At 36.4% G+C, this 483,005-nt stretch overlaps 31 protein-coding genes and 3 long non-coding RNA genes across 81 annotated transcripts; 20 read left to right on the forward strand and 14 right to left on the reverse strand.

Annotated features, from left to right (window-relative positions):
- Positions 1 to 9,800: 9,800 nt before the first annotated feature.
- LOC124303203 (uncharacterized) lies at positions 9,801 to 37,180 on the reverse strand. Of its 3 annotated transcripts, none has more exons than XM_046760144.1 (13): positions 36,981 to 37,180; positions 36,510 to 36,652; positions 35,908 to 36,070; positions 35,464 to 35,704; positions 35,231 to 35,334; positions 21,748 to 22,028; positions 18,617 to 18,962; positions 17,125 to 17,477; positions 15,920 to 16,298; positions 15,493 to 15,760; positions 15,135 to 15,320; positions 14,610 to 14,747; positions 9,801 to 13,608 (listed from the first exon to the last, which is right to left on the reverse strand). In XM_046760144.1, exons 1-13 carry the CDS (start codon positions 37,178 to 37,180, stop codon positions 13,363 to 13,365), a joined length of 3,048 nt encoding a protein of 1,015 aa, XP_046616100.1. In that variant the 3' UTR covers positions 9,801 to 13,362. The 3 variants fall into 3 exon arrangements, with proteins under 3 accessions (XP_046616100.1, XP_046616099.1, XP_046616101.1); XM_046760143.1 differs by having other exon boundaries at positions 35,908 to 36,082; XM_046760145.1 differs by lacking the exons at positions 21,748 to 22,028; positions 35,464 to 35,704 and having other exon boundaries at positions 35,908 to 36,082.
- LOC124303204 (prolyl 3-hydroxylase OGFOD1) lies at positions 31,021 to 33,251 on the forward strand. Its single transcript, XM_046760146.1, has one exon. The coding sequence runs from the start codon at positions 31,333 to 31,335 to the stop codon at positions 33,232 to 33,234; it is 1,902 nt and encodes a 633-aa protein (XP_046616102.1). The 5' UTR covers positions 31,021 to 31,332; the 3' UTR covers positions 33,235 to 33,251.
- A 40-nt stretch (positions 37,181 to 37,220) lies between the features above and the next one.
- LOC124303208 (replication factor C subunit 3) lies at positions 37,221 to 40,581 on the forward strand. 3 transcript variants are annotated; one of them, XM_046760157.1, is made up of 5 exons: positions 37,221 to 37,322; positions 39,163 to 39,300; positions 39,521 to 39,686; positions 39,789 to 40,107; positions 40,198 to 40,581. In XM_046760157.1, exons 2-5 carry the CDS (start codon positions 39,232 to 39,234, stop codon positions 40,553 to 40,555), a joined length of 912 nt encoding a protein of 303 aa, XP_046616113.1. In that variant the 5' UTR covers positions 37,221 to 37,322; positions 39,163 to 39,231; the 3' UTR covers positions 40,556 to 40,581. The 3 variants fall into 3 exon arrangements, with proteins under 3 accessions (XP_046616113.1, XP_046616111.1, XP_046616114.1); XM_046760155.1 differs by lacking the exon at positions 37,221 to 37,322 and adding an exon at positions 38,311 to 38,833; XM_046760158.1 differs by lacking the exon at positions 37,221 to 37,322 and adding an exon at positions 38,312 to 38,474.
- A 661-nt stretch (positions 40,582 to 41,242) lies between these two features.
- LOC124303210 (succinate dehydrogenase cytochrome b560 subunit, mitochondrial-like) lies at positions 41,243 to 44,018 on the reverse strand. Its single transcript, XM_046760164.1, has 5 exons — positions 43,669 to 44,018; positions 43,521 to 43,577; positions 42,285 to 42,484; positions 42,055 to 42,197; positions 41,243 to 41,522 (listed from the first exon to the last, which is right to left on the reverse strand). Exons 1-5 carry the CDS (start codon positions 43,686 to 43,688, stop codon positions 41,418 to 41,420), a joined length of 525 nt encoding a protein of 174 aa, XP_046616120.1. The 5' UTR covers positions 43,689 to 44,018; the 3' UTR covers positions 41,243 to 41,417.
- A 166-nt stretch (positions 44,019 to 44,184) lies between these two features.
- LOC124303207 (G patch domain-containing protein 4) lies at positions 44,185 to 48,558 on the forward strand. Its single transcript, XM_046760154.1, has 2 exons — positions 44,185 to 44,387; positions 45,560 to 48,558. Exons 1-2 carry the CDS (start codon positions 44,339 to 44,341, stop codon positions 46,858 to 46,860), a joined length of 1,350 nt encoding a protein of 449 aa, XP_046616110.1. The 5' UTR covers positions 44,185 to 44,338; the 3' UTR covers positions 46,861 to 48,558.
- LOC124303206 (F-box-like/WD repeat-containing protein TBL1X) lies at positions 47,406 to 54,266 on the reverse strand. Its single transcript, XM_046760153.1, has 6 exons — positions 54,130 to 54,266; positions 52,914 to 53,201; positions 51,324 to 51,676; positions 49,383 to 49,727; positions 48,590 to 48,958; positions 47,406 to 47,884 (listed from the first exon to the last, which is right to left on the reverse strand). The coding sequence occupies exons 1-6, from the start codon at positions 54,185 to 54,187 to the stop codon at positions 47,753 to 47,755; spliced, it is 1,545 nt and encodes a 514-aa protein (XP_046616109.1). The 5' UTR covers positions 54,188 to 54,266; the 3' UTR covers positions 47,406 to 47,752.
- A 261-nt stretch (positions 54,267 to 54,527) lies between these two features.
- Positions 54,528 to 60,905, forward strand: LOC124303209 (methionine-R-sulfoxide reductase B1). Of its 4 annotated transcripts, none has more exons than XM_046760159.1 (4): positions 54,528 to 54,668; positions 55,858 to 55,957; positions 57,309 to 57,481; positions 59,549 to 60,905. In XM_046760159.1, exons 1-4 carry the CDS (start codon positions 54,581 to 54,583, stop codon positions 59,737 to 59,739), a joined length of 552 nt encoding a protein of 183 aa, XP_046616115.1. In that variant the 5' UTR covers positions 54,528 to 54,580; the 3' UTR covers positions 59,740 to 60,905. The 4 variants fall into 4 exon arrangements, with proteins under 4 accessions (XP_046616115.1, XP_046616116.1, XP_046616119.1 ...); XM_046760160.1 differs by having other exon boundaries at positions 59,585 to 60,905; XM_046760163.1 differs by lacking the exon at positions 54,528 to 54,668 and adding an exon at positions 55,533 to 55,687.
- A 2,605-nt stretch (positions 60,906 to 63,510) lies between these two features.
- On the reverse strand, positions 63,511 to 75,307 carry LOC124303205 (serine/threonine-protein kinase Pak). Of its 5 annotated transcripts, none has more exons than XM_046760150.1 (12): positions 75,159 to 75,307; positions 74,764 to 74,914; positions 72,349 to 72,467; positions 71,299 to 71,494; positions 70,909 to 70,920; positions 70,091 to 70,259; positions 69,672 to 69,798; positions 69,243 to 69,360; positions 68,817 to 69,097; positions 67,716 to 68,211; positions 66,832 to 67,050; positions 63,511 to 64,578 (listed from the first exon to the last, which is right to left on the reverse strand). In XM_046760150.1, exons 3-12 carry the CDS (start codon positions 72,402 to 72,404, stop codon positions 64,495 to 64,497), a joined length of 1,758 nt encoding a protein of 585 aa, XP_046616106.1. In that variant the 5' UTR covers positions 72,405 to 72,467; positions 74,764 to 74,914; positions 75,159 to 75,307; the 3' UTR covers positions 63,511 to 64,494. The 5 variants fall into 5 exon arrangements, with proteins under 5 accessions (XP_046616106.1, XP_046616105.1, XP_046616107.1 ...); XM_046760149.1 differs by having other exon boundaries at positions 74,991 to 75,307; XM_046760151.1 differs by lacking the exon at positions 74,764 to 74,914.
- Positions 75,308 to 136,814: 61,507 nt separating this feature from the next.
- Positions 136,815 to 155,756, forward strand: LOC124302513 (mothers against decapentaplegic homolog 3). Of its 3 annotated transcripts, none has more exons than XM_046758761.1 (6): positions 136,815 to 137,580; positions 140,360 to 140,568; positions 140,833 to 141,035; positions 142,390 to 142,613; positions 142,816 to 143,129; positions 154,654 to 155,756. In XM_046758761.1, the coding sequence occupies exons 1-6, from the start codon at positions 137,378 to 137,380 to the stop codon at positions 154,677 to 154,679; spliced, it is 1,179 nt and encodes a 392-aa protein (XP_046614717.1). In that variant the 5' UTR covers positions 136,815 to 137,377; the 3' UTR covers positions 154,680 to 155,756. The 3 variants fall into 3 exon arrangements, with proteins under 3 accessions (XP_046614717.1, XP_046614718.1, XP_046614716.1); XM_046758762.1 differs by lacking the exon at positions 154,654 to 155,756 and adding an exon at positions 144,995 to 145,121 and having other exon boundaries at positions 136,957 to 137,580; XM_046758760.1 differs by lacking the exon at positions 154,654 to 155,756 and adding an exon at positions 146,269 to 148,265 and having other exon boundaries at positions 136,970 to 137,580.
- A 7,966-nt stretch (positions 155,757 to 163,722) lies between these two features.
- LOC124302521 (S-formylglutathione hydrolase) lies at positions 163,723 to 168,052 on the forward strand. The gene is made up of 5 exons (XM_046758775.1): positions 163,723 to 163,978; positions 164,515 to 164,585; positions 165,830 to 166,207; positions 167,316 to 167,541; positions 167,809 to 168,052. Exons 2-5 carry the CDS (start codon positions 164,515 to 164,517, stop codon positions 167,989 to 167,991), a joined length of 858 nt encoding a protein of 285 aa, XP_046614731.1. The 5' UTR covers positions 163,723 to 163,978; the 3' UTR covers positions 167,992 to 168,052.
- A 429-nt stretch (positions 168,053 to 168,481) lies between these two features.
- On the reverse strand, positions 168,482 to 173,493 carry LOC124302517 (presenilins-associated rhomboid-like protein, mitochondrial). 3 transcript variants are annotated; one of them, XM_046758768.1, is made up of 8 exons: positions 173,020 to 173,493; positions 172,764 to 172,950; positions 171,191 to 171,292; positions 170,811 to 170,976; positions 169,467 to 169,687; positions 169,277 to 169,378; positions 169,035 to 169,132; positions 168,482 to 168,970 (listed from the first exon to the last, which is right to left on the reverse strand). In XM_046758768.1, the coding sequence occupies exons 1-8, from the start codon at positions 173,049 to 173,051 to the stop codon at positions 168,871 to 168,873; spliced, it is 1,008 nt and encodes a 335-aa protein (XP_046614724.1). In that variant the 5' UTR covers positions 173,052 to 173,493; the 3' UTR covers positions 168,482 to 168,870. The 3 variants fall into 3 exon arrangements, with proteins under 3 accessions (XP_046614724.1, XP_046614725.1, XP_046614723.1); XM_046758769.1 differs by having other exon boundaries at positions 173,205 to 173,491; XM_046758767.1 differs by having other exon boundaries at positions 173,049 to 173,491.
- A 131-nt stretch (positions 173,494 to 173,624) lies between these two features.
- Positions 173,625 to 191,270, forward strand: LOC124302511 (mediator of RNA polymerase II transcription subunit 12). 6 transcript variants are annotated; one of them, XR_006907720.1, is made up of 14 exons: positions 173,628 to 174,662; positions 175,348 to 176,006; positions 176,704 to 177,484; positions 177,593 to 177,915; positions 177,986 to 178,517; positions 178,623 to 179,219; positions 179,349 to 181,024; positions 181,336 to 181,716; positions 183,379 to 183,838; positions 184,904 to 185,172; positions 185,723 to 185,887; positions 189,515 to 189,686; positions 189,785 to 189,875; positions 190,862 to 191,270. XR_006907720.1 is itself a non-coding variant. In XM_046758758.1 (13 exons), exons 1-12 carry the CDS (start codon positions 174,119 to 174,121, stop codon positions 189,683 to 189,685), a joined length of 6,558 nt encoding a protein of 2,185 aa, XP_046614714.1. In that variant the 5' UTR covers positions 173,628 to 174,118; the 3' UTR covers position 189,686; positions 190,862 to 191,270. The 6 variants fall into 6 exon arrangements, 2 of the variants coding, with proteins under 2 accessions (XP_046614714.1, XP_046614713.1); XR_006907722.1 differs by having other exon boundaries at positions 173,625 to 174,662; positions 189,518 to 189,875; XR_006907723.1 differs by lacking the exons at positions 189,785 to 189,875; positions 190,862 to 191,270 and adding an exon at positions 187,628 to 187,907 and having other exon boundaries at positions 173,625 to 174,662; positions 189,515 to 189,653.
- Positions 191,271 to 193,012: 1,742 nt separating this feature from the next.
- LOC124302515 (replication factor C subunit 4) lies at positions 193,013 to 197,343 on the reverse strand. Its single transcript, XM_046758765.1, has 6 exons — positions 197,049 to 197,343; positions 195,920 to 196,195; positions 194,696 to 195,089; positions 194,066 to 194,179; positions 193,302 to 193,385; positions 193,013 to 193,195 (listed from the first exon to the last, which is right to left on the reverse strand). Exons 1-6 carry the CDS (start codon positions 197,159 to 197,161, stop codon positions 193,103 to 193,105), a joined length of 1,074 nt encoding a protein of 357 aa, XP_046614721.1. The 5' UTR covers positions 197,162 to 197,343; the 3' UTR covers positions 193,013 to 193,102.
- Positions 197,344 to 198,065: 722 nt separating this feature from the next.
- On the forward strand, positions 198,066 to 203,256 carry LOC124302519 (ribonuclease H2 subunit B). Of its 4 annotated transcripts, none has more exons than XM_046758771.1 (6): positions 198,066 to 198,329; positions 198,819 to 199,057; positions 199,183 to 199,468; positions 199,608 to 199,828; positions 199,993 to 200,075; positions 201,425 to 203,256. In XM_046758771.1, the coding sequence occupies exons 1-6, from the start codon at positions 198,242 to 198,244 to the stop codon at positions 201,438 to 201,440; spliced, it is 933 nt and encodes a 310-aa protein (XP_046614727.1). In that variant the 5' UTR covers positions 198,066 to 198,241; the 3' UTR covers positions 201,441 to 203,256. The 4 variants fall into 4 exon arrangements, with proteins under 4 accessions (XP_046614727.1, XP_046614729.1, XP_046614730.1 ...); XM_046758773.1 differs by having other exon boundaries at positions 200,026 to 200,075; XM_046758774.1 differs by lacking the exon at positions 201,425 to 203,256 and having other exon boundaries at positions 198,067 to 198,329; positions 199,903 to 200,024.
- On the reverse strand, positions 202,436 to 206,873 carry LOC124302514 (bystin). Its single transcript, XM_046758763.1, has 3 exons — positions 206,608 to 206,873; positions 204,231 to 205,156; positions 202,436 to 203,850 (listed from the first exon to the last, which is right to left on the reverse strand). Exons 1-3 carry the CDS (start codon positions 206,749 to 206,751, stop codon positions 203,619 to 203,621), a joined length of 1,302 nt encoding a protein of 433 aa, XP_046614719.1. The 5' UTR covers positions 206,752 to 206,873; the 3' UTR covers positions 202,436 to 203,618.
- Positions 206,874 to 208,056: 1,183 nt separating this feature from the next.
- LOC124302516 (DDB1- and CUL4-associated factor 7) lies at positions 208,057 to 252,559 on the forward strand. Of its 2 annotated transcripts, XR_006907724.1 has the most exons (6): positions 208,057 to 208,914; positions 209,659 to 210,211; positions 211,053 to 211,287; positions 233,797 to 233,954; positions 236,486 to 236,718; positions 252,423 to 252,559. XR_006907724.1 is itself a non-coding variant. In XM_046758766.1 (4 exons), exons 1-3 carry the CDS (start codon positions 208,662 to 208,664, stop codon positions 211,285 to 211,287), a joined length of 1,041 nt encoding a protein of 346 aa, XP_046614722.1. In that variant the 5' UTR covers positions 208,057 to 208,661; the 3' UTR covers positions 252,423 to 252,541. The 2 variants fall into 2 exon arrangements, 1 of the variants encoding a protein (XP_046614722.1); XM_046758766.1 differs by lacking the exons at positions 233,797 to 233,954; positions 236,486 to 236,718 and having other exon boundaries at positions 252,423 to 252,541.
- Positions 216,386 to 232,842, reverse strand: LOC124302518 (transmembrane protein 205). Its single transcript, XM_046758770.1, has 4 exons — positions 232,255 to 232,842; positions 220,022 to 220,215; positions 219,667 to 219,830; positions 216,386 to 219,559 (listed from the first exon to the last, which is right to left on the reverse strand). The coding sequence occupies exons 1-4, from the start codon at positions 232,566 to 232,568 to the stop codon at positions 219,272 to 219,274; spliced, it is 960 nt and encodes a 319-aa protein (XP_046614726.1). The 5' UTR covers positions 232,569 to 232,842; the 3' UTR covers positions 216,386 to 219,271.
- LOC124302512 (cullin-associated NEDD8-dissociated protein 1) lies at positions 249,543 to 260,001 on the reverse strand. Its single transcript, XM_046758759.1, has 17 exons — positions 259,662 to 260,001; positions 258,318 to 258,487; positions 257,817 to 258,030; positions 257,417 to 257,709; positions 257,145 to 257,307; positions 256,241 to 256,514; positions 254,926 to 255,432; positions 254,484 to 254,767; positions 254,240 to 254,371; positions 253,953 to 254,121; positions 253,591 to 253,888; positions 253,009 to 253,207; positions 252,653 to 252,910; positions 252,406 to 252,594; positions 251,089 to 251,332; positions 250,383 to 250,529; positions 249,543 to 249,873 (listed from the first exon to the last, which is right to left on the reverse strand). The coding sequence occupies exons 1-17, from the start codon at positions 259,701 to 259,703 to the stop codon at positions 249,740 to 249,742; spliced, it is 3,717 nt and encodes a 1,238-aa protein (XP_046614715.1). The 5' UTR covers positions 259,704 to 260,001; the 3' UTR covers positions 249,543 to 249,739.
- Positions 260,002 to 260,477: 476 nt separating this feature from the next.
- Positions 260,478 to 272,443, forward strand: LOC124302284 (UDP-glucose:glycoprotein glucosyltransferase). 3 transcript variants are annotated; one of them, XM_046758265.1, is made up of 25 exons: positions 260,478 to 260,765; positions 261,387 to 261,606; positions 262,027 to 262,262; positions 262,567 to 262,749; positions 262,819 to 262,991; positions 263,638 to 263,833; positions 263,931 to 264,144; positions 264,267 to 264,487; positions 264,565 to 264,786; positions 264,865 to 265,223; positions 265,625 to 265,868; positions 265,960 to 266,154; positions 266,291 to 266,552; positions 266,669 to 266,777; positions 266,897 to 267,082; positions 267,182 to 267,388; positions 268,203 to 268,595; positions 268,871 to 269,048; positions 269,211 to 269,393; positions 269,478 to 269,581; positions 269,674 to 269,845; positions 270,014 to 270,130; positions 270,340 to 270,481; positions 271,162 to 271,234; positions 272,354 to 272,443. In XM_046758265.1, the coding sequence occupies exons 2-24, from the start codon at positions 261,387 to 261,389 to the stop codon at positions 271,197 to 271,199; spliced, it is 4,554 nt and encodes a 1,517-aa protein (XP_046614221.1). In that variant the 5' UTR covers positions 260,478 to 260,765; the 3' UTR covers positions 271,200 to 271,234; positions 272,354 to 272,443. The 3 variants fall into 3 exon arrangements, with proteins under 3 accessions (XP_046614221.1, XP_046614220.1, XP_046614222.1); XM_046758264.1 differs by lacking the exon at positions 272,354 to 272,443 and having other exon boundaries at positions 271,162 to 271,544; XM_046758266.1 differs by lacking the exons at positions 271,162 to 271,234; positions 272,354 to 272,443 and having other exon boundaries at positions 270,014 to 270,191; positions 270,340 to 270,478.
- Positions 272,444 to 273,919: 1,476 nt separating this feature from the next.
- On the forward strand, positions 273,920 to 284,309 carry LOC124302285 (zinc transporter 2-like). Of its 2 annotated transcripts, none has more exons than XM_046758267.1 (8): positions 273,920 to 274,177; positions 281,456 to 281,649; positions 281,779 to 281,889; positions 281,981 to 282,129; positions 282,399 to 282,550; positions 283,325 to 283,526; positions 283,680 to 283,920; positions 284,060 to 284,309. In XM_046758267.1, the coding sequence occupies exons 1-8, from the start codon at positions 274,146 to 274,148 to the stop codon at positions 284,203 to 284,205; spliced, it is 1,227 nt and encodes a 408-aa protein (XP_046614223.1). In that variant the 5' UTR covers positions 273,920 to 274,145; the 3' UTR covers positions 284,206 to 284,309. The 2 variants fall into 2 exon arrangements, with proteins under 2 accessions (XP_046614223.1, XP_046614224.1); XM_046758268.1 differs by lacking the exon at positions 273,920 to 274,177 and adding an exon at positions 278,531 to 279,115.
- A 2,045-nt stretch (positions 284,310 to 286,354) lies between these two features.
- Positions 286,355 to 287,060, forward strand: LOC124301798 (uncharacterized). The gene is made up of 2 exons (XR_006907560.1): positions 286,355 to 286,411; positions 286,873 to 287,060. It is a non-coding gene; the product is annotated as an uncharacterized LOC124301798 (long non-coding RNA).
- An 8,893-nt stretch (positions 287,061 to 295,953) lies between these two features.
- On the reverse strand, positions 295,954 to 296,659 carry LOC124302563 (uncharacterized). Its single transcript, XR_006907731.1, has 2 exons — positions 296,603 to 296,659; positions 295,954 to 296,141 (listed from the first exon to the last, which is right to left on the reverse strand). It is a non-coding gene; the product is annotated as an uncharacterized LOC124302563 (long non-coding RNA).
- Positions 296,660 to 296,945: 286 nt separating this feature from the next.
- On the reverse strand, positions 296,946 to 297,990 carry LOC124302564 (uncharacterized). Of its 2 annotated transcripts, XR_006907733.1 has the most exons (5): positions 297,942 to 297,979; positions 297,822 to 297,881; positions 297,676 to 297,761; positions 297,291 to 297,392; positions 296,946 to 297,051 (listed from the first exon to the last, which is right to left on the reverse strand). It is a non-coding gene; the product is annotated as an uncharacterized LOC124302564 (long non-coding RNA). The 2 variants fall into 2 exon arrangements; XR_006907732.1 differs by having other exon boundaries at positions 296,955 to 297,051; positions 297,822 to 297,990.
- Positions 297,991 to 301,117: 3,127 nt separating this feature from the next.
- On the reverse strand, positions 301,118 to 345,835 carry LOC124302558 (heparan-sulfate 6-O-sulfotransferase 2). 10 transcript variants are annotated; one of them, XR_006907727.1, is made up of 9 exons: positions 344,989 to 345,834; positions 342,041 to 342,444; positions 341,435 to 341,614; positions 332,789 to 332,887; positions 322,351 to 322,478; positions 310,439 to 310,836; positions 302,767 to 302,854; positions 302,244 to 302,381; positions 301,568 to 302,157 (listed from the first exon to the last, which is right to left on the reverse strand). XR_006907727.1 is itself a non-coding variant. In XM_046758842.1 (6 exons), exons 1-5 carry the CDS (start codon positions 345,386 to 345,388, stop codon positions 322,353 to 322,355), a joined length of 1,209 nt encoding a protein of 402 aa, XP_046614798.1. In that variant the 5' UTR covers positions 345,389 to 345,835; the 3' UTR covers positions 301,118 to 301,380; positions 322,351 to 322,352. The 10 variants fall into 10 exon arrangements, 7 of the variants coding, with proteins under 7 accessions (XP_046614798.1, XP_046614799.1, XP_046614797.1 ...); XR_006907729.1 differs by lacking the exon at positions 322,351 to 322,478 and having other exon boundaries at positions 301,569 to 302,157; positions 344,989 to 345,832; XR_006907728.1 differs by lacking the exons at positions 301,568 to 302,157; positions 302,244 to 302,381; positions 302,767 to 302,854 and adding an exon at positions 311,830 to 312,064 and having other exon boundaries at positions 309,555 to 310,836; positions 344,989 to 345,835.
- On the forward strand, positions 304,513 to 321,911 carry LOC124302556 (uncharacterized). Of its 3 annotated transcripts, XM_046758837.1 has the most exons (9): positions 304,514 to 304,690; positions 317,249 to 317,642; positions 317,724 to 317,760; positions 317,848 to 318,064; positions 318,163 to 318,752; positions 318,852 to 319,185; positions 319,270 to 319,635; positions 319,730 to 320,099; positions 320,296 to 321,911. In XM_046758837.1, the coding sequence occupies exons 2-9, from the start codon at positions 317,262 to 317,264 to the stop codon at positions 320,686 to 320,688; spliced, it is 2,688 nt and encodes an 895-aa protein (XP_046614793.1). In that variant the 5' UTR covers positions 304,514 to 304,690; positions 317,249 to 317,261; the 3' UTR covers positions 320,689 to 321,911. The 3 variants fall into 3 exon arrangements, with proteins under 3 accessions (XP_046614792.1, XP_046614793.1, XP_046614791.1); XM_046758836.1 differs by having other exon boundaries at positions 304,513 to 304,690; positions 317,724 to 318,055; XM_046758835.1 differs by having other exon boundaries at positions 317,724 to 318,064.
- Positions 324,104 to 329,256, forward strand: LOC124302557 (probable hydroxyacid-oxoacid transhydrogenase, mitochondrial). The gene is made up of 5 exons (XM_046758839.1): positions 324,104 to 324,376; positions 326,126 to 326,237; positions 326,801 to 327,694; positions 328,483 to 328,764; positions 329,064 to 329,256. The coding sequence occupies exons 1-5, from the start codon at positions 324,324 to 324,326 to the stop codon at positions 329,145 to 329,147; spliced, it is 1,425 nt and encodes a 474-aa protein (XP_046614795.1). The 5' UTR covers positions 324,104 to 324,323; the 3' UTR covers positions 329,148 to 329,256.
- On the forward strand, positions 330,005 to 332,049 carry LOC124302562 (60S ribosomal protein L35a). 2 transcript variants are annotated; one of them, XM_046758852.1, is made up of 4 exons: positions 330,005 to 330,028; positions 330,614 to 330,867; positions 331,473 to 331,631; positions 331,974 to 332,049. In XM_046758852.1, exons 2-4 carry the CDS (start codon positions 330,616 to 330,618, stop codon positions 331,995 to 331,997), a joined length of 435 nt encoding a protein of 144 aa, XP_046614808.1. In that variant the 5' UTR covers positions 330,005 to 330,028; positions 330,614 to 330,615; the 3' UTR covers positions 331,998 to 332,049. The 2 variants fall into 2 exon arrangements, with proteins under 2 accessions (XP_046614808.1, XP_046614807.1); XM_046758851.1 differs by having other exon boundaries at positions 330,022 to 330,101.
- On the forward strand, positions 332,851 to 336,458 carry LOC124302560 (SPRY domain-containing protein 7). Of its 2 annotated transcripts, XR_006907730.1 has the most exons (5): positions 332,851 to 333,165; positions 333,807 to 334,084; positions 334,188 to 334,290; positions 334,424 to 334,639; positions 335,744 to 336,458. XR_006907730.1 is itself a non-coding variant. In XM_046758847.1 (4 exons), the coding sequence occupies exons 1-4, from the start codon at positions 333,063 to 333,065 to the stop codon at positions 334,519 to 334,521; spliced, it is 582 nt and encodes a 193-aa protein (XP_046614803.1). In that variant the 5' UTR covers positions 332,851 to 333,062; the 3' UTR covers positions 334,522 to 336,458. The 2 variants fall into 2 exon arrangements, 1 of the variants encoding a protein (XP_046614803.1); XM_046758847.1 differs by having other exon boundaries at positions 334,424 to 336,458.
- LOC124302561 (dynactin subunit 3-like) lies at positions 345,564 to 349,126 on the forward strand. 2 transcript variants are annotated; one of them, XM_046758849.1, is made up of 2 exons: positions 345,564 to 345,597; positions 347,007 to 349,126. In XM_046758849.1, the coding sequence occupies exon 2, from the start codon at positions 347,008 to 347,010 to the stop codon at positions 347,572 to 347,574; it is 567 nt and encodes a 188-aa protein (XP_046614805.1). In that variant the 5' UTR covers positions 345,564 to 345,597; position 347,007; the 3' UTR covers positions 347,575 to 349,126. The 2 variants fall into 2 exon arrangements, with proteins under 2 accessions (XP_046614805.1, XP_046614804.1); XM_046758848.1 differs by lacking the exon at positions 345,564 to 345,597 and adding an exon at positions 346,322 to 346,520.
- Positions 347,956 to 393,649, reverse strand: LOC124302554 (titin homolog). 4 transcript variants are annotated; one of them, XM_046758833.1, is made up of 11 exons: positions 393,411 to 393,649; positions 361,759 to 362,253; positions 360,386 to 360,548; positions 359,185 to 359,322; positions 358,716 to 358,840; positions 351,632 to 358,531; positions 351,036 to 351,450; positions 350,525 to 350,944; positions 350,160 to 350,361; positions 349,870 to 350,064; positions 347,956 to 349,614 (listed from the first exon to the last, which is right to left on the reverse strand). In XM_046758833.1, the coding sequence occupies exons 2-11, from the start codon at positions 362,159 to 362,161 to the stop codon at positions 349,441 to 349,443; spliced, it is 9,135 nt and encodes a 3,044-aa protein (XP_046614789.1). In that variant the 5' UTR covers positions 362,162 to 362,253; positions 393,411 to 393,649; the 3' UTR covers positions 347,956 to 349,440. The 4 variants fall into 4 exon arrangements, with proteins under 4 accessions (XP_046614789.1, XP_046614787.1, XP_046614788.1 ...); XM_046758831.1 differs by having other exon boundaries at positions 359,185 to 359,325; XM_046758832.1 differs by lacking the exon at positions 393,411 to 393,649 and adding an exon at positions 371,986 to 372,388 and having other exon boundaries at positions 359,185 to 359,325.
- A 5,861-nt stretch (positions 393,650 to 399,510) lies between these two features.
- Positions 399,511 to 410,606, reverse strand: LOC124302131 (MFS-type transporter SLC18B1-like). 3 transcript variants are annotated; one of them, XM_046757939.1, is made up of 8 exons: positions 410,378 to 410,604; positions 409,077 to 409,172; positions 407,354 to 407,644; positions 404,826 to 404,946; positions 402,904 to 403,131; positions 402,658 to 402,829; positions 402,162 to 402,330; positions 399,511 to 400,738 (listed from the first exon to the last, which is right to left on the reverse strand). In XM_046757939.1, the coding sequence occupies exons 1-8, from the start codon at positions 410,486 to 410,488 to the stop codon at positions 400,433 to 400,435; spliced, it is 1,494 nt and encodes a 497-aa protein (XP_046613895.1). In that variant the 5' UTR covers positions 410,489 to 410,604; the 3' UTR covers positions 399,511 to 400,432. The 3 variants fall into 3 exon arrangements, with proteins under 3 accessions (XP_046613895.1, XP_046613894.1, XP_046613896.1); XM_046757938.1 differs by having other exon boundaries at positions 402,658 to 402,833; positions 402,908 to 403,131; positions 410,378 to 410,603; XM_046757940.1 differs by lacking the exon at positions 402,658 to 402,829 and having other exon boundaries at positions 402,879 to 403,131; positions 410,378 to 410,606.
- A 1,916-nt stretch (positions 410,607 to 412,522) lies between these two features.
- On the forward strand, positions 412,523 to 416,340 carry LOC124302132 (ras-related GTP-binding protein A). The gene is made up of 6 exons (XM_046757941.1): positions 412,523 to 412,972; positions 413,120 to 413,219; positions 414,237 to 414,621; positions 414,686 to 414,901; positions 414,990 to 415,105; positions 415,557 to 416,340. Exons 1-6 carry the CDS (start codon positions 412,961 to 412,963, stop codon positions 415,646 to 415,648), a joined length of 921 nt encoding a protein of 306 aa, XP_046613897.1. The 5' UTR covers positions 412,523 to 412,960; the 3' UTR covers positions 415,649 to 416,340.
- Positions 416,341 to 416,954: 614 nt separating this feature from the next.
- Positions 416,955 to 420,038, forward strand: LOC124302133 (beta carbonic anhydrase 1). Its single transcript, XM_046757942.1, has 5 exons — positions 416,955 to 417,248; positions 418,044 to 418,128; positions 418,349 to 418,536; positions 418,623 to 418,814; positions 419,072 to 420,038. Exons 1-5 carry the CDS (start codon positions 417,156 to 417,158, stop codon positions 419,279 to 419,281), a joined length of 768 nt encoding a protein of 255 aa, XP_046613898.1. The 5' UTR covers positions 416,955 to 417,155; the 3' UTR covers positions 419,282 to 420,038.
- Positions 420,039 to 453,715: 33,677 nt separating this feature from the next.
- Positions 453,716 to 456,573, forward strand: LOC124302863 (ichor). The gene is made up of 2 exons (XM_046759433.1): positions 453,716 to 453,726; positions 453,816 to 456,573. The coding sequence occupies exons 1-2, from the start codon at positions 453,716 to 453,718 to the stop codon at positions 455,842 to 455,844; spliced, it is 2,040 nt and encodes a 679-aa protein (XP_046615389.1). The 3' UTR covers positions 455,845 to 456,573.
- Positions 456,574 to 483,005: the final 26,432 nt, after the last annotated feature.

Here is a 483,005-nt window from a genome sequence, read left to right on the forward strand (position 1 = left end):
TCGTTTTTCGCGCAACCCCAAATTCGGTGGCTGTCAGTCCGCTAATAAAATTTCTCGACTTCCAGGATAAGCGCTCCGTGGTTCCTGGTTCACCTTTACAATAAATTATTTCAATTCGTTTTTCGCGCAACCCCAAATTCGGTGGCTGTCAGTCCGCTAATAAAATTTCTCGACTTCCAGGATAAGCGCTCCGTGGTTCCTGGTTCACCTTTACAATAAATTATTTCAATTCGTTTTTCGCGCAACCCCAAATTCGGTGGCTGTCAGTCCGCTAATAAAATTTCTCGACTTCCAGGATAAGCGCTCCGTGGTTCCTGGTTCACCTTTACAATAAATTATTTCAATTCGTTTTTCGCGCAACCCCAAGTTCGGTGGCTGTCAGTCCGCTAATAAAATTTCTCGACTTCCAGGATAAGCGCTCCGTGGTTCCTGGTTCACCTTTACAATAAATTATTTCAATTCGTTTTTCGCGCAACCCCAAATTCGGTGGCTGTCAGTCCGCCAATAAAATTTCTCGACTTCCAGGATAAGCGCTCCGTGGTTCCTGGTTCACCTTTACAATAAATTATTTCAATTCGTTTTTCGCGCAACCCCAAATTCGGTGGCTGTCAGTCCGCCAATAAAATTTCTCGACTTCCAGGATAAGCGCTCCGTGGTTCCTGGTTCACCTTTACAATAAATTATTTCAATTCGTTTTTCGCGCAACCCCAAATTCGGTGGCTGTCAGTCCGCTAATAAAATTTCTCGACTTCCAGGATAAGCGCTCCGTGGTTCCTGGTTCACCTTTACAATAAATTATTTCAATTCGTTTTTCGCGCAACCCCAAATTCGGTAGCTGTCAGTCCGCTAATAAAATTTCTCGACTTCCAGGATAAGCGCTCCGTGGTTCCTGGTTCACGTTTACAATAAATTATTTCAATTCGTTTTTCGCGCAACCCCAAATTCGGTAGCTGTCAGTCCGCTAATAAAATTTCTCGACTTCCGGGATAAGGTTGCTGGGTGAGTAAAACACTTTCATAATATTTGATGGCAATTGTAATTATATTTCATCTGAAATATTACAAACTTGTCACGTTTACAATAAATTATTTCAATTCATGTTTCGTGCAAGCACATATTCAGTAGCTATGAATAATCTTGTACAATTCATTATATTATTAATTGATTGAATAAATACATTAATCCTTACACAATATTTTTGATGTGTTCCTATACTTAAAATATTCATTACTATTCCAGGTATTACCCGAGGTGGTCGGAGGTGGACGAGGAGGAGGACGAGCTGGACGAGGAGGAAGACCAGGTGGACGAGGAGGAGGCGGGGTGGGTCGTGGGAGACGACCTCTCCTCTCCTCAGAGGAGGGGAGGGGGAGGGGCAGGGAAGGGGGAGAGGCGGGTGGGGAGGGGGAAGGGAAGGGACGGGAAGGGATGGGCGGCGGGGAGGGGGGAGAGAGGGAGGGGGGGAGGGAGGGTGAGAGGGAGGGAGGGCGGGAGGGAGGGCGGGAGGGAGGGAGGGAGGGAGGAAGGGAGCGGGAAGGGGTGGGCGGGGGGGTGTTTTGCTCTATTAACTTTAATGGGCTCGCATCGACATCCGTCCTCCACTCTCTCCCTCCCACCCTCCCTCCCTCCCGCCCTCCCTCCCACCCTCCCGCGCTCCCTCCCCCTCCCCGCCACCCTCCCCCCCCCCTTCCCTTCCCCCTCCCCGCCCACCTCTCCCTCTTCCCTGCCCCTCCCCCTCCCCTCCTCTGAGGAGAGGAGAGGTCCTCTCCCACGACCCACCCCGCCTCCTCATCGTCCACCTCGTCCTCCTCCTCGTCCACCTGGTCCTCCTCCTCGTCCAGCTCGTCCTCCTCCTCGTCCACCTCCGACCACCTCGTGTAATACCTGGAATAGTAATGAATATTTTTAGTATAGGAACACATCAAAAATATTGTGTAAGGATTAATGTATTTATTCAATCAATTAATAATATAATGAATTGTACAAGATTATTCATAGCTACTGAATATGTGCTTGCACGACAAATGAATTGAAATAATTTGTTGTAAACGTGACAAGTTTGTAATATTTCAGGTGAAATATAATTACAATTGCCATCAAATATTATAAGAATATCAAATAATTAATTAATAATATAATGAATTGTATAAGATTATTCATAGCTACTGAATATGTGCTTGCACGAAAAATGAATTGAAATAATTTGTTGTAAACGTGACAAGTTTGTAATATTTCAGGTGAAATATAATTACAATTGCCATCAAATATTATGAGAATATTAATTAATTTATTAATAATGTAATAAATTGTATAAGATTATTCATAGCTACTGAATATGTGCTTGCACGAAAAATGAATTGAAATAATTTATTGTAAGCATGACTAGTTTGAAATATTTCAAATAAAATATAATTACAATTGCCATGAAATATTATAAGAGTGTTTTACTCACCGAGCACAAATCCTCGTCCTCCTTGTCCTCCTCCTCGTCCACCGCCGACCATCTTCAACCACCCCCAACGACCGAGTGACAGCTACCGAATTTGGGTTGCGCGAAAAACGAATTGAAATAATTTATTGTAAACATGAACCAGGAACCACGGAGCGCTTATCCCGGAAGTCGAGAAATTTTATTAGCGGAGTGACAGCTACCGAATTTGGGGTTGCGCGAAAAACGAATTGAAATAATTTATTGTAAACGTGAACCAGGAACCACGGAGCGCTTATCCCGGAAGTCGAGAAATTTTATTAGCGGAGTGACAGCTACCGAATTTGGGGTTGCGCGAAAAACGAATTGAAATAATTTATTGTAAACGTGAACCAGGAACCACGGAGCGCTTATCCCGGAAGTCGAGAAATTTTATTAGCGGAGTGACAGCTACCGAATTTGGGGTTGCGCGAAAAACGAATTGAAATAATTTATTGTAAACGTGAACCAGGAACCACGGAGCGCTTATCCTGGAAGTCGAGAAATTTTATTAGCGGAGTGACAGCTACCGAATTTGGGGTTGCGCGAAAAACGAATTGAAATAATTTATTGTAAACGTGAACCAGGAACCACGGAGCGCTTATCCTGGAAGTCGAGAAATTTTATTAGCGGAGTGACAGCTACCGAATTTGGGGTTGCGCGAAAAACGAATTGAAATAATTTATTGTAAACGTGAACCAGGAACCACGGAGCGCTTATCCTGGAAGTCGAGAAATTTTATTAGCGGAGTGACAGCTACCGAATTTGGGGTTGCGCGAAAAACGAATTGAAATAATTTATTGTAAACGTGAACCAGGAACCACGGAGCGCTTATCCTGGAAGTCGAGAAATTTTATTAGCGGAGTGACAGCTACCGAATTTGGGGTTGCGCGAAAAACGAATTGAAATAATTTATTGTAAACGTGAACCAGGAACCACGGAGCGCTTATCCTGGAAGTTGAGTTTCACCGCGTAGCGGACCCGAAGCGCGGGATCCGGGAGGTTGAGAACCCCGTACTCGAAATTTGCGGAGCGCGACTCTCATGCGTCCGCTCTACTGCGCGGTTGTTTCCAGACTGAGAATTTCGGCTAGCTGATTTTGAATTGGTGACGTCACTTTCTGAACGTCCGAACTTTGATACTATGTATGATGATGTATGATGTACGATGTATGATGTACGATGTATGATGTATGATGTATAAGGTATGATGATATGATATGATGTATAATGATTTTAGCTTTCACATTTCATACAAGAAATACACACTTTATACCTCCTGCCGATTCCAGACTCAAGCGGCCAGGCCCTTCGATGGTCAGCCGTTGACTCAAGATATATTCTTCAGTGAACGGGTCGGCTAATAACGCTGCCGTTCTGCGACAGTTGGATGATGAAAAATTTCGCTCGTATCTTTCAAATGTGTGTTAAAATAAACTCGAAATGTCAAGAAGCGTCGTTCTTTCTCTCCCTATCACCTTTCTAGGTCTTTAAACCACTACGCAGCGTTAAATACCGTCTCATATACGAAGCATCCGTTTCATCTCGTTCAAAATTAGCGCATCCGTGATGTATTACAGTTACTCTGAATTTTTTTCCATCCGAATACTTTTCGAAAAACAATTCTGCTCCTCTACCCAACGCAGATACTTCACTTGCGACCAGCTAAAACAACGTTTCGATTCTATGCCTATGAAAATTCAAGATCGAGAGAGCAAATGAAAAGTTGTTGGAATAATTATGAATACTAATGTTATGGAATACATCGAGCGCGCGTCGAATAGAATTCCATTTCGAAATGAATAATTCTTCTCTTTTCATATCATAGCTAATCTGGTAATATAGCTAAATAGGATGGTCGGAGGTGTTCGGAAATATTAGGAGGTGGTCGGCGCTGGCAGAAGGTGATACGGGGAGGTCGAAAGTGGCCATTGATGGTCGGAGGTGGCAGGGGGAAGTAGGAGGTGTTCGAAAATGGTAGGACATTTCAAAAGTTAAAGTCGACGATGATCCGGTGCATCAATTTTATCGTTACAGATTTTCGTTTCCCATGAGGCGTAGAGTATTCAACAACGATAATGCAGTCCTTAAAATTCATCATTCATCTCTGACTGGAAAGCTAATTCGCAAGGCGTGGTATTCTATTCTATTTGCATTATGAGAAAAATACCCGTACTCTACATACACTGTTTCTAATCTTTTGCTACGTTTGGTTTAATCCCCATGCTTCCACAGCACGATTAGTCGGAAATGTTTTTGATTATCCATAATAAAATAAAAGAAGTAACAAAGCTTAAATTTATTGTTAAAACTCTAATAAATACATCAAACTGCGGTCGAATTCATTTATTATTTGCACATGACCTCTGTATATTTCATAAATTATTCCTAAATACATTGAAACATATGTATTTGTAATGAAATATCATGCAATGGGCTGTGTAAACTATAAACTATAATTTCTATCGAATAGCTGCTTTTATGTCAACAGGGCTTTGAGACTCAGTTCAGTTCGTCCTCCTCCTCGTCCACCTCCGACCACCTCCAACAATCGCCAACCACCTCGAACAACCACCGATAACCACCTCGGGTTGTACCTGGAATAGCAATAAATATTTTCAGTATCAGAACGTATCAAAAACATTACGTGAGGATTCATATAATCACAGGTTTCGCTTTTTGGCTCTAACTTTTCATGCGTTGATCGCAGCGTATTGGGACTGCGCCCAATCGATTTCTCTCGCAAAATTACGTCGGAATGGTGCGTGAAAGAATTTATTTCGGCACTTTTCAAAATCGCGAAAATTTTCGCCAAAAATGCAAAGGGGTTAGCCTTACTTTTTCTTCATTTTCGGAGCCCAAAATTTTTCGATCCGTATGACCCTCTCTCGACTCATTGGAAACCCAGAAACTCTGAAAATGCATCGAAAAGAGCGTGGGACGAACAGCAGAAAAGTTACGGAGGAAATCTCCTGTTTTTAGGCTGTAACTTAAGGGAGCTTTCCAGTGTGACAGCCCGAAAAATCGCTGTTTTTCGCGATTTTTTTTTTTTAAGAAAAAATAATCTAATCGGTCTGGTTTTTTTTTTGTATATTAATTGGGTATTGAAGAATACAAAACAATTTTTTAAAGATCGATTTATTTATTAATTAATATCTATAAAAATGATGAAACAATTGTTGCAGAAAATGCACTTGGATGTGGTGTCCACGTTGGGGGTCACAATTTTGATCTGAAACAAAAAACACAAAAAGATTATTGATCGGTATATAATTGGCTTTCGTGCTATGGAGGCTTTTTTCTTTTTTTTTTTTTTTGCAAAAATGGCGCCGGTTTGAACAAAAAGTATCGATTTTAGCATTTTTTTTGGCAGTTTTTTTTACAAAAAAATAGGAAGATGTCAAAAAAAAAAAAAAAGCTTCCATAGCACGATAAACAATGACGTTAAGAATATTGTGTAAAAAATTCAACTCGATAGCTTTAAAACTCTGCCCTCCAAGTTGGACACCGTTTTGAAAAATGTTGTTTCGAGAAAAACGCGTTCAAAGTTTCAAGTGAGGAAATTTTAGGTAAATCGTTTACTTACGGTCAATCAGCGATGCCAGGTCCGTACAATATCCCTTCTGCTTCTTCGAAAAGATCGTGCTCAATGGATTGTTCAGTCCGACGAGCTGTCCTCGCCTCTTTGCTATCCAGGGACGCCCGGCGGTTTGCTTGGATGATGCGCGCATTCTTGTACTTAGCGGCGAAATCTGCGGCGCTCGGCCCTATCGTGCATCCCATCGTCTTCAAAATTTTTTAAATTGGGTCGTAACCTTCATTGAAGGTGCACACAGCACACTGCGTAGCGATTTCTACTATCTGCTTACCGCAGAATACGTGCTTTGGGGCTAGTTGCCACACGCAGTGATTGATTGATTTTCAAGAATTTAGCACGCCATCCGCTTTTTTTTGAAAATTGAGTGCGACAAAAAAATGAGTCGCGCGACTAATTTACGGCTAATTAACGGCAAATTATGCAATATTCCGAATTCACATTTTCGACAATTGGCGAGCCAAGTTCATGTACGTGCAGGTAGGAACGAGACAATAGAAATAACAGTCGCACGGGCAGACGGCCGACGCGGCAGCTGTAGCGCTCCGTTGCCTTCTTCCAAAAAATGCTGTACAGTAACCGAAATAATCTGAATTTCGGCATGAAAATTTCAGGGAATATTTGGAAGAGTGTATACTATTCGATAAAGCCAAAAAAAAAAAATCGATTTTTTGAAAATTTCACACTGGAAAGCTCCCTTAACTAGTCACTTTCAGCCCAGTAGGTTAATTGTTAAAATAATACACACAGACACCCAACAGTTGTACTAGAATTCAGGCATATTGAATAAACAGCTGGAGCGTCGTAGCTATACATTTGTGATTTTTCTTTTCCACCTTTTCAAAAACTTCGTATAAATTGCATGTATTTTGGTCGTAGCTATTGATTCAGTGATGAAAAGGGTTAATCTTTCTTCTTTCTGCGACTTTCGAACTCATGAATTTTCCATCTGGAATCGAGTTGATTGACTGTTCTCAGACTAAGAGGACTATAAGTAATGCTAAGAAAACATCTAGAACAACGTTGGACTGACAGTTGAAAATATACTATAAAATTTCCTCGGTTTTTGGTTGCCACTCATTACTCGTTGCTAGCCGCATATTCAAATTGCGTCCAATCAATTCCTATTGCAACATTACGTCGGTATAATGCATCGAAGAATTGATTCCAGCAATACTAAGAATATCCTGAAACGTGTATAGATGTTACGTTTTATGTGTATCATTACAGCGAAATCTCAAATATGTTCCAGTTGTATGAAATACTGTCAGAATAAAATGATTATATGATAAGTTAATCATCGATGATGGATCACAGAGTAATGCAGTGATTTTATTTTGTTATATATTGTTAAGTATGAACGTCAATTTCTAGCCTGGTTATTTTTAAACGATAAAGTGTAACAGAGCTACCTAAAGCGCTGTTTGCTCGTCAGCATTACAAATGAGGACCAAGACGAGATTCAGAAACTCTTCGATGTCACACTTTTTATCCTAGCAATCTTATATGCACAATGAACAGGCAAACGACGAAATTCTCGAACTATCGAAAATTGAAAAATTATCTCTTCAAATCTCTGGCCCTTCAAGGGTCCGCACTATTTAGCCATGGTGTGGCACAATTTTTGTAATAAGCAATAAATTATGTACGTACATCGTATTCGTTATACGTCAGAATGTTCAACCATCAATGGTGTATAATAGTAGGGTTTGGCTCGGATGAATCGTCCAAAGAATCAGACTGAGTCTTTGGAAAGAAAAGATATATGTGAAAGATAATTATAATAAGTGAGGTAGGATAAGAAAATTAATTGAAATTAAAAGAATAATCGTGGTGTTATAACATGACTAGCTCCGTATCGGAAAAATCTGAAAAGTACAGTGTTAATTCGTTGTTGATTGAGGAGGTTTGTCCAGAAATGTAGGCACAATTTGGTTATTTTCAAAGGTGAGTAGACAACGTGTCCAAACTTAAAGGAAGTAGTACACATAATGCGTTTCATGATTGTAAACGAACGATTCGCTTGGAGAAAATAGCGCGAGCTAGGCGCTGCAGACAAGATTGCACGAACTAGGCGCAATCAAGTACAGTGCATGAATTAAATGCTCTCAAGAAAGTTGCACAAACTCGGTGCGATAAAGTAAAAGAGGCTACTAATTGTCAACCTGTTATTTAACCAAGATATGGGGTCTTTCGATAATCAAAGCTGATGTCGACTCGGCGCTGGTCAGACGAGCAGTGAGTGTCGCTCCGCGGTGGCGGTTTTATAAGAAGTGGTTGGTCGCATCATCGAGGGTTCAGCAGTCGCTCGGTGACGTCACAATTCTAGGATAGCGACTGACAGATTCTCTCCTACCTTGCCGAATTATACTCGGGTGATCATTCATTCGTTGTAGGCGGGAGTGAATTCGATAGCGTAAATTTTTACATACATAATTCATTGATTTAATCACAATAAAAAAAAAAAAAAAATATTCAACAATTTTTTCGTCGAAAAAAAGCTAAGCCCCTTTGGATTTGTGGTGCAAATTTTGACCATATTCAATAACGCTGGACATTGACTCGTTTTATTGGCTCTTAACTCCAACGTGCCTAATTAGCACGATAAAAATAATCAGGCCTCTATTTTAATATTTTCAGTAATCATTACCCGGACCAAACATGTTAATTTTTGGAGTGTTTTTACAAAGGATTAATCACTGTTATAATCTGGTATAGATGCAAACGCCCCGTAATTTTATGTGAGCTTTGTTATCTCTTTTAATCTCATATAATTCTTGTAATCTTGTAGTCTATTAAAATAATTATCGAAGAAGTTATTGAATTTAGTTTTTCTTATAAAGAAAGTAAGAAAAATGACTAGCTCCCTACGCTCATATAAACAAATGAATAGAATCATTTAGAAAACAATTTATTGTTCGTATATTTGGAAAAATAAGTAATACTTTCTACATGTTAGTTCTAGTTCTTAATGGTAAATTTCCTCTCACAGTCAGAAAATTTTTTGTTTGAGCAATAATCGTTTTAGATTCCATTTGTTGTTTAAGCAGTCAGCACTGATGATGGAAACCGAATGCTGTAGACTTTGAGGCTGCAAATGACACTCTTTCGCCCTCGTATATGGGGAAAATCAATATCACTGAAAATATTTTTACTCTTGGCCCCAATTAAAATACTGATTGTAGGGGAAATTAATTAATATACGCAATACTGGCGTGAAGAATATATGAATCTGCATAAGAGAGCAGTGATTTCATTTATTAAAATATAGTACAGTTCGTCATATTCTCAAATTATCTTTCATTACATCGTATGTTAAAATGGCCTGTAGTTGTTTTCGATAATACCTTCACAATTAGGTTAACGTTTTTCAGAAAGCTTGCATTTAATTCTTATCATGAAGACCATTTTTACAAAAATGAAATGAGTTTTTTTCGTTCCCATTTTGATGACCCTGGTTGATATTTAAACTATCCCAAATATATCCGAACAAAATTAATTATAAACTCTTTCTAAGTCTGAATTAACTGTAGACTGAATTACGGTTTATGATTTGGTATAAAAGAGAGCTGATTAGAATATAACCGAATGCATAGAAGGCCGATTTTAAACCAAATAAATATGCAGACCGAGAAAACTAGATTTAATGTTCCAATATTTTTCACTTACTTTAATAATATTTTCTCATTGCCTAAACCTGATAACATTATTTCGGAAGTATTTTACTGGGCAGTTTTTCTTGTGTGAAAATTATTTCCCATTTATCACTCCGATATCGAAGTAGTCGCGTTGAAATTTGTTTGATATGGCAATGCGAAATTATAGTTGAGCATGGCAAGACACGCGGATATAGTTGGACCTCAATCTATTTGGCTTAAAGAATTAACGAAAAATGAAAACTCATCCATGCAGCAAGAGCAATATGATAATTTATTATGCTGCTTTCATTATTTATGATTTTTCCCCTCGTGTCAATACTTTATTCAACCAAAGTCATCCCGACAATACAAATAATACGCTTTTCAATAAAATGTGGCATAAATAATAATAAACGATGTGAGTATATCAGACGAATGAAGAATGTGTGCAATGTCTGTCACCAAATTTTTATCCAGAAGAAATTATCACGAAGCTCAATTATTTACTTTTTTATACTATTTTCGTCTGCTGAATGTGTTCCTTTTTTCACACATATTCAGTACAAAAGATGGATACTGAATAAAATGATAAACACTTGAATAAAATCAGGTATATCTGAATATAAATTACTATTAAAGTATCAAAAAGCCCCAATTGCAGGACGCAATATTTTTGAATTATTAAAATTTCAAGTAATTCACAAATTCAAATTAACGTTGCACTCATTCTTGAGAAAATAACATTGTTCATGTATGTGTAATTTTGATGGCGCGTTGCATAAAATGTCATGATGTCATGCATTTACAATTACAAAAAACTTAAGGCTAAAAAAAAATAATCGCAGAGTAGAATCAGAAAATCGTATGGCAAAATGTATTGATTTCAATGGATTTTCGATAGATTAATCAACTACTTCAAACGCAATAATAATATCTGATAAAAATGTAAACCATTAAAAGTTGCAAGAACCCAAAATGTAATTAAGGTGAAAATATAAATAACCCTTTGAAAACAAATACAAAATCACAACAAATTTTGCGGTGCTTGAAACTCAATTATTTTGAAAATTCTGTTGTTAGGGGACAGCTAACGAAGTTTCAGTGTGTTGTGATTTCACCACCTGGATGCGTGAAGGGAAGAGAACTAATGATTCAGTACCGGCTTCACTATGTGTTCAAGCATATCAAAGTATCGATATTTTAATGAACGTAATTGATAATTAACGATGTAAATATACAAAATTTTATTAAATATAAATAACTTAGTATTCTTGGGTAAAAAGTGTATTTCGAGTCAACGTTTCTGACCTGCCGTGACCTCATTACCACAGTATTTTTAAACGAGATTCTAGTCGAATTTCACCCATTTATTAACTTATGCAATTATCTTTCTGTTTATTAAGGCATTGAGGCATGATGCGGCGGACTTTTAATTACATATGTGATGGTAACGCATTATTTCATTAGGAAAACTAACAATCCCTGAAATAAGATGTTTAATTTTAATTTTAGAGCTTTGAAACTTTTAACGCATCATTAATCTTTGGAGATTTAAGGACCTAGTGCAGTTTTCTTTAATACAAACACAAACATACGGTCGTGATGTCAGTCGACAAATTCGTCACGTGATTCAGCACGAATACTTGCTTTTTTTGTTTTTCTTTCATTACTTATAAAAATGCGTAGTCTCACCACAAAGTTATGTTTTAGTAAGTACAAATCGCTCGTCAATTTTTGTTTTTGTCAAGTACCTCGATCATCCATCTTCAATTAATTTCCTATAAGCTTCGTGGCTTTGATCTTCAAATTTTGGCATGTTACAAATAGTCGTTAAAACGGAAGGACCTGTGAATGATGCGATGGTAAATTCAAATACAAATTTTTCTATCTCAGACATCACAAATCTATATTTGTGTTTCTATACGCACCTATTTATATGACTAGACTAGGGCCTTAATTTTAAATTCATTCATCATACGTAATTTTTTCATTTAATCTAAGGACTTTTGCATGGAAATACTTTTTAGCACATGTATGAATAGCTATAGGAACTGATTCTTCGAATCTAGATATTGTTTGCTACAACGCATGCATATAGAATATTTCGAATGACCCAACAGAGTTTAAAAATCACAGTGTGTATCTACCTTGGGAATTTCGAAAAATAATCATTTCGAGTCCGAATTTGGATCTAGCGATTGGTTTTTCGCTCCGTTGACACTAAAAAAAAAGTCTGAGCTATAAACTTACTGAATCACCGATGTCTGAAGTTTTACTATTCGCGCTGTTCGCAGAGATTTACGTTAATTGTAGGAAAAACTTTGACTCCTCGATATCCCGAATCGAAACGAACATTTATCATACGTAGATATATGTCTGCACTGAGGGATGCATTAATGGAAATATTCGGTTGCCCATGAATTCAATCCTTAACTATTAGAGGTCAGTTTTTGCAAAATTTGTTAGACTACATATTAATTCGACGGATTTTTAACATAATGTAAAGAGAAAAGAGTATAAAATAATATTATAAGAAAGTACTCTGCTTCAAGAAGTTTAGCATATAATAAACACGACAAATATGAAATATTGCAAATATTCCACATTAACGTGAAGAGCCGACACAATTATTTATAACAGTTGGAATCTTCTGCCGTTTTCAACACCAAAACGATTTTTAAATTTACCATTTACAAGCAAAGCCATGTGTATTTAAATTATTTATAACATAAGTATATACATAACATGTAACTTTGCACCAAAGTATGATTTAATTACAAGAATATTATACAAGTTACGCAAAATCAATTAAATTTTATTCCTAGTGTTTTTTTGTTGTATTTTCGTTTTTACAATTTACTATTTATAAGTTACTAAGTAATCATTAGGCTCGCAATAGAAAAAATTTAAATAGCTAGAGTACCTAATATCAATAATTAATTTAAGTTTTCTTACAAAAAGTCTGCCTACGCGAAAAAATAGAACTTACCATGCTGCTAATGATAATAATGAAAAATATGTTATAACACTAGTGCCACACATTGATTCACGTTAGATTTTTATAAATCGCAACAAATTATCACATCTGAGAACTGTACATCCGAAAGTTACCTTATGTTTCGATTTTAATTTATTTCAGTCGTGAAAGAAAACGCGCAGTAAGGAAGTATTCTTTCATTCGACCTCGGCTCGCAGTCATATATTGTTTCATTCTCACTCACCCATCTTGGAAAAAGACGCATGACACAATCTGCACGAAAGGATTGACTAAACGGACACAACCTGATACTAAAACTATGCATTTACTATAACTGATGTTTGAGTTTCTGCAATCTTTTTTTTTCAACCCATAATACAATAACAAATATTCAAAAAATACATTCTCGCTTGGAACAATAAAAATATTAAAATACGCTTTTTGTCAGTAAATCCTCTCTGATCGTAAAACTTAAAATTTTTTCGAATCTTCAACATTTGATGAAATTTAATACTGTTATAAAATGTTACAGTTTTAGATGCGAATGCAGTTTATACTAGAATTGTAATGTTCGTCGTAGCATTAGCAAGCTGTGTAAGTAGTCGTTTGAATACATTTAATCTAAAACAGTGTAAAAAGTGCCGTTATTTATTTCATTTGCGTTTCATTCTCACGCCAGTTCACCGTTACGTTTCTGGAACGAAAATTTTGACAGAATCCGCATCGCTCTGATCCTTATTTTGGGCCTGCGAACGCATTGCTCGTCTTCGTTCTTCTATCATTTGCCGTCTAGCTTGTTCGCGAGCTTCCCGAGCTTTGCGATTTGCTTCACTATTTACAGTTGATTTTGCTTTATTCGTGACATTGACACGACGCTTCGTGCTGCTCCCATTTTGTGGTAAGGATGTAATTGCCTTTGAATCTGGAATAACCTGAGAGAAAAATGTTCATTATTGTAAAATATTAGTGTTAAAAAAATTTATAAAAAATAAACTAGTTCTACATACATTTTGAACCAGTAATTTGATTTCAATTATTAGACAAAGCTTCCTACCAGTATCATTTTGTAACTTTTGATGAAGATCCGTGCAACTACTTTCCTTCCAGAAAAAAATTACTCAAAGTAAAAGAATGAACAAGGTTTCAGACAATATTTAACAAGTTATTTACGTCTATTCTTGGGAGTTTTCAAATTCGGTTCATATTCTGCTGGACAATTTCTGTTGAATTCATCATTATTTTTTCTAGTTCTCAACAATTTGAAACGAACATTACTTTCAGTTGATATTTCAATGTCGTCCCGAGAAAAAGTAATATGGTTTGTTGGCTCCCAATGATATCACACTAATTGTTTCAAAGATTGGCTGCATAAAGTTTTTTGCACTATAATACCAAATTACCGCAAAATATCTCAATTTGAATCAATTTCAGTTTAAAATGGTACAGTATCAACTAATTCTGAAACGGTTTTGCTTTGTTCGGTTTGTGATTTTATGGTGACAAAGTTCATTCAGGTTTGAAAAGGGGCACTTTTCACAGAACAAGAAGAGTAAACTCTTTTAGCCAAAATGGACACACGTGTTTCAATATTGCTTCTATATTTTATCAGAAATTATAATCAATGTATCCTATTGTTGATGAACCCGAAAATTGGATTCAAGATTCGAAATTCAGATAACGTTTAATTAGTAATTGATTTAAACTAAGGCTTTCTAAATTTTGAACATGTTCTAATAACTTGGAATCACGGCTTGATAAATGAAGTAATTCATCTTTCGGGCATCGTTGTAACGGCATTTCTGAAAATCTTTCTTCGGATATACTTTCTCTATTTAATATATAGTCTTTGTGCCTGTTTGATTATCATTAAAATTGTCATCCCCACTAATTAACCATTTCATTGACACTAGATGGAATGAAAAATTATACATACTTCTTTCCACTGTGAGTTTTTCAGTCTTCGAATCTGATCGAAAAGTTCATTGACTTGAATAACTTGTAGCATCACCATATCCCAGAAGCCTGCTAAATCTTCGTTGGTAGTCGGAAATTCTTCCCCAGGTATTTGGTTCTATACAAATGAAAATGTAGCATGAAATGTGCGAGGAATTCTGAATACAAAAAGCACATTTAAAAAATTAATAAATTTCTTTCCACATATGAAAAAAATACAAACTATATACATTCTACAAATACCAGCAGAATCGATACAGATTTACTTGTATTTAAATTCATCGCAAATTAGCTCATTTGTATTGCCATTTTCAAACAAACGATTTCCAATAATCATCACTTAATTTTGAACGATTTTGTCTGATTTACCTCGACACTCTAAATTAAGGTTTTCTATCAATTAAGTAGAACAATATTTTTATTAGCTAGAAGAAAATAAAATATTGACGTAAACCGAAAGATAATGAATGTTTTTTTAAGAAACTATGCCAACATAAATACTTACAATATTCTTTTGGCAGAGTCCTTCAAATTGTTGCATTTTTTGAGTCGCTAATAGCCGAGCTTTGCCAGCAGCTGATCTCAACTTGCCAGCTGCCTCCTCCGGAAGTACACTTGGATCACCACCTGCCAGTTCAGCTTCTGCAGATGCTGCTAAAGACAATAACCTTTCTGTTTCTGCCTTCAATATCTAGAACATATTAGGCATAGATCAATGCAACTTTGAAATTGTCCAGAGATCTTCATTTTTAATAGGAAGATGGGAAATTTTGAGTTAAGAATGAAAAAATAAATTACAAGAGTATAAAATATGTTATCGCTGAAACAACCAATTGACAATCGAAAGTTGGGTTTCTTCTTACCTCTATAAAATAATGACCATCTTTCTCTTCAGCTACCTTTTCTGTCTCTTGAACATGCTTTGCTATATTATGTGAACTTGCGCTTGGCTCCAAAACAGGTAAGACTACTTCCAATGCAGCTGGCTGATGGTCAGGAATATTTGTTACGCTGGTCATACTTTGCTTTGAGTTGGCGATAGATTCATTTCTAGCTGTACATTTATTCAGATCTATCGTACTTGAGACAGCTTTACTTTTCTGCTCATTTCTTTGAACGGACGAAGTTACTCTATTAAACAAATACAAAATATCAGTGCAATGAAATATGTTGCCTGATTGCCATAATAAATTCAGCAGTGCCAAATCTTTCAATAGTACATGGATTTACAATTACTTGTGTTAACGTAAAATTTCTGAGAAACGTTGCTTACTGAATATTTATAATCACCTTTGTAACGATTTGATTACTTGTTCGCTACCATCAGTCGGTTTCCTAGGGCTAACAACTGGTAATTGAGCCCGGAATTCGGGTCTAAGATGTCTTAAAACTGGAAGAGATTTTAATGATTCTTCCTCCTTGACGTCATCGGTTGAAACATCGTTGTTGTTATTCAATGACTTATTCAAGAAGCAATCACTGTTATTCAATTTACTGGGACTTCGTTTGAAGAAAAATCCTTGTGCCAATGCACCAGGACCATATAATCGTTCCACTCGTTGTTGGATGAAAGACTTTTCACTACTAAACGATGAATTGAATGTATGATTTTCTGTTTCCACAGACGAACCATTAGTCATGCTCATCTCTGTCATTGAAGTATTTGTAACTGGAAATTGAACACAAAATTATTAGTTTATGCTTTTACATCACATTTTATGAAACATAGTTATCTACCGGAGATTAGAATAGAGTAGTTTGATTGTTGAGGGAAAACCGAGGACTGATTCCAAGTGCTATTAGATTTGTAAAACCTGTAAGCTCACACCTTTATTTATGTTTCTATTGTTCATTTTGAAGTGGTGTCAAAAAAATTGTTCAAAACTTCATGCGGGACTTTAGGAACATAGGTTCGACAGTTGCGACGGTTTTATGTTTAATTGAATCCTTTTCAACTATTGATTTTGAATTGAAACCAAAATTTTTATCCATGCCTATACTGAGAATTTCTAATTGTGGTTAGTATACAGATCAAAAACTATTTTCATTTTTTAGTAAAAGTGAAAAATATAGTTCTAGGTAGAAAATTATAACGAATTTTGCAGCTACAACTAGAAGATCTAGTATTCGCTTTCATTTTTACTGATTATGGTCACTTGTGCCATATGTTTTTGTAACTATTGCAATAATTTGATGTCAGTACAATATGTAATGTCAGTAAAGGAACAGATTTAATGCTGTAAGAATTACAATAAATAGTGACTTGCAGTAGTGACCGAAATTCAAACCGTCATTACAAAAAGATTCATTTTACAAAAATTTTTTAGTATATGTAATAAATGAAATTTTTCTCGATGTATATCATAAGATCTAAGTTTGAGCTTGGTTTGGTAATATATCAACATCACTTGTAAATTGGGCCGATTTTCAACTACCTTGCTCTAGGTAACCAACATCCTTAAAACGCAATAAAGAAACTACCGGATCATACTCACCATTGAAACTCGTGGACTTCGGTGAAGAATCCGTAACGTTTGACATGAAACTTTTATTTTGTTGACTAAATGCGACGACTCTGACCATTCCTGGGCTTTTTTTTATAGGTGATATGTCCGGATTACCGTGCACTGGGCTTATATCAGCGAATGTTGTGTGCAAAGGTACGCCTTTGTCAACTTCGCTAAAGCTTTCACAGGTGCTTACGGTATTTCTAGTCTCAACGAACGTATGGATCTTATATTCTTCTCTGACACCATTGGAGAAACCATTTTGACGCTCCATTGCGAGTGGAGAAATCGACAAACTTTTCGAGGGTTGATGACTTGGTAGGCTCAGGTTTTCACTGGATCTATCCAATCAATTAACAATTTCACAAAATGATTATGTACTTTCTATTATATACTTGTTTATAATATTCTATATGTATGCAGCATTCCGTAAATGAGCTCCATTATAATCCTATACTTTTTACATCATATTCAAACTTGACTCGATTGCAGCCGCCTTGAGTATTTTCATTCTATGAAGTAAGAACAGCTTTAAATGGACCAAAGTTCCTTTTCAAATCCCTGTAAAGTCGTGCATAGTATACGGAACATATTTTCATTCAGGTTGCCTGGGAACAGCTCTTTCTTTAAAATTTTGGACTAGCAACAAATACTTGTGTTCAAATCCTAAAATTCGATTTTGAAATATTTCATGAGTATAAAAATTATTTTGCCATTTTTGATTCGTTTGCAATAGACGATATAATTTTAAAAACCCGCCAGCGTTTCGACTTCAAAACCCTGTTGAATAAGAGTGTAATTGCTTAAATCAATGTAATGGCATCACCAAACGCCCGAATGAATCTACAATTACTATAATTACACTTTGCAGTGCATTGAAAAAAAAAAATTATCTACGTCGTTCGAACATCGTTCATATTTGTAACATATGTTATTAATAATCGAAAATACGAAAAATGATATTAAGATTGTTAATGACGAATGATTTGGTGTTTTTATGCAGGTTTACTTGCATTAGCTAGTTTTCTTAGAAACAGTTAGGCTGCCAACTGTTAAGAGATTTTTAGAAACCAAGATTTATGTATTCTAAGCCTTTATAGAATTTAATTGAAATTAGTAAGAATAGTTTTGTAGTAACTACACTATCAATAAAAAATACTGTCCGTACAGTTTTATAAAATTTGTCATTAAAATTCATAGAAGATGGTACACAGTTTGAAGCTGATAATTCTAAGTTTGATGGATAGAAAAATATATGCAAAGGGAAGAATGAAGTGTAATGTACAAAATTGACTCTAACGGATCTTCAATTCAAGGACATATGGACACGATCCACATAAATATTTTTTAAAGATTTTTAATAGCCTAGAAATTGAAATTCCAAAATTCAAAGTGAAAATTTTTCCCACACTTATTAGTATAAGAAATTTCACATTGTTTGTCCGTCATTTCAAAAAATGTATTGTTTGTGTAGATATACCTGAAGCCTGCAGGACTTGTATCCCTTGTTATGAGTCTGCTGCCAGGACTCGTATCTCGAGATCTGAATCCTTCTCGTAATTTGCTATCGTATCTTGTGATACCAGAATAACCACTTATGCTACAGGCAAGACCCAAGTATGATGGTTTTTTGGCTGTCAGCTGTTCTGGTTCTGAGCTGTCATGGTGAATATTACTTATGTTTTCTTTGTTTGCGTCAAAATTTATTTGTTGTATTGATTCTTCTTTACCGTTTGGTAAGATGTCGGGAGACGGAGTGAGTTCACCGTTACAAGAAAAGCTCAGACTGTGTAAGGTTTTATCAGAGATAGAACCTACTGCAGTATCTGTAAAAAGAAATTTTAAATCAAATTATTCAGTCGTTCAAGTTCATATAAATTACTAGAAAATAATTAGTCATTTTCAAGAAAATTATAGAAGGGCTCCTCGTTTGAGAGTCGAATTCAGTTTAAGTTTGCTTCATACTTTAGATTTTCTACTAAATGAGTATTATAAATCCGAACCAAGGAATTGTTAGAAACACTGTTCTGGACTTCTCTACAAAGATATTAATTTTGGTACATCGTTCCACAATTCTTTAGATCCCAATCTGAAAATTTATCACAATGATCTATAAAGTCTTTCCAAAAAATCGCTCATTAAGAATTCTTTATATGATTTTTTTACAACAAACTGAATTAAAACGTGAAGCCATCCTCCCCATTTTTTACGCTTCAAAGTATCACTAATAGTGAAACACCATATTCAATAGAATCACCGTGTCTGGTATGAAATAAATTAATTTCATTGATTCTATCGCTGAGGATCGAGGAAAAATTGTCAACAATGTACGAACACAATTAGTCATAAATTCATGCAAAACAATTGGAGAATATTGTCCAACAATGTGACCCACCTAAAAAGCCACTCAAAGGAAGATGGCAGAAAAATACAATACAGGGAATGTTCGAAAAGTTTAAACACCTCTTGTATTAAAATTGTAAAATGGTTAACAGTCTACGTGTTATGTGAAATATTTAAATACTATTGTTTGATTAAATCCACCGCACAGGCCGCACAGAGACAATAATCTGGATTAGCTAGATGTGAATGCGTACTTAACAACGTTGCCGCAGACACAGGAATAGCCTGGGATCACATCAGCAAGCTATACACTTGCAATACAATGAAAGCAAGTAAAGTTGACTTGGCTTGGCACAAGTCAGGCAAAAGTACTATTCTAGGAATATACTAAGCTAGTTACAATCAGCTTACTAGATTGGTTCAAATAGTAAACAGATGGAACTTTCTTCATCCTTCAAAATGTGTATCATAATTGTTATAATTGTATTATCTGTCAAATAACAATATTCAGCACCCCAATCATAATGATATGAAAAAACACCTGCCATTAATTTCTTAGATTAGAACACGGTGACTGCAATTACAGCAATACAGGAAGTATGAAAAATAATTTACAAAATGTCTGATGTCACTAGAATGACTTTTTCAATTGACAGAAATTAATTACTTATAGAATTTGATTTTGATGGAATTTTTGAAGAGTTGGCAAGCTTTGACAGCCATTACCATTTATCGGTACATTTGTAGGGTAAACTCCCTCTCTTTCCCCCTCCGCCGCCCCTTAATATATTAAATGGTATTATGGTATTCATATTCAAAATCGAGACACACAGTGTGGATGATTATACAGCGTTTCCTTTTTGTTATGAAGTATTTTTAATGGACGCAATCTAATAAAAGCAAAATTCAGACGCAAGATATGACTGATTATGGCTGACTTTTTAAAGTAGGATTCCTTCTGACTAGTTTTGATATTTTACGTAAGAATATTGTGACTGTGATTAGATAAATAAAGTTTCGAATATATGTTTGGGTTGAATAAAGATTGAAAATTTATATAATTCTCCAAATTTGTAACTATGCTCTATAATCCAACAAGTAATCTTATCAAAATAGGTGTAACCATTTATCTGACGGTTATGCTGTGGTATTAAAAAATAATGAATACAGTAGTGACGAAACAATAAAAAATCATACAATCAATGATTATTAGACTATGCAGTTCAGTGGAAACGTTACGCAAACAAAAAAGAATCAGTGTTTACAAAGTTGAACTCAAGTTAATTGAGGTTTTATTCGTCATCAGAAATTCTTGTTTCGAAACAGAAAAAAAATTTAGTACAACAAATTCACATAAAGAAACCTTAGTTATTCTGCTATTTAACAAGATTACATTCATAATCCGTTTTTTGTACGAAAGTTACTATTATTTAATTGTCCAATTTCGATTTTCTCAATGATATTCAAATCAATTAATTTAAGTTCAACTTTCTAAGCCTTGCTCTGATAACTTTGTTGTTCGAATAAATTTTATACTGAATTGTATGACCTTCAAAGTGTTTTACAATATCCGTTACAAATCATCAAAAGAATACTGATCTATTACTTCTAATAAAGCTATTTTGAATATATTACACCATTTATTGGCAATACTTATTTTTCTTGGGAGCCACAAAAAAGATAAAAGATAGAAGTCAACAAAACAGTGGTAGCATAATTAAAATTACTCGTTTTCAATACACCTACATGAGTTGAAACATGCATAGTCATTTATTTCCATCGATGAAGATTTAAATTGCAATTAAATATTTCATATATGTTTCGCATAACAGAAATCAACTTGACAGAAAATTTGACGAGTTGCGTGACTTTCAAACTATATTCGATCAAAAACAATCCTTCCTCAATTTCTCTTGAAACTTGCTATTGTAAAATACACATGAAGGTAAGAATCAATATTCCAAAACTAAACACAGTACGCACAACATGCAAAAAAATATATCACAGGTTTCCAATGCAAAAGTAATTAAAGAATTACTATGGGCTTCACAATATATACTTCCACATGAAAACATAAATTCTCAACAATTACGCATAATGATACGGTAAATACGTTAGTTAAATTCACTAGAAAAACGTAAACGCCTTGAGCAATATATTAAAACATAATTTTCAACCATAATAAGACGGGCAATAGCAGCAGGTACTTTAGATAGTTATGATTTTCGAACTCCAGGACATTCCGAGATACTCAATCGAGAGCCGAACCTGATCGGTCAGATGCAGATGTATCCACGTCGAGACTACAACTGCCAATACTCTCTTGACTAGTCATATTGAGATGTTTATTGGTGACCTCAGAGCTGAGTTGATGATAATGCAAGGGCTGAACTGCGAGGGACAGTGGCCTGAGGCGAAGGGTGGTCCTGGTGTTTCCTCCGCCTGGCACCACTTCACCGGCACAGTCTTCCCTCGATGTTTTACTTTCCAGACCTGCCACTTCACTGTGAACCACTGTGTTACGATGGTTTCCACGAGCGTTGTCAACACTATGATTGTTTCCACAATAGTTAAAAATAAAACAAGAAAACTATCATAAAACTGAAAATCAGATTGAGTACAATTCATGCTTCAAATGTATGCACTTATAGTTGAATCAATACTAATTTCGAATTTGTCCATTCCATGTCCAAGTATTCTCAAAATCCTGTACCTTTCGATCGCCGTGAAATGTAAATGATCAAACACCATTTTGACAAAGCTGATATTGAAAATGAAAATATCTGTTTTGCTCGTGTAAAATCACTAAATTATTATCACTCCGATGTTTTTACATGGATGATAAAAAAGTATAAAAATGGACGTTGTTTTAAAAGCATAAATATATTAATAGGATATCACTTGTTTACGTATTTCAAATATGTGGTTGCAATACATTCATAGCATGAATTTCAAGTATTGGCTGTGTAGCTAAGTAGTTTCAACATTCATCAAAGTTAATACAGAATGATGCACAGCCATAGATAAGTGCAAAATAAAGCAATTACTGATGCAAACATGACAAGTGCTTCCGTACGAATAGCCATATCCATATTAATAGTAATATTTTTTTCATTCTCACCAGCATTGACTAAGTCTATACAAATTGCTTCATTGTATTAAAAATTGTTTTGCGTCAAAGGAAAATAAATGTTCATATTGCCCAACTTCGTGCATCGAAGTAAAAAAGTAACATATTTATCAGCTGTACAATTTTGGTTTACAATTTACAATAAAATACAAATGATTGTGGGTATACTAACTGGGATCTAATAAATTCTTCAAAATTTGAGAAGTAGTTAAACTATCAATAGTTTCATTTCCAAAGTATTCATCTTGTCACAATGCTTCTCTTTTCCCAGGTTCGGAGTTTGAAATATATTAATTCTGTTCAATAAAAGCAGGATAAACCGCGTATACCGTAAATAAAATTAATACAAACTTTAATTGTGCTTGGTACCTTCGTCGCCAATGTTTCCATGGCAAAAACTTAGACAGATTTTTTTTTCCCACTTCATTTACTGTATAACTACCACTTTCAATTTTTAAAGGCATGATTCATTCGAATTATTCCTTGTTAATGTAATTAGATCTCCAAATTATTATATGTATATCAATATCAGAAATACTCTAATTTTTCAATTGCAAGCTAATTTTTTTGTTTTTCCTAGATTAAACGAATTAAAGAACGGATAGTTGCGAAAGCTCTGGTCATTCACAGGGTGGCCACTTTTACGTTGAACGTAATTTTTAGCAACATTAAAAAACAATGCGTAACGATACACGTTATTAACCCGACTGGTGAGGGAAGACTGACATGGTATGCAGACAATCCCAATTCCCAACATATCAACTCTCTCTCTCTCTTTAAACTGGGAACAGGGTTCCCCTGGATATTTTAAGAACACTAAAAAATCTGTGGTGCGTTTCCATGTATATACAACTGTTCTTAGAATGAAAGAAAGATGCGTGTGACTCAGATTTGAAGACTATATCCATGTATGTAATTCTAATGACTTGTTACTGTTATTTAAATAATAGATCTCGAAATAAAACCTGGTTTCACTTAAAAAAAACACTCTACATAAATTATTGAAAGATTAACTTACTACCTATATTATTACGAATAATCAACTCTATCTGAAAATGCAACTCTGAATTAAAGTACAAGATACTTTTACACGAACACTCATATCAAGCATTCAATACCAATACGCTCTTCATTAATGTTGACAAAATGCGAAAACACGTTTCAAAAATTAATTATTAGTAGTCCTAATAAATGAGACAAGAGATAATGCAAAATAATTGACACCATTTCAGGAAACTCTCCTTCATAATGCACGATTCTATAATAAATTTCATAACGTTTTCCAAGACTAATCCGAATTTTTAACCACCATCCAATGTTTGTAGAACGAAAGAAAAGTTACAGAAAAATATTGCCAATACGAAATTTTCATTATTTGAATGTAATTGATATTATTTCTCTTTCGTGTCAGACATTGTAAATGCTTGGTCTTTCAACGCAGTAGAAAGTACCGCAGAGATAGTCAGCAAGGAAGGAATTCAGAAGTTGGGGTAGTTTATTTGCATTTATATATAGACACCTAGGATTAGCTCCAGTGTCACTTACCAGGAGCCCCTTCTAGACCGGTCTAAAGATATCCTATTCTGGATAACTACTTTGGTAAAAAGACTCTTCAGCAGATAAATATGCAATGAGATTTAATTTTTTTAAATACTGCCTTATTATTGATAATGTCAGTGAAGTTATTGTTGACACATGCCCATCAATTTCAACAAATATAAAATTGATAGAGCACCTTTTGTGCATTGATTCTAATCTTCTGAGTTTAAAAAAACTGAATGATGACTTACATTGAATTTGTCAATGGTACATGTGCTTGCGTTTGTTTAGACTGCAACCAATACAATTAACCTTATGAAATTTATCAGTGATTTCAAAGTAAATAACGCCAAACTTGGTACATAACTTTGAATTGTTCGCAATTCGACAATTCAACTACTTATGAAAGTACCTACTTGCTGTATCTGTATTCCGTAATAGATAATAATTGATTAGACAATTCAATTAAAATAGAGCAGATATGATATTAATTGTGCGCAGCATTTGGATATCAAAGTTGCAACATTCAGGTGTCGTTAATGGCATCCAGAAATAGCAAATAAAGATTAGAACTAGAAGTACATTTTGTAAAATAGTACATTTCAATAACGTGAAATAGTTTGCATGCTTAAATGATGATTAATCTTTTATTAAGTAGGTACTACTCTTAACTACGATATACTCTATACTATAAATGAGGCTTCAAGGCTGAAATATTCATTTCAAAGGCAGTGCTTCCATGCTAATAGTTTATCGATAATAACTACACTATAATTACTTACATTACAAGCCGTCACTAAAGACTATAAAAATTGTTTAGAGTTGTCAAACAATTTTGAGTTAATAATCTTAATTAGAGAAGAATCAGTGCTGGATATTTCTAATTTACTGTGCATTATACAAAATTATAATTATTATACAGCATTCCAATTCAAAACTAAATACGATACAGCTAAAAGTACTATAGGCGTAACTTATGTTAATCGTACAGGTGAAAGTGAGGGATGAATCATAAGAGAGATTTGGTGTACAACAGGCAAGTTTTATTACAAGATTTTTGGAGAGGATAAGCAATATTGCAGGAAGATTTTGGCTAATTTGCAGACATTCTTGAAGACTTATAGTTTTTTGTTTCGAATATTGCACGAATTTGTAAAATTTTGGAATGAGTTTCATGATGTTGCATGGCGAAATGTCTTGAGATGTTTAGGAAATTGAAATGTGCTGTACACCATTTCTCCTCAGGTAAATGTCTGGATAAAAGTGTGGGAAAAATTGCTAAGTTGATCCACAAATGGTGCATAAAAAAATAATCACATATTTATGTTTACAACAACACATAAAACGTTAATTTTAAAACAAAAACTTCACATCACAGTATAGAATTGTATGTCTTTGCGAAATTCATTTGAAATAAATAGGCAGTTGATCTATTGAGTATAACCAAAAGTATAACATATCACCCATTTTGACATAAATACAAATCTGTACACACATGTGAATAAAAGTTTCGATGGGAATGTAACACATCCAGAGTGTTAAGCTTCCGTTATTATAAGCAGAGCCTAAGTTGAGAAAACGAGTCTTTTCAATAATCAACAGGCAAACTCAAGTGCTGGAACAAAATCTATATCGCCACCATTGTCAAAGCCTGCAATTTCTTCTCAGTTGTACAATTATATCCAGTACTTATCGGTTGCACTAACAATAGACTCTATTTCATGCCAAATTAAGGAGGTTCGTTGGCCTAAAATCAGTACTTTTCATAAATTTAATGAAGAGTAACCCATTGAGTATCTAGAAATTCTTATATTGGTGAGCAAAAAAAAATCTGTAAAAATACAAAAATAGAAAATACTGCCAAAGCAAACAAAAGCTTAGATATCGATGTTTCATTTTCAATCTCTTCGAAATGGTAAAAAAATCTAGTAGATTCTGGTAGATTATTTTTTACAGTCATTGAAAAAGATTTTTTTTTCTGAGTATTCAATTCAATATTGGCATTTTTTGATTATAAACAACATGTTGGAATAATGTTGTAAAATTATATATTTAACTACACTGACATAATAAAAAAAAAAGTTTGATTGTATTTGTAAAAAATAGTTTGAAGAAATTTGAAATGAAGCATCAATATCTAACAATAAACTTTTGTTTATAATTTCACTGTTTTCTGTTTCTGTATTTCTTAAAGTTTTCTGAGCTTACGAATATATTAATTTGATAGGTACCCGATGAACGACTACGTCGTAATTAAATTAACAGAAGGTATCGATTTTTGGTCAATCAATCTTCTTTAATAACAGCGATAAAATTTTTCATACACCGTCCTAAAAATCATCAAAGACTTCAAAGCAAATCTGTACAGTTTATGCTTTGGTAGCAATTTAAGTAATATTAAAAGAATTCAAAGTGTACCACCTTCACTTTATGTATTGTACTCTTAATGAATAATTATATTGAATGGATTATAAATTACCATAATAGCTACAATTTATTTTGAATTAGCAAAAAAAACTTTTTCGGCATCAACATAGTGTCCAGTAAAAGATCTGTAACAAATTCAACGCCATTCAAGAGAAATAAGGATACACGAATGCAGAGGGCACTGTACAATAGCGGCATGATGTACGTCATATACATTATTTCTACTACAACCTGTTAGTAGGAAACAACAAAAAAACGCGATTTGAAGCAAAAATTCACTCTTTGCGAACAGTTACTCAGAAATTACAAATAAATAGATCATTCGCAGGAAAGCTTCAAAATGGGATATTTCCTGCACAAGAAAAATTTAATGACATTTTCAGAACCTCAAAGACTTTCAGGACCACTGGACACCATCAATTAAATAAATGATCAACTCTTTGTTAGTGCAAAGAGTAATAATCAACATACACTGGGCATCAATTGAAGCAAGATTTGGAATGCATATCAAGAAGCAAGAGTGTGATTTAAACAGTATTACAATTCAAAATAAAAAGGTGCATAAAAATAAATTCTGTGATATTGTATTAGATGATGTCGAATCATATCAACGCTGAAATTAATTGCAGATTTCAGCTGTCAAACACACATGAAAAAATTTAATTAAATTGTCTTTCTTGCAATTTGGATCTTACATTCTTTAACACTTTGCAATCCTACTCGGAAAATGATGATTAGTAGCTCTCAAAGATATTCATGCACACATCGGCCAAAACCTACAGTTAACTTCAACATCGTGCATTCACTGACTCAAAGATCATATCTGTAGATACATCGGTTATCAGCATAACACACTTTTGAGGTTTGGTAATTAAATTAAACAAGTTCTATTAAAGACCGTAAAAATTGAAGCTAAGCCAGTACACCTAGCTGTGTTCAAGGACATATTTACTACCTATATTTCACAATAAGAGAAGCCAATATTAAATTTAAGAAAGGAGAACTTCATTCGATAGTGCAATCACATCCAATCCATTAAAAATTCTCTGCACGTTTCATATCCAGTTGAGTGTAATATAATTCTTTACATTTTATGTAGGTGTATAAAAATATTTAGCCTGTCTCCCACCTTAAAAAAACCTTTTATTATATGAATATATCCAAATTAGTTTTGTCGAAATGAATGAAAATAATGATGATGTCTGTGTAAGTAGGATACTAATTCGTTGCGTAGATGAAGAAAAAGTAATTGAAATATGTGGTATTGTTTAGAGATTAAATATAATTAGCTAAAACAATTTGATAATAATAAACGTATCATTATTATATTTGAGAAATACGATGAATATACAGAAGAAAATGACTGTAAGGATAGCCTATACAATATACAATATACAAGCTATACAATAGTGTAAGGGATATTGCGTCCTAAGTTAGCCAAGCGAGACACTGCAGGAAAACTACACGCCCATCATCATCTATGCAGTTCGCCCAGAGCGACTTAACAAAATAGATAAATTGCATTGCAAATAACAAATGCGATTTGATTTTTCATAGTGAGATGTAATGAAACGATAATAATTAATGAAACTAACAATATAAAAGTGATAGAAACTCCAATACTCAGAAAATTCATAAAAATGAAGTAAAATTGGTCAGGAAATTGTTTTTAGGTACCCAGCGATGAAGAGAAAAAAAAAATCAAAACATATGTTCTACGTAGTTGCAAGCTGAATGATTGAGAATTCCAGGCAAAGTAGATGAGTCGAATTGTAGAATACATGTTTAATAACCTTGATGTTGTAATAAAAATTCATGTCAATTCAGAGAACATGCATTCCAACGATTATTTCAAATGCCAAATAATCTGGCACAAGTTTTCTATACTGCAGACGCCTACACAGTTATAACAACTCCTGAGAGGCGGCAGAGGAACCTGTTTATGTATTGCATACTACTTCTCACACCAAAGATTCGAATTGAGAACGTAAATCAATATCCGACTTAGATAGTGTTAAACATTTCACAAGATTAAGTGTATCAAACCAATTACTATTACTAAATGCTTGAATACATGTTCGAAAAGTAAAGCGGATAGCTACATTAGATTGAACTTTAAACATCTTTGAAATATTTTGCAATAACATATCCAAGACTGTGAATAAAAATTACATTACACAATTACTTGTGATTTCTTATTTTAATATGTCGCTTTCATCAATTTCTTACTTTTTCAATTGTAAATTTCGCACTTTCATTTCGAACTTGTAAATATATTAGTTTGTACTGCTTTTGGAGAAAATTATTAAAAAAAATTTTGCAAACCAATTAGAGTGGTATATAAGCCTGTTTATACATTCGTTCAAAGACTGTTTGGAAATTGAAACGTATAAAAACTGCAAACTGATGTTTCAGGTGTAAGATTAATCCTTCTAAAATCCTGCGGTTTGCAGGATTGTAACATTGCCTTAAAGATTAACGTTGAGAAACAGTTTACTGAACCGGAAATCACGAAATTAGACGTAGGTGGGTACGAGAAATACTTGAATTAGACAAATTATTTACGCAATTTCAGATTCGAATTATGCTTACTTCCCCAGACGTTACTAACATCAATGATATCATGGTAATTGAGCGAAAGAAAATACATGGATGAACAGTTAGGCATATTTACAGTAAACTAAACAAGCATTGCTGCATTGTGAAATAAAGATACGACAGTGTATATAAAGCGTTAAGGAACTGTCAGCGCCCAAGTAAGTGTGGCACGCCTCGATCTTTCCGACAAGACCGAATTTTTCGAGGAAACGTCGTGCAAAGGATGAAAATAATGAATAGAGTCGCATGCGTCGATGCCAACGTCGTAATTGTCGGCTAACCCGATAAACACCTCACCCTTATAATTAGAGGATAATTCAATACACATGGTTAATCCAACCTAAAGACGTATTCACATACATGCTATATGTCACATTTTACAACGGAAAGAATGTTTCACTTTCGGCGTAGTCGTTTATTCGTTACTCACATTCAAGTTGTCCCCTGATTTTTCCAGACCCTACTTCGTCGTTTTCTAGTCAACCTTTCTTAACCGATTTCAATATTTCGCGAATAATACTCCGGCAATTTAGAGGTCAGGGTGTGCCCCAAATTTTCGTAGCGCTCAACACTGCCCGACACATCCGTCAAACACGAAAACCGGTTGCCATTTTGTTGCTGGTTTGACACTTGCGCGCGATCTAACAAACCGAATGCCAACCTCATTCGAGAGCGCTATTTTTCAAACGGTATCCACTCGTCATGCTATTCAACCTACATAACGATCGTGTACACTTGAATAAACAATTTTATGAGCCTGAAGCATGACGGGCCTGTAGATAGGAATGAATAGAGTAAAAACAACAACAAAAAACTTGAATCAGATGGTAGATGAATATCGACAAATTAAATATCGATACCTCACAGCAGATATTAAAACTAAATAATTTATAATCATACCGTATTGCGGTACATCTTGACACAAAAGCACTGTCCTTAAATTCTTACACACAGATTCCTTATCAAATCGAAGATGCGGGTCGGAACCAATAATTCATGTCATTCGGTCGTTAAGTGTATCCATGTATCATTCTTTGGGTGATTATTTTCAAACAAATTTGCCAAGTCTCCGAGCGTGCTTTCAGAAAATAATTAATCTGCCTAGATCAATATGAAATTGCTAGAGTGATTTAATACTGTGTGGAAAAACGAAACGAAATCGAAGCTCGATTTTAGACAGTTACGTATTTCTTATTTTCCACATCAATATTATTTCGAATAACATTTAAAAAATCCTATCTGCACGTTAAAGGATTTATAAATGTTTTAAAATCGTTTACAAAATGAATAACTATTATGTTATAGATATCATGTAAAACTCTCACGCGATGTTGGGACTTTTCAAAAATGGTTCAGAATGAAGTTAGCAAGAAGAACAACAGTTATGTAATTATGAAAAATCAAGTTTAAGTTTCGCTGCGTTTTTTCGTATAATATGTATATACATCAATAACAGTAGCAATTTTACACCTATCCAGGTGAATCGGCGGGTTGTTTAACGACTGCCAAACTCCGCATATTTGAACAACAAGCTATAAAAATCGATAAAAGTAATTATTAAAAAGTAAATAAAAGTAAATATTCCCTTAAATCACTCAAAGAAAGGTATATTTCATCGCGAAGTTGTTTGCATTTTTGATCCCGACCTGGATGGGTAATTTAAGGTGGAATCAACCGAGAGTGACGGGATAACGGGAACGAAACAATACTAGCAAGCAATAGAGCTACGGTAAAACGGAGTAAGAATATTCGGAAGATTAAAATTTGTATGGTACTCTCATCAGCACAACGAAAGATAAAAAAAGTATTATCTATAGTACCGGCTGCGCATGATCGTAAAGCACGTGCAATTCGATCTATTACTGTTCACAGCCGTTGGACAGTCAGTTCTGTAATTTTTGTCCTCGAATGTGAATTATTCCAATATTGACGATAAATAACAATTGATACTTGACGAGTTATCGTTTGTCAAGTTTCATTTATTCTTCATTTCTTATTGGTTTTTATTGAAGTACAGAGGATTCCGATTATACTTCAATTTCAAAACACTTAAATACATGGGCAACTGAGTTAACCTCTTTTTTGCCCAGACCGAATGACACGAGACAAGCGAGCCTGATCGCGACGATACGGTGGTGAAGGAATCAGTATCGTACATAATGTCCAACGAGATGCATGAACACGTTGAAGAAACAGATGCAATTGAACCTGTTGCAAAAAGATTTAAAAGTTCAATAATCTCGCAACACGTGGGGTCAACGGAATTCCAAAAAATCTTTTCTAATCATTGGCACGGCTCAAAGCCTGTGAAAACAGATAAAATAGAGATAATAACGGAGCCGTACCGAATATGCAAAATTTCAGATGTTCTAGCCGAAAATGCGTTCATTTCGAAAATAAAAGACGAATTGAAAGACGTAGAAAGTTGCCGCAAAAATATGGACTTGTATCAGTTTGAACAAACGAAAGACCTGGCAAACGTAAAATCTGAAAGCATAGTACAATTGTACAGAACCTTTGAATCAGACTTGACTGATTGGATGAGAAATAATACGAAAATTGATTTGAGTGGAAAAATATCAATATCTAGCGCACGTTACTCTGATACAGATTATCTTTTATGTCACGACGATAATATGGGTGATAGAAGAATCGCCTTCATTTTATATTTGTCTGAAAATTGGACTGCGCAGGATGGTGGATCACTAGATATATTCGATACGGATGAAAACGGACAGCCGAACTGCATTGTGCGCTCATTAATTCCTGAGTGTAACTCATTGATTTTCTTCGAAGTTTCAGATAAATCGTACCATCAAGTTTCTGAAGTAGTATCTACAGACAAAGTGAGAATATCGATTAATGGATGGTTTCATGGACCATTGTTGGAAAGTGAAATACAGCATAGACCAGAAATAACATACAAATATTTTAAACCTGATGAGACCGAGGTGGACTTGCTGTCTTACATTTCTAAGATTTATTTGTACACAACAATCGTTAAGAAAATTCAAAGGACTATTGAAAAAGATTCGTTCATATACCTTCCCAACTTTTTACTGGAAAATATGTATGAAAAATTGTGTGATGATATAAAAAATGAGAATATCAAGTGGGAAAGAACTACTCCAGCTGATGTGCAGAATTATGAAATCGCCAATGAAGATACTTTACCCACTGTGCTGAAAAATTTCTATAATATTTTTAAGTCCATCCATATTTTTCACCTTCTTAAACAATACACTGAGTTGGATTTGGTACCGGAAGCCGACCATATGAAACCAAGAATGAAAATTGAACTGCAGAGGTGGTCGCGGGGCTGTTATATGTTAATCAATGACAAAGAAGTCATTCAGCCTTACAGTAAAAAGGATGCAGAAACAGAAAATAATGAGAATCATAAAACTGATGAAATTGACAGAAGCCTAAAAGCAGAGCTGAAAGACGGATCAAGTATAGCAGGTAAAATAGAAGACACATCTAACGAATCAAAGAGTGCAAAAAATGATGATCAACCTAATTTCAGCACGAAGCACGACATTAATACAACAATTGATAAAGAAACTGCTACACAAGACAGAATAGTAGTCAAAAATCCACATGGCAAAAATCAAAATAGTATTGGAAGTAAATCTAGTAAAGGAAAAGAGAAGTTGCCAATATCTAGAACGGCATCGTCAGCAAACTGTACCAAATCTATAGGGAAAGCATCGATGTCCGTCGCATTTCACCAATCTGACTCTACGGATACAGAAGATTACTCGTCAAACCCACCGAGCGACCCAGAGTCTGATACTTCACAATCTGATAATGAAGAGAAGGATAATAGGCCAGGCACTCTGGATGTTTTATTACAATTTCATACCGAGAATGCAACAGATGATACTACGATAGATTATATTGACCCTAACCAGAAGGATGGTGCATTGATTCATATACCACCCCAAGACAATCATTTGTGTTTAGTTTATAGAACTGCTGACACTTGTCGGTGTAACGAATATGTTAACCATTATTGTAAAGGCTACTTTTACACATTAGTATGTTCTTACTATGAATAAAACCTTTTAAAAAAAACTTCCTATCTTGCATTATCTATTTTTGATTTATATAAAACGACACAGTTTGCTTGATGTTGAGAAATAAATGCAGACTCCTTGTTCACGCTAAATATTATGTCGTGACGAATCACTTCATTCTTTGAAAGTGAGTGATAGTCAGAGAGAAACAATATTGGTTTGGATGAATATAATCGAAAGTTACACTTGGTTACTTCAACTGTTAAAAGTATCAGCAATTACAAAAAACATTAATTACTACTTTCATGAAAGAATTTATGATCATTTGTTTCACAATCCAGTACCTAGCTTAAAAGTAAAAAAATCAACTTTGTTATAATTGTTTTAAAATGGATTGATCAAAATATTTTTTTTAACTTTACAAACATTATAAATTTAAATTACAGCATGATCAATTTTCAAGATTCGAATTAGATAGACCATGCATATTCACTCTTTCTCTGGTTGTGGATCTTGCAAGTTCTGCCATAAAACAAGACTACTAATCAATTTGAAAGTAAATAGCATCCAAATGAAGTCGAAGTCAGCATCAACTTTGTAAAAATATAATTACAAAAATACATATCCTATTGATTTACACTGTATGAAAAGGATTCCGAACAGGAACATTGAGCATAAAGTGTTAAATGTAGGCCTTGTTTTAAAGCACTACCTTCAGCAGATCCATAGTCTCTACTCTAAAAAGAAATACAATACAATCCTAAACTAGAACTCCACCTCCCACTTCATAAACCTTTCATTTGTTTTCAATTTGAAACTAGCAGAGTAACTGTGATTCACAGAGAATGTTTCTTTACTTATGACCAGTAGCACCACTTCATACTAGGTATTTCATGCGAAGTTCACATATGGAGCTCTAAACGGAGAGCTGCATCGCCACCTGTCAGAATCACTCACCAAACTGAACGCACGACTCTTGGTATACCGATCTCTTATGCTAGAATCCCTGACTTTGTACATTGTAGCACCCTATGGGGCCTTTGTGTAATATGACCTGGTATATGCGCATGCATTGACATCAGTCCATTTTTGTCCCAAGGACAACGTAAGTTTTTAGCATTACAAACAGTGATGTATCTTGTTGTTAGAAAAAGCTAGTTCGATTATAGCTTCTGAACAGGTAGGCAAGTATCACTATTAGTTTTTTTTTTCACACAATTTTGAATGCTCACAAGCCTATGCCAGAGGACGCTGAAGCTGCTTGAAAGTAGCTGTGATCGAATGTACCAGAATCTTAGATTATATGCAGAACACATACCACGAAATAACATGACTGCAGGCATATCACATGCATTGTGTTTCTGCTAGTTGCTACTATAATCTGCATAACTATATCAAGGCTATAAACATTTTTGATCTTCTGAAGATATAAGCTACTTAGAACTCACGAATTAATTAAATTTGATTAAGATTCAATTAGTTTTTTTTTTTTAATCACAGTTTAATAACTGAAATTATTCAGGCAGTGGTGGTAATATTATGCTGTATAGAACGTCTATCATATATTATTTGCAGACCAAGGGTAGCAGGTAGCGCCACAGTGGAGATCAAGGGATAAAATTGAGGTATAATACAAAAGATATTCTCAAACATTTATTATATATGGTATATTTTATGTACAAAAAAAGATTGCTATTGTTCAGGCTCACGATTTGTGCATGCAAGATAATATGTTCCACAAATTGCGAAAAAAAAAAACCAACTTATACATTAAAAATGTTAAATTAACACATCTGAATGTAGAAAAGTCTAGTGAACATGGAATGATTCTGAAAAGAACAACAAACTAATTCCGTACTGCGAATTTTGATAACATGTTCATGATTCGTATGTCCAGTATTAGAATTATAAAAAATAATACAAAAATGAATGAAAAGAATATTTTCAAGGTGTTATTTAGCAAAGTTCTGCAACATATTACACGAACCCAAATTTTCAAGGTTTTATGACTTGAAAAAATATAAATTAGAATACTCACGCTCTTGAGTTATGAGACATACATTGGGTTTCTGGTCCTTCAATACGAATGCTAGGATAAGACGCCGGTTGATCTTCGACACAAGCAGCGCTTGCCCCAGATGTCTGTAATTCAATGTCAAGAGTGAATTATCTTATTCAAACACTGTGAAGAAGGTTCGTCAGACAGTTGTCTGTTTTTATTATTGAAAAGCTTGTCCATATAAAACAAGTCTACATGAAGAAAAACCTTACCGGTGAGATACAAATCTGTACACAGTGTTCAGCAATTTTTTTTCTAAGTTCGTTCATTTCTAATTCCTGCTGAAAGCTTGCATCGCTTTCTTGCGAGTCATCTCTTTTATCATCATCGGCTGATTTTGTAGAGTACTCAACTTGAACCCATGGGCAGATAATGGGGGATGATTGTACTGAATTTTTACTAGGTCTTGAGAGGCGTGGTGAAAGACGTCTCAATAAAGAAACAAGCTTTGATCTATAAAATTAAAATGAAATCTATACAAAATTTGTCAATTTTAATTTATGTTTAATAACCAAACAGCAAATTCACCGGAATTCAAGTAAAGTGGCCTAACGCGAGTCCCACTTTCTGATGTCTGACTATATATATACATTCCTAACTAAATTGTCCTGCTTTGAAAAAATTTGCTATCATGTACTTATACAAAGTGTACATACTTAGCACTTGAAGTTGCTTGCAAATATCCAGGTGTTGAAGGGATATTTCTTGACAGTTGCTCAGCGCTGCGAGTCCCACTTTGAGATTCCAGTTGATTAGAACATGAAGTAACAGTTCTTCCGATTCTCCAGTCTAAGCTGTTACTTTGAGAAGCTCTGAACCCTGTCAAAAAATCTCAAATATAAAATATTTAGGCATATAATTATATTCAGTATTTTAGATATATTGTTAAGGGGAACTTATTCAACAGTAGCTAGTATTAGCTTTCTTGCATACAATTCTAATTACTGATAGGTTCTCTATTTTTTTTTATGCGTAGATCTTTCTTCTTCGTCTCATGACCAATAACCTGTTCTACTTGTAATAAACTCTTTTATATTCTGTTTGGTTTTTTTTATCACTAATAAGTTATAGCGGCTAAGATCTGGCGCAAATGCTACCAAATATTAGGGCATGTCAGATATTTAAAGGAATATTCTGCAAACTGCAATGTAAATAGGACTTAAAGGTATCTTGTAGGTATTCTACCCACAGAAATTGATAATAATCTAAAAGTAAATACAATCAATTTAGGAATTCAATTATTCTTCAAAAAGCGAACCTTGATGATTAACAGATTTTCCAAGATGCCAATCCAGAGAATTAGAACTTTTATTGACAGCGTAAATATTATCACACGACTTCGTTGAAAGGTAGGTAGAAGTTTGACGCCGTTTTAATAGGCGTAAAATTGGACCAGTGTTTCTGATGAAAGAAAAAACATTTATTACATCTACACATCCAAAACATAGTTGAACTGTTTAAAAAAAAAAAAAAAATACCATGACATTCTTTTAGAAACAGACAGTTTTATTAAAAGAACTTCAACAGTTTAACAGCATTTCAAGTATGTTTCAGACACAAATTCGTTTTTTAAATCAGTTAGATCCAATTAAGTTATATTCAAAGAGCAGTGTAACTCATTGGCTTGTTCCAATGTAATAGATTTGCTGTGATTTGTGATTTAAATACAATATCTATCGACTACCGAGGCTACCGAATATATGTCCAACTTTTAATGAATAGTACATACTTTTTGCACTTCTGTGATGTATCAATAATTGGTGGGCGGTTCTTGCACATTTGAAAAGATTCGGTACTGTAAGTTCCAACTCTAACGTGACTATACGCTGCCCTTAATTGGACACTTTCCAAGGGTTGAGAATTATTTTGTGTAATGGATGATGGCGGGGAAAGTTTGGGGACTAGCTCGATTTTGGAAGTGCAGTTCATGATTTTTAATTCTATTTTGCTACTATTTAGTACGGATATAATTCATAAGGCCAATTCTTGCAATTCGTGCGTCTAGTTTTGATTAAAAATATTTCGACAATGGAAATTTAGTCAACATTTTACAATTGATTTCATAATCTTGGTAAGTAGTGAAAAGCAATAACGAATGACTGTCATAAACGTGTCCATATAGTAAAATAATCAGGGTCACGAAAAGTGCACTCGAACTGTGTGCTGTGAGACAATCACACTCATTAATGTATGATAAACCTGACGTATTTCACCTTTGGAATATGAATTCCTATGTAAATCAGTGAGTACCTACAGATATTTATGATTTTACACTAATCCCGTGCTATTAAAGAGAAGTAGATGGGTGTATATACAATTCTACAGAATCACCCAAACTCATTGAAAACTTCACCGTTGACACTTTCTAATAGAAACTGTGCACTAGCGGCGGGACCACGGCGGGACACACATCGAACTTAAACTTCTCGTTGCCTGAGGAACGAGAACATGACGGCACGTTGAGCATTTCACTTCCGCATTTTGTATTGACTAGATAATTCTGTCTCCAACTATTAATAAACTTATACCACGGTGTAAGAACTAGACAGTACTGGTACAAATCCAGGTTTTCTTTCTAAATAATGTTTCTCTCCCACTTTCCACGAAACTCCATTCGAAGGCTGACATACTAATGTGTCGTATGTATTGTATGTGTATGAAATATGTTCAATGAGAGGCCGCAGTCACTTAAATTCCCTAGATGAATTTGTTTCAATTTCTAAAAATAATCTATTGACTATCAAACATCGGAATTACGCTATCAATCACCTATACGCGATTTACAAACGATTTCCGTAAAAATAAATCTAATCGGGCTAAACAACGACACAGAACGACACAGTCGGACACAGCTGCGGAGCATGGTTGGACATTGTGTCGGATTCATTGCTGCCAATTTTTTAGTTAGAGATTTTATTTTCGACGCATGGTATTGTTTATATTTATTTATTAAATGCAATGATAATCTACACGCGTTTCACAAATGTTTTTTTTCCTGAAGCGCTCAATGATCCTAGATTTTTCGTTTAAAGCATGAGCGGACGTTAGTAACCGAATTAAGAACCTCAAGGCGTTCCAACAAGCACCAAGGCACAGTGTTCGACCGTGTAACACAGTGTCACACTGTGTCTCCTTGCTGGAAAGCTCCCACTACATTTCAGTGTTTCCAGTCTTGTATTTCAGTAACCTCTATGGGTGGCGCCAATTGTAATTTTTGAGTGAGGTTATGCGAAAGAACATTTACTTATTGGAGATTCGTGTTATTTTAAATAGCATTTAGAGCAAACTGTCCATCCACCCCCTTTAAAATATTGAGCATTATTTTACCGGGCACTAAATCCGTACATAATATATAAATTTTGATCTGTATAGACCGTAAAGTTTTAATCGGACTCGGTTTTCGTCAATTGTCGTCGGATTAAAGGACTTTTTATTCAGTTGAATCTTGAGGCTTAATTATATTCAACCCATAAAGAGTGACTACATACTTTGAAAATGAGTTTGTGGGTTGACAAATATCGTCCCACTAATTTGGGAAAGCTTGATTATCATATTGAACAAGCCACACGTCTAGTGAACATGGTAATCCTCCTTTGTTATACATATGATATTCAACGTATTTCCTAAATATGAACATTTTCGGTTGTCTTACGGTTAATGAATCTAAGGAAATCCTAGACTTGCTACAAAATTTCTCTTAAAAATTCTTTGACGTTACAAATTTTAGCCCCATGCATTTTTTGCAATTATACTCATACTGCTTTTGAGCATAACATTACGAACTTTGCATCAATACAAGTACATATTCAATGATCGTTAAATTGAAATAATATTCCTTTGCAAATCTTTTTCCCAGTTTATAAAAAGTATTCTATGCCCAAACTTCCAACTTCAATATATTCTAAATATAGGTACAAGAAGGAGATTTTCCACATTTATTAGTATATGGACCCCCAGGAGCTGGAAAAAGAACACGGATAATGGGAATAATCAAAGAATTATATGGCAGCGGTGCTGAGAAATTACGAATGGAAAGCATGAATTTCGAGGTATCTGGTATTCTAAAATTATTTCAGTAATTGTAAGCCTTGAGAGTTCCATAATCGACTATCGTACTCTTATTTAATATAATTCGTCTTAATTTAATAATTTAACATTCAAGATTTTCTATTTTATTATTGAATTACACTTTAATTGTGCAAAATTTTATATCTCTACTTCATCCCGTTGTTCATCTTATATCGATTCACTTACCACCTGGTTTTTCAGACTCCGTCTCGAAAAAAACTTGAAATAATGACTATCAGCAGTAATTATCATATCGAAGTTAATCCCAGCGATGTGGGCATGTACGATAGGGTTGTTGTGATGGACCTCATAAAGACCGTAGCCCAAACACATCAGCTTGATGCAACGGGTCAAAGAGAGTTCAAAAGTAATGTTTTAGAAATCTACAAAAAAATAAATGAATCATGATCTCAAAGCATGCAACAACCATCTGTTAAAAATTTTATCAAAAATACATACTTATTTTTAGTTGTTCTGCTGACGAATGTTGATCAATTAACAAAAGATGCACAACACGCATTACGACGCACAATGGAAAAATATATGGCTACTTGCAGAATAATACTGTGCGCAAATTCAACTTCACGTGTCCTACCAGCTATTCGATCTCGTTGTTTGGGCATAAGAATACCAGCACCAAAGATCAATGAAATTACAACGATTCTGGAATCAATCTGTAAGCGCGAGGGAGTCACTGTACCACATGAATTAGCAATCAGAATTGCTGAAGCTAGTGAAAGAAATTTGAGAAGAGCTATTTTAATGCTTGAGGCCTGCAAAGTTCAACAGTGAGTGACTACAGTAGTGAATTTATTTATTATGTTGTATCAATCCCATAGTCTTTTTTAATGCATATTCATTCATTCAACATGTTTCAGATATCCCTTCACTGTGAATCAAAACATTGCCGAACTTGACTGGAAAGTCTATATTCAGAACACTGCTAAGTTAATAATAGCGGAACAGTCACCTAAGAAACTGTTGGAAGTTCGCAGTAGACTGTATGATTTACTGACACATTGCATACCTTGTGACTTGATTTTCAAAGGGCTGCTGCAAGAATTAGTGAAAAATTGTGATCTTGAGCTTAAAACTCAAATAGCCACTACCGCTGCAGAGTACGAGCACAGAATGCATCATGGATCAAAAGCTATATTCCACTTAGAAGCATTTGTAGCAAGATTTATGGCAATTTATAAAAAATTCATGGAAACCTCCCTTGAAGCTTTCATGTAACAATCACTGATCGGCATTAAATGTGAGAGAACTTTTTTGAAATAATTGTGTCATAATTTTATGGATGATTTTTCATCAGCGTTCACCAACGTAACTTCTTTGTCCTATACCATTCTAAAATATGCGGGCCACATTTCCGTAACTGAAAGCTATGCACTGTATATTACAGTGATACAGTCCTGGAGTAGAGATCTCAAGGCTGTACCATGGCTTTTTACGGCAATATTCATAGCTTTCATACAACTTTGACCGCATTTCATGTACAGTCACTGACAAACTGACTCTCGTTTCTGCAAAAACATATGCAAGTTCAGTCCATATAGTCGTAGTTGTCAAATTCACTGCTCGTTATCCAGATTACCCAACTTTGTCAAATGCAATAAGACATTGGTGACACCTGAATGGCAGAGTATTGAACTCTTGTGGCAACTATGTTGTATTTCCTTTTGGTTTCGTATCTGTATGAATTGCCGAAATTGAATTCGTAATTCTAGTAACAGCATTAACTAAAGCATTTTCAAGAACATTTAACTCTGTCATTGAGGCTATCATTTTCTTCAAATATTCAGGATATTGTTTACAGCTTGAATATTACACCACAGATATCAGGAACTGTAATTTATGGTAGAGTCTTTAAGTAACAATTTTTGGAGTTCCGATAGCACACTGAAAACTCATTAAAATCAATTGATATTCAACATAATTTTTATTATTTTGTATTATACATACTTGACATTCAAGAAAGGAAATAATTCGAATTTTGGCTCCATTCAAAGAACAATCCAAATTAGACAAATAATACTAATGATTTCACTTCAGTTGCTCAACCTTCAATGAAATACCTCCGAAATTCATAAAACTTTCAAAGTATTGCTAATACCACAGACAGAGCAGCAGCTGCGAGGACCATTGCATAGCCAGTGGTATAAACATCCTTTATACTGAGAAACACTCCCAAGTCCCAAGCCTGTACAAATTCACTGATTAAGATTTTTGCGCATATAGTAGTACATGCAATGCCTCAAAAGCAACTCTTGAATCTTAAATTTTCAATAGATAAATCATTTTTTATTTTTCTTAATGGAAACGATGTACTTTTCAAGAACCGACGTGAGACAACTATTGGTGAGTAGAGAGTGATTAGTGTAAGGCCGAAAATACTGTTTAATTTCAGTAACAAGAATTCAAATTCAATGAAGCTTTAGAGTGCCAGATATTTTAATCGCATAGTCAAGATTCTGTGACATGTAAACTGATGAACCTTAGACTGTTAGAAGGAACTGTTTTTGAATCAAAGGTCGCAAATAGTAAAAAAATTACAAACTAAAATTGACTTTTAACTGCTGCTTTTTGAAATGTGCAGCGATTTATACAACTAATCGTGCCCGGCAAATTTCGGCACTCTGTGTACAATGAAATCACCACCAATAGTGTTACACAAACTTTGGAAGGCTGTGGCGAGGTAAAATAATTTACAATTACGATTAGAAATAACTTACCAAGTGACGAATTCCGTTGCAAAAATGGAATGCTACTGGAAAAGCAAGAGCGATTTTACCAACTGCGATCGCAACTGCTGGCAAACATAACGCGTGCACAGCTTCAATCATGCATGGCATTCCACCAGGCATGAAAAGAGTACCTAAAATATGAAAGTAAAAGACAGATCATGGTCACATACAGCTTTTAATAATTACGGACATAATCTTGACATTATCTTATTACTCACTCAATCCAATTGTTGCTGCGTAACCTGACAATATTATCCCTGTAGCTCTGTGTGAGATTGAAAGCAGAGTCGTTATTTGCACTTGATAAATGGTCAAGTGAGGAGACATCGGTCTCTTGAGACGCATATTTTTCTCATCGTGATTCTCATGCACTGCTACTTTTTCTAATGCAGCATTTGATGTGGAAACAGCTAGGTTTCTGTGAAATCAAAAAAAGCACAAACCATAAATGCAGCAAAATGAAATATTCAAGTAATGAACTTTCATAGACTTATGCAATTTTTCTACGCCTCTTGATTTTTTAAAATCTTCATTGTGTACCTAGAACATCTTAAACAAACTGTTTTCTTCCTTGATAAAACTGCAAACAATCGATTCATACAATTTTCGTTCAAAAAAAAGGGGGGGGGGAGGGGGGGTGAATATCATCAGCACATTATTTCTGACAATATATAGAGAATTCAATTTGATTTCGATTGACATAACCTTCGCAAATATATCTTTGCATCATTATTTCTAACAATTTCCATGGGAAAAGAACACTATAGATACATTAAAACTTCGGTTGAGAACTGTCGACTCCAAATTCATTGCTATTGATATTAGAAATTAATAAAAATTTTATTCGCACTTTTTAAGAAGCAATATTGAATGAAACTGTAGTGCGTTATCTTTGTTGATACTATTACAAATTATGAAATATTCAACCAATGGGAAGTGAAACCATAGTTTAGTTTACTCTTACAAATCAAAGCAAGCTATGGCAATTTCAAGCCAGACAAACGTTTATTTTTCATAAAAAATAATACAAGAATGTGATGTACTCAAAAGAAATGGTTGAATAGTCAAACTTTCGAATGAAGGTAACTTCAGTTTTATGTTTGTACATAATTATGTATACGTCAAAATAGTATTGTGTAGTTTTTATCACATCCCATTCTAATAGTGGTCACTTTCTGTATTTAGCTATACATTCAGTTTGTTTCATTATAATGCTTTTTCGACTGCATCAGATGAAAGTCAACAACTATGAAATCACACAAGGTGTAGTGTTATGAGAGTGAAGCTCATATCAACGTTATTTAAACTCTACATCATCTAGGAAAATAAAATTGACATCAGCAACGGGTAATTACTTAAAACAGATATACATTTGATAAATGGTACTGAATACATAAAGTTTGTAGGTTATGCGATTTATAAATAAAGCATACATATGCCATTACGTAACTTACTTGCTGGTGTAAAACCCTCGGAACCCGTTGACACCCAAGTTACGTCTACAAAGCAACCTGAAATTCCACCGTTATATAAACCTACTTTTTCAGTGCAACTTATCAAACTTTCGACAATTCTTTAACAATAACACATAATTAATCATACCTTGTGTAACTGAGAGCCATGTTACCGAAATTAATTAAACCACTGGTAATGAACAATAAGTGTCAGGCCTGATATTTATATTGAATAAACGTAGAATTACGCTGTCAGTCGAGGCAAGTATTAAATGCTGTATCAATTGAAAAATCGTTAATATGTGATGAAAAGATGAAACCGAGCGAACACCGCAGCAGACAACTCTTCTCTGCAGTGTTACACATGTCACACACCTGATTGAAATAACTTTTAAGGGTATGTGATACGTCTATTTTACCGACACATCGACTAATTCTTGTTTATACTACTTTTTGAAATGAAATATCATTAACAACCGTCCGAGCAGCACCGTTACAATAAGAACTTAGAGCATATACTACAGGAATATAGCGAATCTTGATGGTTTTTTTTTTCAATATTTAGATGCAATAATTATGGTATTCACCTCATGTTTCGCGCTGCGTTCAGTTGTTATTAGCGTCAGCAGTTAGTTTCAGAGCGAATCAAAATCTGTTTACAAAAGAAGGTGGCCAATCGCATGCGTCCAGTAGCAGCGACCGGATACAGCCACTCGTGATTAAAAATCACCCTGCAGCCGGGAGACATTTCAATGCGGCAGACGCAGTACGCAAGCAGCTTGCAGCCATTGCAACACGAGGTTAGCTGAGGCGTCAACATGGCAAATTTTGCCAAAGCCCAGCTCTTGAAGTACGGATGGACAGAAGGTAAGATTGGTGTTCTGGATTATAATATCGAGTAGGAAACTGAGCTTTATAAACGTAGCACATTCAGAGAAGAAACATTACTTATCGCCACATTTCCTGCGGCGCAATAGACCGCGTTAAAGTTAAACATAACCTACATTTGTCGCCACTCATTCTGCATGGTAGCAAACAACACATAAATACTGAATTAGTTTTTTTCACAACTGCATTCGATCATACTTCAATACATTTGACATACAAACATTTTTCTCTGTATTCAGAGAAAACGGGATGTTATTACATTTATTCTGAAAATAAAAATCGAGTTTTTACGGGATCTTGACTTTCGGAGATCTAGAGAATCACTTACAATCATTGTCATGTGGTACATATGTGAATGATGCATTTTCTTGTCCATTGAGATTTCGCAAACAATTCTCATCATTCTGCCTCGACTGATGTGGTTTTGCTTGACTAGAACTGGTTAGGTTATAGGCAAAATTAGCAAGTGGTTCCCAGGCTATTTGCCAAATTGTAACTTTAGTTGACTTGCAATAACTACAAAATAAAAGGACCAATTTACGTAAAATTTGATCCAAAAGATTTTCATTTAATTTAAAACTGATCAGTTTGTAGAAAAAATCAGCCAAGCTATCCCTCATGTTCTTTGCAAAATTTAAAATCTACTCTGACCACAGGAATATACTTTGTGCCAGTGCATCAAGTGAAATTCATAAGACAATTTTTAGATCAATTTCTGAAGCTTCAACTAGTACGTTACCGTAATATTCATGATACAGCTTTTTCCTTCAAAAACTGAAAATGATTGTAAGTTAGACTGCCCTATAATTCTGGTGCTAGTTCATATTTTATGAATGTGCCGAAAGAAGTCATTTCATGTTTACACATAATTCCTCGATACATATGCTCGAAAAATTCATTTTAAGAATATTAATCGAGCATTTTTGAAATAAATGTAGTTACTTTTTGATTATTTTATGTCTGTTTAGTTGTGGCTTCTGGGGAAAAACATATTTAATTTATGGACTTCATATTGTAATTTTTATTTTTTGTTATCCATTAGAAAGTTTTTGTTTTAATATAGTGATCTCCAATGCCAGTACAGTTATTCAATTAATATTGTTTACACAAAGATTGAAAACCAGTATTATATTTATTTTTTGTTTTTACAGGCAAAGGTCTTGGGAAAAATGAAAGCGGTATTCCAGAGCCTATAAAACCCAAGTTAAAATTCGATCATGCAGGAATAGGTCATGATTCAGCTGAACAATTCACATATCACTGGTGGGAAAATGTGTTCAACGAAGCAGCTAAAAACATATCAATTGATTCAAATGATCAGGGGATTTCAATGAAGGTTATTGATGACGATACACCTAATATAACTACAAAAAAATCAAACCTCAAAGTTTTGCAAAAAAAGCAGAAGCTCCAATATGGGAATTTCTTGAAGACCTCTACACTCTTGAATGATGGGAAGGTAATCAACGAGAACACACCACATATAAATATAGACACCACTGACAACAAGATGAATCATGTGGAATTAACGGATGAAGAATTGTTTAAAGCTTGTGGAGGAAGAACAGCACACAAAGGTGCAAGACATGGGTTAACATTAAATGGGAAATTGGCACGAATTGCGAAGCAAGAACAGCAGCTGCTAGCAAAAATGAATCAAATCAAAGCAGAGAAAGATGCCTTGAGTTGTAGTCTTGCACAAGTGATAGAGGCCACTTATAACTTTGATAATGTGAGGCTTAAAAGGCATGCCAAAACTAAAAAGAAAATAGCAAAAACTGATCGTGAATCAGTAAAAAATGCTAACGAGCCAGTAAGTGGTACAGGGCCACAGCCAAGCTGTTCCTATGCTGAATGTCCCAATGCCGAGGACAATTCAGATACACCGAATTCTAATTGGAAAAAAAAGAGGATCGAAACAAGGAAACGAAAGTCATCGAATATTCTTAAAGGATCAGTGAAAATTGATGTAGATGTCATCGAAAATCAGTGTAAATGGCTAGATACTATTGAGTCTAATCAATCAGTGCTGAATGATAATGCAAACGCCGTTGACGAAGACAGTGAGCTTGTGATTCCACCACTAACTAAAGTGCCAAGACTGCATGTAAAATCGAAGAAAAGTCGAAAAAAAGAAAAGAGAAAAATTAACGACCTAACAGAACAACTGGACAACTCCTGTATGATCGATGAATCTATAAATGTATCCAGAAAACGGAAAGGGGAGAGTCGCGAAATCGTTAATGATATACTGACAACCATTTTTGAACAATATAGTTCGACAGCCAAAAAATGCAAACTACATAAGCAGGATAGTGTTAGCGATGAAGCACATAAATTGAATAGCAGAATTTTCAAGAAAAAAAGAAATGCGCACCGATGTAAAGACAAGCAAAAATTAGAGCGTATCACGAAAAAGTTAATGTCAGTTGATTTAGGGAATAAATTTTGAAAAATGGAAAAAATGTGAAGCAGTCTAATACTAAAGTACATTGCATCATGCAAAACTTGGACACTTGAAATCTCGTAATTCAAAAATGTACCTAAACTCTGCTGATCGTTTGGTACTCATATCGATGCCGAAAGATTCGAGGCATTGCACAGCTAAAACCAGAAAAATTTTCTCAAATCTGGAAAAGTCCAATTTCAATTTTTCGAAGGGCAAGAAACGTACAGTTTTGAAGAACTTTCAATATTTTCCCATATTTAATTAGTTATTTAACATAATTTGTGTATGTTTGTTTAGTCAGATTTAACTCGGATAATACTGGATTTAGTTTCTTCATCAATACAAATACCCACATTTGTAAAAGTATTTATAATAAAAAACTTGCAAAACATACTTAGTATGTAGAACGAATACATATTGTCAAAAACGAAACAGAAGTAAATCTAAAGTAAATATTTTCGTTCCGAATTAAAAAACTAATGCAAGATTTGTTCCACTGTAACTAGGTAACTATTTATGCATCATAATCCAATAAACCAAGGTATAAGTCTGTTCATAGAAGTTTATTTTCATCGGTTTGTCATTTTATAAAATTAGTACTAGTGGTGGTAGTTATAATAATAATGTGTCTAAACGGTTTTTGCATCTTAAAACTGTCGGTTGTAAAATTACTAAATGGTTGATAATATGCAGATGCTATATCTCAGCTTGGAAATTCAGAGTGAAAAGTAGTTGTCCTTTGCATGAATGCCAGACTTCTGATGTATGAATAACTAATGACTTACTGGATGTATTCGACGGATTTATTTTTGCACAACAAATGTACAAAATAATAATAATAATAAAAAAGTAGTTAAATATTATGTTAAATAGATACAGTCTGGTAAAGATGTGATTACAATTTGCGTAGATCGAGGACGAAAACACTTCCATCGGAGGCAGAGGCCCCAACTTTGTCTCCACGACTGTTCCAACATACTTCAAAGATTCCACCGGTGCCTTTGTAACTATGTACCAGCTGCCCACTCTAAATGATTGAAATCCAGATTAATTCGTCATAAACAAGTTGAACATTTCACGAAAGATGCATTTTTTAGTAATAACAAAACAATTATCAGTTGTCGCATTTTATGACAAATTATTCTTCATATAAATCTATGATCAATGGATTGAAATTCGATATCAGAAGTGTATATACGAGAAGGCGACTATAAAATTTTGGGAGTTTATATCTCAACCAGGTATTCAAATGGCGTGTGAACTTGTTGCCAAGCGCACCACTCAATGGCGCAGAGAACAGTTTAGCAGCAACATTTTCTAAGGTAGCTGGTTGTTTTGGCTCGTTTGGTTGATTCTATATACCATAATTAGATAAACTAATTTCAATTAGATAAAAACTTAGTTGTTGCAAATTTACAAAATTCGGGTGTATTGGTTTTTTCATCTATTCCTTCTTATTTCATCGTCTCAATAAACATCATTGATTCCACTTTCATGAACATGAAAAACAGTAGGTCTGGTCTTTCGTCATGTCGTTCACAATCACAGGCGTGTAATGTATATGCTACCTTAAACTGAGGTAGCTGATGACAAATCAGAATTTACTGAATTTCGATATTTGCGTATCAACAATACAAAGTACATGCTGTTCTTAAGCAAATGCAGTTAAGGCTGAACAATAAAATCACAGTTATAGAATGACATTTGTGATAACGTTGTAATAAAAACTAACCTGAGTAGACCAAATGTGGACGCACTTATCGAAGCTACCACTGGCAAGGAATTTACCATCCGGACTGAAGGCTACACTGTAGACAGGCTCTGTATGTTTTGTAAGCGTGTGTATACAGGCACCCCTTTCAACATCCCACAATCTCACAGTAGAATCAAATGATGCACTGGCCAGGATTAAATTCATACTTGGATTGTGCGTTCCTGGGCCCGTAGGTGACCATTTGATAGTATAAATCTCTTTACTGTGAGCTTGTAAGTCGTGTACGCAGGTGTCTTGTTTCATTGACCAAATCTTCAAAGTCATATCATCTGAACAACTAGCAAGCAAATTTCCTTGGGGATCCCACTTGATCGCATTTACCTCATTCTGTGTATGTAACGAAGCAATGTAATAAGAATAATTTTAAGCTTATTATTATTTATTCAATTACAAAAGATCAATGTTAACATGCTTGTTATAATCACATAAGGTGCAAACAATTTTAAGAAAGAATAATGAAGGTCAGTGCAAAAATTCAGTATTTTTGAACAGATTTCTGACGTCTTGTGAATTATGAATAAAAGATTAACAAAAATTACGGTGAACATTGAACTGAAATTGCTTCTGGCTGCACCATTAAATATACACTAAATTTTATATCTTTATTTGTGTATCTAATGCTTACAAACCAACTGTGGATACTTTAATTATTACTGGAAATCACATTTAGATCCGACGATCAAGTATTATTGATTCAATATAAATATAAGGTCATTATTCATATTTGTTTCTGAACTCAAGATATACTAACCGTGTGTCCCTGAAAACTCTTGACTGGCTTATCAACACTCAACTTGCAAACGTGAATGCACTGATCAGTGGAGCAACTGGCAAAGGAAGTGTTAGTCTGCCAGTCAACATCTAAAGCAGGAGCAGAATGAAAACTGAACTGCTGAGTACATTGACCACTCGCAGCATCCCAAATAATAGTAGTTTTATCAACGCCTGCACTGAGAATATAATTCCCTCGTTTGTTCCATTTCAGGGCGAAGATAGGACCCTTGTGTTGCCCGAGTGTAGACGCTAATTGTCCATCGGTTGTCCAAATCCTGGCATATCCATCATAGCTCCCAGTAGCGAGCAGCTTGCCGTCACACTAATTAATAACAATCAAAGTGGAAATGAAGCTTGCTGTATCAATTTTATGCTCAAAAACTCAAGCTTTATAACTGGTACAAATAAAGATCTGCAAATGCTGTTATTGGAGGATAGTTAAGGCAAGGGATATATTTAGCAGCTTCAATAATTCGAACATTTTTTTATTCCATAAAATGTTAGTATAACATTTCAAGAATCTAAATTCCACAACCCATAAATAAATTCAAGTCCTTCGAGTCTTGAACTACCAGATAGGTATGTATGTTAGTGGGATGACTTTGCGTGATACAGAAATTGCAATGGGAACGAATAAACAATATCGAAGTTACACAAACGATATTTTGAAATGTTCGAGCTTGCTGGCAAGCACACTTCACATTATTCAGTTGTAGGTAGGAGCTGTCAGCAGAGCTCGGCGTATTATTTTATTAATTGAATCCAAGAAAATGAACTTTGCAAAGAATCTGAAGGCGTTTTGTATGGTGCAGGAATCGCTGATTAGCCGGTAAGTGATTGAAGTCACTAAAATATGAACCTCAATATTTGTTTAATTATTTTATTTCAGAATAAGGCCATTATTACTAGTAAAAAAGCGCATAATTTCCCTCAGTATTGGGTCGTAAAATGGAGATACTTGGCTTTGACTTTATCTTAGTGCAAAAACATAGTAGAGCATTCGGACCTAAAGCATTGTCAAGCTAGTTGAAAATGAGGAACAAAATAAGCTTGACGATGTTTCTTTCCGAATGCTTGACCATTTTTACTCACTGAGATACATCCCGATAATAGATTCTGTCTGTTTACTGTTGAGTATATCAAGGCTCTATGACACCACCTATTTTGCACGACATAAGCAGATCATGTTTGTGTCAAGGAATATTCAGCTTTGGAAAAATTATATAATCCACAAGTTGGTTTTTTAGATACTCATGACTTTTATTATTTGCGTCGGTTTAAAGACAAATGTTAAGAAGCTGTAGAAAGATTGTTAGCGAAATGATACAAACATATGGTACATCTAATGCGAATCAAAAATATAACTTTAAGAAAAATGTGATGTCAAAAGATCTTTCAGATTTGTGGTGAGTACTAAAAATATTGAACATTTGTTTTCGAATGTAAGTAAGATATAATTGATCTGACGATAGGTGAATATCCTGGATTTTGTACTTAACAGCATTTACAGATTTAGATTTGCAGTACATAAGCTGATAAAACTAATAAATTAAGATATCATATATACCAGAAATTATTTTTTTATACCTGCATGGAAAATTTGACTTCTCGCAGAGAATAGAGATTAGCGAATGCTTTTGATATGCGTAATGGGTGCAACTAGCACTACCGGGCGTAATGAGAGCCAAACTCGGCTGAGATACTACTCGCCCACGGGAACTCAGTAATACTTTCATTAAATTTTATTTTTATTTTCTATAGCCGAACTCCACATGGCAGGTTGTGCAAAAAATGTGATTGTAATTAGTGCGGGTTTGCAATTCCTGACTTGGACAAATGCTGCACGAACCAAAGGCTTCATACTCGTCGGCAATCATCAACATAACTCTCTGACTGCACAATATATTATTTTACTTACATTCCAATCCAAAGAAGTGACATCTTTGTTACTGGGAACTTCAGTTCCACCTTTTTGAATGCAGTGTCGAAGTACGAGTTGACTTGGTGCTTGTGAGTTATCAGTCATGTCCCAGATTCGTGCTGTACTGTCTCCAGAACCAGATGCTAGTAAGTCTGTCGTCGGATTCCACGCGCAAATAAAAACTTCGGATTCATGGCCTCGTAAGACGGTCGCCTTACTTGCCGGGATTTCAACAGCACTAGTACCGGCACTAGCGCTAGTACCTTGTTGCTGCTGTTCGTCAACTTCCATCTCTCCCCGATCACCGACTCTTTCGTTCATCCCCACACCAACACCAACATTTGGCGTTACTACAGACAGAATAACAATTTCTACTTCATTCATGAACTTTGACTTGTGTATTTATAGTAACGCTTTCACACAAAAAGATGTTATTATGTGTGTTCGCCATACTTAACGGACAATTCACCATTTATTGTAACAGAACTTTGCTTCACTACACATATCTTAGTTATAGCAAATTGGCGAATACTTCTTTTTTACCAAAATAGAAAAAAAAAAAGCATTCAGCATGTTATAATAAAACTAATATGGTGGAAAGCCCTGAAATGTAAATTGTCCGAAAATGTTGGCAGTCCTTTTCTATACCGGGATTGCTGAGGAGGTTCAAAAAAATTACATTTTTTAAGAACCAGGGTGTATCCGGAAATTTTCAATAAATTAAGGTTACGATAAAAACAAAAAAAGCAACATGTGTTGTTCAAAATTGATCCATTAGGTTCGAGGTATGTTTCTTATGCCAGAAGATTTGACATCTGCCAAAATTTATTTAAGATATTTTTTAATATTGGAAATTTTGTGAATTAGCATTCTATGAGTTTCTGGAAAAAAGTTAGTCAATTTATACACCTAAAGAGGTTTATCAGCTCAAAGTCAATACGTTTTAGGTAATTCATTATGAGATGGATGTACAGCTTTTAAAACAGTCAAATATCTGACATGTTCATTTGATACCACTCTGCGATGAGTAATGACTAAATAAAATGTTATTTAAAAGACAATTTTCTACAATCCCACAACAACAATTTTTCTTTCATAACATTGGATTCATAACGTATTGAATTTTCCAAGATTGCATCAATATTGCGTCTGATATCGAGAACAATCTATTGTGGTTAATTTGTAAGAAACAATTTTCGTAACAAAGTAATCAATCATGGAGTGAGATTAAAGGAGTCTCAAATCGATATTGAAGTTTTTGCTATAATTTTCGTATTTCTATGTTTTGCATTTCTAGAAGAATCACCATAGCGTACAAATCTAACAATTTGATGAACATACAAAGTGAGATCATCTCATGATAAAACTGCCACAGTATTGAATTTCAACATAATAACCTCCACTACAAGTACCTCACCTTAAATGCACACAATAACAAATGATCAATTCTTAATGAGATAACAGTACAATGGATTTCACAGTGGAGCTACACTGGTCACTTGACGAGAAATGAAATTCAACCCTTTCAAAAGAAAAAATTACACAACATAAAATACAGGGACTCTTGCAGTAGATGCAATTCTTTACCTTCTTCCCCATTGGTATCTTGCACTTCAGTTTTAACCTGCTGCTTTTGCTGATTTTGTTGATTTTGCCGTGATGCAACAACGTCTGGCATAACAGCATCGATGAGTGACAAGGATTCGACCATTCTTTGTTCAGTGCCATCTTCACCAATTGATATTTCAGCCTCTGTATACTGTAAACCTTTTTGAAGAATGGATAGTAGGGCTGCCGGTGGTACCAGCGCACCATTTATGTTACTCTGTGATATATGAGACTCTATACCAAAGGTATATGCAGAATGTTGGAAACCTATCAAATTAAATCAGATTGTTGTTAATTTATTGTATTTGAATTTTAATTTTGGCAAAATGAAAATAAATAAATAACAAAGTCCAAGTTTGTAGAATAAGTCATCAATTATTAAAGCTTTAATTTACTGTTTCTTTCATTTTTTCTAATCTTCTAAAATGGAATAATGCAGTTAAGTTCAATGCTTAGGATTCTAAAACAGTATTAGGTTTTGAGGAAATTTTCTAAACTTTTCAATTCTTCTCTTTTCAACCAATATGTTGTTCCAGACATTTAGATCGATAAAGCTTGACTGAAGCCTGTCATATTAAATACATGAGGATTAACTAAAACTTTGTAAGCTATCCAAAAGTACGAAATGGTAAACTTGAGACTAAATGTTCAACCAATATGTGTTTGTCCATGATCAAAACTCCAAACAGGCAAAACTTGATCTTTTGTTTGAAAACTTATTTAATCGAAAGTTCAGACACATCCAATATGAGTATGTGATTTTTAGCTCCGTTTTCACCCTTAAATCTATTAAATGGCCATATTTTTTGTTGATTTTTGATTTCATTACTTTCTTTTATAAATTGAGATAAACTTTCATTAGCTGTTCTAAATTTGATTTCTGCACTGATTGTTAAAACAAAAAAAATTTCCTTTATATCAATGTGATAACGATTTCATGAAATCTTATTCCGAAGTTGGTTATAATCGGGCGTTACGGAAATTTATAGTATTATAAATTTCAAGAAACCAAGTTATCGTGACAGTAGAACTCGAATCCCATGAAATTAGTACCCCAAGTGCTACCCTGATAGGACTACCAAACAATACGTTAACAAAAGATAAAATATATTCTTAATATCCTGGATAAGTAATTAAATACTTAAGACATTTTGTTCAAAGGTTAAGTTAAATTAGGTTAGGTTGAACAGCGTACCAGATTCCTGTAAATATCTATACACTAAAAAGTTGACTTCATCACTTGAGAAACTCATTTTTTTCCGTTCACTGGTTAACTTAGCACAACATTCTTAATATTATCACAAAGAGCAAAATTAAATGATATCACATCAGTATATGTTATGTATACCGACGCTGGTTTTCCGCGTCGCCGTAGTAGGATAAAGAAAACAAATGAACAACTCCCTGTACCGACTGCATTGAACTTAGCATTTGTGAGTAAACGGTACTTTCGTCTCTCAGCCGTACACTCACGGCGGTGGTGTCACGATCTCGCTCTCACCACTTTTACAAACGGAAGTAAATATCGCATTAAACAGGCAGAGTTTCAAGAGGGAGAAATTTTCACATAGCACCCATAAACAGTAACGTTCTAGTAAATCTGCACCGTATTATTATTTACTCTCCGTCAGTTTTAAACCGGAATCATGAACAATCTTATCCTGAAAAATTTACCGAATATCTATCGACACAGTTTGCGCACAACTTCACGTCTCACAATTCGAGCCTACCGAGGTACGTATAATGTATATGGTTGTATATGAATGCGTCCATGCATGTAAGGATGCACACGACACGGTCATCCAGGGTGGGATATATAGACGAAGCCAAGGACAAAGCGCAAGCTAGGATTATAAACGAGGGGTATATGAATCTTACAATTAGGTAGGGTGAGAAGAATACAAGTCGTAGTGTCTATTGTGGTGTGGTGGTAGTCAACTCGTCATTATATCAGGCGTTTGCCATATTGGCAAACCCTATTCACGCGCTACTTTCAAATCATTGTTAAAATAACAACTTCAACGATAACTCCACAACTCTTATCGGGAACGCGTTGACTGAAGATACCATAGACACATTAAGTATAAACCGTGCGAGTCATGAGCGAGCGTGTAAACGGCTACGATAGTTGCGTAGAAAAAAAAAGCTGCATTGGAAACGATTGGAGTCGTAGGCATCGTTGTCTAGTCCCGGATGCCAGACCAGGATTCCTATGAAGTAAACGCCTGACTCCAATACAGAAGATACACGCACCAAAGAGAATCCTTTTTGAGTGCCATTTAGCTGACTGTCTGTAGCAATCTTCAGTCAACGCCATATCCCATGAGCCGAAAATATCAAGAGTAGAACGATCGGTAGCCAATCGAATTAATTCTTCTTAAATTTTCCGGTCAAAAACGACACTATGATTAGATAATCACTAATGTAAAACTAACTACAATTTTTGTTCGTCGCCCTTTTGTATTCAAACACGTAAAAAGCGCAATCGGCTGATTCCATGATAGATGGTATAGGTATATTTTCCGTCAATGGCAATGCACACGGAATGAAACTAGCGGAACGTCTCTGATTGGTTCTTGAAAGATCCCTAGATACCGGATCCGTAAATACGGATTGGATTCCGAATCATGGGACGCCTTATTCGTATGGAGCGGTGACCCTCCAAAGTTATTTGTTCAACGATTCACGATTGCAATAAAAAAAGCAGCGGCGTAGTCAACGGCGCTTTACATCAGCGGTGTGCCCACTGATAGGTGTGGGATGAATGTATTCATGGCCTACGAATTCAGTTCTGTTCAGTTCCTTCAGTTCGAAGTGACGTCTCCGATAGTCCGCACTTACGTACATTCCTGAGGCCCTTTTAGTGGATTATTCATGCTATATATTTGAGACGGACATCGTTAATTTTTACGCAACATTTTAGGCGTTGCTACCAAAATGACGACGGAAATTGACAAGGATGAGCTCAAGAAGCGTTTAACACCAATCCAGTGGCATGTGACCCAAGAAAAAGGCACCGAAAGGTATGATCAATTGTGTACGAAACGCCTTATAAAATGATACATCAATTCTTACAGCATTAGTACCGATTAATTGGGCAATTGATGAATTATATTTATCTTTATATTCATGTCGTAGCTTCGACCTTGCAGTCTAAATCCGGATAAGCCCTTGAGCCATATTTCGGGTGTATATTATTACTTGTAACAATTCCAGTGTGACTGATTTATTTGTCAATTTAATTGTGATATTAAATATTTCATACATATCAGTTCATGAGATTGTTATCAATCATATTTCAAAGTAAAGCTGTATTCGTCACCAGCAATCTGACGGCATAATTTTGATTGACTCTGTACATATTTGCAAAAGCATTGTATTACTATTTGTGATTCTGTCCATATAAACAATTTTCAGCGTCACTTGTAATAAAAATCTGACTAAATGTGAACATCAAGTGTATTCATATCATCCACATGTGTTAGTATGCACTAGGCCAACAAAGATCTGCATGCATATAAAATTTTTATGCAAACATATTCATACCAATAATTACGCAAGTTCATCATATTTCATATTGCACAACTATGAAAATTCACATTCCATTACCGTTTTTCTTATTGCTGTGAGATTCAAATAAAACTTGACTTTTGTTAATTTTCAGTCCGATCGTAATTTAATGCAAACATTATCCTACACATAATTTTCATATCACAAGTGTGATTAATTCCCTTCACGCAGGTTTTTTAATGCTGAATACTACTAGACCAAGAGAAACTGTCCACTATGTTTTTCAGAAAATCGTTACTAAATTAACCAAAATATACCTATTCATTGACGAGAAATATTTGTTAATGGATGTTGAAAATGAGAACAAAATTGATGTACCAAAACACTATAAAAAAGAAATCAACAAATATTTGATTTATAATAGATAAAATGCTGAACTTCATTGCCCTTGAAAAGATTCATTTTTTTGGATCTTATATTCTGTTAGATCTCGGCTGATTCTATTGCTTTCAGTCTGAAAAATAACCAAAGAAGTATTGCTTGCTTTGGTTGGAGTCAATTTTCTAAAATCGAATGTTATATAATGATAAGTATAAAGTTTCTGTTCATGGTATGGGTCACCATCTCTCAATCACAAAAGAGAGATCAAGTAAAGTTTATATGTTTTTGGAAACAAACTTGTGTAATTGTTTAAACTTATATATTCTTCTCTTGGTCTTCCCTGCCCCGCAAAATTTGAGATTGCCCAGAGGTAATCCTTAACAAATTCATATTTAGTATTGAGAAATCTGTGCAAGACAGTGACCATTCAGTTTCTTTGACTGGAAAATAATTATGTTTAAACTCAATTTATTTTCATTTTAGGCCTTTCACTGGCACTTATAATAAATTCTATGAAAGAGGAACATATACTTGTGTCGTATGCGATCAGGAACTGTTTTCCTCTGAGACGAAATATGATAGTGGTTGCGGCTGGCCAGCATTCAATGAGGTTTTAGACCAAGGTCGAGTTAAACTAACTAAAGACACAACTCATGGTAAGAATGATTTATACGTTATTTCTAAAGCACTTAAGCTTACTGTCAATTAAACCATATTCAATGTGTGTGTGCGTATATATATACACACACATACATAATATTGATCCAGTTACTTACTTTAATTCTATTATTCTATACTTATGTAATTTTTAAATATTGGTGCTGTATATATTTTATGTTGATATAAAAAAAAAAAACGACATGTTCTGTTTCCTAACGTGATATAACACAAACTTGAAACTATAAAATATGTGTTAAAATGTACAGCATTTTTGGGAAGTTGTTTAATCGAAGTTTCCCATATTATAAGTATTAAGTATAAATTGTAAGACATAAACTCAACTAAATTTTTAGTCAAAAGTCACAGTGTTTAATCAAACTTAACTGGTAGTTAGGCAAGTACTTTAATAGATCATATCAGATTCCATGTGTACTAATTACAAGATTTTTCCTATCAGTACTTCATCTTCTGACTTCTAATAATCACATATTTTGTAGTTTCAAAAAAATACACTATTCTCTATCACATAGACATGACCTTGATCATCCTGAATATCCTGCATGTCAAGTGCTTAGAGTGTGATTGTGCTAGACTGACATCACTTATTATTGAATTTTTCAACTAAAACTATCATTGCGCAACACATGATATAGAAATCAGTCATTTCTTCAGATCATTTCAAAGAAATAACGTACTTTTTGAGTACTCAATCAATTCATTATCGATAGGTCTCATAATAATTTCATACATGATGTTGGATGGATTTTTAATCATTTTTATTAGTATTAGATGTTTGAGCAAAGCAACATTATGTTTAACAGAAATAAATTTTAACCATTGCTTTTCTTAATATGGCAATATCATGAAGCAGTGTTTATAGTATTGTAAGTATCTGTTACTGTAACTTTTGTTTTATGCTCAATATTTTACTGTAACCATGCTATCTGCTTTTTAGATTATTTTGAGCATTTTGATGTGCATGATAGATTTGATCTCTGTAATATTACAGCAGTACAAAGTTAAATGATCAAGCCATCAATATTGTACTGAATTCTTATTCTTACATAAAGTAAAATTTAAAAACTGAAGAAAGTGAGTTTTATTCTTTTGTCTTAAACATAAATATTGCCATGATTCCGGAACTTGTAGATATCAAATAAATAAAGTTTCTATCATATATCTTGTTTACTGTGTATAAATAATTTTTAGCTAGTCCGTTCTGAAGTTTAAAATATATGCAAAGTATTGCAGTAGGTTTTCATTGAATCTCATAAATTCAATTTGATTTTTAGGCTTCTTTAACTCGACTTACAAATTACTTCTTTCTTCTGAAATGTGAATTTTTATTAAGAGGAGACAGTTTTCACCGACTGGGTAAAATGGCACTCTTTTTTACTATTATCGAAGCTTACACGACATTCATGTGAAAATGCCGCAATCACGCAATTCTACATACATTGCCGAACAAAAGTGGCCAAAAATTTTTTCTTCATATGAGAATATGGCCAAGAAATGTATTCCTATAATTGAATTACCACTGATCATAGGAATACATATTCTGGCTTTATTCTTGCATTAAACAAAAAAGTTTCTGCATATTATTGTGCAGCATTACATGTAGAATTGCCATGACTGTTGCAATCGTAGGTATGTGCAGATGAATGAAAATTGAAACTGAATTTCTCATTATTGAGATTTTTACGTATCCAAACTCAAATCATTTTGAATTTTATAACTTATTACGATGTGGCCATCTTTCAATTCCATAATTAGGGTAAAAAAATCAAAAAATAAATGTACCAGTACTGACACGTATAATTTAGTATTCTCTCTTTTGACTATCATCATGTTTGGCTGTATTACAAGAATTTGTGGAGACATTCAGTGCATATTCTGTAAAAAAAAAAAATCATATTCGAGCATTAAACTCTATTTCTACTCTGGTGCAGGTCTGCATTTAATCACACTCTATTGTTCTGTCTTTTCCTTACATCCCTACCGCAACCACAACCGCTTGACATTGAACATGAAAACCCACAACAAAACCAACACACGACGCATAGTCGGTGGCAATCTACTACTGCTGATCGCAAACCCAGATATGGTGCGGACTGAAGTGACCTGCTCAACTTGTGGATCACATTTGGGCCACGTATTTAATGACGGTCCGAAACCAACAAGAAAACGATTTTGCATCAACTCTGCTTCTATCAGCTTCCATGCAGCCGGTGATAAGAAAAAATCTGATTCCTAACTGGTGAAGAAACCAATGCTCGTTGCTGCAGGTGGATAGGAAAACTTTCATCATCCATCGACGTTCGCATGACATTAAAAAAACGTGACTAAGTATTAATAAATCAATATTGCGAGATATAATATAAGAACTTTTCCGTTGATATCATATACAAAACGAGATAAATAAAATGTTGATTCATTTTTTGACTTTTAGCAAGGATGTCCTTAACTAACTTATTCTTTTTTTTTTTTTTGGCCTGATATTAAAGTAAATAGGAAGCTGCTGCGCCAATTTTTACCAGGTGAATGACTAACAAGAATATTCATTGTCTTTAATATTGAATGACAATCAACTGGCAATGTTTCAATCTATAATTTCCTATAGGATTTGCATTATGAAATTGGGTATATATCTTGTTCCACTCTACTTAAGATTAATATTTTCTTTTGATTGACCATATTTGAGTCTAAAAATGTTGAGTAGCGTTGTGACGGCACTGATGACTAGCAGCCGAGCAACTCAAATGTATCCGCCTGATCCTTTGGTAAAATGGTTCGACTGCTAGTTTCACCTGCTAGTTCCGACATCATAAAATTACATACAAATTATATTTATAAACAAATGCCCAGGTTTTCAAACCCACCTCTGCAACTGTTATATTTTTGTACATTCTACGATTAGTAAGCAAGTGCTTAACTCTCCTTCTCGAAATGTATATTTCAATTGCTGAAATCTTGCACAATTTATATGTCAGATATGTCAAACGCAGATTGGGAATGTCAATGTATTCAGTTGACCTTGATAACTTATTGAATAGAATGCATAGAATGCAAAAAATTTCAAATTTCTTTAATAAGAAATCATTATTATTTTGGTATGGCAATGGAAATATAAAATTAAAAATTATTTTTATAAATAAATATACTAACCATTCTGTGAAATGTTATTGATTAACAATTTAATATATATATGCAATTGGAAATCTGAACAGAAAAATTATTTGAAGAATTATAAGTCACAAATATTGTAAATATTTTATAAAGATATGAAATTCAGATTAATATACTCAATTAGGCAAACAAATATTAGTTATGCATATAACCATAATCTGTAGTCACACCGTCATATGTAACAAATATGTTATTAACACAAGAAAAATTAATAAATTGGTTGTATAAAATGCATCTATTGTCTAAGTTGTAATTTATGACCTACTTAAAAGAAATACATGTGAATATGAAACGAGCTTAAAGGTGTAACACTCATATTTATAAAGTACATATAAATAAAAGTCAATATGTAAAAGATTGCTCCTAGTATAACTCACTGCTCCTCCACCATTCGTATAACACGTCTGACAATTTTTCAGTCTAAAGTCTCGAAAAATGTATTTATTTTACTAAGCCTTTTTAAATCTGTACCTTAAACCTACCAAGATATTTAAAAAAATGTTTTGAGGATTACAAGTAATGTGACTATTTCACTGGAAAGTGATGATCCTGCAAAACCTGTCAGTTCTATATTTGCCTGACAAATCTGTAAAATACTGAAGTTGTAATAAGCTCATGATTAGCTCGAAGGATAGGATCGCAATACCAAGGAACGACAGGGATAAGAAATTATCAATACAGAGAATAAATTAAATTACAGGTGAGAAAATTGGAAAACGAAATAATAAATAAGTACGATCAGTCACCATACGGCACAAGCACAGATAAGCTGTTCATATAATGTAGAGTATAGCTTATAATCAATTCATAGCAATGATAAGTCACGAATTCTGGTTTATGGAACGATAAAATATATGTGTGTATGTGTGTGTGTATGTATGAGATGGTTCAACAAAATTTGACGATTCCGATGTTCCATATAAAATGTACTCTTATATTATATCCCTTTAAAATAAAGCGAAAGGAGTTACAGTGTAACATGGGCGCAAAAATGTAGGTATTCTTATCTTTAGAATAATTCTTTATCCTTGCTTTTTCTTTACTTTATTATTTATGATTTCGAAAAAGCTTAGCTCCTCTAAGAAACTAAGTTTTTTCACAATCGTATTATTTTATTAACAATGTTATTTCCTGATTGAAAAATTGGTGGGTTAAAGTTCAAAATAGTTAACTTTTCGTCAAGGGAAAAACTGAATACTTAGTTAAAATATTATCATCTTGTTGTTAAGCATCAACCCCATTCGGTATTGAGATCTAACATTTTCACAAATATCTAAATCATATTGAAAATTTTGGAGTTTTGTTGAATACTGCATGTAACTAGTACTAATGTACCTGTAAATTAAGAAGCGATTTCTTAATTTGTCCCATTCATATGACTTGGTAGCACTAGAGTTTAAAGAAATATTAGTTATATCCAGATACTTGTGAAAATGTGAGACTTCATTTCAGCTTATAGTGCAAGATATTTTTTTATGTCATAGTAGACTGTTTCCTTTTTTATACTTATAGCGGCACTAATACTAGATGTGCATTATTTCTTTACTTTATTTCTAGCAATGCTTCAAGGTTTGGCATAATTTAGAGTTGTGAATGTGCAGTAGTGGCTTTGTACGTTCTTTACAATGCTTTTCGATTATGTTCTGTTGTAATTTCGTAATGAATTGCAATACAAAGTTGATCAAGCCAAATCTAAATTAAACCGAATTTTAAGCCTGATGCAAACTGAGCTTTCTCATTGTTTTAAACATAGTTACACATTAACGTTAATCATAAAAAACTAATCAGGCTTTTTAAAAAGGGTTCTATGAAATGATAAATTCATTACATACATGTTACATGCTTCTTTAAAATGTAATAATATATGTGTTTTATTCTCCTTGTATGCAATATATGTTAATTAATTATTATATTCGATAACTATCGTACTCTCACATTTTTTTCACTTTTACGTTATACAATACAAAGTTCTATGTGTAACAGAAGTTTGTTTTAAAAAAATTACACAATTCTAAAAATCTAGACATTCTAAACTAAATGTCAAGGTTTCATTTATGATCATCGTTTTTGACAATATAGACAAGCATACTGCACTTATACTAAATTATTGTTAATATACTCACGCAGAAACCTTATCTTAGATCAGTATTACCGTGTCTATGCATTTTTGACAATTTTAAATCACTCGACCTGTACAATAATTTCAAAATGGCGAACAAACTTGCACAGGGTTCGTATGTGTCTCTAAACATGACATGACAGGCACTTTTTAGTGTCAAAAAATGTTTCTACTCTTCGAACGTGTAACCGATTTTCAATCTTTCACTGGTCAATTTTTGCAAGGCACGTTGAACATAATTCGACTCTACCGGTGTTGAACCAAAAAAACTGTTCATGGTCATTTTTACCTACAAATCTGTTCTGTATACATTTATAGCTTGAATTACGATTTATTGGGTAAAACTGCGACATTAAAAATGGATAACAAAAAATATTTACAGAGACTTATTAGAAAGCTGCAACTGATGTCCTAACGTGCCTTGATAGTGCTGCTACGAGTATCACCTCCGCAAATTAGCAACTTTTCCCGTTATTATCGATTTATGTTTCATATTAGCATGAAAATTATGTAACTACGGTATGTACATGTGCCAATGATTCATAAAAAATTATGAAATAATTGTAATTTTTTTCAAGGAAGTTGATTTATAATGTATGTAACTATTTTCACAGTTGCATTAGTATAACAAAAATAATAAATGCTAGAAAAATACGAGGAAAACAAAAATAAAAACTACTAGACTGCCTTTTATGCAAAGTTAAAAGAAAATCATGAATCATCTCATTCATTTCACTTCGTACACCTTGCTTGAAAAATATAAGTCCAATGCGAAGACCACTTTTTTCATTACAATTTTTTTTTTTTTGTTACCAAACAGCAATTCAGGCTACCATGCCTATGCATTTACTATTCATTATGTACAACGCTAAGCATTCATGCTTTTAGAGTAAAATGAGCTAGTTACGCATTTTCTCTTTTTACTCTTGCGGCAAACAGCATACCTACACAAGTTTACAAGTGGCCAATTTCACTGTAAAATCACTAATGCTTCACTTTGTACAGATACACTATATTAATTTAGGATTACTCATAGTATCAACAAGGTTTACTACAAGTAACGGATTTTCCTAGCTGAATTAGCTCGAACTTTGAAGTGAAAAATAATACTAGTTTGAAACTTTATATCATTGAAAAATAACTGCCACTTAATTTTGCTTTATTAATATAGATTATTTGGCCTTGCTCTGCGTGCAAACCATGTTGAACCTGTACTAAACCAGCTTATTTTTATTTCTACTGGAGCGTACCGATTTTTTCTCTTTTCTCTTCTTGTGACACGAATAATTTATTTCAAACACTGACGGAAATGTTCAATTGGATTAGTAATTTTCTGATCTCCGTTTTGAAGATGACATCAAAACATCAAGCTTCACTTGCTGGAATATTTATTGCATACAGCAAGCTTTGCATCATTTGTCACGTTTTTGGTTCTCATTAACTTTATTGATCTTTAGTGTTAAAAGTGGAATTTTTTTTGAAAAATCCGAATCAATACTCGATACTGTACAGAGTATCAAATACGTTCTACCTAGCTATATGTATACGTTATTTATTAATATTATATTATTCAATTATTGTGCCGTTACCGTTTTGGGAGGGTGTTTAATTTAAAAAAATTTTTTCTTTAAATCTTCTCTGAGGCCGTTTCGTCCTTATTTCAATTGTTTCGAATGTCCAGTTGTAACACTTTCACTTATTCACTCAGTGACCTTTAGCTGCCTCTTTTGCTGCCATAATTAACGGTGTCAATGACGCCAAGGGCCTTGCCAACTTCAGGAAAGGATGCTGAAAATAAAATGAAAAATTCATAACTATTTCCTTCAACTAATACCTATTCCTGATAATGTAAGTCTATAGCTGGCTTTTGATGCTTATACTACAACTATCCTTTCAAAGTCACACGATACATTGTCATTTCAATGTAGCTTCCGCACTCTTCCAACTCCTTCACAATTCTCATATTCTTATTTCTTATTCCATACCTCATCAAGTCGATTGCACCTTCATCTAATTCTTAACAATATAAATCTTCTCAAACCAAATTCACTTGAATTCAACTTCTTCAACAATATACATAATTCGACCTCTAGGTGAATTAATTCTCTTTTCATAATAATTCTGACGATACATTCAATCCATTGTTCATTACGACTACTTCAATCATTCCACATCGAATTAAGTGGCAGTGGTTATCTATCAGTATGTGAACCAATGAGGAAGTAACACAAATATTGGGAAAATAATAGTCATACGGTAGTAGTTCACTGAAGATGACCTAGCATCTTGTGCAAGAAGTATCATGAGCATGTCAACATTTTCTCATTAGTGCGTACTGTTTAGCGTATAGTATTTTAGGCAAGCTTGCAGCTCTCAGTAAAAAAAAAAGATATTTCCACTGTTAAAATGATAATAATCCTTATCTCAATGTGTTAAATTTTCTGGAAAGCTGAATGTGTATGAGCTAGAAACCCGATTATTTTACATTTGACAAAATGTAGGTATAAAGCTGTCGAAAAATTCCAAAGAAGCAACAAGATCATTACAGGCTGGCAGCTGCCATCAATTGCTTCCATTCAAGTTAATTGGTCAATTTTAGCACAGTGGTATTCTATGAACTCAACACAATACCTCCACCGCTGCATAACTACTAAATAACAGTTGTTCTAAATAGTAATCTTTAAACACGGATGATAATTATTGTAAATAATATGCTCGTCAATGAACATAAATTTCCGTATCACTTGGATTTGCGAAAAAAAAGGGTGAAGCATCCTTATGCCTGCTTAAGAAATGTATCTATGGCAGTTGTACGCATATAAGATGTGGTTACAAAATTAACGGGAAAAAAAGAATAAACTCTTACATGACTTACATTTATTAATAATATAACTAGATGAGTTATTATATAATATTTCGAAGATATGTTTTTAATGTGAAACGAGTTGAGTAAGGGCTCCCATTATTAGACTTAGGCCAAAATTTTACGCAAGTTTAATTTGATGACACAATTGCCGATTGCTACATGAAATTCCTGTACATTTACGACATTTTCAAGGACACTTTCAAGTTCCTGTATAATTTCGAGTTTTCCGGAAATTCCCTGTCGCTGGACACCATACTCAATCATTCAGGCATTGACGGACGACTTTTCACTCGTTAATTAATAATTGCAGCTGATAAACTGCTGGGTAGCCAGTAGAATGTTTCATACTAGGATATGCAATATTATTATTTTGTTAGAAAAAGGTCTAAAGAACAGTTTTTCTTGTCCAAAAATCTTTTCGAAGCATTTTTAACTGAAGTTATACCTCACAACATGTGAATTTTACCATTCAAGTAATATTTAAAAAAACATACATATTAAAGTTTCATTGCGGGATTTCCCAAAATAATCGTGAGTATGATTATGATCGTGCAGATAATTAGAATATCTTCATAAAAGATAACAGTCTTGTTTTGCTCAAAATAGTGGCCAAAGCCGATCTTCCAAGATCGACAAGAACAAACGTATTGTAATTTGTATTAAAATGTGGTGAGTGTCAAACCATACTAATTCTGCGAAGAAATTGGAATTTGTATCCTTCCTTTTGCACATTATTTAAATGGGAAAAAGTCACGTTTTAGAAATGAGCTGAAAATCATATACTTTGAGGACTTCATCCATTATATTGCTGTACTCAGTAACATACATACTTTGTTCAAGCAAAATAAAAAATAAATATTTTCCTAATCTGAAACACTACTATCCAAACTAGAGATATCGCCGCATTTCACCGCCATGAACATTATAGGTAAACTGCTCTAGTGTTCGTCTATGAAACCAAATGTTATAAACCCTGTTGTTCCGAGTATAAGCCCACCCAGCATATAAAACGACCCCCAATTCTGGGACAGTATTCCAAGTTGTTTTTTTTAGTTACCCGCGCACATGATGGATTCGCATATAAGATGAGAACGATTTTGTCGGGTACTGTCGATGACAGAAAACATCGACTTATGTTTGCAGCAATACGATACGTAAATAAGCAATAATCAAACCTTTAGAAGCTCCGAGGCCGAGGAACGTTTTTCGACTTCAACTTCAAGACATTGGTCTAAGAAGTCTTGGAATATCCCAGACAGTTTTTCTTTTTCCTTAATTTCTGGTTTACCATTAGTTGCTATCAAATATAGGGCTCTCAGAGGGTTTTCATTCAAATACGGTGGTTCTCCTTCAATCATTTCGATAGCCATTATACCCAGTGACCATATATCCACCTGAAATTTAATTGTAATTTGCATATATTTTACATACAATACAAGTTATGTGGGAAACAATAATAATACATTTATCTTTAAAAGAAAAACACGAGAGGTTCAATATCAACAAATCGTTAATAAGTTAGAAATAATCATACAAATGAATATATGCGTAGTATGAATTTATATATAGTCGTACTAGAATTTAATAAGATCCGTTGGAACCTTGTCTAAATGTAATTTCAGTTTAGATTATTGTTTTGAAATCGTTGGTAAATTGTAATGAAAATTTATTTAAAACTCAGGCTTGAGTCCTGTATAGTGTAATGATGGTGGTGTGGGATAAACGATACAAATCTCTCTACAAATCCAAAATACATCGACCCGAAATAGGGAATGCCATTGTTATATCTTGAAGGGTCATTGAACAGAAGTGATTCTATTTAAACAAAAAAAAGGACAGATTTTTCATCACTTCTCGTACACGATAACAATATCATATACAACTTGATGATAATAAATTCTCTTGGTGAAAATAAATATTTTGTACAGATTGGCTGAGTATACACTTTTCAAAACTGCCCAACGTGACAAAGTTAATAAAACAAAATGATGATCAATTAAAATAAAAGTTCACATATAGAATTGAATTCAAAGTTAATGACTTTCGTATTAATAAATACCTTTGGGCCATATTGTTTCCGCGTTACTACTTCAGGTGCCATCCAATATGGAGTGCCGACCATTGTGGTTCTCTTACTCTGTTCGGGTGAAATCTGAGCACAGAAGCCAAAGTCTGTAAGCTTGACACCTCCATCTAATCCCAGCAAAATATTGTCCGACTTGATATCCCTGTGTATCACTTGGTTGCAATGCAGAAATTCGAGAGCTTGAAGCACTTCTCTACACACCGCAGCTATTTGTCCTTCATCCATACACGTTTCAGTTACAACATCGGTTAAACTACCACCAGGTAAATATTCCATAACCACCCATAGTTCTTCACCAACTAAGTAACTGTCCAAATAATTAACAACGTTGGCGTGCTTGTTCTCCCGCATGACAAGAATTTCATTTATTATCAGCTCTTTCTTCGGCTGTTGTGAGAGGTTCATCTGTTTTATCGCTACTTCCATTCCCGTGGAGGTCTCAATCGCCGTATACACTGTTCCTGAAGCACTATACAAAAAATTGATTTGTTAATGTTAGTTTTATACATCCTCTAAATTTAATAAGATTTATTAATTTAACAACCGATTGCCATGCCATATGTATCTGAGTGAAAGTACTGTCCAGTATATTCGTATTAGAACACACTAGTCCTTGTGAAAAAATTTCTAGGTCTACGCCTCTCTAACTTCGTCTCTATTTGACAAATTCACCAGAGGTTTGTTCCCAAATAAAAGACATGTTTCTTATACATATGGATAAGGTGTTCAGACCAAAGCTTTTGAAGATCTGAGCCTTCTAGTTTGAAATACATATACTTTTTTTCTTTAAAAATGATTATTTGAAACTGATAAAATACATAACAAGTAATGTAAAAGAAATTCTACTAGCTATCCTCACGACTTCCAAATGCCAAAAAGGGACCTTACTGTCAAAATTTGTGTGTATCTAGTTATGAGTATCTCTAAATTGTAGGTCTTTACAACCCCTGATTGGGAAAATTTCGAATTGTTAATTTTGCTCTTGCTTCCAACTATTACAGGCAAATTTCTTTCTTCGTATTTGCAAGTTGTGCTTGTAATTGGGGGAATTCCCTATAAACAGTTAATACTTACCCTTGCCCGATTTTTTCCATCTTTGTATATTTTCTATTTGGATCTCCAACGCTGACAATGGTTCTAAGTTTCTCCAATATTTCGTCATCAGACATTTTCTTTTTTCTGGCTTTATCACTTTGCGTGGGTCTTGATTGGTCAGTAGTCGTCGGTGTGGGTGTAGCCTGGTTTTTATTTCTATCGAGTCCTGATGGTTGCTGTTGCTGCGTTCCATTTCGCTGTGGGGACCCCAATGATGTTGGTAATGGCAAAGGTGGTTCTTCTTCAATTGGTTTGGTATACTAGAATACAAAACCACGAACAATGATAATACATTGTTATTCGATGCTTGCTTAAATATAAATTTGAAACATACATTCCAAAAAAAATTCTTCGTTTGATAATTACTAAATAAAATACTTTAGTATGCCAAACATTTTTACTTACAATAGATTTGGTACGCTCAGGTCTGGCGGTAATCGGTGGAGGAGGTGGTTCATCTTCTTGTTCTGAACTGGTTGCACAAGCATCTGTTGGAGTACTGCTTGGACTGCTACTGCTCACCCTAAATATTGGTTTAGATGAATAAAGAGTTTACTTCAAATTCCATAAGGTTTAATTCGTAATTTTACACATCGTGCAGCCAAATTGTGGCTACAAGTATTAATTCAATTTATTCTCGCTATAAAGTTATAGATTTAGCAATATCAGTGTTATGTTCGCTAAAAATTGTAGTTATTAAGAAAAAAGTTGTTTGATAGTTATGCATGGATAAATATTAAGACTATCACATATTGATAACAAAATAGAGTGAATTGTTTTTAAATTTGTATTTGAAAATTTAGTATATAGTAAAAATGAAGAAAATATCCCTACCTGCTTAGTGAATGTTGTGAATGGGAACTCCCGGAAGCTTGGGACATGGCCTGACCACGAACGGTTCCAATGTTGATACCAGTTCCCATGCCCAGACTTCGCGGACTGCTGGCCCGTTCAATCGGCGCTATGCCAAATGTTACAGTACAATTAAGCTGTGGTTTTTGTGACAGAGGACAGATGTAATGAAGAAAGAAGTGTGTAATATACGTAACATTCTACTTGAATTGGAAAATATTACCACTTATCAATTACAACGAAGTAATAATGCTGAGGAATGACATTTCAATGAGAAAACCAAGGGTTTATCACTACACAGTAATAGAAAATTTGAAAAATACTATTTAAAATCGAATAATGATTCAAAATAGTTTCAATTACGTTAGCATAGTTCGATTCAAATAAAATACTCAACTCACCAACAACCCCAACCATTTTAGTAGTAGTCATATACTTTGAGCCCTTTGCTTCTTTGCTACTATTATCATACCAATTCAAGACATCTAGTACTGCTTGAGGATTTTTCTTTTGCTCCTGCTTACTGATGTTGCTAGACATCAGTAGCCTAGCCCATGCTTCCGGCATCCCCTGTGAAAAAAACAGTCCATTGTACTCAGAGTTGACATCGATTAAAGTCTGACTACAACTAGACAAATAGTTTGCTACAACGCTAAACTGTATTGTCACCCTCACTTACCTGAACATCTATTATGATATATTTCTTTCACTACGAAAATTCTATTAGATACTTGAAATTTGAGGGTAATATGTGTTCAACTGTTTAGAGTAGAAAATTGCGAGCAAAAATTTAATAAATTTCGGCGGAATCGTTCCTTGGATGCACAGTTACTATAGTTTCTTATGTCTGAATTTATGGAGCAATATTTATTTTGATGATAAATTTTTATGTACAGTATGCTCGACATTATTGTAAAAACTTAAAACTTGATTTTATGAAAAGTCACCAACATGCTACGTTTCAATAATATGACAATAATTACTTTACTTCAGAAGGTGAAATAAGTTAAGAACCTGTAAGCCACAATGACTAAAGCTTCCACACAAGTAAGAATCTACAAAAGCTGCTAGGCTAGATTTGAATTCAGGAGAAATAAAAAAAAATAAAAATTTGGGTTTTATAGACTGCAACAAAAACAAATTGTACAGTAACCAAAACACATAAGGCAGTGATTCAGGTATAGATGAGCTAAATCTGTGGTCAATTCAATTTACTTACTTTCAACGGCAGCTTGAAAAAAATACGTGTTGCGTTAGTCTTTTACGTGAAAGAAAAAAAAATAGACATAAGAAGCACCATACCAATTACCGACCACAACGCCACACTGTTCATAACATATGTGAACACTGTGTTTTATAACTTTAACTTGGTCGGTTTGTATGGAAAGATCTAGATAAATATATGATTTTTTTAAAAACTAATGGTAAACCGTTTCTATGTCGATCATAATAAGGAGAATTAAAAAGTGAATAGTAAAAGATTTTGAACCCATATTAATTACTGCATGTGATTTATTTAGATGTTCCATACCAACAAACCAATAGCAAAGCGAAAAGCGAGTGCATTGTTAATTGTAATAATAAATTGCAAAATTTTTATTGCGCTTACCGTAAATTCGCCGGTAACAGCATCGAATCCAACATGTACCGTATGTTCAAAATTAGTTGGATAACTTATGTTCGGCTTGTCTTTGCCATCCTTCACCTTCATCTTGCCTTTCAAAGTTTTTTTCTTACGCTCATCCGAGTCCGGTTCTTTAGGCAAAGGACGCATGTCAACAGGCAAATTAGGCGTTGACTCACCTCTATAATGAAAGAGATTTTATTGATAAATATATCATTTTTTATAATCAAATAGGGATGTAAATTAATGGTTATTATGATTGTTACATTATTTAAATCATATTCATATTAATTCTGTGGAATACTGATTTTGACTGTAAATTCTGATTTAAGGGGGGATGAAGCTTCTATTATTTATTATGTAACAAAATCTGGTACATATTCGTCATTCAAACGTATCATAAAATTATATACTATGATATAATACAGTTGTCCGGTTTCATATTGTGAACATAATAATCCAATTACACCTGCTGAGCTGATTCCTATACCCTATAAGCATGTACATATATGTGAAACTTGTAAGATGACGTGTGTGTGAAAACTTGAAAGAGAATATTTTTAATGACTTTGGTCTCTGAACATATATTATAGAGTGGTTCCTGAATGGGAGGGCTTTTATATTTAGCAGTTACAAGTTTAGTGGTTGTTTCTCTATTTTTAGGGGGCAAGGGACTCCGCATATTGCAAAGAAAAGACCATGAACCAAATTTGCAGCTAATATAACAGCTATGATCGTTGAATGAAAGATTTGATTATTTACTGACTTCAATAAAATCTTTTATGCCAGATCCGAACACTGCACGTAACAGCATTAAAGTTATCAAAGTATGAGTATGTTTGGCTTTATTAGGGTTTGTGATAGTTCAGCTAACCCTGCAGTTACGAAACAACGATTCTTCTTGAAAATCCATCATTATGTTTACATTACGAACTTTAATTTCATTGCATGTAAAACCTTGAATATATAAAGTGATAACAAGGATCACATGGTAATTCAATATTTGAAACATTAAATTTAGTGTTGTAACAGTACCTGTTTGAGGTGAGGCGAACCGGTGGTGCCGGAGGTTTGTCTTCTTCATCTGACATTATGCTCTTCGTGGTGTTTAGTTTTCTTTACCTTTCCTTTATAGCTGAGCTTCCACTTATTCACTAGTGAACATAATGTAATAGTTATTAAACGTAGGTCATCGTTTTTTACACTTAAATCATTAATTAGTTCAAAATGTTTCAAAAACTTCTAAAAACATTGAAGTAATTTGAAACCATCTAATTATTAATGTGCTCATATCATATTGTACTGTAACTTTTCAGCCGAATGTATCTGCGATGTTGAAATTTAATATGGCTCGAAAAACCTATAAAAACAAATCATTATGTAACAATTTTTGAACAAGATTGTCAGGGTTCTAATGGCAAAGTGAGTAAACTCTGCTCTGACAAAGCCTTAATTTACCGTTTAATGCATTTCTTACAATTCGGATTTGGCAAAATATCAATTGAAAAAAAAAAAAATATTTCAGTGTTACGAACTTGAACTTTGTATGCATCTATGTACTACTATCTAATATAAAGATTAAAACTCATGATATTCGATGGAAATACGAGATCAAGTAGTAACTTAAGGTATGGATGAAGTTAGTAACCATACTGTAACAATACATGTTGAGGAAAAATCGTTACTTCACACCTTTAGGAATGTCTGAAATTTAGTAAACGACGATAAATAAAATATACTCATATTTTGCAGAGGCAACTTCTTGACAGTCGTTTTAAAATTGTGCAATAATGATTTTTTTCTTAATATTTCATTACGTTGACATTATTAACTTCAGCTTCATAACTTGAGTGGGTCTGATTTTTGATGTAATCTTAAAGTAAAACGTCAGTTATCTAAATATCAATTGTACATATTAGGGATTATCCGAATCACAATTTCTGATTCCACGTTTAGTTCACTCATTTGAAAAGTCATGCAAAAATGAATCATGTAGAAGTTAATAACGTTATCGTAACGATTTATGCTGAGAAAAAATCTTTTTTTTCACGAATTTGGCATTGTTTCAAATTCAGTGAACTGTTATGATCTAAGACATACTCATATTTTGAAATCTTACTTTCTTGACCATCATTCTAAAATAAGAAAATAATGAATTTTTACCTCATTTTTCACTATGATAACGTTGTGTACTTCAATCTCGTAACAATGAGACATGTCATTGATTTTTACATGTTATTATAAATGAGCTTACGTTGTAAAACAAAGGAGAATCGTCAATTTTGTCTCGAGGTGAAATAAAAATCTATTGTAAACATGTTGAACGATTTTAAATAAATATATTTTATGAGTTTGAACAAATCATTGCTCTACTGTAGTTCCATTATTCAACATTGCAGTTACATTCATTTGCATCTTTCGCGGAAATTTCTGGCACAGATTAAATAGATGAGTATAATAACAATGCGAATCAACTTGTTTCAGACTTATTTCAGTATAAGCTAATCAAAAAAGTAGTTACATTCTCATCTGCACGTATTAAGTTCTGTACTTTTCCAATTTTTCTTTTTATTGCAAATAGTCGTGTATCCAAATGACTAAAACTTTTTAATGTTGGGCAGTCAGGTTTCAGTTTCATCAATAAACAAGTCGAAATTATCGATAGCGATAAAACTACTTGTTTGTTACTGGATTTTATTTTCAAGTTCTCTGCACTAAGTGATGATATTTATCTTCATTGTTTCAAGGTTAATGAGACAAGAGCTGGCAAACTATCTACAAAGTTTATTAAAGATTTCAAACTATGAATAAAAAACTGTATTGCATTTTCATACAGAAATCTTGTACCTAACAGACTTTTTGTTATATTAATTTACGACCACCCAAAGGCGAGAAACACCCGCAGTATTTTTCTTACATGCGTGTTTTGGCTTAGGATAGCAATGGAATATAACAATTTATCAAAACAAAAGTGACAGTATAACAAAGACCAAACCTAATTCAAGCTCAGTGATAAATTTAGGACGTACACACATTTGGAGTGCTCAGAGTGATCCATGTAGATTTGTTCCGTAGTAAAAATAGCCATTAATATGGAAGATTGAATGCAAAATCACATGTATTATTGAGAAGCAATAAAATATTACTGCAAGACAACTACTAAATTAATAAAATTTTGAACGGTATTAAAAGGCAGGAAAATGTTTACAGCTATGTTCAGTTTCAAATAATTGGTAAGAGACAAGTTGAGAGCAAGTACGAGGAACAACAATGAGTACATGTAACGAATATGAATAAAACGTTGACTTACAAATGTAGATTATTCACAGTTATAATAGACAAATTTTGTTCCAACACTACAAGTTTATCGGGTATTAACTAAAGTTCTCTTTGGTTTAGATTAGACAAAAAAATACATATGTATGTACGAATTCAGCGTTACAGGTTTACCATTTATTATTTGAACCTTCAGCAGCCTTAAGTGTATCACAGTCGAGGATAGTCAAAGATCTAGTTGATGAAAAGCATGCCCGACACTGCACTAATTGTGACAGAACAGAGCATTTGAAACATAATTCCACCGGCCGTTTGGAAAATACAGCTGAAAGATCAAAAAAAAAGAAGGTATGTTTTAGCCGTGGGATGAGGAGGAAATGTCAAGTTCGTTGCAGACGGACCGATATTTGAAGTGCAGGAAAGAAGAGAATGGATATTGGCCATCCGGGAGCCCCTAAAGCGTGAATCACACACGACGAGCGATCTGATCACCACGCATCTGTACCAGCTCACAATAAAAAGGAACCACGATTTTTTCATGTACTTGACGTATTGCGGACGATTTATACCGTGCAAACCTCTTGACCGGCGTTAGTCGCGTGCCTGTATGACTTACAGTGATCAACGACAATTCATTCTACTTAATATTTCGATTTTTTCAAAATCCTTTCACTTCAGACAAGGGCCTGAATCACCGCCCGCCATCGCCACAGACCATACGCATTCAAACACGAAAGTGAGAAAGGCAACTACAGGCTACTACCGTGCCACCACGGTCGTATTCGTTACGTTAGGTGTCCACAACTGGTAGCCTCGAGCCAAAACTTTGAAAAGGATGAAAGACTGATTCAAATTGCACTGAAACGAGAAATAAATGATAGTACGTTCTAAAATTAGCTGACGGCGCTAAAAACTCTTTAGGACAGAGGCAGAGCTACTCACGAACCCGGCAGGGCAAAAAACCTAAAAGATTGCTGACAGCACTGGGAGCGCCACCTGCTCGATCGACCGAGTATATCTATATATACTCTGCGAGCCCGCCTAATTTCATGCCTGGCACACGATTGTGGGCCGCCTTCGGTGCATGGCCGCCTAGGTGTCGCGTCGATGCTCCAACCTAGCTGGCATCACAAAAGCCGAGCGTCAGAGATCTCCCCACTCATCTCTGGTGACGCGTCAGAAGTCTACTAGCGGCACGTAGAGGAACTGAAAAACGGCTACAAAACAAGAAGCTACGTCGGAAAGTGTCATTCAATTCTGATCTGGCGGTAAATATTTTGCGCCAAGAATCGACCATAAAAGCACGATGAACGGTTTGGCAGCGGAAAAAAGTTCGCAATCTCAACAGTCCAACAGCAAATATTCATTCTCATCGTTCGATAATCTCAACCTCGTACAGACGGTTTTATTTATCATCAGTTATCATTCCACATTATTGTCAGGCTTCTAGGTTCCGAACTGGGTCCGCGATTTTTGCGACGCAAGATTCGCGGCCCGCCGTTCCGGCATCGCTGAGTTTGCAGAACATTTCTCAGGACGCGAACAGGTCTGGATAAGAATCAGGATGGTACGTCATGACACGGACAGCTACGTCATTTCGCCTTCAGGTGACCTCCAAAATTTCGTTTGTTTTGCCGTATCTATCACCGTGCTCGAGATATTCGCGATTCAACTCAATCAACCCCCACTCCATGGGAAGAGTAACAAAGAGGGAGGGAGAATTATTATCTTCCGTCACTCAGAGAATTGATACAAGACTCTTCTGAGCGCCATGCGGCATCAGTCGTTTCCGAGCAATCGGGACGAAATCACGGGTTACCGGTATCGGCTCAACATTAAAACCGTGTTGATCAAGTTGTGTCGCGTTGTTCGATCAGTGTGTTTCGTGTCTCGAGTTTTCATTGTTTTGTATAACTTCAGATTTCAGTGAAGTCTACTTTTTTTTCGATGAGTCGTGTGTCAATTTTATGATTTCTTTAGCCGATTTTCGGCAAATGCGCAGTTGCATTGTTAGCAAGTTTATTCAGTCGGTCGAAACAGACAGCAACAGTACAAAAAGTGAGTGTAGAATCAAGTGTTATTGCAGTGCGGATTTTTGGATTACAAGTGATGAGTGAAGATCTAAATGACGTGACAAGTGCGTCGCGTCACCAATAAACCTGAGATGCTACAACAACTACTACATGTAGTGTCGAGCAGCCCAGAGTCGAGGTAACAATCCTTATTTTAATTATTGATTGATAATTCAAGGTGGTGAATTTAGTGCCGAACTTTTGTTCTTGTATAACATGCAATGCATAAATATGAAACTAGACAACAGTAATAATTAATTTGAAGTCTGAAAAGCCAATTTACTAAATTAATTCAAGTGTTATATTTTGTTTTTCACAGATTTAGCCTGAGACTTCCGAGTAACTTTTCCCTTTCTCGGCAACGTTGGTGAGTTTGCATGTGTTAGGTTATGGGTATTTCCCTGGGATTCCTGTGTCACGTGGCGTGGCGGTAACAATTGTTACACAAATCTTCGATTTCTTAGCTGCATGGATAGGCTCATTCACGATCACAACGTGCTTCACTTGCAGTCCAATAATTTTTTTTCGCAATTTAATGTACCGTAGCTTACTCGAAGTTAGAAATTTTGCACGCTGCTAAAAGTGGAATGAGCATCGCGACAGGTAACCATCGCTTACTCGGCACTCGCGAGATCGAATTGTGTTTCGCAAATGATGTAATAATCTACGTTTGAATTTACCGATGATGTCGTTTAAGTGATGGGTTCACCTGAGGTTTGAACGTATTCAATTATTCACAATATTGATAAATCGATAAAATTCCAAAGTCTGGCATAACGTAACGTAGTGAAATTGCATCTTATATTATTATATATCATTTTCAACCCTTTAAAAGTCATTAAATATTGATCAACTGCAGGCTTAGCTCGCTTAGAAAAATGCTAATTGGCATACAGGATGTTTTTAATCTATTTTACAAAATGTTAATGTACCGATAGTCTGCCAACATTTACTAAAATAATACATACAACACTAGAGTTGACGGGACATAACCGCGATACTGTATTCTGAGTAGGCAGACTATGATATGAAAACATTTTGTTCCCAACAGGTAACCAACGAAAATGTAAGTCAGCGACCACGGCGCGAATGATGAAGAATGATGTGTGTTGGAAAAAATGGCGAATCGTTTAGATCGAATATAGGTAACCGGGTAGGTAGGTGGACGTTTTGGGATCCGTCGCGGGGTTTATGCATGTGTGTGTGAGTCTCTCTTTTCCGTTGGGTGGTTCCGTTGGGGAACGGGTAAGGTTAGGAAGGTCGCGATATACCGTGATGTTACTGACTTTTGTAATCCACAGCGTCAAACGATCACAGAAATCTTGCTCTCAAAAGACTCCGTATTCGAGTCTCTTGACCATTTCCAAGCATTTGAATAAGAACGAGATTGAATTTCTTATTTCCTGTAACTCTGCAACCATTTTTCAATTCCAACAACTGAAAAAGAATAGAAACGGAACTATTAGCAGAATTATGGATCCCGTTTCTTTAGTTTACCGAATTAAGCATGTTTTATTCCAATGAGAAACTGTGCGTTTTAATTTGTATCTTCGTTTATATTCGATTTTATCTGTTCTTTCCTATCCCGTCCGATCCGCGACAATGCCACCTCTTATAGCCTATTCATTTCAATTATTCATTTAGAATATGGGATTGCAATTTCCCGATTCTGTTCTTTCCATCCGAATCCATTCGTTTCAAAAAATACAATTCATCCGAATCCGATTCGTATGCTTTCATATTCTTTGAAACGAATTGATTCGCATGGAAAGAACAGAATCGGATTAGAATTTGCAATCCCCCTATTCTAAATGAATAATTGAAACGAATAGGTTGTGAGAGGTGGCATTGTCGCGGATAGGACGGGATAGGAAAGAACAGATAAAATCGCATATAAACGAATAAACAGATTAAAACGAACAGTTTCTCATTGGAATAAAACATGCTTAATTCGGTAACCTATAAAAACGGGATCCATAATTCTGCTAATAATTCCGTTTCTATTCTTTTTCAGTTGTTGGGCTCGTTATTCAATTCAATTATTAAGTCATTACCGATGATTATTCCATACAATTGATCTCTGTGATCGTCTGAATGGGCAAAACGCATCTCTGGACCATCTATCGCGTTCCGTGGTACGCTAGATGGGGAGAGATGCTGAGCTCGAAGACTTCGCGTCGAAGAGGACCGCCGGCCGTCACGCCACACAATAATGCATGCCCTCCAACCTCCTTCCTCATTTCAAATTGATCTGTAATCTGAGAACAACAATCCGCATAGCAATGTATCTCATTCAAAAAGATACAGATGCGGATTGGGCTTCTACAGAATTTTTGGGACAAGTTCCACATAATACAAATTTTTTGACAGTTTAATCTGTCGCGCCTTTTTGCGCCTAGATTAATCACGAGAATTGGACGCAGCCTTTTGCGCGTAAATTAACCACGGGAATCGGACACGTTTTTACGCGCCGATTTTGCAAACGGTATATAGAAGAGTTACACACTTTCGATGTGTTAATCTTTCAACTCTTCGGTCAATTATTTACGAATAATAAAGTTTTCAAGTTCCACGGCGCCTTTTGCGCGTGGACTTGATACCTTTCAGTCGTGAGAGAAAGCGCGTTATTTTACAACTGGAGCTCAACGCGCAGGTATAGAAATCTCGGTAGTGTTCAGTGATGGTGGAGAATCTTGACGTAAGTATTTATAAAATATATATGAAACGTACAGAAACACTCGTTTAACTGATCGTATTATTTTCTGTTTCAGAGCAACAAAACGAATTCTTTAACAAATGCACTGAGAACTATAGAATTTTCAGTCGAAAAAGATATTCACTTCAATAGCTCTATGCAGAAAAAGATATCGATTCAACACAAATTTTAAATGATTTTTATTCATCAATACAATTATTAATCGAAGCAACGAATATTAACGTGAATATCATGTTAGACTCGATCCATTTTTGGTCAATGTATGGACTTGTGTGATTGTGCTAACCATACCTTCGTTTGTTTCAGGTAATAAAACTTTTGCTTGTTTAAGATAATCACCCCTTTGTCCGATCGTGTTAATCGAACCTTTATCTATTTCAGCTGATAAAACCTGTGTCTGTTTCAGCTAACCAAACTTTTTATCTGTTTCTGCTAATTAAACCTTTTGTCTGTTTTAGGAAATCAAATTTTTTGTCTGTTTCAGCTAACCGAAACCTCTGTCTATTTCAGATAATGAAACTTTTTGACCGTTTCGCTAATCAAACCTTTTGTCTGTTTCAGCCAATCAAACTTTTTGCCTGTTTTAGCTAATCAAATCTTCTATCTGTTTCGAGTGAATAATTTGTCTCTTTTTTCGTTAATTTTATTTTTTATTTATCTAACTGTAAGTTAAGAATATTTTTGACTGTATCGACATATGTCACTAATTATATATTTCATCTGTTTCAGGTAACTGCATTTTATTGACTGTACAGAATACTTATCGTTCCTTTTCCTAGGCTTAGGTCTGGTTTAGGTCTAGTTCAGGGTCAGTGATCTTGTTTTCACCGATAGATAGATTTAGCGATGTAGGTCAGAATAATCATGATCGCAAAGTGTGGTAAAAGTTATTCAGATGTTGTTTTTCTGAATGGTTTTACAGTATTTTGTTGCGATTGTTTTAGTGATTTGGTTGTTTGAGTGATTGAGTAGTGATTCCAGCAGGAATTTGAATGTTTTTCAGTGCTTTCCACAGGAATATAAAATTCATTCCGTGATTCCTGTAGGAATTTAAATATTTTTCAGCGCCTTCCACAGGAATATAAAATTCATTCTGTGATTCCAGCAGGAATTTAAATGTTTCCTGGTGCTTGCCACAGGAATATAAAATTCGTTCAGTGATTCCAGCAGGAATTTAAATGTTTTTCAGTGCTCTCCACAGAAATATAAAATTCGTTCAGTGATTCCAGCAGGAATTTAAATATTTTTTAGTGCTTTCCACAGGAATATAAAATTCGTTCAGTGATTCCAGCAGGAATTTAAATATTTTTCAGTGCTTTCCACAGGAATATAAAATTCGTTCAGTGATTCCGGTAGGAATTCAAATATTTTTCATGTACCTGGCATACAAATAAATATCCAGTTTACATTCACAGTGATAACTTTTTTAATCAATTCGTCAAAACGTATATTTTTCTATTCGTGGCTGGAGTAAGTTATTCAAAAAGTAGAGTCTGAGGTGATTGTGACAATGCAGCGTCAGGAAATCCAAACATGTCGAAGATGTGGAACAGCTGAACCGATCATTTTTTTTCACACAAGGTACACAAACAAAATGATTTTATAATTGTCATATATTCTTCAAATCATCCATCATTTCGTTATTCTATTTTACTTATTGCATAAACAATGCGACCAAGTAATTTGTTTTGTTTATTTTTCAGTGTGGTCTTTGGTGGATTCATCCAGACAGGCAGTGCGTCGACCGCTTTCATGCCGTGGAGCTACGAAGCTACAAGGTAAAATTTCCCATACATGATAATCTACATTTTTCTAACATTTTTTATGCATCTGTAAATTGAAAAACGACGGTACTCAGTTTTCTGTGCAATGAATTTAAAAAACATCACGCTATTCCATGTATGATACTACAGTTTTCTAAGCTTAACCGTTACTTCTGTATTCATTTTAGCATTCAGCGGAGACATCCGAGTAACTTCTCCATTACTTGGCAACGTTGGTGAGTTTGCATGTGTTGGGTTACGGTTTTTTATCCCCTGGGATTCCTCTGTCACGTGGCGTGGCGGTAACAATTGTTACACAAATCTTCGATTTCTTAGCTGCATGGATAGGCTCATTCACGATCACAACGTGCTTCACTTGCAGTCCAATAATTTTTTTTCGCAATTTAATGTACCGTAGCTTACTCGAAGTTAGAAATTTTGCACGCTGCTAAAAGTGGAATGAGCATCGCGACAGGTAACCATCGCTTACTCGGCACTCGCGAGATCGAATTGTGTTTCGCAAATGATGTAATAATCTACGTTTGAATTTACCGATGATGTCGTTTAAGTGATGGGTTCACCTGAGGTTTGAACGTATTCAATTATTCACAATATTGATAAATCGATAAAATTCCAAAGTCTGGCATAACGTAACGTAGTGAAATTGCATCTTATATTATTATATATCATTTTCAACCCTTTAAAAGTCATTAAATATTGATCAACTGCAGGCTTAGCTCGCTTAGAAAAATGCTAATTGGCATACAGGATGTTTTTAATCTATTTTACAAAATGTTAATGTACCGATAGTCTGCCAACATTTACTAAAATAATACATACAACACTAGAGTTGACGGGACATAACCGCGATACTGTATTCTGAGTAGGCAGACTATGATATGAAAACATTTTGTTCCCAACAGGTAACCAACGAAAATGTAAGTCAGCGACCACGGCGCGAATGATGAAGAATGATGTGTGTTGGAAAAAATGGCGAATCGTTTAGATCGAATATAGGTAACCGGGTAGGTAGGTGGACGTTTTGGGATCCGTCGCGGGGTTTATGCATGTGTGTGTGAGTCTCTCTTTTCCGTTGGGTGGTTCCGTTGGGGAACGGGTAAGGTTAGGAAGGTCGCGATATACCGTGATGTTACTGACTTTTGTAATCCACAGCGTCAAACGATCACAGAAATCTTGCTCTCAAAAGACTCCGTATTCGAGTCTCTTGACCATTTCCAAGCATTTGAATAAGAACGAGATTGAATTTCTTATTTCCTGTAACTCTGCAACCATTTTTCAATTCCAACAACTGAAAAAGAATAGAAACGGAACTATTAGCAGAATTATGGATCCCGTTTCTTTAGTTTACCGAATTAAGCATGTTTTATTCCAATGAGAAACTGTGCGTTTTAATTTGTATCTTCGTTTATATTCGATTTTATCTGTTCTTTCCTATCCCGTCCGATCCGCGACAATGCCACCTCTTATAGCCTATTCATTTCAATTATTCATTTAGAATATGGGATTGCAATTTCCCGATTCTGTTCTTTCCATCCGAATCCATTCGTTTCAAAAAATACAATTCATCCGAATCCGATTCGTATGCTTTCATATTCTTTGAAACGAATTGATTCGCATGGAAAGAACAGAATCGGATTAGAATTTGCAATCCCCCTATTCTAAATGAATAATTGAAACGAATAGGTTGTGAGAGGTGGCATTGTCGCGGATAGGACGGGATAGGAAAGAACAGATAAAATCGCATATAAACGAATAAACAGATTAAAACGAACAGTTTCTCATTGGAATAAAACATGCTTAATTCGGTAACCTATAAAAACGGGATCCATAATTCTGCTAATAATTCCGTTTCTATTCTTTTTCAGTTGTTGGGCTCGTTATTCAATTCAATTATTAAGTCATTACCGATGATTATTCCATACAATTGATCTCTGTGATCGTCTGAATGGGCAAAACGCATCTCTGGACCATCTATCGCGTTCCGTGGTACGCTAGATGGGGAGAGATGCTGAGCTCGAAGACTTCGCGTCGAAGAGGACCGCCGGCCGTCACGCCACACAATAATGCATGCCCTCCAACCTCCTTCCTCATTTCAAATTGATCTGTAATCTGAGAACAACAATCCGCATAGCAATGTATCTCATTCAAAAAGATACAGATGCGGATTGGGCTTCTACAGAATTTTTGGGACAAGTTCCACATAATACAAATTTTTTGACAGTTTAATCTGTCGCGCCTTTTTGCGCCTAGATTAATCACGAGAATTGGACGCAGCCTTTTGCGCGTAAATTAACCACGGGAATCGGACACGTTTTTACGCGCCGATTTTGCAAACGGTATATAGAAGAGTTACACACTTTCGATGTGTTAATCTTTCAACTCTTCGGTCAATTATTTACGAATAATAAAGTTTTCAAGTTCCACGGCGCCTTTTGCGCGTGGACTTGATACCTTTCAGTCGTGAGAGAAAGCGCGTTATTTTACAACTGGAGCTCAACGCGCAGGTATAGAAATCTCGGTAGTGTTCAGTGATGGTGGAGAATCTTGACGTAAGTATTTATAAAATATATATGAAACGTACAGAAACACTCGTTTAACTGATCGTATTATTTTCTGTTTCAGAGCAACAAAACGAATTCTTTAACAAATGCACTGAGAACTATAGAATTTTCAGTCGAAAAAGATATTCACTTCAATAGCTCTATGCAGAAAAAGATATCGATTCAACACAAATTTTAAATGATTTTTATTCATCAATACAATTATTAATCGAAGCAACGAATATTAACGTGAATATCATGTTAGACTCGATCCATTTTTGGTCAATGTATGGACTTGTGTGATTGTGCTAACCATACCTTCGTTTGTTTCAGGTAATAAAACTTTTGCTTGTTTAAGATAATCACCCCTTTGTCCGATCGTGTTAATCGAACCTTTATCTATTTCAGCTGATAAAACCTGTGTCTGTTTCAGCTAACCAAACTTTTTATCTGTTTCTGCTAATTAAACCTTTTGTCTGTTTTAGGAAATCAAATTTTTTGTCTGTTTCAGCTAACCGAAACCTCTGTCTATTTCAGATAATGAAACTTTTTGACCGTTTCGCTAATCAAACCTTTTGTCTGTTTCAGCCAATCAAACTTTTTGCCTGTTTTAGCTAATCAAATCTTCTATCTGTTTCGAGTGAATAATTTGTCTCTTTTTTCGTTAATTTTATTTTTTATTTATCTAACTGTAAGTTAAGAATATTTTTGACTGTATCGACATATGTCACTAATTATATATTTCATCTGTTTCAGGTAACTGCATTTTATTGACTGTACAGATTACTTATCGTTCCTTTTCCTAGGCTTAGGTCTGGTTTAGGTCTAGTTCAGGGTCAGTGATCTTGTTTTCACCGATAGATAGATTTAGCGATGTAGGTCAGAATAATCATGATCGCAAAGTGTGGTAAAAGTTATTCAGATGTTGTTTTTCTGAATGGTTTTACAGTATTTTGTTGCGATTGTTTTAGTGATTTGGTTGTTTGAGTGATTGAGTAGTGATTCCAGCAGAAATTTGAATGTTTTTCAGTGCTTTCCACAGGAATATAAAATTCATTCCGTGATTCCAGTAGGAATTTAAATATTTTTCAGTGCCTTTCACAGGAATATAAAATTCATTCCGTGATTCCAGTAGGAATTTAAATATTTTTCAGAGCCTTCCACAGGAATATAAAATCCGTACAGTGATTCCGGTAAGAATTTAAATATTTTTCAGTGCCTTCCACAGGAATATAAAATTCGTTCAGTGATTCCAGCAGGAATTTAAATATTTTTCAGTGCCTTCCACAGGAATATAAAATTCGTTCAGTGATTCCAGCAGGAATTTAAATATTTTTCAGTGCCTTCCACAGGAATATAAAATTCATTCCGTGATTCCAGTAGGAATTTAAATATTTTTCAGTGCCTTCCACAGGAATATAAAATTCGCTCAGTGATTCCGGTAGGAATTTAAATATTTCCCAGTGCTTTCCACAGGAATATAAAATTCGCGCAGTGATTTCAGTAGGAATTTGAATATTTTTCAGTGCCTTCCACAGGAATATGAAATTCATTCAGTGATTCCAGTAGGAATTTAAATGTTTTCTGGTGCTTTCCACAGGAATATGAAATTCGTTCAGTGATTCCAGAAGGAATTCAAATATTTTTCAGTGCTTTTCACAGGAATATAAAATTCGTTCAGTGATTCCAGCAGGAATTTCAATATTTCCCAGTGCTTTTCACAGGAATATAAAATTCGCGCAGTGATTTCAGTAGGAATTTGAATATTTTTCAGTGCCTTCCACAGGAATATGAAATTCATTCAGTGATTCCAGTAGGAATTTAAATGTTTTCTGGTGCTTTCCACAGGAATATGAAATTCGTTCAGTGATTCCAGAAGGAATTCAAATATTTTTCAGTGCTCGCCACAGGAATATGAAATTCGTTCAGTGATTCCGGTAGGAATTTAAATATTTTTTAGTGCCTTCCGCAGAAATATAAAATTCGTTCAGTGATTCCGGTAGGAATTTAAATATTTTTCAGTGCCTTCCACAGGAATATAAAATTCGTTCAGTGATTCCGGTAGGAATTCAAATATTTTTCAGTGCCTTCCACAGGAATATAAAATTCGTTCAGTGATTCCAGCAGGAATTAAAATATTTTTCAGTGCCTTCCACAGGAATATAAAATTCGTTCAGTGATTCCAGCAGAAATTTAAATATTTTTCAGTGCTTTTCACGGGAATTCAAATATTTTTCAGTGCTTTCCACAGGAATATAAAATTCGTTCAGTGATTCCAGCAGGGATTCAAATATTCTTTAGTGCTTTCCACAGGAATATAAAATTCGTTCAGTGATTCCAGCGGGGATTTAAATATTTTTTTGTGCTTTCCACAGGAATATAAAATTCGTTCAGTGATTCCAGCAGGGAATTAAAAATTTTTCAGTGCTTTCCACAGGAATATAAAATTCGTATAGTGATTCCTGCAGGAATTTAAAAATTTTTCAGTGCTTTCCACAGGAATATAAAATTCGTATAGTGATTCCTGCAGGAATTTGAATATTTTTCAGTGCTTTCCACAGGAATATGAAATTCGTTCGGTGATGCCAGTAGGAATTTAAATATTTTTCAGTGCCTTCCACAGGAATATAAAATTCGTTCAGTGATTCCAGCAGGGATTTAAATATTTTTTAGTGCTTTCCACAGGAATATAAAATTCGTTCAGTAATTCCAGCAGGGATTTAAAAATTTTTCAGTGCTTTCCACAGAAATATAAAATTCGTATAGTGATTCCAGCAGGAATTTAAATATTTTTCAGTGCTTTCCACAGGAATATAAAATTCGTCCAGTGATTTCGGTAGGAATTTAAATATTTTCCAGTGCCTTCCACAGGAATATAAAATTCATTCTGTGATTTCAGCAGGAATTTTAATATTTTTCAGTGCCTTTCACAGGAATATAAAATTCGTTCTGTGATTCCGGTAGAAATTTAACCATTTTTCAGTGCTTTCCACAGGAATATAAAATTCGTTCAGTGATTCCAGCAGGAATTTGAATATTTCTCAGTGCTTTCCACAGGAATGTAAAATTCGTTCAGTGATTCCGGTAGGAATTTAAATATTTTTCAGTGCCTTCCACAGGAATATAAAATTCGTTCAGTGATTTCAGCAGGAATTCTAATATTTTTCAGTGCTTTCCACAGGAATATAAAATTCGTTCGGTGATTCCAGCGGGGATTTAAATGTTTTTCAGTGCTTTCCACAGGAATATAAAATTCATTCCGTGATTCCAGCAGGAATTTGAATATTTTTCAGTGCTTTCCACAGGAATATAAAATTCGTTCAGTGGTTCCGGTAGGAATTTAAATATATTTCAGAGCCTTCCACAGGAATGTAAAATTCGTTCAGTGATTCCGGTAGGAATTTAAATATTTTTCAGTGCCTTCCACAGGAATATAAAATTCGTTCAGTGATTCCGGTAAGAATTTAAATATTTTTCAGTGCCTTCCACAGGAATATAAAATTCGTTCAGTGATTCCAGCAGGAATTTAAATATTTTTCAGTGCCTTCCACAGGAATATAAAATTCATTCCGTGATTCCAGTAGGAATTTAAATATTTTTCAGTGCCTTCCACAGGAATATAAAATTCGCTCAGTGATTCCGGTAGGAATTTAAATATTTCCCAGTGCTTTCCACAGGAATATGAAATTCGCGCAGTGATTTCAGTAGGAATTTGAATATTTTTCAGTGCCTTCCACAGGAATATGAAATTCATTCAGTGATTCCAGTAGGAATTTAAATGTTTTCTGGTGCTTTCCACAGGAATATAAAATTAGTTCAGTGATTCCAGAAGGAATTTAAATATTTTTCAGTGCTTTCCACAGGAATATAAAATTCGTTCAGTGATTCCGGTAGGAATTTAAATATTTTTCACCGCCTTCCGCAGGAATATAAAATTCGTTCAGTGATTCCGGTAGGAATTTAAATATTTTTCACCGCCTTCCACAGGAATATAAAATTCGTTCAGTGATTCCGGTAGGAATTTAAATATTTTTTAGTGCCTTCCACAGGAATATAAAATTCGTTCAGTGATTCCAGCAGAAATTTAAATATTTTTCAGTGCTTTTCACGGGAATTCAAATATTTTTCAGTGCTTTCCACAGGAATATAAAATTCGTTCAGTGATTCCAGCAGGGATTTAAATATTCTTTAGTGCTTTCCACAGGAATATAAAATTCGTTCAGTGATTCCAGCAGGGATTTAAATATTTTTTTGTGCTTTCCACAGGAATATAAAATTCGTACAGTGATTCCAGCAGGGAATTAAAAATTTTTCAGTGCTTTCCACAGGAATATAAAATTCGTATAGTGATTCCTGCAGGAATTTAAATATTTTTCAGTGCTTTCCACAGGAATATAAAATTCGTCCAGTGATACCGGTAGGAATTTGAATATTTTTCAGTGCCTTCCACAGGAATATAAAATTCGTTCAGTGATACCAGCAGGGATTTAAATATTTTTTTGTGCTTTCCACAGAAATATAAAATTCGTTCTGTGATTCCGGTAGAAATTTAACCATTTTTCAGTGCTTTCCACAGGAATATAAAATTCGTTCAGTGATTCCAGTAGGAATTTAACCATTTTTCAGTGCTTTCCACAGGAATATAGAATTCGTTCAGTGATTCCAGTAGGAATTTAAATATTTTTCAGAGCCTTCCACAGGAATGTAAAATTCGTTCAGTGATTCCGGTAGGAATTTAAATATTTTTCAGTGCCTTCCACAGGAATATAAAATTCGTTCAGTGATTCCGGTAAGAATTTAAATATTTTTCAGTGCCTTCCACAGGAATATAAAATTCGTTCAGTGATTCCAGCAGGAATTTAAATATTTTTCAGTGCCTTCCACAGGAATATAAAATTCGTTCAGTGATTCCGGTAAGAATTTAAATATTTTTCAGTGCCTTCCACAGGAATATAAAATTCGTTCAGTGATACCAGCAGGGATTTAAATATTTTTTTGTGCTTTCCACAGAAATATAAAATTCGTTCTGTGATTCCGGTAGAAATTTAACCATTTTTCAGTGCTTTCCACAGGAATATAAAATTCGTTCAGTGATTCCAGTAGGAATTTAACCATTTTTCAGTGCTTTCCACAGGAATATAGAATTCGTTCAGTGATTGCAGCAGGAATTTGAATATTTTTCAGTGCTTTCCACAGGAATATAAAATTCGTTCAGTGATTCCAGTAGGAATTTAAATATTTTTCAGAGCCTTCCACAGGGATATAAAATTCATTCTGTGATTCCAGCAGGAATTTAAATGTTTTTCAGTGCTTTCCACAGGAATATAAAATTCATTCTGTGATTTTAGCAGGAATTTTAATATTTTTCAGTGCCTTCCACAGGAATATAAAATTCGTTCATTATTCCGGTAGAAATTTGAATATTTTTCAGTGCTTTCCACAGGAATATAAAATTCGTTTAGTGATTCCAGCGGGAATTTAAATGTTTTTCAGTGCTTTCCACAGGAATATAAAATTCGTTCAGTGATTTCAGCAGGGATTTAAAAATTTTTCAGTGCTTTCCACAGGAATATAAAATTCGTATAGTGATTCCAGCAGGAATTTAAATATTTTTCAGTGCTTTCCACAGGAATATAAAATTCGTCCAGTGATTTCGGTAGGAATTTGAATATTTTTCAGTGCCTTCCACAGGAATATAAAATTCATTCTGTGATTTCAGCAGGAATTTCAATATTTTTCAGTGCCTTTCACAGGAATATAAAATCCGTTCTGTGATTCCGGTAGAAATTCAACCATTTTTCAGTGCTTTCCACAGGAATATAAAATTCGTTCAGTGGTTCCAGCGGGAATTGAAATGTTTTTCAGTGCTTTCCACAGGAATATAAAATTCGTTCAGTGATTTCAGTAGCAATTTAAATATTATTCAGTGCCTCCCACAGGAATATAAAATTCGTTCAGTGATTCCGGTAGGAATTTAAATATTTTTCAGTGCCTTCCACAGGAATATAAAATTTGTTCAGTGATTCCAGCAGGAATTTAAATATTTTTCAGTGCTTTCCACGGGAATATAAAATTCGTCCAGTGATTCCAGTAGGAATTCAAATATTTTTCAGTGCCTTCCACAGGAATATAAAATTCGTCCAGTGATTCCAGTAGGAATTTAAATGTTTTCTGGTGCTTTCCACAGGAATATAAAATTCGGTCAGTGATTCCGGTAGGAATTTAAATATTTTTCGGTGCTTTCCACAGGAATATAAAATTGGTTCAGTGATTCCGGTAGGAATTTATATATTTTTCAGTGCTTTCCACAGGAATATAAAATTCATCCTGTGATTTCAGCAGGAATTTAAATATTTTTCAGTGCTTTTCACGGGAATTCAAATATTTTTCAGTGCTTTCCACAGGAATATAAAATTCGTTCAGTGATTCCAGCAGGGATTTAAATATTCTTTAGTGCTTTCCACAGGAATATAAAATTCGTTCAGTGATTCCAGCAGGGATTTAAATATTTTTTTGTGCTTTCCACAGGAATATAAAATTCGTACAGTGATTCCAGCAGGGAATTAAAAATTTTTCAGTGCTTTCCACAGGAATATAAAATTCGTATAGTGATTCCTGCAGGAATTTAAATATTTTTCAGTGCTTTCCACAGGAATATAAAATTCGTCCAGTGATACCGGTAGGAATTTGAATATTTTTCAGTGCCTTCCACAGGAATATAAAATTCGTTCAGTGATACCAGCAGGGATTTAAATATTTTTTTGTGCTTTCCACAGAAATATAAAATTCGTTCTGTGATTCCGGTAGAAATTTAACCATTTTTCAGTGCTTTCCACAGGAATATAAAATTCGTTCAGTGATTCCAGTAGGAATTTAACCATTTTTCAGTGCTTTCCACAGGAATATAGAATTCGTTCAGTGATTGCAGCAGGAATTTGAATATTTTTCAGTGCTTTCCACAGGAATATAAAATTCGTTCAGTGATTCCAGTAGGAATTTAAATATTTTTCAGAGCCTTCCACAGGGATATAAAATTCATTCTGTGATTCCAGCAGGAATTTAAATGTTTTTCAGTGCTTTCCACAGGAATATAAAATTCATTCTGTGATTTTAGCAGGAATTTTAATATTTTTCAGTGCCTTCCACAGGAATATAAAATTCGTTCATTATTCCGGTAGAAATTTGAATATTTTTCAGTGCTTTCCACAGGAATATAAAATTCGTTTAGTGATTCCAGCGGGAATTTAAATGTTTTTCAGTGCTTTCCACAGGAATATAAAATTCGTTCAGTGATTTCAGCAGGGATTTAAAAATTTTTCAGTGCTTTCCACAGGAATATAAAATTCGTATAGTGATTCCAGCAGGAATTTAAATATTTTTCAGTGCTTTCCACAGGAATATAAAATTCGTCCAGTGATTTCGGTAGGAATTTGAATATTTTTCAGTGCCTTCCACAGGAATATAAAATTCATTCTGTGATTTCAGCAGGAATTTCAATATTTTTCAGTGCCTTTCACAGGAATATAAAATCCGTTCTGTGATTCCGGTAGAAATTTAACCATTTTTCAGTGCTTTCCACAGGAATATAAAATTCGTTCAGTGGTTCCAGCGGGAATTTAAATGTTTTTCAGTGCTTTCCACAGGAATATAAAATTCGTTCAGTGATTTCAGTAGCAATTTAAATATTATTCAGTGCCTCCCACAGGAATATAAAATTCGTTCAGTGATTCCGGTAGGAATTTAAATATTTTTCAGTGCCTTCCACAGGAATATAAAATTTGTTCAGTGATTCCAGCGGGAATTTAAATATTTTTCAGTGCTTTCCACGGGAATATAAAATTCGTCCAGTGATTCCAGTAGGAATTCAAATATTTTTCAGTGCCTTCCACAGGAATATAAAATTCGTCCAGTGATTCCAGTAGGAATTTAAATGTTTTCTGGTGCTTTCCACAGGAATATAAAATTCGGTCAGTGATTCCGGTAGGAATTTAAATATTTTTCGGTGCTTTCCACAGGAATATAAAATTGGTTCAGTGATTCCGGTAGGAATTTATATATTTTTCAGTGCTTTCCACAGGAATATAAAATTCATCCTGTGATTTCAGCAGGAATTTTAATATTTTTCAGTGCCTTCCACAGGAATATAAAATTCGTTCTGTGATTCCGGTAGAAATTTAAATATTTTTCAGTGCTTTCCACAGGAATATAAAATTCGTTCAGTGATTCCAGCAGGAATTTGAATATTTTTCAGTGCTCTCCACAGGAATATAAAATTCGTTCAGCGATTCCAGCGGGGATTTAAATGTTTTTCAGTGCTTTCCACAGGAATATAAAATTCATTCTGTGATTTCAGCAGGAATTTGAATATTTTTCAGTGCCTTCCACAGGAATATAAAATTCGTTCAGTGATTCCAGCAGGGATTCAAGAAGTTTTCAGTGCTTTCCACAGGAATATAAAATTCGTTCAGTGATTCCGGTAGGAATTTAAATATTTTTCGGTGCTTTCCACAGGAATATAAAATTCGTTTAGTGATTCCAGCAGGAATTTGAATATTTTTCAGTGCCTTCCACAGGAATGTAAAATTCGTTCAGTGATTCCAGCAGGGATTCAAAAAGTTTTCAGTGCTTTCCACAGGAATATAAAATTCGTTCAGTGATTCTAGCAGGAATTTGAATGTTTGTCAGTGCTTTCCACAGGAATATAAAATTCGTCCAGTGATACCGGTAGGAATTTGAATATTTTTCAGTGCCTTCCACAGGAATATAAAATTCGTTTAGTGATTCCAGCAGGGATTCGAATATTTTTTTGTGCTTTCCACAGGAGTATAAAATTCGTTCTGTGATTCCGGTAGAAATTTAACCATTTTTCAGTGCTTTCCACAGGAATATAAAATTCGTTCAGTGATTCCAGCAGGAATTTGAATATTTTCCAGTGCTTTCAACAGGAATATAAAATTCGTTCAGTGATTCCAGTAGGAATTTAAATATTTTTCAGAGCCTTCCACAGGGATATAAAATTCGTTCAGTGATTCCAGCAGGGATATAAATGTTTTTCAGTGCTTTCCACAGGAATATAAAATTCATTATGTGATTCCAGCAGGAATTTAAATGTTTTTCAGTGCTTTCCACAGGAATATAAAATTCATTCTGTGATTTCAGCAGGAATTTTAATATTTTTCAGTGCCTTCCACAGGAATATAAAATTCGTTCAATCATTCCGGTAGAAATTTGAATATTTTTCAGTGCTTTCCACAGGAATATAAAATTCGTTCAGTGATTCCAGCGGGAATTTAAATGTTTTTCAGTGCTTTCCACAGGAATATAAAATTCGTTCAGTGATTTCAGTAGCAATTTAAATATTATTCAGTGCCTCCCACAGGAATATAAAATTCGTTCAGTGATTCCGGTAGGAATTTAAATATTTTTCAGTGCTTTCCACGGGAATATAAAATTCGTTCAGTGATTCCAGTAGGAATTTAAATATTTTTCAGTGCCTTCCACAGGAATATAAAATTCGTTCAGTGATTCCGGTAGGAATTTAAATATTTTTCGGTGCTTTCCACAGGAATATAAAATTGGTTCAGTGATTCCGGTAGGAATTTATATATTTTTCAGTGCTTTCCACAGGAATATAAAATTCATCCTGTGATTTCAGCAGGAATTTTAATATTTTGCAGTGCCTTTCACAGGAATATAATATTCGTATAGTGATTCCTGCAGGAATTTAAATATTTTTCAGTGCTCTCCACAGGAATATAAAATTCGTCCAGTGATACCGGTAGGAATTTGAATATTTCTCAGTGCCTTCCACAGGAATATAAAATTCGTTCAGTGATTCCAGCAGGGATTTAAATATTTTTTTGTGCTTTCCACAGGAATATAAAATTCGTTCAGTGATTCCAGCAGGGATTTAAAAATTTTTCAGTGCTTTCCACAGGAATATAAAATTCGTATAGTGATTCCTGCAGGAATTTGAATATTTTTCAGTGCTTTCCACAGGAATATAAAATTCGTTCGGTGATGCCAGTAGGAATTTAAATATTTTTCAGTGCCTTCCACAGGAATATAAAATTCGTTCAGTGATTCCAGCAGGGATTTAAATATTTTTTAGTGCTTTCCACAGGAATATAAAATTCGTTCAGTGATTCCAGCAGGGATTTCAAAATTTTTCAGTGCTTTCCACAGGAATATAAAATTCGTATAGTGATTCCAGCAGGAATTTAAATATTTTTCAGTGCTTTCCACAGGAATATAAAATTCGTCCAGTGATTTCGGTAGGAATTTAAATATTTTTCAGTGCCTTCCACAGGAATATAAAATTCGCTCATTATTCCGGTAGAAATTTGAATATTTTTCAGTGCTTTCCACAGGAATATAAAATTCGTTTAGTGATTCCAGCGGGAATTTAAATGTTTTTCAGTGCTTTCCACAGGAATGTAAAATTCGTTCAGTGATTTCAGCAGGGATTTAAAAATTTTTCAGTGCTTTCCACAGGAATATAAAATTCGTATAGTGATTCCAGCAGGAATTTAAATATTTTTCAGTGCTTTCCACAGGAATATAAAATTCGTCCAGAGATTTCGGTAGGAATTTGAATATTTTTCAGTGCCTTCCACAGGAATATAAAATTCATTCTGTGATTTCAGCAGGAATTTCAATATTTTTCAGTGCCTTTCACAGGAATATAAAATCCGTTCTGTGATTCCGGTAGAAATTTAACCATTTTTCAGTGCTTTCCACAGGAATATAAAATTCGTTCAGTGGTTCCAGCGGGAATTTAAATGTTTTTCAGTGCTTTCCACAGGAATATAAAATTCGTTCAGTGATTTCAGTAGCAATTTAAATATTATTCAGTGCCTCCCACAGGAATATAAAATTCGTTCAGTGATTCCGGTAGGAATTTAAATATTTTTCAGTGCCTTTCACAGGAATATAAAATTTGTTCAGTGATTCCAGCAGGAATTTAAATATTTTTCAGTGCTTTCCACGGGAATATAAAATTCGTCCAGTGATTCCAGTAGGAATTCAAATATTTTTCAGTGCCTTCCACAGGAATATAAAATTCGTCCAGTGATTCCAGTAGGAATTTAAATGTTTTCTGGTGCTTTCCACAGGAATATAAAATTCGGTCAGTGATTCCGGTAGGAATTTAAATATTTTTCGGTGCTTTCCACAGGAATATAAAATTGGTTCAGTGATTCCGGTAGGAATTTATATATTTTTCAGTGCTTTCCACAGGAATATAAAATTCATCCTGTGATTTCAGCAGGAATTTTAATATTTTGCAGTGCCTTTCACAGGAATATAATATTCGTATAGTGATTCCTGCAGGAATTTAAATATTTTTCAGTGCTTTCCACAGAAATATAAAATTCGTCCAGTGATACCGGTAGGAATTTGAATATTTCTCAGTGCCTTCCACAGGAATATAAAATTCGTTCAGTGATTCCAGCAGGGATTTAAATATTTTTTTGTGCTTTCCACAGGAATATAAAATTCGTTCAGTGATTCCAGCAGGGATTTAAAAATTTTTCAGTGCTTTCCACAGGAATATAAAATTCGTATAGTGATTCCTGCAGGAATTTGAATATTTTTCAGTGCTTTCCACAGGAATATAAAATTCGTTCGGTGATGCCAGTAGGAATTTAAATATTTTTCAGTGCCTTCCACAGGAATATAAAATTCGTTCAGTGATTCCAGCAGGGATTTAAATATTTTTTAGTGCTTTCCACAGGAATATAAAATTCGTTCAGTGATTCCAGCAGGGATTTCAAAATTTTTCAGTGCTTTCCACAGGAATATAAAATTCGTATAGTGATTCCAGCAGGAATTTAAATATTTTTCAGTGCTTTCCACAGGAATATAAAATTCGTCCAGTGATTTCGGTAGGAATTTAAATATTTTTCAGTGCCTTCCACAGGAATATAAAATTCATTCTGTGATTTCAGCAGGAATTTCAATATTTTTCAGTGCCTTTCACAGGAATATAAAATTCGTTCTGTGATTCCGGTAGAAATTTAACCATTTTTCAGTGCTTTCCACAGGAATATAAAATTCGTTCAGTGATTCCAGCAGGAATTTGAATATTTTTCAGTGCTTTCCACAGGAATATAAAATTCGTTCAGTGATTCCAGCAGGGATATAAATGTTTTTCAGTGCTTTCCACAGGAATATAAAATTCATTCTGTGATTCCAGCAGGAATTTTAATATTTTTCAGTGCCTTCCACAGGAATATAAAATTCGTTCAATCATTCCGGTAGAAATTTGAATATTTTTCAGTGCTTTCCACAGGAATATAAAATTCGTTCAGTGATTCCAGTGGGAATTTAAATGTTTTTCAGTGCTTTCCACAGGAATATAAAATTCGTTCAGTGATTTCAGTAGCAATTTAAATATTATTCAGTGCCTCCCACAGGAATATAAAATTCGTTCAGTGATTCCAGCAGGGATTTAAATATTTTTTAGTGCTTTCCACAGGAATATAAAATTCGTTCAGTGATTCCAGCAGGGATTTCAAAATTTTTCAGTGCTTTCCACAGGAATATAAAATTCGTATAGTGATTCCAGCAGGAATTTAAATATTTTTCAGTGCTTTCCACAGGAATATAAAATTCGTCCAGTGATTTCGGTAGGAATTTAAATATTTTTCAGTGCCTTCCACAGGAATATAAAATTCATTCTGTGATTTCAGCAGGAATTTCAATATTTTTCAGTGCCTTTCACAGGAATATAAAATTCGTTCTGTGATTCCGGTAGAAATTTAACCATTTTTCAGTGCTTTCCACAGGAATATAAAATTCGTTCAGTGATTCCAGCAGGAATTTGAATATTTTTCAGTGCTTTCCACAGGAATATAAAATTCGTTCAGTGATTCCAGCAGGGATATAAATGTTTTTCAGTGCTTTCCACAGGAATGTAAAATTCATTCTGTGATTCCAGCAGGAATTTAAATGTTTTTCAGTGCTTTCCACAGGAATATAAAATTCATTCTGTGATTTCAGCGGAAATTTTAATATTTTTCAGTGCCTTCCACAGGAATATAAAATTCGTTTAATCATTCCGGTAGAAATTTGAATATTTTTCAGTGCTTTCCACAGGAATATAAAATTCGTTCAGTGATTCCAGCGGGAATTTAAATGTTTTTCAGTGCTTTCCACAGGAATATAAAATTCGTTCAGTGATTTCAGTAGCAATTTAAATATTATTCAGTGCCTCCCACAGGAATATAAAATTCGTTCAGTGATTCCGGTAGGAATTTAAATATTTTTCAGTGCCTTCCACAGGAATATAAAATATGTTCAGTGATTCCAGCAGGAATTTAAATATTTTTCAGTGCTTTCCACAGGAATATAAAATTCATCCTGTGATTTCAGCAGGAATTTTAATATTTTTCAGTGCCTTCCACAGGAATATAAAATTCGTTCTGTGATTCCGGTAGAAATTTAACCATTTTTCAGTGCTTACCACAGGAATATAAAATTCGTTCAGTGATTCCAGCAGGAATTTGAATATTTTTCAGTGCTTTCCACAGGAATATAAAATTCGTTCAGTGATTCCAGTAGGAATTTAAATATTTTTCAGAGCCTTCCACAGGGATATAAAATTCGTTCAGTGATTCCAGCAGGGATATAAATATTTTTCAGTGCTTTCCACAGGAATATAAAATTCGTTCGGTGATTCCAGCGGGGATTTAAATGTTTTTCAGTGCTTTCCACAGGAATATAAAATTCATTCTGTGATTCCAGCAGGAATTTAAATATTTCTCAGTGCTCTCCACAGGAATATAAAATTCGTTCAGTGATTCCGGTAGGAATTTAAATATTTTTCAGTGGTTTCCACAGGAATATAAAATTAGTTCAGTGATTCCAGTAGGAATTTAAATATTTTTCAGTGCCTCCCACAGGAATATAAAATTCGTTCAGTGATTCCAGCAGGGATTTAAATGTTTGTCAGTGCTTTCCACAGGAATATAAAATTCGTTCAGTGATTCCAGCAGGGATTTAAACATTTTTTAGTGCTTTCCACAGGAATATAAAATTCGTTCGGTGATTCCAGCGGGGATTTAAATGTTTTTCAGTGCTTTCCACAGGAATATAAAATTCATTCTGTGATTTCAGCAGGAATTTGAATATTTTTCAGTGCCTTCCACAGGAATATAAAATTCGTTCAGTGATTCCAGCAGGGATTCAAAAAGTTTTCAGTGCTTTCCATAGGAATATAAAATTCGTTCAGTGATTCCAGCAGGAATTTAAATGTTTGTCAGTGCTTTCCACAGAAATATAAAATTCGTACTGTGATTCCGGTAGAAATTTAACCATTTTTTCAGAGCTTTCCACAGGAATATAAAATTCGTTCAGTGATTCCAGCAGGAATTTAAATATTTTTCAGTGCCTCCCACAGGAATATAAAATTCATTCTGTGATTCCAGCAGGAATTTAAATGTTTTCTGGTGCTTTCCACAGGAATATAAAATTCGTTCAGTGATTCCAGCAGGTATTTAAATATTTTTCAGTGCCTTTCACAGGAATATAAAATTCGTTCGGTGATTTCGGTAGGAATTTAAATATTTTTCAGTGCCTTTCACAGGAATATAAAATTCGTTTAGTGATTCCAGCAGGAATTTAAATATTTTTCAGTGCCTTTCACAGGAATATAAAATTCGCTCAGTGATTCCGGTAGAAATTTAAATATTTTTCAGTGCTTCCCACAGGAATGTAAAATTCATTCTGTGATTCCAGCAGGAATTTAAATGTTTTCTGGTGCTTTCCACAGGAATTTAAATGTTTTCTGGTGCTTTCCACAGGAATATAAAATTCGTTCGGTGATCCCAGCAGGAATTGGAATATTTTTCAGTGCTTTCCACAGGAATATAAAATTCGTTCAGTGATTCCAGTAGGAATTTAAATATATTTCAGTGCCTTCCACAGGAATATAAAATTCGTTCAGTGATTCCAGTAGGAATTTAGATATTTTTCAGTGCTTTCCACAGGAATATAAAATTCGTTTAGTGATTCCAGCGGGAATTTAAATGTTTTTCAGTGCTTTCCACAGGAATGTAAAATTCGTTCAGTGATTTCAGCAGGGATTTAAAAATTTTTCAGTGCTTTCCACAGGAATATAAAATTCGTATAGTGATTCCAGCAGGAATTTAAATATTTTTCAGTGCTTTCCACAGGAATATAAAATTCGTCCAGAGATTTCGGTAGGAATTTGAATATTTTTCAGTGCCTTCCACAGGAATATAAAATTCATTCTGTGATTTCAGCAGGAATTTCAATATTTTTCAGTGCCTTTCACAGGAATATAAAATCCGTTCTGTGATTCCGGTAGAAATTTAACCATTTTTCAGTGCTTTCCACAGGAATATAAAATTCGTTCAGTGGTTCCAGCGGGAATTTAAATGTTTTTCAGTGCTTTCCACAGGAATATAAAATTCGTTCAGTGATTTCAGTAGCAATTTAAATATTATTCAGTGCCTCCCACAGGAATATAAAATTCGTTCAGTGATTCCGGTAGGAATTTAAATATTTTTCAGTGCTTTCCACGGGAATATAAAATTCGTCCAGTGATTCCAGTAGGAATTCAAATATTTTTCAGTGCCTTCCACAGGAATATAAAATTCGTCCAGTGATTCCAGTAGGAATTTAAATGTTTTCTGGTGCTTTCCACAGGAATATAAAATTCGGTCAGTGATTCCGGTAGGAATTTAAATATTTTTCGGTGCTTTCCACAGGAATATAAAATTGGTTCAGTGATTCCGGTAGGAATTTATATATTTTTCAGTGCTTTCCACAGGAATATAAAATTCATCCTGTGATTTCAGCAGGAATTTTAATATTTCGCAGTGCCTTTCACAGGAATATAATATTCGTATAGTGATTCCTGCAGGAATTTAAATATTTTTCAGTGCTTTCCACAGGAATATAAAATTCGTCCAGTGATACCGGTAGGAATTTGAATATTTCTCAGTGCCTTCCACAGGAATATAAAATTCGTTCAGTGATTCCAGCAGGGATTTAAATATTTTTTTGTGCTTTCCACAGGAATATAAAATTCGTTCAGTGATTCCAGCAGGGATTTAAAAATTTTTCAGTGCTTTCCACAGGAATATAAAATTCGTATAGTGATTCCTGCAGGAATTTGAATATTTTTCAGTGCTTTCCACAGGAATATAAAATTCGTTCGGTGATGCCAGTAGGAATTTAAATATTTTTCAGTGCCTTCCACAGGAATATAAAATTCGTTCAGTGATTCCAGCAGGGATTTAAATATTTTTTAGTGCTTTCCACAGGAATATAAAATTCGTTCAGTGATTCCAGCAGGGATTTCAAAATTTTTCAGTGCTTTCCACAGGAATATAAAATTCGTATAGTGATTCCAGCAGGAATTTAAATATTTTTCAGTGCTTTCCACAGGAATATAAAATTCGTCCAGTGATTTCGGTAGGAATTTAAATATTTTTCAGTGCCTTCCACAGGAATATAAAATTCATTCTGTGATTTCAGCAGGAATTTCAATATTTTTCAGTGCCTTTCACAGGAATATAAAATTCGTTCTGTGATTCCGGTAGAAATTTAACCATTTTTCAGTGCTTTCCACAGGAATATAAAATTCGTTCAGTGATTCCAGCAGGAATTTGGATATTTTTCAGTGCTTTCCACAGGAATATAAAATTCGTTCAGTGATTCCAGCAGGGATATAAATGTTTTTCAGTGCTTTCCACAGGAATATAAAATTCATTCTGTGATTCCAGCAGGAATTTTAATATTTTTCAGTGCCTTCCACAGGAATATAAAATTCGTTCAATCATTCCGGTAGAAATTTGAATATTTTTCAGTGCTTTCCACAGGAATATAAAATTCGTTCAGTGATTCCAGTGGGAATTTAAATGTTTTTCAGTGCTTTCCACAGGAATATAAAATTCGTTCAGTGATTTCAGTAGCAATTTAAATATTATTCAGTGCCTCCCACAGGAATATAAAATTCGTTCAGTGATTCCAGCAGGGATTTAAATATTTTTTAGTGCTTTCCACAGGAATATAAAATTCGTTCAGTGATTCCAGCAGGGATTTCAAAATTTTTCAGTGCTTTCCACAGGAATATAAAATTCGTATAGTGATTCCAGCAGGAATTTAAATATTTTTCAGTGCTTTCCACAGGAATATAAAATTCGTCCAGTGATTTCGGTAGGAATTTAAATATTTTTCAGTGCCTTCCACAGGAATATAAAATTCATTCTGTGATTTCAGCAGGAATTTCAATATTTTTCAGTGCCTTTCACAGGAATATAAAATTCGTTCTGTGATTCCGGTAGAAATTTAACCATTTTTCAGTGCTTTCCACAGGAATATAAAATTCGTTCAGTGATTCCAGCAGGAATTTGAATATTTTTCAGTGCTTTCCACAGGAATATAAAATTCGTTCAGTGATTCCAGCAGGGATATAAATGTTTTTCAGTGCTTTCCACAGGAATGTAAAATTCATTCTGTGATTCCAGCAGGAATTTAAATGTTTTTCAGTGCTTTCCACAGGAATATAAAATTCATTCTGTGATTTCAGCGGAAATTTTAATATTTTTCAGTGCCTTCCACAGGAATATAAAATTCGTTTAATCATTCCGGTAGAAATTTGAATATTTTTCAGTGCTTTCCACAGGAATATAAAATTCGTTCAGTGATTCCAGCGGGAATTTAAATGTTTTTCAGTGCTTTCCACAGGAATATAAAATTCGTTCAGTGATTTCAGTAGCAATTTAAATATTATTCAGTGCCTCCCACAGGAATATAAAATTCGTTCAGTGATTCCGGTAGGAATTTAAATATTTTTCAGTGCCTTCCACAGGAATATAAAATATGTTCAGTGATTCCAGCAGGAATTTAAATATTTTTCAGTGCTTTCCACAGGAATATAAAATTCATCCTGTGATTTCAGCAGGAATTTTAATATTTTTCAGTGCCTTCCACAGGAATATAAAATTCGTTCTGTGATTCCGGTAGAAATTTAACCATTTTTCAGTGCTTACCACAGGAATATAAAATTCGTTCAGTGATTCCAGCAGGAATTTGAATATTTTTCAGTGCTTTCCACAGGAATATAAAATTCGTTCAGTGATTCCAGTAGGAATTTAAATATTTTTCAGAGCCTTCCACAGGGATATAAAATTCGTTCAGTGATTCCAGCAGGGATATAAATATTTTTCAGTGCTTTCCACAGGAATATAAAATTCGTTCGGTGATTCCAGCGGGGATTTAAATGTTTTTCAGTGCTTTCCACAGGAATATAAAATTCATTCTGTGATTCCAGCAGGAATTTAAATATTTCTCAGTGCTCTCCACAGGAATATAAAATTCGTTCAGTGATTCCGGTAGGAATTTAAATATTTTTCAGTGGTTTCCACAGGAATATAAAATTAGTTCAGTGATTCCAGTAGGAATTTAAATATTTTTCAGTGCCTCCCACAGGAATATAAAATTCGTTCAGTGATTCCAGCAGGGATTTAAATGTTTGTCAGTGCTTTCCACAGGAATATAAAATTCGTTCAGTGATTCCAGCAGGGATTTAAACATTTTTTAGTGCTTTCCACAGGAATATAAAATTCGTTCGGTGATTCCAGCGGGGATTTAAATGTTTTTCAGTGCTTTCCACAGGAATATAAAATTCATTCTGTGATTTCAGCAGGAATTTGAATATTTTTCAGTGCCTTCCACAGGAATATAAAATTCGTTCAGTGATTCCAGCAGGGATTCAAAAAGTTTTCAGTGCTTTCCATAGGAATATAAAATTCGTTCAGTGATTCCAGCAGGAATTTAAATGTTTGTCAGTGCTTTCCACAGGAATATAAAATTCGTACTGTGATTCCGGTAGAAATTTAACCATTTTTTCAGAGCTTTCCACAGGAATATAAAATTCGTTCAGTGATTCCAGCAGGAATTTAAATATTTTTCAGTGCCTCCCACAGGAATATAAAATTCATTCTGTGATTCCAGCAGGAATTTAAATGTTTTCTGGTGCTTTCCACAGGAATATAAAATTCGTTCAGTGATTCCAGCAGGTATTTAAATATTTTTCAGTGCCTTTCACAGGAATATAAAATTCGTTCGGTGATTTCGGTAGGAATTTAAATATTTTTCAGTGCCTTTCACAGGAATATAAAATTCGTTTAGTGATTCCAGCAGGAATTTAAATATTTTTCAGTGCCTTTCACAGGAATATAAAATTCGCTCAGTGATTCCGGTAGAAATTTAAATATTTTTCAGTGCTTCCCACAGGAATGTAAAATTCATTCTGTGATTCCAGCAGGAATTTAAATGTTTTCTGGTGCTTTCCACAGGAATTTAAATGTTTTCTGGTGCTTTCCACAGGAATATAAAATTCGTTCGGTGATCCCAGCAGGAATTTAAATATTTTTCAGTGCTTTCCACAGGAATATTAAATTCGTTCAGTGATTCCAGCAGGAATTTAAATATTTTTCAGTGCCTTCCACAGGAATATAAAATTCATTCTGTGATTCCAGCAGGAATTTAAATGTTTTCTGGTGCTTTCCACAGGAATATAAAATTCGTTCAGTGATTCCAGTAGGAAATTAAATATATTTCAGTGCCTTCCACAGGAATATAAAATTCGCTCAGTGATTCCGGTAGGAATTTAAATATTTTTCAGAGCTTTCCACAGGAATATAAAATTCATTTCGTGATTCCAGCAGGAATTTAAATGTTTTCTGGTGCTTTCCACAGGAATATAAAATTCGTTCAGTGATTCCAGTAGGAAATTAAATATATTTCAGTGCCTTCCACAGGAATATAAAATTCGCTCAGTGATTCCGGTAGGAATTTAAATATTCTTCAGTGCCTTCCACAGGAATATAAGATTCATTCTGTGATTCCAGCAGGAATTTAAATGTTTTCTGGTGCTTTCCACAGGAATATAAAATTCGTTCAGTGATTCCAGCAGGAATTTGAATATTTTTTAGTGCTTTCCACAGGAATATAAAATTCATTCCGTGATTCCAGTAGGAATTTAAATATTTTTCAGTGCCTTTCACAGGAATATAAAATTCATTCTGTGATTCCAGCAGGAATTGGAATATTTTTCAGTGCTTTCCACAGGAATATAAAATTCGTTCAGTGATTCCAGTAGGAATTTAAATATATTTCAGTGCCTTCCACAGGAATATAAAATTCGTTCAGTGATTCCAGTAGGAATTTAGATATTTTTCAGTGCTTTCCACAGGAATATAAAATTCGTTCAGTGATTCCAGCAGGAATTCAAATATTTTTTTCAGTGCTCTCCACAGGAATATAAAATTCGTTCAGTGATTCCGGTAGGAATTTGAATATTTTTCAGTGCTTTCCACAGGAATATAAAATTCGTTTGACGATTCCGGTAGGAATTTAAATATTTTTCAGTGCCTTCCACAGGAATATAAAATTCGCTTAGTGATTCCGGTAGGAATATAAATATTTTTCGGTGCTTTCCACATGAATATAAAATTCATTCCGTGATTCCAGTAGGAATTTAAATATTTTTCAGTGCCTTCCACAGGAATATAAAATTCGTCTAGTGATTCCGGTAGGAATTTCAATATTTTACAGTGCCTTCCACAGGAATATAAAATTCGTTCAGTGATTCCAGTAGGAATTTAGATATTTTTCAGTGCTTTCCACAGGAATATAAAATTCGTTCAGTGATTCCAGTAGGAATTTAAATATTTTTCAGAGCCTTCCACAGGGATATAAAATTCGTTCAGTGATTCCAGCAGGGATATAAATGTTTTTCAGTGCTTTCCACAGGAATATAAAATTCATTATGTGATTCCAGCAGGAATTTAAATGTTTTTCAGTGCTTTCCACAGGAATATAAAATTCATTCTGTGATTTCAGCAGGAATTTTAATATTTTTCAGTGCCATCCACAGGAATATAAAATTCGTTCAGTGATTCCAGTAGGAATTTAGATATTTTTCAGTGCTTTCCACAGGAATATAAAATTCGTTCAGTGATTCCAGTAGGAATTTAAATATTTTTCAGAGCCTTCCACAGGGATATAAAATTCGTTCAGTGATTCCAGCAGGGATATAAATGTTTTTCAGTGCTTTCCACAGGAATATAAAATTCATTATGTGATTCCAGCAGGAATTTAAATGTTTTTCAGTGCTTTCCACAGGAATATAAAATTCATTCTGTGATTTCAGCAGGAATTTTAATATTTTTCAGTGCCATCCACAGGAATATAAAATTCGTTCAATCATTCCGGTAGAAATTTGAATATTTTTCAGTGCTTTCCACAGGAATATAAAATTCGTTCAGTGATTCCAGCGGGAATTTAAATGTTTTTCAGTGCTTTCCACAGGAATATAAAATTCGTTCAGTGATTTCAGTAGCAATTTAAATATTATTCAGTGCCTCCCACAGGAATATAAAATTCGTTCAGTGATTCCGGTAGGAATTTAAATATTTTTCAGTGCTTTCCACGGGAATATAAAATTCGTTCAGTGATTCCAGTAGGAATTTGAATATTTTTCAGTGCCTTCCACAGGAATATAAAATTCGTTCAGTGATTCCGGTAGGAATTTAAATATTTTTCGGTGCTTTCCACAGGAATATAAAATTGGTTCAGTGATTCCGGTAGGAATTTATATATTTTTCAGTGCTTTCCACAGGAATATAAAATTCATCCTGTGATTTCAGCAGGAATTTTAATATTTTGCAGTGCCTTTCACAGGAATATAATATTCGTATAGTGATTCCTGCAGGAATTTAAATATTTTTCAGTGCTTTCCACAGGAATATAAAATTCGTCCAGTGATACCGGTAGGAATTTGAATATTTCTCAGTGCCTTCCACAGGAATATAAAATTCGTTCAGTGATTCCAGCAGGGATTTAAATATTTTTTTGTGCTTTCCACAGGAATATAAAATTCGTTCAGTGATTCCAGCAGGGATTTAAAAATTTTTCAGTGCTTTCCACAGGAATATAAAATTCGTATAGTGATTCCTGCAGGAATTTGAATATTTTTCAGTGCTTTCCACAGGAATATAAAATTCGTTCGGTGATGCCAGTAGGAATTTAAATATTTTTCAGTGCCTTCCACAGGAATATAAAATTCGTTCAGTGATTCCAGCAGGGATTTAAATATTTTTTAGTGCTTTCCACAGGAATATAAAATTCGTTCAGTGATTCCAGCAGGGATTTCAAAATTTTTCAGTGCTTTCCACAGGAATATAAAATTCGTATAGTGATTCCAGCAGGAATTTAAATATTTTTCAGTGCTTTCCACAGGAATATAAAATTCGTCCAGTGATTTCGGTAGGAATTTAAATATTTTTCAGTGCCTTCCACAGGAATATAAAATTCATTCTGTGATTTCAGCAGGAATTTCAATATTTTTCAGTGCCTTTCACAGGAATATAAAATTCGTTCTGTGATTCCGGTAGAAATTTAACCATTTTTCAGTGCTTTCCACAGGAATATAAAATTCGTTCAGTGATTCCAGCAGGAATTTGAATATTTTTCAGTGCTTTCCACAGGAATATAAAATTCGTTCAGTGATTCCAGCAGGGATATAAATGTTTTTCAGTGCTTTCCACAGGAATATAAAATTCATTCTGTGATTCCAGCAGGAATTTTAATATTTTTCAGTGCCTTCCACAGGAATATAAAATTCGTTCAATCATTCCGGTAGAAATTTGAATATTTTTCAGTGCTTTCCACAGGAATATAAAATTCGTTCAGTGATTCCAGTGGGAATTTAAATGTTTTTCAGTGCTTTCCACAGGAATATAAAATTCGTTCAGTGATTTCAGTAGCAATTTAAATATTATTCAGTGCCTCCCACAGGAATATAAAATTCGTTCAGTGATTCCAGCAGGGATTTAAATATTTTTTAGTGCTTTCCACAGGAATATAAAATTCGTTCAGTGATTCCAGCAGGGATTTCAAAATTTTTCAGTGCTTTCCACAGGAATATAAAATTCGTATAGTGATTCCAGCAGGAATTTAAATATTTTTCAGTGCTTTCCACAGGAATATAAAATTCGTCCAGTGATTTCGGTAGGAATTTAAATATTTTTCAGTGCCTTCCACAGGAATATAAAATTCATTCTGTGATTTCAGCAGGAATTTCAATATTTTTCAGTGCCTTTCACAGGAATATAAAATTCGTTCTGTGATTCCGGTAGAAATTTAACCATTTTTCAGTGCTTTCCACAGGAATATAAAATTCGTTCAGTGATTCCAGCAGGAATTTGAATATTTTTCAGTGCTTTCCACAGGAATATAAAATTCGTTCAGTGATTCCAGCAGGGATATAAATGTTTTTCAGTGCTTTCCACAGGAATGTAAAATTCATTCTGTGATTCCAGCAGGAATTTAAATATTTTTCAGTGCTTTCCACAGGAATATAAAATTCATTCTGTGATTTCAGCGGAAATTTTAATATTTTTCAGTGCCTTCCACAGGAATATAAAATTCGTTTAATCATTCCGGTAGAAATTTGAATATTTTTCAGTGCTTTCCACAGGAATATAAAATTCGTTCAGTGATTCCAGCGGGAATTTAAATGTTTTTCAGTGCTTTCCACAGGAATATAAAATTCGTTCAGTGATTTCAGTAGCAATTTAAATATTATTCAGTGCCTCCCACAGGAATATAAAATTCGTTCAGTGATTCCGGTAGGAATTTAAATATTTTTCAGTGCCTTCCACAGGAATATAAAATATGTTCAGTGATTCCAGCAGGAATTTAAATATTTTTCAGTGCTTTCCACAGGAATATAAAATTCATCCTGTGATTTCAGCAGGAATTTTAATATTTTTCAGTGCCTTCCACAGGAATATAAAATTCGTTCTGTGATTCCGGTAGAAATTTAACCATTTTTCAGTGCTTACCACAGGAATATAAAATTCGTTCAGTGATTCCAGCAGGAATTTGAATATTTTTCAGTGCTTTCCACAGGAATATAAAATTCGTTCAGTGATTCCAGTAGGAATTTAAATATTTTTCAGAGCCTTCCACAGGGATATAAAATTCGTTCAGTGATTCCAGCAGGGATATAAATATTTTTCAGTGCTTTCCACAGGAATATAAAATTCGTTCAGTGATTCCAGCGGGAATTTAAATGTTTTTCAGTGCTTTCCACAGGAATATAAAATTCGTTCAGTGATTTCAGTAGCAATTTAAATATTATTCAGTGCCTCCCACAGGAATATAAAATTCGTTCAGTGATTCCGGTAGGAATTTAAATATTTTTCAGTGCTTTCCACGGGAATATAAAATTCGTTCAGTGATTCCAGTAGGAATTTGAATATTTTTCAGTGCCTTCCACAGGAATATAAAATTCGTTCAGTGATTCCGGTAGGAATTTAAATATTTTTCGGTGCTTTCCACAGGAATATAAAATTGGTTCAGTGATTCCGGTAGGAATTTATATATTTTTCAGTGCTTTCCACAGGAATATAAAATTCATCCTGTGATTTCAGCAGGAATTTTAATATTTTGCAGTGCCTTTCACAGGAATATAATATTCGTATAGTGATTCCTGCAGGAATTTAAATATTTTTCAGTGCTTTCCACAGGAATATAAAATTCGTCCAGTGATACCGGTAGGAATTTGAATATTTCTCAGTGCCTTCCACAGGAATATAAAATTCGTTCAGTGATTCCAGCAGGGATTTAAATATTTTTTTGTGCTTTCCACAGGAATATAAAATTCGTTCAGTGATTCCAGCAGGGATTTAAAAATTTTTCAGTGCTTTCCACAGGAATATAAAATTCGTATAGTGATTCCTGCAGGAATTTGAATATTTTTCAGTGCTTTCCACAGGAATATAAAATTCGTTCGGTGATGCCAGTAGGAATTTAAATATTTTCCAGTGCCTTCCACAGGAATATAAAATTCGTTCAGTGATTCCAGCAGGGATTTAAATATTTTTTAGTGCTTTCCACAGGAATATAAAATTCGTTCAGTGATTCCAGCAGGGATTTCAAAATTTTTCAGTGCTTTCCACAGGAATATAAAATTCGTATAGTGATTCCAGCAGGAATTTAAATATTTTTCAGTGCTTTCCACAGGAATATAAAATTCGTCCAGTGATTTCGGTAGGAATTTAAATATTTTTCAGTGCCTTCCACAGGAATATAAAATTCATTCTGTGATTTCAGCAGGAATTTCAATATTTTTCAGTGCCTTTCACAGGAATATAAAATTCGTTCTGTGATTCCGGTAGAAATTTAACCATTTTTCAGTGCTTTCCACAGGAATATAAAATTCGTTCAGTGATTCCAGCAGGAATTTGAATATTTTTCAGTGCTTTCCACAGGAATATAAAATTCGTTCAGTGATTCCAGCAGGGATATAAATGTTTTTCAGTGCTTTCCACAGGAATATAAAATTCATTCTGTGATTCCAGCAGGAATTTTAATATTTTTCAGTGCCTTCCACAGGAATATAAAATTCGTTCAATCATTCCGGTAGAAATTTGAATATTTTTCAGTGCTTTCCACAGGAATATAAAATTCGTTCAGTGATTCCAGTGGGAATTTAAATGTTTTTCAGTGCTTTCCACAGGAATATAAAATTCGTTCAGTGATTTCAGTAGCAATTTAAATTTTATTCAGTGCCTCCCACAGGAATATAAAATTCGTTCAGTGATTCCAGCAGGGATTTAAATATTTTTTAGTGCTTTCCACAGGAATATAAAATTCGTTCAGTGATTCCAGCAGGGATTTCAAAATTTTTCAGTGCTTTCCACAGGAATATAAAATTCGTATAGTGATTCCAGCAGGAATTTAAATATTTTTCAGTGCTTTCCACAGGAATATAAAATTCGTCCAGTGATTTCGGTAGGAATTTAAATATTTTTCAGTGCCTTCCACAGGAATATAAAATTCATTCTGTGATTTCAGCAGGAATTTCAATATTTTTCAGTGCCTTTCACAGGAATATAAAATTCGTTCTGTGATTCCGGTAGAAATTTAACCATTTTTCAGTGCTTTCCACAGGAATATAAAATTCGTTCAGTGATTCCAGCAGGAATTTGAATATTTTTCAGTGCTTTCCACAGGAATATAAAATTCGTTCAGTGATTCCAGCAGGGATATAAATGTTTTTCAGTGCTTTCCACAGGAATGTAAAATTCATTCTGTGATTCCAGCAGGAATTTAAATGTTTTTCAGTGCTTTCCACAGGAATATAAAATTCATTCTGTGATTTCAGCGGAAATTTTAATATTTTTCAGTGCCTTCCACAGGAATATAAAATTCGTTTAATCATTCCGGTAGAAATTTGAATATTTTTCAGTGCTTTCCACAGGAATATAAAATTCGTTCAGTGATTCCAGCGGGAATTTAAATGTTTTTCAGTGCTTTCCACAGGAATATAAAATTCGTTCAGTGATTTCAGTAGCAATTTAAATATTATTCAGTGCCTCCCACAGGAATATAAAATTCGTTCAGTGATTCCGGTAGGAATTTAAATATTTTTCAGTGCCTTCCACAGGAATATAAAATATGTTCAGTGATTCCAGCAGGAATTTAAATATTTTTCAGTGCTTTCCACAGGAATATAAAATTCATCCTGTGATTTCAGCAGGAATTTTAATATTTTTCAGTGCCTTCCACAGGAATATAAAATTCGTTCTGTGATTCCGGTAGAAATTTAACCATTTTTCAGTGCTTACCACAGGAATATAAAATTCGTTCAGTGATTCCAGCAGGAATTTGAATATTTTTCAGTGCTTTCCACAGGAATATAAAATTCGTTCAGTGATTCCAGTAGGAATTTAAATATTTTTCAGAGCCTTCCACAGGGATATAAAATTCGTTCAGTGATTCCAGCAGGGATATAAATATTTTTCAGTGCTTTCCACAGGAATATAAAATTCGTTCGGTGATTCCAGCGGGGATTTAAATGTTTTTCAGTGCTTTCCACAGGAATATAAAATTCATTCTGTGATTCCAGCAGGAATTTAAATATTTCTCAGTGCTCTCCACAGGAATATAAAATTCGTTCAGTGATTCCGGTAGGAATTTAAATATTTTTCAGCGGTTTCCACAGGAATATAAAATTAGTTCAGTGATTCCAGTAGGAATTTAAATATTTTTCAGTGCCTCCCACAGGAATATAAAATTCGTTCAGTGATTCCAGCAGGGATTTAAATGTTTGTCAGTGCTTTCCACAGGAATATAAAATTCGTTCAGTGATTCCAGCAGGGATTTAAACATTTTTTAGTGCTTTCCACAGGAATATAAAATTCGTTCGGTGATTCCAGCGGGGATTTAAATGTTTTTCAGTGCTTTCCACAGGAATATAAAATTCATTCTGTGATTTCAGCAGGAATTTGAATATTTTTCAGTGCCTTCCACAGGAATATAAAATTCGTTCAGTGATTCCAGCAGGGATTCAAAAAGTTTTCAGTGCTTTCCATAGGAATATAAAATTCGTTCAGTGATTCCAGCAGGAATTTAAATGTTTGTCAGTGCTTTCCACAGGAATATAAAATTCGTACTGTGATTCCGGTAGAAATTTAACCATTTTTTCAGAGCTTTCCACAGGAATATAAAATTCGTTCAGTGATTCCAGCAGGAATTTAAATATTTTTCAGTGCCTCCCACAGGAATATAAAATTCATTCTGTGATTCCAGCAGGAATTTAAATGTTTTCTGGTGCTTTCCACAGGAATATAAAATTCGTTCAGTGATTCCAGCAGGTATTTAAATATTTTTCAGTGCCTTTCACAGGAATATAAAATTCGTTCGGTGATTTCGGTAGGAATTTAAATATTTTTCAGTGCCTTTCACAGGAATATAAAATTCGTTTAGTGATTCCAGCAGGAATTTAAATATTTTTCAGTGCCTTTCACAGGAATATAAAATTCGCTCAGTGATTCCGGTAGAAATTTAAATATTTTTCAGTGCTTCCCACAGGAATGTAAAATTCATTCTGTGATTCCAGCAGGAATTTAAATGTTTTCTGGTGCTTTCCACAGGAATTTAAATGTTTTCTGGTGCTTTCCACAGGAATATAAAATTCGTTCGGTGATCCCAGCAGGAATTTTAATATTTTTCAGTGCTTTCCACAGGAATATTAAATTCGTTCAGTGATTCCAGCAGGAATTTAAATATTTTTCAGTGCCTTCCACAGGAATATAAAATTCATTCTGTGATTCCAGCAGGAATTTAAATGTTTTCTGGTGCTTTCCACAGGAATATAAAATTCGTTCAGTGATTCCAGTAGGAATTTAAATATATTTCAGTGCCTTCCACAGGAATATAAAATTCGCTCAGTGATTCCGGTAGGAATTTAAATATTTTTCAGAGCTTTCCACAGGAATATAAAATTCATTTCGTGATTCCAGTAGGAATTCAAATATTCTTCAGTGCCTTCCACAGGAATATAAGATTCATTCTGTGATTCCAGCAGGAATTTAAATGTTTTCTGGTGCTTTCCACAGGAATATAAAATTCGTTCAGTGATTCCAGCAGGAATTTGAATATTTTTTAGTGCTTTCCACAGGAATATAAAATTCATTCCGTGATTCCAGTAGGAATTTAAATATTTTTCAGTGCCTTTCACAGGAATATAAAATTCATTCTGTGATTCCAGCAGGAATTGGAATATTTTTCAGTGCTTTCCACAGGAATATAAAATTCGTTCAGTGATTCCAGTAGGAATTTAAATATATTTCAGTGCCTTCCACAGGAATATAAAATTCGTTCAGTGATTCCAGTAGGAATTTAGATATTTTTCAGTGCTTTCCACAGGAATATAAAATTCGTTCAGTGATTCCAGCAGGAATTCAAATATTTTTTTCAGTGCTCTCCACAGGAATATAAAATTCGTTCAGTGATTCCGGTAGGAATTTGAATATTTTTCAGTGCTTCCCACAGGAATATAAAATTCGTTTGACGATTCCGGTAGGAATTTAAATATTTTTCAGTGCCTTCCACAGGAATATAAAATTCGCTTAGTGATTCCGGTAGGAATATAAATATTTTTCGGTGCTTTCCACATGAATATAAAATTCATTCCGTGATTCCAGTAGGAATTTAAATATTTTTCAGTGCCTTCCACAGGAATATAAAATTCGTCTAGTGATTCCGGTAGGAATTTCAATATTTTACAGTGCCTTCCACAGGAATATAAAATTCGTTCAGTGATTCCAGTAGGAATTTAGATATTTTTCAGTGCTTTCCACAGGAATATAAAATTCGTTCAGTGATTCCAGTAGGAATTTAAATATTTTTCAGAGCCTTCCACAGGGATATAAAATTCGTTCAGTGATTCCAGCAGGGATATAAATGTTTTTCAGTGCTTTCCACAGGAATATAAAATTCATTATGTGATTCCAGCAGGAATTTAAATGTTTTTCAGTGCTTTCCACAGGAATATAAAATTCATTCTGTGATTTCAGCAGGAATTTTAATATTTTTCAGTGCCATCCACAGGAATATAAAATTCGTTCAGTGATTCCAGTAGGAATTTAGATATTTTTCAGTGCTTTCCACAGGAATATAAAATTCGTTCAGTGATTCCAGTAGGAATTTAAATATTTTTCAGAGCCTTCCACAGGGATATAAAATTCGTTCAGTGATTCCAGCAGGGATATAAATGTTTTTCAGTGCTTTCCACAGGAATATAAAATTCATTATGTGATTCCAGCAGGAATTTAAATGTTTTTCAGTGCTTTCCACAGGAATATAAAATTCATTCTGTGATTTCAGCAGGAATTTTAATATTTTTCAGTGCCATCCACAGGAATATAAAATTCGTTCAATCATTCCGGTAGAAATTTGAATATTTTTCAGTGCTTTCCACAGGAATATAAAATTCGTTCAGTGATTCCAGCGGGAATTTAAATGTTTTTCAGTGCTTTCCACAGGAATATAAAATTCGTTCAGTGATTTCAGTAGCAATTTAAATATTATTCAGTGCCTCCCACAGGAATATAAAATTCGTTCAGTGATTCCGGTAGGAATTTAAATATTTTTCAGTGCTTTCCACGGGAATATAAAATTCGTTCAGTGATTCCAGTAGGAATTTGAATATTTTTCAGTGCCTTCCACAGGAATATAAAATTCGTTCAGTGATTCCGGTAGGAATTTAAATATTTTTCAGTGCCTTTCACAGGAATATAAAATTCGTCTAGTGATTCCGGTAGGAATTTCAATATTTTACAGTGCCTTCCACAGGAATATAAAATTCGTTCAGTGATTCCGGTACGAATTTGAATATTTTTGAGTGCTTTCCACAGGAATATAAAATTCGTTCAGTGATTCCAGTAGGAATTTAAATATTTTTCAGTGCCTTCCACAGGAATATAAAATTCGTTCAGTGATTCCAGCAGGAATTTAAATGTTTTTCAGTGCTCTCCACAGAAATATAAAATTCGTTCAGTGATTCCAGCAGGAATTTAAATATGTTTCAGTGCTTTCCACAGGAATATAAAATTCGTTCAGTGATTCCAGCAGGAATTTAAATATTTTTCAGTGCCTTCCACAGGAATATAAAATTCGCTCAGTGATTCCGGTAGGAATTTAAATATTTTTCAGTGCTTTCCACAGGAATATAAAATTCGTTCAGTGATTTCGGTAGGAATTTAAATATTTTTCAGTGCCTTTCACAGGAATATAAAATTCGCTCAGTGATTCCGGTAGGAATTTAAATATTTTTCAGTGCTTTCCACAGGAATATAAAATTCATTCCGTGATTCCAGTAGGAATTTAAATATTTTTCAGTGCCTTCCACAGGAATATAAAATTCGTTCAGTGATTCCGGTAGGAATTTCAATATTTTTCAGTGCCTTCCACAGGAATGTAAAATTCGTTCAGTGATTCCAGCAGGAATTTAAATATTTTTCAGTGCTTTCCACAGGAATATAAAATTCATTCCGTGATTCCAGTAGGAATTTAGATATTTTTCAGTGCCTTCCACAGGAATATAAAATTCGTTCAGTGATCCCAGCAGGAATTAAAATATTTTTCAGTGCTTTCCACAGGAATATAAAATTCGTTCAGTGATTCCAGCAGGAATTCAAATATTTTTTTCAGTGCTCTCCACAGGAATATAAAATTCGTTCAGTGATTCCGGTAGGAATTTAAATATTTTTCAGTGCTTTCCACAGGAATATAAAATTCGTTTGACGATTCCGGTAGGAATTTAAATATTTTTCAGTGCCTTCCACAGGAATATAAAATTCGCTTAGTAATTCCGGTAGGAATATAAATATTTTTCAGTGCTTTCCACAGGAATATCAAATTCATTCCGTGATTCCAGTAGGAATTTAAATATTTTTCAGTGCCTTCCACAGGAATATAAAATTCGTCTAGTGATTCCGGTAGGAATTTCAATATTTTTCAGTGCCTTCCACAGGAATATAAAATTCGTTCAGTGATTCCGGTACGAATTTAAATATTTTTGAGTGCTTTCCACAGGAATATAAAATTCGTTCAGTGATTTCAGTAGGAATTTGAATATTTTTCAGTGCCTTCCACAGGAATATAAAATTCGTTCAGTGATTCCAGCAGGAATTTAAATGTTTTTCAGTGCTCTCCACAGAAATATAAAATTCGTTCAGTGATTCCGGCAGGAATTTAAATATTTTTCAGTGCTTTCCACAGGAATATAAAATTCATTCCGTGATTCCAGTAGGAATTTAAATATTTTTCAGTGCCTTCCACTGGAATATAAAATTCGTTTAGTGATTCCAGCAGGAATTTAAATATTTTTCAGTGCCTTTCACAGGAATATAAAATTTGTTCAGTGATTTCGGTAGGAATTTAAATATTTTTCAGTGCCTTTCACAGGAATATAAAATTCGCTCAGTGATTCCGGTAGGAATTTAAATATTTTTCAGTGCTTTCCACAGGAATATAAAATTCATTCCGTGATTCCAGTAGGAATTTAAATATTTTTCAGTGCCTTCCACAGGAATATAAAATTCGTTCAGTGATTCCGGTAGGAATTTCAATATTTTTCAGTGCCTTCCACAGGAATGTAAAATTCGTTCAGTGATCCCAGCAGGAATTTAAATATTTTTCAGTGCTTCCCACAGGAATATAAAATTCGTTCAGTGATTCCGGTAGGAATTTAAACATTTTTCAGTGCTTTCCACAGGAATATAAAATTCGTTTGACGATTCCGGTAGGAATTTAAATATTTTTCAGTGCCTTCCACAGGAATATAAAATTCGTTCAGTGATTCCGGCAGGAATTTAAAAATTTTTCAGTGCCTTCCACAGGAATATAAAATTCATTCAGTGATTCCAGCAGGAATTTAACTATTTTTCAGTGCTTTCCACAGGAACATAAAATTTGTTTAGTGATTCCGGTAGGAATTTAAATATTTTTCAGTGCCTTCCACAGGAATATAAAATTCGTTCAGTGATTCCGGCAGGAATTTAAAAATTTTTCAGTGCCTTCCACAGGAATATAAAATTCATTCAGTGATTCCAGCAGGAATTTAAACATTCTTCAGTGCTTTCCACAGGAATATAAAATTCGTTTGACGATTCCGGTAGGAATTTAAATATTTTTCAGTGCCTTCCACAGGAATATAAAATTCGTTCAGTGATTCCGGTAGGAATTTCAATATTTTTCAGCGCCTTCCACAGGAATATAAAATTCGTTCAGTGATTCCAGCAGGAATTTAAATATTTCTCAGTGCTTTTCACAGGAATATAAAATTCGTTCAGTGATTCCGGTAGGAATTTAAATATTTTTCAGCGCCTTCCACAGGAATATAAGATTCATTCTGTGATTCCAGCAGGAATTTAAATGTTTCCTGGTGCTTGCCACAGGAACATAAAATTCGTTCAGTGATTCCAGCAGGAATTTAAATATTTTTCAGTGCCTTCCACAGGAATATAAAATTCGTTCAGTGATTCCAGCAGGAATTTAAATGTTTTTCAGTGCTCTCCACAGAAATATAAAATTCGTTCAGTGATTCCAGCAGGAATTTAAATATTTTTTAGTGCTCTCCACAGAAATATAAAATTCGTTCAGTGATTCCAGCAGGAATTTAAATATTTTTTAGTGCTTTCCACAGGAATATAAAATTCGTTCAGTGATTCCAGCAGGAATTTAAATATTTCTCAGTGCTTTCCACAGGAATATAAAATTCGTTCAGTGATTCCGGTAGGAATTTAAATATTTTTCAGCGCCTTCCACAGGAATATAAAATTCATTCTGTGATTCCAGCAGGAATTCAAATGTTTCCTGGTGCTTGCCACAGGAATATAAAATTCGTTCAGTGATTCCAGCAGGAATTTAAATATTTTTCAGTGCCTTCCACAGGAATATAAAATTCGTTCAGTGATTCCAGCAGGAATTTAAATATTTTTTAGTGCTCTCCACAGAAATATAAAATTCGTTCAGTGATTCCAGCAGGAATTTAAATATTTTTTAGTGCTTTCCACAGGAATATAAAATTCGTTCAGTGATTCCAGCAGGAATTCAAATATTTTTCAGTGCTTTCCACAGGAATATAAAATTCGTTCAGTGATTCCGGTAGGAATTCAAATATTTTTCATGTACCTGGCATACAAATAAATATCCAGTTTACATTCACAGTGATAACTTTTTTAATCAATTCGTCAAAACGTATATTTTTCTATTCGTGGCTGGAGTAAGTTATTCAAAAAGTAGAGTCTGAGGTGATTGTGACAATGCAGCGTCAGGAAATCCAAACATGTCGAAGATGTGGAACAGCTGAACCGATCATTTTTTTTCACACAAGGTACACAAACAAAATGATTTTATAATTGTCATATATTCTTCAAATCATCCATCATTTCGTTATTCTATTTTACTTATTGCATAAACAATGCGACCAAGTAATTTGTTTTGTTTATTTTTCAGTGTGGTCTTTGGTGGATTCATCCAGACAGGCAGTGCGTCGACCGCTTTCATGCCGTGGAGCTACGAAGCTACAAGGTAAAATTTCCCATACATGATAATCTACATTTTTCTAACATTTTTTATGCATCTGTAAATTGAAAAACGACGGTACTCAGTTTTCTGTGCAATGAATTTAAAAAACATCACGCTATTCCATGTATGATACTACAGTTTTCTAAGCTTAACCGTTACTTCTGTATTCATTTTAGCATTCAGCGGAGACATCCGAGTAACTTCTCCATTACTTGGCAACGTTGGTGAGTTTGCATGTGTTGGGTTACGGTTTTTTATCCCCTGGGATTCCTCTGTCACGTGGCGTGGCGGTAACAATTGTTACACAAATCTTCGATTTCTTAGCTGCATGGATAGGCTCATTCACGATCACAACGTGCTTCACTTGCAGTCCAATAATTTTTTTTCGCAATTTAATGTACCGTAGCTTACTCGAAGTTAGAAATTTTGCACGCTGCTAAAAGTGGAATGAGCATCGCGACAGGTAACCATCGCTTACTCGGCACTCGCGAGATCGAATTGTGTTTCGCAAATGATGTAATAATCTACGTTTGAATTTACCGATGATGTCGTTTAAGTGATGGGTTCACCTGAGGTTTGAACGTATTCAATTATTCACAATATTGATAAATCGATAAAATTCCAAAGTCTGGCATAACGTAACGTAGTGAAATTGCATCTTATATTATTATATATCATTTTCAACCCTTTAAAAGTCATTAAATATTGATCAACTGCAGGCTTAGCTCGCTTAGAAAAATGCTAATTGGCATACAGGATGTTTTTAATCTATTTTACAAAATGTTAATGTACCGATAGTCTGCCAACATTTACTAAAATAATACATACAACACTAGAGTTGACGGGACATAACCGCGATACTGTATTCTGAGTAGGCAGACTATGATATGAAAACATTTTGTTCCCAACAGGTAACCAACGAAAATGTAAGTCAGCGACCACGGCGCGAATGATGAAGAATGATGTGTGTTGGAAAAAATGGCGAATCGTTTAGATCGAATATAGGTAACCGGGTAGGTAGGTGGACGTTTTGGGATCCGTCGCGGGGTTTATGCATGTGTGTGTGAGTCTCTCTTTTCCGTTGGGTGGTTCCGTTGGGGAACGGGTAAGGTTAGGAAGGTCGCGATATACCGTGATGTTACTGACTTTTGTAATCCACAGCGTCAAACGATCACAGAAATCTTGCTCTCAAAAGACTCCGTATTCGAGTCTCTTGACCATTTCCAAGCATTTGAATAAGAACGAGATTGAATTTCTTATTTCCTGTAACTCTGCAACCATTTTTCAATTCCAACAACTGAAAAAGAATAGAAACGGAACTATTAGCAGAATTATGGATCCCGTTTCTTTAGTTTACCGAATTAAGCATGTTTTATTCCAATGAGAAACTGTGCGTTTTAATTTGTATCTTCGTTTATATTCGATTTTATCTGTTCTTTCCTATCCCGTCCGATCCGCGACAATGCCACCTCTTATAGCCTATTCATTTCAATTATTCATTTAGAATATGGGATTGCAATTTCCCGATTCTGTTCTTTCCATCCGAATCCATTCGTTTCAAAAAATACAATTCATCCGAATCCGATTCGTATGCTTTCATATTCTTTGAAACGAATTGATTCGCATGGAAAGAACAGAATCGGATTAGAATTTGCAATCCCCCTATTCTAAATGAATAATTGAAACGAATAGGTTGTGAGAGGTGGCATTGTCGCGGATAGGACGGGATAGGAAAGAACAGATAAAATCGCATATAAACGAATAAACAGATTAAAACGAACAGTTTCTCATTGGAATAAAACATGCTTAATTCGGTAACCTATAAAAACGGGATCCATAATTCTGCTAATAATTCCGTTTCTATTCTTTTTCAGTTGTTGGGCTCGTTATTCAATTCAATTATTAAGTCATTACCGATGATTATTCCATACAATTGATCTCTGTGATCGTCTGAATGGGCAAAACGCATCTCTGGACCATCTATCGCGTTCCGTGGTACGCTAGATGGGGAGAGATGCTGAGCTCGAAGACTTCGCGTCGAAGAGGACCGCCGGCCGTCACGCCACACAATAATGCATGCCCTCCAACCTCCTTCCTCATTTCAAATTGATCTGTAATCTGAGAACAACAATCCGCATAGCAATGTATCTCATTCAAAAAGATACAGATGCGGATTGGGCTTCTACAGAATTTTTGGGACAAGTTCCACATAATACAAATTTTTTGACAGTTTAATCTGTCGCGCCTTTTTGCGCCTAGATTAATCACGAGAATTGGACGCAGCCTTTTGCGCGTAAATTAACCACGGGAATCGGACACGTTTTTACGCGCCGATTTTGCAAACGGTATATAGAAGAGTTACACACTTTCGATGTGTTAATCTTTCAACTCTTCGGTCAATTATTTACGAATAATAAAGTTTTCAAGTTCCACGGCGCCTTTTGCGCGTGGACTTGATACCTTTCAGTCGTGAGAGAAAGCGCGTTATTTTACAACTGGAGCTCAACGCGCAGGTATAGAAATCTCGGTAGTGTTCAGTGATGGTGGAGAATCTTGACGTAAGTATTTATAAAATATATATGAAACGTACAGAAACACTCGTTTAACTGATCGTATTATTTTCTGTTTCAGAGCAACAAAACGAATTCTTTAACAAATGCACTGAGAACTATAGAATTTTCAGTCGAAAAAGATATTCACTTCAATAGCTCTATGCAGAAAAAGATATCGATTCAACACAAATTTTAAATGATTTTTATTCATCAATACAATTATTAATCGAAGCAACGAATATTAACGTGAATATCATGTTAGACTCGATCCATTTTTGGTCAATGTATGGACTTGTGTGATTGTGCTAACCATACCTTCGTTTGTTTCAGGTAATAAAACTTTTGCTTGTTTAAGATAATCACCCCTTTGTCCGATCGTGTTAATCGAACCTTTATCTATTTCAGCTGATAAAACCTGTGTCTGTTTCAGCTAACCAAACTTTTTATCTGTTTCTGCTAATTAAACCTTTTGTCTGTTTTAGGAAATCAAATTTTTTGTCTGTTTCAGCTAACCGAAACCTCTGTCTATTTCAGATAATGAAACTTTTTGACCGTTTCGCTAATCAAACCTTTTGTCTGTTTCAGCCAATCAAACTTTTTGCCTGTTTTAGCTAATCAAATCTTCTATCTGTTTCGAGTGAATAATTTGTCTCTTTTTTCGTTAATTTTATTTTTTATTTATCTAACTGTAAGTTAAGAATATTTTTGACTGTATCGACATATGTCACTAATTATATATTTCATCTGTTTCAGGTAACTGCATTTTATTGACTGTACAGAATACTTATCGTTCCTTTTCCTAGGCTTAGGTCTGGTTTAGGTCTAGTTCAGGGTCAGTGATCTTGTTTTCACCGATAGATAGATTTAGCGATGTAGGTCAGAATAATCATGATCGCAAAGTGTGGTAAAAGTTATTCAGATGTTGTTTTTCTGAATGGTTTTACAGTATTTTGTTGCGATTGTTTTAGTGATTTGGTTGTTTGAGTGATTGAGTAGTGATTCCAGCAGGAATTTGAATGTTTTTCAGTGCTTTCCACAGGAATATAAAATTCGTTCGGTGATGCCAGTAGGAATTTAAATATTTTTCAGTGCCTTCCACAGGAATATAAAATTCGTTCAGTGATTCCAGCAGGGATTTAAATATTTTTTAGTGCTTTCCACAGGAATATAAAATTCGTTCAGTGATTCCAGCAGGGATTTAAAAATTTTTCAGTGCTTTCCACAGGAATACAAAATTCGTATAGTGATTCCAGCAGGAATTTAAATATTTTTCAGTGCTTTCCACAGGAATAGAAAATTCGTTCAGTGATTCCAGCAGGAATTTAAATATTTTTCAGTGCCTTTCACAGGAATATAAAATTCGTTCAGTGATTTCGGTAGGAATTTAAATATTTTTCAGTGCCTTTCACAGGAATATAAAATTCGTTTAGTGATTCCAGCAGGAATTTAAATATTTTTCAGTGCCTTTCACAGGAATATAAAATTCGTTCAGTGATTCCAGCAGGAATTTAAATATTCTCCAGTGCCTTCCACAGGAATATAAAATTCATTCCGTGATTCCAGTAGGAATTTAAATATTTTTCAGTGCCTTCCACAGGAACATAAAATTCGCTCAGTGATTCCAGAAGGAATTTAAATATTTTTCAGTGCTTTTCACAGGAATATAAAATTCGTTCAGTGATTCCAGCAGGAATTTCAATATTTTTCAGTGCTTACCACAGGAATATAAAATTCTTTCAGTGATTCCAGCAGGAATTTAAATGTTTTTCAGTGCTCGCCACAGGAATATGAAATTCGTTCAGTGATTCCGGTAGGAATTTAAATATTTTTCAGTGCCTTCCGCAGGAATATAAAATTCGTTCAGTGATTCCGGTAGGAATTTAAATATTTTCCATTGCCTTCCACAGGAATATAAAATTCGTTCAGTGATTCCGGTACGAATTTAAATATTTTTGAGTGCTTTCCACAGGAATATAAAATTCGTTCAGTGATTCCAGTAGGAATTTAAATATTTTTCAGTGCCTTCCGCAGGAATATAAAATTCGTATAGTGATTCCTGCAGGAATTTAAATATTTTTCAGTGCTTTCCACAGGAATATAAAATTCGTCCAGTGATACCGGTAGGAATTTGAATATTTTTCAGTGCCTTCCACAGGAATATAAAATTCGTTCAGTGATTCCAGCAGGGATTTAAATATTTTTCTGTGCTTTCTACAGGAATATGAAATTCGTTCAGTGATTCCAGCAGGGATTTAAAAATTTTTCAGTGCTTTCCACAGGAATATAAAATTCGTATAGTGATTCCTGCAGGAATTTAAATATTTTTCAGTGCTTTCCACAGGAATATAAAATTCGTTCGGTGATGCCAGTAGGAATTTAAATATTTTTCAGTGCCTTCCACAGGAATATAAAATTCGTTCAGTGATTCCAGCAGGGATTTAAATATTTTTTAGTGCTTTCCACAGGAATATAAAATTCGTTCAGTGATTCCAGCAGGGATTTAAAAATTTTTCAGTGCTTTCCACAGGAATACAAAATTCGTATAGTGATTCCAGCAGGAATTTAAATATTTTTCAGTGCTTTCCACAGGAATAGAAAATTCGTTCAGTGATTCCAGCAGGAATTTAAATATTTTTCAGTGCCTTTCACAGGAATATAAAATTCGTTCAGTGATTTCGGTAGGAATTTAAATATTTTTCAGTGCCTTTCACAGGAATATAAAATTCGTTTAGTGATTCCAGCAGGAATTTAAATATTTTTCAGTGCCTTTCACAGGAATATAAAATTCGTTCAGTGATTCCAGCAGGAATTTAAATATTTTTCAGTGCCTTTCACAGGAATATAAAATTCGTTCGGTGATTTCGGCAGGAATTTAAATATTTTTCAGTGCCTTTCACAGGAATATAAAATTCGTTCAGTGATTTCGGCAGGAATTTAAATATTTTTCAGTGCCTTCCACAGGAATATAAAATTCGCTCAGTGATTCCGGTAGGAATTTAAATATTTTTCAGTGCTTTCCACAGGAATATAAAATTCACTCCGTGATTCCAGTAGGAATTTAGATATTTTTCAGTGCCTTCCACAGGAATATAAAATTCGTTCAGTGATTCCGGTAGGAATTTAAATATTTTTCAGTGCTTTCCACAGGAATATAAAATTCATTCCGTGATTCCAGTAGGAATTTAAATATTTTTCAGTGCCTTCCACTGGAATATAAAATTCGTTTAGTGATTCCAGCAGGAATTTAAATATTTTTCAGTGCCTTTCACAGGAATATAAAATTCGTTCAGTGATTTCGGCAGGAATTTAAATATTTTTCAGTGCCTTCCACAGGAATATAAAATTCGCTCAGTGATTCCGGTAGGAATTTAAATATTTTTCAGTGCTTTCCACAGGAATATAAAATTCATTCCGTGATTCCAGTAGGAATTTAAATATTTTTCAGTGCCTTCCACTGGAATATAAAATTCGTTTAGTGATTCCAGCAGGAATTTAAATATTTTTCAGTGCCTTTCACAGGAATATAAAATTCGTTCAGTGATTTCGGCAGGAATTTAAATATTTTTCAGTGCCTTCCACAGGAATATAAAATTCGCTCAGTGATTCCGGTAGGAATTTAAATATTTTTCAGTGCTTTCCACAGGAATATAAAATTCATTCCGTGATTCCAGTAGGAATTTAAATATTTTTCAGTGCCTTCCACTGGAATATAAAATTCGTTTAGTGATTCCAGCAGGAATTTAAATATTTTTCAGTGCCTTTCACAGGAATATAAAATTCGTTCAGTGATTTCGGTAGGAATTTAAATATTTTTCAGTGCCTTTCACAGGAATATAAAATTCGCTCAGTGATTCCGGTAGAAATTTAAATATTTTTCAGTGCTTTCCACAGGAATATAAAATTCATTCTGTGATTCCAGCAGGAATTTAAATATTTTTCAGTGCTTTTCACAGGAATATAAAATTCGTTCAGTGATTCCAGCAGGAATTTAAATATTTTTCAGTGCCTTTCACAGGAATATAAAATTCGCTTAGTGATTCCGGTGGGAATTTAAATATTTTTCAGCGCTTTCCACAGGAATATAAAATTCATTCCGTGATTCCAGTAGGAATTTAGATATTTTTCAGTGCCTTCCACAGGAATATAAAATTCGTTCAGTGATCCCAGCAGGAATTAAAATATTTTTCAGTGCTTTCCACAGGAATATAAAATTCGTTCAGTGATTCCAGCAGGAATTCAAATATTTTTCAGTGCTCTCCACAGGAATATAAAATTCGTTCAGTGATTCCGGTAGGAATTTAAATATTTTTCAGTGCTTTCCACAGGAATATAAAATTCGTTTGACGATTCCGGTAGGAATTTAAATATTTTTCAGTGCCTTCCACAGGAATATAAAATTCGTTCAGTGATTCCAGCAGGAATTTAAATGTTTTTCAGTGCTCTCCACAGAAATATAAAATTCGTTCAGTGATTCCAGCAGGAATTTAAATATTTTTCAGTGCTTTCCACAGGAATATAAAATTCGTTCAGTGATTCTAGCAGGAATTTAAATATTTTTCAGTGCCTTCCACAGGAATATAAAATTCGCTCAGTGATTCCGGTAGGAATTTAAATATTTTTCAATGCTTTCCACAGGAATATAAAATTCATTCCGTGATTCCAGTAGGAATTTAAATATTTTTCAGTGCCTTCCACTGGAATATAAAATTCGTTTAGTGATTCCAGCAGGAATTTAAATATTTTTCAGTGCCTTTCACAGGAATATAAAATTCGTTCTGTGATTTCGGTAGGAATTTAAATATTTTTCAGTGCCTTTCACAGGAATATAAAATTCGCTCAGTGATTCCGGTAGAAATTCAAATATTTTTCAGTGCTTTCCACAGGAATATAAAATTCATTCTGTGATTCCAGCAGGAATTTAAATATTTTTCAGTGCTTTTCACAGGAATATAAAATTCGTTTAGTGATTCCAGCAGGAATTTAAATATTTTTCAGTGCCTTCCACAGGAATATAAAATTCGCTCAGTGATTCCGGTAGGAATTTAAATATTTTTCAGTGCTTTCCACAGGAATATAAAATTCATCCCGTGATTCCAGTAGGAATTTAAATATTTTTCAGTGCCTTCCACAGGAATATAAAATTCGTTCAGTGATTCCGGTAGGAATTTCAATATTTTTCAGTGCCTTCCACAGGAATATAAAATTCGTTCAGTGATCCCAGCAGGAATTTAAATATTTTTCAGTGCTTTCCACGGGAATATAAAATTCGCTCAGTGATTCCGGTAGGAATTTAAATATTTTTCAGTGCTTTCCACAGGAATATAAAATTCACTCCGTGATTCCAGTAGGAATTTAGATATTTTTCAGTGCCTTCCACAGGAATATAAAATTCGTTCAGTGATTCCGGTAGGAATTTAAATATTTTTCAGTGCTTTCCACAGGAATATAAAATTCATTCCGTGATTCCAGTAGGAATTTAAATATTTTTCAGTGCCTTCCACTGGAATATAAAATTCGTTTAGTGATTCCAGCAGGAATTTAAATATTTTTCAGTGCCTTTCACAGGAATATAAAATTCGTTCAGTGATTTCGGCAGGAATTTAAATATTTTTCAGTGCCTTCCACAGGAATATAAAATTCGTTCAGTGATTCCGGTAGGAATTTAAATATTTTTCAGTGCTTTCCACAGGAATATAAAATTCATTCCGTGATTCCAGTAGGAATTTAAATATTTTTCAGTGCCTTCCACTGGAATATAAAATTCGTTTAGTGATTCCAGCAGGAATTTAAATATTTTTCAGTGCCTTTCACAGGAATATAAAATTCGTTCAGTGATTTCGGCAGGAATTTAAATATTTTTCAGTGCCTTCCACAGGAATATAAAATTCGCTCAGTGATTCCGGTAGGAATTTAAATATTTTTCAGTGCTTTCCACAGGAATATAAAATTCATTCCGTGATTCCAGTAGGAATTTAAATATTTTTCAGTGCCTTCCACTGGAATATAAAATTCGTTTAGTGATTCCAGCAGGAATTTAAATATTTTTCAGTGCCTTTCACAGGAATATAAAATTCGCTTAGTGATTCCGGTGGGAATTTAAATATTTTTCAGCGCTTTCCACAGGAATATAAAATTCATTCCGTGATTCCAGTAGGAATTTAGATATTTTTCAGTGCCTTCCACAGGAATATAAAATTCGTTCAGTGATCCCAGCAGGAATTAAAATATTTTTCAGTGCTTTCCACAGGAATATAAAATTCGTTCAGTGATTCCAGCAGGAATTCAAATATTTTTCAGTGCTCTCCACAGGAATATAAAATTCGTTCAGTGATTCCGGTAGGAATTTAAATATTTTTCAGTGCTTTCCACAGGAATATAAAATTCGTTTGACGATTCCGGTAGGAATTTAAATATTTTTCAGTGCCTTCCACAGGAATATAAAATTCGTTCAGTGATTCCAGCAGGAATTTAAATGTTTTTCAGTGCTCTCCACAGAAATATAAAATTCGTTCAGTGATTCTAGCAGGAATTTAAATATTTTTCAGTGCCTTCCACAGGAATATAAAATTCGCTCAGTGATTCCGGTAGGAATTTAAATATTTTTCAATGCTTTCCACAGGAATATAAAATTCATTCCGTGATTCCAGTAGGAATTTAAATATTTTTCAGTGCCTTCCACTGGAATATAAAATTCGTTTAGTGATTCCAGCAGGAATTTAAATATTTTTCAGTGCCTTTCACAGGAATATAAAATTCGTTCTGTGATTTCGGTAGGAATTTAAATATTTTTCAGTGCCTTTCACAGGAATATAAAATTCGCTCAGTGATTCCGGTAGAAATTCAAATATTTTTCAGTGCTTTCCACAGGAATATAAAATTCATTCTGTGATTCCAGCAGGAATTTAAATATTTTTCAGTGCTTTTCACAGGAATATAAAATTCGTTCAGTGATTCCAGCAGGAATTTAAATATTTTTCAGTGCCTTCCACAGGAATATAAAATTCGCTCAGTGATTCCGGTAGGAATTTAAATATTTTTCAGTGCTTTCCACAGGAATATAAAATTCATCCCGTGATTCCAGTAGGAATTTAAATATTTTTCAGTGCCTTCCACAGGAATATAAAATTCGTTCAGTGATTCCGGTAGGAATTTCAATATTTTTCAGTGCCTTCCACAGGAATATAAAATTCGTTCAGTGATCCCAGCAGGAATTTAAATATTTTTCAGTGCTTTCCACGGGAATATAAAATTCATTCCGTGATTCCAGTTGGAATTTAAATATTTTTCAGTGCCTTTCACAGGAATATAAAATTCATTCCGTGATTCCAGTAGGAATTTAAATATTTTTCAGTGCTTTCCACAGGAATATGAAATTCATCCAGTGATTCCAGCAGGAATTTAAATATTTTTCAGTGATTTCCACAGGAATATAAAATTCATTCCGTGATTCCAGTTGGAATTTAAATATTTTTCAGTGCTTTCCACAGGAATATGAAATTCATCCAGTGATTCCAGCAGGAATTTAAATATTTTTCAGTGCTTTCCACAGGAATATAAAATTCGTACAGTGATTCCGGTAGGAATTTAAATATTTTTCAGTGCCTTCCACAGGAATATAAAATTCGTTCAGTGATTCCGGTAAGAATTTGAATATTTTTCAGTGCCTTCCACAGAAATATAAAATTCGTTCAGTGATTCCAGCAGGAATTTAAATATTTTCCAGTGCCTTCCACAGGAATATAAAATTCATTCCGTGATTCCAGTAGGAATTTAAATATTTTTCAGAGCCTTCCACAGGAATATAAAATTCGCTCAGTGATTCCGGTAGGAATTTAAATATTTCCTAGTGCTTTCCACAGGAATATAAAATTCGCGCAGTGATTTCAGTAGGAATTTGAATATTTTTCAGTGCCTTCCACAGGAATATGAAATTCATTCAGTGATACCAGTAGAAATTTAAATGTTTTCTGGTGCTTTCCACAGGAATATAAAATTCGTTCAGTGATTCCAGAAGGAATTTAAATATTTTTCAGTGCTTTTCACAGGAATATAAAATTCGTTCAGTGATTCCAGCAGGAATTTCAATATTTTTCAGTGCTTACCACAGGAATATAAAATTCTTTCAGTGATTCCAGCAGGAATTTAAATGTTTTTCAGTGCTCGCCACAGGAATATGAAATTCGTTCAGTGATTCCGGTAGGAATTTAAATATTTTTCAGTGCCTTCCGCAGGAATATAAAATTCGTTCAGTGATTCCGGTAGGAATTCAAATATTTTTCAGTGCTTTCCACAGGAATATAAAATTCGTTCAGTGATTCCAGCAGGGATTTAAATATTCTTCAGTGCCCTCCACAGGAATATAAAATTCGTTCAGTGATTCCAGCAGGGATTTAAATATTTTTCAGTGCCTTCCACAGGAATATAAAATTCGTTCAGTGATTCCGGTAGGAATTTCAATATTTTCCAGTGCCTTCCACAGGAATATAAAATTCGTTCAGTGATCCCAGCAGGAATTTAAATATTTTTCAGTGCTTTCCACGGGAATATAAAATTCATTCCGTGATTCCAGTAGGAATTTAAATATTTTTTAGTGCCTTTCACAGGAATATCAAATTCATTCCGTGATTCCAGTAGGAATTTAAATATTTTTCAGTGCTTTCCACAGGAATATGAAATTCATCCAGTGATTCCAGCAGGAATTTAAATATTTTTCAGTGATTTCCACAGGAATATAAAATTCATTCCGTGATTTCAGTAGGAATTTAAATATTTTTTAGTGCTTTCCACAGGAATATGAAATTCATCCAGTGATTCCAGCAGGAATTTAAATATTTTTCAGTGCTTTCCACAGGAATATAAAATTCGTTCAGTGATTCCGGTAGGAATTTAAATATTTTTCAGAGCCTTCCACAGGAATATAAAATTCGTACAGTGATTCCGGTAGAAATTTAAATATTTTTCAGTGCTTTCCACAGGAATATAAAATTCATTCTGTGATTCCAGCAGGAATTTAAATATTTTTCAGTGCTTTTCACAGGAATATAAAATTCGTTCAGTGATTCCAGCAGGAATTTAAATATTTTTCAGTGCCTTCCACAGGAATATAAAATTCGCTCAGTGATTCCGGTAGGAATTTAAATATTTTTCAGTGCTTTCCACAGGAATATAAAATTCATTCCGTGATTCCAGTAGGAATTTAAATATATTTCAGTGCCTTCCACAGGAATATAAAATTCGTTCAGTGATTCCGGTAGGAATTTCAATATTTTTCAGTGCCTTCCACAGGAATATAAAATTCGTTCAGTGATCCCAGCAGGAATTTAAATATTTTTCAGTGCTTTCCACGGGAATATAAAATTCATTCCGTGATTCCAGTAGGAATTTAAATATTTTTCAGTGCCTTTCACAGGAATATAAAATTCATTCCGTGATTCCAGTAGGAATTTAAATATTTTCCAGTGCTTTCCACAGGAATATGAAATTCATCCAGTGATTCCAGCAGGAATTTAAATATTTTTCAGTGATTTCCACAGGAATATAAAATTCATTCCGTGATTCCAGTAGGAATTTAAATATTTTTCAGTGCCTTTCACAGGAATATAAAATTCATTCCGTGATTCCAGTAGGAATTTAAATATTTTCCAGTGCTTTCCACAGGAATATGAAATTCATCCAGTGATTCCAGCAGGAATTTAAATATTTTTCAGTGATTTCCACAGGAATATAAAATTCATTCCGTGATTCCAGTAGGAATTTAAATATTTTTCAGTGCTTTCCACAGGAATATGAAATTCATCCAGTGATTCCAGCAGGAATTTAAATATTTTTCAGTGCTTTCCACAGGAATATAAAATTCGTTCAGTGATTCCGGTAGGAATTTAAATATTTTTCAGAGCCTTCCACAGGAATATAAAATTCGTACAGTGATTCCGGTAGGAATTTAAATATTTTTTAGTGCCTTCCACATGAATATAAAATTCGTTCAGTGATTCCAGCAGGAATTTAAATATTTTCCAGTGCCTTCCACAGGAATATAAAATTCATTCCGTGATTCCAGTAGGAATTTAAATATTTTTCAGAGCCTTCCACCGGAATATAAAATTCGCTCAGTGATTCCGGTAGGAATTTAAATATTTCCCAGTGCTTTCCACAGGAATATAAAATTCGCGCAGTGATTTCAGTAGGAATTTGAATATTTTTCAGTGCCTTCCACAGGAATATGAAATTCATTCAGTGATTCCAGTAGGAATTCAAATGTTTTCTGGTGCTTTCCACAGGAATATAAAATTCGTTTAGTGATTCCAGAAGGAATTTAAATATTTTTCAGTGCTTTTCACAGGAATATAAAATTCGTTCAGTGATTCCAGCAGGAATTTCAATATTTTTCAGTGCTTACTACAGGAATATAAAATTCTTTCAGTGATTCCAGCAGGAATTTAAATGTTTTTCAGTGCTCGCCACAGGAATATGAAATTCGTTCAGTGATTCCGGTAGGAATTTAAATATTTTTCAGTGCCTTCCGCAGGAATATAAAATTCGTTCAGTGATTCCAGCAGGAATTTAAACATTTTTCAGTGCTTTCCACAGGAATATAAAATTCGTTTGACGATTCCGGTAGGAATTTAAATATTTTTCAGTGCCTTCCACAGGAATATAAAATTCGTTCAGTGATTCCGGTAGGAATTTCAATATTTTTCAGCGCCTTCCACAGGAATATAAAATTCGTTCAGTGATTCCAGCAGGAATTTAAATATTTCTCAGTGCTTTCCACAGGAATATAAAATTCGTTCAGTGATACCGGTAGGAATTTAAATATTTTTCAGCGCCTTCCACAGGAATATAAAATTCATTATGTGATTCCAGCAGGAATTTAAATGTTTCCTGGTGCTTGCCACAGGAATATAAAATTCGTTCAGTGATTCCAGCAGGAATTTAAATATTTTTCAGTGCCTTCCACAGGAATATAAAATTCGTTCAGTGATTCCAGCAGGAATTCAAATGTTTTTCAGTGCTCTCCACAGAAATATAAAATTCGTTCAGTGATTCCAGCAGGAATTTAAATATTTTTTAGTGCTCTCCACAGAAATATAAAATTCGTTCAGTGATTCCAGCAGGAATTTAAATATTTTTTAGTGCTTTCCACAGGAATATAAAATTCGTTTAGTGATTCCAGCAGGAATTTAAATATTTCTCAGTGCTTTCCACAGGAATATAAAATTCGTTCAGTGATTCCGGTAGGAATTTAAATATTTTTCAGCGCCTTCCACAGGAATATAAAATTCATTCTGTGATTCCAGCAGGAATTTAAATGTTTCCTGGTGCTTGCCACAGGAATATAAAATTCGTTCAGTGATTCCAGCAGGAATTTAAATATTTTTCAGTGACTTCCACAGGAATATAAAATTCGTTCAGTGATTCCAGCAGGAATTTAAATGTTTTTCAGTGCTCTCCACAGAAATATAAAATTCGTTCAGTGATTCCAGCAGGAATTTAAATATTTTTTAGTGCTTTCCACAGGAATATAAAATTCGTTCAGTGATTCCAGCAGGAATTTAAATATTTTTCAGTGCTTTCCACAGGAATATAAAATTCGTTCAGTGATTCCGGTAGGAATTCAAATATTTTTCATGTACCTGGCATACAAATAAATATCCAGTTTACATTCACAGTGATAACTTTTTTAATCAATTCGTCAAAACGTATATTTTTCTATTCGTGGCTGGAGTAAGTTATTCAAAAAGTAGAGTCTGAGGTGATTGTGACAATGCAGCGTCAGGAAATCCAAACATGTCGAAGATGTGGAACAGCTGAACCGATCATTTTTTTTCACACAAGGTACACAAACAAAATGATTTTATAATTGTCATATATTCTTCAAATCATCCATCATTTCGTTATTCTATTTTACTTATTGCATAAACAATGCGACCAAGTAATTTGTTTTGTTTATTTTTCAGTGTGGTCTTTGGTGGATTCATCCAGACAGGCAGTGCGTCGACCGCTTTCATGCCGTGGAGCTACGAAGCTACAAGGTAAAATTTCCCATACATGATAATCTACATTTTTCTAACATTTTTTATGCATCTGTAAATTGAAAAACGACGGTACTCAGTTTTCTGTGCAATGAATTTAAAAAACATCACGCTATTCCATGTATGATACTACAGTTTTCTAAGCTTAACCGTTACTTCTGTATTCATTTTAGCATTCAGCGGAGACATCCGAGTAACTTCTCCATTACTTGGCAACGTTGGTGAGTTTGCATGTGTTGGGTTACGGTTTTTTATCCCCTGGGATTCCTCTGTCACGTGGCGTGGCGGTAACAATTGTTACACAAATCTTCGATTTCTTAGCTGCATGGATAGGCTCATTCACGATCACAACGTGCTTCACTTGCAGTCCAATAATTTTTTTTCGCAATTTAATGTACCGTAGCTTACTCGAAGTTAGAAATTTTGCACGCTGCTAAAAGTGGAATGAGCATCGCGACAGGTAACCATCGCTTACTCGGCACTCGCGAGATCGAATTGTGTTTCGCAAATGATGTAATAATCTACGTTTGAATTTACCGATGATGTCGTTTAAGTGATGGGTTCACCTGAGGTTTGAACGTATTCAATTATTCACAATATTGATAAATCGATAAAATTCCAAAGTCTGGCATAACGTAACGTAGTGAAATTGCATCTTATATTATTATATATCATTTTCAACCCTTTAAAAGTCATTAAATATTGATCAACTGCAGGCTTAGCTCGCTTAGAAAAATGCTAATTGGCATACAGGATGTTTTTAATCTATTTTACAAAATGTTAATGTACCGATAGTCTGCCAACATTTACTAAAATAATACATACAACACTAGAGTTGACGGGACATAACCGCGATACTGTATTCTGAGTAGGCAGACTATGATATGAAAACATTTTGTTCCCAACAGGTAACCAACGAAAATGTAAGTCAGCGACCACGGCGCGAATGATGAAGAATGATGTGTGTTGGAAAAAATGGCGAATCGTTTAGATCGAATATAGGTAACCGGGTAGGTAGGTGGACGTTTTGGGATCCGTCGCGGGGTTTATGCATGTGTGTGTGAGTCTCTCTTTTCCGTTGGGTGGTTCCGTTGGGGAACGGGTAAGGTTAGGAAGGTCGCGATATACCGTGATGTTACTGACTTTTGTAATCCACAGCGTCAAACGATCACAGAAATCTTGCTCTCAAAAGACTCCGTATTCGAGTCTCTTGACCATTTCCAAGCATTTGAATAAGAACGAGATTGAATTTCTTATTTCCTGTAACTCTGCAACCATTTTTCAATTCCAACAACTGAAAAAGAATAGAAACGGAACTATTAGCAGAATTATGGATCCCGTTTCTTTAGTTTACCGAATTAAGCATGTTTTATTCCAATGAGAAACTGTGCGTTTTAATTTGTATCTTCGTTTATATTCGATTTTATCTGTTCTTTCCTATCCCGTCCGATCCGCGACAATGCCACCTCTTATAGCCTATTCATTTCAATTATTCATTTAGAATATGGGATTGCAATTTCCCGATTCTGTTCTTTCCATCCGAATCCATTCGTTTCAAAAAATACAATTCATCCGAATCCGATTCGTATGCTTTCATATTCTTTGAAACGAATTGATTCGCATGGAAAGAACAGAGTCGGATTAGAATTTGCAATCCCCCTATTCTAAATGAATAATTGAAACGAATAGGTTGTGAGAGGTGGCATTGTCGCGGATAGGACGGGATAGGAAAGAACAGATAAAATCGCATATAAACGAATAAACAGATTAAAACGAACAGTTTCTCATTGGAATAAAACATGCTTAATTCGGTAACCCATAAAAACGGGATCCATAATTCTGCTAATAATTCCGTTTCTATTCTTTTTCAGTTGTTGGGCTCGTTATTCAATTCAATTATTAAGTCATTACCGATGATTATTCCATACAATTGATCTCTGTGATCGTCTGAATGGGCAAAACGCATTTCTGGACCATCTATCGCGTTCCGTGGTACGCTAGATGGGGAGAGATGCTGAGCTCGAAGACTTCGCGTCGAAGAGGACCGCCGACCGTCACGCCACACAATAATGCATGCCCTTCAACCTCCTTCCTCATTTCAAATTGATTTGTAATCTGAGAACAACAATCCGCATAGCAATGTATCTCATTCAAAAAGATACAGATGCGGATTGGGCTTCTACAGAATTTTTGGGACAAGTTCCACATAATACAAATTTTTTGACAGTTTAATCTGTCGCGCCTTTTTGCGCCTAGATTAATCACGAGAATTGGACGCAGCCTTTTGCGCGTAAATTAACCACGGGAATCGGACACGTTTTTACGCGCCGATTTTGCAAGCGGTATATAGAAGAGTCACACACTTTCGATGTGTTAATCTTTCAACTCTTCGGTCAATTATTTACGAAAAATAAAGTTTTCAAGTTCCACGGCGCCTTTTGCGCGTGGACTTGATACCTTTCAACTATGAGAGAAAGCGACGCATTTGAAACCTGTCGCTCAACGCGCAGGTACAAAAATCTCGGTTGTGTATAGCGATAGTGGAGAATCTTTGCGTAAGTATTTATGAAATGTATCTGAAATGTACAGAAACACTCGTTTAAGTGATCGTATTATTTTCTGTTTCAGGGCAACAAAACCAATTTTTTAACAAAGGCACTGAGAAATATACAATGTTCAGTCGAAAAAGATATTCATTTTAAAAACTGAATGCAGAAAGGGATGTCGGGTCAAAAAATTTAGAATGTATTTTATTCATCAATACAATCAATAATTATCGAAGCAACGAATATTAAAACGAATACCATGTTGGACTCGAGGCATTTTTCGATAGCGTATGGACTTATGTGATTGTGCTAACCAGACCTTCGTCTGTTTCAGCTAACCAAGCTTTTTATCTGTTTCAGATAATGAAAGCTTTGTCTGTCTCAGCTAATCAAACTTTTTGTCTGTTTCAGTTAAACAAATCTCTTGTCTGTTTCAGCTAATTCATTTGTCTCTTTTTCGTTAATTGTATTCTTTTCGTATCTAAGCTAAGTATATTTTTGTCTGTATCGACATATTTCACTAATTATATTTTCATCTGTTACAGGTAACTGAGTTTTATTGACTACTGAAAATTTAACGGTTCATTTTTTAGGCTCAGGTCTGGTTCAGGTCCGATTCAGGGTTAGTCATCTTGTTTTCACCTATACATAGATTTAGCGATGTAGTTCAGAATCATCATGATCACAAAATATGGTAAAATTTATTCAGCTGTAGTTTTTTTTAATGCTTTTACAATCTTTTTTTGCTATCGTTTTAGTGTCAAGAATTTTTTTTTCTTGAGACGCTCATAGGTCATGTTCGGTTTGTATTCCACTGTAGAATTACATCTTTGTCGTATTTTGGTGGTTGTGCGTATTCTACTCTGAATTGTTTCCATTTCTTCAAAGATTTCTACATCGTCTTACAATTAGGGCAGGTAAATGCCAATGTCTTACAGCGATTCATGTGTTCCATCTTGGTTTAGTCGTTTATTGTTTTGCGAATTCACCAGATTCTCCTCTTTAGTGGTTATCTCATACCTTATAAAAAAGAAACCCGTGCACGAACAGCCAAAGACAATCACCGTTCGGTTATAAGATAAAATCCATCACCCTTCATCCATAATTGAAATAACCATCTTTCATCCATAATTAAAACAGTCATCTTTAATCGATAATAAATAGTCAGTACGAAATATTTCTAACATACTTGCGCATATACGTTTGTACAGTACAAATTTATTGGAAAAAACAATTTACCATAATTTATATGTGAAAAAAAGTCATTTGCAATTTTTTGAAGAACGTAAGATCGATCTTGCTACTATTCTCCGTGGAGTAGGCCTACTTGGGGATACGACGTAAAAAAAAAAACGTACCGGGTACTCTACCGCTTGCGGTGGTGTGGAAACGAGCTTAGTGAACTTATTTTCACTTGTCAAATGCTAATATATTGTAGTTTTTCAAATGACAATTTTGTTATTGCGTAAATTCAATTTATCGTCAATAAAACTCATGCTTCGATAATGTGTAACGTATGTGGAATCGTAATACCTTCGGATTTCTCTAGTTTAGTCAGACCAAGTAATATGAGTAGAAGTTGAAAAAAAACCTTGATTATCTTGAAATTTTTTAAAATTACTGTTGGAATAATGATTGCCTGAGGTTCATCCATATAGTAATCATAGACGAATTTTGCCATGTGGGGCATGTCGTACAGCCTCTACCAAGCTACCGATTACTGGAATGAGTTACGGAATTGCGCGTGTAGAGGAGGACGCAGAATACGTGACGATGAATTTATGTCTGCCATTTTCAATTACGAAAAGCCCTTTAGCTAGCAGTCTTTATGTATTTTGAGTCAACGCGTCTAGTGACAGTTAACAAACATGACCACTTCGCTCACTCGCTCCATGTTTAGATAGATTCTGACACGTTCGATATCCCTAGCAATTTTACGAGGCACGGTGTTGGTTGAGCACCGTTCGCACTGCCGGCCACCTGCCACAGACTTTTTTGATTTCTGTTCGGCCCTAGACGAATCGCACAAGTTATTGAAGTTATTATGCGTGCGTTCCGAAATTGCACTTCAGTCTTCAGGCTTTTGTCCACTCGCTGCTCAGTCCGAAGACGGCCGGCAATTCGGATCTCATTCGGAACCGTGGGTCGTAAAATTACCAGGGATATTGCAAGGGTTAGAAATTCAGAATCAATCCTAAGTGTCTGTACAAGTTATGCACATTAATTAACGTGTGCAGGGCGCATGCGTAAACGTATTAACATTTCGGCCATCTATCTCTACATCGCCCTCAAGTGGCCTTCACCACTTTAGTGCACGTTCCAGTGTAACTCTGCCTCTGAATACATTTCAGTGCTTTTGATAATCCACTATGGTAATCATGACAATCATAGTCCACGGTTAAGTTCACGAAGGACAAAATGGCGGTTGCCGTAAAGTTGTCGTTGAACGTGTAATTTATCTTCTTATAATTTGACGCACTTGTCGTCTGTACTTTGGGGTAACATTATTCCGAAGTGTATAGCGAGTGAACTATATCAGTTTAATTCCATCTTAGTGTGTGTTTTGATTAGTGAACTGTATCGTCGGCCTGATGCGGGTCGCAAACGAATCGCCTATTGCAAATGATGACTTCAATGCTGCCTAGTTTCAATCCACCGATCGTAAAGAGGCTATTGGGTTGGAAAAAAGGCGAGGGTGAAGACAAATGGAGTGAAAAAGCTGTGAAGAGTTTGGTGAAAAAACTAAAAAAGTCCGCGGGGCTCGACGAACTTGAAAAAGCGATCACCACGCAGAGTTGTAATACCAAGTGCATCACTATACCAAGGTGCGCAAGTTGTGTTTTTGTTATTATAATTGTTGTTATTTTTGTTTTCATTAGTATGTTTAGAATATTTATCATCATTAATTGTTACGTGAAAACTAAGATGACACTGCATTGAGACTTTTACATAATTACTGCAACAAGATCTATACCCGTTTAGATTGATTGACAGAGTTAGTTTTATTTTCAGCTCAGTATTATTCAAATTACACGATTTTAAACTCCCAGCACCGCAAATGCCGACAAAACACTCTAAATCTCTAAAAATAGAATGGTATCATATCCATGAATAATATGCATTTCAATAGTGGTTTTATTGGCATTTTATATTATTTTAATGTTTTGGAACTGGTGATAGCTTTAATCTTAATTTCAAGATATCATCCAAAGAGGATATAACACATATCAGACATATGATGTATAAGCAAATCCAAATGTTTAATATCAAGAATTAAGATTGTAACACAGTTTGCTGCAATTTATTAAGCAACGAAGTTGTTGAGCCTGATTCTGCATCGCTGTCAAAATCTTATTCTATTCCTAGAGTGAAAACACAAACAAAAGAAAGTTGCTATCAAGTGAACTGCTCATACTTATCCGTAATCAATATCTAATGCATAGAAGTCATTTATGACAAAATGTGCTTTTATTCAAAATAATACCGCTAAAATTTTATATGTAATAGATCTAAAGTACATAGATTATCTGATTACATTCCGATTTTGAGGCTTATGAGAATATACGCGCTTATACCTGAAAAAACACATATAAACATGAATCAATCACATTCGTTTTAATCGAAAGTTGCTAATAATCACACTGTTGCATATATTCATACTTAACTCTAAGATATTACTGATATTCATAGCTACTATTTGGAATGTACCTAATTATATGATGCAAATCTTTTACGAAGATATTGTCTGTCCTGTTGCAATTGTGAAAATACGGTAAACAATGTTACATTCGTAGATATAGTTATTATTATGAGACTTTGAATACAGGCTGATAATCCTTTGTCTATCTGAAGAATAAGTTTGTATCTGATATAAATCAGATAACATTTTACAAATATAATGACTGACTCCTCAGGTACTGCCTCATGTTGCCACGTAATACATGAAGTCCAATACAAAAATTGATTCTTTAACAATTCAGTTAAAATTTCACTTCTAAATTAAATCACTTGAAATATTTACCAAATTGTAGTCAACACACAAAATGAGCTTTTTATGGTATATTCGAACAATAATTGAATGACACGAAGTGACTTGTGTTTGATGACAAGCACAATCAAACCTTGAACACATCTGATGTTTTATAATAAGTGCTTGTTAGATCTTGACTTGAATAATCTGATACAGATATATGAGAAGGTAACCGTTAGTTCCAGTACATTGCTGTACATTGCGAAGAAATGTCTGACCGTTGAGATCTTATTCATGAAGTGGTGAATATACTCATGAAGATTTGATTAAACCTCCACCTTTTACCTTACAATTAATTGATGATCTTTGAATAAATGAGATACTTACTATCATCATCATCAATATATTGAGTATCTTATCGATGGAAGCAAAAAACCAATCCAAAATGAAACTGCTATTCTAAAAAATAAATTACGTTTGAAGCCAGATAAAGGGATCTTTTCACTTTGCAGTTTCTTTTACCTCATTATTTATATCGTGAATACGATACCTTAGTAACATCAGATTTATTTCAAATTTCCATCATTATGAATTATGTACACTTACGTGATCAGATTCTCTGTAACATAATATTGTACTATATCGATTCTGATGTTAACCTTGACTACAAGCATTACACTTTTACGAAATATGTTCAGTTCATGTGTGACATTCCAAAAGCACAAAAAAAAGTTTGTGGGAAACCCAATGTAGGTACCGAATTCTTATCGGGCGAATGAAACTTGGTAAGCAATCTAAATGGTAAACTTGATGCATATCAATCTTGAGCAAACTCATGCTTAGTGTTCAGCTCAGAGTTCTTGTAGAAACTCAGTTACCATGAAAATATAAGTTTTTGATAATACCTGATCGTTTAAAACTTCAGTTACATATATCTGAAACGAAAAAACTCCCATGGTCCTATGGGGATGTTGACCTATTTCATTTTCAATTTTTGATTACTTCTCATTAGTCATTGTTCGACAAATAGTAACTAATTTATCTTATAATGAATGAATGTCTATTGGTTTATTAGTATATCATGGATTGAGGGGGTATCTCATTTAGACACTGAATTTTGAGGTGTTATTTGGGAATTAATTTTGAAAAAAAATATCGAACTTACATGGTAGAGGTTTCCTACACATATTTAGTGGTATTAGAACTAACTAACTACACAAAATTTTGCAAGCCATTTTATTGAAAATCTTTATAAGCTTCACATTGGTGCTCATGTCATGTTGCCAAATATCGCTTTAACCGGGCACATGGATTGCAGCCATCCTAGTTGTATTCAACAAAAAAGCTAATGAAATTCTCCGTCGATATGAGTGTAGTCATTGATCTTTGATATATGATATGCGATACGTACTACGAATACAGCATTTGCCGTACAGAAAAATAAATTGTCATGCACATTGAAAACCCGTATGAAATGCAATAGAACTAAAATTACGAATGAAAGTATAATTCTTCCTCATTATACTTGGCCCATAAAATTGAATGCTGTACAATGAGAAATGCCTTGAAAATGTTCTCACATACATAAAATGCTCAAAAGTTTTATAACCAGTCTGCATATATTTTAATTTCAGACCCAATCAAGGAGGAATCGGTGATAACGGAGTCCAGGGCATTCGGGGAAAGGGTCTACCACACGTAATTTACTGTCGATTGTGGCGTTGGCCAGATTTACAGTCGCACCACGAGTTGCGAGCTATTGAACATTGCGAATACGCATTTACTCAAAAAAGAGACGAAGTTTGTGTGAATCCATATCATTATCAAAGAATACAAACTCCAGGTAAAATGAAAAGCGTTTGAAAACTAGCAAAAATTCTGTAATTATAATTATATTCTCATTCATTAGAGTAGAATATTTTTTGATGATCAATCAATCATTATGATCGTGGAATTATTTATGAAGTTTAGATTTCGATACGACCAGAACAACCGAGTGAAATGGTAGTGTGTCGAAAATATTCTGCAGGCTACTTTAATTCGCTCTGAAGACATTACTAATTGCTTATAAAATTGCAGGATACTAAACCTTTATCAATTGTTACAGTTTTGCCAGCAATCTTGGTGCCAAGGCATAGTCTTTCTGGTGACGAATCAGTTTTGTATAATACCTCACTAGAAGAGTTGAGCGTTAGTGTACCAGAAAACACAAGCTTTCACGCAACATTAAACCATCAACAGCACAACCAACAGGGCATTCCGCAATCTCCGCAACAGCAGCAACCGAATAATCCTTATCAAGGAATGCAGGTGATGAGAAATTTTTGCATCTATAGATGAAAATAGAATATTTTCAATACTCAACTTTCTTTTTAATCTCTTGAGCAGTTTTTGTAGAAAATTTGCTGCATCAAAGAAACAGCTGTTACTTTGAATATATCGATTAGTTTTAAATAAAAAAAATTTTGAAAAAATCAAACAAGATTTTTGGGCATTTTGAAGAAGGTAACAAGATCGTTTATATCAGGCAATCAGTGTTGTTATTTCAGATTGCTGATTCTATAAATAGAAATAATCTTTAAATGAATCAGTTAATATATTATGTGATTCATCTGCTATGATGTAGACCCTAAATTCATGCTAATGATGTGTGACGTGTGTAACAATATCTGATTTTACCTTTCCGCGTTTTTGTTATGTATTGAAAAGACGATACAAATAGGCTCTGAAAACACAATTTCCGTCAGGTATCATCTTGGTCCTAAGATTTACATTTACAGAAACATAATTTCTATGTTCTACTTGTATAGTTTCTTGATTTCCCATTCGATGTTATTTTCTGTTCTCCATTTACGAGCATCTGTATGCTTCTGTATATGGGGTTGTTGCCTATTCTAATGCTTTTTTAAAAATTTTTTAAATGTTTATTCCACATGCAGTTTGTTCCTTATTTCGTCGTTCTTTTATTTTATTTATTTTTATTCTTATTTATCATTATATTTGCGATAATCCTGTTCGTTTTTATTGTATTTTTTTATTAATATTACATGGAGTCTTCAAACTTCATTATATGATGATTTTTTCTACTACCCTACCCTCTATCCTAGTTGGAAGATGAATATCACTCTCTGTCACATTATAATATTGAAATATTATCAACAAAAAATACACGTTTTCTAAATCTTTGCATGTTATTCAGCGAATGACTGACACTTACTTTATACTGGGAGGTAAAAAACTTAACGTATTGACTTTTCGATCCAAACGAAGTAATTAGACAAAAGTTTTATATTCTTACTGACCATTTTCTTTTTCTGCAATACAATTGAATAATAAATATTGCGTATAAGAAATCATGAGCAACTAACTGAAAAGAAAAAACTCTGCCCAGAAATAGTCTGAATTTCTTTTCTTGAGTGTAATGCTATTTTTGTCCCTCTTTTTTGGAGAATTGCATAATTTTTTAGTACCCCAGACTTAAAATAGGTCACAAGTTTAGGAGGTCGACTAAATATAAGCAATACATTTCCGTTTTGTCCCAGTATTTCTTTTTTAATAGTTCATCGTATCGAATTCCTTTTGCGTTTTATTGCGCTATGAGAGTTTGAGGAATTATAATGATATGTATTCACTATTCTCACATGTTATTTCTTACATATTTTAGAGCATGCAAGCAACAAGTCCTGCGAGTGTTGGTAGTTTAGGAAGCGTCCAAGGGTCTCCACGGCCGGCTCCAGGATCTATGGATCCTCCAGCTGATACGCCTCCACCTGGTTATATTAGCGAAGATGGTGACAATATGGATCATAACGACAATATGTCCCTATCACGTTTGTCTCCTAGTCCGGTAGATGCGCAACCAGTGATGTACTGTGAGCCTGCATTTTGGTAAGTAAAAAAGTGCAACATTTTTTATGTACTGTTTTACCGATGCGCGAAAAAAATAAATAAATAAGCATGTTCAATTTGAGGTGATCGCAAGTTTTAAAAAGAAACCAAATGGAACAAAATATATTATCTACAAATACACAGTTGTTCAAAAATAGTTGTCAGATATGATATTATAATGAAATATTATGTTTCTTTCAAGGTGTTCAATAAGTTACTATGAACTTAATACAAGAGTAGGTGAAACATTTCATGCCTCTCAACCGAGTATTACAGTGGATGGTTTCACGGATCCAAGTAATTCAGAACGCTTTTGCCTTGGCCTTTTATCCAATGTAAACAGAAACACAGTTGTTGAACAAACCCGACGGCATATTGGGAAAGGAGTAAGGCTGTATTACATTGGTGGCGAAGTGTTTGCTGAATGTCTATCAGATTCTAGTATTTTTGTGCAAAGCCCTAACTGTAACCAACGTTATGGATGGCATCCTGCAACTGTTTGCAAAATACCACCTGGTGAGTTGATTTCATTATTTATTCAATATTTATACGTAATTACTATTCTCAGCCGAATATTTAAAAACTGTACTGTTATAACCATTTATATTTATATTTTCAAATGACTTTACTGAAAAACTAAATACATAACAATACCAACTTGATGAAAAAAATTATCATGGTGGGTTTGTAAAGAATTGTCTTATGAATAAACTGACTCGATGCACGGTGAAATCCAATGAATATACCAAATTTTCTACTGTTTCGAAGCAATTTGAGATAAAATGTCGCTATCTGATCATTTGTTGACAATTTTGCTTTATTTTCCATTCTTAAGAAAATTACCGCAGCTTACAAATGTATTCATTTGATAAACACTTAACATCCGACCTTCTCGTAATCAAATTACCAAGAACGGCAATAATTTTCAACTCATAAACCTCCCTAACAAATCATTACTTTCTAGAGGATTCAGCTAAACCTTGCTTAAAGTAAATGAATGTGCAGAAGTCATTAAAATTTTTACTGACGCATTAGCTATCATTGACTTTATTCAGCCATTGATTTTCCAAAGTGAATACTCAACCTAAATTCAACACAGTTTGCTCATTCTGAAAGAATATGAGCTTCACATGTGGAGTTGTACACCAAACAGACGAGCGTCTGATCTCAACTGTTTTTGATTTTATCAACTTTTACTTTTACCATTGACCTGTGTGCCTGAAACAGTAAAAAATTTTCTATATGCATTTCTTTATTCGTTTGCGATTTACCGATTTTTAAAAATCATCTTTCTCTAATTTGTCAATCAATTTTCAAATGGCTGAATATGATAATGTACATAAGTATACCAACATGCTCATCTTTGATCATATACTCAAATGGATATATTAGCAACATGTTTTCATTCTTTGTAGAACTATTTGCTCAACGTCAAAGTACAACAGTTAAAATTTTGCAGTTTATCTCTTTCAATTATTCTGCAAAATTATCCCGAATTTTTACTTTATAACGCAAAATCTTTGAGCCATATTCTAAAACGGAAAAGTTTTGCTCTCGATGTTTTAGGTTTTTTAAAGTTTGTCACAATCTTTCTAAGTCAATTTTATAAGTGACATAACTTGGTAAATCACACTATTTCACAATATAATAATTGTATTGTTTCAATTCTGTGCTTCAATGACCTCATTGCCCGATATTAGATTGGAATTTTAAGGTGTTGTAAGTCATAAAAAAAAATATGGGATCAGAGAAATCATGACCTGCTCACTGGCGCTATAAGTGCAAACTCCTAAAGGCGGTGTATCAGATGATTGTGTCTGTTGAATTATACAAATATCAAGGCAGAAAAAACTTTGTGCAGCTATTGAGTTCTTACTGTTGCTTGCAAACATTTTTTCTATTTATTGGTATCTGTCTAAATGAATAGAAACGATCAGGTGTTACCCCGTTTTTTGACACCATATTACTACAATACCCCCCAGTTTCGATCCCAATGCCAAGAATTGTGTTCATCTTAAAAAAAACTCTGATGCATATCTTTCGTTATTTTATGTGTCAAATTTATTAATCCAAGTCCAACATTCGTAATCAGAAAATTCAATGATTATTCTTAGCTATAATTCTGTAAGCGATTGCTCGTTTGTGATAAAAAATCAAGCAGTTCTAAATGAATTATCAGATGGCCTCAAATTCGTGTTCTTTCTCAAATAAATTTTAGACTTTCCTAGGCTCATATTCAAGAGATTGTATTTACAATTATATACTGCAATTTAGTAGACTTTCGATCATTACACTATTTATGTTTTTAATCTTTTTTTTACATATTCTTCTCCAACATGCATGGTTTACTATATATCTGTTTCTGTTTCCGATGAAGAAAGGTTTGTAACGTTAACACAAGGAAATATTTTGTAAGATTTCTATTGCGCAGTTTTAATGGTTGCAAATTTTGTAAACCGTAAAAAAAAACTTGAATAAAGAAGAGTATACTGATTCGGCTGCTGTAAGCGTTACAAACTAATTTTAAAGTTGTGAAATGTCTTTTTATACTTGAGTATAGCTCTACGAGTAGGTGGCTACAGAAGTTGCCGAATTTTGACAATTTTATTGCAACAACTAATAATCCAATTTGATTGTCGTTTGTTTTACTCAAAAGTACACAGATCAAACTTCATTTCTTTATTTTTTTTTGAAATTGGAATCAGTTAATGGGAAGCAATGTTATTGACAGTAACGTCAACCATTTCGCTCAGTAACATGTTTTGCAGTGCCCATGATATCTTAAGAACAGGTACACTGATTTATTTCAAATTTGCAGATACTATTCTTGGGTAGTTTATCCTATTTGCCACATTCAAATTTTTTTCCAATAAAATGATGCCTATTTGAAGTTGAATTTCGATTTTTTATCAAAAAGTTAGGATTTCTTTTATTTAATTGACAAAAAAGGATGATAATTTAAAATAAAGTGAGATTGTGACAAAAAGTATAATTTATTCAAGAATACTGTTTACAAATTTGAAGTTGAAAATGTAAGCCAAATTTGAAATATCATGGGCTCTGCAAAGCATGGCACCAAGTGAAATGGCTAACGTCATCGTCAATAAAAACTTATTAATTTATTTTGTTAAAAAAAAATATGTGAATGAATCTAGACCTATATACTTTTGAATTAAAACAAAAAAAAAATCAAATTGAACAGTTAGTTGTTGAGATAAATATCCCTGGAATTCACCCACTCTTTTAGCCATATACTCATACATACCCCCTTCATGTTCCTTAATGTTAACGTTACCTACGTCAACTTCATAGTTCATGGGAGATATGCAGACATATCTCGTCTCTCCTGTTTCTGCTTCAATGGCTATATGGGGAAACTCTTAATATTCCAAATACCCTTACTTCACCTACCATAAGAGCTCATTATTCTACGAATTATGTAAAATGAAATCTTAAAAACTTCACTGAGACATTTTTACAATAAATATTAGTCATTCTCAGGAACAAACTATCGAGTATAAATATTGTACATTATATTTTACCACAAACTATTATATTTGATCAAAAACTATCAATGAAATTAGCGTAAAGTTCTTTTTCATTTAACCTAATTAAGCCAAAGTAAATTACTTTTATTGATTTCCTCGTGTTCTAGGTTGTAATCTTAAGATTTTCAACAATCAAGAGTTTGCTGCGCTCTTGTCGCAGTCGGTATCTCAAGGTTTCGAAGCTGTATATCAGCTGACACGAATGTGTACGATCCGAATGAGTTTTGTAAAGGGTTGGGGAGCCGAATATCGCCGCCAGACTGTTACTTCAACGCCGTGTTGGATAGAATTGCATTTAAATGGACCACTCCAATGGCTCGACAGAGTTCTGACGCAGATGGGTTCACCTAGATTGCCATGTTCATCGATGTCTTAAAAGAAAAATCCTTCAGGATGACCTTGCTTGGTCGAATGTCTCGCTACTCTGCTTAAGCCTTTGGAAGATTATTGGGCTAGGACGAACGGAAAACTTCCAATTGATCGTTTCATGTATAATTTAAAATTGTAATTATTTCATTTCAAAATCTCCGTTAGTTGCGATGATGAAGTATCGAATAATCATGGGAAACATGATAAAAAATATGCATGCAAGTGGACCAGGCAAAGATGTGATTGCGATGGTACTCCATGTCAGGAATACACATTTTGGTCACAAAGATTGAATACCAAACCTAGCTCTCAGAATGCCTATGGTTTAGAAATCATTGATTTGTAAATGACGACTGTATTAAGGAAAATTTGAAAACAAATATCAAGAACTTTGAATTTTTTATACATTACCAGCTGCTGTATTTGTAAATACATATAACGGGTTCCATCTTATTTAATCTAATCAGTGAAAGTCAATGACGTCAATTTTTTTTACCAATTATCTTTCGGATCTGATGTTTGGCCATTTTTCGCCACCTCTATTGGTTTTATCAAATATCCCTTTTTTCATCATATTTTCGAAAACAGACATTCATTAATTAGTTCCAATACCAAGAACATTAATATTTCTTAAAAATGGTCGTAGAAAAAAATGTGTCATAAGATTTGAGCTTACCGCAATAACATTATCATAAATTTTTTCTATCACAAAGAAAGATGAAAATCTTTTAACATTTATTTTAGGATGCCTGAATCTTATGCTGCATTTTTCGTCTCATATCAACGGAGTACTAACATTTCTGATGTTGAAACCAATTACAAAACGCGTGTTACGAAAATCAGGAAAATTAATGTAATTAATAAAACAATAGAGGGGGCCAAAGCGGAAAATGGTCAGCCACGTTTTTTACTTTTTTTTGTCAGAGTATAATCGAAAGCAATCTGACGAAAAAGTCAGCATCCGCTATCTTCCTTGATTAATAATAAGTTTAATAAGATGGAAACCCACACATACATATGTTTATGTACAACGCACATGAACTGGCTGCCAATCCCACTTACATCATTAATTGAGAAATTTCGTTTTTCAATTTCAGAATTGATTAACAAGTTTCAAGTATCGAGAAAATTGATAATTTACTACAGTCCACTGGAAGATTGCTTACACAATTGTTTCTTCTTACTAGTCTAACGTATAGCAAAAATATTTATTGTACGTTGCTTTAAAGTTATTCTCCAATTCAACCTTAATACCAGATTGAACCTTTCCACTTTAATTATTTTCAAAGCTGTTTACTAGAGTATTATTTATTACATAAACTGTACATTATTTCGACATCATTCGTCATGGTTTGAAATTTAGAAATATATTAGGCAAAAATTTAGTGAGGCATTTTTTTCACTGTTGTCTTTTGCTTTAATGTCGAGGATGATTATTTTAGAATAACCAGATTCACTCAATTGAATTTTGTCAAATGGAAATGAGTCATGAGAAACATACATTATCCCATATTTGCAAGCTAATTTGCAAGCATTCTTCTCTTTTGCATTACTGTATAAAAATGAGCCTGATTCTATGCATACATCATTATGAACAGTTGCGTTCAGCAGATATGAATCTTGCATAATATTTCCTTAACACCATTACTATGGTGATTTTGTATTGATATTAGCTGACGAACCACATCACTTCCATAACTGTAATCTTTGCTGAATGTGAAAGAAGTTACACTTATCCTTAATATTATATCATTTTAAAGTAATTATCTTTTCTTGTGTACTGTGGTCTGGTTCGTACATTACTCATCAATTTGGTGTTTAACAATATATAAACTGAATGAGTTAAGGGAGGTTTCTAGTTTGTTGGGCCGAAAAATGTTCCATTTCTTATCAATATTTTATGCAAAAAATATTATATCTAGAATGTTGATATTTGGTATGTTTACTAAGCAGTCTTTATTGTACATAATAATATTTTTTAAAGTTTGACAAAACTTGGTATTGGGAGTGGGAAGAGCCCCCCACGTATGTCTCTGCGCCAGTGATAATATTCTTTGCTAGCGGAAGTACTTCTCCACACGCTATATGAGCAATTGTTATAAAATTTGGCAAGCACATGTAAAACAAACGTCTCGTCGAGGAGCACTTCCGCAAATGAAGAATATCATCGCAGGCGCAGCAACATACGTGGCTCCTCCCACTCCCAGTACCATGTTTTGTCAAACTTTAAAAAATATTATCATGTTCAATAAAGACCGCTTAGTAAACATACCAAATATCAACATTTAATATTTCATATTTTTTGCATTACAAATTGATAAAAATCGGATTTTTTTCGGCCCAAGAAGGTAGTAACCTCCCTTAATAATTGGGGATAAATACACGTATATTCTATCAGTGCTCATATGTTGTTGAGAATTTATGAATTGGTTTATATTTTTCTACTATGGTTTAAGGTTTATTATTCAAATTCAAAATATCTAGTTTGTTACTTTTATATTTGCAATGTTTAGAAATCTTTTACAATTCCATGCAATTGAAGTTACCTATTTTCTAATCAATTCATTTTTCCTAAACAAGATTACACAGTGTTAATGTTCACTTTTCTATACTTCAGGGTTTTAATTACTAAAACAACACTGGTTGGCTGCATACCATAGCTGTGTTTACAAGCTTTATGCAACTTACTATGGTATCTTTTTTAGTCGTTGCATCTTCACAATGTTCAGTAATTTCTTCTTATGCTTATTAGTAGAAATATACATAGTTCTCATTAATAGTGCCAAAGGTTGCCTCACACTTGACAATTAAGTCTACTCCGATTTTGTAGCTGATTGTGAGTCATAGTTGAGGGCTCTTGATTGTATATCATACTATAATTCCTTTTATCTGAATTTATACGACCCCAGGCTGCTTGTACAGTATTTTTCGATTTTGATTTTGAAACAAAAATGGACGACTTGGAAACCTAATCGCGGGTATGTTCTTATATTTGACAAAAATCATGAATCCACACATTCTCATGATATCCCAAGAATAAGTCACTTTTTCTGTCACAGGAAGTTTGTGTTAGTTTAATTTCAACTTCCTGTAACTAAGAAATTTTATGGCGAAATATAAATATTGTTCAGCTTGTACATCATTGTTTGCACTTCCAAAGTGCTAAAAGCGTGATTTGGACAATGATTTGCAGGTAAAAGAATAAATATATTTAGTAATGAAGTTCGGAAATTTACAGCACACTGTCTATTGCAGATTACACTCAGAAATATAATCGAAAAATCTAAAGTCAAAAAACCATTCATCGTCTGATCGTGAGTTAAAGCAAGTTAGAATTGATGTGATTTTCTTTTGTTTTCTAATCAATTTCTTTTTTATAATTTTATTTTGTTTTCCCGGTAGTCAGGCTTTTTCCATCAAGTATTACAATTATCTCTTTATAGGCAAAAATTTTAGCTTGACGAGTTTCATGCCTGTAGCGCTTTACGTGTTTTTATTCCTCGCATTTATTTTAAAAAGTGACCAGTGTTGGGAAATATCTCACGAATGCATATTTTCGTTATTTAGAAACTTAGGATTGCAATTGCCTAAATCATCATAAAGCAAAATATACTCATATTTTGAAAATCCACTTTCTTCAAATTCATTCTGAAATTGCAATACAATTATTTTTGAACCAATGTTTTATCACGTTAACGTTATTAACATTAGTCATCTTAATTCTTGATTGATGATGCAATTCCATTATTCACGAATTAATCAGAACAATTGTTATAAAATGAATTGGCCTCTTTCTTGTTCATTATTAAATCGAAACTTTGAAGCTGTATTACAAGATGGTCACCTAGGGTTTGGTTCATCCCTACTTATTTTGTAAGTCACAATTAATTAACGCAACACATAGATAGCTTAACTTCATGCGAACAGAAACTTGAGAAGTTAGCTACAGCAAACCATCTTTCTTCTATTATACATAAAGTGAATTTTTTAAAAGGTAATTGAAGTGAAACATTTAAAAAATTTATTATCTTTGAGCTTCCGTAAATAATCTCCAGTCATTATTTCTAATTATGCGTGTTATTTATAATACCAAATTTTGGAAATATGGGATTTAGCGATCAGTTCATTATTTTCGTCTAGTATTGGCACAAATAGTTTGGAGATACAACAATTCAGTCAATCTGTTGCGTTATTATCGTGATTCCATCGTAATGTACGTTTATTATACACGATACAATTACTGTTATTTTTTAAAAATATTCCTCAAACTAGGCATTACGTAAGAATCATGCCTACACAAAAAGTAGTTCAGTATTAATATTTGAAGTTCACAATGATTGGAAGTTACAATTTGAACAATCGGCATTTTCCATTCGCATTAAAAACAGAATGAAAATCCTATAGTATGAACTTACTGTTGTAGCAATAAAAATATGCAGCTGTTATACTGTTATTCTCACTTTGAATGAAAGATAAGATTCAAAACCGACAGTAAACGAACCTACTACTGTAGGAAATATGGATGTTTAACTCATGTTAAACGTAGTACGTTAACTGAATGTCTTGCATAAAAATTTCTAATACTATATCGTATACTATACACCTGGTATACAATGAATGTAAAATCAACCAAGCTACCTTTCCAAAGGTAGAAAAAATATCGTTACGTATTATGGTGTCTTATCGTATCTAATGTCATATTAATTATTAATAAGTATGATAAGAGTATACATTCTATAAACGAAATGTCTTATATTATACATACTTATAATACAATATAATATTGAAGAAAAGATCAAATACCATGTACTGAGCTTGCTGAACCGTTGGAAGTAGCGTGAAACGAATATTGAGGTTTCCAAAGTTATGTTTTTTGCGTTATGTAGGGAAAAAAATCTTGATTCGATGTATTAGCTGAAATATCATGTAACATATAGGAAGGCCTGCTAAAAATGATTAATTAGTTTTATCGAATAAAGCAACAACTGATTGCAGAATGAAAGTGGGGTAAGTTATAGTGAACCACCCTTATAACAAAACAATGAAAATCATGCTACCTACAGGGTGACCCCGTTGCGACTAGACATTATGTTACAATCAATTTACTTTCATAGAGGGACAACACAGCGCTTTATCAATTATATTGAATTTGATTCCAAATTAACGATATTGTATACGTATGTGTAATGCAGTGTTTCTTAACTTGTGGGTTATCAAATATTAGAGTATTGACGGGTCCGTCAAATGTCTGGCAATGGGCTGTGATGAAGTAAATTGTAAAACAATTGTAGTATTTACCTGGTTCGTGGTACTTTTTGAGATACCAGTGACTGAGCATGTGCTTAGGTGTACGTAATACTTAACAATTACCTATTTTATGATGCGAGAATTTTTGTTGGACTTACTCAAGAGCGGATGAGAATCTTCAAATGTGTTAAAGTATTATGTGCTATTTTGGCGTGGTATCTCTTATACTAAAAAACATTTGTAAAATATTTTGCAAGAATATATTTTGAACAATTTTCCATATCCCAGAATTGAATGACAAAATTATGTATTTAAAAATAATTTTTAAAAACTGTTGGTACTCTTGAAAATAAGCATAAAATTCACTATTTATTGATTACAGTTCTCTGTATTCATATATTTCAAAAATTCGAAGTACCAAATTACGGTCTGGGCATAGACTATTTTAATCATTGATTGAAATAAATAATCTAGAGGTAAAATAGATGTATAAAATTAGTTGATAATTATAAATTTGTAATATATCCTATAATATTAATTGTTATCTTATAGTACTAATAATAAAAATTCTTTATCCATGCAAAGCATGAAATTTTGTCAGACAAAAAGAAATGGTGAGTAGTAATTTAATTAAATCTTGTACAAATTGGAATGAATGGCAATACGAAAGTGATTTGAATTCGTGAAAACAAACGTTTAATGAAATAAGAAACCGGTAACTGCTGTATTCTACCACATTCGCTAGTAGGAACTAATTGTAGTTTTAGACCAAGAACATTAATTTGTGCAATCCTCAAAAAAATTAGACACTGATATTAACAGTTGAACTTCCTGTAATTATCATTGCTTGCATTATCAACTATCTGACTATTATTCAACTTATTCCGAAAGTATATGCAGAGTTGATTCAAAAATCTTACTCTGATAAAAATCACGTCATCGTCAGATAGATTGAAATGATGAAGAGTGCAAAAAAGTTAATCTCACTTCATCTTAAGGGAAGATTTCTGATTATACCATTTTAATAATTATAAAGAGTATTGTGCATTTTATTAATTCTGGGACTGAAATGAAGTTAAGAAACACTGTTTGACTACATACCTATATTTAAAATTAGGGTACAGATCGTTTATATTTTTAATTAAATCAGAATATTTAAAATGCTACAAGGGACTATCTGTGTCAGGGTCCATACTCTTATATTTTGTGTTTAGCATAATTGTACGAATTTATAATAAGTGAAAAATTTGAATTTATTAGCATCAAAAAAAGAAGAAAGAAAAAAAGAAGGAAAAAATCGTTTTTTGACGTAGCAGCAGTTCATATCCAGAATAGATTGATGGTATACCACAGGGGTTATATTCTATTGAAATATAAATATAATTTAAAATTGTATAGATGATTATTTACCAAGTATACGACCGAACTTTATTTAATATGAACGAAATCGGCCAATATTTTGATGTAATATTTTTGGAGTAAGTAACGTTTGTCACATTAGAAGAATGAAATTTGAGAATTTATTTACATCATTTAAAAGATCATGTTAGAGTTTTTCTTGTACAAATTTTATTGAATTTATAATCATTAAATTTGAACTATAGTTTTGAAAAGAATTGTCTGTCAATAGAATTAAAATAATTATTCTATGACTTCTGATTAATCCTATGTATAAATAAATCATACATACTTATATATGTTTCGTTGTGTCGTATTTTATTATTCTTATTATTCCTTTGTCGTATTAAAATATGTATAGTTCATTGCAATGACCAAAAATTAAAAAATTTCGCAAGTCGTAAGTCGTAAGTGAAAATATGATTTGCACCTTTTGCAGTCATTCTTTCAATAGACCAGCTTTTCAAATATTCATTTTCTCTAATACATAAGATATTCTACATATTTATGAAAATATCCATAATTAATAATTATAAGTAATTTCCCAACTTCTATCACTTACACTGGTGAACAAATAGTCTTGAATCTCAGGAAATCGCTAACTAGCATGCGCACCACAGTTGAATCTTTTCTTGCAGTACATCAAAATTTGACTTATTGTAAGTGAGCAGTATTGCTCATATTGCTCTAAGCTATTGTAAATCCAATTCCATCCCCATAAATTCGTAACGAGTACTTTGGTAGTTGACTACATCTTCCAATACTCGTTTACAATTTAAAATTAGACAGAATAGTATTAATAAAAAGAAATGTAAAATAATCATTTTTATTCCCGACTTAACCATAATGTTCACTTTTTTTAATTGAAAAACGCGACGAAATTGGCATATTATTCCTCATCTGGGGGAAAAAATAGTAGCCCTTTTCTCCCGCTTTACGGGAAATATTTCCCACAAATAAACTTTCCCGTTTTTCCGATTATTTCTTTTTCTTTACCACTTTGAACTACATCTCTCGGTATTAATATAAACTTTCAATAATATTACAGTTTTCAGACTGATAGATCACAGTTACGCATAAAAGGAAAACACTTCTAATTCAATAAGGTGGCCAGAGTTAAGTCGGGAATAAAGTCCTATATCTAACACAGAAATAAAAGTCGATTATTTCCGCGGGTAGGTTTACTGTTCGAGTAAAGCGTTCTTCTTTTGGTGGTAGATAGAACATTCGATATAACCTTTGGCTACCATAGAAGATTGTTACCCACCAAGTCTGTTAAGATCCGTCATTCTGACCCGTATACAAAAAATCCGAACAAGTTAGAAAATTTTTTCGTTACAGTGAAAAAACTAAAGAACAATTGGTTACCATTTGAATTATTGATTTTGCTAACGCAGAATAAATGCCAGATAATTTTTCTTATTGTACTTTCATGGATTTTTTATACTCGATTTTATTTCAAAAAGTTAATTTTTCAGGTGGAGGTTCTGTTCCGACGCCCTAACTTCTGCTCACCTACATCCATGCACTTCGTGTATGCGTTTTGTAAATTTTCTCTTCACGCTTTGAGCGTTTGTGGGTTCGTTGGCTTCATGGAACTACGCTGTCATCGCGAGACTCTTTTAAAATGAGGTACCATAATACGAATATTTGTAATAATACAATCACTTCGTAAATTAGAGTCCGGTAAAATCAGCCGTATTCGGACACAATTCCGAGTACGAGATTACAATTGTACACGCAAAAGGGTGCTACCAATCAACAACTAGTGTTCAACGCGCTGAATCATAAATTGATCGAACCTGATTGTAAATCCGTTGATACACATTCAAAAGAATTGTAGAACGATTAAATTGAACTGATTTTCGGGTAATTAGATTCAATTGAAATTTATTTATTCGCATAAGGACATACACACAGAATAGATTACAAGTTTGCAAATATTTATGCTACAATAATACTCTACAAATTATACAGGTAGCACTTTTTGTGAAAGGTTTCTGCTTTAAAAGGTTTTGAAATCGAAGTAAAACAGGCGAATTATTCATGGTGTTTATTGCTGTATCAGATTTATAAACTTGAACAGTGAGGTTTTTTTTCATCTCGTTTATATAAGACGCTCTGCTGATTCTCAAACAAGTATAATATACATCTAGTTTGAATTTATATTTTATGCACTTTCTTACTTAAATAATTTTACATTGTTTCCTATAGATCGTAGGTATCTTTGTGGTATAAATGTTAGTTAAGATTCACCTGATTGTTGTTGCAAGTTCAAATTTGACTTGTAACCGTACAAGTACTCTAGTATTATGACTATATTAAGTGCAGTCTAAACCAAGTACTAAATTCAATATAACTAAAACGATTTCTTTCTCGCAGCTCATGCATGTTGTTCGTTTTTCTCTCGCCAATTAAATGACTACATCCGAGTACCAATGAATTCATTTCATAATCAATTTGGTGGTAGGTTGTAGCAATAATATCTGACACTTCTCAATTCGACAACAAACTTTTTTTGGTCCAACAATGCAAGTGAAAAAATTTGCTGGACCTCATATCACTCAGAAATGTTGAAAAGGTACAAAAAAAAAAAACAAAAAAAAAACAGGTACTCCACTTTGCTACAGTCTCATGTACGTTCTTCTATTTTATTCACCCGTTGTACACTTCATAGAATAGAAACTAAAGTTCCGACAGCAGCGGATCTCAAATCAATGATTTCAACAATTCTTACATACTTTTCTTCTAGCTTATTCCTTGGGCGATATCTTTCGTTTTAATCTTTATTCATATTTTAAAAATTTTTCTTGGCTGATGAGGTTTCTTTTTTTCATTTGTATTTAATTGATCCTACGGAAGCGGCGATGATGAGCTGGTGATGACAACATTTGCTTAAGGGAAAATGTGCTAAGGGACAAGCCTGCAGTAGCCAACAGAAGTGCAGATCTCACGGTTTTACGATCAACGCCACCACTGCTGTACGTTGATGTGCTAGCACTCTGAAAAATATGAAAAAAGGAAATAATCACGATTAATCTATCTGTCTTAGGTGTAGACTTGCAGTGGTGAGAAATTGAGTAGGGCAGTATATGTCTGGAATTTTTCGGCGGTAAAGATCACAAAAGTTTACAGGGTAAAATGGTCTTTTCAGGCTTGTGTGCGTAGAGTTAGGATGCTAAGTGTCGATTTCTTGGCACACGATTTGTGTGAAGTGAAAAGCTATCACTTTACACACATGCGCGTAAAAGTTCACTTTCAATCAGAAATCGGCACTATACACACAAATTTGACTCAGAAGGGTCGAAAAATATTCTATGCTCATTCGGTTGTGAACTTTTTGCACTCTTGGAATCGGAGCGATAGTCGTGCGAAAAAGTTCGCTTTATGCCCTTGTTGCATAGGTACTATAATCCACGAAATTGAAGTCCGTATCACGTCAATGTATTGATGTATTCTTAGGAAAACTTATTATTTTTCAACTTGATATAGATTATCCAAATTGCGGTATATTGCAATACAGCAAAACGTACATATATTTTACAATGGTGTCACGTAACCGATAAAGTATTTACGAAACTGGAATAAGTTTTCTAAAAACTATAAATAAATTTGCAATTTTTTCGTAAAATGATCAATGTACTGTCAGTGCGCTCTAATCAGCTAGGAGTAAATAAAAGTCGTACAAATTTTTCAAGTGCGACGTGGATTTTGAGATTATGTTTAGGATGTTTTTCAATTATTGATTCATACGACGATTTTTTGGTCAGAGCTGACCAGAGCGCACTTCCTTATACCAGAACGACCATATTATTATATATATATGTAAAAAAAAAAATTCAAACCGAACCCATGCTTTACGAAATAACGGGTTGGATTCTCGTAAATACACGTAAACTTAAGGGGATGGTATAGCCAGTTTTTATCGACCGAGTAAAATTTCACTTCATTTTGACCGTTACTCACGCTTACCCATAACTGACACAAAAAAGCTGCAGATAGCGCCATTCTACATGCAATAGCTAATACAAATGTTCAGAAAAAGTTTTCTTCTCCGCAATAATGATACTAAGAAATGTATTTCTGTAATTGAGCTGCCACTTATTATGGGAATGCAGTTTTTGATCTTATACTAACAGGTACAACACGTATATAATAAATTTCTTGGAATGATTGTTGCGTAAAACAAAACTTTTTACGGATACTTGTATACGGCCTGTAGAATTAGACTGACTACAAAATTTTCACATCAGTGAAATCGTTGATTACCAATGTTTTATGAACGTTCCATCGGCCAAAGTTACCACATTAGGTCCCAAATGTTATGTAATGTCTTGGTCGTAAACCGTGTCGAAAAACCATCGGAGTGCATTGTTAAGAAAGAAAAATTGTTCTTTAAAAAATTTTATAGATTAAGTTTTTGGTTCTTTTACGTTGAATAAAGTCCATTTTAAATGAATTCAGTGTGATCCAATTGATATGAAGGAAGTCGAACGAATGTATCGAAGTCCGTTTCATTCGTGTCACGCTTTGTAATGATTAACGTAAAGTAATTTATATTTACGAAATCCGTATTATATATTTAATTTACCTGGTTGAGTGATAGCCGAAAAGCATATAATGTAGATCTTGTTAAATGCATCTCGTGATTTCGGATGACACGCTGCTACCCGGCACCCTGAAACAGTAAAAATACAGAACACTCAGTTTTACCTGAACAAAAATATCACCCTTTTATAAGATATAAATATTCAGTTTATCGATAGATTGATAATACTTTTGTATTATAATTATTCAGAGTTCAACTGTGTATACTTGTTTTTAAAATTTTTGTGTTCCGACTTTAACTAGTGATCGTACAGACTCACTCTATTTTTTACGTATCGTTTCATGTTTATTTTCCGTAGTAATAAATGTGCTACTGCACACGAGCAATTTCGCCAACTATATTTCGCCAATAAACTTCTAGAAGGTGTTTCTTTGCCCCAAAATATCGAGTTTCTGATGTATAGTTTCATTCGTTGTGCTGATCTTTACTCCGGTTAAAACTGATTATTTTAGCAGTTCAATGAGTGGAATGCCCTAATAAACGAAAAATGTTGTGTATTTTTGCCAGAAATATTAATTTACACAGATTTAAGTGTAAACATATGTATTATTATTTCAGAACCATAGTGAAGTATAATCTGCGAATTTTCGATAACCTGCACGTGCTTTTTCGTATTATCAATTATGTACTAAAGCCCCTATCAATTACGTACTAAATCAATCAATTAAATGAAAGATAATTAACGATGTTCGAGTGACATACATTCTAATCTTATATAGGTACTGCAACTTTTACGAATTAAAAGTGCTGTTGTACTCATAATGGAAATAGTCGAGGAGCAATTTAGTTTTTTTAAACTTCCACAGCTAGTAGATTACTAAACAATTTAATCATATTGTTCAACTAAAATTACATCGTACCAATGGTAATTTTTTTTTTTTTTTTGTAAACCCATTTTGTTTCGAAATTATGCTCTGTAGAACAAATTTGAACGGGAATAATCTCAAATTCTCCGCCTGTGATAAGAATTCTTTCTGGGATAGTCATGTTAAAGCGGTGAACTTTTATGAGAATACGAAATTTCCTAAGTGTATAAATTTACCCGAAAATTTATTCATTTAACTATCAAAATTCAACAACAATTCATTCATAAACAGGTGATGAAAGGTTATAAAATGACGTAACAATATTGAACAGAGTCTTCAGATTATAAGTAAGAATGGCTGTGCATTCCATTTAAAAAAAAAGGAATCATGTCTCCGGAAAAATGCTCCAACCCAATATGACCTTTTCTGATAAGCTTCGTTATATATGCCACTCCTACAAATATTACCAGCAAAACATACTATTAACCAAATTTTATCCAGAGGATGGTATAATTATTTGGCATTTTCAATTCGGAAACATCATTACAGAATAAAATATATCACTGAAAAAATAAAAGAACTAATTTCAAATTGCCGATAGAGTCAAGGAGTTTGTATTTTTTTAAATGTTGGAATTACGAGGTAAAAGTTAGAGACAATAAAGTCCAATACCGTGCCTCCAAAGCTTTGTAACAGAAGAATACGATAAATCTTGCACTCTACGATTATTTCTGTTAAATTCTCACGTGATTTATTGCAAGACTTTTTTAACCTATTGTTATGTGTTCTTCCAATATTCTGTTGTATTGAGTATATAAATAGTATAAAATAATACAAAGAAACCGTAAAAACAATATTCTTCACATTACTTTTTACAACTCTACAAATCAATTCCAGTTAGTGAAATTACTATCAGTATCTATGATCAAAATATTTTGTCGTTAATTATACTCTTTTTTCATAAGATAGTTTCTTCATTTCTGATATAATTGTTTCCTATTGCATTATTTTATTAATTTTATAGTAATTTCTACAAAACTTTTTACAAACATCGTATGAACAGTATCGAAGTGCGTCGAATTTTTTCAATATAAGGAAAATAAAAAAAAATACAAAAAAAGGAAACATGTTAATTTTTATCCCCATCACTTACGGGTAAAGTTGTGCAAATTTCAGATTTTTTCATTAAACCGTTTCCGAAATTGACGCGGGAGTTCTGAAAAGATCGAATAACTCGGGGAAATTTTTCTAACAACCTTTTTTTCGGAAACTAGTCGTCTGAAAACGTAATGATTCACTGAAATTGGAAGAAGTTATTTTCGACTGAAGAAAATACTTTTTCTATATCACGTAAGCGAAAAAAATCATTCAAGAATATTATTTGCTGTAGAAAAAAAAAAGATCCATAACAGTACGCCAAAGATGCGTCGATGAACAAAGCAAGATATTTAAAGAAGTCAAAGTATAATCACATTCTAATCTTTTGGCGCCTACAGAACTATCTATATTCGCAATGGACATATTAGCTGCAAACAATAAGTTATGGTTGTAGATACTCGGGGCTGCAACTTTTTTCCGATAGCTCGATACGCGATGTAATAAATAGTCCAGCGCCATTGCAATAAACGGATCACAATTTGCGTTTTATACACATGGCAAAGTCCATTTACGTTCCCTTACACTCTGTTCGAGATGGATTGTAACGAAATCAAAATTATGTACAAAGATCATGTCTCAATTTAAACGTCTGAAAATTTTCAACGAACACCTGGTAATAATACATTTATAACAATATGTAAAACTGCACCACTTATCGATGCGTAATCGAACTTCGAATTATTAGGTACGTGCAAGAAGGTCATTGGACACGTTGTTTAAATAGCGTTTCTGTGGTCTGACGTAGCACAATGCCATGAGATTGAACAAGTCTATAATTACTCAAGTGCAATATTCAGTTCATACTTATGTACAGATCGCAGAGACGCCTTGAGATTCAAATTAGGAAATGGCAAGCCGTGATGTTTTTCGTTAATGCATTGTTAAAAGATCTTCTTACTTCGAAGAGTTGGACAGAGTCGACCAGCGAGCACTCATGAATTTACATACACTGTGTAGTCGCAGCTTTAGTCGGTTGTAGATGATTGCGACAAAGTGCACGTGCGTTATATACTCAAGTTGCACTATTTTTAGTTGCAATGCTAATTCAAGCCAAATCTTATAGCGTTATTCGAAACAAACAAAATCCGTTTACGAATCTACATTCAATCCGCAGTTCTCTCTACCTTGGCTTTGTTAACACTAAAGATTGTGTGCTTTATAGTTAGCAGCCTGCGGTTCTGTTCTCTACCCCACTGCGCCCGATTCACATCTAGAAGTTAAATTTAGGGAGACAGGATTGGAGCCGGCCTTTAGAAAGTAGCTCGGAAATGTCTTTGAATTTGAACTTGAGGACGTCTGCATTCGTGTGGGCGGGCTTGCTTGTATTATAATACTTATACAGTATAGAAAACTACACATAACCAGAAATTATAATTTGTCCAGTTTAAAATTGACAGCTCCAAATAGGAGATCTGGCGTGCCAGCTATTCAAGAATTGCATAATACTGTAACATAAATTTGTAATAATGATACCAAGAATAACAACAACGATAGTAATGATAGATTAAGATAGTATGTAAGCTGTAGAAACTTAAATGCAATATAATAATTTTTACCAAGATATAATACAGCCTTTTTTTTACGATTTTACGTCAGATTATATGCAAATAGAAAATTTGAAACTATTCTAAAAATATTTGAATTTCGTATAGGAAAATTTTATGTTTCGTTTCCTTTGAGTCTCAGAATCGTACGTAATTTACGTATAATCAAAATAGATTTTCGTGGTAAAAAACTAACAAATTAAAGCTTACTAATGATCAACAGCAATCTGAAGCATCAAAAAATATGCAATGTAGAAACAAGGATGATTTCACTCATAATGTATTATTTGTGAAAACTGGAGGCAAGTTTGATACAGTGTGCTGGCAATGACGTTACGCAATTGATACTTGAGAAAGGAAAAAATTACCATAAACAATAAGTATTTTATTGGCAAACTAGATCGTGATGAAGAGGACAGTGATTGTTAAGAATAAATTGCGATCTATTTCAGGTTCAAAGAGCAGTGTGACATGTTGTTTATTTGAGAAATCAATCTTATCAATCTCTGCATTCAAAATTAACTTATCATTACATGAAAATGACGTTTCGACCGATATACTCTTCAAATAAACATTGCAGTTACATCAGTAATATTCACGATGATGCTGAAACGAGCTATAGATTCACAAAATGTTTTTGATGGAAAAATCAGTCGAGTGGCGTGTTAACATTCTGATACTTACACGCTGATACAAATAGTGTGATCATAAAAAACAATATGTACAAAAACTCTCTGAGAAATCAGCAGCTCTAGTGGCTAGCTTTAGCCTCATCAGATATTCTTTCTCTGATTTCAACTCAGGTTTTGCATATCTGATTTCACCCGGAATATTCAGTATCTTCTAGAATTACATAGAATAAATGTTGTGTACTATGATACAATACTTTTTGCTTGTCCCAGCCTTGAATGACAATAAAAGTTGGTACAATTCATTTCCTGATCCTCTAGTTGTGAATGATTGTCAAAAATTGGCTTACAAGTTTATTTTGTACACATCTTAAGATATTGCAATACATCTAGTAACAGTTAATTCGTGCCACTTTCAAACCCAAATATTTCAATTTGGCAATATTTAAAGAAAAGTTAAAAAAAAACTCTATTTCTCATAGATCTCCTTTGTGAATCCAATTATTTGATAGCTGACATATGATTTAGCTTGAGTATTGCCCTAAGAAGCTTCCTACAAGATTTCATAGAGTTGATCATTTCAATAGTACCTACTTTATAACGTTTTTCTGGTTTCATTAAAAAAAAAAAATTATTTTCAGTCTTATCTCACTTGTCTCCACCAGATTCATTCACTCAACTATTTCTAAGCATGATTCGGTGAGATTTATAATTCTTTTGACGATATTTTTGATATTTTAGTGGAAATTTTTATGTAAAATTGAATCTTCATCACGATGTACTAATCCATCATTCGGCCAAAATATCGGGAAAAAAGTACCACGATATTGGACCAATTTGAGACATACTTTTGACATGTGGCCCTGACTTGAGTCTGAAAAAGAAGCTTGGTATTTTCGTATGACAACCCATGAGTTTTTGATGGTGATACAGCGTAACACTTTCCCAAAATGAACACCTATTTAAATGGCATATTTTCACAAGAAAGTACAATCCAGGAACAGTTTTGAGTTGATATAAAATTATTGTGCACGCATTTGGCTAGTCCCCAATCGAGAATAGGGAAAAACAGTTTTTGAATGCTTCAACGTAACAGAATAGAATTTTGTTTAAGAGTAATGGGTCACAGCGCATAAGATATATCTCGCATGCAATAGCTAGTTGGCGGTCGTTAGTTGCGTGTACAGGTTACAGTGATACAGTAGCAAGTTAGATAATCTCGCCTAATTTTAACAATTTTTCTTTTACGCTATACCCTGTGGGAGGCGCCAGAAATCCGCGTATTACGTAAAATTTCCAATAGGATGAAAGACCACTAACCTTCTCACGCGGGACGTGTCGACGGAAGAGAATTAGTTATGTCCTCGAGGCGGTATTCACTATCTGCATGCACGTCAAGCAGACGCCGGTTTCACACACAACTACTAATGTATGTGCACCTTGAATCGCTCGATAAAGCAGCAGTAGCGCAGGTCGTTCTGCCATCTGTTAGGTACTTGGCGCACCATTTTTTTTTGCGAATTACGATGTGACGTATGTCAAGATTACGGTCTTATAGCAGGTCTGGCACTCCATTTTTTGATGGGGGGGATGTAACTTACAATTGGTGTGAGCAGCCAGAAGAAATCTAATATGTGGTTCGCTACGGATTGGGCATTCACACGTGATACGTTTTCCTCCACGAATGCTCACATAGATATGCATACTTAAATATATATTCATATACTACATACACATATTGTACCGATAAATATACTTATTCATATTAGTGTAGTCACGCATGAGCCGAAAGCATGGTAGCAGTATGGTTAGATAGCAGTTACGTAATTCTGACGCTATCTGCCGAAACGTTCTAGGCAATGATAAAAAACACGCCCGCCATTGGTGGACTAGCCGCGGCTGAGTTGTTGCCGGGTTGAATACTAACATCCACAATTCTCCGTCGATCAGTCCGTTTAGTAACCGAACTTGGTTCGCGTTCTGTACCTTACTGCATTCATTTGCCAAAAATTCAATCAACTGAAAGATACCTGACCGAAGATAACACCGGCTTCAAGGTAATTTTTAAAAATAATACAGCTACTGCGAATAAACTTTGTAGCTCTGAATTTGCGTTTATTTTATTTTTGGCCTTTATTTTATATATACCACTTTGCTTCCTGACGAAGAGGTTATATCGGTTAATTGCCTGCAATATTATAAAATCCGCGTCAATGTCCACAGACCATATAAGTTGGTTCTATTGTTTATTTCGGATACTGAATATGTATAAGTTTCTTTTTATCCCCGTACGAAAATTCACGAAATTTAGAAGACCCCTTTATTCTTGTATTATTGGAGTTGATCCCTTCTTCGGTGAATTGGCTGGATTAGGAAATGATGTCGCAATTCTATAGTTTATCAGTTTAGCATAGGTCAATTAACTGATGTGACTTTAGATAGCATTTAATTATATAATTTTTAGCTGCCTTCTACATGTATTTTGTCAGAATTCGATTGACCACTGAAAATAACCATATTTGTGTTTCATTCAAACATTGTTAGTGTCTAAAAGTTTTTTTATTAAGCAAATTATCTTTTTCCACATTTACAGATGCCTGAGATCACATTAGTATCCCAAAATAAGAGTTTTGGTGGATGGCAAAAGGTCTTCACCCATGACAGGTACATACTTTGATCATCCGAGATCTAAATGATATTTTTTTTTTTATAGAAAAGGAGATTTCCGTATATAAACTTTTATATTACTCATCATTGAGTAACTTGTTTCCAAAAATATATTTAGGTTTCGATCTGTTAATATTAATGTAATCATTGTTGTCACAAACTTTGTCCATGTAAAATTAAGCCATTAGATGCTTAACAGAATATAGAACATCCATAAATACACATATTTTGTTGTTTTTTACATTCTGGCAAAAAATGTTCACCACTTGTCTTTACTTTGTAATATTCAAAGGTATGCCATATATCTCTGACATGTTATAATTTCTTGTGAGCAGTTAGAGAAAGAAAAAGTACATATAATATCATGTATTTCCCCTAACCAACTATAACTTCACTAGAAATTAGTCTTCCAGTGACGTTTTCTCCCCTTAAAATATTCATTTAGTAATGCAAAAGCTGTTCAAAATAAAATTACAGGATATTGCAAAAGAAATGAACTGTTATATTACAGTAATTATGATGTCAATCAATTAATTGTTTTTAAAGTATTAAAACATTTGTCTACAAGTCCATTTTTATTTACTAAAGTATGGTAATGTGAACAAAAATTCTTTCTTCTTTTTATTAGATTTGAAGGTTTGGTTCCTCTTTAAAAATCATAGATAATTGCGCATAATGTAGTCTGATAAATACTGATCCACAATAAAGTTGAACACAAATCTGCAATCATGACATCTAATAGTGTGTTGGGATTTAGAAAATGATACCGACAGAAATTTATAATTGTGGTTGCCAAGCAGTCTTTAACCATTTTTATTTTGAACCACTACCGAACAATTTGGTTCCAGGTACAAATTAAAAATGAAAGCTTTATAGTTGCAAAGTGAAAATCTGGTATGGGTTACTATTCTTTTCGATTATAGTCAATCATATTATATTTTGTTGTAGCTATCACCATAAGTTGATGTTGGTGCAACAATGAATTGATGTCAAGGCCTTATGAAAAATGTAGTTTACTAAAAACACACATTACATTTTGCAACACCCAGATATCGATAGTTGACAACCATAATCGCATCAAACAATTACTTGCATCATATTTTATTGTAATTCCATCAATATTCAACCGTTATTTGTGACAATACGCATTTAATTTTCTAGGAACCATGACAAATAAAACTCTATACAACGGACCAAGATGTGTATCTTTTTTTTTAACAAAAAATGAATTTTTCTTTCAGTGTGGAGTTAAAATGTAAAATGAGGTTTGGTGTCTATCTACCACCACAAACAGAACAAGGCCCAGTTCCAGTTATTTATTGGCTGTCTGGTTTAGAGTGTACTGAAGCAAATTTTATTCAAAAAGGAGCAGCACAAAAGTACGCAGCTCAGTATGGTGTCATAATTGTTGCACCTGACACTAGTCCCCGTGGACTTAACATCCCAGGAGAAGATGATGACTGGGATTTTGGAACAGGTGCCGGATTCTACGTTGATGCAACAAACGAACCATGGAAAAATAACTACAGAATGTATTCCTACGTTACAAAGGAATTACCGGCATTAATAAATGAAAAGTTTCCAGCCATCCCTGATCGAAAGTCTATAGCAGGTCATAGGTAACGTTGCAATCACAGCTTAGTAAAAAAAAAAAAAAAAAAACTCGACGTGATATTTGATAAAATATAAGCCCATGTTGAATGGAATACTAAAGGTTGAATATCCATCGATATTTTCAACTTGTCCAGTTTTTTTAACGATTCTTCTGCTTGCAATAAAATTGACATATATTTAATAAAAGAAATTCCGAATCCATATTTTCAAGTTCACAATATCACCTCAAATTTTAAATTTAACACACATGTTCTTTTAGCGGTTCTGTCTTTAGAAGTAATGAAAATAACCCAAAAAACGAAAAAGCTGTGATATAGGTATGAAATACCTTTTAAATTTAGATAAAATAATTATTTTTCTCATCTATTTGGTCGTGAATCTAAATGACTGAATTGTATAACATTATGTTTTGTCATTACCTGTCATCTTTAGAATTTGAGAAAATAACTAGTTGTATCCATTCAATAACTGTAAAAAATGAACCTATGATAGATCCTATTTAAAGAATTCAATCTCCCTGTCTATTAATGCAACATCGTGAGGTTGTTTAATTTTTTATAAAGGACTATTAAATCTATTACAGGTTGAAAACTGGTGATGTAATGTAGAATTGGAATGAAAAAAATCATAGTTTTCTAGAATCCTTAAGTTGGCAGTCAATATTAAGAGAAAACGTCAAAGAATTTCACTGGTTAGATTTACAATCAAATGGATATAAAAAAATAGTTATATTGCACTAATTACAAGAGTATTTCATGTTGCTTCCAATGTCGCTGTGTTTGTTAGACTATCTGCATTAAGTTCAGAAATATAACCACTAAAAAGCCTATATAAAAACTAAAGATCATATTCTGAATTTGGAAATATGTAGTTGAATTTTTTTTATTAAAATACATGCCTCATGTTTTTGTTAGAAGAATGTGTGAAAAGTTGAAATTAGTGATATTTCAAGGGGGTTTAGTTTCACATGGAATGACTTTCACGTTGTGAAACCATTTTCATAACTTCAAAGTGCTTTTGTAATATTAATCAAAGTGTGATTAAAATAACAAAGTAATGAAGATGGTTTTAAATACATGCATATAATAATACACACATATTATTGTTTTCCAGTATGGGTGGACATGGAGCATTTATCGCTGTTCTGAAAAACCCAGGCCTATACAGATCAGTCTCTGCAATGTCACCGATTTGTAATCCTATAAATTGCCCATGGGGAAAAAAGGCTTTTAATGGATATTTAGGTGGCGTGGAAGGAGATAGTAAATGGAAAGATTGGGATTCTACTGAACTAATTAAAAAATATAATGGACCTCAACTGGATATCCTAATTGACCAGGTGAAATCTACAACATTGTCATATTGTTAAATATTAATTTTGAAAAAACAGTGTGTATGGAACGTAGTATTGTGAAAAAATTGAAAATTTCACAGTGAGTTCAAGCACCTTTCACAAATGAAACAAAACTAAAAATCTCCCAGTAAAATATAGGACATTTCTGAAGCAGTTAAGTATGTGACTAAAAGAAATCTGGTCATATGAAAACACATTGAAATATTGAAAAAGTCGTGTAAACAATAAGATAAAATTGAAATGTTGTTTCAGGGTACAAACGATAATTTCTTGACAAAATCGCAATTATTACCTGAAAACTTGGTGGCTGCAGCTAAGGAATCTGGAGTGGCTGTTAATCTGAGGCTACAAGAAGGTTACGACCACAGTTACTACTTCATATCAACATTTATTGAAGATCACATCAAACATCACGCCAAGTACTTGAAAGCTTGATTGAGTTAACTTAGGTGAAACTCGAAATAAGAAAAATTTTATACAAATAAAAATCTGATACAAAACGTGCTTCATTTTAGTGTCAATGAAACCCTCGTTCCCGTATGGCGTAAATACTGACAGAAATTGTATGAAAAATATATTTTACATCAGCGTGTTTAACGTTTTCATACTCTAATTATATGAGACGTACTTATGTATGTTTTGTACTTCATAAAACGTTCTTGGTTGAAATGTAAGTAGGTTTTCTAATTTCTTTCCATATCATTTTCCAATATATCAGACAAGCATGTAATATGTAACCTGTAATGTAATATCTATTTTCCCATGTCTATAGATGCATTTGTAAAAATAATATTAAATGTCACATAAAACTCCATAGCTCAGCAGAATTCATAGGATTTTCAAGATTCGGCAAATCCCAAGAGATAATCTCAACCAAACAAATAAAAAAATTTCTCTACATGTCATTTTAAACCCAAATGACAAATTACGCTGTTTCTATTCATCTCTTTGAGATGCGTCTCTTCATTCATATTTCTTATTGTTAGATACATCTTTTTTTTTTCTTGGTAGCACCCGTAGATTTCTATACCTATCTTATTGATGTAGTTGAGATTCACTATTGGAGTCATGACTCATTATTACTAACTAAAAATTATTCTAAATGTTGCAGATAATGATGTTTCAACAAAGAATCAGATTTGAATTTTTTTCCTATAGCAGGGGACAGAAAAGTAATAACAAAGTAATAACTTTCATTATAAATATTTGCTTATAAATTGTCTAGTTTTTTTTCACATTGTTCGTCTTACATCCTTCATATAAATACTTTACAAAATCGTAATATAGAATTAATTTCATTATGTGGAGAGCGTATCATGAGCGAGACCGAGGTGGTCCTCTGAATTCGTGCCAAAAAGTTAAAATCGGTTCACGCTTCTGCCATATATATGCGTTGCCCCATTTCTGCCAGAATCTGTTTAAATAATGCAAATTTACAAATATGATTGACTGAACCGTTCAAGAACAGATATACTCACATTCCCCATGCTGCACCTCCTAAATGTGCTGCATGATCAAAAAACTGCCACTTCATTATGCACCCTATCGTATCAAGGCAGACCATTGCCTTAATAGCCTGTGAAGAACATAGACAGCTATTGTGAAATAAGTTTTGCATTTCAGTGATGAGACTCCATACTTTGCAAAAATAGGGTAGTTTCTTAATTAACAACGATTGCGGTAACTTAATTTACAAAATGAGTATAATTTCAGTACACACCGAATCAGCCGTGAATGTATACATTGGAAGAAAAATAATGCTGAGTCGTGAGTCAGGATACTGTGTGCAGGCAAAGCTCAGAATTCCCATTATGGCTCCTGACTTAAACGAATCAGATATGTTAGATCATCTGCTGCTCAATTGACATATTTATAGAAATAAAGTAATGGAAATATCAAGAACAACTCACAGCTCCAAGAGAAAGGCCTGGTCTGGAAAACACAGTCTTGTAAAAGTAACTAACAAGGTTTGACATCACACCACTGGTTAGATATAGAGCTAGAAACTGTTCCTTGCCAAGTGCTGCTACAACTGGAGAGCTAAAGCTGTTCAAAACAAACATGTTCGCAGCTAAGTGCAGGATCGTATAGTGTGAGAATGTAGATAACACCATTGGCCAACACATCGCACCTTGGGTTAAGAAGAAATAACATTATTAATGGGAATTGGATTTGAGTCAGTTCATCGCAAATATTAATATTCTGAAGATTCAGTATGTATTTTTAATTCATCAATTGAGACATCTGCATACCATTGAACAATTTTAGAGTTTGATTTCATGCATCACATTAATTGACAAAGCATTTCTTTTTTACAATCTCTTTAGGTAAACAAGTTTGTTTAATCCAGAAGTACATAGATTGGAATTCATTTATATATTTTTTTTCTCATTAGAATCAAATAATAGGAAGTCTTGTTTCTGACGATAACATCAACTATTTGGTTCAGTGATATGTTTGGCGCTGCCACGCTATCTTAAGAACTACTGAACTGATTCACTTCAAATTTGAAGGCATTATTTTTGAATAGTTATTTTTTTTGCTGCACTTTATGTGTCTAATTGTAAGCTATATTTGTGGTAGTTGATTATTATTGATCTATACTAAAAGTATCTCCCTGAAAATATATTTCCGAAACATACTTGCAGGACTTTGTACTAATATAACGCGAACCTGTGGAGCACAGAAAGTCAGAACGATGAGAGGTAATTTGTTCCAATCAAAAAGTGAAGTGGCTACTCCAAGTCTTGAGATTCAAATACGAGTTTCATATTTTTTTTTTTTTTTACATAAGAGGAATGAACATTCGTTCAGTGTGTTTTTCCTACCAGGAAAAAGCAAGTGAAATGTTATTAACTTATCCCGCTTCTCGAACAGATTTTTTTTTCCAGATCCGGTATCTTGACTAGTGTGAAATTCTTATCATTACAACTCCCATCAGAAAATCCATATGAAGAAATACATTTTTTTTATATGAAAAATGGCAGGATTCTTATAGATCTTGAAATTTAAGCCTAGACATTTTGTTCAAACTTTAAATAGTCACATTTGACAAATTAAGCCTAGCATTTTCAAATGAAAATTTTGCATAAATTCAAAAGTAATAAGGTTTGCTATTTAATATAAAAAAATTATTTTTCAACCTAATGACCATGTTCTTCAGAGACAATCGCGTGGCAAAGAAATCAGCATGATTATACACCTCTTGTATAAAAACTTTTCCCAGTTTTGACATTTTCCTGAAAAAAACTTACTGGAATTTGGATTGGAGCAAAAATATCGTAGCATGGTGCCCTGAAGAGCTGGTACACGCCATGCGCAAAATACCAAGACATTTATGAAGCAAATAGGAACAAATAGCTTTTTTCCTTCGTCTAAGCTATTCCACCAATTGTGAACCGTCGCCCTCCATCCAGTGCGCTGTATAAAGAGAGCAACAATAGGTCTATATTTTTCTGTTCACTTCATCTTCTTCACTCTGTTTTTCCAAGGAGCACACTTCCGTTATTTTTGGACATGTAAGTTGTATGTGATCTCTCGCCATGCATTTAAACATGACAAATATGTGTTCTTTGAAAAACAGAGCTCTTAATAATTTCATTATTGTATTTGGAAAATGAACAACTTTACATACTCTTACTCGAGTAAACTCGAATCGATGGATCAATCTCTGGGTGCGCGCCCTAATATTTTCATATTCCCAAATTGCTGATCCAACTATTGATGCGCTACTGAACTGTAAAAGAATAATGAAAAGAAATTGACTGTAAATTTCAAAACTCAGCAAAGCTATTTCAACTGTAAAATTATGCATATTATAGCAAATCTAGTTGCAAATGTTTTGTTGAAATATATAATTTTTTTCACGTGCGGCCAGTTAAAAATGTTTAACTTTTCCAAATTCTTGGACAATATTCAGTAGGTTGTAGTCATATCAAGTCCATAGCTCCTTTTTCAATGAATTTGTGCATGAAATACCAGCTTTGGTATGAATATCTGGCTGTCAGACATCTTGGTAATAAATACTACGCGATAGTTAAACGCAAGATCACGTATTGAGAATGACATTTTGAAATTAATTCTCTAGTTTTTAGTTTAACGATAGTAACAAAAATGACTTGATCGTATTGAATGCTATAGTTTCCGTGACGAAATTTTCAGAGAAATGTGTTAGTGGTTTAGGAGGAGTTTCAGGGTATCCAGCGTGAATGGCGTATTAATTTCCCACACATTTTCTAGTTTTCCCATAAAAAACATTAATTTTTTTTAAGACACATCTGAACTACTCTTATTGAACGAACTTGCTTTTCTTATTCAAATTCATTGCTTTATACCTATATTTTAATTATAAATGAAAATAGTCAATCTTTTTCATATTCAATTTAATTTGGCTCAGTCTCAATTATTTGATATTTCAATAATTGTTCAGCATTTCAACTCGAAAGAAATACGTCATGGTACATGGATTTGCATGAAAGAAAATCGTACCTAACAATTATTTGAATTCAGAAATATGCATTCAGTAATGTGAATTAATTTTAGTGTTCAATTATAATTATCAGCAAAATTTAACATTTCTCATTAAATTAACAAAAACTCAAGTTTCATTTATGTACTTTTTTGTACTACACATTTGTTTTCTACAGATGTAGTGTGCATTGAGTAGAATATTCGCCTTGGAGCAGTATTAAATGAAGAAATTAGTAAAATTCTAGGAACCGTGGTCGAATTTCCTGACATTCCGCTAATAGTTTCAAACTGTGTGAAATTTCCTAATCTTCCTTGGTTTTCCAGAAATTCTTTAGCGATAGATACTCTGTATCTGTTTACACTCTGAAGTATATGCTTGCTAATAAAGAAGAACTAATAATGAAAGAGGCTCAGCCTATGGATTTACATGATATAAAAACTAACATCACTTTACTGCTAGCAGAACTTGCGTCAATGAAGATTCGATCACCATCAGCTGTACAACTGTCCAACAGTGCTCAAAATTTGTAACACTAGCGAAATTTTGCAGTTCCACTAACAAATTTGTGGCTAATATTGTTGGCACGGAACAGTTTTGCAGGGTTACTCGTGAAGATTGATCAGAGTTACGGATCATGTCATATATGTTCTTTTTATTAATCATTCTCTTCGACTTTGAGCGAGAAGTTAAACTATCCAAAAATTGCGATAACTATTGTGAATAAAGAGAGAATTACCATAATAGAAAAACCAAGTGGCTTCCATAGTCTTGTGAGGTGAATAGGACCTGGTTTGGTAAGTTCACTAGTAAACGGCGATTTGGTTTGTTTGGAAGCATCGGTTACTCTTCGAAAATACCTCACATGATGCAGGGTGGTTTGCGACATGGCTTTTGGTTTGTGATACTGCACACCAGATAGTAGCCTGATTAAAGAGAGGAATCAAAATATTGTATCGGCTTCAGATGCATGACGTCACATAACCAAAATTTACCAACGATGCGGTTTTGTATTAGTGTTTACCATTTGCCCGACATGTTTCCAAAATTGAGCAACGCCTGCGTGGCCATAATTGTATAGGAAATAGTTATTCTTTCGTTCACTTTGTGTACTCTTATATCAATTTTTACTATCTTTAACTACATTGTCAATTTCATACGGAAGCCCGGTTATGCATACTTTAGTGTGAATTTCCACAATTCTTTGCCAATAGGAATGACGATAAAATAGAAGATTCGCACTCAGCGCACAACAGGCAGTGCTTTCCTGCTTTATTGGCGGTTCTATTGGTCAAGAACTCTGCAGCAAAATGCTGTGGCAGCACTTCGCCGCCCGTGAAAATTCAGGCTTAATGCAAACTTCACCGTACCACGCGTGCTTTCCAACGTTACAACGGTTTCACCATTGCACATAACCGTATATTTGACACTCTGAATTTGACAACGACTGCGTCCGTAATTCTTAGTGCATACATGCACATGTTTATATGCTGTAAGGTTCCGTTATTAACAATTATTTTCTGGCAGCACTGACAGAAGTTTTGCGTCACTCCTGCTCTACCAGATTATCAATGATACTCCGTCTCACACCTAGGGAATTCTTTAGTGTGTAGGCGGCTTATTTCAGGTCGTAGTCATTTAAAGCTGTGTAACCGTAGAAAATGCCAAGATGGCGTTGTGGACAACTTGCCCCAAGGATGACAAGTTCGGTGAAATTTTAATCGCCTACAGAGTTTAAAATACGGTTTTAACCATGTATATATTAAAAAACAGTATTCTGCTACTATACACGATCTATTTTTCTGTAAGCAATGAAAATTAATTTTTTTTTTTGTTTTTTCTACGTTGTCAACTTTTAAAGGTTATATATTGCATTGATCTCTCGTTCAAAATGCTGTATATATTCATTCATCCTGTGTCGTTTTATTAAAGTTTTGTGAACTTTATGTGTGTTTAACTAATTGTCTGATCGCCAGCTTCGACATAATTTTTTTTTTTATATTATTTTGAAGGTTATAGTCTCGTTTAATTCCACTTTAAATTTGTGAACTGTACATGGGTTCCTGTTGTCTTTGATCCCGGTTTTTACTTACCATGATGAGCATATTGTATGAAAAACGGCCTTTAAAAAGGCCAAGATTAGGCCCTCCCGACGTATATCCACAAGAGCCTAAGCAAAAGGAGGATGAGCTTACACTAGTAAACGTTAAACATGGTTTTGCCACAATGCCTCAATTATCCGATGAATTTGGATCAGCCAGGCAATGTAATGTCACTGCTGCAAAAGTTGGTGCATATTTCAACGGTATACTTGCTAAGAAAGAAGAATTTGCCACGATGCCTGATACGGGAAGAAAGAGACAGCAGATTAATCCTAAGGATAATTTTTGGCCTGTAACTGCCAGAACTAAAAATGGGATTGAAGCTTGGTTCAAAGATCTGTCTGGCTGTAAGCCTTTGCTGGCCTTGGCCAAGAAAGCCCCTAATTTTAACAAGAAAGAAGAAATTTTTATGATGTTATGTGAATATCAAGTACCGATGCTGAGAGCCGCTTGGTTTATTAAATTAAGTTCTGCTTATACCGTTGCTGTTTCTGAAGCAAAAATTAAGAAAAGACAATTACCTGATCCAACAACTGGTAAGATTCAAAACAGAAAAGTACAATAAATAATAAAACGATATGTGTTGTTACAATCTATCAGATTTGTAATTTTCATTATATGAGTCAGACAGATATCTCGAACACTTGATCCAAAATTATTATACTCACAAAATGGGTACAGACTGGAAAATAGAAATCACACATTGTTTTTTAGTTTATCATTATTGATCTTCAATATTCACAGGTTGTTTTACAAATTTGACGAAATGCTATATCATACGTCATAAAAGACTGTTAGAATTCCATTTGAAATATTAAAGGGTACTAAAAAGTAATTTTAATGTAGTAATGCATTTTTAGAAAAATTCGTTTTTCCACAACTAGAGGTTTGTCTGAAATTATAATCAGTAAAGCATAATGAACCAAATTAGACTCATATTTTATTAACTCAACTCTTTCAAAGTCATTCTACAGTTGTAGAATAGTGATTTCTTATTTAATGTTTCGTTACTTTAACTTGACTGACTTCACATTCGTCAGAACTTAGCTTCCTTGTTATGATACAAAATACATACTAATTATTTTGTTGAATTCTCATCAATGAACTTATGAATCGGGTTGGTAAGAATTTTCTTATTTCAAATAATCTATAAATTTAAGTAGAGTGAAAATAAATATTTATGGGGCAATAAATACAATTGATCCTTTATTTTTCTTTTAGAATGGACTGGTACCTTAATAAAATTTCTAAAAGATCAGCTGACCAAATTACAAGAATATTATCACATGAATCACAATATCTCTAATGGCATGAGCAACAGTACCAATGGTAGTAATCTGAATAATAACAGCACCAATAATACTGTGAATAATCAACCAACTACACCAAACCCAAATCCTGGGACAACTGCGGGTCCAGCTATGAACGAAGATCATAAATTAGCACTTAAACAGTGGCATTACTGTATTCAATTAGCCAAATACATGTTTGAGGAAGGATTGCTCGATAGGCAAGAACTGTTACAATGGATCTTAGAACTTCTCGATAAAATGAGATCTGCTCCGTTGGATGATGGGATTTTGAAGCTCTTATTACCATTGGCTTTGCAATATCTAGAAGAGTTTGTTCAGTCGGAGTTGTTAGCTAGAAAATTGGCATACTTATGCTGTCGTAAAATCGCACAGATGTGCAGCAATGTAGAAAACAGCAATAATCCTCAAAGTCCTATGGTCACTGCCTCTGTAAAATCAGAAGTGAGTAATATAAAAGAGAATCCCATTGCTCCAATGCCGGTTAATCCATTTACCGTGACTTTCAACGACTATATTAACTGTCCACATCACAGAGACATAATCTTGGGATTATCTGCTATAATTCAGGTACCTTTTTAATTATGTAGGGTAAGTTTTATTTGGTCGTCACCAAATTAGACACAAGTCATTTTAATTGACGAATAATATAAACACATACAACTACTCTACACAAAGGTTTTTGAAGAACACTGTCTTTGGTGCAGAAACTAACTTGAGAACGACAAATTTATTTTAGAAACACGCATTTAAACGCATCTAACGATCGTTCTTCATAAAAGATAATCAGTCGTTCTTCCCTCATTAGAAATTAAGTTTTATAAACTATGTTTATGCTTCGTTATTACTTATCACATTTGCTAAAGGTAGAACTTGCAAAATCATTATTTTAGTATTTTATTATTTTCATCAAGAACTAACCCACGTCGAAATAGGAGTGCATTTTTTCATATCAACTCTTACATGTAATTTTATAAATTGGCCAACTAGAATATTATTTCAAGAGACATTTTTGAAATGCTTATCCAGAAGAAACCTTTGAACATATACCCAAGTGGTTTGTATTTAAGGAAAGTGAGTAGAATGGAAGCTTTTCCAATCTAGTTAAATTGATCTTCAACAAATTTATGACTCAATGAGGTTTTTTATTTCGTTTCCTGTTCAATATTGCTTGTGCCTCATCAGCTTTGACTAAGATAATCTATTCTTAGTCTGTACAATCAGTAGACCAATCTTCTAATTTCTCTAATTACCTATAAATCCTTAGGTAATTACAATCGAGTGTCCGACCGCCTTAGTTTGGAATAGTGTCGGAGAAGGTAAAGCACCATCAGTTTTAAATGGGTCTCCATTAGATCATCTGCCTAGTCCTCCATCAGCTTTACCATGCCCCCCTGCCAGTTCGATAAATCCGACGATGAAACAGATCAAGGTTGCTCAAGAAAGTATTCGCAGACGATCATTAGCTGCTGAAGGCCGATGGTCGTGTGACAAATGGCAGCAGAGTAGTGCCGGTATGACAACGACTAAGGTTTTAGCTGCTCTGGATGCTTTAGATCGTCATAGTTTTGACAGAATGGATGCCTTAAACTCTCTGGATACACTGTATGCTAAAATATTCACTGCTACACCTAAGGAAAATACAAATGAGAGAGACACGAAAGTTGAATATTCTCCGCAGCAAGATGCCGCTATTATAGAAATTTTATGTGAATGGGCGGTAAGTTCGGAACGATGGGGCGAGCATAGAGCAATGGCTGTGGCTAAGTTATTGGAAAAACGTCAGAGTGAAGCTACTGGAGAAACTAATGATAATGATGACAAAGACAGTGTTTGTAGTAATGCTTCACCACCAGGGTTGCCAATTTTTCAACCGCTGCTCATGAAATTTCTAGATACCGATGCTCCGATTTTAGACCATAGTTCTTCCCAGTCCAAAGCACAGTTCACCAATTTGGTTCACTTATTTTCCGAGCTTATTCGTCACGACGTCTTTTCGCATGACGCATATATGTGTACTTTGATATCTCGAGGGGATCTGATCCAAGGTAATTGTTCGTTACATTAAAACATTAGAGTATCAAAGTTGAAGGTATTCTACGATTGGCAAACATTATTACTAAGTTCTACTGAAGTAAGGTCTATTAATATTACAGGACCAGCTGCTAGTAAACCAAGTACACCGAACAATCGTGAACCAATAGACGAAGACAGCTTATTTCCTGGAATTGATTTGAAACCAGCTAAATTGGAAGTGCCGGATCACGGAAGAACAATGGATTATGATGATAGTAAAATTGATGATGATTTAGATAAGTTGCTACAACATATTAAAGAAGATCAACAGAATAGCATGGATGCTCCAGACAGTCCAAAGGAAGATGCCTTGGGTGGCCATAACGCACATGATGGGCTAGATTCTAAAAGTCCAAATCCATGTAGACATTTACTTTATACTACACATTTTCCATTGCCACAGGTATGATTTCGTACTTATAGATTTGAACAGAAGGATATTGGAAAATTTCTGAAACTTTTTATTGTTTCAGGATGAAACCTGCAGTCAACATGACTGCAATCAACGCCACGTTCTGTTATATGGTGTAGGACGAGTACGAGACGAAGCAAGACATGTCGTTAGAAAAATGACAAAAGAAATTTGCAAATTATTTGGAAAAAAATTTAGCATCGATGTTGCAGAAGGTGGCAAAGTAAAAAAACACTCACGGAGTGAATTCAATTTTGAAGCTGTTACTCAAAAGTTTCAAAACTTGAGTTATTTTGACCAACACGTCGTCACGTGGCAATGTGCTACACAAGTCATTGAAATGCTAAACACATTTGCATTAGCCGGATCATCTTACTTACCTGTTCAGGAACATGTCGCATTCTTATTTGACCTAATGGAACTTGCGCTGAACATATACGGACTTATTGATGTTTGTATTCAGATATTGAAAGAACTGCCAGAGATTGAAGCACAATTGACAGTCAGAAATAGTCAGCTCATCAGAAGTTACACCACGAGCTTGAGTTTATATGTTGTCGGAGTGCTAAGGCGATATCATTGTTGTTTATTACGTAAGTTATTTTTCAAACTTTGACCATGATAATATATATATTCTGTTGTATACCCCTTCTCCATAATTACGTATTTTTAATCATCCAAATTTATTCAACTTGCAGTTGCTCCAGAACAAACAACAGCAGTGTTTGATCTCCTCTGCAAAGTTGTCAAGCATGTTTCGAATCCAAGTGACTGTAGCTCTGCTGAACGTTGCGTTTTGGCACATCTGTACGATTTGTACTCAAGTTGTTCATTATTGAAGACAAAACCCCACGGTGTGGAAGCTTTCAGTAATGCATACCCTAAAATTCGAACAGCTTTGTACAGCGCATTACAACCAACTCCATCGAACCACGTTTACAATTCTCAATTCATGATTGATGTCTTTAGTAGTCCGAGACGTAGTGGAAAAATTGAGCCTCAATGGGCCAGACAGCTGAACGAAACTCCGGCGAATCGTTATAGCTTTGTATGCAATGCAATTATTGTTGCTGTGAGCAGTGAGACAGATAATGATAAATTAAATGACGTTGCGATAATTTGCGCAGAGCTCACAGCCTGCTGTAATGCTCTGAGTGCCGAGTGGTTGGGTGTCTTAATGGCATTATGTTGTTCATCCAACAGTTCATCATTTTATATCGATGTTTTAAATCAAGTTGATGTTCAAAATTTGAATGTCCGTAATTCTTTGGCCGTGTTTACATCGATTTTGATTGGTAAATATTCTGATACTATTTTTAAACAATTGAAAGATTTCGAGTAATAATTGGGCTGATTCAAAGATTACGGTCGTGTTGTAAATCTCTATCACTATATCCACTATAATTTGTGTGATTGTGTTGCAGCCAGACACTGCTTCTCCTTGGAAGATTTTGTAGTGCACATAGCATTGCCGTCTCTTGTAAAGGCTTGTAATGAAGGCCGCGGTGATGCGGATATGGAAGCTGAAGCAGGTGCTCTGTTAACTTGCCACTTACTTCTACAACTATTCAAAACAGTCGAGTGCCCACAACCGGCTTTATATTCAGTTAGCACCAGTCCGCATCCGCTGCCCAGTGGGAATTTGAGACGTTACAGTATAAAACTTAGCTGTGACAGACACCTGCTAGCAGCTGCCCACAATAATATCAGAGTCGGACCTGTATTAGCAGTTTTAAAAGCGATTCTGGTTGTTGGTGATGCTACAGCAGGTAAACTGCCGCCTAAAAAACCAGACATTCCAATGGCTCACTCTAATAAAGCTGGTCCAGGCAGCGTGGGTGCTAGTGAGAGAGAGTCTATTAGTCACATATTGGGCACCAGTGACATTTTAGGCGGAGGCGATGACTTGGGTCTCGACCTTGGATTATCATCAAGCAATGTTAACATGGAGACAGAAAATGTTAAAGGTTTGTCAGCTTTTGCTCAGCATGTATTGCGCCAGATATGCAGTCAAGAATGGGTGCTGGAAAGGTGTCTACAAAATCCCGAAGAACTGTGTCATCCCGACATGCTTTTGGACAACATGTTAACTCCTCGTCAAGCTCAAAGATTATTGCACATGATATGTTATCCTGACACGCTTATAGACACATTTTTAGACCAGAAAACGCACATCACCAATATACTGGAAAACCTCGAACAATGGAGTCTACGAATGTCTTGGCTTGACTTGCAGCTTATGTACAAACAATATCCAGCAGGTTCGAGTGATTTAACGCAATGGTTAGATACTGTGGCTAAAGCAGCAATTGACGTGTTCCAACTGAACACTACCTCCGGTAAACCGGACAAGAAGTCAGGTTCTATATGGTTGGTAGCACCTTTGGTATCGAAGCTGCCTAGTGCTGTACAAGGTCGTGTTTTAAAAGTAGCTGGACAAGTGTTGGAATCTGGTAATTGGTCTAAAGCAAGCAGAGAAAAAGGCAGATCGAAATCACCGTCTCTGTTCAATCATCAGCCATTTTTATCTCTAGTATTAACCTGTTTAAAAGGACAAGATGATCAAAGGGAAGGGTTGTTAACATCTTTGCACTCACAGTTGACACAATTTTTGAATATGAGCAAGGAAGAAAAAAATATTGGTTTGGAAGATCCAAAAACCAGGGAAGTGTTGCAGGATGCTCTTCAACTGAGGTTCAGTTTGGTGGGTGGAGTTTTTGACACAATTCAAAGAAATACCACCGTAACAACTGACTGGGCGATCTTGTTTGTACAATTGATTAGTTATGGTGTCATAGACTTGAACAATAATTCAGAACTATTTACAACGGTAATAGATATGTTAGCAACTCTAATACATTCCACGCTTGTTTCGGATTCGCAGTCTGAGAAAGATGAAAACAAAAAGCATTATCAGAATCTGATGAAAAAACTTAAGAAGGAATTGGGTGATAGAAATTCACAGAGCATACAATTTGTAAGACAGTTGTTACCTTTGCCCAAAGTGACAATGGAAGTTATCACATGCGAACCTGTCGGCTGCTTGACGGATACAAAGGGCAACAAGATAGCTGGATTTGACAGCATTGATAAAAAACAGGTAACTCATTGAAGAATATGTGTTACGCCACATAATTGATTCATAGAATTTTACACACATTGTGTCTGGTTTGTTAATACAAGTTTAATTGTAAAATATGTACCAAAATGGGGAAAAAATTTCCCTCGATCATGGTGAAGAACAGAAAAATCAATCTGAATTATAACAAAATTTTTTGGAACAGCTAGAGAATGTCTTTACATATATATTACACATTCTTACTCTTGATACGATATCAGTCTGACATTTAATCAGTAATGTAATTTTTCTGTTTATTTCTCATACTGGTCATAAATTTCTTTTATTAATAGGGTTTACAAGTATGTGACTCACAAAAAGTATCTGCTTGGGAGTTATTAGAAGGGCATAAAAATCCAGCACCACTATCTTGGGCCTGGTTTCGAGCTGTGAAAATGGAAAGAAAACCACTGACTTATCAAGGAGCTCAAAAGTTGCTACGTTATCATACTCATAGTGCAATAAAACCTGCAAGTCATTATTTAGACCCACCGCCACTACCTCCCGAAGATTTAGAACCAGATAAAAAGGAATCAGAACCTGGAAAAGCTGATACACCAATGAGTGTTGAATCCCCTGGCAGAACAGGCAAAGGAAAGGCTATGAAACCTAGAAAACCTAGAAAAAATAAAGGCGCAGCTACTCCAACGGCACCAATACCTCAGCAAATGCAGGTAAATTGTGACTTTCATAATGTATTTCCGAAAAACCCGTGTTATTCACGGGTAAATTGCTTAACAGAACGGACACAGATATGCTGACTTTGTACCAGGAAGTAAACTGTTGCTTCAACTTTTTTCTGGTAACCGTTGTGTTTTTTCAAGTTATCAACGAATTGCATGCATACTTTTGACACTATCATTTCGAATAGGATCGAATTTTTCACAATCTTACACATTTCACATGAGACATGATCTTACTATTCACAACAAAATGATGAACAGTACAAATCAAGGTTGACAATGAAGTTTTATGTGGCTATAATTAGAATGAAGGTATGTAATGCAAAACCAGATAGTTGGCCATACAGTGGGTCCCGCAGTAAAATAGATAATTATTTTCCTTAGTACAAATAGATTAATTTGCTCATTTTTATATCAGCCAATGAATTTACTTCTGCAGTCAATTCTTATATTTGATAAGATATTTTTGTTCCGTATTTTGAAGTTTATTATTCATATTCCTAGTTTGGAGTAACTCTTACAGTCCATTCATTTTCTCCTTTAATGAGGTAGATGAGTTGAAGTTCTTGACCGTGTAGATATTATGAATATTTGATTTTGTTGGATGTCGGTCAGGGTTGGAATGATGCACATTAAGCAATCAATTTTATTTTCTGTACAACGTTTCGGCAGGCTTCACCTACCAACATCACGTTTCTTTAATATAAATAATAACACACTGTTATATGACTTACACTTGTTCACCAACTGTCACATTAAGAATATAGCACAGCTAGGTAATTATTCATCTCTATTGCATCTAAATGATTTATAGTGTTTTTAAATTTCTTAATGTACATAAATGCCAACGTTTAATATTTTATCTAATTGTTTAAACTGCTATGGAAGATTAAATTATCTAACACTTGCATAAATCGACATTCCTTAACGCTTGCTACTTGCATGGTGCTCGAGAAGGAAGTGAATACCAACCTTAGTATACTAATCGAATTGTTCTTTTAGTGGTTAATTTTAACGACAGTATGTGATAGTCAAGTACCTGTTTACATATTTGTTTGTGTACTGACCTCATTGTTTAGACAACAATTTAGATGATGTCCGAATAGAGTTGACTCAATTTTTGTCTGTCAGTTCTTTTGTTGACTGTATTGTCTTTAGATATATATATTATTTCCTTGATAAGCCTCTTATGCCCGTTGGTTTTTTTGTCAATTATTTTTACATTTCTCAAATTCGAAACTGTGCCCTTCAACCAACCCTGACTGTCATACAACGAAATCAAATTTTCATTTAATGAGATAGGAAAGGAATGTTGAACACTTGATACTACATAGATTTTGATCCACAATTCATACCAATAATGTATCGTTTAAATACCAAAATGGGGGGTACAAGAAATAAGCAGGCGTCAAGTTGTAAAAGGGTACTTTCTGAACCATCTCTTAGCTGTTGGAAAAAGTGTGTTAATTCAAAAGATTCTAATGCTCCATCAAAACGCTGAATGTTTGTTATTAATCCTTGCTTTAAATACACAAAGAAAGGATCTTGTATGATTAATAGTTTCTCAATTTATCAAAGAAAAGGATTTGCTAGTAACTTTTATGCATTGTGTATATAAACAAATTATTTATGCACAATATTTTTTTATTTCAGCAACAAGGTCCACCGCAAATGCAACAGATACCGTATGGTCAACAACCGCAGGTGGTACAACAACAAGCAATGTTCCCCGGGCAACCGCAACAACCGCAACAGCAATGGTACCCAAATCAACAAGGACCAACACCACAGCAGCAGTATGGTTACGGACAGCAAATTCCACCTGCTCAAGTCAGTGGTCATCGATACGAACGTCCTGGCATGAATAACCAGTCGAAACAGGCACTATCCAATATGCTACGCCTTCGCGTACCATCCAATCAGTTTATGGGAGGACAACAACAGCCTGGTGCACCCCCAGGACCTGGACCAGCTGCATACCAGGGTATGCAGAGACCACAGTTCATTAGACAACAATTGCGAACACAGCATGCTGGCCCAGGATTAAATCCCCAGCAAACTATGTTCCCACCACAACAGCAGCAGCAAGGAATATATGCTGGGATGCAACAAGGTAATTTATATTGAACTTTTTCACATTGTACGGTATTATACGTTATCTAGATAATTTCATTTATAATAATCATTTTGAGTAAATTTGTTCGTCTTATAGAGTCAATGCGTGTGAAGTTCATCTTTCATCTTCATCTACACTGATCACAAAAATGAAGGGGGCACCCATTATTTGTTTGCAAAAACCAAGAATTTTAAAGGTGCAAAACACTCATTCAAAAATCCGTTAAAAAGTATTTTGAAGCTTGAAATAGCTTGCCTAATAATAATGACCTGCGTAGTCCATACTAACATTTTAAAGATTAGAGATTCTTCTGTTCAAAACCCTTCAAATTGGTTCTAACGTGTTCCAACACATTCAATTTTAAACAGAAACGCAGGATTGTAATGTTACCTATGGTATTAGAGTTACTCGAGGTGTACCAGGTGAAGTTGCATGGCCGAATTTAGACCTAGTTTAATCAGTTTTTCACATGAATTTTTCGCAGAGTTATCCAACTTTCAAATTGCTAGTCTTCTAAAGTAAAAAAGGGTGACCCCTTAATTTTTGGGACCAATGGTGATAAATCAACTGCTCACCTTCATATTTTTTTTAAGGTATAAAGATGAAATAAACTGCTTCCTGAAACATAGGTGACACCATTCGAAGTCAAGACTCTGATGTGATTTTGAAAAAACATATCTTTCATTATTTCATCAAATTTAGGCTGTCTGGTTCATCCCGCTAAATCTTTTGTTACCTCAACAAAAAAATTAATCACAGCAACAATATACTTTTCAGTACCTACATAGGAATATTTTGACAAATGAACAATACTTCTTTCTCGGTGTATTAAGAATCTTCCCTTCTTATTCTTATCATTTTAATTATCTGGATAAAATCGATCATAATCTGACCTAGATGAATTTGTGTATGAATAATCTTATCTTCATCATGATAATCATACTGATTATCTTGTAGAACACTGTTTAGTGCGAATCGTTGGCCTTGTGTAAAGCTAAAGCATCAAGAGTTATTTAGAATCATTAATCGATTGATATTTATAAGATCGATGGTCACTTTCAGGAATGAATCAAAACTATGCAGGTTACGGAGGGCAACAAATGTTGCCACAGCAGCAACAGCAGCAAATGTTACAGCAGCCGCAGCAGCAGCAGCAGCAACAGCAGCAACAACAGCAACAACAACAACAGCAGCAACAACAAGGCATGATGAATCAGCAGCAGAATATGATGTTCCAGAATCCACAGCAAATGATTGGTGCTCAAAGAGGACAAGAATATATGCCGCAGCAAAGAATGCAGCCAGGTACTGCCCGGCCGCCTTATCATCAGGTATGAAGAATCAAAATGAAAGTGTACTATATTACAGTGTATTTCACGTAAATATTTCATGTAAATATATCCAGTAGATTTTATAAGAAACAACATGAATGGGCAAGGAGAGATGATACTACATTTACTATATTTTCGTCAATTTATTCTTGTTATTCATGATACGGCACCTACTGTGTCCGGTCCATGACGACCAATTTCGAAGCCCAAGTCCTTGTAACATCCATACATATACGTATGAACTTTTATATAAACAAACAGAAACACGTAACTTATAGCTGAGAATTATCGGATGTCTAACACTCAGGAGAAATATACAAGTTTGAGAAAGTTATAGGAAAATGATGGGAAAAGGAGTTAAGCCTGCTTAAGTTACAGTTGCATTCAGGTCTTCAATTGGACTTTGAAAAAACTAGAATTAGCAAGAAACTTATATACAGTTCAGTGGCTAGACACCCCGAATTAGAAGTTTCACCCAAATATTCAATATCGTACATATCATACATATTTAGAGCTACTAGTATTTTGTTGCATTCAACGTATTTTAAAGGCACCAAACGTCACAATGAACACTATGGGGCCAATGGGTGGGGGAGTTCAAAATCAACCAGCTCCTCCATATAGACAAGCTAGTGGCAAGCCTGGTTCAGTTGGAGTTGCTGGTGTTGGAGCAGGTGGTGTTGGGTTACAGCAACAAAATCAACAATTCCAACAGGTAAAGTTCATGCACTCCAAGAACTTTTTGATTCTACTTCTAATTGTTGCATTGTTCCAAATACAAGTCAACCCTTAATGTAAGTGGACTACAAGAAGTTCGCCTTATATTCAGAACAATACAATGTATGCTGAAACTTAGCGTAATGCATTAATAATTTTAATCTAATGTTGGTCTTAAACTACTCGTGCATTTGATAAACATTTGTTGTGTGATATATAACAGGATATAGCACGTGAGCTGGATCAGTTGTCTCTCGGATATTTTGTTAATTCTGCATGTCGATCGTCTTTGGAAAATTGAATTATCGTCCCAATGAATTGTCTAAGTAATAATGCATTTATTAAATCATTTACAATCGAAAGTTTCTAGCAATTTAAAAATTAATGACTCTATCGTCAACATGGCTAGGGTATAAGTTTTTCTTTCAATAGACGTTGATAGCAACAAAACAAGGGAAATATAACCGCAAAAAAGTTGATTTTTTAATTATTGATTTAAAAATATATTTTCAAAAGATGAAAGCTTTTCAAAAATTAGACACATCTATACAGGGTGAGTCAATTGAAACACCGAGAATGGAAGGAGCCTAGTTGCGTTCATATCAAAATAAGGTTGGAGGTCTACATACAGGTATTCAGTGGTAATAAGAAATAAAGTTACGATATGACAATAAGAGTTCTATTTGTAATAATGGCTGGTACATTGTATTAAAGTAAACAGTGTTAAAACTGCTCCCCTTCTTTATAGTCCAGTCGGCTTTGCATAGACTGTCACACGGCTTCGGCTACATGTAAACTTCGCACCTTACTTTGATCAACACAACTGAGCTCCTCCTATTCTTGGAGTTTCAATTGACTCACTACAGATTGGCTGAGGGATACGGCTAATTCATCAACCAAGCTCCTCCCATTCTCGGCGTTTCAATTGACTCACCCTGTATGTTAAAGTATTGCAAACGTTCGATATTAATTTGAAAGACGTGTTCTGTGTCGGTTTTGAGAATAAAAATCGTCAACTATAAACCATTGAATTAGTTACAGAAAATCTATTACAAATAAAGCTGTCCTGTTCAGGATAATAAATTGCCTGAGGATGGTGGCCAAAGTGCACTCGACATTTGCACAAAAGATTTGTTGTAAGAACATTAAGCTTGGTAATAGATCTCTAATTTTCAACTTTTCTTATGTCACCAGCCTTATAAAAAAGCATCCGGAAACTGAATTTTTATAAATTTGGAAAGGTTCTATCCTTTAATTGAATTACCAAAAATTAGTTGCAATGGTTGTGTAATCAGTGAGCCACATGTGTTTGCAAATAGGAGATGCAACCCATCTTGCCCTGGAGGAGAATATGTTATGATTATCTTAAGATTACCATTTACATCAGCTCAACTCAATGAGAAATTTGCGAAATATAAATCAGATTTAAGGTAAGAATTGCTAGATGTTGAGACTGCATCATCATCAACGATATAAAAACAAGCCATGAACAAGTTTGCCATATCTTGGCCCAATCGCGCGTTTATCTAAGTACATAGAACTAGGGACATCGTGATCATACCTCTGACTGCCAGCAAAGTCCCACGATGCCAATGCGAAGACACTCAATATTAGACTACGCAATCTTTTTTTACCATTGTTTTGAGTCCTACCCGAAGTATTTTCATTTCTGAATAATAACCGTTGAAACCATGTTCTCTATTATATAGTTTATGTATCTACTTCTTCTTTTTTATAGCACTTTTCGAATTTGCACTAAGCCATTGGGGATAATAAGACAATTGAAACCTGGTTATTGGCGTATTACCAGAAACTCAAAAATGATTTTATAACATGAGCCATTGATTGATCCACTGCATTCAAGAATATGTGTCTAATTTGCACCAGCTAAGTCGGACCTAATATAGTCATAGCTCACCCTATTGAAATAAAAAAATCTGAATAAGCAATACTTCAAATGGGATCACACAAGGGCAGATTCAAGGCCAACACGCTGTGGAAGGGATCGGCAGTTAGAAGTGGGTACTCGGATTCACTATGACTTTAGAAATATTTATTGGTAAAATTAAATCTCAAATATTTCTAGCAGCATTGACAGTACCATTTAGCTATCTGACAATGAGCCCCATCTCTTTAGCCTGCTCGATATCGACTATGAATATTTGATTGAATTTTTTTTGCGCTTGTACGCATTCTGAAACATGGTAATATGAAAAAGTCCGATTTGTCAATGCTTCACCCATTTGTTGAGCTATTGTAACGATGTGGTATTTTCATTAATTTTATCTATCTTTGGGAAATTGTTTAAATAGTAGATATTTTTCCAAACACTATTACCAGAGTAATATCCTATTTAGACGTTTTTCAGAGGCAGATAGTAAGGTGTCCCATATTTAGAGTGTTGACAAATTTTTTCAAGCACACCCTCTAAAATCAATTTCAAATATTTAAAAACATTTGCCTAATTTTCCCAGATTTTATCTCTATTCTAATCCATGCCGACAACAGGATGGATTTCCTCGTTTAAAATACACGTATTTCAGGTATGTTCTCAGTATATAGTTTATTATAAAAGTTATAATGTTCAAAAAATAATATATTTGTAATTGCGTATAATAAAATTGTGTATTTTAAATGGGGATATCCACCCTGTTGTCGGCACGGGTAAGAATTGAGATAAAAATCTGAAAAAATTAGGCAGTTATTTTTGAATTATTTGAAATTGATTTGGGGGTATGCTTCGAATAATTCGACAACATCATAATTATGAGACACCCTAGCAGATACGAAGTGATTACAACGTATAAGTGAGAAAATTCGGAATTTTTCGAAAACATTTTAATACGCTTAAAAATCGTGTTTGATTGTGAGTCGAATATTTTGACTTCCGATGCAACTTTAATACGATTTCACCGCAGTTATTGTTTCATGATTACTTTTTTATGTTAGTTGTGTACATTTACAAGCATGGAATCTGAGCTTTTTTTCACACAATCCTGAGATCCAAATTACACTAAGAAGTGGTTTGTAAACCAGTGCTGGTAGGCGTATGGGTGTACAGACCCTAATATTGTACTTGTAAATAGCAAGGGAAATCTGTTCTCATAAAAGTCTTACCTCCCCAACGACTAGAAACATGCAGAATTAAGAGAATATCTGCAATATTACGCAAAAAGTAACTGAAAAAGCCGCGTAGTTTTCAGTTTTAATTTAATATTCACACATTATTTCAAGACTACATGCACCTAGCTCCTGCTATCGTCATTGATCGGAATCGCTTGTCGCAGAAGCTATTCACCAGAGCACTGCGACATAGCACTGAGAACTATTTGTATATTACGAATTTATACAAGAATGAATTTCAGATGTAGATCCATCAGTTATATTATTCTCTCTTCATACCCTCAATTTATTCAATTATTTTTCAAATAAGATTTTGATTGAAATTTAGTTACCTGCACTGAGTAGTCTTTGAAATTTTACTTTGTTTTACTATTAATAAGTTGGAAAAATAAGAATATATTTATTCCAATCAATTACATGAAAATTAGGGACATCTTTGTTTTTGGAGAAAGAGTCTTCGTATAATATTTCTTTAAAACTGACGTTGAAAACTGACCAACAGCAGGCCATAAATCAGCAACGCATGCGGCATATGCTAGCCATGCAACAACAACAACAACAGCAAGGTGGAGGTGGTGGACAACAGCCGACACCTCAATTGGTAGCTCACCTTCAACGACATTCAAATCAACCACCCCAACATCCTTATCAACATCAACCTCCGCCGTATTAAGGTGACTAAAATATGACTCAATATTTGAAAAAATCGGACAGACATTATCGCCCTATATCTCGAAAAATTATATACATTTTTCATTCGCGGGGATTACAGTTTTTGAAAATCCACATCCAAACAACAAGCTATTATTGTACGCAGAGTTACAATTCAACAGATGAGTTACATGAGGAAATCCAGATAAGAGGTTCTTTTACTTGAGATGAATTATAAAAAATCGATAAATCGAAATTAGTTATGCTATTTTCACTTTCCCCAGGAAAGTTTATTGTTGATACTACTTACACTTAAAAAGTCACCTGGCCTTTTATGCTGGTTTGAAAATGATGTAACGTCAATTTCCAAAGATTTTATATTTTAAAAACATTATCGCGATGGCCATAATGCCCCTGATAGAGAACAATACATAAGTATTGATAATGTGTAGTTGAAGACAGAGTGAAAGTGAATTTCTTGGCATATACATAAAACAACTATTTATACATTTTTAACAGAGGTGTAATATGACTAAATTGTGATATGTAATAAGGAGATTTTTTTACTGGTACAAAATGATGCAACCCTAGTACATATATCCCGGTGATAGTGCAGTTTTGTACTTTTAGCTTTAGATAGTGACACATAGTGAGCAAAATTACTTTCTATATCACCCACCCTTATCCACAGTAATCAATAGTCAACTGTGAAATGTCGAATAAAGGAAAAAAGGATTGCCTAATGTATTCTAATTGGTTTATGAAATCTGTGAATTCTTGCCAAATTTTTTATATATATTGACATTACAAACTATTTTCAACCAAAATATTATGAATCTCTGCATCCTTAATACCCACACAATTGAATTAACGGCCCTGGGTACAAGGAATTAAATATATTGCAAATACACAATAAATTTATTTTAAATATAATATCGTCAGCTTTATGTGACACTTTGTTTAATAATGGAATATCAAGGTAAATTCGTCCATTTTGCTATGTGGGTGATGTGTTAACAAAATAGGCTCATTAACGTAGGATTTTAGTTTTTCTGAAATCAAGTAAGAATAATTTCGTTTTTCTTCTCGTATAACACAGTAAATTAGTATCTGTCAGATTTAATGCTTACGAAATATTCTTTATTTAATTATTGACTATGCTGAGATGTATAAAAATTATTTATTATGTTTTTTGCAGAGTTGCATTTCAGTGAAGCTAATATAGGTGCACCTGAAGCTTGTCTCATATCCGACATTAAATATTGACAAGCAAAAAAATAGATTAAAGTTAATGTGGACGTATGTAAGTGTTAGTGAATTGATTGTATTTAGTTTCAGTTATCACTATCAGTCGCATTGTGGTCTACAGAGACTGTGGATGACACTTGAGTCTCAGCAGTGTTTTAATGAAATGATGAACCAATTCCTGTGTGTAAACTGACGATATTTCATCAGAAAATTGACTGCTACCTGAACCTATATTTCAAGTTGAAATTTCTTCAGGATAATCATGAACATTCAGATCTTTGTGTTCCACATTTTCCAACTCATTGTATGTGTATATACTAGCTATGTAAATTTAAATTAAATGAATATTTGTAAACAAACCACACCATGTCTTCATCTACTTCTAATTATGAAAATAAAAATTGAATGAATCACAGAAATTATACAATATGAGTATGTATATGTAGATGTAGGAATTCTGTGTTCTCCTTGCCTTTCTTTACGTAAGTTATTAAATTATTCAGAAATATCCTGAAATTTCTCGCTTATTACCTTATACCCCTTGAAATTTATTACAAAACGTATGAGAACGTTGAAATTCTCACTCGCACCTCATCGAATTAAAAATTCCCTGTAAGTGGAATTTGCTATTCATGTCACTTTTGGTCCCAAAGTTTAATGCGTATCAAAAACAAGAGTGTTTAAGCATTTCCAACGTTTTAATTATATAATCTTTTCTTAAATTGTTGATACCTTAGCTTATGTTATACGAATCTACTCAGAATTACGTCTATTTCATAGTAGGGAAGTTGTTTCATAAGGGTTCACGATTCCTCAATAATAATATTGATATGATATTCTTTTTTTCAATTTTTGTGGCAGAACTATAAAGTCCGTAACAATACGTCACTCACTTCGAAAACATTATTTACCCATACAAAAAATATGCTAATTATAAAGTTGCGAAGGGCAATTGTAAATATTTAACCTAGCATCACGTCAATGAACACAGCGCTATATCCACATCAGGTCGTCACTGAAGTCAATTGTCACCAGTGTTCAAACGACTTAGAGTTCACGTTTTCATAGTTGTCAGAGTACTACATTCTCAGATTAATCCTACCACTATACCTTCATTCGAACAACGCTTTCAGTCTTATATTCGTTACAGATTATTGATTTTATTTAGGTTCTTTCCTGTTTAAATTGTGTTTACACCTAAAAGGTTGTTATAATTTGATATGATCTTGATTTGATGAAAATGTTGGCAGGATGCTGATTGATTCATAATGTTTGACAAAATGTAGTCTACTTAAAAAAGTTGAATTGATGGTTATTTACAATTGGAACTTGATAAAAGATTTGGAGTTTGTTTTAAGAGAAGTCTTCTTGAAGAGTGAGTCTTAAGTACTGAGTGACAGTTTTTGAAAACTGCAAATTAGGTGAAATAGGGAGTCACACATAGCTGACTAAGTACATTTAAAATATGTGTGAGCCCAAAAAGATATGAAAGATAGGAGACAAGATGAAAGATGTGAGATTAAATATTCAACACTACTTCCATTTCTACAGCAGACTTGATACTTTCACAGTCATACACCATAGCTAAACACTGCCATTTTGTATTCTAATTATTTCAAGCTCAATCATATATTCATCACACATTGCAGTACAGTAGAATAGAATGTTTATCACAATATACATTGAAACATATAAAATACTGTTATTAGAAACTTGCATAACAGATTAGGATAGGAATAATGAACTAATTATTACAAGTAATCTGCATGTAGCAGATTGTAATTTCCGGCCTACATGGATCACGTTTCGGACGAATCAATCTTTGCCGCACCTGTTTCTAGCATCGTATTACATCCCAATTTTCTATTGCTTTCCAAAAATGTACCCTGTTTCTGTTTAACCCCGTTATGTTTCAAAACCTCAGCTTTACCATCCTACTTCCAGTATCCTTTTTTTCTTTTCATCTCCCATCTCATTTCCTCAACTATCTTGACCTTCCGGATGTTCAGCTTGCACGTTCATTTTATTGTATCACAACTGTGCTGTGTAGTAGTACAGCATCAATATTAGAAGTCTCCTTTTGGAAAATTTGAGTAACTAATTTATCGACGTAAATATTTCTTTATTAAAAAAAATATATAGATACACAATTAAAATTAATTCAGCATTCGCACCGAAATTTTAGATCACTTTAATCAACTTCATAGGCTTTCATGATACCGCAGCAAAGATCAATTAACTGCATATATTCGCTTCCGCCTTCCAACAATCGATAACTGCATTCCTATAGATAGAAAATTCAGTATTTAGATTCTTATTAGTTTACTCCATAAATGACCCATAAACTTCTTTATTTTATTACTCATATGCAAAATAAAAATGGTACAGACCGCAAGTTTTTCTCCAATTATCGCCTTCTGTTTGTCAGAGAGTTCGGTGGAATAAACAATTTTGTCATTCAATTGTTCAATAACCTGCAACGTATGTAAAGTAAATAAAAATCGTATGGATATTTAGCATAGAACTAATGAATTTAATTAGTAATATTTATAAACGGAAACTGTCGTGCTTCCAATGCAATGTAAAAATTGAATACCTGAAAAACTGAGACTTAAACTACAAAGGGATGTCACTACGATTATTATTGTTATTGAAAATGATTCAATAATACTCGTGATACTGGATAGTACTGGATAGTACTGGTACATCTAGAGAAAATTATTGACTGAAAAATCCATTATCTTCAGACTGTGGGAATTACTACGTTTACAGTTATCAAAAATCTATACTCTGCTTTTATGCACATTCCCAACAACAGAAGTTTTTAATCTTTCTTTTTATCAATTACTAAAATCATCAGTAAGTTTATCTATTTCTGAATTATTCTAAATAAAAAAGTTTTGAAGCAATTTCTCTATGTTCCAAGATATTCTATACCATAAAAATATTGACGACTGGAATACTCTGTACCATCCATACTGGTAGTAATGACTTTGAGACCATGCAAAAGTGTATTTATTAAGGTTATTGGAGGTTTCTTACGATAAATTAGATAATCACATTGGATTCAATTTTTTTAAATCAAGAAGCTTCCATCTTTGCAATCATACTTGAGTAGGATAAAAATAAAAAAATTACCATGTTCTACACTCACCTGTGATACTGCATAAGCTTCCATCATGTAATTGTCGATGAACATTTCCACTTTGTTGTAATCCTTTGACTGGCACATTTCAATCATTTCATCCAACCATTTATCGGGAATCACCTAGAAGTAATTAAAACAGTTCATTACACATATAGGATGATGCATTTTCAATGGCTTGAAGGATTAGTGTTTTCTTATAACCCTGTCCTTTATCTTCATACGACATCTGATTTTATTTTGCAATTTAGAAAATTAGAATAGGTACAATCGCAAAAACAGTGCATAACATAACAATATTTTGGACTCATTATTTCAAAGTCAGCTCCTTTGAATACTCAGGTTATGATTACGCCAGAACTGTTAAAGGACAGTATAAAGACTGACAGTTTTTCAATATTAATACTATCATTACGGACTAGAGCTGTGTAATTGACCGATTAATTGAAATAGCAATTAATTGAAAGTGCCGATCTGTCAATCAATCTATAAACGAATAATTGATCGTACTGATTGGTCGAAAAAAGGATTAATAAATTGATTGGAGAAATAATTAATCAAAACCCACAATTAATTGATGAATCGTACAACTCTTACACAGTAAAATAAAAAAATTTCACATAAGATAACGATGCTAACCCCGGTAACTTCCAGTACATCATCTATTGCAAATTCGGCACCTTTGCCCTTTAGTCTTGATACAGATTGTAAGCATGTTATAGCTCGTCTCATATCTCCACCAGAAGCATCGACTACCTTCATCAATACAGCTTTATCTGCTTTCAAATTTTCCATATTGCAAATTAGTTCTAGGCGCTCAATGATTTTCTCTTGACCCAATGGCTTAAATCTGAATTTCGTGCACCGAGATGTTAACGGCTCTATGATCCGAGAGACGTAGTTACATATTAGGCAAAATCGTGTGCTGCGAGATTCACGTTCCATAGTGCGTCGTAACGCTGCTTGTGCAGCATTAGTCATGCTATCTGCTTCATCAAGAATTATTATCTTATATGGAGGGCATGGTTTACCACTGCAATGTAAAAAGAAATTAGAGATGAGTTATTACAATGCTTTTTTGTTGGATTTTCGTTTGCCAAAGGAATACTTACTAAAATTTTATTAATTAATTGCCTCAGAATAGAATAGTTGTCATACGAAATACTGAAATAACATTACATTTCTTGGGAATGATATTCAAAAAATAAATCTAAGGAAAATGCATTGCATATTTCGATAGATGTATGCTTTATAAAGATAAAAAAGTCAATACTTAAAACTTCCAAATATCCTCTCAAGCAAATTTTATGTCCCGTTGTTAATAAGGGCTGTTAAGAATTTTATAACAACTCCTGAGCTCAACTGGGGATATCTTTCCACCAAATTTAACAAATGCTATTTCAAAATATTTCTCAAACCTTTTACTAAATCATCATTGGCAATAGATATTTGTAACTATTCACAGTCTTTATGTTTGCTAATTGCTAGTACTTCGCAGTGTAAATTGTTGATTATATGAAAGAAAGATCTAGGTATGTGCTACACTCATCTCCAATAATGTCAAATTTACCCTATATTACAATATATATTACACTATATCAGCTATGTAAAATTGGAGATGTAGAAAATTCTAATCTAGTCAGCAGACACAAATAATCAGTCTGGTAGTTCATTAATCTCAGAAACATACATGAAGTTGAGACCAGGGGCTACAATTCATGGCCGAACGTATTGAACTTCTGTTAAATTGGTTTATAATACTTATTTTTATAAGGATTGTGTAATGTATGCTAAAATGGTTCAAATAATAATATGGATTTCAAATTCAAAGGTAGATGACATAGAATTAGTTTTTTCACTTACTCGGGTCTTGTGCCACTGGCTGTCAACTGTGCGAAAGTTTTAACTTTGTCTCTGATTACTTGGATGCCACGTTCATCAGAGGCATTTAATTCTAATATCCTATCTTTGTACATGTCCCCAAATAATTGTCTTGCAGCAGCTAATATTGTGCTGGTCTTTCCCGTCCCTGGTGGGCCATAAAACAACAGATTGGGGAAATCGCCACCAACTAGACATTGTTGTAAGACCTTGACTACTTCGCCTTGTTCAACAACATCCTCTACAGTTTTGGGTCTACTGTGGAATTGAGAAAAATGTGCTTAACGTGTCATAATGGAATTGTGACATTGGTCTACACTTTGAACCGCGGCATATTTAGAAACAATTATTTCAACCAATTGTGGCAGTCAAATTTGATAACCTAAGTATACAGCTAAAGTATTTACAGAGGTTCTTACAGTCAGGTCTCTTTTAGTGGGTAATTTATTATGGCGCAATGTCTAAATTAAGCATTTCATGCCAACTGAATGAACATCTAACCCTTATCATATTGGCTTTTGAACACTACACATAATTTCACCATTTGACACTCTCAAAAAAAAATGAAAAGATTTAATAGATATAGATAAAAGGTACTCAACATCAGTGCAGAAGCCAGATTTCAATCATGCTGGTTCGATGAAAAATTCAAGTAAATATGATGTAGCTCTTTCAATTTTCCTTGCAAATTATTATGAAACTACATAAATTAACCTCAATTTTGGTTTGCAAGATTGAAGAAATTCAAAACTTTCTATGATCCAATGTTTTAACATAATCAAGAATCAGCATAATATGTACCGCAGAGGACTTATATTCGAGAGAAGTTTGAAATATCTATGTATTATAATTATCTAACCAAACTGCTTCAGAAGCAAGTCTCCTTCTGAAACGAAACTACGTGCTGAAGATTGGGATTTCAGACGTTTTTCTAGTATATTTGTTCAGTAACCAATCCTGAAATTTTTTGCATACGAAGTTGAAAAGTTCAAGTGCAACTCATTCAATAATAACACAGATATCACGTCGTGAAAGAACTCCTTTCAAAATATTTTTTTCGTACTCGACAAATACTCATTACCACGAATAAATAATATTACTTTAGACATACTATTTTTCAACCCATGGTGGTGAAGGTCCTTTACGCTTATCCTTTGAACTCGAACTTGAAGTAGGCTTTCTGTCACTGGGGCCGAGTTTACCTCTTTTCAAAAAACCATGCATTTTGTTCAAAATTATATCGCTTGAACGTTGACTGATAGAAAACCGGCCAATGTATTAACTTCGCGCGTTCATACGTCAGTAAAAAAATTCACGACATGCGCAAGATACGTTTTCCTATATTCATGATACTCGTAAGCATAGACTACAGGAATAACTAAAAACTGCCATAAGCAAAGGGATATCAAAGGGATATTACAAATACAGACGCCAAGATGCGGCGATCAGCACAAGTAGAACGTCGTGCTTGAGTCCCTATACAACAGGTCGTGCGAATAGAAATAGTGAAAATCGATCTATTTTTATTTGTATGCACACAAAACTGCTGACATCAATGTTACAATTTTTCATTAATAATTTTCCTCAATTTTATATATTGTTGTCAAATTTAGCTATTAACCCTAGAGGGGTAAGATTATTTTTTTTTATGTACCTCGTTAACGGGGGTAAAAAAATGTCCCAATCTTGTAAATTCGATCTTTCTGGTACGACATATCGTTAAGGGCCCTATAGGGTCTCATTTTTTACAATTTTTAATAAAGAATCACGTAGGCCAAAAAATTTTTCGCTCAAGTTCCAAAAAAGTCCTCAAAATTGGTAAGCGAAACACGAAAACGTTAGCCGTTCTTTTGCGGTGAGAAATTTACATTTGCGCGACGTCCCCCCCTCCCCCCTCGTTTCCGGTAAGGCAAATACTAGAGAGTTTAATTTTCCAACAAACAAAATGCAATACATAACTAAATGAAGCAATTATGATATAATAGGACGACTGAGTCATGAGATCTAATCAATCCAGCACTGGATGGCCTCTCGCATTTTCATATTTTCGTTACTAGAGGGCATTGCATGTGGTGTTCCGTCGAGTTATAGGAGATATTTTGTATGTTATGTTATGTTTTATACCTTGGCTGCACTTAGCAGTGAAAATGGTATTGCCGAACCTGCGGACAGGCCGACGGCCGGGTACTGGGTAGTTGTTAAAAATGGCCGACTTCTGAACTTTATTCCTGTATGTCTCCCCCATTACATTAAATAAAAATCACCATTAATTATCAATTTTGTCAATTGACAACGTTGAGTAACATGCCGCGTGTCAAAGCCTCGCCGAAAAAATGCGTCAAAACGTCCAATACGCACCCGGCAGCCAACACTTGGGTGTTCCTTATGAAAGGTAAATAAAAAAAAAAGAGAATAAATAAATCAAACAACTGGCCAACTGTAGGGTAAAAATTAGCTGCAATCAATTTTTTCACCCGTTTCTTTTCCCAACACCATTATTCTCATTAATTTTTAGTCCTATACTATTTCTTTTTATACCTGGATCAATACTATCATCGATCAAAGAACAACGCTGGTTGTTATTCTTTATGTAATTACAAAAGACTGCTACTGTCCTTCCACAATTGTTTGACCAGCATCAATTTACTGAACTTACACAAATTCCCTCCAGGAAAAATCTGAGATTACTTATTTTTTCAAATGTAAATGCCCTGTCGTCTAGTTTGTTATGTTTTGAAATGCAATTGAAAGTTCATAATTCGGCTAGAAAACTAGGGCATTGTATGAATTCGGTACCTACTAAAAAATTGTATGCATGAAAATTTTACATTTTCCCAATTCGTTTTGTTGTGTCACTCTTTCTCATTGATTTTTTTTTCAGGTGATGGCTTAGAGAATACCGACGGTAGTTCTCCGGATGTAGTTAAACTCAGACACCCAGCCTCCAACCAACCGGCTATGTTTGTATTCAGCCCAGGTGATACCACCGTTCAAGAAGTTTTAACCTTTGATGAGAATAAAAGATCATGGTTCATAGACGACAATGTCAAGTCAGATGGAAAGATGCATTTGTCGACGCCAATTGATCCAATATTCTTGGTTTTACCATATCTAAGGAAGGTAAGTGTTCATGCCAATCATTATTTCATAATTCAAGACTAAACTATGTGATTAATAGGAATAGGTGGAACCTTACGATGAAACTTCACATCACAAATTGATGTACAATTTATATTTCATTTCAGTCACAACAAGTAATGCCTCTTGACCAAATTCTTCGTGATGAAGATTACCCAGGAACATCCCGCCTTGCACGATGTCAAAATCTGAAACTATCTTTGATCGCAGATCGTAAGGGGGACGAGGAACTGCAAGCTTTCAAGTTTAACGAAGACAAAGCAATGGTCTGGCTTCAAAAAAAAGTTGGGCGAGTCGCAGAAATACTTAGGCAGAAAGGTGTACACGTATCCCAAGGAGCTGTTAGTGCTACCTACGTTAAAAGCAACAAACACGAATCTGGCACAGAAGTTGGTGAGAATCTGGATAGGAATTCTCATTTTCTATTGATCAAATTATGGACTCGACATGCAATAACGCATTGATATCCCGTGATATATAAATGTTTGATTTCACTAACTTAATCAATAATAACAGTCTCAATTTCTTTCAGAATATCTTAAGTATGCACATGGCATCGTTTCGGAATACCTTGCTGAAGACTTGTCAAAAAAACTAGCCCAACACTTAAGTCTGCCCGATGATCCAGAAAATAAAAAACGAAAGTCAAACAGTCCAAAGGAAAGTAGCGACGATAAGAAAGCTAAAAAAGACACACCAGAGTCAGAGTCTGTCCCAAGAAATGGAGCACTAGACTTAACAAAACCTGAAAAGGTATGTACGTATGCTAAATTATAGAAAATTTGAAAATCTCGGGGATTTGTTTTCATATGACAACTTTTTAATAGATCTCACAGAATTAGGTGAAAAATTCATTGTGCAAGCTTTCTAGACACTTTGTTCTTTGCATATAAAAATTTTATATGCATTTAAAACAGAGAAACCTTTTTTCCATTAAACGAAAATTGAAGCCAATACAACCAATTCAAAACTACAACGATGTGACGTCACCCGTGCTAAGGTAAATTTATATATTACAGAATCAGTGAAACTCAATTGCTTGTAACATCCGCAATCATCTTTTTTGACAAAACACAAAAAATTCCACCATATTGTTTTACATTTCTCTGCTTTATATTCATCTAAAAAATGTATTTTCTTTTTTTCCATTCAAAGACCTAATTTCGTACGGCTTTCTAATGATATATCGGTTCATAGTTTATGATGTGACAAGCATGATGAACATTGCTGTCCCAGATTGAATATAAAATAAGTTTTCAATAAACCCAGAAAAAGTGACTTTTATAAGTGAAAATCATTCCTTGTTTGACAATTATTCTGAAGTATAAAGAACTGATTACAAACCCTGACAACATTTAGTTTTTGTAACCTCTCATACAAAATTTATTTTGCAACTTAAAGACATAAGTGAGCGAACTTAGATTGTAGGGCTGGGGATCAGGTGGCAAATATCTTCGGATACACTAGCTGTGTAAAAAGTATCATGACATGATCATCAAGCAGTCGTTTGTATCATTAACGAAATTTATTTATTGATTTCTTAGACTCTAAACAGAGTTAACAATATCTATTTATGCATTGGAAAGGTTGCTTTAATTCAGGAAATTCTAACCAATTTGTTGAAACAGTATGAAAACTAGTTTTGTTCTCGTTAGCTGGCTTGTTGGAAGACTTGCATCTGAGATCTCATAACTCGTCAAATGTTGTCTTCATTATGTTTCACCGAGTGAACTTGTTTCTTCAGGGGAGGGCATTATCTCACTCAACAATCGATGTTCATAATAAAACAGATTTCAATTACTTTCAGTATCTGTCAAAGATATACCTTGTATGACAGTAAAAAATTACATCTTCGTAATGAACCTTGAATGAAGAGCAGGAATATTCCAATCCTAAACCATATAAAATTATTTCATAACTGTCTTCATTTTAATAATAATAGCAAATGTTTTTCCTGTTTTCCCTGTACTCTGAATATACATACCTACTCGTTATAACAAAAAATATACATTTTATACCAGCAATTTAAAGTCAACTTTTCCTTCATTGAAATGCATTGCCAATTGAAATATTATACTTCCACATTAGTAAGCTCAATGGATAATAAATTATGAGCACTTACTGGTCAAATGCTTGATGAATTTCTAAAACAAACATAGGCCTTAGCACTTGTGAAATAGGAATCAAACAAATGACTCGATCGGGTAGTCTTATATTAATTTTGGTTAGGAAATATAGTTTCGCTGTAAATTTACATGAAATGAGCTCACAGTGACGGTGAATTAAAATGTATCAGTTACCAGAGCTAAGTGTCAGATTATTTTAAAAATATCTTTTCAAATATTGTAGCCCCAAAAACCTCTGACCATTTCGAAGAAAGAGATGTCCAGACAGAAGGCAGCAGCTGGTTCAAAGAATATTTCGAGTTTTTTTAAGAAGAAATGAGCGGTGACCAAGTCAACGAATCAATCAATCGCCAGTTGGTTTTCCAAATTTATAAGAGATCTTCAAAATATTCTGAGAAGTCTCTGCGTTCCTATTGGTGTTAAACTTTAGATTTGAATTGGTAAAAATATCTGAAGGAAACTTGAAGGTTAAGCAATGTTCAATTATCTACTCACATTGTTGGAAAAATAGCCCAGAAAACCCCGCAATTGTTAATCTAGAATGGTAATCAATCATCACAATGGATTCATAATATATAATTTGATCTCACCTGTCTGTCAAAATCTGCGTCAGTTAACTGTTGCTCAAAAGATTTCAACGAAAATTAGTCATTTATTCCATTAAATGCATAAGTAAGATTTATTTTATATTAACACATTTCACGATTATCGAATTATATTTTATTATTACTCTTACATAGAGTTTGATTCCTTCGATTTTCTTTTCCTGATACAAAAGTATTCAACATTTGGGATGAATTTCGAATTAATTAAAAAGAAAAGATTCAAGACTTAGGGTGTTGATCTGCGAAGATTAATACATCAAGTGAAAAGTAAACACTCGACGTTTTTTGAAGACATTTATCCTGTACTGTTGCAATGTTTAACTTAGAATACGTTAGATATAAAATTCTAGTATTACGCATTTTACGCAATAAGGAGCTAACAAACGAATCCTACAATTGAAATTTGTGTAATACTTAAAATAGAAAAAGAAAAAAAGCGAGTGTTTTTTTGTCTCATATATTTTGTAATATTATAGCCTTTTCATTATTGGTTGGTTAGCTCCTTTTTGCTTCCTATAATATCCTTTATTTTAAAAGACTGTCCGAAAAAGCAATAATTTTTTTCGTAACCAATATTTAAAATTGTCAGAAAATTTCTTCCTCACTAATTGTAATTTTTCAAAGCCAAAGTTGCAAAAGTCATATTAGGGTAATATTGAAATGTTATAATAATCTAGAATATAGCATATTTTACGATTATCATGCAGTTCTATTGAAAAACTCGCAGCTATGTTACACGCAGGAAATCCAAATCGAGAATCGACTTTTGCTACTTTAAATTGAAGTCATTCATCTGGATATCTGAACTGTGTTATATCCAGTATTTATTGCATATTTTTATGATTTCTATTTGTGAATTCGTATCTAGAGTCATGCACTTCATTTTTATTTTCTCAAATACTTGAAAACAGCTACCTTCAATGCTAATTGTCATTTACTGTGGATTTGCATCCTATTAACAATGACATGTGTTTGAGTTCCACCTGATGCATGAAGGATATTAATGTAAATATATGATTGTTTTTAAATTATATAAACGATATCTGATGGTTACTGTAATTTAAAACAGAAAACCGCTGACACTGAGGTACAGCATATTTGATATCTGTATATGTGGAGTCACATAAATTATCCCATGTGTTTAGTTTGAACAGTATACGAATATTTTGTACTTTATTTTATATATTGCGTCGAATCGACTTTCCCGTTTTGTCATTTTAATGAAAACTACAATTTTATATTTGTCGTACTTAATTAGTGATGAATATTATTGATGATTAGTTGGAGGTGTCGATTGTGATAGCTCTATGAAAAGTTTCGAATTAGAAGTATGTATGAGTCGAAAAGAGTGTATGAGGATAAGTGATAAGTATTTGTTTTTGTCCTGGCTGTACGATGAAATATTATGTCAATATTGTAGATGTAATATAATAATATACATTCAGAAACAGCTATGCTGTATCCCTATCTCTGTCCATGCAAAGCTCATTTACTTTCAAGAAGAACACGTCAAACATATAAAATATGGTTGAAATTATGACTGAATATCTTGTAATCTGACTAAAAAACACATAAAGAAACTTCAGTGACTTGACTCAAATTAATCGATACATTCTTGATCAACATACACGGTTTTTATTTCATGTTAGATATTTTATTAAATATTTATTTAAATTAATCGACACATTCTTGATCAAGATACACGGTTTTTATTTTATGTTAGACATTTTATTAAATATTTACATGTTACAAACAATGAATTACAGGCGTAATTGCTTTAATATCATCTCATCTTGAGCCGAGAATAGCCTCTCATGTAATCGACATAGGTTCACTCTTCGGCTCTGTGGCTTCAATATCCCTGCATTTGGCATGTTGCAGTTCTCTCCGTACTTCACCAGTAATCGAGTGATGTGATTGTTTCTTCAATAATTCCAGCAGAGCATCCCTCTGTTCCGAACTGACATCACTTTTGTAACGCTGAACAAAAGTTAAAAGTGCTTGATGCCACAGAACAGGCAAGTCTCTTGAGTCTGTGCTAAATCTGAAATTTTATAAGTAACATTTACATTGTTAATCGATTGATTACTGTTACTTTTACATTGGATGTGTTACATATCGTTAGTGTCCGAGAATCGTGATCAGGAGCCACACCATTAAAAGTGTAATTTTGACTGATCAAAATAACTAATAAGAATTAGTTATCGCATGTTCATTACACATAGAGAATCAATTTACTTTCCAGACTGACTGATGCAGTTACAAACCAAAAGTAATATTCTACAAGTTTTCATTTCAACCAAAAATACAGAAATTAGAATTGATTATTTTTCTCTATATCTATTTCACTGAATTGTCAAATCCGAAAAATAATGGTATATTCTTGTAACAAGAAGAACTAATTATAAATACTAAATTACTAACCTCAGGAAATGAAATACAACAGCATCCACGACGCGATATGGAAGGGCATATTTTTTGTCCAAAAATATTCTCAAAAAAACGCTACTGGCACCCGTGTAATCCATTTCTGCAATTTTTAAAATTGCTGCAGACGAATGTAAAATTGGAATAGAATTTTTGGCAATCACCGAACCAATTATGGTAGCTTCCCTCAGTGTACAAGAACCAGATTCTAAAAGTGGTAATAGTATGCCCTTCATAAAACCACCAGGCTTGAATAAAGCTTTTCTCAATGCTTGATATAGGTGGAAATTCAGCCTTTTATATTCGGCAAGGTCATCCCTGACACGAGGTAATAAAACAAGGTTGAAAAATCTTTGTGCCATTTTCTCTTTCAAATTGGATGCAAAAATTCTAGTTGCCTGATACATGGCAGCAGCAGACCATTTAGGAGGATCTGTAATGTACAATATCTGCTCCCAATTCTTCAAATTCGGCACAATTTTGAAAGCTTTTGGTAATTTTCCACTGCGGTATTTAGCCAGCACATCCCTAACTCCTTCATACATTTGTCGAACCCTTGGATCAAGTTCCTGCATCTGAATGGAACCAGCATCAGAGAATTGTGTATGAATTTCAGTCTTTTTCTCAGTCAACTTGTCCATTATGATATCAGCTAGAGTTCGCATCGGCGCTTTATCTCTGTTCATAAACATTTCCAAAGCCTGTTCATCCTCTTCATTAATTTCTATGTTGTCGTAAAAGTGATTTCCTGTTTCATCTTCACTCGATTCTGCTTCCCCCTCGCTATCATCATTGCCAAGTTTAGTAACAGGTTTTTTTGGAGACTTCGAAGGTCTTTCCATTTCATCCTCCTCCTCCTCCATTTCCATTTGTTGACGCCTGGCTTGTGATAAAATCTTTTGTGAAAGACCAGAGTCGACAAACTGAAATATTCATTTTACTTTAATAACCACTCATTGTCAGGTGAAAATCGTGGTTAAAACAGATATGTATAAAAATCGCCCGAAGTAAATATTTTGAAGATTGAATGATTTTATCTCATGCAATTGCCACAAACATCATGAATGCCTCTTGAAACAGACACTTCCAAGCAACGTGGTCACCACCTATGCGGACACAGGTACAATTTTTAATCGAGCCAGGCCTAGTGTAACAGACAGATCATGCTGGCAAAAACTTGTAAATGGGTTGGCACAGGCTAAAACCACATGGATTGGAGGGGTCCATTTTAAAACACATTGCTGGCATATTAAGTAGAATGAAATGTTAATATTTTGTTGAATCTTAAGAAACCACAATTTGCAGGGTTTTTGTATAGATTATTGAGGTGATACTTTTTAAAGCCACACAGCAAGTTTTTATTTTTCATACTGTTATGTTTTTATTGCACTAGCATCTATCAAGATGTGCACGCAAGGTTGAAAATTAATCAAACAAAATGTCTAAAATTATAACAAAAATTATGCTGTAGAGCTTAAAGATAATTCTTCAATGGGACATATATTGAATGAAAATGTCAAGAAAACGTTAGATATTTTCAACAAAATTTTTTATGAGGCTGAGGATCGTAATGTTTATGTCACGATGTGTTTATAAAGGCTAAGCCATTGCAGTAAAACATCTTTTATCCGAACTAATTGGGACCAAGCCTAGTTCAGTTAATCAAAAGTTCGAATAACTGGAATGCAATTTTCATCTCAAGATATGATAACATATACAACACAAATTTGAATCTATAAACAGTTTATATTAAATCTCTTTCAAACACCGAACGCTTATTTTATCGGTAGAAGTAATATTACAAGTGGAATAGCGCCGAAAAACGAAAAATCTGCTCAAGTATGTTCAAACATGCGAGGTTCTCATCAAACGGCAGAGATAATTGAGAGTTTGAAGACCTAAGGTTCAGATAATTGAGATTCTACAGTATTTAGCAATTTTATAGGATCCTTTCAAATGTAGCAAACAATAACAGAACATGCATTCTAAGATATTATTGCAAAGCTGCTTAGACAATGCGGAGAATATATTCATGTTCTGTAATTGGTGTAAAATTATTAAACAGTAACAAAAATGTAATAATTTGACATTGGTGACATTGACTAAATGGAACATTGAGCAACTAATTATTAACTAGCAACCATAGGATTACCTAAGAGTTGATGTTTCAAAAATTGAGAATGTTTTGCTTCATTACGGTTTACACTATTTGAGATATAAATTCTAAAGTCCGGAAATGTTTTGTAAAATTGCGTCATTAAATTAACATGACGAACTTCGACCTCATGAAAAACTGGGATAATTTTTGTTCGACTCAATTTCAGAGACTGATATTATGAAAAAACCACTTTTATTTGTGATAAATTACACATACTTCTTCATCTTCATCTTGTCGATGCCTAATTTTTGTCCTGTTCTTCGGCTTAACCACTTTTTCGCTGTTGATCAGTTCTGCTAAGCCAATTTTAACATCCTGACGATCTCGCTTCGAAACCTTTATTTTCTTCGCTTTACCCATTTCACAATGATTATTTTAATTTATTGTCAATGATGAATCGAGAAGTAATCACAACACGTGGAATCGTGGCTAGAATCACATACATAACCAACACTGAAGCATATGTTCTTAGGGGCGCGGAGTCACCTTAGAGCATGTACTACTGGAGATAGCTTCGCGTGTACAGAAAGTGTAGCGGAGGAGTAACTGAGAGAGGTATATGTCGGCTATCATCTCTGTTACCACCCTCTTAGTATATACCTATGCTCTAACAAGGGAACGCTACACTAATGACATTTTGCATATTTTTCATACTTATGATACTGAGCGGTGAGGACTTGAATAACAATTCCCCAAAGACGTTCGGTTTCGAAGTCTATAGGTTTTGAGAAAATCAATTTCGAAATACTACGAGCGTGTTATATACACTAAACGGTCGCGAGCCGACAACGCAGTCCGTGGCGCACCGGGTAGCGCGTTAGATCGATATCCGATGTGGCTAACTATATATTTTACTTTTATTAATTTTTCCTTTTCTTTTATACGTTTGCCCACATCATTTACGTGTGTACTTGATTAAATTTATGCTGATTAACAGATACTTCGTAATTTACAATGATAAACGTGGATCTTGCTTTCGCTTACCTGTCGCTTGAAAAGTCAGGCTTACAATTGAAAATGGTAATTCTTAACTAATAATATTTGTGATAGATTTAATTTTTGCATAAAACCTGCCAGCCTTTCCAGTTATTGAGCCTGGCCCAATTATTTACCTTTTTTGGTTGCATATGCTTAATCCTCAGTTGTAAAATTATTAAAAATAAATTTGTAGTGTCTAACCTTCTAGGAATTGGTTTTAGTCATCGAGAAATTTGCAATGTGTGCCTTCAATTTATAATTTAGAAGAATAAAAGGATGAATCATTGGGTCTAGACGTGTCGATAATTGGTACACTTACCTTAGTCAATAAATCATCTTAGTAAAGCTAGTTATCATATATGCCATAGATCTCACCCTAGTAGTAAACGAAATCACCTTCAGCTGGTATGTTAACGATTGATACGGCGATCTAATATAAACGACCTTTTCAAAATTATATGACATGGTGAGCGTAGAAATTCTGTCGCCATGCATATGTGCAGTACAGTGAACGTTATTTATTGGGTGGACGCTGCGCGCCGTTATTTTTGTACCGTGGGTAGTCTCCGCACCACGCATGCCAGACGGGGGAGAGTGGAGGAAGTAAGCGAGTAGCGCGCATGCGCAGAACCAGAAGCGCAAAGCGAGCGAGTAGCGTGCCTGAGTGGGAGGTGACGGTAGTCCGGTTTCAGCGCTCACGGATAAAGGTTTGGTCCGAGTTTAAGTAGCGCTTCCTTGCTTTATTCGCATACCTACAATAAAGTGAAAATTTCGACAGCAAATACTGCAGAAGCATTTTGCTGCCCATGAAAATCCGACCCGAGTTGGTGGGTCGTAAAAAAACTACTAGGGATATCGAAGGGGTCAGTGTCTAAGTATTTCTATTTCTGGCGCCGAACAGTCGGAACGTTATTTGTGACTTAGTGAAGTGCTACAGTCGATGATCTATACGATTGTGTTTACTTTATGATTGCCATTGTGTTTACAAAAAATTCCGAACAAATGTGCATAAGGACGAATTTTAAATGAACGAAGATTCACATTTTATCGTCACATAGTTTAGTGATTTCGAAGATTTCAATCTTGTATTACTCTTGTGTATAAAATGTCAACATTGATTGAAAGTTGAGTAACACGGTCGCAAATTTAAATGCTCTCCGGTCCATAGAATGGTAGCATTCTAAGATCCGAATTTCGGTCTTGGCTATTCTGTGAGAAGAAAAACAATAAGCAGAAATTGCTTTAATGCTGTAAATACTTGAACTGAATAGTTCAACAATTGTTGGTAAAAAATGGCTCTACATAGTGTTCCACCAAAGCGAAAAGAAATTTACAAATATGAAGCACCGTGGCCACTTTACAGTATGAACTGGTCGGTGCGCCCTGACAGAAGATTTCGTCTAGCATTAGGCAGCTTCGTTGAAGAATATAACAACAAAGTACAGATTGTTTCGCTCGATGAGGAAACTTCCGAGTTTACTGCCAAAAGTACCTTCGATCATCCCTATCCAACGACCAAAATAATGTGGATACCTGACGCCAAGTGTACGTAGCTCACTTATACGAACTGTATCCTCAAAAAGTAAAACAACGAGCTCACTTTATTGTATAATACTGTTGAAAGTAAATAACTCAGTTTAAAGCTGAACAAACTGGTCATTTGAATTCGCTGTTTTTTTGTTTGAATTCGCTTTTTTTTTTTTTGGCTTGAATTATCGCCAACAGTTTATTAACCTCTTATGTCAATGCTCAGAGGCATGAAATTCTTTTGGTATTTTCTGCTTGGTCGAAACCATGTTTTTGAATGAGATAGTTTTTTTTATGCAAGTTTGAGTCAATCTGTAGTGTGCTATCTTCGGCGAAATTAATAAATATCGTTAATAGTACCATAACTAATCTTAAATACTTATATCAATAAACAATTGCAAGCGTGAGTGCAGCTTTGTACATCTAAGACTTTCACTAGTTAGATCTAGTCTACAATTTCTATTAAACTCACATTTATATGTTCCATTGTTTATGAATTTGTATGTTACGGGAACCATTTACATCACTGCTATAAACTTTAACCTCAAAGCTCAGCCTTATGTCAAATAGACAATAAATTGTGGCATCGATTACTGTAACTAACCACACCTGTTAAATTTGCTGCCTTATCAAGAATCGTTTCTTTGGAATGAATCTTGAATGATTTCATGCACAATAAGTTGATAAAACCTGTGGCTGATTTCAATCGTATAAATCAATAACTTCATAGGTATATTAAATATAACACACATTTTGTTGCAGCTCTGTTTCCTGATTTGCTGGCCACATCTGGGGATTACCTGCGGGTTTGGCGTGCAATAGACGCAGAAACACGACTGGAGTGTGTACTGAATAATAACAAAAATTCAGATTTTTGTGCACCCCTCACATCATTCGACTGGAATGAAGTGGATCCAAATTTAGTTGGAACATCAAGTATTGATACAACTTGCACAATATGGGGCTTAGAAACTGGGCAGGTAGTTGGGAGAATTAGTGTGGTCGCTGGTCACGTTAAAACGCAATTGATTGCTCATGACAAGGAGGTCTATGATATTGCATTCAGTCGAGCAGGCGGAGGAAGAGATATGTTTGCATCGGTAGGAGCTGACGGGTCTGTAAGAATGTTTGATTTGCGTCACTTGGAACATTCTACAATTATATATGAAGATCCTCAGCATACGCCACTGTTGCGCCTTGCCTGGAACAAACAAGATCCAAATTATTTAGCCACCGTTGCCATGGATGCGTGCGAAGTAATTATTTTGGATGTTCGAGTTCCTTGCACACCAGTCGCTAGGCTAAATAACCACAGGTACATATGACACAAAAGTTCTTACTTGCCTTCATCACACTGTATCGAATTTTCAATGTCATTTTTCAAATGTAGCTTCAAATTGTTTTAAAAGTTTTCTCGTTTTGGGAAATTATTTCTCTACATCACTATCAATATTACATATAGCGTGAATTTTATAGCACAGTCCCATCAAAGAAGTTGTAGGTACTTTTGCTCACATTCAATCTAAGACCATTTAAGATAAGTTAGTCAAGTTTAAGAAAATTATATTTACAAATACGGTCATTTTCCTAGAAATGCAAAAAGAAATAGAGCCTGAAATTACGAACAGAAACTTCAACACCGTTTTTTTTTTTTTTTTTCAAGATACTTCAAACGGTGACGATTTCAATAGATTCGTTCAATTTGTAACGTTCACGCTGACTTGTTTTGTTTGGAAAACTGTTTCTTACATTTTCTTGAAAATATATTTTTTTTCATCCAATAGTTGAATCAATCTGCTATTTATTGGTCAAAATGGATAACAGAGCAATCTTAAAAAATTACATATTGAACGATACCAACTTGACAAATCAAATAGTCATGTTGAATATATTATGTTGTTATATTAATGTCAACAGTTCACTCGTGATCATTTTTCCTATTTTTATTGGGTATATTATCCGAATGACAATAAATTTGATCGAAAAGTATTTCCTGATCACCAAGTTTTCGAAAGTACAACATTATTGAAAGTATCCATATTAGAATCACGTATAGAATAAATAATTTCACTCCAAAGTTATGGATCATGATATCTACTATATATATAGATAATCTATAGATAATAATTATATTTTCGATTTGTTTATTATAACAGAGCGAGCGTAAATGGAATAGCTTGGGCGCCGCATTCAAGTTGTCATATCTGTACGGCTGGTGATGATCACCAAGCACTAATTTGGGACATTCAGCAGATGCCAAGAGCCATAGAAGATCCAATTCTTGCGTACACAGCTGCAGAAGGTGAAGTTAATCAGATCCAATGGGGTGCAACACAACCGGATTGGATTGCAATCTGTTACAATAAGTCTGCTGAAATCCTACGAGTCTAGGTAATATCTGCTACGTTATTTGTTTTAAAATAAAATTGAGGTTGCACATACAAATAAACATGGAATTATACGGAAATAAAATTTCGAACACGTAACTTTTATTTAAGAAAAAAGAAATAATTATCCATATCTTTCAAGGCATCTTAAACAATGGAGAACGTGTAGTCAATATTCTATAACTCATATTTCAAACTCCTTCCGTTTTTTTATGTAGATTTCTTTACCGAAAAATTCGTAGAGCTAATAATAATCTATGATCAGACACAGGGTGGCTACAGTATGGAGAATGTAGATCAGATCAAATTATCCGAAAACCATAGTTTATTGATAAAATAAAAAGAATGTCTGCATCAGTCAGGGACAACACTTCCTTTAATTTATAAAGGAAAAACCTACATAAAAGCCTTCTATTTATTGCATAATATTGCACAAAAATCTGTGTTAATTTGAAGAACATAGTTGAAACCAAAAGTTCATTACAATGAAAACATTTCAATGTTTCCATTTCGGTATATTGTTTTTAATAATGGTTATCCATTTTATAATTGGGTTCGCAAAAAAGAATAGATCATTTGCAATATTTTTTTTTTATATATACTGCATTTATTAAAGCCGAATGAAATCCCTCCTCATTCGTCATATCTGATAAAATCAACAAGTCCGGTTTCTGTGTGTATATTATATTATTTAGCTGTATTGAGTGATAGGGTTATAAATGCTTGGAACACCAGATAAACGTTTCCTGCACGAAAATTATTCCTAATGAAACTTTTACAAGCCTTTCTTTTAAACTTATTGTGAAGACAGATTTTTATGCATTAAAAATGACTTGAAATTTTACTGAACATCGACTTGGAATATCTGGAAAAATCCTACAATTTGGTAATACACACTCTGTATCACAGACTACCTGTAACAGTATCCTTTCTTTTTATATCTCAACCTAATCGTCATAATAAATGCGAAATAATATGATGCCAATTTGGAACATTCATTATTACAGTCTTGTGATACTTTTATATCAATCAAATTATCTTTTTGTACGTAAGTATTTTTCGCCGATGTAGCTTTCAAAAATTCGTTATAGCATGATTAATTCTATTTGTTTGTTTCAGTGGGTATAATGGTCTAGAGTTTTATACAAATTTTATTGCAAAAAATATTCTGTTTAAATTCGTTGCTTCTTTTGTGCATGAAGTGTACGACTAAATTTTCGGGTTTCTAGCTGTTTAACGAATTCTTAACGAATTATCAACTTTGAACTGACTATATAATTTGTACATGCTATATTTAATAATTAACAGATATGAATCCCTGCACAGCAACAGTATAGTATAGTTGATATGGATTTCAATTGAGCGCTTTTGAAAGTAGATTTGAGTTTGAGGCTGTTTCATCTTATGGTAATTTATGGGGTTAATTTAATATTTTATCACCTGTAATCCAGGTACAATAGTTTGGTAAACTGGTTTCTAATTTTTTTTCGTGCAGGCAATTAGCAGCAGTTAATCAATAATCGAATTATTTATTACATAAAAATCGAAATTCCTTCTGATTTTATTAGCGTCAGTTTTCGGTATGATTAAATTTTATGTCTCATACGAAATATAAAATATTCCGTTACAAAATTTTTATAGTTTACCGTACTGTTATTTTTAAATAATTACATCAGAAAGAACGATTGTCAGAGAACATCAAAAGGGACTCAAAAAAGACATTTGAATATATAATAGTTCAACGGTATCGGCGGTCGAAAATCAACACATAACTTTTAAGAGCTGAAACTATGGAATGTTCAGAATATTTATCATCCTGACGAGGCAGTGTGCTTGGTAGTGTAGTAAGTCGAGTAATTTTCGTTTCTAATTTCCATCACTCTTAGCGTGGATCGAGATATGAAAGTGTATGAAGTTTCGTACCGTTACCTAGAAAATATTCTTCTAACTTGTCATTGAAATTTTAGTTATTCTATATGTTATTCACAAGTTATTCTTGTGAAGGAAAAGCAGTAGCGATCCAAAATTGGATGAACTTTAAGTAAGTTACGGACAAATAGGAATTTTTACCCCAGGTTCGTAAAATGTTTCCAATGCAAGTGTGACCCGTATACAAAGTTGGCTGTCCTCTATTGTATACCTATGAATTCGTATACCTATGAGTAAGATTTCAGTTAAATACAATAGCTGATGATCTACAGAATAATTTTAAACAATTGAATTAATTTCTTATTTATTGTTCATTCCAAATTATGCATATGCAAGTGAGATATATTTTCTTTGCTTTGAATTTGAAACTAAAATTGTCACGAGACAATTATAGATGTACATCAGATCTATGGACTCAGCAGAGTGCGTTATTGCATATATTCAGGGTCGTTTTAACGTATCAGAGGCATTACATGCTATCTCAAAATATATTCGGAACAGATGCTGTCTCAGAATGCTACTGGAAAGATAGTATCTTCAATTTCGCGTAGAAGCGATGCTATCTTAGAATGGGATTGGAAAGGACGTCTTAAATTTTGACTGAAACAGACGCTATATCAAATTATGAATGCAAAAGACGCTATCTCAAATTGTGACTGGCAAAGACGCTACGTCAAAATACGTTTGAAATAATGCTATCACAGCGAACTGAATGTTAATTAAAAATCTTGTGAAATTTGATTTGTCTGCTGATCTCATACCTTATTCTATGAGGTATGGGATGATGATCTACAAAATATTTGCGCCATAACTCAAATGGCTTCTGACAAAGAAATTATTCTTTATTTCTACGTATACCAGTTTGACCTTAGATCAATTGTCTTTTGAAACTATAGGTAACTCATGAAAAAAAAAAAAAAAATAGAAAAAGTATTTTTACTGAAAAAAATGCAAATCTTGAAGGGACGAAATAAATGTAAGCTTTCGTTTTCCGGAATCTAGAGACGCGTGGTTTGTTATTCAATAAGTTAATTTTTCAGAGTTTAAAACTATCCGCATGGAATAAAATGACGCTTTTTCTCACAAAATTAGAGACTTTCCTAATGCAAATTCCGGTGTTCTTTTATAGAAATCAAAATCATGAAAAAAGTCGAAGATATTCTTCAAGATGTATCGGAACATCTTAATTTCAAAGTTCTGATCGTAAAATTAACTTGATCTCGTTTAAATTAATAACAATGATTATCACTAGTATTTACTCCAAAATGTTGACATTATTTTTTTTCCGTCTTGAGAATACAAATTTGGGTAACTAACGATGCTCATGCATTAAAAATACTCATCATCAAACTGTTATTTTCGTGGTGGGTGCGCATAAAATCGAGATTTCCTAACGAGTGTTAAGAACCTCAGACGAATCAACGAGTCCCTACATGCGCACATGTCACAAATACTACTTTTCGTGCTAGTTCCTGTCAAAAACTACAAATTAGTCGAGTGGTTGACCGTATATGCAAGTTTTTTTAATTGATATTGACCGCACTGTAGTGCTGCCGAATTTATTTGCGGAAGAAATCAATTTACTCTTGCGGTCTTTTTCAAATATATTTTGGAACAGCATTTTTCTAATCGTGATTCGAGACAGCATCTTCTGTTATACCTGTGATACGTCGATTTATATTTCGTTAAAAGTGAACTTTAGTTGTTAATTTTCTATACTTGTATCTTCATATTAGAGCATAATCTCTAGGTCAAACCATTTTATTTATAAATAGATGATAGAAGTGATGAGATAATCATTATAAGCACTATTACATAGATACCGAATTGATTTAATTGAAAACACCAGTAGTTTAATTTGATAATAAATTTCAATGATAAAAGTTACCAAGAGCAAGATGACACTCGTTTTAAGTATCTGTCATTTATACTGGGATTTAATGACTGCCATATCATTCAATCCTTATATCCTAGACATTGTTGTTTTCAATTGATGAATTCAGAAAATTATATGTATTTAATAAAGTTTTGTATACCAATAATCGTGCAATATCATTCTTAACATATAAGGGGTGTGTTTTATTTGCCGTCTTTCGAAAACTGAAGAACTGAGACTTATATGATCGGTCAATTGGTAAATAAAACCTACCCATTGTTGAAGTCTCAACACAAAAAACGGTCACCCTAGGAGAACACGCTTTCTTTTTCGAGTGATTGTGATACTTGATCACCGTGAGCCTACGCAATTTTCGATTAGCCCTAGTTAAGAGACAAACTGTCCAAATCTGTTGGCAAATTCTGAAATGTATATCGAACATAGAAGAATATTTTTCAATTATAAGAAGTTAACAGAAATTTTTGTTTCCAAAAATCACAACTATTTGAATGTTTATAATTTTATGCTAAAAATTTGGATAGAAGATATGATATGTTAAAATCATCAATGCCGATCATGGAGACCCGGTGTTTTCGAGAAAAATACTTTTAAAAGTTTTATGAGCACTCAGCGCGCGTTCGGAGGCACTGTGGCAAAATCGAGAATTGAACCTTTAAAAAAAAGTTTTTCACTATACCACCTACTGGATATTGTTTTCAGGCCCTAAAATATTGTTTAAGTCGAAAAAATAGAATTTTTCAAAATCCTAGAGTGCTGTTACTCCTTAATGTACATTGCAAATATCAATGTATTAAAGTTATATTGTGTTGTTCTCCAAGGTTTGAATGACTACATTTTTTTATTTCAAATTCATATCATTGGAAATATGTAAATTTTGATTTAAATGAGCAAATTCAAATGAAATTCCTGTTCAAAATGCATGATATTTGTAGCGAAGTTCCTTTTTACGAGGCAAATTTTTGGAGGAGTTTCAAAGTTATAATTTTGATTTTCTTTTTTTACTGAACTGCAAACACGTAATGAGCAGAAGCAAAGAATTTGAAGTAAAATTTTAATTTGAACAACAACTGGATACTTTACGATTAGTTTTTTTTATTCTTATACCCATATTCGACAATAACAAGTCCATACACTCTTAAACATAATTACGTTATTTACTCCCACTTTGGGCCTGAAGCATTTTACGTAATTTCTGTGTAACGTATATTATCCATATATATTCAAATGAATTGAATATAGTGAAAGGGAAAGGGACAGAAATAAAATTTACAACACATTAGAAAAAGCAGTGATTATATTTTCAAGTGAAGTCGCCCATGATTTAATCTATTTTACGAAAATAAAAGTGTCATATTTACATCAATGAAATTATTGCTACATGATTATAAATTAAAGATGTCAGTCTGATAGGATAATTTAGGCATAGGGTGACGTCGCAACACCTAACGATTTCTTCCTCCATAAATTTGTTATATATAATCAGCACAACGTGAACATTAATTATTAATCTAGTCACTCACATGGCATACTGAGTAAATCTCTGAAATAGGCTGATTTTCGAACTTTTTGGTTTTGAAAAAATCGTGACGTCACATTCGTCCTATTTGTAGTAAATAATTATAGAAATGGTAGCAGTGGTAATTATTACATAGAATAATTTCATTCACTTTGAAGGTCTACAAACTTTGAGTAGGTATCATTAGTTCAGTAAATACCACTTACTCTGATGCAGAGTAGTTTTTATATAATATTTAAATTCGATAAAATAACTTATGACATTATTGTACACATATGATTCTTTATCTTGAAACATCATATGAGATTGTATCAAGCTCGTGACATTTCAATCGTAGTATGGTATTTAGATACGTACATGCAGTTGTGTAAGGTTTAAACGCGTACACGTGAAGTACAGATTCGAGTTAACAATCGTTCCGTTAACTATTAACGGTATGAATTTATTGTAGGCGGAAATGCGGTTATTTTACCGAACTGCTAGCAGCAAATTGCACGAATGGCAAAAATCTAACCAGTCTATACTGCATTGTACTTCGCGGATAACGCCGCATTCATGAAAACGCAAACACACATATCAGTCAGGTATTGGCAAGTATATCGTAATGTTTGATAACCTTTGGTATAGACTTTAGTGTATCCGGGATTCCGGGATGGATTACCCCTTATTGTAGAAGAAGCAACACCTTGATCCATCAAGTGTCGAAAATTCGATTAATAGTGACTTGAAAAATGAAAATTACGTGAAACGGTGTGCTGCGTTACACTCACGTCAATTTAAATTTGCTGGCTTATTTTTCGGATTTGTCACAGGTACGACATGTTTTCAAAAGCACATTGCGTCTGCCCCTATGTAGGAATAATGTAAGATTCTAAGATTATTGGACTGTGAAGAGGGCGTTTTATCCTCACCTTAGTGCGACATATTTCGATATTTAAATAAACTAATATACTTTTTCAAACAACAATCACGCCCCCTCTTTACAGTTCTATACGTTACAAGTATGCTGTAATCAGTCTTTGCTGTTACAGGGTGAAATATAAATGATGTCAGTTATTAATTTATCAGAGCCTATGCATCGTTGTTGGTACAATTCTAGGTGTAAAGCCGAACATAGGTACTGAAAAAAAATTTGTATCATGTAAAAATAATGCCAGGAGTTATATTCCTTTTATTGAATAACCACTAATTGCAGAAATGCATTTTTTGGCGTTATTATCATGTAACGGAGAAAAAATTTATTGGATATTTTTGTTTCGCGTTGCACGTGAAATTGCGCTATATGTGACAGTTTCGCGTCAGTGGTGCGTAGGCTCTGATAATAGTAAAAATAAATGACATTGTTCCTCGATTAGTAAAGACTGACTGTAGTTGCACGATCTCAATGGGCTAGTTTTCATGAACAAGCGTTGTAACTGAGAAAGATGAATATGCCCCTGTATGCTTCGGTATGAGACACCTCCTTTTGAGAATTAGAGTATCCTAAAGACGGGTGGTATGATAAACATTTCACAAATTCTTCGCTGTCTTTAACTGCCAATTAACGAGCTCAGGCATAATAATTGCGTGTATGATTATTCATTCCGCCGAATTGCATCCTTTTCATCTTCGTTTAACTGTGTCTATGAACATGACGCCATCTTTATTTTGGTACCGTAGGTCAATAACTCATCATATATTGTTCAACAAACAGGCAAGATAAATGTGATTAAATTCAATTCATCCAAAGTATGCTTATTGCTTATGACATGAATCGGAGTTGCACATATTTTTAATTTTTTCCCTTTGTTGATCACTTTCTCAGTAAGTCTAATTTCGGGTTTTATTCTTGACCCGCAGTAAGATATTCAAACGACCTACTGGGAATTCATTACAATACGGCAAATTTTCGAATTCACACAACCTGTCCACAGTATAATTAAAGCTGTCAGACTGATGTGATCGTAGCGAAAGCTGGTCAAGTATGCAAGTAATCCAGTTTGGATAAAATTTGTTCCCACTGCAATGCTTAATGCACGATGTGTTACGTTTGCTCAAATAAGACTTTAGTTCCCAAAAGTACCCCCTCAGAGATCGAAACCATAAACGAATAACGAGTCACTGATTTACGGAGCAAAATAAAGATGACAAGAATTACGTGTATGTGTGTCTAATGACGTATTCTATAACGATAGAATAAACCTAGACTTTACACAACAATTGGATGTACTGCAATTCAAATCCACGGTCATAACTGTATGGAGTGTTGCAGAAATTTTTCTTATGTTTTTCTAATTAAATTTTACCTATACAATGTACTATATCGATGACTGCTAACGCAAATACGAATCAAAAGTGAAATAATTAAACGAAATTATTATTCGTCATTTTCATCCAAACTAATTCACTTACATATTGAGATCAAAGCCTCAATCTTGACTCTACCGAAATGATTAGATGAGCTTCCTTACTGTCAGTCTTAATGCTGTCATACTTGCGTATGTACATCGTATCTACATCCAATACATGGGATAGAGTTGTGACCATCACTCCTAGCTGTCAATACAGACGTGATATGTGAGATAGTTTACACTATACTAGTGAGCGACACGCCTGACAAATTCTACTGAATTATATCTTCCTTCTCTACATGGTTTCGTATCTAATTTACAAAACGCATAATTTGCTAGATATATAATGAAGATGTAATACCGTGCACGCCATAGTAACCATGTTCCCCATGGCAATGGTTACGTGAACGCGACGAAAAGCACGATGAATAATCAAATAGTGAGGGCAGTGCTTCAGTGGTCCTGGATTGTGGCGGCCAATTTCAGTGCCCACTCCTGCTGCACGCTCCAACGCATTCTTTTGTATGATCAGGCGTAACAGCGGTGGAGTAAGGTACAAACGTATCAACAGCTCCAAGAAGAATGCACCCGACATTCCAAAGACCTGCAACGGACCACGAAAAGTTGTTCGTTACCAACCTTTACATATGTATGTACGTACAACACGTCTATGGCAATAGCAAAGCATTATGTTTATCGAAAAATAAATACCTGAATTGCTATTTCTGTGTCCCAGGTATTCATAGGATGATGTTTCACGAATATCAGGAGCGTTATTAGGCTGAGGCAAGCGTTTAGGCTGAAGTACCGCGGGAACAAGACGCGCTGAACTTCTCCAAACGAATGTCTTGGCAGTGCGAAGTATAACGTCAAGCCTGTAGCAATGAGTACGAAGTAATTAGAACAAATGGATGTGTTATATATTCGGTATAATTGAAAAGTTCAATTTATCCGGAATTGGGTCCCGAACATTTAACAGTGTACCTACACAAATGGACTCGTCGCTTTTTCCGCAAGTAGGTAAAGAAAGGTATCTACACATAAATTTATCATAAAATTTTATTACCTGATACGAAAGTCATCCATATCTGTGCGCCAAAGTGGATTACGAAAGAAGTAAGATAAATAAAGGAAGCTGTGCGGGAATGTGGCTGACCGGCTGTGTTGGTACGTTCCGTGGATGGTACCATAGCCGAAGTCACGCAAAGAACGGCAGCAATCATTATTACGTGAGCTGGCTGCGTCGTGTAGAAAAGAATTCTGCAAAATAAGAGAGAAACTTGTTTATTCATAGCTTTCTCAGACCTGAATTACTTAATCTTAATTACTGGCGCACGGACAAATTGTATTGAATTACATACTACCAGAAGGACAGTGCTACTATATTCGTATTAATCGTAAACCGTGTTCGGATAATTAGGTGTACAATTATAAAAGCGTTATCGTATATATTTAAGAGTAAAATGTCACTTATCACAGCCTAAGCATCGCTGACGTGAAAATGCTACTGCGGATAGCGAGATTCTACATGAAATGCCGAATACGAACAAGTGTCGAAAGATGTTTTTGTTTGATGCGATAAGAACGCCAGAGGATCTATTCCTGCAGTGAATAATTGAATTACACGATTATATTTTCTAACGTTATCGTCGTCTGAAGTAAAAACATTTTTAGGCACCTACTATTTTCGGCTATGGATCGCGTCAAAGTTGCGTCACAATTACTGGCTTACACTTAATCATTACCAGTAAATTAAATGATATATGCCCAGACTTCACGATGCACCAAAAGTAATTAAGTTTGGATTTCAGAAAATTTCAGGTGCCAGCTAAAACTTATTCCTCACGAGTCACCGATTCAATTTATTTAATCTTTATCATCGTTTCGTAGTATTTCCCGCAATTCCAACAGACTACATCTCGGTCGATAAAGACTGACTACGGAATTTATTTAAGATCAATTATCGCGCCTCAGGAAATCGGAATTTATATTACGAACCGAAGGATGAAATATGGTCTAAAAAATTCTGGGTAATCACAATGAGTAGAAAAAATTACGTTTGCTAGCGGCTGAAAGTTGGTTATTCTCACAATATCGTAGAAAAATCGAAAGTAGAAAAATTTTATACATACAAGGCTACGATTATTCAGTTTCATTTTATTTGATTACGATGTACCTACAGATTTCCCTTCCTTCGGAAGCAAACATGGGTGACCATTATTTATCACAAGACGAGGCAGATAATCAAACATATTACTTCCATCAAAGTCAGCAGATAATAATGTAACATCGTAAACCGTATTATAATTTTTTGGCCCACGAGTAACGTATTGAATTTTAGTCGACAAAAAGATAGATACGATCAAAGATATGATCATTCTTTTACGTGAGGATGCATTGTTTCCGTCTTGTCACGTGCAATGATAACTTAATTAGTTAAAACATGTCGCAACCAAGGCGTAACATTAATCTGCATTAACATCGTATAATTCACCCAAGTGGTTCTAGGATTTGATGGCCAATATAGTTTTTATAAACAATACGCGGTGAAATGAACGTGAGAATTAAAATAAAAAGAAAATATAATCAAGTGATGAAGCGCACCGATTCAAGATTTGAAAACGTGACTGCTACTAGGTTGTATATTACAGTATAATAGTAAGCCGCATTTATTATGTACAGATTTAGTCCCGTGCTTTATGTGATCTAATATTATAACATAATGTACGTTATAAACAGACTATGTGCGAAGATAGTTCAATGTAGATCTTTTTCATAATTTGTCAACTTCAACTTGTCACATATTCTCGTTGTTTGTGGCACACCTTGGATATTTTGGCACAGCTGACAATAATTAACTGCGCTGTTACCAGTTACGAACGTTATACTATTTTATTTAGTCATTCTTGCTTTTCAACTAATAGTTGTCACCGTTAACTAATGAAAATTATCGTATAATTTTCTATTTTCAAAGCAAACATTCGACCCATATTGTAGTGGTATACATAGGTGCGTATTTTTTACTTTTCAGCACTTAACTGAAAAGAAATGACGCATCGTAATTTTTTTTTTGGGTAATTCGACGTATCTTTATATTAAGTATTTAAATTTTTAGCGAAATATCGGTCTTTCGTACTGTCCGTCAAACGGATTCTATTATTTCCGCAACAGTTGTAGTCGGAGAATTGGGATTTTCAGTGTATATGCGGTTACTGTCACGGACGGGAACGTTTATTCTCGGTCTGATTAAACATTCTTTCTTTTATGGTATACAGTCTTTAGCAAACCAAATGATGAATAGTCTCGGTCAAGCGTATTTAGAACCGATAGTTATTTAGCCCAGGTGAATAAAAGGCCATTCGTATCGTATATTTAAAAGCAATGATCTCGAAGTTAGGAAATAGTCTTTCTATCTTACCTATATCTATGCTTTCATATCCGTGACATTTTGTATAACTTATCAATTACTCTCTTCCGATAATGGGCATGGGTTATATATCTATGCATACTATAGTGTTAAAAATAACTCGCACCGTTCGACGAACTCTGTCATACGCAGTTGACGTATCCGGGTAACATGAAGAAAATTATAAGATTACCTTCTAGAATACTTGAATTTAAATCAGATTTACATTACGTAATGTACTTTGTAATTATAATTGATCGCCTCATCTACCACGCAAGTGCTTTCCGAGTTTAATATTTGCCTGATTTTTAAAATAGTATCATATGTGCCTTTAAATGATTAAATATAGATTGAGTCGTTGTTTTTTTTTTTTTTTTTCATCACACATAACCAGCTTTCAAATTTTATCAGTTATCTTACTTGTTACAAAATGTGTAGAGAAATGATATTGCAAACTGCAGTTGATAGACCTAAACCGGATTGTGCATTTACTCATTGAGTGAAATTTTTAGTTCCGGTTACCGCTCCGTCCTTAACTATTTTCATTTTTTACCACAATCGAAAAATATAGTTCGGGATAGAAAATGAAAATTAGTTTTCTAGCTATTACCGGAAAGTCTAGTATCCGTTACTATTCTTCCTCATTACGATCACCGTTACTATATTTTCTTCTAACTGTTGCGAAAATTGATTGCTTGTGCAACAATAAATTGACGTTAAAAGCCTTGTTTAACTAAAAAAGTAGAATGAACCTCACAAACTGATTTTGTGACTGCGCCTTCACGCTTGTGCGGGCATTGCCACCTTTGCGCACTAGTATCGAAAACATATTTCAGTTACACTGTGGATGGAAATGTGTTATCAAATGGTTGTGAATAATGCGGGATTGATGCATATGAATGTAGGCATAGTTTCTTCACGCGTAAATTGCTTCTCTACGTCATGGCACATATTTCTGCCTATAAATCGGTATACCCATACAGAGTATACTATATGTATAGCTGATGTTCACTCGGGTGGTCCGTAAAGCCAAAAGAAGTTTCAGACTCGGACGTTTGCACGAACTCGTTAATTTTACGGTTGTTCCTTCGTGGAATTCTCGAGTAGTAAATTCGAGGCGAGACGCTTTTTGTTGAATGCATGTAGACCTCTAAGAACGTATACACATCTCATTATAATCAGAACAGAGTAGCATACCTTGCAAATCGAATAGAAAGTTATTTCATCAACCATGGTGGTGTCACAATAAAATGAGAAACTTTAAATCAATCGTGGCACTGATGTGACGAAACCTTTTCGGAGTTATTGTCGAGTGACCCATATCTTGGGTAATATACGTCACGGGATAGAGAACTATCCAGTATAAATAATACGTACGATTGGAACTTGAAATACCTACTTGACATAACTTGGCCTTTTACTCAGCCGACGGCAGTCGTTGATTTGGTTGGTTACCCTATCATTTTGTTATTCAATGATTCAGATAATATCGTTGTTTACTTCGGACAGCAAATAGCAGAGAATTGAATACATGTCGTTTCTATCGCATCTTGCATGCGAATTTTAAGTCGCATTATTGTGATCACTGATACGATGTTGTTACACATATTCCGTGATATTCGATATCGTTCAACGAAAGATATGATGAACCGTCGCCGCGATTTTGGTAGAGTCGTAAACTGAGAGACCGAAATCGGAAAGGTGTGATCAATTATGATAGCTGATAATACCAAAGAATCATTGCATTTCTGCGAAACCTCATTTTAAAATTACCTCTTTGATCATTGGTATTTGTCATTAGATTAAAGGTTGATTCATTTAATTTTGAGTCTACATGTATATCGAAAAAAAATACCATCACGTATCCTTGTGTTAGGGTGGATCAATTAGATATTTCATTAACACCTAGAGAATCAATATTTAACCGGATCATTACTGTATTTGTTACTCAGCGTTTAATTTTAAATCGAAAAATACGTATACATATCAGCTATAGTAAATTGCTATCCAAACTATTTACATCTACACTGTTCCTATTTACAGAAAAAAAAATTGCTACTTATAACGGATGAAACATTTGTTTTCTACTTCATACTTATACGTTTAAAATATCAACGCAGTATAGATTAATATACATGCACGTGACGTGTAGTATACGTAAGACAAGAAATTCGTTGGAACTTCGCAGAAATTAATTAATACCTTTACATATTACCGATACATTTCTTCTGAAACGAATATTCTACAACGTACGTTTACTCGAAAAGAATCGAGCGTTTCCCAAACAGTTGGATTGAAACATTTGACAAGTATCGACAAAAAGAATATTCAACCGGTCTTATAATAATTCGTAAAGCTTCAAAAAAATTCACGGAGTCGACGAAAAAAAAAAAAAAACGTACGTGGTAGGCAATTATGAGCTGACAGAGAATGCACCATACATAGGATTATACCGTAAAGAGCGTGATGTGCACGTAGTCGGTAATTCCTTTGAAATTAACCAAACGAACTAACGGATGATGGTGGTGTCACATTAAGGCTGATACAGCGGCGATTCACTGCGTCGTTACCTGGTAGATGAAGAGAAATTTTTTTTTCCATCGAATTTGCGTGCATGCAAATAATACTCGAAGCTCATTGACTCGTTCCAGGCTTGAACTTGGTAGAGCATGCTTACGTAGTTCGCACGTAAGTGTGAAGACGTGAAATAATCGCTCGCACCTTTACGTGTCATATGACCTCGCGATCAGTTATAGATACAGCGAATGGTCTTGAACCCGGACGGCTACACGTGTATAGATTATACTTGGATAAGCCAACAGCTGTTATACGCAGAGACTGCAACTATAGTTGTACAGAATCGCCGTACACGAGTGCAGCGAATCAGTCACGTACGCACATTTTCTAAATTAGTGACCACAAATAGGTCAGTTGCGTAATTGAAATGCTCCGCTGTTTGCAGGGGGCGATTGACCCTACGGTATCCGTTCCCGCGGATCGATCTGAAATGTCGTTGATAGACGTGCAGGAATGTACAGAATATCGACACTTTGTCCATCGTTTGGCGTACAATTTATTCCAAATTTACAAAATCACGGTGCTCGCGAAGCGATGCACTGTTTGGTGACAGGAATTCAAACTAAATGTTCAATTCCCATTTTTAAAATGGACTCTTTACGGATCACGTGACAGGGCCGATCGAAAAAAATCATGACCCAGTGAAGTGGAGTTCGAGGTATGAAAACTGACCCTTTGCAGGTATACTTTCAACAACGGTAGTTCTATCGGGGGACTCGTAAGAGCCAACCATACCCGTTTTTCCCAACACATTTAAACACGTGCAGGTGATTCTCTTGGACTGAATACACGGTTAATAAAAACCAATTTAAGGCGAAATTACACTTCGTCTGCTCCAACTATCATCTTGTTTTGCGTTAAGTGATATTTGATATTTAGCGAGGTTCGAAACTCGGTACAGAGGCGAAACAATGATATTTAATCATGAGCTGAATTTAAACTACAAGCTAACTGTCTGATAACGGCCATGTTGATTTAACCCCACCCGTTTTTGCCAAAGGTGTAAGGTTTTTGTGCCAAGTATTCGATAAATACTTATCGATTCCCAAATATTTACCCCCTCCGCCCAAAGATAAATTGTACGGGTGGACAAGTATTGCAAAAAGAAAAGGGAATGGCGGGTGCCAAAAAATGTGGATGAAGTCGAAAGAGTCGAAAGTGCGCGATCAGCTGATCATTTCGCAGCTCATTTTTGGAAATATTAAGGGGGAGAACATATTGTACAAACTGCTGAGATTTCATTTTCCGGCATTGCGTCAGCGTAAGGTGAAATACGCGATAGAAATAAGTTACTTTTAAAGTAACTTACGGTACAGATTCTGCCTTGTCTTTACCCCCATCAGACTGTGTCTACCGAATTTAAGGAACCCGGTAGACGTGAAACCACTGGCACGGATATGGCAAGCAGGATATGTAACACCGATCGTGAGTCGTGCTGTTTTTACTCCATTTCTAATGCGATCGTATACCGGGTACCGAGATCAGTGATCAGTCAGATGACGTGGCAAGCGAATGTCAGTGAACGAAAAAAGGCGAAACACGAGGTCGCGGCTCAATTCGATAGTCGCGGTATTTATACGTAGGATACGACTGCGAACTGCATAAAGCACCGTTGTACGTACAACGAGCAAATTACGATGCAAAAAGATCAATTGGCCGAAATTTACGACAGCAGGCTGAAATTGTGGCTAAAGTTCGTGTCGGTCGTCTGGGAATACACGTGTTATCTTAACGAGTCCCATGGCGAGTTGGAACGCCGAAAGCAATCCCAATGGCTACGAATGATTCGGTTTAATATGAGGGTTAAGTATGTGGGACGTCTTTTCTGTTGCATATTGTGAAGCCGCGCAACCGGTTCGTTCGCGCTTGATTCTAGGGGCAGAGAGACGGATCTTTGTGTGCGTGCCTTTGTAGGAATTGGTGTAGGTGCCTGTATCGAACCTAACCTACGATTGCTTACGTCTAGTCACTTATCATCGATGGCCAACGTGCAGGATCGCACGTTCCCGTCTCGCCGTCACTCGAGACATTTTTCGCCCGTATAATTCACGTTTGCCTCATTGTCAAATATAAGCCCCGTCGCCCGTCGTCGAAAACATATTCTTTACTTATCAATACACCCAACTTTATGATCCGGCGGGCCAATGACTCTTTTACCGATCGAGGCGCTGACGAAAACTTCCATTAGAAATCTGATAAGTTTTAAGTAAGGAAGAACCTTATCGATTAATTACCACTATACCAATAAAATTCCTCTTTCAGTCTCCAGCTGTCGACGGATAGAATACTGATCGCGCACAAAAAGACGTCAATCGAACAATTATCGGACGTTATTCTTTAGGCCTAAAAGCGCTGAGATCTGTAAGCGAAAACACAAGTTTTCATTTTCGGGATGATTGTAACAACTTTCCCTTTTCTCTGAGTAAACAGAGAAAGCGGGAAGTTAGGAAAACCGGGATACTGATATGTGTTTCCACTTTATAAATTTCGTCTTACGTCATCGTCTCATCGTTTGTCTATGGTTTTTGTTCGAAGTATCGTCAATTTTAAATCTCTCGACACTTTAGCCAAGTTTTTAAAAATATTCTTTTATATTATATGATATACCTAAACTATGCGTTAATTAGAATCTGTTCAAAAGGTGTTTGATTTTCCATGAATTAAAGAGAGTTGAAAATTTGGCTAAAGTTTGAAAATAAATCTACTTTTGGACAATTCGAAGATTAATCTCTTTAATTTTTCGATACCGAAGGACAACGACTTACGTAAGTTCTACACATTAGAACTGTGAATAGATTCTTGATGGATTTATGTTTTGCGATGTGAAGTAAATAAAAAAAATAAATAAAAATAAAAAAACTGATGTAAATTGAAGTATCACCTCACTGCCAGGATACGTGTATAAATATTGCGATTCAAGTCTTGGCAAGACGTCAAATCTTTGACTATGTGGTTCACCGTCACGTGCGTGTGACTAGATGAAGCGAAAATACTGTTCAATATTTCGTTAAAAAGAGAATATTACGAAACATCTTCAATTAGTGTGGTCGACAAGTTTTGCATGTTTTAGAATGAAGCCTTTCAACTTTCGTTTTTTGACACAGTCTGTATTTGCTTTGAGTTTTATAGCTTATAGTAGAAGATTTCAACTCTGATATAAATTTATCAGATTATCTTTGCTTTATTAGACACGAGCTGGAGAAGCAGCGCTAGTTCATTTCCAATCTATAACGTATTTTTCCACACGCAAGGCTGCAGCTTTAAGAACAATTACGTTGTAAGATTCGAGCAATCAACTCCAATTGTGAGATTCGCTAAAATCGACTACAGACTTTGTACCGCTTCACCTCTGATCAATTCATCAATTCATATCTGTCACGCAACTGTGTAAAATTATACAATACATGTAACGTAAATCTATTTATGTACAGTGAAATTTATCAATTTTTTTTAGGTGATTTGTTTGTAGTGACGAAATATTTTTGTTTGCTGTTTTAATTGTCACGATGACGGCTAAACTACGCTTCCAAATCACACGACTTGTAAATGCAATGGTACCTTTAATTTAAAACAAGTTATGGAGCTCTGAAATGTCAAAATACATTGTCTAAACTGTACAATTTTTATTCGCCTGCAAAACCGGGTTACAGATTGAAGGCTTCATTTTATTACGTATTCTAATTAAATTAAACAGTGAAGTTCCAATGTTTTACATTTTTTAGGAAATATTTATGGAATTTTCAGTGTCCTAAAAAATCGACAAAATAGTTACTTCACTTTTCGGGGGGAATTTGAAATTTAGATTTTTTTGACGATAAAAGATTTGCGATTTTACTTTTAAAAATCAGTATAAAAAAATAATATCACTTCCCATGCTTTGGTGACACAAAGAATGTTCCAGATGTTCAAACACCTAGAAGGAGATCCTTTGCCTTCATGGATCTTGGGGCAAAATTATGAAAATACATAAAATGTGGCATTTTCGTTGTTTCAATTTGAAAAATTTCAGATTTTACAATTTGGGCATTTTTCACGACTTTCGACAGTCATCGCTCATATAGAATTTTTCAGAAAGATCTAAAGAAATTGATGTGGGTGTTTTCGAAGTCCTACTACATTCACAAAAAAATTTGGAAAAAACAAAAAATATGAGATTTCGAACTTAGTAGAGATGAGACAGAACGCCTCATATGTATCATCATCAATAGTTCGTTGTACTTGACTATTACAGTACTATAAATACAGTTTCCAGTACTTATGACACTGCACAGGATTGTAACGGGTCGCCGATAATACTAACCGTCGTATTCGCGATATAAACCTGCTCGCAGACTTGCATTAAAGTACGTATTACACCTGTTTACATAAAATGATCTCCACCGTCTGTTCGCAACCATTCATTTCCCAACGTCACGCGTGTCTGATGATTATTAAGTCAGATATGTAAACATATTTTTATACATAATGATGAACTTCATCAAACAGACGATCAGTACGCGAGCAATTCTTGCGTATATCCATACATTTTGTCTTTAATTTAGTTAACGCACTTTTCTCTCGGGACTTTTTCTCCAAGCCTTTTATACAAGCGTACAGACTCAAAGCAGTCCGTCTCTTACAATTAATTGGAAGACTGAAAAGGAGAGCATCTCATAGTTAGCGTGGAATGTAAGGAAAATAGTATTTTTTTTTTTTCAAGGATTTATATTATTCAGTTACAGCTATTGTTTGTATTTTTTGAACCAGACTCGATAGCAGGTTGTACTCCAAGTTTAAGTTTAAATAATGATTCGTTGATAGCCGTCATAAATTTTGTGCATTTGTAGATATTTGATTTTTTAATTTTTCAGCAAACTTCGCGAAATTAATTTAATCTCCAACAACGAAGCGCGTAATCATTTTAGCAAGGTTATTTTTTGTTGATTCTAGCTCCTATAGTACATTGTAATGTTGAGATTGCGAATTATGTGTGAGTCAACTCCCACGGTATAACACTCGAAGCAATGAGGCGGAATCGGACGCGAAGGTTTCCGAGAAATTTGCACACTTTTAACGCGAACAGTGACTCTACGCGATTCCTCAGTCTCGGATCTCTTCAATGAAAAAGATTATAGCGGGCCAGTCGGCAAAATAACGTAATAACGAAGAATACGACGACCGAATTGAAAGGTTGAATAACCGCTAGTCACACTTGTGAATTCAGAATTCACTTTCAGCCGCAATTAGCTTCAATAAATATCACTCAGGCGTAGTGTGAAACTAAATATCAGGATAATATCGCATCAGGAGTGCTCAAAATTTTCCCCTATTAACGGTATATTTACCAGAATACAGTTTTTTTCGAAAATGAAACGAAACTTTCTCACGGGCGCTATTTATAATTGAGATATGTACCCCAAGTTTCACTTTTTTAGAGTCTTCCAGTTATTTACTTGGTTGGTGACATAAAAAATATTTTCTCGAGCCCCTAAGGACCATCCTACTACACGTACGTATGTTAAACATTTACGCTTTTATCACTAGTCAGCTTAATTTCAAAAACAATATTTACGAATTCAACAACTAAATAACGTTATATAATTTATAAGTGGTCGCTATATCGCAACACGGAAATAATCAATCAGCGATACGACGTGTCACCAATGCCCGAAATCAGTTTAGTTTCTTTTCGTGTAAACGCCGACCGTAATATTCATGTCACAGTTTTGTGGATACCAGCATATAAATTTAGCTACAGCATATTTGCAAACTTATTCAAATGTTGCTAAACTTATTTCGTATCTTGAGCAAACCATGGCATTTATATTTCCGCCAAGTACTTATGGCTTGCCAGATATTGCAGATCACAAGATTAAGAACACGTAGATTGCAATCGCTGGCACCTTAAAGAGTCAGCGATCAGTATCGAGTTGGCTCCTTATACTTATCTAATCTGGTTAAACTCACTGACGATAACTACATATGTGAACGAATTGACGGAGGCGTAATTTGTTATAACATTTAACAAGGACCTCGCGGTACGAACGATACTCTGCAAAAAAAAAAAACGTCTAATCATAGTACCAAATATGAGTTCAAATCGGACGGTATTAATTTTGATCTGTACTGCAGAAGAACCGCAGGACTTCTTAGGTGTCTGTCTAATCGATTTCGGCGAAGCCTATGCATTAGATGACCCTGCATTATGGTTGGGTACAAAAAAGGCTCGAATTTATGAACCATTGCGATTTTTAGTGCACCTAACTTCACGTTATTTTACGTAGGGGAAACCTACGTGTAAATAGCAATGATAAATTCAAAACCTAATTGTAACTTATATCTAAATCAGATGTGCATAGCATACGTATGGAAAAAAATCAGTGAAGAAATCGAGATTTGCGTTGATACGTTATCGACGTGTGTATAATTCTCTGTAAAATCTCTGTAAAATTCTTTGGTAAAAAAAATGTATAGTGGGAATATTAAAATTGTATAATATGGATTAACGTGAACACTGATCTCAGATAAGGCAGGATATCCAATATCGACGATTATCGTTGAATAGCTCGACAATCTCTGTGCACTCGAATTCTGCGCGTATTATTCATTTCACCATGGTGCCGTCATAAATTTCGCAGTATGGCATTGTGACCGTAATCTGCATTAGTTATCGTAAATTTTGTTCATCCCTTTACAGCACCGATTGACAAATTGAAGTGCTTGTCTTTCAGCATGATCTGTTATCCTATAAATAGTGTACAGGACACTGGAATTGTAATTTCGTTATGTCTTTGTATAGTTTGTACAAGAATTTGGAGATGCGTTGTTGCGCTTAACATGTTTTACAAAGAGTTTACGGCGAGCGATATTACTTCGGATTAACGTAAATAAAAATGACACGTGATTGCAGCTGCTGCACCGCTGTGAACGTGGCTGCAAACAACGAGATACGGTTGCGTGGGTTCGTCAATCCGTCGCATCATTCAAGCCTAACATACTGTAGCAATAAGAGCGGATCATGTATTAATTATCAAGAGTTTTTTCTCAACCGCTTGATCCGTATGTCAAAATCGATACACGTACGTACGATCATGTACAAATCTTTTTATCACGGATATACGCATGTAAAAGTAAAAATTCACGGCCGCTAGTCTCGTGACGATTTTATCTAATAATGAAACCACATCCGTAACTACCTATATGATACAAACGGTGAAGTTACAGACGAAATTTTCAACTTATTCTTAACCATCTGACACGAAATCATCAAAACTAAAGTATTCGAGTATTATTCTTAAAAGAAAGAAGAAAACCAAAAAATAAAATAACGAACTCACTTGTAAGCTGCAGAGTGTTTCCACGCTGAATGCGACTTGGAGATAAGATTTATCAATACGCTGTAGTAGAAAGTGCATTTTGCGAGTGCGTCTGTGTGAATAACTGGGACAATAATTTCCTCAGATTTTTCATTTTGTCGAGCAATCTCAGCCTCGCGAAGTAGCATTTCTTCGTGCTGTTTGATGTATCGATTTTTTGCCTTTGTCAGCTTGTCTTCGTTGAGATCCTGATGTTCGGGTTGATTTGACTTATTGTTAGTCTTTAGAAGGACGCCGCCAACTTCTTCATCCTCGAATAATTTTCTCATGCACATTTTGATTTGATCGTTTATTACAGCCGGCTAATCGAATGGTGAATTTACTCGTATTTTTTATTTTGTTACAAGATCTTCGATGAAAATCGATTTGTGATTTATGATCGAAGATTTATGCAAGCACGTTAACCAAATATAATCACCAAATTTCGAATATACAATACACACGAGAAAACACTCACGTCTCACGATTCTTAATAAATTTTGACAATTTCGTCGACATAAATGTCTGATTTACCTACCGACAGCGGCAGCTGGGAATTGCTCGGCTTCACGGCCTATCCGTTGTTTTATACTTACAACTGCAAGTCTTCCCCCACCATCCCAACTCATCCCCACGTTTACCTGGCCGCTGGTACTAGCCGACCGATTATGATCGAGAAGAACTGCTTGTATATCTACAATGTACGAATGCAGAATATTTTTATTGAAAAAGAAGAGAGTGGAGCATTCCGCGGATCGTAGAAAAATCGAGGAGATAAAAAATTATATACGATACAACCCTGATCACACATCTCAAGATCTTCCTTCATCCCGTTCGAAATAAACGTATTTATATAACGCGGGCATGTTTTACGCTTATTTCTTTGCGTGTTTTCAGTACGCAAAGTATCCGTTTATATGACGATAGAGTGAGCCTGCGAATGCGCATGCGCGTAGTACAGCAAAGACTTTTAAGTCCTAGGAGTTAAATGTGGTCTTTTCGGTATCGCGTGCATGCGCTGTCGCGAACAAGTCTGACATTGCGCGACCCTAACCTCAATTTCGTGCTCCGCGAAACAACGGATAACATACGCTTGTTACATAAATAATCGCGTGCAACAAGGACGCAACTGTTTTTTTGTCTCGCGTATTTGCAAGATTCGTCTTCGGCTCACCTACGACTCGTTCACAAACTTGCGCTCGGCCCGAAAAGATCCAGTTTATCTCCTCGTTACACTATATAAACTATTCTCTGTGATCAATGAACGCATTACTGTATATTGTTTCATTGTTTCCTGGCCTCAAGTTCTCCAAATACTCGACCTATGGTTTACATATGTTATCCTTATAACTCCTTGAACTCTTGTAACCCTTTGTATACCTATCAATTTATCGGCTTTCTGTACTTGAGGGATTAAAGATCATAATTTTGTCTCCGAACCGAAATGACGTCACCTATGCATGTATGTATGTTTCTTTATATACTCTGAATGAAAATCAAAATTCCATCGTAAATTTTCCGCAGATTCAATGATCTGGGGCTTGAGTTGAGAGAACGTGTCTCACATGTGCCACGGATATCTTTAGACCGGTCACACGTCTGGTGCGCACAATCACGTGCTGCAGGATTTACGTGGGATTATCTCATCGCGTCGCGCCCAAAACGTGGTTTGATTATTTCAGGTAAGCTTTCGATTGCCGTGGAGCTACATCTGAGATCCGAGCTAAACATCCTACATTCTAAGATATTTGGAGCATTCTGTATATAACCCACCGATTACAATAATTTTATTCTGATTTTTAATTACATTATTTGTTAGAAAATGAATGCTAAATTTTTTTGTCAACTTCTTAGCTTAAGTGGTTTTTGTAAAGTAAATTTTTCAAATCTGGCGGTTTTCATCGCTAATCGACGATACATTTCCTACTCGGAAAATTATGGATGTAAATTACTCGCTATACATCGTGCCCTTTTGATAAAATTACTACAAAAATGATTCAGAAAATTTAGAAGTTTTGAAATTTATAAATTAATTACAAATTCGAAAATGCAGTATTAAAAAAAGATGGATATCATTGGACCGACCATAAGTTTCGGTTATTTTTATGTTATATGAATTTGTCGCATTTTTCGTGAAAATGACAAATACCGTACGCGCAAAATAATTTTTATTCTCAATATCCAGATTTAATTTCGTTGTTATAAAAATGTTCCACATTTCGAGTACGCTTAAACATGAACAATTCGAGTCCTTGACGTCTGGAAGTTACATAGCCAGATATAAATATGTATGCATGTGTATCATCAAATTCGTCGAAATTCAAAAACAGATGTAACAAAATCTGTGTGAGATAAAAGTTTCGATGAAAAACCTGGCATTCAAACTTGTATCAAGGAATTCAATGAGATAAGTCAGTAACGCCGTCGGCAGAGGTGATGTTGAGGGATAACACAGCGGTAAAAGCAAAATAAAAGTGCTTTTTTGATCATTTCTTTTTGGATGGAAGAAAAGGTAATAAGATAGTAATATTTAAGGAAGCTATCAGGCATATATTTAAGTACCTATAACAAAAAAAGACGATTATCAACAAATATCAAAATATGGCGACACTGGAGCCATCCTCGCGACACATGCGATACGCAGTGTATAAACTGATGCAAATTTGAATCTGAAAAAAAAAATCACTCAATCTACGTATTAATAGCTACAGAAATACTGAATACTGAATACCCCTTGAGAAAAATTCAGCTGACCCAGGATGATATTCCGATTGTGAATAAAGAGTTTGTTAAAAACAAATAGACAAGTGACTACTCCGATCTAATTACGTTCAGTGATTTTTCTTTAAAGCAAAACTGTGATGTGAGAATTCAGTCTTTCTGTATCTTACAACCAGACAGTTCCAATATATCAAGTGTTAAATTGGTACGGAGTGCCCTATATGTAGAATTAAATAAACAATCATCGGTTGATGAACGCGCGAATTCAGCTGCTGTGAATAAGAGCGAGATGTATGCAGTAGCACGTACGTTTCCACCTCGGTTACTAATCAGAAGTTACATATGGTGTGAAAAATTTGAGTATTCGGAAATCCCATCCGATATTTCCGTAAAGAATTACAATCACCGGCTCGCCCGATTCAAGGTAAATATTGCAGCTGCATGCTGTGAATACAGGCTCCGTGCATATACAAAGTATCTTGCACATACATTTGATTCGTGTATATAATCACGTTACAACAGTTGTATAAACGTTGCTTTTTAGCGAATGGTTTGTGGGCCGGACGTCATGCTTGTTACTAAGAACGAATGTAAGGCTTAAAACCGCGGGTGTTTTACTGCAGATCTCGCGTGAAACTAAAAAAGTTGATAAACAGCGGCCAGAACATTGCTATATACGTACCAAAAGCGGTGAAGAACCACGGAGAACCTTCGAGTGGAAGGGACGAATTTAGCGCGGTCGTAAACCTTGTTCATTACTTGTAAACCGCCACGAAACGCCATGTAGCGACGTCGTGACACCACCTCCTATGACCCATTGTCAGTATCATATTGTGAGAGCAAAAAATGACGGTAAATCCAGCGATATCAGTTTGTCGATTAACGCACTTTTCTCTCGGGACTTTTTTTCCACGCCTTTTATACAAGCGTACAGACTCAAAGCGGTTCCGTCTCTTAGAAATAATTGGAAGACTGAAAAGGAGAGCATCTCATAGTTAGCGTGGAATGTACGGAAAATAGTTTTTTTTTTTTTTAAGAGTTTTCAAGGATTTATATTATTCGTTACAGCTATTGTTTGTATTTTTTAAACCAGACTCGATAGCAGGTTGTACTCCAAGTTTAAGTTTAAATACTGATTCGCTGATAGTTGTCAGAAATTTTGTGCATTTATAGATATTTGATTTTTTAATTCTTCAATTTTTTTTAATTACTCAACTCACATTTGTTCATCTAATTTCATCCGATTGAACACAGACTAAGTAAAATACAGATTCATTTTAGTGAATTTTTCTTTGGTCAGAAGGCGTATCAGAGTGCCGAGTTCATCAAATATGCCGTGTACATATATTACCAGATCTGTCTATTGCTCCTGACTCATGAGAAGATGATTGAGCAGAACTAGAAAGTTCCTGCAGAGGAGTTTCCATTTAACTCAGACGTCAATAACACTTTGTGCCTCGAATATATTTATAGAGAAGCCTTTTTTCCGCAGGAATGTACTTCCACATGTATATATACTTGACGGTGTGACGCACACTCGGACGTGAGAACTGTGCGTGTATGGTCCCGTATCTCGTCTGCAGCTGCAAGGGTGTACGTGCAGAAGGTCAGGCTTCATGGGTGGAAATAACTAAACGATGACGTTTCTAAATTCCCATACTGGGTCTTCCTGGCATTAGCCTGCATTTCGATGTCACTCTTGCGGGGATTTCCAGAAACGAAGAGGTATGTGCGACTCCAACACGATCATTGAAATATTGGGGGTGCGGTGTGACTTATTTTTTATTAGAGAATCATTTCCGAGGGTCATACCGATTTCCTAAGTAGGTAGCTACTGTGGGTTCGATGTGCAATCTTGGATAACTACGATAAGACTCGGTGAAAAGATTGTATTCATATTAAAGTCCCATTAATTTCACTCGACAAATGACGGTAATTACGTTCCTCTTGAAGATGTGATTCGAAAAAGTCTTATGTAGGACCCACGTATGCGGAGATAAGATAGAATTAAAGTAACCCTATTAACGAAACCAGTCTAGCTGGGTCAGCGCAAGAAATTTGAATGACTATTGAACACTATGTATAAAAAAAAACATGATTCCAAACGCTGAATCAATTGCCGTAGTTTGAACTCTTATTCGTATTATTTCTGTAAAATTGATACCAGTGTTCTTGCCTGTGATGTGTTTCTCGCCTCATTTGAATTACCACTCAAATGAGACCTTCTCCAATTTATTTAAATGGGGAAAACTTCGAATTCCAAAAGCAACCTTTTAAAATCAAAAATACTTAATGCTTCAATTCGCAGAACGTATCGAAACTACAGTTGTAGACTGTTTAGTTCTGTTCCCTACCGAGTGCCCCTTCGTAAATAAGTATAAATGAATACTCTATTTAATTTTGGAATGACACGTGCGTCTCTTTAATTAGACGAAATCATGTCACACTGATAAAAGAGGTGATCTATGCGATGTCAAAGTCACTCATTATATTCAATTTGGAACACCGATGCTTCCGGGTTCTTATTTTGAAAATTTGAGACGCTTAGGGTCCGTTGTCAGTTCTAAAATTTTTGAGAGATCCGTAAGAAGACGTCGCGATCGTTATAAACTTATCACAAAATCTGTGAAATCGCTTTGAAGACATCAGCCTCTCCATATTCGAGTGTGGAGGCTGATTTAAGTTCATTTAGCGAGTCTTTTTTTTAAATTATCGTACTATTCTATTAGTAAACTAGGACAGACCCGAAAAACTGCGTATTAGAAAACGTGTGACTATTCCGGTCAGGAAATATCTGTCGAGCTGCCGTTGAGAGCAGTCACATTAACTACTCGTCCGTATGGGTTCTATCAATTCTATAATAGCTACGTCGCATTTCGAAATGAAAACTGCAGCACGGCTGCATGACTTTTATAGGTGAAAGGGCCCCACCGTCGGAATCAGTCTATATATAGGAAAAGAAAAATGAAATTTTGAAAAAACTATAGCAGTGTTATTTGCGTTAACGATAGCGAATATTCGTTAATAAAACAGTATCCGGACTTTTTAATAGAAATGAATCTGAACAAATTCTAATAACACAACTTGAGAAACCAACAATTTGAGAAAGTATTTCGTAACTGAAACGTTCAAAATAATGAAACTTTGTTTTTTTTCCATTCCAATTCATTTAGGCTGATTTTCTTCGTCATAGAAATTTTCAGAGATTGCCTGATAAAAAATTTGGCAGTCAATAGTGAATAGACATCGTGTTATATAAGTATGGTGCAACGTATTACGTTCGTGAAGAATAAAATTTGCCCATTATAACTATACTGTAATGCTAGATTTTGAGTGATGATGAAGTCCGAATGAAGTCCAGAAACATTAGACAACGAAAGCGTTTCGAGAGTAAGCAAAACATTACATTGAGTTAGAACTGCGGAATGTGAGTGATTAATTTCAGTGAGTGTGAAGTTTGCAGCGTGAACTGCAAAGCTGGGCGTTGTGATCGCACGAGTCAGATATTGTCCATTCTCTCTTGTGACACAGGCTATTTTTTCCAACACCTGTGAAGGAAAGTTTGCTTTGTGAAGCAACGAACCCTGGCGTGTAATGCCGGGCATTTCAATTTCCAGTTGCGAACATGTGCCGACGTCGTTTTACCACACTGTTTAGAAATGGGGCACTTTACGCACGATCTAGAGGTTCCTTACGTTGAAGATCAAAATTTCCGAGCAGGTGTTGGAAAAAAATAATTACTCCAGTGAAAAACGTTATATTTTCGTGACCAATATACCTATTAGACTATTTTAAAATAGGGTGGTATTTATGTTCCTGGTACAAGGATTAAGCATCAATTTTGACCGTACCAAAATATGGAATAAAGCCCCTTCTCACTCGAGCTTCGGCAAAATATTCAGACCGTATTCCGCAGGAGAAAAAAAATATTTACCAAGTATGAAACGGTCAAATACTACAGAATATATGGCTCGCGATTTTTTCTGGGAAAAGAGAAATGAAAAATGATATAAAGTCTTTAACATACATGCGCTGCGTGTACACGAATAAAGATGGCGCATTAAATATATAAATGTATAATGTGCGCGAAAATCGTGTGGCTCTTTTTTTAAACGGGTCTTGCACGCGATCTCTTTCACGTTATAAATTCAATAGGCATCTGAACGTAACTGCTGGCGGTAGATATTGGGGAATGGACTGTGCACAGAGCGCCGTATTTTTTCCCCACTCTGCAAGATGTATGAAAGGTATATCATGTATAAAAAAAAAAAACGGTTGAGTATTCGTGGCGATATTAAATCGAAATTTATACTCAATGACTAGTTATTTCTTTCAATACTCATTTGTCGGGCTGTGGTACCAATCGAATAAGAGATAAAAGTCCAAGTACCAACGTCCCATTAGCCGTCGGTACGTGTCAAATGTTAAATAATGAAGGATATTTTGTAAGGGGTGATCAAGAGTTCTCCCCAGCGTGATCAAACACCGTTGCACTCTTCATCATGAGAGAACCGATCGAATCACAGCTTGGCAATTCAAACTAGTTTTGTATCTGATATTATGTAAATCTACGAATAGCGAGACAATATATAGTTGAAACGCGGTCAATTATATATATTGTAACGTTCTATGACGTTGCAAAAATTAATAATGATCCGTGAGCTTATGTAATGAGACAAATTAAAGGCACAAATAAAATTTTGTGAAAAAGCTTTAATAGCAGAGAACGTGTTTCTAGTTTAAAGTCTGAAACAAGATTGCTTTTACAGTGATGTTGGTTGACGCAGCAACCTTATTCTTTTTAAAGACACAAGAGGTTTACAAACTTCTTTTATCTATGATGACTACTAGATCATTAAAAGGGGGCAAGACGGGTGATTTCACCCTTTGTAACAATATATTACATTACGCAATATCACACAAAAACCTTATAAACAATCAAAATAACAAAAGCAACCTATTGGAGCTCCTTCAAGAAGGCCTGAAAACGAAAAGTGGGCTTACATTCCATTTTAATAAGGAAATAAATCAAATCAAAGAAAAAAAAAAAACTAATGCATTATCGATCGACAAAAAAGAAAAACGCTCAGGTTAATTTATGAAGGTTGATTTTTTAAATTTCTCAGTGCGCAAAAATTACGTACATATTCTTTCCTCTTATGAATCATTACAAAATCATCAAATTTGGGTGTCGATGATATTCTGGTTCGCGGTTTTTTTTTTTTTTTTGCTATCTCAAAGACTGGATCTACTTACACGCCTAATTTTTGATTGAACTTTCAGATACAAAATCCATTAACAAATTCCGAACTACATATGAAATGCAACACATCAGCATGAAAATAAGAAATCCGATTTAAAACATTTAAAAAATCTTACTTTCACTCTAAGTTTGTGTAAGAATGTTTTAATAAAATTCGATTTTTTCGGATTTTGAATCCTATAATACAACGTGCGGAATTCCATCGCGATGCTCGTCTATAAATAACCTATGTGACTTAGAGGAGAAGTCCTTAAAATACGTCACAGGATACGTCATAGAGTACGTCGAAATGACGGCATATGCGCTCCCAAATTAGCACATCGTTGAGCATATAGCTGCGGACGTAGAAGCTCAAATGCAGATTCGGAATTATTTTACGGTGACATACACGCGTCTTTCGGACGTCTGTATGAGTTCTGCAAGCGCCGGAATTTTCAATAGGGACGCTCAACCTGCTAAGTTTCATTATTTCCTCTCATTATAAATGGCGTGTTGCCTGGACAGAAAATCTTTATTCCAGCACAGGAGCTTTAAGTCAATGCAGGGGTTTTATTGTGATAGCTTATCGTTTATTATCACAGTGAAACAACGGTACAAGTAATAAAGTTCAATATTGTTGGGTTAGGTAATATTTGTACACCCATTTTCTGGTTACATAATCTCGATAATTGTAAAACGAAACGGGTAAATAAACGCGTGATAAACTGATTTATCAGTCTATTCTACATGTACCGATGAAAAATCATCCGTAGGATAAAGGGATTGTTGAAAAATGGTGTGAGAAAACATTCACAAGGTGAAAAGTACCAAAGGGCAACTATGAAATATTTCAAAAGGATTGCCTGAAAAAGTTCATTTATATTAGCAAAACTAGATTTCAATACACTCCAAATAATGATTATTTAGTTTTTGTCTATGAAACAGGTAAAAATTAATTTCGAGGGTATGCTATCTGTGCAAAAAAGGTGCCCTAAGCATTTATCAGTATACTACGTGTCTTGAAAACATCAAGTTCAATCACTTCACTGAAAGGAATTTTTAGTTCCGCTCACCGCTCAGTCCTTAACTATTTTCATTTTTTACCGTAATCGAAAAATATAGTTCTAGGTAGAAAATGAAAATTAGTTTTCTAGCTGTTACCGGAAAGTCTAGTATCCGTTACTATTCTTTCTCATTACGATCACTGTTACTAGATTTTCTTGTAACTGTTGCGAAAATATAATGCTTGCGCAACAATAAATTGACGTTAAAGCTTTATTTGACTAAAAAAGTAGAGTAAACCGAAGAAACTGATTTTGCGTTGCAATTACCAAAAAGGATCGACGATAGCGCAAAATGGTTACGTGTACCTTGTTTTTCGTAATTCCAACAATATTCAAACAGTTTTATTTAACGATACTTGTTTTACTGAATTTTTCCAGTTATTATAACAAATGAAATTTTTTTCAGTGTTACATCGTTATTTTAATGTATAACACAAGTGACGAAATTTCAATATAAGGCCCCAGGATAGATTCTTTAGTGAAGAATTTTTTTTTCAATCATATCGGAGAACTGCCGCTTCGCTTCATACGGAAGGAGAATCCTTCAGTCCACGTCAGGTAGGAACACGTGTAAACGACCTCCATGCTCTGAAATTCCACACTCTTTGGTTTTGTACCGCCGTTGTGACGTTGTGCAAGAAACCAGTCGGCACTAACAGATTAATTGTTGAAATTTTAGTGCTAACAATTGCGTTGAACAAAATGCAGTAAATCATCGTGCATGTGTTTTTCAAGAGGTACGGCAATTTACAAACATGTGAAACTTTTTTTAAACGGAATTTTAGAGAAAGTTGTTGGGGTTAAAAAGATTAAACGTATCATCGTGAACAATGCATGGGAATTTGGGACGTATTTTATAGGGATTTTATTAACATATATTTTATACGTATAGGTACACTGATTCTGACAAAAAGATGCGATTATTTTGCCAGAGCGACTGAATCCGATGGCGTAATTATGAATAAGTATGCTGAATCCGAAATTGAAATTCGGTTGAGGCGATGAAAAATTTATTTGCATAGAGAACAATTCCAACAAAGAGTTGTTGAGCTCTGAAAAATTAGTCGTTCTTAAAATGTTAGTATTTACCTAAGATATTTAAATAATTATACCTCGGTGCCTCGTTTTCATCCCTTGACGAAATCTTAACTTCACAAGCTGATTTACTAATACGTCTTGAGAGAACTCTGTGTTTTCATTTGACCAGTATTTAAATTCATAATTAGTTTAATTAGTTAAATTTATAAGTATAATTTCCTGCTCTGAAATTTTATTTCAATTACAATGATCGATTTAGACGTGAAAAAGTGATTACTCGAGGAAATATTTCGACTATCACAAAGACAGCTGGTTGGTACGCAACCACATGCTCGCATTGATTTATAAAACACCCGTGGAAACGTATTTTTAAACTGCAAACCAAAATAAAACTGTGTGCTTTAAACACCGATATTTTGCAGATGTTTGTACTAAATTTGAAATTGTGCAGATCATGCTCAACAACTCCGACAGACGGATTGAGAGGGCTTATTGTTAGCCCTAGTCGCGATGGCCAGAATATACGTATACCAGTGATAAACAAAATTGTAATTAGTTCATTATATATCACAAATATAATTTGTAGTAGAGGCGCCGATAAAATACAAGTTATATTCGTAATCTGTAATATTATACTCACAGGGTAAACCATAAAAAAATCCAAGTACCAAATCTTACCTAATTCTAGGTATAATCAAAAATTTACACACCTATCCAATGATTAATCGTTTTTGAATTAAAGCCGGTTAAATTTGGTAGATGTAAGTCACCATATTCAGTCAGCCGTTTTGAATTTCATAATTCGAAGGCTCAATTTGAAATCAGTGACCCTCAAAACCATAATGCGGATTTTATTCTTACAAAATTCGTCAAACTTGATATTTTGAGTACTTTATCTAGTGTTAGTGTTAGCAACAAGCCAACTGTGCACCACCGGCACTGTTCTACTTCAGTTTACAATTGCAAAACCACAGTTTTTACACGGCACCAACTCGAAAACGGCTTATAGTCGATAGGTGTTGATAAAAAAAATTCAATCATAGAGATAGACACGGTATCTGCTGGTAAGGTTTGGCACCTTTTCTATGCACGACGTATTCGCATATTAGTATCGAAAAAACATACAATTTGTAATTGAAATGAATAATTATAATTACAAATTGTAAGTTTGCAGTACCCAATACTGATCTATGTAACCTATTATCTTGTTACTGGTTGCTGAACAGATCTTGACCATAGTAACCCAGCGTTAACACCATTTGATCCGGAGATTGGCGAAATCTGGCAACCCAAGTTATCCAACAGTGCGATACATTTTACGTATCTGTAATTAGCCTGTGAGAAGTGCGAAACAACAGACTACCGATTAACGATGTGGCAAAAAGGAGGATTTCATCGCAAAATAACGGCCGCACAATTTTAGAAAACTGGAAATGCCTCGGTTGGTTTCATCGTTTTTGCGAAATGCACAGCGGCCTACGTGACGAAGAGTCGCATAATCGCGAGCGGACTGTACGCGGGTTATAAGAGCTCCGAGACGAGTTATAGCCTCGGTGTCAGTCAGCTACATACCCTATATCCATTACTTGGTCGCTGCAACGGCGTACGCGCTGAAAATTTGTAAAAAGACCTGTTTCTACCAAGAATATAACGGGGAGGGTATCGTATGTACGGGGAAAATATTATTTTCTTGAATAATTATTCCCCTACGAAGACCTTACGTTAAATTAATTAATGCCAAATTCTATCAACTGTGCATTTCAAGGTAGACATAAAAATCAAGCATTCTCTGCGAATTGTGTCAGATATTTAAATTAGATTGTTAGAAAAATGCCTTCGTTACGTTTACATACAAGAGGATTGTGCGATTAACTGTAGACTTCGATTACTTGTTTTCCCAATCCATAGAGCAATACAACCTTTCAATTAACCATTTTTCCAAACCTATATATCAATGACTGTTTTACTCAATTAATCGATAAAGCAGCCGTTTCAATCAACCCATTTTTCGACGCTTTGAATCACCAAAATCTACGATTAATCAAATAGCTTTAATTTAGAGCAAGTATCCATTGGAGGATATAAATTGGACAAAAAAATATTGTATAAAATTGATTTCTCATTGAGAGACATGAAAAATAAATGGTAAATTGTGATACGAGTGCGGAAAGTGAGTGATTTCCGATGAGTGTGAAGTTTACGGCGTGAGCCGCAAACGCGAGTGTTGCAATCGCACGATAGTATAGTGTAAACAAAGTATGAGCCGAGGCGAACGCAGTAATCACACGAGTCAGATATAGCCCATTCGCATACGTATCACAGAGGAATTATTCCAACAGCCGTAGAGGAAAGTTTTATTTGCGAAGCAACGAAGGTTTCACCGAAAACGCGTACAATCGGGCTCAGGTAACTTACGCTCAATGATACAGTGTGGAAAATTGAGTTGTTCGAAAGCGTGCACGCACCAAAGTAAGCCCTAGTGTGTAAAATGAAGCATTTCGGCAGTGCGCATGCCCAAGCCGCGAACGTTGTTTTACCGCACTGTTTGTAAACGGAGGATGCTTTATCACGCATCCGTTAATACATTTATCACATATTTTCGTGAAAAATATCTGCATGTGAAATGTATCCCATCTTTATCTACTCATCCATTCCGCGTGCCAGTTACTCTTAGGAAGCCGAAGCATATGGTACTTAAAACTATCGTAATATAAAATACTCAGTAAGGTGTAGGAGTGATATAATAGATACGTCTGTGCAGCCTAACATTATCTACACACATGCGCACATGCAAATAGCAATTGCACAAGATAACGAAATTTTATTAGCGGCGCTTGTAGTGCACGTATGCCTATGCTGATGTAAGTATTCATACGTAATGCATGTACGTAATGCGTCAAAGCTAAGTTATGTCAAACAAAGTTTCGCACGTATTCGTTATTGCTGCGGTGAGATTATTATTTACAGTTTGATAATGTTTAATCAATAATTGTTTCAAACATATTGCAATACGTTATGAAATATACGTATTATGCATATATTATATATATAATATAATGTACTTGATACAACTATGGCAATTGACACGAGCACTGCGGGGTTTCATTAAACGAATTACCATAGTTAATCGTATGAATACTTTATGCCTATAATAACGAGAAAAGTTAGACGACAAAGTATCAACGACTTATCAGCTGTTGTTAATAATCATTACTGGCATTACTTATTAATTTTTTATGTCGTTTATCAGAACCAAATGTAGGCCGATCACATAAATGCGAAGCGAATGCTTTTCAGCAAAAGATCCTGTTGAAAAACTTTTATTCTTATTCCTGCTTTACGAGAATTGAAAGTTTCATATGACTAACATTTGAGTCGATTGTGATCGATTTACGTAAATTGTGGTCAATTTTTGTAGGCTTCGTTGGTCTTTCTTTGTTTTGCATTTAAACAGGATGAGGTTAAATTGATAAGTACACAACGCGTGAATATCGCTGTGGACCGTGAAGAGCTTAAATTGACATTGTTGTAATTGACGGTTTCATGATAATGAGTCAAAAATGACGTTTGCATGTGATATGCTGACGTCGCTGTAGCAGTTCCTGACCTGGTTAAGGAGGAATCGGCCGGACCGTCTGAATAAAAAGTTAGGAAAAGAGAAAGAACCATTCACAGCAAACGCGAATAATTCAAGCTAAATGAATGTCAACAATCTGAGAAAATATTTTATAGTCAATTAATGTTAATTAAAAATGATTAAACTCTGCTCCTTTCGATCAGAGTCGAATATTTTTATGCTCATTTTAATCGCTGGCCAAATCCAGACAAACTGTCTGAAAAACAACCAAGAAATCACACATCGTAGCATCTTCGTAACTCTCAAATTTAATTGTTGACGAATATTTGTTTCATCGTCTTTGCATAATTTTATTTTTAATTACTCTGGATAAAACAATTTGTAAAATCTTTTTCAGGCGATCGCTGGAGATATCTATAGTGGACAAAATAAGATTAGAAACATTGGAATCGGATTAAAAACACTAAAATTTAATTATTTTGAACGTTCTAATCATAAAACCTTCGTCTGCTTCATGAAAGAATGATGCCAGAAAACGTATTCGTGTAATTAGCGATAATTCATACATACACAAAAACTCATTTCTTGGTGTTATCTTCGCATGGAAACAAAAAGTTTTCGAATACGTTTGTTCGACATTGCAATTTGGCATCAGTGCTGCGTAGGCTTTGATAATAGTCAACATAACTGCTATTTTACTCGATCGACTATCAATAAGACTGACTAAAGGATTCTCGTAACTTGTGCGGATTTGCATTTTACGTAATGCAAAAAAAAAAAAAAAAAACGAGCATGGTTGAATCGTATCGATATGCAACCAATCTGGTTAGCAAGTCGCCGTAATTCTGACGAATATAAAATATGCGTGTATGATTTTATAAAATTTTTGTATCGCGATAACGCTGCATAAACAAAAATCTGGACCAGACTTTACTTTTACAAGTGTTTTTTTAAGTATGTCACGGTTCTGCGTCTGCAGATAAATGGAGTGTAAGTTATTACGAAGGAACGATTGCCCTGCCGATTTACAGATCCTGCCTGTCAATTAGTGTTACATTGGCTGGTGACACCAATCGTTGAACTTATCAGTGCCCCATTAGTTACAATTAAATAGCGTTTAAATTGAATTGCCAGTGCCTACGTGCAGAAACGTGCGAAGCTAATAAAACGAAATCATGCATGACATGTTACTCCTTTTGACCTTGATATTTCAGAAGGAACGTCGAGATGATCGCCATTTATTGGGTCATCACTCTTGCGGGTTTTCAGATCGGAATAGTACTCGCCCGCATAGTCATGAAACATAACGGGGAGTCTAAAATAGAAACAGATCTAAAAATATTGCGGTTTTTTCCTTCGATTTACGTATTGACATCTTGATTAATACGATTCCGCTAATTCAATTGGCATCAAGTACGTTAAACCATGGTTTGCAGGGAAAATACACGTCTAATGATACATGTTTGTAGATGTATTCATTCCCCGCGTAAATATAAATTTTCAGCTGTCATAAACTAAACAAATTTTTTTATCTCTTGTGAGCCTAAATGAAAAAACTATACCGCTCCAATCGGTTGGTTGTTACAGACCTCGGTATAGTTTTCACGCGTTATTTCCATCGTACAAATAAATGTGGATCATTTTTTTTCGGCTGATATTGAATTACCTTTAATCAGGTGTTGGTATTACCAGCCATAGACTCATAGAGCTAGACAGCGTGGTCTGTGCACCGAGTTGAAGCCGTAATTAGAAATTTAGAAGGAGTTAGTAGAATTTATAGAAAAGGAGAGAGAACAGCCGCAGTTCGGTAAATCCCTCATAACTTCCGCGATTATTTGAATTTCAATGTAAGATTTACACAGAACATTCTCAACACTACCGGCTTTCCGAAGATTGAAAACAAACCGATTTTCAAAAACACCTACTTCAAAGTAGCTGTTTAATTGTGTGTTTCCTTGCTGTTTGTACAGGTGAATCGAATGTGATTAAGTGAGGGGGCGGTTGACACGTTCAGATTTCTTCTTGAAGTTATGACCGGTGATTTTTGAGAAAAGGCTAGTATATAAACGAAAGAATTACAACCGAACAGGAATTTTTAAAAGTATCAGGGTCAAGTTAATTTGGTTTTTACATTATGACGATATCCCTAATTGATCCGCTATTTCCCTTCAATGCAGCGTATTTTTGCAATTAAAAACGCGAGGGTACAGACAAAGTGCTGAATAGTATATTGTGTTACAATTGCGGAAAGTGAGCGATTTACGAGAAATATGAAGTTTGCGACGTAAGCTGAAAAGGCGAGTGCTGCGTTCACACAAATTCCAGTGCGAAGTTGACAGCACGAGACTAATGTAAATGCAATATGAGCCAAGGCGAGCGCTGCAATTACACGAGTTAACAAGCGACTTTAATATTCGGATACTTATTTCATTACCATAGCACCTTGCACAATGTTTTTATTTCTTGCAGAAAATATGCGTCAAAGAGTTGGCTGTTCCATGTGTTTTGATCCGAGTATTATTACGCGAGGACTATTCGTCATATTTTTAATATCTATTACTGTTCTACAAAGTATATTTCAGTCGACCTGAAATCGCAAGAATCAAATGTTTTGTCTGGTAAGAAGCAAGCTCATTTTTTACAAAAAGTTGACGAAAATCGAATCAAAATAAACGTTCAAAGTATAACGAATAGCCGCTCCATAATGATACTCGGTTGAGAATTCAGATATAGCTCGTTGTTTGACGGATAGTATCTAAAAGAAAATAAAACGGGGCATTTATGACGGATTTTATTTTTTATTTTATTGTGTAAAACCGGAAATATCTGTCCAATTTGATAAAACAATTGGAGATACATGTATAGTCTTTTTTCGAAAATATGGGATTCAGAAAAAGAAATGTGTATTCACTTTTATCAATATCTTTTTTTTCCAGAGTTGTGTTAATATTGATTTCAAAAGTTCAATCGGTACGTTTTAAAAATTCATAATTCGCTAACGAATTAAAGTGAAAACCTGAAAAAATCGTGAACTCTCTTTGGTAAGCAGGTTGAATGAAAAAAAAAAATAGCAAAATAACAAATTTAATGATTCTAAGTTGTCGAATTTTAAACATAATACTCTATTCAGTCAACGGTGAAATTGAGCTCTATGAGCATCGAAAAGCATTGAATGGTAGCAAACTGACCTCTGAATCTCAACTGGATCCCATATGAATCCCATATGAGTATACGTGTAGTGTATATGTATTTAAAAATTCTGAATTATTAATGTGTTTTTGAAATTTCAACTCCATGGCCATGATCATACTTATGCGTAATTTAATTATATACACCATAGCGCACATTGAAATCAATTCTTATGGATTGCTATTAATTTTTCTATTAATTACAGACGAAGTATTAGATGATACATACCGATATAACGGGTATCGTATTTTTCTGGTAGAGACAGTCCTAAATATAGAAGCCTGAAATCAACTTATCATATGAGGTAAATTTCATATCTGCTTTTGTCTAGTATCACGTAAAACCGCAGCACATTTAAAAAATTAGGCTGACTTAGATAGAAATCTTGACTTGATTTGGATATCAGAGGATACACGGGTGAAGAACACGAATGGTTTTAATGAGAAAATGCTTACCGTAGGGTAAATTTATTTTTAAGTTTATACACAACGCACTACAGGAAATCACATATCTTCAAAAACTATGTTAAATTTGAAATAATTGAAAATATAGCACGTAGAAATAAACTATGAATAATATTACCACAAGTACTTAACCGACGGTGTCTATAAGTTACAAAAATTAAATCATTAATCTTTAGCTTTGATCCATAATATTAGTTTCGCTCATGGTACTTCCTGTACAGTCCTTTTGTATCACCTCAAATAGTGGCTGCAGTTCTGCATTTGCCTTTATCTGAGCCACAAATTCGCTCAGAGAGGGATTCTTTTCTGAAATCGTGAAATATGAAATATATTATCCCTGTGATGGTTACGTCCAAAACTTTTGTGGCAGTACATATAATTGCATTAAATCTTTGTGATCCTAAATTTTCATTGGGTAAATTTAAAAGAACTTTTTGAAGTTGAATGTTTCAGGAAAGTCCTGAATGTGGAAAAATTTTTTTTATGCATCTCCATTACTAATATTATTCAATCATTCTATAGGAAACTTTACAATGTGTCAAGAAATTTAGTTGAACAGTTTATTGGTAAAACACAAATTGTTTGAGCCTGTTTCGCAAACGGCCGGTGGTAGTGCTGCGCGCTGATTCGGCATTGCCAACATAACTGACCTGACGAAAAAGTTAACCGTCTCAGAATCAATTTCCCCGTGTATACGTATTTTCATTGTTATTAATATCATCTTTATAAATAAATATTGGTCACCCACAATTTTATCCATCATCAAAACCCAGGAGTACTCATCTTTAACTTCTACAATCAAAATAACTACTTACCAGCATCGGGTATTGTGTACAGCGCAGCAACTGCTCTCAATGCAGATCGCTTCAATTCGTCCTGTTTTTCGTACTCCTGCTTCACAGAGTTAGCTTTCACCTTCATAGTGCAGGTACTTTTCAAGGGTTCAACTAATCTTTCTAGCCCTGTAATGGTAAAGAATAAAAAGGTTAGCTTTTTTTAGTTGGATCAAAAAGATATCAAAATTGCAAAATAATTAGAATTTTGCCCTCGTATCGTCAATGTATAATTTTTAGACCTGTCGACAAATTTTAACTACACAGTGACTGCGAAATAGTGTGTTGTGCCACAAGTACGAAAAGTAGGTGATTTCCGATGAGTGTGAAATTTGCAGCATGAGCGACACGAGTACTAGTGTGAATGTAGGACAATGCGAATGCTGTAATTACATGAGTAAAATATTACTCAGCCGCAAGTGTGACACATGCTACTTTTCTCAATACCTGTGAAGGAAAGTTTCATTTGAGAAGCAACGAAGGTGACACTGACAACGCATAAGTTTGTGATTAGGTAATTTACACTTAATGATACAAAGTGTAAAATTGAATTGTGTGAACTGTTCAACTGTGCGCACGCGTAAACGTTGTTTAACCGCATTGTCCAGATTGCGGTATTTTATGCACGCTTCGCAGGCTTTAAAAATCAAACTTTCCGAGCAAGAGTTAGACAAAATTTGTTACTTACTCTGTAAGACAGCAGTGGGGCACAGCTGAGCGAGCCGTGCAGTCATGAGATACGTCAGCATCTTGATGTCATAGTGATCTCTCAGACCATTTTCAACGTGATTCAAGAATTCAAAGACGTCAAGTCGATCTAGACACGAATCGAGCAGTGTGTACATGCATTCAAATGCTGCCTTCCGCAAATCTAAGCCGTCATCTACAGTGTGCTTGAAAGGCCCCATCTCAACTTGTCTTATCAACTCTTTCTGAATTGAATAGAAAAGCAATATTGGATAGTTAATATCTCTAAATATTGGATTAATGATCATAGATCAAAAAGGATATGCCTAACTGATACAATTGAGTTCCTGATCAAGAATGGAAGCATCTTAGAATAACAAATATATTGAAAAACGAACAGCTACGAGTAGCCTCAGACAAAATATTATTCCATGTAAAATTAAACCTGCTGAGAGATTTTTGCACATGTGTATACCATGTTTAGGTCTGTTCGCCAAAATAAACGTTGGTTGGTTTTTCTAGTTTCAAGTTAAATATTATAGGATGTGAATATGAACGAAAATTGACAATAAGAGTCTCAGTCAACTTATTGTTTTGTTATTTACAAGACGCATGAAATTTGGACTTTTGTCTAAAATAATATTTCACCATGTATTTTGAACTGAATGGAATTAAGCACTTCTGCGCTACAGAAAGCTTACGTAGATTTTCGGTAAATACCTCATTTTAATGAAATGAAGAAAATTAAAAAAAAATGGATGTCAAAAATTTCATAAAAAGCCGCAAACTTTTTTGAAAGGATATCCAGATTTTAAGTTACAGTGTTCTGAAAAATAGATGATTCATTGAAGTCCAATTTTTAACAAACTGATCGGTTGATTTGACATAGAATGTCGTGAAATATTCTTCGCGCGCTTTTCGTTGAAATATACTAGAGGTCCATGTGCAACTTTAACGATAAATATCTCAAAAATCGCAAAAATAGGATAAGCGAAGCTGAAATATATGTCAATTCGTTTGTATGCAAAATCCATAAGCGAAATTTGACCTCAATTCGTGGCAACTTCTGTGCTCTTTCACTGCATGTGTTGCAGCATAACATAAGATCATTAATCAACCACGACTTGAATAATGCTATTCTGTATGCGAATTTCTATTGTATATAATATTGCATGCCAGTTTTTCAATCAAATACTTAAAATTTTCTCTGCTTGTAGCAAATTTGTTAAACTGAAACTAGTTTGCCTTATCTTGTTATGAATATTTTAAAAAATAAAAGTAATTTAATACTGTTTCGAAATACAACATCTGTCCTTACTTTGATTTTTGTTTCAGCATAAAGCTGGGGCAGTACCATTTCAAGAAGATCACGAATCAGACTAGGCTTGTTGTGAGCTGCAGAATTGAAAGCTACGAGAGCTACTCTTCGAACATTCAAGTCTGGATCTTCCAACGCAACCAAGAAATGTCCCATGCATTGCTTCAGCATCGGGTCGATCTGCTGAGGCTGTTGGATAACAAAAATTATAGTAGCGTAATACCGTATTTATAGTCCTAATATGTACCTGATCCGAAATGGTAAATTTAACAGCAGTGACTGTCGTAGTACGCATTAAAGCTGATAACGATTTCAAAGATTCCTGTAATCTCGGTAACAAAGTGGCAGGGTCAATAAGAGTGAGTTTTCCAAGACATTCGGCTACCACATTGCGAGTTCCTTCCTCTGTACACTCGCAATGCCTATAGAGCAGCAACCAGATCGATGGCACAAAATTTTGGAGGTGAGATACACCAGACGGGCTCGCAGACTGACTTGTGATGATCTGTAATTATGCAGGAAAAGAAATTAGTTTAAGTATCGTTATATTATAATATGAAATAAGCGTTGATAAATTTTTAAATATGGATTTAAGCTATGTACCTCTTTCAAGGAGTGCAACAGGAGATACTGACGCTTGGGTTGCGCCTCAATCTCTTGGAGGATAAACGGAAGATATTCTGGAAGATTCCCGATAGCTATGTTGCCTAATGTGTAACTAGCAGCTGATTTGACTTCTTCAGAATGCGATGAGAATGAATTCAGTATCACGTGCTTGAGCGAATTGATTCTGCTCAGGTCTCTATAAAAGTATTATTCAACAATGCCCACGTTATTGATAGTTTGACCTTATTGTAACCAGAGAATCTGTTTTCACTAATGCCTTTTCAGATACTTAAGCGTGCTGTCAATGAATCTAGAAGAAGTGATGTTTCTTCCAGGACCGTTCATTGAATGCAAGTCTAACACATTTTAAACGTGACTGAAATATGAGTGTTAGAAAACAAAATCAAAAAATGAAAGGACTTTGTTTGATCTTAATATAAACTTGAAAATAGGATGTGATTTTGATCTTTAAAATTATTCTTTTATACCACACGAATTGAGGGAGTAGCGCATTGAATGTGAGTTAGTCAAAGCACTTCACATTTACTTTAGATAAACTCTAAATTAATTTAAACATACACATGTCTGCCTATTTCTCCAATGACCAGCAATGCAAAGATGTGTTGCGAGTCACTGTGTGGATTTTGAACATCTTTTAAAAATTGTTCAACAACTCCTTGAGCCTCCTGATGCCATGTGATGGTCAGGGCTGCGGCACACTTTGCCAGAGAATGATATGCTTGCTTGTGCAGCACTGAAGTCTGAGGTTGGCTAACCAGCGCTATGAGCATTGACAAAAGTTCTCGGTAGCTTAAACCCGGGATACGTGCCTGAACCAGAGCTTGGAAGAATTCCAACAAGGAATTTAACGCCGCACCTGTATTGATCCATAATAATTATTTATAAGTGATGCTCTGTGAGACACGTCAAACCAATTTTACCTTGGAGAAGCGGAGATTTAACCAATCCAAGTATTTCTGGAAGTATATTATCTGACACCCTTGTCAGAGCAACAGGATGCAGCTTAGCAATGGAAGTCAGGAGAGTAAGTGTCAATTGCGCTATGTGCAGATCAGCTTCGTTTAGCAAGGGAGGCAATTCAGCTGTAACCTAGTGAGAGATAGTGAAAATTAGTTGTTGCAATATTTGATTGCTATTTCCAACCTTACTTAAAATGACAATGAAAGACAAGTTCAACTATAGCAATTAATTGGAGATTTCGACTTGCCTTGTCCAGGAGGTCCGTATGCATGGCGGCGCTATAATTACGTACTAAGGTATCCAGAAGAGATAAGGAGCACAACTTTAGCGCTCGCTGGTTTTTCCTCAAAAATGAACCAAGAATTGGGATTGCTTCCTCCTATTATACCAATAAGTAAACTGAACTTTAAAAGGGGCTATATCTATTGGAGTAGGAGGCTAGTAAAATTATTGAGGTAGATAAAACTATTTAAAAGAGACAAAAAACTTACAATAATTGGTTTCAGGTCTACTCTCAGTGGTGATGCAGCAACACAAGTTAGTGCTTTGACTGTTGTAAGACGTGTAATCTCATTGCGCAGTCTATCGAGAAAAATGGGCAAGCACACAGGCAATTCATGATGAAGAAAATCGCCGAGGTGTGCTACAATTTGCCCCATACATGCTATGGCGCGCTCTTTCACTTCTTGGTCTATATCTGATGTTTTAAGTCGAATCAGTGTAGAGAGATATAACTCATGAGAAATTGCTGCAAACTCAGGATTGCATGGCTTACCTTTAAAACGGAAACAAGACAATTGAGTAGAACTCATAATAAAACAAAATGAATTAAAGATGTTTTTACTTGCTTTTCTAGTCAAATACGAACAAAATCACATGCTGTAAAGTGATTATCTTTGGTAGTAAAACCCGTAATTGAGATTCAAGACTTACCATGGGGCCTGATGACCTGCACCAATTGCTGCAATACCAGCAAAGCTTCAGCTGTAATTTTGTAGAAAGAGTCGCTTACAGCTGCTATTATAGGTGGTGCCAAAACTGCCATGTGAGTATGAAAAACTTCAGCGTGGTGAGTTACCAGCAGAGTATGAATAAATGCTAAAGTGTCAATTTTCATGTTTGACGAAGAATTTTTATCGCCAAGAGAGTATTGTATACCAGGAATAAGTGCAGGGATATGATTCGTCAGAGCACCAGGCAAGACCAGTACAAGTTCTTTGAGTAAGGAAAAACAATCTTGTCGAGTTTTAATGCTTTTCTCTTTCATCTGTCGGTGAACCGCTTTAACTATCAGTGGTACCTGCTGTTGAAGCAGTGAAAGCGGCCCTTCTTCCTCTTCCATAGAATCAGGATCAAGTGCTAAACCCGTTGTTGGCTTTGTTTGCTTCAATAATGCAATGTACGCATGAAAGATGTCACACTTGACATTTTCTTCTCGCTCTGAAATACAGATCTGAACTTTACCTTCACATTGGATGCAGCACTGAATTATTCGGAATCAAGTATAATATTAACATGATACATTTGCTTGATTAAATAGCAATTGCGTTACTCCGGAACATTATGTTGACTGAAAATTAGTTAATATGGCAAACCCTTGTGAGAGCGATGTGCATTAACAGAATGTTCAGTGTCAATGCCACATTACATTCCCTGAAATTTCCTGATTTTCCAGGAAAAAATATTGATTTTATCCTAGAGCTCATTTTAACTATCCTTACCAAGGGAACTTACTTTTCTCACATAAATTCATTGAATTATGCGCATAATATTTTTGTATTAAGTTGAAATAGTCAAGACTTTATATTTCAACGAACATTTGGCATTTTGACATGAAGATAATTCATGGTAAATATTTATTTTCATGAAATAAAAGCATACGTAGCATTAAAGAGTGTGAACTAGTTTTAGTACTTGATTATTCAAAAAATTTTACATTTTTCATCAAATTAACACAAGCGCAAGTTCTAATTATAACATACGTACTTCTTTGTACGTCGTTGCTTTATACAGATGTAGTACATGATGGCTAGAATATTTGCTTTGGAGCAGTATCAATGAAAAAAATCAGTAAAATTCTGCTAACTAAGCCATTAAAACCCTGACATTTCTATCATTTTACCAAATTGTCTTAAATTCCTGGACATTTCCCTACTCTAGACACTTTGACGTTTGATGGGTGAGAAAAGGTGCAAAGCAGAAGCGAAATATATTCAGTTAAGACGTATTATGAACAAAGTTAACGCACCCTTGAATCTGGTGATAAGTGCTGGGGAAACAACTTTGTATAATTCAGGGAGCAATTCACGCCTGGTCGAAACAACAGCCTCAAGACACTTTGCTGCCGCTCTGCGTACTTTCCAGCTCATATCATCATCATCTGAGTACTCATCTTCTCCGTCTTCTTCACCATCCTCCTCAGTTTCCATAACTACCCAATCTCCATCCGATTGTTCACTCAGATCATCATCATAATTATAATTTGGATCGTATGTTATATAAGACAAACAAATCTCGATGATCTGAAATTGGTTTTCAAGTTTTAACAAATCTGAGTTAACCACTTTGCAGTCATTTGATTAATTACAGTGTTTATAGACATGACAATGAATGTTTTATGGCATATTGAAAGTGATGAAAAATTAGCTGAAACTAAAATGAATATCTCTTCCTTTTCACAATACAAAGGATTATTTTTCCCTATCCCGTTCAGTAAAATATTTGATATCAGGATATTTGGTATATATAAAACGAAAGTTACACTTCTTTCATTGCCATTGCCATTTTGAAATCGTATTCATCTTAATTCTTTCCTGCTACTAGTCGTTAAATTCATCAAAAGCTGTTTAAGCATGAAAAATTCGACAGTAAATGAGTAAGGAATAGTGTTAATGCCCTGTGGATGCCAGAATTTTCTGAATATTTCATCCAATGAAGTTCCATGACTATTTCCTCGTTTATCGCCTCATGGATAAAGATAATTGACAAAAAATGAATTGTATTGGATTATTTCGCCTATCGTATTTGAACTACGATAGATCATGAGATTAAAAAATTCTTGAACACAGGGTCAGTTACCTCAACAAAATATTCTCTGTGCACATATATCAATGGTCATTGGTGATATCAAATATAAAAAAGACCTATAATACCTTGTTTATGTGTGGAGTAATCTCGTTTGGACAGCGATATACAAAAGATTCGAATGCTTGGAGACAGTACTCTCTTAGTTCATCGTCATCCTCGTTACTGTACTGTACAATGAATGGCATCACTCTTTCGATTTGTTCTCCAAATCTGTGGCCTGCTTGACGGCTGTAACAATGCGAATACGTTGAAACATGGAAATTGCGTTATACATTAAATCTTTACCGAAAGGCACAGTAAAAAAATGTATACTTTAGAATAGTGAAAATGTACTAACCAGATCGAGGCAATGCATTGTATGTAAGTTCGAATAACATTCTTAACTTTTTGAGACGTGAGTCCATCCAAAAGATGGTCCAAAAGTTTGTTATACAAATGATTGTTGCTCGATGTGACGAGGTGACTGAGAGCTACAATAGTGCGCTTTCTTACAGCCTGTCGTGGAGAAGACAGCTGTGGTAACAGAGCTGCTAAAATTGTCGGATGAAAAGTTAGCAGGAGAGCTCCGAATCGAGATAACAAGTCTGCAAGGATGTCAAGAGCCTCGAGTTGTACAGGTACATCTTCTTGCTAGAATAAAGTTTGGAGTATTAAGCGGAACATATTTCAAAGAGACAATATTTCTGTACTCGGATTAGTCGAATCACTAATCCAATAATATTTTCACTACTATTTACCTTTTCAATAGCACTACTAAGGCGACCTGTGATCCTCTTGCAAACATTAGCTGCGAGTGCATTTGATCCTAACGGCAGCTCCGAAATAACGGTTTTTAAACCTATACTCGATATATCCCTGAGTTGTTCTTTATCAGATAACATATTGGCACAGAGAGCGTCGACAATTGTCTCCACTTGATATTCCTTCACTTTGTTGACCAAAGGACCCAAACTGAAAGTAAAGAAAATGTAAATTTCTACAAGATTTCTATTATTATTACAATCTACAGTTTTGACTTGATTTAATTTCAGTATCGCTTTATTTTCTCATTCAAACGTCCTCATGCCAAATTTCTATCAAATTGTGTCGGAATTAAACTATTGTAATTAAAATATCAATTCCGGTTGTTTCGTTATCTCATTGGTTGGTTGTGAATTATAATAATTTTATGTGAATTGAGATCCATTGAGTGGAATGGATTTTTATTCAGTCCATGACTGATATTATCAAAGACATACCATTTAACGGCAAGATTTTGCACTTCTCCATTTTTATCCTCCAACAATCTGAGAAGCATTTTGACAACTTTTCGTTCTGATTCATCATCAAGTTTTATACTATCTTTTTGTAATTCAGTCATTAGATCGTTCGTTGCCATAAATCTAAAATCCTTGTCGCTGGATGTCATCTAAAACAAAAATTAATATAGACCTATATATTTCACAATAGGAAGCATCAATATCAATTGACCCGATATCGAAACGACCCATGAGTTGACATATTACAATGTCACTCGTGTATAGTATAAAGAATTAAAACAATTCAAGATAAATAAATTTAATTATGTAAAATGCCTTATCAGGTATGAGACCCCTAAATGGATAATGTAAAAAAGTCATTCGGATTTTCAACAGTGAACAGACAATTAATTTGAGTTATATACATATCTTGTCTTGTGCACTAATAGAGTCAAAGAAATAAATTGTAAAATTCATTATGGATTACACAACATTTTAACTGGTTAAAGTTTACTGTTTTCATAAAGAACATTTTCCACCACAGCTTTCCCAGACTAATGTTTTAAGAGTATGACTAGAATCTTTAGCCTATAATGATCGATGATCGAGGTTTAATAAAGATAGTATGCTGGTATAAACTGTAATAGTCCAAGTAAAATATCGAGTTTCTGACAAATCCCCTGTTTTTACAATTCAGTGTGTGTACTTGATGTTCGAATTAAGTTCAAGTAGCAGCTATTCTTACGGCAAGGTTCGCAAGTGACCATTTGTTTGATTTCAGAGCCTAAAATGAAGATAAAATACCTTCAACCATACAACCAGTGGTTATTTGTGAATCTTCCTGTATTAATAACAACTATTCGAAGTCAGCTTAAAAATGAAGTGTGAAAGTCGACCAATAACCTCAAGTGGATTGAGAGAGTTCGTTGCTTCTTATCCAATGATGATATTTATTCATTAAAGAAATAGTTGAAATTTAATTCTGAAATGATTGAGTATTGTAACGATATTTTTCAAAATTATTGACTCATAAGGTATTGGTCCTCTTTGTTTTGGAAAACTTGACGTACAGAGAATTAGAATAACATGTTTAAACAGGAAGTTTGATGTATATTATCTACGTAATGGAATAATTTATTAATGATAAAAGACGCAACTGATTTCACGAATTGCTCTGATAGCCTGGAAATAATAAATTCTAATGACTATAGCAAACGAATTAATAGGTTAAGTAACGAGAGTTTTATCTCCATTGCATGACAAGTTGATTTGGTTACTGGCGAATTATTGCATAAATTGTAACAAAAGTAGTTTATTATTTGTAGAAGTATATTCATGTATCACCTTTTCCAGCAAATTTGCTATTTGATACGAAACGCTAGCCATGGTAATGGGTAAAAATGTCCACAGCCGGCCGAATTATTGTTTATATCGCGGCACGGTACCGATAATGAAATGCAAGTATTGAAATAGTCAACTCGTGTGTTAAACCGTGCCGTCAAGACACAAGATTTATATTACTCTTAACTTTCCGTGGTGAGTCAAAAATCACCATAAAAAATATTTCTATTGAGATACCACGGTAAGCAACATTTCCACCCTCTGTACGAAGTACTGTGAAGTGCCGAAACTTGACGGTTAAGACCACGGACGTAGGAAATGTTAATACTGAATACGTGTTCTAAAGCTCATCAGGCAGAACGTTGTAGTAAATAGACGGCCAGCTCGGAAGTGATTTTTTTCTGAGGCAACAAAGGGTTTGACCACAGACTTAATTTTGACTGTGAATCCGAATTTAGCTGACGCAACAGTCAGGGTTTGTAAGCTGCCCGCCGCAGAGTGAAGTTTACGAACACTCTAGTCGGTGGACCGCCGGACCAAATAGACATTACGAATGCACCCTAAATCATAGGAAAAGTGTCCATTGAATGCAATTTCTCTAATTTTCTAGCATTTCCATGGCTGAACCGCAAAGTATTGTTCGCTCATTGCGTTGCATCCACAGATCTCTATGCATGCGCACCGCCCATGTATCGCCGGCTTACCGACTACGCGCCACGAAAATTAGTTACAAAAATTTATTACGTGTCAGAGGGCGCTACTAAATCGGGAATAAGAAAAACCGGAGCGTAGGCTCTCTCAGTTCCTTTTCTGCTTCAGTCGTGGTCTGTCCCTACTCCGCCGTCAAAAACCGGTGAAGCTGTTGCCTTTTGTACCAAAGTGCCAGCATGCCAGTTATGTAGTGAAAAATAGTTAAAAATTCGCAAGGTGGTTGTGCAGGTTATAATTGTGGTTTAGTTGACGAGGCTAGTATGAGGCTAGTTTTTTTCAAAGTTACGATTGTGTGTAGTAACTAGTACCCGGTGGCACGTGCGCTGCATGGATTGGCTGTTGTCATTAATAAATTCTTCATAACGTATAACGTAAAAACTAAACTTATTTTCAAAGGTACCGTATTTGTTCCAACAGACTATTCTTGGCATATTAGCAATTTGATGTAAAATTGAAAGTTTCGCCAGTATTTGAAAGTATTTTTATTTTCCCAGGCTAAATTTTCTTAATTACTTCTCAATTATTTCATTTAAACGTTATTTATATAAATAATAAAATCCAGAAATATGAGGATGTATGGCTCTATCATGTTCCAAAGAAGAAACGGAAGTTATTGCTTCCTTAAATTTTGATAAGCTTAATTATATCAGGCACTTTCTTTGTACCTAATCTATGACCAAATTTATTCGAAAATGTGTCATGACTACATATTGCAAGGTGTGATAAGTAATACTTATACATCTCCCATAAAATTAACTCTATGTTAATTTTTGGTTCAGAATAATGTGCTATTAAGCATTTTTGATTAAATTGCTTTTAATTTGCGATATATCGGGTTTCTGCAGTCAATGCAACTGAAATTGCTTAAATAAAGAAATAACGTTCGTGAGAAGCTCGCTTATTATCTTTTCCATGTAATTTTCATGAAAATATTTCTGTGATTTTGTAGCAATCGTGCCAGACAGATTTTAGGTATTTAGTTGAATATTTTATAATGCTGAGGTTTTATCTTTACAGATGTGGGTTTTTATACTTTGGTACTCATTCGTATTATGCTTAAACCAAATTACTGCGGATAAACAAGTCAATAAATATGTAACAACGTTAATCGATGCCAAGTGGAAAGAGACGCCTCTTATACTAGAGGTAGCTGAGTATCTCAGTGATGAAAGTCATGACTACTTCTGGGGATTTGTCGATGAAATATCGAGCAGTTCATATTTGCTGCCACCAAATGGTAAGTTGATTTAAATGTAAATTCAACTACATGTTAAATTTATTATCAAATATAATTCTAACATTTCTATATTATAGAACAACATGACGTAATGGTTGTAAATAGTAAAATTGAAAAATTACATGTTCTCTGTAATTAAAGACAACTACTCAGCCATCAGCAAACTGATTAACATCCGTAACTTGCCTTCCTGCAAAAAACACCCTGAATTTCTCTACGTGTACAAATTATTTAATTATCTGATTAACTTTTTATATATACCCATCATCGTGTAGCCTCCATCTTTCTTGTCATTTTCTTGAGAAGGAACTGTAATATCATGAATATCCCTCAAACTGGAAGCAACCTGCATGTTAAATCTGTTGCTGCAAAAATGATCAAATTTGCAATTCAAATCTCTTCATCGCATTATATTTATAGCCATGGAAAGAGATGCATACAATGTCGCTATCACAGCTACGAAAAAGTTCTTAACTCCAGCTGAAATAGCTGTGCTCAAGCTAGGACTCTCACTGAGAACATATTCATCGCGAGTTGAAATGTTCAATCAAATGGCAGAGAATAGAAACATTTCGCATCTGGGCTGCAGTGTTGCAATGGAAATTGGTGGAAAGCTTACTTGTTCGTTGAAAGATTTGGAAGATCTGGTGAACAAGGTAGACATATTTAATAGATATACAGGAAGAAGAAATAGTGCAATTCTCACCACAAAGTCTTGAAAAATTGTGACCCGTACATGATTTATATATATTTAATCATCTCATAGCAGCCCAGTGAACTTAACATTTCTTCATAATCAAAAGTGTATTTTCAGATTGAGATATGTTTGAAAACCTGATATCACACTCTTGTAAGATATTGTAGTTTGAATTCCTCTTTGGTTGGTTTTCTTCTTATATTGCCTGATATATTCATTGGAATTTATTCGTCACTAAACTGTTCAACATTCGTGCTTTGCAGCAGGCAGAAGTAGAAATAGACACTTATAGTGTGGATCATCATTATCCTGGTGGCGAGCAATCTGATAAGACTGTGATTCTTTATGGTCAAATGGGAACAACGGAATTCAGCGAATTCCATAGTACATTGAAGTCTTTGGCTGAACAAAAGAAAATTGATTATGTTTTGCGCCACTATGTAAACGTAAGGAAAATTAAATTAAGGCTATCTTACTTTCTGCTAAATTTATTTATAGAACATTATTAATTTTAGAATCGATCAGAAAAGAAGTTGCGTTTATCAGGATATGGGGTTGAACTTCAAATGAAATCTACAGAATACAAGGCTACTGATGACTCTGACATTAAAGACAATTCAGACAAAGAGGCCGACTCAACAAGTGATGGAATTGAAGAAATTGATGGGCTTAATTTTGGGATTTTAAAGTATGAGCTGATTCCATCTCAAAACAATCAAAAATTTCAATCATTTGGCAAATAAATATCCCATTCAGTTGATAATTTAAAGGGAATCGCGTTTTCAGATTTTTATCAAAAACATGTTCCAAGTCCTGTAGTGATATTTCACCAGTCTTCTATTTTTTATGAACTTTTTCGTTTGCAAATTTTTCAAGTGCTCACAATTTCTGCTAATTTGTGAAGCAGTTATGATATATTATGATATGTTTACGAAATTTTCGAGGACGACTGCTCAGAATAAAATTAGCTAGTCAACGAAAAAATGTAATTGTTGAAGAATGAAAATGTTTGAAGATATTCATGAATACATTATCCAGAAAATACTGTAATCAATCCCAACGTGATTTAAATCATTGGTCCTTACCAGTTCCGGTAATTGATTTGTGAAATGAAATCAGCCCATGATTTGTTACATGCACCGTGTTTAGATTTCGATACATGTAAATAATTTCTTGAAATAATACTCCAGTAAAAACCAGCTGCTGTCCACCGTGTATGAACAACGAATCGAATATTTATACACAACCAGGACAATATTTTTGGCTGCAAAAAATTGAAAATTCGTCACACAATGACCCAGAGCAATTTGTTGAATATGATGCGTTTTATGCAGGAATTTATACCCAGACAAGCAGGCCGAACTGGATAAGTTACAGACGCATTTACTAGAGAATAGTCATGAGATTGGAGCATTAAAAGTATGGCAATTTCAAGACTTAAGTCATCAAGCTGCTGAAAGAATTATGAAATCACCTGCAAATGAAGCAATCGATGCACTTACTGATATCGCTCAGAATTTTCCTATGCAGGTCAACATGATCTTTAGTTTGTATTGGCTCATCTATGTAATGATTATAATGTTAATAATTATAATAATAACTTATCACATTTATATCAACTATGTAGGCTAAATCTTTGATTAGAACAAAAGTGAATTCTGAAATGAAGAAAGAAATGAAACTGAACCAAGAGATATTCTCTGCAAACTTGAATATTCAACCCACGGATACAGCTTTATTTCTTAATGGACTGTTCTTCGACTTGGAAGCAATCGACATTTTGACTCTCTTGGAGTCGTTACGTGCAGAATTGCGTGTAATGGAATTACTCCATAAAATTGGTAATTCTAAATTTCTTCTGTTTTAGATCATAGATTTATCGTCAATATAAAACTAGTTCAGCTCATTAAGGAAAACCAATTTTCATTTTGCAAATTTTATTCAAGGTTCAATTGTGTTGCAGGGTTTGCAAATAAGAAAATGAATAAGCTACTGGCTTTAGATTTGTCAGGGAACGGAGATAGCCAAGATTTTGCTATAGATATCAGAGATTCAGCAATCATATGGGTTAATGATATTGAGAACGATTCACGATACAAACGATGGTCACCATCACTAACTGAGCTTTTACGACCAACATTTCCTGGCATGCTCAGAAACATAAGAAGGAATCTTTATAACTTGGTTAGTAATGTCAGATTCTAGATAACAAACACGCTATAGACATTTTCATCAAACTGTGGTTTTATTTCGACTTTTAGGTCATAATCATTGACCCTCTGAGCAAAGATGCAGTACCACTAATCTCCTTGGCTGAGTCACTATACACACATTCCGCTCCGCTTCGTGTTGGCTTCGTTTTTATCACCAATTATAACACTTCTGTAACAGGTCAAACGGATGCCAGTGTTGCAGTCAATAATGCATACCACTACTTTGCTGAATCACTCGGACACAAAGAGGCAATGCGTTTTCTTTCAGATGCAAGTTTCTCTTATTTACCTAATTTGTATAGAGAGTCGTCATTAGCTGTGTTTTTGATAAAAGTCTTTATGTTATAGCTGAGACACTTTATCGATGAAGACGATACAGATGTGGGTGAAATAAGAAAAGCTATTCTGGCTAGAGATTCATCTGCTGATGTAAATTATATCCTTGGAGAAGAATCAGAGTATGATGTCGGACGTCATTTAGCTAATGACTTTGTAAAACGTACTGGATTCCATAAATTCCCTCAAGCCTTACTGAATGGAATACCTTTACCATCTAACCAGCTTAGCTCAGAATTATTTGAAGAAGCAGTTCTTTCCACCATAATGACGCAGACACCTGCGTTTCAAAAAGCTGTATACCGGGGTGAGCTCACCGAAGGCGACGATGTCATTGATTATATCATGAATCAACCTAATGTTATGCCCAGGTGAAGTTACTAAATTTTTATTTTAGTATTAATCATCTAACATTTATATGCATGTACTGGATGTGCACAAGTTTTGGTCAGTTTTATTGGGTAATTTTTTGAACTTGCTGCAATTTAGATATGTTATAGTATATACTGAGATATGGAAATTTTTCAATCTCACTTTTAGTGTACACCATTTAATCTATTCAAATTTGACCCTAAAAATCTAGTCAAAAGTTGGTGGATCGGCACATATATATATTATACATATTCTTATATTTGTTTAATATTAATTATGTAACATTTTGTTACTTAATTCGAAATCTCAGTCACTTTTATAATGTATTTGATGAAACAGGAAATCTATTCACACCTTGAGTTTGTGACGGCTTTGACATAATTAACATTTTTCTGCACAGGTTGAATGAGCGTGTTCTGAAAGTAGAAAAGCATAATTGGCTTGACTTGATTGGAAGCATGCCTGAAACTAACGAAATCTCGAAGTGGAGTTCACAAGATACTTCCAACTGGCTCATGGAACGGATGAAATACGTATATATATCTAGACGCAGCGCTGTACACCACTTATTTACTTTCTGGATCGTAGTTGATTTGAACTTATCTATAGATAGACAATTATTACGAGAAGCATTTGAATATGTGGTAAGTAATGAAAAGCTTCAAATGAATGAAGTATCTACGATTAATTATCATTCCTCACAGCGTCATCATCATCGTCATTTTATTTTTGTAGAAATCGAATGCAGATGTAAGGATCAGTATTATTGTAAATGGCATTGAGAATAATAGTAGACCTGAAATTGACATAAACAAAGTTGTGCTTGCCGCATTAAATGCATTATCAAGTGAAGAAGCCATGAGATTCATTCTTCAAGTTACACAGGATGATGCAATTTCTCTTATCACTAATGGCAAATATGAAATTGAGGTGAGCTCGTTCAATCCATAATTCTATTTCACTCTTACTTACAATATTATAAAAGACAAATCTTACGTACTATTAACATACCCATAAGAATAAAATGTCCAAGGGTGTTGTTCTATAATAGAAATACTGTTATTAGAATGAAGATGTGAAAAAGAAAGTTGATGAACAAACAATGACACTTGAGGTGCACAAGCACTATGTAAGAAATGCACTACATTTGGAAAGTGGAATGAGAGCAATCATATGTAATGGCCGTATAATTGGACCATTCGATGAAAGTGAGGAATTTACAAGTGAAGACTTTGGTCTGTTGGAAAGGTTCAGTCAAAATACCTATGGTAATAAACTGTTTAAACATGTAATGAAAGCAGATTCTTTGGACGACGATGACGAATATGGTAAGATGATATGTAATAAAAATGGGTATCTTTGTTTTAATGCATAAAAAAGCATCAAATTATTTTTAAGGCTTATAAAAATGCTCATAAAAAAATTGTACGACCTTTGTTTTCAGAGAAAATTGATATCACAGATGATATGATTGTAAAAATCGTAGCACTGTTGGTACCAAGACCACAGACGAGGAGCCGAGTTGATGTGCCATTTCACAGTGACGAACACAGGTAATTTTGCAATTTCTAAAGGACAAGCTTCATATTGAAATTCACATGTTTTTTATACTATGTCCAGCTGTGACTTGATTATAATTATTGTTTTTGATCGAGTTATCATATATTTCCAGCGCCATCAAAATACCAGCAGGAGATCCTGACAGCGTAGCATTCGATCTTACTGCAATTGTTGACCCAGTTTCTCGGGGGGCACAAAAACTTGGACCGATTATAAGCACTCTGCAACAGACCCTAAACTGCCATGTAAAAGTATTCCTAAACTGTTTGGACAAAAACAGTGATATGCCATTGAAAAGGTATATTTAGTTTAGTACCCATCAGATCTGTGTAAACCACAGTAAATATATTTTTCCTTTTTCGAACACGTTTCAATGTTAATTTTACGATTATTTCAGTTTCTACCGATTTGTACTGGAACCGGAATTACAATTTACACCAGAAGGCCAGATCGCTGGTGCAATTGCTAGGTTTAATAAATTACCAACTTCGTCGTTACTTACTCAGCATATCCATGCACCAGAAAATTGGCTGGTTGAAGTTGTGCGCAGCGTATATGACTTGGACAACATTAAATTAGATAATGTAGCGATGGGTGTGCAAAGGTAAATATTTATCGTACTAATTTCGTATGCATGTACAGGAGTGATGCAGTACAGATTTTTCCTACTATATCACTATCAACGGAGTATAGGTATACAATTAGATGCGTGAAAAAGTAAATCCAGCTGCATTCACATTTTTTTGTCTATATGATTGTAATCAACTATAGGAGGTATTGTTTTCAACAATATTGTCAACTACTTTACTTGGTAACATATCTTGTGGTATTCAGGATATTTAAATAACGGCTTAATCGATTTACTTCATATTTGCAGATGACATTTTTGAACAGTTTATTCCCTTGCCACGATCCGAAATATTAACATTTTTTTCTCATTCGCCTAAATGGAGACCGTGTTACACACATAGCCACAGGCCAGAGGTACCAACCAGTTGAAGTTGAACACGGATTTTTTTCAAAGCTTCAAAATCCTTTTATAATTATTTAACAAAAGAAAATATGATAGTCGAAAAAAATGAAACCGTATTAAAGAGGATGAACTGTTCAAGAATTCTATCACCAAAATTAAAGTAGATTGGTCAAGCTATTTTTGAGAGACCACATTGCAAAACATGGTACCAAGTGAAATGATGTATGTTATCACCAGAAATAATGATTCTAATTCAGAAAAATGTGAGCGATGCTCAATTTACATAATTTTGCTTGATACAAACCCCAATTGAATTGAATGATTGGTTGTTGAGTTATTGATTTCTGAAATTCACCCAGTTTTTTAGTCGTCTATCTTTTCCTATTTTAAATGGTATTTTTATGTTTCATATTTTTACTTATGAATTCTCTTCATCTTTTGACAGTGAATTCGAGTTGGAGCACCTTCTTCTTGAAGGGCACTGTTTCGAAGCTGTAATGGGGAATCCACCCAGAGGATTACAGATAACTTTGGGCACTGAAAATGAACCCGTAATAGTTGACACCATTGTTATGGCTAATCTGGGATATTTTCAGCTAAAAGCTAATCCTGGTGAGTGGCTTTTACGACTAAGGCAAGGAAGGTCTGCTGAGATATACGACATCACGAGCGTTGATGGTCAAGATGTTATTCAGAGTGAAAACAATGTGAAGGTTGTTATAAGTTCATTGCGCAGTCATGTCTTGAAGCTGAAAGTTTCCAAGAAACCAGATAAAGCAAATGTAGATCTTTTATCAGAAGATGAATCAAGCTCTGGTTTATGGAACTCAATATCTAGGTAAACAAATCAATACGTGTTCAATTCCTATCATTAAATCTTCCTCCGAAACAGCTGATTTGTGAGATCTACGTGAATGTTATCAAATTCTAGCGTTATCTCACTTGCATCTTGCACAAGCATTGATAGACTATTCAGTAATTCGAGAACTGAGTAAGCAGGTCATCGCAAAACATGCAAAGAATCAATTTACAGTCTACACTATCACTCATTCTTAGTATATTACAACTACATTTTTACTGCTGTTTCATATTACTTCAACTGATAATTTACAGAACATTCACTGCGGCTGAAGAAAGCGAAGATAAAGATGAAAAATTGAATATATTTTCTCTAGCTTCTGGACATCTGTATGAGAGATTTATTAAAATTATGATGCTCAGTGTAATCAAGCATACTAAAACACCTGTCAAGTTTTGGTTCTTGAAAAATTATCTTTCTCCTACTTTGAAGGTGAGCAAAAGTAACGTACAAATTAGTTAACAACTTACCAGCAACATTTTTAAGTTAACGATGGAATTCCTTCCTGTTGTTTTTTTCTAGTTTGAAAGAAAATTGTCGTGCATGTTGCTAATTGACCATCTAATATGTGAGGTCCAAATTTATGTTTTATAGGATTTCTTGCCACATATGGCCAATAAATATGGCTTCGAATACGAATTGGTACAATATAAATGGCCCCGTTGGCTCCACCAACAAACTGAAAAGCAAAGAACCATATGGGGATACAAAATTCTCTTTTTAGATGTGTTGTTCCCGTTAGATGTGAAGAAAATCATTTTCGTTGATGCAGACCAGGTAAAAATTCAGTAACTGTACTTAATTCAGTGCCAAGTGTGTCATCGAAGAATAAATGAATTACTCGATTTTTTTCGCATACAGGTTGTCAGAGCTGATTTGAAGGAACTAGCCAATTTAGATCTTGGTGGGGCACCATATGCATACACGCCATTTTGTGAAAGCAGAAGGGAAATGGATGGGTTCAGGTAAAGATGTGACAAGGGAGAGAAATAAATGGAAATATCAAATTTCAAATTCAATTTTTCCTAAACTCGAATCTTACATTTGTTTTCCTCAGATTTTGGCAGCAAGGTTACTGGCGAAATCACCTACAAGGAAGACGTTATCACATCAGTGCTTTATATGTGGTAGACTTGAAAAGATTTAGGCGCATAGCTGCTGGTGATAGACTCAGAGGTCAATATCAGGCTCTTAGTCAAGACCCTAACAGCCTCTCAAATCTCGACCAGGTAAATAAAAGTTGAATAACATATAACAAGTTTGAGATATCAGCAGAAAATAATCAAATTCTCATGTATTAAAAATAGATTTTTAACAGTACACATTACAAAGATGTCAATTTTCATACCATAGCATATAATATTCACAGTAAATCCAACTGAATTGTTATTCTCCAGGACCTTCCAAATAATATGATACACCAAGTAGCTATAAAGACTTTGCCTCAGGAATGGCTTTGGTGTGAAACGTGGTGCGATGATGATTCCAAGCAATATGCCAAAACTATTGACTTGGTAAGTACTTTGATGCACGGTGATGGTACAACCCCTCGAACGAACCACAGTACATTGAAAAGTGTAGTATCAGTAATATGCATTGCAAATTATTTCATACTGATCACACAATAGTCCAATAATAAGTCCCTATATGCAGTATTCATAAGCCTAGTTCTGATACTGCATGGGAAATTACAATCTAACGTAACATATACTTTCCATAACAGTGCAATAACCCAATGACAAAAGAAGCTAAGCTCCAAGCTGCTATGCGCATCTTACCGGAATGGGTTGGATACGATGAAGAAATAAAGAGGCTACAACAGGAAATAGAAAACGCGAATCGACAGACGGAAAGAGAGGAAGGTGGTGCGTAAAAGTTTACAATATTATAAAGATTTATAAAAATAATACTATATCCTCCTATTGCATTTACTTGTTATTATTATTCATTATTGCCATGATATGACTTCATCATTCAGTAAAAAACTAATTATTAACGAAACTGCGGGGTTAACCACAAACACGAGATTTCAGGGTTGCAGGATTTCAACAGATTTCAGATTTCTTTTTTTTGGATTTCAAGGATTATATAAGATTTTATCATATTTTAGAAGATTTGTTTTACAAAAGATTTGATAGAATGTCAAATAATTTTTAAATTTTATGCAGGAAAGAATGCAGAGATTTCTAGTGATTTCGTCAGAATTTATAATATGTCGTAGATTTTCAAACGATTTTAACGGATTTCACGGGATTCAAAGGATTTTTTAGAATTTTAGAGTTCCAATAGATTTCACGAGATAGCAACTAATTTAAAAAGACTTTATGGGGTTTGAGAGATTTCAAAGAATTTTATAAAATTTCCTAATTCACTTTGAATAGAGTCCGAAAATGAAACGGTGTTTTGTTTATTTCGTTATGCAGCCTTGACTTTTGAAAAAAATGGTATCGATCCTTGTTAAATGAAAATGACACAAATGAAATATGCAGTGGGACCCTTCGTGCGGTTTTCATTTGTCATCAATATACTCAATTTTGTTTTTCAGAAATGATGGATGATTCTCCAGCACATGAAGAGTTGTAAACCTGGAATTGTGAATATTGCATTTTTACTGTAAGGTGTGTGAGGTGTATTTTATCATTAAAGTTCATTTATTGCAGTTTTCATGTCACTTTCATAATAGCAAGCCATTTTACAAGCGTTGAAAATAGAAAAATATCTCGACAAGAACACTATTAATGTAGAACATTAAAATTTTATTAAAACATTTAATTGTACATTGAACGTGAACGGGAATGTATGACATTGGCAAATGTATGTAACAACGTTCTGGTAAATTTGTATCATTTGTAAGTAACAATTGAATTTTCGTTTTTCCTATTTGTAAATACAAGGACTGAAAATTCGAATAAATGTCTGTTAAAATTATATATAGCTATCTGAATTCATACATAGCCATCAATTAATATGATATAATAAGATAGTATACCTAAACTTTACATAAAAATTGTACTTGTACATTTTACGAGGGTTAACATCTTATAATTGAACTCATCTTAACTCATGAAAGTTTAATTTCTATTTTAGCATATGAGTCTAAAAACAGTTTCGTGATAATTTAATGGGGTCAATTTTAATACCATAAGAACCCAAATGGATTTTATGTATATGGTAAAAAATTCAGCGGTAATTTCATATTGTTATGATTATGGAAAACAAGAGTCATATTAATTAAAATTTGCAACAGAAAATAACACTACAGTAACAATCACAATAACTTTATTCAATGAAATTTCCTAATCACAGCAATGCGAAATGAAACTTTGCAGTAAACATAACGATGATTCTATATACAGTCAAGTTCTCACACAGAAATATTTGTTCTCAGTTTAGCATTATAAAATTAAATTATTACGTTCCTGCGTTTGTTATTTTCTTCTACCAACTATGAAACAACATATTATGTTATGTTACACGTTTTGCTGTGTAGCCCGTATCAGGCTATCGAGGTTGAATCACACAATTTCTCTGTTTTTTCCTTGTGAGGAAAATTGATTGAGCAAGTGGAATTTAACGTGGAAAAATAAATTAAGTTCGCATAAGGCTCGTGTGATAAATAAAACATAGTGCAGGATGAAATATTTTGATTATATCATAATCGAACAATGAAAGTGAATAATTGTGAAAAACTGAAAAAAACCTGGAATTCTAGTAATCAGAGACGCTTTTGTTTTCAGATCTCCCCTGACCGCCAGATACACTGCGTAAACACTGCAGATACTTTGTTAACACTTACTTTCTCATTAAACGTATCGTTTGTAATTTAAGTATTAATTTGATACATTAACTTCGATAATTTCCGATTACTTAAACGGTAGTACGTAGTATGGAAACTTTTATACAGATAATTTTTTCTCTATTTATCACACCAACTTTACAAATGATACTGAGGTTCAGGGTCATGTTCATTAGATATAAAAAAAATAACAATGCCAATTTCAGCTTTGACTGCACAGAGGTATATTTATTTTTTTCGTTATTTGCATGAAAAGTAGGGGGGATTCGCGGTTAAAGCCTTGAAGTATGGCTGAACCTTGACCGTAATTAGACCTAATTAGTTGTTTGAAGGATAGAGTCAAAAGTATCGCACGGGGGAGGAAAAAGGTCAGGGTATGAAACACTCAGTTTCGCATCGAAGGGTTAATTTAACGACACCCCCCATTTCGAACTATATTTAAGGGTCAATTGTGTAGCTACTCAGATAACAACTTGCCCGCAATCTTTACAACAAAATAACAGCAATGCTTGCAAGGTATTGCTAGCAGTATTAGAATAAGATATGTCTCCAATTGTTATTAAAATTAGATCAGACAAAATCCTGAGCAAACGTTATCAACAGATAAACGCAAGCGAGCCTTACTATATACTATAAAGTAATAACACAACAATTACTGTTGCAGATTTGCTGCCTATAAATTATTCTGAGGAAATAGGTATTCGGCTAAGAGGCAGCAAAAATTGCAGCTATGAGTGACGTAGACTTTTTTGCGCGGACACAGGTAATTGACTATCTGGGTTATACAGAACCCGGAAAAGGGATACAGCTGCCTTTGTAATTTGTCATTGTTTTCAAGGAATTATTGATAAATTCTTGAAAATGGCAGGATGATCAACGTTTCTAGGAACTGTCTAAAAATACACACACATAGATTACCTCCCACGTGTGACGGAGAACTCTGGTAGTGTAGAATCCCCGAAAATGGTGCCGATATAAGTTATAAAGTTTATACGTGTATACTTTATACCGTAAATAGATTGTATTTGCGTTCGAATATAACATCAATTAAACTTACACATTGAACGTATGTTTCCGTACCTCGTTTACAGTTAAACAGAAAATCTACATCGTTATAATACATTTATCGAGTATCTATGTATGAATTCCGGTTTTTATTTCCTAGTTGATGAATGAAAGCAACTACAGTTTTAGCATATAGCCCTCGGATTTAATTCTTTCGTATCTTTATGAGCTTCTAGGATGAGTCTTACGTGGGCATGCATGCAAAATGCACCTCATTGTAATTCGAATGATTCTGTATTGATAGTTGGAAAGATAATCTATAATAACTTGATGCTGTATTGCCTACTGATCGCTGCAAAATGTAAGGTGGAATCTCATATCTCGCGATATGTACACTACAAAATGCTGTGTAACGGAGTGAAATAATGTAGGTCATGGAATTCAGTATTTCCAATGGTTTTGTAGTGGTACTTGAAGCGTGTATCTTTCCGCATTTTTGTAAACATCGGGCTAGACTATAAACACAATCGAATGACTTCCTGGGCCGTCAGAATCAGACGGTGTTCGTAAGTATAAAGCAAGATTGCTTGGTCAGCCTGTACATACGTCCGCCAGAAGTGAATTCACGATCTTCTCAAATTCATGCTAAACGGTCGACAATTATTATCATCCAATATTGACTGGCCCATGAAACTCTGGGAGGATTTCCTAGTAGTGACTGTTCGGAAATGGAAGGAACCACGAATACCGAATACAGCAAGTAAATAAACATTTAACTGTGTAATCTGATAAGGTGATAGTGAAATAGAACGTAACTTTCGAAAGAAATTATTGTAATAGTTTCGCCTATCTTAAAACATAATTTGCACGCTGAAGAAAATATGTCGTGGAAAATTTCAAGACAATAGTACGAGATCTGCAAAATGAGGCGTTTTTTAGGAGTTTTCTATACTTCAATTCTGTGTTGTTCGGATTATGCTTACCATTGTTATTTGTCAACGCATTCTCGTTCGGCCGCGGTGAGGATATCAATTCGAACAAAATACTGATTTGAATTATTTTTAAACCAAACGCGGTGTGTGGCTATTTTTTTTCCGTCTCATTTTTACTTGTGTGTCTTCGTGTGTATGACCATGAGATAAGGTTTGACGGACGTGACTGTGTACGTATAAATCAATTAAGACGTCTACCCTCGATGCTAATATCCTACTAGTTTAATTCTGTATCGCACAGAATAAATCACACCTCAATCCAAGTTGAATCATCGTTCCGATTACATGGGACTGCTGTTGCGAAAACCTCGTTGATTAATCGCATTGATATTTTATGGGCAGAACATTCGATTCGTTTCATCGGATCAGACTGAGAGAAATTTCATTTGTTTTCATGACTAAAAAAGTAATAAAATAGGTATCGTTAGAACAACGCTTTAAATATTATTCGAATCTCAATAAAATCTAATACAATTAACTATTCAGTGTGATTATAGTCGTCTGTTGTACATTTTGTGGTTATTACAACGATTAAATCTGCTTTGTTAAGTTTGCTACATTTTTTCATTCGAATAAGACCTTGATATCAATTTATATAAATATTAAACCACCGTAATATGTAGTACGAGTGACCATAATAAACAGAAATGGTAGCACATATTTTCTGGTTACAGCTACAAATCTTATTTTTATTTTGTACCAGCCATATTTTTTGGTTTCGTTAAAAACGAAAATAGCCAAGGACTGTATAGTAAATACACAGCGAGAAATTTCTCTCTGTTCTATGTCATAAAATCCAATTTCGATCGGTTATGTATAGCAGATTGTTGCACTGAGAGAAATTTTTAGTTCCAGTTACCGCTCAGTCCTTAACTATCTTCATTTTTTACCACGATCGAAAAATATAGTTCTAGATAGAAAATGAAAATTAGTTTTGTAGCTGCTACCAGAGAGTCTAGTATCCGGTACTATTAGTATACGTAATAGTATACGTTCTCATTACGATCACTGTTACTATATTTTCTTGTAACTGTTGCGAAAATTTAATGCTTGTGCAACAATAAATTAATGTTAAAACCTTATTTGAGTAACTATAAAAGTAGAGTAAACCGATTAAACTGATTTTGCGTTGCAATTACCAAAAAAGGATCCACAATAGCGCAAAATGGTTACGTGTACCTTGTTTTTCGTAATTCCAACAATATTCAAACAGTTCTTTTAACGATACCTGTTTTACTGAATTTTTCTAGTTACTATACAAATGAAATTTTTCTCAGTGTGTGACGGTGAGATATCAAGTAATAAAGTACCGGGACGGTTCAATGAATTCACCTGGTGCCGTGAAAATTGCAAAGATTGCCTTTATATTTGCCCTTGGACGTGACGCAAGACATCTAAACTGTTGAAAACTTCTGTTGGAAATGTACTAAAAATGTATAGAAAGCATTATTCGGGTTCGGTATTGTGAATTTACTCTACATATAATGAGTAATTTTACTATTAGTAATTGTGTCATTAGTAATTAATAGCACAATTTAGTAAAATTACTAAACATTAGTGCGATAAATATCGTAAACTTGTAAATTATTATTCGATTTATAATTTGAAAATTCAATACACGAATTTTTAATTACAGTTTGTTAAATTTACCATACGATTTTAGTAACTTTATGGCAAATGTATACTAAAAATGTGAAGTGAAAAAAGTCGATAAAAAACGGTTCGATAATTGATTTCATTGCCTTCTTGTGAGCAGAGACTTTTAATAACTTCTCAGTAACTGTACTCGATGAAAACTCATTTTAAATCGAATAGAAGAATCTTAGCATTATTTTTTGTTCCTACTCGGGTAAATCCTATTCGCTCGCAATGATCGGATTACTAGTCATACGCATTACCTACTACGTCAAACTATCTTATGCAATATTATGACTTCATTTCATTCTTAATACAATGGACGGTCCGCACAGGTATGACAAATAATACACTCAATAAATATTTGCAAAATTCCTTCTCACAATAGAATTTTAAATGAATTTACAAACCCAGTTACTAGCGAAATCCAATCAATTTTCAGAACGTGTCAGTAAATTAACGGTGCAATTGTCGTAAATTTAAAATCTGATTACTAATTCCAAAATTTACATAGTAATTTTTTCGGCATTACTCAAATCTGTAACTCTTAGGGATTTCGTATCAAATTTATGCCTGCACAAGAGTAGATTCAGAAGAAAATTCCATAATATCTAAAAACTGTTACCAAACTTTTCAAATCCAGTACATTCAACATATCAGAATTCAGTTTTAGGAAATTCGTCATCAGCCTACGACGGAATTTTAAGTCGACATGCGTGATTTCCGAATCTATACTTATGGGATATTCGAAATTGCAGAGTAAAATTAATAGAGATTTACGTTGGTTTCACATGCCACAGTATATTTTTAATTTTAACAAACTCTAATCGAATTTCTTGGCATGCTTACGAACATTTTTAACAGTGTATAGTAATTAGTCTTCCGTAGACAGTAAGAATGCTGATCAACCACAGAGACACTGTTGTAATTATGTAAATCTTTTAACGCAACTACATCGATACAATGTGTACATCATATATAGCTCTTTGTGTGCTTATGTCATAAAGTGATCGACTTAGGTCCAAACGTACAGCTGTACATACACCTGTGCATATTGAAGTCGACTTGATTTAAGTTACATATTTAACACAAATTAAATCGGGTCAATAAGTTGTGCAGGTAATGATATAATAATAATAATAATAATAATATGTGTGCGTACGTGCACATTATGATATAACACTAAACTGCCGAACAACATTTATGTACGCTTACAACACAATTCAACATAATTAAGAAAGTTTTTCGTCTTCAAAGAATATGATACCAAGAGTTTCAAAAAAAAAAAAACTCGCTGATTAGTTTTAATAATAACAAGTTGATGTTAGAGATTCGTGTATTTTAGGGCGATCATTTGCGGGGCAACCAAATCAAAACTCGGTGTTAAAACACGTAATTGATACGCTTTAATAATTAGTAGAGAATCTAATGTTAAAATTTAAACGTGAATCTGCTTTTGCTTTAACGTAATTTTTTTGTAACAAAGGTGCGGTTTAACCAAATATACAAGCCATACGTAATCTGAAATTTTCGAGTCATAGATAGATGGGTTTAAGCATCTAAATTCTTCATTTATATGTAGTTATTGTTATAGTGACCCTGGATAACAATGAATTAGTAGATTCCAATTGTGAAGGTCGAGGCTGTCTCGCTTCTTGACTATAAAATCGATGATGTATTGCAAGGTTTTGTAATTTAATAGGACGCTTTTTTTACTCAGTGTAATTGACCAAGACACTGAATTTTACACGTCTTCAAATGGCATTACTGGATTGTTTGTTCCTACCGTTCCGGTATTGCCGCAGGCGATTATTAACGACATCGTATTTCAGAAAGTGGTTAATTGGCGAAACCACCGCAGATAACTGACAGCGATAGACGATTATTGTGTCGTCAAAGCAATTTTTACCTAATCGATTTCTTCCTGTGTGAAATCAATTGGAGAAACTTGGCAAAAAATTTTCCATATTTATTGTATTACAGAAACCTTACAATTAATATCCAGTTCTATGCCAATTCAACTTCCACGTACTATTCGGATTTAACTTATCAGCGAACTGCGATTATTTATAGGCAATCAAATGTTATACCATATCAAAAATCGTTATCGACCTTCAATAATGATTCGCAAGCGTAAGGAAATTACAGATAAACAACGGACGTAATTTCTTAACAATCTAATGTTCCTTACAAGCAGTTCTCAATAATCCAACGTGCTTGGAACTGCAAATTCGTATTTTCAAAAAATATTTAGATTCTGGATGAACGAAATGACATAACTGACGTTTTGTGATCTAATACGGATTAAATTATTAATTTCGGGATCAAAATTCTACATTTATTTTGCATATAAATATTCAGTTTTGATATCTTGCTAAAAATTATTGATATCGATTTCTGTGAAGTATAATTACCTCGCATTACTTCAGCATGTTATGTTGTATCGCTGATTACAGTAATCTCAGTGCCATATTATTGTCTTGAACAACGCAGTTGAGTTGATAAGTGAAACATGAAAATAATACTGATGATTTTACGGAAAATCATATCTATACGTGTCGATTCAGAGACGAAATGATGACTCAATCGGTGTAGTACAGTGGCATTCGAATATACGAGACTTTTGAAAAACTTATTACGCAATAATATTGGAAAGGATAAGTACTGGAATAAAATCCGAACAGAGTTTAGGGAATTTAGTTTATTCAATCGGATTCGGCTGCCGTATTATCTTATATAAAAATATACACGTGGATTACGATTAAACTCTCCAACTTGGGAGTGATAACACCAGGCAGTTACAGGGGCACACAGTAAACGCGCACGATATCTTGAGAAGAGTCAAGTTATCTGGCTAGAAGGAGCAACGCGTTTGTTCAACGTTGCCCAAGTACTACTTAAGGAATGGGAAAAAGGACGTCCGTACTTTGTTTATTTAACCAGTGACGTGTGTGTACGGTCACCGATAGATCTCAACAAATAGATCATTATCTACAATTTAGTGTCTCGGTAGCAGTGAAAAAATATTCAATCCCAGTCATAGTCATGATTAACGAAGAGACCATCAAGCTGTGAGTTGCAGTCGTTCTTTTTCCTCCGATTTATTTCATGTACACCAAATATTCGTTACATTGTTCGAAAATTTATATAGCTTATATAATAATCATCCACGGTATTGCACACCTGTCACAAGTACATCGGTATGTGGATTAGTTCGGATTGGGAGTTGTAGTTATTCACTGTGGAATGTTGGCATCGGGACGTGTATAACGAAAGCGCAGATATTTACTTTCGAATTGAATTGCACGTATAGTTAATTGTACGATATTTTGTGCACTTGCTGAGAATGTTTTTTTTTTACGCGTTTTCAAGAAACAATTGAAAGCTACTGCACTTTTGGGTAAAGAATAAAGTTTACAGCTGATTGAGATGTGTCGATAAGACGGCGAAAGCTTACCAGTGATTTTATTTGTGTTACCATTTTGTAAAAATTGGTATGCCATCAAATGAATACAGTTAAAAAATAGTTTCGCGATGTGATAAAGTTTAATTAATTTTGAAAACTTCAATCGATTCATTACAAAAACGCGTACAAAGAATACCCACGCTTTTCCACAGTCTGAGATTGTATAATGAGACCCGTTTTCTTGACCACTTTCGTTTACCACATAAATCGTTTCAAAACAATATTCGCTCGCGTTCAATATAAAAAATTATGAAGCGAGACGTAGACGTGACGCTTAACATATCGCTGCAAGAAAAGGTACCCGTATTTTTTATTCTGGCTCTTGCTATTTTAACAAAATGAAGTTTTGGCTTCATCATAATCAATTTACAATAAGCGCCACGTTAAAATTATTATTGCATAGAGGCGTTGGGCAGTTACTGCTTTTTATCACCAATGTACGTAAACTTTAGTATCCTTATCGGAACTATTGTACATGTGTATGTTATAAGTTTATGTATACAGTTATATACTATGTAAAATCAATTTTTCAAAAAATTTAAAATTATCATATAATAAGAACTAAAAAAATGATTTTGAATTATAATTTTTTTTCTCAATTCAATCGAAATTCAGAGATTGTTGTTGTGTTAGGGAAGATACTATATTGAACCCTGAAAATTCAAAAAAAAAAAATAAAATGAAAATGCATGAAAAAAATTATTAATTACTTCAAATATTATTAAAAGAAATACCGTTTTGCCTGTCCGCATCAATTCTACTTAGAATACTCTTGGTTTCGGCCACAGAATATGTATAATTTTTTTCATAATATTTAAAAATATCGCAATCATTGTCAAAATGTATTCGTTTAATGAGCTCGAGGGGGTGCCGGCGGGTAGGAAAAATCTGAAAAAAACTGGAGTGATTTTTGCAGTTGGAACAACGATATAAAAAATAGCGGACCAAATCTAAAAGGGTAAGAGTTAGACCGTAGTCGAATTGCCGTGGAACGCACCATACATATATTTATTAGAGATTATTTTTCCGCCCCTCTTGCGTTTCGAACGAAATTTAAGTACAGTTATTCGTATCTCCTCCGCGCTCAATAGTTGTAAAACGTGAATTGGAAAATGCAAGAAGTAACCATAAGTGATAGAAATACAGATTTTACAACTTAGGTATTACATACGTTAAATCGTGCCTTGTTTGTCTAATATTTTACGTATCAACATAATGTATAATATATTACGTCTTAGATACTTAAATTAAAAAGTTTGATAGTATGTACCAACGAGAGATTTTGATCAGATATTTTAGGATAGAAATCAGCACGATACAATTCCGCTTTTAGTGTGTTTTTACTCCATCACATTGTTTAGAACTTTTCGTGTCTGATAAGGATACAGTATAGCGTAGCGAAAAAATTTCTACAGAAATTTCTGTAAACATTCTTCAAACCGTATCAAAATCTCGCAAAATTCGTGAAATTCCTTCAAACCCCATTGAATGTATCGGTATGAATTGCTGTAATTTTATACATGTATATATATATATATATTTTTCCTAATTAAGGCACATTTTTCCTAATTATAACTAAAACTCATTCATATCAGATTGCATTGAAAAGTGATACGAATATTGAGGAGTACGTGTAGTGGAAGTTGATGAAAAATTCTGTTCCACACAATGATTTCAATTTTGATCATTATATCTTGAGAATGATTTTCAATAAACAGTTCCATTGATTTTTCGAATCTTGAGAGAAACCAACATACAAATGATAATTGACTACGAGAAAATAAAGGTTCGCGATTACGTGTTAATATTTAACGTTTAAAAACTTTCTAAAAACGCCCCGCCTTTTTCTGTGGCAGCAGTGGCGATGATTTACCTATTATATCTATGACTATCTAAAATATTCAGCATAATATTCTTTTACATGTGATCGCTTTTTCTCCGGCAGAAATAATGAAAACGCTGGATTTGGTTATGGAACGAATTTACCACCAAACAACAACGACTCCGATGGGCCGGATGGTTCGGGGAAGAAGGTGATATTTTGTGTCCATGGAAAGTTATCCGGATGTTGCACAATTGTGAAAGGCTGTGCTTCCGAAACGGTGACGATCCCGTCTTATCAACGTAGCCCATCCTTGTGTGAGTTTCAAATTACAGAAGAATAATTTTTGCCTTTTGCTTGAATATATTCTTCAGAATATCATTCCGAATTACCAGCCGTACCATACTTTAAGCTGCCATGAATGTATAAGATTGTAATTGTTTCAGTTGAAGATCATTGTCATCGGGATAGAGAGGACAAAATAGATAAAAAAGCAAGGAGAAAATTGATCATTGCGAGTATTCTCTGCGTTCTCTTCATGATTGCTGAGATTATAGGTAAGGTTTCAATAACTTGAACTTGAACTTGAACTTGTAATAGTGAAATTTTTCTCCTTTAACTGTAGATTTATTGAGAATTGTCTTACAGGTGGTGTATTGTCAAGCAGTCTCGCCATCGCAACAGACGCTGCTCATCTGCTTACAGATTTTGCGTCTTTTATGATATCTCTATTTTCGATATGGGTCGCCAGCAGGCCAGCAACCAGGAAAATGCCCTTTGGATGGTATCGAGCGGAGGTAATATTCACACTCGTATTTTCATAACTAATCGATGATTCGTAAAACCGAACTACATGTAGAGGAAGTGTAACAGCAGTGAATTGGGCAACAGTGAATGACCTGATGCACAACGAACATGTCTACTTATATTTATAGTGATTTTAACTTCGGTCTTGGTACACGATTATTCACTGGTCAAGCCACCATCTAATGATACACTAACCAGCCATCATGAGTAAATATGACGGTTATTAATGTTCCTATTATTAATCGATCTAAACTCTTAGGTCATTGGAGCGCTGACATCCGTCCTTCTGATTTGGGTTGTGACTGCTGTATTAATATACTTGGCCGTGCAAAGAATAATTAACAAAGATTTTGAAATTGATTCAACAGTCATGCTCATCACGTCTGCCATAGGCGTTGGGGTAAATCTCATGTAAGTGTTGACAATCATAATAACAATAGCAGTATCAAATAAAGTGGATCCCGTGCAGCACGTGAAATTTCACTAATGATCGAAAAGTTTGAGGCTTTAGAAATTCGAGTAATTGATAACAGTGTCAGCAGCTTGGGAAAAGCATTCTTGTAGTATCAAAAATTACTGCAGATTGTACTGAAAAATGTTGCTAGCACAATAGATGTTGTAATTTATGTAAAATTTGACGTTCAATTCTTCCGTTTCCTTAAACGTTGGAAGAATATAATGTTTCGTTTAGCACTCTGTTGATACGTGTCAGTAATATGCTGAAAGTATAATGTGCGGTTGTGTCGAGTGTTATAATATCGATAAAACATTTTTGAAAATTTGAATGCTGCCGTATGAAATAGCAATTAATGAGGATGCCAAAATAATATTTGCTTGTATGGACCGATCACTTACATGGGGAGAAGAAAAAGAGTAGATTTTACTCGGAACTGCGGGAAAAGAAAGACGCATCAAAGTTTTCTAGTAAAAAATACCCATGTCAAATGTATTTTTTACTATAAATGTAGTAGATTTTACTCTGCACACAGTGGTTTTTACTGTTTCTAGAATAAATTCTGCATCTTACAAAGTGTATTTTATCAAACAACCTGACGTGTCCCTCGTTTACTGCAGTTTCGAGTAAAATCCGCCTATACTCAACATTTGTATGCACTATACAAACTGCAGATATCAAAATGACATTAATCACTCTTATTTTTGGTGGGTATAATTGTTATTTTGTAGCATGGGATTGACTCTACACCAACATGGCCATGCTCATGGTGGCACAAGTGGGAAGGATAATCACGCGCACGGTGATAACGGCGACGCACATGGCCATAGTCACGACGTGAATATCAACGTTCGAGCAGCCCTTATTCACGTTATTGGTGATTTTATTCAGAGTCTTGGCGTTTTTATAGCTGCCATTGTTATCTACTTCAAGGTAAAGCTTGACAATTACTCAAAGTATCCCTTATGGATAATGGCTATAATGTTTCTTATTTGAAAATACTTCGACTTAGTATAATTAGATTTTAGATGATTATAAAGATCTGGTTCAGTTCGTCACGTTCAGTCAGAAAAAATGATATTTCAGCCACAATGGAGCATCGTAGATCCCATCTGCACATTCTTCTTCTCGGCTCTTGTTTTGGCTACTACGATGGCAATAATGAAGGATACAATAAACGTACTGATGGAAGGAATTCCAGCTGGTGTTGATTATTCTCAGGTCGAAAGTACTTTCATGGAAATCGAAGGTGTCATCAGAGTCCACAATTTACGCATATGGGCTCTTTCCTTGGATAAAACTGCTCTTTCTGCTCACCTTGCAATAAGTAAGTTCCACCTTGCATCAATTGTATTGTGTTATGAAAAATTTCACTTGGATAAACATGAATGGCTATGTATCCTTACGAATTACAAGGTAAAAAAAAACTTGGTAAAAGTAAATGATGGTGAATTATCTCATTTTAGAGCCTGGTATATCGCCGCAACAAATCCTTCGAACAGCAACTAGAAACATTCACGAAAGCTACAACTTCTTCGAAATGACGTTGCAAATTGAAGAGTTTAACCAAAAAATGGAAAACTGCCATCAGTGCAAGTCACCACCAATATAATGCATGATGAATGTGTATTATATGTTCACCAATTTTCATTAGAGTAAAGATCATTTTAAATCATTGTAAAAATAAACTCTACCATAGGTAGTATTACACATTTAGATGGATGACAATTTTTTTTTTTTTTTTTTAGATGCTTTATATATATAATTAGTTATAAGGTCTGGTAACGTTCTCAATCGTAGCATAGATTGAAATAAGATAATATCCTTCAGTAGATGATCATAGCACACTGTATACTGAAAGCAATTTGTATCACGTTCTGAAAATGCAGCGAAAATACAAACTGCACGAAGAGAGGCATAGAAAGTAAATTTATTCATGTCAACTTTAAATTCAAATGCTAAGACTGGCAGATGAAATGTATGTTGAATGTGTATTCATGAATTATTGCTTCCTTACAATTCTGGATTCACCGGACGTGACTTAGAGCGAGAGATATCTTGATTGAATGAATGCTGCAAACAAATTTGAAAATACAACGAAAATTTAATTATTCTCAAAACATTGTATTATAATATTAATAATCACGATCCGTAACTGCCATGCCCGATAGTCGTGTATGTTGCTACGAGCGAATAGGCTTCTGCTTAGACAGTCAGCGACAGTGATCATTTGAAAAATTTCCTGACATTGATTCGACATCTTGTTGTATGTTCGTTCAGTAGTGGAGTTTCGATGTCTGTATCAGATGTAATAATGATGCAGAGACCAAAAAGTATATATGTATATGCGGTCCATGTGCGATATTAATATATATGATTCATTTACGATTAATACGTGATGCATACTATGAATTTGATAATTTTCCAGGAGACAAACTAAATTATCTACAATGATACGTCTATAATATGAAAATAGAAGAATTATTGATTTCGAAATGGGATTCTATTCGACACGCTCTCGACGTATTCCATAACATTAATATTCATAATTATTCCAACAACTTTTCATTTGCTTTCTCGATCTTGAATTTTCGTAGGCATAGAATCGAAGCGCTGTTTTAGCTAGTCGCAAGTGAAGTATCTACGTTGGGTAGAGAAGCAGAATTGTTTTTCGAAAAGTATTCGTATGGGAAAAAATGCAGAGTAACTGTAATACATCACGGATGCGTTAATTTTGATCAAGATGAAATGGATGCTCCGTATATGAGACAGTATTTAACGCAGTGTCCTGATTTAAAGACATAAAAAGGTGACCGTTGGCGATTTTTTTTGATAGGGACAGAAAGAACGAAGCTTCTTAAAACTTCGAGTTTATTCAAACACACATTTGAAAAGTACGAGCGAAAATTGTTTGAGTCTGGAATCGGCCGGAAGGATAAAGTGTGTATTTCTTGTCTGAAATGTGAAAACTAGTCATCATACATCATACATCATACATCATATCATCATACATACATAGTATTAAAGTTCGAAACCAAATTTTGGATGTTCAGAAAGTGACGGCACCAAAAATATTTTCTCTCTTGATCTGTGTAGAAGAAAATCAGTTAGCCGAATTCCTCAGTCCGGAAACGACCGCGCAGTAGAGCGGACGTATGAGAATCGCGCTCCGCAAATTTTGAGTACCGGGTTCTCTACCTCCTGGATCCTGCGCTCCAGGTCCGCTACCTGGTGAAACTCGACTTCGAGAACAAGCGCTCCATAGTTTCTGCATTCAAGGTGCACTACCTGGTGAAACTTGACTTCCGGGACAAGCGCTCATTTATTAGTATTCGCAGTACAACCCGAGGTGGTTAGCGGTGGTCGTTGGAGGTGTTTGGAGGTGGTTGGAGGTGGATAGGGGTGGTTGCGGCTGATCGAGGTGGACGAGGAGGAGCAGGACAAGGAGGACGAGGAGAACAAGGCGGACGAGGAGGACAAGGACTTCTGCACGGTGAATAAAACACTTTTATAATATTTGATGGCAATTGTAATTATATTTCATCTAAAATATTTCAAACTTTTCATGTTTACAATAAATTATTTCAATTCATTTTTTGTGCAAGCACATATTTAGTAGCTCATGAAATTTATTACGTATTAATAGATCATTTAATTATATTAATCCTTACATAATACTTTTGATGTGTTCTTGTACTGAAAATATTTATTACTATTCCAGTTATAACCCGAGGTGGTTAGCAGTGGTCGTCGGGGGTGGTTGGCGGTGGTTGGAGGTGGTCGAGGTGGACGAGGTGGAGGACGAGGATTCGTGCTCGGTGAGTTTAACATTTTTACAATATTTGATGAAGTAGAATCAGCATCAGGAGTAGGATCAGGGGAAGATGTAGAAATAGGAGTAGAAGTAGGAGTAGTAGTAGGAATAGGACTCGGAGTAGGAATATGAGAAGAAGTAGGAATAGTAGGAGTTGGAGTGGGATTAGGAGTAGGAGTAGTCGGAGTAGGAATAGGAGTAGTCGTCGTAGTAGGAGTAGGAGTAGGAGTAGGGGCAGAAGTAGGTAGGGCGGGGTGGGTCGTGTGAGGGGAGGGGAGGGGTGGGAAGGGGATATTATCATATCAAGTTATCAGTAATAAGCAATTGCGGGTAAAATATTAGCTTACTTTTGTAAGTATTTATGAATATAGCCTCTATGAATATTCATTGTTGATATATAAGGTCTGGCAACGTACCTACTTTCTGTAAGAGATGTTGAAGATTTTTAACATAATTATGTTTCAGTTCTGTGCCCCACCTAGTGATCCACTAGTACATATCCTCCGACGTGACATCGCTGTGCTACGTATGAAGGGGAAAAGATTGATTAAGATGCAAATTGCTCCTCTCTTCTTGCCATTGTGCTTTCAGCCATTGTTGTGCCGTGTGTTTAAAATTTAGGACAGTATATAATATAGAATAACAGGTACAGCTACGAACATAACACTACAATAAATCTCATAGAAATGAGCTCTCATTGAGATTTCCCTGTATTTATAACTCGACACGAGAAGGCAAAAATCAATGTAATGCCATCTGTAAGGTAATTTGACTCGTGTTTGCACAACGAGAACTCGTTGGGCATTTTGCGGTGAAATTTGAAAAATTGTTGTACAAGAAATTAAATAACTGTAAAAATGGAGAAATAATATTATCTCTAATAGTGAATGTAGCTAATACAGCTTTAACCGTATATTGATTATGTTAATGATCTATTGTGACAAGATCGGAATTAGATAAGCTCTCTAAATACTCTTTTCTAGACTATTAATTTATATCATGTATATGTAAATGTATATTTCTTCAGTTTATACAATCACTGCACTAGGATTACCCTTGCCACGTTTTATGGTGCGCTTGTGTAATTTGTATATTATTAACCTTACGTTTTACTCTATTTGCGACAAGTTATGAGTGTTTCTAATTTCTTGGCAATTATTTATGTACACGTATGTGTATATATGTATATGTATACTTATGCATGTGTATATACATATGTACACATATTTAAAACTAGATTTTTACAATAAACACAGAGGTTTTAGTATATTCACATACGGATTTCTGTGTATAGGTATACTTGAACTAAAATATCCTTATCTCTAATACGGAGTTCTTCGTAATTCGCATTTGTTCTTGTAACCCAATGTCCTACATACGATGGCAAAAATCGAGATCCAACTTAACTGAGTCTCAAAGCTCTGTTGACATAAAAGCAGCTATTTGATAGAAATTATAGTTTATAGTTTACACAGCCCATTGGATGATATTTCATTACAAATACATATGTTTCAATGTATTTAGGAATAATTTATCAAATATACGATCAAATTGATGCACCGGATCATCGTCGACTTTAACTTTTGAAATGTCCTACCATTTTCGAACACCTCCTACCTCCCCCTGCCACCTCCGACCATCAATGGCCACTTTCGACCACCCCCTATCACCTTCTGCCAGCGCCGACCACCTCCTAACATTTCCGAACACCTCCAACCATCCTATTTACCTATGTTACCAGATTAGCTATGATATGAAAAGAGAAGAATTATTCATTTCGAAATGGGATTCTATTCAACGCGCGCTCGATGTATTCCATAACATTAGTATTCATAATTATTCCAACAACTTTTCATTTGCTCTCTCGATCTTGAATTTTCATAGGCATAGAATCGAAACGTTGTTTTAGCTGGTCGCAAGTGAAGTATCTGCGTTGGGTAGAGGAGCAGAATTGTTTTTCGAAAAGTATTCGGATGGAAAAAAATTCAGAGTAACTGTAATACATCACGGATGCGCTAATTTTGAACGAGATGAAATGGATGCTTCGTATATGAGACGGTATTTAACGCTGCGTAGTGGTTTAAAGACCTAGAAATGTGATAGGGAGAGAAAGAACGACGCTTCTTAACACTTCGAGTGTATTTTAACACACATTTGAAAGATACGAGCGAAATTTTTCATCATCCAACTGTCGCAGAACGGCAGCGTTATTAGCCGACCCGTTCACTGAAGAATATATCTTCAGTCAACGGCTGACCATCGAAGGGCCTGGCCGCTTGAGTCTGGAATCGGCAGGAGAGATAAAGTGCGTATTTCTTGTATGAAATGTGAAAGCTAAAATCATTATACATCATATCATATCATCATACCTTATACATCATACATCATACATCGTACATCATACATCGTACATCATACATCATCATACATAGTATCAAAGTTCGAAACCATAGTTTGGATGTCGGACGTTCAGAAAGTGACGTCACCAATTCAAAATCAGCTAGCCGAATTCCTCAGTCTGGAAACAACCGCGCAGTAGAGCGGACGGATGAGAGTCGCGCTCCGCAAATTTCGAGTACGGGGTTCTCATCCTCCCGGATCCGCGCTTCGGCTCCGCTACGTATTTCGAGTACCGGGTTCTCAACCTCCCGGATCCCGCGCTCCGGGTCCGCTACGCGGTGAAACTCGACTTCCAGGATAAGCGCTCCGTGGTTCCTGGTTCATGTTTACAATAAATTATTTCAATTCGTTTATCGCGCAACCCCAAATTTGGTAGCTGTCACTCCGCTAATAAAATTTCTCGACTTCCAGGATAAGCGCTCCGTGGTTCCTGGTTCATGTTTACAATAAATTATTTCAATTCGTTTTTCGCGCAACCCCAAATTCGGTAGCTGTCAGTCCGCTAATAAAATTTCTCGACTTCCAGGATAAGCGCTCCGTGGTTCCTGGTTCATGTTTACAATAAATTATTTCAATTCGTTTTTCGCGCAACCCCAAATTCGGTAGCTGTCAGTCCGCTAATAAAATTTCTCGACTTCCAGGATTAGCGCTCCGTGGTTCCTGGTTTATGTTTACAATAAATTATTTCAATTACTTTTCCGCGCAACCCCAAATTCGGTAGCTGTCACTCCGCTAATAAAATTTCTCGACTTCCAGGATTAGCGCTCCGTGGTTCCTGGTTCATGTTTACAATAAATTATTTCAATTCGTTTTTCGCGCAACCCCAAATTCGGTAGCTGTCAGTCCGCTAATAAAATTTCTCGACTTCCAGGATAAGCGCTCCGTGGTTCCTGGTTCATGTTTACAATAAATTATTTCAATTCGTTTTTCGCGCAACCCCAAATTCGGTAGCTGTCAGTCCGCTAATAAAATTTCTCGACTTCCAGGATTAGCGCTCCGTGGTTCCTGGTTTATGTTTACAATAAATTATTTCAATTCCTTTTCCGCGCAACCCCAAATTCGGTAGCTGTCACTCCGCTAATAAAATTTCTCGACTTCCAGGATTAGCGCTCCGTGGTTCCTGGTTCATGTTTACAATAAATTATTTCAATTCGTTTTTCGCGCAACCCCAAATTCGGTAGCTGTCAGTCCGCTAATAAAATTTCTCGACTTCCAGGATAAGCGCTCCGTGGTTCCTGGTTCATGTTTACAATAAATTATTTCAATTCCTTTTCCGCGCAACCCCAAATTCGGTAGCTGTCACTCCGCTAATAAAATTTCTCGACTTCCAGGATTAGCGCTCCGTGGTTCCTGGTTCATGTTTACAATAAATTATTTCAATTCCTTTTCCGCGCAACCCCAAATTCGGTAGCTGTCACTCCGCTAATAAAATTTCTCGACTTCCAGGATTAGCGCTCCGTGGTTCCTGGTTCATGTTTACAATAAATTATTTCAATTCGTTTTTCGCGCAACCCCAAATTCGGTAGCTGTCAGTCCGCTAATAAAATTTCTCGACTTCCAGGATAAGCGCTCCGTGGTTCCTGGTTCATGTTTACAATAAATTATTTCAATTCGTTTTTCGCGCAACCCCAAATTCGGTAGCTGTCAGTCCGCTAATAAAATTTCTCGACTTCCAGGATTAGCGCTCCGTGGTTCCTGGTTTATGTTTACAATAAATTATTTCAATTCCTTTTCCGCGCAACCCCAAATTCGGTAGCTGTCACTCCGCTAATAAAATTTCTCGACTTCCAGGATTAGCGCTCCGTGGTTCCTGGTTCATGTTTACAATAAATTATTTCAATTCGTTTTTCGCGCAACCCCAAATTCGGTAGCTGTCAGTCCGCTAATAAAATTTCTCGACTTCCAGGATAAGCGCTCCGTGGTTCCTGGTTCATGTTTACAATAAATTATTTCAATTCCTTTTCCGCGCAACCCCAAATTCGGTAGCTGTCACTCCGCTAATAAAATTTCTCGACTTCCAGGATTAGCGCTCCGTGGTTCCTGGTTCATGTTTACAATAAATTATTTCAATTCCTTTTCCGCGCAACCCCAAATTCGGTAGCTGTCACTCCGCTAATAAAATTTCTCGACTTCCAGGATTAGCGCTCCGTGGTTCCTGGTTCATGTTTACAATAAATTATTTCAATTCGTTTTTCGCGCAACCCCAAATTCGGTAGCTGTCAGTCCGCTAATAAAATTTCTCGACTTCCAGGATAAGCGCTCCGTGGTTCCTGGTTCATGTTTACAATAAATTATTTCAATTCGTTTTTCGCGCAACCCCAAATTCGGTAGCTGTCAGTCCGCTAATAAAATTTCTGGACTTCCAGGATAAGGTTGCTGGGTGAGTAAAACACTTTTATAATATTTGATGGCAATTGTAATTATATTTCATCTGAAATATTACAAACTTGTCACGTTTACAATAAATTATTTCAATTCATTTTTCGTGCAAGCACATATTCAGTAGCTATGAATAATCTTATACAATTTATTATATTATTCATTGATTAATTAATATTCTTATAATATATAATGGCAATTGTAATTATATTTCATCTGAAATATTACAAACTTGTCACGTTTACAATAAATTATTTCAATTCATTTTTCGTGCAAGCACATATTCAGTAGCTATGAATAATCTTGTACAATTTATTACATTATTAATTAATTGATTAATTACATCAATCCTTACACAATATTTTTGAAGTGTTCCTATACTAAAGATATTCATTACTCTTCCAGGTATTACCCGAGGTGGTCGGAGGTGGACGAGGAGGAGGACGAGCTGGACGAGGAGGAGGACCAGGTGGACGAGGAGGAGGACGAGGTGGACGAGGAGGAGGCGGGGTGGGTCGTGGGAGAGGACCTCTCCTCTCCTCAGAGGAGGGGAGGGGGAGGGGCAGGGAAGGGGGAGAGGTGGGCGGGGAGGGGGAAGGTAAGGGACGGGAAGGGAAGGGAAGGGAAGGGGTGGGGAGGGGAGGGGAGGGTGGCGGGCAGGGGAAGGGAGGGGGGAGGGGGGAGGGAGGGGGATGGGAGGGCGGGAGGGAGGGAGGGAGGGAGGGAGGGAGGGAGGGCGGGCGGAAGGGCGGGCGGGTGGGCGTGTGGGGGGCTTGCACTGAATCGTTCTCCACTCCCTCCCTCCCTCCCGCCCTCCCTCCCTCCCGCCCGCCCTCCCTCCCTCCCTCCCTCCCTCCCGCCCTCCCATCCCCCTCCCTCCCCCCTCCCCCCTCCCTTCCCCTGCCCGCCACCCTCCCCTCCCCTCCCCACCCCTTCCCTTCCCTTCCCTTCCCGTCCCTTACCTTCCCCCTCCCCGCCCACCTCTCCCCCTTCCCTGCCCCTCCCCCTCCCCTCCTCTGAGGAGAGGAGAGGTCCTCTCCCACGACCCACCCCGCCTCCTCCTCGTCCACCTCGTCCTCCTCCTCGTCCACCTGGTCCTCCTCCTCGTCCAGCTCGTCCTCCTCCTCGTCCACCTCCGACCACCTCGGGTAATACCTGGAAGAGTAATGAATATCTTTAGTATAGGAACACTTCAAAAATATTGTGTAAGGATTGATGTAATTAATCAATTAAATAATAATGTAATAAATTGTACAAGATTATTCATAGCTACTGAATATGTGCTTGCACGAAAAATGAATTGAAATAATTTATTGTAAACGTGACAAGTTTGTAATATTTCAGATGAAATATAATTACAATTGCCATTATATATTATAAGAATATTAATTAATCAATGAATAATATAATAAATTGTATAAGATTATTCATAGCTACTGAATATGTGCTTGCACGAAAAATGAATTGAAATAATTTATTGTAAACGTGACAAGTTTGTAATATTTCAGATGAAATATAATTACAATTGCCATCAAATATTATAAAAGTGTTTTACTCACCCAGCAACCTTATCCTGGAAGTCCAGAAATTTTATTAGCGGACTGACAGCTACCGAATTTGGGGTTGCGCGAAAAACGAATTGAAATAATTTATTGTAAACATGAACCAGGAACCACGGAGCGCTTATCCTGGAAGTCGAGAAATTTTATTAGCGGACTGACAGCTACCGAATTTGGGGTTGCGCGAAAAACGAATTGAAATAATTTATTGTAAACATGAACCAGGAACCACGGAGCGCTAATCCTGGAAGTCGAGAAATTTTATTAGCGGAGTGACAGCTACCGAATTTGGGGTTGCGCGGAAAAGGAATTGAAATAATTTATTGTAAACATGAACCAGGAACCACGGAGCGCTAATCCTGGAAGTCGAGAAATTTTATTAGCGGAGTGACAGCTACCGAATTTGGGGTTGCGCGGAAAAGGAATTGAAATAATTTATTGTAAACATGAACCAGGAACCACGGAGCGCTTATCCTGGAAGTCGAGAAATTTTATTAGCGGACTGACAGCTACCGAATTTGGGGTTGCGCGAAAAACGAATTGAAATAATTTAATGTAAACATGAACCAGGAACCACGGAGCGCTTATCCTGGAAGTCGAGAAATTTTATTAGCGGACTGACAGCTACCGAATTTGGGGTTGCGCGAAAAACGAATTGAAATAATTTATTGTAAACATGAACCAGGAACCACGGAGCGCTAATCCTGGAAGTCGAGAAATTTTATTAGCGGAGTGACAGCTACCGAATTTGGGGTTGCGCGGAAAAGTAATTGAAATAATTTATTGTAAACATAAACCAGGAACCACGGAGCGCTAATCCTGGAAGTCGAGAAATTTTATTAGCGGACTGACAGCTACCGAATTAGGGGTTGCGCGAAAAACGAATTGAAATAATTTATTGTAAACATGAACCAGGAACCACGGAGCGCTTATCCTGGAAGTCGAGAAATTTTATTAGCGGACTGACAGCTACCGAATTTGGGGTTGCGCGAAAAACGAATTGAAATAATTTATTGTAAACATGAACCAGGAACCACGGAGCGCTTATCCTGGAAGTCGAGAAATTTTATTAGCGGACTGACAGCTACCGAATTTGGGGTTGCGCGGAAAAGGAATTGAAATAATTTATTGTAAACATGAACCAGGAACCACGGAGCGCTTATCCTGGAAGTCAAGTTTCACCGCGTAGCGGACCCGGAGCGCGGGATCCGGGAGGTTGAGAACCCGGTACTCGAAATACGTAGCGGACCCGAAGCGCGGGATCCGGGAGGTTGAGAACCCGGTACTCGAAATTTGCGGAGCGCGACTCTCATCCGTCCGCTCTACTGCGCGGTTGTTTCCAGACTGAGGAATTCGGCTAGCTGATTTTGAATTGGTGACGTCACTTTCTGAACGTCCGACATCCAAACTATGGTTTCGAACTTTGATACTATGTATGATGATGTATGATGTACGATGTATGATGTACGATGTATGATGTATGATGTATAAGGTATGATGATACGATATGATGTATAATGATTTTAGCTTTCACATTTCATACAAGAAATACGCACTTTATCTCTCCTGCCGATTCCAGACTCAAGCGGCCAGGCCCTTCGATGGTCAGCCGTTGACTGAAGATATATTCTTCAGTGAACGGGTCGGCTAATAACGCTGCCGTTCTGCGACAGTTGGATGATGAAAAATTTCGCTCGTATCTTTCAAATGTGTGTTAAAATACACTCGAAGTGTTAAGAAGCGTCGTTCTTTCTCTCCCTATCACATTTCTAGGTCTTTAAACCACTACGCAGCGTTAAATACCGTCTCATATACGAAGCATCCATTTCATCTCGTTCAAAATTAGCGCATCCGTGATGTATTACAGTTACTCTGAATTTTTTTCCATCCGAATACTTTTCGAAAAACAATTCTGCTCCTCTACCCAACGCAGATACTTCACTTGCGACCAGCTAAAACAACGTTTCGATTCTATGCCTATGAAAATTCAAGATCGAGAGAGCAAATGAAAAGTTGTTGGAATAATTATGAATACTAATGTTATGGAATACATCGAGCGCGCGTTGAATAGAATCCCATTTCGAAATGAATAATTCTTCTCTTTTCATATCATAGCTAATCTGGTAACATAGGTAAATAGGATGGTTGGAGGTGTTCGGAAATGTTAGGAGGTGGTCGGCGCTGGCAGAAGGTGATAGGGGGTGGTCGAAAGTGGCCATTGATGGTCGGAGGTGGCAGGGGGAGGTAGGAGGTGTTCGAAAATGGTAGGACATTTCAAAAGTTAAAGTCGACGATGATCCGGTGCATCAATTTGATCGTATATTTGATAAATTATTCCTAAATACATTGAAACATATGTATTTGTAATGAAATATCATCCAATGGGCTGTGTAAACTATAAACTATAATTTCTATCAAATAGCTGCTTTTATGTCAACAGAGCTTTGAGACTCAGTTAAGTTGGATCTCGATTTTTGCCATCGTATGTAGGACATTGGGTTACAAGAACAAATGCGAATTACGAAGAACTCCGTATTAGAGATAAGGATATTTTAGTTCAAGTATACCTATACACAGAACTCCGTATGTGAATATACTAAAACCTCTGTGTTTATTGTAAAAATCTAGTTTTAAATATGTGTACATATGTATATACACATGCATAAGTATACATATACATATATACACATACGTGTACATAAATAATTGCCAAGAAATTAGAAACACTCATAACTTGTCGCAAATAGAGTAAAACGTAAGGTTAATAATATACAAATTACACAAGCGCACCATAAAACGTGGCAAGGGTAATCCTAGTGCAGTGATTGTATAAACTGAAGAAGTATACATTTACATATACATGATATAAATTAATAGTCCAGAAAAGAGTATTTAGAGAGCTTATCTAATTCCGATCTTGTCACAATAGATCATTAACATAATCAATATACGGTTAAAGCTGTATTAGCTACATTCACTATTAGAGATAATATTATTTCTCCATTTTTACAGTTATTTAATTTCTTGTACAACAATTTTTCAAATTTCACCGCAAAATGCCCAACGAGTTCTCGTTGTGCAAACACGAGTCAAATTACCTTACAGATGGCATTACATTGATTTTTGCCTTCTCGTGTCGAGTTATAAATACAGGGAAATCTCAATGAGAGCTCATTTCTATGAGATTTATTGTAGTGTTATGTTCGTAGCTGTACCTGTTATTCTATATTATATACTGTCCTAAATTTTAAACACACGGCACAACAATGGCTGAAAGCACAATGGCAAGAAGAGAGGAGCAATTTGCATCTTAATCAATCTTTTCCCCTTCATACGTAGCACAGCGATGTCACGTCGGAGGATATGTACTAGTGGATCACTAGGTGGGGCACAGAACTGAAACATAATTATGTTAAAAATCTTCAACATCTCTTACAGAAAGTAGGTACGTTGCCAGACCTTATATATCAACAATGAATATTCATAGAGGCTATATTCATAAATACTTACAAAAGTAAGCTAATATTTTACCCGCAATTGCTTATTACTGATAACTTGATATGATAATATCCCCTTCCCACCCCTCCCCTCCCCTCACACGACCCACCCCGCCCTACCTACTTCTGCCCCTACTCCTACTCCTACTCCTACTACGACGACTACTCCTATTCCTACTCCGACTACTCCTACTCCTAATCCCACTCCAACTCCTACTATTCCTACTTCTTCTCATATTCCTACTCCGAGTCCTATTCCTACTACTACTCCTACTTCTACTCCTATTTCTACATCTTCCCCTGATCCTACTCCTGATGCTGATTCTACTTCATCAAATATTGTAAAAATGTTAAACTCACCGAGCACGAATCCTCGTCCTCCACCTCGTCCACCTCGACCACCTCCAACCACCGCCAACCACCCCCGACGACCACTGCTAACCACCTCGGGTTATAACTGGAATAGTAATAAATATTTTCAGTACAAGAACACATCAAAAGTATTATGTAAGGATTAATATAATTAAATGATCTATTAATACGTAATAAATTTCATGAGCTACTAAATATGTGCTTGCACAAAAAATGAATTGAAATAATTTATTGTAAACATGAAAAGTTTGAAATATTTTAGATGAAATATAATTACAATTGCCATCAAATATTATAAAAGTGTTTTATTCACCGTGCAGAAGTCCTTGTCCTCCTCGTCCGCCTTGTTCTCCTCGTCTTCCTCGTCCTCCTCCTCGTCCGCCTCCGACCACCTCCAACGACCACCGACGACCACCGATAACCACCTTGGGTTGTACCTTCAATAGTAATAAATATTTTCAGTATATGAACACATCAAAAATATTGTGTAAGGATTAATGTAATTAATGAACTCATCAATTAAATAATAAATTTTATTAGCGCATTCAAAGCTACTGAATATGTGCTTCGGGAAAAATAAATTGAAATAATTCATTGTGTACATGACAAGTTTGAAATATTTTAGATGAAATATAATTACAATTGCCATCAGATATTATAAAAATGTTTCACTCACCGAGCACAAATCCTCGTACTCCTCCCCCACCTTGTTCTCCACGTCTTCCTCGTCCTCCTTCTTGTTCACCTCAGACCACCTCCAACACCCACCGATAACGACCTCGGGTTATACATGGAATAGTAATAAATATTTTCAGTATTATAACACATCAAAAATATTGTCTAACGAATAATATCATTTTTTTATGGACAGATTTTACCAAGAAGATTATGAGAAAATTAGAAAAAATTATAGAAATTTTACTAGCACGATGATAGCTACTGAATTACGACTTGGGCGAAATATGAATTGAAATAATTTATTGTAAACATAACAAGTTCGAAAATTTTGGATAGAATAAAATCACAATTGCCATTGAATAGTAGAAAAATGTTATACTCACCGTGCAGAAATCCTCGTTCTCTTCGTCCACCTTGTTCTCCTCGTCTTCCTTGTCCTCCGAGAGTCGAGTTTCATCAGGTAGCAGACCTGGAGCGCTGGAACCATGGAGCGCTTTTCCTGAAATTCAAGCTTCACCAGGTAGCGGACCTGGAGCGTAGAAACTACGGAGCGCTTGTCCCTGAAGTCGAGTTTCACCAGGTAGCGGTCCTGAACCGCGGAAACTATGGAGCGCTCATTCCTGAAGTGGAGTTTCACCAGGTAGCGCACCTGGAGCGCGGAAACTACGAAGCGCTTGTCCCCAAAGTCGAGTTTCACCAGGTAGCGGACCCGGAGTGCGGGATCCGGGAGGTTGAGAACCCGGTACTCGAAATACGTAGCGGACCCGAAGCGCGGGATCCGGGAGGTTGAGAACCCGGTACTCGAAATTTGCGGAGCGCGACTCTCATGCGTCCGCTCTACTGCGCGGTTGTTTCCAGACTGAGGAATTCGACTAGCTGATTCTTGATCAATGACGTCAAGAGAAAAAAAAATTTAGGCGACGTCATTTTCTGAACATCCGAACATCCCAACTTTGGTTTCGAACTTTTATACCATGTGTGTACGATGATGTATGATGTATGATGATATAATGTATGATGAACTGCCGTTCTGCGACAGTTGGATGATAAAATTTTTTGCTTCTACCTTTCAAATGTGCGTTAAAATACACTTGAAGTTGTAAGAAGCTTTGTTCTTTCTCTCTCTATCAGAAAAAAAATCGCCAACAATCACCTATTTAGGCCTTTAAATCAGGACACTGTGTTAAATACTGTCGCATATACGGAGCATCAATTTTATCTGGATCAAAATTAGCGCATCCGTGATGTATTACAGTTACTCTGAATTTTTTTCCATACGAACACTTTTCGATAAAAATTCTGCTTCTCTACCCAACGTAGATACTTCACTTGCGCCTAGCTAAAACAGCGGTTCGATTCTATGCCTATAAAAACTCAAGATCGAGAGAGCAAATGAAAAGTTGTTGTAATAACTATTAATATTAATATAACTGCTTTGCAGGCTGTAACTCATTGTCAGCCAGTACGACGCCAAGTTTCGACTCTAGGAAAACGTGATAAGGCAGAGTATCGTCAGTACCGACGTTGTGATCGTCGAATGTTACGACCATTATGTAGATCCAGAAATCAGTGCGTTTTGCAGGAACGGTCAATAACAATAGTACAATGTACTTTGTGCTTACCAACGAGCAATCACTACGTCACAGTGACTGACAATATGTTACCCCAAGTGGCCGCGGTTTTACGGTAATAATATTCCCTGAATTTCATACAGTGTTTCGAGCAATAATTAGCTATTCGTATTGCTTGGTATCCGTCACTATTCCCTTTTCTGGGTACGTGCATAATTAGGTCGATTATTGTATACAAGTCTGAGCTAATTGATTCGTTCATTTAAGTTTTCTTGTAGTCTACTGATGTTTTACGATTAATAATCCATAATTATTTATTGTTGTATATGTTTACGTATATTAAATGAGATAAGTTTGTTTTTTGTTTCACCATCTTAGGCATGGTGAACCTGGATAAAACAGAAGATGTGCTAACACGGGATTAGAGATGAAGGTGAGATGATCGTCTTACTCGACATGATATGTGTGATGTCAGTTGAGCCTATTTGTGTGTTTCATTGATTGTGCTGATGACTTTTCATAGTATTGTATTCCCATTTTGAAGACCGGTTGTCTGCATTTTCTGTGTTATTTCAATTAACCATCAGATTCATAGTTTTAGACATTTTAAAGATGATTTGTTGACATTATTTTGCGAACTTGACTATTGTAATATTTGGCCACATGTTCAAATACTATACACTGACACCTAAACAATTGTACCGAAATCAGAACACATTGAATAAAATAAAACGGGTACATTAAAGCTCTGAGTTTGCCATTTTTTCCCCCATCTCTTCAAAACCCTAGTGTAAGTATCATGTTTTGCTCAACTTTTGATTAGCTGCTCCCACTAACCCGGAACCCTGCGCGATCAATTTCAGCTGAAATAATGCAACCTTCTTTTTTCTACGATTTTTTAACAAGAAATTATTTTTATTGGAATCGATTCCAATGAACCTTTCTAGACTAATCAAACGCCAAGGAAACCATAAAATGCATCCAAAACTATATTGGAGCAACGGCTGGGGAAATACGTTGGAAATTTTGCGTTTTCAGGCTCTAACTTTTGACCCGCTGCTCGCGGCGACTCGAAACCATGAGCAATCGATATCTTTTGCAAGGCGACGTCGATATCAGGTATCGAAAAACTTGTTCTATTATTATTGAAAATTGGCAAACTTCTGACTAAAAAATCCAGAGTCATCAGCCTTTTTTTTGCCATTGGGATATCTATTACGCATATGTGAAGAATATTTGGACGTTATTCAGGTAATTACACAATTTTTTCAGTAATTTTCTTGCGGCAAGACGATTTCTTTGTTTCAGATCGCTTGGACTGAAGACAACATGCGAACCAGCGACGGAGCAACGACATGGTCGAGAATGGGTAGCAGGCGTCCATCAGCAAGAAAAGGATTGAAAAAAAATTTGTAATTACCTGAATACATAACAAATATATGTGCAAAGCTCGAATTTAATCGACCGGATAGTTTCGTCAGCAAAAATGATCCAAAAAGGTATTATTTTCAGTTTAGAAAAAGTAAATCCCCCCTTAATCAAATTCCACGTCTAGAGGATTCTGGTTAAACCCAACATCCGCCGACTTTCACATCACTTCGGTTTGGTATTACAGAGAAAATATATTTTCTAGAAATCAAATAGCGCTGTCGTTACGCAACTTTGTATTAACTGTGCTGTGTACAATTCTGTGAATAATGCTTTCCAACCGAGGCCATTTTAATAGATTTTCAGAATACGGTACAAGTCGCAGCCCATCTGATGAAATACTAAAAAATTTCCGGTTCTCAGAAAGAAATCTTCGAACGTACATGCGCAGAAACAAAGATTGAGGCACAGATGACCGAAACACAATATGATTAAAAAATTGCAAGTAACTGTTTTCTCGACGTGTGTTTGAGCTATTCACGCGTTGTCAACTGTTTCTTTTTGTTCTAAAAATACCGAGGAATCATTCAACCGCATTCTCCATTTTCATGCAAATAAAACCCCACGTGATAAATCCTTGGCCGACAATTCTTGATTCAACGTATCACCAGTGTCGCGCAAAAGAACAACAGTCTGAAGTTTGTATTGAAACTTATCACAAAGAACCACACCACTAAGATTGCGACCCGCAAATCAAGTCAGCAATCAGTTTTCACCGCAATAAAATGTTCCTGTAAATAATATGCTCGTAAATAGGTTAAAAAAAAAAAAAAAAAAAAAAAAAAAATATCTGTCTTGCTTTTGTTCCAGTGTCGCAATTGTCGCAACTGAATAATTTACAACGGCAAGTATAACTTGATCTAAACATTACCGTTTCAGTATAAAAAACTGTGCTGAAATTACAAATAATTTTTCTCAATTAGTTTCGTTGATAATGATTAAACTTGTGTTTTGCACCGAACTTACGTCTCATTAAGAACACCATATCGCTCAGTTTTCGTATCATAATACGACCTGTTCGTCACGAGACGAGCTGTGCACATTTAACCCAGATACAGATCGAGATTTGCGGTAGAGTGTGCCTGCAGCCTGTAAACACAGTTGGGTAAAGAAATATTCGACTTGCACGTGTGGCAATATTGCGCCGTGTGAAACGTTAGGCGGTAACTTAATTATTGGCATCGCTTCGTCCACGACAGAAATTAAAATTTACACTCAATTGATGCATGAATATGTGAATAAATACCGTTCACTACTTCTCGCTAGGTGGCGACTATCGTTAGCTGGATTCTCGATAGCACAAAGTGAAAGGGTTTATTGCCGAATAATATCGCATTTGATAATTAAAAATAAGAATTGAATGTTCACTGATAGTACAAGATGGTGATTATTTCGATTTTTTAACGAAATGACCGCATTAATTTCTGATCAACTTTTAAACGAGTTGCGCGATCACAGTAAAATATGCAGGATCTTGTCAACGAATACACTTCACATACTCCATCACATTGGATTATAATATAACAACGAATTATCTGGCTCAAAGTCAATTTAATGTTACGTCGTTAGTAAAGGAATAAAATCATCATTATGTAATAGCAAACGATTCACGAATCGATATTCATTTATTGTTGCACACATTTTTAACGTTATTATTGTTGCAAATTAAATATTGCTGAGTAATAAACGAATAAAATTACCACCCTAATTAATAACATATTATAACAGTTTCATTACCGCGCAACCGCACAGCATAAAAAATTTAATATATATATATATTTCATTTGCCTTAAACAAGGTATCAGCAATCCTCATTCACAATCCAACAGAATTTTCCAAAATTGGCGCACGATATACAGCATCTGCCTACATATTAGAAAAATTTATTATACGTATAATAATACCAAGAAATATCTAAGTTTACAGTGAAGACAAGAATTTTATCGCATTACCGTCAAGTCAGAAAACTGTTGTTTATCGTGCTGGTTGTAGTTCGCAGATTTATACTAGAGTGAAGTTGACGTCCTTGTTCGAGGCTTACAGAGACGAGAAACTCCACCGCGAAATTAACTCTCCATTTTCCAGTAATTCTGACATGTTTGAAACGATAATTATTCTTTTAAGCAGTGAAAATAATAGTGTAACAATACTATACAACATAATTGATTATTCAGATCATTAAAAAAAAAAATTAATTAAATGAATAAATTTTGATTCTATACATCGAATAATAACCAAAATCTTCATTTGTTACTGATAAAGTTTGCTTTTGTCTTTTTTACGATGATACGTAAGTCTTCAATTTTTTCATAGATATTATAACCAGCAGGTCGAAGTAAAAAACAAACTTTATCCAATGAAACTGTTTTTCTTTATTAGTTGCTTGGGAGAAACCAGAATTTGACGTTAAGAACTCAGATTCAAAACTCGTATTAACCGGTATTATACATAATATACATATAATAAATAACTTACACGGTATTAAGCCATGCAAATAATATGAAATATTATTCAGATCGTGTCGTGGTATAAGTACCTACTACCCAATGGGCTAATTTCGCATCTGAAATAAGAGAAAAAATTATTGCTGACATCGTGATCATATTTTTCATTTCCATATTATATTTACTGCAACAAATCAAAATCTCAACGCAGATGAAAATTTGCATACAAATTTTAACGAAATGAAAGATACATATTCCATTGGTTATTATCTGAACTTTGACAATGCGATCCAAATCGATCTCCGAATAAAACATCCAGGGTTCTCAAAAAATCGGCGACATTTGAATTGACTGAGAAAACCTGCTTTTCACTACAGTTTGTTACCGGTGGCTCTTCACCTCACGATCAGTACTCTGTGCGGGTTCATTTGCATCTCTCCATGTTTATGCGTACACAATTTTATCAACGCGACCAAGAAATAGTACATGTGGTAGGCAAACCCATTTAAAGGTCATTGGACTGTTTGGAATGACGGAGCAGCTCCTCTGATTTTCACAAAAATTATTCTGTATTGTAACACGACATAATCTCAACTTTCGAAGTCTTTAGCATTAAATGTCTTTTTAACATGTCCATCAAACCAAGGTTTTTCCACATTGTTTAGAATCATCATAATTGTGTAGTTACCTATATTGGGCGCCTTCTTTCGGGCTAAATGTTTACGTACGAAAGTTATTCAATCAAAACTTCTGAAGTGATTTTACCATAAGGCTGTGTGTCAATCATTCCAATCCATTCGTTTCATCTCTTGTACAACCGTCAACTGACTGAAGTTTTGTATAACGCGCAAAACTGGATGCTTCAACTTCCACACATACGAAGATGAGAAATTTTTTTGACAGTCGACATCGGTAAAAAAAAACTACCATAAATCCGTCAACAACGGAGGGGCCATTCGCATGGACATCAAATGAATGATTCCGATTCGTTAATGCTGATTTTTATTGATTTCTACTTTACATAGGGTTTCTATTAATTTCGAGCTTAATACCTTTGATCGCCAATGATTACCTAGCGTTCTAGGTAATTTTTGCTGATTTCTATTACAGTTCGGATAGAATCACTGAAAACCACCTGATGGGACGTTATAAATGATTACAAGTGATTGAAAACCACAGGGTATCCTGTGAATCAACGAAACCACGTGATAAGATAGAAGCCAACAGAAAAGCCTTCACCGCAAGCCTCACAGCTGTATCCATGATTTCCAACGTTTGCAGCCGCATGACATCTTCAACAGCATGGCGTGAATCGCGATTCCAAATAATTCGCAATGATTTCATTCACCCTGCCGGTTCAAAGAACATATTTAAATAATCCAAGTTCCGCCAATCGACAATCCGATTTCCACCCGTGAAATTTATCACCTCCTCCAACGAACGGCGCCTCTTCGAAAACCATCCGACGTCTGGCCGTCGTGGCATATTCGCGGTCTATTTCAAGCACCAGAGCGCATCGAGCTGCGCGGTTTACCGATCGTACAACTCCCCTGAAGTAGGAGGCGCAGGTGCAGCAGGCTGTACGAACTGGTTGGCGTCTCGTTTGTATAGGTGGCCTCGCAGTTGCGACCTGGCCGATTGTCCGAAACCTGTTACCTGCGTCAAAAGCTGAATTACCTGCGCCGCGAAGCTCGTCGAGATGCGCAAAATGGCGCCGGTTTCTCCCCCACCTTCGGTACCGAGAGGACTCTTGAGGTTCCGCGATGCGACCCCACTTCTCGTATTCGAAACGCGTTGGCCGCCACTCGGTGGATCTAAATTTCCGAGATCGCACTGTACTTTGTGGACGTCCATCGAGAAGAGAGTTACCGTGCTGCGCAGAGCCAAGTTTTTAAACCAAGTGGATTTTAATTAGATCCGAACCTCCGAGCGGGAACCTTCATTAGATTTGTCGGGTGAGTCAGTTGTTACAATTAAAAGAGTTTAACGGTGATCGGTGCGCGAATTTCGGTATAGATCCGTGCGGGATCGGAATTAGTCCTCGGGTGCTTTATCGCCTTTCTTTCACGATCTTACGGCTCGTGCCGAGGCGTAGGATCCAGCTCAATGGCCGCTACGCGTCGCCGCGGTACCTGCAGTGATCGAGCGGTATTGTAGATCGTCGACTATCTTCAGACTCAAGGATGATTCTAGTTTTCTCTCATGCGTATATATAACGCTCTCAAATCTATTCTCGATGAGACCGGCGTCGTTGACGAAACGACAGCTCGCGATTTTGCTAGAGGGAATTCACACTTGTATCCTCACGAAAGAATTCGTCCCATAAATAATAACCGCTAGTGTTCGTGCGATCCGCAAACCGCATTCGTAACTCGTCGGGCTGTTATACGTGTGTCCTCTGATGTAATACCTCGCTCATTGTATGGTCATCTTCATTTTCATTGTTATTATTTTTCTTTTTTTATTTCCTCCGAGCAACGCGCATTTATCTCCAACTATTTTTAAAGTCGTTTGTACGCGGCGCGCCTGTGCCACTTGAATAAACACAACCATACTTCACATATTTTCAACCACGCGTTCGAGCGCAGATATCGTCGCTTCGTGAACGGTATTATACGTGGCGATACGTGAGGATTACTTTTTTTCAAACCCTCAACCTGCGAGCTAGAAATGAAGGCGAAACCTCGACTTTTTATAAAATTCGCAAATGTTGAAAAATTTTGCACAGCGTTATTATAATGCCTGTAACACACGTGTCACGCTGCTTTGATCTGGTGAAGTTTTGGACAAGGTCTTTCAACGCTGTGAAACTCAAGGCTGTGATTTATCCTAGAACGATGCACGGGAGGTTTTTAGTATTTGTCCTTTACCACTTGACTCGTTTTTGTCTGAATTCATTCTCTTGCAACTGCAGAACGTTGCCGAGTCAAGTATAAGCAAATACCGTCCTAGATTCTGTTTCATCAGAAAGTGTAACGTTAATTACACCGGATATCATTTCAGTGATCGTATTCCTGTACTGTCCTCGATTCGAGCAGAAAATCCGTTAAGAAGTCCAAAAACACGCGATAAAAATTAAGTAAAAAATTAATTCGCAAAAAAAATTAGATAAGCCAACACTTAGTCGCACCTGCAAAGAATCGTCCGAAGGCATCGCGAGGTGTAGTTAACTGAGGACATATCACATTGCGTACGTGCGTGTTTATTTCGCATAAATTTTATATATGAAAAAAAAAGCAAGTTGCAGTTTTAGCGCGAGTTTTTCATCCGCTGTACGGTATCGATTTATCGTTTATTAGACAGCGAGATATTATTTTTACTATTGTACTTTACGCGGAGTAATTCAATAACAATAATTTGCTTCTTTTTCGCTCTTTTTTTTACCGAGTTGGCAGAATCGCGAGGACATATCGACTCGATCCCGGTCATACGATACGTCTCGTTATACTCACAATATCCACACTCCCACATTCCATGTTTAAAATTCAATCTATAACGTTCGATAAGAATTGACAATAAATGGACAAAGAGTGGAACAAAAAACATAGCTATATACGTACAGTCTGAGAATGAGTCAGTCTCGGCAAGTTTATCAGTGACGTACGTACATTGTGGGCACACACTTTTATAAACTAGGCTCTGCTATATGCGTACCGAATCGCTGTCGTTATATTCATGGCATGTACGTACATACGTACATACCTACGAAACGTGACATGCTTTCCGATTCACCAAATTTGATAACGAATCTAACGAAATTTGTTCTATTTTTTATTTAATGTTTTAATTTGTCTTATTTACTTCTTTATTATCTCGCAGCTAGCGTCGCATTCCGTATTTCGTATTGTACGTGCGTCAGGTTTTCGGGGCGTCGCAAATTTTCGACGCGACGCGCATGCGTGAAGACCTTCAAATCTTAATTATGGCACGATGGCGCCAATCGGTGCTTGTATGTATAATTAATAGCGCGTCACTTTATCGATATCCAAAAACTGAAGGTAGAGAGAGAAGCGTCTCTTTCCTTCTTCTTCTATACATATAAGTAAGTCCTGAAATCGTCAAGAAAATCGCATATTTTTTTGCATCTTATGTCCGAGCTCTCTTGCGAATTGTTGTGATTTTTGTACCATGAAAACATACAAAATATTCTATAGCAGCAGCGACAAGATGTTAATATATGTATACGCTACTCCCTCTTTTCGATCGTTTAATCTTTTTATTTTTTTTTTTTTTTTTATTATTGCTAATTTTGAATGAATTCATTCCACCGATGAGGAACGTAATAGGACCGTGATGCACGCATTTCTGCAACCTGGTTGTAAACCCGTTTACGCTACGTATATAAGCACTTGTATTTTCTACGTATCGTGGGAGCGTTAATTAAAGTCGAATTTACATATCGAGTCTACCTTCAGCGCAAAATATTTGCTAATTTGATTGAATATAAGACGATGCTGCAACCGATCGCGAGATGGGTATATATAAATATCTATGTATGTATATGTGCGTTATATATATTCTATGCACATGATACGTTCGTTTTAGGTCCACGAATACGTGTTGTATTAACCGTACAATATACCAACCAATATATGGAGAATGTTCCAGACTTAAACACCGCGGTCCTACCTACATAGACTAAACAAATATGTGCTTTTGTTAGAGATACACAAGTTTGATAAGGGTTCTTTTTTCAGTGATAAGAACATGCGCGCGACTCGTTATCTGTAGATAAATAAATACCGTCGCTGCGGATCTCTCATAGGTAGATGTTTTTTTTATTTATTTCTGAAAAACATCTTTGTTCTTGCAAATAAACTTACAACCAACTTTTTTACTTGTAACTTACGGGACTTTATTTTATAGCGCATACAGCGTCGATGAATCGTCATAATCAAAGAATTTCTAAATCGAAAATTCACTGCAAGAAGATTACTCTGATATACTGTACAAACGGAGATGAAAAGGATAATTGAAAATCGTTCTGAAAAATGTCGAAAACCGCAATTCAGAGTGATGATAAAAGAAACCACATTCAGATAAGGCCTAACGCTTTTGCGGATAAATTATATTATCTTCCTATTTACAAAAATTACTTGCTTATATATAGAATATGTATTTTTGTGCATCATTAAGCGCGAAACTAATATAAATCGCGCAATTATTGGCCAATGACTTTTATAACGCTGCGATTTCAACACATGCTTAAGTGTAAGAGGAAAAAGTAGATAGAATAAATAGAGGTAGGAAAACGAAAAAGTTCCGCGTGACTTTGCGATTTCGATGAATAATTCGCCAATTCAGCAACTGCGTGATTCCTGTTACTGCAGAAATTACTGTAGACGCGTCAGCTAATTCGGTTTCAATATATGTATTAAATATATGTAATAAATTAATTCATCCCATGTACTTCATCAACTTCCTTGTGCACTTATATAGTGGAAGTTTCCGCGTGCGTTCATGTTCTTTGCTCACCACGTCTTTATTGTTATCTGCATAACCAATAACTTCTGTACATCGTTCTACCGTATACACGCATAAAACTTGTCATAGGTATAAAGTGAGCACCCGTTACCGCGTGCCTTTTCAAATGCTCACATATCGAGGTCACAGATGATCCTACGACTAATGCCTACCACTACAGAGAATTTTCGATCTGGTATAATATGCTCAGTTGCGCCTGCATGCGTGTCTCTGGTAAACAAACGATCACGTGCCGGTTCATTAGTTGGACTAATTACTGCCCGTAATTCATATCGTTTTGGCCAAAAGACGCCGAAAGCATAACCGAGGAATATCATAATTCGAAATTGTCAAATCACTGATTCGGTGTCAATGACTTCACCCATTATAGTAAATGCTGATACTTAAGCTCAAATTTTCCGCTCAAAATTTGCCCGGAAAATCTGAAAATTGGAAATTGATAATTTTTGTAAAATTTCTGAACTTGTAGTTTAAAAAGTAATAAAATGCCGATTCACTGAGTGTAGCGGAATTTATCTTTCAAACGCGTAACCATACTTTTACGAATTATCTCGAAGGAAATTCTGAACTCTTTGTAGAACGGCAAAATTTCTGCGCTGATTTTATTACGAGTAACCCTGAAATTTTTCGCTTAAGACCTGTTTGCGCGTGTGTTTAAGAAAGGAAGAATTGAATACGTATCGGCTGCGGCGTGAAATCGATTAACGATGAACGGACAGCAATTAATGCTAGGAAATAATGATTACGATGCCTGGTCAGTGACCATGCTGTGCAACACTAGGAATCATTAAACTTATCGATGAAATATTATATATACCTAAATATATGTGCACGCAATGAAGAGGTTCAAAGACTCGTCAACTTTATCGCATATCCGCCCTCGATGATGTATATTAATTATTTTTTATTGCACGGTTGATTTCTTTTCGTCACAGGCACAATAAGTTAATTCACCTCGCATTCAGGTTATCAAACTCGATGTTTATCGAATATCGGAGTTCGCAACGATATCAATCAATTATTCAACGCTATTACAGCGTTGAAAAGTAAATAATCTTTCCACTTGCGGCTTTGTTTTCGTATTTAATATTTAAAGCTAATAATTATTGCTATTCATTTATTTTCTCTTCAATGTTTTGTATATAATCAACCTGCAGCGAAACACAATATATTTCTTTTTCCACGGACTAAAAATATGCCGTTTGGTTTTATTTAAATAACTATTATGCATGAAATAACGTTAATACCACGGTCGAATTATAATCTGAATTAGGAGTAACTGTATGATGGCTAAAAAATAATATCTTCGCCCTTAGGAGCTGTTATCATTTCCACTTCGGTCCCTTTTTAAGAACGTGCTTGTTAGAAAAGATGAATAAATCTATTCAAAAATTAATGACATTAATCTTGTTGCTGCGAATATGAAAGGACAAAAAATTGCCAGGGTACATATGAGCAGTTTCAAAAATTAAACCATGAATGACGGAGGTTGACTACCGAAAAATCGATACACTTTATCAATTTTATCACGAGATAGCCGTGCATTGAGTATTTATCATATTATTAGATTGCGGTTTAATTCTACAGGAATCGTTTCTACAGAAAGGAATTCGAGATTCACATCAGAAATAATAATTCTGCATGAATTATGCTACAGGAGGATTTTCCTACAGAATGTTTTTCTACAAAATATTTTTTGCTACAGAATATTTCATCCGCAGAACATTGTTATACAAAATAATTGTTCGACCGAATATTTTTTTACACATTGTGTTTACGCAAGACACATTCAGAGTAATCATCAAATCGTTGAAAATCATACATTTAACCGTCAATTTCGTACGTTTTGATTCAATTTAATTTAATTTAATTTAAATTACTTTTGTATATTTTATATGCGTGCTGAATGTGTGTTGTGTTGGATATATGAAACTAGAAAACTATTCTGTACAAAAATTTCTGTACTTAGGAGTCTGTAGAACATATTCTATAAAAGATTTGCCTTGTAAAACTGATTTGTGAAAAATCGATCATCCTCCCGTATAACAGTTGCTTCGTTTCGATTATACCCGAACTTTTGTTCAAAATTGCATTTATTTTCCATTTTTTATATTAAGATAAAACTTCCCAGTTCACGAATGTGACAACTTGACAAATACTCGATGTACGATTGTTTCGTAACAGAAGTAATAAAAGGTATCGATGCTGGACCAACTAACTTGCTTAAAATCGTCGGCATAATCCGTAAGCGACGATTTTAAATCCGGCGTCATCCATCGGCCATTAAGCCCAAATCCTGGCATCGGTTGACGGGATCCTTCATTAATCCAGGAGCGAAGATGAGTGCTTACGTCGTTGATGTTGGAACGAAATCGAAGCGTTTAGTGCGTTGAGACTGACATGACGTGCGGCATACGGAACGCGGCTCGTTTCTCGGACGGATCTTGACGCGATAGTATCGCATTCCGTTGTCGGGCTTTACGATCTTCGGATTCATGGTTGTTGGTAGGGTTCAATCTGAGCCGACCCGACAAAACCACTGTGGGATCATCGCCTCGTTGCAGGCATTTCCAATCCCCATCCAATCCCTCCAGCTGAATCACTTCCATGGCGCATTCTGAAAATGTTTACAAAGAAACTGTTGAAAATACATTTTACTATAGAAATGTGTTTATGACAGAAAAATCAACGATCCGAATGCACACTCTGAATGTATTCCGAACTCTTTGTTTCAGCGCTTTTTCTAAAAAGCTTCAGTTCTGTCAAATTTTTGACATCTTTCACAGATACCACTTCAGAAATCTAACTTGACTAAATATCTAAATGTCTTCACTAGTTATTAGTTAAGTTAATACACCACGTGATCTGAAATGAAGTGAAAGAATTTCTTCCGGTTAAAATAAACTGTGATCGGCATCTGTTTCTATGCAGCTGTTTCTATATCCGTTTCCGTGTATAGAAATCTGTACGACCTCGTCCTCGTTCGTCGCTCCCACTTCTCAACTTGCATAGTCATATGTGTACACTTGTTTGCATTCGAAAAAATGTCTGGTTTGAAACTGATCGTAAACGATAGACAAAAAAAAAAATAAATAAATTAAAAAATAAAATAAGAAGCGTAAAAACATTGGAGAAAAAATAAACTGTAAGCAACTTCAAGGCTGAATAACTACATTCGGTGAAAAATTTACTCAATATGTACTTTACAGTATTGAATACAGTGACTTTTTATCCTTGATTCGCATCATTCGACAAGCAACTTGTTCGTTTCAGATGATGTGAAATTTGAAGGTAAACGAAATAAGATGGAATATTTTTTAACGTTTAACTACGACATAACACGGAACGAAGAAAATCGGTCGTATATACTTCGGGCAGGAATTTTCCTTGCCGGTGTAAAACATCGACGAGGATTGCGCGTGTATGTCTGGTTGTTGGTGAAAATTCTTGGTAGTCGAGTCAATGTAGGTTTGGTTTGAGTACTCCCAGTGAACCCCCCAACGATTGAACCAAGAAAAAACGAAAACGGAATTAATGCAAAGTTAGCTCGATTTTTTGCCTATATTGGCTGGACTATGGCGACGATACGAATAATTTCTGTAAGATTTACCGAAGCGTAAGTCCCGCTCCTTCTTCGGACCGCGTTTGCATCGGGACCACCTGCCTAGAATGGTGCTGGTGCAGGTAACTTTACCTGAAACGGTGTGCATTTGCGGTACAATTCCCTGGACAAAGGGCTGCCCGATCCACCTGGCGCGTTTCCCCAGAAACGAAGTTACCTGGCATCCCTCACCACGGTTGTAGAAGCGGCCTCTTCGTCCAAACCCTGCGTTTTCCACTAAATTCTAAGAAACCTTTAACTTTAACGTGCGGGCATTGAGATGTCGAGTGCTCGCAACTCGTGCAAAAATACGTTCGCCGAAATTGAATTTCGCGATAAGTACGCGTCGCTGGCTCACTGGAACCTGATAATTACGTCACTGCAGCGTCGCCGTGTCGCGCTTCTAATCTCGTGACACAGCTGTCGGAGCCTCGCACAGGTTCGTATTCGCGAATTCGCTAAATCAGGCTGTGAAATATTGACTTGAAAATTGTTTTCCAACAAAAAAAGATTTCCCAAGTCGATTTATTTTGCCATAAAACGTCTTGGTATACGTTAACTCAAAATCTTATCACAAGAAATGGAATTTACGTATGTCCGGAGATTGCGGTTTAAGATATTCTTCCAACGAAGGGTTCAAGTTTTTCGTTTCGTCGATGTTAAAATTTCTTTCTTTTTGTACAGCCAAGCAAACTTTCAACTTTTCAACCTTCGATATACAATCCGCAGCGGTTTTTGCGGTGTCGGTGATCGTTTCGCCGAAACGATTATCTTCAAAGAATTTTCTACCCTGCAGAACCGACAAATGCACTTTAACATACACAGTCTGTAAAAAGTATAAAGTTTGCGGTATAACGTGTATATTTTATCTTCTCAGAGGATTGGAATGAATAATGATCGTTTATGTCTTGCCACGCAGTGCGAACTCTTTGAACTCTGTGTAAGAATTCACGAAAACACAAATTCCAAAAATATAAAGGGATAGCTTCATGTTCGACGTCACTTCCGTTCCGTTACAATTTCCACCTTCTTTTCGGGGCTTGATTATTTGACAACAAATTCAATTAGAATCCGAGATTTTTGAATCAACTTTTTTATCGACTTCAAGTGTTGCTTTGTTGCTGTTACACTTCATACACCTTGTTGTCTGTGTATAATAATTGTGAAGATTTAAAATTGATTACTCGACTTCTTATTTCCTTCAAATTGAATCATATTAAGTCAATTTTCTTGTAGTAGATTACACTCGACGAGATAACAGAACGACTTGAAGATTGGTATCAACGTTGATACATTGTGACCGTAATTACTCTGAAATTACACTGAAAATTAATGTCGCATATTACATGATAATATTCTGGAAAACATGATTTTTCAATCTTATAAAGGCAAGAGTCACTCGCATATATGTGTAATTGAGCTGGTATTATTCGAGTAGAAAATCGAGTTCTTTAGAAAATTAAGCGTACTCGTCGATATGGTAAAAATCCTTGGAATACATATCATGCACCAATATTCCAAAAAAAAAAAAAAAAAAAAACAATCACAATTATTCCCACAAACGTAATCGCAAAAACAAACTAGGGCGAAAAATTGGCCGTCTCGAAGAATTTCTAGAAATTCAAGTTTGCCATTCGAGACTGCTTATTAGATATTCAGAAATGACTGGTGACTTATTATAGACCTTTGTGACCAGTAATGGGTATCAAACTCTATGGCCGTTACCTTGCACTGGAATTAACAAAAACATGCATCGTTGCAGATGTGAAAACAGTACGGAGCGTTGTCACACCTGCACATTGCGCAAAGCAAAGGTGTCGGATAACCGCGAAGCAGGATCCGCTAAATAATGTGCAACCTGCTACGAAAAAAATACCTATTGTTGCTAACGATACCGAGACACATGCACCCACATACGAATCTCTTACGCAACTTCGCGTTCCACTCTATAATTCTATACATTACACCAATTACACTCGTAATTCATTTCCTCTTTATACAGCGAGAAACAGAATAGTCTAAATTTTCCAAATCTACGGACGGATTGCTTTGAACTGTGATGTGATATTGGCGAAGTAAACAAAATGTGTTGCAATTCAAGAGAACGAGAAAGTCCAAGCACCTAAAACTTCACATTTAGTCGACTTGATTTCAATTTGATTGATGTGAATTTTAAGTCGATACTTTTATTCGGCTCAATGGAAGTATGATTTGTAACAAATATATATATGTCATTGGTTTAACCGAAACTCTTTTTACGGTCGCTGCAGGGTTTATTTGTCGTCGGTATAATATATTAATACCCGTTAAGAACAGCGGATGAAATACCCTCTGATACTTTTACTTATCGAATAAAAAGATAATTGTTACAGTCATTCGCTTGGTGATTATAATGATAGAGAACCGAGAATGCGACTGACTCATTTTTTTTTCTCCTTCGGCTTTCTTTTCTCGTCAACGACGCGATTGCCGCGGGTGTTTATACATCCTTGAATCAAATCGCTGATCTCCGCAGCTTATATAGGTACATACCTAGAGCTGCTGTGGAAAGAAACACAAATCTTGCCACTCACGTGAGACCTGCGTAGGAGATAAGGAGGAAACATCAGGTACCGCGAATCCGTAGCCGTCATCATCTTCGTGGCAAGAGCGTGCTTGCATCATTCATATATCCGTACTAGGTGTTAAAATTGCGGGGCGAGACGATTTCCGACTTCGAAATTGTACTCGGCGATTTTTAAGATAACACGAACGTGACGCTGTTTCTTTTAGAACCTGTTTACGCAAGTTTATTCCGATGAACGGATGAATGAATTGTTCGAATTCGTTGTGTTCCTGTTATAATGACACCGCACATGTCGTTGATCACCTTGAACACTAGTTGTGAGGAAAAAAAAATGACCTCGATGCAGAGAATTCATCTCGCGCAATATGGCACTTTGTTAGCTTTCCTCGTTTAAGTGATTGACAAGTTATGTATATAATACGTGATGAAGATGAGCGTTCCGTGGCTCTTAGGAGAAGGCACGAAGACTCGAGTATCAAATAACTTTGCCCAGGGGAGGAGATGTCGAATCATCGAATCAGGGTCCGAAGTTCGAGGAAGTTGAAATCCGTGCCAAGATACAATGACTCGTTTGCACACGAAAATCTGTATTATAAATTAATAATATTCGTTTTAAACGGACACGCGGGCAAAGTTTGAAACGGTACAAGTCGTGTAAGTGATAAATTGGTAATCTTGATACCGATATCCCAAGGCCTAGTCATCTGGCTGATAAAACGAATGCTTGATAATTGTGTGAATATGTGTTCCACTGACTCAGGTCACACATATCGATGCGCAGTTGCTACGTCAAATTGAACGTTTATAGAATTGCGTATTATCGCGCTATTGGCGAATCATATGTATGTATTAACCGCCATCTTAGGTGAAGTAAAATCAACTTATAAATGAGACATCCACACCAAGCTGACCTACGCGTGACCCTTACCATCGAAGTGTACAAAAATAAAAAATCATCTATCACTGAGTTTTAGATCTTTCTATATCCGTGGTTTAAAAAATTTTTTAAACTCAGTGAAAATTTTTATTTTGTGTACACTCTACGCCATACTTAAAAATAAATAACATCGCCGATGGCGAGGGTCAGATATATGTTGATTTGAGGTGGAATGCCTCAAATATATGTCGCACTATACGCATAGATCGAATTTTACAACGAGCACCTGCAAGCATCGTTTGATGCTTCGTTTTACTATTCACTGGTCGGATAGTACCGGTGAATTTTAAGCTATTCCACACGCAATAGACTCAACCGGTTATGCGAATGTGGAGTGTGTGATGATTAACCCACGTGAATTATCTTTGCAGACTAGAATATGTATTTCGCAAGCAGGATATTATGCGCGTTATTATGCTGATCGAGGAATTTCGAATCGTTAGTAACTGCAAACATAGAAAAGAAAAATACCGATTGGAATTTCGCTTTAACGCTAACGTGGATACATAAAGTGAAAATATTCAATAAATTGTCGATGTATTCGGATGAGTTTATTTCATCAACACTAGTCGGCACTTGGTCCTTAATATCATCAAACTCTTTCTCTTTGCGATGAGACGTAAATACATATTACATGCATAGGTATACTGCAGACTGATCAAACCGATTAGTATTTTCAAGATATTGAGCAATCGATCTGTAGATCACGATAACGACAGAAAATGTTTACAATAGACTTGTGTGTTTGTTTAGATACAGCTGATATGTGAGTCACAATTATAGCCTGGAGGGTGAGAAATTAATGTTTTAAGAGCCGCAATAAGGTTCCGTGAAAAATATTACAAGGATAATCATTTCAAGCAGTCATTTCAGTCGCGAGGAGACTAATCAGACTAAAATGGTTAGGGCAAATATAATACGAGGAAACATACGTCCCACGCTTGTATTTGAATAAAAGATTTGCAACGGTCTGGCTGCTTTGCCAGGAACATTATACAGGAACGTGTCACGCGTTCTGCCGAGTTCCCTGCAACGTCTGTCGAACTATTATAGCCACATGACCATGAGGAAACTTCTAATTCCTAGGTATATCTCGTTCTCAGCAGTTGGAATTATAAAACTCACGTGAATTGGAGAGATAACGTTTCGCGAACAACCAAATAAAATAAGTACACCGCCATGAACGAATGTTTGCATAAGTAATTGACACACAGCTATTGTACGAAGATTAAAAAAATATTCGCAATATCGGCATATACTAGTCATTTTGTATCACAATTAGTTATAAAAAAACTGCGCTTCGCTTGAAGGAATTACATGCGAAATGTTGTTAAGTTTCTTATTTTATCAAGTTATCAACTGGATCGCAAATGAAATTCGTGTCAATATACTGAATCGAAACAAAATCGTGCTCCAAATTGTCGTGCTAATGCTTCTCCTCGTTACTGACTGCAAAGTCTTGAAATATTGTTCGACCAGATGATTCGAGATAACTTTAAAGCTATTTAGCAATATCTATGAACTGAAAACCTAAACTTCACCCTCGAGAAATAAGGAATGCCAGAACTTTCTACGTCTGTTGATAGTGACTGATGTCCATTTGGTTGTTTAAAAAAAATTGACGTCGTTATCAAGAAACCCTAAAAAATGGAATTTTGGTGTCAAACTTTAGAGGGTGGTTTTACTTTTGAAACAACCGAATTAGTACACGCAAGAGTATGCATGTCTGACGCTTTTTGACGTACTACAACACATCACAGAATAATGAAAATCGGCGAGGTACATCTTGGATATACTTTCCTAGTCAGTGCTCTCGAAGAATGTGCGTGGAAATGACTTTAGAAGAAAACATAATTGACGTATAATTTGATTTACCGAATATTCAACCAGCAAACGTCTATAACTTGAAAAAAACTTATGTTCAGATCCTGCGTAAAGATGAAGCAAGGAGCAGCTTTGCTGCTGGTGGTGATCTTTACGATCACCGCCGGAGTCATGCCAACTTTGGTACCGACTGGAAGTCCGCCTCCACCACCCACCGGAACTCCACCTCCACCACCGACCGGAAGACCACCTGCACCACCGACCGGAAGTCCACCTCCACCGCCAACGGGAAATCCACCTCCACCGCCAACGGGAAATCCACCTCCACCGCCCCCACCCCCGAATAATGGTAGCTCACCACCTTCGTCAGCGTCTCTACCCGCACTATCCATGATGAAGAAGGACGCACCATGGCGCGTTGCGGGTCTGCTAAACCCACAGGAGATGCTCCTGCAGGAGATCCGCTCGTTGGACGAGGAAACGCTTGTCGACAAGGTCAGTGAGAAATTTTTGAGGCGCCTGTTTCTCGTAGTTATATGATTAAGTGATGACGACTGTTATTTGTGACGTTCACAGGTCCAGGAGGAAAATATCGAAACATTGAAAGTTAACGGTAAGAGTGATAAGATACCAGTATTACCCGAGCTTGTAGACGAGGAATCAAACGTTGTCATTCCATCGGAACCTGTCGGAAAGCCAGATCCCGAGAAGGATGCCGTGAAGGAGCTGATGGAGGATGAGGACTTGAAGTACAACGAGACTGAGGATATTCTGATGGCCGACGACATGGAGTGGGACCTTGAGGATGAGGACGCTCTTGACGATGAGCTTGACGAAGACGAAGAGATTCTCTTCGACCAAGACTGCCCCACGGATTGTTCGTGCTCTACTGGACACATGACCGTAAAGTCAGTTAGGTAAACCTATCCTCGAAGGAGGAAGAATGATTTTTATATATTACACGTACCTTTCTCCGAACAATCACTGACCCGTCGTTGTTACTTTGATATTACAGATGTACCAAGTTCAACAAAGAACAGTCTTTCGGTATGGACGTTGCTCTTCTTAAAATCGAAAATGGACCGGAGCTTAAACTGGGCCCACACGACCTGCGCGAAAAGGATCTGCAACAGTTGTCGGCTTTCTCGGTTGTCAATACCACCATTGCCGAATTTCACAGGAGCGCATTTGACGGCCTCGTGGACTTGTTCTCCGTTAACCTGACTGGAAACGGATTAATGGACATACCTCCCGACGCTTTCGAGAACAACACACAGCTCAATCTTTTGACTATATCCGGGAATCCCCTGCAGTACACTCAGGGAAAAGACAATCCCTTCGCCAAGTACTTCTTGGACGCGCCCAGCGTAACTGAATTCGATTTCTCCAACAATTATCTCCCCCGTATCTTGCCGACTACTTTTGTAAGGATGCCGCAACTGGTCTATCTTAGCCTCAGAGCGAACAGGCTCAGGGCTGTTGAACGAGCGATTTTCACCCCTCTGATTGAATTGGATGAAATTGACCTATCCCACAACCAACTCAGCGGTTTTCCGTCCGATGTGTTCGACGACAACGAATATCTTGAAGTACTGAGAATTGCCGGTTAGTGTTTATGCTGTTACTCTTTTTCTTCTTCTCACTGCTTGACACTTTAGCCTTTTCAACATGATACGTAAATTTTCATAATGAATTTTAATTCAGGAAACAATTTCACGAGTCTGGCGAGCATCAAGACTTCAACAATCAGCATACTCGACGCGTCCAAAAACAGGATCAAAACTATCGGCAAGTCTGACCTTAGCGCCCTTACCGAACTCGAAGAACTCTACATCAGGTCAAACGGTCTCAAGAGGATTCACCAACATGCGTTTGCGGACTTGGTTAATCTGAGACGCCTTGATATCAGCGACAACAAGCTGAATACATTGACGGAACATCATTTGAGGACCAATATTCGCCTCGAATCTCTTGTCATGAATGACAATCCCGGTTTGGAAACTTTACCGGTATTCAAATCACAGGCGGGCACCTTCAGGTATACTTTTACACATACCCATGTTTCTTGTTTGTTTATCGCGTGTCAAACAATTGACAATAATATTTTTATTCGGTATTGCAGCCTCGAAAAATTCGAGTGTGCTGATTGTGGACTTTTGGACCTGGAGCCAGGAACCTTTGACCCTATGATTGCGTTGCGTCACCTCAATCTAGCAAGAAACCGACTAAGCCGTTTGCCGAGAGGGCTCCTCAGAAGCATGTCAGCACTAAAAGAATTGGACCTTTCTGACAACCTGTTCAACGCTCTGGAAGTCGACACGTTCCAAGGAGCAAGGTCTCTGACGAAACTGAACCTCGCTGGAAACCCACTGATCACTCTTCAAGTTGCGCCATTCCTGCTCATTCCAAACTTGGAACGATTAGACGTTAGCAGGTGCGGTTTGGACAGAATCTGGAGCGAAAATGTCGTGCCGCTTCCACACCTGAGGTGAGTTAATTCGGTAGGCCTTGTCAGATTTCCTTGAACCGTATTCCGTATTTGGATACTCGTTACGCCGACTGATAATCTGGTTTCGCAACAGGTACCTGTTGGCTCGTGGCAACCGAATCGAGCAAATCAGCGTCGGTGACTTGCAGGCGACCCCTCATCTCTCCGGCCTCGATATCTCCAATAATCCTCTCGCTTGTGACCAGGAGTTCAATGCCGCTATTCAATGGCTGATTGACCACGGTGTCGATCCCAGTGACACCCTGCGCTACGTAAGCAATTACGCTCTCGACGACTACACCGATGCCAGCGATCTGGGCGAGTGGAAAGACATAGCGAAGGTGGTCTGCGACAGCATGGAGGGTGGACCTCCTCTGAGACCTCTCCCGCGTAGACCAAACACGCCGAATAACGTTAATGATTTCAAGCCACCAATCGGTGACCTAGATGAACTAGCTGGCCAGGTCAGTTTCCACTTTCTGCATTGAGGTGCTTCACCAATTTTCGCATCAGTGCGCAGATGAAAAAATGTCATTTGAAACGTGTAACAGAAAAGAAAGAGAGAGTGAATGGACATTATTCGCGTTCTTTTACCTTGTATAAGCGTCCATCACCCGCAAGCAAAAACAGTTCCTGTAGTTACAAAACCATTTTTTTCAGGCGTTCGATGAAGGTCGCGCACAGAAGGACGAGCAGCTGGAGGATGCCTGGTTATCCCAGGAATCGGAATATGAGGAATATGGCGCAGTCGCTGAGCACTATCAGCCTTGGTACGCGGGAGTCGTGTGGCCCGTGCTTACCGTCATCCTGGTGACTCTCGCAGTCGTGCTTTTGGTGGCGAACCTCGCCATGTGTCTTTCGAAGCGGCGAGGTCGTGGTCCCGTGATTCGGGCCCCGATGATTCTGCGCCCCGGACTGATCGACAACAAGAACTGTGGTCTGGTCTACAAGCCACTTCAAGAGGAGATTCCGACCCCGCATATGCCGAAGCGGGGAAGCTTCTACTCGAGCAGCACCTTCCATTACGATAAGATTGTCCCCGAGAGCGTCTAGACAATCCCAAGGACGTTTTCACTATCCAACACCTTGAGCTAGCTGAGGTTTCAAGAGCAAACGGCTCCGGACAACATGAAGGCCACTTTTCACAGGGCAGTAATATGCTCGAACAAAAATACCCTTTTTGAGATTTACAGCAACGACTTATAAAGTGACGTCCTAACTATTGATTTTGAAACTTGCGTACAGCTGGAACAATGTCAGCTTCTCGGCTGCTCACCGGAGAGAAAATGAGAAGACAAAAAGAGAAGCAATTATGAAAGTGATACTTTTTTGAATTGGACTGCACCAAAAAATTTACCGTTTCGATCTCTCTTCATTATTTTTTTATGTATTACAAGGCAAAAAAAAATAAATAACAAAAATAACTTCCACAAATACAAACGCACAACGCACGTGCGCGGTAATGGCAACTTATTGATGATAAATAAATCTATGACTATTTGCTTTGGATCCTTGTGACCACTAGAACTGCTACACCAGTCAGACTGACTGGTCTTTAAAAATATGTAATAATAGAATATGTTTATGCCAATATGATGTGTAATTTTTTTATTATTAGTTATTTTTTGAAGACGAGTTTCTGTAGTTCCAGTGTTAATAACGCGTGATGACGAACAAAGACTAGCTAGAGCCAACGAGTTTTAAGCAATGAAATTTTTCGAACACTTATTCCCGAATTATTTCGACTAATTTCGCCACATCGAGTACTAATTTTACAGAACAAGGTAAAGGTATTTAAATTTGCTATGCGATAGATGGATATATGAATAAATTCGTAAAATGTTACGTCGTCTTTATTATTATCCGTATTTACCAATTGTCAAATGCTAATTTTCGAAATATACCCGTTTCGACTAATTCTGTTATGAATTCTCGCGTAGTCAATATAGCCAGCTACATGCAAACAATAAAAAGATAACACTAACGATCTAGAATGAATTCCGACGGCATACATGAATTTAACCTGAAATGGTGGTAGTGTTGAAAGTAGTAACAGTATGGAGCTGTCTGAGCGTAGTAATTCTATTTTACTAGAGACCACGCAATTATTATGAATTATGCATATTTCATTAATTATTTTGTTTACTATAATATGTATTAATAAGGACTAAGAATTGATACCCTTAGTATTTAGTAGATTATACAATATACATACTTTCTACTTGCTGTAAATATTACATAATATATTAATAAAGTATTAATTTAGTGAAGCATCAGTGATGATTTTAATTACCCTGCCAATTTAGTGCTTCCCTAAAAAATTATAATTGGAAAGTCTATCCTCAAAGACTCAATGGAAGAAATATTCTTGCCAAATATTTATTTACCCCCTTCTTGTTATTTCTTGTTGTTCAGTGTTGTTAAAACAAATATTTCGATACCCGATATATGGCTGCATAAGTAAAATATTGTATTAATTTTTCCAGTAATTTTTCAATGCAACTGACTAAATATGTCATGCTAATTGGGACGTGAAAAAAAAAATTGGAAATAATGTTAACTGCTGTTATAATATAAAAAACGTGTGTGGCCGTCGCGGGACGCAAAGTAGAACGAACTTCTTGGCCGTTTTTATATTTTTATATTTAATTTATGTCAAGTGGAATACATCGATGGATGCTAATGGTTGAGTGAAATAATAAAAAATTTTCATACCTCTAATTGCATTGAACTCGTGTGACGGATTCGTATGACGGTTTCATCGATTCACTCTCCATACAGATGGGCGCGATAAGACGTTCCTTCAAAAGTAGGGCAGTTCCCAGAGAGGCATGAAATTTGAGCTGCAATGTCATTTTTGGATTAGTTATTTACTTTTATCATGATTCACTTTTGTATATTACAAAAATATAAGACAAAACAAATGTGCAACGCACCTACTCTACACGTAAGACTTGTCCAAATATAATTATAATTTTTGTTTAACAAACTTAAATATGACATGGAATTTAGAATTACAACGGCAAACCACTTTTGCTCGAGAATGGCAAGTAACACAAATACATACGTCCTCGACAAAATTGATGATAGTTTACCTCAAATTGAATTAAAATTATCAGATAAGGTGCAAACAAGTCACACATCGAAAGAACCTAGCAAACTCAAGGACTAACGAAAATGTGTTCTTTAATTAATTTTAGATCAACATTCTACACACCTACAATAACACGACGTCAAGAAAACATGAAGCCAGCTGTAACGCTCAGAAAAATATAACAGTCTCTATAACGATAACGAAAAATACACCGAATCGCTTTTCGAAGTGCAGTCAATATAGATTTTAAAGGTGTCTCCATTAGGTATACGTCACGTGTAATCTTGCATAAGCTTCGGAGAATTTGTGGAAACGATTTTGAAACCAAGTTTGATAGAACCTACTCAAGATTGCACCTGCATGTCAGTCAGTCATGCACATGTGTTTCGAAAATCCTAGTACGACTGTGCTGACTCTAGGGTATAAATTCAGCAAACAATTACCCGCAAAGGCAAAGTAGTTGTAACTCTTTCCTAACACTGTCTGATTTCTGCGACGTTGCAGCATATATCACAAGTCAGCGGTATTCTTTGATTGCATTCAACGTCAGCTGCGACGATTGAATAAAAAGATGAAAAAAAACTAACGACTTTTATAGATAGTTACGATTATAATGTATACATTTATAAACTCTGTGCAACTTGTTATACTGTTATCCGCTGGAATGAAAATTTCGTAATTCCCTCTTGATAAACGGTGAAAAAAATTCATAAATGCCAAGAAAAACGCGTAGCGCGAACACATGTGAGATACGATCAGTACGTCATCATGCCAAAACATGGTATAGGAGAATTTTTCGGATACGTTATCTCAACATCAGCGCCGTACCGTAGAAGCTATTGCCGTAAACAAGATTCCGCGTGCTATCGTCTCAAGAGATTAAAAATAAGTATATGAGATGGCATTATACGAGTTGGCGATGCGGTAATGGTAGGGCTACAGATGTGAGACCCAGAACCTGGGCGCGATGGAATAATTATACCTGTTTTTTTTTTTTGTTCCTTAACGAAAAACAGTTGCATGTATCTCGCATTGTACAATCATGAAACTGGTTTTACCAGGCCCCACAGGTGCTCGTCGCTCCCATCGTCGTGTAACATGGCGAACTCGCGGAGATGGCAAATCTGGCGAAACAACCGGCTGCACCGATGGACAGTGGCATCTGGTGTATTGGCAGAGTGGGAGTGCCCTATCAGCGTAGAGAATGAGAGAGTTAGATGTTAGGTACCTCTTTCTGCGTTGATACCAACACAAACACCGCTTATCACGTACGTCGCGACCCCGTTAGAGAGTGACAAAAATACCAATGGCCATTATCTCTCTCGCTCTTTCGAGGACAAACCTCTATCCGCATGGCGCCATTGCCGCGGTGCTCCCTCCAGTTCATACTAGGCTCGGTGACAAAAGTTTCTTTAGCCAACTGGTTTAGTAACCTCGAAGTTGGAGTCGGTTAGATCTTGCCCTCGTTTCCAAGTACCCGCAGTACGTTTACCCGGTGTCGCCTCCTGCCCATTTCCGGTTTTCACGGAAGTTACATCTGACCTGATCGAGGTACTTACGAGCTATTAGACTTGCTAGTTTAAATACGGATAAAATGCTGCGAAGAAGGCGCGTCGTGGATCTATTGCAAGTCATCTCTTCTCAATCGTAAGTGATCGTATAAAATCGTACCTGAGAAGTCTCGAACCTCTGACAAGTTGACGGTGGTCATTTTATCTTGTACCACTTGTCGAATGGTCAATCGCATCTTGTACGCCACGCATACATGTCAAACGTATTCGAGATACAGTAAAGGCTCACGGTGTAAACTGCCCGGTACCAACGGCTGCGCATCGTGCTATTTCTTAACTCCTTCCATGTTCATCCCCCACTTCACACTGACAATGAGTCGCGGCGTCGAATATTTGTTATGGACCAAGCTCTGGATTATACTTAGTTTGACAAAATCGAAACAGACCGGACTTTATTCACATCATTGGTTATTTTAGTTCACACTCGATTGTAGTCAAATAATGCAGTCTGTGTGACCATAACCATGGCATCTTGGATCATTTCTCTCACAAACCGATTAATTGAACAATTTCCGAACGTGATTAAATTTTTTTTTTCAATATTACACATTTCTTTCACCCATGAGTGACCACCAATCACGTAGTCCAAGCGAATTTCTTTCCTTTGTAATTAAGCTTTTTGCACAAAGAAGGTTTTAACAGACTGTCTCTTTTCGTTTTCTAAATTCACATCATTTCTTCGCGAGGATAAATAACAACGAAGAGATTATCCAACAACAAAACTGCTATGCAATAGTATCTGAAACTATACGAAAGCCATGCGGTATTAGACAAAAATTTTTCTTCCTAGATAACATGTTTGGAATACTGGAACAAAATCTTAGCGATCCAAACATTGAACCTTTAGAATTGAAGCCTATTTCTGTTTGTGTCATCAGCACTTCATCGTTGTTGCGGTGGCTTGACCAACACTTGAGCCGCGGTACATATTATATTCAAATGCCAGAACGGACCTCTTTCAGGTCATGATTGTTATTGAACGTACACAGGCATGTGCGTCACGCTAATAATACTTCGATACTAGCCATACCAGATCACCAATCAGTATTGCACACGGAGTTCCAAGTATACGGAATTGTTGAAGAATTGGCTTGATATGCTCTGATAAATATGAATGCCTGATAAGGTAAAGAGTAAAAAAATTACGTATGATTGTACTGTGTAGTACTCAGAGATATCGTTTATAAATTAGAATTCGACGATGGCAGAATTACGTATCGGTTGGAACGTTTGAAAATTTTGGTAACGCTTCAGTTTGAGTAATGCTAACGTCTTCCAAGGGTATTTTGGTAATGACCCCCTACTTGTTTAGGAATAAGATGGCATTGTCCCAGTAATTCTCAATACCTACATCCATTCCTACCGAGTCCAATATGCATTCTGCATGCTGCAAAATTCGGGACTACGATTACCTTTGCAACTGCGATTACCTGTTTCGAAAATAGTAATCATCAAACGAATTTTCAATATATTACAGGGCTGAGATTATTATCCACCGAACGATTATGTAGTTCAACAGCTGGTGTTACCAATAGAGAGAATAAAGTTCCATAATTAGCTGAGTAGCGCATAAGGCAAGTTACTGCCGTATAATAAACAGATACGGCTGGTTACTGTCTGTAATGATGTAATGTGAAATGTACATGAGTTACGCAAGTGCTCGAGCCATCGGATAATACATATGTATTAACCAACTTTGAATGGTCATGCATGTATCATATACTTTATGTACGTATAGAGTTTAAAGGATGTGTGCTGAGAAAAGCACTGATTCCCATTAGAGTATTTGATCATAGTTCTGATCATTGTCAAATGTTTCGCACAGATGCAAGTGCCCCGCTCACGCAAACCCAGGAGGATATGGAGTACAACACAACCTTGGAAGTCTCCAGAGCACGACTTCCACTACTGCTCCTTCGAAGGAATACGCATTTGAGGTGCGTATGCAGATCCCCAATAGCAAGCAATCACCGATTGGTGCTGCAAACTCGAGAGTCCACGCATATAGAATAGTATCACGTAATACGTCGATCAGGCTATCGCACCGATAATACATAGTGCACTAATAATCAATAAGACAGGGAAAAACAGAAACACTAACTAGTTAAGATTTTAATGGATATACCTTGAAGATTATTATTACTCGACGCAATACGATCAAGAAAATTTATGAAAGCAATTTTGTACCTCGTGTCAATCTAGATTCTCAATTGGTTGCTCCAGAAGATCGATCTACCGCTACATAAGTAGCAAGTATCAATATCGATCATTTCATTGTTTGTTTTAAACTGGTCAGGCTTCAGATGTTCTCTTGGATTTGCATGCATGATACTCTTCAGGAAGATCGTTTCACATTTTCACCTGTTATACACCATTTCAAGAAATTGACTTTCCATTTTACCTTAGTCGTGAAATTTTCACATCGTATGTCACTTTTGGTCACGCTATGATCTCCAGATAGCAATACTAGAATCTTGAGAAAATTTGAACATGCTTACAGATGGCTTGCTCGACGATAAGATACGGTCTCGGAGTGACGCGAGAGCTCGGAATGGACATGCAAAACCTAGGTGCAAAGCGGGTGTGCCTGATGACGGACTCGAACTTGATCAGCCTGTCGCCAGTAAAAGCTGCGCTGGACAGTCTGGCGAAACACGGTGTAAGTTTTGACCTCTATGACAAGGTCAGAGTGGAACCAACCGAGGAGAGTATCCAGGACGCCACGAAGTTCGCTAAGGCGGGGAAGTACGACGCGTACATCGCGGTCGGTGGTGGATCGGTGATCGATACGTGTAAGGCCGCCAATCTCTACGCCTCGGACCCAGAGGCCGAGTTTCTGGACTACGTGAATGCGCCGATCGGCAAGGGGAACCCGGTTCGGGTTACCCTGAAGCCCCTGATTGCAGTACCGACGACATCCGGCACCGGGTCCGAGACCACCGGCGTCTCCATCTTTGATTACAGACCGCTCAAGGCCAAGACGGGAATTGCGAACAGGGCCATAAGGCCGACTATGGGGATGATCGACCCCCTGCACACCCTGACCTTACCCGAACGGGTCTGCGCCTACTCCGGATTCGACGTGCTCTGCCACGCTCTCGAGTCCTTCACCGCGATCCATTACACCGAACGAACGCCCTGCCCCACGAATCCCATTCTCAGGCCCGCTTATCAGGGCCAGAATCCCGTCAGTGACGTCTGGGCTCGCTACGCCCTTCAGGTCATGCAGAAGTTCTTCAAAAGGGCCGTTTACAACCCGGATGACGTCGAAGCCCGGAGCAGTATGCACTTGGCTAGTACCATGGCTGGCGTAGGGTTCGGCAATGCCGGGGTTCACCTTTGCCATGGATTGTCATACGCCATCAGTGGCAATGTTAGAAAATTTCAGCCAGAGGTAAGCCGACCGACATTTGCATTTTTGGTCAAAGTTTTATAGCGGTTGATGATTTTGGTCAATTTTAGTGGTCGGTTATACGAATCAAGGTGCAGGTGAAAAAAAAATTTCTACCAAGTCTCACGTAACGTATTTTTGTCGATGGCAAATATTGTCGATATTATATTATATATGTCGAATTATAGCAAAGGGCTTCGCACTAACGAATTTTTTGTTCTAACAAAGAATATGTTGTTCCCATTCCACTGATTGTGAAAATAATTTCGCGGTAAACTGCGAAAGGCTTTTGCAAAAGTTTCGATCATATGTCTTTCAAAAGTTTCCGTATTATCATATTCATCTTTTATAATTTTATCGAAACACTAATTTTGATACAAGTACTACGCTTTCGTTTCCTATTCGCAACATTCTCTAATCGCAGTAAAAATTTCAAGTCATTGAATTATCTTACCATTCTTTTCTCTATCTAAAATAACAACCCAATCTTCAAAACTCTTGAACAGTATCAGAGGTATGAATGAGGATTTTACACAATGAATTACCGACCTTATTTTCAATTGTACAGATTACCAACGAATTATTATACTCATTGAATGCTTTAATTAAAGAGATAATAATCTTCTCACGTTAAAATGATTAGATTGTCATAGCGTTTCAAGTTAATTGTTGGTTTCATTTGAAAAACTAACAATTATGTTTCTTTCTTCTTCAAATCATTGATTCAAATCGAAGAAAATTAGTTGCCAAGGTGCACAAACGTTCTTATTAATTTATTATATTATTCACAGGGATACACCAAAGATCATCCGATCATCCCGCACGGTCTTTCGGTCGTAATTTCGGCCCCAGCAGTATTCGCGTTCACCGGACAATCTTGTCCAGACAGGCACTTGGAGGCCGCGCAACTCTTGGGAACTGACGTGACAAACGCGAAGAAGGAGGATGCTGGGCAAATACTCGCAGACACGGTGCGAGAGTACATGCGAGTCATGAAAGTCGAAAACGGACTCGAAGAACTCGGTTTTCTCAAAGACGATATACCGAGAATGGTGCAAGGCACACTACCCCAGGTAATCATTGCAAAAAAATTATATAAATCCATTACTGGCTAGAATTTTTGCAAAACACATTTTTAAACAAAAGACGTGAAAATTTTAAACAGTGAAATTCACTTTTGAATAATTTCGATGTTATACCTGAAAGAAACTTTATTGAACAATTTGCATGAATTACTTTTATCTCTGAGGTAATATATATGTCCACTCCCAGGTACAATACCTAGAAGTTATAAAACGGGTTTAGTATTTTACGATAATGCAATGTAGCAGCGAAACAATGAGTCTAACACGGCTGATTTTTTTCGTTGTAGCATCGCATCACGAAATTGGCACCACGTGAACAATCAGAAGAAGACTTGGCTCAACTATTCGAAAATTCGTTCAAGATATATTAATCACAAATTCTTCGCTGATACTTGTAAATAATACGATGTATAAATTGTTAAAATGGAATAATTTGACTGTTATGTTTTGTGAATAAATAAAATATTTTATATTTTCAAACATCGATTACTGAATTTATGTTCTCATCAATTGATCTTGTCGCATGTCATCATGAAAGATGGATTATACTTCGTTACTGTCGTTTTTAAAAAATTTAGTAACTGTCAAGGATAAACCCTCTGTGAAATTTGTCTAAATCATTTCAAATATATGTTGAAAAGAGCCTTCGGGTTGTGTTCAGAAAAATGTAAAATGAAAATGAATGTTAAAAAAACTAGTGGAAAAGCTAAATGCTGAACCATGAAAATTCAACAATAATCATAACTCATCCTATAAATTTACAATAAAGTCTGACTAATAAATTTTCGAAGAATCAGTTTGACTAAAAGTTAAGATAAAATCAAGAAAATTGGAAAAATTACATTTGATAATATATTTCTCATCGAGAATAATTCTTTTTTCACCTCCAATCTATGTTTATAACACTATATTTAACGCGCCCTATCACAGCGCTCTACAACTTCTCTAATTCATTCGCTTTGAACCAAGCCTTACATGGTTTCATTATTGTGATAATGATAAGATATTTTTCACGTCTGGTGTAATTGAATAGCATGATAAGCGAAAGTTTGTCAAGTTGAGAATAAGTCGGAAATAGAATCGCAATCAAATCCAGCAACGTATTCGCGTCACTAGTTCGAATAGCCGCGTGAAAAATATTTCTGAACTGTCGGTAAGAAAGAGAGTGGTTTCACGTAGCTGGATACATTGCAAGAGTTCACCACCAGAGGGATCTGACTTCCTGTTTCTTTTTATCCGCGTTACACATCCGGTACGTTCCGCACCTCCTGATTCCCGTATTTAACGTTAAAAATAATCTTAACTAACTGTAAAATAGTTTAAATGTAAGTGAAGATTCGTGAATAAACCCCTTCGTGATTTCTTTCGATTATAAGCGGGTTTAGATTTCACGTATTTCGGGTGGATTGAAACGGATATTTCCGGGCTGTCTTGTATGATCAAACGCCACAGTTGACAACAAAAGCATGTTGCTGTTTTTAACAATAAATACCGTCGATAACTGAGAGTGACATGGTCTTTTGTATTCGACTAAGTTCACTTTTCGAGCAAATTCATTGCGACAAACCTAAAACTTGTATTTACACGTATTTAGAAGCCGAGGCTGGTCGCCTAACCTCAAAATCTTCACTTTGCACTTGTTAGATCCTCGGTTTTAAGAGATATAATACAACTTCACGTCGACTCTGCTTCGATAATTCGAGGTTGACCATATCTGATTACTCGGCAAAATACAACTGTTTAAAGTCTTTCATAGAATATTAATTGTGTAGGGAATAAGTCCGAGTACAAACTCGTAGTTCTGCTTTTAGTGGATAACATTGTTACATTTTTACAGATATGGCAGACGCAGCAGCAAAAGCAAAGCCCAAAGTGGCAAAAAAGCCAAAAGAGAAGGCTGCTGAACCAGTCCCTCTTAAAAAGCGACCTTTCAAGCGGCATGGACGTCTCTATGCTAAAGCTATCTTCACTGGCTACAGGCGTGGACTCCGTAACCAACATGAACACACGGCTCTACTGAGAATCGAAGGCGCTCGTGTCAAGCCTGATTCAGACTTTTACATTGGTAAACGCTGCGTCTATGTATACAAGGTAAATTGACTCGTTGATTGTTACTTTATTCTTTAGGAATTTTGCGTATTTGGAGTATGAAACCAGCACCTTATGTACATTTGTCAACAAAACGAATTTATATGCTTGAAGCTTTATACCCCATAATGTTGATAATATGATCAGTTTTAATCAAACCGTGTCTTATACTAAAAGTAAATTCAATTATGAAAACACAAAGAGAAAGTGATATCACTATGCTGTTTCAAGATCTGCTGAAAAGCTCCAATTCTTTAAATTCAGATCCATATTTTGCATTGGAAAAACTTAATTGCACAAATTAGAAACTTGAGTTCAATCTGGTTTAACAATATTACTACAAAAACGTGATTTGTTGTAATAAAATCTTTAAGACATTTTGATTCTAATCGGCACGGCAATTACAAAAGAAAAACACTTTATGTAGCTTGTAAAATTACTCTTACCTCCTTCTAAGATCCCCAAGTACATCTTCCAAATCAGCTTCATTTCACAACGAATTACTTTTTTACACCACCGTATATATTCTTCCGGCACAGTCACATTATTTAATTTGACACAATAGTAGTAGATAAATTTAAATTATCACGAATCACGATTGTTTTCAGGCCAAGAACAAGACCCCTGTTCCCGGTAAAACTACTAAGAAGTCTAAGGTGCGTGCTATTTGGGGAAAGGTTACCCGTCCCCATGGAACTAGCGGATCTGTTCGCGCCAAGTTCAAGAGGAATTTACCTGCCAAGGCTATGGGACACCGCATTAGGATTGTACGTACATGTACTGTAATATCGCAAAAGTTCCAACAATGAATTGAATTTTCGATCCGTTGACAACATTTAAATACCAATAATCAAAATAGATTACTTGGCAATAGTTAAAAAAATGCTGACAATTTGTGGCCGATTTTTCTAAAAAATATGAGGTTCATTTTCAAATGCAATCTACAAACAAGCAATTCTGCACATCTTAATAATGTGTCTTGTGATTTTAATCTATAAAATTATTGTTTCATATAAAACATATGTGAGCCGAAACTTTAAATATTCATAAATCAATAAGCTTTTTTTCATTGACATGCCTGTAAATTGAACTCTTTAATTTATTTTCAGATGCTGTACCCGAGTCGAGTGTAAAAATCTTCTGTACAATATAAACAAATAAATAAAATCCATTTTGGTACCAAAATGTGAATTTTACATCCTTCCAACAAATTCTAATGCATGTAAGCATAGCACAAAAAGTCATTTTGGGAAATTGATTTCTACTATCTCTTATGATGATGTTATCTAACGTTAGATTCGTCTTTCTCAAATATTGTAAAAAACTGATTAACAGATCAATATTGAAATTGGGATGAGTATAAAAACAACATTAGAAATAATATTTCGTTAAGCCGATAACCTAGCAATTTTTTGAACAGATGAATGATTTTAATTGTTTACACGTTGCCGCGAATCCGTAAAGAATTTGTGGTTATTACCGTAACAAGTATTTATTTAACACCAGTCAACGGTGCCTTACGGAGAAATGAATCGATACGCACACACCAGAAATCCGTTTTCAAATCCAACGCGAGCGTTCATTCATTGTCAGTTTCGGTGACGATCAGCGCCTCTAGCGAAAAAGAATCTAAGTATGGCTTAGGCGGTTTTGTGAAAGCGACTTGCCCGCAGAAGTGAAAATAGGCTCCGAGTGATTCTCAGTCAACGCCGTGTGTGCGACTCACTGAAATATATGTAGGACCACCGCCTTACTCGCTCTACTAGCGCATGCGCAGTAACCGAAATAAACCAAATACGTCATTAGACAGAGAAAGAAAAACTTTTATATCTTTCGTTTTTCAGTAGCAGTCCTCTAGTATGTACGTACGCTCTTTGTACGTACGTATGTATGTACGCATGTATGAATGTATGAGCACCTATACCTTTTGTACTCCTATCCATGTACCTCCATAAAGCGAAGCGGCGGCGCGTCCAATTTTACGATCTGTCATCATTGTAATACGGCCGAGATGCCGTCTGCTCCGTGACAGTTAAATCAAAAGATACATGTAAAATTGTGTGTTGCCGGACAATTACGAACAGTTTATGCGTGGTGTGAGCTATTTTCGTTTTGATTGCCATTTGTTGACGAAAGTGTGGCGCGGTGAGATAATGAATTTTGAAGTTTAGATAGGGTGACTGCAACCGAATGAGACGATGTTTTGCTGTTTGAGAAACTGCTTCGACGGCCTCGGCCTGTCGACAACGCAAATGCCAAAAAGGGAACCGAACCCTATCACCCTAGACACTTCTCATATGGGTAATTTGCTTTTTCTTTCTTCTCAATTGATTATCTCTTTCAAATTCTGCCAACAAATTCACCTCGACTGCCCTTCGTTCTCATAACAATTGACTGTATCTTACGATAACCCTAACCTCAAGATTTCACAATGGCATCAATATTTTTCCATAATATAAGTTCGTTTAAAATTTTGATATATCTCAGAGAAAACATGTTGACGGAGAAAATTTTGTAATTCATACTTTGATTCCATACGAGAGTTTTGTATAATATTAGAATGTAATAGGAAATGTTAAAAGTAATGCATTACTTCAAGTTGTATAAGTAACTTGAAATGAACTGATTTTAACAGAATAATCTGAAATTTACAAATTGGCAAACATTAATTTTCCTTCAAAACGAATGCATTTGAAACTGCAATGCTGGAATTTTAGAAATGCTCAATTTGATTCAATTTCTAGAGTATTTAATTTTATGTTAGAATCAGAAGACTTGAAGGGTGATAAAGATGATATTAATTTCTTTGCAACACCTCAATATAATAAAATATCTAGAAGCACAACCAAATTTCCAGCAAATGTTGGAAAATTACACAAAAAAATTTGTTCTACATGCCTCTCTAATTAATTGTATCAAGAAATTATATCTATACTTTACAGGTCACGAGGTTGTGATTGTAAAGAATGGTCTGAGAGTATGTGGGCGAGGCGCAGCTCTGACGAATGCACCTTTGGCACAGAGCAAAAGTTACTTCGAGGTGAAAATCCAGCAAGGCGGAGTTTGGGCGGTTGGTTTAGCAACGCGTTCTACGGAACTGAATACTACCGTAGGGGGAAGTGATCAGGAAAGTTGGGCCTTGAATTCAGATGGCATAATACGTCATAATTCAGAGGAATTGCACAAGGTCCAGAACATCGCTCAGGAGGGCGACATAATTGTTAGTTATATGTTTCACCTACCGTTGTTATATGAAATTAGTATTAGTTACCACGGTAATTTAAATTTCGAAATGTTAATAATTGTTCATATTTTATTTACAGGGCATTTCCTATGATCATATAGAATTGAACTTCTATTTGAATGGAAAGCTCCTGGATGTTCCTATTACAGGAATAAAAGTAACCACATATCCCATCCTCTATGGTACGAAAACAAGTTTGGGTCTCTTATGTTAATATTTGAATGATTTGAGGACATGGATAATTTAAAATCGCAATTTCTTATTCTAGATTTTCTATTGTGAACTGTAATGACTATTGAAAATTTTCCTTTTCAGTCGACGACGGAGCTATTTTAGATATAATATTGGATGATTTCATATACCCGCCACCAAATGGGTTTGAAAAAATAATGCTGGAGCAATCATTGCTCTAGCATATGTGTTCAGCGGGCTATTAAAAAAACACACAGAAAGCATTTCAATAATAAGAAGAGAAACTAACCCAACTACGCTCACACAGTATTTTCTGATCAAAGTTGACACACAACGGCTGTGAGTGTGAAATATTTTAATGATACTGCATTTATCGATGTAATATAATAAACAATTAGCATAATAATATGAGTTAAAATTATATCTGAATACAGTGATTAAATATTTACTTTCAATAATCGTTAAAAGAAGGAAGAGTTTATTGAAATCTATCTTTGATCTGGAAGCTGCAGTTTTTGAGATAGCAAATATATAATGTTTGTTTTTTGTATTGTACATAAAAACAAGAAAAAAACCTGATGAGATGATGTCACGAAATAAACGATGCCCGTTTAATTATAAATCTCAGTAAAACGGATTATGGAAAATTTATCCCGAGCCCCGTAAATGCTATAAAAATGGTTAACAGAATTTTCAGGTTTTATTAGAAGGTTTACATAATTAATAATTGATTAGATCATTTATGAGCCTAGTTTTGTTTATATATAATTATATAGTATCGTTCAATCCTTATTATTATATATTTCTTCGAATCCTTAATGACTAATGGTATAATATGTACACTGGCTGAAACAAGGTACGAAAGGCATTAGGCCTGTTATTCGCTCCATTAGACGAACGTCATGGTTTATTCGTTGACTAAATCTCTTGTAGTGATGATCTGATTTATGATATAGATAATTATGCGTCGTTATTACGTTCTACAATGCTCGATAATGATGATAATGTTCGAAGCGTTACGTCGACAAATGCACTAGGAACACTTTTTATCGTATCATAAACCTAGAGTTGAACAAAATAGAATTATTCAAATTATATTCAGATAATTATTTCATTCAAGTATCTAGCTTATGTTAATGATGCATTTCATTTGTTATTTAATTAATTATTATTATTTTCTTTGTATTCACAATAAGAAGTAAAACATTTAGAAAAAAATATTTTGATTTTGATATTCTTTTTCATGTGCTTCATAAATGTTATGCAGTTTTAAGAATTGTTTTAGAAATTTGCCTCGTTTACAAAATATGTAAAAAAAATTTTTTCAATTCATCACAAAGTTGTAACGATTATAATTGAAAGCTTCAATTATTATAGGACAACTGATATTTGCTTATTTAAACACTGGTACAAACCGATTTTTTTTTTGTGATATACTTCTAGCTCGACTACCCAAATGCTTTCTCGCAAGCTACAGGTATTATGCAACGTACATACAAAACACAGAATGATATGGCACGATTTTGAATAGATATCATTGAACGACGCTGTGCAGTTACGGATGGTGTTTTTACAATTTACAACTTCACTTTCGTGTCCAGTCAATACTGACACGGTTTAATTATTACCCAGATGTCGAGGCTCCGAACATTTTGTTACAAAAATTACTAAAAATACTTGTAAAAAAGCAAATCAATGTTTTGCCTTTGCTGATAGCTAAGTTGAAAATGATATTCAGTGTAGCGAATGTAACGAAACAGTACATAATTGAAAAAAATTTTACTTGGAAAATATTCCACTTGAATTAGTGTAAAATAAATTTTGATCACAAGCTGTATATATTCTGTACAAGACCCTTGATTCTAGCCGATTAAAACGACACATCTGACATATGATAAAACTCTTTACGATACCTATTTTCTTTTCCTATTGTCCTTCTGGTGATTTTCCTTTCCCTTCTTAACCCAAATCGTATGCAAAATTTACTTTGTGATGATATAGGTATAAAAACTACGTCTCTTATTATTGCTGGTGTTGCAAGCTTTGAGAAAGCTTTTCCTTTGATAAAGCTTGCAAAGACGTAAGTGTGTATCTTTGGTCCTTAATATTACATTTGCTTATTGTTATTTATGGTGCGCTATACAATTGCCATATGAAATTATTTAAACTAAAAATGTCTACCATACCTTCGTATTTCTGTTTACTTTACTTTCGGATTTTTGTTAGAAAAGTAGTTATTAAACTTCGTATTATGGTATTACTCTGATAAAGTTTCGTAATAGGTATAGCCAAGTTATAGGTATAAATTGAAACGTTATTTGGAAGACATACGAAGACAAGTTTAATATCACACGTACATAAGGTAAATAAAAAAAAAAACTCAACTTATTACGTATAAATTGAAATAAAATAAAGACTTGGCTAACATATTTAATTAGAATATAGCTGCAACATAAAAGTACTTGACTTTAATAACAACTTTTCTATTATAGAATATATATATACATATGTATGTATATGTATATATATATATATATATATATATATATATATATATTTTGTTTGTTCTTTAAATAAGGCATAATATTAAAAGCCTAAAGTATTTTTGAGAAACGGTTTCCTTAGGACATTATCTTATTAATTATATTACATATTATATGTTTCATGACTGGTTGGCATATGAGATAACTATTATTGTGGTAACCCAGCGAGTCTTATTGCACTTACAACGTTCGTTACTACTATTCTAGACAACTCACTTTCATTTTTGATTTGCATTCAAATTCAATAGATACGAGCGGAAAATATCTTGAAATTAAATACTGTTTGAAAGTTCAACATTTTTACGTAATGTACTAGCCTATACATGCGAATTATTATAAAATTGATTGAAATGAAACAATCCTCGAAACTATAATAATCAACCGTTTTTATCTACATATTTTAAGGATACTGACAATTCACAGGTCGTTAATTCTTATATACAACTCAAGACAAAATGCGTACGCATGATACAAATTAATTACTCAGTTTTTAGTTACATTTATCACTATTTCGGCTTACCCTTACCTAAAATGAAAGCGTAATGATATGAACGATACGCGAATTCCGACGTAACGCTATATATGTATAGTATTACCTCCAATCTGTGGACATTCGCTTTAAACTGATTTTTGCATTCCTTTTCAAAGTTTAATCTACATCCAATTATCTTGGATGAACGGTGACTGATACTTTAATAATAGTAGTCCGTATTGTGAAGAATTTATCAGCAAATAATAATCTACACAGAAAAATGTTGAACCTAAATACATATGTGCATAAATGTTACATCGTGTTATCGCATTTTAGAACACTCACATATGAAGATATCAATATGTACAATCTCTTTGGAATAATAAAACTTAAATACATATTATTTATGAATTTCACTTGTGCTTTCTACTCTGTGGTAGAAAATTTATACTTTCGTAACTGTGCTGAATTTGATATGGAGAAACGCGTGTGCAAGTTTTCGGTATTAAATCGTACCATAGAAAAAGTAATAAAAGATAGAAAATAAAACCAGTGAACATTTCTGAAAATGCGATAAAGCATGAATAACTTATCATAGATAGCCTGAGCGCTCGAGACCCTCTCTATTAAACCTAATACTGCCTTGTTCGAAACAGTAATGCAACTTATTTATTTAAAAATATACAATCTTAATATATATTTACAAAATAAAATGTCATCTCTATATATGATTTCTATTTAACATGTTGAAGAAAGAAACAAAAAGAAAAAAAAGGATATGATGATCACATTGAATACAATGATCCTGAAATCTAGTCAGGCTCAAGTTTTTATGTTTCAACCTTCCTGTTAGTCACTGTGGGTTGCATACTAATTTGAGATCTCCATAAAACTGTACAAATGACTTCCTACCGGCATCGAATCTCCGATCCTTGCATATAACTAAATAAGCTGATTGTGAAAATCTAATATTTGAAATGTTCTTTTCTCTTTCATATTCCAAGCCTCAGATAAAGATTTGACGAAAACCTAATTTTAAGGACATTAAATAATTGCTTTTACAGTTTGTTCGAAAGTAAAGAAAATTGCACGAAATTTCGGTAGAACCTTTTCTTATTATTTGTATCGTGTATTTTTACGATTTTCGAATGCTTCATTGTACTTACTAATTGACCAAATGAAAAACAACTCGTATTTTTAATTACAAGTGTATACCGGCCTTATTTAAATATACTAACTTCCCACCCGTTAAGGCTCGTCAATGCGGAACAAATTAAACAGTCGTGAAATTTACACCGCATAAAGTGTTTTTATAGTCATTTGACACTAGTTAATTATGTCAAGTTCAAAATAGCTGCATAAAAGAATATTATATGGTTTATGAACACAGTATTGTCGAACATAAGCTGTAACGAAAGCTTTAAAAAAAAAAAAAAAAGCGGAGTGTTGGTAGCTTTATCAGTGGCACTCAATGCACATTCTTTCGAGTCTTGATTATAAAGATAAACTTTATAAAGAACTCTCTAATACGGTAGAGGTAAAATTTGGAAAACAAAAGAAATGTGTGCACCTGGTAAAATCACAGATATTCCTGTAAGTAAACCAATTCTGCGCTCATAATTTCGCCAGTTACACTTCAGATTAATTAGCACTCTTCATTTAGTGTAATTAAGTGCACTATTTCGTAATCACTGGATAATCAACCGAACAGCATAAATTGCTCAGACAATGATAGGGAAACATATTGAAATGTTATCTTATTTACATTAATACTAGTCGTTATCTGTTGTATCTTCAATAACAGAATCCCAGTTGAACTCTGTAACACTTGGTCGCGACAACAACTCGCCCAAATGTTTAAACCTTTCAACGAAATGTGGATCACGATCCCTAATCATTGCGAAACGTTGGGACATATGAGTCTTTGCAAATTTATACAGCTTCAGGTCCAGCCCGTTAAGCCGCTCGACAGCATCAAGCTGTTCTTTACTTAGCGTCGCCCTTGTCGCCGCACTTAGTGTTGCGTTGTGTTGTTTAAACGCTACTGCAAATCGCATGCCAAATGTTTCCTCAAATGAATACTGGCCAACCTAAAGAACGATAAAAGCCAATATCGAATATTTGCAAAATTCATTACGAGTTAAACGGAAACCGTCTCTGCATTCCATTTTACAAAATGGATTCACATCTATCGTGGTTGTGTGTGTGTGTGCGCGCGTGCATGCGTGTATTATACGTACAATTAAAACACAAATACGAAATCTTTATTGCTTCTGTATTATTAAATTGCGCCGAGGAAGTGTATCTGTTACTTGTTCTTCGAGTGTGCTCTTGTTAATTCACTATCATACACTTGTCACTTCAGAATTAGAATTGATTTCGCTAAGATCAAGTAGGAATTAGAAGTCAAGTGCACATTGATATTGAAGTATCCAAGTATACAAAGACCATAAGTTTTACCGGGTTGAAGAGAAACGGGTGAAAACGTGGACCAAAAAGCCAAATAAACAATTGAATGGTAGGCTGGATAAGAGGAATAAGGCAGGAATGGGACACACATGGCGTCAGAAGGTTTCTCATAAATATTTATATTACGGCCATTATTCTTGAACAGGGACAAGAATAGATAAACATCAATTTGAAGCCTGGCACAGTGGGTAGTTTGCAAGATAATGTGTCTCTTGTAATAATTACTCAAGCTGTTATGCCGCTATTTACTAAAGTTAAGGGACTATGAAAGTGAACAGAAATTACCGAAATTCTATATAGATGCTAAAAGATAATAAAACCGATTTCAGTTTCATAATATTTTAATGATTTCACTCGGGAAACCGTTTAACACAACAATATAAGCTCAAATTTCGGTCCGATTGAAACTCAGTTATTGATCAGATTTGTTTTTAGTGGTCAAACATAAACAATCGATCATCTTTGCTCCTTTTCACCGACACAAGTACAAGATGTTTTCATGGCCTGAATTCTAGGAAACGGTAAGATATTTTTAAAACCATTAGTGCATAAATTATCACTAGGATAAAACTGTTGGCATGAATTAATGAAAGAGAATTTCAGACACGTCTCTATTTGGAGAAGACACAATTTCAAGATATTCGTCAATGAATTTCATAGACAACTGTTGTTGAAACAGTTGTAATTTCATGTCAGCTCAACGATGTATTTCAGTACTTGGTAGCTACCAAAAGCAGTATTTCACGCGAAATAAACGAACCGCAAAAGTAACCGAAATATGATTGCAGAATAAACTAGATCCTACAATTTTCGAATTTATCTGACTAAATTCGCGATAAAAAAACGAATCGCTTATACTTCACTCTTAATTCATTATTAATTGTAACTTCGATTTGTGGAATGGATAATTACACAGAGTATCAAAATGGAAAAGTGAGAAAAAGTTGTAAAAGCATTTACACAAGGGATTGCTTTAAAAATTTAAGACTTCTATTTTATCAGTATCTTTGTTTTTAATGATTGTCCACGTTTTTTCACAAGACAATTTGTACTCTACAAAACGCGCGACATGGTATCAAAGAGATATTATACGCCTAATGAATCCTGATAACGCGGAAACATGATAACTTGAAGAACTGTGGCATCCCTGAATATGGAACAACATAGATTAGAAGAATAATATCAAAGTAAATTGCAGAAAATCGGAAGGTTAAGATCATGGAAATAAGATCAACAAAATGTGTAAACGGTGAGTAAATTTTCCAGGACATTTCTGGAATTACTTCGAACAGTCGTATACAAGGATATTTTGAGAATTCTCCCGAAGCACTGGACATCCTTTCAACTTGTAGAAAGATGTATATTGCAGATATAATTAATGAGTTTTGAATATTCAGTAATCTGTGCGATATCAAGCGACCTTCGAGGCTGGGATACGTCAAACTCGCGATGCATAGAAATTGGAGAATAGGAAGCGAGTGATCGGGTTACCACATGCAACTGAAGCTTGCTTTGCTCTATCAGCAATTAACAAAGATAACATTCAACGGTCATAGAGGAAAGTGATATTGTAGTAATATGACAACCCCAAATAAATCACAACCACTTCAGAAATGTAAGAATTAAAATACCATAAAATGGTCTTCTCACCTTTTGGTATTCAGTAAGCATGAAGAACGGCATGGATAATAAATTACGCTGGGCACTTTCAAGCATGAGACGATCTCTCTCAGTTCGATTTAGCGTTGAGTTGTAGCATCCTATGATGGATAGGTCAGCCAGCATCCGAGTCTGACGATTACTTGCCAAGTTGTGAGGACACTGCATGAACTTTAATGAGATGGGAAAAAAATGCATCAATTAGAATATGTGAAATTGTTATTCGTGGAACAGTTGAGGAGGAAATCCAAACTCTAAAATGTGCTCGCTTTCTATATGTCAGTGCATATCTCATTACAAGTATAACGAGGAAAACAGAACCTCAGGCTCAAACGCTTAGCAGAGGAATGAATTGATAAGAGGAAGCATAATGAGTTTCCAAAGCGAGTCTATGAAATGCTAAAGATAAGCCCTTTATCTGTTAATCGTTACTGGAAAAAAATTAAGACCCCTTAATTATGAGCGATCAATTAGTTAGATAAGTGCACCAATAACGAACATCGGTAGGTTTCTGGAATCAGGCACTCAATTTCCGAATCCCGTTACTTTTCGGAATTCTAGAAAAAAATTAGTTAGTTTTATTTTTATCAGACTGACCTCTTCTAACGTAACTCCTTGCCAATTTGGCTCGGCATAACATTGAGGTATGTTAGCCTGAATGCCGCCGCACCAATGTCTCGCTCCTCGCCACGTGGCACCTCGTTGCACATGTCTGAACTCCGACAAATATCTCGCTACCGGATCTCTGATGATTGTTATGTAAAAATATCTTCTCTTCACTCCCTCTGGTTCTATCTTATTTAATTCTGAATCAACGCAATTCGTCAATTCCGTCCAATCAGCATGCAGGCCGCACTTCCAGCCTGTTGAATACCGGGAAAATAACCAATTCTCGTTCCTGTTCGGACGAAAACAGGAGCAACGTTTTCGCCTCCTATGACACGAGCACGGTCTTTGCAGGTCCAAATCGCGCACCAGGTGTTTACCAAATAATGTACCGCCTGCAATCAGCGAATACAAAGGTTTCATTTGAATGGCCGACTTTTGGAGGAAATTTACAATTAAACTAATCTATGGCAAAAAACTAAGTAAAAAATATTGTTTTCCTCAGAAATATACTTTCAAATTTAATTTAAATTATACTTTATAAATATGAATCAATAATTATTTTCAAATTGTTTAAATGCGAAAACATATGCAAACGCAAAAATAGCATCACACAACTTTGATATGTGAGAAATTTGTATTTCAATCGCATTGTATAAGTTACAGAATTGAACTTTCAAATTATATTTAACCCTCGATACATAATTCTGCAAAAACTTTTCTAGAGAATGTGCAGAACTTGTTCAAAGAATCGGTACTGAAATTCAATACCTGTTTATCACGTTTTGTAAGACTACAACTCTAGGATTCAGAGTCAACCATTTCCCAAATATTGGGAAGATTGAAGTAATGTTAAGGTAACAAAATATTGAAACTGAAATCATTGTTTTGAAAATTTAAAACGACTTTAGACAATTAGTTACCAAAATCTGAATACACTTTGCTTTTCGAAAGTAGAATACTGAATTTGAGATGATCCTACAGTTGTAAAATAATTACTTTTCCTCAAAATGAATAGTTACATTAAAGTTGTGAACTTCCCTCCTTCTTAAATCAGTGTTGCAAATATGAAAAATATTCATTAATTTTCTGATTTTTTGAATTTATACAAAATTGGTTTACTATTCGCTGATAACAGATAGATTGGTTCTTTGTCATCAAGTTTTTTCCTAGGTTATATCAGTCGAATGTTACCAGTTTTATGCTCAATTATATGGTGAACTTGCATCAGTATCAGCTCGATTCTTGAATTTATTTTAGCGTAGGTTTAGTGATTCGATACTAGAATAAATAACGATTAGTCAAGTGAGGAAGATAGGAATCTGTCTCTTCATAAATTTTGCTTCACCTATCTTTCATGCAAAGATGCATATTTAAATACCGATTTCTGGGTAATATTAAAACCGCTTGCAAAGCTTCTGAAAATTTTGCTACAATGATAATGTGGTAAAACATGTCAGGATCTGTTTTGTGTTGAAGGATTTAAAGAGTATATATAGATAATCTTTTAAGTTTCCCACTTTTTTAAGATCCTTCAGGCTGTAAATTCGCTTTATATGCGCAAATTGAAATCATTAGTTTTTTGATTGGAACAAGGTCAAACTTTACCAGAATAATTGTAAAACCACACCTGAATTTCTATTCTTGTATTTTTGTGAGATTTCTTATTCCATGAGGTTGTATAACATAAATAAGTCTCAAGGCAAACTCTTTGATGTTGAAGACTTGCCATTTAAATTTAGAGAAAGTGGAAAGGGAAATAAAGACGGAAATTTTTGCACGTGTAGCTGATTACGTAATCTCTCTCTCTCTCTCTCTCTCTCTCTCTCTCTCTTTCTCTCTGTGTCTGTATGTTTCTCTCTTTCTTTCTTTTGCATCTTACTTTTGCATCACAGTGGGAGTTACGTAACAAGTTGGATATTCCTTTATTTTCTCGAAGAGATGCTGCAAAACGTCAGTCAATTTATTGATAACAATTTCTCAAAAGTTGGCTATAATTTTTCAAATCTCAAACAGCCAAGTGGTAAATTATCAAATTGAATGACGCAACAAATCGGCTAACAGGAAAATAAGCAATTGCTATTTCTGAGCACGACCCAGTAGTAGCCCCAGGCCACTAGTCAACTGTTGCAAATCCAAAGTGCAAAGCTGGGTATGAATATATCTCACTATAAACAACTTGTGTCACGTATTACTGTGCTCTGCGGATGTGATTATTTATATACTTCAATAATAAAGCATTAGATAAAAAAAATTGTGAATCACATGGTCAATGTATAGTATTAAAGAATAAAGGAAAATGTGATACACACTAGTCATCATTCTATTATTAATTACATTTTCTGTATTGTCATAACAAAATTCTACTTGAAAAACATTACCCTTACAGCAGTGAATCACTGAGATGTCAGTTTTTCCAAAATGAACTGATTACTGTTATATACGAAAATGTTATCTGGACCGAGTTTATTACAAAGATAATGTTGATGCCAAAGGCGAAGCTGGTTTGGTAATCTTAATGTAATGTCACATTTTTCCAGAAAATTGATTTTTAATGTTTACAAAAACATTTCTCCCCATTAGAGCCACTTTTGAGATGCAACTGAATGAAATCTTGACAAGGAATGAAATGAATTTTTACGAGGTTGAAGTTGGTAACGTTATTAAAATAACGCAACATTGAGAGCATTCTCTACTTGAGTAAACAATGAATTTATTGACCTTGACAGAGTTAACTTTTGAGCAAATCGAATCTGACGATAGTTAAAAGGTGAATTTTATCCGTGATTCAAATTGAATTTTCAAACGAAAAAGATGGGATGGAGTGTTTTTGTTGGCAGATTTGTTTTCACGTCGAAACCAATTGACACAAGCCAGCGGGATCGAGAAACAATTGACGATTGAGTAACGAGTGGGTATAAATGCAAAATGTTTCTCACCAGTTTTCTGTATGTGTAAAAAGACCATAACATCGTGGGCATTGATGTCGAATTGAAAGGTGTTGTTGATGACATCCTCGTAGGCGAGACTGCCCTGTATGCTCTGAAGTCTGAAGGAAGGGTGACCCTGGAAGTTCCTGTCGACAACCCCGGATGTGAAACCCTCAGAGAGACGCGTGGACTCCTTGAGGTCACGGTTGGTCAAGGCACAAACGTGGTCTGGGCAGAAGTATCCCAAATACACGATACCCGTCAATGCCAAGACCAGGCAGATGCCCGCGACGCCGCGGAGCCGAGTTCTCCACACCCTGGGCTCCATCCTGTTAGATTTCGCCCATCTGTCTCCCTGGCTGGCAGCCGGTCGGTCGCTAGCGACTTCCACGTTCAATCCCCGGCCCATTTCTCTCCATATTCACTTAACAAACGCGCGTTTTCAACGCGGACGGACCTGGAACACTCGCGCCTGTTCACTACGTCGCCTGCGGGCCACACAATCCACACATGTCAGCCATGACGGCGTTTCCCCCTCCACTATTTGATTCCTTACTCTGCTAGTCCGCTTCGCGCTCCTCGTCGCCCCCACCGAGCTGCGAGCGCTCTGTGGATAAGGCAAGGACTGTTTACAATTATTTAACCATTGCGACGCGATGCGAATCCCCGCAATTCCCCGTCACATTCGCCAGCCTCGTGGCTGGACGGATATTGGAAACAAACCCCCCCTATTATCCGATAACTTACGGGATTTATCAGGGCTCGAGATATCGATTTCGTTGTTCAAACCACTGTACTGATATGCATGTTTATATGCGGCACCGAACTTTATACAAACACATTCTGCACCCTGATGAGAAGACGCGTGTATTCGCAACGATGTTTATGTGTTCAAGAGCTACCGTAACGCGCGAGAAAAACTTTGCCGGGTTGCAGACTTTTCACGCGATTTATATACGCGTATATTCATGCTCAAGAATTTTCCTACGTTCTTCGCTGATCTGGGAATAACATTATACGATTCAAAAATAGAATACGCCGAACGTTGCGCTTGTATTATATTTATCTTCGCCCGGTGGGTTATTCGAATTTCTCGCGGAATATGTGCAGTCGAGGTTTTGCTATATTGACAGACCGCGATTTTATCTACGATGGAAAAATAACCTAGCTAATTCTGGCCAACAACATCCTTAAGAAGCGTTACAAAAGCATTCTGCCGCTCCATAAAAGAAAATCCTTTCTTTTTCACCATGCGGGCCAGTATTATTATATTTCAGTGTGCTATAGCAAGTAAGACGATAGGTGCAGGGGGAGGACAGGAAGTTACTTTTTGAGCGCTAGTCTCTTGCTCGCCATCTTTGATCTCAGTTTCGCATGATCTGTCAGAAGTGTGAATGACAGGTGTCAAGTTGGCGCAAAATTGGCTATCGTTCACGTTCAGAGTGTGAAACGTATCTCATACTGATTTTACGGTTCGCCGAGCGTTGTTAGGCTGTTATTTCGAAACTCAAAGTAGTCAATTTCCGTAGAGAACGTCCAACGTGAGTAGAAATCAGATCGTGTAACGGTCGACATAACCTCAATTTAGTAAAAATTGATCGTTCCACCGTTCTAGAGTTTGTTATTTATCACTGATTATATCACTAGGTTATGGATCTCGTTACGATCTCGTTCAAATTTATTTTGCATAGTATATAAATTATCCCATCAAAGTCGTTGGCGGTGCAAACACATGGTTCTATTCAGCGATTTCAAATAAAGTCCTTGTTCAAGTTATACTATTGAACGTTTCTATCATTTATGATTTTCGTGTTGTCACTTTTCAATCATGAGAATATTATTCTAGTGGTTAGACTGATACTATAAGAGCACACTGCCTTGTGTTGCCACATTTTTATGGTAACTGAGTAAATGTGTTTCAAAATTCGAAGTCAAGAGTATTAGTGTATAAAAATTTTTATATGTATTCACATTTACCTTTAAGGTATTTAATTTTGCTATCGTATTTGCTGTTCCGCTGGTTGCAGAATGTCCAACATAGAACTACTGGAGGAGAGAGTTGCAGAATTGGAGAATCAAGTTTTTAGTCATGGAAATCAGCCACAGATCGATGACCCACCGACAGAAAATTCGGTCGTCGACAGTCTTCTTCATGCTTATACTTTGATCTCATCGTCGTATTCTGGGCGAGAAAAAGCAAATGCAGTCGTGAAACGAATTGGGGAGTTAGATTCTTACTTAGATCCTAATTTTGAGAATTCGGATCTTCAAATGGAAGCAAGAGCGGAACTTATACTTACCTTGGAACCTGAACTGAGGGGCAATGCTCATCTGTTAACCAAACTGGAGGAACTTCTACCGGTATTGGAATCAGAGCGGTTTCGCAGCGTGCCCGAGGCAACGCACAAGTTGAATAACTTGACACTGGCATACACAAAACTGCACGATGAATCGGAAGAACTTACAAGTGAAATTTGTGATGTTATCGCTAAATATAATTCTGTTATAAATAATATTTCTAGATCACTTATCATTTTAGATGCTACGGTAACAGCTGCTGAAAATGCGGCGATACCGGTCAAGCAACTGGATTAGATTTATTTCTTGTTTTATCTCAAAAAGTTTTTTATGCAGCCCCAGCTTACGAAGCTGAAAGTAACTTAATTCAGATCAATTATTACTGATTTAAGCAACATTTATTTGCGTACTACCGTTCCTCAATACTGTTGATCCATTTTACGATTTTTGAGTCTAATTTTATTCATTAACCATCCAAAGTGTCATACGATTTTTTTTTTAATTTTAATACGGCTCTCAATTATGTCTTGGATGAAAGAGTAATGATTAACGAATGGCCAGATTCTTATTGCACTATTAAATAAGCAGCAATTGAAATTGTAAGCTACTGTAATAAATTGTACACACGACCAACACGTAAATACAGAACAAGAGATTATTAACGGATTTTTTCATCACTTTATCACTTGTAAATACTTTATGTACAGTTTTTACCTAATGTCTGGTTCCCATGAATGAAAAGCCTTCTCGAAAATACACATTTTTGCAATGATGTGAGCGCTACATTTTATGTACGTACCCTCTTATCTTGGTGGTCTCCTTATATATTCACTAATTATCGTTATATCAAGTTGTTACCGAATTGATATTAAAGTTGTCACGAGTCACTGAATGAATTACAGGAACTTTCATTTTTCAAAAACTCGATATTCGTATAAAACTGGTTTCAAATATTATAGAAAAAAAATCTTGAACTGTATGGATTGTTATAATTACATTTACTGATTTTCTTCGCTTACGATATAAAAATACTTAGGCACTCATCACTGACTATGCGCATACATAAACATGTTTCTTTCTTTTCCTTTTTTTTTGTTTACTTTTATATACTGTTAATATTCCGTGTAACAATGTAATTTAAAATATAATTATATATTATGTACATTTATTCTATCTATATATATAGATTATATATATAATATAGATATACTTCAGTTCTAACTACTGCCGACATTCGTTCCAGGAATTCTGCAACAGAATTTCTGACACAAATTTATCGTTACATACGGTTCGTATTAGAGGTGGTTAAGGGTCTCTTAAATGAAACAATTATCATAAGTTCAATCATCATACGTCGGTTACATCCATGCCGAAAAATAATAACGATATTTTACTTGATTTTCAAACTTACAAATTTTGTATATATTACTACAATCTTGACTGGTTAATACGCCCAATTACTTCATCAAAGTTCCGATTTTATCATTGAGAATTTGATGAAGCACCGTATCAATTATTATTCGGTCCTTTCATTTTCGTGAATAATCAATCTCTGTCTTACGTAATAAACAGTTAAGGGACCCTATCACCTAAAGTATGTTAAAAAAAAAAAAAAATTAAACAAAATAAATCATTTACCGTATCAAACAGTTTCTTTATACAATATGTACAATGTGGTTCCTTAGTCTATGCAGATATACTGTTCGCCCGATTCCGTTTATAATCTACCAAGTTTCCAGTTCTCAGTACTCATCGAAGCATTTCTTCACAGAGATAATATTCATTGACGCGTTTTAATAGTCCTCCTGATCGTCGCATGTATAATAGAATACACACACACATATATGTATATTCCACGAAAAAATAAAAGTAAAAATAAAAATAAAATATTTAGAGTACTAGACTGATTATGCGGAAGAGTATCTTCGTCATTTTAAACACGTATACGTATATAATCTTTTGCCGAATACCATCGGCAACTATTCATTCAGCACGCATTTAAATGCATCATCAAGGGACTTCTACGCACCGTGTCTCATATAATATGGGCAGCCATCCATATAGTTATCTGTCTTATGACAATAATTTTTGTCACCCAAATATCACCGCATTGAGTTCTACGTACACATTTATATATATGCGTAAAAAGAGCAATATCTTGGTCTATGGTCGAGTTTGCAAGGCTGGTACCGAATGATGCAACCAGGACACCGCAGGGGCAAGGCTCGAGTAAATAGCTGGATGACCTCGCGAACACCGACTGTGATGGCTCAACAATCCCTGAAGTTCCCATCTGCCAGTTTCGCTTGCGCACATCAATGGTGCACCTTCGTCGTTCTGAAGAATAGAGTTAACACGTTCATAATTTGTCTACTAATTTTTCGATTTTCGTAACAAAGTCTATACGTTTCCAAGAAAACTTGACAAATTAAATAATGGAAGGTACAGGTCGAACAATTTTTTTTATAGATTCTCGGTGAAAGCAGTTTCAACATTCCGTCAGGGATTTTTACAGAACGTTAGAGAAATTTGCTGCTAAATATTTAGATTCTGAAATTGATTTTCACTATGATGCCACCTTACGATACTTACGTAACAAGGTCCCTTGTCCGTGTCGGTAAACCCAGCACAAATATTATCCTTGGTGATGAAACCGGCGTAATGACTCGTCGCGTTACATTCTTCAGAGTCGTAGGTAGGCACAGGTAAGAATTTCAAGTACTGTTGCAGGTTGACTTCACCGTTCATCGGGAAGCCCCAACCCGCCGTAACGCACAATTGTCTTGGCTGGAAGCATAACAAGAAACAAAAGTTATAAGGATTCGAAGATACCGATGACAATATCAATTTGCTATGCATAGAAACGTGATATTGCGATTTACCTGAATCGGATGTTGCGGAAGACAAACGGCGCTGACGTTACGAGAAAAGACCAAAGGCTCTTCGAGCTCAACCAAGGTCATGTCGTTATTGTACAAAAATTGATTATACTTCACTTGTGGATATGGCACGATACTTTTAACTGCATGCGGAATTAGCATATCACTACCTGTGAACAACTGCCAGCCATTGCTCTGTCTGTATCTGGAAAGAACATTGTATCATTTTTATAGATCATCCAAAAGTGGTTCAAACTCGTAATCGATACCTATAATTGGAAGTGTTGCAAGTGCTAGTATCCAAAATTGTCATTACATATCTTTCTAATATACATATGTAACAAAGTATAGCGTGTAGTTAGACTCACTTGTGAACACAGGAGTAGCTCGCCAGTGCGTACATAGGACTGAGAACACTAGCAGTGCAAGCGATACCGTGTTTTCGTTCCTTCAACAGAGCCACACTTGACCATTGTCCCTCACCAGCGGGCGTACCGCCGGCCAATCTCGCAGTTGGTCCTTCTGGATAATGCGAACCGCATGAGAATTCCTCGCAAGAGATCTGAACGATCTTTCCCGTTTCGCAGATGTCGGTCTGTTCGAAATTCGTGACGAACGGTGCCTTCAGATCAGCCGTAGACTTCAGTTTCAGTAGCTTCAGACCTTCGTCCGATGCTATCATGTCTGTGGCTTCGGATGAGAAGTATCCCTGTGTTCTACAGAAAGCGTCACTGAGCTCGGTAGTCCAATTGTCAGCGCACACGACGCGACGTTCACCATTTGGTTGCCTGGAAAAATATGCGTTAGATGATTAAAATTCCTCTTATCGTCAGACTACGTTGCACAGTTTTGTGATGGTAGATAAATCGCACGAATTACTTTATCTTCAGTATGGTTGCTCGCCCGATGAGGTCACTGTCTCCGTGATTCTCGCGGTCGTCTTCTTCCTTTTGGATTTCCACGGCGCTTAGACCCACGGTCAAATTCGCCGTCAAACAATCCCACTCGTCCGAATGATCCGGACAGTGTTCAACACCGTCGCAAACCAGGTCCACCGGGACGCAGCCTCCAGTCTGACACTTGAATTGATCCAAAGCACAATCGCACAGTTTTTCATCCTCTCCGTGGGCGCATTCTGGTATTCCATTGCAGTGCCACGTTAGTGGAATGCACCATTTTTCAGTCGGGCATAGATACTCGTCGTTTCCACAGCTCTCTGCGCAGGAATACTCGTCACGATGATCTTCACAGTCTGGACGACCATTGCATTGCCACAAAATCGGGATACACCTTCCTGAAATGCGAGCATCGAATTAAATATAACAAAGAACGGTATAACCCACAATTTTTTCATCCAAAACCGATAGCACTGGTACTCGAAAACGTAAAATGAATAGTGTTTTGAAAAAAAAAAAAAATAATGACGAAGAAGAGATGTTGTTGAAGGATGCAGGGTTTGCAACATACTGACTCACCGTTAGGACATTGGAATTCGTCGAACTGGCATTTCCATTCCTGGCAGCTTTTCTCGTCACTACCGTCATCGCAGTCTTCAATTCCATTGCAAACGAGGTTTCGCTTAAGACACTGGCCACTTGAGCATTGGAAATTTCCTGGACAACCTTCTTTTTCGCAATTGAATTCGTCGGATCCGTCTGAGCAATCATTTTCCGAATCGCATTTCGCGGCTAAGCTAACGCAGTAAGCACTATCCTTAGATGTGCCATTGACGCATTGAAATTGTCCAGCAGCGCACTTTGAGAAAAGAGGGTTCGGCAGTTCAATGGGACCACCTGTGGACAGCTTAACGCTTTCGATGATTGAAACAGGAATTTCAATTGATCCTGTCGTTGTCGTGAGTTTTTCAGTTACTTCATAAGTGTTTTCTCCTTTGGTAACAGAATCAATGCTTGCCTCGGAGGAACTAGTGCTTTGAGCTAAAAAAGTCTCATGATTATTCGAAACGTTATCAGTTGTTTCGATCTTTGAAATATTGTCATTATTTTGAACATCGGATGTTGGATTAGGTGCAGCTACCGTTGTTTCTGCTACTGGCAAGGTGTCTGTACTATTATGTTGCTTAAGATTTTCTTCAATGTGCACTGCCTCGGGTACAGCGTCATTTATTTTCGTAATATATTGATCGATGACACTGCGAGTAGTTGTACTGCTTGGATTATTTTGTATTAGCACAACTGTATCACTTGCATTCTGGTTTGACTCTATTTCTGGCCTATTTTCACTGTCAGTTCCAATCTTTGTTTCGATAGATGGAATATTGGAACTCGTTGAGCTGTTTTGAATTGTCTCTTCAGCAGGAATGTTTGCGGAATTCTTCAAGATGTCCTCAGCCTCAGGCGAGATGATATCACTCAATGATTCTACGTGAGTGTTATTTTCGTTGTCCATAACATGAATCTCAGAGTCAGTGCGAGGAAGTAAAGTTTCACTCTTATTATTTCCTAAAGTCATCTCATGAACTACCGCTTCTGATATCGTTGGTATATTAGGCTCAATATTGTCTACAATTGTTCTAGGAGAACCCGAGGTATTAACCAACGTCTGTCTGGTCGAATTTTCTTCTTGCTGAACAGACGGTTCATTAATCATTATTTCTGTGATAATTGCTGGAGGAATTTCAACAGAAAGCATTGTTGTTGTAGGTGTTTCGCGATCTTCAGCAACTGCAGTAGCCAGGTTTCCTATATTTTGAAAGCTCAACTCCTTTTCCTTCTTGTACTTGTACTTATCGAGTGTCTTCTTTTCAACTGCCTTTTTCTTAACATCTTGCTTCTCTAACGGAATTACTCGTAATTCGTCTTCGGACAGTTCATCTTCCTCAACAAATTTAGGTTTTCCAGTCGGGGTGAAAAGTTGCTTGTAATCAAATTTATACGGCATTACATCATCTACCACTGCTTCGGACACGGGTCTGATATCGTCCGTTGTTATCATCGGACTTTGTGTTGTAACCTTCGTCTCTTTGTCCTGCTGCATTTCTGTCTCTTCCGGAATTGAAGGCGTGAGCTGTTTCAAAATGGTTGTCTTGTATTCCGAGTTGGTTGATTTTACATTTTCAATTCCTGTGAGATCAGGTTGTGAAATTTCTGTCTCGTTGTGTGGTTTTAATTTTTGCGTTGAATTCTCAACGGTTTCAGTGCGCTCTTGCGGATAGAGATTGCCGTTTTCAGTAGCATTAGTATTTTCAACGTTAATTAGCACCACTCCATCTTGAACAGAAGGGAGTGTCTGTGATTCGGTGGTGAGATGTAGAACGGGAATGGATGTATTTTGAATATTTCGTAAATGATCGTTGCCCATTTCTTCTTGGTTCACTTGGCTATTGTTGTTGATCAAGTGCTCATGTTGACCACGTTCATAGTTAATACTATGATCCATCAGCTTCTCTTCACTCTGTAGTATTTTTGCGGGAGTTGAAGTGGTAAAAATCTCATTTTCGGTTGTCTGTAACTCATCAGGCATAATGGGTACTTGGGTAGTAGCATTGCCTTCTAAACTGGATCCGTGGATAAACGTTGGCGGTGGTAGGACTGTAGCACTCTTTTCGCCGTCGCCTAAAACAGCTGACACGGTGTTTGTGTCGTTGGTTTGCTGGTCATGGTGCTTTTCAGTGGTTGTTGTCTCGTCATTCTGAAGAACAGTTTCGGTTACAGGAATCATTCGTTCTAATTCCAACGGAAGAATGGGGATTTCGGTAGTAAGCTTAGCCTCGTTAGAATGCCCGTTAATTATTTCCGGTAATATCGTCGTTTGAGTATCAGAGATCGATTCAACAGTAGTTATTTCTGTGTGATCGGTAAGAGTATTTGCATCAGCTTCAACATTGGTATTGTTAGGAATGGTTGAGACTTGTTCTCGAGTATTTTGTACTGGTGTTCGTTCGTTTAAGTCGGTATAAGAAGAGTGTGAAATTTCGTTGTGTTCCGTAGATTGTTCGGTTAAAGTTTGATTATTGTTTACTATATCTACATCACTTTGAACTGGTACCACCGTCGTGTTTTGAGTATTTGACGATGCGCTAGTATTACTTCTATCGACTACATCGTTTATGTTTTGCTCCTTATTTTCTTCTCCGAAATGTTTAGCTAGATTCGATTCATTTTCGTCCACAATATCGTTATAGTGATCTTCAAAAATTCTCTCGGTATAATCAACTACAACTTTCTCCGAATGTTCGGGTTTCTGTGTGTCTGACGATGTATTACTCATTTCCTTACTAGATGTTGAAATGTTTGCAGTTTCAGTGGTACCTTCTATAATTTTCTTTCCGCTATTTTGCGGCGACGAGCTTTCGTTTTCACTGTCTGATACAGCTTGACGGTTGTCGGATGTTTCATCGTCATCCTCCAACGGTATAACGCTCAAAATCTCTTCCGAATCGTTTGTTCCCTCCGAGTGGATAGAAGAATTTACAGCAGGTTCATTTCCACGTTCAGCATCGGTGTGAACTTCATCCTTCGAGGCCTGCCCAGCTTTATCTTCGACCGACGATTCATTAGTCACATGTAGATGATGTTCGTTCAAACCATTATCAATTACGCTTACCGACTGATTGTGACCATTTCTGTTACTAAGATCTTGCAGTGATACTTCCTCGGTGTTGTCTGTATTCTGAAGATTATTTGAATCTTCCGAAGATGTGTCATCGGGATTATTTTCCAAATGAACTTGCGTTGAACTTTCCGCATTTTCAACAGCAACACCCGACATAATTACTGGTTCTTGATTTCTTACATCTTCTACAGAGTAACCTTCTTGGTGCATTTGTGTTTCATTGTTAATTTCAGTAGCAACAGATAGTTCAAAGTCAGTATCATTCAGGTGTTCACGAACTTCATTTAAGGCACCGTTAAAATAGATGTTACTCGAATCACTTTGCAATTTGGATTTGTTACCGCTTTCCTCAGAATGATGCGCAATGACGTCTGGTATGTGAGCATCGAACGGGTTCGGTTCATCTTGTTCATCTTTATCCAATCTTGGAGCCTTTTTAGATATCTCTTTCTCGTGTTGGATGTCTGGTAAGTATGGTGACATGTTTTCGACGTGCTTCTCATCAGAGAACTCACCTTTGTCTGCAGAATGTTCAACGGAATTCTCAGCAAAAACTACCGGATATGATGGATGTTCAGTGACCATGGAATTCTCCGGTAGGAGAGATGGTTGCTTCGGACTGTTTTGTAGCGTTTCAGTGTGATCAATGTTTTCGGTTGGATGATATTCGTTAATTTTTGCTACATCATCAAGCTTAGAATCATTGTGAATTGAGTTTTCCGTTGAGTGAACGCTTGCAATTTGCTCGGGCGATAACTCCGGAATTATACTATGCGCGGAGTGTTCAGTAGAAGACTCTGTGTTAGCGATGACCATGATGTGCTGGTCGTCAGATGACGTTACATTTTTATTAGCCTCTATTAACGGTTCGACATTTTCACTTAAGAGCTTTGGCAGTATTTGATATACAGTTTTCGGCATGTTTTCTATAACGTTGTATTCTGTTGTTTCCGGTAGTGTTTGCTCATTACCCGATGTACTCGGGATGCCGTCAATTCCGTTACTTCCAGTATCATTCATTGTCGTCAAAGATGGTTCGACCATGCTGGAATTAGATTTGGAATTTGAATCTTCACTGGCAAAGCCAGATTTCGCTTCAACCATTGTTTCAGGCATTTTGTCCGACGTATTTACTCTTTCAGGCTCTACAGAAGCTGATGGTTTGATTGTAGCTGTAAAGAATGGCGCGGAGTCTGATTCTGATTCCGGTTCTTCCGCTAGTTCAATCACTGGAATGCTCTCTCGAATAGGCGTTGGTGTACTTGTAGGTTGAATCACTGAGTCCAAAAACGAGTCATAATCAGGAATAGCCTTACTCCTAGATTCTTCAATCGTTGCTCCTGATACTCCTTGAGGCTGTTCGAATTTTTCGACGGTCTCCGTTTTATTCTCGGATTCGCCTGACTGTACAGTTTGAGTCGCAGGTGCATGTGAAACGGTCGAATTTTCTCTCGACTCTGTAACCGGAGCTGCTTCACTTTGCGATTCGGATGGAAGTACGAAATGTTGTACCAGATCATCTTGCAATGCGAGATCATTCACTGGTGCAGTAGAGGATTCAGCCTGAGTAACTTCAAGGTTATTCTCGGACCGCAAGTTGTGTTCGACATCTGTTCCGGAAGCAGTGATGTTTTCGAATTGTGCTGGATTCTGTGGCACCATAACAGAAGTTTCATTGTTCATGCCTTGGCGGCCTTCAAGATGATAAATAGAATCAACGGACTGTACGATATTATGTTCAGACTCATTTTGGCTAGGTTGCGATTCATGAACTGGTGTGATATTCGAAAACGGTAATATCGGCTCTGTTTGATTATCACTTTTCATCGATTCAGAATTTTCTTCGACCTGAAGAGTTTTTCCTGATGTAAGATTATGTTCCGTTTGTCCCTCAAACTCCTTCTCAGCTTCTGTCATAGATGTGGGTGCAAGTGTGTTCCATTTTTCATCAGCGTTGGAATTCCCGTCAGCGGTAGACTGAGCGTTCGCTCCCGCAGAGTCTCCAGAAACCTGCGAATATTCAGTAGACGATGGTGTACCTTCTTCAGATTCTACATTTGTATGCAGGACAGTATTGTAATGATCCGAAGAAATACTTGGTGAATCAGACTCAGGTCTGGAATGTGTCACCAAAGTGGACTCGGTTTGAATTTCATCATTCGCGACCGGTTCAACTTTCGGTTCAGCCATTAGTGTGTTCTCAGGTTCTGGTTCAACAGATGGTTGCGGTTCGGATACTGGCTCAACTGGTTCGACGAGTTTTGTTGTTGAATTCGCAGCTGTCGTTGTATCAGGCTCATGTTCAGCAACCGTCACTTTTGGTTCAGGCGCAGGTTCAGACTTCGCTTCGGGTTCGGATTTAGGCTCAGTTGCTGGTTCAGGCTCAACAGTGGGTTCAGGTTCTGCTTTTGGTTCGAATTTCGGCTCCGATTCAACAAAAGGCTCAGGTTCTGCCTTTGGTTCGGACGTTGGTTCCGGTTCAACAGAAGGTTCAGGTTCAACTTTTGGTTCGAACATTGATTCGTGTTCGACAGAAGGTTCGGATGTTGGTTCCAATTGAACAGATGATTCAGTTTCTACTTTGGGTTCAGATACTGGCACTGGTTCAACGGATGGTACAGGCTCCGCATTGGGTTCGGATGACGGTTCCGGTGCGACCGAAGGTTCAGGCTCTGCATTGGGTTCGGATGATGGTTCGGGTTCGACGGAAGGTTCAGGTTCTGCCTTGGGTTGCAATACAGGTTCGGGTTCAACAGACGGCACAGGTTCTGCGTTGGGTTCGGAGGTTGGCTCAGGTTCTGCTTTGGGTTCAGAAGTCGGTTCAGGTTCTGATTTGGGTGTAACAATTGGTTCGACCTTCGGTTCGGACTCCAGAGTAGGTTCAGGCTCTGACTTCGGTTCGCCGGTGGGCTCAGGCTCGGATACCGTATCAGGTTCATACACCGTTTCATGATGGTGTTCGTGCATCGTAGGCATCTCGGAAGTAATATGGGGTTCGTCCATCTCTACGGGTACGGCTTGCGAGTTGTCTAATTCCTGGTGTATGGGACTGAAGGTTGTCTCGTGTCCTCGGCTTCTTCCTTGAACGCCGTCTTGCGCGTATCCTTCGGTGCCGTGAACGTGAGAAATGTCTTCATTCATGTCGACGTTACTCAGATCGTTCTCGTCGCGGCAACTCGTTCCGTCCGCTTCCAGCACTTTCCCGTTCAAACAAGAGCAAACGAACACACCCTCGGAATAATCGTACCGGCAACTATCACTGCAATTCATTTCACCGTGTTTACAATCGTCGATCAGACGACTGATGTCCAACTTCGACAAATGGTATTTACCGACCATACTGCCAGTCTCCTGCAACGTCTTTTCAACTTCGTTCCTCATCTGCTCGGGCGCTGGTACCGGAGGGTAACTGATCCTGAATTTGACTTCTCCATTCCTGCTGATGTTGTAGACTTTGACAACGGACAAGTTCGCCGCCAAGTGCAACTTTTCTTTCAAATTTTCTTCAATCTCTTGCGAAACGTCTCTGTAAACCCTCGATTTTGGATTGTCCATGCCTTCCGTCCAGTTGAAATTGTCCAATGTCAATAATCCGTCGAAGGCCTTTGGGACCGTTTCATATAAAGTTTCGTCGGTTGTTTGCCACGGTGGTAGAGTTGAGGCTTCAGGAGGGGGACTAGCGGGGGGGTTTCTCATATATTCTTGACTGCCGGATGTTTTGATGTCGCCAAATTGGCGTGAACTTGTGTGTCCGTCACTTTCCAAAGGCTGCGTCTCCTCTTGCGTAAGAATTACACCAGCTGAAAATGAATAAGCTGAATTTATTTACTGTGCGAACATGATCGAGCTGTCAATGAACAAACTTCCGAAATACTTTGACTTTCGCAAAAAGTCACGCACGCAGAATACATTTGCGTGTACAATTAAATACTTTCAACGCTTGACAATTTCAATAATGATCATTAGTTCGAATGTTATACGTACTTGCGGCCAATATGGCAATAATAATAGCAATGGCCAGAACCAAAAGACCGCATCCCCAGCAAACTATTCGTCTCCAGTACGAACTTCGAGACCTTTTGTCCTTAGTGACGTACAATTTTTCTCCTCTGCAACATAAAAAAGTTAGAAGTGAACGTTTGGCAATCGATAAGGGAGCAATGTTTTTTGTTTTTTTTCTATCTGTATGGGAAGCATTTTGTACAGCAGCAATCGTACCATCATAATCATCTGCGACCAGCCACGAAGTTATAAGAAGCACCTATGTAGTAAAATTAAATGTTTTCTATAAACTAAGGAGTCTGTATAATCTAAAACCTAGACATGGGTATAATATAAGTAAATCTTTAGTGCGATGTCTGAATCCCCATAACATGTTTTGCTCCCCAAGCTGTTAGTGTCTTGACGTGCCCACGCGATTTCCATCCTCCAACTCCGTGAAACCCCTGAGTACCTGAGGGCATTCCGCCAGTGGGAATAGTCGACCAGTCCAGCAGTCGGGTCTCTCAGGCTAAGTCCTTCGCGCCCCAGTCCTGGGCCCAAATCGAAACGAACCCCAGCCACAGTCGTTTCAACTTCAGCATCAGGACTTCTGCTATGTTCAGAACCAAAAAATTCGTTCTAACTAGTTTCAGCTCTAAGCTAGCTATCTATCACAACTCTATAAACGCTCTAATGTACGCCATATTCTGCAATAGATAATTGTAATATCGTCGAGCAAGCATGACGGCGAGTCATTTCCTAATGGGACCAGAAGAGGATAGATTTTATATTAATGGAAACCATAGACCGTTTTTAACCTATCAAATTCGATTTTTATAATGTACGATGTTGTCGTGGAGCTCGCGCAGTATTTAATTCTGGCAAACTGCTTATATGCTGGTCAGAACTATATTTATTTTTTATATAGTTGGTTGTTTTTCGAAACGAATCTGTTGACAGTTGAAGGAGGATGGAATGTGCATTTTTATTATATTGAAAAAAGCCGATTCATGTGTTACACAATTAGAATAGCGATCAGACATGTATGCGTAAGCTTTGATCTTTCAAGTCAAGTTACGTATTTTCGAGTCACAGAACAACTACAGAGAGAACTCAGACGATCTACTTTCGCCTGTGCAAATAGTTTTGACGAAATAAAATCAGTCTAAACTACGAGTGAAGTAACGAAACTGGCGTTAGCGAAGTCTTGTTTGATCTAAATTTCTGCGACAGATTTTGTGTAGCGCTAATTTTAAGAAAGCATATGTCTATTTCTAAGTGCATAACATTATTATATACAATGGTTTTACGAACGAGTGAGAACCTGAACAAAAAATACATATCTTGATTATGATCAGTGTACAATTTTTTACGATTAAAGAAAGTTATGCTTGTTCAATACATTAGCAATAGATAGACGCTAATGTGTTTTAAAATAAGGATTAATAAAATAACTTGGTATTTTTATTTATTTCTTACGAACGTAATTGTTTTTACGAAATTTAGTTTCATTAACGTAGGTTTCAACCTTTAAATTTCTATTTTATCTATTTCTATTTTCCTTGTGCAAACTTTTTCTACGAAGGATTAACAATCCAAAACCTGTAGCAAAATTAGGTGAAGACGCGTATCGATGTACATAGTTAAGTGTGGAAATTAAAAATTAATGTTACCTGATGTACTTTCTGTGCTCGTTTACGGGCACGAAGTATTCCTCGTAAGGGTCTGCGGGTACCTCGCAGGCTTCCTGGCCTTTACTTTGTGCATTTGCACCGTTGTAAGGCCTCATAGACACCAATTCTAAGTTAACGGCTTCGACCTGTTCCTTCTTTCCATCTAAAAATATCACCAGAGATTGAGTTCATTTTCCAATTACGATCTCAAAGCATGTAAAAAAATGAATTCTGTATCGTTTTTGCAGTTGCTACAACTGACCCTCATACAACATTAAGAGAAACACTTTGTTAAAATTCTTTGTTAATTTCTTTCCTTCCATTCCATTATTAGCTATTCATATATATACTCTACTTTGATCGATTGGCGTGACGTATAAGTGTAATGCGCAGATCAACTATACAATTAAAGTGCGATGAAAGTCTGTCAAGGACATTGCGAATGTACAATCTATGTGACATAGTATTTTTGAAAAATTAGTCACATCGATTACGTTACTGGCGGTTTTATACATACATCGCAAATTTCAGCAGAAACTCTAAGATGAAGCGATTCAGCAGTGGCAATGATAGACATCCATGTACGCAAACATGGCATGACTAAGAATATCTCCGAATTAAATTACCTTGTGGGCCTAAACTTTTACGACCGTTGAGTACGTTGAACACCTCGGAGCAAAAATTCCTCAACCGCGGTCACATTTAAATGTCAACCGATGTTCTCAAGTGTAAGAGACAAAATGTAACCGACATATGTGAATCGTTGGTTTTATATTCTATCCAAAGAAAAGGAAGACAAGAGTCGTAGAAAAAGAGTTAGCGTCACATTGTTTGAACAGATTCTTACATTCATTATAATAATGGCCTGCAAGGTCGAACGGCCTTCCAATAATGAAATCGAACGCTTACGAGTGGGCTTTGAATATTTGTCAATCTGTGAAAGATAACTTTTGGCGAAAAGATCAAGGTTTGCTGACATGAAGTCTAAAGGCACATTCCTCGGTTTCCAAACTCGCGCAACTATCCGGATCAACTATACATAGATTGAGTGATTACATATAATTTCATGCGATTTTAATCGATTTCAAATGATTTCAAGTAACTTTAAAGTTACCGCTTTCCGAAGTGGTTTGCGATTTTAAAAAGTGAATACACGTATGACTCTGAACGAATTCAAGAGATTTTAAATGATCACATGTGATTTCAAGTGATTTCACGCGACTCCAGGCGACGTTGTGCGACTTCAACTGATTTCAAGCTATTTTAAGCTATTTCAAAGTGACTACTCTCCAAAGTGGCTTGCAATTTCAACGAGTGATTACACCTTCATATGAAATCACCCTCAATACCCGAATGACCGATCGAAAACGTACCATTGCTCTGTATGCTGGCAGCACTCGTGTTGAGGAAACTGGCGTCATTGTTGTTCCCGTTTCCATGAACACCGTTGGACTTTGTGGCGCTCGGCAGTTTCTCTTGATTATCGGCGGGCAATTCTATCCTTGTCTCAGTCTTGTACTGTGGTTCCGGACTCGTTCTTATCGGTTCAACGTAGTGCTGCGACACGAAGGACTGTCGGTGGTCGTTATCGACCTTCTGACTCGTCGCTGCTGAAGACGCTTCGTCGATCGGCGTCCTGTAATCGCTCTCCACGGTTATCTGACTGTTCTGCAAGCTCTCCGTGTGGCTGTTCTCCAGCGTTGAGTTCGAGTTGTCGGAGCCGTGATGGCCTTCGTCGTTCGAAAACGCCGGGTTGTCCGTTCCTCCGTCTGACATTTTTCACGGATTTCGCCCTTCCTTTTTATACCTAAGTCCAGAGTCCAGACCGGTGAGATCTTTCCCCTTTTTCCTCTGTCATGCGGTCTTTTCTGAAACAGAATGTTGGAAGCGTGTGTTTAGATCCAGGGTGCAATTACAAATCCTTTGCAGCGAAGCAGGAATCAACTTTTTTAGTAACTATTCAATTTAAAAAGAATGTCTTAATAACGATACTCTCTACCGACACGACTGCGAAGCTTCGTTTCACGTACACAAAAATCACGCCAACGATCAATTTGGATATTCAGGAAAACCCAATCACTTAATGAAAAAATGGTATAATAATTTCATCATTTATGTATACCTAGCCTTTGACTTCATAATGTAAAATGAGTTCCAAGAAGTTAATATCTGCATTTTCATCGACCGGTCTTTCTATTGTGCCTGAGAGATGGTATTTTCTGCCGACAACAATTACAACATCAGTGAATCTGTATTTTTTCTCAACAATTTTTAAATTTAATACTTGTAAAATAATTTATTCAATTTTAAAGCCAGTATTGAGATCGTTCAAAGACAGAGAATGCAGAGAAGGAATAGAAAGAACGAAAACAGTAAAAACAGAACCGGACGCGCGTCAATAAAACTGTAACAAAATATTCCCTAAAAAAAAAAAAAAATGAATAGATCTTAGATGAGCAATTAGCACATAGTTACGAAATTCATAAATAATCATATTGTAAGGTGAAATATTTAAGGAACAAGCAAAAATGTCAGAGTCGATTGCAGTTAAATCGTATACTTCAAACATTTACAGATCAGTAATTCTGTGACTCGAAGTATGAAGATATTCGTATCCTCCCTAGCATGCAGATGTAAATGTGAACAAAAGTATAAAACACCGTATAATAATTTATGCAGTACTATATCTGTACTAAAGTGGATAAATTGCGTATTCAAAAGTCAATGACAGGATCGTGAAATATTCCGTTCTACAATCATCGGATCGGTGAGAATTGCCGATCCAGCATCACCGTATCGTCATAATATCACACACCGATTGCAGACGGGTATTTTGTCCACTGAATATTACTTCTTCCTGGCAATTTTTTCCCCCCTCAGGTCGTACCTCGGAGGCGATAAACCGGGGCTTCAGAACAGCAAAACGGACGAGAGGTAGAAGTAAAAAAAGATGAAAAAAGGGTGAAAAAACGAATTCACGCGAGCAACTCGGCGCGGCGCGAGTCTCGAAACGCCGCGGCAAGCTCAAGCGGTACTAAAACCGGCTGACCCTGAGACGACGACCACAAAGGACTGATTCACCGGGGTTCTGGCTGGCCCCTGTTGGTCTCGACTCGAGACTGGGTTCGTATTATTACCGAGCGTAATTTAGGCCCCGATTTTCTAACCCCGGATCATCGGAACCGCTGTTTACGCCACAGCCCCAAGTTTCGCGATTTCCATGCGGCAGAAAAACGTCCATGCGATAAATAGGATCATCTACCACCTTCGGGCATGCGATTCTTCGACCTCTCATCCAGGCATTTTTTACTCTCGGACAATTCCTCCGCGTCCCAGCTTGGCAAAGGTCAGGGTGTAACGTGCCGCTGCATCGATCTTGATAAAACGATCCTGTGGCGTGCGGCGAAATCACCGAGAGTTTGCGATGCTGTTATACTCGGTTATACTTATACCCGGACCGAGTGTCGAGAGGAATGAGAAATTCATGCAGCGAGGAGCAACGCTTCGTTGCCCGTGTATCGCGTATATTGTATACTTGGAGTCGTTGCCTCTCTTGCGGGAATTGTTTGAGTCCGGACAATTACGTATCCGGTTCATGTTATACGCGTGTAAATAGTTTGACGTGCTTCGATGAGTCAAGAATCAATTATCTTTAGATTATTGTTTATACTGGAAGCCCGTCACGGTTTCGCCGGCATTTAAATTTAATGAAATGAAATGAAAATTCTGTTTGGATTAAACAATCTTGCATACGGTTGAGAATTATTTGAATGAACATTCATAGTATCTCACCGAACCAAACTCCTCACCCAACTCACCTTCTTATCTGTAAGAGTTTAGTCAGCGTTCGCATAAGTGTTGATCCTGATCCGAATTAGCATGCAAATGTCTTTATATCCCCGACACTAATGATCTGTTTTTAACGAAATGTAGCATAAAATCTGGCCAAACGTTGTAGCTATTTACAGGTGTAAAAAAAAAAATCAAAATCGTTTCAGTAGTTCTGGATTTGTAAGCGAACGTACTTCAGAAAGACTTTGACTGTGCGTCTTATATTTATGTAGAAATACCATGAGATAGTTGTTAACATTCAGGAATTCATTAAGTTCCTATATTCGTAAGCTACGAAGATTTTTATAAAAATTCAAAAGCAAAGAAATGCTAGAAAAAATCATAAACACGAACCCAGATATAGACTCGTAATTTCAAATCACCTTAAAATCATGGTTAAGAATTGAATAAATTCGGCTGAATTTAATTTCACGGTGATACTCGTTAGGAAAAAGTAGTTTCTACGATTCTGCTCGGCCACTTTTTTTTCATCACATTGGTATCGATAAATATTCAATTTTTCAGCACTCGCGTCAGCTTTTTTTTTTGAAAAAAAGCTATGTTAAATTTACCTTCGACGACATCACAATAAATCGCTTTTATCCTTAAGAGTTTTGCGTCATTTATCTATGATTATTGTTTTATGCTTGCGGACTTCTACGTTCCAATCAGTGTGCAGAAAATATTCTGATTTTTATATTCTATTTTTCATTTGATATCGTTAAGAAAAAAGCGAAGATCAAAATCTATGCCTGACAGTTTTGAAGAATTTCGAATATGCTGTAGGAATAGATAGTGCTCAAAATCATATTTGGTTTTCCCAAAACCAATCTGCGTGCGTATACCGAGTAACAAAAAAAGAAAGAAACTAATCGTAAGCGTGATTTCACGCATCCCCGGAGACATTTTTTTTTAGATAAATTCACTGAACGCTGTGATTAAAACTTTCAAAATGTAACGTCGGCTCGGATATAAGATTTTTAGTGAAAATGATCACCAGAGATGTTTAATTTAAAAATTTTGATGACGATTTTGTTTGCGGAGATTTTACCGATGAGTTGTTTTTTTTTTTTTTTTTGGACGAGGAATTATGTATGCCTGTTTTTCAATTAGCGGAATATTACAGCGTTGGAGTAGGTGGACCTTTTAAGTTACGAATATTTCGTTACGCAAACGAGTTTGAATTACAGATATTCTTGAAAATCAATGCCAGTCAGCGTGTTTACCAGAACTTGGAAAAATTATCTAAAACCCACAAATATTCGCCAAAGATATACTTATTTTAATAATAATATACTATAATAATACACATTGCAGATACCAATTGTATAAATATGTCAGTAATTACATCCATGTATAAGTTTGAATTCGAATACGTCACACATTACGCTTCGATACTGTAAAAACGAGCGTGTTAATTGAGCAGTTTGTTTTTCGGGTACTGCAAGTCAATTTCTGTCTTCCGCTTTACTAAATTCGTAACTTTTAATTTGTCAATATTTTTTTTTATGTCTGAGTGCACAGAGATTATATATTTCCTAATTGATTGGAAGATAAAGAAAGAAAATTTACCAGGCATAAAAAATTTTAAAAGTGATAAGATAGATGCTCTGCAGTGTCTCTTACGGAACCAAAAATGAAAATAACATTAACGAACATTAAAATTTTGTTTAATTTTGTTTAACCGTCGCATAGCACAGTTAACAATATAATTAAAGTCCGAAATTTTTCTAGCGAGGCAGCATATTTTTGGTTTTTGGATTTAACACATTTCTCATTCCAGGATCTGACCAGACTGTGATAAATGACAAATCAGGCGTGTTACGTTACATTCAATGTTGAAACGGATCAGTGTTTTCAATTCATATCAAATAATGATAATATAAATAACGAATTGGAAAACGACTAAAAAACGTATATTTTACGCATATGTTAACGTGAAGATTATGCGGGTGAATCGGTAACACACACATCGCATATTAATTGCTAGGAATGTGTTTTATAATGGTCGGTTGCATGCACTATAGAAAACCTGAATGACGGGTAAAAATCGCCAAATCGAGTGCTTTTAAAATCGGTTCTCCGTCCTTGAGGTCTAATATATACGCTGAGAGAACGTGTAGTGGTTGTTATCCGGTACTTTGTCAGTTATATAACGTTGTGTGCTTAACTTATCGGTAATATAAGTATATCAAGCGTCCGAGTGTAATACGCTACGTATACAGAGACGTGTGAGTGTGTGATGTACGCAAAAATCGTCGCCTTTACACTTTCATCGGTACCCTTACGTACCCTGATACTTTATTCTAAAAATAACGCGCCGACTTGAGAAATTATCGAATTTTCCGATATTTTTGTCACCCCGCAGATTATACAAATTATATTTATATCGGTGTGATACGGTAGGATAATGGATATGAGATGACGCACGATTTGGTGGGCAGTTTTCTTTGCTTTACATCGGTTACACATATCGACGGAGATTGATTGTGTTGATTTTCAAAATTTTCAAATCCCTCAATAGAATTCTGCAGCAAAAGAAATTTTGAATTATACAGGTTACTGCTTTAGTGTATTGCATACAGTTCTTGACTATTTTCATGTTTTACTTTCAAGTTGAAAGAAAATGGTGCATGCATGCACATCATTACATGATTCCGTGAATTTTCATTCTCTTCGTTGCATAGCCCCATTTTTGACGAATCGAAATCGAATTTACTTGCCAGCCAAAAAACTGTTTTGTACTAATTGTAAAATATGCAAAAAAAAAGGACAAAGCATTCAGCTTCTAAAATTTTCAGCAAAAAATAATTACGTTCTTAGTCTTTGATAATGTTTACAACACCTAAATCATTAACGATTATACCATCGCGCGTAAGAGCGTGAAATTTTTTGCTCTCTTCAACGAGTATTGTAAAATGAAAATTTTCTACAATTAAAAACGTCCAGGCTGCCGTAACATCGATTTTTTTTTCCAAACAGTTTTTGACGATGAAAGGGTGATTCAATACTTTTCATCTGAAAAGATGGCTTCAATAGAAATCCGATGATTACGTGGTTTTTGTTAATACGACTTTTCAGTCCCGAAATATGATCGAATGAATATTCTATAATTTCAAGAATTGGCAAAGTTTATCTGCTGAAAAATGCGGAACGGGAACTCGACTAATGTCGAAAAAATCAGGGGTGATACTTCACAATGTGGTTTATAAAAATCCCTCACGGTAAAGAAATCGAAGGTGTCGAGGTCTGCTTATAAGTACAGATAAAATTCGTCCGATACTAATATCTGGCCATCAAAATGAAATAGATCTGTTAAGAATTGGGAAAACCGACACTTTCTTATCCGTGTAAAAATCCATACCTATTCCAAACTTGAAATTGTGTGAAAATTGTAAAAATTGCGTTTAATTCATCGCGCGGTTCGCCCGAAAAAGATTTCATGGCATTTACACACAACAAAGAATTTCCAATAACCGCAGGTTACAAGTCATTGTTACACATATTTTCTAACCTGCATAATACACGTGTTACGTGATTGCATAACGCACACCCGGTTATGGAATAATAGCCGGGACGGCGGCATGCATCATGGCCGAATTAAATACCTACAGTGACGAGGATTACTTCTCCCGCTGGTTGTGAGATACTCGTATATCGCGTGGATGAGAAGATAATGCACGAACAACGCGATTATAACCGACACACGGGCTTGACTTACAACGCGCTGTTATTGCGTAGCCGTATTTCTCTGTGTATATTGCCTATTATATACTTGAATGACCTATGACGCCGGCAAATGTGGGGGAGCATCTTCACGGTTTTAAGAATGCATAGTATAGGTGTTATACCTATATTTTGTACAAGAAGCCGTCCTTACACCGGTTGCTCGGTGTTGCTTACTCGACCGGATTACCTAAGTTACTTTCTAGACATTCCGCGCGAGACAATATTACCTACCTCCACGGATTGTATTCACGGGTATTGGTGATCGCACACTTCTATATCTGCTGCACGGTGTAACTTGAGTGCAGATGTCGATATTGAACGTGATTGAAATTTTGCACGATGCGAATGGGCTGTAAGATTCGAATTTTCAAATCGTGCACTGTGGTTCGCATGTATTTCAAAACGGGAGAGCATTCTTTCAATCACTTTTATTCCGGTCATTATTTTTTTAGAGTTGAAATATTGTGTTTCTTTTTTTTCTGTTAACGCATTCTTTGAATTGTCGTCTTTGTCGTAGAAAGATGTGGCGAGAAAAATTTTCTGTGTGAATTGAAAATATTGCTCTGGTTCCAATTTCTTACGGAATTACATTGGAAGGGAGAAAAGGTATTGAAAAAAGCTTACTCCAAATTCTGTCAAATTAATTCAAATCGGAGTCGCAACAATGGAAGAAAATATTGTAATTACCGTACATCCAAATTGAATTGTAATTTTAACTAAATATCTCTAACAGGTACATATTAATAAATACGTTTGCAGTATAATTTATACGTGCCTACACGGAAAAATAAAAAAACGATGTAATTATGATGAATAATTATAGATGTATTTTAACTACGATTCTTCTGGTTCGACAAGAATTTTTGTGAAAAAAATAACACGGACATATCGTGCAACTATTTTAATTCCCTTTTCCTTTCGGTCCTGTAACTTGGAACAATAGCAATGAAATTCGGTGCGAGGACGTGGCCGCCAGGCGCCATGGCTGATCAACTTTTCACTACGCATACATATAAATATGTACGCACATGTCTGTGTATCGCCATGCATGTACAATTTGTATAGAAATATTTCAACAACCAGCGGTCGATTGGTCACCTTCGACTTCCTATATCGAAATATAAAACGGTCCGATCGCTGCAATAACACGGTGGAAGGGGAGTTGTGACATTTTAAAGATTTCCGTGACCGGTTTCTTTCGGCTCTGTAAACAAAATAGTTGTGCAGTCATGCACGTCAAGCGCAAGTATGCAGGTATTGCCAGACACCCACAGACGCCAGTTTCTACGTATATTTAAATACGTTACGTAGGTATTATAATTCACCGGAGAATGTGGCATATGCGGTCCGATAAGCGAGAAGAGAAGAATGCCGCTTATGCGGACGTTGAAATCACCGCGTAGCGAGTCGGGAAAATAAATAAAATACGTGTCACCGAGGAGGAATACCTATCCTGACCAGTCGTTGAGATCCCCCCGATGCATATATGCATGCTACAGCCACACGATATACGTGTCTCGGACGAGGTGTGATCATGGGTATGAGATATGCATCATATAATGGGGAAAAAAGACGCGATGAGCGTTCAATTTGAGCCGTGGTATAATATGGGCACCCTTGGGTGCAAGGTATATACGAGGTTATCTAACGCGAGATGAATTATTAATAAAAATCGCCTCTTTTAATCATTCGAACAATGCGGTATAAGGCACATAGGCGTGCATGCAGGTTACATACCCAAGGGTATGTCGCGTGCTTGTACACACACACACACGCGCGCAAAATATACATACATATGTAATCGTGAAACATTCAAGAACAGGGTGCGCCTACAGCTGTAACACTCTCGACTTATGCGTCACCTCGGGTTAAAAAAGCGAATTCCTATTATCGAAGGAAATGATTCGCGTAAAAACGATCTATGTCCTTGTCTATTATAGCTGGATACAGGTATTCTTATGCCCGCATACTATTTATATCGTAGATTTATACAGGCATGGCTCCCTTTCTCCAGGAGACACCGCAGAATTGCTGCAGGGCGTGTCACCGTTTCTCGAATATGCATGTAGCTAAGTATAAGTATTTTATTACACATCTTCCGTACATTTATATATAATATTTTACCGCCCACTATCGTCAGCTTGGTTTGGAAGTTTTGATACTCGCTTGAAAAGCTTCGATTGGGCCGAGAATATATGATTGTATTTACACACTGAGGGAAATTTAACTTGCTGTATGGTTGTTGAAAAATTATATTCAAAGTACTGTTTACAATAACGATTTACTTTATGGTTATTGCAAAATTAGATCTGTTTCTTTAGTTTACTACGTTTGTTCAGTTAAATAAGTCCTTGACGTGAATTTATTGTTACGACAACATCAAATTGTTACCATGAGAATAATTCAGGACTGTACAGTAGCCATAATTGCGAAAAATAAAACTTTGCTATTTGACAAAATTGATCAAATAAATGATTTTCAAGCTGACAGATTGACCAAATTTTTGTTTTTATCTTCCAATTTATCTACAAACGGCGCTTAGAATACCTACAACGTGTATAATAATGGGACATATCCATCTGCAGAGTGTAGAGCTATTATTAATGTATTTTCCGCTAACGAGCGTGTAGCCGAGAATTGTGCAGATCTTGGAGCAGTACATACATATATAGGTATGTAACATGACGGGTTAAGGGAAATACAAATAATCCGGTTATTATGCCAAGCGCGTCTGTTGAAGCCGACGACGATAATTAACTGAACCATTACAAACTTAAAACGGGTAATTCACCGCGTGCGGTTTTTCTTGCGACCGGCGTTGTTCGTTCTTCATTAATATTGTATGTAGTGTCATTCGGGATAGAATGAATGGCACGTGCTCAGCACCGGAGAAGAGCATCCGCGTCTCGGCCATTACGCATTTTATTATCGTTTTATCCCATGCGTCATAATAAATTTAATTCATTGGGTACCCGCAGAGGAAATCTCGGCATCACTTGTTCTTCTTCTTCTTTGTATTGCATCCTTTTCTTTTCCTTATTTTTCTTCATTATGATATCATCGAGAGAGAGAGAGAGAGAGAGAGAGAGAGCATACTTGACGTAGTCTTGTCGTGCGATTCGCTTGCGTTTTGAAACGTTCAATGTTCAGCCGAGTTTTGTACGTCTAATTAATACATCTTCGCATCACGTCGAACACTCTCGAAATTGTTATTTCAATATTGCCGGAATCGTGACTTTATTCAAATACAGATACGTGCGATTAAGCAAAGCAGCCAATCGTGTCGATGTAAACTTTTCCAATCGGTATAATTAACTGACGATTTGATGATTTACTTTATCGGCGTTACGGCCGGGTCGATGAACTGAAAACTGTATCTCATAATTTTTGAATGTATGCAAAATAGTTTAAAAAATACCGTCTTTACAACTGCGGCTTCATATTCGAATGAACGAGACAATTCTCAACAGTGATGAATATCGAACAAAGTTTTAAATTATTTTTTCATTTCATCTTTCGACATACGTCCATCATCGAAATATCGATGCTTGGAACAGTGTTGATTTATAATGATGAGTTTTTCATTAGCAATATTTGAAAAATCATTTCTTTATTACCACACTATTATCTAGTGTTTTACAGCCTAATATAACCTAACTTCTATTGATATGCGGAGCTAATTTTGCTTTGAATATTCTCGTATTTATGATTGGAAAATCAATTAAGTTGGAAACATATAAGTATTGATGATATATTCGAGCGGGATACTTTCTAAAACAACATCTGTTTCAAAGATAAAGAAAAAACTGGCATCGTTAAAAGACTTTTTGTCAAAATTGCGTATCTGATGGAACAAAAACATTTCAACTAGGCAGACTTTGGTGATGACTATCTATGTCAAACTAAATGTACTCTAAATGTAGTCGCAAATTATGAGCATGAGTTGTAATTAGAGTCCGATTTCATGTGCGCATCAGTCTAAAAGCCTTCTTATTTCTGCTCGTCGTAATTTCGCAAGGTAATAAAAAAACAGGACTAACCTGGTTCCTAAATAAATACCGGCTCTGGTTGGCGCGAACGTTATACACCGCATCTGGAGAATGTCGGCTGCAGCCTTTCACCGTACATTTGTTTTTCCCAATGTTCAATTAGCGGTCGGCCGCGATGCGATGTGTTTTCGAAGAGCTCGAACAACCGTCTCCGAGCGATTCCGAGCGTACATTCGCAGTTGAAAGCTGCAGAAACGTCCTTGGACATTTCGTCCTTGCGGAACCGCAGGATCATCTTTCGCTGATCAAAATGTACGGCGCATTCGGAGCTGCGTCGCACATATCAAAATTAACCGAAAGGGATCTGCCGATATTCGTAGGTGATGGTCAAAAAGTACATAATGGCCGCTGGGTGGCTTAGGATTTGTTGCTTGGATTTTATATTTTGAGCTTGCACCGTAAAAAACTAGTATAAAAAAAATAATAATAATCATGTCATGTAATATATATACGTGACAGCAAAAAATGGAAACAGATATAGATTCGGCACATTAAAACCTTTATATGTATAATTTTTTTTTTTTTTGCCAGATTTCGTTGCAGACCTGTGTAATATGACGCTTTGACCATTGATTCACGCTTCACAGCGTTAAAATTATTCGCAAGAGAAGATGTGTTATTACAGCTGCCGTAATATTTCCATGTGTCAAAGTTCGATATAAAATTAATCATTTCATCAGGACATCAGATACAAAATCGCACTATTTTACCTTTTAGAATTTTTTCACAGTCCCGTTCTTTTACTACCTTATCGCATATTATGTATATAGTTATATTACGTCTGTCTAGAAGAACAGAATTAACTTTTTTTTTTTTGACACGGGCTCAAAAAAAAAAAAGAAAAAAAAACACCAGTTTATGTACAATTTCAGGTAAATATGCACGATGAAATTAGTTAAAACATAAATTCTTTAAATACCTGTAGAATAAACGTTCGAACAAATTTTGACGACGGTGCTATATCACATATTTTCCGTTAATTCTCTATGTATCTTGATTCTCGCTTTTTTCTACTTTTGACCGTATTTTAAAATAACAAGGATCGAGTTACGGGATTTCTGAACATTCGTCGTCTTGCCCGTTCATTCGACTTTTCGGCCTCCACCCATCGAGGATACCATCGAATACAGGGGCAGCCGAGACTCGGGTTCCACATCAGGCCGGATCGGTTTGATTAGAAAGTGGGACAGCCAGTCGGACTGCAGTAGCAGCTCGTGCCACAGCCCCCGGGGTTAGCCCAGGCTTACATAAAGCCCTGCGCGCGTACTTGCGAAGTCTCGGCTGTCGCCGGGTTCGCTCGAGGTGCGCGCAGGCGAGCAAACGCTTGCGGATTAGGTTCGTGCGCAGCGCGCTGGACCAACAGCCGCGGGCTCTGCGCGTGCGCACGGCGCCGCGCATGCGGGCAAATCGCATTACGGCCAACACCTACGCGTCGCGCAAGCCTCGTTTGCCCACACACTCTTTTATTCCATACATACAGACACGAGCCGGCGACATTCCTCATCCGGCTACCGCGGCGATTCTCTTGAGTTTAGAGACGCAAACTGACGCTGCCTGCGCCGCCTGTGCCAATAATCCTGTGGATTTTGCTCTATGCAGAATATACTCGTTAACGGACTCAGGATGTGTAGCGGCAGAGAATTTTTGGGGAACCGGATAGTTTTAAGAAATCTTGCCATGCAGTCTGGATAAATCAGGGAGTTTATGTCGGTGAATTCCTGGATAGTTCCTTGGAATTTTTACTATTTTGTTTCGTTATACCTCAAAGGCAAATATTATAAATTAAATTTGTAGGAAACATATTGGTGCGAAAAAGTCTATGTATATAAATTGAATTCCCAGCCTTTGTGAATTTCACGAAAAATTTCAAATCTTGCCAATAACCGTAAACTCAGAGTAATTCACTCTGTTCAATGCGTGTTACATTCTCCAACTGAACTAGTTGTTTGGGTATGATTTGTTTCACCCTCGAAGGGGCGGACGGGGTAAGACGGGGGTGGGGGCACGTATGACGTAGGAGTAAGCGACGTTTGGTGTCTTTCAACGAATTTATCGTTTTCCTTATAATGTTCCCTCTAAATAGTTTATGTGACACTGATATAACATTTGAACCTAATAATTCGAATACAGGTGTTAATGTCAGCAGAAATTAGTGCACCGGCAGGTGAGAAGAGAATTTTTCAATTAGCGCTTATATTTCTGTCACAATTTTTGTTTTCGTTATAAATTAGCTACCGGGGCAAGACGGGACAATGCTATGAACTGTAACCCATCTTGAACCATGCCATATTCGTAGGCCAAATACAGAGGTACCGTGCATTTTTACCCATTCGTCTGTATCTCACTGTAGGTACTAAAATTGAATACCTCTTGTTTTAGGATGGTGAGAAACTATCCCCACTAGCGTTTCCCGTCTTGCCCCACAGGCCCTACTAGTTTCGATTTTTTAATTTTTATAATGAAAATTGATTAAACTTGAACGTCAATTGTAAGATTGATTGCCAAAGAGCTGCACATATCTTATTAATAAAAAACTAAAATTGTAAAAATAATGTGTTTTATTTATGTTCAAAGCTTAATGTCCTCGTCATGCTCCACCCTTCCCTACCTACATGTACCTATCATTGCCTATTGTCTTCAAGTAAGAATGACGAATGTTTATTGAAATGCTAAGTAACTCAGATTGAGAAAAATTAAATGAAATTAAAGTAAGGTTGACTATTTCAAGTTGCAATCAAGACATTACGCATAATTTTGCCAATTTGCTTGAAAATAGTGACTTTCTTTGGTAAGGATAGACAGTTGAAATATATTCTGTAAAAAATCAATATTTTCGACGTAAAAAAAATTTGATGTCCGAGTCCGAGAAGTTGATGAGCCATAGAATCTAGATACTCGGTAATACTGAAATTGAGTCTAGCGGCGGTGGGTATAAAGTAGTGTACGAAGAACCTGACGGAAGAAAGAGTCCCCGCTTAGTCTGAACAAAAACACACTTTCGTTTCGCACGAGGTTCAAATTAGTAGGTACAACGCGTTAACGTAACGAAACGTAATTGCAACAAGAAACCATTGTTTTGTAATTTGAGAATTACTTTGAAAGAGTTATTAGTTTCCATAATACGAATACGTTTGCTTTAATACATGGATATGCACGGGTTACTGAATTTTAGACAATTCTGTAGCTGTAAAACATTGATTTTAGGTAAAAAAAAAGACCGTATCATTATAAAATTTGTCTTACGAATATAAACCTCATTACCTTTTTTCGATTTTGTTTTTACGGATTGCAATGAATGATGTGACATCTAACTTCATAAATTTTTACCTCCTTCGAATCATTTTAATGTCGTGTCCAGATATCCGATTTGCGATTCTTGTTCTTTTTTAATTGCTTCGTTAAGTCCTGACTTAAGCCTCATCGTTTCGCATGTATATGAAAAAGTCCAAAGTTATCGCGGGTGAAAATGTAACACTTTTCGTAATTTCTAGAAAGATATTTGAGGACACGAATTTTGTCAATAACGACTAGCTAATATCGTCCGGATATTTTACCGTGCACAACAGACTCATGCCAATGAGTTTTTTTCTTCCTTATTTTACTAATTGCATCTTTCGGACTTGAAATAACTGTAATTAAACAATTATTCCGGGCTATTATTTCTTTACTTTGTATTAACCTACGTAACGAGTCAGTCTGAAGAGTACTTAGTTGCATACAGTTTCGTAATGCAGGGTAGTCTGTGTTAATGCGTTTTTGAAGTGATCCTTATCACTAAGTGAACCTGTCTTCAAGGACTCGTTTGTCTGAATTGGCGCAATTCCTGGTTGACTGGCTGATGTGCCGACGTGTAAGTTGGTAGTTAAAGTGAGATATTATTATTTATTTAAATAATTAATATTGCGCCACTGCAATAATGACCTGGCTGCAAATTACAATATTTACACTTAACGCGACTGCTTTTCTGTCTCCCCGATCGGAATCGGTTAAAAACTGACGACCGGAGAAGATTTATAAACGACGACGGCCTTGAAACGGCGAAAGACGTAGAATATAAAAAGGAACCAAACACGATATACGTAATTTGCGAAGAATTTTGTGACCTCCGTGTCCCGACGAATTTTGATACCTAACATTAACCGCTCGGGCTGCGTTTCGAATTATAAAAGGACCTCGTCCCGCGTCTTGAATCATTATTAGCTCACCGCGCGATCTCTAATGTATTCCGAACTCAACTGTACAACCGACATTAATCAATCAAACGGATCGATGAATTGCGAAACAAATTTTTTATAAAACGGCTTTACCGCCGCCACAGAGAACTGATCCGAACTTTAATTATTACGTCAACTTGAGTATAATATTATAGACGTATGTAGATCAACGAATTATGAATCGCTTTCCCCAATCCAAAAACCGTGAGTGTGTATTTGAAGCGCAGGTGGGCAGGTGGGCAGGACATATATTGTAATCGTGCGGAGATTTTTATTCGATCTCGATTGCAGACAGCACGTGCCGCGGTAAAAATTTTTGCTCGACTTTCTTGTGCGTGTCTCAAAACTGACAGGAATAAAAGAAGAGATCGAATAAATCACGCGTATGCCGTCATTAAGGAAGACAAAAAATTCTGTCGAATTAAAAATTGCGCGTAGTGCGAGTGAGTTCCACGTGTTTTTCATCCGTGGCCAGTTTCTGAACACTTGAGATCCAGAGATCACGTAACCCTGAATAATATGGCAAGTCCAGTTTTCGCACGAGATATGTACCTACATATATTTTCAAACGGTACTGCATTTCCTGCATCCGCACAGGTATATTATCCGAAACTCTTTATACTGCAGCTTTACGTCAGTTCAGCACTTGCGGTGTGTCGACTTGGCGGAATAATTATAAGCTTCGCCATAACCACCGATGGTGCCGGACTAAATAATTCCAGCAAAAAGTGGATCTCGATCCTTTCACCTTTTTGTCGGGGCGAGTTAATCGGCCGATGGCAACTTCTCGGTCTCCTTCATTGGGTTGCATTCCTCTCCGTTACTTCGCCAAGATTCCGAGTATGCAGCAGCATAGTGCACCTAGATGCACCTTCGTTTCCGTTCCACACTAATGCCTCGTGCAACACGCACCGGAGGCTACAACAGGACTCGAACGCCCCTTCTTGATGAGCTACGAAGACGATGAGGCTGAGGCTGATGCACATGGCTTATGGTTAGTATTCATCCCGGCGTTTCGTCAGCCTCTCCTAAGTCTCGTTGAGTTAGCCTGACGTAAACCGACGATGATAATGTTCTTGCGCAGCTTTGGGCAAGCTAACCGACGGCTAGACCCGGCCAGGTCAAAGACTTGGAACTATTCGAGGGGACTATGACGAAGTATAGATTTGGTGGAGGTGTTAATTACACTTTCTGCGACCAAAGCGAAAAGGCCACAACGTCAAAAACTTCAGGCTTCGAGAAAGACAGTTTCGTTTACCGATAGCTGCAGTTAACTTCAATGATTATCGATGAGAACATTTCAGTTTTCTTGATGTATTTGGCAAGAAATATTCACTCGACGTGGCCTGCGGCTTTTTTTCTACAAACGAGGTTTATTTACCGTGGAAAACGGACTATCTACTTCGACACATGAAGTTTCAGAAGCGATCGCCCACATACGCCAAATGATTCCAAGTGTTCAGTGACGTGGGTCTACGTGAATACGAGTTCATTTAGAAAGTTGTTTGACACCGAATGATACCAAATGCTCAGTCATGTGAGTTCACATGATTTCGAGTTCGTTTAGGAAGCCATTTGATTTCAGCGATGCTTTCAAGAACGGTCGATCGATGCTCCCTACAAAAGAAAGCACCGATTGCGACGATACCGAATAAACATTCCCTCCGTTTGCCAGAACTAATTCGTACCAACGAGTCCGATGGAATGGCATGCCAGTGCAGCAAGAGTTGGAGCAAGCTACCGAGACGCGGAGGCACGAAGCTACCGAAGCAGCACAAAACGAAAGGAAAGTGGTTACCATAGAACGACCTTGCCGCAATGAAGCTGTCCGGATTAGTTACCGAGCTAGAATCGTACCCGGTGCTGTGCGAGCGGCACGTTTACAGGCAAACGTTAACGTGTTGATCTAAGGATGTTTCGCAGGGGCGAGAAGGTAGGAAGTCAGGTAAGAGAGTGCCGATTTCGGTTTCGTTGATTGCGGCAGGTGAGGATAAGCGGAAGTCGTCGAGGCCTCCAGGAATCGGCGCGTCACGTACGAATTTGCAAACGGGCATCGGGATATGGAAACACCGGAACTCTCCATGAGTGGTTGAGGAGATGAATGGCGATGCGCCTTCGGTCGTTGGGTGATTTTTAATGGCGTCCTTCACGCTGCAGAGCAGCCTGCAAATGTGTTCGATTCGCACAGTTGCGGAATTGCAATCGTGTGACGGTGACGACGACGACGACGATGACGATGACGATCGTGTGTTGCGACGGTGTGACCTTGCTGAAAATTGTGAGCGCCTGATGGAAATGTGTATGATTAATTAAGCGACGACGTAACTCGGGTGTTAAGCAGTTGGTAAGATTGCGTGGGCGAGTAATTACTCGAAAAACTTAATGCGGGTCAACAATAATTACTTTAATGATAATAATAAACATTACTAAGCTGATGAGCTTCTGATTACAGGGGTTACAAAATTCATGTCCAGACCAAAGACCTTCTTCGTCATTCGTGAAGCGACAATTCTCGGGTACTTGAAAGAAACGAAGATAAAAAAAAAAAAATAATCGATACCGAGGCGTCATATGATGAGTGAAGAAATATTCGTACAATTTTTACAAAACATCATTCTGAGACTTATTTTCACCGCTTTGAAGCATCGCTATTTTCAGTATAAGACTGACAATTAGATTGAAATTCGAGGAATAATTAAAGAAGGAATTAAAACGAAAAATGTCGAAAGTCAAGTTTTCCAACTTTAAATCAGATCACTCCTCCAAGGTGTAACGAAATTTATCATAAAGTATCGAACGGTTTTCTGTTTTTAAGGAACGGTGCTGGTTGATTAAAGAACTTTCACAACTTTCAGTCTTAGGTGACAAAAATTAAAAAATACCCTCGATTAATTTTTGAGATGTTTTCAATTTGTATAAGTTGAAGATATTTTTGAAACAAACTTTCCCAATTCATAGCGAAATTCATGTCTCACCACCTTTAAGAGATTGCACACAAAAAGTATGTGATTACAACAAAAATCTCGATTCGCGAAATAATTCTTAGTATAAATAATATTCTTTGAACAACTCTCCCGATCAATGAACCGTTCCAGACGGTCAAGTCTATAAAACCATTGATCTCCAAGTTACGTAACAGAATTGAGCGGTTCACTCAATAAAGTCCGCTTGTTCAGTTCACATGTAAGGCCGCAGCACGAACAGGTTAAAATCATAAAATGCACTTTTAAAGCGTTAAGTGTTGGCGCCTGACGTGGCACAACAGTGTATCTAAAACGGAACACCCGAGTCCAATTACCCCTTCGGCCTGGCGATAAGCTGATTAGATACGGCAAGTCCCGTTAAAGCCTGTGCTAATGTTGAAAAGGTCGACGAAACTGCACGTCTCCTGAGTTTCGATACGAAAAGTAGATGCAAAAAGGGAAACGGCCGATCCTGAAGTGGGCAACTTTGCATTTCAAACTGCTCTCCTTTCAGGGAGCGAAATCGTACGTAAAAACCTGATATACACCGTAGTCGTAAAACGGATCGTTTCCCGTGAGACTCGGGATGTTCGCTGGCCTGGGACGAGTTCGCGTTCTGCTTTATGACAGATCGGAGATTCAGGAAATAGCTGGCATCCGTCCATGAACGACATGTGCAGACGCCGCCTACACGTCTATTCACCGAGTGTTGTTCGTACGCAACGGGCCTGCTCGCCGCCTGCACCTTTACTTTCATGGGGCCCAGCCTACCGCCTCACGTCCTGGCGATAGTAACCATATGGCTTCGTGCCAGGACTTACTGAGAAGGCATGGCGTACCTGCTTTCTGCTTTCCGTTTCTTATTTCTCGGTATATGGCGTGTGGAATGGTAAACGGGCCCGGGACTTGGGGGGTCCTTTTACATGTCCTGCGGGGACAATTCCTTCTGTAACCACTTGACGACCAGACTCTGACTACGGTGTCATTGAAACGAAAAACAGAGTAGATTCGAAAAACGTTTCTCATCCGACGTCACATTCGACATCAATACGACGCCACATTCTTATCGTGTTGTACGATGTTATGACCACAAACGACACCAAAGATCATACTAAATTACTAACAATGATCCGTTTACCAAGTGCTAACAACTTGTGGCAAAAAGTTACTCAGAGACGGGTTGTATAAGTCACGATTAACCGAGTTATACAAGAAGTTAGATATCACGTTCATGAATACTGCGTTTTTTGAAGGTGGCCACAAGTGGTATTGCAGTGTCCAAGCATGGTGCATCCAACTATCGCCTACAGGTGAAAACTTTCCGTTCCTCGTGCAGTTTCACATTTTGTATCACATGCACCGTATGCATCGCTCCCACTCACAATCAGCGCGAATGCAGACGTACGTACCTGTTTCATTCTGCTCGAATTGCAGGTGTATAACCGGTTCGACGAATAGTGGCGAACAGTCGAATCGTTTATTATACTCTCAAGTTCCTGGGCTCTTTTTACAGATTAGCAACAGCTGGCTGTGATCAAGATGGTTCGCAATTCAGACACCGAGAGGTAATTGTTGTTGTTTTTGTTGCAGTCAATGTTGAACGAATTATGCAATCGAGGACGTTTCGGCAACGCTTCGTTCCCGCCGATGGGATGTAATTGCTTCTGTCGTTCCAGTGAGGTATTCTTCAAGGAACTATCACCGATCCGTTCGGGAAATGGGTTCCGGATACGTTGGAAAAATTATTTACATTGCTGAGAATTGAAACGTAGGTTCATCCCTAACGTTACGCTCGTTACGACCGCAGTAAAAAATTGGCAAATTCTTGCGGCTTCTCGATCGCGACGATCCCTGATCCGATCTCTGCCTCGCAGTCTGGCACATGCAGCGTGTTTGAACGAGCTTGCGAAGCCTTTTATTTTGCCGCATGCATGCGCCGATCGGTGGCGGCCATCTGGACTCTCGATAAGCCGCAATGGTCAACACGATCTGATCGGACGTTGGCAGTAAGTGAAAGTATCGCTTGATCGCTTTACAAGTATAAAGTCCGCCGTTCCGATCTCTGCGTAAACGCTGCGGTTTATTACTCATACTCCGAGCAAAAGGATAAATTGACAATTCTACCTGTTCGGTTGAACTGTAACACGTAGGCATAAAGAACGCGATTTAATTTACATGTGGTTTAACGCTCCATACCGCATAGCTTAAATGAGTCACGTTTTTACGCTAAGGTGTCGAGATTATTATTCTCAAAAAGTTAGCGACACTTGTTTAAGAATATCCGACGAGTTGATTTTAAAGTCTGTTAATAGCAGTGCGGGTACTCTGATTTTTAAAGATCCAGTCTGGCTTTCATCCGCAAGGTTCTGTTTCTCTCTCTCTCTTTCGCAATACAAATTTTGAATAAATTCTGAATGTACTGTGCAGAATAACTTTATAAAACTGTACGTGTTCAGCTGATTTTTTTTTATACGTATATCGTTGACTGCAGTGGAAGGCAATCAATGCAATACCTACGAAGCTGAATGGCAGTTGATACACGCTCGTTCGTTTCGGCTATAATACTATTTGCGAATAAATTGACACTTCCACTTCTGTTATATAATACCAGATTTAATGGAATTGATTATAGTATGTGCGCGATTTCCGGTGCTGATTTGACACATCGTCCAAGTTCCGTATTACATAAATGGACAATGTCCAAACAGCTTATCACGCTGAGTTCAACATCGTTGGTTGATTCGAGTTGTCGGTGAATAAGTTTCTTTCGGGTGTAAAAGACGACAGTTGAGGAAGAATTATAAGACTTTTCCCGGTCTTATTCGTTGTCAATTTCCATTAAACGATGTTTAAATTGAATCCAACAGCAGGCGAAGCGGAACGCTACGTATTTTACACTACCGAATTAGAACGCCGCTTTTTCAATTCAGCATTATAATGGTACTATCACTCCGATCGAGTATACGCGTTAAAATTATTCCCTCAGAATGCGTCATCTTGCCTCAGGACCCGTGTCAACGGCGTTGTTTAACAGTATTGAAAATTGTCTAAACTCGAGGAACCGGTCGTGAGATCGTGAGGCACGTATATCAAACATGCGGGTTTACACTCGTATAATTTACACGTAGACAATGAACGCGTACAGCGATACGCGATGAAAAATAAATGTGTAGAAGCGTCCGGTGCACATGTCTCCTAGTCAACGAGGCAAGTTTTTTTTTTTTTTTCGAAATTCCTCGTAAAGCGTGTTTCAGGATGGTACGTGTCAGGATTTCACAGACTGAACGAATCTCTGAAAAACAATGTGCACATTTATCAGTCAATACGAGTATTCATTGGATTGGGGCATTCGGTGAAAATAGGGTGCGTCATTCCTGCAGCAACGGGCTCCGGGGAAACGATTATGTGAATGAATGAATGAATCGGTCTGGATCAAAAGTTAGGAAAAGAGAAACCACCGTTTGAAAAATCTCTAGAGATGTTGTTAACGCGAATGATAGTGAACGAGAATAGAACAATTCAATCTTACTATACGTGAGAAAAATGAATTATTTCAACAAATTATCGAAATAGACAAGCTAAAATATCAACAATTTGAGAAAAGGTTTTGGTAATCAGGAAATTACAAATGCTTGAACACTGGTGTGTTTGATCTGAATCTGAAGTTTTTAGACTTATTTTGTTTACCGTGAAGTTCCCGATAGAAAAAATTTTACAGTCATCTCCGGAGTGCATAAAAGTTGATTGAGATTTTTGAAAAAGTTTTTTCTATCTCCCTAACGCTTGATTCAAACGGTCCGGTAGATTCATCCTTAAAAGGGATCCAAATTCACGAGGTAGAGCAGAGCCTTTAACCCTGGAATTTATTTACACCGTTCCTCGAGGACCGAATCCGCCTTTGTAACCTCGCCTCCATTAATTTCGCAGGATTATATCGAGTCAAGGAACGTCCATGCAACCACCGGCGGTCGGCATTGAGTGACACTCATATAAATTACACGATGACTCGTTCGGCGCAAAGAACCGCTTCTTTAAATCTCAACATCGTTTCGTCTAACTTCGTTTCGATCAAGTCAGATTGCATCGCGTGCAATCGTTCAGGCTATCATTCTTTCGGCGTTTCAAAAACCGAGTGCCGATAGCGATGGTTGGACGCTATAAAAAAAATCGGCTTCCTTTTTCAGGAATACGATACGACTGCCGAGTAAATGTCATTTCATTTCCCGAAAAAAACTCGTCTTCCAACATGACCGCGTACCTACGTAAATTTTACGAATTCGTGTCAATTTTCGCGAAACATTCCGAGCCCGAAAACAGTTATTATTTATTATCGTTGTCGAAACGGTAATTCCTCGACGTGCTGTGCAGGAGAAATCGCTTCTTAAACCGATTATTATATACATACGCTCGTGGACCACTCGCTTACGTTACACTCGCCCGGTCTTCGCCTTTCATCGACCTTTTATTCAGATCAGACATGTCGTCCAATTGGCCGTGCCCGGATTTTTCTCTAACGATCTCGCGATTGTGCGTGTAGATCGATGTGAAAATAATTATCCTACATAAAGCACAAGTCGAGTGTGAGGAATGGGATCAAGGCCAAGCCTCGTGTAATCTAAGCTTCAAGGCGGTCGAAAAGATTCGAACCGTCATGACAAAGTTGACTCGTCTAACGTTATTCGCGGTAAATAAGTCTAGACGTCACAGATCGCGAGGCTATTAATACACCGCACGATCTACGTACGTACATCAGCGTGTATCGAAGCACGTATATACCGGGAAGAAAAAAAGATCCTTTACATCGGTAGGCGGCCGAATGATCGGAGCTAATGCACGCTTCGTTGGTTGGAAAATTGATTGGCGGTTAATTTTTTGTTGCAATGAAACGCGCACCGAAACCGGGTGTGTAATAAAAGCAAAATGGCGAGCACGCCGCGTCGATTCCCGTACATCGGCCTCGTGTCTTAACGGTGACGTCATAAACATCTAACTGTCCACTATCCGTTTTAAGGTACCACAAATCCTGCCGGTATTTTCTGCCTCGGTTTAATACACGCCTGTAATTTTTCAAACCATATTTATTTCCACGAATTTCGCTGCACGCCTTGGGCACCCCAATGGCCCAAATTTTCCATTTAACTCTTCTACGGCACATTGATAACATCGGTATTCCAGTAAGATTTGCCAATGGTACAAACAATCGATTTATGGGTATATATATGCTAAGTAAGGTAACAACGATTTCGTAAGTCGAGATATGTGCAATTGTGAAAACTTTATGCACCAATCACTTTCATCGAACCAGAATTTGACAAATATTTATAAGCAAGCGTGCACTTTTCAGAATAACGAGGAGAAAGCCAAGGTCTACGTATTATACGTACGTATGAACGAAAATTGAAGACTCTGTTAATTGAATTCTGGTACCCTTCAAATTTTTCTGATTTTGTTTGTGAGTTAATTGCGTCATCGCCAACAAAGCTGATTTTTCAAAAAATTCTCAACGTGCCATGCGATACTATTTTTCCAATGAGGATTAATTAATTCAATATCCCAGAAATTTGAGAAAGAAAATAAAAATAAATAAAAACGCTGAACCAACAAGAAAAGATCTGAAACATAACACAGAAATTTTCTGTCGTTAACAGTTTTCATAAAATTTTTATAAAAAATATACAAGAATTAATGCGATAAAGAGTAGGTACAACGATTCGGAAACTTGCAGCGTATGAGGGCGATTTGCAAAGTGGCGAGAAACTGTGAACGACGAGTGCAGTAACGAGAGACGAAATTTATTCAACTTTCACAAAAAAATGTGGACCTCAAATTCGTACGAGGCGTAAATATGGGACGTCATCGGTCCACGTATATTGCGGGTGTCTGGAAACGGCCGATGAGCCAAGTCGTATTAAGATGTGCGCAGCTTGCGTGAGAGTCGTGTGATTACTGTAGTCGAGTCGAGTCGTTCGATGCATGGGTTATACGGTCGAATGGCAGTGGAATTCGCGCTACTTGAGTTAAAAGCAATCGCTCGTTTTGAATCGGGCACACCGTTACATTCAACGCTATGTACTTAAATGTATTTGTTCATTGCATAAATGTGACGTACACGCGTCGCGCGTACGCGATAAGTATGACAAATTATTTTTAACCTTATCGGGTTTGACGAATCGCTACGGAAATCTGAATGATAATTTCGTTTTTTCTTCGAATTTTTTTTTTTTCTTTTTTTCCCCGATCCAAATATTTATACAATATGAAAACGACCGTGCACTTGAGGTTTCGTGGAAAATTTTTGTAAAAATATAAGAATATACTTAGTCACAGAAGGAATGAGGTGAAAATTTACGACCAGTATTATAAGGAAACCCGTTTCTCTGCACAGCAGGAAAATCTTTCCGGACCTTGCGATGTGAGAGCACTTTTACTCGACGGAAATAGAAGAACGGCATACATATATTTTGAAAATTGAAGACTGAACAAGGGCTGGGCGATTAATATATAATTCGCAGACTCATGGTTTAATTATTCTACCAATCAATCGGTGTTTCGATCAGTCGATTCAACGGCCTTATCGATCTTCCGTTTCTTTTTTCTTCGATTAACCGATTAATCGATCAATTGGAAAATGCGGTTGATCGAAGTCTACAGTCTGAGAAAACCAAGTGGCGATATGATTATGACTGAAGTAATCTCAAGGCCGACGTTTTCCCCCCATTGAGAAAATTAAACCGGAGGCGGTTCGAGCACCGATTATTACGATTATTGCGATTATAGGTTCCCGGGTAAACGAGATCCGATTATTATATCTCCTTGGTATTTGGTAGGTAGGTCCTTTTTCTCGGAACAATTTTAATACTCTCCATCCCGCGAGTCGAGCGAGTCGATAGAATTGCTGCCTGCGCAGGCTCTTTTGGACGAAGGCAATCGCTCAGGGCGCGAAGAAGCCGAACCTGTTCGAAACGCCCGCCCGCCCAGTCGAAAGAGAAAAAAGAACGAAGAAGAGACGAGCTGCATGGAGTTTTATATTCGGCGACCTCTTTAAAATGCAGTCAGTAGGTATCGGAGCCGTAGAAACTTAAAGGAAAGCTGAAAGACGGGATGAGGCAACTCGATCGTCGCTCGTCCCCGTATGAATCGGGTACTCGAACCGCCATCTTTTCATCTCAGTGTCGTTAAAAGGCGGACAATATTGCCCGCGAATCGCGCTAAAGAATTTCAAATTTTCGGTAATTACTGCGACTCGCAATCAGCTTTACAATGAGTATGAATTACGTTGAAATAAAAATCACCGTTATGCAGATTCAGAATTTTTGTTTAACTTTCAAGGTACACTCAGAGAAATTCTTATTTCCGGTTACCGCTCATTTCCTCCTTGACTATTTTCATTTTTTACCACAGTCGGAAAATATAGCTCTAGGTAGAAAATAAAAATTAGTTTTCTAGCTGTTACCGGAAAGTCTAGCATCCGTTGTTATTCTTTCTCATTACGATCACTGTTGCTATATTTTCTTGTAACGGTTGCAAAAATTCAATGCTTGCGCAACAATAAATTGACGTTAAAGCCTTGTTTAACTAAAAAAGTAGAATAAACCTCAGAAACTGATTTTGCGTTGCAATTATCAAAAAAGGATCGAAAATAGCGCGAAATGGTTAAGTGTACCTGGTTTTTCGTAATTCAATTAGTATTCAAACAATTTTCTTAACGATACCTGTTTTACTGAATTTTTCAAGTTACTATAACAAATGAAATTTTTCTCAGTGCACTAAATTTGCAAAATATGAGTTTTTTAATTCTCTATTAAGGTTTACTGCATTTCAGGTAATTTTAAAGCTGCGAAATAACGAGATCGATCTGAAATTGCACTGCTTAAATAAATTCAAATTGTCAAGTCGAGTTCGCAGATGGAAAATCAATCTAAGCGTCGGTTATTCTTCGCATCCTAATAAGACTTACGTACTTTTGTCTAAACGCTTCCCACCTTCGACAGTTTCATAAAAATCAGTTATACTCCCGCGTTACGTATTCAGATTACATAGGTGTGTATAAATTACAACTAATTTGATAATTAAATGTAGAACGCGAAGCGATAAGTGGGAGAGTTTTTATGACCGGTAAATGTACAAATTATTAATGCACACATGAGCTGCCTAAATCACCGTGTTCAGGTGACTAATGATCGTTTAGAAATTCCGTTTCTCTTCTCTCAAAATCTTCAAGCAAATCGTAGAGTGCGGTTGTTCATTACTTTACAACGACTATCGGTGTACGATTTGCGTATTAATTACCAAATGTTCGATCACAAGATGCATGCGCGACAAAAGTAGCCACCCGGATATTTTTGCGGTGCTCGTAAAAAGACTGTTAATAACGCTTATTCCGTCTACCTTGTTGCGGCGACAGCAGCGGTGAAAACCACAAAAATTCGTTCGGTTCACTAGACGCGCGGCGTCTTTGATTTTAATGAATCGTTAACTACACCGTCTATGCCCAATTATACCTGTACCACTTTAACAATCATGGATTGTAATCGCAGCCGTGAGACTACTCGTTGTTTGTTGAAGACCCGCGGCTTTACTAGGTCTCTTAATTCTGGCTCGCACCGTTGTATTATGATATTACAGGGTCAAGCAGAGGATAAAAAGACGATTCGACTCTTCATTACTATAGAAAAGAGACAAGGATATTACTTACGTCGTATGCGGTGATTGATACGTGTGTATATAACTTTACAAAAAGGGTATAAATGCCCGTTTAGATTCCTTTTCGGGAAAAAAAAAAATGGGTTTTAGACCAATTCGCATAAATTAACGCCACGGCACTAGGTTTTATGGCTCGAACCGCAGTTTAACGCCTGCCTGAACTGCCGCTCGTTACACTAAACTAATTTCTCCGATGTACAATACACCGAATAACCGCGCAACCTGCATTCGAGTTTCATTTGATTCTTACGCGTATGAAAATCGTGTTGCGGGTCTCTTTCGCTGACGCTTGCAATTTTCGACGACATTTCACCTACAAAAATGCCACGCTATTTGGTTGAAAATGTGCAGCATGTTAATTACTGCACCTGTTGCATAATAAATCATGTTACGCGGGTATAATGTGATGCGAGGAATCGTAAGAGTTGCTGACGTTTGGAAAGTCGATCTGCATGCGTAGAAGTGAATCAGGAAAAGTTACTTTTTGAAATTAAAAAATGAGAAGATCAAGTTTTTTTTTGTTTTTTATTACAATAATCTGATTTTCCGTACGTTAAAAATGTAACGTATAACATACTTTTCCCATCTATAACAAGGGATTTCATTAAACACTGCGACAAATCAGCGAGCAATTTATATTTGGACTTTCTAACGAGATCAGAGCATTATACACGAGAATTGCTGGCAACTTTCCTGAAACAAGTTAACTTTCAATCGGTATCCACACCGGTTTGTAATAGAAGTCTTTAGATTATAAGCCACCTGAATCAAACTCGATCAGGGTAAAAAATAAAATCTCAGACTAGAGGCATGGAATTTACTGCAATTATGTACCTGTCTTTAGGTATATACCGTAAGGTATAAAGTTTCTCGGTACAAAATACTCGAACCATTGCGAAGATTCGTCGATTCAGATACGCGAGAGTATAAAATCATTTTGCGAAAATTTTTTACACCGACGTCTGTAACGAATGCAAACGAATATTTGAAAAAACCGAACGAAACAACGCGACGTAATTGTGCCCGTCCTCAAAATGAATATCGAAGAGAAATCTACGCGTTGAAAGAAGTTTGCTCGCCGTTTGGCGATGACTCGTGAATTAGTTTCACAAAAATCATTCATACCGCTCGGAAACGCGCTTCTAAACGTTAAAAACATAGAGTTTGAGCTCACTCAGCAAGATCCGAGGCAATGAACTCGAGCAGAGAGCTTCGGGCGGAAATGTAAATGCACCGATGGTAGGTAGCCTGTCTGAAAGTCCGATGCTTCCGATATTGACCGATTTCTTAAACGTATCGGGAAGAATCGGAGAGCCGCTTCGGCCAAGAAAACTCGGAGTGTATCGGTCAAGTGGCAAACAGATAAATATTTGCCTTTCGCAGCTGACCACTTCGCACAATTTCGTATCGAACATCCTTGGAGACGCGCAAACGCTTGCTTACTCGGTCATTTCAAAATGGCTGCAGGAAATTATACGAAACTCTTTATTCCTTCTTTTGCTGTAAGCGTTTGTGGTATAAACATTGTGCAGTTTTGTCGAACGTCTCTCATGATTCTATTGTTCACCTCTCGTTGCGCAACGGGCTTAAGGATCGTTTCCTCCTCTGGAACACGAAGCCAACCTTCGGCTTCTCAGTCTCTGGTCGCAAACTAACGCTGCCTCCGTTCCACCACGCTCTGAGTATACGGTTCTGTACGTTATAGCGGAGGCGGGTAGATAAACACACGTACAAGTATCCGGATTTGTACAGGGTGGTCCAGCTTCTCAGAGGAGAATACAGGTTCCATCGAGTCGCTATTTATTCCCGGCACACTGAACTTGTCACATCACAACGGAGAAAAATCAGATACTTGTTATTCAAGGTTCGCACCATGTGTGACTCGTTCTGATTTATTGAATTTAGTTATGGAAATATCAACGAATAAAATGATTTTGAAAAATCCACTCGATTGTGGTGGAAACTTTTAAAGTCGACGAATTTTGAGCCGAATTTTTTTATTCAGTTTAGTTTAGTTATTACGGTCTTCAACTTTTTCATAAATATAACGGTTTGTCGTATTATCGTAAGAGGAAATTTGGCAGGTCAAATTTAAAGATCTTCTAAACATTTTTTGGCAGGCTTTGAACTTGCTGTATGATTTGTACGATTCCTATTTTGAATGAAGGAAGATAGTCGTTCTGATGAGAAATTCTCTCGATTCTCAAATACGTCAAATATAACAACTAGATCGATTGTTGTTAATCTATAGATCGGAATGAGGTTCATAAAGATTGAACTTTTTAGCTTTTCGATTTTCAGCTAATTATTTTCAGAAACGATTACAGACTAACCTGAACCTGTATTTTTCTCATTCACGTTTAACAGCGATTTCGAATATTCAAGCTCAGACATCCCATCGATCCCATTTCATTCTTAATGATTGGCATAAATTCAAACTATCCCATACACGAAAACATAATTCATCAGGTAATTAACCGTCCATTGCATAATTTCGCGAAAATTTAATCAACGAGACGACGGTAATCGACTTCCTTTCTTCGGTCGTTAAAATTTGAATCCTCGCCGCTGAATTTTGTAAATCCGTGCGTGATCTCCAGAGGAAATTGATACTCTGAGCCACCCTGTACACAGCGATGGCATTATAACCCTAACCCAACCCAACGACGAGCTCACACTGCGCCCACGACTTGCAGCGGTGCAGCAATACAGACATCGGCAATGCACGGAGCGAGAATATGCTGCGGACGATGACGTCACTGCCGGTGGGGCATTGTTCTGCCGCACTTCGTGGAGTCTAGCGCGAGTTTAACGATCCTCGCGGCATCGTCGACGGAACCCGAGGGGCCCAGAGGCCGGGACGAAAAGATCCTGGCGGACGGCAGTCGCCTCCAACTTCGGGCCCCGTGCCCATGGGGCCCTCGAAGTCAGTCAGACGCAGCTTGGGTGGGTCGGATTACATTTCACGTGGGAATACACGGAGGCGACAAGACGTGTGGAAATAGGCATATTCTGCCGGAGAGAGATTTTTGGTTGTGGTTGTACCGCATGCACTGTTGAAAATTATTGGGGAATTTACTAGATATTTATTGAACAAAAGAGTTGGCAGTTTCCGGAATCAGGCTGCAAGTTTACAAATTCAGTGCAGCGACGTATGTTACTATGTATTTGTCTTGAAGCTGTGAAAATTTTTCAATTTACTTCGAATTTATTAAATTTGTTGTATTTTTAAATTGAATAAACAGTAAATTTATTGTGAATTCATCGTTCCGTATCCGAATAAAACTTCTAATAAAGCGTAGGAAGTTCCAGTCGGAAATTTTTAACAGTATGCGCTCTGTGACTGTTTTCATTTTTATACCATAACCGAATAATATGGTTCTGGGTAGAAAATTAAAATTAGGTTTTTGACTGTAACTAGAATATCTGATACGCATTGCCATTCTATTCGATCACTCTCTATAATATATAGCTCCAATTAAACTTTCTTACAACATATTTCGAGAAGTTGATGCTGTTGCAACAATAAATTGACGTTAAGACCTTGTTTGGCTGACAATGAACAAATATATAAATGACTAGGGAAACAGATTGAACGCTACAGTGACCAGAAAATGTGGTATTGGCAACCATAATCAGATTAAATAGTTACTTGTACTTCATTCTCTGGTAAGTCCAACAATATTTAAACCGCTACCATACCGATACCCATTTTTTATAGTCAAACTTTAAGAAACGAAATTCTTCTCACTGCGCAGAGACGCCCGAGTGTCGAGACTCGGGCACACATTTTTTTGCGGTCCTCGAGCCAGCGAAAGAACCCTCATATAAATTAGGTACGTGTGCGCTCAGTGACACATGTGCAAAACACATGGAAAATTGGTTGGTTGGTTCTTTTTCAAACTTGCAGCGACGACCCGTTCACAGCTCTCAGTTTGCACCCAGAGTGTGTCTTACCGTCAACGCTGATTGCCAATGGAATATTATAGTCCTGCATGAATGGCGGTGTAGGTACACGGATCGGTTTCGATCGGATCGGTTTCGATCGGATCGGTTGTGGATCGATTACCGATCGCAGTGTATATGCGTATCGTTTCGGGCAGCTCGTTATTCAATTTATTCTCGTTAAGTCACTGTCTGTGAATTAGGATGTGGAATTTGGGAAACCCAAATTGACGAAAGCAATGAAGGAACTAATTTATAAACAGACACTTGTGAAGCCGAGTTTTATTTAAACAGAACAGCGACCGTATCCTTCGATGTAAAATTGTCAGGGTTCAATATGTTTTACGTACAATGAACGGAAGTAAAAAAATGGTCAAATATTTTTTCGGTATAAAAATTGCTGGCGTAGAGTCATCTAGGATCATAAAAATAATATAAGGGACTACTTTTTTCAGATTAATTTCTATGGAATTCACCGAAAACTTGATTTGTCTGAAAACACAATACAGCAGAAAATTCACAGTTACTGCCGGTTAACCTTTTCCTGCTACCTCATGCTCCGAGTTTATACCAAAGCTACTAAATATTCCCGCTCAGCGTCGATATTATTATATTGAAATTCAATTTTCTTCAGATTGCGTAAAGTAGAGGGAAAAAAAAGTATAGAGGACCAGGTTGGGCGTTGTATATTTGTACCGACTTTCAGATGTCTCAGAGATCCTGTGACCGATGATATAATTAATATTTAAAAGTGCTGTAAGCATTGTCGCTTTGCTCCGAATCTTTCGTCCGAGGGAATGAGGAGCAGAGGCCAGTTTGTGTTTTTTCATACGACAAACCGGTTCCTATGATTTTTAACATTTCAGCCAACGGTGAGTGTGCGGATATATACGTCGTATACTGTATATATGCAGAGTTTTGTAATACAATATGCTTTACGGGCGATTTAATAATGGCCCTGATTTAGATTAGAATATATGATTTTTGTCGTAAATGTTGAAAATGCAGTTCTATCGATGCGCAAACCCGAAAAATTGGATTAAAAAACTAAAGATACTCGTGATATAAAAATTATCCCCGACTTCGCGAGTTCTCTTTCATGGCCGTTGGATGTTTGTACATCATACTTGAGGATAAAATCTAACGAGAACAAGGAATCTTGAATTATAACGTAACGCGTGAGAAGCCTCGAATCAGGTTCCTTGATTCTCGGTACGGAAAGGACTTGAAGCACTCGAGGACACTCGAGATTCCTCAAAGGATAATGTAACATATCCACGTATCGTAAGCATCCTGCGAGCCTTCAGCTCGGTTTCTCTCAAGAGTCAAGAGTCGAGTCAAGTCGCGATCGTGGGCCTTTCATCGTCACGCTTCGTTCACCGATTTTAAACCGATCCTAACCGTCTGCCCTTCCGACTTGCAAGGCGATTCAAAAATCATTCATTCATTATCCGCCTCGCACAATCCCTTGTATGAATTATACACGACTAATTTCTGCATCACAATGATTCCAACCATTGCCAGGGACTAGAATTAGCCGAGCGAATGATCGATCGTGTTGCGTATGATATTTCACAGGGTAAAAACTCACCTTAAAATCCCTAGATCCCCATGACACTGTATCACACTGTATATCACAATAAAACTTGGGTCCGTGGTCGAGCGGATGAATCGGTTAGTAAAAATCCTATTCGAACGTATCCACAAGAGTAAAACGTGACTCGAGAGACGAGCAAAGGGACCTTCCGGTGTCTCGGGTGAACTGAAATCGTCCTGAGCGCGGCTCGTCGAGCGTCGATCAGCCTTTCCGATGGAAAGCGGACTTTGGGACTTCGGCTTTGGGCCTTGGTAAGGGGCCGCGTTTCGCTTCGCCCGGAGATTCGTCGGCGGCGCTCGATACGCGCCTGCGCAAAACGGGTGAATTGTGCCTACAGCTCGCCCGGAGTTGCGCCGCGAGACGAGGTGGGAGTTTATTCCTATCCCAACCCCCGTGACGAGTCAGGTTCTCCGACCTGTTCCGTTCACCTGTGGCGTTGCCGTGTCGAGACTCTCAGGTGGCACCCGTCGCCTCGCCGGAAATTATTCCACATGCATGAAATCCGCATTCGAACCATGCGTCTCGAGCCCCGATTAGTCCGGTCGCATCACCCTCGACTATTTCATTCGCAATTCCCATTCTTCTTCTTCCTGCTGTTGTTATTGTTGATATTGCTAGTATTGCTACTTCCAGCTAGGCGAACGTCACGCAAGGAATCGACGATCATCGCAACAGACGGTGCAGAATTTTGAAAGGACGTGCTGACCCACAAAGCCCTGTCACACTTTAGAGCCGGCGGTTAAACGCGGTCAGATAATATTCATTCTTTGGGCCAAAGATGATCATCGCTTCGATCATCGCGTCGCACAGATTTTACGGGGAGTCTTCTGTTAAACTCGCTACTCGACCTGTTTCGTATTCCTTTCTATACGCGGATGTTTAAAACGTAGCTTCGGTTGCCAGTTTGCTGGCGTTGAATGGCGAGTTTGACAGAAGACACCTGATAGATGATACGGATTGTATGCGGAAAAAATAATTGGAAGCTCTAATGTCCCCGAGTACCGTTTAACGAAAGAAGACGAAGAGCGTAAGCCGTTGATGAACCGTCGAATTCACCCGTTCATTTCGTCTCGAGGCTCTACACTCTGCTGCGTTGACATCATCGCGTCGATGATAATGATGATCATAATTATACGGAATTAAGTAGCGCGTTGTACGGATTACGTTTTACCTACTTGGGTCCAGACAAAGAGAGAATTAGAGATGGATTTATTACGCTCTGTGCCTCGGCCGAAGGCAAATAATGCATATGCATGAATTGCGATAAACAATTGGTGAGGAGACTATCTTGAGTGAGTTAGTCTCCGTGATTAAATAGTCAGAATACGTACGAGTTGTAAGTGAAACTGGGATACAAAGTTTTGGCAAAGGAAGCGGACGTGACAAGGAAATAAGAAAATGTGTGTGCGAATTCAAAGATCGAGTCCTTGACAGTTTGACATGTCGTGACTGCACACTTCTAGTGATTGCTTCTGCTCATTTGTCTAATAGGATATTTTACATGTTGATTATACGTTTCATAAAATTACAAGATACTTAACGCTTTAATATTGCGATCCTTTCTCAGGCACAATGAATTGCAAGTTACAAATGTTCGTAAAATCTTTTCTGTTTTGTTTCTTTTCTTTGACATCCGTTAATAGATTACTGCAAGTATTGTAATTTTTTGATCGAAAGTAGGGTTCGCACGTATCGACATATGATAATAAAATTCTCTGATAAACAAAATCACGTATGTTAAGTTATTCCAGACGCTCTATTCCCCTGGAATGACATTACAGTCAAAATCTTGATCGATTTAGTTTGACGTTACAGCGATGCCCAACCTTCTCTGCATTGATATCGAACATTTTCGAAGCTGTTTCACTCTTTTTGTTCAGTTCACTGTCAGTCTATCCCTATTTCACGCCCACCCCATGAATTATGAAAAAGGAAATTTTCCACCCTGTCAGGGGTCAGGTACCCCGGGTCGAAGACTGTAAACTGTAGCCAGTAGAAACCATTCGTAGTACCGATACAGCGCATGTACCTAACTGTACAATTAACAGACTCATGAGTCACGTGAGGCGAACGGCGCAAGAGATTTAAAATGTGCATGAAGATCAGGTGAATGTATCGAAATACTGTAGTGCGCTATAAAAATATACGCTCCGGCACAGCTGGCTGAAATGTTAGATGGAAGTTACACATCCGTGGAAATAAAGAACCCGCAACGCAATATAAATATACGTACCCAATACCTATATTACGTGTCTGCTAGCCAAGGCGATTCGCCATAGGCACGATGTGCCTGTTTAGCGGGGAAGCATGTGTGTAACACAGGTGAATGGATAAGCTTCCGGATGTTCGGACGCACATCAGTGATCGTCCCGCGCGTAGAAGAATGGCCGAGGCGAAACACGGACACCTGCGCATCGCGATGCGTCAGTGTTACGCCATCTCGTCTAATCCGAGGTCTGCGCATGCGCCGCACATGGCGCCCCCGACGATCTGGTGTCGTAAGGGCCGAAGTGGGCGGACGTTTGGCGGAAACCGAGCGCCGCTGTAAACTCTGGTAACTATCGGCCGAAGAATCTCCCAGGCGAATAAATAGACGGCCGGTGCGTGCAGACCGTCGCATCGGTTAGTCAGATGCTATTTGAGCAAGTCCGGTCACGGCGTGCTGCCGGACAACGTTCGTGGAAACGGATGCATCGCCTTGCCGTACATGGCGCAGGCGTCGATTATTTTCATAACAGAAGTTTAGTCGTCGATTCAAAAGTGCAGGCAGGAATAGAGACGACGATTCAAGTATTGTCCCTACAGGTGATATCCTGGGCGTTGACGTGTTTATTACGACCGAGTACATTCTAATAACTTATTAAATTATCACTGAAATCTCGATCAGAATACGATCGGAATATGACCAGGTTATTCGGGGCAAAATATTATACCGATAAAGTTAATAATCACGTTCTACATGATTCAAGGGTCTGCGTTCATAACAACGGTTTTATGGTGGCAAGTTTCTTGGGGATGATCTGGTCTTCAGATTCCATCTTATGTAACTCACCTGAAGCTTATTAACACATACTGACAACGAAATCAAAATTCAGCTGCTTGGACAAATGCGGGATGCAACAGAATGCCAATTGTGATATTGTGAATGAGGCGAGGCGGTTTTATAAGCGACGCGATCGAAAGTGAAAATCGACATCAGACTAGTTTCCTTTGAAAGTGAATTCTCTAAATTCCAGCATTGCGTACTGCCAGTCCAGTATAGTGCATTCACGATCGTTAATACCAGCTGCAATGCGCAAGCTCCTTGATTTGCGTTGCCAATTTTATCGATCTACCTATGTACCCACGATTTCTCGGAAATAGACGCGAGGTTTCAATCTACAGCTCAGATCATTCCGGTGCAAAATTATAAATGGTATTAAATTTGCAATAATACTCTCAATCGAATTTTCACAAATACCGAAACCTTATATGTAGTGGTCTGGTGGAATAAGTTTTCAATTCTTTTACACGCAGAAACTCTCTTACCGCATTCATTTTTCATCAAAAAACAAATATGAACTTGACTAATATTGCAACCTCTATCCAATTTTATTGCATTCTGTCACTTCATTCAATCGTATTTTGTACTGCAATAAAAAAAAAACCTTACATCAATTACAAAGCTGGAGCGTTCTTTTAGTTTGCTTGCAGGTGAGAATACAATTTTTTAGAAATTTTAAGGCGTTTAAGTTTGTCAAAATGATCGGTATAGGGAAAACAATTTTCTTCTCGACAAAATTCGTCGATCGTGTCACACTCGTGTTTCGTTTTTGGGTTCTTTTGTAAAAAGCAAACATTTCGACATGTGGTTTCTCAAAGAGAATATTTTTCTAAGTAAAAATAAACGAAATATGAGTTGAGCGGGTTTTTGTATTAGCAGAGCCTTTGTGCTCCAGACAATTTTCAGAAATATTTTCGAACAATCGTTTTTTCAACAATAGCACGACGCGATGATATTGTATAATACGATAAATTGTATTGACGACGATTGATATGTAAAAACAAAGAAAATTATGACATTCTAATTGATAACTTCTGTGAAATTATGACAAATTGAACGCTATAAATCCGCAAGCGTATATTTACTTTAACACATAATTGAATGAGAAGTGCAAAGCTGTTTGAGCTGGGAAAAGACGTGCATTTTTTCGTGACGTCGAGACGCCGGCTCACAACGATTATTCCAGAGGTATTTCAGTCTTGTTTTTCCAAGTTGTTATGGAAGATCCGAGAAGGATAGATCATCGTTGACACAGACGCGGATGAATCAAATGGCATTGAAATTGAACTTGAGGTTCCGATAAGTATGAATTCCACAAAACTAATTCCACGCGTCGATAAATTTCTCATGCGTATGTATGCAGCGGCTACAGATAATTGCTCCTTAATTGAAATTCTTCCACGTCGCTTTAGGCACCTCTGGATGTACGGATTGGACGAACGCTATGCGCATGCAACAAAATTGTTATGATACCTATAACTATACTTATAATATGCAATGCGGGATTAAAATATCGGTAGAAATACGCATGATCTTTGCCGATAATTGGTGTACTTTAAATTGCAGCATGGATTTCGTCCGCCTTACCATGCCATGTAAAAATTTCGTCGAACATAACTTGGAATAAATCCCGTAGTATAGTATAAAAGATATATTATGTAGGTGATTGATAATAATTAACTTCAATGACGAGATTGCAAGTAGCTACAACGGGTACAATAAAATGAAAGAATGTAAAATTCGAAAATTTGGTGATTTCGAAAAATTAACGACGGAGCCAGGAATCGAACCTGGCGTCTAGAGATGCTTTACCGGAGACTTACTCCACTAGACCACCTAGCCGCCCTGACTCTGTTGTCGTCATTTTCTCTCATCACCAGTGAGTTTCGAATTTTGTTTTCATGTACCCGGGTATGTATGTGTTAAGAAATTTAAATTACAATAAAATCTTGGCATATCATTGACAGCCATTATTGTTGGATATATGTATGAAATTTACGGTCTTGAATGTTATACTTGCTCGCGATATGAACCAATTTACCTTATAGACGTTTTATCTTTGAGTCACGATATTTTTCCTCGACGCCTGAGGGACTTTGACGTTGATTAACCTTGACCTATACGTAAGATGTTTAACGTACATCCAGCGTGAAAAGAGATCTATTCACTCAGGTCTTTTCCAGTTCAGGGTCACTTTTCAAAAACAAAGATATCCACAGTACAATAATATAGTGCAAAAATTATAATAGTAATCAACCAGATTGGTATTACATGAATGACATAGGTATCGTAATTGATTGTGAGACGAGAAAAAAATACAAGGCACAAGTGTCTTGATTAATTATTTTAATAGCTATAGCGTGGTAGCAATAATAAGTTTGCGCTAGTTGTTTTATCGTTGTCACGTACGATCTTTAATTATAATTGTAAGTTTTTTCATTCATTTTCGATGTTAATGTTGCAGCACTCGAGAAAATTTAATCCTTGAACCATTGTCAAAGTGATTAACAAAGGAAGGAGACAAAACAGTTGCTTTTGAAATTTACGGTATAACAGTCGCCGAAACACGCGAATTGTGATTTATGTCTCCAAAAATTGAAAACTGGAGTCATATAAGCATATGCTGACCTCGATCTTGACCGTAGGATTTTTGCAAACCGTCTACCGGTTGACTAAAGTTGAATCACTAAAAATTTCTTACACCGGAAGTTTAATGTAAAACAGTGTAACTATATTTTTTATACAAGAGCCAAGAATCAATAACAATTCTACGATCTTATATTTTCATTTGGCGATTCGATTCGCAGCTGGCATAAAAATTACCTGACCAGCCTCATCTTATTGTCAATTACCTGTTTAGATTTGAATAAGGACAAAGGAAAATAGTTGTAAATACTTACCAACCTAAGTTTGAGCATAATAAACACTGCGTTCTATAATTATCACAAACGAGGGTAGGTACAGAGGAAATATCTGTGCATATTTTGGACATGATATTTTAGAATAAACAAAGCTTCGAATGTTTCACGTTATAAGAACTCCTTCCTTGTCTTAATTATCATAAATTATCATTTTTATTTCAAGACATACAACCTGTGACTCATTGATGTTCTCAAAACCTTCTGTCGCAAATATTCACAAGAGTGTGTGCGGCTCGGTAAGGGAATAAATAACGAAACAACGGCCTCTTGAAATAGCCAAGATTTTGAGAAACGTACGGTCTCGTTCTCTGAACAACATGAATTTATTTTTAAAACAGAATTTCAGTATACGTGCATTCAACGTATTATGCATTTGGTTAAAACAAACGGGGAGTCCCGTTCTCTGAACAACATGAATATATTTTTCCACTAAAATTTTACTATACATACATCCAACGTACGACGCAGTTGGTTAAAACATATTTCAGGTTTGATCAGCTTGATTGTCAGAGGATTTCAACAAGATTACTAAACCCAGGGTACGTAAACGTCATCGCAGTATGAACTGCCATATGACACGTACTCCGCAAAACAACGATAAAAATTGATAAATTCTTCGTTTTAAACATAACAACAATAATTACAATAATCTATAATAACAATTATAATGAATTACGGAGCGTGGCCTAACAATATATTAACTAGCTAATTATTAGTATAATATAACGCATTCAGCCGAGACACGAGTGCGGATAGATAGTGGAAATTGTCGTACGGCAACTATTTCCCCTGTATGTACAATTATACATAGGTAAATGTATAGGTACGTATGCATTTCGAGAGAAATACTGGATTCTGTTACACGGATAAAAAGAAGCATCGACTTATGGAAAATCGTTGAGGGTTTTATTACGGTCGAACCGGTTGTGGATGACCATCAAGGACAGTGTCGAAGAACATCGGCAAGGTTGATCGTACCTATTCGTCCGGGTTCGGTTTCCAGATGTGACGAAAATTGACTGAACTACTCCTCGTTTTCTGCTCCGCGAATATCACGTCGTGCTCTCCAAGTATCGTTTGCGCTCGACCGAACCGTAACTGTACGAACACCTTCCACTGCACGAAGCTCGGGACCAGGCGTTGGCCTTGTTCGAATAACTGTTGCACGCGATCAGAGAGTTCATCCCACTCGGTCTGTCTATCGGAACACCCTGGGCTCGGCCGCCGAGCGGCAAACTCGAACTGTCGTGCCTTCCGCTGTACGATAGAGGCTCCCTTATGTCATCCCTCGAACCTATCTCCGTGTAAGGCTTAGGACCGCCCGTGCAACAGCTCAACGAAATGCTGGCGACGATCGCCTAAACCGTGGATAGAACATTTCGAGATATTAAAAGGATGAGTAAGGATGCACCGTGAGAAGAATTTCCGATTACGCTATCCGATGTCGATACGACATTATCTAATGTAAATATAACACCATCTGAGGTCAACGTAACGTTATCTGATATTAACGAAATACTAGGGAATCCCATTTCTGTAAGGGCATCTGTTAGTTGACTTTGTAATGATTACACAACAATATTCGAGGAGGCTTATTTCTCGTTTCAATCACTCCTTTGAACATGCTGGTCATAGCGCGCCATGAATTGACTCAGTAAATATATTTTATAAGAGAAAATCCGGGTCAAAGTGTGAAAGATTCACAAGAACAGGTGCCCCGAAACATGCAGGATGTTGCTCATCAATCTGGGTCAAATAAAAGACGAGGTTGCATATCTCAAGTTAAGCCTCTACGGTAAATACCAATCCGCGGAAGCAAAAAAGTACCATTATACACAATTTTCTCCAAATCGAAAGGACTTTCAATATTTTTACTCCTTCCGTGAAGGTCTGGAATTATCATTAGTTGACAATGAAACAACAAAAGTATCGCTTTAATTGATAGTACTATAACACTAACCACCTTAGCAGCAATAAATTTCGAATATTAACTAAATTCCACCGGGGGGGGGGTATAAATGTGCGTAATATATAAAGTTGTTAAATCTGGGTAAAAGACTTGTGCGTCTTCCAATAACTAGTTATTATTATGGTAGGTATTTCATACTTTTTCTTTGCACATTTCATTCCAAGAATACTTTTTTTCTTTAAACAATCAGCATTTGTTGCTGGCGACTTTACAGTGAAAAATGTGAAAACAAAAATATCAAGCAAGATAATCGAATTATCAAAATTGTGACCTTTCAATTGTTCATTAATGTTACATACTACTTCAATACGAAATATTTTCATCTTCTCATAGCCCGACGTATATAATTGGGCGATCAAACGAACTTACCTAGTACGTGATGAATCTTATCCTGTAAATGAGTGTCTTAACGGTTTCAATTGATAAAATATACTGGGTAATGTACCCAGGTATCGTAAACTGTAGATACGATTCACGCATACCCTAAATCTTTTCGAAACGTAACTTGAAGTGCTAGCTGTTACAATAAGAAAAGGCTGTGAATATGGTACTTAATTGTACATTGGTCAGATCAAGTTCGCATTACCACCGTGTAAAGGGTACACTTGCAAATTAGGTCGATTTAATGTGGATACAATGATCATGTTCATTCTATACTTACCAAAGTGTCCGGCCCGAATCAAGAATCAATTGGTTCTTAGGATGTGCATGAAATTATACGATTACCATAGTCGAATTTTCACCAAAGTCTTTCACCAAATTTTCACCAATACAAACAACTTGAGAATTTTATTAATGGCGATGAAACTTACCACAAGAAGATGGAGTATGACTATGAACATCGATGCATTCCTGAAGCCGATGGTGTCCAGTAGAATGCCGGCAATACTGGGCCCGATGAAAGCTCCCAAAGCGAAAGTACTCGTCCACAGTCCGCTTATCAGACCGTAGGTCTCCAGGTTGTTAGAGAAGCCATGGGCTCTGCAATAACGCAATTGAAATCAATACTAAATTGGAGCTGGTGGGATCATGTTTACAGATCGAATGTTATCCCGCCGAGCTCGCACGTTTACTCCCACTCAGAGTTGTCGCATAGCATCGCCCTGTGAATCAATGTCGAATAACTCTGAGTCCTCCTTTCGCCGTTAATTAAGTAGTTCCGGCTACTCGTTGGTCTTCGGCTCGGGGTTTGGAGTTTGGAAAGCACCGCGCGGCGTGGCGGGTCGGATTACCGCAGTTACCACCATGCATGCCGCCATGTTTCTACGGACAAGCCGCAGATCCATTTGCGCTTCGAGATCAACTTACATCGCCTCTGTCAGGGCGTGGGTGAAGCTGGCTACCAGCTGCGCGGCCATTCCGAAACCGTGAATTACCAGGCCCAGCACAGTCAGCCAGATCAGCGTCTCGCAAGGGATGAATGGCGCTGGACCCACAAGCCCGAATCCCACCATGACCAGGACGCAGCCGGCTATAGTCGGGATCTGAAAAGAAACGCCTTGATGGAACCGTTTCTTTGGTTGGCCTACCGAGGTTCACCGCGGCGAGGCAAACCGACCTGTGGCTTCGAGTACTTGTCGCATATCCATCCCCAGGCTGGCGCCGTCATGGCGTAAAACCCACCATTGATGACGAACATCAGACCCAGGACTACCGGGCTGAGGTTGAACTGGCGCAAGTGGGGCTCCAAGGTCGCCTGTAGAAACCCGATACTCATGCTGGTCGCGATAATCGATGCTGAGGCGACCATTACACCCGGAATTTTTAGGACTCTCAGGAAACCTGCAAGATTTTATGACAATTCGGTTTTTTCAGCGGTGCTAGCGTAGCGATGATTCAAAAGTACTCTGTGGAGCAACAAATTCAGTTTTCGAGACGAATGGGAAGGACCGTATCGGTTTAATCGTTAGTTAGGAAAAGAGAAAGAACCGTTTATTGAATCTCCAGCAATGTTACGAGTGCTGGCGGAGGTGAATATGAATAATTTAATATCACTGCTATGTCGTAGAAATAAATCTGAGTGAATCCTTTCATAATCACAAGCTAAAATACCAACAATGTCGTAAAGGCTTTTATATTTAATACGTTTAAAATTATTATACTCTGTGTTGATCTTCATCAGAAATTTTGCTCGGTGGCCAGATCTCCACAAATTGCTGGAAAACCATCTGAGAAATCTTATATTATTATCTATAATTATAACGCACAAATGCAACTGTTGACAAACATCTCTTGTGCTGCACTTACACAAAGTTATTTTTATCCATTCTGTAAGCAACTATTTGTAAGATTTTTTTCATGCGATCTCTGGAAATTTTTATAGCGATCAAAATGAGACTAAAATTTGAGGTTCGGATCAAAAACACTTAGGTTAACCATTTTGAATGTTCTAATTGTAAAACTTTTTATTAAATTGTTGATATTTTAGCTTCAGGATATTTTTTTATTCGTGTTTACCATCACGAGTACGAATAACCTTGCAGACGATTTTTCAAAATTTCGATAAAGACGGTTTGGCTCATTGATCCTGGAACTTAAGTATCGAATTGAATGAAGACGTTTTTTTTTTTTTGCTCATATGAGATCCTGTTTTTGAACGCGATCGATGAATGAGGTATCGTACGAATTAATTCCGATCATGCAAGGTTTAGTTTCGAAAAAATTATCCAAGTCTTGTGACCCATATAAACGAAACAAATTCCAGATTTTAAATTATTGCAGAATAACTCAACCGATTTAGATAAAATGTGATCTCAAAATTGCATATTTGGTGAAGCTTCAACCGGCTAAATTTTTGAAACACCAATAACATTTACGATTCTTGATTCAGCGCAAATGTCTGAACGTTGTAGCACTATTAAAAATTCTGACGCTGCAAGCCGAAAAGTACACTAAATCTATCATTGTCGCGTATTCCGAGATTGGTGAAACACTCTCTTCATAATAGTAAGCATTCATTAGTTTCTCAAATTCCAACATGTCACGGAGTTCTCCTCAACTGCAAAACTGCGATACTTCCAACTCATCTCCCGGTTCCAACCGCTCCTCGATTTTTCGATAATTCCAAACGCAGCGGAACGCAGCTGGATCCGAAAAGTGTCGTTGACTCCGCCAAAAAACAGCCTGACAGATCAGGATACCAAATGACAATTCAAGGTAACGTATTTCCGGTGAAACACGTGACCTTTTCTAACGCAAGGTAATCGTAATTACCGATTGTTTCGGTTCAGCCGGGCGAAGAAACCGAGAGTAATGACATTTGTACTCACACAACGCGGATGACTGCGTTTACTTTGTTTCTACCTACATTATGTACGCCACTTCGAGCCTTTATTCCATTCTAGGCAGATGACGTTGTTATGCGGTAATTCGATGATTGTAATAACCTAACGTCAAGTTGACTCTCAACTCTTTCAGAAATTACGAAGATAATGCCCAATGACAAGTGGACGCGGTAATTTTGAACAATCCTCTACCTCCGACCAGCTGGGTATCCTCTGCGTTTTGCTCGTGAGTTGGCAGCACGAATGATGTCATCACTGCGGCCAGGAAAAGTGCCGAGCCCAGGACAGCGAACGGCGTTGTGTAACCTCCGATCTACGGAAACATATTTTCACTAACATCTCACCAATAGAAATTTGTGCAAATATCGTTTTCAAAGGGAATGAGAAAATAGAAACCAATTATTTGAAAAATTTCTACTGTATGAACGTATGAAAAACAGAATTTTTTCCTAAGATAATTGCCTGTTGAATATATCTTTTAGTGACCAGGAAACGGTACACGGTATTTTTCGTAATTAGTGAAGAATACGAAAGAGTCGAATCTTTGCGTAGCATATTTTTTACTCCAGTGTTTTCGACATGTATAGACATTTTGTCTGAAGCGGATAATACAGTTTCAGTATTATTTTCCAGAAAATAATGACTACGCGAGATTGAATCCGTCTGCCGAAATTATCTTACAATAAATTCCTTTAGAATTGACGCAATAAATAATATTTATTTACTTTTTTTTATTTTGTTTACAATAAAGACACAATGCGTTTGGTCTTGCTCACTCGACTAAAATTGTTTCACACCGCAAAAGCGAAGGTGAAATCCTGGTAACCGTACGGGTATCGATTGCAGCCTCAGACCATGTGAAAAATCAAAGAATTTGAGAAAGGAATGACAGTTTGAAAGTGGAATGCACAAGCGATACAAGTAACTTTCATTCCGAGGAAACATTTCGTGAGGCTGAACGTAGAAATTGGCCTTGTCGAATACTGTGAATACAAGCAAGTGTATCTATCTATACTTGGCATCACGAGCGGTGACTATTATTCATTTATTGGATGCCAACAACAATAACATAAAGTACCGGAAGTAACCCGGCAATTATGTGTATAAGTACTTAGGTATATACTTTCTAAAAAAATCTCATAGTGCAGTGATCGCTTCTAGATAACGAAAGATCGTAGAGATTTTATACCTTTGTGTCACGTTCGCTAATCTCCGCGGCATGACGGGAGGTACACAAAAATGAAACGTGACGTAGGCAGTGCAAAAACACAGTCACTCCGGAGATAGTTGGTATTAGGTATAAGCTACCTCGGAGTTAATAAAAATTCACCTTCACTTCTAGCGACCCGGATCACCTCGATTGATTCAAATAATAAATAAATAAAAAAACGTGTTATGCATCGGTGGGATTAGATTTGTCGCATAAAGATTTCTGGTTTATGCAAATCAAGTGAGGTGCATATCGTTTCTTTCTCTCGATACTCGAGATTACAAGCCTTTCTAAGTGTGGTAAATAACGCTCATGCTGTGGGTTTTCGTTCTAAGATTCAGTTTTCGAAAACCTAGTAATTAGGGAAAATATACAGTTAGTTAAAATACACGCAGCCTTATTGCCTCTCGACTATCATGACACCCTTTATTGTCTCCGGTCACGAGATTCTTAATGAGCTCAACTGTACATTCTGTGCGTAAGTATTTTGTATCCGTATTCACAGATTGGAATATGAGTCTACGCTTTTTACCGCGATAGTGTATAAGATTGATAAGGTATAATTGTTATAAACAGCGCAGTTAATTACAATAATCGAGTTGCAATTACTCCATAAGTTATTCTGCATAAGCTAGGCAAGAAAAAAAAATAATTATAATCAATTTGAACCGTTTATCTGATTATAATTGGAATCTTCTGGATTAAACAAGAATAAAGATTATCTTTCAGTCTGAAATAAATAAGTTGTTCTAAATTAAGTGAATCAAGCATTTAAAATTCCCTGAAGTTTTACTTCACTTAAATTCACAATGAATCGTCTATTCGATGATGAAAAACTGTTTTGAAATCCGCCGTGATTAAACTTATTGCAAAATAATGTTTTGAAAACAGAGTGCGAATCTCGCGATGAGAGGAGACTGTATTTTAATAATCAATTAATTTCTCGTAATCGTACCCACGCACTTAAAATACTAACACATGTATATATTATTATTCTGTATATATATATACATGTATAATACACAATAGCGCAACGAAACATGGATGGAAAAAAAAGTTGCTTACAGAATAGCGATGCATTGTACGAAAATTAGTTTTTCCAACTCCATATTCTTTGGCAATTACCCACTTTCCGCACTTGTGACACAATATACTATTCGTGTTTGAACGTGTGCAGGCAAGCACAAAAAATTCTGAAAACGGTACTGCGTGGTAGAAGATGGCATGAAAAAGAAAAACATACGATAACCTTGAGAACGAGTTCAACTCTCTCGCTGTCTTTCATCCGGGTCTTTACTTCTTGTTTAACCGTTCAAATTTCGTTAGCGCGTGAAGATCAGCAGAGTAACGCATCGCACTAAAGTAACACGGGTTGCCTGCTTACAGGCGCCGTCGAAGTCCGCGTATTTTCGAAAGTCAGAAGAATCTGATTCCGAAACGCAGTGAGGGGAAAATCAATGCTCAATTGTTGGCAAATTTTACCCTTGATTTAAGCACTCATTCGATTTACCTGATACAAGGCTCCGCCAACGGTGGGTCCCACGATAAGGCCCAAGCCAAAGAAGGTCTCAAGACTGGCGAATGTTGTGGCGACGTTGTCGGGAAATTCCTTGGCAATTATGGCGAAGCTAGCCGTCAGAAATGCCGCGTTGCCCAAGGCTTCTACGATCCGAATCACGAAGGAGAGAATTATGAATGGATAGTGACCCGCGACTCTGTCCAGGAGACCGAAGAATATAGCGCAGGTCCCAGTGGTCAATATTCCACCGTTGAAAAGCAGCTTTGGACCTATTCGATTTAACTGCGAAGCAAAGAATAATATATACTTTGCTTATTCGGTATCAGCTTTTAAAAACTCCGATGCGTGACGGGAATTTTTTGATAACGCCATTTAATCACGACGCTTCGACTAGTTCTCTTAATTGAAACGTGATCAAGCACAACTCGGGATTCGCAAGAAATCATCGTTAGTACGTATAGTTGAACACAACTAGAAACTCACGCAGAATCTGCGTTATGTCTCAAAACTCTGTAATACCGACGCTATTTTCAGCATAATCTTGATTCTTTTTTGTTCATATTTCAATGCAATATTTACAAGTTTTTTAACTCTCATGAGAGATTTCTTTATTTCTCCATGAAAAATGGAATTTCTTTATTATTGGTTTTCGTATTTCTATAAGTATTCGAATCACAGTTTCAAAGATTGCCCACTGATTATTGTTGTTGAAGACGATGAAAATATTTGTATAATAATATACGTGTAGTTCAATTTTCTCCAACCTCTAGCATTGCTTCAAGATCTGTTGTAAACTCGCGTCGGTTATCGCACTTTAACCCAGTGTGCACAAAACCTAAAGACTACACAACCAGGGTGGGATTAGAATATCAAATCAAAAATGATACAGCTGTCGCGGTTTCTTTGATAGATCAGTCACTCGTGACTGGCTGACGCCTATAATATACGTATCCTGCAACTGATTTCAAGCGGAAGTTGAGATCAACTGTCAAAGGTTAATTGTCAAAGAGAATTTTACTGCGCAGCGACGATTGAGCGGACATTATGCTGAACGTAGATTTCACGTATAGACATATTGAATACAACAATAAATAGTTTGAATAAGTAAATGAGACAGATCTTGATCCGGGTTCAAATATTGCTGGTGCTGTGGACTTTAGAAATACTTCATGCGCGTATCTTCACTTAGTCACGGCACGGGTCCAAAGGAACGAAAAATTTTGTGATTATTTAAATATCCTACCTCAGCTTATCCCACACGTAGATTCTAATTGTTTCGAGAAAAAAAAAAAAAAAAAAACGATGGTGCGGAAAGTGCCTTTTTCCTTCTCAGAGCAAATATAACTTAATCATCCTGAAATGATTGCTAAAATTTCACCCGTACTAGAGGCTCTACTGTACATTCAGATCCGCAAATGTTCGAGCTTCTGAATATTCACAATCGTTTTTTGTCGTCGAAATTTAATTACAAGCTATCATTTCAATTTTATAACGATTCCCCAAAAATAGCAAGCATCTAATCATAAACTGTGTATTGATAGCATACGTTATTAAATTATTGACGATAAGATAGATGGTAGTGTTATAATACGTACACATATATTTCTAATGGAATTCGTCGAATTGGAGATTGAAATAACAAGTGTGAGATGAATTCAAGCGGATAATTAGTTAGGTAGTTTGAATAAATCATCAATGAAATAATATTACTCACGTGTTGACCGTATACTGGACTGATGAAAAATACGACCAATTCAAATATTCCGAAAACAAGTCCGTACTCCGAAGCTGAGGCACCTTTTTTCTCTGCCTGCAAAATAAAACAATTTCATGAGGTGATATAACATTGAACCACGTATTAAAATGTCATTAAAGTGTGTACGTTAATTGCTTATCGCAATTTAATACGATTAAACTGATATAAAAAATTAGTATTTACAAACGCGAGAATAAAAAGAACGGAACATCGAATGTGAGACGCAATTAGTTTGTCACGTAATCGTAAATATTATATCGTTATTAAGCAGCTTCGTAGGATATAAATTTCTGATAAATCTGAACGGAATGAACTCATCGCTGGATCAAGAATTATTTTCGTGACAAATGATACCCCATATTCCGGTGTTAATGATGCGAGGAAATGGGCTGTGTACGATAGTTACACATTTTTCCTACACGAACAAAAAGTGGCCACTCTATTCAAAACCATACGATACATGGTATATAAATTAAATTTTTATCGCGCAGTTACGTAGTTTTTATAACATACCCCTGGAACTTTCCTAGACGATAAAAGATTATTACATACTTTCCAACTTCCTTCACATGCACCGAGTTCTCGATTGATCTAAGCATTTATTCTGGTGAAAATCAGACGCCAAAGATTCAAGGTTGAATTTTTGTTTCTGTTTTTTAGAGTATCGAGCGTGTGAAATATTTGATCGATTTGATCGAAATAATGGTAATTTCTGATTGACAATAAACACGATTTTTTGTGGCCACTGATGAAAATGTAATTTACGTTACAATTACTATATAATTCTAGTATAACAGTTATCGTGACAATAATGGTTTAAATATTGCTGGAATTACAAGAGAATGAGAGACATTAAATCTGTTTATCTGGATCTACTACATTGTGTCACATAAATGAAGCCCCAATTATAATTACTATTGTACCAACATCAAATTGTCACAACAGTTACAAGAAAATAGATTACGCGTGACCATATTCAAAGCAACTAGTCACGCGTAATAGACTTTCTGTTTACAGCTTGAAAACTAATTTTCATTTCGTACCTAAATCTACGGTCTTCGTTTGTGATAACGAATGATAATAATTAAGATAGCACTATAGCAACCAATTAAATTCTAGTCAACGATCATGAAATTCGGAGATTAAAAAATCAGAGTTTGAAAAAAATCTTACCAAAGCGCTTGAAAATAGTTATACCCGTATGCCATGAGAGTAAGAAAATTCGATTTTCAGGCAGATCGTCAATTTCGTTAACTCACCTCCTGGGGGTAAAAGGGTGCTTGGAGAGAAACGCAGATCGCGTTTGCAAAATCGGCAATGCTTATGACGATAAGGGTCAGCCATTGTCTCCTTGTGAATTGTCCGACCATCGCGAGCAATTTCTCAAAGCCAGGAACACCGTGGTCTCGAGCTGTACGATCTTGGTCCTGGGCACGTGGCACGCTAAGCACTGAATGCCGACTACGTCCGCGAGCGCCGATAGGGGTAGTAAATCTAGTAAATATAAACGTATACCGACAGATCTCCGTGTATGTGAAAACATCGTGCGTCTAATTGTAACGGCTTGGGTCAAAAGTCGCAAGATATGTCTCAGTGCGACTCTGATTCATTATCACAACATTGCCTTACAACACGCGGTCAGTGTGCGCCGACCGGGGCCGACGATCTATAAACAGCGTTTAATATTGTCGCAGCTCGTTTTTTATCGATCGAACATCATGAGGATACTGTATAGCTTATACTCCGGAGATTCGGGATCGCCGCTTCCATTCTAATTTACGCAGATTCCCGCGGTCGGAAGAAGTGCGAAATTTTATAATCTACCACGCAAAATCTTTGCATCAGACTTATGGTAGCTTTTCTATCCTTGGGTCATCCGAGTTTACCAAAGTAACACCGTGAGTAGGGAGCCGTCCGTTAATTACGTAAGGACTTTCATGGAGGGGGGTATCCAACAATCTGTCCCTGCTTAATTTATGGATGGTCCCAAGGCTTGAGAAGTACAGGAAAAGAAGCAGCGTCGACAAACCGGCATATCTCGTCTGCTAATTAAATATATCGGAGTCTGTCTTGTAGGCATGGGTGAGCAATATGGCGCTGTAGTGACGAGAATGTTTTATGAAAATATATCACGCGAATATTGAGGTATATGAAACATTTCCTGACAGCAGTAGGACTTCAGTTTTGGTACATCGAATTGGTGCAAAAATGAATATTTGTCAAAAAATAACTTATATATAAAAAACATATGGGACTCTTTATATAGTATATCTTTTGCCATCAGGCAAAGTCTTTTGACATTGATATCGGACGTCTTGACGTTTCGGTCCGCCACTTGATGGCTGGATTTAAGATTCACAAATGAGAAAAAGCGACAAGTCTGGGAAGTGGGATAACGTAATAGTCGGTTGGAATTGCTCGGTCCAAATGCAATTCAATGAAGTCTTTTCACTATCGAATTGTTTAATATTGAGTGGATTATTTATTATGCTATGACGTAGTGTTACAAATTGTATTTTGACCTCTCCGTAGATATCGCTATTTGTTTTCTGTGTTTACTCAATTTCCTTTTTTTATCTACGCGATATTACTATTAGCCGCACTACATAGGTATTGTATATACGTGATGACTGAGAAATTTCATTATTACAAATCATCAAAATGGGCTATACTTGATGATCACACTTCATGCTGAAACTACATGAATTAGTACATTATCGATTCATTTTTGAATCAATGTATCTAGCCTTATATTTTAGAACGTAAAGAAATTCGCACTGACTCAACATTACTTTTTTCATATTGCTCAACTAAATTCTACATGTATAGTGATTTGAAAAGCAAACACTGCTCGAAAAAAAGGAATTCTTCATGTTGCTTTCAATCACTAGTTAGAAAATATTAAACTTTTATCCGTACTGCATGACCAATAATTTGCAGATTATTTCATAAAGCTTAACAATATTTCAACACGATTTCAGAAGTATTTTATACATCAAATCAATGTTTTTCAGTATTCATCCTGCATCACGGTCGTCGAATAAGCGATCAATTCGCGTGACCAGATATAAAAATAACCAGAAATAATTTAACTTTTCGCAGATACATTTGATTTCTTTGACATTTTTATCGTCAAGATATTGCAAATCTTTTCATGCAATGAATATTTTGTAGGAAAACCCTAGATTCTAAGTCGTTACTGATCAACGCCTTACTTACTACGAACACATTCCTAACAACCGCTGCTTGGCTCACTCGATAATTTGCCGACGGAACAGATTTCCGCTCATTCTCCCATTCCACGATGACGGAACCTTACCTAAAGTCGGAGTTGATCCAATGAGCTTTGTTCCCACCGATGGTTCAGAGAATTCTGTCGCACGACGTTGCGCGAAGCGAGTACTACCTATATTTTGTAGATGGCTAGGGCAAATTCTGAGACGTTTAACAGTACTTGCTGAATGGCAGGGTAGAATGTGATTACGCACAATTGTCGTAAGAATAAAGACTGGTGACATTTATTGTGTAAATTGAAAATTCATGAAGAAATGAGCAGCAACAAGATTCAATCCTGTTCCGTACGGCGAGCGAGACTCGTTTCCAGCGCTTGATAAACGGCACATTTGCTGCACCAGCCGCCCCCGAGGTCTATCAACAAGTATTAATCACAGCCACTATTTGATAGCAGACAGCAGCACCACACTTAGCAGTACTTTGACAAGAGATTGACGGTGCTCAGTGGGTGTTTTCACTTTTCGCGAATTGGGCCATCTCATTTTGCTTAACTCGGAGCAAGTTTTTCCACCTGACACACGTTCCTGACGAACATCAAAATTTCCACGATGAAGAAAAAGGTTCGTCAACGATACCAGAATGTACTTGAATACGCAGCTCATTTATCACAATTCGGCAGCATCTGCGATGCTCTCTGCGTGACGATTTACCCTCGCAGTTATCGCCTGTTTTCATCTTCAATAACACAATTCTTCGCTCCTTCGCAGGTTCTATTAATGGGCAAAAGTGGCTCTGGCAAGACCAGTATGCGCAGCATCATATTTGCCAACTACATCGCTCGGGATACACGGCGTCTTGGAGCAACCAGTAAGGATTTTGCGCTCTACAATACATTCGGTTTCAACTCTGTTCATCTTTGTTCCAACAAGATTGATTGAGCTTGACCTTTGGACTCAGTTTAATTAGGGAGAGGGAAAAGATGGAGAAGGGGCAATGGGACAAGGACATATATGCGTTAAAAGCTATCAACCAGAAATAATTCTCTGATAGTGTGATACTTCGTTTAATTATTACTCACGTGACATTCGTCAGTCCCGTCGTATTTGGTTATTAGCTTATGAATTGGTGACAAGAGATATGTCAGTCACAGAATCCTGGAATTTTGAATGTCTGTAATATCCTAGAAACTTACGCTAATAATCAATTTAAAAAAATGGAGAAATATGTTTGAGCTTTTCTCAACTTTTGGAAATGTCTCCGCTTTTCATCAATGTCCGTCTTTTGTACTTTTCCACTTGTCAATATTCTTTGATTTTGTTTTGAGAACAGCCGATAACGGTTTATTAAAGCGAATTAATTATATGTTTCTTTGTTGATAAAACGTTATTGTTTTTAATTTTAATTAGTTCATATAATAGTACATGCAATCACTTTTGTTGAAAATAGTCGCCTTTTTCTAGCTTATTCACCAGAGGAAATTACTATTCCAATAATGTTACTGAAAGATCAAGTCTCCAGTCCCAAAAACTCATGGAATATTTTGCGTTCATTGTACTGTAAACCATGACATGCTTGTCATTCCTTTAAAGAAACCTTTTTCTATTTTGTAACTAACTTTCCGTGTTCATCTTTTCAAAAGATGTTCTGTAGTTTTCTCCTCACGAGAGCACCCAATTTATGCTCTCTGTGAGAATGAATGCCTTACCATTTTATTTTGGAGTTTCATTACTGTATGACAAACCTGGATTTGCCAACTTGCGAAGGTCTGATACATCTCAAACACCAATAGAATGTGCTCAAAGAATTAAAAATTAAATGATTGTAAGATTGACTTAAGTTTTGTACATATTTATTTATTGTATGTTTACCGTTTTTCTTAAACAGTTGACGTGGAGCACAGCCATGTTAGATTTCTCGGCAACTTGGTGTTGAATTTATGGGATTGCGGTGGTCAAGAAGCATTTATGGAAAACTATTTCGCTTCCCAAAGGGATAACATTTTTAGAAATGTTGAAGTATTGATCTATGTGTTTGACGTCGAGTCTCGAGAGTTAGATAAAGACATGCACTATTATCAAAGCTGCCTGGAAGCCATTCTGCAGAATAGTCCTGATGCCAAGATATTCTGCTTGGTCCACAAAATGGATTTGGTTCAGGAAGACAAAAGAGATTTGATATTCAGAGAGCGTGAAGAAGATCTGAAGAGATTAAGCTTGCCATTGGAATGCACGTGTTTCAGAACTAGCATATGGGATGAAACACTATACAGGTAAAACAAAACGTATCACATTTTTGGTAGATATTAATATGTATACATTTTTCTACTTTTACAGAGCATGGTCATCAATTGTTTATATGTTGATCCCAAATGTTAAAGAGCTAGAGCTAAGCCTAAACCAATTTGCGAATATCATAGATGCGGATGAGGTTCTACTTTTTGAACGTGCAACGTTTTTAGTAATCAGTCATTGTCAAAGACGAGTGCACAGAGATGTTCACAGATTTGAAAAAGTCTCGAACATAATCAAGCAGTTCAAACTTAGCTGCAGGTAATTTTTCAGACATTTCAAAAACTTCTACTTTGTGACTTGGGTAAAATATCCGTATTAATATTTACTTATATTCTGTGTTTTTCAGCAAATTGGCGGCTCAATTTCAAAGCATGGAAGTGAGAAATACAAATTTTGCAGCCTTCATTGATGTCTTTACGTCAAATACATACGTCATGGTTATCATGTCCGACCCAGCCATACGTAAGTTCACAGACTGCGATTTAATGAAAGATTTATCTTTATCCAATTAACACGAGTTCAACGGACACGGTGCAAAATATCAAAACCATTATTACTTATCTCTGTAGTCCCATATCTATTGTACACGAGTGATTATAATTTGTCGCAAAAATTCAGGGAATTTTGAAGTCATATAAAGAGATCGATTTTAATTCTTGATATTATTGTAACCTACGGTTTTTATCGATAATCGACGAACAGAAGGCAATTGAAAGATGTATAATTTTCGTAGTTCCATACTCGTTACACACTTAAAATATGATTGTCACCAACATGGTCAGCATCTTGAATACGTTTTTAAAACCGTAAATGATAAGTGCTTCTTCCGCTTTTGGCTTCTTGACAAAAATAACACTAACTACTACTTATACAATTAATACCGAAGTTCAAAGTTTGATTTTTTAACTTTCAGCGTCAGCAGCAACACTTATAAATATTCGGAATGCACGAAAGCACTTTGAAAAATTGGAGCGTGCCAGTCAGAGTTCAGCATTGAGCAGATAGAAGTTACCTCGACCCAGGCGCAGCATCACCCGGGTCCAGTCAATTCACCACTGTTGAGATAATTCGATAATTAAAATGAGCAGTGACCACTATTAGCATGAAAATTGTAACTTATCTCCGATTCATGCCATGGCTAATGTGAGCATGAGATGTAGAGTCAATATTCTCAGTTTCTTTTTATATCCACTCTGTTTCTCTTAATTTAAGCTCACTATGAAGCCATTCGTGTTCTGAAAAGATACCCATTCTCTCTGTAATGATACGTTTTGTTGTGCGAATGATGAAGAAGGAAGTATTAATCACTGTCCCCCAATCGATTATAAATGATATGCTGTAAGATGCAAACACGTATATATACGTACATGTGCTGCCCATATGTTACTACTACTATTAATACTACTACACTGAACTTGATTATATCGAGGGAAAGAGTGCTAAAATCATAATTATAACAGTTCAATATTGCAGAAATTCTAAATGCATGATCAGATGCGTTAGCTCATGTAATTTCTTAATTTGAAAACAAGTAAACTCGTTCTTCTCATCAATCAATCGGTAATCTTGGAAGAAGCCGTTAAGAGTATACACAGCTTTCCATGTCCTATTCTATGGTTTCTAGCACTCGTTCTCTATTATTCTATTCTTAGGGTAAATTTGTGCATGCGTTCTCATCATTGTTCGCAAGATGTTTCGAAAAAAAACTCAGCTCCATAGATTCATATAACATCTGGCCTGATAATTGATGATTTCGCGTAGATCAATTGTATAATAGACTATATTTGTATTATAAATCATTATCTTATAAATATTCTGTATAATATTATTACTACAATTATTATTTTTATCTCAATTTGCTATCATTATTATTCTTATTATTATTATCATCATACCATGGTATTAAGTTTATAAAATGAGTTTGATAAATGTGTGCTACTACTCGTGAATTTAAAAGAAAAAATAAGGAAATAACATTTATTAAATAAAACACTAACGATCATTTCGTGACCTTTTTTGAAAGCACTAATTTGCAGTTACCCAAGTTTTTGGGATTTATCGCTACCAAATCGGATTCATGACTAATGAAGGACCAGACGAAGTTCGCAGTTTGCTAAAAGTATAGTTTTTTTCAACATGTATCTCTTTTACATTCGAGCATGTATATAGCAAAGGCAGATATGTAATTCTAGTTTGCTATCGCGTATCTTTTGCGATAACTACGTAAACGTAATACCAGTGAATGCAATGTGGATGAATATTTACTACGTTGATTTTGAATTTCCCGCTAAAGTGTAGACATCGTTGTACAAAGTCTGTATGAGTGGCTGATAAGTTTTTGCATTCTTACAATTTCAACATAAAGTCGTAGCTTATGTGGTCGAGGTCTATTCAAAGTACACTCAATTTTTTTTACTCAACTGCGGTGGTGCGTGAAATCTTTAGAATTTCTACTTTACGCGAAGTCAACAGAATCGAGCGATATCGTGTGGCGCGTGAATACGTATCATAAATGGACAGGATACTGAAAGGTGTGATGAAGTACAGAAAATGTCACAGAGAGGGAATGGTAAAGCAATTCAAGCAGGTTAAGGACCATCCCGAAGTAAGTTGAAAGAAGTTGATTATTCGCCCAGTCATAGTGAAAGTAGACTTGGCTTACACGATTTCGACCATCTCACATTTCTCCCGACCTATTCCGACGGATTATTTACCATGATTTACTCATCTATAATAAGAAGAGTCGTCACTGACAATGAGACAGAAATCACGATTCTCGAATTTAATTGCTACTCCATAATTACATATAAAACTAAATCGTTGACCTTGATTGAAACAATTGACGAGTTTCGAAACTTATTGATTTTGTACTCATAGCTGCGAATCTACTACTTTGAAAAGTAATCTTGTCAAGATATTGTCAAATATTGAGCGCGCAACTTCTTCGAGAGGTCAAACAATTGCAGACTCGTAATACCAGGTCACATACTACCATTCTAACAACAAGAAATCTTCAATTTGTACGATACCTAGTAAAGTTACGAAAATTTACGTTCAACGTTGACCAGTGACCTTTGTAATATAATATAGCTCTAAAGTCTATACTCGTGGTTATAGTTGATTTCTGATTAAGTACAGCCAGATTTCTACGAGAACGGCATGCGATTGGTGACGAGTTATATTGCAATACTATTGGTTCGAGTACAGCGTTTCCAGAAGTCGACCGCCAGAAGTGCGGTCAAACCAATAGGCAGCCTGTATCTTGACATTTGTCAGTTTCATGAAAACTCCTCTAGGTAGCGCCATCAGGTCGCACATTTGGCGGGAAATACGAATGTCTTTTACACTTGTAAAAATTTTTTAGATCTATTTCGTTAATAAAATATATTCCATTCAACAGCCAAAGGCAGTTTTCTTCACCTGTATGGACTCTCGGATGATTCCTACTAGATTTACGGAAACAAATGTTGGAGATATGTTTGTTGGTACGAAACTGGAAAATATTTCAAGTTGCAGCTACATAAATAAATTTTTTTTTAATTACATGATCAAAGCAAAGTTTACTTTTCGATACGTCCATGTAGCTGTATAACGATACCATATTTTGATGCAAGTTTGAAATTTGAACATATCAAATTCTGCTGTGTTCTGCAGTTTCAGCTGTAAATGGAATGTACAAAATTTATATTTGCTTTTAATTTTCAGTCAGAAATGCTGGAAATGTCGTACCGCACTCGCAACACTTCTCCGATGAGTTGACAATGTGCGAACCTGCTGCTCTGGAATTGGGCTGCGTAGTGAACGATATTCGACATATAATCGTCTGTGGCCACAGCGATTGCAAAGCTATGAATCTACTCTACGCTCTGCGTGATGAGGAATTTGCTTCTCAGGTAGCCATAAATAAATGTTAATCAATGAAAAATCAGACCAGTACATACTGGCAATGCATAAGTATATGAATATATTTCATTTCCAGGTAAACAGACGAATATCACCACTCAGAGCATGGCTATGTGCCCACGCCAGCAGTAGTCTAGCTAAATTTCAACAGCTAGAAATCACTGGGTTTCACGAGCCAATCATTTTTCAAGCTGAAACGCCTCTACGTAAATTTGTTGCCTATATTGACCCGGAAGACAAATTTGCCATCGAGGACAAACTATCGCAGGTGAGAAAAATTTGAGTGCATTATGCTTTTACCATATTCAGCACAGTTATAGAGTATCTTCAAATCTGATAATTTGGGAAAGTCAACATGAGTCTTGAAACTGCATTAAAAATTTGAAATTTACCGCAACTGTTAGAAACTCCATGATTTTTCTAGAAAAAACTTTTTCTAAAAACTTGATATGTAAGATATATTGGTACACAACATTGTTTGTTGTTATTAATTGTATTCAAACTGTGTGATTACATTGTTTTCAGATCAACACTCTACAGCAGTTGCAGAACGTAGCGTCATATGGTTTCTTAAAAAGGCGACTAGAGAGACACGACCTGCATATACATGCTTTGTGGTTCGACATTTATACGGGAGATATATACTATTTTAGTCGAGCTAATAAAAGGTTCATCGAGATAAGTGAACTCACAGAAACTCCATTGCTTCGAGAAATAAAAAAATATTACTCGTGAAGAGTTCAAACTGGTGTTATCAAATTATGTTTAATATATTAATGCATATTTTTATAACGTTTAAGTAGGTACCCATAATAACATTCACTTTGATCAAACTTTTCGAACAAGAATAATCTCAGTCGATTTCTATACACATTTATTACTACATGTGAATTACATTTTAGCTCAACGGAATTAGCTAGTGAACCGAATTGCATAATTTCAATTTTAACATTAAATTATCAGATAAGTGATTTTAATACATCAGTTTTTTTTATCGTTAACTTATGGAAATCTGGTTCGCAGTTAACGTTTATACCTATTATAGGCCTGAACAAAATTATGGACAATTATTGGCAAAAAAGTTCTTTTCTCTTTTATTTTGATAAGCAAAAAATAATAAATTTTCGTTTGGATCTTTCGTTGTGAATTTTTCAACCGTAAAAAATATGTTTTTCTTTGTGTGAATAGCAATGGTTGCGTTGAGCAGGAATATTTGGCATACCCTGATACAATATCTATGTTAAGTCATACGTGTAAACATCTATGGACCGCAAATACAATGTAATGAAATTCTGGGATCCAAGACTCGCTTTTATAGTTTTATTGTTATTCCGATCCGTAATAACTTCTCGACGCGTCCTTAGGCTGTTGTAATTATATAAATATTTTTCTTTTTTGGGATTAAGAATGCTTTGGATAGAGAGAAAGTACGGTTGTGCAAGTTAGTCGAACAACCTGTGGATGACTTATTGAATAAATACTGTACAAAATATTATTAAATGAATAAATTACAATGATGTGGTTAAGTTTTCAACGATGATAGGGTTTACTTAATTGCAAGCTACAACGAGCATAAGGCAAAATTTAAAATAACACTAAAATAATCAGATGTTACTAAACCATGATTTAATCATTTTATAAATTTATATACTTTATTTTATACCTTACAAAAAGTTTTGATTCGATTGTTTCTGTACAATTGTCCGCGTTAGTACAAATATATTTAAATATGTTCCTTACGAGAAAATATTTTCATTGTATTAAATGTTGATATTCATTTTATCCTTAGTCACACGATCTTTATGTTACGATCTTAGTATCACTAGGTTACTATTTTTCTAACAAACAACAAGCAGCGGTGAAATATCTTCGCTAAAATTTCTTCGGCTCTAATTTGGCCTCCGGCCAAATTGACTTATTTTGTTTTCCTTACTATATTCAGGAACATTTAACTGTATTAAGGAAATTCCCAAATTTAAAACCGTTTTTTCAAGCTGAAAATATTAACCAAAAACGTTTTCCTTGAAAGCACTTTATTTTTTTGTCAAGACCCAATATTTCCACACTAGTCCGTGTCGAAATTCGAAAAACGTGATTTTTCGATACACTCTAACATATTGTAACTTTGGGTTCCAAGCAATTAAAACGGGTTTTCCGATTAATAAGTTAACTTAGCGAAAGACAGAAAATAAGATGGCCATAATCGTAAATTCAATACACTTGCCTGATAATGTTTGACACAAACAACCGATCCAAGCATCGAAACGTATTCGCAAATAGGCCACAGACCCTTCAGAAATAGATTCTAGAAATGAAGAAGTCGTACACAATATCCTTCCTACCTCACGAAAGACTCGGTTGATACACCACCTGCTATACAAATAATGATAATCCAAAATACTTGACGTTGTTTACACAAAGAGATGGATTCAGAATGAAAAAAGACTAAAGAATAGTTAACGAAAGACTGTCATTCAAATTATTTGCACGAGTAAATATAGGCAGTGCATTACTCAGTGCTTTGCGAGTAGGCCAAGTGCATTTTGTGGGAAACTTCTTCAAGATTTAAAATTTAAAAAGACAAACACAGCTTTCCGGTTCAAAATTCCGGAAGTACCCCGTAAAAAGAATTTTCGCTATGATTATATTCTTCACGTTTCGTTAATCTTTCTGTGCAAGTAAATTGATCAATGTCGAATAGCATCGATAAATTGTTTTGAATTATAAAGGGAACTGAATGGGATAACCGCGTAAAATCAATATTTTTCAGCAGCAATTCGCGAATTATAACCCTATACAGCGATTAAATTCGTGTCCTCCATCGGGTAAACGTATTACTCCGAATTAAATCTCGATAAAATCTCTCGCCGAGAGCGCGTTGCTATAATTTAACGAATATTTTGATCTAGTCATCATGAGTGTAAAACCATGCATTCAACATCGAAACTTGTCGATCAGTGATTCGTTTTGCCAGATTGTGCAGAACTTTTCACACAAGTTGATTTATCATATTTTGATCAACGCGTCGTTATTGAATTTAGTTGCGACTAGTTTCAGGATTGAAAATTTTTCGTCTTGCCCCAATATCGAATTATTAATCATACTTGCATAGCAAAATTAAATACCCCCCCTTATAAAATCTTAATCTATCGAAAACCGTACATTGTATTGTCAATTTTCCATCAGATCGAGTCGAAGAACGGACACGAATAAATAAAGTCCGAAGTTTAAGGTCGTCAACCAGCTCCGCTTTCCCTCGTGCATTAGAACGAAGACTTCAAGATTAAGAATCACACGGCGCGAAATCGATTTTACTTTACGCCGATGGTAAACGGTTGAATTCCAAAATTTCACTCGCACAGTTCGGTATTAATTGATACCTCGCTGTAAATTATATATATATATATATATATATATATATATTGTGCGTGACAATTAACGTATGCGAGTTAAATACCCGAGAGATCCTTGATTGACGAATAAAAGTACATTTAGATCAATTGGGTCAGAAGTAAAATGAACGGTTTCAATTATACGGTGAATTTTGGCGAACGAATCTTTGCGTCCGGACGTTTATAACTATAATACTAAGTTTATAACGTGGGTATAAGTTGCCTGTATACACATAGATAATGGAATAGAGAGGCTAACTAGAGCGTGCCACTCCCGAAAGAGAAAGCAAAACAACGCGAAGGCTGGCTAGGCTTCGAAGCATGCGAAAATCGTCGAGGCACGCATTTCTTCGCTTCGCGGTAAAAGTGAAGATGCGCGCACAGGCTAGAAACGACCTAAGCCCTTCTATACGTATACGTATTCGTACGTGCGTGTCCGTATTTTGTATATGTACGATACATCCGGCCAATTCTTTTGTGGAATTGATCTTTTTAATTGGACTCTGGCCGTTAACGTTAACACGATGCTTCGAAACTTTGTTATATCCGCTTGCGCGTGACGTTACGGTACATTTTTGCATCTTTTATTCGTCCAGTTTCGTTATTTATTGTAAGCGACATTTTTTTCGTTATTCACGGTATTCGATTTCAATTTCGACAACGTATGTATTCCAAGTGAATTTACATGTGGAATTAAAAACTGTGCCGTCTCAATCAAGGTTATTTTGAGTAAGATTAAGGATATTCGCATTTCTGGTAAAAATATTTTATTGCAGATTAGCAAAGAGAAAAAAAACCATGATTATTTATCTTGTCGATTACCATTTGTAAAACTTAATCAGAAATAAAATTCGGCAAACCGCTAAATGCGCCAATGACGTTTGCAGCAGATTGAGTAAGGATTGGTTGGCAAACAAAAAAATTATGTTTATTTGTCGAGGCATAATAGATTTGTGCTAAATTGATCGATGAAATAGAGTCTGCGAACCGAAAAGAAATGAATATTTCGCTGAAAAACTATTAAATTGCTCTCGACCTAAGTTTTCGTACAAGATTTTCTTCTAGAAATCTAAGAAAACTTAGCTAATTTTAATTGTTTCGAAATTGTTTAAAATATCTCAAGATAATCAGAAAATCCTTTGGAGTAATAATAGAGCAGAATTAATGAGGATTTTTCAGCGGATACCAATGTTTCCACAGCTGACTTTTTACTGAATTTTTTTCAAAGTACAATGCATCTAGAAAATCTTGAGAGTAGCCCACGGAAAGAATATTTTTAAAGAATAATACGATAACTTCCCAAGCGAATTTTTTTGATTTATTCGGTTCGAGTTTGAATAATTCGAATTTCTCGAACCATTCGCTCAGAACCGCGAATATTCGATTCTCATTCTAAATGCCTTTAAAAAAAATAACCGAATAATTCTGTCGTATTGACAATTATCGAATTTCTTAAAAGCTCTAACAGTTATCGTAAAGTTTTTTCTTTTTATTTTTCAAGTTTTCCGATCGTCATTTAAAAAATTTTACTCAATAATATCTAGAAATAACATTTAATATCTTTCCAATAAAAATTTCGACCTCACACCTTTCATTCAACGACTATTCAAGTCAAACAATCGTACTTAAATTACTAAAATAGCTCGGCCAATCATTCGAAGTGTTCGAAATACATACCTACATTTGACTGGAGCACTATTTGCACATCTCTTATACATAGTACAAAGTCGTCGTCAAGTTACAAAACATCAGCCAAAGCGGCGTATACTTTATTGCAAAGTAGATACGGGTAAAAATATATGGTAAATATGTCCGAATACGCGTGGGTGAGTTCACACGTAATCAATGACACGGGCGAGGAAACGAGAATTGTTTTTGCAACGGTTTAGACGCGAACACGGGCAGCGCGAGGCTGAAATCTGCGGTAGGTGTATAATGCCAATGTCCGCCGGGTCTCCCGTGCAACAAGAAATTCGTTTCGGTTGCAAAATTCGAGTGTACCTGACGTTGAGAATTGGGCAGCGGCTTGCACCTTGCGTAAATTGTGGCCAAAAATGAGCCCACAGAAACGCAGCGGGTGACGTGGTCCCCCGGAGTTGAAGAGGAACTAGGAAGTCACCCGAAACCCGCGCCTCGACCTCAAAGGACGAGAAATATACAACCTGCCCGTACCGCAATTCGTCAACTTGCTGCACCTTGCGTCGAAAATTGAACGGATCCACTCCGTGGTAAATAATACGGGCTATGTGCACCTCTATTTACTTATTTACCGTTGCCCTCGTGCATTTGAGACGCGTAAGCTTGGATCGCGTTTGTAGGTGTTTAAAATTGGAGTCCCGTCCAGAGTGGCGGTGGCGCTTTCTTTTCTCTCTATTTGCCTTCCGCTCTTCTCGTGCTTTTTCTTTCTTTGTTTATCTCTCCGCAATCTATCGTCTATAAACCTGATTGCAGACGTTGCCATCGTTTCTATTGTCTCGTTACATAGTTGCGTATATATTGACGTATACCCGTAGCGTACGTTACAAGTTATTTCGGATAATTTTTCACACTTTTACACGGTGTGGGAGAAGAAGAAAAAAATAAAATAATACGAGGATTAACGAAACAAGAAGAAAAATGTTGGACTGAAACTAAAGCCAAAAGGAAAAAAAGAACACAGTGTAACGAAATAGCAATGCGGTATGGCAGCGGGTTTAGCCTACACAGTTATGGTTCGACACCCACGAGTGATTGCCAACTCTTTTTCTTACAATACGAGAAGAAATTGTACACGAAATCGTGACATCGTTCGGACACCCGCGTCAACAGTGCCAACGGTAAATATTCGAATTTGTGCTAATTGATTTGTTTTAACCGAAACGACTGAGCTTCGATCTTGATCGGATTGTATCCAATCTTCGGATTACTCGCTTCGTGATCCACTGGTAGAATTATCAGGAGTGATTGAGGAAGAATTATAAATCAGATCTATCCTAGATCCCGCTAATCGCTAATGCATCGTTTTACTTTGGTTTTTAGTTCGATTTTCCTTCGTTAAAAGAAAAAAAATCTACCTTTCAACATTGCCGTGAAAATATTCAAACATTTTTCGCCGTGAAGATTACATATTGCAAAAATAATAACGAAACACTTAGCTGACAATCACGTACGTGTTCCGGACTGAATATTGTCGCACTAGACTGGATAAAAAAATTTGAAAAATCTCTCGTTTAGAATTTTCTACAACATTTTATTGGCAGAGAAAAATGATGAAACAATTTATAAACTTCACGCGTGTCTAATGATAACATAACGTCTTACAGTTCGCATCATGTATCATATTTCTTTTTTTTTTTTTTTTTTTAACGCGTGTACGTATGTATGGTACTAATTACGCATAGTGGAGTTAGGCTTAGTGATAATTCGTGACAGTTATAAGTTCAACAAGTTAGAACATTCACTGTACACGCACGCACACGTACCTTGGTATATACTCGCGTAGAATTAGAACCCGGTAGCATTATTGTCCAACCCCCTCCTTTCCATGCCCCGTGGGCTCGAATTTCTGCGTTTCTTGTGCCCAATTGAATCCGAATCTGGGGCAGCACGCGTTTCGGGTAAAAGTCAATTATTCGTATTACAACCGGTCACCGTACGATTTGGGTTAGAAGCCTTAAATATTTAACCCAAATTTTCCCCAATTTTCAATCTTTAACCCCGTTGCTTTACGGCGTTCAAAAATCCTCGCGCAAAATTTCAGTTTTCACAACATTATCTCGACCTCACATTACCAGTTTTTGTGAAAACCCACTTGCGCGGTAAATTTTTTTATTCGTTGATTTGAAATTCACATTTCAACAGGAACCGTCTGACGTTTACTTCACGCCTGTGAAGGGTCACTGATGGCATAATTTACGGAAACTTGTGCGCAGTTAGGCTAAACTATTCGACATTGGTTTATTATTTCGTACTATTTTATAACGAGATTGCTTGGGTTTCAGTCTTTTTAACGACATCATTGAATGCCGCAGGAGTATCGATAGAACTTTATAGAAGTACCGAGAAAGTACGATGAATATAGCCTGTCTTTTTAATATCGTGGGAAAGCAACAAGCGTCATCTGCGTACTTTACGTTCCACATTTTGCTGCAAGTGGACAATTTTCATCTCTCGATATTGTCGCGACGTAGGTACTTGAAAACTTGCGGGAAATAGTTCAAGTCCTAGATTATTTTTTTTTTTCTTTATGAAATTCCAGTGGTTCTTCGTTTCCAAGAGCGTGGTAACGGAAAATTTTATGAAGGGATCCAAAAGTGTCGTCTGAAAAAAAAGAATTCTCACAAGGTCCTAAATGTAGGCTGTGTAAAAATCATCTGCAGATAAATTTTCGGTCAAGAATTATCCGGAAAATCAATCTAGAATTAATTTGCACGTTGCCTAGCGATCGTGGTTGCTTTGAGGTGATTTCCTGATTTCTCAATCTCGTTAAATTCAGATAAAATACAATTCCACAACGTTATTACAGAAAATCATAAACCATGTATAACAGGTATACAAGAAAACACGAATTAAATTATTTCGCCATATAATAATAATAATTACGCAATGCAAACATACGTATATTATATATTACATATACCTACCGTATAATTCATACATCACTCTCTTCCCCAAGTAATAATATATTATTCGAAGTTGAGAAAAATTCAATAAAGTGCGATCAATAACGACTGTTTCGACTTAATCTACGTGCGTCGATTATAAGTGCATTGAAATTTTGCCGTAGGTGTAAATTCGGGAATTTGGAAAATGGGTCACTTGTCGCAACGTTGAAAAAAAAAAAAAGTAAAAATGGTGAAGAAACACACGGGGCTGCGGATTGACCGGGTGTACGTGTAACTCGATATCCTTAGAAGGAGAGTTTCGACTTGGTTATTGCCATTGAGAGTCGGCACGATACACACTTGGAGGGTTTCTTTGCATATTGTAGAAATTGAGTAAACGATCTGGTCAGCAGTCAGGCTGAGTGTGTCGAATGCTCACTCATTGCCTATATCCACCTACCTATTTTTGCTACCAACTTACAGAATAACAGCGCGTAATTAATGTTGCAACGCGCTCGGTGCAACGAACTCGAAACTTAGACAACCGCCGGCTGTGCCGATGTGTAAGTTAGACGGCAAAAGATCGGCTGTGTGCACGTAGACGGCGTTATACAATCGGCGAAAAATCATTGTTATGTTTAGTTATACCGCCTGGTGCCTCGGGTTTATACACACCGAATGTCGTAATGTCAGTACGAAGTTATGTAAAATCGCCACAAAACAGTTCAGTCGAGGACGATAAAGAAATATCTGGCCGACAGAAGGGGGAAAAAAAATTATTATTATTAATATTTCAACGATCGCCGTCGTTGGAATCTACCTGTTATATTTCTTACAGATATTTCAAATCGTAAACACTATGCGTATAATTTGAACCGGACGCTGATTTCTTTGAGGAAGTTCCTTACCTTCGGTAAAGAGGATGCCTATTGAAATAAAAAAAAAAAAAAAAAAACAATAAACACTCGTTGATAAGTGTTAATAGGAACGATTTGATGTTCGAAGTTTCATGAATTTTAGGAAGGTCGTTTGATAGCCAATCCGATTCAAAACTGATCGCGTCCTGCAGTCTGAGAAGCTTCTCTTCCATAAAAGTACACGCGATATTTTGAAAGTTTTACAACTTGAAAACCAGTTCCGTACGTGTATATTTTTAAGAGATTTTATGATATCGACTATACCTGCTACGATTCTTTCACCATTTTTTAGTGGTTAATTTTTTTTACCGTCAGTCAACTAGTCGAAGTGATTTTCCTAACTAACAATAAATAAAGTTTACTCCTTGATTGAAGATATTTTTAGGCGAGCGTAGTATGGAATCTTTCTTTCAAACCTAGCGAAATTCATCAAATTTTGAGAGAGGTCTGATTGTTTATTCGGTTAGACACACGGTAGTAAAAGTTATGTATAATAAAACACGCGGGTATTTATTTGCCAAAAAATAAGTAATCACGAAATCGTTCCGCCTCGTCAACAATTCTGTTTCACCTTTCTTCGCCGTCTTAAGTTATCTAACAAAAATCCAAGTATGTATATAGGATTAAACTACGTGTCGACGGAATCGAATTTCTCCAACAATGACTTGGTAAAATTCTTCTGTCAAACGTTTCAAAGATGCACTTAATTCTTCGCCGATTATCAAATAACTCCTTCAATTCTCGCTGAAAGTATCTTAACTTTTAAACCGAAAATGCCTCTCATTTTTCTTCTGCCATGTAAAATTTTTTCAACTGTAACTTACGTCGTTCATTTGGAGAACAATATTCACCATCAATAATTTTCATTCTTCGAGGTGGCTCTGAGTTACATTTTGAGACTCCTAGTGATTTTAAATTTGCGATTTAAATGGACCAGACTCTACGGTGATCAGGAGAGTGGAAAAGTGTCGTGAAAATGTAATCATTTCAGAGTGTCACGTGGGTACAGCGGAAGTGACGGTTCTTTCAACGACGAGTGCTTTTTGACTGAACCGAATCATTCGATCGTTGACATTTTTTCCAATTTTCATGGACTTGTGAATTGAAAAAAAAATTTCTTCCGAGTACCCGAGGCAACCAATATCAGTTGATTTATAAAAATGAAGAAGATTTGCAAATCATGCTCCGAAGAACCGAATTTTCCATCTATTCAGCTCCAGATTTTTTGAAACTTATATCAGTCTATCCATCCATGTCAGCTGACGATGAAATGAAAGCGTTAGAGTCGATCGATACTTTAATAATTCACATCAATTTCAAGATACCGATCGACGGGAAAAAAAATGCATTTCAAAAGAGTTGAGCCACCAATTAACACCAGCCTGCGAAATGCGACTTAGGTAATCTTAATCGACGTTTATAGTTTTGACGGGCGTAAAACATGTTTAAAAAAAAGTCGCAAAGTAGATAATCGCGATGTCGAGTAACGAGCGGAGAACTGCACCTTTTGTGCTCGGAAGATAAGAGGTGAATAACGGGCATTATTCTCGCGTAGAACACAGACAAGTACGTACGCAGGCAGGGTTGGGAGAGGAAGTCATTGACTGGAATATGGCCGGATCAGCGGTCTCGGTGATACACGCAAGTTCAAGAACAATGAACAACCGCGATATATAGCGTAGAATTTTGCCAGGCTGGGTTGTATTGTGGCGGCGTGTTGTGCCACTGACCTATAAACACACTTACCTATGCTACGCGAGTACTTGATACTTATGCCCGACTGCAACGTAACATTATCTATATGTATACAAACGCCGCCGTAAATGTACAACGCTCACGCGTGTCGCCGTGAGATGAATTCGTCGTGTTCGCGTGTGACGCGTGTGCTTGAAAATACGATCCTTGTTGTTGATTTTGTTGTTTGTAGGTAACCCGTTCAATTTAAACTGAAGATGTTTACTCGAAATGCCATCATTTCAGTAAAGAAACGATTTTTCGAGGTGTTTCAGAAATTTGGTTTCTTTTTTTTTGTTTTTTTTCGACAAATTAAATTTTTCTCGCAACGTGAGAATAATTTTACGAAATGAACAGCGGCAATCGATTTGTCAGAAGCTTTTACGCCTGTTTTACAGACCTGACGGTTAATAATTAAGAATGAAAATCAAGGTTGTACACTGCAGTGTGCAAAAAAGCAAATGGCAATCTTACTGCGAGTATTTGGCGAACTGTTACGGATACTCGCAAGCTGAGAAGATCTATTTTAAAGTAGAAAAACAGAAGACACTGGAATTAGGAACAAAGGTTAAATACCGTACGTCGATGCTACGTTTTGAAGTAGTTCAAAGTTGTTTGGAACCTGGTAGATTAATTCCTTCGATTTCACTTTACCACGGCGCGATTCATTCGGAAGACTGTTTTCCAAACAAAGTTACTGAAACGGATTCCTTTTTTTTTCCTGCAGCAGTCAAGGAAACATCGTCATCCGTTGATCGTAATCGATATCGGCACTGGGTCGGAAAATTGAATACCTGACGATCTCGATACGATACGAATAAGCGTATCAGAGAATTTGTTGAAAATAGTCTGCCGAAGGAAACGATCCTCCGAAGGGTGAAATTTTCAAGCGATGTAAGCTTTTGTTTACAATTCTAGTATTTTACATTTTGGCATTCGTAGTGATAAGTGATCTTCGTAGTTCATAAATATTACAATATCTCAAATATTCGATGTACAGGTATAGATTTTTGGCCAACAAACCTGATCAATCATCGCGTCTGAATCGATGGACTGGAGCAATTGAAATTATAATAAGTAAGCAGCCGTCCTGTTCCACTGGTTTTTATACGTGTACTTGATTGTCGACACGCGCTTTACTTGTGTCACCTAGTATTGTATTGTGTACGGTATAAATGTGTACGAAGCCAAGATCACGTACGCTACCTCGATGTGCAGGCAATAATTAGCATAATTCAGGCGTGTCGAACAGTGGCCGGTATTACTATTGTAATCATTGTTATCATTGTTCGGCTATTGCAATTGCATTGAGTATAATTGACGAATTTTATTAATTCATCTACACGTGCGGGCAACGAAATATAATTGTTCCCGGTTAAACGTAACGCGATATAAGCTTAAAATTAATCATGATTCACGATTCATTGACTAGAAAACGTATAATCCGTGTCTTATGTAAATGCGCCAAGTTATTTTCGGTGATTTTAAACTCTATTCTTATTCCGTATTTCATTTGCATGATTATTGCGGTTTCATTGTTCGAAGAGCGAGTGCGTCGGACTGACACGCGAAATGATTTTAAAAATAGTTTCCACCTGCTCGATTTAATGCAAGACTTCGTAGGTTGGTACTTTTTGATTTCTTTTTTTCATAATGATCAAAAATGGAACAAAATATACACGACAAAATTTATCAGGATAAAATGCAAAAAATGAGAATAAAAAAAACCCCCCCAAAAAAAAGACAACGCAGTTATTCCGATAACTCCGATATTTGAATAAAGATTTACGGTGGCACGGATGATGATTATATCAGTAAACACACCGAATTATGAATATTTATAATTTAACACCCTTTTAGTGATCCAAGTTAAATGCCTTTACAGTTAAATACAGTTCGCAGGCCGAGAATCAACCGACATGTGGAACTGAGATGTCGTTTCCTGAATTTAACATTTTTTACCCACAATTATACCGTTTATTTGAAAAAATGAATTTCTCAGACATTTTCACGTGACATAAATTTTGAGCCTAAATAAGTAGATTTCTCGCGACAAAAATCCGTTATAATTATAAGTGCAGGAATAGCTGCAGTTTTCAAACGTATTTGCCAAAAATGTGAAATTCATTATTTTACCGTGTACAGTGTATTTTCAAACAACATTATAGAGATCGGAAGAAAATAAAAATTGAATGTGAAAAATTCAAACGGATTTCGTGACTTCGATCTGGCAATATTTTCCGATGGAATTCGAGATTAATGCATTTCTCCATTGTTTCGAAATCGAAATGTGATTAAAATATTCTTTTATTTTCCTTGTTCAGCGTAGGACTTTCCAAAAATATTACAACAGGGGGTAAAATAATATGCGGAAATAAATTACGTGGATTCGCAAGTTTCATACATCGTAGGCATATTTTTCGAAGAAAATTAACGGAGTTGAATTAATGTTTCGGTAAAATTTTTCAACACACAAATTTGTACAAAAATCATCTCCTTTCTTTCGCGGTAAAAGATTTTTGTTTCGTTACGAAAAAAGAAGAAAAAAAATTCAGAGAGGCACCGCTTTGAGACTATAAGACTGATCGATCCGAGCCACGTGGGAGAATAAAAACAAAAGTGCATCGGTAATATGCGATTATCCGTAGCTGTAATATAGTTTTAGCAAGCAATGCATAAGCCCAATTCCATAACTTTTATTTTATTTATTTATACACCAGGCAAAAGTAAACGTGACCGACTCTTTCCTCAGTTCCATGAAACGACCGAGGGGAAGGGGATCGACACAGTTCGTTCCATTTCGAAGAGGCGAGTCATCGCCAACGTCCTCGGTAATACGGTTCCTTGTGCAATTCCCGAACCGCGACCGTGTTTGTCTCACCTACATCTCTATCGTACGACGTAAGTACGAGTATAAATCCATCAGCGTCGCTTGAGGAAGGGATCCTTGATCGGCGGAGGGGAGGGCGAAAGATGGCAGAAGCCGAAAGGAGGATTACGCGGATACAGTTTACCAGTGAGAGAGCTTGTAACGGGCTCGATCTAACAGTTAGACGGATTCCTGCTATCCTATAACGCCTTCGAAAACCGGCGAGCCGACCGCCGCCGCGACCACGAGACTCCACTCTCCATTTCTGTTGGCCCACTTGGGAAACAGGACAAAACTAGTGGGAAGACCGGGTTCCTCTTTTATTTCTTTATTTATTCATTTTTTTTTTTTTTTTATATTCATTTCTTTTTACACTTTGCTTTTTATCCGTGCAGCGGAGACCTTTTTCTCTCCTTCCTCTTACCGTTTTTACCTTTCTTTTTTCTTTTTTGTATCCTTCTCAAACCATTTTTATTCCACTTTTATGGATATTTTTTCTTCTCACATTAATATCCCCTTTCAATATCGCATCATAATCTTATAACTACGCGTACGAATGTACGTATATTCGATATTGCACCGAGAAATTACACGCCGATCGCTAAGGTGTGCGTGTTTATAATGACGTATACGTACACGGAACGAATGGGTTTAATCTCTTCGCGATCAAGCTGTGGGATCTCGTACACGGGTCTTAACACGACGAGGCACTCGCAAAGCGCGCGCACGTGTATACTTCATTCGATCTTATAACGTATAGCCAAGAATCATCCTGCAGAGTGAGATTTTTGCGGCTGAGAGCGTATTTGTGCAGGCTTATAAAATCACCGTTCTTACTTCTCCGCGCTATTTACCCACTTTTAATTTCTACGAGCTGAATAGGAAACAGGGCAAGACTATTGTAACAGCGATATCAAAAACTCACACGTACCACATCGCTTTTAAAAATATTCACACCGCTCGGTCGGTGATGAACTAAATTTTTCGCAAAGTCGAGAAAACCGACGAGCTTCGACACGTATCGGAATTTCGTCTCCGATCCGAGTCGATCGCTAATAAATCCGTACGATATTAATCACGAAAGTTGAAACGACCGGTGTTTGCCAATTTCCGCGAACCTTGCTGCTTTATTTTTCAAAGACCCGCAATGAGATATACGGATGTAAGCCTCGTCACGCATGCAGATATTTTCGGCCCTATCGGATCGCGCTTGACATTCGGAGACGGTGTCCTCATTTTTTCGTGTCACGGAGAGAAAAGGGGGGGGGGCGCCTTTTTTCGTCTGCTTTTTACTTCTTGTCGCGTACCCTACTCTCCGCGTAATTTCCTCGTCTGGATGATACGTAGGTATATATATATACGCGTATTTACAGCCTATGTACAACTTACTCGTTACTCAACTGCAGTACGAGTGCAGAGTATCCGTACTTGCAAAAGATGCGATCAAACCAGTTCGGCTGCCGCGGACGTCATTCTCCGCTTTCGTATCATCGACGTTAAGGCACTGGCACGTTTCTTTTCTCCGTCATTATAGGCATAACCGCACAGGTCAAGAAACAAACAGCCTATCCTGCCTTTCGGGGACTTTTTACTTTGTAAATTCCCTACACCATGTACCGTTCCTTTTTTCCCGTCAATCAAGATTTCAAAGACTTTAACACGAGAAGAGTACGACGTGCAAACTGTAAACAGATCTCAAGTGTCTGAGAATAAGGATCAAGAGCTTCGTTCATTGTATGTTTCGATTAAAATCTCTAGCAATTATGCACTTTAGTTCCTGAGTTATTACGTGCAGCCTGTAAAATAAATTTGAAAATGTGCGTACATCGTGATTTCATATTCAATTTCCAAAACGAATTTACAGACGCGACGGAATCTTTTTTCTCTTTAAATTTAAACTCTGCGTTATAAAATTTCAAAAGTCACCAATTTCGATTTTGGGAAAACGGTTCATTCTCACAGTCTGTGAAATTCTCCGCCAAGACTGTGATTTGTGTAAATAGGTAGTAAAATATTGAACAGAGAGTAAAAATATTCGCAAACGAGTCGACTCGTCGATCCGGTCAACATTAACCGACTGCGATTTCTTACTTAATTCGCGTAAAAGTACCAACATTTGTTTCACCACGCCATCGAGGAAAACTTATCGCGGGCAAACAAGTGACTTCACAGTAATTAAAATCAATTGTATTATTTTATAACGCAATTCCGTGACAAGTTTTGTAAATTGAATATGGAACTTTCAACCGAGTAGGATTATAACTTGGATATAAACACAGGTTTTACAAACACAAATTACGAGTATCACGAATGCACGTGTAAGGTACGAAGCATGATATCGCGATGCGGACGAATAGAAAACGCCGTCCAAGTCGACCGTTGCTGTAGGTTTCTAGGGCCGTCGAGTGCCAACCTACATACCTCGAACGTGTCTATAGGGCAAGACTGGCAAGAGATGCGGAGTCTCACCTGTTCGAAGATTAATTGATGATCGGATAAGAGGTGAGTGTGGGATATACAGGGCACAGCTGCACCATGAAAACTTTTATACATAATAGGTACACACCTCTACATGTACGGATTGTTGATTTAGCACCAATGAGCGGTGCAGCGGTAATTACGATGCAAGAATTCACGGCGACTCGGTCACTCGCTCTATCGGCTATTCCTACCTCGCTCAACCCGTACGATCTACGTCCGCTGTTTAGAAATTCGTCGCGAGATCGAATCTATACGCACTCACGATCGCTTTATAGTTTCTCTATACACGCGAGTTTGTAAACATTATTATAAGAAGGAACCGCGCCTCTCTTGACACAAACACACGAGCACCTACATACAGTGATTCCCTGAGAATCACGAATTCCCCGAAAATTGTAATGTATTGTTTGCGTTTTTATTTATTTATTTTTTTGTTTGCGGAAGTAAATATGTTTGGAAAACTTTGACGTTATAGAGTTACAAGCGCGATGTTTGCGTGTAAAATTTTTACGGTAAATTCAAAGTCCCACCGGAAAGAAGATGGCCGCCATCGACACGCTTCGAGTTTTATTTCGGCTGTAACGTCACTTCTGAGACTTGTTGGTTATCGAAAGCTATATCACACGCCGAGGGACGGTGGCAGGAATAGTTCATCAGCCGTTTCACCTTCGACGTAAGCCTGAAAACTGAGAATTTAACGCGCAAAATTAGTGCGCGCGCAGTGTGTGTATCGAAACACATTGCACAAGCTTGGATGATTTTTGGTGTCTTGGCAGAAAATTCACATGATGTTCCGTACGAACAAGAAGAGCATTCATCCCTGACCCCTGGCCTGTGCTCGGTCCATATTGCTTCGCCTATGCCATACCTGCATACTCGTGCGACGAAGCTAATTGACAAAAATAAAGAAATAAATAAAGAAAGAGAGAAAAAAGTGGATGAATCGAGATGGAGCGCTCGCGGCCTTGCAAGGCCTTAGGAATCGGAGTCGACCATTCCCATTCCCACTCTTGAGCTTGCGCGGTGCACACACATAAACACACACACACATCCATCCATTAACGGGAAGAAAACGTACGCGTGAGGAACACGTCCAGGTGTGCTCGTGTCTGTGCGAGAATAACTAGCCGCTGCTACGATCCGCATTAATGCTATTAAAGCACCGACTACACACGTACACCAGTCTGCGAAGTTGAAAGTTATATATATTCTGCACTGCATGGGCACGTGCGAAAAATAAAACAGGCATCCACCTACTTGGCAAAAATTTCAAACCATTGACCTGTTGTGCCGCGAAAATCATTCGTTGCTGTGAAATTATTTCGTAGCCTCGAGGGATGAAGTATTACCGATGCTAGAGAGTTTCGGTGTGAAATTCGAGAACAACCGACTCAAGCTTATATCTGTTCACCCAAAACTCACGATTAGTTCAGCATTTTTCAGCACTCTTTATGATGATGTTTGAGAAAATAGTTAATAAGAAGAAGAACACTGTGTCTGGAATGAGCGTTAAGAAATGGTGTTGAAAATTAATGCTTCGAATTTAATCAGCGGTAATGGCATTGCTCAACTTGATCGGATTTCACGGTTCCAGCTCAATTCAGGGATTTAAAAAATCAGTGGACTCAGCCGACGATTGACTATAATTTCACTTTTACCGAAGTAACAGGAAAGGCGAAATAGTCTTAAAAAAATCAACCGTACAGGATGATTGAAAATATCTGCATCGTCGAGCGGTATTATAAGCGAGAGTGCATCGAGGAGAGAATTGGTACCGTAAAGAAATACGAACGACGAACCGCGTCCTTGCAGATCCGACGTTCGAAGGCGCGGTAGATTTACGAGGTGCCATCTTATCTTTGACGTGAGTGCACCGGCCCAAGTCCGGAATTCGAATTTGCCAAGTGCAGGAGGATGAGGAGGAAGAGGAGGGTAGAAGGAGGTCGACGACTAGTAGACAGTAAAACTGGCCCAATGGTTCAATGGTACAACCACTGTCCGCATCGAAGCCCGCAGACCTGTTCTATGAAAACCACCGTAAATTTCTACGAGATAAATGGTGGTGGTGGTTGCGGTGACGGTGAGTAAACGAAAAGTACTTTTGAATGTGGCTGTATTCACAGCGAGCAGCCGTACCGAACCAAGGATAATCTTCGGCCGGGGATATAGATGCGGACAGGAGCCGAGAGACCGTAACGAAGATCTCGGCTTAATTTATACATTTACGAGGGGTTTGCGGCGAAATAATACCTGCGAATTTCTGACACGCGAAGGTAAATCGGAGGAAGGAAGGAAGGAAGGAAGGAAGGAAGGAAGGAGCGAGCGAGCGAGAGAGTCACGAAATTTTGGAACCGAAAACCGATATCTCAACTCTGCACGGAAGCGATGCACAAAAGGGTGGGGCGAGCCCCGGGAGCCCGACCTCCTTTCGCTACGGTAATAAATTGGCAAATCGTGCAGATCCGAAAACACGGAAGTCACAGCACCCGGAATACGCCGAGTGCTCAATTTTTTCCACCCGAAAATGTTTTCCTCCCCCAACAAGGTAATACCGTTTCCGTGAAAATTATCCTTTCAAAATATTGAACCCGATTCTCGCTCCGGCCTAATTCTTTGTCTAAGACTAGCTAGATTCCGGGACTCAGCGGGAATTCCTTATCCCGTCGCTGCGGCCACGCCGCATCTATTCCTAGTTTTCTTTCATCTCGTTACGTCGTGTTCTTAGATAATGCGGTGGCCGGATTTGCTCAGCCATGCACGGCTGAATGTAACTTTCAAAATGAAACTGAAGAGAACGAATAAACGACTCGATAAAATATCAATGAAATTGCACGCAATAGGAGAATTTGGAATCTAGACGTCGGCTGCGGACTGTTTCTCGGTACGGAACGCGGTAATTCCTTTTGAGCGTTTCTTTTTCTTTTTTTAATCATTTTTAATCCGTCGTCAAAAGTTTATTACCCACCGCATTACTGCCCTCGGTTAATTGCCAGCGATTTCAATCAACTCGAACGATAATTATATATTCTACTTTTAAATAATTATTTCCTTATTTTCTCTTTAAGAAACATGAGAAAAAAAAAGCAATTGAGTAACCACAGTAGCGACCTACTATTTAAAGTCAACAATAATACCCACTGTACTGTTATACATACCTACAGTTTATTTGCAAACCAGACTATCGACAAGATCAGCAGATTTTTAACATCCTGAAAAATGTCTGCTTGAAATTTTATCTGATAATTACAGGAGATGCCGAATGCTTTTTCAGAACACTAAAAAATCGCTGATTTATTTACACTCTTGAGACAGGCCGTAATCAAGTCTTCGCATTTTTGTATGGTGATGCATTTTTTATCTACTCGAGGATTACAAGAGGTTGTGGATTACTCACGATCACTAGTAACGACTATTGACGTCAACACGGCCATAGAAACTCTCTAATATTATTGTAGTAGCGGTGAAAGTCTTTTGATCATCATTGACGCGGAACTATTTGAGGTGGTATCCGCGTTTGCCAGAAGTCTGAAAAGTGCACGAGTATATTAACAAACGATCTTATGAAAATCAAACCATTCCTGATGATGTGCAGGATGGGTTATGTATTGTATAAAAGTGTAACAGAAGCTGGAAACGGATTGAATTTACATGCGATAGCGCAAGTCAAAGACGAAACAAGAAGGGATCTTATTTATATTAAAAATCGCCTCCATCTCGTGTAACTACTTCAACGACTTGGCTCCGCAAAACATTAGCCACGCCAAAAGACGGCCATCGTCATTCCTCTGTGGATATGCTTATTATACTTATAACCGTAAATCTCGATTGACTTGAGATTTCGACAAGCTCATCTTCAACTAATTGCTATACCGGGTTTGATAAAATTTTTCTAAATTTCGGAATTTATACCCATTGCGATTCGAGGACCTTTTGGAGCCAATTTTCTTTCGAAACTCTTCCGAAAATCCATGGGTTGTTCTAATAATCGTAAGTTTGGTGAAACAATGGATTATATACGGTCAACGTTTCCGACGTTGAAGTGTTTTGACTCTACGAAAAATGTTTTCTTCTCGCACAGTGAAGCCACGTTACTTGGACGGAATTTCAAAATTTCAATAACGTAAACTGTTGATGCAAACCTGAGTTTTGAATCGGTAATTGTTACGTTGATGGGACTGCACCGTCCAACTCGAGGATTCAAGGACTTACCTAATCATTTCCGCACCTCTCGGCACGTGTTCTGCCTGAGATTTCGCACCCGCCATGTGATCGGAGTTTGCGAAAACTGAGAATTCTGCAAATTTATTGCAGGCACACGACTAAGCCGTATATCACGATCTTCGAACGCGTGTCTCGGCGCGTGTTTGACGCAATTTCGCTGTGAAAAAATGGTGTCGCATTGTTACGGACAATGAATTACGCCCGCTTGTCGAAAATATACAGACCTCGAGATTCGTCCATGACGGAAGTTGAAGAGGTCTAAACGTCCAGGAACACATGTCGGACAGTTGTCGGAGCATTGCCTAAAAGGACGAGGAGTTCGAGGAGGTAACTGCAGCATTTCGGGTACAATATTTGCACCATGTTCATGCCCGCCCTTCAATGTGTCGTCAAACAAACGCATTGTGTTCAAACGTGTTCGATTCGTCTCGCGCTGTTCGACGTAAGCAAGAGGCGCGCGACTGTCGTAAATTGCAAAAATGTATGGATTGCAATAAATTCACTGGGTCAAGGAGTCAAAACTGAAACGTGGTACACGTGTCGCGTTTTGCGAGTGGGGACGAAATGCAGAATAAGGCGAATTCTTTCAACGACGTTTCCACGTAGCCTGCAACAGATCGGCCCATCTGCTAATTGGGAGGGAAAATAATGTCAAATTCATTAAGTCTTCTCTCTCTTTCTCTCTTGTCGATTCGATGACGCGAGACAGACGGATTGAATTGACAGACTCACGGAAGGCGTTGATACCTTTCAGCGTTTCGCGGACTGCTGCTAAGGCGGTCAGCGAATCGATTCAAAAAAGAAAACACCTCGTTCACGAGTCACTGCAGCACCGATCAAGGAACCTGCGGATCGTGGAGGGAGCGCGGAGCCGAGGAGGGAAAAGCGACAAAAGTAGAAGCGAAAAATCGGTGGACCTCTATTATGCTGTGGGATAGGTAAATAAACTTATTTGCGAAATCGTTGTTCTGTTCGCTATTTGCGAAACTATATAAGCCGTTGCGCAAATTATATGTATAGAAGTATATGACTGGATGTGACTGCGTGTGTACGTCAGAGTGTTTCGTTCGGACGCAACTTCTTGCACACAAGCGAGAAAAAATAATCCTGCCGGAAGGATGTCTTAAATCCAACATCAAAGGATCGCTTTTCGAGTTGAAATGAAATTCTCGCATGAACAACACTCGGAAAACATCATTTTTATCAGATTGTTACTTACATACAGTCAAATTTAATAATACGGACTTCATGACGAAAGTGTTTAGCAGAGAATTAAATTTTCTAGTAGATTGTCATTTGAAGTTTTGGTGAAAACTTAATATTTTAGCCATTAAAGATGTGCTGAGGATAAACTTTTACATAGAATTGATTCTCAAGGCTTTTAACTTGTAAGCCGTTGAATTTACACACTTTATTCTGCAGAGATATTTTTTTAGATAATTGAATTGCTTTCAAATTTGTAATTCCAATCTTTTGATTTGTATTATTCAACAGTTTAGCCACAAAAGACGTTTAAAAATGAATTCTTGGGTGAAATTGACTATCGAGTCAAGGCTTGTAACTTTTCCGCCCGTGTACTTCTCGTATCCTTTGAGCTACGGATTTTTCTCTGTGCCACCGACATTTTTGTAGCGAATTTAATAATCTTAAAAATGCCTTCATGATTAATTCCTTATGATTAAATGCGACTGGGTGACAAAAATTGTTGAAATAAAAACCGACAATCTCCCGTGTTATTCAAATCATTAAACTTGCGAAATTGCATTCAACAGCATTACTCGGTGAGACGAAATTTTTTCAAAATACCTACAACAAATTTTTTGGCCAAGAGCGAGAGAAAAAAAATTTTCTTCTCAGAGAAAGACAGGAATCGCAGAGTGTTAATACGGAGAGATGCGCAACGAAAGTTTATCATAAAGTCAGAAGGCCTTGAGGCCGAATAAGTCGTCGCCAATTTATTGGTCCCAATAAACTTACCGGCAAAAGATGACCCGAGGAGATGTTCTACTCGTCCTTGCGATAGTTAGTTTCGGTCAGGCTGTGCGGGGCCAAATGACGGTGAAGGAACACGGTCAGGGTGCAGTCGCCGACGTCGTTGCCCAACCGTTCCGGTGGTAGTCTTCCAAGATTCCGGGGTACAAACAGATCGTAAATTTTACCCAGTTCCGGAAGGTCCCTTGTCATAATATTTGCAGGCTTGACACGCGGCTGGGAAATACTCGAACATGTAAATGATCGGTGGGAAGAAATTCTTCTCGGATCAGGAATGGGTACCGATTTAAAATCATTTTTCAAGATCACGAGCACATTTTTAGTTTTGTTATAAACTTACAATTTATCATTTATTTATAACAATTTATTATGACATTCATTTTACAGGTGTATAAATAGTGGATTTTTTACTCATTGCAATGAACTATAATGTGATGTGTACGTGACGAGTAGAAATACAATCTGCCTTGGATTAATCGTTTCACTAGTTCATATCCAGATAAATCGAGTCCGCAGTGTTTTTTTTTTTTTTCTTCTATTCATAAAAAAAATATTTATCTCAGAGGTCTCGTATGGAAAATTCGTTCGCGAAGAATAAGAGAGCTGTTAATTATTTCAGTTGAATGAACGGTGTAATTTCAGTGATAACTGAATCGTACGATAAAATATAATTTCTTAAAGACTGTGGATTAAGTTATGGTTTAAATTGAGTCCTTTTTCCCTGTGCGAACGAGTTTCGTTTTGATAAAATGCTACCCGTCCAACCTCACGAGGTATATCTATCAGACGTTTTATTTTTCAAATAATGAAAAAATGATACTATTCCCAGTTTTCAATGCAGTGTAAAAACGATCGGAGTGATTTCCGCGTCATCAAATGATTTTTTAGATGGGATACGACATGTGTAACGATCATACGGTAGCAAAAAAGCCCTCGTCGTGTGTAATTGGGATAAAAATGACGCGAATGTACGTAAGCTGCACACACGGATATGCACGCTTACACCTCAAGCAGGATCTGGATCAACGCTCGCAAAAGAGTGAGTGAATGGTACCGCCAGTCGCTGCAGTGCGAAGAAAGTATTATTATACCCGCCACTCTTACGCCTGCCGCGTTTGTGCGGCCAGCAACAGCAACAGCAACAGCAACAGCTATGGCTATGGCTATGGCTATGGCACAGGTATGTTTCAGCTCAACGTGCAGTGAATCGAACTATTGTTTAATCGAACTTGTAGGAACTGGTAGGAGAGCCACAGCTGTATAACAGATTTGGTCTGAACGCGCGGTAAGAGTTTTAATTAATTAACTGCTGCAGGACGGTTGTATAACATTTGTCACACGTAAAAAGCGTCGTTTTCATTTGCCACGGTTAAAGCTGTCCGACCCACGAGGAAAGTTGGACGAAGTTCTTCCTCGATGATAAAAGTAATCCACGTGTTCTCGAGAAATTATAATTAATGGAATCGGCTCTGGATTCAGAATAGGAATTTAAAGATTTTTGAAACAAGAAGTAATTGTGGTATGAGATACTGTTCAATGTGATTATGGTTTTTAATACTATATTTTCAGGTCATTGCGACGTTTAATCCATTTGCTGGATTCGATACGTATTTCCAGTTAACTAAGCTCTCAACGTCAATTCATCGTTTTCATAATCATAAAAGGACAGTATCATATACTAGATTTTCTTGCTACACATGCAAAACTAATTTTCACGTCGTACCGAAAACTGTATTTTTTGATAAGTAGAAATTTCTCTTGGTGTGAACTTGGTGTGTTTAATCCTGAACGAAAATAGAAGTTTACCTCTCGGAGAGTTTGAGTGCCCCGAAACATTCCGAAATCAAAAAGCTAAACCGTTGAGAAAACGGTTACAGACAGTTAAAGGGTTTAGCGAACTTTGAAACTGTAAAAGACAAAAAATTGCGGAAAAAACGCTAGAAACCGCTATTCGAAATTTGTGCCACTTGGTCCTTCGGTACCTAAAGGAGAAAGAGAAACATTTTTTTTCTGTCCTTACCGTTTCGAAAATCTCGGACACACCGTTACCGACCGCTATTTACACCACCTTGTTGCCCGGCGATTCATTGTCACGAATTTTTTTCCCCGCCTCCCTCTTCTTCGATTATATTCCGAACTAGAGGTAAACTGCAATAAAACCCTTGCTTGCGTCGAACCCACCTCGCAATTGACGAGGTCACCCAAACTCCTGGCAAAGATGACACAACTTTTTTCACCTCACCGTTTTTCCGTTAATTTTCTTACATTCTTTCCTTCCTTCCATCCTTCCGTGGTACCGGTCAAAACGAAGACCTCACAAGAAAAGGGACAGTGCCGTATAACAATTCTGCGCTTTAAATCCTTGGAATTTATCATGTATCTTTCAGACGCGGAGGGTTAAGATTGATATTTCAACCATTTCGTAAGACGTGAAACACGCCTTCGTTCAACTTTGAAAAAGACGTAATATACGCGCTGTTTTAGATTCGAAAGATAACTTGACGATACTCGAATCTCGATTAAAAGAAGAAGATGAATATTTCATCATTCGTGTTGGACGCCGTATTACAACAAAAAAAAAAAAAAAAAAAAGGTTTCAGTTTCAAAGAATTATAGTTTCTCGTCAACGTTACAATTTTACATACACGCACCGGCGGTATGTTTTACATTTGAGAATCATTTCGTTTAATTACAGAGTAAGCGCGAGGAAGCGGTTACATTTTAGACGAAAAAAAAGAGGATAGAGAGGGGAACAAATGGACGGAACGTTGTGTGCAGGTTGGAATGAAGAAGGCGCGTCTCTTCCGTGATGCAAAAGGCGAGCGTACGAGGTATAACGCTCTGCAGTCGGTCTCTCGGGATTCAACAGCATGACGAGGTATGTGCTGAAAGCGTACGAAACATCCCCTTTACTACACGGCTAAACTCTCGACAAATTAGACGATATAATAAAAATTTTGCAACGATTTTAATTAATTTCACGTCTATAGACTCGTACAACATGAAACGGCGAATAGGCAGCTGCGGTGGATACGAGTTACCTTCTGAAGGTAACCGCGTAACAGGCTTGCGAAATCATCTGCCAATTATATGCGCACCTATAAGACGGTGTGTTGTGTTAAAAACTTGTTGCTGCGGAAGCCTGCGATGTGTACGGATGTCTATACGCCGTGTACTTTGTAATCGCGAGCAATATTGGGGAGAAATAAAATTGGTCAATCGCAAACTACGATTTTATAATAAACATCTTTCCCTCCTTGAAGGAAGTCTTATTCTAATCGAATAAAGCCTGTATTCTGAACAAATAACCGATCTTCTGACTTGAAACAAACAAAAACGTTGGTTCAAATATCAATTACGGTCGATTACGTATTATACTGAGTTTTTAAATGTTTCAGCATGACACAAGGCAAGTCTTTGGAAAATATAACAGATGTATTAAAGATTTTCAACTCGTGATTTTTTGCCAAGACATCTGATCCCCAAATTTTTTTAATCAACTTACCGTTACTGACTTGCCTTAATAAGCATCGCTGTATTTTCTCAAAACTTATCGCCGCAACTTCGGCTGCACCACGCGAAAATCCCTGTCGTTAATTAAACGCACAATTGACGTGAGTGACATTATTTTTTATCGCAAAATCAGTCCACGTCATGTTGATTAATGGTGGCAGTAAATCATTCGCGATTCTTAGCAGTTTGAAATCGGGTTTTTTTTTTACTGCACAATTAAAGCCCTGATAATACAACATATATTTCCGATGTCAAGCTAAAATTGTGTTCTATGGTTTTAACTTGTATCGCAGTCTCGAACTTGCGTGTCAGGTGAAATTGAGCCGAAATGCTTTTAGCAAGAAGCGAATTGTGTTGGTGGCTAATTAGCCGCAACTGTCGTCGACCACACGCCGTCTAAATTGATGGTTATCGGCTGCTGATATTACACATGGAAATCCCTGACGGTCGAAGGCCCATTCGAATCAATTCCTTCAAATTCTGATTGCCTACCGTACAGAAGTAGAATAAATTCAAAAATCACCCGCGGCATGATGGATACAACCGAATTGCAAAGGTATAATGGACCGAGCTTGCTGATTTGTGTAAAATCGTATTTGCTGATATTTGAATTATTTAAAATCCAGCTCCCGTTAACTATTATACACTATACACGCGTGAAATTTGCGAAGGCGACTCAACTTCTTACGTAGGAAGCTGAAAACAATATTCGCACACACACTTGATCGAACCAATTTCGTGAGGTTTAAACAGGTACACGTTCAACCAAGCGTAGGCATAATGTCATAACAGTTTCGTACGGAACGAATGAGTAATATAGCGACACATCGGACAAGAACGCCACTATTCTTCAAATGATGTTAAACCACGTGCAGCGACTATTTAGCAACGGTATTTATTCAACCGGGTGGTTAAATATACATTCCTAAAGTCAAAGAAAGGAAATACAGTTTTACATTTATCGGAATAAGCGGTGTCCGACAAACATTCGGGTTTTTGAAAATAAGTTGGGAAAGTAATCGATCAAAAATATGGTTCAAATTTAAAAACGTTCACAACGCAATCGTTTGTTCAATTATGATATTTAATCACATCTGCTACCCTGTTGCAACATTTAGATCTTTCATACGTTTAAATTTTATCACGTAACGAGAGTGAGTTTGACCTAACGAGTATTTTTTTTTTCCTTTGCAAGAACAGGCTACCAAAGTCAATACTTCAGTCTCAATATTGTCTTTTAACCAGTAAATTTCGTCGTAACTTGCAGTAACGGTTAAATACACCTTGCTATACATGCAGACTGCAAAAGATAAGTCGAAGATAATCAACTGTATTTCGCATGTTTGCGAAAGGCGTTTTGTACATATAATATATATCTGTATAATAAATACACGAGGAAAAAATCCACACGTCAAACTATTTGGAAGAACAGGCTTTTCAATGTGCCTGATTCGAACATTACATGTTAACAGGTACACGTAAACCACTTGTTTCTGATTACCGAAATAATTAAAGCTACCAAGATAAATGATCATCCCAGAATAAAAGCAAATACATTGTGAATTAGATCTAATGGATAAATTATTCACGCAATTGCCAAGACAATCGTAGTATAACGAATCAGCGGTTACATTCAGGTCTCGAATAATATTTTTCATTGACACGATAATCGACAAGGTGAAAAAATTTCGGAGCTTTTACGTTTGTTCCACAACTTCATTCTTCATTAGCAAAAGCGCAGTCTTTAAAACCAGATTATTCAATTAGCGAATTAATTTTTCATATAAAAATCAATCGTTCGACCGAGCGTAAAACAGACGTTGGTGAAAAATGGCAACTATTGTTCGTACCTCGGTACAACGAAAGGCGAAAAATTCGAAAAGCAAATCGCGATCGTCGGCGTAGAAAGGCAAGGCACAAAATTCGGCCCGTTACCCCATCCTCATCACCATATCACAATGCACGTCCATCCGTGTAAAAATTTGCATCATCTTTGGCAACGGCTGAGTTTCGCGTAGCTGTACACGGCATTTCATGCGGGACCATTACGAGCTTCCGCGTGGTACAGATAGCGTCGCTCTTCGGAGTCACAGAGCCACAGAGCCACAAGTGGCGGTAGGAAGAGGCGAGAGGGAAGTGACCGCGGCGGTGGGGGTGTAGAACCCGAGGGGAAAGGGGAGGGGGGATGGCTTGAAATTGTCGCGGAGGTGGGGGGGGGGGCCCAAGGAGGCCCCGAGTAGGGGCCCGTCCAAACCAAGCAAGGCCCCTCACAGTAAGGGCCCACAGGCCATCCAGTTCGCTTCTTCGGTACTTTTAGAAAATTAGTTTCATTTCGTATTACAGTGCACACACACAAAAACCGGGAGTGCAGGCGTTTGTAGAGAAGAAAAACAACAACAACAACAACAATAACAGTGCAGGCGACGAGTACGACAATAATTGAATAACAAGAGTAACACGTCACGGGAGCAAACTAACGAAAATAAATAAACAAACAGTGAGGTAAAATAAAGAAAGCACGAAAAAACAACGAAGACATGCTTCCGTGCATATTGTGTACATATTGGATATTTGAAAACTTGTATGAGTTTTCGAATATATTTTTACCCCGAAATTGAGTTGCGATAAAAAGTAACTGATACGTACTCGACTCTGCGCAGTACACGTTCAACTCTTTCGTTTAATACCTACTATTGTGTGTGGATAAAATATACGCGAGATCAACGACAAATGACAACGGCTATTGTCATATGACATCGAATAAAACCGGTAAAGGGATATACGGGATTTTGGATGAGTACCAGCGTTAATCGTGAATATAATCAGTGTGTCGTTGCTGACTGAAAGTTTTCATTTAAAAAGTAAAGCTCAGAAGAAATTTTTACGAAAAATCGAATCCTACAAGATAGGAACATCAGCAGCAGCAGCAGCAGCAGCATCATCATCGCCCTCGTCATCATCAATCCTGATAAGCGTACATACGAAGTCTTCAAGATTCTCAATCGAAAATCATCTCGGTCGGTCGCTTCTGTACGACCGAATTACCGAGATCGAGAAAGAAACGGTGCCGTGGGTGTAAAATTTTTTGTTAAAAAATCGGCAATAGTGTGCTGGTGGACACTGTGGACGGACGGACTAGACGCAGCACGGACGCACGAATCGTTAAATCTTAAATCGGTAATAAAAATAGGCGATAGCCGAGAGATATCGTATAATCCTGATAGTAAGAGTAATAATAACTCGTGTAAGTTGGAATGTGCAAGTTGACAAGAAGCCAAGAAATTCGGTGACCAGTGCTTCCGTGCGTGGTTACCACTGGATAGATATATAATAATATACGAAGACGTCAGGCTCCTCAAAAAAATCCACTCTGGATACCACGCTGCTTATATGTGAGTAGTCGGGAAAGTTTCGTTCTCTTGTTATCAAAAATCATCGCCACCTCATCCATCCTTCGTCCGAAAATTCGATAAAGCGTCGTCGTCCGCGACTTGGTTCTTTGACATTTGCGCCGAGCGACACGGGCATTAGGTATTCGGGGAACTGCGGGAGGCAGTCGACTCCTCGGTGAAATTTCTCCCCTACCATGTACATACCTACTCGCGATGCGGTTTGTAAGAACCGGGGATTCGCCGCCGCGCATATAACAGCGAGGGTACCAAGGAAGGCTGGAGACTTTAAGAGCCTCGTCGGTTACCGATTTCAGTGTCAGGGCCGCGTCTCCCTTCCACCTCCTCAGCATCGTCTTCCGGTTTTTCTCGGGCGCCCGAATCGCATCGGCAGATCCTCGCGACCTTTGCGCGCAAAACGTATGTACATAGTTGACGGATCTCTGATAACGCCGATCGCCTTGACCTCGATAGTTGGACCCGAGTATAATCGATCTCGATCGACAAAGAGCGAGCTTAAATCACAGGGTTCAACCAATGACAGGGTCGCATTTCTTCTAAAAATCGAACTCTATCAGGTATAACGAGGTGCTGGAATACCGTGGAATTACGAGCTTCAACCTGTTTGCCCACTGCCTTTCTTTCCGAGTCTGTGTATCGGCACTTGGCTCATACCGATGCGAGGCTGGTTACACATTCACGCAAGCCTACACACACGTACAGAGTAAGAGGGAGAGAGAAAGAGAGGAAGAGAGAGAGAGAGAGAGAGAGAGAGAGAGAGAGAGAGAGAGAGAGAGAGAGAGAGAGAGAGAGAGAGAGAGAGAGAGGCGGTTGCGGCGTGAATCTGCGGGCGGGGTGGGGGGCCGGGGAATCGCGGAGAGTAGGTCAGTGTACCACATCGTTGACGCAGAGGTCTTCCGACTCGCGATGCGGTTCCGCAAATACCAACGGAGGCGACGTGCAGCGACGGGCGCGGATGGCGGGGGGGTGAAAGGGGGGCGCGTCGCCCGCTCCCGGTCCCGGAACTTCCGCCCACCTCTTCGCTGTCCGCGATATAGTCGTCGATCGCGCGGCCTCAAGCTCGGGGGCAACCAGGGGGCCCCATTGTCTTTCCGATGGATACACACATCCCTGTGTAGGTATGCGTTATACGTGTACACCTTTGCCGTGACCTAGAACCCTCGTGGAAACGTACGGAGATGAGGACTGGCGAATAGGAGGCAGACGGCTGCAGTGCGTAATCGAACCCCGTTCGGAGGACAAGGTCAGGAGGTGCAGAGGCGTTCGGTCGAGGGTACAGTTACCGTTACGCCCCCGCACTAAATTACGCCATCCGTACAGGCCGTATTCTCATGGGTTTTATTATTACTGACCAATTACACACCCTGCTCGCAGCAATTGCGGGTGAGAATTGTCGCGTCTTCGGAATTCGATGGTGACAAAATTGCTGCGGCGGTTGGGTTAGGGGATCTATTTCAGTGAACAATCCTGAGCGCGGAAATGATCGAACAGCTGGGACAGAGCTTCGAATGGAAGTAGTGGCGGTCCGCGAGTGGTAAGACACGGACGCCGGGAAACCTGAACGCCCGCATAAGCCGGACTCGCTGCTCGATCATTCTTGTGCACCGTGGTTCGATCACGGAACAACGATTCAGCTACGATTTCCGTGTACACACGTAGGTACAGAACCAGTTTTATCTGCCATTAGCTCGGATTTGTACCTTGCGTATATGGTTGAAGCTGGAAATATCTTCGGGGATTCCGGTCACCCGAGGAGACTCGCGAAGGGCGGTAGGAATCGAATTATGTAACATACGAGGCAATATAATCGGGCAGCCCGCATTGAGAGATGGGTATTATAGATATTCACTTCTGGCGATGTAGGCTGTCGATACGGTTTACTCAGCTAGTCTTTCACGGCACCGTTCTCCGAGTCCTCAACCTTGATTCGTGCTTTTTTCTGATCCAAAATACGGTATTTCTGAGCATATTCGCTGTGGAAACGATACTTCCAAGACTTATCTCGAGCTCGAGTCAAGGTTAAGGATAATTTCAGCCTGCACGTTCGGGTGGAAAGGCGAACTTTGAGGAATAACGAGCGCCGCTCGTTGACCTACGACTCAACGTTGATGATCATTCCCGGTGTCCCTTACATAGGAGCGTAACACAAGGCCCGCGTAGTAAACACTCGCGTATTCTAATTAGTAATTACGCGGTTGCGTTGCACGTGTGTAATGTCACGAGCACCAGCCTGCGGTCGGCAGAGTTAACGTTCTCGGTGCTAAATGTATTACACCACGCGCATGGTAGTATAACAGCTCAGTCCAAATACCGCTAAGTCCGGATAAGGCCCTCATTCTCCCGAGCTTCTATCTCACCGCTTGTATTACCTACCCTGTCGCGATATATCATCGCAAATAATTGTCGTCGTTATGTCGTTACAACGAGCCCGACTACCGTTCGCATCTAGGTTACACAGGACCACAATCACTGCGCGATAGCGTTCGCGAATCAGCGAGCAAACCTGCGGGCCGACGATTGGAACAGAGTCGAAATTTTTGGTGAAACGAACGTTTCCTCGTTTCCCAATTAATCATCGCAGGTGCAGATAATTACAAAATAACAGACTAACTTCGGTCACTGCAACAGTATCTTTGATTCCGCGTTAAGTCTTTGATCCGAAGAATAACCAAGGTAAAAATCAGTTCAGATTGATTAAAGTCGCGAAATAAAACAAAAAAATTACGGTTGCTGATTGATCGGTGGGGAGGGTGGGGGAATGTGGGTCGTCAAAGGGTTCGCACGCGCCATTTTCGCGTTGAAAAGGAAAGCGATATTTTACGCGGACCTCTCCCTCCCCCTCCCAACCCCCGTTTGACTAGCAAAATCTTCTGTAGCTTAGGTTAGGCTCTCTGTCAACGGGTTAACGGTGCTTCGTCCTACTTTGGTTACTTCCCCCCCTCCTCCTCAACTCGCCCGCGCCTATGCTTCACGTTATACAGAAACACACAGTCACAAGTTAAACTCGTCCGTATTATACTCGTGTAAGCATTTCGATGTAGTATTACAACAACGCAGGCTGTAGTCCGTCTGTAAAACTGTATTACGATGCGTGTATGTGTACGCGTATATGCATGTTGCGCGGAAACTGCAGGTACAGTAATTGTCTAACCGTGTACGGTAGCGGTAATTGATGCGTATCATTCTTGAAGGACTGGGTGAACTTTTAAATACCCTCGAATCCGGCGCGCTGGTAAACGGCGGTGATTTTTTCGGAACAGCGTCGATGTAGCTGGTAGTAAAAACGAGCGAACGGTTAGGCGCGAATATCGTTTCTTTGGCAGACACGTAACCCGAGCCGTAACATGCAAAAATTTTTCTCCCGGTCCCGTTACCGCGGCTGCAACGATCTGTGCGAAAATCAGGCGGTCCGGATCCGCGGGGAGGAGATGATGTATTAATATTGCGCATAAAGCCATGTAGGTGTAAATGTTATACGGGTTTCAGTTTGCGGGGGATGGGGAGGGGTCCTCGAAAAGGGGGGGGGGAGGGTGGGAGGAGGGGGAAACTGGAATCATCGATACGACCGATAGCTCGCGGCAGCAGCTGCTAGGCGGACGGTTGTATGCGTGTATTTACGACATGTAAATATATGCTACACCGAATTCGCCCGGGCTGGATACCCAGTGATCTCATTGACAAGTAGCCCACCATTGTCGTAGAGCCGAAAAGTGGGCCTCAACACGGGAACCGCGACGCGCCGCGATGGCTGAGCCCCTTCCGCGCCATTGGATAACGGTACCGGGCGCGTCACGGCTCGATGCCCCCCCCACTCCCTCACATCGCGGGGCCCGGCGTCCCCGCGTCTCGTGGGCCAGACAAGGACGGACCCGAGTTAGACGGAGCGCGTGAGAGCCGCGAGACGGACCAAAAGAGGGACACGTCGTGGAGCGGGGATCGAAGAAAGAGAGGGAGAGAGAGAGAGAGAGAGGAGGATCGGGAGAGTGAGAGTGAGCGAGAGAGAGAGAGAGAGAGACGAGGAAATACCGTGAAGATGAAAAAAAATATCAAGTAAAATAAAACCGCGGGTAGAGATGGGCCTGATTTGCATTACACGCCTTGGATCTCCGAGATCCGGATACGCGCCTGCACCTCGATGACCTCGTTCGATTTTCAAAATTACTTTATTTCCGGGTAGGTGTAACACGCGGATGCGGTGTAGACGGTTGGGAGGATTCATCTTTTTCGTTCTTGTTGTTTTTTTTTTTTTTTGATTTTTTGAAGTTTCTTAAAAACAGACCGGCAAGCCTCGGACCTGCACGGCGAAACGCGTGTCATGCGAGCCATTCCAATGGCGGTCGTGACTTCTGAAAAAAAGGGTCCGCGAGCAAAACAATTTGGTTGGTGAAGCGTCGCGGGGTACCCGTCCGTGGCTGGTTTCTGTGCCACTGACCTAGTTAGTCGGAGCAAGTCTTTCTTCTCGACCCATCGTCAGCGTGGTGGTGGTGGTGGTGGTCACTCGATCACCGACTGCGTGAGCCTTCTCGACTACCATCGACGACGATACTCGCGATATAAGCCCCTCAGCCTTTTTCCCCCGCGGGCGGTTGTCTCCTCGAACGGCTCGCGGTTTTATCCTGAATCTTGAGCATATGGTACGAAGAGACGGTTTTAGTCTATTCGCCGCTATGGCATCGTCGCCGAGTTTGCTTTCTCTCAAAAACTAATCGCTACTCCGATGTACTTTTTATGGAAACATCGTGGAGTCATCGTCTTTCATTAACGCAGTTTTCGATGTTGCTTTTACCGATGACTTGGGTGTGTTAGACGGACGCGGCCGCCCTTTACGACCACGAGGAGCAAAGGGTTTACTGAAACTATATGGGAATTACTCATCTACGTGATAGAACGTTGTATTTTAGTGTAGTAAGAATCGTGTTGCAGAATCGAGATAGTCGTTGTACCATACCGTGTGCCAATTATTTGTATACCCGTTTCCACGTGGGTTATAGAAGTCGTTTTCTGCGACAAAACAATGATAACGACTACCAAACGTGGTCGAAATTAGAGATGGATAGGAATCTAAGGAATATAGCATCCTCGAGATCAGCGTCACTAACCATCCGTCGGTTCTCCTCGATTGCCACCGAAAATAGACGCTCGTTAAAGACCTGTTATCGAAAAGGTGGTTGGAACTGTTCCGTCTTTTCGTGAAGGTTCTTTTGTCGAGAAGGGTGGCACCTGCGTGCGTGACGCTCGCAAAATTACGTATTACCCACGGAAAAAGAAATGCGTCAAGATTTGACAGTAAATAAATTTAAATCGATACCATGAACATTTCCGGTACTGCCAAGCGCTCGCCGAGTTACTCATTTTCATTGAAGCACCTCGTCACTTCCACTCCATTTCATTTAATACTGTTTCGTTTGGTATCCAAGAACCGTTCGGGGTTCTTTCCAGTTATCGAGACGAAGTGACAGTACAGTAACCAAGCTGCGACAACAAGTCGGCTATCCCCAATTTGATTCTTTGAATAAAGAGTATTCGCGGTATGAGTTTACAACTGGCTCTCGCAAGCTGACCGAGTCGAGGCATCGATGACGGGCCAGTACGGACTCGCCTGACGGATTCCTTGCCCCCGGCTAACGTGTTTCGATGTTCCATTTACTGTTCCAGGTCCTCGCGGGGCCGTTGGAGGCTGCAGCACCCCCGGCAGTAGAGTGGATCCCTGGTGGAGCCCTGGTCCCTTCTTTCCCCCAGGCCCCGCCCGCGTCGACGAGGGGCCCAGGTCGACGTCGTCAGCGGCCTCGATCGGCAACTACGGGAGTCCAGCGGCGACGACGACCCCGAGTTCGCCGACACCCAGCCCGTACTCGTCGTCGGGCTCGACGGCGTGCAGTCACCACCCGGGGATAGTGGTTTCGAGCTGCGGCACCACGCGGAGCGTGCAGATATCGGCCCTCGACGTCGGGCCGAGCTGCCTGCGGCAGCATCAACAGCACCAGCAGCAGCACCAGCAACAGCCACAGCCACAGCCACAGCAACAGCAGCACGCGAACTTGGAGCAGCGGGAGGCAAATGCAGGATCGGTAGTCTCCTCGGGCTACCAACACGTCTCCTCAGGGCAGAGCAACGTGCTGTCGGCCCTCCTCGCCACGGCGTCAACGGCGTCGGACAGCGTGCAGCAGCACCAGCAAACGGCGTCGCCGCCGCCGCCGCGAGACGGGATATCGGTGACCCAAAGCAACATCCTCTGCTCGCTCCTGGCGTCGACCGGGGTCCAGGACTTCCCGGGGAGCAGCGTCGCCGAGGCGACCTCCCCCGACTCGCTGCACGGTATCCTGTCCTCCCTCAACGTCAGGATAAAGTCCGAGGAGGCCCCAGACTCAGCGCCAGGCCCCCGCGGCTCCGCCGACGGGCCCTGCAGCTCGGTCCGCGACTTCAACACCTCGCTCTTGAGCACGCTGCTCTCGACCTCCCGCGTCTCGACCTCCTCGACGAACGCCGAAGCCGTCGCCACCCCGAACTCCGTAAAGTCCGAGTACAATCAGGGCCTCTCGAACGAGCGGACCAACTGCTCGTCCGGGGTCAAGGTCGAGTATTGCTGCGACGTCTTGGACGACCCCGACGAAAACCTCGCCGCCACCTCGCCCTACAACGTCATATCGACCTCCCAGAACCGCCACTCGAACAGACCGAGGTCCGGACTGCAGCCGGGCGCTCTGTCCAAGGAAGACCTGCGCCGGATACTCCAGTCCACGACGACGCGCTGCGACGATTCGCCGCCGTCGGCTTCCGATCTCATCGTCGGCATGAAGTACGAGACCCAGCAGGGCGGGCCTCAGGGGGCCCCGCCGCACCTTATGGGCCCGAACTCGGGAGTCGAGCAGTCGCACCACGCGGTACAGGGGAACAACATAGTGGTGGGTGGCTCGCCGGCGGAGGTCGTCGGCGTCGACAGCATCCTCCTTTCGCCGTGGGGCGAGACGGGCACGGACTTCCTCGACTCGGCGGACGTGAAGCAAACGGCGGCCGGTTTCCAGGATGCTCTGGACAGCTACTTCCTCGGCAACTCGGTCGGAGTCCCTTCCCAGTCACTGGCCGAGCTGAGGCCGCTACCGCCGTTCACCGGGTACACCGGGCACCTCAGCATAAACGGCATCCCGGGTCGGCACTTTCACGCGATAGCGAGTCAGCGGCCCGAGGGGATCCCGTCCTCGTCGCCGACCCCCTCGTCGAATCAGGAGTTCTACGACACGCAGGTCGTCTCCTCGAGCACTCCGTGTCCCCAGGGCAGCCAGAAGCAGGTGCCGCAGTCGACGCAACAAGAGGACTACGACATCGAGGACATCGCGGCCATCATCAGCTCGGCGATAGCCGATACCACCGTACCTGGGGGCGGAAACGGACCCGGATCCGAGAACGATCCGAACGCCTCGCGGGACGAACAGTGGTTCGAACTGCAGGACTGGATGTCCGTCGAGTGCTCGCCGAAGACCCAACAGCAGCAACAGCAACAGCAGCAGCAGCAGCAGCAGCAGCAGCAGCAACAGCAGCAGCAGCAACAACAGCAACAGCAGCAGCAACATCAGCAACAGCAACAGCAGAACAACAATTCGTCGCCGAGTCCCTTCTCTCAGATGTACGGTAACGCGAACGCGGGAAACGCCAACGCCAACTCGAGTCAGGGTCAGCAACACGCGGCGTCGACCATGAACAACCTGCTCCAGAACGGCACGCCGCTTCTTTACGCCCGACTGCAGGCGCCCAACAACAGCATCCAGAACGCCTCCTGCGGGGAGACACCCTCCTCGACGAGTCCCTATCCTCCGGTCAGTCCGCCGGGACGCGTTTCGACCTCCTGCAGTCCCGACCATCCCCTTCATCCGTCCTTCACCACCCCGGCGATGTCCAGAAAGCGGAGTAGACAACCAACGGGGGGACAGAACGCTTCGAAAAAGAACCCCTCGACCACCACGGGACTGCCTTACGGTACCGAGTCGGGACTGATAGGCGGCAAGGAGAAGCCCGTTCACAGGTGCTCGATATGCAACAGGGGATTCCTCAACAAGAGCAACATAAAGGTGCACCTGAGAACGCATACCGGGGAGAAACCGTTCAGGTGCGAAGTATGCGGCAAGGCGTTCAGGCAGAAGGCACACCTGATAAAGCACCAGCAGATACACAAGAGGATCGGACGGGATTAGGAAAATGGAAAGCGATGGCGATAGTGGATCACACAGTGGAATGACAGAGATACGACTGACTGACTGACTGGCTGGCTGTCTGGCTGGCATTAAAAGCTCGAGCGGTGTTCGACCAAGGCGGAAGGACGCTTCGTGCCTCGACGAAGACGTCGCCTCGTTTCTTACAGCGTTGATCAGCGTCAGTGGCGGCATGCGTCGACGTTTGCTTACATCTGAGGGAACATTTACCAGTAGAAATTGCGACGCAACGGTAACAACGAGTGCGGTACGAAGTCGGTCGCGAACGATCCGTCGACGCGTGATACGCTATCTGCGATCCCTCGAGTAATGGAGTCCCGAAGGAGAAGGGTCGAGAAAGAATCGGCGCGTTTGCCGTTTTGTCTCATCGTGTACCTACGACTAGCCCGAGATGTGTGGGGAGGGGGGGGGGGGGGGGGGGGGTGAGGGGGGGAATACGAGAAATATATTTGAGATCTGTATGATCGTGCGGACGACGTGAAAGTCAATTATCGTATGTGTAGCAAAAATTTATGATCGCTGATCCGACGGATCGCCGGTGGGTAAGTGAGATCTATGAACACAGAGCTGAGCATATCGCACCGTTATCTCTTATAAATCTACACACACACACGCGCACACAGCCTCTTGACAAGGTATGAAGCCTTGTGGCTAGATTTCCGGTCGGCATAAGCAGTGAACGATGATAAAAAAGGGGCGGGGGGGGGGGGGGGGGGGGGGGGGGATGAAAAAAAGCAATGGAGTAAAAAATATCATGCAGTCCGTGATAATGTAATGCAAGAATAGCACAATAGTTCACCATGTAATATGTATCGTGCCGAAACAATTTATATTTATTATACACACGTGATCTGGTTAAATGTTATATAGTGATATACGTATATACATACATATATACAAATACATATATATATGTATATATGTATATATATATATGTATGTATTATTTTTGTGCAGAGAATTACTGCTTCATGTAAATAAAATCGATTATCGTCGATATACGTATACGTAGATATGTATATGCGTGAGTGTACATAGTATTCACCTACGCGTATAGGTACACTACATAGATAGACACTTACATATATATATATATATATATATATATACACATACACAATGACATGTATATATGCATACAAATGCGAATATTTAACATTATTTTATCCTGTATTATGTTCTATTAATCACTCCGTTATTTATATTCCTTTTATATTATACTATACCCTCTACTGTCTAATACTGTACGTCTATAAATGCCGTATTCTCTCCTTCATTATTTATTTCACTACTTTTCTTAATTGTTGTTTTTTTTCTATTGTTTTTCCTCCGTTGTTGTAAAATACCCAAAATAATCGTCCGGTTTTGATTAGAAGAATGTTGTAGTATTTAAGAAACTCTAATAGCTTAAAGGATATAAGCTTATAATTTACGAATCAAGTTATATAGTGGTCGTTTCCCCTAAATTATTACATTTCCCCCAATACCGTTTGGTTTTTTTTTTTTTGTTTTTTTTTTCCCATCCGAGTATAGAATATAAGTTAACCATATCGTTTCGTTAGGGCCAACATACGGGTTTTTTTAAGGTAACAATTAAAGACGATTGAATAAATAAATAAACGAAAAAACAAATACATCATTTGCGAATGAAATCTTTGAGGGAAAACATTGCTACACAATAATGACGTTCAACCGAGAACGTTTGTCAGAATATTGTGAATCTTATTCGTGTACATAGATACTGCTGCACATAACGCAGCGGCCTTTACTCATTCGAATTCATTTTTTGTTCGTTTTTTTTTCTTTTTTTTTTTGAGGGGGGGGGGGGGCACGCTTCAAAACGCCCGTGGGAATAATAATTTATTCTAGTATCGACTTATGATAGACTATTTTTCACCAATTTATCTCTGCTTGTATTATTATATACGTATACATATACGTATATATATATGTATAGCGACTAATTATATCTGTGTACATTCATTCTTATGTCAGCGTATTTTTTTTCTTCCCTACTTTCTTTTTTTTTTTTTTTTACTTCTTTTTTTTCTCGTTGATTTTCTCTCTTATCGAGTTGCATCGTACTTCAAATATCCACAGCAACTCGTCGAAAACGTATGTGAATATTTCACATTTGCTTTACTGCAGTATAGGTATAATGTGCGTGTGGTCGGTGATTGCAATTTGTACAATAAAATTAGATATCCATAACTATTTATATAAATTTACGAATTAAAATTGTTATTTCATAAAACAAAAAAAAAAAAAAAAAAAACATAAAAAACATAAAAAAAACGAAAACAAAAAAACAACTGTCCGTTTCTTATTTCAATATTTTCCTCTCTTTCTCTATTTCGTTTTGTCTTTCTTTCTTTTTCTTCCGCTACTCTGTCTCTTCACACGTATATTCCTTCTTATTTATTCCCCCTTTTCTACATTTTCCTGTATTATATATACAACTACATTATTGGTTTAATTCATGTTATTTATGCAAGCTTAGTGTTGTTTGTAGATATTATTACTATTATTATTATTATTATTATTAATATTAACATTAATTCCTTCGTTTTTTATTTTTATTCTCGTTTTCGTTTTTGTTCGTGTTTATACTATTCTGTAAGGTTGTTTTTCATGTTCCTCGCTGTTCTGTCCAAGGGCGCATCGTATAACCGTAACGGTTGTTTTTTTTTTTTTTGTGATCCTTTATTCTGCGGTATTATACTCGCGCATGAGCCGATGAATAAATAAAACAAGCAATTTTTTTCTTCATGTGAAAAAAGAACCATTTTAACGGAAATGAAACGTCGAGTTTCAGACGGAGAAAATAAATATAGCGCAAGAATATGTAGTTTGTACGATAAGCTATTCAATTAGGGCAAATTTTTCCCAAGCTGCCCGCAGATCTCAGTTCCAAATTTTGGTTTTTCGCAAGAAAAATGTTTCATTTTCCTGCAGAGAAAATGAAATACATATAAAACGGCAATTGCTTTCGTTTTGGAAGCTGTTCTTGTATTTTCGATTCTTCGACCATTTCACGCGCAATGGTCAAAGGATGAAAAATATATTTTCAGTATATTGCGACTATTACTCGGTACCTAGCGTAGCTGGCTACGCAAAATTGTTATAGATTGTTAACGAAATTATTTAATATTTACGAGAGAAACAAGTAAACGAATAAATTGAATAAATGATAGGTTATTATTGTAATATCCAAAACTATACGTAGCATATGATTTTATAACGTGCAAGCGTACGTAAATAATATATGACCCACGGAATCATTCTCTATGCTTTTGGATGATTGTTTAATTTTGTCTCGTTTTTTATTTTGACTCTTGTTTTTGCTAGAAAGTAAATGAAACGCAGCGTTGTGTTTCAATTATAATAATAACAACATTAATGACGTTAATAATAATAACACACATACCTAAAATAGCGTGTATACACCTTATACGATTAATTTATAGGATCTAGATGTCTAAGTGATTTTTTAATAATAATAATAATGATTATTATTATTATTTTCTTAATTCTGTTGTTGATAGCGTTTTCACTGTTTTACTCAATTCAAAACGTCACACCTATTATATAGTCTTTAAAACAAAATGTCTGTTGAGTTTTTTTTTCTTCTCTTTCTCGCTCTTATTCAACGAATATACATTGATATTCCTGTACATTTCAATTTTTGTACAGGATGTGCAATAAATACGTGATCCTTGATCCATATCCATCGTTTCTGACACATATTCACGTTCGCATTGATTTTTCTTGTTCGGCTAAATATGGTTATTTTTCGTCGCCTTACTCACAGGCTGCTATACATGGGTTTATTCTAGATCTCACGGTGCCATTGGTAATAAGAGACTTGCAATACGTCACCGAAAATAGGGTGAGGGTAAAAATATAGAAAGATGGAAAAATCGAAAGACCATGATATCGAATTTTTAAAGAAGCGAAAACTCGATTTATAGAATTTAAAAATCTTGAAAGCCGAAGTATGGCAAAGTAAAAGATTAGAAAATGCCAAACTATAAAATCGTCGGGTGTTCTCTCGATAATATAGAATCGTGTACAGATTCACGATTTTTCTGTTCCACGTTTTGACCATTCTATAATTTATGTTTCTGTTTTTTCCATTTTCCGTACTTGTATTTTCCACATTTTTAAATTCTACGAATAAAATTTTCTTATCTATAAAAATTCGATATTCTGGTACTTTTATCAACCAGCAATTCTAGTTTTCTACCCATACCCTTCGACTTTTACCGTCCAGTCTGTACAACTCTTCGGAAGTGAAACTAATTCTTTGTTCGTGAGAGATGAATTTTTTCGTTCATGTTAGAAGATCATTCTTCGTTACTATAATGTTTAAAAAAAAACAAAAATAGATTTTTGTGAAAGAATCTGCAGGCTATAAACGAAGATTATTTCGAGATGAAAGTGTCGAAAGACGGTGATCCCTTATTTTCGGTTTCAGAAAGCTGGAAGCGTTATTTGCAGATGCGTCATACGCGTGTATAGTTCGCGAGTGTGAAAAATGTAGTCTTCCAGAAAATAATCATGCAACACGACTGGAACAGTATTATATCCGAAACTCCTCCAGTCGCAACATTTCACACAGTAACCCCTCAATTACAAACTGTCGGCGGTGTGCAGGTTTGTCGGTCGACTGCAGTGTAATTCCCCCCCCCTCTCTCTCTCTCTCTCTCTCTGGCAATTACACGCGTGCATATAATACACTCCGGATAAAAAATACCGCTCAACACGGTACGTAACTCGCGTCGTACGAGAAGAACCGCACCATCGTCATCCCGACGCTCTCCTTCGACTCGGCCTGCAGTGGATCGTTGAAAAGAAGCTGAAATCTACGCAACATGCATTATAAACGAAATGACATCTGAAAACGTGGCTGAATTTCGGGAATCGATAACCAATCATTCAATTCGATCGGGGGGTTTTTTTTTGCAGGTATTCGAAAATATGCGGATCGGGCTTCAGTTGCATATCTTTTTTATTAGAATCAATTGATAAGTAGAATAGCCGTTGATACTAAGGTCAACTATTTAACGAGGTGACGAGTTTTTCTGTGCCCACGATATCTCGAAAGCGGTTAAAACCGATTTGTGTACTTAAAATAAAGAACGACCGTTTAAAATTGAAATTCGATTTGACGTAAAAAAAATTTACGACGTTTTTATGTGATCGGGAAAGAAAAAAATGTGTACCAACAAAACGATATTGTGCCAAATAAGACGAATTATCTTAGAATATTGTCCCAAAACGTGAAGTAACTCAGTCAAGTAGTTTTTGATATCCCGCGGAGACCACAAAATCTCATCTTACGATTAATTGATTGAAATAAAAAAAAAACAAAAATATGCCAACGGAGCTGGATACGCATAGTTCCGAGTACGAAATACCCGAAGCGTATTAAAGAACTCGACCACTCGTCGATCTGTCAATATCCAAAATTCACCGACTGTTTCGCCCGTCTGCCGATCATCCATATCCGCTACAAGAGTTCGTAACGCAACGGATTTGCGTCCTTCGGGTCTTCGTCACCGCTGGACCAAGATGTCCGTTGGTTAGGTGTACCAACCCGCGGCTCTGCATGGGACTCTCTTTCGGAGCAGCCTGCGTGTGTTTCGAGTTTAACAGTTAGAGGCTAAACATCTCGGGACTTGCTCGACCTACGTGTAGCGACTAGGTATATAGTCGGTGCTGCCTTGCCTCTGCCTTGTGACCTACATTTTTGGACCTGCTAGGACCGCCGTCGAGATACCTTCTCGAGTCTATCGCGAGGCTCCGGTGTCCACGGTGAGAGAATTCTTTTCTCTCTCTCTCTCTCTCTCTCTCTTTCTCTCTCTCTATTTCTCTCTCTTTTCCTCATCGTCAACCCGAAAAAGAAATTTGTATAATACTCTTCATTACGCTGCTGATGGTTATACCGGTGAAACAGGAAACGGAAGAATGCTGCAACGGAAGATTGAATTTATATGCATGAATTGCCTTCGTTTTAGGAGTATAAGTAAAAGTATTTCGTACCGATCGGACACTTGTTTATATTTAAATTTCTTTTTTATACTGAATTTATTTATTTGTTTGGCCGTATTTTTTTTTTTTTTTTTATACTCCTCCGACGTTTTCGTCCACGATAAGCATCGACGTCGCGTGACACGATCCTCTAACGATTAGGAAGCGTCGACTTCTCTTTTCTGCAGGTTAATAGACGGAGGAATACATAAAAATACGTTTAATAAAAAAGTAAATAAAATACGAAAAATAGACGAGAGAGAGGTAAAATAAATGGAGAAAGGCGTGCTTCTTGCCAAAAGATTCGACGCGAGATGAGACTCGGTATATGTATATAATGTATATATGTAGGTGCGTATACGGCTCGTAAAATCTTAGATGCATCAAATTTTATCCAACACCTAGACTTTATAGACTATCATTGCAAATCACGGTTCCATTTCCCTTATATTTTCACAAGCTGGTTCGATATTGTTACATTTTTTTTTTACTCCGCAGTTGTGCAAAACCTTTTGAGTTTCCATTAAAATTACACTCGTCGGCAGTAAAAACAATTCTGCAACTCCCATAAGTACAGGAAAAAAACGGATTACTAATTTGTGTGAAGTAATTGGAACGTGGTAAAAAAAAAAAAAAAATGGACAGTTTGTAGCATTTCATATACGTATAAAATCTAGAGAAAATTATGGGCAAAGGTTTTTCTTGCGAAAGATCGTAGATAGGTAGAAATCTATGATAAGCAATGATTTTGCAAATGTCCAAATAAAATCGATCTTAAATTTGTATTAAAATTTCTCTAACCATTCAAAACGTAAGGAAATTTTTCAGGGAAATAACTATACCACCATATAAATATCTTTTCGCAGTCTGAAGCTGCGAAGTCGACGCGTGCAGGCGCGTATGTAAGTCGAGCTTTTCACACGTGTCCGAAACGTGCGTCCATCAAACGTGGTCGAAAAGAGTTCCGGTAACGATCGAAGTGGTAAATGCGAAATTGAGTCATCTCTTCATCGTATTCATATTCTACTCTGAAATAATTGATCTGAATTATCATGAAAAAATTTTGATCAAGCGTTAGTATTAAAATTAAAAAAAATTGCCAGCGTGCAGTAGCGTAGAATGCAATTCGGAAGCTCCGTCTAAACATCGATATCTGAAGGAGTCAATCCTGTATAATTTGTACAAAGCGGAATAATAATCCTTGAACAAGCGAATCCGCGACCGTATATTCCAGCATGTGAAATATTTTCAAGATCACTTGGGCACAAGTGCAGTCGCAGATGGAGAAGAACGAAGCGAGCGCGCGCGTTGTGTGTGTAAAATCGACATGGCCATTCGGCGCAAGTATTAAGACGCGCCAGTGTTCCACAGGTACAACATACGGAGTATAGAGTGTTAAAGAAAGTCTTTCACCGTGCGACGAAGCGCACCGAACGACGTGGAGCGGAGTACCTACAGTGCGGGCAAGTTTCGTGCCAGGCAGCGCAGCGCTGTTCCACTTAGGCGGCACACTTACTCGGTGCAGTTCAGGATCTCCAGGCTGCCTGCCTGCCTGCTCGACGAGGATTGGTTCCGTGTTCGTTCACGCGCACATCGAGCCCCGTGCGCACGCACACGCGCGTCTGCAAGGGACGGAGAGTCGTGCACGCGCAGGCGAACGCACGCATGTCCGTCCGTCTGTTATCGTCGTCGCTCGTCGGTGGGTGCGTTAGGTACATAGGACGAATACGAGACGACCCGGCATGCCGCCGTGAGTCGAGTGGAGCGCCGAGAGAGCACTAAGAAGGAAGCCCGAAAGCTCGCTCGTTTATACGCCAGACGTCGCAACCACTCGAAACTGTACATACACGATTTTTAGCGCGCGAGTCGGTGGCCGGTAGCCTCCGCCCCCCACCCCTCCCCCTGCCGCCCTCATGGTCGGAAGATTATGCAGGAACCAGGCCAGCACGAAATTTGTGACACACTTTTTTACGTCGCGATTCAGAGGATCGAACAACGATCGACTCCGCCGAGGCAACGGAACTCGCCTTTTCGGCTTCTTGATATTATATCGCACGACGAATCTCGTCGCGGATTTTAAACGCTTGATTAAATCGCGCAGCTACTGTTCCAAAATTTTACTTCTTTTTTTTTTCTACCCACGCACTCACACACACACACACACGCGCGCGCGCGCGCACGAATACTTATGGAAGGAGACGCGTGCATACGGAAGCACACATACGTCCACCTTGTTCAATGGCACTCGGGCTTACGGACGCGCGATGGTAACTCAAGGCGATACACGTGATACGGGATATTAATTGGCTGGTCCAAGTCGGAAGAGGAATTCCTGACCGTATAGAGCTTGTCCGTGCTGTATATTTATACGAGTACATTGGGCATTCGACGAATTATCGATAAAAACGAGAATTAGCCTTTATCTTGAATTTTAATTTCGAATTTTGGTATGATTGAAATAATTATGGCGTTTTGTTTTTTTTCGTTGAAAGTAACAATTGTAAATGTTACGGGCAATTGAATTTCAGTATTTTTGCTACATGTATATAGCTAGATATATCTTATTGTTAGTATGCACGAAACCGTAAGTCTGTTGTTTTCAATTCGTCGTGAAAGGCTATATTTTTTTTTTTTTTTTTTTCATTTGAAAACAGGAAATATATGACCGCGTAATATCTCGTATATATATTTTTTTATCTATTCGAATAAAAAAAAAAAAAAAAAAAACAATTCGTTTGAGCTACCTCTATCCGAGATATAATTTAATTTGTTGTGTATTCCTGGAGCATCCGTTCTTTAAAATCTGGTAAAAGCTCAGAAAAATATAGTAAAACATAGTGAATAAAATTGATTTTTTTTTTTTGCGTCTCAGCAGAACATGTGAAATATTTAAAAACAATTTGAAACAATATATAAGTGAAGATTGAAAAGATTTTTTTGATATCAAAATAAAGAGAAAAAAAGTATCTGATAAAGTGGCTTGGCAAAATAAACATAGATTACGGGAATTGGAAACTAACGAATACATTGTAATATAAAATGTGTATTATTTTTTAAAAGAAGTCTTTAATTATTTTTGAACGTGATCGATATTTTACCGTAACGACAACTCCGGTTTTGAAAAGCGCTCAAGAGTTTTGCCACATTAGACTAAATGTTTAGAAAAATTTGTAAAATTTTTACAAATGGGCGTTTCGAAAATACCATATTAAATCATATCTCTAACGGGGGTGGTTAGGCAAATTTAGAAAAAAACTGATGCTCCGTTTTTCGTTCGGTACTTCGATGCAATAAACTTCTTGAGCAAATCCAAGATCTCGATTTTCGATCTTGATCGATACCGCATAGAATGCCCCAAGTGCAGGTATACAAGTTACAAGCACCGACTCTCATTTGGTCTTTGCGCTTACTTCCCACAATCTACCGGTACTGCCGTGAATTTAGAAAATTTGCCTTCACCGGTGTGCACTCGGAACTAAATTTGAACACCTAAATTTAGGATTCGTTCGTATAGCCGTTACTGTAATGACGCGCGTAATGATGCGTTTAGTCGCGTAGTCGCGATCGATACGTCGAGCACGAATACTGATAGTATCAATAATAACAACAACAACAACAACAACAATAACAACAACAACAGCAACAACAACAATAATAATAATAATATGTGAGTACATACGCTGCGAAATTAAACGACCAAGTTTCTCTGCATTCAAATTCCCGATGAGAAATCGAAATTATTTTCCTTCACGGATCCACGGCGACGTTACATCCTGTTATAACGGTTATACTGTTTTTCCACATTTCGTCCCTGGTGTCGGATTCACGCGCGCGGCTTCTAACGAATAGGTTAATTTACATACGTAATTATGCGACCAATTGGCTTCACACCTCGAGCCGAGATGCAACTGCGAACATATTTGCGTCTCTTCTAAACAAGAATCGACGGGATCTGTAGGTTTCGTCGCTTTTTCACAGGAAATGAGCTGGCGCTGCGAGCGAGTATTTATTTTTATTTTTTTTTGGTTAATTGGAACTGATGATATATACATATATATTATAATATCTATAATAGGCGTATGTATATATTCTTCGGGTGTCAGTAATATCGAGTAAAATGACGGTCTTTCTCAGAAATCGTTGTGACAAATTCTGTGTTCGTATAATATGATGTAATTGCGGTTGGCAAAACGATCGCTTTTTTAATACGAGGACAGAATATGCAATGACAAATTTAGAAAATGATTCTCTTGCAGAAGCTAGTATACCACAAATACAAAATACTGTGGCGTTGACGATAACTGAGCGGAATAAACAACAACGATGTTGAAAAAAAATGTACATGTATGCAAAATATTATACAACACGATCAAAGGTGGAAAATGAATTAGAAACGGGTGTCTTAAATTTCTTGACAAGTTTGTCAGAAATTTTGTACAGCAAAAGTATACAGTTATGGAATATCGCGTTATTTTATTTAATTAAATCAACAACGCTTTGGATTTAATACCAAATTAAAATCGATTTTGCAAGAATCCGTTAACAATTTCGAAAATGCATGATTTGCAGTTCTGACTAAAAAGATTTCTAGATCGGTTTCTGGTCATGCGAGTGGAACGGTTCAGTGTTCGCACAGGCTTATAAATTCAGTGTTGCAAGAGTTGATGCTCAGCGCGGGAGGAATAAATATAGAACGCGTACGAATACACCCTCGAGTGGGTGAAAATGATTAATATAACAAGTGAACGTGTTCGCGTCGATGTAAGAATCAACGCGGTGATGATAAACTGTGAAAAAGAAAAAAACAACGGGCTGTAGTCGCCATGCATGAATATAATGAAGACGAGAAAATGAAGCTCTTCGTAATTCCCGTGGCAAAGTTCCCACCGTGAAATAATTAGAGTACACGACGCAATCTTTCGAACTGTGCATGATTTATATCTACACCTGCATGTGTGGGTATATTCAAATTTAGGACAATCGAAATTTGCGAATGCGGAACTCATGATCCCGGAGGTGTGAAAATGCGGAACGCGAGTTTGGAAATTGTAAATTCCCAATAAATATATGTACATATAACTGTATGAAAGTGCGTACAATATCAATTTGCGAAAGCGCGCTCGGTCACGTTGCACATGTCCGTGCACAACTTTACGGTGTGTACGATTATGTCTCCTTCCCTCGTTTACGCATAAACTTTATTTGTACGTTATACCTACAACAGTTAAGAATTCGCTGCGCGATACGACGGCGTCAGGTCGGTTATCAGATGATCTATTTTATGGGGAAATTTTAATTACCATTGTAAGCGTCTAAGCCTGGACTCAAATTCTAATACCTCGTCGAATGCAAACCAGTCGCTATGTACGGATATAATGCGCCTTATTTTATACGCGAAGCAAATGTTTCCGTGTCTGTAAGGTACACTCGAAAAAAAGCTTGTCCGTAATTAAGAAAATTTGGTCTTGAAAACGAAATTTCAGAGTTAATATACGTCCGACCAAACATTATTTTAACACGACAAAGAAGTTTGGTTGACTTTATATCGTGCAGAAAAAGAAATGTTTTAGTAATATAAGTTAGTAATAAAAGGTTTGGTACTGCAATCCCATATATTCTGTTGCGATTGCGAAATCAGATCTACACGGTAAAATCATTTTGTGAGAATTGAATGGATTGTTCAATTGTTCTAACTGAAAAAATTATCGTTTGATTGTAATTTATGCTACATGAATTATGTGCCGCATCAATCAATGACAAAAAAATATGCCATTGTGTATTCGCAGGCTGATTCAATGGTATTAGACCACGAATGATTTGGTTTTGCTGATTATACTGGACAAAAGCCTGGAGCCCCTCCTAATAACTGCTCATTTTACTTCTCTTGCGAGAAAGAATTTTTAACGCGTTACAGAATGTCTTTTGACACTTCAGAAAAAAAAATTGTAGATTTACGATGTAACATATTTTTTGACAGCGCTAATCAATTAGTAGCTCTTATGATTTCGTAAAGACAAATCTTTATCCACCGCATGGATTTAGTGAAGTGTATCAAGCGATTTAGTCGAATCTAAATTGACTGGATTGAAATCAAGATTTCGAATCTATAAGTATATTTTAGACAATTAAATTGTTTTGCGATTTTCGAAGAATTATTTCATTAATTTTCGTATTTACAACAAAATGTTGTGTTTCCAAGAGAAAATTTCCTGCAAAATGGGTCGTTGAATTGAATTTTTTAATTAAAAAAGCAAAAATTTTTTTCCGAATATACCGCAAGGTGAGTATCATATAAATTGTAACCAACCAAGTTGCGGCAAATTTTTGTAGACGCTGCGTGACACATGAACTTCTTTTGGATAATTGTACGGTCATTTGTCAAAATGTACGGTGAGCCAAAAGACGTTATTCTCGTTTGTTGTATACAAGCAATTTCAAAAGCTTAATATTACCGTTCGAAATATCTAGCTACATAAGGTTTTCAGCAAAATTCTTTCTGCTCGAGAACGACGACGCTGAAAAGAACATTAATCAGTTCACACCCAGCGATATTTTAGTCACACGTAAAGCTCGAAGGATGTAAGGAAGTGTTTTCAGATTTGCGCATGCCATTTTGGCTTCTCATAGGTTGAAAATTTTGCGCTCATTACACCGCTGGATTACCAAGTCAGGTGCAGCGACTGTACAATTATTTGGTAATTCGGTATACAAACTGCTGTTCATACATCGGAGTGAAAGTTAAAATTTGGAAAACACTCCAAATGCATTAGGAATGCAAGTCGTGCACTTTCCGCATCAATTTCAGCAACATTATGTGTATAATTGGGAATACCCATTCCTCTACTGGTTGTACCTGATATTGGTAAATATACGCGTGTCTACCTACTTTGTCGGATGGCTGATTGTGCGGGATCCGGCGTTTCAACTCGTGGCATTTAATAACGGGGTCATTTCGTGACATTTTGTGATACCTACCGGCTATTTAATTTAAACATGCAAGCGCTCGGCGCATTCTGCATCGAGATGATAGGGAGAACGGTTTTCACCACTCGACCAGTCGAAATTCAATACATTTTCGGTCATTATATTACGAGATAGTAAAACGTTCCGAATTAACGTATGAAATTTATATATTTCTATAAGCCGGCAAGATTTTCCTGAGAATACGCGAAGAAAAAATACTGAATTTTAAACACAAGCTTAGATATCGTTTTACAGTTTACATAAATTTAAACTCACTGAAAAATCTATGAAACCATTCAACTTTACTTTGCATCTCTACATGCATGATGGCTTATATTTTTATAGGAAAATAATTTTTCACGAATTCACTGAAATAGTTTTTGTTTTTTCAATAATTAATGTGGCTGTTTTTTTTTGAATAAAAATACGTAATATTAGTGAAATTTTGAAAAATTTAACATCTATCGATACGAGGAAAAATAGCAAATAAAAAAGGATCTTGGTGGAATAAAATCGATCGAATCTTTTAGATCTTTTGAAAAATTGCAAGATACACGGTTGTGAAAAACCCCAGAAGCCTGCATCGATTTGTCGGGTGTAGACCGTAGGTAAGTATAATTTTTCAACTCCCGTAAAAAGTTACGAAAGAAGAAGATGGGTATAATACCAGTTCGCATCAGACACATTCGCACGCGCGAGTAAACAGTCTGTCCTTTTCTACCATCACAAGCGGACGAACAATTAATTCTGCATGCGGACGGAAGCGTGCGGATTGCAAAATTAGCGATCTCTCGTCCTGGGACTACAAGATAACCGGCAGATACAGCCAATGGCTGATAAGCACAGAGTGGAAATTGTACCCGTCGAGACAGTCGTGACTTTCAGCACTAATCGTAAATCGAGTGCTGAAGTGAAACGATCTTCGAGTATCCAACAGATTGCGAGGTAGCATCGGTTGAACTCATCCGCAAAAACGAAATGAGGTATAAATAACGGGGTTGCTACTTCCGAGGACTCCTTATTCCTGTTTTTAATTTACTTGCATATCCCTAATCCTTCTGATTGGACGAGAGTGAGAAATCGTCGAAAAAAATAATTTTTCCAATGATCGGCTAATCGGATGAATGTTATTCACTTCAGACGTGCAACGGTGTCTGCATTCTCATTTATGGCCAACCGAGATGTGTTGAGAAAAAATTCTATAGGCATCACTCTCACGGCTGAGGTTTAGTTATTCTTTCAAGGATCCCGGATACTGATATACATATAAACCCATACTCGCAGGTCTCAGATTCAAATCGGCTGCTTTTGACCCAGTTTTTCAAATTCTTCAACGGAAATGTTGTACTGATTTCGAACCGATTTGAAATAGCAACGCCTAAAAGATACCGGATCATGTATATTTATAGAATCGCGATTACCAAATCTTGCAATACTTCTTGTGTTAGAAATGTTGAGCTCATATACATTCCGTTAGCAAAATCTGATGACTGCTTCGGAACAACAGTTTGCATAGGAACTTGACTTGGTATTTGACATGTTCGTATAATTAAAAAAAGTACACGTATTACGAATGTATAAGTATAGTATTTGTAATATATTATGATTGTTAAACAGGTTTTTTCTTCAAATTCTTGTCACCAAATCTACAAGATAAAATTATTGTCTATTTCGAAGACGGAGTATTTTATTTGATATAATATTCCCGAATTACATGAACAAAGTGTGAACTAGATAACTTGATGCTCTTGACGTAAGAAGCATTTTGACATTCGGTGTTCACGTTTTTATAAATATAAATGAACCAGCCTACGTCACTCGTGGCTATAATGTTCCAAAAAAGCTTGAATCTGGTACAGTATTTTTTCTAAAGACTGTGATTATGAAATGAGAAAATATTCGATCCGTAAAAAAATACATCCGAATCGTATGGGTTCGGGTAATTGAATAAATATTAGCAGATCGAATCTGTAAAGATCATTTTTGACAGGTAGTTACGACAACAGGGGCTAAACTACAAAACTCGCTTATATCAAAATATGTTTCACCGAAATAATAGTGCAATTATTCGATTCTATCGAGGTTGACTTTGTTCAAAAATATGCAGACCGAGATTTATTTACGTATTTTTGATGGATCCAATTAATAGAAAGTCTTGCTGTTGGTAATAAAGTGAACCGTTTTCCTTGTTGAAATATTTATGGGGTCCTCATATATAACAGAAACCTAGTATTCTTGGATAATTTATCTTCTTTGCTACGATACGAAATATGGTATTCTTTTATTTTTCAATAGAACGATGGCAACTTGAATTTGAAATTCGATTTTTCGTAAAAAGTTTACGACTATTTATTTCCTCACGTAATCACCAAACAGTATGAAAATTGAAAACAGTTGGATATCGTGGCAAAGAGGATCAACCATCCGAAAATACTATTTTCAAATTTGAAGTAAATCATTGGAGCCATTTTTGACACAACGTACACGTGTGCAAACCATGTCACCGGGCGAAACGACTAACGTTATCGTAAGCAACGATATACCCCCTATAAACTAATTCCAACGAAGCAAAAACACATCCAATAATAAAGCTCGATCCACTTTACTGTCTAACAAAACACACCCTCACCAACGAATATCGATTTATAAATTCCCAAAGTCGGTAAACCCCTGAAAATTCTTGAAAACTCACAAAAATTAGCCTGCCACGACTGCGTTACGAAATCGAGCTTACACCGTAAGCCCGGATGAAAACAAGGCGACCGTGCGGAGTCCTAGAGTGGGAACACAGGCCGTCCACATACGTATTCACCTGACATACGGCATGCAATAATACATCGATGCAGGCGCAACGCGGCGCGGAGGATGAGGACGACGACGCCGCGACTCGAGTACATCGCCTGGGTCTCGCGGTAGTGGGACCTTGTTTCATGACCCACATAGAGCAAGGCCGTTAACACTACACACTCGGCGTAGCCGGCGTCGTTCGCCTTCGGGTAAGTGTTGGAGCTCCGCACACGCCGCGGCGTTGCAGCAGCCGCGAACTCTAGCCTCCCTTAGCGATGCGACGAGAGAACTCGCGGCCAGGCCAACCGGCAAGATAATCGAGAAACGGAATCGTACGTTACCTGTTTTCGTTTCGTTCAACCTCTTCGCGGCCAGATCTTGCAGCGAGACGATTTTGCCGGGAAGATTTAGCAATCTGACGAAAATTGCGAGGTGAATTTTAGCAGATTTTTACGATAACAGGGAGGCTGCAGTTGAGAACACGAAATACTGACTGACGAGGGGTAGTTAATTACGTACGGAGCAAAATAAAGTAGTACGGTAATATCACCGCAGATGGCGCCACGGTTTGTTACCAGTCACAAGGAGTTCGATAGAGTGGAACATTTAGTGATCGGATTTTTGCAATATTTGAACAAATTGTCGAGAAGGGAGTTGAGTTAATAATATTGGGAAAAAGAACGCGATCTTTGACGTTGTGTGAAAATAATTTTATCCGAGTCAAGTGTTCGGTTTTCGTCGTCGTTTGTACGGATGAATCTGCTGTTCGTTTACATCTGTTTTTACGGTATCGAGACGAGATAATCCGGTGTTTACTGAAACATATAGGCTATGTGATGATCCGGAGTCAAGACTGATGTGGTTGTTCTACCAGAGTAAGTATAATTCAATAACAAAGTCTTACTGAGAGAAAGGATTCGGAATCTACTGTTCCTGAGTCGGGAAAAAGATTGTTCGAACCTAACGAATTCTCTTTTGCGGGTAGCGGAAGAAATGTTTTGTTTGATCGGACTAGATTTTACTCGACAGCATTTGTTTTTTCGACAAAACTGCCGTGTCCGGTCAAGTCCATCAAGTGTATAACATCTCGCGTATGTAACAATTCTTTTTCCACAACTCAAACGTAAAAATAGTCAAGTTTGGCCGGCTACTGAAAATGAACAATAGACGCTATTTCTCAATGAATTACGTACGCGTTGGAAAATGGCGAACCATTTCTCCAAAACTCTTTTTGTTCACTAGTTGAAAAATATTTGACCAATAGTAGCGAGATCGTTCGCTATTTCCCAAAGCGTGCGTCGTTCGTTGAAATTGCGTCTTTTGTTGATTTTCAGTAGGCGGTCAAAATCGCTTAATTTCACATGTCTGTTGTAAAAAATATCATGTGCAACTCAAGGTTAATGACGATTCTGAGTACGTATGATATCCGCACTCATTCAGAGTCGTTATTTTTGCCTACCTGCTGCAAAGTATTATATACTATTTCTCAATGATGTATTAGGAATCTCCCATTTCCATCGTCATCTATTTGATTACATAGACGAAAATGAGGTTGAATTTAATTTATTCTATAAATGATTGCGTGATGAAATATTTTACATGTTATCTGAACGAATTTATACCCACACGGAAAAAAAAATTCAGCTCGTGGAACTAAATATTAGATAGTTACTTGTAAACAGTTCGTCGAACTAAACGTTCTGTTATTGGAAGAGCACTGCATGGTTCGTATAACTGACTGTTAGTCAGCTGTCATAGCTGTACGTTGTTCAGCTCTCTCAGCTAAACAGCTTCGTTCGAAGAGCTAGACCAGAATTTTTCGGCTCCGCTCACAGCGCTTATTATTAAATAGTACAATTATATTGCTATTAGTATTATTTTTCATCATTATTATCATTATTTATTCAGTGTCATTTACATATTTGAATGGACTATTTAAACAATTATCTATCAACTGTATTTAAATCATACTCATGAAATTTGAAGGTTATGAAATATGTCAACGCACCAGAGCACAGCGCAACTTACAGCTCTTAGAGCAAAACCATTCAGCTGTGAGAGCTGAACAACTTGCAGCTATCAGACCTGACTAATATATAGTTGCTGTAACTACAAGATAGACCGTAGAGTGCGTATAGTTACTGGAGCTGTAGAATACAGCTCGCCGAACAGAATTTTTTTTTCCGTGCATGAATAATACTTATGTTATCATGATCGGCACCCCGATCAGCCAGCAGCCGCCTTTGCGGTTCATTCACATAAACTCCGGCCGCGGCGTCGCTCTCTCAATTGATTAGTTCATGCCCTGGTAATTCGATTCAATCGCGTCGGGTCTCTGTAAGAATTCCCAGAGATCGTGGCGCTCGGTTTTAATTGCAGCGTCGATATAAATTCAAGCCCTGGCGCCGGTCAACGGTCGAAATTTTAACTGCTTTCTACTCGCTTTAATCATCCGCGAGTATCGTGAATAACGAATGAAGTAGTCTTTCACGTGTGGTTTGACCAGATCCGGCGAAGTAAAGGCAAGGTAGGGAAATAGCAGGGAAACAAAAGGTTCGATTCTGTAAATCATTCGGACGATATTCGAATTGTTAACTTCCGAAGAAGATATACGCGTACCGATCGCGAAGGCAGTCCCTGCAGTGCGAGGTTCATAGAGGCGCATGTTTGCGGCGATACAGGCTGCACACGTAAGTCGACGAATGACGGTAGCCGGAACGTCCTTGTCTATGAACTACTTTCATTCGAAGACGATCTAGCGATTCCTTAGCCGCCCGCTCGCCAAGACGCGGTGCAGTCGAAGAAATAAGGAAGGAAATAGCTGGGAGGTGGGAGTGAAGAAGGAAGGGAACGAGTGGCGGAGAAGAGAGGAGAGGAGAGGCGGGGCGAGAGATCGAAAGAAAGGTTCTTTCGCTCAATTCGTTGAATTTGTTAAACCCGAAGGTTACCGCGTGCTCGGCAGCCCTGTCACGTAGATATTCCGGGTGCCTTAGTAGGCCACACACACTCTCCACGTGCACACGCGACATTATCATATCCACAGACGAAGCCAAAGACCCTGCGACGCCTTGATCTTGACTCGCTGCAAGGCTCAAACGGCAGTCCTCGCACTTGTTCACGTTGAGAAATAATTATTCTCACTCGTGATCACTTCCGAAACATTGCGCCGGACGGATGTAACATTCATCTGCATTGGGATCGTACACGCGGTTAATTCGCTTATAAACTCACGACGAATTATGAATGAAAATATAATACTATTCTTGTGCTTTAATTTCAAGGGTATGCACTTGTTGATTTCGACGTTGGAGTATATCTATATCTCCAATTGGAATGTTCTTGGTCAGATTTGTGTATGGAATGGCACTGTTAAGCCCCTTTTCGCTTTTGAGATACGTAGACATTGTTATTTGGAGATATATACTTCAACGTCGAAATCGACCCAGGCACCTCCTTAAGGAGGTTGTAATGGATCAAAATTCGACACTTTGTCTTAATCTTATCACCGTGTCGTTGCACATTGAGTGTTCATCAAGATCTTATATTCTTAGCTGCGATAGTTGCGAATATCTTAATTCAAGGAATACTCAATCTGCAACGATTTTGTAACGAAATTGAAAAAAGGAATTGATTTTTGCATCACTAACCTTGTTGAAGAAAAAATTGATACAACTCTGTGTACAAAGCATACGAGAGATATATTTTTTTTGCCTTTAAACATTACGAACATAAACAAGCCTTGTTTTTGATTCTTAAAATTCATCGCTTCATAATTTGTATGGATTATACAGAAGTCGTTTGATGCGTGTGTACAGATTGAGAGACATGTATCAATGTTTGTACGACCGGGCTTAAGCTACAGGGATCGTCAAACTCTCCGAATACATGTTTGAACGTCTGCAGTTTCTCACTTTTTTTTTATGCCGAGAGAAATCGAACTTGTCTGTTAATTATCATACGGGTAATTAATTTTGCGATGAGCTCGCTTCGCGTTTGTTTCAGTTGCCGTTAACGTCTGCATTATTATTTATACATAAATTTATACAAATTCACCGCATGTGAATTCTGAACTCCGTGTGTACGTGTGAATATTTATGTATAATATTTATAAATGCCTACAAATTGCGTTAGAAATTTATCGGGGTTGTACGCAATGTTTTTTAAAAATTTTATACATTTTTGTTGAACCGTCACCAGCGTCTGTTAAACAATTTCGGCACTTGTTTATTATTACGAAACATTTTGCATGATTACCATTGTTCGAATCACTCGTTTCGCTTCTTGACACACCTCATTAATTTACATATAATTAACTGGTCAATTTTCTTATTCCCCGACGCGACACGTGGTTTCGTATATACAATGCGATCACACAATTGCACTTAAATACAGAGCCACGTTCTATTGCTTGATGGCGATAGAATAATGCGATTTATTCCACAAATCAACTGGAAGACGATCGAATGAAACATACGTGATAATTTATACCTGCGTAGTGTTCTGGATCATAATAATAGATGATCTATAAAATAGTGCGATGTTCAATCGGGACATCTTGTGAAACGACCATATGGTTAACAAATTCCATCTCAAACGTCTTTGAAATTCCCGTTTAGTGAAATGTAATGTGCTAGTAAATGATGTTTAAGTGAGTCTAAATTTTTCACAACATTTACAACTGTGTGTTGTAATGTGCGAGTATTTAATTCACCCACACTTGGACATATTCGAATTTGAAGAATCTAACGAAGCAAGAAATGACAAGTGCTGCCATCAATACTAAAGCTTACACACCTGAGATTCCGTGAAACGTAACCCTCGCGCAACAGCACTATAGATCATTTGAGTTACCAACAGTCGGTAAGCCTGCCGTCGATAAGTATTATCAATTGAGTATCAGCAACGCAAACGAATATATATGTATAGTCCGAATAAATATGTGTGCAGCTGAAGCGTGACACGAATCGAGAATATTGATCGACCTGAATCGAAACTACTCGTAGTCGGTTTGAATTTTAATTCCTACTTATTGCTCATCGTATTCGCGAGAAAGATTGTTTCTTTGGACAACTTCACAAATATTACACGCCAGTCATTTGCAGCAAACAATTTCGACGAACGAGGTCGAATGCTTCGTTTCAAATCCTACAATCATTCACCTGTACAAATGTTACGTAAAATTTCAAATCCACTTCACAACATTTGCGTAATTTCTGTTACTTCATACATTAGTTTTTTGGGCCATAATTATAATTATAATCACATGTGGATGAGGAGTAAAGATATTTTGATAATTTCTGGCAATATCATCTATCGTACCGTAAAACTTCCGATCAGTGTGCAAGAATATATTTTTATTTTTGTGTGAAGTTCTAAAGCAATATTACAAAATTCAAACATGTAATATTGTAATATAACTTTTAATTTTTGCGAAGAAAATATGAATAGCTGTCACGGTTCTTTGGTAAAATACGAATCTTGTCATGGAAAGTATAATATTCGTCATTTGCGCACATCTTTAAATGATTGCGCAGTTGACCCTCAGTACATAGTCTTAACCTACAGAATTCTGTTGACATGTTTTGCAAAATAAAAAGACAAATAAAAACAAAGAAATATCTTCATGCGGGGCACGCTTTTAAATCTGGTAAAAACCCAGCGTTAAAAGAATCCACGGACAAATTCATTATACAATAATTTCGAAAAACGTCACAAGTCTTGGGCGCGTGTTGATAACCCTGTTACGCAAACCTCTTATAGCATACGCAAAAATTCCAAAAAATCAGATTATATTAATTCTGACTAAAAATCGTGATACGAAGAATTTGTATTCGAGTTTGTATTAAATGTAGGCTTATTGTAATGCGCAGCCTGTAATTACGTCAAGAGAATCGCTGATGCGACAATTCTGTTTTTGTAATCCGATACTAAATTCGGAGTATTTTATTGCCGTGTTTCTAGGTTTCTAATCGTAAAGTGAGAAGGTAATTGATATTTCGTGTAAAATACCCCTCAAGATTGTACGGGTGCAGGTAAAGCAGTTTATAGACACACACACATATTTATAATGTAGATGCCTGCTATTTTGAAGAAGTGCTTTTAGATAATTTTATTATAAATGCCTGTGATGATCAATTATCAGTTTACGAATTGTTTTGCATAACGAATTAAAAATTATCGGAATTCGATTTTTCATCGACGTGTTAAGATTGAATTTAATTAGTCGCGGTTGATGTTTTTTTTTTAGACTGAATCATGAAATGCATTTCAAAGGTATTGATTTAAAAATGCGTAATATATAAAATACTAAGGTAATTTATTATCATCGATTTAAAAATATGTCCACGTGAGACGCGGTCAAATTTTATTGCAGGGACCAAAATTCTATTTCGAATTTTACAAATTTAGTAGCATTTTCGAAAAATCAATTGCGACGTGATAATTAAAATTTTTTTCAAAACGACCTTCATGTCAATATTTGCGGTAACAATAACGCATCAGTTCCAAAGAAAATTTATTCACAAACTTTTTTATATACAAGTTTTTAAAGCCCCTTTATATTTTATCTGTTTGTAAGCATGTCTCGTTTTTTCCCAAATACTTTTACAACACCTTTGTAACTCACCGGAATTTTCAATTTATACTCGAAAGTGTCATCGAAGTTAACACTCAACATGCGTATTTATATATACCTATATGTATATTTACGTTGTATTGCTAGAACAGCTTGCACAAAAGGCTTGAGAATCGATAGACCGCAATGTTTCACCGTAGTTTTCCACTCCCCCGTAGAAACGTACGCCTCGTACTAAACTGGAAATATGAATCACACAGAGTTTTCCACGGTGTCCGGAATGGATTTTCAATTCCAGTCGCGAAAACAATCCACTAAAAATAATTCTTATGGTTTACGTGAATTTTTTTAACCATAGATAAATGCACCAAACAGTCCGAGGGATTCGACGTCGCAGTTTTTGCAATCAACTTTTACTTATCAGTTGGCCAATTGTAGGAAAACGCTTGGCAGGCAATTCTTAGTCGTATTATTTTACGAGGCCGTTACTTGTTACGTGCATTGCCGAATTATCTCTACGTGTAACTATCCTGTCGTTAAAACCGAACTTGTTAAAACGATGAAATATCGGGTTAATCATTTTTTGCGTTGTTTCCAGTGTCCGTAAGTCGGAACGATCGGACAATACGCCGGTTCTATTCTTGTGAAAATGGAAATTGGCAGGCAAGCCGTGGCTGGCGGTGCAGCAAAAATAGAATCGATATTCTCTATCTTGTGTAAATTTATGTTGCGGACGTTTTGCATTTGTACTGCGGAGTTCATCGCACGATAAGACAGGTGCTCTTGGTTATACGGAAAATCGATCCTTTGTTCAGTCAGACGAGAAACATTAGTTTCGTTATTGCGTTGTACGGTTTGGTAACGAGGAACGTTACGATCGGAGTCTCCGGTACGATCCTAGAGATCCTAAATCTTCCTGATAGAATAAAAAGGATTCTTGCTGTGAATGGCCGTCTGGAAATTTTTCAAATTTTTTCATCGTTGATTTTGTCAGGGAAAAGTATTTTATAGTATTTAAAAACGACAAAAGCCACGCGGTAAATTCGTTCTCACTGAATTCGATTAAAGATAAAGAAATTAGGCATCGATAATAATATTTTCCTGCAGAATACTTGCGGGCATTGAATTTCGAATAGCGTATAGAAAAATACCAAAGTCTCGCTATACTTGACTCAATTTATAAAAGCTGTAGAAAAAATTCTTACCAGAGTTTGCTTTACGATGCTGCCGTTTTTTATTTTATACGTGTTATAAACGTATCGAAAATGTGTAGTGATAAACTTAAATGCATATGCCAGGTTTTTAAATTAACGTCCCGTCGGAATTCTTTCTGAATTAGCAATTCAAAAATTTGCTTTAATGGCGAAGAGGTTGAAGCAGAACTTTATATTTGTCGTTGAAATGTCTCTCTGAATGTCAAACCTGATATACCTATTAACATACTGAATGTAACTTTGACAGTTTAGAACGCAATTATACGGAATAAAATGTTTAGAAAATGAAAAGCCGAATTTCAACTGACATTTTACTTCATCCTGCTTCGAATCGATTCATCGTTCAGTTCAGCACTATTTTATCTAATTAATCGCATAAAATTGTCTTCCTTGCTTGATCTATTATACAATTTACTATGGATCGGCTATTTCTTCTCCCCGTAAGAATCTGGTATCGATCAGGTGCTTCGTCTCCCGTGACTACAACAAGGCACAACCCTTGCTGATATATTTAACAGGCTAAATGTTTCTCAACCCTTGCGTAACAACAATTGTACTTCAATAGAAAAAAAATACAATTCTCCAAACATACAATAAAGAAAATGATTGAATCGAGTAACAATTAACGTCCAGCTACAAAAGATTGCCATCACCCAAAATATGAATTGCCGTATACCGGAATTAGCAACATCCAATGATGTAATTCTAATTTTTGCAAACCGCAGGCGCGGCGGGAGATTAAATATACAATAACATCTTGTTGTTACACCGGCACCTGCAGCGTTGAATCAATGTCTACCAGTTTATGTTTTTTTCTGCATTATTATATCGTATACCGACGATCTCAGTAGTGAAAACTGAGACGAACTTGCATTTCGACCTACCTGCACCTCGGACGACGGATAGCCGCGGATAAATAATCATTTATACCATAACTAAGCAGCCCATAAATTCATCAATTTACAAATATGCGGCGTGTAAGGTCAATGCAGAGGTTAATTTCCTGCGTGCGATTATTCATCAATACTATGCAATTGATGAAGAAGAAGAAGAAAAAGTAAAATAATGAGTATAAGCGGCAGACACGAAGATGCGGAATAAAAATACAGAAGATTTATTGCATTGGAAACATTTATTTTTCACCAGTGATCATTATTTATACAATTCTGTATATTATATATACATGCGCATGCACACGTAATATAATAAAGTAATAAAATTATTAAACAATAATAATGATAATACCAATAACGTCAATGGAATCGGGTATGTGTATACATATATATATATATATATATTTTTTTATATATATATATAAATATTCAATAAAGATCAGCTATTATTTTTTATAATATATTTATACAGTCGTTTCTCATAACTAATATATAATAATGTTTAAACGCGGGATGGAAGCAGCTGTACATTTATTTTATCGGATTACCTATTTTGATCGATTATTATGAACGAGAATATCGCATGCGGTGTATGTATAATGTGTATAAATGATACGTGAATAATACCCACGATTTCTGAATTGGTGATACGGTTCAATCGCACTTCAATGCAAATGATACATCTCATGATATTGTAACACAATATTTATGGATTAATTAAATATCAATTAAAGCACCGACAAATCAACAATATTTCAAAATTTATTTTTCCGTTTCAACGTCATTATATGGGATAATTTTCTCCTTGGAACGTTAGGACAAATGTATCGGGCAATCGGAAATCGTGGGTTTTGATTTTCGAATGAAGAATGAAGTCGTCAAGTCCGCGGTTAAATGTTAACCGTCTCACCTGCAGCGATTTGCGACGGTTTCAATGACAGGTCCACGTTTAATTAAAAACGTAACGTTGATCGATAATATAACAATTATTGTATGTCTTACAATCGTCTAACGGAGTGTGTTTATTATTAAACTACATTTATACGTCATGAACGCTGTAATAATAGCAATAACAACTACAATAATAATAGTAATTGTGATCCTGATTACTACTATTGTTATGAATCGTGTTCAAAACAAATGAGAATGACGGTAATGATAACAATATAAGTATTAATCAACAACAAAACGAGGGGGAGGGGAATGAGTCCTTAATTACTTATTTAAAGTCACGGTAGTATTCGAACTACGTTATTATATATGTATATTGCGATAAGATAATGTATAATTCAGTAATACTCTATGTATGAACTTGTTGTTCAACCGGAATATGCACAGTATTGTGACAGAAATTACATAATCTATTATGTACAGAAAAGAAAGATAGAGCGGGGGAGAGAGGAAAAATAAAAAAAAAAAAAGAAAGAAAACGAATCGCGTATAAATGCGGAGCTATATTGCTGTGTAATATATGACGGCAGCTGTCATTGACTATAATAATTTTCAACAATTATTACAATATTTACTACAATACGTAAATACGATTTCGTGCAATCTGCAAGTACATATTTCTTCAATTATTTACATAATAATAATAATAATAATAATAATAATATCAACAACAAAAACAACAACAACAATAAATGTATGCGGTGACTTTGAAATTAATCATATTACATCGTGCCCAGATAATAACAACAAGGGATCGATAGTCGTGTTATTGGCCTAAGGTACTTTCATTACTCACGCATTTGGTGCAGTTGATAATTATATGAAAAATGCATTGTGGGTAAAGTGTGAATCCGTGGCGGATATGTAACGTAACAGCAGCGGTTGTGTAAGGTAATCTTGTATTTCTCGATATTATTATCGTATACGTATTATATGCGTATACATGTGTGTATTATTATTGTATACAAATCAGCAACGCGAAACATTTATTGTTTGCGTAACTTGTTACAATATTGTAATAGAGCGAGAGAGATAGAGAGTGAGGGAAGATTCAATAGCCCGGCCTTCGCTTATTTATACCTTATTACACCCAACGACGGTGACGAGATGTCGCATATTGTGGTTCACATTTCGATCCGAGCTATGGATAACGTATACAATTTAGAAGGTAATACCATTTTTCGAGATGCGGTAAATATAGAATATAATATCGATAGACTTTGTTTGATTTCCTGACAAGGTTAACTAGAACATCGTTATTTTCAATCACTCTTCGCCTTTTTGAGATAAAATTTTTCTAAATCGCTCCAAAATAACATTCAAAACCAACGAAATTTAATTCAATGGCTTCGGAATATCGACGACCAAAATTCGATAACGAATTTCGTAGGGTGAAGCCGCATGCCGTCATGTTACTCAATATCCTGTGGTCGCTGTCCTATTTTGCGGTCTCCTAAACTGATTTAGCATCCCTGTTATCAAGCGCAGTTGCGGGATTTCACGTGAAACGAAAACCGAAGTCGATATCAAAAGCCGAAACACTTTCGAGGAACGGAAATTTTCATTACATAATTTATACAGTGCGTTATGAAAGCAATACCTGACTCGTTCTGTTTCAATTTGACTATCATTTCGTATTGATTGTTCTACATTTTGAATAAATTTCGAATTCAAACTCACTGTGAACCGAAAGAAATTCTGCTTAGATAAAGGTAAAGGTTGTGATTT

Source organism: Neodiprion virginianus, chromosome 4 (assembly GCF_021901495.1).
Source record: "Neodiprion virginianus isolate iyNeoVirg1 chromosome 4, iyNeoVirg1.1, whole genome shotgun sequence".
Classification (NCBI taxonomy): Eukaryota; Metazoa; Arthropoda; class Insecta; order Hymenoptera; family Diprionidae; genus Neodiprion; species Neodiprion virginianus.

Bases quoted from the DNA above. Each gene is read 5' to 3' on its own strand.
- LOC124303204 (XM_046760146.1), top strand. From the start codon at position 31,333: ATGTCCAACGAGATGCATGAACACGTTGAAGAAACAGATGCAATTGAA.
- LOC124303203 (XM_046760143.1), bottom strand. From the start codon at position 37,180: ATGAACTGCACTTCCAAAATCGAGCTAGTCCCCAAACTTTCCCCGCCA. The intron at 36,083-36,509 runs GTTCGCTTTTTG...TTTATATTTGAG, and splicing joins AAAATCTGTTAATCATCAAG to ATTTTTTGACAGGGTTCAGA. The intron at 35,335-35,463 runs GTAAGGTTTTTC...ATTGAATTACAG, and splicing joins TACAGATTTGTATCTCACCG to ACATCTGGGGCAAGCGCTGC.
- LOC124303208 (XM_046760155.1), top strand. From the start codon at position 38,747: ATGAGTTTGTGGGTTGACAAATATCGTCCCACTAATTTGGGAAAGCTT. The intron at 38,834-39,162 runs GTAATCCTCCTT...TTCTAAATATAG, and splicing joins CCACACGTCTAGTGAACATG to GTACAAGAAGGAGATTTTCC. The intron at 40,108-40,197 runs GTGAGTGACTAC...AACATGTTTCAG, and splicing joins GAGGCCTGCAAAGTTCAACA to ATATCCCTTCACTGTGAATC.
- LOC124303210 (XM_046760164.1), bottom strand. From the start codon at position 43,688: ATGGCTCTCAGTTACACAAG. The intron at 43,578-43,668 runs GTATGATTAATT...GTGGAATTTCAG, and splicing joins ATGGCTCTCAGTTACACAAG to GTTGCTTTGTAGACGTAACT. The intron at 42,485-43,520 runs GTAAGTTACGTA...TTGATTTCACAG, and splicing joins CGAGGGTTTTACACCAGCAA to AAACCTAGCTGTTTCCACAT.
- LOC124303207 (XM_046760154.1), top strand. From the start codon at position 44,339: ATGGCAAATTTTGCCAAAGCCCAGCTCTTGAAGTACGGATGGACAGAA. The intron at 44,388-45,559 runs GTAAGATTGGTG...TTGTTTTTACAG, and splicing joins GAAGTACGGATGGACAGAAG to GCAAAGGTCTTGGGAAAAAT.
- LOC124303206 (XM_046760153.1), bottom strand. From the start codon at position 54,187: ATGAGTTTCTCAAGTGATGAAGTCAACTTTTTAGTGTATAGATATTTA. The intron at 51,677-52,913 runs GTAAAGAATTGC...TTCTGTCTGTAG, and splicing joins AGATACCAATGGGGAAGAAG to TAACGCCAAATGTTGGTGTT. The intron at 48,959-49,382 runs GTTAGTATATCT...TTACATACACAG, and splicing joins AGAGTTTTCAGGGACACACG to AATGAGGTAAATGCGATCAA.
- LOC124303209 (XM_046760159.1), top strand. From the start codon at position 54,581: ATGAACAATCTTATCCTGAAAAATTTACCGAATATCTATCGACACAGT. The intron at 54,669-55,857 runs GTACGTATAATG...GCAACATTTTAG, and splicing joins CACAATTCGAGCCTACCGAG to GCGTTGCTACCAAAATGACG. The intron at 55,958-57,308 runs GTATGATCAATT...TTTTCATTTTAG, and splicing joins CAAGAAAAAGGCACCGAAAG to GCCTTTCACTGGCACTTATA.
- LOC124303205 (XM_046760151.1), bottom strand. From the start codon at position 72,404: ATGTCAGATGAAGAAGACAAACCTCCGGCACCACCGGTTCGCCTCACC. The intron at 71,495-72,348 runs GTACTGTTACAA...CTTTCATTATAG, and splicing joins GTTCGCCTCACCTCAAACAG to AGGTGAGTCAACGCCTAATT. The intron at 69,361-69,671 runs GTAGGGATATTT...ACCAATATTTAG, and splicing joins TCACAACATTCACTAAGCAG to GGTGAGCAGTAGCAGTCCAA.
- LOC124302513 (XM_046758760.1), top strand. From the start codon at position 137,378: ATGATGACTTCAATGCTGCCTAGTTTCAATCCACCGATCGTAAAGAGG. The intron at 140,569-140,832 runs GTAAAATGAAAA...CAATTGTTACAG, and splicing joins TCAAAGAATACAAACTCCAG to TTTTGCCAGCAATCTTGGTG. The intron at 142,614-142,815 runs GTAAGTAAAAAA...GTTTCTTTCAAG, and splicing joins TACTGTGAGCCTGCATTTTG to GTGTTCAATAAGTTACTATG.
- LOC124302521 (XM_046758775.1), top strand. From the start codon at position 164,515: ATGCCTGAGATCACATTAGTATCCCAAAATAAGAGTTTTGGTGGATGG. The intron at 166,208-167,315 runs GTAACGTTGCAA...ATTGTTTTCCAG, and splicing joins AAGTCTATAGCAGGTCATAG to TATGGGTGGACATGGAGCAT. The intron at 167,542-167,808 runs GTGAAATCTACA...ATGTTGTTTCAG, and splicing joins TGGATATCCTAATTGACCAG to GGTACAAACGATAATTTCTT.
- LOC124302517 (XM_046758767.1), bottom strand. From the start codon at position 173,095: ATGGCCACGCAGGCGTTGCTCAATTTTGGAAACATGTCGGGCAAATG. The intron at 170,977-171,190 runs GTATGTAAAGTT...CTCTTTATACAG, and splicing joins TCGAGTTTACTCGAGTAAGA to CGCACTGGATGGAGGGCGAC. The intron at 169,688-170,810 runs GTAAGTTTTTTT...TCTTAACCCAAG, and splicing joins TTGCTCCAATCCAAATTCCA to GTGCGATGTGTTGGCCAATG.
- LOC124302511 (XM_046758758.1), top strand. From the start codon at position 174,119: ATGATGAGCATATTGTATGAAAAACGGCCTTTAAAAAGGCCAAGATTA. The intron at 179,220-179,348 runs GTAAATATTCTG...ATTGTGTTGCAG, and splicing joins GTTTACATCGATTTTGATTG to CCAGACACTGCTTCTCCTTG. The intron at 185,173-185,722 runs GTATGAAGAATC...CGTATTTTAAAG, and splicing joins CCCGGCCGCCTTATCATCAG to GCACCAAACGTCACAATGAA.
- LOC124302515 (XM_046758765.1), bottom strand. From the start codon at position 197,161: ATGCATGGTTTTTTGAAAAGAGGTAAACTCGGCCCCAGTGACAGAAAG. The intron at 195,090-195,919 runs GTAAGTGAAAAA...TTTACATTGCAG, and splicing joins GCCAGTGGCACAAGACCCGA to TGGTAAACCATGCCCTCCAT. The intron at 193,196-193,301 runs GTCTGTACCATT...TTCTATCTATAG, and splicing joins TAATTGGAGAAAAACTTGCG to GAATGCAGTTATCGATTGTT.
- LOC124302519 (XM_046758771.1), top strand. From the start codon at position 198,242: ATGCCGCGTGTCAAAGCCTCGCCGAAAAAATGCGTCAAAACGTCCAAT. The intron at 199,058-199,182 runs GTAAGTGTTCAT...ATTTCATTTCAG, and splicing joins TTTTACCATATCTAAGGAAG to TCACAACAAGTAATGCCTCT. The intron at 199,469-199,607 runs GTGAGAATCTGG...AATTTCTTTCAG, and splicing joins CGAATCTGGCACAGAAGTTG to AATATCTTAAGTATGCACAT.
- LOC124302514 (XM_046758763.1), bottom strand. From the start codon at position 206,751: ATGGGTAAAGCGAAGAAAATAAAGGTTTCGAAGCGAGATCGTCAGGAT. The intron at 205,157-206,607 runs GTATGTGTAATT...TGAATATTTCAG, and splicing joins GACAAGATGAAGATGAAGAA to TTTGTCGACTCTGGTCTTTC. The intron at 203,851-204,230 runs GTTAGTAATTTA...ATAAAATTTCAG, and splicing joins GTTGTATTTCATTTCCTGAG to ATTTAGCACAGACTCAAGAG.
- LOC124302516 (XM_046758766.1), top strand. From the start codon at position 208,662: ATGGCTCTACATAGTGTTCCACCAAAGCGAAAAGAAATTTACAAATAT. The intron at 208,915-209,658 runs GTACGTAGCTCA...ATTTTGTTGCAG, and splicing joins GTGGATACCTGACGCCAAGT to CTCTGTTTCCTGATTTGCTG. The intron at 210,212-211,052 runs GTACATATGACA...TTATTATAACAG, and splicing joins GCTAGGCTAAATAACCACAG to AGCGAGCGTAAATGGAATAG.
- LOC124302518 (XM_046758770.1), bottom strand. From the start codon at position 232,568: ATGTGCATGAGAAAATTATTCGAGGATGAAGAAGTTGGCGGCGTCCTT. The intron at 219,831-220,021 runs GTAATAAAATTT...TCATTGCTACAG, and splicing joins ATGGATGACTTTCGTATCAG to GCTTGACGTTATACTTCGCA. The intron at 219,560-219,666 runs GTATTTATTTTT...GGTCCGTTGCAG, and splicing joins ACACAGAAATAGCAATTCAG to GTCTTTGGAATGTCGGGTGC.
- LOC124302512 (XM_046758759.1), bottom strand. From the start codon at position 259,703: ATGGCTAGCGTTTCGTATCAAATAGCAAATTTGCTGGAAAAG. The intron at 257,710-257,816 runs GTAAATAGTAGT...ACTTTATTCTAG, and splicing joins TTAGTAGTGCTATTGAAAAG to CAAGAAGATGTACCTGTACA. The intron at 249,874-250,382 runs GTAAGTAGTTAT...TCACGATTTCAG, and splicing joins GTACACAATACCCGATGCTG to AAAAGAATCCCTCTCTGAGC.
- LOC124302284 (XM_046758265.1), top strand. From the start codon at position 261,387: ATGTGGGTTTTTATACTTTGGTACTCATTCGTATTATGCTTAAACCAA. The intron at 266,553-266,668 runs GTAAGATGATAT...CTTTGTTTTCAG, and splicing joins GGACGACGATGACGAATATG to AGAAAATTGATATCACAGAT. The intron at 269,846-270,013 runs GTAAATAAAAGT...GTTATTCTCCAG, and splicing joins GCCTCTCAAATCTCGACCAG to GACCTTCCAAATAATATGAT.
- LOC124302285 (XM_046758267.1), top strand. From the start codon at position 274,146: ATGGAAGGAACCACGAATACCGAATACAGCAA. The intron at 281,650-281,778 runs GTGAGTTTCAAA...TAATTGTTTCAG, and splicing joins TCAACGTAGCCCATCCTTGT to TTGAAGATCATTGTCATCGG. The intron at 282,551-283,324 runs GTAAGTGTTGAC...GTTATTTTGTAG, and splicing joins GGCGTTGGGGTAAATCTCAT to CATGGGATTGACTCTACACC.
- LOC124302556 (XM_046758835.1), top strand. From the start codon at position 317,262: ATGAAGCAAGGAGCAGCTTTGCTGCTGGTGGTGATCTTTACGATCACC. The intron at 317,643-317,723 runs GTCAGTGAGAAA...TGACGTTCACAG, and splicing joins AGGAAACGCTTGTCGACAAG to GTCCAGGAGGAAAATATCGA. The intron at 320,100-320,295 runs GTCAGTTTCCAC...CATTTTTTTCAG, and splicing joins TAGATGAACTAGCTGGCCAG to GCGTTCGATGAAGGTCGCGC.
- LOC124302557 (XM_046758839.1), top strand. From the start codon at position 324,324: ATGCTGCGAAGAAGGCGCGTCGTGGATCTATTGCAAGTCATCTCTTCT. The intron at 324,377-326,125 runs GTAAGTGATCGT...TGTTTCGCACAG, and splicing joins CAAGTCATCTCTTCTCAATC to ATGCAAGTGCCCCGCTCACG. The intron at 328,765-329,063 runs GTAATCATTGCA...TTTTCGTTGTAG, and splicing joins TGCAAGGCACACTACCCCAG to CATCGCATCACGAAATTGGC.
- LOC124302562 (XM_046758852.1), top strand. From the start codon at position 330,616: ATGGCAGACGCAGCAGCAAAAGCAAAGCCCAAAGTGGCAAAAAAGCCA. The intron at 330,868-331,472 runs GTAAATTGACTC...GATTGTTTTCAG, and splicing joins GCTGCGTCTATGTATACAAG to GCCAAGAACAAGACCCCTGT. The intron at 331,632-331,973 runs GTACGTACATGT...ATTTATTTTCAG, and splicing joins TGGGACACCGCATTAGGATT to ATGCTGTACCCGAGTCGAGT.
- LOC124302560 (XM_046758847.1), top strand. From the start codon at position 333,063: ATGTTTTGCTGTTTGAGAAACTGCTTCGACGGCCTCGGCCTGTCGACA. The intron at 333,166-333,806 runs GTAATTTGCTTT...TATACTTTACAG, and splicing joins CCTAGACACTTCTCATATGG to GTCACGAGGTTGTGATTGTA. The intron at 334,291-334,423 runs GTACGAAAACAA...TTTCCTTTTCAG, and splicing joins CACATATCCCATCCTCTATG to TCGACGACGGAGCTATTTTA.
- LOC124302558 (XM_046758840.1), bottom strand. From the start codon at position 345,388: ATGGGCCGGGGATTGAACGTGGAAGTCGCTAGCGACCGACCGGCTGCC. The intron at 342,445-344,988 runs GTGAGAAACATT...CGCTGATTGCAG, and splicing joins TTTACACATACAGAAAACTG to GCGGTACATTATTTGGTAAA. The intron at 339,406-341,434 runs GTGAGAAGACCA...ATCGTTCTTTAG, and splicing joins TGCTTACTGAATACCAAAAG to GTTGGCCAGTATTCATTTGA.
- LOC124302561 (XM_046758849.1), top strand. From the start codon at position 347,008: ATGTCCAACATAGAACTACTGGAGGAGAGAGTTGCAGAATTGGAGAAT.
- LOC124302554 (XM_046758831.1), bottom strand. From the start codon at position 362,161: ATGTCAGACGGAGGAACGGACAACCCGGCGTTTTCGAACGACGAAGGC. The intron at 358,841-359,184 runs GTACTCAGGGGT...TTTATGTTGCAG, and splicing joins CACTGGCGGAATGCCCTCAG to AGGAGAAAAATTGTACGTCA. The intron at 350,065-350,159 runs GTAAATCGCAAT...TTATGCTTCCAG, and splicing joins TTCCGCAACATCCGATTCAG to CCAAGACAATTGTGCGTTAC.
- LOC124302131 (XM_046757939.1), bottom strand. From the start codon at position 410,488: ATGGTCGGACAATTCACAAGGAGACAATGGCTGACCCTTATCGTCATA. The intron at 402,331-402,657 runs GTAAGTTGATCT...GCGTTATTGCAG, and splicing joins CACGCCCTGACAGAGGCGAT to AGCCCATGGCTTCTCTAACA. The intron at 400,739-402,161 runs GTAAGTTTCATC...TCCACGGTTTAG, and splicing joins TCATACTCCATCTTCTTGTG to GCGATCGTCGCCAGCATTTC.
- LOC124302132 (XM_046757941.1), top strand. The intron at 413,220-414,236 runs GTAAGGATTTTG...TTTCTTAAACAG, and splicing joins ACGGCGTCTTGGAGCAACCA to TTGACGTGGAGCACAGCCAT. The intron at 414,902-414,989 runs GTAATTTTTCAG...TGTGTTTTTCAG, and splicing joins CAGTTCAAACTTAGCTGCAG to CAAATTGGCGGCTCAATTTC.
- LOC124302133 (XM_046757942.1), top strand. From the start codon at position 417,156: ATGGACAGGATACTGAAAGGTGTGATGAAGTACAGAAAATGTCACAGA. The intron at 417,249-418,043 runs GTAAGTTGAAAG...TCCATTCAACAG, and splicing joins AGGTTAAGGACCATCCCGAA to CCAAAGGCAGTTTTCTTCAC. The intron at 418,815-419,071 runs GTGAGAAAAATT...CATTGTTTTCAG, and splicing joins TCGAGGACAAACTATCGCAG to ATCAACACTCTACAGCAGTT.